This window comes from Pelodiscus sinensis, chromosome 1 (assembly GCF_052426305.1).
Source record: "Pelodiscus sinensis isolate ZL-2025 chromosome 1, ASM5242630v1, whole genome shotgun sequence".
NCBI classification, from domain to species: domain Eukaryota; kingdom Metazoa; phylum Chordata; order Testudines; family Trionychidae; genus Pelodiscus; species Pelodiscus sinensis.
The window spans coordinates 190,275,001-190,689,210 of NC_143052.1; the positions used below are offsets into that span (position 1 = coordinate 190,275,001).

A 414,210-nucleotide genomic window follows, 5' to 3' on the forward strand; every position below is an offset into this window, starting at 1 on the left:
AATTTGTATGAGTAAAATCACTTATGTATCTAAGGGTATGTCTGCATAGAAAAAAAAAACCCCACATCATCAAGTTAGGTCAACTGACTTGAGCTTGTGCGATAGAACTAAAAAAGAAGAAGGCTAGAGCAGAGTCCTGAGAATCTCCCTCACCAGGCCTCAGAGCCTGCCTCCAGCCTGAATCTGAATGTTTACTCTGCTTTGCTATGCCCTGTAGCACCAACCCAAGTCAGTTGACCCAGGCTCAGAGACTAGCTGCTGGGAGAGGAGGGGAGTTTGTTTGTTTATTTGTTTGTTTGTTTGTTTCTGTGTGGACCTACCTAATTGTCTGCAGGACTGAGCTATTACAATAGAATAATTATTTCATCCTTAACTACTGTGACACTATAATACATTGCATTATATTTATGAAGGGTAGAAAAACACACTGTGGTCTGAACAGATGTGTACCAGAAGGATGCTGAACTAAAATAAACAGGATGGAGGAACATTAGTGTTCCTCTTGTCCTGTAATTATATGTTTGACCCCTCAATGAGCATAGAACAATAGGGAGCTGGTGTCTGATTTTTATAATAACAGAAAACACTGACAAAAAACAGAGTTTCACAGAACTTCATTAACAATATTTATTATCTTGCAGCATATAATTGCAGCATGATGTATTTAAACAGGCTGAAAAAATGAGCTCCTACAATTCAAAACAAGCCATCTGAGCCAATATGGGTTTTTTTTCCCCAAAAAAGTAATTTGTTTTGTGACTAAAACTACCCAGGAAAAGCAATTTGACTTTTCCATGTCAGATATGATAAATGGTGTGGGCTCTAAGTCGGCAAACACGTCTGACTATGAGTAACTTCACAGATGTGAATATTCTCATTGAATCTTCATGGGATGAACCACATGTGTGAGGTTATTCATGTGTGTAATGCTTGCTGAATTGAGGCCTAAGAATTATATAGCAAATATTAGTGGTACTTGCTTTGTATGGATGGTTTTAAGACATCCTGAATCATCTTTCACTATTTGCTATGAAAATAATTAAAGATATCCTCAACAATTATTAGTAGTGAGCTCTCTTCAAACCTCTATTAGTAGTGAGGTTTCTCTAATGTAGTTTGGAAGTAGTGAATTTTTTCTAGTTAGATACAGAATATTACAGGATACACATTTCACCTGCAATGTATCACAAACTATAATAAGTATAAAAGGTCACTTTAAAATAGCCTGAGCCCCCAAACTTGATGAGAAGTGTTTCCATATTCTAAATCTCTCCCTTCCGTTTTCTAATTGGTGCTTAGCAACTGTTAGCTACTATTAGTGTCAATGGGAATTATATAGGCTTTGTACCACTCAGGATTTGGCCACATTTTTTTCTATTATTATGTCACTCAGATTTATCTTAATCAGCTAATCTGTCATTAAAATTTGTCTTAATGGAAACACCACAGTGTATCCAGGACCTTTGATATATTTTTGCTGACCATCCAAACAGCACAAGAATGAGAAATTATGGTTGAAAATTTTATTTGTAGAGGCATACAAACAGTATTTATAGCATAATCTAAGGTTGCAGTCCAGACCTACAGTTTTTACACTTTGAATACAATAGGAGTTTTGCTGTGTGAAAACCAATGGATCAAGCCCCTGCTTTAATCAAAATCACATTAATTTTATTTCCAGTGAAAACAAGAAAGGGTGGGGAAAATACATGGGTGCCAGTTGGAAATATTCCATTTGGGGGTGCAAGAAAGCAATGGAGGGTAAAACATTATACAAAAACAAGTTCTTATTAGTGGACCTCCAAAACATTGCTGTTATAAAAATTGCTTTGAAATTGCTACAGATGCCAGCAAACTACAAATCTGCTCACATATTATTTGGAGTTACCTGAGTTTACCAGCAGGTACTTCTGACATGCCACTGCTCAAATGTGGTTACATAGTGTAATATAAAAATATTTTTTGGCTTTGTTGCAAATGTGCATAATGGAAAGACAAACATTATTAAAAAGACCATCATTTTTAGTGATTAAAATAATCCACAGCAGGAAAAAAATGTCTTCCATAACTTTCCAAGTTCCCATTTGTCATAGTTTTGCAGCAAGGAACCACGGTAATTTCATTTTTCTTGACTTCTATTAAAAAGATCAATACGTATGATTCCAAAGAGTCTCGGCTCATGAAAAGATGGAGCTAGTCTGTAATCACATATGAAAGTATTGGTTGTCATTAGCAGAAAGATTGATTTGTAAAGACAGCGGGCCCAGAGTGAAAGTACTTAAAAATTTCCATTGGGCTATTGCTGAACAACTCAGCCCAGCAACCTTTCACCTTGCAGATAATTAAATACAGATAACGAATTACCATATTAGAAGGAAGAATTGCATTGGGGATATTCAATAGATGCCCACTTTAGTAAAGCAATACCGAATTTCTGAATAATGATTTTTTGTGCATAAAACCTAATGAGCTCTGACAGAACAAAGTCATTTTTCAACATGCATTTAACTCCAATTTGTCGAATAAGATATCCATAAAGTCACCTGAGGTATGAGACGCTCTAATGGACTGTAGCATAAACAGTCCAAGTCTTCACTGTCATGATGCCTGGGAGGATGTGATCAAGTGAGATTTGCAAGCTATGGACTTTCTAGTGGGAAAGTGGGTGGTATTCTGAACCCATTTAAAGTCCATGGCAAAGTTCCCATTGACTTCAATGGGGTCAGAATTTCACCCCAGCCCTTTTCATGAATTTGCCTAACTGGCCCTCTGATTCACCTTGTGTAATAGGAATTGCCAGAGAAGAGCCAAGAGCAGGAGTGTTTTTAGGATAGGACTACAGTGCATTAGGAGAATTGTGTAAAAGAACCTTCACACTGCTTCCTTACACCATTGCCACTGTTTGACTGGTAAACTTTGAAATTGGTGCTTCAAATCTTCAATTTACTCCACATAGCCAGAAGTGTGGTGAGTGTTTGTAAATATGTTTATTTGGTTGAACACGGACTCATGTGTTTCTGGCCCCCTAATACCTGGGGCTCCACCCACTGCAATTAAGCTGCCAACTCTGCTTAATTCAGCCAAACTCAGCTTCCTCCGGTCAGCTTTGCACGGTTTATCCAGGCATATGGACCAGGTCAAATCGTGTTCCAGACCATTCACAGGAGACCTTCTGAAACTGTGTACATGCATGGGGTGAAATTTTAGTTCTAATGAAGTCGATGGTAAAATTCCCATTGACTTCAATTGGCTCAAATTTTCATTCTTGGTTTAGACCACAGGTGGGGAACCTAAGGCCCAGGGACTGGATGCAGTCCTCAGCTTGCCTAGATTCGGCCCCTGAGGCTCAGGGCTTCCCCCAGCATTGCAGAACCCATAAAGATGAGGGGTGGGAGGGTTTTCACTTGTGTGCAGCCTCTGATTTTTCTGTGGGTCAGTGGCCCCCGACCCAAAAAAGGTTCCCCACCCCTGATTTAGACCCATTCATAGAACTGCCCAGCTGGTGGTGCTGAAATTAAGGGTGCTGCCATACCTCCTAGCTTAAAGTAGGGATGTGATGGACTAGTAGACTAGTCAACTATCAGATAAGCAAATGCTTGTCAGATAGTTGACAGGCTAGTCAACTAGTCACTCCTCCCCTCCCCGCACACCTCTCTGCTTGCTGCCTCTATTAGAAAGAGGCAGCAAAGAAGGGGGAAGAGGAGGAGGTACTTCAAAGCAGCAGCACCCCTTGGCAAACCCCAGGCCAAACCCCAGGCTACACGTGGCTCTGTTGCTTTGAAATACCGCATGCAGCCCAGGGCCAGCTGGGGTGTGCACGCAGCGTTTCAAAGTGGCAGCACCACGTGGAGCCTGGGATCAGCAAAAAACTCCCCTGCTGACCACAGGCTCCATGTACCGCTGCTACTTTGAAACCACAGGGAGCCCGGCATCAGGCTCCTTGTGGCATTTCAAAGTGGCAGCGCCGCGTGGAGCTTGGGATCAACTCCCCAGCTGATACCAGTCTCCACTGCCACTTTGAAATGTCGCAGGGAGCCCAGCATCAGGCTGCATGCGCTCTGTCAAAGAAGCAGCACTGCATGGAGCCCGGGATCAGCTGGGGAGTCCCCAGCTGACCCCAGGCTCCATGTGGTGCTTTCGCCTTGAAATGTAGCAACAGCCCTAGGTACACTTCAAAAGCGGAGGCACCGTATCAACTAATCAAATAGCCAATGCAAAATATATCCATTATTTGATTAGTCAATTAGTTGATATTTAACATCTTTACTTACAGTACTAATAACAAACACCCAATATATGGTTTCCAAGCTTTCAATCATCAGCACACCATAAAAACTGTTCCCTGCACCCACTGTTTTCAAAGAGTTTAGGGCATGCCCATATTTGAAACTGTTTTCAAATATAGTCCAAAATTGTAGTGTAGAAAAGATCTTGAGGAGCAAATTCTGACAAAGTGTTCAAATAAGACTGTGAGGCAATTAGAGAACAACAAGAGTAGTCTGCAGACTGGCTAAAAACTTTATAGGACAAGTGGAGGAAGCAAGCAAGTGAAAGAGTGGACTCAGGAGAGAAATAGAAAGAAACCTGATATGGTAAAAAACGGAACTTGATAGCCTTCCAAAGAAAGAGAGACCCAGGGAAAAAGGCAGGGATCTGAAAAGAGAAAAGGTGAGAAACTGCTTATTATACATTCAGATTTTTGGATGCTAAGATATCAGCCTAAGTGAGCAGTTTTCAACATTGTCTAGAATATGGGCCCCATGTTACAACACAAAAACACTTAGGAATAGTTTCCATCTCGTTGTTTAAAAAGCAGGATGGTTACTGTCCTCTGAAATCTCTTCATGACCCCATGAAAGCTGTTGGTGACCACCAGTTTCACAACACATGGTTATGGATAACACACCATCCTTATAAACTTAGTAGTCCCAGAAGCCAAGCTGAGCATTCCACTTACGTGAATGCTGTGTTTGTACAAACTTTCTACAGTACTAACTGTAGTTTGCTGCATAGTGAGCTCTCTGAGAAATAAACTACATCAACGAGTATGAAATTTGGAAAGCTCATATTGTCAGTAGTTCAGGAAAGAGCATTCTTGGGGTCTTTTGCTGAACATACTGTAGCACAAGAAAAATTATTTTTCAGCATTTCTCAGTAAAACAAAGCAAGAGTACATGTTTTTATGGAAATACCATAAGGTAGGAATGCTCAGTTTCTTGGTATTTCCTGTAAAAATACCAGAAAAAAGATGTTTTCTTATGCAATTCCAGTGAAGAGGAAGGCGTCTATAAAGGAATTATTATTCTTTCAAAAGCTAGAATTATATTTACCTTCTATAATGTGGCAGACACTTCCCAAATTGATCCTGTGGAATTATTTTACCTCTATGGAAAAAGACACCTCAGTCCTTTACAAGAGGGGATCAGAATCTCAGAACAATAATTTTACACAACATATATATGTAATACTTACCCTATCCAATCATTTCAACCCCCGTCACTTAATTTTTTTTAAAAAATGAATAGCTAAGGATACCATTAGATTTACATTGCCCACTGGTTAAAAAAAGCACCTCATTTCTCTGCTTGTGTTCAAACCTTGCCTGCTACTTACTCTTACTCAGAGAGCCGGGCCATGAGACAATAGCTATTACTCCTAATTCTACGCCAGCCCACTGTCAGTTCAAGAACTGAGGAGAACTCAACATGATCTTACATGGGTGTGAGAATCCTGAGCGGAGTTCTAGTCAGCCAGCTACACAGTGGAATGTTCTCCTAGGAGAGGAACAGAAGTTGCCAACCAATGAGGACAGGTTCTTAAACTCGCACAATTAGCACTATAAAGGTTCATCAAATTAGCACTACCCTGTTCAATCTAAACCTTTCCAATGGTCCAGAAATATCGTGAGTATACCTTTGGACCTGCAGTGACAGCAATAGCTGCACTGGAAGAGGGGATTAGCCCCATGGAAGGGCAGCATCAAACCAAGAGATCACTAACTTAGACTGCCACATGGAAGAGCTGAATTAAATAATTTCTTATTAAAAAAAAGATTTAAGTGGTTGGTTTCATTATTTCCAAAACAAAATGTTTCTACATTTTTGTTTCAGAAAGCCGTTCCCTTTTGAATTTCTCTCGGTTACTACTGACAGTGTTTTTTAAACCTCAAAATTAAAACAAAATATTTTTTTAACTTAAAATTATTAAAATAAAATTATAATTCCCTGAAAATATTTTTCAAAAATCATTTTGGGTCAGCCTGAAAATAATTTTTTTTATCACTGTTTAGTTAGGTCACTGGAGCTCAATCATTTCTTCTCCTCTGCTTCTGTATTCCTTTTTGGTTCTAAGCAGACTGGGTATTCCTGATGTCTTGTCCCCACACTCCAAGCATCAATATCAATGCATGTTTCATTAGCTGATGTACCAGAGGCGCTTCTGGTCATTCAAAGTGAGCTGTACTCTCAGTAGAAGTGTAGATAGGGGGAGGGCTTTCACAAGCAGGCAGTATCGCACCAGTTTCTTTCCTGAGCAATGCAAAAATCCACCCAAAATTTTCAGAACAATAAAATCTCATGTGGGAAAAACTTGCCACTAACTGAGTTGTGTTTATTTGCTTAACATAGGGGAGACTAAAACTTCAGTTCTGCTGATGGCAGACTTTAAGTAAGTGCCCTTTTCAGTAATCTCTTTGTTCAAGTAATTTGGAAGACATAAATATGCATTCCACATTCCAAGTACAGGCAATGGCTGAAGAGGGAAATTGCTCTGAAAACATTTTTCTTTTCGTAAAGCAAACTCAACAAGGAACATTTATTTAATACATTTGAAAAAATCAATATAATTTTAATTTTAAGAAGTCAGAGCCAATGCCAATCTGTCTTTAAGCAAGCTTGATAAGAATTCATGAGTTTTTTTTTTCTTTTGGTAAGACAATAAAATTAAAACCAGAATAATTTAATGATTCTGATACTGGTTTGTTTAGTGGTTTGAAATTTGGGTCAGCATCATTTGTCCTGGTATCTTCTGTTTGCTATTGTAAATCTTATGTTTTATTTAGCTTAAATTTACCATTTGTATACTTTTGTTAAAAAATAACAGAAGATAGGTTGTTGCACTAATTTTGGTGAGAAGGAAAATAGACAAAAAAAGTTTATGCTGTAGAATTACTCTTTAGTACTTAGATTACTTAAATGTTCCAATTAATGGCAAGAGAGGCTTTTACTGTCTTTGTTAGGAATGAAACAGATTATTCTCTGCAATGAGAAATCTGTGACTTCTGCATTAATGGGGGAAATAAAACTTGAGGTTAGAAAAAAATGGAAAATAGTTTAATTCTACTGTATTTGGTTCACTGCCCCAAAATTGCAGTGGTCAGATTAGAAAAATTCAGAAAGTAGTAGTGGAAAATTATTTCTTTAACACATCCTAGTCCAGCTGGTACGTTCCCACATTTTTGTGATGACTATCTCATTACATCTCCGGCTCTTGTCACAGTCTGTTAAAACATTACTTGTCTGTTAGCAATGGGCCACTTCATGCCCTATAAATCCAAACTTAGAAGGGACCCGCTATACAAAAGATTTGCCCCAAGCCATGTGGAATGTGTAGTGGGGAGTCAGCCACCTCTCTGGCACGTTCTCCATACCTGTGTTTTTGGGTGCAAAACATTGAGTCACTGTTTCCCTCACCTATTACTCATGGACAGGACATGTTGCCCCTTGCTCTATTCTCATGGAGCACAGGATTTAGCTCCTCCTTATCAGAGTGACTTTTCATTTGCAAAATTAAAATCAATTGGTTTGATTTTTTTGTTTTTAATTTTAAATATTGAACTACATAATGAAAACGATCATGTTCCTATAAAATCAACATTAGTCTTTAACATAACATCAAGAAAATTTAATCAATAGTGATCATAGAGGTGGTTACCAAATATATACACAGCTGCAATAGAAATAGACTATATTTGACTGTAGTAATAGGAAGCAAATTGAAAGATATGCAATCTCTGATTTCCAAGGGTCCACATCTTAATTCACAAAAACATGTGGTATTATAACAATAAACAAAAGAAACAGTGTGGTTTTAGTGAAAATTAGATTTCTATCAAAGTATCCTTTCTTTTGAAACAGAAGCAATAGCTCCAGAATACATCATATGCATATATATACAAGAGCAGATAGATTTCATTAGCCCTGGCAAAACTTTCTGCTGTATAGCTGAAAAATCAGCTTTATCAGAATGTAACTGCAATGTCCATCTGTTTTATCACAGATTTGAACACCAAAAGTGATCTAGCCCCTTCAGTGTTAAGAGACCACTTTCATTTGCAGCAATGCCAAAGCCAGTCTACAATAAAGTAGGTTGTAAATATGGTATTAGTCTCCCACAACATCTTACAGCACTTCAGATGGCTGCAAAGGCTATGGGCCGAATGGACCAATGAAACTACGATACCAATTAAAATCTGATTTTGTGCTTGTGTATGGTGTGTGTTTTGGACACATGTTGTTCAGATCAAGGCAAAGGAAGGATTTTGAAGGGTTTTAACTAGAAGGTTTGAGCTCTGAAAGAACATTTTGAACTGTTTTGCTCATTCATTGAGCAAGAAATCAACATAACCAGAGATCCAAGAACATCTATAAGTGTTTTTTCTGTTGTTTCAATTAAGCTTTCCTCGGGCCGGAAAGTTTGGCTAGTTTGAGAACTGAGTGGAATTGTTTTCAATCCTTACACTGAATATTTACATTCATTAAGGAATTAACTGCTCCTAAAGTAGATATATAGCAGGAATAGGGAAGAGTAGTGGAGCTACAGAAGGGGAATACCAGGTTTGGGCTCTCTGGGACTACACGAGATCTATTGGTTTGTGGGAGGCAGGAGAGTAAGACCAATGTGTTCATTACACCTTAACAAGAGCAGGCTGGTGGATCCACAACGGAACAGTTTATGCAGCCACCAGAACTAGCCAGGTGTAAGAATAGTGGTTTGTGAGAATAGCAATGTGTTACAAGCTTGAAAAAAAAATACAGTTTAGATAAAACATATTCATAATGAATATTTCTATGCTACAAAGTATTGGGTTATAAACTAATGTTTACTTAGACCCTAAGGCTTTTGGGGAAGGCACTGTCTTTTTTTTGCTCTGTTTCAAAAAAACCCACCACAATTCGGTCCAGACCCATATCTTGGGCTACTAGATGCTACTGACACACAAACTAATGAATAAATCATCATCATCTTTACTTTCTGGAGACTTTTTTGCTGAAGTGCTCTTATAAAGAAAGAATTGTGTTGCAGGTGATGCAAATATAGATGGTATACTTACGTTAGAAAATTGTTAGTTTCCAGAAAAATGTCACAACTTGTAAAGGAAAGTAAAAAAAAATTTATCACATGTATATTTTTCATTTGTACCCAGATACTACAAATATATTAATACACTATTTTTCTAGGGCTTTGTTTTTGTCTCCAGTTTCCAGAAACAGACATGCTAAATACAGTAAGGGTAGGTCTACACTAGCCCCCTAGTTCGAACTAGGGAGGCTAATGAGGGCAACTGAAATTGCTAATGAAGCGCGGGATTTAAATATCCCGCGCTTGATTAGCATATTCCCGGCTGGTCGCCATTTGGAAACTGACTAGCCTGAAGTAACTGCCCGCCTCTACATGTGGCAGAAAAGCAGAATTCTGAGATAAACCCCTTAGTTTGAATTAACTGTTTTTTCCACAAGGTTTAACAGTTAATTCGAACTAAGGGGTTTATCTCGGAATTCCGCTTTTCTGCCGCGTGTAGACGCGGGCAGTTACTTCGGGCTAGTCAGTTTCCAAAATGGCGACCCGCGCTTCATTAGCAATTTCGGTCACCCTCATTAGCCTCCGTAGTTCGAAGTAGGGGGCTAATGTAGACATACCCTAAGTGCTTACTTGCCAAAGCAGTCCTTACTCATATGAATAGCCTCTTTGACCTCAGTGGACTACTCATGTGTACAAGGGCTACTTCTTTAAACAAGGGTCTGAAGGATCAGGTATTGTGTTCTGTTCAAATAGTTCATATTGCCACAAGGATACCTGAATAAAAATTCAACTTTTTGCCACAATTGGATACCACTTATTTTTTCTATTAAAAAAGCTCATTCTCAAATGTGAAATTTTGAAACATTTAAAATAAAAGCTGGGTCTGTATACTCCAAAGCTGCAGCTGCACACAAATATTCTATACACAGTGTGCATATGCACATGTGTGACTGTTGAAATGTGTTTCAAGGTTCTAATGCATCTCCCAAGCTTATATGTCAAGTGACTTTGAAATTTGTGAAAGCAGGCAGATTTTTACAGCCCTTAATGTGATATAATAGCATGGATTTTAAGGACGTCAGCCCTTTTGGTGCGATTTAATACAGGCTGTTTAAAAGGAGAAATAGGAAATCTATGTGAACAGTTCCTAGCTGTCAGCTCTAATTTGCAATGACAGCTCACGACACGGACAGCTTGCAGTGCTATTGAGTAGTTTTGACTGCCTCTGAAAAGGGTTGATTTGAATGTGCCTGGTCTAGCTGTCTCCCTTTGAAAGCTGCCGGTAAAGTTATCCAATTCTTGTGTCCTAAAATGGAGAGAGAAAAAACTGCAGCTTAAGTTACAGTATACTATGTTAAAGCAAGTTCATATAAGTGCTACGGAAAAACTTTAAATGCATGTATTCAATAAAATCTTTTACTGACATGGGACTGTTCAGATCTCCCTCTCCTGCCCCCACTTCCACAACACTGAGGTGCAGGAAATAGAAAACTTCTATCCAAGGATAGGTCTACACTACAGCATTAAGGTAGTGTATAAGGTAGTGCATAAGGTATTTTGAAATACTTATTTTGAAATAGCTTATTTTGAAAAAACGCATCTAGACACAACATGCATTTCGAAATAGTGTTTTGCTACTTTGAAATAGCGCGTCCACACTGATAGGATGCTGAATAGCATTTAAGGCTGGCCAGAACCGGTTCTGGCAGAGCATCAGGTCAGGAGTTACCTTGTGTGGCTGCTGCCTGAGATTATCTGAGGCCTGTGTTTAAAGGGACACCCCTCCCCTCCAGACGGCCGGTTTTAAGGTTTCCCTGCTTCCTTGCCTAGCTCGCTGATGGACAGCAAAGCATTTTTTTCTCTGTGTGCTTTGTTGCCCTAACTCAGGACACCACAGCAATCTGCAGCATGGAGCCGGAGCCGGAGCCGGAGCTGGAGCCGGAGCCGGAGCCGGAGCCGGAGCCACCCCGGGTGCTCCGGTGCTTCTCCAGCACTTTCTGTAGGCAGTAACAGTCTCCCTGGTGTGCCCCACTGGGGACTTGTGCCTCATTCCTCCCTCACGTCCTTCCACTTACCCCTCCCTAACCCCCCTTCCTGATGTACAATAAAAGACGTGTTCGTTACAACAAAGCCTCTTTATTGAACAAAACTGGGGTGGGAGGGAATAAAACTGAGGTGAGACTGGGGAAAGAAGGTGGGAGAGGGGAGGAGGGAGGGTGGGAGAAGGGAGGGGGAAACCTAGGAGGAGGGATCTGGCAGGGGGAGGCAAGGGGAGGAAGGGGGAGGAGATGCTCAGAGCTTAGGGTTGGAGGTCTCGCCAGCCCATTTCCCAGCACCACAGGTGCGGGGGGCCTCAGCATCCCTGGGGGTGTGGGGAGGATGGGGAGGAAGAAGCGGGAGGGGGAGAAGGAAAGGGGGGAGGAGGAGTGGTAGATGGGGAGGCAGCAAGGGCTGGAGCAGCAGGAGGCAGCAAGCTCTGCCCCAAGGCTGATGACTACCTGGGGGGCACAAACCATCCTGCCCCCCAGGACGAGGTCCATGGCATCAAAATAGGGGCAGGGGTCTGGGTCTGCCCCTGGTTTAGGAGCTGCCCCCTGTGGCCCTGGCATACGCCTGCCGCAACTCCTTAATATTCATGTGAACCTACTTCTTGGTTCGCATGTGGCCGTTGGTGGCCAGGCTGGCAGCCATTCGCCTGTAGACCGTTGCATTCCTCCATTTAGTGTGGAGATCATGGACGTTGGAGGCATCCCCCCCAAACCTGAATTAGGTCTATGATCTCCACCCTGGACCAGGCAGGTGTCCACCTTTTCTGGCCTCTGGCAGGCTCCTGAAAACTGGGGGACTGGGCCCGGGGAGCAGTGGAGGGCTGGCTGGCACTGGCTGCCTGGCTCATGCTGGGGCCATTGGGTCAGATGCAGTGACTGCTGGCTCTGGGCTGGCAGGCTTGGATCTGGCACAGGCACTGTGGCCAGAGTCTACCCCTTTAAAGACTCCGGGGAAGGGGGGAGGAGAGGAGTTTTCCTGTCTGGGGCCACGGTGGCCAGCAGGGCACCTTGGGAAGGGGTGGAGATCCCCTATTTCGAAATAAGCATCTACACAGCACTTATTTCCAAATTGCAATTTCAAAATTGGTGCTATTCCTCATGGAATGAGGTTTACCAATTTCAAAATAAGCCCTCTGCTATTTTGATTTAATTTTGAAATAGCGGTTTGGCTGTGTAGATGCTGGTAAAGCTTTTTCGAAATAACGACTGTTATTTCAAAATAACTTTGCTGTGTAGACATACCCCAAGTGATTTTACTCACTGCAGCGTACTGTATTCCAATCCTATCCATTGGAGGTATTGTATTCCTTAGGGTTGCATGAATAACTGAATATTTGGTTCGTACAGATCCGAAAAAAAGCCACCCTGAAAATAATTATATTTCAGGTCAATCCAAAATGAAAATGCTTTGGAAAAAACTTTGTTTACATCAACTGAAAAGTTTCTGTCAATCCAAAATTAAAGGTTTCATTTCAATTCTGAGGGTTTTAAATATTTATAAATTAATTTGTTAGTAAAGGTCCGGATAAATTCTGAAATGAAGATTCTTTCCAAAATGAAATTTCAAAAGGATGGCTTTTGGTTTTGTTCTAGTTGAGGGAAGCGGAGGGGAAGAAATCTGAACCAATCATTTTGACATTTCCAAAATAGTTTTCCTCTCCCTCTTGTCCCCTCCACCATAACACAGTTCACCAAAATTGGCTTGAATTTGTGCATTTGGGAGGGGTGGAGTTTTTACATAAAAAATTTCACCTATTTCTATTCTTTTGTAATATACTATATTATGCCCATTTATATCTCAATTCACTTCCCTTTCTTTAAATCTGAGCCCAATTCTCCTGTTGCTATGAGCAGAATCCCGTAACTTCAATGGGAGTTGCTTAGATCCTGCAATTAAACAATAGGCACCAGGGAGCATTCCTAAATATAAACACTGAGTTTCCCTTTCTTAATGTAGATTAAGAAATTAATTCCCTATAGCACATTGATCATTATTGGTTTTTTAACTATTTAGTAAGGAAGTTTTAACACGTTTACATATCCTTTCCATATGAGTATCAGAAACAAAGCAATGATTTCAACAGTTAGCTTTTCTTGGAAGAGTCATTATTGAATATCATCATCAGTTCTTTCTATTTAACTGGGTGTTACCATATTACAGAATGAGCATCATTACAACACCTATGTCATTTCTAGTGATTGTATTAAATTGAGTGAAATTCTAGCAGCGTATATTTAACAGACAACATATGTAAAATTGAACAGGTGCACTGAGGGTTTTTTCCATTTTCAATTCTGCTGGTGAATGCAGAGTACATTGAATACTGAAAACACTGATAATTATTTTTATATAATCATAGAACACAGTGCAATCCATCCCCTTCCCTTTTTTAAAGAGCCTGTAATACTGTACTTTCCTTCCCCATTAGTTACCACCTGCCACCAGTAACTTTAGACTCAGCCTTTGGCATGCCTTATAAATAGCAATAATACACTTAAACAATTGAATGCCCATGCAGTAATTCAATCGAGAGAATTCTGCTGCTGGTCATAAACTACTTAAGCTGTTCGACTCTCAGTTTAAGACGTCAACAAAAGTCCTTGATTGAATTACAGCCTTACATTTACCTGCACATCTTGTATTATTCACTGCTATGTATATATGTGGTACAACATGTGAAATGATAACTAAAGTCTGCACTGTGACCAAAATAAATTGGATTGTTCAGATATTAGGGGTGAGTTTCTGCCCCCATTGACGCCAGGGGGAGTTTTGCCCTGGCCTACAGTGAAGCCACGATTTTACCTATTTTCAGTATTGTATTCTGGATATATGACGGATTTAAAGTTTTGCTGAGCAATGTTTTTTACTCTATTGTGTGAACACTAAACATTTCACTTTTCAAGATGAATGTGAAAATGCTGGAGCTGATTCTCTGTTGCCTTGGTAGCATAAAGAGGATTAAAACACCCCCTCACAATACTGCTGTATAAGAGGCCTGCCACACTGACACGTATCTTCTGGAGTGGCATTACACTAGTCCTACATTGAGTCCCCAGCATAAGGAGTGTGCCAGGCCAGGCCAGGCTGGAGGAGGAGGGGACAGAAGGGAAGACAGAGCTTATTTTTAAGTTATATTGTGCAGATGTATTTTCCCAGTATGGAAATCTCCATATGAGATCTCAGCAGAAAACATATTTAGTCACTAGAAGCATGGCTTCTAGTCCTTCCAATGAACCTTCTATAGATGTGCAGTGTTTATTCCCAAATACAGATCACTAAAACCAACTTCTCCTACTGTACGTGCAAAACAGACTGTTGCTTAAGGGAGAGAAATGTTTGTGTAAGTATCTCAGGGCTCTGAGGGAGCAGCTCTTTTCTATTTTGTCTGGAGATGGTACAAACGTACAGCCATCCTTGAAGATCAGTAAAGAATGTTTAGATACTTTACAATAGACTAGCTGTCAAGTCTGCTGACAAGGGGGAGGCAAAGAGAGCAATTTCCCAAAGGCCTGGGCCCAGGGGGTCTCCTGACAACCACCAGCAGTGCATCTGGGCCAAGACAAGCTTCCTGCTCGCAGTTGCTTTACACCTATCCCAGAAGCGTTTGGCATGTCACTGGGGTCTAGGGGGACAATGGTCTCTGCACACTGCCCCCACTTCAAGCACTGATGACACAACTCACATTGGATGGAAACTGCAGCCAATGGGAGCTGCTAAGGGCAGTGCATGCTGTGGAGACCCTGCTTAGAAGCCACTGCCAGAAAGATGTGAGATTCAGGAGCTGCCCAAGGCAAGCACCACACGCCTCACTCCCTCCTGCACCCTAACTTTCTGCCCCAGCCCAGGCCTGCAATTCACACCTCAACTCCCTCCCAAAGCCTCCACCCTGAACTCCTCTCCTGCACCCAAATACCCTCCTATAGCCTGCATCCTCTCCTGTACCCGAAGTCCCTCCTAGGGAATATGTCCCATAGCCCCTCTTGCATCCTGACCTCCTGACCCAGCCTGGTGAAAGAGACTGTGGGTCCGGGGAGAGTGAACAAGGTAGATATGGTGGGAGTGAGTGGGAGCAAGACCTCAGAGAAGAAGTGGGACAGGACAAGGCCTCAGGGAAGGGGCAGGGCTGAGCAAGGGTCTTTGGGTTAGCCTGATTAGAAAGTTGGCACCCTTACTGGGTAGGCACATGGAAGCCCTGGCCATGCCAGAAGAGCACACCAGCAGCGCCCAAAAGTCAGTGGAACACGTCCATGCAGCATGGTTTGTGCAAGCATGAGGCTCATTGACCGTTCTGCCCTGGGACCCAGAATTGCTGTTGGCCGGCCTGCTGGCTGTAGTTATAATGTAGTTCACAGTGTGTAATTACAGTGACCCCAGTAACAGTAAAATGGAATAACTTCCCAAAGACATGAGGGTGAGCAGTACAAATCTGTTGCTATTCAGGTTTTATGTTCAAGTGCAAGTTTGCCGAGTTTCAGGTACAAGTTGTTTTTTGTCATCAGTTAGAGAAAGTAGTAAAAGTTTCATGGAGTGTTGGAGTGTGGTAACTGAGATAGAAGGGGCACAAGTTATACTGGTATAAGGCATCTTTATATCAATGTAACTGCACCCGATCTAGGCACTGTTGTGGTATAATTATTTCAATTTAAAGAAAAAAATATATTCATATCCTTAAATTGGAACAGTTATCCCAGTGCAAAATCTGCGTGTAGACCACATCTTGCCATGACTTGTATTTTCTCAAACATTGTTCTGGTTCCTCAGTGAGTAAATTGCATCAATTTAGACTCCTTCACATAGTGGCATAAATCTAAAAAGCATTCAAATTACTTTAAGGGATAGAACTTAAACGATCTCACATAGCACCTCTGAGTATGGTTCAAATCTCTTTATAAATGAAATTCATCAGCAAGGTATTTATTTTTAAAAATTCAAATCTTCAGAAAAACCACATAACAGAAAATGAAATACTGTGAGTAGCCCACATAATTATTCATGATAGATAACTGTATTAAAAATTAAACATAAGTTATTGGAGGCATTAGAGTGCTGGCACAAGATGAAAAAGGTGCTTTATATGACTGAAAGGTTTCACTAGCTGCCTTAAAGTTTGGCTCAGTAGAAAAGGATACTTGACCGAATAAATGGAAAGCATTTATTGTTTGAAATATGGATTTTAATATAGTACAGCACAACTCAAAAACTCAGTCCATTGCAATATGGCTAATGTAAAATGAAACTTGCAGTTTAAAATAGCAGTCAACGTGCTCTCTGGCTTTGAGGACCAAAAGAAAAAATGTAGTCTCCCGAGCAGTTCCATGTCATCAAAGGAGAATTCTTCTCCTCATCCCCTACCTATTCCCCTACCCCCACACCGCCAAAGTCCAGCACAGCCAATCCCCATTTGGGCAGAGGAGCATGATTGTAGTCAAATGTGAAAATGTCACTGCAATACCAGAAGACAACAAGAAGGCAAAGAAAAAATTGCACTGCTTAATTGGTCTATATAGCAGAGATGACCCTGATTGACAAAGGGAAAATTCTGAACCAAAATTTCCCAAAGTGATGGTTGTTCAGATCCAGGATTTGCTATGAACCCCCATCTGTAAAGGCTTGAACACTTACGCCTGGTCTATTGTAGACCAGGCAGGTCAGCTTAAGGTATGCCTTCCAGGTATGCAAAATGCTTAGCTGGAATCAGGTGACCTTAAGTCGAGCCATCTGCTCTGTGGGAGGCTGATGAGAGCACACGTTCCCTTCAGCTTCTCTTACTCATAACAGAATGAGGAATACTGGATGCTGGCAGGGGCTACCCTTAGTATTCCATTTGGGTGTCTACACTAGACTCCGTAAATCGAACAGTAGAAGATCCACGTCTGGAGAGTCAATCTTCTCCGTAGTATAGACATGCCCTTAGTTCTTGTTAAGCTGGAGTGCAAATCTACCCTGCACTATCATGCCACACAATAAGCGTCCATGTGGGCCCTGCAATTGTGCAGTAAAAGTTCCCAATGCACTTTAATCTGCTCCTGTTTCACAGTAGGGTAGATCAAGGCACACCAGGCAACTTTTTGTGCGTGGCAGTTGGGTCCCCATGGACACTTCATACACAGCAAGGTAGATTTATGTCTTGGTCTGCATAAACTAAGTGTTTGTATAGACAAACCTTCATACAAAGTATCTAGTAGTTCCACATTACAAATTAAAGGTCAGCAACACTTTATGGAGACTTCATTTATTGCACTAAGAAAAATGCAGATGTTAGCCTTTAGCAAGAGATGGCCATTAACAGCTGCATTAGTCTATACTGCAGAAACAGTGGCAATATTCTAACTGGTCATCGGCATTAGTCATGAAAATAGGAATAGTTATACTGGTTGGCTTCAGTTTTAAAGACAGCTCTGCACTATGGGGCAAAGTCAATGTAATTTACGCAGTTTTCGCTATGTGAATACCGTAGCTGGAGTTGATGTACCTTAGGGTCTCCACTGTGGGGCTCAATGAGACAAACTCTCCTGTCAATTTCCTTTATGCTTCTCATTCCTCTGGAATACTGGAGTGGATGAGAGAGAGCTTGTCAGTCAATTTAATGGGTATCTGTCCCACACTGGCCAGTAAAGGGTTAATAGAGCCCATGGGAGGATGCATGAGAATCAGCCAATAGGAGAGGACTATGAGGACCAGCCAATCAGCAGTATTAAATCGACCCCTGTCCCTACATATTCCCACACGTCCCCTCCCTATCCTATCCCCATGTGGCCCTTCCCTGGCTCAATGCGGTCACCTCACTAGCTTCTGAGCCCGCACTGATTCTGTCTCCTCCCAGCCCTTCATATCTCCATTCACACATGTCCCCGTGATCCCACTCAGAGCCCTCCTCTGTCTATTCCCCTAACCCATGCTTCCTAACCTGTCTCCATGAGCAGAGTACTGTGATTTAAGCAGCCAGCTGTTGGCTGTTACCACTGGTCAGCTGCTGCTGTCTTTTTCAGCAGCCTCTGATTGGAGAAAGGCAGAACCGCCCCACTTCTTCTGCAGAATATATTTTCTGTACACCAAAAAAAAAAAAATCCAGCACCAGATATGAATTCTGCACTTGCACAGTGGCACAGAATTCCCCCAAGAGTAACATAGATGGAGAGTTTATTCCACAGTTATTCATGGAGTTATATTGTTTTTGAGTGTTTGAATGACTCAAACTCATGATACAGTTTGCAACTCCAACGTTTCATAAATTTTAAACCATATGAGAATTCATCTGAAAATTCAATCCACGTCAGAAATAATAAATAATGAAGTGAAAAACTGAACAATTCTCCTACAACACAAAGGATGAAAAATATTCAGCCAAGATATTTGGTGATTTTTATTAATACCAAATACCATTGTACAAGTGAGGAAGGATTCACAAAGCATTCAAAAACAGGAAAGGAAGATAAATTTACCAATGTAAATCTTCCTCTTTCTCCCACTCCTACTGACAGCTAAAGTCCAGTGCTGAACTGTGCTTTGCCAGTTACGCTAGGCCTTGCCAGCTGGCCTTGCTCAGAGGCTTTTTGTCACGTGTATGACCCTTGGACCACCAACACAGAAAGTGGTGTCTTAAAAAAAAAAAAGTCCATTCCTTGGCTGATGTCATCAAAGAGCATCTCCGTAGCATGAGCTTGCAAGGTGCTTCCTCATGCTCAAACATATCTTAAAAACGGAAAAGGTAAATGTGACATTTATTTAAATTTATAAACATTTGTCTGGCAATCTGGGACAGTGAGCTCACTTATCCCAGACATGGCATTTGCTCTTCATTATGTCCCATTACTCACACAAATGTGACTCAGATGTTTTCAGGGGGAATCACAGAAGTGATACTGTATGCTTCAGCCTGCGAAAGAAACCTTTTCAAAGAGAAAAACTTGGATCCCTTTTAGGGACTCTTTTATTTGGAGAGGAAGCAATGATGATTAATTCCGTATAACTGGGGGGAAATGTGGCAAAGCAAAATCATGAAACCAATTCTATATGCAGACAATGCAAATCTGAGGTAACAGAAACCCCTTCAAAAAATCCCGATTGCTCAGAATAAATGAGCATCTTGAAATACATTATACTAAACCTGTTACAAACAACACTGCGGTATCCACAACGTGAGGCCATTTCTTCCTGTGAGAGCTCAGACAAGCCAGTTTCTTGGGGCATGGAATCCCAAGGGTATCCAGGTTTTTCTGGAACCCAATCAAAACCAGCCCAGAGAAAAAGAGTTTCCTACCATTAAAGGTTTAAATCGAGAGTTCAAAGAGGTTTTCCTGCAAGCCTGTTCTGTGATCAGAATCAAAAAAGACACATTAATGCAACCAGAACTCAATTATATCTAAAAATACTGGGGATATGGGGAAGTAGGAGCTTTTATTCAGCTATGTTTCCGCAAGCAGCACTGACTACAGCAGCCCAATTTGCATCCAGTCCCAGCATTGCATGGGACTTACAGCCATGGAGAATTGCCAGATCAAAAGGCACCCCGGCCAAATTTCTTCCCATCTTGATCAACCCCCTGACCTTGTTGTGTTCCAAGACAACCCTAGCTCCCCCCAGAATCCACCCTCCACTTGGGAGTCTAAAGAAATTGCACAGAAGAGCTGGCATCTGCTCTGCAGCACCTGCCCGACAGCTATTTACCTGGGAACTTTATGTTTCTCCTATGACCTTGTATGTAAGCTTCTGCACTGGTATAACCACTGAGCTATGTTGAATATAGCCTATAATGTCATGGGGAAATATTGTTTGTCCCCAGAACAGGACAAGAAGCAAGGATTTGCGGCTAGCTGCATTTTTTTTGTCTACCCAAGAGCCTTGTGCACTGGGAGACAATGGACTGGAATCTGGTCACACTTACATTCCACTTCAGTTCAAAACCCAAACAGAGCAAAAGAGAGCAAGCAAAAAAAGCGTGAAATGTTCCATGAAAAACTGTAAGCTGATTAAAAATTTACAGAGTAGGGGTTTCAAGTGCAGAAGTGATGCATCGCATGAAGGCAATAGAGTACTTAGCGCTAAAATCCATTCCACATGCTATCTGGTTACCCCCTTTAGCCACGTGACACCCATTAGTGTCTGATAATAGTAACCAATCAGTTGCCCTGTGTTCCTTTATTTTCCTTCAAGAAATATCTCCCTCTAGTGCTTAGTCCTTCCCCAAGATGCTAAATAATGGATACAATATAAAGGCTTGTCATTCTGAACTGATGTCACTTCCTGTCAAAGTAATATCATGTATTAGGTGACATTTAGAGCCAATGTGGGTGTTGCTGCCATTGCAGATCTCAGCTGATGATCATAATCATTAGCAACAATTAGCTCTTTTCATTAAATTAGAGTTGTTTGATTTTGGGGCAATGTCATCATTGCCATTACACAATGCTGTGCAGAAGCAATAATGAGCATGCTATAAAAGGAACACTGCACCCATTTTGTTGAATGCAGTGGTGTGAGCATCTGCAAGGTAGTCCTTCCTATGGATGAACTGTGTACTGTTCACATTGCAATTGGCATGTCTAAGCATGGGGCTAGAGCCTGCCATCTGTCTGGATATAATTTTGATACCTGGGGGTGTGAACCCAAGTTAGTTTTTGACAAACTGTAAAGAAGTTTCCTTTCCCCTCACCTCTTGTTTTGTTTCTTCAGACTGTAAGTTCATCAGGGCAGGGACTGTCACTTACTACAAGTATCTTCAAGCCATAGCACCAGCATGAGAGATTTCATTTGGAGCCTGTTTTAATTATTTTATTATTATTATTATTATTATTATTATTATTATTAATCAATTACATGTTTAATTTTAAAATAGTGAACAGCTGTTCTGGCATTTAAAGCAAGAATAGGGCAAGTTGTGAGCTGGTGCACATTCCCTTCTATGGGGCTTCGACACAGAGGGTACGTCTAAACTACATGCCTCCATCGACGGAGCCATGTAGATTAGTTTACTCGAAAAAGGGAAATGAAGCAGCCATTTAAATAATCGATGCTTCATTTAAATCAAAATGGCGACCGCGCATAAAAGATCTGCCGATGAAGGGTTTTGGGGTTGGCAGATCCCCTTCTAGACTGCCGCGCTGAGCCGATAAACAGCTGATCGGCACAGCACAGTGGCCATTTTGATTTAAATGAAGCGGCGATTATTTAAATCACCGCTTCATTTCCCTTTGTTGTCCTGCCTAATCTGCATGGCTCCGTCGACGGAGCCATGTAGCCTAGACACACCCAGAGATACCAATTGTCTCACTGCACAGATCCAAACACCATTGCCCCGTCCCCTCTTCCCTGAGGACATGCCCCTTTCCTGCCCCTTCTCAGAGGCCCTGCCCACTCTCACTCCATTCCCCCATTCCTCCTTTGTTTGCTCTACCCCGCCCTCACTCACTTTCACCAGAATGGGGTACGGGTTTAAGATGTGGGTTCTGGACGGGGGAGGGAGGGGAATCTGGACTGAGCCAAGGGCAGGGGTTTGGGATGCAAGAGGTAGGTGCAAAATGCAGGGTCCAGGAGGGAGTTTGGGTGTAGAAGGGGCTCAGGGCTGGGGTCAGCGGTTGCAATACAGGAGTGGGTGCAGCCTCTGGGAGGGAATTTGGGCACAAGAGGAGGCTCAGGGTGGGGACACGGGGTTGGGTTGCAGGCTCAGGGCTGGAGAACAGGGTTGGGCTCCAAGAGGGGTGTGTGGGCTCCAGTCTGGCAGTGCTTACCTCAGGCAGCTCCCAGTCAGTGACACAGCAGGGCTAAGACAGGTTCCTTGTCTGCCCTGGCTCCACACATCTCCCAGAAGAGCTGGCATATCCTGCAGCACCTAGGGGTGGGGAGTTCAGAGGACTCTCCACACTGCCCCTGCATGTAGGCATCACCCCCTGTAGTTCTCATTGGCACGGTTTCTGGCCAATTTGAATTTCTCCATCTTTACACTGGATGTATAAACAGGAATGTGTGAGGGTTAATTCATGTTCGTGCCTTGCTCTGAATATAAAAAGTGCTACAGAAGTTCTGTGTATGTTAGTATTATTCCTTAGATGGCATGTGCAGAAATGATGTCACACAATATGGCTGTTAGGCATACCCCTGTGAAATAGCAGGCTCTCCCACACAGATTCAGAAGATTCCTGTATTAACTAACTAAAACTCAGAGCCAGAAAGAATGGGACTCCATGTAAGTGCAGAGAATCCACACTCGCAGATTCAGATGCAGGAATGAAGCCTAAATAAGTACAAAAAGAGTGACAAAGCAAACTGACAAAATCTTTATCAGTAAAATTTAGACCTCATGTATTTAGAGTCCTTCTTTTAGTTTCATAGCTTAGCTGTTGGCACAATAAAAAAAAGTTCTGAAAAATAAATTGTGGATACTATATAACAGGAATCAAATGACAAAATGCTACCTTCATCATGCAGTAATATCGATTACTAAATTAAAGAGCAACTTAGTTTCAGAGGGAGAAAATAATCATCATGAATCAAAAGACATACAAAAAACTAGTAAATAAATCACAGGTAGCAGAAAAATGAATTTAAAATCAATTAGCAAGTCACATTTCCATCTTGTAATAATTTAGTCAGAAAAAAATTGCCTTTGCATTTATACTATACCCATGTGTTTACAGATATAATTTTCTAGCACTTAAGTTCAGGCTTTTAAGATTTACCACATAAATTACTTACTGTATGGTCTGTCAAGGAGGAAGGTTAGAAAACATTGGTCTGTCACTTCTGTAACTGGCATTTCTTATGTGTAAATATACATTTGATAATCAGAAAAACCAACACGGCTAATCCAAATTTCTGAAGCCATCAGCTGGGACCAGTACATTCAAGGGCCTTTGCCAAACGAAATTTTAATTTAGCGATAAACTTTAATCTCCACTAGGAGATTTTGCTTTATTCAGCTAATCTGCTAAAGTGCTTTCCCAGCCTAATCCAACTAAAACTCTGTGAACTGAAACAGGCAACTTTATACCTTTCACACATCCAATTATGTGGCATCCCAGCCAGGACCTCACAAAAATGGCACTGTAATGTTCATGCATATTACAGTACCAGCAAGCCAAATCTAACACTTCAGGATTGAGAATAGCTTCTAGCCATAGGAATTCTGAATACACTTTAATGGCAAGTGTATAAAGTCATTTATTTTATTATCATTCCTATAATAGTTATAATGTACACTAAATCCACAGCTAACCTATATTAATTTAGCAAAATTGAACCTGAGAGAGACAGACTCTCCTTATAAATTCATGACTTAATTACATGTGCCTAGAACCCTTGCAGTTCTGTGAATTTAAAGACTTTGGAAACATTTTCACAATACTTCCTTTGTAAAACAGTAATTTCCAAGGAGATGCAAATCCTTTAGGAAACCTATTATCGGTGTAACAAGAAGGAAACGCCCCCTGTGGAAACATTTACATGACATGGCCATAACTACTATTTTATTATAGTGACAGTACATTTTCTTGCCAGTAAATGTCATTTTAAAAAAAGAAAAATTCAGGCTGTTTTATTTACAGAGATTAGTTAATAATTATAGACAATGGGCCAGGTCCTTAGTTGATGTAAACTGATATAATTCCACTGACTTGGAATGGACTTCAGTTGATTTATACTAGCTAAGGTTATCACCCTATGTATGCAATAGCTTTCAAAGGTGCTCCTTGCCATCCAAGGTGGAAACTCTAGCCCAGTTATTACTCTCTGGGTATGTCTACACTACAGCGCTAATTCGAACTAACTTAGTTCGAATTAGTTAATTCGAACTAAGCTAATTCGAACTAGCGCATCTAGAACTAAAAACTAGTTCGAATTAGCGTTTTGTTAATTCGAACTAGCGCGTCCACACTGATTGGACGCAGGGGCGCATTTAAGGGTGGCTGAAACCGGTTCCGGCAGGCCATCAGTCAGTAGTTGCTTTGTGTGGCTGCTGTCTGAGGCTATCTGAGGCTCGTGCTTAAAGGGACCCCCCTGGACAGCCGGTTCTCAGTTTTTCCGCTTGCTTGTCTACCTCGCCGAGGGACAGCAAAGTGTTTTTCTCTGCGCCCGTCTGTGTCGGTGCTTCCCTTCAGGGACGCCGCCGCAGGTGGCAACATGGAGCCAGAGCTCGCCCTGCACTTTCTGGTGCAGTTTATGGACTTGCTGCTGCAAGCCTGCCAGCAATGGCTGGAGGCTGCCTGCTTCCACCTGGTGCACGTCAGCCCCCTACCTCTCCGCCTGGCCACCCGGGGGGCCATGGAGCAGCTGCGGCGGCGCCCGGGCACCGGCGTGCCCCGCCGCATCTGGCATCTGGACACCAGCAGCGACTGGTGGGACCGCATCGTCCTGGAGCGCTGGGGAGACCAACAGTGGACCCAGAACTTCAGGATGAAGAGGGACACCTTCCTGGAGCTCTGTGAGTGGCTCACCCCTGCTCTGCGCAGAAGGGACACTTGCATGAGGCCCGCCATCCCCCTCCAGAAGTGTGTGGCCATCACCCTTTGGAAGCTCTCCACGCCAGACAGCTACCGATCTGTTGGGAACCAGTTCGGCGTGGGGAGATCCACCGTCGGAGTGGTGCTCATGCAGGTACGGCACTCGCCGGCCACTGGGCCAGGGGTGAGGGGGACTGCAAGGAGGGGATGGGTCGCCCCAGGGAAAATGGGGGGTCGGGGGAGGAGGAGGAGGCAAAAGTGCCCCGCACCGGAGGGGCCATCTCTCCTGGCCGTACTACACGCCACCCGGGGGGGTTGCTCCCGGGAGTGGGGCGTGGGGCATTGCCAGGGCACGAGCACTCCCAGCCACTCCCAGCTGTGTGTGAAATGGGAAGATCTGCATTTGGAGAACTTGATTTGGTCCCAGGGCAAGAAAGCATCTGTACTCAACACACGCTTTGTGCAACCAAGATGGAGTTAACCAGGACTTAAGTGCTTTCCTAAACTAAGTCCTGAGATAACCTAAATCATGAGAATGAGGAATCATAGCTGAGCAGTCATGTGATTATCTGGACGTGTGGAGAGATGAATGGAGTAGGACAGGGCAAATATCAGCAAAGGAAATGTCTATTAATAGGCAAATTGACTTTGACAGCATTCACGTGGTTTTTTGATTCCCAGTGCATGAATATTCTAGCAGACATGTTTACTGGAAGGAAACTTTATTGAAAGAGTGATTGTAAGTGAATATTAGAGAATTTTTTGAGAAAGAATATTTAATATTCATACTCACACCAGAAACACACTTCCAAGAGTTGTGCTCACCTAGTCAGGTAAGAGAAGGATACCATATGGCCCTCACGTTCAACAAAAATCATTCAAGTTTAGACAACAGAATACTTGTGACAAATGACACGTGAACAACTTACTGGCCAAGAAATATTTGCACAAATTGTTCAGCAAATACTTTCACACAACAAATAAATTCAAGAAAAACCTGACTGGTTTGCTGACAAGGAAAGAGGCTGTGAAATGGACAAAAATGAGGAGAGCCTGAGAAGCATCTGGAGCACACCAGGGACAAGAAGAAGAGAATAAGCTCTAGAACAGAAAAATAAGAGTGGCCTATGGAGGAGATGGGATATAGAGAATTATGCAAAGAGGACTGACTGGTCCACATCCTTCCTGCAATGTGCTGTGGAGAAGAATATAAGAGTACTCCTAGGGTAAATAAGTTTGAGGAGGGGGCAGCATCCAACCTTCAGTTTTCATTCTCCCTCTCAGTCAACCCCACCTGCTCAACAATATCTTACAAAATCAGTGGTACTGCTCACACAGAGCAGAACAGTGCTCAATCTGAGTACCCATAAGCTGCATCTACACTACAGCTGGCAGTATACTTCCTAAAGTGGGGAGACAGACACATGCCAGCTCTGCTTGTGATATGGCAGCATAGCCAGTGTTAGCACAAGCAGCGGCGTGAGCTAACCACCTAGTTACAAACCCATCTGGGCACCCCTAGTAAACAATTCAGGCAGCTAACCTGCCCTGCCATCTGTGCTAGCCTTGGCTACATGATTGTCTTTCACCAGTGTGTGTCTGTCAACCTGCAGTAGGAAGCACACTCCCAGCTGCAGTGCAGATGTTCCCTCAGAGAAGAAAGGAGAGGCCATTGGTAGCCAGAAAAGATCAAATTCTGAGCAATAAGAAGTTAGAAGTGAAACTGAGATGTCAGAGACCTGGAAAGAGAATGAGACATCCAGCCCTGGATGAGAACAGAAACCTTGAGAGGAAAGTGTTGGTCAACAAGCAATGCCAAGAAAGCCCATCCATCCAGGGAAGATCTGTGCAGTCAAGTAGATATTAAGTCTGAGATCTTTTCTGCCTTTTGTGTGTGTGTGTGAGAGATGCCAAAACTGAAACTATTTAGAAAATATATTGTATTGCATTTTAAGCAATTTCCATTGAAAAGAGGAGTTGGTTGGGTTTTTTGGGGGTTTTTTTATCTAAAGCTCTAAAATGTTTTCCCAAACAACTATCATTTGTTAAAAATCTCTTATCACAGTTCTATTTGTTGATGTATTTTGCAAACTTAAATATATATCAGGGCACAGATTGCTAATGTCAGTCAATTCAGTGTTTCCTATGTGACTTCATGTTCGTGACTTTTTTAATTAGGTGTTAGAATAAACTCCCTATTGCCATGCCAGAGGCATATGGAAAACATTCCATATTTTTCACACATTTGTCACATGCATAAATCTGTTCTAACACTTTATGGCATGCAAGACTGCATAAAAAAATCCAGATTATTTTTATTTATAGTCTCCCCTACGAAAAGATATTGTTGTTTTAAAGTTAAGATTGCTGGAACATAGCTGTTACCAGCACAAACCATAAAAATCAAGGAAATAAGCAGTTTAGCCCCATCTTCACATCACTTATCAGCCCCTTTTCCCCATCTCAATGACTTCACATGAATCCCCCGTGGCATTTGCAATTCCGAAGTGTCTCATTAGCATCCCTTTTCCGGAAAGGGGTGCCAACGTAGACACAGCCTATGTGTGCTGCATCTGGTTTTGAACTGGTGTGTGTAAGGGTACGTCTAAACTACATGCCTCCGTCGACGGAGGCATGTAGATTAGCCAGATCGGCAGAGGGAAATGAAGCTACGATTAAAATAATCGCGGCTTCATTTAAATTTAAAAGGCTGCCCCGCTCTGCCGATCAGCTGTTTGTCGGCAGATCGGGGCAGTCTGGACGCGACGCGCCGACAAAGAAGCCTTTCTTGATCGGCACAGGTATGCCTCGTGAAACCAGGTTTACCTGTGCCGATCAAGAAAGGCTTCTTTGTCGGCGCGTCGCGTCCAGACTGCCCCGATCTGCTGACAAACAGCTGATCGGCAGAGCAGGGCAGCCATTTAAATTTAAATGAAGCCGCGATTATTTTAATCGTGGCTTCATTTCCCTCTGCCGATCTGGCTAAACTACATGCCTCCGTCGACGGAGGCATGTAGTTTAGACGTACCCTAAGTGAGGCATGGTGTCAGACTGCAACCAGTGAGCATGAGATACATCTTTGTATCAAGTTTAACAAAGTGTCCATGAAAGATTGATGTGGGATCTGCATTCTCTTTGACTGGTCTACATTTTCAAAGGCACCAAAGGCAGTAAATCTCTCCACGTTTTTACCCTCTGCCTCCACCTTTGTCTTTATAAATGAGCTCAGGCCGCAACAGCACGTATCCAAGAGACAACAGCCACAGATAGAAAATCAATTATTCAGGAAATACTAGACAAGTGACGTACATGCTATGCTGCTACCCTGATCTCCCTCTCCACTTGCTTCATTGAAATGGCCAAGCTTGCATCTATCTATAGAGCTTAACCAACTGTGCAAGGATCAACCCACTGTGGGAGCAGGCTGGGGGGGACAAGGGAGTAAGGAGGAGTAGAATAGAGGGAAACATGGGCTGAAGAGGAACTCTACCTCCACCACTGGCTGTTCCCCCTAGAGTCCCTGTTCCTCTGTCCCAGCCTTCTTCTCTCCCTCCCTTCCAGAAAGGCCATGCCACAGCCAGGTGCTGCTGCTGGTGCCAGGTCCCCACTCTCTCTTCTTCCCTCTACCAGCTACACCCTGGCATGGCACAACAGGAACAACACTGAGAGCAAAGGAGAGTTTCCTTTCTGGCTGGCCAGGCAATACAGCAGAGCCCACGGGCCATGATAGAAACCCTACTTGGTCCCTGAAGGACTCATAAGAGAGATGATATGTGGGGTTGAACTTAGCAACAGGAAAGCCACAAGGAAATCCTAAGCCACAATTTGTGATTCCTTATTTTCAAGTTTTTAACTGAAAATTGCCTCTGTTTTAGTACCACCCTAGACACTGGCTAGGCTCCATTGGGGCGACGTCTACACTTAGAATGCTACAGTGGCACAGCTGCTCCAATATGGCACATCAGTGCAGATGCTCACTACAGCACCTCTATGGGTAATCAACCTCCCTGAAAGGCAGTGGCTAGATTGATGGAGTGCTGTTTTCACCTGGGGTCAGATCAGCCTAATCACCTTTGTCACAGTGTGGATTTTGCATGCCCCTAAGAGACAGAACTTTGCCGATGTAATTTTTCAGAGTAGACCATGCCTGCGAGAGCCTGGCTTGTATGTTGGAGAGGTGACTCTTTTATATATTTTTATAAGTTGAAATAAATAGGAGACAATTCTGTGGGGCTTTTTTGTGTGAAAGACTTTTCATCTGCTAAGGTACCACCAGACTAGCCTCGCTGACAGAAGTTTTCCTGGTGCCACATGGACACCTCTTGGAGAATGTTCTTTTCCGATGTATATACATGGGGAGAGTAGATGATAGTACCTTAAACATAGCCATTTCTGGACAGACTGACACCAGGGTTCTGTTAACTCTAGTAAGTGTAAGCACGATCACGCAAAACAGTAATGGCAGTTGAAATTGATCTCCCATGATTCCCACCAATTTGAACGGTTACGCTAAATGCTATTAAAAAGTATGGAATCCTTTTTGTCTTCAATTATTAAATGGAGTAATTTATGTAACCTAACCTCAATAACCTCACCGTCCTACTGACCCCCTCTTATGAAAGAAAGAGCAAACGCACAGCACAACGGTATTGATCGAGAATTAAAAAGAAGGAAAATGAGAGGATCAGGCCTATTAACCCTTCATTACAGAAGAAAGTGTCTAATTCATGGTTTCTTTTTCCCCCCCAGAGGTCACGTCCTTTTTTCATTTCTTGGGTCAGGTTTCAGTCTGACAAGTGGTAATTGATTCCGCTGCTGGTTAGGCTGGGGAAAGTGGGAGATGAAGTTTCAGTGAAAACAAATAGCACTTCGCAGGTCTGACCTTTCCTCTTGGAGCTTTTGTTGTGGTTTATTTGGGATGTGCAGTTTAAAGACTCTAAACCAGAGTGGTCTGTCTATTCAGTTTTGAACAATCTCCTTCACTAGCTTTAGACCTGACAGTTAAGATAAAAGCGCTATGTACTGAAGGCAACCTAGAAGCGTGTGTGTTTTCCTTATCTTCTTTCCTAAGCCTTTGCATAATATTTTAGCATAGGATCCAGCAGCGATTTTTGCTAGTGCAGTTGAGGCTCAGAAATCAGTATCTGAGGGTATGTGTATACTGCATCCCTCTTTCAGCAGAGGGGTGTAGATTAGGCAGGTCAGCATTGCAAATGAGGCAGGGATTTAAATATCCCATGCCTAATTTGCATAAAAATGGCCACCGCGTTTTGCCGACTCAGTACTTTGTTGACAAAAAGTGGCAGTCTAGAGGGGAATCTATTGAGAAAGAAAGCCTTTTTCGACAGATCCTGTAAACCTCCTTGCAGGAGGCATAAGGGATCTGTCAAAAAAGGCTTTCTTTCTCAACAGATCCCCCTCTAGACTGCCGCTTTTTGCCCACTAAGTGCTGAGTCAGCAAAACGCGGTGGCCATTTTTATGCAAATTAGGCACGAGATATTTAAATCCCTGCCTCATTTGCAATGTCGACCTGCCTAATCTGCATCCCTCTGCTGACAGAGGGATGAAGTCTAGACATACCCTGAATGTTCTCTGATACCAATATGTTTCTGTCACAAACAATGTACTAAAATGTAATAGCAACTCTCTAGCTCCTAACATCTCCTGTGGAGCCATCTGTTAAGTTAGGACACCTCTACCATCCATTGTTGGTGGCTGTTCTTCCTGCTATAATCCTACCTTACTGTTACCTCAGCAGTAATTTATACCACTTTACACTCACATTTACTTGTGTCAGTTTACATATGTGTAATGTACATTACTTAAGTCAGTTCTGAAATTGGCCCAGGTTTTTTAAACTGTACTGGTTCCCTATAAACAAATCCTTTTTCAAAGTCTCATTTGGATATCAGCAATTGATTGTAATATAGCGATTTCAACTGTTAATGAAAAACATATGAATGCAAAAAAAACCAAAAATATGATCTGCTTGAGACTCTTTATTCTGTACATAGAGGAAAGGAAAATAGCCAAAGGGGCTCTATGCAAACACTTTCAATTAAGAACATTTCTCAAAAATAAACCTATTTATTTACAAGCATGTTGTTATTGCCAAAGCGAATCTTTATTTAAAGGTGTTCTCAGAAGACTTCACGGTGCTAATGTTTTAGCTAAAGCAACCCAAATATTGCAACTTCTACATTTGCCAACAACAATATGTTTTCAAGTGGAAAGGATTACTTAATTTCCTTTCATCCAGTGTTCTCGGACTCTGTCAAAGCCCTGGTGTTCTTCCATCTCCCATTTTTTCCTGTACTTTACACTCCCACAGTTCCCAAATGCCCAAGTACAAACCCTTGTCAGAGTATACAACTGGATGGGACTCCATAGGAGTTCACTGAAACTTCTGCCAGCCCTTGGGCTCCAGCTGAGTGGCAGTCCAAGCCCAAGGCCAGTCCAAAAAAATCTGGGGCCACCTGCAATCTGAACTGCCCAGCTGCATAGCAGCAGCAAACAGCCATCTTCACCAGCTCCATCTGTCACTCACTTCCTTGTTAGTGGGGGACAGGCCCATGAGGAAGGAGATGTCAGGGAATGGATCATGTGTACAGAACTGGAGGTGGAGTGGAGAGATTATGGGCGAGAGCACTTTGAAAATTTTATTTTAAGCAGGAGCTGTGGAAACTTGTGAAATGCCACTGCCAGAGTTGTGGTAAATAGGAAGACATCACACTCTGCACCAATACCCCAGAGTAATAACACCATACAGTGATTCTCACACAAGTATTGCAAGCTGTCCTGGGTGGAGTCTTCCTAATCTGTTCCTCATACCCATTAAGGCAATGAGTTTCCATAGCATTGTCTGATTAAACCTGACAAGGCCCACTCACTGCCCCATCGCTGAGTTCTCAGCCCCTGCCCCCTATAGAGTGAGGCCCCAGAAGTAGATAAATGTGGCACTGCCAAGTACTGTGATGACGCTATCAGGACAGAGCCATTTCTTTTTCTCTTCTCCTCCCCCAAGTGTGTTTTGGGGAAATTTTATTGCCAACTGGCAGTTGGTTACATATGATGCAGTTAGCTTCCCTTCTATTGTTGCAATTATGGAAGGTTCCCAAAAGACCCTCCCCCCCCCCCCCCACACACACACCAGTATTTTTTTATACATATTTTAGAATGTATTAGATAGGATTTCAACATTTTCTTAATTTTCCCATTAGTCTATAGTCCAGTCAGAAAAAGGTTTTCCTTGTTGACATAACTGCAATTAATTTAAATCAGTGGTGGGCAACCTACAGTCCATGAAAGTAATCTGACTGCGGGCCATGCGACATTTTGCTGACATTGACCATCTGCCGGCACTCCTCCTCTCTTCCCTCCTTCCCCCCGCATCTCCCAGTAGCTGTGGTTCACCAGTCCCGGCTATTGTGAGCTGTGGGGGAGGTGCTTGCAGACAAAGGGGCTACAGGGACATGCTGGCTGCTGCTTCCCACAGTTGCCAGGAACAGTGAATTCTGTCTGCTGGAAGCAGTGCCTGTAGGTGGTCAACATCAGGAAAATGTCTTGTGGCCCACAATCAGATTACCCACATAGGCCACGTGCAGCCCGGGGGCCATAGGTTGCCAATCTCTTATTTAAATGATAGGATGCTAGTCATGCAGACAGCATTTTCCTCTATCATCATCTGGAAAACTGAACGATCTGAATAAACACCTTGCTGTCTTGCTTAACCACGTCTTGAAAAAAAGCCCAAATGTTGATCGTTCTTGGGTCACCTACAACAGAGCAAAAAATAAACAAAATGGGAGTGTCATTCTACTCCAGTATAATTCTCTCTCTTTCTGTATTGCAAGGCTGCATTCCCTGAGCCAGAGTGTATGGTAAGCATGTCTACACTGCACCTGGGAGCGAGCTTCCCAACCCAGGTCCACGGACTTACGCCAAGCGGATTCACACTAGCACTCTAAAAACAGCTGTGTAGTCTTTGAATTGGAACTTGGGCTCTGAAGTGGGGGAGGTTTGAACAGATTTGAGAGCCTGAACTGCCACCTGAGCCATGACAGCCACGTAGCTATTTTTAGAGCACTAGCTCAAGCCCTACTCAAACAAGCATGGACCCGGGCTGAGAGGCACACTCCCAGATGCACTGTAGACACACTCTAAATGACAGATCTTGCATTCTCCTTCAAACTTACCCCTGCAGCCACTGAAGGTTTTTTCAGTAACTGTTCTGCTGTAGGGGGAAACAGTCCATGGAGCAGTCATTCAGGGCTCTGCAGTCCATGTGTTCCACTTCCACTCCCTCTCTACAAACTTAAGGGTGTTTGAGAGAAGGCAGAAGAAGAGCCAGGAAAGATGTGATTAACCAGATCCATTGTGCAAAACTCCCACGAAGGTAAAGTGCCCACTCCTACAGATCGTGGACTCTAGCAGGAGCTGCATTGGTGCTCTGCGCATAGACAGAAGCAAGCCATTCCTTCCAACTACTGTGAAAGCCCAAAGAACAAAGCATATTTTCTGTGGCTTTGCACTGCAGACCTGGATTAAGCCCAGAGTTCTTATGTTTCAGTATGGTATGTATTGATTATGAGTGCACAGTGGTGATAAAAAAGATTAAACTCTCTACATGTTTAAGTAACTCCTAAGCAATAAAATGAAAAGAACATAAAACTCCATCATTTAGCCTTAACTGTACTGATTCATAAATAATGGCATATTTCTAAATTGTGAGATTAGTCCAATACTTTTAAATGTACCAGGGCAAAGTGTGCTGGTTGTGTACATAGAGTAAAAACATTAAATGAAGAGAAAATGACAAGCACCTTAAATCATAAACAGCACCAAACTGTGCATCCAGATGTGCTATGGACCTTCAATCTAATAAAATCTGTGATATTACACAACCTATCCTATATAAAGCTTTTATAGTTGAAAGAAAGAAAGAAAGAAAGAAAGAAAGAAAGAAAGAAAGAAAGAAAGAAAGAAAGAAAGGGACAGTCACATTTTTTTCAGGCTGAAACTTGACATACCTTAACATTATGAGATAGTGCTAATTTAGAAGATTATAGATTTGCTACACCAACTCAGCATGATATGAGATATTTTTTAAAAGCAGTAACACCAAATTTTTCATGCTGATGAAAGAGGAATTTAATTAGGTCACTAAAAAGAAGAAGGAACTGCTGTAATATAAACCATTTTTGAAAAGGAAATTCATGCTACAAAACCTTTGACTAATCAAAAAGTGATGCAGATTTGAAAGGAAATACTCTGCTTATATTTTTACCCATCTGGGAAGTCAGATGTTTGGAAATACCCAGAATTTTTCTAAATATTTCCTGCTGTTCATATAAACACTGCTCATGTTCTTAGAAACTATAGCCTGATTCTGATCTCACACTAGTTTTACACAAGGATAAATCCATTGATTTTGCAAGAGGTGCTTTTGATTCCGCTGATGTAACAGACAGCATGATCAGGCTCAAAGTGCATATAATGAGCCCAGTGATATACTGTGTTACTTCTTTGTTACCCACGTGCAATTCTCATTAAATTAGTGCTGTTACACAGGAATAAAACTGGAGCAACATAGTAGTGCTAATTCTGGCACCTATTGGCAGTAGATATTCTAAACGTAATTATTTTACAAACAATAAGCTTTGTCTCAGCTGCTGTACAAAATTATTTTTAATAATTTGCCCTTAAAAATCAAGATTAGAAAAGTTGAGTAATTATGTGTTAAAATGGCCTCTCCATTGATGTGAATACAAATCCAAAGTAATACCAATGGCATCTGAGGAGTAACCCTGGATTTACATCAGTGTAATAGGCAATAAAATTTGTCCTACATGTTAAGTCAGTATAAACAAAAATCAAGGAGGAAAGAAAATGAGGCATCAGTGTTTTCTATTTGTTTTCTCTTTACATTTCTGAGTGACTCTCATGAATGTGTAGGCCAGGAAAATAGTAACATCACTTTGAGTCAGGTATAGTTAGGAACAAGGACTTGTAATTGCTTCAGAACAGGAGAAATGCAGCATTATTTTCCAAGAATGAATCCTGTAGATATACTTTGCCCACAAAAATCAAATACATTGAAAAGAAAAGTCTGGTCATCTTATCCCAATCCATTTTTGCACAAAACTGTACATTCTATACATAAAATCACAACAGGCCATGTTTGCCTCCAGACAGGGTATGAAGAGATGATCTACCAGGAAAGTGCTAGAGTTGTCTTTTTTGAATGAGTTGGATTTGAGTATTATGTTTTTGGTTAAAGGTCCAACTTCTAACTAACATTTGTATACCAGGTATACAAATAAGCAGGAATAGCAGCATTTGCTAAACAAATCTTTTGGGGCTTTTTTTTCTCTCTGGAAAAAAGTAACAAGAAAAGATATTGAGTAAGAAATTACAGGTGACACCAGGTGTATCCTGTATCAACACACCACAAGACATGAACAGTTTGATTAATGAACCACACCATGGATTGTTACTATGTTAAATTTAATAAAGACATTCCTGCACACTCACCAGGCTCTTCTGTCTTCTCAGATGGTACAAAATGACTAGATTCTGAGTGTAACTGGAAATTCCTCTGCCACTCTGTCTTATTCTCCCAGACTATAGAAAGCAGATAATAGCAACAGTGCTGTGCACTTTAACCATACTTCGAACATGCTCCCAGTCTTACACGGATGGCTGGGAGCTGAGCTGGTGTAGAACCTTTATATCAATTCTGCATGGTCAGGATAACATCCACCAAAGATGATTGTCAGGGGAGGGGGCATTTTTGTCCATTTTAAATCTTTTTTACACCATCAAAGTGGCAAGAGAAAATCAACTGAAGCCTAATTTATACTTAAATATTATGTCAACAGCTACATCACTCAATAGAATAGAATAGAATAGAATAGAATAGAATAGAATAGAATAGAATAGAATAGAATAGAATAGACCAAGCCTGAGAATCACATCTAGTGGATGATCACCCAAGGAATAATGAAAGCCAAAAATATGCTTGTTTATTTTTTCTGAATGAATTGTGTGTGCAGACAAGACTGGACCAGAGCATCTTACTGAAGGATGGCAGTAATTTCCTGAGGATCCATTGCTTCTGTGGCTTTTTCTGTCCCTTTCTCCTGGGCTATCCATTAATACCACTGTACAATGTATCTTAACATGGTGTTCCTCCAATGATGTCCATTATTAATCCAGCAGAGAAAGAAATGTGCTATAAAGATGACATCTGAAGCAATCTGAGTTGAGAAAATCACCTGCATTATGGGCCAGATTATCAAAATGTTCATCTCTCAATCAAGCTTTAAAACAGCACTCAGATTTTCAAAGGGGATCTGCACATACAGTGAGGAACAACTCTGAAAATCTGACCTTTATTTAGGTTCCTATTTGTGAGCTGAAATCGGTTGAAAAGCTGTGTCAACCTATCCAGACAATACTATCTATCCAACTAATATAAAATCTCAGGGGTAGACGCCATATCTCCCTTTAAATTTTGCACAGCACTGATAAAAACCTCACAGACTTTATTTTTATTATTTTGCTCCCTTCTGTTCACTTATGAATATCAGTCCCTAGATTAGAAAGGCTGAAAAAAAAAGGAAAGAGAGAAAACATCAAAGGAGTCTGTAATCTTCATTTTCAAATACTTCATGGGGGAGTGGGGTATACCCAAAAGTCTGAAAAGACGCATCCGACAATCTGTTCCAGCTCTTTCAAATTGAACTTCCCAACCACACCCTGTCCTCCTATACTCCAGAGGGAGATCATTTAAGATAATGTAGCTTAGAAAGAAGTAGACATTCAGAAGACAAAATAATGTTCAGTGACTTTAAAACTGGTAGATATAATTCATTTTTAAAGTTAGAGCTGGTCAAAACCAGTTTGGGGAGTTGGTGGACCACGATTATTTTCCCACATACAAAAATATGCCACTTGAAACAAATGGTAAGTTCTATGTAGTACAGCAATTCCTGGAGTGGAGAGACTGTCCTTTTCCTATGTTTATTCAGCACAATGGAGCATCTGTCTCACTTGGGGCCACTCATGGCACAACAATAGTAATCATAGAAATGTAAGGCTGGAAAGGGCTTCGAGAGATCATCTTCTAGTCCAGCTTCCTGTAATAAGGCAGGATCAAGTACAACAATAGAAGCCCCTATGTACCATACACAGGCCAGCCGACAAGAGGGAGGGGAAAAGAAGCAACTGCCAGAGCTTTTGGCCCTTTAGATTGCCACAAGGGCTGTGGGGGAGGGGCAAAAGGAGGGGGAGGGGTGCGGTGCAGCACATATCAAGCAGCACTGAGAGCTGGCTGCCTCCAGCCCTACCCCTTCCACTACAGGCTCTGCCCCTTCCAGGGGTGCTGAGCCGCTGCTCCTCCCCAACCTTTCCCAGGAACCCAGGAGGTCTGTTGCCCCCTCCTCTTCACCCTCCCTCCGTCTCCCCGCCATATAGCAGCCTCTAGTGATTTTTTTTGTTTAGATCCAGGGGGATTTGGAGAGAACTAGAGCAAAAAGCGGAACAGCACTTAGGTCTTTTTATTTTTGTTTGTGATGATTAATTATGTTTATTGCATCTGACACCAGTCCGAGGCACAAACATCTTTTTTTCAATAGTGAAAAAGCAGAACTTGCAAAAGATTTGTTTTGTTTTATTATATCTGACATGAGTCAAAGAGAGATAGCACTAAAAGCTCCATCTGCGCATATTAGCATTTCAAAAGCTCTGGGAATAAAACAAGCTTTGTGTTTGACCCACACACATACATACACAGGTATACATACAGGTTTCAGAGGACATAAAACACTTTGATACACAAGGAAAAAAGTCGTTATTTCAACATAATGTCAAAATAATGTCGCACTGGAGGACTTCTTACTCCAACTCCTGTAATCCTCATTTTATGAGGCGTAAGGGAAGTGGGAGGAAGAGTGCTCTACCTCGGACTTTCTGCTGTGCAGACAGCGCCAAAAGCCGAAATAAGCTCTTTCGCCTTAATCTATGCAATTGACATAGCTCAAGTTGTGTAGCTTATTTCGGCTTTAGCCCTGCTGTGTAGACATGCCCGAAAAGTGTATGCATTCATGTGCACTTGTGCATAAGGAGGTAACATGGTAACATTACTATGACGTTTCTTTTATTAATAAAAAGAGAAGATTGGAGCACAGGGATGGTTATTGAACAAAAGTTTCTCTCTCTCTCTGTATAGTTGCTTTAGAACATTATGTTACTCCCTAAAGCCAGTTCTTACGAAATGCTATTGCTTTTCCTCTTCGGCATGAAACTACTAATCAAAATCAATTTGGGAATGCCATGAATCAAGAATAAGTTTGTTTTTAAAAGGCCAAACTGTCAGTGTAATAAACATCAGAAGTCACATGCAAGATGAACAGTCTTCAGCCTGTGCTATGTTGATTTTATCTTCCTCAATGATCAACAGCTAAAATACTTCAAATTCATAAGGGATTTCTATGAGTCTTAGGTCTTTAAGTGCCAATGTTATACAACTGAAAAAGGTTAATTTTCAGACAAGTGTAACTTCTACCCAGTAGATTCAAACCTGTAACCTTAGTAGCTGAGTACAGGTGCCGCTACAGTTTGAGCTATACTGTCAGCTAGCTCCCTACTTAGGCTCTAAAGGTCCCTTGTTCTTATCTCTTAGGCTACGTCTACACAGCAGGCTTCTTGCGCAAGAACTTTTCACGGAAGAGATCTTCCGCAAAAAGTTCTTGCACAAGAGCCCATCCCCACTGCCATGTGCTTTTGTGTAAGAGATGTGCTTTTGCACAAGAGCGCGTCCACACTGCCATAGACATTCTTGTGCAAGAAAGCTCTGATGGCCATTCACAGAATGGCCATTAGAGCACCTGTGCTTTTTCCAATAGGGGTTTCTTGTGCAAGAAATCCCTGTTGTCCATCCACACACACCTTTTTGAGCAAAAAGCCCTGTCTTCTGACAATCTACTGTACTTTTTCTTGCACAAAAACGTGCTTGTAGTGTGAACGCTCTGTGAGTTTTTGCGCAAAAACTCTGCAGTGTAGGTGTAGCCTTAACTGTAAATGGTCTAAGTGCTACTACATGGGACAGGGAACCACACTAGGGCTCCGTCACTGTTTGTTTTTTGAAGAAGAGGAAATGCAAAGGAAGCGCTCGTTAGCAAATCTTGCACTCTCATTTGCATATCTCTTCCGATCCCTTTTTGCAGAAGAGGTTTTTGAGAAAATAAGGTTTACAGGATCTTGTGCAAACAATTTTTTTCCCGAAAAATGGTCCCACCTACACTGAGGGTTATTTTGCAAAAACCGCTTCCGCAAAAAGGATCGGAAGAGAATATGCAAATGAAAGTGTGAGATTTGCTAATGAGCGCTTTCTTTGCATTTCCTCTTCCACAAAAAACAAACAGTGTAGACAGAGCCTAGGTGTGTGGGTTACACAAGTGCTCTGCATATCATGTGACTGAGACCTGGAAACTAGGATGTCAGTTTCTTGTCCGGATAACATATTAGTCTCTTATTGGGGTAGTGGCAAAATCAGAACCACAATAAAACTATTGAACCTTTCCTGAGCATTTTTTAAAAATTAATGTATTTATATATTATCAAATTATTTAATATAAATAAAGTTTTAAGACATCTTGAAGTGATTATTACCCTAAGGAATTAACAAATGAATTTTTTCTAAAGGTTACTTCTTGGTAGGTATGTCAATCACTAGATACCAAGGAACTTTGATAACGCCTTGCAATTTTTTAAAAACAAGTTCCTGTTTTATATGTACCACTCTGATACTACCATTTGAAGTGGAGATGCTTTAGAAGGTGAACCCTGGTCTACACAAGGGAGTTATTTCGAAATAACTCCCCTTATTTAGAAATAACAAGCTGAGTGTCCGCACTACCAAGCCCGTTATTTCAAAATAAGGGGCTGGTTATTTTGAAATAATGATTCCTGCTTTCCATGGGGAATAACACTTTTTTTGAAATAGTTATTTCAAAATAGCAGTAGTGTGGATGCTCCACTGCTGTTATTTCAAAATAACTACTCTGCAGAGTAAAAGTAATTACTCTCCAGTGTTTCCTGGAGCTCTAAGTCAAGGTAGCATGCTCACATTAAGGGAGCCTGCCTCGGACTAATTTTGAGGTGTCCCTGTAGTGTGGACACACTATTTTGAAATAGTTATTTGCCGAGTTATTATTTTGAAATAGATTATTTTGAAATAATTTCCTAGTGTAGACATGTCCTAACTGTTTAGGATAAAATGTATCTCGATAAATAAACATGAACAAGTGACTTGTTTTCCTTGTACCAGCAGATTCCATATTGGTGACACCTCAAGGAAAATCAGAGCCACCCCCATGAAATGTGTTAATATTGTTATTGCATCTTATAATGAATGCTACTTTTGCTGATCCCTTTAAAATGCAGCACCTTTATTTCTACATCATGTCTAGCTGTAAAACCTGCAGCACTAGATATCACAACGTCTTTTCCTTTACAAAATGTTTATTATGATTCTGGAGGTTTCTCACATTTTTCATTTTGAGTGGCAAACTCATGTTTAGATGCAGGGGTGATATGGGGGGGCATGAAGAATCACATGCCCCACCGTGCTGTTGGGAGGGAGGGACAAGGAGCCAGCAGCCAGTAGGCACAGCTGTCCTATTCTATGAGTGGTTTGTCCAACTACCATGGGCTCCACAGGACCAGGGGATTAGCAGGGGCCTGGTGTCAGCAGTAGAGTTCCCCCTTGTACTCACCAGCAGTGGTGGTGGGAACCTGACCCCAAAACCAGTCACTCCACTCCTCTGGCTCCCTGTTGTGTTGCTCCACTTCCCCCCACCAATGAGTAAGGAGGTGCGTTTCCACCCTTTCCTGTAAACCCTCTTCCACAACATTGTCTCAGGGAATTTGCGGAGCAGGAGGCCCATGGTGCAGGCTGTTGACGTCAGGCTCTGCACACTCTGGTGGTGGCAGGACGCAGAGTGGCAGAGTGCCCCCCCCACACACACACACACTCCACAGCTCCCAGCCACCTCACTCAGGGGAGAAGACTCAAGGGAAGGAATAGAAGTGCTCCCCACACTCACCAGCCGTGGGAAACAGAGCAATATGGTTGGGAGCCAGGGCAGTGGAGCAGGCTGGTACTGGGTTGCTCCACTTCCTGCCTCTGCCACCGGTGAGTGTGGGGGCCCGATCCCTGCTTCTGGAGCCAGGCTCCCACTAACATCCTGGGACACTTCACGGTTACATGATTAATGCCCCCCTCGTGTTCCTCCCCAGCAGTTGCCACTGTGTGGAAGTACCAAAGAAACAGTCAGCATATGTCTAAAGGTTAAGAATTCATGCTGGCAGATGATAAACATCGGTAGATTGTACTCTAAAATTACAGGCAAGTGGGCCAAGTTTCTAAAAATTGTTCTCTTTGGAAGTATTTCAATGGAAAAATCACTTCAAGAATGTGAACTTAGTTTTCTAACGTGTGTATTTTTAGGCTCTGTCTATAAGAAAGGGACAAGAATAAGAGGGTGAAAGAGGCACTTGATCAGAGATAGGAGAGAAACTGGTCTCCAAGGTGAATTTGAACACAGAGAGTGGGAAGCTTTGAGGCTCTTGGTTTGCAAGGGAATCCCAGACCAGGTCCCAGTGTGAATGAAGGCATGGTGCAAGGAGAAGGAAACAAAGGACTCCTCAAGGCCAAATTCACTAGCAGAATGAAAGGACATAAGAAATGAGTGTGTAGGTCAAGGGAGAACTTTGCAAGGCCCTGAAAGCCAGGACAAGTAGCTTAAGACTGATATGATTTGAGAGGAAGTTTCATTAAACCTGAAAGACAAGTAAGAGAAGGATAAGGAAGGTTCTAAGCAGAAGCTCAATGGTGAGAGAATAGATTCAGGGTTAATACCATTTTCTTTATTTTAATAGGGTTCTTTGCTCACTGTTAGAAGAAAGCTATTCCTTACTGTTGACATGGTGTCACAAGCTGACTAATTATGAACTAGCATTAATAAGAAAAAAGAAAATGCCAAAGTTCAGCTCTTCCCACTACAATCAGCCTACAGAATGGTTTAAGTAGAAAAAGTAGTTCATCAGATTCAGAATTACAGTTAAACCTAACGCTCTTAATAGAGCTCTATTTTCCAGTATGCAAAGAAATTGTGACAAGGTGCATTCACAGAAGAGCCCTTGGCCACTGACACTCGCGTCCTTGCTCTCTGGGCTTCTCCCACCCTTTCCTGCTGGATCAATGCTGTTACCAGTTCACTTGGGGTACATCTGCACTGCACAGCTATTTCGAAATAAGCTATCCTGGAATAGTTATTCTGAAATGGCTTATTTCAAAATAGCACGTCTACACTGCACAGAAGCCTCAACATTAGTCTGAGGCAGGCTTCCCTAATGTAGACGTGCTATCTCAGTTTAGAGCTCCAGGAGGCACTGGAGAGGGGCTATTTCAAAATACCAGCAGGGGAGCATCTACACATGCCTTATTTCAAAATAGCTATTTTGGAATAGGCGTTATTCCTTGTAGAATGAGGTTTACAGAATTCGAAATAAGCCGCTCATTATTTCGAAATTATTTCAAAATAACAGAATGGCTGTGTAGGCACTCACATTGTTATTCTGAAATTACACTAGTTATCACGAAATAACTGTGCAGTGTAGAGGGTTAACCTAAGGGTTAACTCAAGGCTTAACTCAAAATAAGCTACGCAAATTGAGCTACGTCAATTGCGTATCTTATTTCGAAATCGCTTATTTTTAAATTGGGAGCATCTACACAGCACTTATTTCGGAGTAGAGCACTCTGACTCTGACATTCCTTATTCCTCGTACAATGAGGGTTACAGGAGTCAGAGTAAGAAGTCCTTCAGCTTGACAGTATTTTTACACTATTTCAAAATAACTACCCGCTGTGTAGACGTGGACTAAGTTATTTTGGAATAGTGTTGCAGTGTAGACATACCCTTAGTTCCTGTAGAATAGAAGCAGAGAGAATTGAGAGCCCAAGTGATAGCAGTAGCCTAGGGCTCCTCATCGCTACTTTTTTTTCTCCAATACAGACAAGCCATTTTGGTGCATTTCTGTGCACCTCTGCCAGGCAAGGTAGCAGAATCTTATGACTGCCAGAGATGAATGCTGCAAAGTCCAAAAGAAGGAGGAGATCAGAAGCCTGATATCCAACCATTGACTGCAATAGATCATCCATCAGTGTTTCTAAAACTGTTTCTATTCCACATCCTGGCCCAAATCCAGAAACTGCCCGTCTAGACCATTATTTTCAGTTGTATAAGCTTCTCTGAGCTTCCTTAGAAGTGAAAGGGTTTATACTGACAAGTAAGTTGATAGAACTCATGCATAAAACTCAAGTAACTATGGGCTTATCTATGCAGGGACACTCAAAATTAATATGAATTAGCTAATGATGTGACTATAAACCTGTAAATGCTTTGTTAAACTGCATTTAAAATGTCTGTGTTATGTGTTAGTTAGAATTAAAGTGACCTTAATTTGAATTTAGCTTAAAGTGATTTAATACCAAAATAAAATTAAGGCCATTCTAATTCTAACATCGGCCACTGAGATTTATTGCAGTTTGTTTAATCCTTTGTACATTCACACCTTTAATTAATTCAGCCTAATTAAAGGGGAGGGAGAGCTCAGTGGTTTGGGTAGTGGCCTACTAAATGCAGCATTATGAATCCTAAATCCTTGTGGAGGCCATTTGAGGCAAAAATTTGTCAGGGATGGTACTTGGTCCTGCTGTGAAGATAGGGGATTGGACTCAATGACCAATTCTAGGAGATAGGCAAGCTCCATTAATTCAATTTATTTTTATTTATTTCTGAGTGTGTCTATATAGCAAATACACATACACAGGCCTCCAGCTGAGGGATTGTTTCATTGCTGTGTGGACTTCCAAGGTTCACAGCCTAGGCTTTAGGAACCTGGGAAAGTCCCAGAACTCAGGCTCCGAGTCTACATAGAGCCTGAGCCTGAGTGGCTGTCATGGCCCACCCACAAGCTTTTCTTTGCTATGTAGACATAAGTCCCTGCATGTCTAGGTGTTCTACAGTGTAGATCACAGGGTCACTTTATCTTTATACAGGTTACACCTCTCTAGTCCGGCACTCTCAGGACCTGATCAGTGTCAGACCAGACAATTTGCTGGACCACGGGAAGTCAATATTGTCTAGCAGCATTATCAGCACTTCCACTGTTTACGGGGCTCTTAGGAGACATTTAGAGGTAAATTAAATCTAAATAACAGCACAGAACACTGAGGGTGTGTCTAGACTACAGGGTTTTGTCAACAAAAGTGGCCTTTCGTCGACAAAACTATACCTGCGTCTACACTACCGCCAAGTTCTGTCGACATAACGTCAACACAACTCGGTAGTTTTGTCAAAGGCAGTAAACCTCATTCTACGAGGAATAATGCCTTTTGTCGACAGAGCATCTACACTGTCCTTTGCGTCTACACTCTCATGTCGACAAAGCGGCTTGCTTTGTCGACAGAACTGGATGTAGTCTAGATGCCCTTTGTCGACAGTATCTGTCAACAAAGCCTCTGTCGACAAAAGCCTGTAGTCTAGATGTACCCTGAGAGACAGGACTGGTGGCTGTAAACAAACTTTATGGGGCCATGGGAAACTTGGCCACACCCATGATAAGTGGGCATCTGACTAAGTGAAATCATTCCGGACCTTGGATATTGCCAGACCAGAGAGGTTCAATTTGTGTGTATGTAGAAAATCAATGAGATTATTCACATGCATAAAGTTACAGGCATAAATGTTTGGAGGATTAGGGCCTATAATTACAACAAATATGGGGGATGCCATCAAACTAAAACAATATAGGAAAGGCTACAAACTAGAGTCCTTAAATAAGAAACTAATATAGAGCTAATAGTAAGGGTAACCCTCTAAATGTTTAGCTAAGACTATTTTAATCAATTGCATGAACAGAGGCAGAGTGAAGAGCTCATGACAACACTCACTGTCAGATTCCCAGTATATCTTTGTCACAGAGAGTCCAGAAACACCATGAGAGATGCCTTTCTTGCAATCATACACAGATAGAAGTCAGAGGTGAAAGCAAATGAGGGGAAAATGGGAAGTTGATAGGCAATTAAGTGAACTGCAAAAAAGATAAAGGGTTTATTTGAAGTTTTCAGAGAAATAGGAAGACTCGTCATATTGGAAAGAATACAGTATATGAGAGGTTCATTGTATATGAACTAATTTATCCATACAGAAAATACAAGATGAACACAATAAGTCACTTTGCTCATGCTGTTTCACACACTTTTCTATGAATGACAAGCAACTCTCAACGTCAAACACTTACTTTCTCTCTCCAAAAAAAAATATAGATATATGCTTGTGCATCATGGTCCAGGGAATAGCCCAAGCTCAGAGGGATAAAATCAATGTTTATAATTGACTAATCTATCTATTAGACAAGCCTGGAGTTTATTTATACTAAAAACATTTGAAGAGTAATATTCTCAATAGGGAGAGTTTTGTTTAAATAAGGACTGAATGATCGGGTTTCACTAATACTTGGAACTCTTTGCCAGAGGATGTTGTGAAAGCCAAGACTATAAAGCATTCCAAAAAGAACCAGATAAGTTCCAGGAGGATAGGCCAATCAGTGGCTATAAACCAGGATTGGCAGGGTTGGTATCCCTAGCTTCTGTTTACCAAAAGCTGGGAAAGCATGACAGGGCATGGATCACTTGATAATTACCGGTTCTGTTCATTCCCTCTGGGGCACCTGGCATTGGCCACTGTCAGAAGACAGGATACCGGGCTAGCTGGACCTTTGATCTCACCCAGTATGGTCATTCTTCTTATGTTCTTATATTTCATTAATCCCTATACAAATTAAAAGGGGTCAAATTCATGCCTGATGTAACTTTCTTGATGTCAGCTGAGTTACAGCAATAGAGCAAGTAGACTTCAATGGAAGGGCTGAGTTTAGTCCAGGATAAAATATAAACACTTTATGACCTCTGTTTTTCCCATAAAGACTGATTCATCTCCTAACACTCAGACTATTCCCAGAAAAAAGGTTCAATCTATGTACAGTAAAACCTTTGTTATCCGGCACTCCATTAACCAGAAAACTTTGTTAACCAGCATTGCCCCCAGCCACTATACTGTCACATCTTCAGGCGCACAGGCCTGACTTGGTTTACCATGATTGGCTTAACAATTTTTTATTTAAGAAGTACTAATCATCTTTAACTCAAAATAGAAATGTGAGACCAACTGCCTCACAGTACAAAACTACCAATATTAAAAACCTGACTTTTACTATTATAGTCCATTGGTTTTTCCTAGGTTAATGGGACCCTCAGATAACCAGAATTTGTAGTTAACCGGAATGCCCTAATCCCCGAGCGTGCCAGAGAACACAGGTTTTACTGTACAATATAGTACCTGTACACAGCTTCCTTTTGTTGTGTAACCTAGGCTTTCTCTACACTACAAAGTTTTGTTGTGAAAACCTGCCTTTTGGTGGCAAAATAGCAACAGCATACACGCTGTGATGCAACTTTTGTCGGGGAAAATGCCTGGTTTTGGCAACAAGAAACTTCCACCTCTATGAGAGACTTTTTTCTTTTCCCCTCCATTTAGGGCATATCTAAACTACACCGCTCTGTCGGCACAGGGATGTAAGTTAGACACATCGAAAGTGCAAATCAAGCCAGAATTTAAATATCCCCTGCTTCATTTGCATAATGGCGGACGCCTCTTTTTTCGAAACGGGGCTTTTTCAAAAAAACACTGGCAGTTTAGATGGGGCATTGTCAACAGAAATGCTCTGTTTTAAAAGATCCTGTACTCCTCGAAAAATGAGGTCCATCAGGGGGCTGTCAGTATCCAGGAGGCCCTGAGGGAGAGCTTCCACCCTGAGGAGCACTAAGAGCCTCCTTGGTCTGCCCCACGGGGGGCTTGTGCCTCATTCCTCCCTCACATCCTTCCACTTACCCCTCCCTAACCCCCCTTCCTGATGTCAAATAAAATACATGTATTTTCATGAATATAAACTCTCTTTATTTAACAAAACTGTGGGGGGGATGAAACTCTGGGGAGACTGGGGAAAGGAGGTGAGAGAGGGGACGAGAGAGGGTGGGAGAGGAGAGGGGGAAACCTGGGAGGAGGGAGCTGGAAGGGGGAAGCAAGGGGAAGAAGGGGGAGGGGAAACTCAGTGGTGAGGGTCTTGCCGGGCCAACTGTCTCCCAGCATTGTGGATGCAGGGGCCTTGGCGTCCCTGGGGGGATGGGGAGGAGGGTGTGGAGGTTGAGGAGGGAGAAGCGGGACGGGGAGAAGGAGTGGGAGGAAGGGCGGTAGCTGGGGAGACAGCAGGCGCTGGAGCGGCAGGAGGCAGCACACTCTGCACCAGGGCCTGCAGGTGTTGACAGATGGCACAGCCCTGGGCAAGCTGCTCCCTCCGGAGCTCCATATCTTCTTGCACCCAGTTCTGGAGGGTGCAGTGCAGGGCTCACAGTGCTACCAGGCGCTGCTGTTGGTACTGCGGAGCCTTCGGGTGCGGGAGCATGTCCTGTGTGAGGTGGTTTGCCCCGCACGTGCTGCTGGTGCAGCTATGGAGAAAGAAGAGAAGTGGTCAGTTCTTCCTGGAGACACAGTGGGTGAAGCCCAGCTCCCCTCTGCGAGGTGAGGATGACCATGCCCTGCACGATCAGAGCTGCTGTGCTTGCACAGAGGCCATGGTCGGAATGTCCTGCTATCCCCGGGAGTGGGAGCTGCCCTGAGACCGCACCCATGCCCCTGTGCTGTGTATAGTGCAGCTGAGGTGGGGGGGAGAAATGTCCCCTACCTCTGTGTAGAATGGCCTTGTGGAGAGAGAGCGTCCTGCTGTGTTCCACCCTAGGGTCAGGAGCATGTCTCTTCACACACGCGTGTGGCTAACAAGTCAACGCTCCTGTATGGCAGCCAGCTGGAACCACCTGCCCAGGGGTAGCACAGCACGTGCTCACACGTGCACAGGTTGTTGCGTAATCCGTGGTAAGCAATGTCCGCGCATGTGGTCCCTGATCTCCCTTCCCGGCCCTCCCCCCCAATAAGGGGACAGTGATGGCACTCACATGTTGTTGCCTCCCTGGATGACCCTTGTGACTCGGTTGCTGGGACAGCTCAGGGGTCCTGGCTGCGTGGCACAATCCCTCTGGGCTCCTGCAGCTCCTGGAGCTCCTCCTCCATGCCCTGGTCAGGGCCCTCTGCTCCCGGATCGCTGCCCCCCGGGGTGACATGGACCATCCCGCCCCCCAGGATGCAGCCCAGGGCATCAAAATAGGGGCAGGTGTCTGCCCCTGTTGGGGAGCTGCACAGTGTGGCCCTGGCATACGCCTGCCATAGTTCCTTTATTTTCATGCAAACCTGCTGCTGGGGGTGCATGTTGCCTTTTGTGGCCATGCTGGCAGCTATCCTGCCATAGACAGCTGCGTTCGTCTGTCTAGTGTGAAGATCATGGATGTTGGAGGCCTCCCCCCAAACCTCAATGAGGTCCATGATCTCCGCACTAGTCCAGGAAGGCGCCCGCCTTCTCCTCTCCCCTGGCTGGGGGACTGGGCGGTGGAGGGATGACTGGCACTGGCTGCCCAGCTCATTGTGGGGCCACTAGGTCAGGGGCAGCAACTGCTGGCAGGCCTGGAGCTGGCACATGCACTGTAGCCAGAGTCTACCCCTTTAAGGGCTCCAGGGCTGTGGGAGAGGAAAGGAGTTTTCCTGGTTTGGCCCAGAGTGGCCATCAGGGCACAGTGGGAAGGTGTGGAGGCCCTCTATTTCGAAATAAGCGTCTACACAGCGCTTATTTCAAATTAGCTATTTCCAATTTGGCATTATTCCTCATAGAATGAGGTTTACCAAATTCAAAATAAGCGCTCTGCTATTTCAAATTTATTTCAAAATAGCGGATTGGCTGTGTAGACACAAGGAAAGTTAATTCAAAATAATGGCTGTTATTTCGAATTAACTCTGATGTGTAGACATACCTCAGTGTCTACACATGAGCATAAGAGACTAGAGAACACTCGGGCATTATGCCGTCACCCTGTAGGAGTAAGGCTGATGCCAACAAAGCACACACAACAAATCACACAACAGATACTGTCATTGAAGTCAATCTGAAAAGTTAGAGACAAGTATAGATGAAAGATATTTGCAGATACTTGTGCTAAGGAAATATGATGGTAAGTAAATTCATACCCTCTTTTGAAAAACGCCTCCAGTTCTTTTATATCCTTTTGAATGCTCTTAGGATTTTCACACTTTACAGCCTTCCCCATTCCACTAAATCCCATTACCAAACTATCTCATTCCTGAGTAATTTTTTTCCCTTGTCTTGTCTTTTTTTTTTTTTTTTTAAGATGTGCTGTGAGTACTCAAATCTTGGGGCATGTCTACACTAGAAAATTATTTTGAAATAACTAAATCTGAAATAATAACTTCTGAAATAACTATTTTGAAATAAGTTTATTCTCTGAGGGTATGTCTAAACAGTGGCATTATTTTGGTATATGTCCCGTATCTAAAATAGTGTTTTCCATATCTTTACAGTACACCCGTTATTTTAAAACGCAATCGAAATAATAAGCTTGCTCTTCCGACATGTTGGTAAACCTCGTTCCACAAGGAGTAAGGGACTTGTCAGAATAGCAGTCTATTTCCAAATTTGGCGCTGTGTACACAGCACCAAATTTTGAAATAGACTATCTCGAAATAAACTCGAAATTGCATAGCTCAAATTGCATAGCTTATTTCGAGCTAGCACCGCTCTGTAGACGTACCCTGAGGAAAGCAGCACTACAGATTTCAAAATAACCAGCCTGTTATTTTGAAATAACAGGCTTGATAGTGTGGATGCTCCTCTTATTATTTTGAAATAAAGAAGATTATAGAGAACTCTATAATAATGGGGGATTTTAATTACCCCCATATTGACTGGATACATGTCACCTCAGGAAGAGAAGCAGAGATAAAATTTCTCAATGGCTTAAATGACTGCTTCTTGGAGCAGCTGGTGCAGGAACCAACAAGGGGAGAGGCAATTCTCAATTTAGTCCTGAGTGGAGTGCAGGATCAGGTCCAGGAAATAACCGTAACAGGACCGCTTGGGAATAGTGACCATAATATAATAACATTCCTGTGGTGGGAAGAACACCTCAGCAGTCCAGCACCCTGGCATTTAATTTCAAAAAGGGGAATTACACAAAAATGAGGAGGTTAGTTAAACAGAAATTAAAAGGCACAGTGACTAGAGCCAAATCCCTGAAAGCTGCATGGAAACTTTTTAAAGACACCATAATAGAGGCCCAACTTAAATGTATACCCCAAATTAAAAAACATAGCAAGAGACCTAAAACTGTGTCACCGTGGCTTAACCGCCATGTAAAAGAAGGACAAAAAGGTATCTTTTAAGAATTGGAAGTCCAATCCTAGTGAGATAAATAGAAAGGAACATAAACACTGTCAAATCAAGTGTAAAAATGTCATAAGAAAAGCAAAAAAAGATTTTGAGGAACAGCTAGCCAAAAACTCAAAAAGAAATAACAAAATCTTTTTTAAGTACATTAGAAGCAGGAAGCCTGCTAAAAAGCCTGTGGGTCCCCTAGATGATCGAGCTATAAAAGGAGTAATCAAGGACGATAAAGCCATTGTGGAGAAACTAAATGATTTCTTTGCTTCAGTCTTCACGGCTGAGGACGTTGGGGAGATTCCCAAATCTGCACCGTCCTTTGTGGGTGATGAATCTGAGGAACTGTCCTGGATTGAAGTGTCATTAGAGGAGGTTTTGGAACAAATAGAAAAACTTAATGTTAACAAATCTCCGGGACTGGATGGCATTCATCCAAGGGTTCTAAAAGAACTCAAATGGGAAATTGCTGAGCTATTATCTGTGGTTTGTAACCTATCCTTTAAATCGGCTTCCGTACCTAATGACTGGAAGGTAGCCAACGTGACACCAATATGTAAAACGGGTTCTAGAGGTGATTCTGGCAATTACAGACCGGTAAGTCTAACTTCAGTACCAGGCAAATTAGTTGAAACAATAGTAAAGAATAAAATTGTGAAGCATGTAGAAGAATATAATTTGTTGGACAAAAGTCAACATGGTTTCTGTAAAGGGAAATCCTGTCTTACTAATCTATTAGAGTTCTTTGAAGGGGTTAACAAGCATGCAGATAAGGGGGATCCAGTAGATATAGTATACTTGGATTTTCAGAAAGCCTTTGACAAGGTCCCTCACCAAAGGCTCTTGTGTAAATTACATGGCCATGGGATAAGAGGGAAGGTCCTTTCTTGGATTGCGAACTGGTTAAAAGACAGGAAACAAAGGGTAGGAATAAATGGTAAATTTTCAGATTGGAGAGGGGTAACTAGTGGTGTCCCCCAAGGGTCAGTCCTCAGACCAATCCTTTTCAACTTATTCATAAATGATCTGGAAAAAGGGGTAAGCAGTGAGGTAGTAAAGTTTGCAGATGATACCAAACTGTTTAGGATAGTCAAGACAGAAGCAGACCGTGAGGGACTCCAAGAAGATCTCACCAAACTCAGTGACTGGGCAGCAAAATGGCAAATGAAATGTAATGTGGATAAGTGTAAAGTAATGCACATTGGGAAAAATAACCCCAACTATATGTACAGTATGATGGGAGCTAATTTGGCTACGACAAATCAGGAAAGGGATCTTAGAGTTATCGCGGACAGTTCTCTGAAAACTTCCACGCAGTGTGCAGCGGCGGTCAAAAAGGCAAATAGGATGCTGGAATTATTAGGAAAGGGATAGAAAATAAGACACAGAATATCTTACTGCCCCTGTAAAAAACTATGGTACGCCCACATCTTGAATATTGTGTACAGATGTGGTCTCCTCACCTCAAAAAAGATATTTTGGCCTTGGAAAGTGTTCAGAAAAGGGCAACTAAAATGATTAGGGATTTGGAACGGGTCCCATATGAGGAGAAGTTAAAGCGACTGGGACTTTTCAGTTTAGAAAAGAGGAGACTGAGGGAGGATATGATAGAGGTATATAAAATCATGAGTGGTGTGGAGAGGGCCGATAAAGAAAAGTTATTTATTATTTCCCTAAATAGAAGAACTAGAGGACACCAAATGAAATTAATGGGTAGCAGGTTTAAAACGAATAAAAGGAAGTTCTTCTTCACATAGCGTGTGGTCAACCTGTGGAACTCCTTGCCAGAGGAGGCTGTGAAGGCTAGGACTATAATAGAGTTTAAAGAGAAGCTAGATAATTTCATGGAGGATAGGTCCATAAAAGGCTATTAGCCAGGGGATAAAATGGTGTCCTTGCCCTCTGTTTTTCAGAGGCTGGAGAAAGATGGCAGGAGACAAATCGCTTGATCATTGTCTTCGGTCCACCCTCTCTGGGGCACCAGGTGCTGGCCACTGTCGGTAGACAGGATACTGGGCTAGAAGGACCTTTGGTCTGACACAATACGGCCGTTCTTATGTTCTTATGTTCTTATTTCAAAATAACTCCCTCATGTAGACCAGGTCCCAGATAGCTTCCAAAATCATTCAAAACGCAACAGTTGTAGCAAGTCACTTTGAGATAAATGTGGTATTTGTCACCCTTTTAAAAAAATGTTTCTTTAGCTTCTCAGATGTGCAAATGTTCAATTCAGCAACGCATTGGGTTGCAGGATGTTACACTCCCTGCTTCATAGTTAACTTTGCTCTCAGATTTGAGCTCAACGTGCAATAGCTTCACCACTGCAAAGGAGGCAGCCTATATAACATCGAATTCTGTACATTTTTAGAATGGTCAGCAAAGGACAGATTATTCCATGCATAGCATTTACAAAACAGAGGGCTCTGTTTTTTCAAGAGATATTAGCTCAAATTGTTTGATGCTGGTGTGCCAATTAAAACTGCTGTACATTTATTTGCTGCACAGCAGATTCCTCCACAAGATACTGCCTGATGGGCAAAAAATTAGCATGTTTTCTTTGCTCCTCTTCCTGTCTGCCGATGACACGTCTCAGAGCTAGTAGGTCATCCAGCTCTGTGCCCCAGCTCTTCCTTTTGAATGCTTGCCACTGCATAATGCTGCTGGCAGCATTTCCCTAGCGTCCTGCATAGTTCTGGTTATTCCTTTTCCCTTCACACCAAACAGAAAAGGTTAATTCTGCTCTGACTCTTATTCTCTTTAAATGGTTATCACCTCCTTTGGCTTCCCCCCCCCCCCCCCACTCTTTGGTCAGACATCGCAAAGTGTCTTGCAAAGTTCCTTCCTTTCAGTGCCTCAGAACATGCAAATTGTTTATATTAGCATGACAATGCTATAAGGCAGATTGTGGGGGAGCAAAACTCCTGCTCTGATACCAGCAGAGCAGGTTTCCTTCCCTTCTCCCCCTAGAGTAGGGAAATCTTACTTCCTTACTTCTCCTCCCTCTTCCCAGGCTAGTGCTAGAAGGACTCACAGAGTAAAAGTGAAAGAATTAGGACCAGCAGATGCCTAGCTAAGCAGTTTCTGAGTTTCCCAGTATTTCCTCCATTCTAGCCACAGTAACCCCAACCAGGAGAGGTACGAGGTATCCCAGTGCCATCTCCAAGAAAGATCCATAGAAATTAAATTTTGATATGCACATACAAGGGCAGCTAGCAAAGCACTTGTTGAGGCCACCTATGACACAGCCTGTGACACATAAGAAAAGTTTATGCCCAAATACATCTGTAAGGCTACGTCTAGACTGCAAGCCTCTTTCGAAAAAGCTAGATGCCTTTTTGAAAGAGGACACCCAGGCTGTCCGGATGCTCTCTTTCGAAAAAGCATAGATTGCATTATATAGCGCCATTTTTTCGAAAGAGTGCTTTCAAAAAAAGGAGTTATTCCTCATAAAACAAGGTTTTCTGCGGTTGAAAAAACTGCTGTGTTCTTTCGATTTACTTTCGAAAGAACGCGGCAGCAGTCTAGATGCCGGGGAAGTTTTTTCAAAAAAAGACCACTTTTTTTAAAAAAAAATACCCTGTAGTCTAGACACACCCTTAGTCTCTAAAGTGCCATAGGACTCCTTGTTCTTTTTGCAGATACAGACCAACACAACTACCCCTTAGATGATAATGTTATTGAACTCATCAGCAGTGAAGCTAGATACACACTGGAGGAGAAGTAAGAGGGCGTGGGTTCCCAGGAAACAAGATGTAGTGGGGCCCCAAATTTATTTTGACAGGCCTGCAGATGTAGGAAGCAACCTCTATACCAAATCTCTCATCAGCAGACTTTTCTTTTCCAATACATACTTTCCACAGCTCTTGTATATTTTATGTAGAAAGGAACTGCTTGTTTGCAAATTACAGTACCTGCAGTTGTGTGTGTGTCTAATTACCCAGACTCTCCAGATACAAGTGTCTTTTCATTTTTAGCTGACTGAAGCTCTGCTTAAATTCTCAACCCCAATGCCCATAAAAGTCAGACAAATGGATTCCATGCAAGTAGGCTCTTTGGTTTTATTACTTATCTGCTTGTTACTATAGCCCATGGCACCCTTATTCCTTAGCTGCACTGGGAAACTCTTTTTCACAGCAACCTTTGGGCTCATTTATATTCATTTGGCTCCTGATAATACAAATATCTAGAGAGATAAATAGATTGATAAGTATCTACTTATTGTCACATGACTTCAGTAACTTACATGTTTGCCATTTACACAAGAACAAAGCATCTGTTTTCAATAGACTACTTTAACTTTCCAATTAAAGAAGCTAAACAAGAACAAATATAAAATCTACGTAACGGAGAAAGCAGAATGACTTTCACATTAAGAGCCTCCATCATCAATCCCCTAACAATACTGCCCTTCCCTCTGCACTCAAGCAGAGGCATGACATTTAAAGTTCCAAACAAGAAATTATAGAATCAGTGCTATGTATGTCAGTCTGCCATAGAGAGTCAAACTACAGTTTTCACTCTTCCTCTTTTGTTTCCCACAGACTCTCACTATTCTCTCACTATTTATGTCCTCTTTCTCAGCGTATCGAAAGAAACAGAGAAGAATGGTGTGAATTTTGTGCCAAACACTTGGATTTTTCAGTATAATTTTAGAACATAATGTTCATTTATCTCTTTTCTTCCCAACTTCTCACCATCACCCCATCTTATTAGTTTGATTGTTTCTAATGAGTTTCCTTCTCTCTCTCACTGCTTTTTCTGCATCCTGCTTCTCAACCTTCCCGTGGGAGCAGAAGCAGGCCTATGAATTCAGCAGCACAATTTCTGTTGACTCCTGTAGGAACAGGATTGGTCCCTTTTGGGAAGCAGTACTTTTCTTGCCTACCCTTCCTATCAGAGGGCATAAGCCACTGCTTGTACAAGTGTGGGATTATCTTTGAAGTGATCTACTGTGGGTGTGGATCAGGATTCCCTCTAATCTGCACACTTGTGCGGCCGCACAGAAAAAATTTCCATCTCACCGACCTCCTACGCAGAACCACTCAGCTGCGTGGCAGGAGGCTGCTCTAGTGCCTGGGGCTGGAGCCACAGAGTGAGAGCTCAGTTTGGAGAGCAAAGGGGCAGGTACCAAGGTAGGTATCAGCAGGGAAGGCAGTGGGGCCAAGGACAGCAGGGGCCCAGCACAGAAGCTAGCTGAATGTACGGCAAAGGCACCAGCCATCTGTGGTGGTGGGAGGTACCAGGCGTAGGTAAATTACGGGGGGAGGAGGGGAGAAGGCGAGGTGTGGGGTTGGACACAGGTCTCTAAGTGATGTGGGGAAAACAGGTGAGAGATGGGACTGGGCACAGGTCTCTGAGTAATGGTACTTGGGCTGTGGGCCATAGGCCCAGGTACTGGCTATTTGTGTTTGGGGTCAGATAACATGACTCTGGCATATATACTGGTGGCATACGGGGGGCAGATTGCAGGCTGAGCACAACTACAGGGTGTGGGGGGTAAGCATTAGCCAGGCCTATGCAGGTACAAGCTGCCTATGTGTGGTCCTGATGGCGACACAGGCAGTGAGGCACACGTGTGTGTGTTGGGAACAGGGGCCAGCAAGCTGGGTGGTTTTCAGGATGAGTGGGTGCAAGGTCATGCATCTTGTTAATTATTCAGTTTTAGTATATTTTCTTGCATAACAATTTAAATTAAATATATGTAATTTTGTCAGTAACTGGAGGGTGCCACAGTGGCACACATCCAAACAAGTGCACGTGACGTCAGTATTGGTGCACATGACAAAACTCACTCCCCTCCCAGCTGGAAAATCTTAGAGGGAACACTGGTGTGGGCCTACTTCCACACTGCCTTCCTTTATATAAAATGCATGCCTGAGGGAAGTGAGTGTGAAAATGTGTCAAACTCGAATGATAGTTTCATACCCTTTTTGCACAGATGTAGCGTCTGAACTGTGCAGGGCTGAGCTAAAGAAGCTGGCCTAATTTCTACAGGGTAAAACAAAAACTGAAAGCAGGAGAAACATATTACAGCATCATCCAGAGGCATCAAACTGAGATCAGGCGCTGTGTTATACAACACCCGAGAGAGAATCCCTACCCTGAAGACTTTATAATCACAGCAGCAAGATGACAGATAAAGGGTGTTGAGATATCGAGCATAGAACTCACCCAAGGTAACAAGACAGTTGTTAATCCTATTGCCCTGGGCTGTGCCACTCTCCTGGGGTGGGGAGGAGCTCTCTCCACCACATGCCCCGTGGACCACCTGGGTCAATGCAAACCTTTCCACGGGCTACCAGTTGCTAATGGAAACTCACTCAATTACACAATTATGCCTGAGACATTTTGCTAGTGCTGCATCTGGGGAGAATGGTTTAATTTAAATTATTAATCAGGTTAAGCATTTTAACTTTATCATGTTAGTTTATCAAACTTCATTTTGAATAAAGTAAAATATTATGTTCAACACAAAAGGTTTCAATGTTTTCTTGTGGGGAACCTTTTTTGGGTTGCGGATAACTGACCCACAGAAAAAGCTGTTGGGGACTACAAAAGTGAGAAGCAAAAAAACTCCTCCCCAGACCCCCCAACCCTCACTGATGTGGCCCCTAACTGAGGCACCTCACTCTTCTGGCACTCAAGCCCCAATAGGGTGAGAGGAAGGGCAGGGAGGACTAAGATTAAGGGCTTCCCATAGACCAGATTTACCTTTCTGTGATTCCAGAGTTAGTAGATTTTGTGAACCTCTTTAGGCTCTAGGGTGGGAACAAAAATGAGGGGTGCAATATGTGGAACAGGGCTGCCAGTGAGTGGGATAGGGATGCAGGATCTGGGTGGGAGGTGAGGTGCAGGACGGGGTCAGGAGAACAGGTTAAAAGTCAAGGTCTGGATTTAGAGTAAAGAACATTAAACAATTATAAGCCTATGTACATGTATTTTGGGCAGGTCTATTCTCAATGAAAAAAGCAGTTATCTTTAAGACTAGGAACCAATTTAGATGGCAGTTAGGCAAAGAACATTTCCTGATGGGAGTATAAACTAAAAAGTTCTGAATCATGTCATTGTCTTATGATGGACGAATGCATATATATTTTAAAAATACACTTTTCCTTTTCATATAAAAGGACTGTTTATTTCATCAATGCTTTATTTAGGAAAGCCCACACTTAACTTTACAAAACATCTATTCAAACATTCATGACTCAGAATTTTGGGACTTTCCTGCTGTCTGGGAATAATGTTTATAATACAAGCGTCTAGCTGATGAAATGCCATTTTCCATGTGTCAGGGATCTTTGTGTCTGCTGTAACCAAGCAAGAAAGTAAAATCAGTGCTTTCCCTTTGTTCTTGGACAGAAAGAATGAACGTTGCAGTATTTCATTATTAGATGATAGTGACAGATGCTGTTTTGAGCAGGCAGAAGTATTTTCCCACATGTTTTTGCAGACCCAGGAAAGTTAGTGTAGCATTTTCAAAGTTAGCAGAGCACTTGCATTCAAGTCCCTGGACATTCTAGGCTTCTTAGATTGATTTTAAAAATGTGCTCTCTGGGCCGGGACCATCTTTTTGTTCTGTGTTTGTCCTGGTTAAATTTTGAATTTAATTACAAACAGTATCATTCATCTGGATTAGGAAGGATACTTCACAGCTGGAGCCCAAATGGTTTCACTGAGTTAAACAAAGAGAAATGTTTAGCTTAGCAGTGCACCTCCTAACTTAAACTTGAGAGGCTCAGTTTGGAGAGCTTCTGGTATTAGAAGGATTTCATTTCCAGTGTCAGCATCAGAAATATTGCAGGATTCGCAAGACTCCAAGTCCCACCATTAAAGGGAAAACTCCATTGATTAGCTAAGCCCTCTCTGGCTATGTCTAGACTGCAAGCCTCTTTCGAAAGAGCCTCTTTCGAAAGATACTTTCGAAAGAGCCTCTTTCGAAAGAGAGCGTCTAGACTGCACGCGGAATTTCGAAAAAGCAAGCCGCTTTTTCGAAAGAAAGCACCCAGTGAGTCTGGATGCTCTCTTTCTAAAAAGCCTGTTTGCTTTCAAGAACGCCTTCTTTCGAAAGAAGGCGTTCTTCCTCGTGGAATTAGGTTTACCACCGTCGAAAGAAAAGCCGCATTCTTTCGATTTAATTTCGAAAGAACGCGGCTGCAGTCTAGACGCAGGTGAAGTTTTTTCGAAAAAAGACTACTTTTTTCGAAAAAACCCCTGAGTCTGGACACAGCCTCTGTGTTTAGCCATCAGATGGCATTTTTTACATGGCACAAGTAGGAAAGGTAGATCACTTGGAGCAGGCTTCATCGTTCCTGCTGCAGCTCAAGAGTATGGCGTGGTGAGTATGATTCATGATTTAGCCCAGTGTTTCCCAACTTTATTTGGCCATGGAACCCTTTTCAGCTTTTTTTTTTTTTCAAGCAAAAAAAAAACAACCCCACACCAGTAGAATTGGTCAAGCAAAAAACCCGCAAAATAGACTCTGTCTATTTAAGAGGAGGCGGGGGAGTGCTGCATTCTCACGGAACCCTTACTTTTGCTTCGTGGAACTCCAGGGTTCCATGGAGCACCAATTGGGAAACACTGATTTAGCCAGTTCATGAGGGAAAGCTGATGTGCTCAAGTAAAGAGGTAGCAAAACTTTTTTGAATGGAAACTCCAAAAGGGGGAGGAGGGCTTGCTCAATGAGTTACATAGCAAGGTTTCTTTTGTCCCTGCCTTCCCTGTCATTCAGTCCTCATTGCTAATTTCAAATCTCTGAGATTCAGAGCTGTACTCGGGGCACATACCAATGTAGGCTCCATTTCTAAAGGAGTCTAAAGCAATGAGCATGCCCCACGCCAGTTGTGAAGCTTGGGCACCTAATCCTCTTTGGCCATCTTTGAAAATCCCAGCCATAATTGGCACTGAATGTCATAGGTTCACTGCTCCTGCTTCACAGTGCGGCCCAACTCGTTCTCATACTATACCAGACAGTGATCAGGGTAAATGAGGAGAATGGCAGCCAAGTAGAAGACAAATCTTCTTTTTTAAAGAGTACAAGAAGCAACCCAGAAACAAAATGGCACACCCTCCCATGCCTCTCCTATTGCCTCAGGGAATGTTTTACAATCCTCATTCCTGACTGCAGGGGCCATGCTAATTCCAGCACTTCAGCATGATCACAAATACCTGTCTTGCCACTGGATGGGGTAGAGTTTGGATTAGTCAGTGTCAGGAATCCCTTCTTTAAAAGAAGAAATCTCTACACCAGTAGCTAATACAAAGTATGCAACAGCTACATCAGAGAGACACTACATTAACATCCACTTCATTCCTTGGAGATGCCTGTTTTATTTACATCTCAGATCCTTCAGGGAACCTGGAGTTATTCTTAGTGACAGAAAATGAGTGGAGAAGAAAAAACTCACAAAAGAGGCTTATAGCCACTCATTTAAGCCTTAAGTCTGTACAGGTTCATGGTCATCAATCTACCCTGAGGTAAAGGGGCACATCACTACTTCTGCTGCTGCTACTTTATAAAACATTTTTTCAATAACCCCTACATGCTGAGGTTAAAACATTTTATAGTAACCCTGTGTCCTGCCTACGGGCCTAACTTACTTGGATTATTCATCATCAGTCAAAACAGATTTTTACTTGGTTTCCATTTATTTAAAAACTACAGGAAATTTTGTACTGACCACAGGTTTTGATCAATTGCTTGCGTTAGCATTCTGAAGACCCAAGGAAGTTAAAGCATCCCATAAGGTTCTGTTTTAAAATCATGGCCCCTATTCAGATGGTGTCTACTCTCAGCTCCCACCAGTTTTATTTGGAGCTGAATCACATAGCAGCTCTTGCGACGTGTTAGATACCTTCTGGCATCAGACTTTCATCTACCAATATTCAAACTTTGCTTTCATTTGCCCTCATGAGCTTTGATGCCCACACCTATGACACACCAGTCATCTTCTTTCTGGGATTACAGTCTCCCTCAAACAATTCTATCCATTTCACTCATATTCATCTCTAGCTATTTCCCATCGTTAAATCCTCACTTACTTTGATCTCTTAACTATGTCCCACATTCTGTATCTGAGGCCGAGCCTCCATGATGAATCATCAATAGAGAAGGTAACACTTGATTTTTCTGCAGGACAACAGCTCAAAAGAGGTTTTGTCTGGACACCCAAGGAAAGTTATCTTAAAATTCCACTGCACTGTCTGCAGAAGACAAAGGTCTTATTTACACATAACTTGCCACGACATGTAAGATCCAGTCTGATGCACTGCTACAATGGACAGATGTTAGTGCTCTGTATCCCAGGACTCAGCAGTAAAAATCAAAAGGGGTTGGGCCATTGAATTTGTGGGGCTCTGAATATGGCCCTCTAAAATGAGAAGCAGGAATGGAAATGTGATTTGTTGTAAATGCCATAAGGAATCAAATTAAAGGAATTATAATAATTGATTTCATGTCAGACAACACCTTCAATGTGAAGCCAATACATTCTGATGAACTGCAGTAGATATCTTACAGAGGAGGCTTAATTGAATGCCCTCATAGCTTCCATTAACCCTTTCAATTCTGATTGGCCAGGCATGTGTCCTGAAGATGATTTAATATGCTGTTGGAAGGCATAAGGGTTGCATTTTCTAGGCATCCTATAGTAGTACAGTAGCTTTCAAGACCTTAATCTAGTGCCCAAATGGAATTAATCATAAAAAGATCAGGTATGCACTGAGAGAGAGAAACATTATGGTCCAGTAGGTTGAGTACATGACAAGGAAGCAGGATGCTTGAGTCCTGATTTTTGCTCTGCCACTAGCTTATTTTGTGACCTTGGGCATGTCACTTGTCTTCTCTGAAGCAGACATCTCTACAAGTGAAACAGTGAAGAGGTTAAAGATGATTCATGTGACCAAACCCTTCATCCAGAGGTGGGGAACCTAAGGCCTGGGGGTCAGATGTGGGCTCTGGCTTTTCTGAATCTAGATCCCAAGGCTCAGGTCTCTACCCCACCCAGCATTGGGTTGCCCGCACTGGTGCTCCAACTCCTGCCATCCCCCCCACAGGGCTGGAGCAGACAAAATCTATTAGCCTGGACCCCTATGGCCGTGGTCACCAACAGGTTGATCGCAATCGACTGGTCGATCACGAGGCCTTGATCAGTCGATCGCGAGGCGTCTGGGCCCCCCTTCCCCACATTTTCCTCCCACCCCCGAGAAGCCTCACTACCTACCTCCAGCAAAAATGGAGGTGGTGCCGGCTTCCCACGGGTGGATGGAAGTCCCGCAGCTTAGTGCCACTCTGGAGGTTCTGGAAGTGTGCTGGCTGCTCTGCCGGGCCCCGGAGGAGGAGCATGGTGACTTCCCAGCACCGGCACAGGAGGGGTGAGTCGGCCCCGGGGCAGGCACGCGTGGGGTTTCCCTGCACCGTGTGAGAGGGATGTTTTGGCCCCAGGGTAGGCACGCATGGGGTTTCCCTGCACCGTGGGGGAAGCGGGGGAGAGTTGGGCCCCAAGGAGGCATACGCCGGCTTCCCTCTGGGGGAGGGGAATCCTGGGAGGAGGCAGATGCAGGGGACTCTGCCTCCACTGGCACCCCCCCCCCCATACACTACTCTCTCTCGTGCGCCCACTCCCCAGTTCCCTCTCCCCAGCCACAGAAACCTGTCCCCACTGGTACCCTGTCCCCTGCTGCAGAACCCTGTCCTCTGCCCTCCCAGCACCCTGTTCCCTCTTCTCTGCCCCCAGCTGCGTAACTCTGTCCCCACTGGCACCCTAACCCTTCCCCAGTAGTATGTCCCCTGTTCCCACCAACACAGTTGGGGCCACATTAGTGAAGCTTGAGGGAGGGGGCATTGGAGGAGGGTTTTTTTGCATCTCACTTGTGTGGCCCCAACTGACTTTTCTTGGGTCAGTGACCCCTGACTCAAGACAGGTTCCCTGCCCCTCTCAGAAATAAAGACAATGCAGAAACTTTTGGTTTGACACAGTATTTTATTTCAAAATGAAGCCTGGCCAACAAACCCCAAACTGGGGCCAAGCCCCCATCTGGCCACATAACACTCCGGCACTCAGATTTCCCCCAGAATCTAATTCTGAGCCTATCATACGCTGAAACCCCTTGCACTGAGCCACTCACATACCCCAACCCAAATTCCTGAACCCTCAAATCCAGCAGTCTGTGGCTTGCTTAGTACCCTAACCCTACATCTGACCCCAACTCTGCCCGGCCTGGTGTCCCCTCTCTGAGCCAGTGTCCCCTTATCCACCTTCTCCTGCACCCAGATTTCCTCCCAGAGCTTGCACCTCTCACCCCTTCCCACACCCAAATCCCCCATTCCCACCCTAGAGTCCTGTCTCAATCCAGCGAGGTAACGGCTAGACTGCAGGAGTTCTTCAGGATTCTGGAGATATCCCAGAAAAACCCTTCTGCATCCAGGGATGCGTTTGTTCTTCCGCTTCTTTTAGTGGAAGAGCAAACATTATCTTTCGGTCACCCCTATATTCCTCTTTCCATGAGGAATAAGGGGGCTTCCAAAAGAAGGGGTTTTCTGAAATTTGGTCCATTCTAGACAGGCCAAATGTTGGAAAAACCTCTTCCTACAGAAGAACTGGGGGAAAAGCAGCAGTATAAAGGTTGGGGATAGCAAGTGATAGAGAAGAGGACAATAGAGAGGGCGGGGCTTCAAGGAAGGGGCAGGGTTCAAGGAAGGGGCGGGGCAGTATATCTTGGCTTGTTCTGTCATTTAAAAAGTGATCTTGGGTGTAAAAAGGTTGGAGACCACTGCCCTAGGGTCTGGCGTGCAAAGGGAGTATGGGGAATGTCTTTCTGCTTCTCAGTCAGGGGCATCAATGAGGATTTGTTTGGTACTTTTTTTGTTTCTCACTTGTGTGTGGCCCCCCAACTGCTTTTTTCATGGGTCAGTGGCCCCTGACCCAAAAAAGGTTCCCTACTGCTGCCTTAAGATATTGGTGGATGGAATCTGTGGACATATGGTCCTAAAAAGTACACATTGCTAAATTAGAGTGGTTTGGTTTTATAGTTCTTCCAATGTATCATGCAACTCACCATTTACTGTCAAGCCTTCTGTAGCATTTGGAATAAAAATAGACACATTTAAAAACATTAATAGCTGAGGACTCATCTCTAACTTGTCTGAACAGCCTATTTATCCAAGGACAGTATGGTATATGCATACTTTTTATTGGGAAGAAGAATATTTGCTAGTGCTTCCACAAGGTGATAAATATTTAAGATAAATGTAGTAGGTAGAACCTGTGGGTATAATCATTTCTTCATTATCTGTTGCAGTCCATGTAGTATTAAACTCTGTAGTGCCATCTAAGACACAAATGTACTGTGGATCATTATTGGAATTGGAGTCCTCATAAGACACTCATGAAAACCTCTGGTTTTTTCCTTAAAATTATTTAGGGAGCAGAAGGAGAATGATGTGCATTTGAGTCTCAAACATTCCCTGTGTTTCCATCATTTTCGCTATGTCTACACTACAGAGTTTTTTCAGAAAAACAGCCGTTTTTCCAAAAAAAACTTCAATTATGTCCACACTGCAATCGTGTTCTTTCAAAAAAAATTGAAAGAAGAGAGGGGTTTTTCAAACAGTGATAATCCTCCTTCTACGAGGAAGAACACCTTTTTCAAAAGAGCTCTTTCAAAAAAAGGCGTGTGTGGATGGGGAGAAGGGTTTTCTTTCAAAAGAAGAGGCCTCCAGGAAATAACACAGGTTCCGTAGTGGCCACTCCATCCAAAGTAATCACAACCCTATAGTTCCTGTTTCCTGGCCTCTCTTAAAGTTGCAGGCACCTTGGACAAGCCTTGTGGCAGGAAGCCTTCCTTGGAGCAGCACCCTGACGGCGCAGCTCTCCCTGCCACAGGCCTACTCACCCATTGCTCAGCCATAAGCCCCCCCGAGATTCCCTCCTGGCCCTCACAGGGAACCTGACCAGGGCTCCCAGGACCCTCCAAGGGGGACCAAGCGGTGGGCACCCACGTGGTCTGGTGCGAAGACCCTGTCTCTCCTCGAGAAGTGGGGTGAGGAGAAGACATTACAGGATCTCCTCTCCAAACGCTGCAGTGCAGAGATTTATGGCCAGATAGCCGAGTCCCTGGCAGAGCGCAGACACCCACTCCAGACCTTAGAACAGATCTGGAGTAAGATGAAGGAGTTCTGCCAGGGATACATGAGGGCCAGAGAACAGAGCTCGCGCTCCAGGGCAGGACCCCACACATGCCCCTACTATGCAGAGCTCCACCAAATTCTGGGTGGTGGGGAAGCCTTTTCCCCACCCATTGTGGTGGACTCTGGCCTGGATAGGCCCGTCATTTCCTGGCCGGAGGTCACAGAGAAGGAGAAGGACTAGGGACAGCAGCAGGAGGAGGAGGATGACACAGTCACCGTCACCCTGTCCTTAGAGCTGGTTGCCATAGCCAGGATGCTTCTCAGGCATCGTCTGATGCCGGGGAGGGATCTTCAGGTGAGTGCTCTCAGTTTGTCACACACACAGGGTGGGGCAGACAGACACAGAGGGGGAGGGGTGCAACCGTTGCTTGGCCTGCTCAGGCTGGACATTGTGTGCCAAGCGGACTCAGCAGGTAGCCCCTGAGCCTGCCCAGGCTCCTGCTCCCAGGCTCAGGGGAGGCCACACACATGTCTGGCCCCGGAAAGGGGGGGTGCCCTCCCACCACCTGCCATGGCTGGAAGCAGGCTAACCACAAGGGCACAGGCATGGACCCATTCCCCCGAGGAGTGTCGCACACAACACACGGGCATGTGAGAGGCACCACCCTCTCCCATGGACAGCGCTGTGAGGCATAGGTGTGTGTGCAGGCCTCAGGGAAGGCCAAGCTACTCCCAGCTCCTCTGCAGCCTATGGGGGGATCCCACTGTGGCCGGACACTTCCCTTGCCTGCTTGTTCATGGGGCAGGGAAGCAAGCACCATGGTTCCCTGGACATCTCAGGGCCCCTGAGAGGCAGGGCCTGCTGTGCAGGCCACACATGACCTTGCTCCCGGGACACTCCCCGTCCTCTGGCCTGAGGACTGTTGGTCACTGCTCACAGAGGAGGACACGGCCTCAGGGACAGCGTCTGCACGAATGACTGACCGCCTCTCCCTCTTTGTGTTCTCCACAGCCGGACCAGTCGGGACTGAGGGGTGAGCCACGCCACCCGAGCCAGCCGCCCAACCCCGGGGGACCCAAAAACACTCCATGGTGCAGGAGGAGCTGATGAGGCAGCATGTGGGCATCCTGCACAACATGCAGCAGACCCTGGCACAGAAGGTCCGGGAGGACGCAGACTGGCAGACCTACACGTGGCACCAGCTCATGCAGCAGGGTGATAGCATGTGTGCCATCATGAGGGAAATGTCGGAACACCCGGCTGCTATCGTTGCTCCTGTCTACCACCCTCCTGCCCTCCCTGCACAACCCCCAGGGACAGGGCTTCCCCTCTACCCCCAGGCCCTCCCCTCCTCCCCCAACCTCCCCCTTTTCCAGGACTTCGCCCCCTCCCCAGCAGGGACTGCAGTCCAAGAGCCCCTTACCTCCATGAGGAGGGCCCTGACGGTGGACTTTCCCTCACCAAATTAGTTGCCCACCAACCAGCAGCTATCTGGGGTGGCGAGCTTCCAGACGGCAATTGCGACTCACTTCTCCAGGGGCTGGCAGGCCCCACGTGCGTGTCACATTGCTGGAGGGCAGGGGTGAGCCGGACACACAGCTCCAAAAAGGTGGCCTTTGGTATGCTGAAGTTTTGGAGCCACTGCTGGTCATCCCACCACTCCATGACCAGCCGGTCCCACCAGTCAGAACTGGTGTCCAGCCTCCAAAAACGCCTCTCCACTGTGGTGTGTAGATGCATGTGTCTTGCTCCCGCACACAGGGAGAGGGTCTCCAGAATGAGCCCAGAATCGAGCTCATGCAGGGCCAGGAAGGTAGCCTGAACAAATTGCTACAGACACTGCAGCATGGCTGTGTGGGGCCATCGCATGCCATGGGGCAGCTCTGGCTCCACGGCACTAACCAAAAAGTTGTGGCATCCAAAAAAGCTGGGTAACCAAAGCAGGCACTGCAAGAGCTTTGCTGTCCCTTGAAGAGGTAGGCAAGTACGCAGCAGAAGCAGAGAAACGGCTGTCCAGGAGGTCCCTTTGTCTTCCACTGTTATTATCCAATACCAGTCAGCCTTAGAAAAATCTGAACAAAAAGTGTTTTAGGCACAGCAGTTTGTTACAGTTGGTGATTAATGGCTGGCCTCTCTGGCACCTCCAACTAAAAGGAAGAAGGAACTTTTAAGTGCAGCTCTGTAAGCAATGTTCTTTGTAATGTCTCTGGACTGATGGCGACACCTATGGTATTGGCTGAAGATTCCCCATTTTGTTTTGTTTATGATTATTATTATTATTAACAAGGATTTCTGAAGGCTCTTTGATATTCATTTGGTTGCCTTCAGCTCCTTCAGGGTGAATTTCTTCCTTGTAAACAGAGCAAGCACAAGGCCTAGGCACCATTTAAAACACCTAAGCAATGCAAAGGATTTGGCCAAGCCATCTGCTCATGGAGTATGAAATTCCTCTCTGCAGATACTTCCATTAGCATTAATGAGGAGTGGGATTCATGCTAATTCACCTGAAAAAGGATATATTCAATGGTATTTAAAAATGATTGGTGGGTTTTTTCCCCCAAAGATGACAATCCATTCTAAGTAAAAAGTTAGAACTCGGTCATTTCTTGGATAATTCAGTACACTACAGATTTTTCACATCTCAGGAACAGGACTATGAGATACCAAATGCTGAGACAATCAGCTTCAGCAAGATGGATAATGTTTGTTACATCTGTAAATTGCAAGAGTTCTATAGATTGGTGTTTAATGTTAAAGAAATTGCCATTTCAGGCCAGCTCAAAAGTTATAACCAGGATTGAAAGATAGTTTTTTAATTACAAGCTTGCATAATATGACGTTTTTGAAGCTGCTGCATTTCCATACAATACAATGTAATATTCCCTGTAAAAATTATTCATAAAGAATATGGTTTGGGATATATTGTTATCTTCTTTTTAAATGGAGTCAGAATGGCTGTGCGTTGACCTATTTGGTGCCAACACTTTGATCCATACACGTGAACTGGATATAGACATAAGAGCTTACTAAACAAACTGGACAGAGTCCCAGCGGGAACACTCAAAACTGTATTAATCAAAGTCAAACAGCAGAGCAAATTGAACCAGTTCATTAATTATGAAAATTCTCCCACAAAGTGACATGTTGTTAACTGTGTGCAGGCTTAACACATTTTCATCTCTAAAGCTTTTTTACTCTGCTCTGAAATGCTGCATTTAGTTATGAATGGAGGTTCTCTTTTTTTCTGTCTCTCCTCTGGAATTCAAAGACATACACAATATATTAATATCTTATGTACATGGGTATGTACAGCATATCTATACAAGAAAAATTTCTTTGCAAAGATAATACAGAGAGAGAGAGATACAAAGTTAAACTCAGCAACATGGGAAAGCGAACTTTTGAAAGGAAAATTCTATATTGTGAAGCCAGTTACAAAACATGGAAACTGTTTACCTGAAAAGGTAGGAAAAAGATTGTCCTATCCTAAAAAATCCATTTTATCAGGATTATTCAACTCACGCAGATACACAGTGTTCCATCCAATGCTTTTTGTGCTACTTAAGCCTTGCAGTAAAGTCACATAGTAGATGGGCTGAAGGCAAAGCACCCACTAAAAGGCCTCTGCATCCCTTTCATACTATAGAGTCATCCACACACCAATTCCTCACTGGGCATTGTAGACAAGTGTCATCCCAGGATGCCCTCACGTGGCCTGGAATAGCCCTGCAGACATCTTCCTCAGTTTCCCTCTAAGTCCCCACAAGTATCCAGTTGTGGCCACACTCTTTGAAATAATACTCCACCTCTCTTGGGGTCTAGTTTGTTAAATATTTATCTCCCAATGGGGCCCTTTCTACTCTCCTCTCAGGTTTTGAGTTTACAGTCCTTTTCCTTGGACTGTGGTTTCAAGTCCTGTCTTTTTCCATCCCATAGCTCACCCTTCAAATTTAGGGTTTCATAGCTCTTATGGGGCCTGAGTTTCCAGTCCTGCTTTCCTTGGTCTATACACTCAACTTGGATTCACAAGTTGCATAGCCATCTTTCCTGGGGCTGAGTCCCGGTAGAGTTCTTCCCTCTCAGCAGCTGTTCTGGCAACTATTCACTTCTTAGACTTGTAGCATCCCCAGAGGTGCCGACTTCCCCAGTTCATCTACAAAAAAAATCTTTGCAAAGATATATGAGAGAGAGAGAGAGAGAGAAACTCAACAACTTGGGCAAGTGAATTTTTTAAGGAAAATTCTATATTGTGAAGCCAGTTACAAAACATGACAAACACTATATACCTGAAAAATTGGAGACCCCCCTCTGGTTCCTTCTGCTTGAACTCCCCTCTACGCCAATCCCACATCCACTCCATCCCTTCCCTCAAGTCCCCAACCCTGCTCTGTCTCTTCCCACACCTGCTCTGGCCCCTCCCTCATATCTTTCTGCTCTTCCCCTTCACCTCTAATACCTCCAGCACTGATGTGACAGAGCCCACCAACTGGCGGGAGGAAGAGGAGCCGATCCACCAGGCTGCCAGTGGTGGTGGAGCTGGAACACCCATGGAGTTGGTGTTTATGACCTGCCCAGTCAACTAGTCAGACGCCTTTTGATCCTCCTCAGGTGAGCTAACAACCCCAAACAATGTATGCCAGGAAAGAGATGGAATCCTTGCCATCCCCTGCACTCCATTATAAAAGGCTCCTTGTCCCCGCCTCTTAAAGAAACAATGGTCTAGGATAGTCCCATACCTTTCCTCTACCTGATGCCAACTGCTCCTCAGGACCACCTTCCTGTCTCCCAATGACTACTCCATCTGCTTCCCTGGACACATGAAACAATTAACTGCTCCCTCTGGCCTTAAAGGGCTAGTGTACCATTAAGACAGAATGAAGAATGGACAATATTAGGCACAGGGCGAAGATAGAGAACCATAGGAATAGAAATTACTCAGCTCCTGTGCCTGCACCACCCTGTGGTAATGGTGCAAGGGGCTGCACCACCTTATAATAGCCGGTCCCTTGGATCAGCAGCCACACTAGGAAAGACAACTGCTGTGCCAATATCTTGCCCCAAGTGTGGGAGGTGGACTTTGTCTCCCAAACTCTGACCTTGTCATTCACATAACTCCTGATTATTTAGGCTTGATGCAGGTGAAGTGAACCTCATCCAAAAGCAGAAGCATTTAGATGCAGTGGGAGCGTGAGGGTCTGGACTATGTTTCTGAAACTCTGGTGGACAGAAGAATGGTCATTCCAAAACCAAATGAATAATTTGTCATCCCTGTCACATGTAAGTCATATGTGGGTCCTGCAGCTTAGCAGGCCTGGGACCATCCCTGCTGTACCCAGCTTAGCATAGCCTGGGACCCTGCAAACCCAAGTAGCAGCTGGGCTTTATCAGCTCTAACCCATGCCTTGAGCTGGGAAACTACTGAGCAGTAAACAAATTTGACCTTGGTCTCAGCTTATAAGAGTGATAAGAATGGCATTGAGCCAGGTACGTGCACACCCAGTAAACAACTGTCGTATAACTAGTCTAGGAAGCCCCATGCTCATTGAGTCTCAACAGGGACCTAGACCTCGAAGGGTGTCCTGAATCCCTCTAGCTGGAGCGAGGACAGGAACGAGGTAACCAGAACAGGATTTCCCACAGACTAAATGGGCGTAAGCATTTCAAAGTGCCTGTTACTCGTATATGCGTTGCTCTGCCTATGCTTATTTGTACTACTGTGCAGTAGCTGTGTAACCATCTGGCAGTATTAAGCCTGTAATGATAGTGACGTAGTGAGATTAATAAAAGCAACTATCCCTCCCTAATCACCTCTGTGTTGAAGCAAATCCACAACCCTGTCGGGCCCTGCCCCTGTGAGTTGTCAATCCCCAAACCAAACTTTTTTTGTTAAAATACAAACACACATGACTCCTTCCTGTGGGAACTGCCGCTGAATTCTTGTTTATTTTAAGCTTTTTTATGTTCATTTAACATTTGTAGAAATCCCAGAGGATTCTCGATACTGAATTCTTCAGTGGAGCCACAAAACAGATCAGGTTTCCAACTATCGGAAGCAACAGTGCCCAGCTGCTTGACAGCATGTGGACAAGCTCCCTGCAGCTGACGTAGCTCTTCCACTAAGTAATGAGGGTGACCTCTGACCACAATAGTCTGAGAGGTCAATAGCATAAAAAGTAGCATGATCGAGTGAACTGGGAGATTAATCCCAACTCTCACAGTGACTATATCTGTGGCCTTTGTTGAGACGGATGCCAAAACTTGGGTGCCTAATTAATTTTCAGATCTGGATGCCTAAATTTAGACCTCTAACTCGAGAGGTGGAGTTTGGGTGCCTAATTTTACATGCCCATGGCTGAACTTTTTGGCCTTAACTCTAATCAAAAGCTTTGCACCAAAGCAGTTTTTTGAAGGAAAAGTTAGTTTTGCATTAAGTGAAAATGTTTACAAAGTGCCTGCTTTCCAGAGCAAAATTTCACTTTGGGTTGAAATTTCCTGAAGGGAAAAAATTGTTTTCCTAGCTCGAGCCTTAAAATTTCTATGCCTCTATTTCCACATCTGTAAAATGGGTATCATACTTTTTATCTTGCTGATAGGTAGGTTGAAATAAAGAAGTAGTTACTGTTTATAAAGTGTTACACGTGTGGTTATAGACGGTGTCAAAGGTGTATGTACATAGGAGCAGTTGGCATCTAGGAAGAGAGAGCAAGAAACAAAGGCTGTTCATTCTTCCCCCATGCTTTTGCTTCACTTTCTCCTCTGCTTCTTTTTCCTCACTTTCCTTTTGCATCTGTGTACTCTCCCTCTTTTTCTTTGCCTAATTTATATCTATCACGATTCTTGGTCTTTCTGTAGCCCCTTTGATTGCCTCATCACCACCCCACAAGTCTACCCAATGCTTGCCTGTCGTATGAGAAAAGGAGCAGCAACATGGGCTCTGCCATCACTTCATTCCCAACTTCTTCCCATCTCTCCTTGTTGGCAGCCTTCTACATGTGGTAATAAGACAACTGCAGTACCTGTAGGGCCCTCTCTCATGGCAACAGCCAGAGCGCTGTAGTCACCAGGTGGCTTTGGTGAGGAAAAAATTCCTGCTCCTCAACACGTGGGCTATGAATTTTAATTGTCTTTGCTGGAGTTGTGTGTTCCGCGCACATTAGTGCTTTTAACCTGCCTTTTGCTTGGTGATTCTCACCATAGTCATTTGTGTGTTGGGTGGGGCTGACTTGAGGGCTCCTTGGAAGGCAAGCTAGTAACATTATTGTTTAACAGACCCAGGGTAGATATGCCCACCCACCCGGTTGACAGTTTCTCCAGTTTGGTTGGCTGACAGCTTTTTCAGGTGCCAGGATTTCCAAATCTAGCACAAAACACTTTTCTATAAAACCAACAGGAAGTGACCACAACAATTAGGCCATTTCCCTAATTCCTAGGGACCCTTGAGCTTCCCTATTTGCTTTTTAAGCCCAAAGCCTTAATTTGCTAATAACCTGTCATTGTGTGGATCATTTAGACAAGCAAAATATGGTGGACAAACTCCAGTTCATTTATTGTTGAATGTGACAAAATGTTTTGGAAACTTAAAAGACAAGCGTAGCAGGTTCACTCACTTTTTTCCCCCCTTTTTGCTCGGCTCTTCCTTCCAGGGTGGCTGGTTGGGGGAAGTAGCTGGCTACTCGGACACCCTGTTTGGGTGTGGTAGTGGCTTCAGGGCATTGCCCTCCGGCAGTGACCACTCCTCCGTTGCTCCACACCCCCCTTCCGGGGGATGATGGTCCATGTTGTTATGGTCCACTTCTCCTCCAGGGTTCTCCTGACACTCAGGGATCCCCCAGTTCTTCTCCTTGGGGACTCCTAACTCCCCTCATGCCATCCTGGCCTCAGGCCCCCTACTCCCTGCCACAGGCATGCTTCTGCCTGCCCAGTTGCCTCCTGGACTTATGGGCTGGGGCTTCCCTGGCTCAGCCGCCCCACAACTACAGCAGCTGCCTCCTATGCAGCCCAGCCCTTCATGACTGCCTCCTATGCAGCACTGGGCCTCAGGCTGTGTACCCTGGGTTCCTCCTGCCTAAGCCTCCTTCTTCCCTGGCCATCAAGTCTTTACTACCCTTCCTCCAGAGCAGCAGGCAGGTCCCTGAATTTCCTCCCAGAAGCTGTTCTTATAGCCCTCAGCTGGGCTCTCCTAATTGCCCACAGCTGGGCTCTCCTCCCTCCAGTTCCTTGGCCCTTTAAAGGGTCAGGGCAGGGCAACACCCTGCCATACAAGGTTAAAGCCAATCCTGGATGAGACTGGTACTAAGTAGGCCAGTTAGTATGAAATGTGCTGCTGGGTTTTGTCACACAGGTCTTTCACTAGGGTCTAGACCAAAACTATTATTTAGCCTAATCTTCTGTACACTTGTCACACCTAAGAGGACTTCTCGTTCCTACTAAACTCAGTCGGGTTCTTTGCCATTCCAAAAGCAGGTGGTGTGGTCTCATAGATAAAACACTACACTTTATGAGATCTGTGTTCTATTCCTAGCTCTTGTCTTGGGTAAGTTACTGCACTAGTCTGTGTCTTGGCTTCCCATGGAAATATGGCCCTCCTTTGCCAAATAATTTGAGATGGACTGCTATAGAAGAGTTTTTAATAAATACATTTGCATGCCCCTTAAAGATCTGGGAATGATGAAGTAAGGGAAAATACCTTTCTCTTATTCTATAGTATACTAATTTAGTAGGCATTATCATTTCCCCTTAAATCAATACTGGAAGGATTACCCTAAGATAAACTACCTGAGCAAAATGAATATTTTTTCAGAGGTATTTTTGAGTGAACTCTCATAACCCATAAAACTATTTTAGAATTTCTGGAAGGGATAGAAAGCTTTGTTATTACAGATTCCAACCCCACTCATGAAGTTACTGTTCTTTGAGTTATCTTTAAAAAGGTCTAATAGAGGGTGATAAAACTCCATATAAGCTAGTGCTTGATACTGCCTTCATCTTTCTGTATTTTGTAAAAGGAGTGATAGTCCTTTGGAAGGTATGAGGACCCATCCCACAAAAATCTTGAACCCAGGTTAATGTGTGTATAATGGGAGGGACAAAAAGCCTCCCAATTCCTGGAAAGAATAAAAAAAAATTCAGACACACACAAATTAGCATGAAAAGAGTAAATCATGAATGTGAAATTACGAGCTTCATTGGTCGGGCTCAGAGTGGTAGTATAAACTGAAATTCATCCTTTAATCTAAGATTTATGTAACACTGACAGATCCTGGTTGTCTGCAGGCAAAACTGAACCTGGGACCTCTGGAGCTTCATATATGAACCTCGATGGGATGAGCAAAAAGCCAGCTGGAGCCAAAGAGCAGACTCGTTATTCTCTTTGTAAGTGGCCTTGGTGCCACTTGGTCCCTGCACCATACCCAGGAGGCAAATGGGTTACACTTGCACTCTCTATAGGGCAAATCCTGCCACCCCAACCCTGCCCCCTGGGGGTCGATAGCTCTAAGATGAGTAGACCCAATACAGTTATACCAAGCCGAGGCAGAATTTTGAGAGCCCACACAGAGTTGCAGATGCCCCGAATGCTATGGAACAGGCTCTCCCAAGGTTCCTATCATACTGTGGTGAGAAAGGGAAGGCAAGATTATGTAGATCCACTGGCCATCCCCATGTGGAGGGAACTGCGGCAAAAATGGAGGCTAGACTCTAGCAATACAGGGAAAGGCATGGAGCTGCCTTGATGCTACACCAAGTCCCTAGGCATGTTGCTCTCCTGCCTTCCCCTCCTTCCATTCCTGCAAAGAACTTCAGCATAAACCCTGTATGTTCCAGTGGTAAAACAGAGTTATAGATGCCATACCGCTCTCGCTCTGATTTCTGCTTTACTGCTGGATGACAGCAGAGCTTTTTTGGTGTGAGACCTGTCATTCATGGCCCAGATCATGCAAACACTGAAGTATGTGTATAACTTTAAGCCTGATCTACACTAAAAAGTTAGGTCGACGTAAGCCACCTTCCTCCATGTAGTTGTGCATGCAGCTACACTTAAATTTGTCTCCCTGTAAGGTAGGCACCCTGTTACAGGTGATACCATCCCCTGAGCGGCATTGAGCTACGGTCAATGTACTGATCTTTACACAGCATGAGTGAAAACTTCTGTGTTACTTATGTCCATAGTAAGCTCTCCAGTAGCTGTTCCCCCAAAGCCCTGATCACTCTAGTCACTTATGAACTCCACTGCCCAAAGGTCACAATGACCGGAAGGCTCCCTGCCTCTAAAGCTCCACAATTCTTTCAATGCCTTTTCCTGCCTGTCCAGTGTCGTGGCACACCTAGCAGCTCTTCATTATTGTGTTCAGCTGCCCAGCTGACCATGCTGGCTACGCACTCCAGAGGCACTGCTGCCTGGTGGACACAAGGGCTACGTCTACACTGGCAGCTTCTTGCGCAAGAACTCTTCCAGAAGAGAGCATCTACACTGGCATGTGCTTTTGCGCAAGAGCATGCAGGGCAGTGTAGACGCTCTCTTGTGCAAGAAAGCTCTGATGGCCATTTTAACCATAGGGCTTTCTTGCGCAAGAAATTCATGTTGCCTGTCTACACTGGCCTCTTGCGCAAGAACAGTTGCTCAAGAGGGCTTATTCCTGAGTGGGAGCATCATAGACAGGCAGCAAGTTTTTGCAAGAGCAGCCACTTTGGCAAAAGATCGTGCCAGTGTAGACAAATCCAAGAGGTATTGGCTCTCCTGGGCCTGTGGGGAGAATGGGCTGTGCAGGCACAGCTCCCAAACAATGGTAGCAATGTCAACATCTACAAGCAAATTTCTCAGGCCATGAAAGTGAAGGGGTATGACAGCAAATGAGGGGTATGACAGCAATGCAAGTGAAGGGGTATGATCAGCAGCAGTGACATGAGAAAACAAAGGAACAGCATCAGGCACAACAAAAGGCCAGGGAGGCCAAGGTATCAATCCAGTGCTGAGCCACCGACCTGCCATTTTTAGAAAGAGGTGCTTGCTGTACTTGGCAGAGACATACCACTACCCAGGAACTTCCAAGGAGTCCAATCTACAGGGTACTGGCATGGACAATGAGTACAGGAGGAAGATGTGGGAGATGTAACTGGGAGGGGGGCCTGTTTGAGAGTCCAGTTAGTCCCAACAGCTGGGCACAGGCAAGCCTGATGCAGGGGAAGGGTTCCAGGGTAAGTGTATTTTCCATGACAAAGATGATACCCCCAAGTTAACAGGGAGCAGCTACTGATTTTTCATTAATTTACACACACTAGGGGTGCATCTACACAGCAAAGTTATTTCAGAATAACAGTCATTATGCCAAAATAACTACGTGAGCATCTACACAGCAATAGTGTTATTTCAAAATTATTTTGAAATAACGGGTGGCTTATTCCGAAATCTGTAAACCTCATTCTACAAGGAATAATGCGTCTTCTGAAATAGTTATTTTGAAATTGGAGCTGTGTAGACAGGGCAGTTAAAGTTATTTCAAAATAAGTTATTTTGGAAGATATCCTCCAGAATAGCTTATTTCAAAATAAATGTGTAGTGTAGATGTAACTTAGAGGAGGTAGTGGTAAACAAAGCAGCTGCTTTTGTTTCCCTGTAGAGTTAGACAAAGAGGGCCATGTGAAGTAGTTTATGTACACAGGCATGTCCCTTGAATTCTCCTGAGAAGCTGCAATGAAATTTTCAAGGTGATACCCTGCATACCTCCCTGGATGGTTTCTCGAGGGGCTTGCTTTATTTCTTCCTTTGCAGCAGGACACATTCCCACTCCAGTCAGTAAGAACTTCAGCAGGAGCCAATACAGTGCATAGCAAATAGCCTTCCAACCCAAGCAACTTTGGATAAAGTTCCATATTTGAACTTTCAAAAATGAGGACACACCTGAAAGAGTGTATCTGTATCAGTATCTACCAATTCACATTGTATATAGCAGCGTTTCTCAACCAATGGTACAAGTTCCCTTAGGGTACTTCAGAGAAGTCTGGGAGGTACATCAACACAACTGAAATTTGGAGAAAACTGAATTTTTGTTTTAAGTTTTACAGCGCTTTATTATTTTTGTACTTTTTACACCCAAAAATTCATCGTCTGCCCAGCTACAATTAAGTTGTTTAAACAAATGTGTTGCAATGGTAGAAAAAAATTGTGTGTGTGAAAACTGTAGGTACTGAGGGTACTTACAATTTTTTTAAATATATTTAAGTACCTCCTTTAAAAAAATTGTAAGTACCCTCGGTACCTATATATATATTTTTAAAGGGGGTACTTTATAAAAAAAAAGGTTGAGAAACACTGGAATATAGTATATAACACATTAATATACTATAGGTCCTGCCTAGAGCAGGGGGCTGGACTTGATGACCTTCTGAGGTCTCTTCCAGTTCTATGATTCTATGATTCTATGATTAATACAATGTGAGTTGATAGATACTAATACAGATACACTCCCTGGCAGATGTATCCTCTTTTTTGAAAGTTCAAATATGAGACTTTGAGACACCCGCAAATCACCACTGTTGGTGCAAAACCAGTGTCAGCATGAGTGTAAGGCTGTGATTCTCAACTTGTGGTCCATGGTGATTTTTTTGGTGGTCCAAGAGAACATTGTCCAAAGTTACATGGGTGAGCGGATGCCGCTGTTAGGGTGTTTTACGCTGTGTTCACAAGCATGCGCCACGTCATCCATAGCATCACCTAGGACGCAACCATGTTGTGTTGTCAGTAACTTCTGTCTGAGGCTCTGAGCATCAGTGAAGCTGCTGCTGTCGTGCTGAGCGGTTGCTGTGTCATTCGTCCTGTGCTGCATGTGCTGGAGGTGGTCCATGAAAATTTTTTGATTGGCTTGGTGGTCTGTGGACTGAAACAAATTGAGAACCACTGGTCTAAGGCAATAGCACTGAGGTATTTTATGCAAATGAGCATTTCCTTCCTTATTTCCTGCCCTCCAAGTGGGCTGTACTCAGCACTGCTGGGCCAAGCACTCCAAAGCAGCAGTGGCAATAAGCATGCCTTCTGTATCACTTTAAAATTCAGAATTCTGTTCCCTGGCAACCCTCATTTTCACCTTCCACTCTGACTATGTTGCCAATGGGACCTTTGTGGGTTTATTTGTAGCTGCTATTGCAGCAGCAGAAACCTTTCCCTGACACATCCATGGAACACCAATGCTAGATAAGGAGAAAAGAAGACTTAGAACGACATGTTCAGTAAGAGCCTACAAGGCAGTGCTGCAGCAGATCAGGAGCAAAGGACCTGGAGGGTAAACACTGCAACTGTACAGCAAAGGAAAGAGCAGACAGAAGAAAGACAGGAAGAAGACAGAAGAAAGACAGTCCCAACCTGAAAAGGAGAAGGAGATAGAAAGGCAATGACATAAAACAAGCTCAGTCGAGCTAGAGACATAAAGGGTAACAAGAAGACTTTCTTTAAATATATTAGAAGCAAAAGGAAGATCAAGGACAGGGTAGGCCCATTGCTCAGTGAGGAGGGAGAAACAATAACAGGAAACTTGGAAATGGCAGAGGTGTTTAATGGCTTCTTTGTTTCGGTCTTCACCAATAAGTATGATGATGAAGGGATGCCTAACAGTGAATGCAAGTGAAAATGGGGTAGGTTTAGAAGTTAAAATAAAAAAAAACAAATTAAAAATTACTTAGAAAAGTTAGATGTCTTCAAGTCACCAGGGCCTGATGAAATGCATACTAGAATACTCAAGGAGCTGATAGAGGAGGTATCTGAGGGTATGTCTACACTAGTCCCCTAGTTCGAACTAGGGAGGCTAATGTAGGCATTCGAAGTTGCAAATCAAGCCCGGGATTTAAATATCCCGCACTTGATTTGCATCTTCCCGGACAGTCGCCATTTTTTAAATTTACAAGTCCAGACAAACTGCCCGCGTCTACACGCAGCAGGGACCCGGTATTTCGAATTAAAGCCCTAAATCGAACTACCTGATATTCCTCCTGCAAGGGAGTACACTTATTAAGTTTGCAGATGATACCAAAATAGGAGGGTTTGTAACTGCAATGGAGGATAGGGTCATAATTCAAAATGATCTGGACAAACTGGAGAAATGGTCTGAGGGAAATTGGATGAAGTTTAATAAGGACAAATGCAAAGTACTCCACTTAGGAAGGAACAATCCGTTTCACACACGGAGAATGGGAAATGACTGTTTAGGAAGGAGTACTGCTGAAAAGGATATATGGGTCATGGTGGCCCGCAAGCTAAATATTAGTCAACAGTGGGACACTGTTGCAAAAAAAGCAAAAATGGTTCTGGGAATCATTAACCAGAGTGTTGTGAGGAAGATATGAGAAGTCATTCTTCCACTGTATACTGCAGAGAATAGGCTTCAGTTGTAGTATTCTGTCCAGTTCTGGGCACCACATTTCAAGAAAGATGTAGAGAAATCGGAGAAGGTCCAGAGAAGAGCAACAAAAGTGATTAAAGGTCTAGAAAACATGAGTTTTGAGGGAAGTCTGAAGGAATTGGGCTTGTTTAGTTTAGAAAAAAGAAAACTGAGAGGGGACATGATAGCAGTTTTCATGTATCTAAAAGGGTGTTACAAAAAGGAGGAAGAAAAATTGTTCTCCTTGGCCTCTGATGATAGGACAAGAAGCAATGGGCTTAAACTTCAGCAAGGGAGGCTTAGGTTGGACATTAGGAAAATCTTCCTAACTCTCAGGGTGGTTAACACTGGAATGCATTTCCTAGAGAGGTTGTGTCTCCATCACTGGAGATATTTAAGAGCAGGTTAGACTGACACCTCTCAGGGATGATCTAGATGGTGCTTGGTCCTGCCACGATGACAGGGAACTGGACTTGATGATCTCTCGAGGCCCCTTCCAGTTCTAGTATTCAATGATTCTATGACTATGATTCTATGTTACAGGACCAGCCACAAACACAGGTGATGCAGATTCTTGTGGACCTACAGGTTCAACAATGCACAACCTGCTTCCCTTCCATTACAGCACCACCTTGCAGCCCTCTCCATCACCCCTCCCAAGATTCCACATGGCATCAGAGACCCTATCTCACCCCTACCACTCCATGCCAAGGGACGTTAAGGACAATCACAGTTTTACACACCCTGATCTGTGAAAGCCACAGTTGCTGTATGTGTAGGTAAAATGGAGATGAACATTCTTGCCCCTGGTTAAGTTCTGTTCTAGGCATTCATTAAGTTTTTAATGTATTTGCATTTAACTTTCACCTTTGTGTGTGCTGCTTTTGTTACTGAGTACAATTCTATTATTTGGAAAGTAACTCATCTTTATGAGCTCACAACATATGATGCACAGTGCTTAGCAGTTCTGAAAGCACCTCCGTAGTTGTTACTGTACAGTGTGAAAATTCATAGGCTCAGTAACCCATATAATTATCATGAATGCAGAGCAAGCACAGCAAAATTAATACATGCCTTGATAGTGTTATATTCACAATTGTGCACCAAGCCCCACACAATTCCTAACAGGCCCTACCACCCCGTGATCATTTCTCAGGCCTAGAGGCAGCACTCCGCCCTCTTCTGCTGCTCAGTGAATGCCGGTAACAAGCTTGAATTGGTTCTCGCTATATCCCACAGCAAGCCGTCCTCCATGACATCATCGCATTGCCTGCTGATTTGGTTCTTCTTATAGCTCTGAAATTCTAGAGGATTGTGTGTCCTGTGTTTGACACACTAATGACAATAGTGCAGAGCTGTGTAGGCTCCCTACAGCTATCAGAGATGGAGGACAGCAAAAAGGGCCATGCAAGTGCATAGGATTTTTAAAAGAGGCATGGCATTTATGGGAGAGAGATGGTATTATGGGATGGAGACAGTTGTACACTAGAAAGTTGACCCCTCACTCCTAGTCATCTCAACAACTTGTTTCTGCCCCACCAGGCATTGCCAAAACTACCCAAAAGGCAGTGTGCTGGACCATGATGGCTTGCACACTGGGATGTCTACCCCAAATGCACCGCACAGTGCATCAACAAGCACCAGAGGAGCCAACAATCTCCCTGGGCCCCTTGGCAAGGTGGAAGGGTGGCTCTGCACTCCTGAAAGGGGCAGGGCCTTAGGTGGAAGGGGCGGAGCTGTGGCAGCTAGTTCTCAGTGACCCAACCCGCGGTGTGCTTGCCCCCAGCCCACGGAGCCATCTGGAGCATGCCACGCATGGCCCCGGTGGCAATTTAAAGGGCCAGGGCAATGGTTGGGAGCCCTGGACCCTTTTGAATTGCCAGGTCCCAGGGCAGTTGTCCCCTTTGCCCTCCCCCATTGTGGGGCCTCACATGCACTCTGGTAAGTGTATGGAGCAGTGACGCCAGGAGTCACGTACACAGGCACAAATGATATACTAAGGCCGTGTCTATGCTAGAGGCCTTACAGTGGCTCTGCTGTACTGATGCAGCTGCACCACTGTAAGGTCTCCCATGGAGCCACTCTATGCAGATGGAAGCGAGCTCTCCCATTGACACAGTTACCCGACTCCCAATAAGAAGCAGTATCTCTGCCAGCAGGAGATCATCACTAACCCCCATAGCACTGTCCACATTGGCACTTCCAGTGATGAACCTTTTTCATAGCCTGGAGCAACACAAATTATACCAGCAAACACTAGCTTAGACCACTTAGCTCAGGGCTACTCAACTTTGGAAGCCCCGAGGGCCACAATGATACTCACAGCACATGCTGAGGGCTGCAACTTAAGTGTGGTTGCATGTATATGCAAATATATATGCAAATATACGCAAATAGCTTCTTTTACATGAATGTAAAGATTAAGGCAAGACTACACAACACAGGCCCCGTTTAAGTCAGTTCTGCTGATATTAATAAAATGCAATATTTACCCGATTTCTACCCATATGGTGGCACTTTTAATGAGCAATGACAGTCCAGGGATTTAACTACTAAAACACATACCAACCGAAGACCATTATATTGACTATTTTTTTGTTTTGGCTTCACAACAATCCAGGGATTTAACTACTAAAACATATATTAACCCAAACCTCACTACGGGCCACATGTGGCCTACAGATCGCGTGTTGAGTAGCCCTGACCTAACTGCTACATTTTTTTGCCAATTTAAGTTGGGTCAATTGAAATTTGTAGAGCAGACATCACCTCACTCAAGCGAGGAGTTCCACTGAAACTAGCAGGTCTACTTATGTGAGTAAAACTCTGCACATGCTTAAGTGCTTGCAGGATCAAGGCCACAATAACTAAAGCTTTATGTCATATATTATACGTGACACTAATAAATAGCAACACCATTCAAAATGAAGGATGGCATCAATTAGCTCCTAGATTTTTGAGGCAAAAAAGAGATCTGACACGTTTTAATTCTGAATACCTGGTCTTTCATTGTTTTAATCCCAAATTCCACAACATTTAGTTTTCCTGGGCGAAATTTTACTCTTGCTGAACCCTTTATAGGAATGTCTCTTTCTGACCCACTATGATCTGTACTCTAAACTCATATTGTGTCCTGCTCATTTCTAGGTCAGGTTGGTATTAATGCATGTCAAAGACACGTCGAAAAAAAAAGTGCATACATACTCACTGATTTTAGATGCTAGTAATTCAACTATTCTCAGTATGTCAAATGTCTTTTTTAAAGAAAAGGAATGTGCACTGCAGCTGGTCGAAAGTCTTCTATCTGAACACTTTTTGACAGGAAATGGCTTTTGAACTAAACAGATAGTCATAGGGAAAATCCATTTTTGTAAAAAAGATTGGGGTTTTTTTTTTAAGAAAGCTATTCTTTTGGGGGAGTAGAAAGGATTCTGCTGTTCTCCCAGTTTTCCCCCGCTCCAAAACCCTCTGTTCAACTACAAGGAATGGGCTAAAAGCACATCCAGACAATTTTAGGCTGAAAATATCAGGCAAAACAATGAGATGTACAAGGCTGTGGAAATGTCTCCCCTGGGAAGTAGTAGAAGCCCCATTACTTGGGACATTTAAAGCTACACTGGACAAAACATTAGATGCAGTGCAAGGAATAATCCTGTGGTGGCCCCAAGAGATGGCTCAAATGGCTTAACAGTATCCCAGCTCACTTTGAGCCACATTAATGACATAACTGATCCTTGATGGGAGTTTCTTTCTTACTAAATTTCCGCTTAGGATAAAGGAAGCTTTCTAATTGGAAAACATAAAGACTATTTCTGTGTTTTATACTTAAATCACGTTTATAAAAAGCAGAGAAATCACTTTAAAGTTTCTACTCATACTTATTTTCTCTCTCACACACAAATCAAACAGCCCAGTCACTCTAAACAATTGTTAGCACAGATAACTAGTGACATCTAGTGACCAGTTAGCTTAATGCAGGAGACCATTATAGTCCAAGTTGTGGACTCAGTAAGAGCTGTGTCACCTAACTTATGAAATCTCATTCGTCTCAATAGGGTCCCAGAGGTGTAACTGAAAGCAAAATATAGCTCCCTGGCATTAGTCCATGGATTTTCGCCCTCATACTAAAGGTGTTAGTTTTAAAATGGAATGCAATTTGCTTGAATAAAAATCACAATTCCAAATCCTTTGGAAAGAGCAATGACATTCACTTTCCTATTTAAAATCTTGCCAAGTTCAGTTCCTAAATATCTCCTCAAAACAAACAGCCTATGCAAAATTATTTAGCTACATTTGTCAAAATGCTACAAATCCACATTTTAAAACAGTGATGGTAAACATCATGTTATTAGTAATATTGTTCATTGATTGTGCTGCATCTCTAATAATTCAGATCATGAAATGCAATTTAGGCAACCATATTTTCTTACTATATATCTTAGAAATGTACATGTACATGAGGCAGCAAGGTAAAGCTGCACCACCCATGCAGAATATTAAGGAATTCTGCCCTGGCACCATCTTTATGACCTGTTAGCAACTCTCCAAATTTTATCACAAGTCTGACAACATTTAGTATTTTTGTTAGAGGCCTGATACTGGAATCAGGCTATTACCTGAGAATATCGGCTTTTTTTTTTTAAGGAAATTTCTGGCTTTTGTGTCTGTTAAGAGAGCTTTTAGATGTGACCCTTAAACAGTCCAGCATCAAAAGGCAAATAAAAAGAACCCAACAGTTTTTAAAACTCATGACTGTTCAGCCAGTCATGATTTGGGAGAACTTAATCATGACTATTGAACTCTTGGGATCAGTGGTATAGTAATGCATGGAGTGGATCACTCACTACTGTACCAGCTCTACTGGGTGAGCCTGATCAGAGCAGACATGATTTTCCATACCCACCCCTGTCCCCATTGGGGCAGTCACTCTAGTCTACAAAAACTTGAAGCTAGGTTGATTAGGAATCCGCGAGTATGTCTACACTGCCACCATAGTTCGAACTAGGGTGCCTAATGTAGGCATTCGAACTTGCAAATGAAGCCCGGGATTTAAATATCCTGGGCTTCATTTGCATGTTACCAGGCGGGCGCCATTTTAAATGCCTGTCGTTCGAATTACTTAAAAATGGCGCCCACCCGGGAACATGCAAATGAAGCCCGAGATATTTAAATCCCGGGCTTCATTTGCAAGTTCGAATGCCTATATTATCCACCCTAGTTCGAACTAGGTGGCAGTATAGACATACCCCGAGTGATTACCTCTGTCAGTAATATCTGTTCAGCTCATTCTGTGTAAAGCCTCTCTTCCATCTTTGCCCTGACCAGAACCAACCTCTCTTCCCATCAACAAGTGCTTCACCTTTGTCCCATTTTCTGATTTTCAAGCTTAATCCAACCTCCAACTTTGTCCCAGCTGGCAATAAATTACTGATACTTGGTGCTGACTAAAGGCCTTGCAGCTTTTTCTGCCAATATTCTCACTCAGCCCTCTCCAGTAACAAGTGTCTCAGCCCAACACAGTAGCTAAGCCCATTCACACTTCCAGAATGTTCTCTGTGTGTAAGGGATGTCTGCCTGTACTAGGTGCAGACTAGGTACATTGGCAGAGCTCCCAGAAGCCCCAAGCCTGTTTTTTTCCACAGAGAAGACAAAAGTCCAGAGTAAAACAGTGTTTGCAGCAGGGTGGGAGAGTCCAAGGTTACTCAATTATACAGTTCATCTGAAAAAATACTTCAGAATTAACAGAGCTTTATACAATCTGGCCACAGAACGGCACAATCTAAAAGAAAAGGAGTGAAGTGAGACTATTAATTCATCAGAATTCTGAGAATAGGGAGGCTGACACATCTCATCAGACAGTCCCAGACAGATATGCAGCCACACTACAGAAAAGTCTCATGAATTCTGTACTCTTCTGTTTCCTGACACACCCTGTAATGAGAAACTACTCAAGCCTGCTTGCAAACACTGTGCAGTACCTACATGTGCCAACTTCCCATTCCTTTAAAGGCTTCAAAAGTCAAGCTTAGCGGATGTGAATGCAAATGATGCCTTTGATTGAGGATATTGTTATTACTGAATGCACTTCTGTCACATTTTCTCATATGAATGCAACCTCTAAGGAGTTATCTGTAGATAAACTGCTTTAGAGAGCAGTACAGACACTTTCTTTTTGATATTACATGTGTTTGTTCTCTTGAAAGGCTTTTAGCCCTGAGGTAAGGATTAGGCAACAATTTAGCAGCCTGAAAAGACACAATAAAAAAATCCTGTCAGCTGTAGAAGAAAGAGGCCTGATTTGTTTTTCAAAAGTGTAACATTGTGTTCCACACTAGCTTTGTTGCTGCCAACAGCAAATGTAAAATGGGGGCATTTTTGCAAATGAAGTAAAAACTAAAGAATGTATTACTATAATGTCTATGTAATAGTTCCTCTGTTCTTTTCACTACTACAGCCCAAGAAAGAATCACTGAATATTTTAAAATGTAGTTTATCAGAAGAAACCACACAAACCAACATTCAACAGAAATATTCTGAAGTTAATTCCATCAGCAACCACTAAATAGAGCCTATTTTGTCACTACTTTAGAAGTTGTTGCATTGTGTCAACAACAGTTGAAGAAAATTCCTCTCTCCTGGATCTGGATACAATTCCCACTATTGCAGAAATTCAGTGTGCAAACAACCAGTGCTGTTCCGAGTCAGCCTTCCCTTTGTGGGGTGTTTACTCAGCCCTGGGGCAGAAAGAAAAGCTCCAGTTGGAGAGCTGTGCTTCTATCAATTCCAGTGGAAATGAAGGACAGAATGTTAAATCATAAAATGATTGGAAGAACCAGGGCTCCCACACAGCCAGGCTTCTTGTCAGCTACTCTCCTACGCCCAGCGGAACTGTGGACAAGACCAATGTTCCACTCCCATAAAAGAGCTAGAAGTGTTTATCTCAAATGGTAACACTTCATCCTGAATTATAGTATCCAATCCTACAGCAAGACTGATTCCATCATTCCATACACCAACTTTGGCTCTAACATGTGCAACATGACCAATTACAGCTCAAACTCATCATCTGAATAAAATAATTTCCTTCCCTCTTTCTTTTGAATTTAAACAAACTTCTAATTGCGGGACAATCTTGTGAAGTTGCATATGTTAGCATAATCTATTCTAGATACCATTTCTGAAAAGCATATCTGATTTTGCTTAACCTTTTGCCAATAAAGTCTACAGATCAATAGAAATGGAGATGCACTGAATCTGTAGTCTCATGAGAGTGATCAAAATTCCTGTTTTTTCCATCTGAGTAATTCTGGAAGCTGGTCCTAGAATCACAGCTTCTTCATCTTTGCAGATAATGTGGTACCAGCACACGTACAGGAGGAAAAATGTCTAGATTTAAATTAAGTTTAGGGGTTTTTAACAAGAATAAAAACTGAGCATTTGCAACTTATTTCGCTCACAGATCAAGTAAATAATTCTTTGCCAACGGGTGTTACTGTTCATTTGCAAACTTAGGAGTTCTTATCTTTGCCTTGGCAGAACACCCAGAATTAATTACCACACTCTCTTTTTGTAAAAGCAAAATGATGAAAGAAAGATTTTTTTTCTTGAGTTAACTTCTGGCTCCTCACATCAGAATTGAGCCATTGCTGGTGATGCTCAGCTCCATAGTACCCTCACCAGAGCGCATGGTAGAGACCATGTACATCTCTTCAACCATATAAAAAGTGGGTGTGGTGGCAATACCCTTTTAAAAGCTCTCTATGGTTTGGGCCACCCACCCTGTGGAAACAGCATTTTTACCATTCTTGGCCCTAGTGCCTCTTCAGAAATGAACCTTCAGCCTCTCTTAAATCAGTGATGTGCCAATGGCTGAGAATAATATATTCTCACAAGCAAGAGGTGCCTTCTTCAGAGCAGGATTTTTCAGAGCCACCTGCTTTCGGAGGTTACAACAATTAGTTGGAGTAAGAGTGATCAAAGTTTAAGGTAGTACCATGGTGCAATTGCCCTTTTTCTAATACAATACTGTAAATAGAAAGTTGAATTAAGCTTGAAAATCAGAAAATGCATAATTTCTGCATCAGAATCAAAGTGTCTGTCAAGTGCAGACTGAAAATAAGTTGTTGTTTCCAACATTATCTATGGAAGGAATAAACTTTAAAGACCAGATGCTTGGCTCCACTAGATCCGCTTTGTGTCACTCAGATGAAACAAAGTCAGCTTCCTTTCCAGTAGAGGATTCTTTCTATGCAAGGAAGCCCCGGGTAGTATAGAACCTCTGTAGCTATTCATGGTAAGGCCAATTCTGTTCCATGCAATCATGCCGCAGCCTGTTTGGATGCAACCTAGGATCAGGATCTAAATATGAAAAGTGCAAGTGAGGTTGCATTTTATCATAAAGGTACCTTATCTCTGTATACCCATGGGTGGTCTTAGCCTTATACCCCTTACGTTGGAGAATTCACTTCATACCATCCTGGATCTCCATTTACTGGCTGAGACTACCGATCCTGCCATGTGTTTTTGTACTAAACATCAGTGTTTGTAAACCATTTACCCCATCAGATTCCCCATCCCCTCCCAAAGATGGTCCTTTATTCCCAATATTTTCCTGCAATGACTATGAAAAAATGGTTGTATTTGGTTGGCTTAACCATAGTCAACTAAGCCCAACCTAAACTTGACCTCTTTCCTGCTGTATACACAGGGAAGCACCCCAGTTGCAGGCAAGAGCTTAGGCTACAGCTCAGCCAGCTGAAACTAGCCAAAAGATATCACCCATATTCTAGAGTCAGAATCAATCACATTGTATTCATAAGTAAATAGTGGTGAGTTTCACCCATTTACCACAGTAAAGAATTTAACCCAGGATGTTCAGGTTATTAGACCAAAAATCCTCAGAGGGGTAACCGTGTTAGTCTGTCACTTTAAAAACAATGAGTAGTTCTGTGGCACCTTAGAAAGTAACAAAAATATATAGTATCATGGGCTTCTGTGGGTAAGATTCACTTCATAAGATGATTCAAAAGTTTCGAGGGGTAGTCATGTTAGTCTGTAGCTGGAAAAACTTAAAAAACAACCAATTGTCTAGTAGCACCTTGGAGACTAACAAAACATGTAGATGGGATCATGAGCTTCCATGTGCACAGTCCACTTTTCATCTGAAGAAGTGGGTTGTACCCATGAAGGCTCATGATCCCATCTACATGTTTTGTTAGTCTCTACGGTGCTGCAAGACTATTGGTTGTTTTTGAAGTTCCATCAGATGAGTTGGAGTGGAAAGTACCAAAACATAACAAAAATGTTCACAGTTTAACATGTTATGGAGCTAGGGATGTAAAAGGTTAACCAGTTAATCAGTAGGACCTGGAGCAATTCCCTACCCACCTTGGGCAAGGGGCTGCTCTAGCCTCACAAGGCCCAAAGGAGCAGCCCCTGTCCTTGGTGGGCTCAGCCATTCCTCTCACCTCCCATTGCAGGTTACATGCTGCCTCTCTGGGAGCAGGGCCAGCAGTCCTTGCCAGCCCCACACCCAGGGAGGCTACGCTGTGGGCTCTGTTAAGCTTTATACTGCAGAGCCCGCAGCACGTGTAACTGCAGTGATTTTTAGCTGTTACATGGCTACACTTTAAGCACATTTTTACATCCCAAGGAGCCACAGTGCAAAAGCTGTGTTCAGAGCTTCAAATTTGTGAGCAATTGACTAAGCAAACAATATTGCCACTCTGAGACCTGCAGTAAGGTAGTGACGTGTTTGGTGATGCTGCAAAATTCTATAGTTAATAATGCTAAAAATTATGTCCTGTGGTGACAATGTGGGGAATATCATTCTCTTGATAAATTGGTGATTTTAAAGATACCATCATTTTGTTCCGCAACCTCCGCCCAGGCTTACCATAGTCATGGAGTAGATCCATGTACAAGAGATGGGAGTGGATCCAAATGTCAAAACCCTGATATTAGGGGACAAATTACTTAAAGCAAAATAGAATCATGCCCCCGCACTGTCTCAGATTCCTATAACACTTTCTGTGCAAGATCTGTTATTAAATTTTGCATCCAGTGGAAAAGAAGAAAAGAACAATAGTCTAATCCGAAACCCAACAAACTGTAGAACTCTCTCCTCCCTCGTCAATGGGCTTCAGATCAGGTCCTAAATATTTGGTCATTTCAAATCCAAATGTAATATAAAACATAATAGCTAAGCCTTTCCAGAGAAACCAGGATAGAAAAGAGGACTTTGTTGTTTATATGTCTCTAATAGAACATGAGAAAGCAAACTTGGAACTGGGTGGTTGAGAGAAGCCATGGCTATTCATGCTGAATAGAGGGTGGAGGATGCTTCAGTAAAACTCCATCTTACTAAAAGATAAAACATGTGTGTGTGAAAAATGCTAAATAAAATAAATCGAGTATTACATGTTGGCATGAGATAATGTGGCATTAATATGAATACAGATATTCGTGCCAATAGCTGCCTGTCATGATGCCAGAAAAAGTAAAAGGACATAACAGTGACTTTGAACCAGATCTAAAGCTCACTGCAATCATGAGCTAACTACCAAAATCTACCAGGCCCTTTTGTAACGTCATGTGCCTGACTCAGCACTAATGAAGTTAAAGGAGTTTTGTCATCAATTCAGTAGGTGCAAGATCATGTCCTACATGATCTATTTATTTAGAGACAGTAGGTAATTTACATCTACTGTAGAAATGTACCCAAGTAAAATTGTAGTTATGCATTATTGGTGTGGGGGCTTGGATTTTGTTTTTGGTGGGAGTTTTATGCTTTCATTGTAAAGCCCACAATATGTTTGTTGAAATGATTTAATCTCCATTATAATCCCCAAAAATGTTTCAACCAAAATAAAAGAAAGTCAGATCCTCCCTGATACCAGATAAATAGAAGCAGAATAATTTTATTATTTATCTGGCAATAAATAGAAACAGAAAATAATTTATTTTTTAGCAATATTGCTTAGAGACGTCCACTAGCGGGCTATTTGATGTAGGACTCACACTCCTAAGGTCAGCAATGAAAAAGACCATACTTAAAAATTAAGGAATTTTTTTCATACAACCTCTGGGACCCTCTGCACCTACTTAAAAGACAATAACAAATGCTAATACGTAACGTGAACCTCAATGCTTCACTAGGGAGTTTTAGGAGTTGATTGTGATACAATAGCTTTAGATAATGGCCTTCTGGCTCTTGTATCATGAGGCTAGCTCTTCTCACAACACTCAAAGGAATTACTTCACCCAGGGATGAAATAAATTATGTACAGAAGTAATCTTACATGCCATGTGTGGCCACACCGCCACTTACTTATGCACAGACCATATAGAGCCTGATCAAAAGCTCATTGAAGTCAATAGAAAGGCCCCCACTGACTTGTCTGCTGCTGGGGAGAATCTGAGCTATGGTATATATCTAAATCATATATTTGAAGATTCACATGCTTTCACACTAGGAAGCCAGAATTTGTCCCATAACGTACATTTATTTGATAAAACAGCGATCAGGTTCCTTTCTGCTGTAGTAGTTTGTTTTCACTTATCACCCCAAAACAGGGAACAAACCCAAATATCCAGAGAATGAAGGCCAGTGTATGAATTCATCATGCCATCTAGCACCAGGTCACTGTCCATTCATATTTTAAAGCCAAATTACTTGATCCTTAAATCAAGCAAAACTGCCATTTAAATCAATAAGAATTTTGCTCAGTTAAGGACTCTGTATTTTGGCCTCTGGTCAAAATTCTTTGTCCATTGATATGGCACTGAGTTCAGAGTCAGGAAGCCTGAGTTCTGGTTCTGCAACCCACCTGCTGCATGACCATGGGCAAATACTTCACTTTTCTGTGCCTCTGTTTCACCTGCCATCTTTTGTCTTCTCTATTTGAACTGTAAACTGTATTGCCTCTTTCCGTGCATTTGCACAATACCTATCACAACGGGGACCCAATCTGAGCACTACTGTAGTGCAGATAACAATACTAATGCCTATGGGTGAGCATGGAATTATCTTTTCTGAGATCCAAGCAGGATCAGGACATAGTTTGCAGAGGTGCGATGTATGGCCATGGTAAATGTTTCAGACAAAATGTGTTAACATTTTTATGTTACATTTATATGTATTTAAAAACACAGTAAATACTATAAATAATCTGCATTTAAAATGGATCAGACAGTTTGGAAAACCTGCTAGAAACTAAGAGGAAACAATTCATGTTTCAAAGATAGTGACCTGTACCCCATAATAATGATTGTAGTTCAGGGGTATAAAGTGTTTTTTTTTTTGCCCATTCTTTTGACAGCTCACGTCAATACACACACAATACTTCGTATAGATGGTTTAATTAACACACCTGTGCCATTCAAAAAGTATCCATTCAGCCATACAATAAATGGGCATAAATCTTCATTGAAATCTAGGAGTTAACGCAAAGAGGCAAAGCCGCCGATACCAGACACATCAATACCAACATGGAAAATGCATTTACAATTTGATTTTAAACTAGTATTAAGATGAATTTTCTGTGATTATAAAGCTTCCCTGGTACAAAGTGCCCCAGACAGCATCATATTATCATACTTGTTTTTCTGTCTTTTATTCCATACACTATACATCTAAGTGGGATTTTTTCTTAATACATGCTCAAGAAAGATATTACATTATGATGGCACTTAGACAATGGCCTTTGTTTAGTTATAATCTCATGAGATTTACCATATATACCAGCTGTCTTTGGACAGCATGACTTGGGGTTTTTGCTGTGCCTTGTTTATTTTAACTTTCAGGATTTCAAAAGCATATCAAAGGTAAGATTTACAGTAATGAAATAAAAGCATGGGCTATAGTTCCAGAGAGCACAATCGGTTACTACTACATTAACCCTAGTCTGGAAATATGTCAAGCATTTATTTTGACCTTTAGGAGACTCTTCAAATTAATTTGACAAGAACAACTGATCATCTACAGTTCATCTGTTAGCTGGCTAATTATTTTTCCTACATACAGAAACGGTCTCTGAGAGCAGAGGACTCTAAGGCCTTGTCTAAACTAACCCTGCTGCCAGTCCAACCTAGGTCACTTCAGCTACACAAAAAACATAGCTGAAGTCGCAGGGGGTAGTCGACTTAGTCTGTAGTATACAGGATAAACTTAAAAAACGACAAATGGTCTGGTAGTACTTTATAGACTAACAAAACATATAGATAGTATAATGAGCTTTCGTGGGCATAGCCCACTCCGGTCATGTGAAGAAGTGGGCTGTGCCATCTGTTTTGTTAGTCTATAAAATGCTACCAGACCATTTGTTGTAGCTGAAGTCGACATACTCACTGCAGTGTCTTCTGTGCGGTAAAGTCAGTGGGAGCTGCTCTCCCACTGACTCTAGCTACTCTTCTCCTAGTGGAGTACCAGCATTGATAGAAGAGCACTTGGAGATGGATATATCATGTCTAAGCAGAAGCGATAAATCGATGGCCGGTGGCTCGATCCCTGAAATGTTAATCCCCAGCATAAGTGGAGACAAGCTCTAAATTAGGAGACAAGGTGTAAGAAGATTCATGGCTGAAAGCTAAAACTAAAATTCAAACTAGAAATCAGTAATTACATATTATTCTTATGGCTTTCCTGTTTCTGTGCACTACATGTCAGTATGTTTAATCCATGTACTTGTGTACACTCTTCCTGATGAGCCAGCAAGCTGTAGTACTAAAGTAGACTTCCGAGAATCCAGCACCCTTGGGACCCAGGGGGTGCCGGATTATCGGATATGCTGGAGTATCGGGAGGTACTCCAGCAGTGTGTTGTGACGGGTCTCCCAGCACCCGCACTGTGTGTGGGGGTGGAGGGGTGTCGGCAGGGAATGGCACGGGGAGATCTGGTGTTATTTTATATTGTACAGACAACCTATTTTGGATCTTGGCTAGTAGGAATAAGTACAGGCAAAACACCCTCACTTTTTTTCTCTCCAAATATTTTTTAAAATGTATTGTATATCCTAAACAGGCCATTAAATACTTCATTTAGAAACTGACAGGTCTCATATCATGCCATATAGTGTTTTTTCAAACTGTCACACCCACACTCTGCCTAAAAGCTATTGAATATAAACTTCATCATTTATAATGCAAAAAGGGTATAATTGATTATGTTCTGATTATTCATCATAATGCTTTCTTTCATGGGTACTTAATCATTGTGGTTTCTTGGAATATGCAAACCTTTCAGGCAAATCTTTCTATAGAGCAATCTAAATAGCATGCTGAACTGACAACAGCTGGGTAAATAGTGCCAGTGAATTTCTGAACAATGCAATGTCACAAACCACACCTACAGACAAAGTAAATCACTTTCATAGAAGAGTGTCTGGAAAATGGATACAGAGAGTCCTTAGGAGCTTATACTTTCATTTCTGAAAAGAAGCACGGAATGTATTCAGTCTAGAAGCTACATACAGAGTCTGCTGAGATGACTGAATTATTCTGTGTAATGTCAGCAACTCTCTTTCAATGTATATATTTGACACAATTCCGTTTGCACCCAACAGTGACTGCCACGAAGCACACGGGCACAACAGCAGTGTCAAGCCATGATAAATAGTGAAACAGATTATTTTGTTGTGAGTTAATTACCCTAATCCCTTCACTATGTTAGAGCTGCAATTGATTTAAAACATTATAATACTAATTTATGAAATACCTTTCAACCTTACTTGGATCCTTATATCTTTACACTTTAAAGTTTTTTAGGAAGGGGCCATCTTTTTTTTACTTGTCTTTGTACAGCATCTAGCACAGTGGGATCCTGATTCCTACATGGGTCTCCAAGGTACTCCTGAAATAATATAAAGCTGATTAATCCCAAAGTATTTTGCAGCTTAAACCATATCCGGAGATCACCTGCATTCATTGTAGAAATGCAGCTGCCTGGAGATACAGAACAACAAAACCTATCCGACTACACATGAAACAGCATCTTAAAACAAGAATTAACATTCCCATATCCAAATACTGCTGCTGCAAATTTTAGGTATTCTTGTATAGGGAATTTGATTGCCCACGTTACAATTTAGACAGGGCACTAGGGTTAATATCAGCTCCTTGCCTCACCTCAAAAGCCATGAGATCATTAATGAACATGGGGGCAGGACCTTCTTTATGTCTCCTCTGAAAAACAACTCCATCCTGAGGCACTGGTTCACTATTAACTTAGAACAAAGAACAGTGTTGCTAACACCACCCCCTGAAGTGCCACGGGTTAGAATTTTCCAGTCTAAGCACAGATCAGGCCCAAAGCAGTTTGGATTTTGAAATGCACAAGATGGCACAAGTCAATAAGCCCCTTATGATTAATGCACATACACACACAAAAAGATTTATAAAGAAAAGCCCTCAGTAAGTCACTATTGTGGCTACAGGGATGAATAGAAGTATAATTTTCAGGTAAAAACTACAGAAAGAAGCAAAATCTGTACTAGTTCAATGGAGAAGATGAACTTGGGACCATTCACTCAGGGCAGTTACGACTTAACCTCAGAACCCCTACAGAATTCCCATTTTTAGTAGAAACTCATGTCCCCATCACCTACAAGATTTAACATGTCAAGGATAAAATAAGTAAGTGCTCATGGTCACTGTATCTCTACACAGCAATATAGACACTAATGATACATGTATATATGTGACCACCAATATAGCAATAACTAATAAATAACAGCTACAAAGTATATTTAACTATAGAGTAAAAAAAATCTATACACTTCAGAGCAGGGACAATCTCTTGCTGTGTGTTTATTCAGCTATTTGTACAAAGGTGATCTCAGGGAGCTCTTGTGATAATAATACATAGTGGACTTATGTAGTATGAGAGTGAAACTCAGAGGATAACAAAGCAGGTAGTAGCACAGAAGCAGCTGAAGCATCAGAATTCCCCTGGACTGTCTGCTGATATCTTCATTCCTCAGAGACACTGGACTTGATCTTGAAAGGAGCTTCAACCCTGGCTTGCATTTTGTGCTCACAATTATTTACAAGTGCAAAAATCACACTGCGAAACAGGGGGCTAGGTTTGAAAAATGAGCTGTACAGTTTTCAGAATTCAAAATTTGCTTCTGTTAATATATTTGATAGAGTTATCTTAAAATATTTATCAGCAATACTGGAAGACCCCTGCAGTCCTGAGGGCTTTCAGCCTGGAATGTCCAGAAGTAGACTTTTGCAGCCTAAAAAAGGAGAGAGAATTTTGAATGTTAGTGCTCCAAGTTCTCCAGCAGTGAAGGTCCTCAAAAGACTTAGACTGAAAACTGACTGAACAAGAATTCAGCTATACATACAATATATAGATTTCCAAGGGAGTCCAGACTTGAATCTGAAATGTATGAGGGGTCCACAAATGTAAAAGACTGAGAACCACTGCTCCAACCAACATTCAGATATTTCTCTCATTCAAAAATCGGCTTCTCACATGTACGAGCATGAAGCTCAGGCTATTAGTGAAATATGTAATAGAGTGACAAGGGGGTGAGTTAATATTTTTATTGGACCAACTGCAGTAGGTGGAGGGGACAAAATTTTTAATTTAACAGAATCCTGCCTCAGGTTTAGAAAAGGTAAACAGAGTGTCATGGCTAAATACAAGCTGGGAAAGACATAAGGAACTTGTTGCTGCTGGTGGTGAGAGGGCTGGGGGGAGTCCTCTTCTCTGCTCTCCTGCTTCAGCCCTGGGACAGCCTACCTGCTACACCCCAAACTACTCATCCCTGGCCCAGCCTCATGCCCCACATCCCAACCTTCTGCCCAGAGCCTGTACCTCAACCTCCCTCCTGCACCCTAACTCCCTCTCAGAGCCCAGGTGGGGGAGCAGGACTTGGACCCAGTCTGGGCACCACCAAAAATTATACAAACCTGCCACCCCTGTTAGGCCAGGTCTCCACTACAGGTGAAGGTTGAATTAAGATATGCAACTCCAGCTACATTCATTACATAGCTGGAGTCAACGCACCTTCTGTGCAATCTCCACAGCAGGAGGTCAAGGGGAGCAAACACTCCTGTCAACTTCCCTTACTCCTCATGAGGAACAGGAGTACCAAAGTCAATGGGGGTACTCCTCTGAGTTCAATTTAATGGGTCTTTACGAGATCCACTAAACTGAGCTTCAGAAGATCGACCTCAGCAGTGTCAATCTTCCACATAGTGTAGATGTGGCCTTAGCTAGCACTATATCTCACTATCATTAGTAGATTTTATCCTCACTACGGGCCTGGGAGGTAGTGCTATTAGCCCCTATAATGGTTTAATTGCCTCCCATGCACCACTTTGTGGTGCAGCGTCATGATACAAGTGCCTCTTGCCTCAACTTTCCCACTTGGGCTATGTCTACACTGGTGAGTACTTGAGCAAGAATAGCCGTTTTTGCACAAGAACCCACGGAGCATCCACACTGCCCTCCTGCTCTTGCACAAGAAGAGTTACAGTACAGCATCGGAAGACAGGGCTTCTTGCGCAAGAGCTACACTGTTTTCTAACAGGTGTAAGCCCTCTTGCACAGGAGCTCTTGCGCAAGAAGGCAGTGTTGATGCTCAGCAGAGGTTTCTTGCGCAAGAGAGCCCTGTGGCTAAAATGGCCATCAGAGCTTTCTTGCGCATGAGAGCATCCACACTGCCATGGATGCTCTTGCGCAAAAGCACATCTCTTGCGCAAAAGCACATGGCAGTGTAGACGCGCTCTTGCGCAAGAGTTCTTGCACAAGAACCCGCCTTGGAGTGTTCAAATGAAACTTCGCTCAGGCTTTTTCTTGGTTAAAAGTATCCCTCTTTAGGACGGATCTTATTCATATAAAATAAACTCAAAATCCCAAACAAATTCTATTCAGAAGTCCACACAACACAAGGTTTCTCTTCCTTCTTCCATCCTAGACCTCTCTGCCTGAGACCTTGGCTCCCACTCTCCTCTCTCCACAGCTTGGTTAAGGTCTCTCACAGGCCTACCTGCCTAAGGCAATTTCCCTGGTCTCAAGTTTGGTCACAATTTGCAGCAGATAATGCTGCTCAGTTCTGGTTTACAGTGTCACCTGAAAGTGAGACTTGCAAGATGTTTATGTGCCAGATGCGCTAAAGATTCCTATGTCCCTTTATACTTCAACCACCATTCCAAAGCACATACATCTGTTCTGGTGAGGGGTTCTTAATCCAAAGCAGTGATGACTGATGCATATTCATTTTCATCATCTGAGTAAGATGCCACCATCAAAAAACAAAAAGTAGGACTGAGTAGACTTGTATTCTCTAAAGCTTTGAATTGTTTTGTTTTTGAGTACACATATGTCACCAAACCTTGAGTCAAGTGCTGTAGCTATCTTCAGAGATCTCACAGTGGTACCTTCTCTGAGTTCTGTCAAATCTGCTGTGAAAGTGTTCTTAAAATGAACATGTGCTGGGTCAACATCTAAGACTTCTATAAAATTAAATATATGGCAGAATGTGGGTAAAATAGCAAAGGGCATACAATTCTCGCTCGAGTTCATTCACAAACTTAATTAGTCCATTGTTTTTTAAAGAGCATCATGAGCATGAAAGCATCTCCTTTGGAATGGTGGCCAAAGTGTAACCCATATACCTAGTGTGGTTCACTGTCCCATGTAGTGGCAGTTAGATTACTTACAATGAAAGATAAGGAGTGAGCTCTGCAGCCTAAGCTGAGAGCCAGATGGCTTTTAACTCAAACTCCAGAGGCTCTAGGTTCAAATCCACCAGCTAACAGTTACAAAAGGCATATGAATGTTTAGCATATCCAGCACACAAATACCTTGCAATTCCAGGTACAAAAGTGCCATTCCTATGAACACCTGTTCTCACTTTCTGGTGACATTGTAAATAAGAAGCAGACAGCATTATCTCCTGTCAATTTAAATAAACTTGTTTGTCTTAGCAACTGGCAAAACAAAAAGTAGGATTGAGTAGACTTGTATTCTCATATGTCACCAAAAAAAGTCTACATTTGTAAGTTATGCTTTCATGGTAAAGAGATTGTACTTCAGTATTTCTACATGAACAGGAAAAAACTGTCAATTTGTTTATCATTTTTACAGTGCATATATTTGTATTACAAAATAATACTAAGTGAGCTCTGTATAATTTGTATTCTGTGTTGTAATTGAAATTAACATTGAACATGTAGAAAAACATCCACAAATATTTAAATTTCAGTTGTACCCTATTATTTAAAAGTGTTAATTAAGAATGATTAATTTTTTGAGTTAATCATGTGAGTTAACTGAGATTAATTGACAGTCTCCATAGTAATTTAATCACCCTATGGAAAATGAGGCACAGACAGACTAAGGTTTGGCTTACACTTAATATTTAGTTCAACACAGCTAATTCTCTCAGAATTAGTGGAAAATTCACACTTCTGAAAGCCATAGTTAGATTAACTTTATTCCCAGTGTACACATGGCTAAATTGATGGGAAAAAGTTTCTACCAATGGAAAACCCCCTTCTGTCACTGTAGGAAGCATCTTTACTGCAGTGCTACAATGGCATAGGCACAATGCCATAGTTGTGTTGCTGTAATGCTGATAGTGTAGATATGGCGTGTGAGACTTCCTGGTGGTTACACAGGAAGGCTGTGGCTCAGATAGGAACTAAAGCCAAGTCTCCTTAACTCCTCATTCATTGTCTTATAAATTACCCTGCCTACATTAAAAAATTGGGCCTATCGTGTCTGATGTAAAATATTTGATATGTATTGGCCACAAAAGGACAAAAAATGGGTGTTGCTAAGCAGTCTTGAAAACCTGCAAACAAAATTCAGCACTGTCAAACACTAAGAAATTATTCAGAAAGCATATTATTTGAGGTTGAAGCTGTGGAATAAGCATTAATAGTTCAAATAGTTCATAACAGTTGAAAAGTAATACTAATAATACGATTTGTAAGGTTAACTAATACATAATTGTTCTTTGCAAGCCTTTTTTTCTGAATCAAGCTGTTTGCTTAGAAATAGCCAATAGACGTCTGAACCGCCTACAGCAAATGTTGATACAATGAAAGTTTCATAAGTAACTGATGATATTTGTTCAGGTATTATTTTCAGCCACCTGCACTGAGTTTACAAAGCGGGTGTGCTGTTCCCCTATCTTTTATGTTTCAAGCTTTCGTTGCTGAGATACCACAACTCATGCTTAATGGTGAAAATAACTCTAATTGTTTTCTTCCTTTCCTCTAAGCACCAGGGTTTCCAATCAGAGCATATAGCTGAAGAGTACTAGTGAGCTCTATATCCATTTGAATTCTTTTGTGTGGCTTGTCAGAGCAACCTTTTGAAACCAAAGTAATATATTGTGGTTTGGAGGATGTTTTACAAAAGAACCAGAAAACATTAAAAATAGACCAGACACAAAATTGTAGCTGTGATCAGTTGTTCTTTCACTTGCTCTGTTAGCATTAATGGTTGGATCCTCAATTAATCAGTTTGATGCACAGAATAACAATGCCATGTCTGGGAAGTTGTGACAAAACCATCAGTATTATTGGTACAATGGGTTTTCCCTACAGCAGGATCACTCACTTTCAATGACTCTATAGTCAGAAACCAGGGATGGAGCCTAGAAATTCCCCAGAGGAAGCACAGGGTAAAAAAGATAATGAAGATATTTTTAAAAGAGGAATGCTCTCTGCAAGGGGTGACCATTCTACCACAACGTGAAAAAGACCACCCAAGCACAGGGATCAAACCTAGGACTCTCGCAAGCAGTGATTTCAGGCTGAGAGGGAGTGTGTTCAAGTGTCTGGTGTTTTCCCAAGATGCATAACTATAGCGGTGTTTGAAAGTGTCTGTGATTAAGACATTCCTTTGCTAAGCCTGTGTTTCTTGCTTTACTGCCACGTTGTCTCTGAATGGTGTCAGTCAGAAACAAGAGCTCCCACAGCCAGGTGTGCTCTGGGGGAATATGTCTAAACGTTTGGGACTCAGGGAAGCTGAGGCAGAGGTTTTGAGATCTTGACAGCTAGACTTCAGCTCCCACTGCCCAAGAAAAGGGTATCAGAGGCTATGTCTACACTGTTGGGTTTTTTTTCCTAAGAGGCTTTTCCGACATTTGGCCTGTCTACATGGGGCCAAATGTGGGAAAAACCTCCTCTTTTGGAAGAGCCCTTATTCCTCATAAAATGAGGACTTATAGGGCTTCCTAAATAATGCATCTGCTCTTCTGAAAAAAAATTCAGAAAAGCAGATGTGTTCCCTGGACACAGCAGAGTTTTTCCGGGATACTTCCAGTATCCCAGAAAAACTCCATAGTGTAGACATAGCCAGACATGGGTTGTGCCCTTGGCAGAGAGCATTGAATCACTGAATCATAGAATCATAGAACACTAGAACTAGGAGGGACCTCACGAAGTCATCAAGTCCAGCCCTCCGCCCTTATGGCAGGACCAAGCACTGTCTAGACCATCCCTGACATGTCTATCCAACCTGCTCTTAAATATCTCCAGTGATGGAGATTCCACAACCTCCCTAGGCAATTTATTCCAGTGTTTAACCACCTTGATAGTTAGGACGTTTTTCCTAATGTCCAAACTAAATCTCCCTTGCTGCAATTTAAGCCCATTGCTTCTTGTCCTATCATAGAGGCCAAGGAGAACAATTTTTCTCCCTCCTTTTTGTAATACCCTTTTACATATTTGAAAACTGCTATCATGTCCCCTCTCGGTCTTCTTTTTTCTAAATTAAACAAGCCCAATTCTTTCAGTCTTCCCTCATAGGTCATGTTTTCTAGACTTTTAATCATTCTTGTTGTTCTTCTCTGGACCTTCTCTGATTTCTCCACATCCAGAACTGGACACAATACTCCAACTGAGGCCTAATCAGTGCAGAGTAGAGCAGAAGAATGACTTCTCGTGTCTTGCTCACAACACTCCTGTTAATGCATCCCAAAATCATGTTTGCTTTTTTTGCAACAGTGTCACACTGGTGACTCATATTTAGCTTATGGTCCACTATGACCCCTAAATCCCTTTCTGCCGTATTCCTTCCTAGACAGTCACTTCCCATTCTGTATGTGTGAAACTGATTGTTTCTTCCTAAGTGGAGCACTTTGCATTTGTTCTTATTAAACTTCATCCTGTTTACCTCAGAATTGTATCCAATTTACCACTGAGTTGTAGAGGTAGGAGAATTGCCATTCAGTATGTGCACCCAGGGACTTAGAAGCATGTGAGATCCAATAGTTGGATCCAATCACAACAGGCTGAGGTTTGTCTGAAGAGTGGGATGATATACACAAATATGCTCATGTAGTAACCTACTTTGCAAAAAAAACTATGATCTCTCCTGCTAATGACCCTCTCCTAGAACTGCAGAGGGAACTAGCACTGACTGAACTGGTAATAAAGGACCCTTGAAGTTTTAAAACCAAAGAAACCTGATTTGGATGGATGCCCCATACTCACACATCCTGGGGTCTCTTGCAACAGCGGGTTTAGGCCTGTCTGCAAACCTACCCACAGAAGAGGGGTTTTTTTAATTCTTATTATTTCATGTTATGTCCTTTCAAAATAGAGAGTTTGGCACGTATTCCCCTGTTATGTCTCAAGTATCTAGCGGTGCCCTATCAACTATCTTCTAAATGAGCAGTCCTGCCCAGCATCACTACTTAGAGCAAAGTTTGGAAGGAAAAAGTTGTGGGTTTTGGTTTTTTAAAATTACTAAAACTATTTAAGTGGTAACGTTGCTACCAGTCCTAGATATGGGGTGTTGATTGGTTTCTTCGTTTGATACAGCATGTTACATAACAAACTCACTGGGTATGCATTTTACTGGGTTTATTGCCCTTTTTCCTCTCTGGGGAGCCCAATATTCCCTCCACCCGAATAATCCGACGCTCGCACCAGTCCGAACGGGTCTGCAGTTAGTTTAACTCGACTGAGTTTTGGAAGTACCGTTAGCCACACGAGTCATAGGGGTCGCGGCTCTGGTTTATATCAGGCACTGCCTGGGAAGGATTAGCCGAGGGTGGCAGGGTAGGAGGACCCGGGCCCACCCTTACTCCTGGGTCCCAGCCCAGGGCCCTAAGGTGGGGATCCAATTTCCCCTACCTGGCTGATGGGGAAGTCACCCCTAAACACGTCAGCCCGCGGACTCCATGACCCTGCCGTGGGCCACTTCCTACCTGCCTCCTCCAATCACAGTACCTCCGTCAGCTCTGTTGTCCTCCCTTCCTTGTTCTGCCAGGCCTTCGCCTCACCCCCAAGATGGAACTCAGCCTCCCCGCTCTGCCTTGCTGTCCTACCTCTTTTAAACTCCCCGCCGACCGGCGTCTTCTGTCGGCAGGGTTCCGGCATAATGGCCATCCTGCTGCTGCTGGACCAGCAGGTGACGTCATTCCCCCACACCTTCCCTGACCCGACGCCACCTCTCCGCCATCTCTCCTGCGGCTGTGGTTGTCCCCATAATGCCGGGACCACGCTGGCCAGAATGTGTGGCACGACTGCCCCATCACCCCCCTGCGCCAGCACCAAACAGACGCCGCACTTCCGCAGTTTCTCCCACGGCTGTGGCTGCCCCCAGAATGCCGGCACCATGCTGGCCAGAGTGTGGGGCACAACTGCCCCGTCACACAGCACTCTAAACTTATAAGACATTTCACAGACATTGGTTAAATGCTGTGAAATAGGCAATTGTAAGTATTATTATCCCCATTTTACAGGCTGGGGAGACAGGCAAGTTCAAAATATAATGCATGTGAGGTAAATGCCTATTTATTCCTTGTAGTTGTATAAATTAGAGGGAACAGAAGCTGATTAGAGACTTGCAGATGAAGTTATGTGGGGTTTGAAATTATGTATTATTAATATACAGTCAAAATGTCCTTAGAAACAACAGGGTAAACTGTATCTTCTATAGAGACCATCCTATATGCCATAGAAATCCCTCTCCCCACCCCCCTTAAATGTTGTATTTGTTACTAGGAAACTTACCTGGCATTGCCCAGGTCCTTCAGGGCAAAGGGCTGGTGGTGTGGAGGTGCAAGAGTCAGGATAGGGCTTTGGGGATGTGGGAGTCTCAGGGCAGGAGGCCAGGGGCATGGAGGATGCAGGAGTCAGGGTGGTTATTAGGGAGAAGCTCTGGGAAGGAGGCTGGGGATATGGGGAGGGAGAAGGAATGAGGGTTCAGAGGTGAGGAGGGGTTCAGGGCAGGGGATAGGAGTTCGGAATCAGGGAAGGGGGTTGGGAGAAGGTAGAGCTCAGGAAGGGAGAGGGAGTCTGCCTTCTCCCTTGCCATCTTGTCTCAGAAGTGGGGGAACTACACGCCCTGTTCTCTGGCGTGTCTCCAGGGGCTGGGCCAGTGGGAGGAATGGAGATGGGGAGGTTCTCCCTCCTTCTCTCTCCCTCTACACCTTTTCTGGGAGAACGGGAACCTGAATGCCCAATTTATTGGGCCTAGCTCTTACTGTTTAAGATTCACAGATGGACAGACATACAGACAGATGCACATTTCCAAAATACAGAAAAAACAACAAATGATCTGGTAGATGGGATCATGAGCTTTCGTGGCCATAGCCCACTTCTTCAGATGACCGGAGTTTTGAGTTCACCTGAAGAAGCGGTCTTTGCCCACGAAAGCTCATGATACCATGTACATGTTTTTAGTCTATAAAGTGCTACCAGACCATTTGTTGTTTTTTTCTGTACAGACTAACTTGGCTACTCCCTGAAGTTTCTAAAATATATAAATATATTCCACACACAGAAATTCCCTTTAATGGACAGCTACTTCTGAAAAGCAGACCTTGTCTCTCCAGTTTGTCCTGTTAAGAACATTAATAGTGTGCTGTTTTCAGAGTGCAAGTGAGCATTGTTCTGTCATGTATAGACAAGCTTTTGCTATTCTGTTTTGAATGGATTGTTCAGATCACCTGTGAGAAAAGTGGCTCGAGAATAATGAATCCAAAGGATCCTGCGTATAAGCAAGACTTGGCCCAAAGACAAGGAGACCCACAGTGCTGCCTTTTCTATCAGCTAATTACTTAAAGTGCCTCCTGTTTATATTTGAAGCCCTCTTCCACCATTCAGCAATAAGTCACAGATACAAAAAGCCTTCAGTGCTACTGAGCTACATGACCAAAAGTTTAACCCCCAGGAATATGAAAGAAAACAAAAAGCAGCTTGATTGTTCAATGTGCTGTCTTCCCACAACAGGGAGTGGTAGAGAGACAGGCAAGTGTCATTGTGAGAGACAAAAATGAAGGAAAGTTCTGCATTGTGTGAGTTTTTTCATTCCCATAACAGAGTCAGGTAGACACAATTCTCACCACTTTTGTTGCTTGTGTAGTCATGTACACCTGTGCAAAGTGAGTGGAAAACACTCCCATCCTCAGTAGGTAATTTTACACATGCCTCTTTGCACAAGTCTAAATGGTAATCCAAAGTGCAGAATCACACACAGAGTCTTTAATTAGTGCAATACACTATGCTTTGTTTCCCTGAGGTACAGGAGTCTGTCTGACATAACATTGAAAATCAATTATTTCACAGTGAGAAACACTGTAAAGTTGTAGCCCTTAACTCCTGTTGTGCCAACATGTATGTACAAAGAATAATCCATAATGTCTGCCTTTGGTGGGACTTTTAAAGCAGTATTGCACTTCCTACTGACCATCCATGAGACTTCAGACTCCTTTGTAAATTCCAGCTTTCGTGCTTTGCTGAACATTGCATTGGACAAAGAGTGAACTTTCTGGCAAATACACTAGCATAGCATAGGAGCTTACATCTCTTTCACTTTGCATTTATACACTCACATGCTTACAGATGCATTTTATATATTCACTTATAGTCAATATTGATACTGCATTCAATTATTTTCTATGTATTATTGCCCGTTTGTAGCATATACATATCACTGTATCAGTACTGAGGTTTTCGTGGTAAGCCATGAGAGGTGTTCCTTGAATTATACTTGCACTACCTAACCTCAGTTGTTTTATCCCTACATGGCTGTGGTTTGGTCTTCAAACAAGCCCAAAGATAAGCAAATACTCTCCTATCTTATGTGACCCCCCCTTGCATCATGTATATTTTATAAAAGCAAACAGTACTGTATAAAGCTGTGATTTACTTCTAACCATGGAATGCTAAGTTCAAGAATCCCTTGTTTTAGACTGGCATTTTACCTTTTATTCCATCCCAAAATGAGTAATAATAAGTAGGACTGAAAGTTAAAGAATAACACACCATTCTTACAAATCTCCCTCTTTGTCAGCTGAGGCAGCTTTCATCTGCCACAAAAATAAAACAAATGAAATTAAAAAATATTGGGTCTCAGAAGAGTTTTATATTAAAGAAAAAAGTATGCAAAGATAGATAAGCCACAGACTGCCTATCCCATATTTAGTCAATATTCTCTACGTAGTCCAATACAAAAATCAGTATTCATTATACCGCTACATTTGCCTTTCCTAGTATGTAGGACATTTATTTCCCATTTTAACACTATTGTGCAGTAAACTGAATTACTATGGGCTAGACCCTGCTTCTTTTTTTTTCAGGGGGGACAGGGATAGCTCAGTTTGAGAGGTTTTAAACAGTGGCCTGTTTAAGCCCAGGGTTGTGAGTTTGATCCTTGGGGGAGGGGGGGCATTCAGGGATCTGGGGCACATTTGTCAGGGATGGTACTTCATGAGGGCAGGGGACTAGACTCAATGTCTCAAGGTCCCTTCCAGTTCTATGAGACAGGTATACCTTTATTTATTTATTTATTTTAAATGCTGCCACTGCTGGACAAACTCAGCTACTTGTGAGCAATCAGCAACCCAGAAGCTTCTGACTTAGATCTTAGAAGGCGCGCTTAAACCTCTGTACTGCTCAAACCTTTGTACTGCTCATATAATATAATTTTTGTTCTCTCTTTGAGACACAGAGCAGGGCTAATTAACCTCAGTAGCATCTGCCCATCTTACCATCTTAAGCAACCAGCCAAAAAAACAAAACAAATATATTGTTCTCCTGCCATTCTCATTCATTTTTTTCACTTTTTTTTCTCTTGTCCTCACCTTTTCTACCTCTGAAAGAATGAAAACTTGTTTAAACAACCTAATGGGATTACTTGTGCATAAGGGAGCCCAGGATCATTTAGCAGTGGGGGATTGGCATGGTGGAGATATGCTCTGTCATGGTCCGAGTACATGAATGACCGGCCCTCACAGGGCAAATGGTGCAGGAGATGTCTCTACTTCCCAGGACAGAATACTCACAGGCTTGGAGAATCTTGCCCAGAGGGTCAGCAGCAAAATCTTTTACTTTACTATTGTCAATTATATATATAAAATACTACCTCTCTTCACTCAGAAAGTAGTTTTATTCTAAGACCAACAACAAAATTGTTTCCATGGAATAATTTTCCATATTTACATTAATATAAATAACACCTGCCATTCTTACAGTGCTATTTTGGTACATAAATCTCAAAATGTGTATAATAATCATCATCATTTCAGATTTTCACAAAAGCCAAAACTGAGATGAGTGGAAGTTAAATTAACTTACCCCAAGATAAACAGGGAGTCAGTCAGTGGCAGAACTGGGAGGAGAAGCCATCTCCTCTGACTCTCTGTCTAACTGCCCTATATACATTCAATATTCAGGAGATTTGCTTCCTGGCCTTATGTTTCCTGGGCCCATTTTCATAGTCGGTGCATAGTTATCAAATGTAGAATTATGAAAGGGTATTTCTTTATTTAAATGTAGGTAAACCGGAGATTCTTACTTTGATGAAGCATTTTGGTTGCAAAGGCATCCTGAGCAGAAAAGAATGTTCACATCATAATAACAAGTAAAAGACTAAAAACAGTTACACATAGCTTTCAACTCTCTAGAGCAGGCTATTTCAATCCAGCATAAGTCTTGCAGTTAGTAGGAGAGACTCTCAGAAGGATAAAAAACAGGACTATGTAGCACTTTAAAGACTAACAAGATGGGTTATTATGTGATGAGCTTTCGTGGGCCAGACCCACTTCCTCAGATCAAATTGTGGAAGAAAATAGGCATGACCATATATACCAAAGGGATACAATCAAAAAAAAGTCATTGAGACAATGCCCTTTCTGGTTGAAATGGCAAGAAACTGTTTTTTCTTTGTGATACTGTCTGATATCCGTTTTGTTTGCATTCATTCTTTGGAGAAGTGTCTGAGACGTTTGTCCAATGTACATAGCAGATGGACACTGTCGGCACATGATGACATAAATTATATTTCTGGATGAGCAGGAATGTGTGTTCTTGATCTTATAACTGAATTGGTTAGGTCCAATAATGGTGTCAGCAGAATAAATATGTGGACAAAGCTGGCAATGGGGTTTGTTGCAAGGAAAAGTTCCAGAGTTGGTATTAGTGTGGATGTCCTGTGGTTGTTGGTAAGAATCATCCTGAGGTTAGGTGATTGTCTATAGGAGACTATGGGTCTGTCTCCCAGAGCCTCTCGGAGTGTAGTATTCTGTTCGGCTGTGTCTACACTGGCATGAATTTCCGGAAATGCTTAAAACGGAATACTATTCTGTTTTCAGTTTTTCCGGAAAAGGAGCGTCTACATTGGCAGGCTGCTTTTCCGGAAAAGCCCTTTTTCTGGAAAAGCGTCTGTGGCCAATGTAGATGCGCTTTTCTGGAAAAGAGCCCCGATCGCCATTTTCGCGATCGGGGCTTTTTTCCGGAAAAGACTACAAGGCTGTCTACACTGGCCCTTTTCCGGAACAGTGTTCTGGAATAAGGACTTATGCCCGAGCGGGAGCAGAATAGTTTTTCCGGAATAGCGGCTGATTTTCTACAGTAGAGCATCGTTGCTTTTCCGGAAATTCAAGGGCCAGTGTAGAGAGCTCGCAGCTTATTCCGGAAAAGCGGCTGATTTTCCCGAATAAGTGGCCCAGTGTAGACACAGCCTTCTACAATAGGTTGTAGTTTATTGATAATGTGTTGGACGGGTTTAAGTTGAGGGCTATAGGTGATGACAAGTGGTGTTCTATTGTTGGTTTTCTTGGGTGTGTCTTGAAGTAGATAGTTTCTGGGTCTGGCTCAACCAGAAAGGGCATTGTCTCAATGATTTGATTACCTGCATACTGCTTCAAAGACATTTTAACTCCAGACTTGAAAGAGAAACATCTGAACTGTCATTCATGCTTAAATTTGACACTTTATGCAGGGGTCTTAACAAAGACACTAATTATCTTACCCATTACAAAGATAGCTTCCCCAATTATCATCTCAAATATCATTAGCTCACAGACATTTACCTTCCCCCCCCCCCATTCCCCCTCTGTTCTGAAATTTGATTTGTCCTTTTTATATGTGTTCACTTTTTTTTTATTGTATCCCTTTGGTATATATGGTCATGCCTATTTTCTTCCACAATTTGATCTGAAGAAGTGGGTCTGGCCCACGAAAGCTCATCACCTAATAAATCATCTTGTTAGTTTTTAAAGTGCTACATAGTCCTGTTTTTTGTTTCAGCTAGACTAGACTAACACGGCTACATCTCTATTACTATTCTCAGAAGGATGATTGCCTGCAGCTAAATGAAAAAATACCAAGCCTAAGCATAAGCCTGGGGAATCTTAAAAACATTTATTAATATTTATTATTTTAAATAATTCTAGCTAAAGAAATGAAAATAAGAGCAAGGAGAGTCAATGTTATTGATTTGAACTCTGAAAGAAATGCCAGGACTATTATTTAGATGTCAAAATATCTCCTAGAAGACTAAGAGGTTGAAACTATATGCCTGTCTATTTTAAGATGGGCTTTCAGGCATACAGGCTACTCAAATGCCACTGGAATACACTAAACAGGTCGTATTTCTACTTTAAAGGTTATACTGTGTTAAATTATATGCAATTTAAGAAAGAAAATGATGTTGCATAGCTCATGCTTTCCCCTTAAAAGCATGTCCTGCTGACTAAAATGAATGTATCATTCAGGGAGGATTTGGTAAAGAAAGGCTCTTTAGGATTTAAAGTAATAAATATGTCAAATATTTCTTAAATCTATTCTTAAATCACAATATTCAGTATCTTTTACACAAAGGAATGAGACTTGCATATCTCATCAAGTACAATATGCTATTTAATGGGGAATCTGATAGGTACTGCAAGATCCCATTATACACTTGTGAAACATGCTAATGTATTTAGGCAATACATTGTGAACTAGATCTTCTAGATCTTTGCAGTTCCATATAGGATCCAGCATTCCCTGTAAGCTGAGTGCTTGGGCAGCCACTCAAGAGAAATGCAGGTGCTGCCCAGCTGATTGGCAGAGTGCCCACAGCTGCTCACAGCTGGCAGCATACGATTCTATTGGTGGTGCACATCTGCATTTGCCTCCGTGCACAGAACAGAATGTATTCCACACACAGGTGGAAAAAAATTAGAGGGAACGGGTTCATCTTTTCTTTTAATGTCCTTTTCAGCTTTTTATACAGTACTACTTTGAATAGGTTTTGGATAATCCTTGTCAAGGATTTTGGTCTTGTTATGTTTCCTGAACAAATGCCAGCATGCTTTCTGCCCTAACAATCCAGCCCATGGTCTGTTTCTATGACTTTTCTCTAGAGTTGATTCTTTGCAGGATCAGTCTGTACTCAGGTTAAATACAGTGAATACTTCAAAGTGAAATAGATTTTTACATGCACATTGACCACTTAAATACACAAGGAGTGAAATTCCCACCGCTGCACAGGGCCAGTAAGAGGCTTATGCATCACTTAAGTCCCACAAACATTCCTTTTTGAAAAAATATAGTTGGGACTGAGGTGGTAGATAAGCACAGTGTAAACTCTCCTTATAGAGAAGAACTTCACCCAAGATAGTTAGAATTGCAGAACACATGCTCAGCATCACTTTCGGGTTGCCAGTTTCCATTAGACATATTCCTGCAGGTTTCATCCCATGACATCATCTTAAATTAATGATTGAGCTTTAATTCCTGGAGATATAGGACCATCCTGGAGGGTTGGCAACCCTATCAATAAGGGTATGTCTACAATACAGAGTTTTGTTGGAAAAACAACCGTTTTTCCAACAAAATCTGAGTTACGTCCACACTGCAATCACGTTCTACCAAAAATAAATTGAAAGAACAGAGGGGTTTTTCCGGCGTTGGTAATCCTCTTTCTATGAGGAAGAAGCCTTTTCCCAAAAGAAGAGGAAAAAGGAAAAAGCACAGGTGCCCTGGTGGCCACTCTATCCATAGTAATCACAGTTTAAATGCAAGCTAGCATCCATTCAGTGTGGACGCTATCTCTCAAAAAAGCAGATTGCTTTTTTGATGCACTTTTGTGTGTGGAGGCTCTCTTTCAGAAGAAGATTTTTCAGAAGATCTCTAACGAAGAAAGGTTCTTCCGAAAGAAGCCTGCAGTCTAGACATAGCCTAAGAAAGGCTCTTCCTTGTCTTTTTGGTAAAAAGGTGAGAAACAGAATGCACACACAGCAGATTTAAGTGCTTTTATTTTGTTTGTTCAGACAATAAACAAACACTTTTAGGTAGGGAGCAAACACAGTACATGTTCAATGCTTCTGTTCCTCCTTCTGACTTTGTAGACCTTAAGAAATTCTTGATTAGAGAAATGACCCTGACCTATATCACAGAATCATGAAAGATAATTTCCAGTAAGCATGCTATGTGGAATTAATGATTTTTTTTTCTTATTCAGCAGAGATTTACATGCATTATGTTAGAATGATAAACATTTGAGATTTGACCTTGAAACAATCTTTACATTTTAAATTCTTAATGATGAAAACAATATTCTCAGTGATTAAAACATATTGGTAATTAATTATTAAAGGAGAATAATTGCAAATACATATCCCTAGAATTTATAGACTTAGAAACCATTTGTGTAAGTTCCATTTTCAGTCAAAAAAGGCAATGCTATTTCTGGACGTTAATGTTTCCACCAGTTCCATGACATTTGCCAGCCATCACACTGATTCTATACTGAATGCCTCTAGCCCACCTTTTATCTGTCTTGTCTATTTCGAATGTAACCTCCTCAAATCAGGGATATCTCTTACTATGTAATTGTTCACTTTCTAACACAATGGAGCCCTAATCCTGACTGGAGCCTTTTTCCATGATTATAATGTGAATAATAACATAACATTTCCCATCCATTCTGTAGGTTTGCAAACTAGCCTTCTATATAAAAACATATTCAAGGCATTCTTGTCTACAGAAAACTGCATGCCAAATTCCTGTAACAAGTTGCACCACAGCATCCTATCATACCTGCCCAAAAATATTTGTCCTAAAACGCAGTAAGCATACTCCAAAAGTCATATTCTCCAAAAATCCAACACAGCAGTCAAAAACTGTTGTATGTCCTCTGACTATATAACATGCACCTACCTGTATGTCTTCTAGTCACTTATGTCTCTTTTGTGGTCTTATTATGAAGTAACGGATTGCTAGTGCAGCTGTCCCATAGCTCTTTTTCTCTGTTGCTACTTCCTGTAACATACCAGAAGTGTCTGTCAGCATTTCTGGGCTCATTGGTGGGACCTTCTTAATATATGCGTTACCATTACACATTTTGTCTACTTACATCAAATCTAAACATTCAAACTTGTTTCCTTATCTAGAGATGGCCTTGAGCCATAAAATGCTCATGACTTGAAGCTTCCCAAGATTTTAAAGGTTTTAGATCCAGTGTCCAGCCTTACTATTTTCAGCTGTTAAGATATTCTGAAATACTTAAGTGTTTTCACTTGACTTCTCTCTTGTTTCCATAAATCACACCCATGTGTATGTATCGGGCATAAAAACAGAAGATGATGTACATTGTGCAATGCAGATCTTTTCCACTAGGTCTGACATCATGCCATGTAGAACTATCTTAATGGTAGAAAACCTTGCTTGGTACTTTTTGTAAAAGATTTATGGTAATTTTCTTTGTGTCTCATCAGACAGAGCAGGGGAGCATATGGCCCAGCTCAGAAAAAGAGTAAATGGTTCTTTGTGCATTTATTGATCTGTTGATAGGTGACTAAAGTAAAATACAAAATAGCCATTGATCGACCCATCCTCCATGAACGTATCTAGTTCTTTTTGGAACCCTATTATAATCTCGGCCTTCACAACATCCTCTGGCAAAGAGTTCCATAGACCAATTGTGTGTTGTGGGAAAAAATACTTCCTTTTGTTTGTTTTAAATCTGCTGCCTATTCATTTTATTTGATGACCTCCTAACTTTTGTGTTAGGAGAAGGAGTAAAAAGCATTTCCTGATCTACTCTTTCTGTCATGATTTTATTAGACCCCTTTGTCATCTCTTTTCCTAGCTGTCTTGTTAACCTCTCCCCATTTGGAAGCTGTCTAATCAGTGTCTGATGGGAGCTATGGATAGTATATACACTGATGCATCCCCAGAATATTGGACATTCCAATACATCTGGGAACAGTGTGGGCACATCCCCACTTGCATGGCCCTATGCCCGCTGACATCAAGTTGCACGTACAAGAGTCTCTGACTTGAGTTAAATGGGTGCTTTAAAAGCTCAAGCTAGATGACCCAGTAAGAGGTGGGGTTTTGGCTGGGACTCATGTGATGCAGATGCTCAAACTAATAATGCAATAGTGATGTACAGCAACTCATCAACTGCTAAGCCAATCACTCTGTGCAACTCCAGTTATTTTGCTTCATAGTAGCTCTCACTCAAGTTAGGCTAGTTCAGCTAGAGTCATTTCAATGTTAACTTAAGCTAACTGTTGTAGTGAAGACAGGCCCTACCCCATTTCTGTAAATGCTATGTGTATCCAGAAGTACCACAAGCACCTTTTTGACAGACCAAACTGCCAGTTGTAAGCTGCAGGGGTTTTTTTAGACATTTTTGACCTACAGGACTTGGCTCCTGGTCACACAGTGAGTCAATGACAAAACCTTTAACCCTTTATAAAAGTGTAAAATTACTCATGTCAATGAATTTTCAATAAAGAACAAAGCAAACACAGCATTGTTTCCAGATAACCTCACCCTTTCCTCCCTAGGGATCACACATTGCTTCTGAGTGTATGTTGAAGAACAAACAAACATTAGCAATACTGCTTCTCCCTGTACCTTTCAAATGAATGATTAGATTTACTATAACTATGTCAAATTGGCAATTTTCTCGTAGGAGCCCAGCAAGATTTTAATATTTGTTGTGTTATAATACCGAGGTAAGTCTACACAGCTGTGTTGCCAATGCCCACTATTGTACTGAAAATCACACCATATGTTTCTTAAAGCCCCAGACTCTGGAGTCAGGTGATTGCATGAGAATCACATTTTTTTTTTAGAAATAAATTTCTGGTATTGATGCTTGCAGAAATAATGTGAACTAAGTGCCGCCCATTGACTCAGAAACAAGGAGGCGGGTAAAATTATCCCCGTATTTAATATTTTCAAGCCAGCTTTATGACTTGTTACTCCTGGGTGTAAGCACTACTGTTCTTTGGAGCAGTACTAAGATTATTCTCTAAAATGGGGAGATCCACCAACCTGCAAGCCCCATTTCTGGCCAATGCCAGCAGCGGGGTTATTGTGGTCTGAAGGAAGCTGGCATCCAACCCCCCATCCTCACCCACAGAAGTTCGCAAAAAAAATGAAATAGGGAAGATTCCCCAGCTAAAATTAAAATAAAAGGCAAAAGGGTAATTGGTATTTCATGATGCATAACACTCAACTGAGAACGATTACTGACACTTGTCTAACACTGGCCAGTAAGCGGAATTACTGAACATTTTAATATTATGATGATTTAAAATGTCTGAGAACATTAGTAGAACTCCATTCATATTTCAGCATGGATAAACCATTTTGGACCAAGTCCACAAGGTGCGTTTACAGCTTGAGTGATTCAAGCCACTCAATGAAGCCACAATCTAGGCACAAATGCCCAGCTGATAATCCTCCGTTGGGCCCTGCCCTTCCATGCCTTCTCCCCTATTGTAGGGGATAGGGAGAGAAGGTAATAGTGGCACAACTTAAAGCATCTTTAAATTGCCCTGAAGCTGGCTCTAGCTCTGAGAATCAGAGATCTAGAATCCTATGCCCTGTGCTTCAACCAGTGTAAAAGAGAATCTAGCCCTATGTGTGTATACTGTGGTGTTAATCTACCGTGCTATCCATTCTTTGTCATTATCACTGGAAAGTACCAAAGCAGAAGTGAGAAAAGCAATAATACATCGGTATGACTGCATTAAGGAAAAGATGATTTACTGCAAGACCATCTCTAAGTGAGACTCATTACTTAGGGGAAACACATTGAAGAAATATATTTCCAAACACAAATGTAGATGAAATGCATTCAACATGGTCATTATTCAAAGTATTACAACTTGCCAACAAGCAAACCCACACTAAATGCTCAATAAAAATGAATCTTTGTAAAAAAAAAAATTAAAAATGACATTATTGTATAGTGTGGTTATTTCTCAGACAATACTGTAAATTAATACTGAAGTTTAACTTCCTGTCAGTTAAAAAGTAAAAAAATTCTTTATGCTAAAGAATGCAGACATACATCATGTCTGTGAGAATCATAAAAAGATCAAATGTAATATTTTCTTTCAACACAGACAACTGCTTTGAGATTTTCCATTTGGGCAGCCTTGAAAACTGCCTCTAGCATTTGCCAATTACTGCTGACAAATACCATTTGGTACTGAGTGATGTTTTAAGTGAAATAAAACAGTGAAGAAAACTGTACATGATGAAAGGATTTTTTCTTCTTCTTAAGAAATGACTAAGTTATATATTCACAAGATAAAGTTTATGCTTCCTGCCAGTGAAAAATTCCATGTGATATTCAGGGTTAAGGTAAAAATTTGTTTGACAGTAATAGGAAAGGAAGACAAAATTCATTCTCATGTTCTTTAAAGACATACAATTTTTCTTTTTTTAGTTATAAACAAAGGGAGATCCACTAATGCCACCGTTCAACATCATTATTTACAATGTAGGTGGTGTAATGAAGAAAATAATTCCTTAAAATTAAAATGGTCAAAGCATATGTATAGTGGACAGCAGATCTTTCTGTCACTGATTCCTGATAGTCATATACACAACTGGTAACAACTATAGTATATTGGCATTTGTTTTAAAATGCTTATCAGTCATGGAGTCCCTTAAGGATAGGTAAAAAGTATTCAAGAAGCATGAATTGGTAGGAGGTGAGTGTCATGCGGTCCAGAGTGGCTCACGACCATGAGTGTATGCCTCAGGGTAGACTATCAAAAACAGGCCAGACACCCCAGACTACAGGTTGTACCTTCCTAAACTGGGACACTCTACTCCAGGAATATCCATGGTCCAGTAGGATCACAGAGCCCTGGGGCTAGGAGCCAGTGACAGGAGGGTCAGCAGCTGAGAGCTAGGCCCAGTGGCAGGGACACTGGGAACCAGGAGCCCTGCCATGGCTGGCAGCAGCAGGACCAGAGCCAGTTCTAGCAGCTGGCAGAAGCTGGGACAGCATCTGGTAAGTCTGGCCAGGGATCGCAGCCCCGCTGGGCCAAAGGCAGCCGGGTTGGTCAGGACAGAAGCAAAGCCAGCAATGGGAAAAGGTGGTGGGACTTGGGGGCTGGTAGTAGGGGACCTCCCCTGGTCTAGCATATTCCCTCATTCAGGACCAGTCAGATCCCAAAGGTGCCGGACCAGCGAGGTCCAGCCTGTTGTGGTATGTTATACAATTAGATTTCATCAAACCAATAACAAATGTGAATTCCTGAATCACTGCAACAGTCTTACCATGGAGTCACAGAGGGTGTGTCTACACAGCAGGGCTTAACTCAAAATAAGCTACACAAATTGAGCTACATCAATTGCGTAGCTTATTTTGAAATATCTTATTTTGCAATTGGGAGCGTCTACACAGCACTTATTTTGAAATAGAGCACTCTTCCTCTGACTTCCCTTACTCCTCGTACAATGAGGGTTACAAGAGTTGGAGTAAGAAGTCCTCCAGCTTGACAGTATTTTGACACTATTTCAAAATAAGTGCCTGCTGTGTAGATGTGGACTAAGTATTTTGAAATAATGTTGCTGTGTAGACGTACCCAGACAGTCCACTTACCCTCTCCAACTATCTTTCCACCCAAATCATCTTGGACTTAATGATCAATGGTTACTTATACCAAAAATATAAAAAACATTCAAATTGCATTCAGTCTTAAGAAACATGATCACTTACCCAAATCAGTTGGTACCCTAAATCTTACATCAAAGACATTGCTTGTAGCCAATTCTCTAATAAACTAGGAAAAAGAAATAAGATAGATACAGGTTAAAGCAAACAAATGTGCACACACAAATGAGTTACCATCTATGGTTTTCCAACAAATGGGTATCATTTTTTCTTTAAATGTTTCTCTGAAATTCTTGAAAAATTGAGCATTTGGAAAAAAAATAATCCTAATATTTTCACAAATGCTAATGTGAATGTGATTTAAAGAGAACTAAATCATCTGAAACGTTTTCAAGTCTACATTAATAAATTAGGTTGACTGAGCTACGTCATTCAAGGTTGTAAAAATGTATACCCCTGAGTGGCATAGTTAAGCCAACCTAACCCTAGGTGTAGACAGTGGTAGACAAACAGAAGAATTCTTCTGTCCACCTACCTATTTTATCTCAAAGAAGTTGATTATCCACAGAGGCAGGGGAACTTCTCACATTGCTGTAGTATGTCTCTTTGCTAAAGCAACGCAGCAATGATGTTGTATAGGTTTAAGTGTAGACACAGCCATAAGACAGACAAAATCCCCTTCTCATCATGAGTCAGGAGTAACCATTGTAAAACGGTTTGAGAAGACAGAGTCCACTCCATGGATTCTGAGCGCTTGTGCTAGCAAAAACTTGGGAAAGCTACACTGTGTGTTTCCTAGGATTCAGTTCAAGAAGAGCATCTGCTCTTCCACTCAGCAGTACTACCAATGGAGGGGGGCAACTAACCCAGGCCCTAGCAATAAAAAAGGGGCCTGGAGCTCTTGGCTGCTGCCACTGTTGTCGCAGTAGCAGCAGTGGTGATTGGAGCCTCAGACCTGTTAAATTGCCATTGGAATGGGGGGGGGGGGATGCAGCATGGTCCCAGCAGCACTGAGGGCTACCCCAGACCCTCCCCTTCTGCCCAAAGCCCCCATCTCTTCAGGGAGCAGGGAGTCAGCTCCCCCCACCTTGCCCCATGGTCTGGAAATTCTGTCAACAACACTGCCAGGAGCTCCATGCCCCTTTTTTATTGCTGGGGCCAGGGATAGTCAGTCAGGATAGCTGCCAAGAATATGTAGCTGTGTGTAAATGTATCTGGGGGGAGGGGGAGGCAGGTCAGTCAGTCCAGGTGCAAGGGACCATGCCCTGAAGGCCGTGTAGCACCTGTGGTTCCCGTTGGCAACAATGGAGGTGTGGCTGCCCCATACTGCTGAGGAACAGGCTCAAAATGCACAGCTGGACTTTTGCCTGATTTTTTTTTTATGACGGAGGAAATAAAATGAATCTCTGCAACCAGAGGTCCCAGTGCCACTGTCACCCACACCCTGACCTAGGGGAACGAGGTGTACCGGTAGTTCGGATTAGAGAGCCTAATCCGAACTACCTACTCCGTGCCACGTGTAGCCGGAGTCCGAACTACCGGGGCTTTAAAAATGGTGGCGACCGGCAAGATGCAAATGAAGCTCGGGATATTTAAATCCCGGGCTTCATTTGCAACTTCGGTTGCCTACATTAACCACCCTCGTTCGAACTAGGGTGGTAATGTAGACATACCTATAGGAAATAAGCCCTGTGATAATGGAGCTACATCAGCGTAAATGAGAGAAGAATTTAGGGCCCTAATCTGTGTAAAAGAAAAGTGGACAGCACTCAGTTACACCAAGGCAACATCACTAACATGTCTACACTACAAAATTAGGGCACCCTATGTTAGGTCGGCATACAGCTGCTGCATTCACTAAAACATGTTAGCATGTCCACACTATGCTCCTTGTGTCAGTGATGTGCATCCTTGCCAGGCACACGTGTACCCATTGTACTGACAGTGTGGGGTATTCTTGGAGGTCTTCTGAAAGCCAGTAACCATCCACATAAGCTACACAGTGTCTACCTAACTACATCAAAATTGACTCTATGATAGCTTCTCAAGGAGGTGGAGTTATTAAGTCACCATAGTATGGCAGTTACATTGATGGGTGCAAAATTTTAGTGTAGGCACAGAGTTGGGTAGACTTAAGGTGCCTTGTGTCAACCTAATTCTATAGTGTAGCCCAGAGCTCTGTCAATGGAGTTGATCCAAAATAGCATCAGACCAGAAATTTAGCCAAGGTCAGTGTCTGTGTCTTGGACTGGTGTTTCAAACATGCTCTAAATTTGGGGAAGCAACTACAAAAAAAAAGAGAGTTAAAAGAGAATAAAAGATGGAAGCATGCAGAATAAGGGATAATGTTCTTTCAAGAGATTTTGCTTTTATCGTGTCCTAAATGCAGAGGATTAGAATGACAAGATGGGGCTATTTTTCTTAAATTAAATAATAAGCTTGACCCACTGAAAAAAAAATGCTGCTTCCCTCCTCCATATTAAAAAATAAAACACAGCAAATAATTATTTCTTGCCATGATATAATTTTTTATCTTTCTGTAGTACATTTGCATCATCTAGTGGACATCTACTCAAATTACACTAATTTCATGTAATTCAGTCAGTGTTGTGTTTTTCCACAACTTTGTACAGAGCTTTGCATGTTGGATGATTACCAGAAACAAATAAATGAGAGAATGTTTCACATTAACTCTTTGCTTAAAGGTGTCTTCTGACGAATGACAAAGCAAGGAACTCTGGGCATTCCAGTCCAAATGAGAATATTCTGATGGTGTGCCCTGGGCTGGGTAGCACTAACCTTTCCCCTTCTTCTACAAGTCTTTTCACCTTCTGTCAATACTAACGCCTGCTACTCTCTCCTCCTCTGCACTGTTCTCCTTGCCCTGCTCTCTTCCCTTGCCATTTAGCTGGTCCCCTCCACAGTAAATCCGTCAACCCCTCTCACACCAAAAACTTATGGAACTATACATATGCCATTTGCTACCATCACACAGTTCACTCTGCTTGCGTTCTACCCTTCACCGCATCATGACTAAGGACACATCTTCACTTATCATGCCAGAGATCAATTTTTTGGTGTTTGATTTAGTGGATCTACTTTAAGATCTGCTAAATCAAACACTGAGGGCAGCTCTACTCTGTGGTATTACAAGAAGTAAGGGAAGCTGACAGGAGTGTTTGCTCCCATTGGCCTCCCTCTGTAAAGAGGTTGCCAAGTTCGGCTTAAGTTAAGATGACTCCAGCTACATATTTTACATAGCTGGATTTGCTTACCTTAACCCAACTTTCTGAGTCTAATGTAGACCTGGGCTATGTTATCTATTAGACAATACTACCCCATTGTTTCCTTGTACTCCCTCAGCTGCTTTTACCTAGCTGTGATCTCTTGCCTTACACTTAGGCTATGTCTACACTGCACTGTTCTTCCGGAAAAAGCTACGCAAATTGTGAACCACAATTTGCGTAACTTTTTCTGCTTTTCTCAGAAGAGGCTTTTCCAACATTTGGCCCATCTACACTGGGCCAAATGTCAGGAAAAAACCCTTTTTCAGAACATCCCTTATTCCTCGTAAAACGAGGTTTACGGGGATGCCAAAAAAACCCGCGTTCCCTGGACGTGACAGAGTTTTTCCAAGATACCTCCATCCCAGTTTCTACTGGTGGTGCATATCCACACATGCCTTGGTGCATGTAACAACATTTATTCTGCACATGGATGGAAAAGAATTAGAGGGAACACTGGTCCTGTTCCATGACCAGGGCTCCTATGCATTATGACAATACATAATACAAATGAATAATAATGTAAATCTTCATTGTAGGGTTTTAGCCATCAGACCTGAAGCATATTTAAATATAAAACTCATGGGAGTTATGTGATGATCTCTTGACATTTCATTCTGTGTGAATTCACATAATCTGTGTTTTAGTTTTGTACATGACTAAAAGAAGTCACAAATGCTCAGGTTTCCCTTGGTTTCATGTTGAAATCATGAAATGCTATGAATTCACACATTTTTCCTGCAAAAGGAACATTAATCAAGGCTCATGAAAACAAGGGCAGATTTGGAAAGCATTCAGGAAACTGAGTCCATGCATACTGTGTAATGAAACAAACCAGGTAGATTTTGCTGCAAATCTTTCCCAGCATTCTACGGTTTATCATATTCATCTATAATTATAGATTCACTGTGCACTTGCAAACACTTTCACTAATTCCCAGGGACCTTCTTCAAAAAGATTTTATGTTTGCAGGGAGTGTTCAGTGTTGGAGGGGCCATGTATCCATGAAGACATCACTTAAAGAACTCTTCCTTAGGGAGTGTCATTTCTGAAATGTTTTTCTAGTGTACACAAAGCTTAATTACCAGGGCTTGAGAGCTGATGCTCTCTTCTCTTGTTCTGAACAGCTAGCTCTAAAAACACTAAGAAATGATGATCTCCACACACTACAGCTGAAGAAATGTGAAAACTAGAACCCTTTCACCGGGAGCAATCCAAGAAAATCCATATGATGATCACTTTAAAGTGAGGTTCTACTCTAAAATGTGACTTGGGGAAGATGAGAGCATAGGGTTCTCTGTTTATGGTTTTTCACTGATTCCAGATGTCATTTGTTCAGATGACCAAAACAAAAAACATTTCCACCAAAATGCCAGCTGAGAATCAAGCTGAGTTATTTTTTGCCTTATACATTGTCACCACCAATGAAAATTCTCTTCTTGCTGTTGTAGACCTACTGTCATCCCTATAGTTGCACAAGTGTAACTGAGGTCAGAATATAGTTCTCCATTTGGCATTTTAATAGTTCTGAGAATGATGCATAAGCCAGGATAGAATATAGCTCAATCCCCATATCTACATTGGCTCTGCATCACTAATAGAAGTAAAATGTAGCAAAAGCATAGTGCTGGCACTGAAGTCTACAGATTTGCCTGGACATCAGAAAGGAAATCTGTGGAATAAATGAAAATGGGCTATTTTTACAGTCTCTTTTTATAGTAGAACTACACTTACGTCACAGAGTGATTTTAGTAACTTGCATTTAGTTAACATTTGGCTCAAAGAATATTAGTTTAATCCAGTGTTTCTCACCACACCACTTGACGCAGCTCCCCTTGGCTGGAAATGGCAAACCGCAGCCAATGGGAACGGCACGGCTCCATGACTACAGACACTTTCGATAAACAAAGCAGCAGAGGCCTGCCAGGGGCTTACCCAGGGGAACCCACAGCCCACTATGAGAAACACTTTATTGAGCTAATACTCTTTGAGCCAAATGTTAACTAAATGCAAGTTACTAGAACTAGACTACCAAAGTCAAAAAAGTCCTTTTGAACTTCTGAAATGAGAGCTAGAGTAGCTAAGAATGTGTAAAAGTAGTTATGCAAACCATTTTAGGATGGCTTAGCTCAGTTGTATTTTAGGCCCAACGCACTTAAGCCTCACTGAAGTCTGACATGCAATTCAGCAACATTTTTACATCTGAAAGCTATATTAGATTACATCAGTTGAACTGCTGTTAAGTGTATTACACAGGCCCTGAGAGTGACTCCACAGTTAAGGGTGGGGTTAAATATTGATTTGTCCCCTATTCATAGGACTGGATGGGACTGAGAGGCCATCTAGTCCAGTCCCCTGCAGGATTAAGGCCATCCCTGACAGATGTTTGTCTAACCTGTCATCTGTTAAATCTGTCTAATGTCAAACTGGAGTATGTTCTTGCAAGGCCAACGCCACCTGGCATACCTAGAGACAAGGAAACAGATCTAAGCACTCCAATCTCAAAAAAAAAGTGCATCTTTCTTAATTATAGCTCCAAATCACTCCAAAATAAACTCTCAACCCCACTCTCACTCTGGGAATCACCACTGCTAGCTATTCAACATACTCCAGGCCAAATCTCCTGCTAGTATAAATTGGCCTAAGTCCATTAACTACATAGAAATAGGCATACTGACAGCAACTCATGGTCATATCCTACATTCTCTAGGGATGATTTTATTAAATGTCCGCTTAGATGCAATTAGTTTTTGGCATTAGTCACAGCTAATGGCCTGAAGACATCGGGCCAGCTCCTTAGCACTAAGTTCCCTTTGAACGGCCTCTGTGCTACAGCACAAAAACAGGAGCTATTGAGAATTCCACTGGCCTAGAGGAAATCTTCAGCTGGAGCATAGTTAGCATAGCCTGCCACACACCAACCTCTCTCAGCACTCCTGGGAGAGCAGGCATGTCAGAGCAGAAACAAGCATGGCTAGTGCTCACTCACTACACTCTGGCTTTTCCCCAGTTGGTATAATGGCCCTTGGGATGTTACACAATGGTGCAACAGAGAGCAGAAAAAGCTGGGAGTGATTTGTAGAGATTCATGTGTCAAAGAAATTAAGTTACTTAAAAATGTTTAGTAGATGGGCTTTTTGAACGTAACTAAAATGTATATACATTCAGGATTTTTTTACCTTATTATTTGTATCATAGCATGTAGGAGCCTACTCATGGCCTAGGCTCATATCAGATGTACTAAATCAGGGCTACTCAACAGGGGACCCACAGGCCACATGCGGCCCACAGCCTGTTTGTTTGCGGCCCGTGGTGTGGTTTGGGTTTATGTGGGGCTCCACATGCGGCTCACAAGGGGCATCCTGTGAATATGGTCTCCACTGGGAACACACTCCACAACTGGACTGTCATTGCTCATTAAAAGTGGTGTGATATGGGTGGAAATCGGGTAAATATTGCATTTTATGAATATCAGCAGAACTGACTTAAATGGGTTACTGCGGGTTGGGTAGTCTTGCCCTAATCTTTGTATTCATGCCTATCAGTGTGAAAGAAGCTATTTGCATGTATATGCAACCACACTTAAGTTGCAGCTCTCAGCATGTGCTGAGAGTATCATTGTGGCCCCCAGGGCTTCCAAAGTTGAGTAGCCGTGTACTAGATGCTGTTCAAACACACAAAAATACAGCCTTATGTTATTTTTTATACCATGGTTCATTTTACATATGAATAAAATTATACAAAAACTTAATTATGATGCAGTGTGAGACCGCGAGCTCAAGTAATGTAGCAGGCCAAGAGCATTAAGGTACCCATTAAAAAGCCTTTATTATTACATCATTTACTCAGGGCAATAAAAACAGAAATAAGTTCTCTTTCCAGATGGTAGGCTCTTTTGTTCACCTCCTCATCATCCCATTTTAGTAATTATTTGACCAAAAATAAAATCTTCCCTCAACCCATCATCTCTTCAAATGCCCAGGTGAACAGGAGTCTTTCAGGATGGTGGAACCGTGCAGGAATTCAGGGGTTGGTAGACCAAGTGTGGCTAGGAAGGAAGCAAAGTACAGAGCAAAGAGACCTCCTAAGAGAATGTCCTCCTTTTAAAATGAAAAATCTAGCTCCCTTACGTCCACTGATCAGAGCTGTGGCAGTGTATCACTTAAGGGACATCTACATGGCAGTAGAGTACAGACACTGTATGCCTAGCTAGCACACATATAAATAACAGTATAAACAGGGAGAAACTACTTAGGCTAATAGAGTGTCCTACATACTTTAATCCCACCCACAGTATTTATCCAACACAGGCTCTCAGTGCACCCAGGCAGTACCTCCCATATCTACAGTTTTTAAACAATGTAGTATCTCCCTGCTACAGCAGCTTTTTCCCTTTCCAGTAAGAGACTCCAGCAGGTTCTCCACTTCCCGCTGCTGGAGACTATCACTGCAGAATGTAACTATACACCACAGCAGCAACCAGTGTATCTACAGGTCTCCTTTCCCTGTAGTGTGTAGCTATATGCCAAGTGCCCCTACTCCATAGCCTTTGAGGGGCAATCTCTCAGGCAGTATTTCTAGGAGGGAGATGCAGGGATTGGTACTAGTCCAAATGCTAGTCAACTTTTTCAGCAATGATCTTGAAATAAATAAAAAAGAATCATTGCTGTTGAAATCTGACACAAAGACTGGCACAATGACAAATAACAATGAGCACAGGACAGTTGGACAAAGCGATCTGGATTGCTTGGTAAATTTGGCCCCATTCATACAAAATGCATTTTAATACAGACCAATGCAGATACTAGTAAGACCAGGGAGAGAATATTTCCTCTCTGCACAGCATTGGGGAGACAGATTCTATAATTCTGCCCCTACAGTTCTGATACCCACATTTGAAAAACAATGTGGAGAATTAGGTGAGAGTGCAAAAAAGAGCCAAAAGAAGAGGGGACTCAAGGGCTGGGCAAAATACCTTGTAATGAGATACTTAAAGAGCTCAATTTGTAAAGCTTATCAAAAAAAGATTGAAAGGTGACTTGATTGCAGTGCACAAGTTCTTTCATGGAAGAAAAGAATGGGTACCAATAGGGCCTTTAAACTAGAAGAGAAACACATAGCAAGAACCAATGGCTTGAAACTGAAGCCAGACAAATTCAAACTGGAAATAAGGCACAAAATCCTGATAGTGATGGCAATTTACCACTGGATCCAAGAGAAGCGGTGGATCTCTGATGTTTTCAAATCAAGACTGAATGCCAAAATGGGAGATAGAAGCTTTAGTCAAACTAATTAAGAGGCTCAATACTGAGGTAACAGGGTGAAATGTAGAGGCATGGAATATACAGGTCAGACTAGATGCTCTAAGTCAGGGGTGGGGACCCTAAAGCCTGGGAGCCGGATGCAGCCCCTAGCTTGCCTGGATTTAGCACCTGAGGCTCGGGGACTCTCTCCAGCATTGGTGAGGAGTGTTTTTTTGTTTGTTTCTCACTTGTGTGCAGCTTCTGACTTATTTTTCTGTGGGCCAGTGGCTTCCGGCCCAGAAAAGGTTCCCCACCCCTATTCCACGTGTTCCTTTTTGCCTCTAACTCTGTATGGCAGCCAGCTCCCAAATTGGAGAGGGGAGGGATGTTAACAAATGTTTATTTTTGGAAACGTGCTTGCACACACGGGAGAAGGCAGGAGCCAGTGCTCCTGAGAAACATACATAGGCTGGCATCAATGTAGAGGGAATTTTTAAAATGTGGGGAGGGAAATCCGCACTTCTTCATGATGGCTGAGACCTGAACCTCCAGCTTCAGCACTATATATGCATTGGATTGGGTGTTGGGATGGTTTTGGGGTCATTCTGGGGCTGACACAGACTGTACTCCAGACCTTATAAGCACGTCCAGCCAAGTTCAATGACCACAAAGGGTCAGCAGATGTTCCTGGCACAGGAACAGCAAGTAGCTCTACACTGCCCTCCACTGCGAGCCTGAAAGTAGGGACATAGCAGGGAGCAGCCTCTTGGCACTATAAAGGTTCTAGGCTGCAGTCCAATCCCTAGGCACCTTCAAGTTCCATCAACCCCTGGGACAGCTCTAATTATGCCTGGAGGTGCTTTGGTTCCCAGAACAGCCCAAAACCTAGATAACACAAAAGTGACAAAGCCACCCTTGCGTCCTGCATTTTCTAGGCTGCGCCTCTCAGGAGATAGCAGAGAATATGGCCCTAGAGCGAATGTCAAACTGGACACCTTTTCCACCATAATTTTACATTATTCCTTGATGCTACTGGTCATAAAAAAATATTATGCAGGCTTCTAGCTCCTTTAAGTGAAAGCCACTGTGCTGTGATCTACTTTTTGAACAGGTCAAGTTATTGCAGCAAGCAAGTTGTGCACAATCCCTAATGATGTTTGCAAGATTGTTAGGTCTTCCAGACGCAGTGCTTCCACCAAAGTCAGCTGGTTTTCAAGGTTCATGTTGTCCTTTTTCATTTGGAAAATCTGAAAATGTACAAAATCCAAAAGGATATTTAAACTCAGTAATAGAAACAGATATCACCCATAAACAGATATTTGTGACAGGTGAATTTGTGCAAGAGGTAACATACAGTAACATCAATGTACTGTACAGGTTGAACCTCTCTAATCCAGCACCCTTGGGACCTGACTGGTGCCCAACCAGAGAATTTGCCAAACCACAGGAGGACAATATTGCGTAGCAGCATTACCTACACTTCCACTGCTAACTGGACTCTTAGAAGACATCTCGGGGTAAATCAGCTAAATCACAGCACAGAGGGGACTGGTGGCTGTAAATAAACTTTATGGGAGTGCAGGGAACTTGGCCACACCCATGATAAGTGGACATCCGGCTAACTAAAATCATGCCAGACCAGCAAGTGCCAAACTAGAGAGGTTCAACTATATTAGTTACGTTTTATGACTTATTAGAAAACAGAATTAGTGGCAAAATGAAAAAGTAGGTCAAAGACAATGAGCCTAGTTATACTGTAGTCACTATTACTGCTCAGACACCACAACTTCAATAACTAATCCCTGTCCATCAAACGCACACCAGCATCAACTTTCTGGACATCATGATCAGCTTCAACAATGGAACTCAATTAGTTTCTGCATTAATTAGCTCTCATGCTTGAGTTAAAACAAAGTAAGAATAGCCTCTAGAATTATTTGTTGTAAGGAACACTCATTAAAAGAGCTACAATTTTGACACTGTCTCGTGCCTTTTGAACAGTTTATATCTGAACTTATATACAGTCCTAATTTTCTTACAATTTGCTGCCTCTTATTTCTCTCAGCATTGTATACTCAATTTTATTCCTTAATCCAGAGGACAATGGCATAGCCCTAATACATTTACATTCTTACCATTTGGAATTTGTATCTACAAAGCTTCAACTGTGTAGTGCTCTCCCCTCTGAATTTTTCTCTCAGTAGTTTCCCTGGCATCCTTTAGAAATAGCACTGCTCCCCCACTTTTTCAGCCTGGTCTACTTTTCCAGTATAGTTTGTAACAGATATTACCATATCCTATTAGTTTTTAATCATTCCACATCATTTCTATAATGCCAATTATATCAAAGTCCTCTTCCATTGCCAGGCATTCGAGTTCACCATTTTTGTTTCAAAAATTTTTGCCTTTATATAGACATTTGTTTTATTCTTGACTAAAAATCAATTTTTATTTAGCTTTTTAATCTGACACAACTGACTTTACAGATGCTACTGTGGGTTTATGTGGTACCTGTTTTAGTTCAACTATAATTTTCACCCTGCTCTTTATAGGATACACAGAGACTGTTGTATTACCGGCATCTTCAACAGTGTCTCTGTCTGATTTGTGCCTCAGCTCCTAATGCTCTTTGGTTCAAAATATTCTTCGATCCCATCCCACTCGCAGACAAACTTTATTATTTTACATGGCTGCAATCTAGTTCCATTAGGATTAAGATGGATTTCATACCCTCTATTCAGGTTCCTCCTTCCCAAAAATGTTCCCCTAGAAATGTGCAGCATAGACACTCTCTTCGTAGACATAGCCTCAGCAACCAAAAGAGCGCAGTAAGGTCTATAGGGTTGAGGACCTTACTCTCCCTTCAGTGTTCAAGGGAAGGGGAGGAGATGAGTGTATTTAAGGATTCATTCCATTATATTGGTTTCATGATTTGACTATTGATCACTTTCTTATTCACTATCTCCACACTCTTCAGAATTTTATAGACCTTGATCATATCCTAAGTCAATTCTTTTCTAAACTGAACATTCCTAGAGGTTTTTTTTGGGGGGGAGGGGCGGGGGGAGAGGGATTGGTTGATTCTCAGTCTATTTTCTTTTCAAGTTGTTGACGTCAATTTATACTATTGTTAAATGTTAAGTTGGCCTGATGTTTAACCAATTAAGTGGGATCCAGGCTGTCTGGGGCTGCTACCAGCTCCCAACTCCCAGCCCCTGCTGGAGTAGCCCCTGCCCGTAGGATACCAGGGGTGCACAACACAATAGCGGAACCTAAAATGTACAACTCTCTAGTGCAGACTGCAGCACTGCAGAGACAAACCCCTTAAGAGAATCTGCCCCACTGTATTGTTCTATTCAATTACCTTCTCAAGGACATGCTGAGAATCCTCTATTAAGGAAAGACATATTTTTGCCGCTATGTTCAAACTCTTCTCCTCATTTCTAGCTGAAATTATATCACCAAGCAACACTTTCTTCCAATAGGTACTAGAGAAATTTAAAAAAAACAAAAAAAACAAGTGATTATTTGTTGTATTGCCCAGCCAGAAACTAACCCAAAAAACCCCAACCCTGATATATAACCAAGTCAAAGGCTATGTCTACACCACAAAAGATAAATCAGAAAAAGAAACGCAATTTGCGGTATTTTCCGATTTACTTCCAAAAGAGGTTTTCTGAAATTTGGCCTGTCTACACAGGACCAAATTTCAGGGGAAAAAAACCCCTCTTTTGGAACATCCCTTCTTCCTCATAAAATGGTTTACAGGGATGCCCAAAAAGCGCATCTACTTTTCCGACATTTTTTTCAGAAAAGCGGACACGTTCCTTGGATCTTGCCGTTACTTTTTGGAAAACATTTTCTATTGAGAATTAAGCCCTTCCAGCACAGGTGGGTGTAAATAATTTTTTCCTCTTAATTAAGACATATTTGATAACTGACAATGCTCATGTAGCCATTTTCAAACAATACCAAGATTCTGAAGGCTTAATTCACTGCTGGAATAAGCAGGATCATCTTTGTGACATCAATACAGCTGAACCTTTTTCCTTCAGCTATGAACATAGTCCTGAAATTTCCAAAATAGTCCCTGAAATATACTTTTCAGAGGAAAAACTGAAGTGTCTGAGTTCATGGGACCCACCAAAACAACACGTAAGAAACAAAAACTTAATATCCAGTTCCTGGCGCAGGAAGAGAACAGCAGAGTGGTTGGTGTTTAACTGAATACAGCTGTTGTGTATGCGACAGATAATGACATTTACATTATATATTACTGTAAGATTTACCTATTGTCGCTCGGGTGCTTAACTCAATTTTTATTATTTTGGAAAATAAAATGAAAACGCACATGCTACATTTAAATCATTGCTCTGGAGTGAGGCTGGAGAGATTCAGTACGCAAGCTGCCTCAGGGAGAGAGGACTACCCCAGCTCTCTCACTGCAGCAGCTTGATGCCAGGTGAGAAGCACCCCACTATGGGCGCTGCAGTTCCAGTGGGCACAGCCAGGGGAGGGGGTTCATGTCCCCCTGCTGGGGAAGGTTTGCCTGCCCCCTCCACTCCCCAGCCCATGTGAGAAATGCAGCAAACTGTGCACTTTCCTCTGGCTCCCTGATGAAAGGAGCAGCCAGCACTGTTCCCCTATGAAGCTTCACTCTCCCCCCCCCCCCCCCCCCCACACACACAGGGCACCTGCAGCTGAGAGTTGAAGACTCAGGGCTGGGATAGTCCCATTTAAGGGGGTGGGGAGAGGTGCCCCCAGCCAGCCCCTTTCACCTGTCAGATGATTCTGCCTCTTTTCTGTATGATTTTATGAGAAACAACCCCATTCCAGGCATAACCAAATCCTCACCTTGCTTTAAGTTATGATAAAAGGAAGCTGTATATCAAATTAGGTGGTCCTAGTGTTGAGTTCTTGAACAGACAGACCTGAGGTGTCCAACCAGTTATGAACTGGCCAAGTAGCCACATTGTTCAAGCTAACAATCAGCCAAATAGCTATATTTGGCTAGTGGCTAGCATGTTGGGACACCTTGGAGATGGACAAACAGACAAGAGTTCTCAAATATATAGCTCTTGCCTTTCTCGGGTGAGTAATCTTAGTGGAGTTAGAGATGATCACGCAGATATATCCAATGTTACCGTCTCTACATCTCAGCTAGTGCAAGAGGACACATATTAGAGGAATAGGAGATGCTTTATTTTCTAAACAAATGACCACATTTCTGTAAGTCTTTATTTGAAACTTACAATTCGTCTGCTCCAAGGCACAACAACTTGAGAGCTGTGAGGAGTCTCCAGGATGGCCCATCCCTTCCAAACGTCAAATTTCTAAAAGGTGTCCAAAATTACCGAAAGGTAGAAAGCAGGGGCTTATAAAACAGCTTGTGATCTTCACACAAATAGTAACTGTGGCAACAAAGCTTCTGCCTAATGGCAGCCTCCTCCCACCCCATGACACAGGTAAGGATGGGAAGAGCCCATGGTCTATGTGGGAACTACACTGTGGTATCACAGGCAAAAGGTTTCTCCCCAGATCCCTTTTGCTCTGCTGGTTCCCACAGCAGTGGAACAGGGCAGTCCAAACTGTCTTGTGCTGATCCCTAATCCTAATCCTTAGTTTTTGAGTTGTCTTTTAGTCACAAATTCTTTTCCACTAGTACAGAAACAAAGAGACTTTGGATACATTTTTTATAAACCAATTTTCTTGCAAATTTAAGAAGGAGCATCTGAACTTTTATTTTAGTTTTACTGTGACTGTTTTCTCAAGTGGAAACCAGAGCTTTAAAGAGATACCTACTCAAATAAGTCATGATCCTTTAGAATGGAAAGCTTCATATTTCTCTGCTTGTCTGCCAGAAAGGCATGTTGAAGAAGGATGGCTGCAAAAATATAAGATCTTTAAGCAAACAGTGAAAACAAGCTAACTAGAACTTAAAATATAAGAACATAATTCAAACTACTAGAACAGTGGTCACCAACCAGTAGATTGGGATCTACTGGTAGATCTTGGAGCCTTTGAGAGGTGATCCTCAGAGGTTTGGCCAGGAGACTATCAAGTGCTGGCACTTTGGCTGCTTCTCTCAGCAGTACTGCCCTCTGCCTTGGAGCTGCCCCCGCCCCATGGGAGCCTCCTTGTTACTGTGCAGGGTATGGGAAGAAGAGGAAGGGAGGGTACTGATCTCAGGGTGCCCCTCCCTCCATCCCATGCCCCATCTTCACAGACCAGAGGGGGACAGGGATGGAGGGAGTTTACTGGCTGCTTTTGAGAGTGGTGTAGGGGTAGGGCCGAAGCGAGACTGCGTTAGCCTAGAAGCCACCTGGGGTAAGAGGTGCCCAGCTGGAGCCCGCATTCCAAAACCTGGCCCCAATCGTGAACCCTTCTTGCACTCCAAATTCCTGCCCCCAGCCTGATAAAAGTGAGTGAGAATGGGGGAGGGAGGATGGAGTGAGCAGGAGCGGTGGCTCAGAGAAGGGGTGGGAAGGAGGGTGGGACAAGGGTATTTGGGTTTGAGGTATATGCTGGATTGCAATTAAATTCAAAAAGTGATATCATGCTTAAAAAGGTTGGAGACCCCTGTACTGGAAGATTTACCCGGCATTGCTCTGGTCTTTCAAGGCAGGGGATTGGGGGTGGGGCAAGGACTCAAGACAGCTGCTCCCCAGAGCCACACAGCTTTGCCACAGGCTGCTTCCTGGGGCAGCAGGGGCTGTGCTGCCTATGAGGCTGGTGGGTGATGGGATGAGGGCTAGGAGCACCGAGGCGAGGGGGGGGGCAGTGCAGGGGAGGTGAAGCCTGCAGCAGCAAAGTATGCGGGGCCAGCAGATCCCCACAGCGGCCACCTGGAGGCCGAGACCGGGGTTGAAGAAGCCTGCAGCAGGGCCAGCCCCTTGGCACAAGGAAGCTGAGTGCAAAACCTGAGCGTGCTACAGCCCGCCCCGCCCCTCCTATCTCTCCCCCTCCCCCCAATACCTCTACTTTCCATGCCTGTACATTTTAACGTTAAGATAAAGCTACCAACCTGCTGAGACATAAACCTCACTGTGTGGGTTGTTGGTGGCAATGAAACCATATTCTAGCAGAAGCCGCTGGTTATCGTGAGGGCCGTAACAGATAAACAGCTCTTCATGTCTTCTGCAATGTGAATCAGTCCTAATTTCATAACATCTTGTCTGCTCATTAAATGCAGCTTTTACCTTTGAGGAAATTTTAAAAAGACATTTCTTCTACTGTAGTGGAAAAAAAAATCATGCCCATAATGATAAAGACCCATCATATTTAACACTTCTACCATGCTGTGATAAAAGAGGAAAAACATCTAGGACCCGATAATGACATATTTAAAGTGATTTTGATGATACAGAATTTTCTTTGTTGCACTTAGGACCTGATCTGAAGAAAGTTTCCTTGTGCTGCATCTCTAGGAGGCAGAGCACAGAAGTCTAGCTCAGGCAAAGCAGCAACAAAGAAAGCCTTTAGCAACCTCTGTGCTCCCCTTATTCTGTGCTGTCACGAGTCAATGTGGTCCCAGACATATATCAGAGCAATATCATAAGCAGCTCTGAAGACATTGCCGTAGGCTGCTTTGCAGCCTAGAAGTACCAGCCACTACAGAAACCACATGCTCCCTGCACTGTACCCAATGATGGGGTAATGAAAAACTACTTACAAGGGCCCTCCAATGGAGACAATTCCACACTCCTCCCCCAAGTAATTTCTGGACTTATGGGTCAAAACATTCCTGGCCCCAGATACCACTAAGCATGTGATTCACTGGCTGGACCACCTCTTAGTGGCTGGGGTATGGCATAAAATGGGGAGAGGAACCTTTGATGTGCTGACCACCCACAGTTCCTCAGGGTTAACCTGCAGACTTCTGCCCCTGAGGATGCTCATGTCGAGTCCCACCCGTTCAGAGGTAACCCACCACTCCAACAGTTAGTGTCCTTCAATGTCATGCTCAACGGCTCGACTCCCCAGTCCTTTTCTCTAGTATCAGGGGATTTCACTACTCTTTACCTGTTGGGTGTGTAGTATTCACTCTTCCTTGGTGGGCTGGCAGAACTCAGACTGTGCACTGGGTCCAGACCCGGGACCCTAATTACAGCATCAGAGCCTGACTACAGATATCCACCTGAGGTTTACTGAGCTACTTCCTACCTTAGGCCTTTACCTCAACCTCTTCCCAGGCTCCTGACATATCAGCTCCTCTCTCCCCTATGCTTCTTCCCAAAGGGTCACTGCAGAGTTTCTTAACACTTTCTGCTAGCCAGCTGGATCTGCTGGCAGGGCAGTCTCTAACTCAGCAGGAATCTTGCTGCTCCTTGCAGGACCCTCCACCACTAGAGGGAAACCTGGGTGGACTCATGTCCGGACACTTTCTCTCTCAACTGCCTGAGTCTCCTGGTTGCAGAGGTACCATCCTTTAGGGAAGCTGTGTGTGCCAGCTCCTAGTCTCCAGCCAGGATTCTCTGAGCAAGACCTAGAAATCAGTTTTCCTTTCTGGTCAGCCACTAACCAAGCCAGATTCGGTCCTTTTAGCTCCTCCTCCACATCTGACATACTAAATGTGTAGTGGGGTAAGGACGATTGTGCCCACAGGCTCTCATTAATCCCTTGAGGCCGAGCGGGAGCACCCTTGAGGCCACCACAGTACAGTGATCTTTTCCCATCACTATTTTGCCACTTGAATCATAACAATCAATTCTATTTATTAATTCCCTCTGGGTTACATGATAGGCCACCAACACTGATCTTCCAAGCCTATAGCAGTCCAATACACTACACACACCAGACATAACCCTTCAGTAGAACTCTTTGGTCCTAATTCTTCGTAGATAAGAACATGGGTTCTGCACAGAGCAAGTGCATAGTACATAATTAAAAAAAAAAAGACCTATGGTTATGGCTTTCCAGATTCTTACCTGAACATTTGGACTGTGGTTTAGCAGATCTAAATAAGGTGCTAATGCATAAACATCAGGCTCTCTAGAGAAACATTCCCTTTGTGAATGCTTCATGTACACTGTTCTAGTATTAATGGTGCACCAAGCCCACTGCAGGGCATTGTAGTTAAAAACAGTTTCTACATTCTCAGTAAACAAAGATTGCAGAGAAGAGAAAAAAGTCTTGGAAGAAATATGTAGTTCCTGGACCACTGTTCTTTGCTCCTGAGCCTTCCTTCTTAAGGGCTCAGGAAGAAGTCTCACTATTTCTTCCTCCAAGCAAACAGGGCAGGTATAGGTCTTTGGTAAAACATCAATGTAAGGCTTCCATGCAGACTGCTCGCCAGCATGTCTCTCTGCTATTAAAAATGTGCACAGAGCTATCAAAGGGGATATGGGAGGCTTCCATCTATTAAAAATATAACAAATACACAGAAGTCAGAAAGATAAAATTCCCAACACACAACTCCTTACACAACATCTATACATACATTTTGCAATAATCATGAGCATCAGTGATATGCAAGTTACCATTAGAGATGCCATTATTTTAGTGACTCCAGTTGGCATCCAGGGTTCCTTGGGTCACTTACATGTGTGAATTAGGCTTTGCACAAGCCTAGTTCAAATGAACCACCTAGCAGTGTGCAAGCACCCTATAAACACCAGAGGAATTTAACAAGATTCTCTTTCTCCTCCACACACTTACTTTGCAACGTATTCCCCAAGGTAGCTACTAAGGACAGTACCAGTGGTGAGTAAGCATTTCTCCGGCAATGAAATAATCAGTTCCCCTGCCTTTGAGAAAAATCAAACAGACTACATGTCAGATTGATGGATTAAAAATGTTAACTAGCAATTAAATTTATTAGTCAGTAGTCGATAGAACTTCCATCAACTACTCGACTAGTTGATAAGCACTTCTGCATCCCACCTTTGAAATGTACAAGAGCCTCGACAGGGGCTCTTGTGTATTTCAAAGTTGGAACAACCCATGGAGACCAGGACCAGCGCAGAGTCCCACTGATTCTAGAATACACACGGGTGCTTCTGCTTTGAAATGCACAAGAGCCCTAACGGGGGCTCTTGTGCATTTCAAAGCAGAAGTGCCTGCGTGGAGACCGGAGTCAGCTGGGGAGTCCCCAGCTGATCCAGGCTCCACCTAGCATTTCAAAGTGGCAGCGCACACTGAGCCCAGGGTCAGCTGGGAACTCCCCAGCTGACCCCAGGCTCCAAGTCGCTTTCAAATGTTACCTAGATCCTGGGATCAGCTGGGGAGTCCCCAGCTGATCCGGGCTTTGAGCCTGGGGTCAGCTGGGGACTCCCCAGCTGATCCCAGGCTTCATGCGGCGCTGCCGCTTTTAAGTACCGTCCTTTTCCCCCCCTTCCTTGGCGGAGGGGGAGGGGCAGCGACTAGTCAACTATCTTGTCGACTATCCGATAAGCAAATAACTACTGGATAGTCAACTAGTCCTTTACATCCCTATGATGGATGCACAATTCATAAGTGCAGAGAAATGCCCCAAATCACTGGCCTTGAGCACTAGCTCTGCACTCCCACTGGCCGGTTCCTGGCCAATGGAAGTGGGGGAAAGGGTACCTGCAGGTACCAGAGAACCTTATTTCTTCCTCCCTCCTCCCCCCACCACCACACCTCACCCAGGAGCACAGAAGTCACCCAAATAAGCCCAAGCTCCAACCCCCTACCCCACCCTGAACCCCCTCCAGTACCCCTAATTCCCTCTTCCTGGGCCCCACCCCAAAGTCCTCACTCCCAGTCCAGACCCAGTACCCCTTCCTGCATCCTAACCCCCTGCTCAGAGCCCCTCTGTGATGGGGCGAACAGGCCCCGCACTGAAGGGCTGGGAGTAGCCCAGACCCAGCTGACTGAAAAAGCCCCGCCCCTCCAGCCCTGCTGGGCCTGCTCCAGCAGACCCAGAGTATAAAGGCAGAGGGAGCCCGGCAGGAGAGGAGGTAGCTGGAGGGTTTAAGGGCACAGGCAGCAACCCTGGTGTTCCTGCAGCAGCTGAGGCCAGAGTAAGGGCCAGCATCGGACTCTGGGAGGGAAGCCAGCAGCCAACTCCGCATGGGGGACCGGACCACCTACAACCCCGGCCGCGGTAAGGACCAACGCGGAGGCAGACGGACTATAGGGGTGCCAGGGGATAGGAAGCAGCCCAGGGCAAGGGGTTGCTATCACAGCTCGGTTGTATCGGCCGGATTCCCCACTGAGCAGGCAGGAGCAATAGTCCCTGCCTAAAGGGCCCTGGGCTGGGACCCGGTGGAGAGGGAGGGCCCAGGTCTCCCGAACGCCCCTTTCCGTACCCGGGTCAGCACCCCCGGCCAGGAGAAGCTTTTTCCGGGGCTAGACCTCAGGTACCATATATGCCCTGATAGGGGAGCCTGGACTTTGTATTGTGAATGTTAGTACCGTATATGCCCTGAGTGACCAGGACTTTATATTGGAATGGTTAGTACCATATATGCCCTGATAGAGGGGCCGGGCCTTTGTATTGTGACTGTTAATACCATGCATGTCCTGATCGAGGGGTCAGGACGGGGGCAACGGGACTTTAGAAGGAGGGCGCACCCCATGCCAGGGGCGTACCCCCCCGACAACCTTCCTAAACCCAAAGCCTCCTTTTGTACTTCAAACCCCTGATCCCCAGAGCCACCCCAGAGCCCTCAGCCCTCCTCCATCACAACTTCCTGCTTCAATCTGCAGCCTCCTGTATTCCAAATCCCTCTCCTCACCTTCCCAGCCTGAAGCCTTCTCCTACACTCCAAACCCTCCATCCCCAGCCACACTCCCACCCCAGCCTGAGCCCCTACCTCCTCTCACACCCCAACTACCTGCCCAGGCCCAGAGCCCCCATTTAACGCCCTCACCTCAACCCTTGAACCTCACCACTGCCACACAGTGTCCATGTGCAGAATGACTTTTGTTACATGATACATCACCTCCACATTGGTGCACATAATTAAAGCCATTATGCACATGGACACCTGGAGTACAAACTAGATCATCTTAAATTCCCCTCCAGACTTTTAGGCTCTCTCAGGATCAATGCTGATTAGGGTCTAGAATGTCTCCACCTGAATTTCCTGTAAAAGCCATGTAACAGCCACTAACCTTAAAGGCTTTTGTGTTCATTAGTCCTCTTCCTGTATCTGAAATGGCACAGGAACAAAAAGTCTGATTACAATCCAGTACACAGTCTTAAGACTTCTCCATGAGACTACCACAAAACACTATAAATTATAACTGGTATGAAAAAGAAAGCTCCATGAAAATTAACATATTTCTTATACAGCATAAAATCATTTTATGCTTCCTCCAGTTTATGTATAGATCTTGGCCCAGAGCCTCAAAAAGGTATTTTGATACCTAACTCCTACTGATTTAAATGGGAGTGAAGCACATAAATACCTTTGAAGAATATGGACTCTTTTTTTCTCCTAGTTTCACTCTTCTCTGCCATCTCCCATGCTCTTATCACATATGAAGGTCATCATTTCTGCAGCTCCTTACACTTCAATAATCTTCCTGCATCCCACAGTTTTGTTCTTTTTCCCCCCCACATCTTTTTCCCCCTCCCCTGCTTGCACTTTTCACTCCTTGCTAGTTATCTTATACGAGTATTTTAATCAGCAACCTACAATATCTCTGCAGTTGTTTTTGTGCTATCTGCTGCCTTATAATTTAACTGTGTAATATTTGTTCTTCTAAAATCTTTATTACAGACACAAACAGCAAACATTCCACTGAAATCTGAACTATTTATTTTTGTTACGAAATGCATTCCATCCCTACATGCTGATAAGTGTATTTAGTAAATCTGCCAGAATGAATGAGGAAATGGTATAAGCGTAGGGCCTGATTGTGCAAACACTTATGTAACAGTATTTTACAAACATGCGCAGCTCCTTTAATGCCTAGGACAGCAATCTGGCAAGATGTTCTAGAGGAGCCTACTCCAGTGCCCATACAGAGCCCCTTTGGCTTCACTGACACTTTGCAATAGTATGGGCATGTCTACACTAGGAAATGATTTATTTCAAAATAATAACTCCCAAAATAACTTTTGAAATAAGCTTATTCCCCCAGGAAAGGAAGAGTACAAATTTCAAAATAACCAGCCTGTTATTTTGAAACAACAGGCTTGGCAGTGTGGATGCTCCGCTTGTTATTTTAAAATAACCCCCCTTATTTTGAAATAACACCCTTGGTCTACCCTAGGGAGTTAAGAGGTGGGTGACTGACTAATTGTGTAGTCGATACAATTTGTATCGATTACAAGATTAGTCGAGAAGGGATGGTGCTCTGTCCTGGCTCATGTCAGTCCAGGAGCTACCCCTGTTGGAGCTCTGCAGTTTAAATATGGTAGGAGCTGGGTACACAGGCAGCCCAGATCCTACTACATTTAAATTGCAGAACAGTAGTGGGGGTAAGTCCTGAACCGGTGCAAGCCAGAACAGAGCCTGGACCACTGTGACTCTGCATTTTAAACGTAGTAAGAGGCACCCAGCTCGTGACAGATCCGTGAGCTACCCCCACTGAGGTCTGTATTTTAAATATAGTAAGGGCCAGGCAATTAAAATGCAAGGCTGCAGCAGGGGTAGCTCACAGACCCAGCACCTCTGCATCTTACTACATTGAAAAGGCAAAGCTGCAGCAGTCCCAGACTGGCACAAGTTGGGACTGGTCAGTCCCAGATCGTGCCAGGTCCAGCAACCAATTTGCGGCGGCCTAGGCTGGCAACAAGCAGAGGCTGCTCCAGCAGCAGTCCCTGTCCTCAGCCAGCCCTAGCCACCATGAAGAGAGACTGCTACTGGAGCAACCAGTTTGCAGCAGCCGGGGCTGGCCCCAGACAGGGACTGCTACCGGAGCAGCCTCTGCCCGCCCCCCATGAGCCTTTGCCCACCGTAAGCAGAGGCTGCTTTGCAGCAATCTCCCTTTCACCCTCCTCCCTGCTGCTGCCTCTATCTAATAGATAGAGGTGGGGAGGGGCATGCGGCACCGTGGAGACCGTGCTGAGGGGGAAGCAGTTTTTAAGCCAGCTCCCCTCAGCGCCAGCTCCTCTTTCTCCCTGCTTTGCTGCCTCTCGTATAGAGTGAGTAGTTGAGTATTCACTTTGACTATTCACTTACATGCCTAGTGTAGACCAGGGCCATAAGAATCCCCTTGTAAGGAACAGCTTATAATGTCTAGGCCAGAGTCTACCCATGTGAGTGAAATTACTCAGGTCTGAATTTGTGTAAAGGACTGGGGACTTATCTGCAGGTCTATAGACTGAAGACTCATTCCTAAAGTCAACCAGACCGATGGGCATAAAACCACAGTGAGAACCAGACAAGCTAGGCTCAATAAGCAATTAAAGTATTACCTGAAAATTGTGCTGGTATTAAATTACTGTCATTAAACCCCCTTTCTTTCAGCCACTTCTTAAGACATATATATTCCAGTTTGTGACTCTGGTTTACTAAATAAAGAGGAAGAGTGATTAAAATATAGTTTAATTAAAAACACAGTACACTTGTACTGTATTACACGGACTCTCACCCTTTCCAGACTACTGTACCCCTTTCAGGAATCTGGTTCATTATGCATTACCCCCCTCCCTCCAAGGTTCACCTCACTAAAAAATTACAGGCTTACAAAATTAGAGAGCAAAATACCTGAATGAGACAGCACATCATTACTGAAATGTGTCTAATTTTTACCATATAATTATAAAATAAATCAACCAGAATATAAATATTGTATTTAATCTCAGCATATAGAATAACATAGTCAAATCATCTCTACAAAATCTTAGCTTGTACAGTTTTGATCTCCCTGGTCTGGCACCCTTGGGACCTGACCAGTCCTAGATAAGGGGTTCTGCCAGACCAGGAGAGATCACTTTTGGATCCCTTTCACCAGCCCCCAGCCAGCTCCCCACCTCCTGCTGGCCCCATTGCTCTGCCAACCCACTGGACAGCCATAACTGCCATGGCTCTGCTGGGCAGCCAGGCACTGGAGCTCCAAGCAGCTGCATGCACTGCCTCCCTGGGCAGCCATGCACCAGGTCTCCCAATCCTACTGGGCAGCCCCACTGCCACACACTGGGCAGCTCTGCCACCAGCTCCCTGCAGACAGCCCACTGCTGTGCCGGCCCCACCGGTATCCTTGTTGTTCGCCCTCCACTGGGACTCTCTGGTCCTGCAACATCCATGCCAAACTATGTTAAGAGAGTGTCAACCTGTACTGACTTTACTAGAACTTTTTATGTAGCCTATTGTAAAACTAGGCAAACATCTAGATCAGGGTGGGGAATCTTTTTTTCTTTTCTTTCAGGGGCCATTGACCCACAGGGGAAAAAACAATCAGTCAGGTCACACACAGTTCTGTGGGGGGAAGGGGTGGGGAGGGGAGGGGAGTGCTCAGGGCTTCCCCTAGGCTCTGGGGAGGGACTAGAAATGAGGAGTTCAAGGTGTGGAGTGAACTTAGTTCTGGCACAGGGGGTTGAGATGCAGAGAAGCGCAGGCTCCAGCTAGCAGATGGAACTGGGGTCATGGTGCAGGAGGAGGTTCAAGGTGCAGGCTCCTGGAGGCCTTGGGTGTGGGAAGAGGCTCGGGGTTGGGGTGTGGTGTCTGGGAGGAGCAATGGTGTGAGAGAGGGTTCCAACCAGAAAAAGGTGAGATGTGAGAGTGGCAGGTTCTGGCAGTGGTGCTTACTTCAGATAGCCCAGCTGTGTCATTGAGCAGGAGTTAAAGCAGGCTCCCTGCCAGCCCTGGCTTTGCATTGCTCCAGGAAGCACTCACCATGTCGCCGTCTAGTTAGAAGAGCCAGGCAGCTCTGCATGGTGCAGGCTTCCTTCCCCCCCCCCACTCCCCAGCTCCCACTGGCTGCAGTTCCCAGCTAATGGGAGCAGGGACAGCATGTAAAGCTGCCCTGATTGTCCCTCCACCAAAGAGCCATGGGGCCATGCTGGAAAGCTGGCATTCACAGCTCCCAGCTCCGCATGGCACCAGATCTCCGGGGTTTCTGGACCATAGGTTTCCCACCCAAATCTGGATGAGCTGATGTACCCCTGGAAGACCTCTGCATACCCCTGGTTGAGAAATACTACTGAAGTACATATCTATCCTGTGTATATATAAGAATCCTATTTTATAACGTGATACATAATAAGACAGTAAAAAAAGGCATGAGTTCTGTTAGGTACTGAATACCCTTAATTTCAGTGGAAATTGAGAGTATTCAGCATGCCCAGGAATTGCTCGGCATGAGCATGTTATATGAGAACTCAAAGTAATACAGTATAATCATTCAACCAGAAAACAGAACTCACAACACTAAACATGCACTAAGGAAGACTAAGTTAAAGCATATTTAAAACAGAAAAGAAAATGATTATTCGCATGTAATGCCTGATATCTGATTACTCTTGTCAAGGCATGTTGAAGTTCTACCATGCACAGACTAGCAAAAGATCCCATGCCAAGTTACTGATTATTCTGTTGCTTCCCTGAATGCAAGTGAAGAAAAGATTAAAATATATAGTACCTTTGTTTGAAGAAAAACTGCTATATTGTTTTCTTCTTTGCCTCTTTCTACCTGTTCGGCCTCTATTTTTCTGCATGGTAAGAAATGACCTCACCTTATGTATATAACCTGAATGAAAAGTGGGAAAACAGCCAAGTTCTTTTTTGATATTTCTTTCAGTTCCTGCATATAGAAGATTACTTGCTCCAAACATTTATAAATATACACAAGAAATTAAAGGTCTTCACAATACTTCTGCTTTCCATCTCAGAAAAAAAAGGACATGCAAGCACGTGAATGAACATGCAAAAGGAGAAGAGGGAAGCAAAAAGCTTTCATCCCAAGCTGCTGCCTTACCTAAGAACTGGGCATTATGCCTTTGGAGAGCAAAGACGCTCTCATTTCTACATTTAAAAAGAATTCAGTTTCCACATAGAAATACTATTAGTTTGCAGGCATGCTGATACAGTGAATTATGTAACCCAAATATAAAATTTGAAGCTATAACACTTAAAATAACTATTTTCCATTAAGAAGCATGGGAGAGATGGTAGGTGAGGTAGTATCCATTTATTGGACCAACTTCTATGGGAGACACAAGCCTTCAAACTGCAACAGAAATTGGTTCAATAACAAATATTACCCCACCCCTCTGACTTTTTAATATCCAGGAACTGATACAGCTACCCCATCACTGCATTTACAAGAATTAACATAACACATAATTTACATAAATATTCCATGAACTGTAAAAGATAATTTAGTCAATGAATTAGCATACCAACACAGAAAAAAATGTTATTCCAATAACATGTATAATTGACTCACCCTTATAAAATACTTTATGCCTACATAGTTATAACTTTCAAGTAGTCAAATTACACGTCTAACTTGACTACTTGTATAACTTAAATTACTTGTAAGCAAGTCTTATAGGTTACCTTGGTTGTTACTGGAATAACCAGTGCCACGTGACAATGTTGTCATTACCTGAACAGAACCATAGCTTAACTATAAGTGAAAGAAAAAAAAATCTGTATAGAAGTTAATGGGAGCAGGTCATACTTCAAAAAGAAAACACCAGAACAAAATAAGAAAATAGTTTTCACTGTCAAAATTAGTGCTCTCCAAGCTGGCAATCAAGAAAGTACAGTGTACCATTACTGAGTGCAGGATCACCACCAAACACATTATGACATATCAACTGCTACTTCCCTGACATTGGCATTAGAATCATGTGCGTAGTGGGCATACTGAGAACCATGGAAGAAAACTGTAAATTCTGTATGATGGAAGACACTTCAAGCCAAGGATACTGTCACACCCCCAGCACCAGGGGCGGATGAGAGTGCCGCGGGACCCAGGGCAGCACCGCGGGACCCCTCCTTTGACACGGCACATGTGCCACGGCGCTACAGTGCATGCGCGGGGCCTCGGGAAGCAGAGGCCCGGGGCAGCTGCCCCGCTTGCCCTGCCCTAAATCTGCTACTGCCCAGCACCCCTACTTCCAGCACCACGTTTCCAGGGCATATCATCTTTTTAGAGGAGAAGATGATTATCTAAGACATACGTGAACCATGCGATTCTACAAAAGCTACCACACCTCTACAGCTGTAAGGCTATGTCTAGACTGCAAGCCTCTTTCAAAAGTATCTCTTGAAAAATCTCTTTCAAAAAAGAGCATGTAGACAACAAGATTTTTCAAAAAAGCAGCTTGCTTTTTCAAAAGAGCCTAGCCAGTGGTCTCCAACCTTTTTACACCCAAGATCACTTTTTAAGTCTCAGAACAGGCGAAGATCTACTGCCCCGCCCCTTCCTTGAAGCCCCGCCTACATTACATGAGGAAATCTAATGTAAATGTACTGCGCAGGTGTGCAGTTCAGAGAGGGCTCAAGAGCTACTCTTAGAGCCCCTGAGATCTACCGGTAGATCGCGATCTACTGGTTGGTGACCACGGGCCTAGACACTCCCTTTCAAAAAAGCCCTGTTTTCATGCAAATAGCACCTTGACTTTCGAAAAAAGGCGTTCTTCCTTGTAGAATGAGGTTTACCGCCGTCAACAAAACCACCGCCACCTTTTGATTTACTGTTGACAGAACGCGTTAGTAGTCTAGACGCAGGTACAGGGTTTTTTTTTTGAAAAAATACCACTTTACAAAAAAAAAAAAAAAAAAAAACCCCTGTAGTCTAGACACACCCTAAGAGTGCGCGCTGTATCTGCCTGGCTGCTCCCTTCCCTTGGGCCACTTGTTAGGAAAAGGGCTAGAGCTCTAATAGCCCCGGTGGCGTTATCAATAGCACACGGAATGGAGGGACCATAAAAAAGCACAACCGTGCACGTGTCTTGCGCATAGCACCCTGGAGTTCCCTGCGCAATCAGTGAAATAAAGAACAAAAGCCTCTACCGCTCCCCGGGAGCCGAGCCCAGCCCAGCCCGCTGTGCGTACAGCTCCGCTGCTGGCTGGCGTCCCCCGGCTACATTTTCTGCCTCTTCCCAGCGATGCAATCAAAAACCAGCTCTAAGAGGAAACCTACCCGCTCATGTCTACAAATAACCCTACTGACAACACAGGCGTTTGGTTACAGCTCCCGATCTCGCACAGCTGGAGCGGTAAAGCAAAAAAACCTCCCTTACACCCAAGTCAAGCAGGCCCCAGCAGCCCTTGCTCAGACCCCAGACAAAGCTGCAGCGCAGCCGCGTGTCTTACTTCCTCCTCCCCCCACATCGGCCTCCCTACTGGGAGGAGCTGCAGCCGACCAGTAAAGACACGTAGCTCCGCCTCTCGCTCGCTCTGGTCTCCCCGGCTGGAGAAGGGTCGGTATCTGCTTCACCTCATTGGGCAGTGAAGGAAAACAAGCCCCTTGAATCAGCCCTGCTGGACTGATGCGGTCATTGGAGCTGAGAGCAGGAGCCCGAGGCTGAGCGCTACGCAGTGCCAAAGGTGAGTCTGCAAATTGATTTCTTTACCCTAACACCCTCTCCCCTCCCAGCCAAACCCCCGGGGCAGCCTGTGCAAAGCGTTCCTTGCAGCCTGCGCCTGCTTGGGGGGCAGATCAGAGCTCAGTTCTTGTGCAGGACCTTTCCTTAGGGAAAATAGTGCCTGGGTTAACTTGTATTTTGGTACCCCTAGTCCTGTGGGCAGCATGGTGTCCTCTCATTATCTTCTGAGTTCCCCCATCCCCTCCTTTTGCCCCTCATCCCTGCCACATTCCCTCTCTTGCACTGTGCCTCATTCACCTCTGATTCCTGCACACGAGGAAATTACCTGGATGCATGGAACAGCTGCAAATGCTGTTCACTTCCCCTCCCTCGCTCCCATTTGTTGCTCTGGGTGCCCTACCGTGCTGTGTGGGGAAAGGAGGGGCATGAATGAAGTCAGCTTCCTGGGCTATGTTCAGGTAATTTTTCCTGCCTAAGCTGCATAAGGGGACACAGAAGAGCAGCAGCCCAAATGGGGAAAGTAGGTTGGTGTTGCTCCTTGCTTTTCTCTATTCTTTACTGCCCCCTGGGACAGGCATGCAGAGGAACATTGTGGGAGGTGGGAAGTATCTGAGAGCCATCTCTTGCCCCTCCGCCATGTTTTCTGGGGAGGAAAGCAGTGAGAAATCTGGGTGCCCCTCTACACATATGGTGCTCCCTTGCCCGCTAGGGGCAGCTTCTGACTCTCAGCTAGCAATGTACATCTCTGCACTGCCCCAGGGCAAACTGGGTGGGTCAGCCCTAAAACCTGCCCTGTGTCTTCTGTTGCTGATGGAGACTTCATTTGCAAAGCACGTGAAGAAGAGAGCAGCTGGATACGTACAGATCAGTTGCTGAAAAACGAGAACAATTTCTCTTTTGCCCAATTATTTTTTGGATTGGGAACTAGTGAGAAATGTATGTTTGCAGGAAAATTGCTTAGAGAGCGTGCGGGAAGGTGTGCTTAGTCACAATGAGCAAATATATCCAGCTATATCTTTTTGCCTGTTGCAGGGAGCTTATTTTGCCATCTACTAGCCCAAGAAGATGTCCAGCACCCCAGTAGCTGTGGTGACTGGGGCCAACAAAGGGATTGGCTTTGCTATTGTGCGGGCTCTGTGTAAGCAGTTCACTGGGGATGTGTACCTGACAGCCCGTGACCCAGGATTGGGTCAGGCTGCAGTGGCAAACCTGCAGGAGGAAGGACTGCGTCCGCTTTTCCACCAGCTGGACATCAACGATATGCAGAGTATCCGGACTCTGCGGAACTTCCTGAAGGAGAAATACGGGGGGCTGAATGTGCTGGTTAACAACGCAGGGATCGCTTTCAAAGGTACAGTGCTGGCTGCTTCGCAAGGCTTTGTGGGCTGTGAAGCACAGGAAGAATGATGGGAAAGTGGTGGTGTTAAAAACAAGCCAGAATCATGCTTGCCTGAGACAGTCCTGTAGGATGATACCTAGCTCTTCCCTTGCCAGCAGAGAATCTTTCCTACCAGACATTTTTCTGGTGCTTTCTCAGAGCTCATTTTTATCTTGTCCTCGCTGCTGTGTTAGCACAAGATATAACTTAAATTATATAACCCAGCTCCCACCCTCACACACACACACATCTCTGGCTCAGAAGTGGTGCTTTACACTTGAGATAGCTGGCTCATCTGGGAGCTTAGGTTCATGCTCAAGCACATAATGCAGTGGGGATGTTGCTACATAAGGGGTGGCCAATAAGCCTCCCATGGGCTGGAGGCAGTTCCGCAGGGTTAGCCTTTAGTGGGCCCTCAGCAGGTATTGCTGCTTACAGCTCCCACTGACCACGGGTGGCTGTTCCTGACCAATGGGAGCTGCAGGAAGTAGCATGGATAGGGTCACTGCTTCCTGCACCTCCAATTCACCGGGAACAGTGATCTGCAGCCAACAGGAGTGGCAAGCAGCCGTACCTATGGACATGCAGGTAAATAAAGCACCGGCGGCCTGTCAGGGGCTAACCCTGGCGAACCACCTCCAGCCACTTATTGCCCACCCTTGTGCTATGCTGTTACTATAAGCCAGCCACACTGTGCAGCTCAAGTGTTGCTTTGCAGACTTGGCTATTCTACTTCACCCTAGGCACGGGAGGGGACAGAGTGCAAATAACTCAATTCAACTCTGCAGGAGAGGGACACTCTTAGGAAGCCGATTACCATGGTGATGAGCACTGTATAAACAGATTGCTTAGAAGCTATTCCTGCCAATGTAGTTTACTTCTGGAGACTCATAAAATACCATAGGGCCCTTTTTGTCATCAGGCTTCTCTTGACATTTAGCTTAAATTGCTCTTTCCTAAATTTAATCTTGCGTCCCTCTTCTTGTATCATTTTACAGAATTCCTCTGTGGCCTGAATGTTGTTGCTTTCCAAATGTTGGCATTCAATAGATTTATTGTTCAGTGTAGTCATGCATAAATCCTTCTCTCAACAGAATCCTCTCTTGGCAGGGTGTGTGCACAGTGGGAAGTTCTTGCCCTGTAATGACTTTACACTGAACTTTTTCAATAGAATCATAGAATACTAGGACTGGAAGGGACCTCAAGAGGTCATCAAGTCCAGTCCCCTGCTCTCATGGCAGGACCAAATACTGTCTAGACCATCCCTGATAGACATTTATCTAACCTACTCTTAAATATCTCCACAGATGGGGATTCCACAACCTCCCTGGGCAATTTATTCCAGTGTTTGACTACCCTGACAGTTAGGAACTTTTTCCTAATGTCCAACCTAAACTTCCCTTGCTGCAATTTAGGTTGGACATTAGGAAAAAGTTCCTAACTGTCAGGGTGGTCAAACACTGGAATAAATTGCCCAGGGAGGTTGTGGAATCTCCATCTGTGGAGATATTTAAGAGTAGGTTAGATAAATGTCTAAGCCCATTGCTTCTTGTTCTATCCCCAGAGGCCAAGATGAACAAGTTTTCTTCCTCCTCCTTATGACACCCTCTTAGATATCTGAAAACTGCCATCATATCCCCCCTCAATCTTCTCTTTTCTAAACTAAACAAACCTAATTCCTTCAGCCTTCCCTAATAGGTCATGTTCTCTAGACCTTTAATCATTCTCGTTGCTCTTCTTTGGACCTTCTCCAATTTCTCCACCTCTTTCTTGAAATGCGGTGCCCAGAACTGAACACAGTACTCCAACTGAGGCCTAACCAGCACAGAGTAGAGCGGAAGAATGACTTCTCGTGTCTTGCTCACAGCACACCTGTTAATGCATCCCAGAATCATGTTTGCTTTCTTTGCAACGGCATCACACTGCTGACTCATATTCAACTTGTGGTCCACTATAACCCCTAGATCCCTTTCTGCCGTATTCCTTCCCAGATAGTCACTTCCCATTCTGTATGTGTGAAACTGATTGTTCCGTCCTAAGTGGAGCACTTTGCATTTGTCTTTATTAAACTTAGACCATTTCTCCAATTTGTGCAGGTCATTTTGAATTATGACCTTATCCTGAAGATTAGTCGCAATCCCTCCCAGCTTGGTATCTTCTGCAAACTTAATAAGCGTACTTTCTATACCAATATCTAAATCATTGATGAAGATATTGAACAGAACCAGTCCCAAAACAGACCCCTGCGGAACCCCACTTGTTATGCCTTTCCAGCAGGATTGTGAACCATTAATAACTACTCTCTGAGTACGGTTATCCAGCCAGTTATGCACCCACCTCATAGTAGCCCCATCTAAGTTGTATTTACCTAGTTTATTGATAAGAATATCGTGTGAGACCGTATCAAATGCCTTACTAAAGTCTAGGTATACCACATCCACTGCTTCTCTCTTATCTACAAGACTCGTTATCCTATTAAAGAAAGCTATCAGATTGGTTTGACATGATTTGTTCTTTACAAATCCATGCTGGCTGTTCCCTATCACCTTGCTACTTTCCAAGGCTACGTCTACACTGGCCCCTTTTCCGGAAGGGGCATGTTAATTTCAGAGATCGTAATAGGGAAATCCACGGGGAATTTAAATATCCCCCGCGGCATTTAAATAAAAATGTCCACCGCTTTTTTCCGGCTTCTTTGAAGTAGGAATAAGATCCTCCGGAAAAGGGCGCTTTTTCCGGAGGATTGGGGCCAGTGTAGACGCTCTTTTCCGGCTTTTCTAAAAGCCGGAAAAAAGCGGCGGACATTTTTATTTAAATGCCGCGGGGAATATTTAAATCCCCCGCGGATTTCCCTATTACAATCTCTGAAATTAACATGCCCCTTCCGGAAAAGGGGCCAGTGTAGACGTAGCCCAAGTGTTTACAGATGATTTCCTTAATAACTTCTGTGCCAGGAAAGATAATGGAGCAAGTAAAGCTAACTGGTCTGTAGTTTCCTGGGTTGTTCTTATTTCCCTTTTTATAGATGGGCACTATATTTGCTCTTTTCCAGTCCTCTGGAATCTCTCCTGTCTCCCATGATTTTCCAAAGATGATAGCTAGAGGCTCAGATACCTCCTCTATCAGCTCCTTGAGTATTCTAGGATGCATTTCATCAGGCCCTGGTGACTTGCAGGCATCTAACTTGTCTAGGTGATTTTTAACTTGTTCGTTTTTTTTATTTTACCTTCTAACACTACCCCCTTCCCACTAGCATTCACTATGTTAGGCATTCCTTCAGACTTCTCAGTGAAGACCGAAACAAAGAAGTCATTGAGCATCTCTGCCATTTCCAAGTTTCCTGTTACTGTTTTTCCCTCCTCACTGACCAGTGGACCTACCCTGTCCTTGGTCTTCCTCTTGCTTCTAATGTATTTGTAAAAAGTCTTCTTGTTTCTCTTTATTCCAGTAGCTAGTTTGAGCTCATTCTGTGCCTTTGCCTTTCTAATCTTGCCCCTGCATTCCTGTGCTGTTTGCCTATATTCCTCCTCTGTAATTTGTCCTACTTTAATATTTTATGACTCCTTTTTTATTTTTAGATCATGCAAGATCTCATGGTTAAGCCAAGGAGGTCTTTTGCCATATTTTCTATCTTTCTGACACAGCGGAATAGCTTGCTTTTGGGCCCTTAACAATGTCCCTTTGAAAAACTGCTAACTCTCCTCAGTTGTTTTTCCCCTCAGTCTCGATTCCCATGGGACCTTACCTATCAGCTTACCAAAATCTGCCTTCCTGAAATCCATTGTCTCTATTTTGCTGTTCTCCTTCTACTCTTCCTTAGAATTGTGAACTCTATGATTTCATGATCACTTTCACCCAAGCTGCCTTCCACTTTCAAATTCTCAGCTAGTTCCTCCCTATTTGTTAGGATCAAATCTAGAACAGCTTCCCCCCGGTAGCTTTTTCAACCTTCTGAAATAAAAAGTTGTCTCCAATGCAGTCCAAGAACTTATTGGATAATCTGTGCCCTGCTGTGTTATTTTCCCTATATCTGGATAGTTGAAGTCCCCCATCACCACTTTGGGCTTTGGATGATTTTGTTAGTTGTTTAAAAAAAGCCTCATCCACTTCTTTCACCTGGGTAGGTGGCCTGTAGTAGACTCCTAGCATGACATCACCTTTGTTTTTAATCCCTGTTAGCCTAACCCAGAGACTCTCAACACATCCGTCTCCTATGTCCATCTCCACCTCACTTCAAGTGTGTTCATTTTTAATGTCTAAGGCAACACCTCCTCCCTTTTCCCCCCCGTCTATCCTTCCTGAGCAAGCTGTACCCTTCTGTAGAAACATTCCAATCATGTGTATTATCCCACCAAGTTTCTGTGATGCAACAATGTCATAATTGTACTTATTTGTACTGGAAGTGCTAATAAATAAATACAGTGTCATAATTGTACTTATTTATTAGTGCTACCACTTATTTAATAGTGCTTGGTGATTCTAGCAAAGGGCGTTTGTTTGGTTTTGTTTTGTTTTTCACCTAGGATAGATGATACATATTTTTGTAACAACTCACAAATCACAACCATCTGCCTTGAAATCTGGAGAAATCTGCTTAAAATGAATTTTAAAATATAATAAATGTTAAGGAAAAACAAACTCTTTTGCCCCAGTAACAACTTATATGTCTTATTTGGGAACAGTTATCTTGACACTCCACTACTTGATTTCTGTTTCTGAAATCATTGAAATCAGTTGTGAACTGGGACTCATGTCTCAGTGCTAATATACTGATCAGTTATTCTGCAAAATCTTGTGTCCTGGCATGTTGCTCAAGAGAACGAGTAAGGTGGTAATTAACAAAGCCCAAGCGTAGGAGTTCAATTACAGCTACTCCTTGGAGTTGCCTGCAGGTATGTTGTATGTAGTCAGGGGACTTCAGCAATTTGTATCTACTTACATTACTTCAGGAGCCTTCCTCATTCTATATCTGAGTACCTACTACAAAATGACATTACTCCCGTTTCTTCCTTCCCTACCACAAAATCAAGAAATAGGCTTAGTTGCCCATTTGCTGCAGCCCTTCAAAAGCTTGAGTTTGCCTGAATGGGAATCCTATCTCTGTGCAATTCTTTCATTATCCTGGCGCACAAACTTCTGTTGTAACTCTGCACCACCAACAGCAACCCACGCCATTGTGTAAAATTCATGATTGAGCTCTAAATCTATATAAAGAATGCAGCTCCCTGTCCTCTTTTGAGGCATCAGTTATGTCATCAGTTTTTGTGGGAGGAGCACAGAACCCCAAGGTGAGTTCTCAGCAAGCCACTGAGAGTTCTCAGTTGACCACTAATCTCTTAATGTGTATTTGGGCCTTTTGCATTTTAAAATGTTCATCTTTGCAGTACTGGGTACCTGTTTCTTTTCTGTGCTTTCTCTGCTAGACACCTGCTTCCTAATTTGTACAGAAATGACTCTTGTAGAAGAATTAGGGCTAACTCTGGTTTTCACAGAGCTGTGTTTTCCCATTAAACTAGGAGCATAACTTCAATGTTACATTTTTCTTCTCAATATGAACAGTTGCTGATACCACTCCATTTGCTACTCAAGTAGAGGTTACACTGAGGACAAACTTTTTTGCAACAAGGGATTTCTGCACAGAGTTGCTACCGCTCATAAAGCCTCATGGTAAGTATAATAAATACCAAAGTATCGTCAAGAATTATTCTTGCTTCTCACAAGGGGGCAGTCCCTACCTTCTGTTAGTAGAAATTTTCTGCCCACAGTAGTACTTCTGCGGCATCAACGGTAAAAAGACAAAAATAGCTTTGGTGCATGTCTTGACACAAAGAATGTCTCTGCTTTTTAAATCTAAAGTTGCTTCTATTCCAATCCCTTTCTTGTTTTAACATTCTTATCTGGGCCATTAGGCAACATTGGAGGATTGTCAGTATTTTTTCCACACTGCCTAGCTGCCCTATGTAGCCTTTCCTTACCCCCATTCCCTGCTGTTTATTTCAGTGTCCTGCTTGCTCGCAAAAATGGAGCACTGAGGCTGAGTTCACTGTGCTGTACAAGCTTGCACCCCCAATCACTGAAAAAACCTAGCTCCCTAATCTTGTTGCTGTCTCCCTGCAAAGAAGTGTAACTTTATATACACTGCAGCCCTTGTTTTGGAAGCTGAAACATTTGCCAGCATCAAATATGCCATTAAAAAGACCATATTTTGAAAGGTAGTGAAAATCCATCCTATGTGGAGATAAGTGCAACAAGATGAAAGAGTTGCCCACATAGTAACAGTAAATAGAATGGGAGAGGCCAGGACCAGATCAATTAAACTCATAATACGTTTATTAACAATATACAGATGTCTGTACTTCACTGTTTATGTAGCTTTTCTGTTTTTCCAGCCTGAACCTCTGAAAATGTCTTAGAATCCTGTGATATCAAAAAGAGACATTTTAAAGGGACATAGATCAAACATTCCCTAAAATCTAGGTTTTGTGAAAACTTGTTTGTACAACCCCAAAAACCAATTAAAAGTTCCATGGCTTTGTTCAAAACAAACTTTCCCATTTTAAAGATAAATGATACTGAAAAGATATATAATTTTAATTTGTGAAGGGTGTTTTGATTTTAAGAACCTACTCTTTTTTTTCAGCACACATCCCAAATAATGACACTGTCCACTGAGGAACCTCACAGAAGGAAGAAACCCTACACACATTCAGTATATGGGAGGATTGGCTGACAGCCATGCAGTTGCAGAATCAGTAGTTATCCTTGTCACACTCCCCTTCCCCCTTCTCTGGGGCACAGGGAACCCACACATTGCACTCTGTTTTTTGGCTTGCAGATCCCCTTCATGGGCTCTAGACAGCCTATCTCTCTCTCAAACACACTACACCAGTTTAATTGAACCATTTTGCTTCTCTTGCTTTCAAAGCCCTTCTAACCTAGGAATTTTGGGAAACCTATTCACTCATATCAGTTTAAAGTAGAAGGGAGAACAAAGTGCCTATCAAAAGTCCCATGCCCCCGTTTTGCAAAACATAGATGAGTGGGGTGGTTATTCTTGTACATAGGCCCATTGATTTTTGTGTTTTTGTTTAATGGGATAAATCATGGACATAAGCACAGTTTGACCATGAGTATTTTGTGGGAACAAGATTTGTTTGTTTATCCAGAAACATCCCTGTTTAAAATTGTAGTGATAGGCCATGTCAAATATATCCTCTAATCTCTTTTTTTAAACTGTGGTTCTGCGAAACAGTCAACACACACAGATCTTTGTGGAACACTTTGCAGGATCAAGACCTAACGTTGTGTATGGGCATGTTTTATTTTATATATTTATAATTTTATTTTAATAGGTAGAGTGGTGAATGTATCTAGTACGGTAAGCGTATCTGCTTTGGCAAGATGTAGCGAGGACCTGCAGCAGAAGTTTCGCAGTGAGACAATCACTGAAGAGGAGCTAGTGAAGCTCATGACAAAGTTTGTGGAAGATGCCAAGAACGGAGTGCACGAGAAGGAGGGCTGGCCAAATACTGCTTATGGTGTGTCCAAAATTGGAGTCACGGTCTTGTCCAGAATTCAGGCCCGAATGTTGAATGAGAAAAGGAAAGCTGATCAAATTCTTCTTAATGCCTGTTGCCCTGGATGGGTGAGAACCGACATGGCAGGTCCCAAGGCCACAAAAAGTCCAGATGAGGGAGCTGAGACTCCTGTTTACTTAGCCCTTTTAGCCCCTGATGCTGATGGCCCTCATGGCCAGTTTGTTAGTGAAAAGAAAGTGCAAAAGTGGTAAACTTGCCTTGACAATCCTTTTATTTGAATACGTGGAAGGCAGTCCAGAAATAGTACCAGGGTATTACTGATTTATTGTTGGTGCCAATAATAAAGTATCTTTCTTTTCTTTTTTTTTTTATTTTGTTTTCTTTTTAGGGTTTATAGAATACACAAAGTTTCTGTTATTACAAAATAATTGCAGTTTAGAATAGCGCATGACTTAAACTGTGCCTTAATTTAGTTTTTAAAAGTCTGAAAAGTGTTGAAATAAAATATAGTTTAATACGCTGAAATGTCTTTGTTGAAATTTATATTCTCTTTAGTGCTGCAACGGTGGGGCCATGAACTGAATACAGTTCATGAAAGTTAGCTGCTGGTGGTTTGTTTACATGAGCATCTGCAGGCATGGACTCCCCCACCTCCCACGTTCCTAGTGGCTGTGTTTTACCATTCCCAGCCACTGGGAGTTGTGGGGCTCCATGCTTGCAGACACTCAGCTGAACAAAACATTTCAGCTGCATCTAGACTGGCATGATTTTGCAGAAATATTTTTAATGGTAAAGTTTTTCCATTAAAAGTATTTCTGCAAAAGAGAGTCTAGATTGGCATGGATGCTTTTGCGCAAAAGCATCCATGCCCAGTATAGACGCGCTTTTGTGCAAGAAAGCTCCGATGGCCATTTTAGCCATCGGGCTTTCTTGCGCAAAAAATTAAGGTGCCTGTCTACACTGGCCCTCTTATACAAGTATTCTTGCACAAGAGGGCTTATCCCTGAGGGGGAGCATCAAAGTATTTGCGCAAGAAGCACTGAATTCTTACATTAGAACGTCAGTGCTCTTGCACAAATTCAAGCGGACAGTGTAGACAGCCTGCAAGTTTTTCCGCAAAAGTAAGTGCTTTTGTGCAAAATCTTGCCAGTCTAGATACAGCCTTCATGACTCACCAGCGGCTAACCCTGATGAAGCATGTGCAGCTAGCATGGTGAAGGTTCCCCACCTGTGCTTTAGCAGGTAGTGATGGGGGCGGGGGAGAGAAAGTGTTCTTTTTACTTACGTCACATTCTGTTCCTGGTGAGATTATGATGCCTGTATAACTATTTTGATGTAAAAAGTCGCCAGCCATATCTGTTGGGAACCGAAAATCATTCAATTTTAAGTGTGAAGGCAAATATAATGATAAACCATTAGACTCACAGCCCAGAAATCCCGAAGGACTGCATATGATGTTCAGTTGAAAGCTTCCTCAAACTCTTCTGTACGTGGGACCTCATTCTACTTCTCCTGAAGCCAGCAGCAAAATCCCATTGACTTTATTGAGAGTAGGATCCAGCCTGAGCATTCAATCTTCTGAAGCTAAAGAGTACTTTAGTTTGATCGTTCAAACTAAAGGCTTGGAGGTATTAGATCTTCAAGCAGATTCACCCTGACAGTAACTTTTAGCCCAATTATAAATTAACTCACATTTTCTGTTATTCTGCTCAAAGTGAATTAATAAATTCAGGTAGCCTTTTGTCCACAGTTTGAGTAAATTAACCTGTTTTGTGGTAATTAAAAAAAAAAAAGATAACATTTATTACTGCTTTTTTTTTCACCTCACTCTTCTAATAGTACAAAACTTGAACTGTTCAATTGCTTGATAAGTGTCACAAACAAACAATTTTAATTTAATCCAGCTATATATATATTGAATGCTTACTAGGATAACTTACTTGCTGTGATCATAATTACCTAAACCAATTGTTTCCTCTGTCATTCACACTACTGTGGTTCTTTTGCGCAATGTTGATCTCTATTTAGGCTCCTGAACTACTGCGGTCGGAGTATCACTGCTATAATACCAATAATGCAACAATAGTACCAAATGGAAACACTCATTCAAACTAGGGATGTTAATTAATGTTTAAAATTGTAATTGTAATATGTAAACACTAGGTTTAACCAGTTAACCCTGGAGCAGCCTTAAACACACATGCCACTCTCTATCTCTGGCCAGGGAGGAAGAGGCTGCTATGGCTCCAGCTATTGGCAGTGGGCGGCAGCGCAGAGATGGCTGCTGCTCCAGCTCTGCCCACAGGATGTAGGGGAGCTGCTCTGGCTGGGTCCTCTGCGACCGCAAACAGAGTCCTGCCGGCCAGGCAAGTTAACTGGTTACCTTGTAAGCAGGCCAATAACCTCTTTCATCTTTAATTCAAACTACCTCCAATGCATAATCAGAAATGCAGAAATATGTCTGACCCTGCCCAGTGCTTGGGATCTGAGCATAAACAAGCACGCTGCCAAATGAAATAGTAGAAGTGAAGCCACCTATTTATTGCAGCATTACCACCTTTTATAATGTATAGTCACTTTCTATTTCTTTTGGCACTATTGGAACACAATTCTAGACAGCAGCAATTTCATGTTACCCTAAATCCAAGTATATAAATCTATAAAGGGAAAATATTATCATGATACTATGACCTGCCATACATTGTATATACTTGATATTTAGCCTCAATATTTATATCTGTACTGGTCAGAGTATCCAGAATAGTGTTTTCATACAAGTTGTCAGTTGTTGATTTATACCCAAAGAAATCAATAACCTATTTAATAATAAAAAATGCAACCTGAACTAGGGATGTCAATGTGTAGATGACTACAAGATTAACGGATAAACCTGGGCTTATTGGATAATCCTGTTGACTACACACATTTTCCCCCTCCCCTTTTATCTTTGTAGCAGAGGCAGCAAGGGGGAGGAGTTGGGGCTGGTGCCTGTAGGGAGCTGAATCTGCGTGCCCTCCCCTGCCCCCACACAGACTGGAGGATGAGAAGAGCAGGTGGGAACTCCCCCAGGAGTGGGGCTGGAAACACACCGGCCTCTGACCTCCCTACCCCACACACCAGGACTATAGGATAGTTGTGTAACCACTCAGATTTGTTGTGGTTACACAAATATTCATTTACATGCTATCTAACATCCCTAGCCTGAACTTGAGGGCCTGAGCAGATCAACTTCAAACTGCTCATTGCTTCACAGATTGTAAAACTAAAATAATGGCCCATCTACACAATAGCTGGCAGTAAGCTAGGATGTGAGACTATTGACCAGCAAACTGGTGCATAGTAATATCCCATGTGGACTCTGCTCTAGCACAGTGAAAAATTATAAGTGCAGCTTAACGTTGGGGGTAGCTTCTGAGACTTCACCCCATCAGAAGAATGTTGGATTGACACCAGAGACCTTTACAACTGGGTTCACAAGAACTCCTCATTACTGAGGTTTCTTTATTGGCAAACAATCAAACTACACTTGCATTGATCCTACTCCAGGATGGGGAATACCTCCAAATCTCCTTCCCTTATGTACATGTACACTTCACAGGGCATCACAAGTGGCATTGGCTCGGTTATTTGGAAGAAACAATCTCTGTACAGCTTGCTCTTTAGTCTCTGTCCACATGCTAACCATGTCAGGCCTGATAGAGGGGCATGCAACGGAGGCAACATCCCAGGCCCCAGCAATACAAAAGAGCCCAGAGCTCCTGGTTGCCACCACTATGGTGACCAGAGCCCCACGTCCTTTAAATTGTTGCCAGAGCACCACATGGTGTGCTTCAGGCAGCACTGAGCGCTTCCTGAGGGAGGTGTGGCCCTTCTGCCTGAGACTCCGCCCCTTCTGGGGACAAAAAGCAGGGCCACCCGCCTGCCTAGCCCAGGGGCCCAGCGAGGCTGCCAGCCCCATGGCTCCATGTTCAAAATACTCCGCACCTCGGGCTCCTCTTCACCCTCCTGGTTTCTCTTGCCCCTTGGTATCTTGTTCTCAGCATGGGCGGTGCTGTAGGGGCTCATGGTGCCCAGGCTCCAGCAATAGTTACAGCCGGGGGCCCTGCTCCATCAATATTTGGAGCTGGGTCTCTCCCCTGGCTCTGAATATTGCTCCCCCCCCCCCGGCCCCAGAGCGCCCCTGGAGGAGCGGAGGACTTGGAGCGGGGCGCCCGCAGCCCCAGTGGGACTGAGCGCAGGGGCTGCCCCGACAGTCTGGCCCCGCCCCCCCCCCCCCCAGGTGCTCCTGCGGCGCATGCGCACACTGCGCGCCAGACAGGGGTGCCAGGATGCGGAGGCCTCGCCCCTGGGCGGACGCTACAGCGAGCGGGCAGCCCCACCCCCGCACCCTTGCAGCGCATGCGCCGCGCCGGCGGGGCGGACGCTCGGACTCTGCAGCCCCAGAAGAAATGGGCAGCGGACGGCAGAGCAGCCTGTGTCCCCTCGACGGACAACGGGGCGGCAGGGCCTGGTCGCAGGCTCCAGCCCCGCTGCCCTGCAAACTGGAAGGCAGAAGGTGGCGGGAGAGGAAGGGGCTTGTGCTGAGGGGAGGGGGGCAGGTCAGGAGAAGAAAGGGGAAGGCACCAAGGGACAGCGGGGAGAAGAGACAAATGCCAGGGGGCCAAGTGCAGACAGTGAGGGAAAGGGCAGGAGCGGAGGTGTCAGTGGGAGGGGGACAGGGTGATGCTGGGAGAGGAGAGGGGAAGGGCATTGGGGACTGGGGGAGGGAGAGGGAGGTGCAGGGAGAAGGTTTGAAAGAAGGGGTGGGCATGAGGAAGGTGGGGATGGAGCAAGTTGTGTGAGGGCACGGGCATGAGGGGAATGGGGGCAGAGGGTGGTGGGGAGGTGGGCATCAGGGAAAAATAGGACAAAGGGATTGAGGGAAGGGGGAGGCACCAGGAGGGTGCAGGTGCCAGGGGATTCTGGGGGTGAAGCAGAAGGGGAGACACCTGCAGGGGAGGGACCAGCACCAGAGGAGAGAGGCAGGGCAGGTGTGTAGAGGGAGATGTTAGGAGAGGGGCTGAGGAGGGTAGCTCACATGATCAGAGTGGGGCTACTGGAAGAACGGGCATGGGGCAGAGAAGGGCTGAGGAGGGGAGCAGGTCTCAGGAGGGCTGAAGGCAGTGAGAAAGGAAAGAGTCAGGACAGCAGAGGAGGGTGAAGGGTTGGGGGGAAAACAGCAGGCACCTGGGGAGCTGATGGAACAAAGGGAGGAGACTTAGCAGCAGAGAGAAAAGGTAAAGGTTTAAAAATATGTATTAATAACTTGGGTGCCACAGTGGCACATCCAAACAAGCCACATGAACTCAATACTGGTGCACATCACAAAATTCATTCTGCTCATGGGAAGAAACTCTTAGGCTATGTCTACACTGGCGGTTTCTTGCACAAGAACATCTTGCGCAAGGGTTCTTGTGCAAGAACATATCCACACTGCCATATGCGATCTGTGCTTTTGCACAAGCGCATCCATGGCAGTGTGGACACTCTCTTGCCTAAGAAAGCTCAATGTCCATTTTAGCCATAGGGATTTTTTGCACAAGAAATCCCTGCCAACCATCCACACTGCCCTCTTGCGCAAGAGAACTTACACCTGTTAGAAAAGAGCATAGCTCTTGTGCAAGACGCCCTCTCTTACCATGTCGTGCTGTAAACTACCTTGCGCAAGAGCAGGCGGGCAGTGTGGGTGCTCTGTGGGTTCTTGCACAAGAACGGCTGTACTTGCACAAGAAGCCACGAGTGTAGACATAGCCTCAGAGGAAACACTTCCCCCAGCTCTCTGCCTCCGACTTAATGTCACACACATTGGGTTAATGCAACTGCAGGATAGTTGCATGAGGGGGGGGTTGGTGGGAGCCAAACTAATCCCTGTTGGTAGGAGGATGGTGGGAAAAGCCCTTCAACAGGGTGACATGACACCTTTTACTTTTGGTCATGTGTCCATCTTGTCCAGAGCGTGTTACCTCCGGAGGCGTGGCTAAAGGGGCTAGGTGCATAGCTGTGGGGCACCACCAACAATTATACAAACCTGCAGGCCATGGTTCTCAGTGAATGGTTCACTGGGTGTTCCCCTGTTTACATTAGCAAGCTCACATGTTCTGTCTTTTAGCTTAGTGACCCACTTATCTTAGCACAGGCATTCCTTTTCAGCTTGCTGAAGCTGATCTAGTTAACTTCCTAATTTGTCTTCCAAAACATGAGGTTTCCCTGATCTTCAGTTATTCATGGCAAGTCAGACCTACATTTTCTTTCTTTTTTTTTTTCTTTTTTATATAATTATTCCTTTCATTTGTTCATTTCATATTCCTGTCTTTATGTGCCTTCTTAAGTTTATCATCTTGCATCACATTACCAAGAGTTGCAATTATTTGAACCACCATTAATATTAGATTCAATGACAAAGCATTTACACAGAAATTTTGGATTGGATTTCAAGATGGGAGGTTTTGTCATATTTTTGAATGGCTACTGCACCATTTAAAATAGCTCTGTAATCCCTAATAACCTGTTCAAAATTAATTTGTTAAAAATGACCTGTTAAAAATGACTTTTGACTAGGATTTTGGAGGTAGGGCTTCACTCCTTATATATAATGAATTTTCCGTGGTGCTAAGTTGGCTTCTGCTTTTGTAGCACAAAGCCACCTGATAAACAAAACATTTTGGATATTTTCTACCTTATCAAATATTTGTATTTCAATTACAACATAGAATACAAAATGTACAGTGCTCACTTTATATTAATTTCTGATTACACATATTTGCATTGTAAAAAAAGTATTTTTCAATTCCCTGATCGTAAATACTGTAGTACAATATTTTTATCATGAAAGTTGAACTTTCAAATGTAGAATTATGTACAAAAACCCAAATTATTTAAAAATGTAAAACTTCAGAGCCCATGAGTCCACACAGTCCTACTTCTTGTCCATTCAGACAAACAAGTTAGTTTACATTTTCAGGAAATAATGCTTCCCACTTGTTGGTTCCTGAAAGTGAAAACAGGTGTTTGCATAGCATTGTTGTAGCCAGCATCACAAAACATTGATGTGCCAGATGCAGTAAAGATTTGTATATACTTTCACATATCACCTGCCATTCTAGAGGACATGCGTCCATGCTGCTAACGGGTTCTGCTCAGTAACAATCCATACCAGTGTGGACCAACTAATGTTCATTATCTGAGACAGATGCCACCAGCAGAAAGATGATTTTCTTCTTTGATGATTCAGGTTCTGCAGTTTTCACATTGGAGTTTTACTCTTACTCTTTTAAGAACTCTGAAAGCATTTTGTGTCTCAGGTTTTAGAAGGCACTTCACATTTTTAAACCTTGAGTCAAGTGCTGTAGCTGTCTTTTGAAACTTTCTTTGTGTTGTGTCAAATCTGCAGTGGAAGCATTCTTAATAGGGATATAAAATCCTGCTTAATTGGTTAACCCGTTAAACATGATGTTTAATTGGTTAACCAATTAAAGAGGGGTCAGGCAGATTGAAGTGCCACCTCCTGTGTTCCTGCCAGCTGCAGCAGTCCTTGCCTGCAATGCACCTGAGCCTGCCAATGGAGCAAGCCCTGTCCACAGTGGGCTAGCCAACCACTTAACCCTTCACATCCATAGTTCTTAAAATTAATATATGTTAAGTCATCATAGACTGCTATAGCACAAAACATATGGTAGAATGATGGTAAAACAGAGCTGGAGATGTACAATTCTCCCCCAAGAAGTTCAGTAACAAATTAACACATTTTTTTTGACAAGCATCATCAGCATGTCCTCTGGAGTGGTGGCCAAAACACAAAGGACATACAAATGTTTAGCATAGTAATAGAAATGTAGCCGTATTAGTCTGGTGTAGCTGAAGTAAAATGCAGGACTATGTAGCACTTTAAAGTTAGTCTTTAAAGTGCTACATAGTCCTGCATTTTACTTCAAATGTTTAGCATATCTGTCATATAAATACCTTGCGATTTCTACTGTAGAAGTGCCATGCAAATGCCTGTTCTCACTTTCAGGAGATGTTGTAAGTAATAAGTAGACAGGATTATCTCCTGCAAATGTAAACAAACTTGTTTCTCTGAAGTTGCTGGCTGAACAAGAAATAAGATTGAATGGACTTGTAAGCGCTAAAGTTTTATATTGTTTTGGCTTTGAGTGCAATCATGCAACAATCTATATTTGTAAGATACACTTTCATGATAAAAGTGAAAACTGTTCATCATTTTTACAAATCAAATATTTGTAATGAAAATAATACAAAGTGAGTGCTGTACATTTTACATGCTGAGTTGTAACTGAAATCAATATATTTGAAAATGTAGAAATGTAGAGTTCACTAGACATGACATGACTGGTATGGTGCCCATATATCCAACAATATTTATAATGCATTTAAATTGGTATTTTGTTGTTAACAGTTTAATTAAAATTGTGACTAATTGCAGCTATATTTTTAATCTCACAATTGTGATTTTTTTAATCATTTAACAGTTCTATTTTGAATAAGTTTTTCACTGTTCAGAACTTTTTTGGCTTCTACTCTGATAATTGCTGTATCATAGCAACATTTTGTTTTACTGTTGTTTTCACTCTCATTTTTCTTCAGATGAGACTTTAGTAAATTCACTGTTATACTTAAGTTTCTCTGACAGGCAGTTTCAGCTGCTGCTTCATTTATTTTTTTCCCTTTAACGTAACAGTACAATTTATTACCTCTCTTGTGCTCTGTATCCACATTGCATGCCTACTAGTACATCTGGAAGTAGTTAGACCATACAGAAATCCCTGTTTCCCTTAGTGCAGTGCTCACCAAGCAGTAGATTGGGATCTACCAGTAGATCTTGAAGCCTTTGACAGGTGATCCTGACTGGTTTGGCCTGGAAGCAATCAAGCGCTGGCACTTCAGTTGCCCCTCCACCAACTGCTCCTGACCTCTGCCTTGGAGCTGCCCCCCTGGGAGCTTCCTACTTGCTGTGCAGGGTGTGGGAGAGAAGGGGGGGCACTGATCTCAGGGTGTCCCTCCTCCCTCCACTTCTATACCCTCTCTCCATACAGAGTAGTGGATGGAGGGAGTTTGGCAATGCAAATCTCTGTCACCCTCATACACTGTGTGTCTGTCATTCTCACAAACACATGCTGTCTTTCACTCATCTCCTGACCCAACAGGTACATGGGGGCTTGTTATCACTTCTTCTACTTCTTGCACAGTGGGTTATTTTTGGTTTGTGACTGGTGTGACGGACCCCCCCCCCCCCCCATGCTTTATGAAGTGGACTCATTGACATGAATATACATAACTCAAAGGTGGTTTGAGCGAATTATTTCATGTAACCCATCGATCTTCAAGTCCTGATGTGCTGGTTCTGTTTATCTTACTCTGTTGTATGTATCATTTGTGTGTAGAAAATTAGACAAATGGAGTGGGGAATATTTGGTGAGTTTCAAATGTGTAAATGGGAGACATGGAGGGTGTTACCTGCAACTTCTAAATGAGCCACTGTTAAATAATCTTTTGTCCTTAGGTCTGAGAAGTGGTTGGTAGGGAGTGGCCTCAACTCCTTAACAAAAGGAATAGGAAAGGAGAGAACTGGGTCTCTTGGCTGGGCTGCACCTGAAGGAAGGAGCCTGAGACCCCAGTGTGGGGAAGACAGCCCTGGTTTAGAGTGGCAGCTGGAAAAGAGGTTTTAGGGTGAGTTTGAAGAGGTTGTACTGAGGTTTCAGTGGAAAGTTAGCCAAGCCGTTTTGTTTCTTTTGATTTGTAACCTACTTTGCTCTGCCTGTTTTCACTTATTACTACTCAAATCCTACTGCTTCAACTTAATAAAACCATTTTTATTTTCTATCAAACCCAGTATAAGTGATTGTTACTGGGGGGGTGGGGCAGGGCAGAGGCAACCAGTGTGCACATTCCCCCTTTCATTGTTAAAGGTGGCTTACCTAATTCTTTGGGGTCTAATCCTATCTGGGGAGTGCTCTCAGGACACTGGGCTCTAAACTGCACTGTCCTTGGATCTGAAGTGGTTCGGTGTCTGTACTGCTTCTCAGTGGGGACAGGGACCTCAGCTCAGGGCCTTCGCTGGGGGAAACCAGCAGAGCTGGCCCAGCAGGACCGGGCGGTGAGGAGCTCCAGAGAGCGGGAAGGCAAGTGGCAGTGGCCGTGTCAGCACCCTGGGAGGCACCCCTGAGGGGTTGTCTGTTACTGCACCCCATCACAACTGGTCTATGCATTTCATATTTTTCATTTCTCTCTTATGCTTAAATTTAATTCTTTGAGTAGTGAGTTCCAAAATGCCTAACCTGTCATGGTTGGAATAAGTATCCTGATGGTAATTTCTGTCCCTGGAAGTGGCTGGCATGTCCCTGCAGTCCCTGAGAAAAGCCGAGCAGGGGTTCTCCACATGTTGTCCTTGCCTGCAAACACCACTCCTGTAGTTCCCATTGGTCAGTAATGGGGAACCGTGGCCAGTAAAAGCTGAGGACTCAGTGCCCTGTAGATAAGGGGCAGCACATGGCACCACGGAGCCATTGCTGTACATGCCAGCTGCTTTCAGGAGTGGTGCAGAGCCAGGGCAGGAGTAAGCCTGACTTAACCCCAATGCTCTACCACCTGGAAACGGTCTCAGTTAAACAGTGTCCAGCCAGAGCCTGCTTCCTGAAACCTTGTCCCAGCCCTGAACCCCCTCCTGCACCCAACCTCCTGCCCCAGACATGGGTTCCCCTGCACCCAAACTCCTTCCCAGAGCTTTCATCCTGAACCCCCTCCTGGATCCCAATCCCCTGCTCTGGGCTAAGCCTGGAGCCCCTCCCACACTCCAAACTCTTGGCCCAAGACCAGAGCCAGCACCCCAGCCTGGTGAAAGTGAGTGAGGATGGGAAAGACAGGGATGGAGTGAGCAGGATGAGGCCTTGGACAAGGGGTAGAGCAGGCGTAGGGCCTCAAAAAGGAAGGGGGAGGAAGTGGGGCAAGGGTATTTGGGTTTGAGGTAATCTTACATTGCACTTAAATTGAAAAAGAGATGTTGTGGTTAAAAAAGTTGGAGACCACTGCTTTAGTGATTTCAGCTCAATCGTCCACAGTAAGCTAATTTCAATCAGATTGTCTATACCTGCAGCAGCCAGAGCAACTGATCGTTTGCACACACATTCATTGGAAAGGGTTCAATTCCTTCAGAATGGCTTTCAAGACTTTTGGGGGAGGAGGGCATATAGTTACCACCTGACTCTTCCCCTTTGCATAGTTTGATTAGTAAAGAGTTCACCAGACATGACTGCACCAAGTTATACTGTCATGACTGGGCTTCATTCTCAAGCCAACAATCTCTTTTTTTAACACTTATTCTTTAACATTTCTCCAACCCCCAACTGTTCAATTCCTTTGGAACTCTGCTCTATTTATTTGTGCAAAAAAAAAGCTCCTATTAAGTTCTCGTCCTTTTCCCTCAAATCACTAACTTAACTCCCAAAGTGACAGGTTTCTCAGCCAAATTCTTCTTGTGACTCTAAACTTATTTTTATATGTTTGCACTTATTTCTTAATTTACTACACTATGCTTTCAGAGCTGTGCTCAGTAAATACAGTCTTGAAGGATGGCTGCTTTTTACTTTGGATTTATGCAAATAGGTAACAGATACTGTTTTTTCCCTGACTTCTCAGAAATCTTTCCCATTTGTCTCTGACTCCTCATTTACATCTTTAATTTGTTTGTTATGCTTTTTACGTTCAGCCCACAAGGTGGCACATTTGGTTTGTAACATTTTAGCCACCAGAAACAAACTTTGTGAAACTCCTGCCTCAAATTGGGCTTTCTTGGTCTTATGATTTTTAAAAAAATGGATACTGTTTTTTCCATGGCTGCCAATGAGTCCTATTTTTTGAAAATGTCAGTGGCACTCACCAGGGCTTTGTGTTCTACCAAGCATTTTTTTTTCTCTCTTTCTTCTGCAGTACTACACTGGAGTTCCTTTTTCACCCAGTCCCAGTCTCCTTCTAATGCTTCTTGGGGCAGGACAGAATATCTGCCCTTAATTTAACCTACTTCTCCAGCATAGCATTTGAACTCTTAAGCCATTCCAATTATCAAACCATTTCCCTTAATGCTGGTTATGACCTCCAATGTTATGTACTCCAGAAAGGCAAATCTGAGTTGCTGGACCTGTATGTTGGATTAGCCTCACAGACTTTATCAGCTCAAGAGTATTTTAGGGGGAACTTCTGATACCTTATCCACTAGCCTTGGAAACTTTATCCATTCCATTCCCAAGATCTTAGCTTGACTCCAAATTCTTCACTCAAATTCCTTCATTGCAGTGTGTCCCAATGTTATTTGGCCACGGAACCCTTTTAAACTCAAAATAATTTTGCGGAACCCTGAATACCATTCTCATACATGGAGCTGAAAAAATAGACCACAAATAAGTAAGGATAGTAAGAAACAAATGCTAACCAGGGTCATGAGATCAACATTTAGTTTAATTGCACATATTTAAAAACAAAAATCACATTTAATGTGTACAAAAAATAAAGCTAAAAAATGAATATGCATTAGATATTAATTATTTTTTAATCATAAAATGTTATGGCAATGGAATTTTCTCACTTAACCCTTATTTTCACTTCATGGAACCCTGGGGTTCCATGGAACACCATTTGGGAAACACTGCTTTATTGGCATTGTCAAATTACACTTCAGTTGATCAGGCTCAAGATTATGGGATTGGTACAGAGCATACTCAGGCCTGTGAATGGGGGAGGCCAAGTGGACAACTACTCTGAGCCTAGCAATTCAAAAGGACCAGACAGAGTCCCAGGCTAATGTTCCAATTTTTTCCATCCATGTGTGGAATACATTTTGTTATGTACACTGAGGTATGTGCCAGTGTGCATCACCAATAGTAATAGATGCTGCCACTTGTGGGCATGTGTTGACACTGACAATCAGCTGGATGGCATTTATATGTCCGGTATTTTCTCAATTTGTTTCCCGGACAGAAAGCTCAAATACCGGACTGTCCACTTCAAAACCTGGCAACCCTACCTCTGATCTTAGTGGGCTCAGATGTTCTGCCTTTTAGCTTACTACTGACCCACTCATTTTTAGCATAAACATTCCATTTTCAGCGTGCTGATCTAGTTACCTGCTAATCCTGTCTTCCAAGAAAGGAGGTATCCCTTTGTTTAATTGCTCCCGTCAAGCCTAGCTTATAAACAAAATACATTTTCAAGTAATATGCCTGACTGCACATCTGCACTTTCACTATGCTCTGCCAGTGCTCATAGGGGATATTACTGCACAACAGGCAGTTCATCGTAGATTCCCACATGGGCTGGTTGTGCAGTAATTAGGTGTATAATTAGAGTAAAAAATCCTCTGGACCAGGACTGGGTCTTCCTACATGTCTTTACATTGCCTAGCACAATGGAGTCTCACTGCTGATGTGGGTCTTTGATTACAAATACAAATAGTAATTGATATTTAATATTGGCCACCTTTTCTGCTTTCTGGCTCCAAGTCAGTGCAAGATTGTGGTGTTTCCTCATTTTAATTCCCATCATGGGCATTGTCCGAAGATGTTTGGCAAAATCAGATTGGCCACATAGAAGGATGCAGTACAGTTTATCTTAGTTTAGTACTCATGGGTCTCACCCTGCTTCCTTTGGAATCAAAGTAAAAAATTCTCATAAACTGTCTGTCAGATCAGGATTGGCACTTTAAAGTGTGGCTTTTCAACCATGAATAAAATATTCTGTATAAACTAGTGACCTCAAGAGAATAAAATATCACATTAAGACCCCAGTCCCAAGAATCTTTCCTTCAAATCTTCCAAGCATGGGGTCTCAAAAGATTAATTCCTTGTAATCCAAAACTCCCACTGTAGTTGGGCAGGCAGAGAATGCAAAGACTGCCCTATGTCAGAAAAATCTGAGAAAACATTTGACTCTCTCTAGTATTTTATTTCTCACAGTCTCCACAATGATAGCATTCCAAAGTGTAATTTATTACAATTAATTCAACATCTGCTTACACTTTTTAGCTGACAGAAATGTATGCTTTGATTTTTGCCATTGCTGTAATTTTTTAGCAACAGTTAGGCAGAAAGTTAGGGCTACTATTCAATCAAGACTGAAGTAACTAAAAGAAGAACTGACTGGAGGTTTGTTTTACTATGGCCTTGTCTAGACTGGCATATTTTGTCACCAAAATCTGTCTTTTGGCCACAAAACAGTGAGAGTGTTTACACACAATGCGACTTTTGATGGGAAAAACATCCAGTTTTGGCAACAAAAAACTTCTACTTCTGCAAGAGACTTTTGTCTTTTCCCTTCCCTTTATTGTCAACAAAGAGCCAGTGTGGACTCTGCTGTTTGTTTTGTAGAATGAACTGGCTTCTGTCAGTATCCCACAGTGCCTGCCCTGTTGGCTGTGCTCAGAATTTTGTGATCTCTGCTGCCCAGCAGTCATGTGCCTCTCTCCTTTCAAAGCTCAAGGAAGTGTCTGACAGTGTTCTGTTTGTGGAACAAAGAGCAATCATTTGAATGCATCTTCCTGTTCTGCCTTGGTAGGAATACAGCAGTAGGCAGACTGTTGCTGGAGGGGAAGGGCTGGAGAGACTGCTGTGATGCTTTAACATTCCTCAGCATGGAGAGCCCAAAGAGCAGCTCTGTCTTCCCACAACAATGCACTGTGGGAAGCTTACCCACAATGCTTTGCTCGGTCTGTAGCAACATGGCCATGAAATGTCAGCAATGGGATGCAGAAAAACTGGTTTAACCGGTTTTCACTTTTGGTGATTTTTGCATGTTGACAGCACTTTTGTTGCCAAACCTAGTGTAGACATAGGCTAATGTAGCATATTTGCATTTGGGAAACTTAATTCCTTTAAAAACAGGAATAATGCTATCAATTCCTTCTTCCTGTTGTCATGTCCTTCACGTGTGCTTTCTCTTTCTCATCTAACCTTGGTGCTGTATAAGTTACTGCAACCTTCGGGAAAAATGCAGATGTGGAATAAGGAAATCTAAGCTTTATCAGATCTTCTGAAGCTTTTGACCAACTGTTGTTGGTGAGAGAGAGATTTTGAACTTACACAGAGCATTGGAGGAAGAACTCTGTGTAAGTTCCAAAGTTGGTCTCTCTGACTAACAGTGGTTGATCCAAGTAAAGATAATACCTCAGGGTTTGTCTACAGTAGCCACCCTAGTTCGAACTAGGGTGGCTAATGTAGTCATTCGAACTTGCAAATGAAGCCTGGGATTTAAACATCACGGGCTTTATTTGTATGTCCCCGGGCACCGCCATTTTTAAATGCCCCGTAGTTCTAACTACCTGCCCACGGCTACACACGGCACGGGCTAGGTAGTTCAAATTAAAGCTCCTAATTCGAACTACCATTACTGCTCATTGCAGGAGGAGTAATGGTAGTTTGAATTGGGAGCTTTAATGAACCATGAAGGGAGCTGTTTTTTTAACTGGCTCCCCCCACGGACCAGCTCCCCCCTGGTACTCTGCACTGCTGCCTCTGATACAGAGGCAGCAGTGCAGAATGGCAGGGGACTCCTCAGGAGTGGAGCTGGATTGCACTGGCTGCCAACCTCACCCCTGGGGATTATAGTTGAGTAACTGATAAGAATTCATGAGGTTAATTGCCTATTCATGTAATCAATATTTAACATCCTTAGTAGTGTCTCGATTCGCTGACACAGCTATCATTTTAGTGCAGACAAGGCCTCAGTGTGCAGAAGGTTAGGACAGGAGCACAATATGTCATTTAATGTGCATTTCTCTATTCTGAGTGTTATAATGATTAATAATAATTATTGCTATATTAAGGTAATAAGGCCACAGACAGCATCAGAGTCTTATTATGGTACACAAATTTGTACACCTATTTTATGAGTGGAATTTGGGTAGGGGGTGGACTGCTAATTTGGACTGGTTTCCTTAAGTTTTCCATTTAAACTTCATTATTATTTTAAATTTAAATCATCATCATAACAAATAATATCAAAGAAGGCGCTCACTACCTCAACCCAGTTGATCATTTTAGAAGACACTACCTCTGCTGATAGTGCAAAGCCAACAAAGGCTCACTGTCATGGCCCTGAAAACAGAATTAACTAACAAGCAGTGTTATCATCCCTAAAAGACATTGCTGGAGTTCCTCTTGACCCAAAATGTCAGGGAATATGAAAGATATCTTTGTAGGTGTTATGTGCAATTCAGTAAAAACAGAGAAAAGCAAATGAGTTCTGGGCTAAGAGTTGATGCAAATGCTTAAAAAAAGTACAACAAATGAGAATTAGATGAGTGCTGTACAAGTTAAACTGGTAAGTACTGTGCCTGCAGACATGACAGTGATTGTTACTGGCCAGTAGCAATTGTTGGAGATGGAGAGAACTCCACCCTTGAACATCTATGAACGGACAGTGACAATCTAGCTCAGAATGTCATTATCACTTGGAGAGACACACCCAAAAACTGCATCTTGTGTGAACCACAAAAGGCAAATGAAGCTGCATTGTGCCCAGTCACAGGCTGCATGGTCCCTGGACCACGTCCCTTTGGCAGCATGGCTACCACAGCCTCTCTCACACTCCTCAACATCCTCCTAAAGGGGATTTTCCAGTGCATATAGGCCAGTGGAGGGGTGATAGCCACTCCTTCTGGCCCTGTCCATGGCTCTTTGCTTACCAATTCTGACCTGGAGGAGATCCCTCAAAAATCCCAAAGCTCTGGAGCCCTGGACATGGCCATTCTGGCACCATTGCTCCAATGTGTTTTCTTTTCAGTGCACATGTGTAACTCCAGTTCAGATTAATGGGAGTTCAATTCATGCGGTGACAAAAAACATACCCTGAAGCTTTGAATAATCATTTTGCTTGTGTTGCATAAATGTTTTTCCACTGTAAGAAATTAAGTTATTGAAACTAAACAATCTTCTAGAAATCCTCTGGTGTGGCTGGCTTTACATTTGGCTAACTACAGATCATGATCCTAAAGATCATGGTCCTAAAGTTAGGCTATGTCTACACGGCCTCTTTTTTGCGGCAGAGGCAATGCAAATGAAGCGCTCATTAGCAACTTCTTGCGCTTCATCTGCATATTCTCTTCCAATGCTTTTTGTGGAAGAGGTTTTTGCACAAAAAAAGCAGTGTAGACGTGTCTGTTTTGCACAAAAAAACCATTTTGCGTAAGAACCCTTATTCCTCAAAAAATGAGGTTTACAGGTTCTTGTGCAAAAGGGCTTTTTTGTGAAAAACAGACACGTCTACACTGCTTTTTTTTGCGCAAAAACCTCTTCTGCAAAAAAGCATCGGAGGAGAATATGCAAATTAAGCGTAAGAAGTTGCTAATGAGCACTTCATTTGCATTGCCTCTTCCGCAAAAAAGAGGCAGTGTAGAGATAGCCTTAATGTAGTTGGCCACAAGGAAATCACTTTAGTGTTGGGGGAGACTTCTAGTGGTTTAAAGACAGTAGTGCAGCTCTTACACCAAACTCCTCCTTTGCCAGCAACATTCCCTACTAGGAATGTAAATTTCCATTTCATAGGCTAGTAAACACATTGTTTAACCTGTTAACCAATTAAAAGGAGGGGTACGGGAGCCCAACTGGAGCAACACCTGCCTACGGGGCACCTGGACCCACCACACAGAGAGGCTGTATTGAGCGATGGAGCAGTCCCTGCCTGTGGGGTACACGGGTCCCCTGAAGACAAGAGCTGCTCCGGTGATTGGAGTGCTTTGTTTTGGCACTACTAGGCAACACTGGGTAAATCTGCTATTACTGCATAATTTTAGAAAAAGAAAAGTGATTCATCTATCATGTATGTCTGCACTACATGGCTCCGTTGACGGAGCCATGTAGATGAGCTTTGTAGACATAGCAAAATGAAGCAGCGATTTAAATAATCACCGCTTCATTTACAGCAAAATGACTGCCATGCTGTGCCGATCAGCTGTTTGTCGGCTCAGCGTGGTAGTCTGGATGCTCGGCGGTCGACATCAAAAGCCTTTGTCGACCACCCCGTTATCCCTCGTGGGATGAGGCATAATGGGGTGGTTGACAAAGGCTTTTGATGTCGACCGCCGAGCATCCAGACTACCACGCTGAGCCGACAAACAGCTGATCAGCACAGCATGACAGTCATTTTGATGTAAATGAAGCGGCGATTATTTATATCGCTGCTGCATTTTGCTATGTCTACAAAGCTCATCTACATGGCTCCGTCGACAGAGCCATGTAGTGTAGACATAATTGAGATGATAATGTTTTTCCATGACTAGAACAGCCCCTGTTCGCAGCGGGCCCCTCACAGGGCTGGAGCAGCCCCCACTGGTTAACCTTAACCAGTAAACCTCATCTGTTAAGGATGAGGGTAACTGGCTAACCAGTTTAACATTCACATACTTAATCCCTACACCCTGCTGATCATTGGCAGTGTAACTTACACAAATCCTATAGACTGGAGCAGTTTCACCAGAGGGCTAGACCATTACAGGGCAGGTATACATCCAGTGTGGTGACATAAGCAAATTTATTCTTTAGAATCATTTGGTTTTTATATTTTATTATTAGGACCATTTAAGACCAGAGACTCTTCCATTTAACTTTTTGCAATGCTATTTCACTCTCGCATCTCAATGATTGAGGTGTTATTTGAGATCAATCACTTTTCTTTCTCTAAAATTATACAGTAATAGCAGATTTACCTGGCCTTGCCCAGTAGTGCCAAAACAAAGGACTACTCCTCGTTTCTATGTTTTATTGCTGATCTGTAAGGTTTACCCTCTGTGACTGATAGGCCACATGGGAAGATGATTAGCGAAAAACAAATTCATATATGGTCACTTTTTGTGTGTCATAGACATATACAGGCAGTCCCCGACTTACGCGGATCTGACTTATGTCGGATCCGCAGTTACGAACGGGGCTCCCCCGGAGGACACGGACTGCGGGACCTCGCGGTCCTGCCGCCCATGTACTCCGAGGCTTTCTCCACGTCTCACTGGTCTGCAGACCAGGAAGACGCGGAGCAAAGCCGCTGGGGGGCTCGGGCAGCGAGGCAGCCCAGGTGCGCCTGGGCTGCTCCGCTGCCCGAGCCCCCCCGCGGCTTTGCAAAGCCTCGGGGAAGCCAGCAGCGGGACAGCCCAGACGCCCTGTGGCTGTCCCGCTGCTGGCATCCTCAGAGGCTTTGCTCCCCGCCTCCTTGGCAGACCAGGGAGACTGGGAGCAAAGCCGCGGAGGACCCAGGTGGCGGGACCGCGGTGCGTCTCGGTCCGCCGCCTGCGTCTTCCTGGTCTGCTGGGGTGGGGGGGGGCGCAGCTAGTACGCCCCCCCCGCCCAGCAGACTAGGCTTTTCTCCAGATGCCTGTGGCAGAGCAGCTGGGGTGCTGCCGGTTGGTCCTGCAGCGCCGCTCTGGGCGCTACTGGACCAATCCGGCAGCACCCCAGCTGCTCTGCCCCAGGCGTCCTGATTCAGCCGCTGCTGGTCAGTTTCAGCAGCGGCTGAATCAGGACGCCTGTGGCAGAGCAGCTGGGGTGCTGCTGGGTTGCTCCAGTAGCGCCGCTCCTCGGCGCTACTGGACCAACCCAGCAGCACCCCAGCTGCTCTGCCCCAGGCGTCCCCAAGTCAGCTTCTGCTGAAACTGACCAGCGCTGACTACTGGAAGCCCGAAGCAGAGTTGCTCTGCCTCAGGCTTCCTGGAATCAGCTGCTGATCAGTTTCAGCAGCAGCTGACTTGGGGACGCCTGGGGTTCTTAAGTTGATTCTGTATGTAAGTCAGAACTGGCGGTCAGTTTCAGCAGCGGCTGAATCTGGACGCCAGTTCCGACTTACATACAGATTCAACTTAAGAACAAACCTACAATCCCTATCTTGTACGTAACCCGGGGACTGCCTGTACAACATTAAATTGTGAACTACATTGTGGCTTTGGGTGGGTATCAGAGGGAGGGAGCTTCACTGAGTCCTTTTCCCTTCAAATTGCTCATGGGGGCCAGACACATACCACCTTTGTACCAGCTGGTGGAACTGAACTGTTGTGGGAAAGCACCTTTTCAAAGTGGCTGAGACTGCTGGCCCACACTTTCCTAGGAATGCAGGTACTACATGTTTTTTTCTCACCCCTCCTCTTTGCCCCAACATAGGCCCTGGCTTAAAGCAACAGTGTGAGCTAATCTTTGTGAAAAATTTTGGACATGAAAGTTGCTGTATGAAAGGTAAATATTATTGGAGAATACAACCAGACATTAATAAATTAACACAACAAAATGATATGTGATCAAATTTTATCAGTTCAGTCAGGTGTCCGTGACCTGGCTTGATACCAATGTGTATATAAATTTTACATGTTATTGTTTGCTTATTTTTAAAGCATAAATGCTGCTTGAGACTCACAATGTTTTACATAAGATTTATGTCAAATTGTTTGGCTTCACATGTACCACAGTGTACAGAAGGGAAGTACAAAATGTGCATATGAATGAAGCTCATATAGTGAGTTACTTGGGTGTATAATACATCTATTGTACAATGTTAGCTGTATCTGACATAATATATATTACAATGCAAGTCTCTAAATTGTGTCCTTTTGCACTGGCTATTTTTCCTCCCAAAACCTGAGTGAACTTGGAGCCTGTTAATGTCACACTAAGATCTTTCAGCATAATAGTTACAGTGAAATAGGCATAGTTTGTCTCCTTTAATTCAAGGAATGTATGAAATGGAAAGTCCTTTCCTGTAACAATTCTTTCCCACTCCTGTCAAATGGATTTGCTTAGTTGCATTGTTTTTGTTTTATGAGCAAACAGAGACAACTTAAGGATGGCACCATACTTATTTTTACGTGAGAACTGAGCAAAGATTATTACATCTAAGCCTCTAGTTTTCAAATGTTAGTGTGCTAACTCATCTAGTCACCTAGTATATATATCAGACCTAAGCCATCCTTTTTTATTTTTAATTTCAGAGAAGACTGAAAGGAGAAACAATGCAACAAGTGCACTCATAAGCTAACTCACCCCAGTGCTGAGTTGTTTGTCAAGTTGCCCAGCAGTGATCAATTTGGGCTCCACATACACTGACTTTCAAGTGTGCAAATAATCAGATTAGACATGTTTGTAGCCAAAAGAGATTCTAAAAATGTATGACCAGCGCTTCTGAACAGGATCTAGTTAGAGTAGAATGTTGTAGCCCTAGGCTCCTAATAAAGCTGAACTATTGGTATTCTTACATTCTTTTTAGTTCTGTTCACACTAATTACCAAACTGTGATATAAGCTGTTTTGGCTACAGCTTGTTAAACACTGTCCCCTCTCCTCTGGAATTCTGCTACACACACTTAATAGCACTTCTGTTGAAATGATGCCAAGGGAATACTGCATTTGGGTGTTTCATGGCTGGGTTGTGTAGGCGCTCATGTTGGAACGTTATAGGGATGTGGCAGTTGAATTGCCTGCCCTCATTCCACACCTCTTGCAGAAGCAGATAGCACCAACTCTGCAGCTCCTGAGAGCTGCAGCAGCAGCATGCAGAGACCCCCTGGTCCTCTGTTCTAGGAGCCAGTGCCAGAGGGATGTGCCAGTCACTTTCAGGAGCTGTCTGAAGTGCCAACCCACAGACCCTCTCCTGCACCCATCCCCTTATCCAGAGCCCACCCTCCAGTAGTGGCATAGTCAAACTGGGACAGGTGATTGGGCCCCAATTTCATATGGATGTGCAATGACAGGGGGTAGAAGCGATGAGACTGCCTCTTCCCTTCACAGCTGGCCTTGGGGGAAGGGGAGGGATAAATGTTCTGCTCAGGGGCCACTTTAAAAATGCACCCTGTGCCCTTCACCTGTTCCATACCTTCCCTCCCCCATGGTGCTCAGGGCTTGCCACACTCAGCATACTGTATGCTCTTGTTGGGAAGGAGGATCGGGCTTATCCTGCTCCACCCGCTGGATGCTCCCACAGGACAGTGTGTTTGGGATTCAGGGTCTTGCCCTTCTCTGTCAGGTGCTCCAGCAGGGGAGTGGTACTGGGGGCTTTCCTCACTTCTCCAGCCCACCGGCACTCTGGCCAAGGCATAGGGTTGGAAGCTTCATCCTACTCCACCTGCTAGGTGTTCCTGCTGGGGAGTGGGAGCAGGGCGTGGGAGCTTGCAGGCCCTTGATGCCACTCGCTGGCATGAGCAATATATGAGCAGAGCAGGGCTGTTAAGTGGGTCATACACGGCCAACCCAGGCCCACCCGTGGCTTCACCCCTGCCTGCCCCAGAGCCTGCACTACCTAAATGTCCAGTGGACAGCGTCAGCACGGGGTAGCTTCAGAGTGCCTGGGGCCCACTGACTGTTCTGCCCTGGGGCCCGGGGAACTGTGGGCCGGCCAGCTGGCCGCTCTTGAGTGTCTCTGATTTAGAGTTTGGACCTAGGGCTCTGGCGTTGCATGCTCTCCGAGCCCCCGCCCGTTTCTGCAGAAGGCCAGGAGCTCTGCCTGAGACAGTCTTGTTGACTGTACCAGTGGCACGGCCGGCAGCGTTGCTGGGGTTTGTGCTACACAGCAACAATCAGCGCCCCGGGCACCTGCTCCGCACCGTGCACCGCCCGCCCAGCGAGCTGCCGTGTGGGACCGATGGGCGCTGCAGAGGCCAGGAGAGAACTGGCCCCGGCCACGCGTGCTGCGCTTCCCCGCTTTCGTCGGCAGGTGGCGCCAGATACACAAGCCTGGCTACAGGAACGTACCATCTCACACTAACGGAGGGGGGGGGGGAAGGGTAGGCTGATTCCTTGCTCTGCCCGCTGGGCAAACATGACGAATCCTGGCATCCCCCCCTCTTGACAGCGGGGAAAGAGGGGTAGGGAAACTGGACCCGAATTCCCTGCGGCTCAGACTACCCCCATCTCCATTCTCAGGTGGTATGTCCGCTGCGGAGCCGCCCAAGCTGGCAGGGAAGTGGGTCTCCGGGTGCAGGAGCGAGATACCAGCCCCGCCCCTCCCGGTTCCCATAGAAACTGCCGGACTGACACCACCCCGTCTCCTTGTGGCCCCGCCCCGGGCAGGGACACGTCGCAGGGAAGCGGCAGCAGCGTCCGCGCGCTGTTGGAGCCGCCGCCTGCCAGGTGAGTCCCGGGGTGGGCTCGCTCCCGGCTCTGTGCGCGCGCGGGGGGGGGCTGTGTACTGGGGCACCGGGGTGTGCGCCCGGGAGAGCTCAGGGCGCGCATGGTACGCGCAGCCTCTGCGCCTCCACCTGCCGCCTGTTAGGGCTGACTCAGTAATTGCCCTGTTCTTGGGGCACCTGGCACTGGCCCTGTCTCAAGACCGGATACTGGCCTAGATGGGCCTTTGGGCTGACCCAGAGCGGACATCCTTGTGTGTGTCCGTCCTATGCATGGGAGGGAAATCTGTGTAGGGGATCTGCATCCCGGCTGTATGTGTATTGGATGCAAATGGCAGGAGAGGTGTGTGCATCTCAGAGGGAGGGAGTGTTTCTGAGCGTGCATGTTCTAGTGTAGAAGTGCACACTGCGATGCTGCGGCTCACACCCTTTCCCTCCCTGTAGCAACATCCGGCGGTTGTAACAGCTGTGGTCTTTGCCGTAGTGTCAGGTGAGGCGGGGGAGGCTGAGTTTGCTGCATAGTTGCTGCAGGATCTCCTCCTTTCACTGGATCTGGGTGAGTTTCTGCCCAAACCTTTGCGTCTGGTCTGGCATGTGGGAAAAGGGAGACCTTGGGGGAGCAAAGCTGCACAGTGTTGCATGGTTGGCCATATGCTACACATAGTCATTATTGATAGGGAAAATAAAAAGGGTAGAGAAACTTAAACCAAGTTGTGGTGTGTTTCGGACAAAAACCTTGATTATCAAGCAAGCATTTACCTTTGAACATCAGCCACAAATATTAAAGGTACATCTCAGGTTAAAAGTAATATTTTAAAACCAAACAATTTCATGTCTGTCATTTAAAATAAATAACAATGCGGCAATCTGAATTACTTTATATAATTTATTTTATGTTTTTTTTTCCATTTAACTTTACCAGTGAAAGCAACCTGATCAATTTCACTTCTGTTAATCAATGCTGGAATGTTCTAAAAGTAAACTTGCATCATTTGGAGAAATCATGGAGAATTCCATTCATATGATTTTTAAGACGTCAACAAAAAAAGTTTTTGCTGGTGACAGGAGAGGGGAAGAAAGGGTGTATTATTAACTTGAGCTAGCTAATTCAATACAAAATCCTAGCAAAAACCAGGCAGTTTGTCATTTTCATATGAGTTAACAGTTTAGGTTAAAGCTCAGTCAGGTATGTGAAAATTACAGATTTTCTGGCCTTCTCTGTCACTAATTAAGGATGAACTTTTTCTGTAGTGAAGACAAAGTCTAATGAATTCACTGTCAATAACTTCATTAACTCTGAGAGTACTGGCTCCTTTCCAGACTGTTGAATGCACCTATTCTTAAAGCTCCCAGGAAACTGTTTCAGTCTGGTGAACAGGAAAGGTTTTATCTTTGGGGGAGGGATGAGTAGAACTTGCCCCTTAACTACCAACATTTTAAAGAATAAGTTGCTTAGAATTGTTTTCAGATACAGGTTAACTTTGATGACTAAAATAGGAGTCAGTGAATGAACATTTTTGTCAATATTGCCAATCCCAGCTGTTTGAAATGTAGTCAGGAGCCCCAAAACTATGAGATGGGTCTAAAAATCATGAGAGTCTAAAAAAACTAAAACGCCCTAATGTTTTAAGTTCTTCTGATTTGTGAACCTTTGGAATCCACTAAGATAATGTTTAAAAGCTTTGTTCTACAATCATGAAGACTCAAAACTTAATAGACAACTGATACTCTTACATTTACACAGCTCCAAGAGCTGGGATTTTAAGAGAAATACTAACCATTGTGAGACTTCCCATAAAATAATGAGAATTGCCACATTGTTAAATATTCACAGGAAAGCATTTTTTTTTAAATTGTGTTTCAAGTAATGTCATAGACTACTACAGCTTGAAAGAGTAGGAAAAATAACTTCCTCTCCCTCCCTTATTCCTCCCTAGTTTATTTACTTTGTGTATAATGAGTTCATCTGTGTAGTCACTCTCCCCTGCTCTTACTGTATAAATGACACACTCAGATTTAAGAGAGATAATTTCTTAAAATAAAGAAACTATGACTGAAAAGCCACAAATACTGGCAGTTGGGAATTGGTGTCATGCCTTAAATTACTTTTATTTCAGTTTTATAATTAAATACATTCTTTACCGTTCCCTTTCAAACATGTCTTCATACTTATTACACCCTTGCAATCTTTTGAGGTGTTGCTTTTGTCAGTGTTTAGATTTTGGTTAACTTTTCTTAATAGTGTATATTCATTTTAATTTGCCAGGCAGTTTTGGCTTGCTATGAGAACCTAAGATGGACCCGGAAGAGCAGGAGCTGTTCAGTGATTACAGATACAGAAATTATTCTTCTGTGATTGAAAAAGCTTTGCGGAACTTTGAATCTTCAAGCGAATGGGCAGATCTCATATCTTCACTTGGCAAACTCAATAAGGTACTAGATCTTGGAAGTGGGTTTTTTGAGGAGAGGACTGTATTTTTTTATTACTATTGCTTGCTTTGAGACTAGGACAGCTAAAGAGCTCCTTAATAATTAATTTATTGTAGCACAGAGAACAATTATAGGTTGACTAAATACTGGGAAGTTTGTTTTTACAATCAATACAACTATTACTCTTGGAGAAATTCTATGGCACTACAGACTTTGTGTGCAGACTGTGTCCACTGCAGAAGTGACTTTCTGATGGGGAAGTAAAGGGAAGGTGCAAGAATGGTCACATGTCCCTCTCCAGTAGGGGGGTACATCGTTTTGGGTACCCAGAGCAGTCAATGAAGAGGTAAATCACACAGGGGGTGGGAGGATGTGGCTAAGGATGCCCTGCTGCCCATATGCCCAACCCCTGTGCATTCACACATCCCCATGAAGCCTCACGCCACCATACCTGGAGCCCCCTGCTGATCCTCACCCATGCACCTGGCCTCCCCTGTCACACCTGGGGTTCCTACACTGCACTGAGCTCTACTGATAATGCCAGCTGGGCTGGGGTTAGAGGAGAGGTTCACATTGCCTGCATGGAGCAGCTGGACCCAGGTCAGACCCACCTCCAGAAACCATTCCTGGCTCTTCAACCCTCCTTCCCCTTGATTGCTGCCCCCATTGCTCCTCATCCATACAGGGAGAGGTCACTGTAGGGGAGCTGCTCCCTTGTATGTTCAACACCCCTTCCCTGCACCTGGCCCTCCCTTCCAAGCCCCATTCCCTGCACCCCCACTCCTGAACCCAGATAACCCCTTTCCTGTTAAACCCCTACACACAAACAGGCCAGAGTTTATTCTAATGTTTTTATGCCTATGTACAGAATAAATTTTATGTGCACCAATATGGAGATGATTTGTGACACATCACCCCCATATTGGTGCACATAACAAAATTCATTATACACATGGACAAATCCGTGGTGGATGGGGCTGAGTGGTTCGGACTATGGGAGGGAGTTCAGGCTTGGGAGGATGAGGACTCTGGTTGGGGGAGTGGACTCTGAGGGCCTGTGGATAAGGCATTTGGGGTGCAGGATGGGACTCCAGGTGGGGCCAAGGGGGTGGTTGTGCAGAAACAGGCACAAGACAGGAGGCTGGGGTGGAGATGGGGTCTGGACAGGAATTAGAGTGCAGGAGGGGGCTCAGGATTGGGGTGTGGGATCCAGGAGCAAGCTAGGGCAGTGGAGGAGACTTGGGGCTGGGACAAGGGATTGGTATGTGGTGCACTTACCTGGGACAGCTCTAACTTTATTGGGGGGCAGGGAACAGTTGACTCCATGTTGCCCCACGTTCACTTCAGGCACCGCTCCACACAGCTCCCGTTGGCTGTGATTCCTGGCCAATGGGAACTACGAGGACAGAGTTCTCTGGTGGTTGCAGTGATGCAGCGCCAGCCAAGGCGGGAGGAACAGCAGCGCACACAGCAGCCTCCCCACCAGGAATATAGATGCTCTACCGTTGGTAGTCCTGGGCTAAGGGAGCCCCCAAGCTACAGCCCTTAAAGTCCCTTTTTTAATCTGCCCTGCTTCCACCCCATCCACAGCAGTTCCGTGTGCAGTAGCCCCGAGTCCCTGCGTGAGGCTTATTAGGAGATAGTACAACTTAGAGGGAACCTTGAGCCAGACCCTTTTCTACATCCAAATACCCCCCGCCAAGTCCCAACCAGTTGCATCTGGACCTTCCATCCTCGCATCCAGATCCCCATCACCCCTACCAAACCCTGCACCCAAACCAACCCTTTCTGAGTCCCCCTCACTCAAGCCCCTACTATAAGCTCCTGCCCAAGTCCTCTGGACCACCCCGACAAGCCCCCTGCACCTGGACCTGCAACTAGAAGCACCCAGACTCCCACCTCACCCAGTCCCAGGACCCAGACTGCTCCCCCTGCCATCCAGATTTGCCCTGCTAAGCCCAAACCAGTCTCACCTGGACCCTCCTAGAGAGTCCCTTTGCCCCTGCACCTGAAAACCTCCAGCAAGCCCCTTGCATCCAGATTGCACCTGGATTCCCCTATCAAGCTGCCTGCACCAAGATTTCCCTGCACAGAATACTCACTTTACATCGTGCCTTTCCATGCTTGGATCCTTCCAGGCTGAACCTGCTTGCCCCACCTGGTCTGGTAGCACTTTATAGACTAACAAAACCTGTAGATGGCATTATGAGCTTTTGTGGGCTTGGCCCATTTCTTCAGATGACCGGAGTATTGAGTTTAGGGTGTGCAGACCCAAAATAAATAGGAGAGAAGGTGCGGGGGGAGGGAAACAGTTACTGGTAAATCACATCTTTGGTATCTTTTGGAGAGAAAGATCAGCCTAGATGCTGGCCTTAAGGCAGACTGGGTTGCTGTGGATATCACCAAATACATCAGGCAGACGGGTAGCCTTACAATCCTCTGTCAGAAGGCAGTGGAACACAAGGCCCTGCCAAGAAATAGGTGACAGCTAGAGGTCTGAGATCTGACTGGGTATTCCCAGTAAAGGTGCAATTACCCTGAAATTGTGACAATCCATTTTTTTTACAATGAAACTAAGCTGAAAGTCAGTAGAAATTGATAGAAATGTAGCCGGGTTAGTCTGGTGTAGCTGAAACAAAATACAGGACTATGCAGCACTTTAAAGACTAACAAGATGGTTTATTAGATGATGAGCTTTCGTGGGCCAGACCCACTTCCTCAGATTAAATAGTGAAAGAAATGGTATATATGGTTGTGACTATTTTCTTCCGCTATTTGATCTGAGGAAGTGGGTCTGGCCCACGAAAGCTCATCATCTAATAAACCATCTTGTTAGTCTTTAAAGTGCTGCATAGTCCTGTATTTTGTTTCAGTAGAAATTGGTGATTTATGACACCCTGATTAACTAATAGAAAATATTCTCTGGCACTTACAAGTGGATTTTTCAAGCACTACTGTAGAAAATAATTTACTATTTTTATTAAAGGTCTGTTTCAAATACATGTAAGTGTAGGATAGAAATATATAGTCACTGTACTAATTTTTTTTATTTTTGTTATTGACACATTTGTCTGTTTTAAAGGCTTGCTTATGTTTCAAGCGAAAACTATGAAAATCATTTCTATTATAGATAAGTCTGCATATCTCTTTAACATGAACATTGAATCTTTGTTGCTTAAAACTTCTTGGTTCTTTCTCCTTGTATATAATTGGAGGACATACTCCTTGTTTGTTGTAAGTGCATTTCATGAGGTTTAAATAGCTTTTCATCTGTTTCCTATACTGTGGATGTATAGTATGACCAGATTTAAGATTCAGATTAAATGTGAGTGTTATAAAAGTAAGTCCCATATCCTTATTCCCTTAACCTATTTTGTCAGGTTTGTAATTTCTAGTACTCATGGCCTGTATAATCAAAATATATAAAGTCTTGTGGAAAGAGATTATTTTGCACCAGTGATTTTTGACAAACTGTTCATGTGCTTCTTACACCTTTTCAGTGCACTGTATATTTTTTGAAATAAGGTTATTCGTGTCTCATTCCTATTCTTGATTACTGCTTTTATCAGCATTTTTATTGTCTGGAAACGTGTGTGTGTTAACTGCTAGAAAAATATTGTTTTGCTGCTACCTAACAAAATGAATGCCAGTATTTAGAATGTTCAGTACAGACTGCTGTTGCACAGGATTTTGTCATCCTTTTACTAATAATCCTGGTGCCACAATGTAAACTGTTCTATTACAGATTTTTGGCTTTGTGTGCTAACAGAATGAGGTGAGGTTCTGTAAAGATACTGGTCTGATACCAGCTAACCGCAGTTTTTGACTGGAAACTGGTGCTGGTTCATCATGTGTGGGTAGATGAATAAAGTGAATGCTTTTAACATATGTGATTAGAGCCACAATATCTTTAATTAAATTATCTAAAACTTTGTTATGCAGAGTTAGGGTTGCCCAATAGTAGCTCATGCTGTTCAAAAACATCAAGTTCAGCAAAATTCAGCCTTCTGAAGTCAGGAAATACAGAATTATTGTAAAATGCCAGCTCCAGGGGACAGTTACGACTGCATGGGCAAGGGTCCCTGGGAACTGTCTGGTTGCATTCCAACTGCGTTCACTGTGTTAGAATAGTGGTGTCGAAATAGGGTTGGTAGAGATGTTTGATATGAGGTAATCTGAGGTTTGGTTTGAGGAGCGTCACAGAGTTGCAACTGTCATAATGTGCAGAGCTCTAGGTCTGAATCCTCTCCCATTTGTGAGATCAAATGGAAAAGGTACATGTGTACCTTTTGAGGTTCCAGTCTGGATCGTATCCATATTAATTGTGTAGATTGTCAGGAGAAGGGCACTGGGGAAATCTTCTTGAGAGTACAGTCAGTAGTGATGGGATATGAGAGCAGTCTGTGGATTTAATTATAGGTATGGGAAAGTATAGGTTCAGGTGGTATCCTGTGTGCATGTGTGAAGGGAATTATAAATTGTTAAATGTAACAAGTGTGGTATTCTGTCGGGGGATTAGGCTCAGTGTTTGTGCTTAGGGCAGGTGCAGAGAGCAGAAGTCCTTTACAGTAAAAATGGGGTGAGAGGGAGAGAGATTTTGCGTTCGTGGGCTTCTAAGCTAGCTCTTCCTGAGCACCGACTCCCACTCCTCTCCCCACCCCCTTTGCTGCCTTTGATACAGAGGCAGCAAGGGGGGAGGGAAATGCGTGTAGTCAACAAGATTAACTGAGAAGTACAGGCTTATCGGTTAATCGTGTAGTCATTTAAACGGTGACATCCCTGATTGCTACAGTTATAAATTATTACACTGTTCTTTCAAAGCAAGTATACTTTATTCTTAAGGTCAAAACAATGCACATAACACATTTAAAATAATAAATGCCTACATACTTGCTAATAAGCTGACCAGAGATCACCCCAACTCTGGCACAGGCTCGGGCAGAACTAGTCCTTCAGAACTGCCCACCCAGGGGTTTTCTTGTGGCTTCAGCTTCTTCATAGCTTCTGCTCAAAACACTAATTCAATCTTATGGGTAGGACATAGTCCTCTTAACCCTTTCCTAAGAACTGGGGACCAGTCTGTCTGCTTGCTGAATGAGAACAAGAAACCCTGAGTGGGTTTCAACTCAAATTATTTATCTCAACATCCTTTCTTTGTCAATCTTTAGTCAGAGTCCTGATTTTGAAGCTTTAATATGTAATCAGCTATGGGTGCTCTCCCATATGGTGAAGTTTCAAAGGGCTGATAACCAGAAGTATTCCATTAGTATATCCCATCTCCCTATAGAAGTTATCTAAAATCCCACAATAACACACACATTGCATTTTTAATACATTAAAGTTAAAAGATGTGGTGGTGATAAACTTCAGTAAATTTTGTTCAGGATAATACAGGGCCTTGTCATAGCTATCAAACTTTACCGTTGAGGCACTAATCCTCTATTGTCTTAAATTCAGCATTGTAACTCGCATGAGAACTACAGACGTTGCCTTATGCTCACCAGGATGTTAACTCTAGTTAGGAATGCATCTCCTCCGGTAAATAAAAGACTTAAGAAGGTTTGGAACAGTCAGATTTTTCATTTTAATCAAATCATGAAATGTGTCTTATTTAAATAGAATGTCAGTATTCTGAATACATAAATGCAGTGGGCAGGGCTAGGAAATGATAGCTTTAGATGTTTGTTCTGCATAGCAGTAACAAATAGCTTTTGGAAGTGGTTTGAAACTCCTCTTCCTTGTATACTCTTCCCCAAAAATTCTTGTCTATTTTTTTAGCAAGAGTCTTTAGTGCTTGTTTTCTCAGGCCACGTGTATATGACAGGTGCTAGAGCTGCAGCAGTACTGCACAGTAGACCATTCCTACATACATGGAGTTCTGTCAGTTGTAGATAATCCACCTCCCTAAGAATTATTCCATTTATTTACTCACATCCATACCTGAGGTTAGGTGGTTTAACTATGGCACTCAGTGTGACTATTTTGCACCCGTGGGAAATGTTCCTTCAAATTTTTTTCCATTCATGTGTGGAATAAATTTTATGTGCACCAACTCACATGCAGATATGCACCACCAGTAGAAATATATGCTACCAGCTGCTGCTGGCTGTGGGCACACAGCTAATCACCTGAGCAACATTTGAATCTCTCCTGGGTGGCTGATGGCTGCCCAAATGCACTGCTCACAGGGAACGCTGCCTCCAAGCACCATAACTATGTTGACATAACTTTTTAAGAGTAGACTACACCTTAATGTCCCTTGATGAATCATAAATTCTTAAAATTTTAAATTTAGTGCCTCTGTCTCAACCAAGTAGGTGAATTATTAATTAGAGTTAAAGCTGTAAATTAAAAAGTGTGATCTGTATTATAACCAGGGTCCTGGTCTCCTCTTGGTTTTGAAACTTCAGCAAAGTTGGTCAGACTGACCTGTGGCAGTATTGTTTAACAGTAGCATGCTTTATCTTATTGTTACATTCAGTACTGTACAAGAACATTCTTTGTCCTTCAGAAAAACCATTTTGTTTCTGAAGTCCTAGGGAAATAAGAACTTTTTAAGTATATGGCCTTCCCTATTGGCTACAAAGGGGAGAAATTGTCTGTGGTGATTTGCTTTTCAGAAGTCAAATTGTGTATTCGTTATAATGCCAAGGGCCGCAACTTAAGTGTGGTTGCATATACATGCAAGTATATATGCACATAGCTTCTTTCACACTAATGGGCATGAATACTAAGATTAACCCTTAAGCTGCGGTGCCAGACCCAACCATGGCCAGCGTGGGACTATATCTACACTACGGGGTTTTTCCAGGATACTGGAGGTATCTCGGAAAAACTCCGCCACGTCCAGGGAATGCGTCTGCTCTTCCACTTTTTTGGGGGAAGAGCAGACGAGCTCTTTTGGAAGCCCTGTCTTCCTCCTCCCACAAGGAAGAGGGGCTCTTCCGAAAGAGGAGGCTTTTTCGAAATTTGGCCCAGTGTAGACGGGCCAAATTTTGGAAAAGTGTCTTCCGAAAAAACTGTTGGAAAAAGGTATGCAAATTGCAGAGCGCAATTTGTGTGCCTTTTTCCGATAGATCATTGTAGTGTAGACATAGCCTGGGCCAGTCAGCACTTCTCAGGCTCAGCCCACAAGGCTAAGCAGCCAGCACTTCCCACAGTGCTCCGGCGCTCCCAGTACCTCCCGCCCTGGGGGCTAGAAATGCCAACATCTTGTATCTATCTGTTCCAGCCAGCCCATCCACTTACATCTTTAGTGCTCACCCCACCTGCGAGAGGCCTCACTTTTGTGGACCATGTTCCCAGTGAAGGCCATGTTCAAAGGATCCCGCCCATGGGCCACGTGTTTGAGCCCCGCATAAACGCAAACCACACCGTAGGACGCAAACAAATGGGCCGTGGGTCGCATGCTGAGTAACCCTGCTCTACAGCCTTAACTAAGAAGCAGCTGGCTTTTAGCTCAAGCTGTAGAATCTCATGCACTGAGCTCCAGAGGTCCCGGAGATTCCACCTGTCATTGTTACACTTGCACAGCCAAAACCTGACCTTGTTTTAAGTTAGGAGAAGAGGAAGCTGTACACCAAATTGGGTGGTCCTAGTTCTTACCATTCAGGAGGAGTTCTTGAACAACTTGACTCTCAGATGGACAGACACGTGCACATTTCTAAAATATATAGATTTGTAAAGTTACTAAATTAGAACAAGTTAATGTATATATTTAAGACAATTGTGTGGTGGGGGCAACTGGAAAAGTGACTAGGAATTCTGTCTGTCTTCTCTAACAAGGCTTTTGTTACTTAACTATTCTGCAGATTAAACAAACCAATTATCTGTATGCAATACAAATTATGAATAATGATGCCTGCTTTTGTGACTGTTGGCTAAGCACATGAGTTGGAAAATGTTTACTCATAACTTCAGATTCTCTCACTTCTGTTATATCAGCTGATCTCCAGTATTGCTGGATATGTTTGAGTCCAAATTAATAACATTGGCTTCCTCTTGGCATCCTTTCTTAAAGTTTATCTACTATATATTTGAGAGAGTTTGTGAGCGAGTGAATCTGTGTCTCTTTTGTTCAAGAGTTCTTCCTAAACGGGGAATTTCTAACCAAATTTGCAGTTTCCTCTTATCCTAACTTAAAGCAAAGTAAAACAGTAAGGCTGTGATTGTGTGGGGGTAGTGAGGCTGCAACAAGAGCTGGCTGGGGGTATGCCCTCCCTCCCTGTCTAGGACTGCCTAGCCCCGAGCCTCCCACCCCCAGGCACCCTTTAGAGAGGGCAGGGGATAGTAAAGCTTTCACTCCCTCCCCCATTAGTACCGGAACATTGCTGGCTGTTCTCCTTTGTGAGGGGAATATGCAGTCTGTTCCATTCCTCACTCTGGCTGCGGAGCACAGGGCAGAGGAACCTGGACCTGCCTCCAGCTGTGCCCACTGGAGTCCCAGTGGCCATGGAGAGGCACTTCTCATCTGGTCTCAAGCTGCTGCAATGAGATAGGAAGGGGACAGTCCTCTTTCCCCGGGGCAGTCTGCATATTGAACCCTTCATCCCCAGCTCCATCCCTGATCAATAATTTAAATGAAGAAAAACAAAAATTAAGGCCCTGAGCAACATCGGGTAAATCTCCTAGTAATTCTGTAAAATAAGCCAGCATTTTTTGAATTAGTTGTTTTATTTTCTTGTGGCTACAGTAGCTATACATTTAATAAGTAAAACTTAAGTTCCACCTACTCTTTTTCCATTTTCCTGGCTAATTTTGCCTCTTCCTCACTCGTTTATCCTCTACAAAACAGCTGTCTATAACGTCTAGCCCAGTAAAACAACTGAAAAGGAATAAAAGGACACATTTCTTTTTTCAAATCTTCCAAATACAGATATTTCTCCTAATTCAATCAGCTATTCCTACTGAAGGATCAACTTTTGTTTTGTTTGTTTTTTTATTTTTCTTAATACAAAAGAGAATTGATCCTGTCTTTCAAATTAAAATCTGCCTGTTCTACCAAGTAGCATGCATCTGACAAAGTGGGTCTTTGCCCACGAAAGCTTATGCGCCAATAAATCTGTTAGTCTATAAGGTATCACAGGACATCTCGTTGTTTCTGTTCTACCAGATATACCTAAGATTCACCTCTGCCAATTTTTGTATAAATAAATCTTGAGCTGTTGACCTAACCCTGCCTATAATCTCTAATTATAACAGATAGGTAGTAGTTTTGAAGGAATTGTATAATAACAAAGCAAATGTTGTTTATGCATGAGAGTTCAAGGAACTTTAACAATATGGAAAATGTGAAGAGCCTGCCATATTTCACTTTTTTGGGACAAAAAAAGCACTGATAAAAAGCATGCTAAATTTCTTAAATTTCCTATTTTTAAATTTTCTTTTAACTCCTGAGCTAATGCACTAACTTAATTAAAAAAAATCTGTACTCAGTTTCCAGGGAATTTCATAGTGATTGAATCCAAGATTTAACTTTAAGATAATTCAGCCTTTTTCAATGGAATTGTAACCAATGCTTCAGTAATATTCTAATGTATCCTGCAGTCTGATGTAAAGGGAGTGGTATTCTTAACCTGTAATGCACATATTTTTACCTAATGTTGCTTGAGTAGAATATTAGGATGCAACTTGCTAATGAGGAAATGATTTTAAAAACAATTTCTCCCCCACCTTTTCCAAAGAATTGAAGATATAAGTTCAATTTAAAAAAAAAAAAAAAAAGTTAGAATTCTTCCAGTTTAGTGGAAAGGAAGTCTGGATGGGAGTAAGCCTTGAAGATTCCACATAATATTATATGCACATAAAATGTGCGAAAGACTAAGGGAATACTAGGGAAATGTGATATAGACGAAGTTACTATAAGGTAGATGTACAACTAGTTGAAAGACCATACTCAAAGTAATTATCAATGGCTGGCTTTCCAACAGGGAAAATGTATTTAGTGGTGTCCCACAATGGTCAGTCTCTGGTCTGCAATCATGCTGTGTTTTTGTTTTTTTAATAACTTTGATAAAATAACTTTGTGGGAAAACTCTCAGACAGGTGCTCTGTGATTGAGGAATGGCAGCATATTACATGGATTTCGGAGAATGTAGATTGGTTGTTCATGTTTGTCCAAATGTCAGAAGACACAAGATCATTATGGACTTCCTGTTTTGCAAGAGAAATAGTTACCCTTCTCTAGCCGACTTTTGCTGCTGCTAAGGGTATTTTTCTTTTGCTTATTTCCAGCACTTTTTAAGTGCCCTATTCTTCTAGGGGAAGATTACCTGCAGTCTTTAGAAAGTAAATTTGTGCAAAGAACACATACTATACCAGACATTATTTTTGCAATACATCCAGTTGTTTCATGTACTAAATAGTGAATAGTGTTGGTTGTTCATGACTAGTCAATAAATAAGTTGTTGGTTAACTGACAGCATAATGGTATTTGTCTTGATTTGAGTAAGCTTAGAGCAAAAGGAAAAAAGTCTTTACAAGTTAGATATTTTCTTCTGATTAGATAGAACTTTTAGAGTAAACAATTCAAATATATATTTAGGGGGTGTGAACCATTTATGTTTAGATTGTGAAAGTGTACCAACCAAAGTCCAACATTCAGGCAGTCTTCATACCTTGCTGCTGTAGGCATTTCTAACATTATATAGAGGAATCCTTCATTAATCGTCTTAAGACTTGAAGAACAGCTTCATTAATGTGTTTGGCCTTAATTTTATATGCAAAGTTTTACTATGCCGTGAACAGAAGAGGGAATACTTGGACTTAGATTTTCAATTAGACTTCTACATTTATATGTATCTTTTCCCAGGTGAATTTGTTTTTAAGGGATCATCAGTTTTTTCAGGATGTTGTAACATACCAGTCCTTTCCATGTAACATGAAGCTGCTGTGAAAATCTTCACTTTTACTCTAGTTTTATTAAACCCTAGAGATAGATAGTAATTAGGGTTCCCAGGTGTCCGGTATTGACCCGGACAGTCCAGTATTTTCACCTCCTGTCTGGTTTAAAAAAAAAATACAGAAAATACCAGACAACTAAAATGTCCAGTGTTTCTCCCCCCACCCCACGGGCCAGGAGTGAAAATACCGGACACCTGGCAACCTTACACACACTCAGCAACGGGGATCTCCTGAGCTATCTGGATTCCCCCACTTACCTGGTTCCGTAGGGAAGCTGTCTTCTGGCTCAGTCAGGAAAAACAAGATAGCCACTGGCAAAAAGCTTCAAAGGATTTTCTTAAAGGGGCCATACTGTTTTATTTTTAATTTTTTTTTTGCTTAACTCTTGGGTCCTTTTTTTCTTTTCCCCCTCTCAACAACTTTGGTCTCTCTCCCCTTTTTGTTTCTGAACAGAATTCCCCCTGTGTGTGTGTTTTTTGGGGGGGGAGGGGATTGTTTGGTATTTTTAGTTAAACCATCTGGCAACCCTAATTAATGCTTATTGTAGTCATGTTCTTTAAAAATTGCCAATTACATTTTACTGTTCAGTATAGCTGAGATAACAAAATCAGCCATCCTTGTGTGTGAAATGAAAATAAAAGCTTACAGGTTGTGTGCAAAATAATAATAATAATTAATAATAAAATCTGTTACTACTGGACTCATTTCCACACCAGTTCTTCAAGTCTAGTTATCTCTGTTAATGTGATCTTATGCATTTTGTGGATGAAAACTCTTGAGTGCCTTATTTAATTCTAATAAGTTAATTTTCTATCATAAAACCTTATTTGTCAAAATGTTGACTGGTCAGTTGTTGGCTGTTATGCATGTACAATAACTCCTTGTTGTTTCTTCTTTCTCCTTGTCTCCTCACTGTTTGTACAGGCTCTTCAAAGTAACCTGAAGTATTCCCTCTTGCCAAGACGTCTGATAATCAGTAAGAGATTATCTCAGTGTTTACATCCAGCTTTGCCTAGTGGAGTGCATTTAAAAGCACTAGAGACCTATGAAATCATCTTTAAAATAATTGGGACAAAATGGCTTTCCAAAGACTTATTCCTATACAGGTAAATTGCTCTTTCAAAACTCAGACTTGAAATTTCATAATAGATTATTTTAAGCAACTGATTTTTTTTCTTTTCTTTCCTTTTTTAAGCTCTGGCTTGTTTCCCCTGCTGGCAAATGCAGCAATGTCAGTGAGGCCAGTTCTCCTTGGTCTGTATGAGAAATATTTTCTTCCTCTGCAGAAGTCTCTCTTGCCAAGTCTTCAAGCCTTTATAATTGGATTGCTGCCTGGATTGGAGGAGGGATCAGAAATTTACGACAGGTGGAATTGCTTATGTTAAGTTAGAAACATGAAATGCAATATTCTATCATGTCTCTGTTCATTGATCGATTTTATATATGGTAGGGAGGAAGGACTTGTATCTAGAAATACCCTCCTTGTGGATGAGTATCTAATGTGGGGCTTCTAAGGAATGGAATGGGAAGGGAAAAATACAGAAGTGGGAAGGGAATGGAGGAAAGACAGATATGTGACATGCAAAGGGACATGGGAAAAGTATGGGGGGGGCAGAAGAAATACAAGAATAAAAAACTGAAAAGTTAAACTTTGGGGAGAAAGTTGCTTCAAGCCAAATTGAGTAGTCCACTATATCTAGAAAGAGAGCACTGCACTCCTTTCAGAATTTCTGAATACTTATCTTTACTCTTCAAATCTGTAATGGGGCATTGAAGAATTCTTTTGACAGACTAAACTACACCTGTATTCTTTGCACTCTTACTATTTTGATAAAGGGAAGTTCCTGTGTTCTGTACATACCTGGATTGCAACCATTCTGTACTAGAAGACCTTGGTAAAATGCCTCACTTCTTAAAACTTACTAGTCCACTATATCTAGAAAGAGAGCACTGCACTCCTTTCAGAATTTCTGAATACTTATCTTTACTCTTCAAATCTGTAATGGGGCATTGAAGAATTCTTTTGACAGACTAAACTACACCTGTATTCTTTGCACTCTTACTATTTTGATAAAGGGAAGTTCCTGTGTTCTGTACATACCTGGATTGCAACCATTCTGTACTAGAAGACCTTGGTAAAATGCCTCACTTCTTAAAACTTACTATCAAAAATGTCTTTCTCACCCAAAACCTCCTTGTGTAGTATTGATCAAGTTGATTCAGAGAACACCAACTGGTCATCAATGTTCCCTCTAATCTCTTCCATCCATGTGCAGATTTTTTCTGTCCATACGCAGAATAAATTAATTTATGTCCACTGAGGCATGTGTGACTGTGCAATACAAGAAGAAACAAAAAACCTAGCTGAGAGGCATTTGAATCTCTCCTGAATGGCCACCCGTGCATGGCATGCAGGGAACATGGCTGGTCATCAAAGTTCAACACCCTTTGTAGCAATTCATGCTGGATATCCAGTTAAGAGGTCCTGTTGCAGTACACTTAGTCACTAGGCTTTTGGTTATGTAATGATTGTACTTCATCAAGTAATAGATTTAACAAAACTATTTTGCAACAGCCTGTTTCAGGAATTGCACCACTAGATAACGTTAATTATATTTCACTGACTACTATCTTTATATCATAGATAGTAACTAAATGTGGTTTTCCAATACAATACATATGTTTTCAAGGTTGATGCATTCTGTCTTCCTTCCCAATTAAAGATGGAATTTTTTAGTTATAATTGTCTGTTTTGCCAAAAGGTGTATGATGTCATGTATTGTTTCTTTGTAAAATAGTCTCAAGTCTTAAACAATAGAAAAAAGCTTTACCCTGAAGGTTAGCTAATCAGTTATCAGTGAACAAAATTAAGCTGCATTTGTTTAATTACTGGTAAATAGCTTTCAGTTGCTAAATCACAGGCTGTTAGATGCAGAAGAGGCAACATACTTATCCAATTGCTGCATGAACAAGTGAGTTTAAAGTGAGTGCGTGTGGGAAGAGTAGTTCTTATGAATCTAATTTGTCTTCTCATCTGACCTAACCAAAGTTTTGGTTGTTTTATTTTAAATATTTGGTTGAAATGGACGAAGATTGAAGTAAGAGTTGGTTTCATATATTGCCCCATATCCCCTTTCAGTTTTTATGGTTTTATAATCACATTTCCCTTTAAAACAATTTTTTTTCTTCCTTTCATTTTTAGCTGTATGTGTCAGGGAGTGGGAGAATGCACAAATGGGATAACTAATCATAGTGAAGTTTCTTGTAATGAAACACTAACTTTGTTGGTGGAACAAAGTAAGCAGAAAAATAAATTTTAGTTGTTTTACTCTTCATGGTTGTGTAAGAATCAACTAAGCTGGGTAAACTTTGCCTATATTCAAAGCTGTGTCTACAATTGTTAGGATCTATGCAGGATTTTTTGAGTGGAAAAACTTGTAGTCATTAAAGTAAGTGTAAGCAGGGCAATGGTTCTGCTCTTGTGGGGAACTTTCTTGGCTCTACATTACCCTATTGAAATGAGTTAGCGAAAGGATCTAGGCCCTTGCTCCCACTTCCTTTACCCAGAGGCCTCCCTGACCTCAAGGGCTCCCTTACCACTCTCCTGTGAGGCAGAGTCCCCATAACCCTAGTAAAGTTGGGCCCAAGATTCTGGGGGTGCTTGACCCCCAACCTTATGGTTACTTAGGTCAGGGGGTAGGTTGTCCCCACTCTCAGATGCTCTCTCCACACAGGATGCTTCTCTTGACCTACTGATAATTACATACAGTTCAAAGCAAATATTTATTAAACTGCAAGCAATTTTTAAAAACCGGGAAAAATGGGAAAGAAAAGAAAACAAATCACCCTCCTCTGTGACAAAGGAACATTCATTAGAGATGGAATGGAGAGAAAGTTCACAGTCTGCTCCTCACACATCCCAGACCACCTTCTCAGCCCTGGCTGTGCTTCAGGGATGCTGGAAGTTGGACACTTGCTCTGGCGATGACCGCATACCTTCAGGCTCTAAGTGGCAGGACCCTTCTTCCCAATATCAGCTCCTACCTCCCCCCCCACCCCTCTCAGGATTACAGTCCCTCTCTAAGTCTGGCCTTCAAGGCCTTTTGGCTGACAGGGTCTCCTTGCACAGGGCCCTCTGCTGAGAGTCCCCCTCAATCTCTTCAGCTGCACTCGGCTTCAGCCCCAGCTCCACTGTGCCTCCAACTCCCTGGTTGCTTTTTCAGGTGTTTCTGGCTCTGGTTGCTGCAATTCTCCTCCCAACACAGGTCTGCTCTCTGGGCTACTTCTGTGGCTCTGCCCTAGCACTGACTTACTTCAGGGGATGCTTTTGTTGCTGTAGCCCTGCTCTCTGCTCCCTGGGCTCCTTTGCTGGTTCTCTCTGGAGCCTCCCACATCCAGGCCTTCTGACTCCTTCATTAGCCTGTTTGTCCTGTCAGGCTGGCCTGGAGCACTGGCCTCTCCCCATTGTTCCTTGGGACTATTAGTCTTAGGGTCCTAATTTCCCATCAACCCTTTCTCTTCCTTTGGTACTAGGAGCTGGTCAACCAAAAATCCCACTGAGTTTTAGTAAGGGGCCAAGAGTCCTCTTATATCAGTAAGCTAACTGAATGTAAACTGGAATCCGGTTTCTTAAGAAAACCGGCTTCTCTTTCATACGGTTGCTTGTTAGAGTAGAACCAAGGTTTGCATTCTGTATGCAATATTATTGCAGACAATTGGACATTAGAGAGGGAAGAGGCTTGACACAGTTCAGGGCATCTGCACTTAACATCTATCATCTTGAAGGGTATCCCCTTAGGCTTTCTGCTTCCCAGCTGTTGCCTCTCTTGGGTAGAGACACATGTGTCTCTTCTTTCTGGCTAAGGTATTTCCACACTTCACAGTCCCCTGGCTATACTATGAAATTCTCCACAATAGACAGACTGCCTGAACAGGCTTTCTTCTCTTTGTTTTCAGAGATGATACACAGTATAATTGCCACAGGTTTGAGGTTCCATGCAGCTTTTTCTAAGCAAGCATGCTTTAGTCTTATGATAAAAGCATTAGAGTGAATTAATTAAAAAAAATAAACCTACATGAATACTAATAAGTTTACCAGAGACCCATCCTCCTCCTCCCAACATGGACCTTTGCGGTCCTTCAAAATCCCAACATTGGGTTTTCACATGGATCCAAAGTCATAACATCCTTTTGTCCAGAACGGGAACCCTCATGAATTTGAGAGTCACTCGTTTATCCTATTTGGGCCTTTGAAGAGACCACGAATAGGTAAGCAGACAGACATTGCATTTCTGGTGAAGGCGAAGCTTCAAAAGGATGGACTTAGAGGCAGTTGCATTCCCCTCACCTCAGGTATTTGCTAGAAAATCTACTTCATGCTTACTGTCCCAAAAGTTGAAGTTCCTGTACTTCTCAGAAATTGCATTAGTCAAGTCTACAAGAGAAGTGTCATACAATACCAAAATACCATATAAATAATTTCTTTTTTCATACAATGAAGCCCTGAAGGCATTAAACTTAATTCAGTAAAGTTTATCTTTATTCTGTAATGTTTGTACAGGATGTTGTCTGATCTCTCACAAGGCTTTCACATGCTACAGTACTTTTCTTCCGCAGGCAAGGGGATATGATGGTTTTGTCATCTTTTGGTTTAAATGCTGCATAATTATCACTAAGTTTTTAGGTGTTTAAAATAATAATTTACATTTAGCTACTTATAAGTATTGAACCTGATCACCTGATACATTGTTGTAATGTGAACACTATACATTTTCATAATCATTGATGAAAAATAAATGTATTTATTGCATTAGTAAAGAGATGAGCAGTCCAGCAAACACGGAGACAAAGTGACATAAACAGCAAAATACATCACCAATCTCATCATTCTGTGAAACTTCTTACATAGCTTTCATGACATTTTCATTTTAACTAGTTCAGGAATTAGCTGCCAGGAACTATAGCATTATTTAGTGTCAAGTTACTGTTTGCGAGGCATTTATGCAGAACAGGTAGCTGCTAGAGAAGTTGCCAAAGTGGGCAGACAAACATTCCATTGAGCGTGCATGATGGTAAAAGAATTGTTACAGCACTTGCCATTATGGCAAAATGATCTCGTAAAGGGAACATTGGAAGTGCAAATAAAGGGAGGGTATTGAAATGGGCATTTAAAAAGCTACAGGGTATTAACTAAGTTATTGTTCTTGAATTCTGTGTTGGTGTTTAATGGGATTAACTTTTTCTTACACATAGGACAGATGCCTTGCTTATGAAGCTGTCTGTACTAACAGGCCAAGAAGTGTTCTATGCTGCTCTCTGGGGGAGTGTTCTGGTCAGCCCTTCTATAAGACTTCCTGCTTCTCTATTTGTTGTGAGTCATATCAACAGAGAATTGCCTGGAAAACAGCAGAAGTACATATTGGGAACTGATTATAAGACCACAGTAAGTTAATTGCGTTTCTCGTGGGATATCTTGAACTGTCATTGGAAAATGGTGTCCTTCTCAGTACACATTAAAGTCCCAAGCTCTTTAAAGTATATCCACCAGAACGTGAATTTGCTCAATGAGATTAGCATATGGAGAATCTCAACTAAAAAATAATGAAAAATAACTCTTACAAATTTTGACCAATATATAGGATGGCAAATAGATAATCTAAAACCATGGTCAGTGATACATATAAGGAATGGATTGTTGCCTTTTTATAGTAAAACTGACTTAACCCCGTTGTTTAGTTGTATTGCATTCGTATTCAAAGACTCCAGTCAGAATTGAGGCTCTATTGTTAGTCACTGTACACAAACAATACAAAATCAGTATGTTTTACACACTATTTTAAAAAAGGGGCGGATGGGTGAGAGCCTATATATTCTTGCACTTAGTGAAAAGATCATCCTTTGTGACTACTAGTATTAGCTGCCTACCTATTGCAGTTGTCCAGAAGTGCTTGTGTGAAAATGAGTCTCTCCTAATTCTTGTTTCCAAAAACTAGGACAAAAATAGGAAATGACTGGAGAACCGTACATGGGAGAGTGAACTTCCTAAGGGTAGCATGTCCTTGATATTTTTTTAACCAAACTCCATTACAGTCCCAGCATTTCTGCAGTTTCATTGGTTACAGGACTATTAAGTACAACATTAAGGATCTGACTTGCTCTAAATCAGAAAAGACCAGAAAGGAAAAATAAAACTGACATTTCCCATCTTTGGTTTTCCATTTTGCCTTTAGAGATGGAGCGTCAAACTCTGTCATTGTACATCAGATGTAGTGTTTTCAATAACATACAGCTAAACCAGACTAGCAGTAAACCCACAGGAGAACTCCAGTATATATTTCCTTTCTTTAAATTAAAAAAAAGTTTCATGGGTTTTAAATTATCTATCATTTTACCAGAAATACTGTAATAACTGTAACTACTTTTTAATACCTGCACCTTAAGTTGACACATCCTGATTAATGATTAGTGATCTAAAGGTTTATTTAGAAGAGAAAAGAAAGAGGGGAAAGTTCAAAAAGTCAAAGGAATCAACTATATACGCAAATTGCAAAGTTCTTGGATCAGGTTTGAAGCAGTGATGGAATGAACTACTGGTTGGATGTCTGTTAACATCCAAAAGATTGGAAGGACCATTGATTAGTCTGTTCCTTTTATTATAAATCCGTAGTCCACAGATCAGAGCAGGAAAGAGGCAAAATAGAAATGCTTCCAGGGCCTTTTATACTTTCCTCCATGTGGAGGGAAAACTTCTCAGTCTTATGCTATGTCTACCCTGTAGACCTTACAGTGGCACAGGTGGTTGCAGTACAGCTGTGCTACTGTAAGGTCTCTTTGCTGAAGGAGACTGTACTTTTCAAAAAACTAAGCAGCAATAAGGTGGGATCCAGAGATACATGAGCAAATAACATGCTGCTGCATGCTGTGATGAGTCCTACAAGAACCCATTACCCATATTGTGGCTAAAATATCTTTTGGAAGGCCCATTAGGCAGGGAAAAACTGCTTCTATGGCTCACTGTGTTCATTGATGAACCATCAAGTTGATAGGTCCATTCACACTGTGCTTACTAAACTATATATAAATTAATTTTCTTTTCATAGGGAGCAAACACATTTGAAATATGGGCATGCAGTCAATACTCATCACTTGAGATACAAAAATGACATAGAAACAGGATAATCCTATTCACTAAATCACAATTTTTCCATTGACACCTTGCATGACGTACTTTGTACAAGATTTGTTGCAATTGTTTATCATTGTTGCTACCACTGTTATAACTGTCATGTTTTAATCCTAAAACAACATGCCAAGTAAAGGTACTGATGATGGAATTCCTATTAGATGATAAGATAATGAAAATATTTGTTAGCACTCTACAATCTTTATATCTTAGGCAATGATAGCAACATAAATAAAATTGTATTTATGTTTTTCTCATATTACAGGTTAAATCATTGCGTGCATCAGTAATGGATTCAAATGTTCTCGTGCAAAGAAACACTTTGGAAGTGCTTCTCTTCTTTTTCCCATTTTATACATCTTTGGTAAGAGTCACTGAATGTCATTATGATTACATTTTATTGCATGAAGGGTAAGATCTTACTGAGGGAAGATTCTTGTAGGATCCTAAATATTCCTGTGACTCCATACCAGTTGTTTACTCTTTCCGAGGATATGTCTATCTGGGGGTAGGGACCAACAACCCTTAAGAAATAAGTCTCCGAACCCACAGGCTTGAGCTCATGGGACTTTATGTTGTGGCTCTAAAAATAGCCATGTAGACATTCCAGCTTGGGCTGGACTTTGGTTTCTGAAGCCTTGGGAGGGAAGCAGGTTCTAGATCCTGAGCTCCAGTCCAGACTGGAATATCTGTAATTATTTTTCGTGCTATAGTTTAAGGTCTGCTAGCACAAACCTATAGACCCAAGCTCTGAGAATTGATGCTGCAGAGTTGGGAAAAGGGGGGGAAGTTAATTCCTTTCCTTCCCCTCCCCATGTAGATAAATCCTTACAGTCTAATTCTGCAACCTTCACAGTTAACAGTTTGGCCATTGACTTCTGCAGGATTAGACATCCCCTTTTCCCCCATAAGTCCCACATAGTGATTACCATGCATTACGTCTGACAAACTTTGGTGTTTTTAAACTCCCTCTTAGGGGTTGCTAACGTAAAACGTGAAGAACTCCGTTCTGAGCAACAATGTATAAGAAATTAACTATACTTTTTTTTTTTCCTAGCTGAGTTCTTAGGTGATTGGGATTGTCCTGACTAAATTAAAATTATTTACACTGTACCTGTAAAATCAAATACTTTGTCATTAAATAGATTTTTTTCCTTATTCCTTTTTGTATTTTCTCTCCTATCATCATCCTAGTGCTTAAGATGTCAGCTAATGTAATTTGTTAGTAAATAGCAAAATCGGTTAATTGCACTTGATGCAATAAAAATATGAAAATGATCACATAATTTTAAAGAAATACTTCAATGGATCAATTTCATTTTAAATGCAGGTTAGTTAATGATTTGCCCTAGTTCCCCTTTAGTAGACTAGATCTGTTAACATAGTATCGGATACAGTAGTGGAAAAGCTGGTGGCCAGTTAATTGTGAATTTTACAGTTAATCTACAGCTAAACTGTCTCTCTTCTTTGTCTAGGACTACAGTGAAAGCGCTATTCCACTGCTCAGGTCTGATATAGTCCATATTCTCTCAGCAGCTACCCAGACACTCTTGAGGAGAGACATGTCACTAAATAGAAGATTATATGCGTGGTTGCTAGGTACTGTGCAATGTGTGGTGACATTCAGTTTAAATATCTAATTTGTACTTTGTCCACTGTATTTCTAGAGGTAAATAATGGAAATCTCTTCATAAATGACTTTTTTTTTAATTGAGAGCTCTGTTATGCCAATATTTATTCAGTTGATAAATATATTGTGCCTTTTTAAACCTCTGTCTCTAACAAATACTTAATATCCCTCATCAAAGTTCAGTCTCAGACTGTCTGTAACAGATTTGGGGGATAACTTTAGTCCAAGAGCAAACATCCCTTTGAAGCAGAAATATTCTTTATTGTCTGTAAATCTTGATTTACATTCCAAAGCATTGAAGAGTACCTACAACAATTTTGTACAGATATGATTGTTAAATTGCAGTATATGAGTCTCAGTCAAGTTGTGCAAGTGTTGGTTTAAAGTAGTGAATAAGAATCTTACCTCAATTAAAATGATAAAGCTATTGCTTCAGTTAGTAACATTTGTTAGTCTTCCATTTGTAAGAAATTTTTAATACCAGGCTGGCTAGGTTGTCTTTTGCCAGTGCAGTGTTCTGTCCTGCAGAAAACTGATGCTGGATCAAGAGCATTAGTCATAAGTCACAAGGCTGTCAGGATTTTGGGAGTGTCACAGAAAACAGCATGACGAAATCTTGGCTCTGTTGCCATCAGTAGCCACATTCCCATTGATGTCATGGAACCAGCATTCCATCCAGTTGCTTAATTTCTCTGGTGAGGGAGGAGAGCAGGGACAGACTATGATTTTGATAGCCTATCTTTCACTTCCAGAAGGATGCATTAGGCTAAAACCATTTCAGTGATTGGAGGGATATGGTTATCTGTTGATAATGGTGCTTCTTGTATTACCATAGTGCCTAGGAATCCTAGTCCTTGACCAGCATCCAGTTGTGCTAGGCACTGTACAAGTACAGACTTAAAAGATAGTCAAAACTATCTTGGCATTCGGGGGGAAGGGGGGAGAAATGCGAGTAGTTGACTTCATTACCTGATAAGCCTAGGCTTATTGGGTAATCGACTACTCTTTTACATCCCTAGTCTAGGCCAAACAGAAGGATGTTGCAATAATAGACATGAGCGCCTCCATAAGAGTTTTAGTTGTGAGAATGGATAGGATAGTATTTTAGATGTTATGTAGAAAAATCTGCATGATTCAGTATATTAGAGGACCTAGAAAGAGAGATGCATGTTACTCAATGGTTGGTCTCCACATAAGCACACATTTTTTGCAGGCATTCAGCCTGGACTGGAGCATAAACTACATCTTAGAGTGAAATTCAGGTTAAAAAGAATATAATTGCTTCTAGTGTGTGTTTTATGGTATAAATGTTACATCAGTATTTTCTATACTCCTAATGTTTTTATTTAATTTGTAGGTTCTGATATTAAAGGGGGTACTTTTGCTCCAGATTCTGCAGCTTTTGAAGATCATGCCCTTTATTTTTTTGGGAAATACTCCAAAGATCTTTTAGTTGAGGTTGGTATTTATTCTCCATAACTTTTTATATTCTGTGTTAAACCTCAGAACAAACTGCCTTTCATCTTGTTCACTGTATGTCCTGCATGGCTTGCCTTCCTGAAGTGTAACAGACAGGAAGTGATCATTATTTTGTGGTCATTTGCCGGGAAGTCTGAACACATGCTGTGCTGTTCTGTTCCTTTTTAGAGCCCTGCAATGTAAAAGGAATCTAATGAAAACTGCCAGTCCCACCTTTGCTAGCTTACCTGAATTACTAAAAACAAATCTCGTTTATCCAGAAGTTTTCTAGCATATGTATTAAATGAACTGAAAAATTCCTTGATTACCTAAAATTAATAAAATGACCGCATCTCTCCTTAATAGTTGTCACCCTTTTTTGTGTTTTCTTTTAACAGGCTTTGATTGAAATATTACATCAGAAGTTCTCTGAGTCTGACTTAGAAGATCATGCACATCTGAAACCTTTCCGTATCCTAATTAGTCTCCTTGACAAACCTGAAATAGGTAATATTAAATATCACTACTGACACGGACTGCTAAGAACTGCTATGTATAGAAGGCTTTCTGCTAATCACCTCCAAATGGTGCAGTCCCTCCTCAGACCCCAGGTTCAAGCATCCTGTCCTATATGGCCGAGAAGCCCATCTGTTTCAACCTCAGTATCATGCTCAACTCTCTGCTGGGGGGGGGGGTAGTACTTTCTACCAATCTGTCATTGGTCTCTGGTCTTCACCTGCTTCTGATCACATACCTTTTCCCAGGCTGCATAACTTCTCTGATTTTTAGGAAAGCAGCCAGTTCTTATCCCTCCCCAGTCACCTTCCTTATCTCATTTAACTCTGGGTATATCTACACAGCCAGGCTAAAAGTGGAATAAGTTATGCAACTTCAGCTACATCAATTGTGTAGCTGAAGTTGAAATAGTTTATTTTGGCTTTAGGCACTGTATACTCAGCAGGAAGTCGAAGGAAGAACACTCTTACTTCAACTTACCTTACTCCTAATAAAATGAGGGTTACAGGAGTTGGAGTAAGAAGTCCTCTAGCTCAATATTATTTCAAAATAATGGCTTGTTGTGGAGATGCACACTGTGTTATTTCGGAATATCATCAGTTTGTAAATAATGCTGCTGTGTAGATGTGCCCTAAGTTTCTTGGGCAAGCTTCCTCTTTCTGTACACTCTTTCCCAACTTGTGTCTGTTCCTGGCAAGTTGCCTGCCTAGGGTCCTATAAAAAGACTCCCAGGCCCATCTTGGTCCTTCTGACCCTCCCTTGATTGGTCTGCACATCCTGTTTCCCTGCAGCAGTTATATCCTCAGTCTGTCATGTGCTCAAGGGATTCACAGTCCTCTCTGTAAACTGACAGTGCCTCACCCATAAAGAACTGGCTCATCCTTCTGCTCTATGCAGGAGCCAAGACTACTTACCTGACTTTCCACATATACCAGTATTTTGGAAAATCTGCTCAGGAAAGTATTTACTGTACTTGAACATGTGACAGACACAAGAAGCTCATGGGTAACTTGTGATTATTTGAGACTTCTGTATTCTTTGGCAACTTGTTGCTTACAAGTTCTCTCTTTCTTTCTTTCTGAACGAATTAAATGGCTGTAAACCAGCTCCTGTGGCAATTTTTTTTTAAATGTTGCACTGGGAAGTGGGCATACTAGAACTGAATTTTATCACAGTCTCTTGTATAGATGGTACCATAAACGAACAAGTCATATTCTGACCTTATAAATATTTAGCTGACAGATACTTAAATTCTTTTGTATTTGTCTGGCAGATTTTCCTGTTTCATGAATGGAGGAAAACATCTGTTTATTTCTCTTAGTGCATTTGCCCCTCTGTTATTTACAAATTCAGCAATACATCAGATAGCATCTAAGGGCACATCTACACTGCAGGGCTAAAGCTGAAATAAGCTACACAACTTGAGCTACGTTAATTGTGTAGCTTGAGTCAAAATAGCTTATTTCAGCTATATGCGCTGTCTACAGCAGGAAGTCAGAGAGAGAGCACTCTTCCTCCAACTTCCCTTATACCTCGTAAAATGAGGGTTACACGAGTCAGAGTAAGAAGTCTTCCAGCTCAATATTATTTCAGCGTTATGTCAAAATAACTGCTTGTTATGTAGAGGCGGACTATGTTATTTTGGAATAACGTCAGTTTATTCCAGAATAACACTGGTATGTAGACGTACCCAATGTGAAAAATCAGGATGCAGTTTGAAAACCGGGATGCCTGTATATTGTCCTTTATTGAGTGAAAAAAATTTTTGTACAGACTTCCCTCCTCCCCCAAAAGGTACTCAGTGTCCATTTGCCTACAAAGGAAGCAAGTTACTTCAATGAAAGCAATAATTCCTTCACGTGCTCAGTTAAATGTGACAGGATGCTTGCTTTTCTTCTCGGGAGGTAGGGGTGGCTTTCTTTGAGATACATTGTAACATAGGCAGCTTTATTTTAAAAGGTGTTTTCTTGGTTAATAAATATTTATATGATGTGATTGTTGTACTTAACCTTTTCTGAAGTGAAATGTGGAATAAATAGTCCAACTTTTCAAGCAACTTCACAAAAATTGTAAAATTATGGCCATCTCACATTCTGTTAAGGTGTACAAAACTAAGTTATTTAATTTTTGATCTCTCAGGTGCATCTGGATAGTAGTTTAAAATGTCATAAACCATTGTCTCATCCCTTTTTCTTACATAAGTAACCATGGAATGTACATTTTATTTATAATCAGAATTTCAGTTTTAGACGAAAAGCTTGTAAAAGATTACTGGGCTAATCAATTTGGGGTAATTATTGGATTTATATTTTCTTTGATTGCAGGGCCACAAGTTGTTGGGGATTTGTTCCTTGAAGTGATTCGAGCCTTTTATTCTTATTGCAAAGCTGTGCTGGGTTTGGATCTTAAACTTAGCTACAGTCAAAGTGGCAATGTACTTACAAGGTATACCATAACCATTTTCAACTAATACTTGCAATTGTGTCTTTCATAAGAGAGCTTTTATTCAGCTAAATTACCTTACAATCATATTTGCGTCAAACTAATAGTGTCTTTATGTACAAAAAGTTATTAATTTTTATGTTCTGATTTTACTTTTATATTTATTACATTGAGTTCTACTTGAGCATCACGGGATTGTTTTTGCCAACCAAGAAGATTTGAGATAATTGATTTAGATTATTGGCTGCTATCATCGTATTTATATACGCAGTGTTGCATAAATAAATATGTACACCCACCATGTGTGTGTTAGGTTTATTACTGAAAGGTGACCAGAGCTCTAATATTTTGTTCACAAAATCAAATTAAATGTTAAAGATTTGTCTTTTCTTCAGAAACACTTGTAAAACTTAGCTATTCCAAAATGGTTGTTTTGAATGAAGGAATTAAATGTCTATTCTTCAGGCCAACTTTCTAAGAACATATCAGATAATTAAAAATGTATATATTTGGTTAATCTTCACTGAGTGTTTTTGTCCTTCTTACAGTGCAATCAAAGAGAATAGAACTGCCTCCGAAATTGTTAAAACAGTGAACTTGTTGATCACATCCCTAAGTACAGATTTTCTATGGGATTACATGACCAGATGTTTCGAGGACTGCTTCAGGTAGATATGCTGTCTGGCATTAATGAAAAACTAAATTATATAGCTAGGATAACAGAGAAGTATCAATGAAGGAGTCAAAAGCTGGTGTCGTCATCTAAATCAAAGGGGAAAAGGGTTAGATACTGCACTAACCATATAATGCAAATAGTTAAATCTGAAGTAGCTGTTTACCTATCTGACCAAACCATGGAAATGTATTTTGTATTTACTTGCTAAAAAAAAAGCAACATGCAGGTTTTTGCTCCAAAAAACAAGCATGTTCATAAGTAGAAAGCAAGGCGATCATGTGGGATAGGATCATACTTATACAAGGATAATCTTTTCTGATCACTTTGGCTGAAAAAACAATGTATATAAAATACAGCATACAGAAGAATCTGGCCTAGTGTTTTCTCTCATTTCTACACAGCATGTAATTCAATATTAAGAGGTGCACAAGGTACATCTATTCAACTGTAATCAACGTTTTATTGGAAAAGTGCTTCCTCCAAATTGTGCAATTAAGCATGAGTGTGTTTTCATTTTACACCTCATTAGATAATTGGAAAAAGGTGTCCTGTCCATCAGCATAGTATTTAAGCACCAAAACTAGTATAACTAGCCCTGAAAATGAGCCATTTATTTATTCCATTATTTATTGGAAAAACTGAAAACAACGAATAGTCTAGCAGCACCTTAAAGACTAGCAAAACATGTAGATGGTAGTCTTTAAGGTGCTGCTAGACTATTCGTTGTTTAAGTTTTTCCAAACTCGGCTCACCCTCTGAAGCCTTTATTTATTGATATGGCATAATTACATTCTTCCTTTACTCTGCTTCTGTTCATGCAAGTTTTATAATACTGTCTTCAGAAGATGAAATTCCCAGAAAATATCCCTTCATATACTAAACTACAAATAGCTGGGTGTTTCCTCATCACAGTAGAGAGGAATTAAACTAGCAGGTAGCATTGCTGAGAATTTAATATGAACCTTAAAACAGAAGAACCTGGTGCTTTATCTTGATCAGGATAATACAACATGGTGTTATATGTCCATTAACTGTTGTGTGCAGTTTACAACTGTATCATAACTTTATGTAATCACCATAAAATGTTGATAAGAACTTGACTTAAATGGCCAAGCTGATGAATACAAACCCCCCCTTCCTGGCTTGTGTAGTTAGCACTGATGCCAATATACAGTTTGGGTTTAAAAAATAACCCTGCAGCAAATCTTGCATTTTGAAATAACACACTTCTATTTTCAATGCCAGGAAGAAATCCATGCAGACAAGTTATCTTGCTGAGAATACCAGCGCTCCTCCTACGATTTCAGAGCTTTGCACTCTACTGTTGTTCCTTCTTGATGTGATTCCTTTGGTAAGGCATGTTTGGTCTAAAGTTAATCATCCAAAGCCCTAACTCTCATTTTCTTTCCCTTTTTATCAGATACATTTCAGTTTCATGAAAGCATTGTTTTTAGTTCAGTAGATAATTTTTTATGCGGAAACTACATTTGCCTTTGAAAAGAAAACTGCCCACTGTTACTTGTGATTGGCCTTCCATTCAGAACCACATAATGTGATGTAAACCAAGAGCGGAACTTTGTTCCTAGTCTTCTTAGTAGATATTGGACTGAGATATTAACGAGGGTTTTACTATCTGCATTGTATGTATCCTAAAGAGAATGGTTTTGGGTTTCTTGGCTAATAGACAAATGTGGTTGGTTGGTTGTTTGTTTTAATTATCTGAAAAATATATAAATTTAGTGTCCCTCACTGTGGGAAATCAATATATTGAATTAATTAGATGACTTGCATACTAATAATGAACTTGTGAAAAGAAAAGAGAAAATTACTGAGATTTTCTAATACAGTATAACACTTATTGAAATAACACTGGTTTGACAGTTCTGATTTTTATCAGTCTTGCAAAGTTCTATATATTAACAGTACCTCATTTTAAAGGATATACAAGCCATTTATTGTCAAGGTCCCCCACCCCACCCCCCTCCACTGCTTGAGTAGTTTATTACTTTGGTGGTGTTGCAAGGTTATTATCAGTAAAATTCCATTCAACACTAGGATGTGGGTCTATATTCAGGACTGAGTGGAGTAGTAGCTCTATTTAAAGCAACCATATACTGCTTAATTCAGTGTGCTCATGTATTAGTCATACCTATGGTCATGGAAGTTAAACTTTATTTCAGGTAGCTTGACAATGGTAAAATCCATTTCTGTCTGCTAAGCCATTTAGCATTTAACTGTTTTAAATCCCTGCTTATTTTAGGAACTGTACTCTGAAGTGCAGACTCAGTATCTCCCACAGATGCTCAGTTACATGGTACAGTCCCTTCTGGAGAATGTGGAGATTCTAAGTTTACCAGAACTCACTCATGCTTTAAAAACCTGCTTCAAAGTGCTTAGCAAAGTACAAATGCCTCCTGCCTACTTGGATAATGAGACTGGAAGTGGAAACCTGGTAGGTATTGCTACAAGGCCTGTTGCATGTTTGCTTATAAATAACTATTCACAAATCCAAAGTGTACTGTCCATAAAATAATTCCCTTTATTAAAATAAGATATGCTATAGGGATGTAATAGTGTAGTCGATTATCCAGTAAGCAAAAGCTTACAGCAGTGGTGGCCAACCTGAGGCTTGCGAGCTGCATGCGGCTCACAAAGTAAAAAAATTGCAGCTCCTGATGGATCCAGGATGGAACCCAGAACCACTCAGGTCAGCTGCTCTCACAGCCAGGCTGCTGTGAGCCGCATGCATGCTCACGGCCTGCGCCATTCCGCTCACAGCCCCCAGCGCACTGCATCATATCCTGCACATGCAGGCCGGGTCGCACACAGCGTCCCAGCCTGCACCTGATAGCAGCCAGCCACTGAGCACAGGCAGTGGCTCCAGGACCTGGGCATAAGGTTGCGGGGGGAGGGGGGGGGCACATGGTGTCCTGGATGCGGTGCAGCGGCTCTGGCTCCGAGACCCAAGCATAAGGTTGGGGGTGAGGGGGGATTGGGTTACAGCAGGGAGGGGAGGTTGTTCACGGCGTCCCGGCCAGCTCATGTTCAAAGCCGGCCACTCAGTTCACATGCCTCAGCACCTGGAGAGAGACATGTGGCTGAAGTGGCGGCGGCGGCTCTGGGACCTGAGAATTAGGTTAGAGAAGGGGAAGAGGATTGGGTTAGAGTGGGGTATGCGTGTCTGGCTCTGGGAAGTAGAGGAAAGTGGGATTGGGTTGCGGGGGAGAGTGTTCCTGGCTTTGGGGAAGTGGAGGAGAGGGGGAGTGGGTGGGTGGGAGGGTGCCTGGCTTTGGGGAAGGGAAGGAGAGGAGTGGAGGGTTGGGGTGGGGGGGTGCCTGGCTCTGGGGAAGGGGAGGGGGACTGGGTTAGACCAGGCTGCTCTTCCCATCCCCTAAACAGCTGGCACATTTTCTGAAATGTCAGGTCTGTTCACCACCAGGCACTCCCCTCCCCCCCGCTACCTGCCTGGTTTGGTGTGTTTTTTTTTTTTTTTTTTTTTTTTTTTTTTTTTTTTTCCCGCACCTCACTTGTGTGGCCTTGACTGCCTTTTTTCTGTGGGTCAGTGACCCCTGACTCAAAACCGGGTCCCCACCCCTCTCGTAAAGAAAGACAGTGCTGAAACATTTTGTGTTTGACACAATATTTTATTTAAAAATGAAGCCTGGCCAACAAGCCCCCAATTGGGGCCAAGCCCCCGTCTGGCCAAAGCATCATAACACTCCTGCACACACCCGCCCCCGAACCTCAAACCTGAGCCTGTCATACACTGGAACCCCCTGTCCTGAGCCTCTCTCATCCCCAAATCCTGTAACCCCCCCCCCCCCCAATCCTCAGTCTTCTGCCACAACACACCTGCACCATCCACATACTGCAAATCTGTGTCCTGAGCCCATCATACTCCCAGTCTCCTTGCCCTGAGCCCCTGGTGCACCCCAGCCCAAACTCCTGCACCCTCACAGCCATAAGCCTGCATCTTGCTCAGCACCCCCAACCCTTCCCCTTACCCCAACACTCTCCAGCCTGGAGCCCCCTCCTTGAGCCAGCATCTTCTTCTCTACTTCCTTCTGCACCCAAATTCCCTCCCAGAACTTGCACCTCTCACCCCTTCCCAGTGCTTTTTTTGTGGGCCACAATAACAGTGGAGACAGCATGAAGAGCCGGGGCAAAGTTGTTGAGCACCCCTCCCTCTCCCCCCCCCCCCCCCCAAAAAAAAGGGCAGGGCCGTGAAGACCTGGGGAAAAGTCGTTAACAAAAAAAGCACCTGTGCCTTGGGATGGTGTACCAGCACCTATTTTCCCTCAGCGTGTGTGGGCTGTGGTGTTTTGTTGAGGAGGGAGAGGAGAGGAGAAAAAAAAAACACAACAACTTTGCACCGGCTCTTCATGCTGTCTCCACTGCTATTGTGGCTGTTCATCTGGAACAGGTTGGCCACCCGTGGCTTATAGGTTAATGCTATAGACTACACACCTTTCCCTCTGCCTGCCCCGTCCCCCCCACCAGTAAATTTTTTAGCAGCCTGGCTCGTGCCGGATCTGGGACCTACCCCTGCTGCAGCTCTGCATTTAAAAATGTATTGGAGCCAGGAGAGCAGGCAGCCCAGCTCCGTTCCAGCTCGTGCCGGGTCTGGTAGCTCAGCCAGATGCTGCCAACTTGTGCTGCTGCCTCTTTATCAGAGGCATTAGCATAGGGCAACAGGCAGCCAGTCTGTGAGGGGAGCCTGTTTTTAAATTGGCTCCCCTTGCAGACCAGCTCCCACCTGGCATCCCGCACTGCTGCCTCTGGCACACATCTGAACAAGCTCGTATGACCTCAGTATTGGTGCATGTGACATATGATGTGACTCCGTTCGTGGATGGAAAATCTTAGGAGAGCCTACAGGATGTTCCCAGCAGAGCTGTCCCTAGTGGCATGCAGGGCCGGGGACAACCCCCCTGCTCTGCCCACTCTCCATCCAGAACTCCCTTCCCCAAAGGATGCAGCCCAGGGCAGGCTTGGTGCCGGCAGCAGGGACTGGGACCACCCTTCACACTCACTGGCGGCAGCAGGAAGCAGAATGATCCGGCCCCAGACTACTCTGCTCCCCCACCTCCCAGCCACACAATTCAGCTTCCCACCCCCACCAATGAGCACAGGAGAGGTTCTACCTCTTCCCCCAGCCTCCCCCGCAAGTGGCAGGAAGAGTACCAGTGAGTGGACAGAGGGGGATTCCTGCTGCCACCTATCCTGCTCCCTGTAGCTCCTGTGGTCCCACAGCTCTCGTGTACAGATTCTGCCCCCTGAAGAGCTCCCCCCAACAGGGGAGTGCATAGGGTACCTAAAGTTCCAGGAACAGCGCTGCCCCAAAAAGACAATATTGGTGGCAAAACAGTAATCATCAGCGGGACCACAACTTACAAGTCTGTTGTTACCACTGGATAACACCTTTAGAAAGGCACTGCACAAGTTATCAGGGCAGAAAGGGTGGGATTCCTGTCCTACTCTCTTCTCCTCCTGCTGCCCCAAGTACGATTTCAGTTATTTAAAGTCTTAAAATTCAGTAATAAAGTAGACCCTTTACTGTTTCCATTACAGAGCCCAGTAAAACAAGAAAGTGATGATATAACTTCAGACACCAAGCCTGCACTACAGGATGAAGAGGACTCTGCCTTTGCTCCCCTCAAGTCTGAAGACAGCGGCATAGGTCTGAGTGCCTCATCCCCAGAGCTCTCCGAACACTTAAGAGTACCAAGAGTAACTGCTGAGAAGGATGACGTTTGGAAAAATGGCGGGAGTATTCAGAAGTCTTTGCACTGTATCCAAGAATTAGTCGATAAGTTTGCCAATAAATACATTTTTGGGATACATTTACAAGAGCCAGGTAATGGCAGAATTTCAATTGCAAACATGAGCAGAGGAGAGAAGAAAGAAAATTACAGAGCTACGGAAAATGCTAGCAAGAAAAAGAACTCCTGGGAAGGAAAGCAAATTACGGTACCTCAGTTTAAACAAATGCTTTCAGAATTGTTCACAGTTCGAGGGTCACCATTCAAACAGAAAAGTCTGGAACCGCTCTCCCCTACAAACCATGACCTTGGTAGTCAAAAGGGAAAAGAAGAAGGAGAATGGGACATTGACCAGGTAATGCTTGACTTGGGGGATATGAAAGAAGACTGCAGAGAGGCCTTTGCTGCTGCTTGTCACCTTCTGCTGGATTGCACTACCTTCCCAGTCTACCTTTCTGAGGAAGAAACAGAGCAACTGTACTTGTCTCTGTTTCAAGTTCCTGGTAAGTGTTTTCGTAGAATGTGTCCCAGAATGTAAACTGTACTGCAAACTAAGTACACTGTGTACTAGGTACAATCCAAGAATGTGCACACAATATAACATGGCAGGGGGTGTGTTTATGAATGTAGCTGTAGTACACTTCAGGTATTTTGGAGGGATATGGGGGGAGACGAAAGGTAAATTGCTTTCTGTGATGAAGACATCCTCATACAAGAGCTCCTCTTATGTCTTAGAATTGAGTGTGTGTTGTAGTTTTTAAATCCACTTTGTTCTCTTTTGAAATGCTTATATTATAAGTGGAAAAATTGTTGAGAATGGTTTTTGTTATTGTGTTCCGGGATATAACAATTCTTCCCAATCCTTCAGGGTTTCCAGGAAAAAGACAATGGACACAAGCTAGCATGCAAGATAGAACAATCTGCATAATTATGGCTGGTTCCCACTGACAATTCAGATACCTTCCAGGAGAGTAACAGAGGGCCTTTGGAAAGGATAGGCTTGTGGTGGGCACAGGAATGGGAAAATAGACTCTGGGGTCTGCTTTTGGCTTTGCTACAGATTTGATGTCAGTAAAATGGGAATAATACTTACCTACTTCTGGGCAGGCGTGAGTCTTCTATGTTGAAGTTCTTTGAGATGCTCAGATAAGACATGTCCATTATGCAGAATGTTATAATTAAAGCGTTTAGCGTCATAGAGCTTCCGAGTTCCCAGAATGTCATGTTGGAGTCATTATGGGCATTCTTGGTTTCACTCTGGCTTTTAGAGATTTCCCTCCTACCTCCATAGTCCGTCATAAATTTTTTTTTTAAATTATTTTTTATATATAAAAAAAAAATATATTAGGGAAGAAAAGCAATCCCATTCTAAAATCTCTTGTAAGGAAAGGATAGATGAGTAACTTTCTGTAGAATAATACAGAAGCAACATGAATACGAGAAGTAATATTTTTAAAATTAACATTATTCAATTTTCATTCACAGTGGAAAAAATAATCCCAACGAAACTTGCAAAATAATGGGGTCTAAATTAGCGGTTACTATTCAGAAGGAGATCTTGCAGTCATCCTGGATGGATCCCTGAAACATCTGCTCAACATGCAGCAGCAACCAAAAAAGCTAATAGTGCTACGAATCATTAAGAAAGGGATAGATAATAAAACAAAAAAATCAGAATCGGACTGGAAGGGATTCTCTAGTCCAGTTCCCTGAACACATGACTGGACTAAGTATTATCTTCTAGATTATCCTTCACAGGTGTTTGTCTAACCAGCTCTTAAAAATCTCCAATGATGGAGATTCTACAACCTCTAGGAAATTTATTCAAGTGCTTAACCATCCTGACAGGAAGTTTTTCCTAATGTCCAACTTAAATCTCACTTGCTGCTAATTTAAACCCTTTTCTTGTCCTACCTGTAGAGGTTTAGGAGAACAATTTTTCACCCTCCTTCTTGTAACAACCTTTTTATGTACAGTAAAACTCCAATAGTCCGGCACTCCTGATAGTCCGGCATCAAAATGGCAAGAGACTAATGAGTGAGCTTCAAAAAATGAGTCACAAGGTAACAGCGGCAGCAGCTGAACTGAGCAAAAAGGGTAAAAAAGCTTAAAAAAACTAAAACATTACAGAATACAGTATGTACAATAAAAAGGGTTCAGAACACTTTATATACAGTATATAGTGTGTGTGTGTGTGTGTGTGTGTGTGTGTGTGTGTGTATATGTATGTGTGTATATTTTATTTATATAATATATATAACCAGTTTATAGTACCTCCTGATAGTCTGGCATATTTGATAATCAGGCACCACTTAGGTCCCATGGGTTCCGGATTATCGGAAGTCTACTGTACTTGAAAACTGTTATCCTGCCCCCCTCGGTCTGCTTTTCTCCAGATTAAACAAACCAATTTTTTCCAGTCTTCTTCATAGGTAATGTTTTCTAGATCTTGGATCATTTTTGTTGCTTTTCTCTGGACTTTCTCCAAATTGTCCGCATCTTTCCTGAGATATGGTACCCGGCACTGGACACTGGAGTGAAGCAGAAGAATTACAACTGTGCATCTTGGTTACAACACTCTTGCCAATACATCCAGAATGATGTTTGCTTTTTGTGCAACAGTGTCATGCTATCAACTCATATTTAACTTGTGATCCACTGTAACCCTGATTCTTTTCTAGGTAGTCATTTTCCATTTTGTGTGTATGCCAATATATAAATACATGGTATACCCACATATTAAAATCTGCATGCATTTTTGATTGCCCCATCTCAAAAAAGATCTATTAGAAAAGAAAAAGGTACAGAGGAGGGTGACAAAAATGATTGCCTCTGACTCCTTGGGATGGTCTTCAGTTCTGACTCCTTGGGATGGTCTTCAGTTCTGTTCCTTCTGTTTCTGGTCTGGTGTTTCTCTGATTTGAGTAGTGTTCAATAGTGTTTTCCCCTATATTTTCCCACTTTTCTCCAATCAGCTTTTAGCATATCAGGCCTTCGGGTTTTATTTAACCCATCCATCATGTATTCACAAGCTTTGATTTAAACAATTCCAGTTGCTGTTTAGACAATTTATATGTCACTTTGTGTCATGTCATGTCATCTTGCCCTTGAGTTTTCCCATTTAAATGGCTTTTTGTTAAAGGCTTAAATGTGTTCGGTTTTAGTTGGGTTTTTTGCTTTGTTTGTTTTACTCTCAAAACATCCAGCACAACCTGTTAACTTTGTTTTGTCAGCAATAACATCATTTTAAGCAATCAGTAAATATGTGTAAAAGAAGAATTGGCAAAACCACACTTAAACCAGGTAGGCCGTGGCCTAAATGTTACTTCATCTAAATTAATTTATGATTCTGGATGATAAATTATTAAAATATAGCTACCCAAATTCTAATTCTCCTATTAGCTATCCTTCATTTTTATATTTCTCTGTATCAAGTCCTTACATTATCCTCATGCGAGTAGGTGAGGCTAGAGAGCATGCTATGATTCTTTAATGTCAACAGTTAATTATCTTCTACAAACATAGATTTTTTTTTTTCCAGGGAATTTTTGTTACTAAAAGTGCTAAGCCTTACGTTTGCCTTTGTAATTATTACAAATCTTGACAGTGACTTTCCATTTTACAATTTTTGAGGTGCTTGTGTTTTAGAGCCTTAACAGTCAGTTACTTTTAATGGTACCCCAACACACATCTCTCCCAGGTTTGTCTATCAAAGAAAGCACCATTAATCCAACATCTATTTAGGGGTGGGAATTCTGAGAGGATGGTGCTCTTAATAGAATTATGAGGCTTGCTATGTTTTGCTGTTATAATGATTTTTCTTATTACAAAGCATCCCAAAATAATATTAGTAGATAATAAAATTTCATTGCTCTTAGGGGTGCTTGCACTCTCTCTCTCTCTCTCTCTCTCTCGCTTAAATTAAAAGAATAAAAAAGTGTAGTACATAATATATTTTAGTCAATCGAGCCCATGGTACACATGGAAATACGAGTTACAAAGCTCGTGATTTTAGGCAGCCAAAAGGGCAGGTAAATTCCATGGGATCACCAGATTTAACAAATGTTTGATAAAGTAATCTAACATTTAAATATTCTTAAATTTTTTTCCCCCTGTCTTCCGAGGAGGTTGTGATGCCAGCTTCCCTCTGTGGCTTAAATCCCTAATGACGATATGTTGCTGTATAAACGACTGCTATGTTCAGAATGTGTCCATCTCCACGCTGCTTGAAGTGATCAACCATTCTCAGTCGCTGGCACTTGTGATTGAAGACAGAATGAAGCGATATAAAATCTCTGGACACAACCCCATCTTTGGGAGACTGCAGATGGTCACAGTTCCTCCCATTGCTCCTGGTGTTCTAAAGCTAATATCAGAGAAAACCGACTTCTATCAGGTGTCAAATTATTTACTGCACAAATAGGTTTTAGCTAATATATATATGCCTATCATAAGTCGATGGATTTCCTGGGATAATTCTGTATCCGTGAGATACGACATTGAAATTAGTGCCTTCATGTCTACTGAGATTCTCATGCATTGACCCAGTTATACACACTAGCTGTGTCTACACCGGCATGAATTTCTGGAACTGCTTAAAACGGAATACTATTCCGTTTTTAGTTTTTCCGGAAAAGGAGCAGCTACATTGGCAGGCTGCTTTTCCGGAAAAGCCCTTTTTCCGGAAAAGCGTCTGTGGCCACTGTCGACGCGCTTTTCCGGAAAAGAGCCCCGATCACCATTTTCACGATCGGGGCTTTTTTCCAGAAAAGACTACTGGGCTGTCTACACTGGCCCTTTTCCGGAACAGTGTTCTGGAATAAGGACTTATGCCCGAGCGGGAGCAGAATAGTTTTTCTGGAATAGCGGCTGATTTTGTACAGTAGAGCATCCTTACTTTTTCCGGAAATTCAAGGGCCAGTGTAGACGGCTCGCAGCTTATTCCGGAAAAGCGGCTGATTTTCCGGAATAAGTGGCCCAGTGTAGACACAGCCACTCTGACATAGCATATATCTCTTGAAATGTATCATACCCGATTATTTTCAAAAGTCAGTTGTGATTTTTGGGAAACCTGAACTTTCTTGTGCACAAACTTAAAGGTCCCTGCATTGTACAGGGTGCTCAGCAATTTTGGAAAATTAAGAGCCAGGTGTCCCAATTGGGGCACTGAACATCACTAGTTACTTTTTAAAATCTTCATCCCTAATTTTAACTTTTAGTTATTTTTTGTTTTGTAAACTTGAAAACTACATTTTGGGAGGATTTTAGTCTCCTTTGAGCTCCCAGTATGTAAAATTGATAGCAAGAAAAAAATAGGAGAAATTCAAAATACAGGCAGTCCCCGAGTTACGCAGATCCGTCTTACGTCGGATCCGCACTTACGAACGGGGCTTTCTCGCCCCGGAACTCGCAGGCAGCGGGACCGCCCAGAGCGCAGCGGTCCCGTCACCTCGATCTCCGGGGCGAGAAAAACTGCTCCGGGTGCCCCTTGTCTGCTGGGGACCGTCTCCAGCAGACCAGGGACACCTGGAGCAAAGCCGGGGAGGCGGAGGGGTCCCGCGCCTCTGAGGCTTTGCTCTGGAAAGGCCTCAGAGGTCCGGGACTCCACCGCCGCTGCGGCTTTGCTCCCGGTGTCCCTGGTCTGCTGGGGACCGTCTCCAGCAGAGCAGAGGCACCGGGAGCAAAGCCGCAGCGGCGGCGGAGTCCCGTGCCTCTGAGGCTTTGCCAGAGCAAAGCCTCAGAGGCGCGGGACCCCGCCGCCGCTGCCGCTTTGCTCCCGGTGCCTCTGCTCTGCTGGAGACGGTCCCCAGCAGACCAGGGACACCCGAAGCAAAGCCGGGGAGGCGGAGGGGTCCCGCGCCTCTGAGGCTTTGCCAGAGCAAAGCCTCAGAGGCATGGCACCCCGCCGCCACTGCGGCTTTGCTTCCCGTGTCCCTGGTCTGCTGGGGGGTAGGGGGAGCGCAGCTAGTGGGGGGCCCCCCAAGCAGACCAGGGAGATGTGGAGCAAAGCCCCCGGCCTGTGGTAGAGCAGGTGGGGCGCTGCTGGTTGGTCCCGCAGCGCCGCTCCTTGGCGCTACTGGACCAACCCGGCAGCACCCCAGCTGCTCTGCCCCAGGAGTCCTGATTCAGCCGCTGCTGATCAGTTTCAGCAGCGGCTGAATCAGGACACCTGGGGCAGAGCAGCTGAGGTGCTGCCGGGTTGGTCCAGTAGCGCCGCCGCCGCCGCTCCTCGGCGCTACTGGACCAACCCAGCAGCACCTCAGCTGCTCTGCCCCAGGCGTCCCCAAGTCAGCCATTGCTGAAACTGACCAGTGGCTGACTACAGGAAGCCTCTGCCCCGGGGCTTCCTGGAATCAGCCGCTGATCAGTTTCAGCAGCAGCTGACTTGGGGATGCCTGAGGTTCTTAAGTTGAATCTGTATGTAAGTCAGAACTGGCGTCCAGATTCAGCCGCTGTTGAAACTGATCAGTTTCAGCAGCGGCTGAATCTGGACGCCAGTTCCGACTTACATACAGATTCAACCTAAGAACAAACCTACAGTCCCTATCTTGTACGTAACCCGGGGACTGCCTGTATACTTTTTTTTTTTTTTTAACTTTACTATGTGGAATAAAAGACATTTCTGAAGGCACTCCTACCAGTAGCCATTTGTGGTCCAGTAGCTGCTTTAAAATACTATTTGTAAAAAAGCTACATAGAGCATTTTTAAACCGCTTCCATTTTATCTGTTGATAATAGGAGGAGAGAATTTCAACTGGTAGGTGGGCCCCAACATATTTTTTAATAAACTTGGGGGGGAGAAGTTTAAATTGATTGCTTTTTTTTTTTAACCTCCTCTGTTTCTCACCTCTTTCCTGAAATACTTAGTAACTGGGGTAAGGGTAGCTGGAATCACTTTCCCTATTCTTTACAACTGAATCCTTTCTTTAAAACAAAAAATGAAACCCTATAAACTAGAAATAGATGGGATGGAGGGTAGTGAAAAAGAAATGGGATACCATTATCTACAATTGCATAGTCTGGTAATAAGGTGGAAATGTTTACATATGTGCATCGTTGTAGATTTAGACATAGATAGGATGTCTGCATTTGGAATATAGCTTTGTATAGTCAGCACCCACATTTATTCATAGATAAAACATCTGTCTAAATCCAGTGGGTGAGCTACCTTTTCACAAATACAGAACTCTTCAGTGTTTATGCCAAGCTTTTAAATCAGTGGGCAGTGGTACATTTTATTTCGTCTGTTCCCCTAGAGAGTTGCTCAAGTGCTTTGGAATCAGCTGAACAAAGAGACAAGGGAGCATCACATTACATGTGTGGAGCTGTTTTATAGGCTGCACTGCTTGGCTCCATCAGCTAACATTTGTGAAGATATTATTTGTCATTCACTCTTGGATCATGATAAAGTAAGTCTTGTGTTTCCTAGGTTGCCTAATTATTGTAGTACCTTTCCTCTGTTCCCCTTAGCCTAGCTTCCACCCCCTGCAACAAAGCTTCAGGGCTAGACCATGGAATAGGCAAACTGTTTAAAATGAGCAGATTTCCTTCAATAATTTAACTTCTCTATTCTGAAGATAGATCAGTTCTTTCTTAACTTGCATATTAGATGTCAGAAAAACTAAGTAAATAGTCACATGATGTTGCTATACTAACCATTCTTAAGCTTTTGTGATGTATATGAATATATATCTTTGCTGTGAAACTTGCTCTATATCAGGATCTGTACAGGGGTTATGGGTATCTGAATAGTCAAGAATTTGGAAACTTATAGACTCTTAAGCACATTCAAATCCTCAGTAAAGACTGCCCTTTTAATAACAGGCCCTCTGTATCGGCCATCTTTGTTATCCAACCCACGACAACTCAGATTAAAATACTGTAAATAGGAATTCCAAACATATCTTTGCTTTGAAATATCAGCTTTTTTTAATCCACTAAATGCTTTATTTGATTTTGATTGCTTTGGGTTCTGAGGTATATGACAAGACAATGGCATTTGTGTGTGAGTCCTATCTAAAAATGGGAAACAGGTGCATAATTCTTATGATTTTTAGAAGTATCTGTGCAGTAAGCATTGTTTACTGGAGCCTTTTAAATACACTACATTTACCTCAGAATCAAAAAGTTCTTGTTTGCCCCTCCCCTCTTTCTTCTTCTGTTAAGGGGACAAGGCTGGAGGCACTGTTCAGGTTTTCTGTGATATGGCATTTGACCAGAGAAATCCAAGGCAGCAGAGTCACTTCCCACAATCGATCCTTTGACAGGTATTGCTGTACTTTAATTTACATGCCTTAGTGTTTATATAAAATATTTAGTTATGCTTTTTTGCTTTTAAAAAAAAATCACCTGGACAGTTGTATAAACCAAAGGAAGGATGTTAAAAATATTTATTTTTAACTTAAAAAAATAAAAAGCCCTCTTTGTGTTGGTTAACCATCTTCCAGGGAAAGTAATAAAGTAGTTGAGGTGTCAGGCTGGAGGGTGCCTTGAGGGGGAATAGAAGCGTGGGGTCTCTGCTGGGAGTTGCTTTCCGTGTTGCAGGAAAGTGAACAACCTTGGCTCCACCTCTTGTTGATGCAGGAAGTCACATCTGGTTGGAGGTGGGGCAGTTCCCCAGAAAAGGATTAAAAAGGCCTGGCAAAAGCAGCTGAATTCAAAATATTGTTAAAATAATCCCGGGGTGGCGGGTTACTCATTGCGATCCTCAGTCTGGTACAATGAGCCAAGTTTCAAGCCTTGTGAAGTAGAAGATATAATAAAGACACTCTAACTGCAGATTAGGGATGTTAAAATGTAGTTATTTTACTAATGGAGTAGTCAATAGAATTTTTATCAACTACTCGATTAGTCGATAGGGGAAAGCAGTTGGCTCAGTCCCAGCTTGTGCTGGGATCAAACTGTGCTGCAGCTCTGCAAAGCAAAATGCAGTAGGAGCCGGGAGCGTGGGGGACAGGCCGTCCAGTTCCTGCTGTGTTTTCAATTGCAGAGCCACAGCAGGGATTGGTCCCGGCATGAGCTGGGACTGCACCGAGCTACCTGCCCGGTTTCCAGCCACTCCTGTCCGCAGCGGGTCCCAGTGGGGAGTTGGAACCCTCATGGACAGGGGCTGCTGCTGGAGCCACCTCCACTGTCTGCAGCAGCAAGGGGTGGACAGGCAGCACCACAGAAATGGTGCTAGGGAGAGCCACTTTTAAGCTGGTTTCCCCCCAGCACTGGCTCCAGCTCCCCCTGCCTTTATATCAGAGGCAGCAGGTCGGGGAGAAATGCAAATAGTCAACTTCACTAGCTGATAAGCCTAGGCTTACTGGGTAGTCAACTACTCACTTACATCCCTACTGCAGATAGTGTCTGTGGTATACACACATGTAATATGTTTTGCCTTGCTCTGAAAACACACATGCTTGACTTTGAACTCAGTGACCCTAATCTTAGGCATTGGAATTACTATCTGGAGTAAAGCTAAAGTATTTGCAGGAATGGGTCTAAAAATGTGTTTCAATTTTACTTCTCCCTTGTGATTTTCTCCATTCAGGTCTCTGTTTGTGGTACTGGACAGTCTAAATTGTTCAGATGGGGCAATTGGTGCCACAGCACAGGGCTGGCTGATTCGTGCTCTCTCGCTTGATGATGTTGCACGAATTCTTGAGCCAGTACTCCTGCTGCTTCTTCATCCAAAGACTCAGCGTACATCTATCCATTTCATCAAGCAGAAGAATACGGCAGGTAAATCTGCTCTCAAACTGTTACATTTTCAGTCTTAAGTAAATTAACAGTCACTTTTGCATACTATTGAACTCCATTTTAAATCGGTCTGTCACCTTTAGGAGTCATGCTCTTCAGTTTGAGATGTGTCCTTATAAAATAGCAATTCCTTCTGTGCATATCATTCTTCTGAGTTACACGTCTAATAGAGTGTAAACACAATTTTGGAATAAGCCACCCATTAGTACCTTATTTTGGATCAACATTACTGCAAAAGAAGCTTCTAAGCCTCCTAATAGTTGAAATAATTGTTATTTAAACCAGCAATCTGCTTGCAAAATTGTTTTGCTGCCTTGTTGCTATCTCGTTGACTTGCCAATAATCATCATCTTTATTACTTTTTATATTGTAGTAGCACCCAAAGTCTCTTGTGCTAGATGATGGTGCAATCATAGAGGTGGACAAAGTAGTTGCCCCAAAGAGTTTACAGTCTGAGAAGGTTCACCATCTCAAAAATCTTGTGTTCTGCTACTACCTTTTGTTGAGACACTCAATGCAATAAACTTATTAAATACATATGTGGGCATCATAAAATGCATTCTCTATTGTTTGTGCAGCATATTTTGAGCTAGGTTGATTATTAAATATAAGAATGGCATCCCTGATCGTATGATTCCATCATAAAACATAACTGCTAAATTTAATGTATTTCCTTGGCATAAATAAGATTACTAATTTTAATGTAAAGTCAGTTACTTGATCACCATTACATTTTCTCTTAGGCTATGTCTACACAGCAGTGTTATTTCAGAATAACATGTTATTCCGAAATAACATAGTCTGCATCTACACTACAAGCAGTTTTTTCAACATAATGTTGAGCTAGAGGACTTCTTACTCCAACTCCTGTAACCCTCATTCTACAAGGAGTAAGGAAGTCGGAGGAAGAATGCTCTTTTTCAGACTAGCAGCTGTGTAGACAGCATCAACAGCCAAAATAAGCTATTTTCACTTGAGCTACACAATTGACATAGCTGAAGTTGCGTAGCTTATTTCAGCTTTAGCCCTGCTGTGTAGACATTCCCTTACAGGTTCTTTCAATGTAAATCAATGTATTAATCAACTGCCATAATAAACTCTAATTGTTTTGAAATCTTCATTTTTTTTAAAAATTTTTTTTAGAAGACTTACATCGTTGGCTTAAGAAGAATGCCTCTTTCAAAGAGCTGTTGGGAACCTCTGAGCTACATGAAAGCAGTTCTGAAGAAAACATACCACTGAACCAATTTACAACTGTGGACAGGGAAGCTCTTTGGGCTGAAGTGGAAACAGATCCAGAGAACTCTCAGCTGAAAAAGGGACTTTCTGAAAATGGACCCTCTCACTGTAGGGAACTTTCAGAAGATATCGGTGAAGATCACAATAACAGTGAACACACAGAATCCGCAGATACCAGCACAGGACAAATTGATAGTGAAAATACATCATCTTTTTCTCCTTCTCTAGATCCACAAGAAATGAGCCATGAGGAGAATGGTAGTAGAACTACAATTGACCAAAGAGAAAACATGAATCAAGTTAGTTCATCTAATGCTTTCCCTCCTCATGGCTCCAAATCCAGTACTGTGTTAAATCTTGTGCGGACAGATTCTGAGAGAACTCAAGCATCAGAATCGCTGTCAAGTGATGAGGAGGTGGACTTGGAACTCCAAGCAATTACAACTTCTAGGCTGCTCAAGCAGCAGAAGGAAAAACAAGAGATGATAGAGGCTCTGTTCAAACATATTCTCTTGTATTTTCAGCCTTATGATTCCAAGAGGGTTTTGTATGGATTTTCTGTATTGGAGGCAGTGCTGAAAACCAACCCTAAAGAATTTATTGAAGCTGTAGCCAGTACTAGCATGGATACAAGCTCCACAGCTCATTTGAATCTCATCTATAATCTGCTAGCCCGGCACCAGGAAGCTCTTGTGGGACAGAGCTTTTATGGTAAGCTTCAGACTCAGTCACCAACCATGTGTCCCCATTCTTTACTAATAGAATTGCTGACTTACCTCTGTTTGAGTTATCTGCGCTCTTACTATCCATGCTACTTGACGGTAACCCACAAAGATGTGCTCGGCAACAGAGATGTCCAAGTCAAAAGTGTAGAAGTCTTGATTAGGATGATGACACAGCTGGCCACAATGGCAAAGTCAGCAGAAAACAAGAATATCGAGTTTATACAGAACTTGCTTGCAAGATGCAAAATCCAAGAGTTTGTTCTTCTTTCTTTGTCTGCTTCTATGTATACAAGTCAAAAACGGTATGAAGTGATGACCGCTGATAAAATTAACAGTGTCATCAAAGAGAGCTTCTTTGAAGAAAGCCTTATCAATTTTGGCCAAGATCAGATATGGAGTGAACACCCCCTTCAGATTGAGCTGTTGAAGCTTTTGCAAATATTGATTGTCTTGGAGCACCATCTTGGACAGACTCACGAGGAACAAGAGAACCAGCCAGACCTATCTAAGGAATGGCAACGGGCTCTTAATTTCCAGCAGGCTATTAGTGCTTTGCAGTATGTGCCTCCACACCCAATAACTTCCCAAGGATTGTTTGTCTCTGCTGTAATTAGAGGTTTGCAGCCAGAGTATGGTTATGGAATGCATTCATCTTGGGTAGGCTTAGTCACACATTCTTTGCCATACTTTGGGAAATCTTTAGGCTGGACTGTGGCACCATTTATCATACAGATATGTAAAAACCTGGATGAACTCGTTAAACAATATGAAAACGAAGCTGTGAAGATGTCTGTGAGGTAAGAGTCATAAATGCAGTATTTTGATATAGATTTAACTATTCGGTACGAAGTACCAATGAGCTTATTTTCCCTCAACCCTTATACTGTTATCTAGGCAAAGTTTCTAAAATAACCTGTATTTCTGATACCTCAGCAACTGGAATATAGAACCAAATGCTCTTTTGACAAGAATAGTCATGTGAAGAATAAAAATATTCAGTTGTTGTACTGCTAATAACTATTGTGTTTTCTCCAAAGTGTAACTTCTAAAAGGGAGAACATTACACCAGATTATCCTCTGACGCTTTTGGAAGGCTTAACAACCATTGGTCATTTTTGCCTTTTGGATCATCCTAATCAAGCCAAAAAGGTAGCAAACTGCTTCTCCAAATGCCAACCATGCATTTGTCAGTTTGGCCTCAGTTCAGCAAAATACTTAAGTTCTTGGCTGAATTGTGACCATAAATGATGAATAAACATTTATTTTTGAGAGCCCAGAAAAGATAGGCTATCACCATAGGGGTAGCAGAATCCTTTTCCAACATGGAAGGGGAACTGGCTTGTATAGAGGAGAATCATCTATGAGCAGAGGACAAGATAATTATTCTCTCACACCAAATCCATTTGTGCTGAAAATATCTGTATTTGGATTATTGGACACTACTCATTTATGGGCGAAGTACAGTATACTCAAATTATTCCTAAATAAGTTGAATGTATGAAGAAAAGTATGTCACGCTGTCAAAAAAAAAAAAAGCTATAAAATAATTTCTTATGAAAGCTTCTCAATGACAATATACACCTTATTTCTGAATATATTTGGTATGGTGTTCATTGAAAGTGTTAGTGAACAAAATTTGTACATCTTAAAAACCTAACTACAGGCAACTCTGCGTGCACCCTTTCCTCCCCCTCCCCCCCCCTTCTTCCTTTAATTGCAAAACCAGAACGACACCTTAATTTGGTCTTCCCCACACAAATATTTATGAATTTTATGATTCTTGTCCTGCAATTACTCTCCTTCCTTGGTTTAACTGGAAAGTTTCTATAGAATAAATAATCAAGAGAATAGTAGTGGCATGTGTTCAAAATGAGACTGTATTTCACACTTTTTTGTTATAAACTATATGAAAAATATGGTTGCATAATTTGCACCACATATTAGAAGAGGTTATGGCCTGAAATAGAGAAATTAACTCTTTAAACAAAAGCAAAATAAGTAGAATGTTATACTACAGTTAAACATGCTTACTGAAGGAATGCAAGTCTCACACCGGGCAGGTTCAAGCAGGAGGCCTTTATTACACACAGCTGGTGGAGTGTCATTTTACTTGCTAGGCTCATTGAGACTGACAAACAGCTGATTACAGTGGATTATATTGGGTGCCGATGGGCAGAGAGAAGTGATGGGGTGGAAGTTCCCGAATCCCTGGATAGGTTCTAGCAGCAAGACATAATGAGCATAATAAGCCAATAGTCTAAAAGATTACATGAATGCTCTACCCATAACACAGGTTTACACGTTTGCTAGTACAGTTTTTGTCTTGCAGTAAGTAGTTTAAATCTTGATTTCAGGTCCTTAGAAATGACGGGTAGCACCTCTCAACAGGTTTGCCTTCAGGTACATTCCTATATGGTCTTAAAACAAAGAGAACAGTAAACAGTACACAGCATTGACAATTGTATATAGTCTGTCAAGACTCATATTGGCATCTGTGAGGGGCAGATATCATTACTCATGCTGACATGTTAGCCTTCTCCCTGAACCCAGTTGGTATTTGGGGAGGATCCACTCTTATCTCTTCCTGAACTGGGGAGCGGACTTTGAAGCCCCTCTCAGTGAGTTATGTGCCTATAACTCACGATAAGGCCCCAGTTACTGCTCTGCATCTGGGGTTATGCTGTCTCAGCTTTGTTTTATGCCTAGTTGTACAAACAAGATTTGTTTCCTGCTTATCTTTGCTTTCCGTAAGCCATGTTTTGTCCATTGTTAGCTAGGTCTCAGGCCTCAGTCTAGGCATGTTCCCATTTGTACGTATGTGAAAGATTCTTAACAAAGGCTGTGGTCAGAATCTTTCATACATATTATTGAGATTTTAGCCTTCGCCCATTTTGTAAGTGACAGTAAATTTCATAAACAGAACAATTGAGTGACCTAGTGCTTTGCAAAATCATTATTGCAAAAAGACTTCTTGGGAGAAAGCAGATGTCCACAGTAAAGATTGTGTAACCATGTTAAAAATAATGATCTGCATACACTTGATGTCCACAGAGTATGTTGTTTAATATAGACTTTTCTGTTTTCCTAGGGGTCACCTACGATTGACCCTACTAACCTGAAAAATGCCAGAAATGCCATCTTGGAAGAATTGCCTCGTATTATTAACACAATGGCCCTCCTTTGGAGCGTTATAAAAAAGGAAGACTCTCAAAAAAGACCAACTGACTTTCTTGGAACAACCAAAGGCTCCTCTTCAGTTTACTTTAAGGCAACCAAAGTAGGAATCCATTCCGAGCACTCTTTCTCCTCTTCCACCTCCTCCCGCCCCCCCCCCCCCCCCCCCCCCATTACCTTTTGTGTAATTTCTTATATATGGTTTTGGCAATCTCAAAATGGCAAAGTAGTTTTGAAGTTTCTAAAATTCATAGGCTTCAGAGTAGGGATGTTAAATTTAGTTTAATCTACTAATCGACTAGTCGATTCCAAGCTCACACTGGGTGCCTGCTACTCTCCTGCCCCTTGCGTAGACGGTACTTGGGGGAACCAGCTTTTAAGCCATCTCCCCTCCCCCATCCCGCAGCATCTCTGATAGAGGCAGCAAGTGGGGGGGAAGCAACTAGTCTGAGGGACTAGTCAACTATCCGATAAGCTTATGCTTATTAGATAGTCGTCTAGTTGCTTACATCCCTACTCAGAGAATGTTCCTGATCAAAGATTTAGAATTTCTAATGTAAAGGGGCTGTCATCTTTTGTGCAAGTCAGTTGCAAAGTGCCACATTTCCAAACCTAAACTGATTGATTCCCTGTTTATATTTAAATGAATTTTCCTTTTGGTAATATTTTTTTCTGCCCACTCCTTCCCCATACATATGGTTTTTTGCTCTTCTATTAAATCCTCTTCCATTCTTTGGGAATTTTCTCTACTCTCAAAAACAAAATAAAAACACTACATCCCAGAAGCATGTCTTCTGTCTCAATAAGCATGAGAGAAGACCTAATGCAAGTTAACAGTTTCTGGCTTCTCTGTAGTGAACTTGAGCTATGTATGCTCTTTTGGGCTATGTCTACACTACAGAGTTTTTTTTCTGGAAAAACAGCTGTTTTTTCTAAAAAAAAAAAAAAAAAAACACTTCTCTTCACTGCAATTGCATTCTTTTGGGAAAAAAAATCAAAAGAACGGAGGGGGTTTTCTGACATTGGTAAACCTCTTTCTACAAGGAAGAAGACTTTTGGAAAAAGTCATGTGTGGATGGGGAAGAGGGAGTGGACAGGGAAGAGGAAAGAGGAAAAAGCACAGGAGTCCTGGTGGCCACTCCGTCCATAGTAATCACAGCTTACCTGCAAGAGAGTCCACACTGAATAGATGCTATCTTCCAAAAAAGCAGATCACTTTTTTGATGCTCTTTTGCATTGTGGACTTTTTTTCTTTTTTTGGGGGGGGGGGGATTTTTGGTGATCGTCACAAATGTTTAATAAGGGAGGATAGTGAACCTAGGAGAAGTCATTTTAAATTAGCCTAAAACAAAAGTATATACAGTAGAACTTCCCAATACCACATTGAAAAGCAAAAGAATTTCCTCAAACAGTGAAGACCAATCTTGAATGGTTTTGACAATGTTCAGCAACAACCTTTTTTTGTTTTTGTTTAATAGACAATAAAAAACAAAATTTTAGATTTCTTGAATCCGCTGACATCACAACTTGGAGTCCAGTTAATATCAGCAGTAGCAGCAGTGTGGAACAGCAAAAAAGCTCATAAGGATCGAAGTAAAATAAAGGTGAAGTTAAAGAAATGTTAATTCATAAGATGGTTTATATTCTAATGAGACTTCAGAGGCTTTGTTCCTGGGTTCACTGAAGACTCTCGTGTTTTATGTTTTGTTTTTGTTGTACAAGTGGCAAAGAAAAGCCATTAGATAAGAACTTTAAGTCAATATAATGGTTTAAAATTTTAAATGTTTATAAAATGATTATATTTGCTCCATTTCCTTGAAGACTATAAATAAATGGAACAAATGTAATCAATTAGGAAAAATAAGGATTTTAATATGTTTGCATGTTGAAGAAAAATACTGCAAAAAGAAAATATTTTACTTAGAGAATCAAGAGACGATTTGTCACTACTTCTGCAACATATGTGAGCTTCCTTAGACTTTTTTAGAGCTTTTTTATTTCAGAGGGAAGAAGTCATGGTTCTGTCTTGCCAGCCTGCTGCTGAGCAAGATTCATCAAAGTCAAAGGCATACAAATTCAGTCTGCAGAGTTATGAAGGTTTATCTTAAATATTAAATACCTTAAACCATTTTTATTGACCAAGATAAATTCTTTATCTTTCTTACTATAAATTTTCCATGACACAAATAATCTTACTGGCTTCCACTTTTCTGGGGGGAAAAAAACACAACAATTTTATAAAATAGTAGACCTTATTTATCAATACTTGATGTTGGAAATAGAAAATTTTTTTTTAAAAAAATTTAATTTTACATGCAAGCTAAAACAAGATGCTCATTCTGTACATTATTACAATTTATTTTAGAACCTCATTTCAAAGTTAAATAATGATAGCTGTCCAGAGAGTGACCTTTCACTTTTTTTGTCTACTTTCAAGGTAATATGACCTCTCAAACATTTTCACAAAATGGAATTGTCAAAATAGATGTATTCAGATTTAAAAGCTCAGCTTTCATTCTCTCTCGCTCTCTGGTCAGCATGTTAATACCAAGCCTTTTGAGTTATTGGCACCCAAAGGATTCCATTGGTGTTCCTCCATTGGTGTTCAAGGTTTCAGGTCCAGAGCAGGAAAGTAAGATGTAGTTCCCTTTTGGAGCCAAACATGGTTAATAAGTACAAGTCCTCTTCCTAATCCACCTAGTCTGACTACATCACCTCCATTATTATGCTCCCAGAGACTGAGTGAAAGAGACTCCAACTCTGATCCCTTTGTGGCTCCTTTTATGTAGAGCCCTGCAAGTCCACAAATATCCGCGGCTCATTTTTCACATGTGGATGCAGGTGCACATTTTGTATCCACACAGGGCTCTACTTTTATATCAGCATGTGGCATAGTTCTTAAATCACTTATTTGAGTTTCATATGTATGTTTGCATGTAGTTTAATGGTGTGAAATGCTGTTTTCCTCCCGTCTTTCCCTGGTACAGTGAACTCAGTGATGTTTGTGTTGTTTAGATCCTTCCAGTGGCCAGCACATCTCAGCTTATTCTTGTGGACTTAGTGTGTGCACTTACCACTCTGAAGACTGACATTATATTGCAGCTAGTAAAAGAAGTTGTCAAGAAACCATTCCAAATAAAAGGCGAAGAGGTATCTGCTAAAATAGTATTTAGCTTCATTAGGTCTTCATTTTTCCAAGGTGTCCCTGAAAAAATCTCTACTAAACCTATTAGATGAGAAGGGTTTTCAACATTTAATTATTCTTTTATGGTTACTGGTAATTATTATTAGAATTTGTTTCCTCATCGTATTCTGTACCTGATTAAGCATGTATCCAATATGCATATCCTTCTGATTTTTTTTACAGGAGTACTTGTTGGTTGCTTTGGCAGTACTTGTCTGTTACTTTGGCAGCACAAAGCAGAGTTAAAGCCAGCATAACAGACTTCCTATGAATTCTCTCAGCATAGATTTAATAAGCGATTGTGATGGTTCCACCCCCTTTGCCCTCAGCAAAGAGAGCATGGACAGGGACTCGTGTTTGTGACTTGCCATTCTGTATCCCAGGTTAGAGTGAGGCAAAGGAACTTTTTGCACTGGAAACGCCCTAAAGTAGCAGCAGCTCCCTGGAGCTGTTACAAAAATCTTGCTCCATCTATATTAAATTCATAGTCCAGATAAAAAATGGATAATTTAAATATTAAATTTCCCTGCAAGATTATCAAACATTTGCCAAGCACTTTGAGAAAGAAAAGAGATCAGAAATAGCTATACAGGAGCTAAGTATTTTGTTAATAGCTAGTCACTTTCACTTTCAGCTTCTCATGCACTACAATGCTCTGCCTAGGCTCCAAACTTTCTGGACAATGTTTAAACTTAAATTTTATTTACATTTTCATTGAAAATCTTAACAAACGTGAATATTTTGCATTCTCTTTGTATTAGGTTTGGTCAATATTCTTTAATTTGAGGCCTGAACTATGTTCCAGTATTCTGTTAAGCCATTGAAACATTAGAGCAAACATTTGAAACAGAATTCACAAAGCAGACAACAAAATTCTTCAGATTTGTTAATGGTGATCCAATGTCTCCCTTCAAATTGAGTAACTTGCATAAAATATACATATTTTACCATTTCTTGGTGTTTATCTTAGTGTAATTGTGTGTCTATAATTCAGCATAACAGAAATAGATACATAACACTTGGTATTCAGCATATCAGAAATAGATACTTAACAATTGTCCTGCCTTTCAAACAAAAAGCATACTTTAAACAAAATCCAATCCTAGTGAATGTTTTAAAACTCATTCAGAAATAATTTCATTAGTAAAACTTTTTGAGAGTCTTCTTTTTTTATTAAAGAAGAATGTTAAAATTGTAAGTGGAACTTAGTCATTTGCCATCTTGTCCAGTTACCCAGGAAATGCAGATTTCAGAGGCTTTTATGAAACCACACTTTTCAGATTTATTACAGCAAGTTTGGCATAGCAATGACTTCCAATTATTCTAGTTGATGTTGCTTCTGTGGTAGTTTTGCTGTTTAACAGCTTGCTTTGAAAGAAACCAGCTTTGTTATCATCCACAGATGTACATTAGCAAGTGTGTCTAGGGTTTTGGAAAAATGTCTGGTGGACATAAAGAACGTGTCTTATTTTGTACCGAACTGCCCATTATATCTGAACAGATGAGTTACAGCCTGTCATTCTGACGGGAAGACGGATTGCTTTCTGGAAGGGGGATCAAGTTTCCCATTAAACACTGAGTTCTCAACAAGCTTAAATTTTATTTTGTTATAAAGCAAGAACATAATTATTGGTTTTATTTTCAGAAAACTTCTCTAGTGGATATCCCAGTACTGAAATTCAGCTATGCTTTCATTCAAAGGTAACGTGGTTGTTACATAAAGTGAGTTCCATTTAGCTACAAATGCTATTCCAGTAACTAACAACTAGCATTACTACTTTAGCTTTATTTTGACTTGGCACAAGAAACCTCTACATCATCAGTGCTTACTGAAGCCGAATTGGACAGCCACTACATTGTCAAATGACAGACTGACTGTCCAGATGTTCTGTGATTGCATTAATATATTGGTGTTTGTGTTGTTGTGACACAGTCGTCATGTACTGACACAACAGCATGTTATAGCGTTCTTATATTGTCAGGATATTATGCTGAAATTTTCATATGACCTTTCTCCAACTCTGACACTTTTCAATTGCTGAAAGCGTGTATGAAGGATACTTCTCCATGATCTCCCTTCCAGGTTTCTTAGGGAGGGTTTCTTGTGTTTCCAATTTATACTCTGCATTCATCACGTTAGACAGCATGGGAGTGATCAAAATTCTTCTTAGCATACACTGCTGTGTAGCCATGGAACACCTTGGGATATTAGCGTGCAAAGCCTTCTCATATCACACTCCTGAAGACCTTCCTCTTCTTTCACAGCACTGGTGCATTTCGTAGACTCGAAGCCTAGCTTTAGTTTGCAAATCAGCCAGAGTCCTGAGTTAATTCTGCTTACTGTGTTCATTTTGATGTCCTACTATTACATTAGTGTATAGATGTAATATAATATGTCAGTCAAGTATCAGAGAGGTAGCCGTGTTAGTCTGAATCCTGCAAAAGCGGCGAGGAGTCCTGTGGCACCTTATAGACTAACCAGAGTGTTGGAGCATAAGCTTTCATGGGCAAAGACCCACTTCGTCAGATGCATCAATTGCTGAAAGAGTGTATGAAGGATACTTCTCCATGATCTCCCTTCCAGGTTTCTTAGGGATGCATCTGACGAAGTGGGTCTTTGCCCATGAAAGCTTATGCTCCAACACTTCGGTTAGTCTATAAGGTGCCACAGGACTCCTCGCCGCTTTTGCGTAATATATCAGTGTGCATTGACAAGCTATCATGGTACTTAGACACAAATACAATAGATAGTAGTTCATTAAACTTGGAGAACTAAAAGACTAAAGTTGCTGTGGAGCTCTTAGAGCCAACTATCTGTGTCTGTGCCTGATGTATTGTTTGACATCAGACTTGCATGTTTTTGGCAGACTTCCGGCTTCCGCCCTGCAGGAGAACTTTCAGCCATTGTTAGGAGTGCTGAAGGAATCTGTGCAACTGAACTTGGCTCCCCCTGGATATTTCCTGCTTCTGAGGTATAGCACACACCAAGGTGGCTTGATTTCATTTGAACAATTGAGTAACACTGTCCATATTACTAACTTGGGATGCATTTATTTCCCCACAGTACTCTGAATGACTTTGTGACCAGAACTCCTAACCTGGAAAATAAAAAGGATCAAAAAGACCTTCAGGTATTGTGTACACACATGTTTAGTTCACAAATCTGGCACTACGCTCTTCATTATAAATAGAGATTAGCCCACACTCAACTCCTTGTCTGAACTGCCACATACTTCGAGAAAGTTTGGGTATGATATAAGCCAGTAAGTATGTGACCATGCATAAAACATAATTTTCCAACTAACAAATGATATTGTATATGTTTTGATAAAATTCTGACATGGCTCAAGATGCTTATTGGCCAAAGCAGTCTTTAGGTTGGGTGGCTTTTGTGATGTCCTTCTCCAGTTTAAATTCATAACACATATGATGTCACTGGATCACTCTGCTTGCATTGTCATTGAAATTTTCAAAACCAAGTAAAAGAACTAGGTGCACTTTTCCTGTTGAAGTCAATGGGAGTTGTATAACTACATCCTCTAGTTGGCTTTGGCAAACTCAACTGTTTTATCCATTCACATAATTATGTATGTGAAATTGCATTAGAGCAGGATTCTTTTATCCTACTGTTTCTGCTTTTGCCATGTTAGCTGAAGCACCACAGCCTTGTCTCAATCATCTTTTCACTCTGAATTTTAGGTGAAATATTGAAAAGTGAATTTTCTCATAGCTGTGATTGTGATGCTCATGCTGTCCAGCAGACAGAGTAGAGATGTGAATGACTTCCTCCAATTCTGCTCCATAAACTGACTAGCAAGACAATTGTGTAGTGAATGCCTGGCTTTTTACAGCATTATCAAGAATTATCTTACTTTTCTAGAAGCCTTGAAAGGGGTGCCTGAAGTTTCCAAATCAGAGTCTCCATTCTGTAGCGATTAGCTCTATTGCTCAAACATGAGGCTTTGAGTGGGGTTTGATCCAGCCCTTCAGTGGGAAGATTAAAATATAGCCAGATGAATCCACAAAATTAAACCTATACTGTTAAATCACTCCATTAAAAGTAATCAACATCCCATCTAATTTAATATACAGGGAAACCCGGTAGCTGAAAAAAGGAAAAAGAGGTTTTTGGCCCATACGTTTGGAGCCTAAAGAACTATAATGGGCATTTGATGAATTTTTTTTCTGAAATCTGAAAAACAAATTCAGAACAAACTAATCTTTGAGAGATGATTGCTAATTAATGCAGTATAGTGAATACTTTGCAATCTTCATTTGAGATCATTTGAAGATTGCTTCATGAGAACTGAAAAATATCTCAATCAGATTTTGTAGCTCCCCAAGGAGACAATTAAGAAACCTCAGTGGATGAAACCCCTTCATTAAAATGTAGTAGCTTGGCAGGTAAAAGACTGGGAGTCTGGAGAGCCAAGTACGTATGCATAGAATCATAGAATACTAGGACTGGAAGGGTCCTTGAGAGGTCATTGAGTCCAGTCCCCTGCCGTCATGCAGGACCAAATACTGTCTAGACCATCCCTGATAGACATTTATCTAACCTACTCTTAAATATCTCCACAGATGGAGATTCCACAACCTCCCTGGGCAACTTATTCCAGTGTTTGACTATCCTGACAGTTAGGAACTTTTTCTAATGTCCAACCTAAACCTCTCTTGCTGAAGTTTAAGCCCATTGCTTCTTGTTCTATCTCCAGAGGCCAAGATGAACAAGTTTTCTCCCTCCTCCTTATGGCACCCTTTTAGATACCTGAAAACTGCTATCATGTCCCCCCTCAGTCTTCTCTTTTCTAAACTAAACAAACCTAATTCCTAATAGGATGGACTATTAGAGAAATATACAGTGACTTGAAACCTGTTAATTTGTCCATTATCATAAGAGAGAATCCCCTAGTTGATCTTCAAAAAAGTCCATCAAATTATTAGAGAAAACATTAAGTATAACAATTTGGAATTTTGGAGGTTCAGTGTGTGTGTGTGTGTGTGTGTGTGTGTGTGTGTGTGTGTGTGCACCTTATTATCATGTTAACAGCATTACTATTGCATTCCTGTTGGCTCTCTCGTCTTGTCCTGATGGCCATGAAGCAGTGGGAGATAAGATCTATAAAGAATAAATTCATCATCTAGCCTGATACAAGATAGAAGGGGGGAAAAAACACTTGTCAGAGGGATTAATATTAGCTTTAATATTTCCAACCAATCTGATACAGTGGAATCTTCAACAACAGCAATGTTTTCTGTGACCTAGATTCTCCTAAACTGCCGATGTAAATCATGAAAATTTTAAACATCTAGAAAGCAAATGAGGAAATAGAAAGAATGAAGACTTTCTAAACAGACTTGGGCTAGTGTGTGCCACACTACACAGGAAGTGAAAAACTGGAATGGGTTGCTTGTTTCTTCTTTTTATAAATCTTTGATTCTGCTATTCTTCTTTGAGTGCTTGCTCATGTCCATTCAGCATAGATGTGTGTGCCTGCCACATACACCAGTGTCAAAAGTTTTTTCCCTAAGCAATGCCCATAGCGGACAGGGTCCCTAGTGCCCCTTGGATTACGCACACATATGCCGCATTATATCGGACACTCCCCAGCCCTTCCCTCCTCAGTTTCTTCTTACTGCCAATGATGGTGCTTGGAACAGCATGCTCCAGCCTTAGCTGTAGCTAGCGTTCCCTAATCCTATTGTTTTATAAATAGTTTTCTCACTATTTTAAGTACTGGTAAATAGATGTGCACCAGGACAATATTATATTTGTGAGTCTTTTATCCCAGGCCTCATGTGACCAGTGAGGAGAGGCACCGCTTCACATTGACGTTCAGAGAGTGCTGGCCTTCTACTTAGGAGGATGCCCTTTTGCAAGTCCACCTAGCTTTTTGTGGCCGACGCAGAGGAAGGGAGGAGTTTCTCAATTTCCTCCCAGAGACTCTTGAAGTGGATCACTTCCTGCATCCATATGTGCTACGAGTTAGTGGGTGCCCAGCCGCCAGCACTGATCAGGGCCCTCTCTACCAGAGCTTAGGCTTCAGATCCAGGACATTTGCCAAGCAGTGACGTGGTCGTTGGTGCATACCTTCACGTCTCATTATGCCATCATGTAGCAGGCTCAGGATGACACTGCATTTGGCAGGGCTGTACTGCAGTCTGCATGTCCTTAACTCCTACCCACTTCTGTAGACACTGCTTACCGTCATCTCTGTTGAATGGACTTGAGCAAGCACTCATGTTCTTCGAGAAGTGTTGTGCATGTCCATTCCTCTTGAACACCAGTTACAGAACAGGTAACTGTCTTTTCTCTATCCAGTGCTTAACACTTGTGTCACAGTGAAAAAACACTGTCAAAACTTCTGATTGTGATTATAAGGATAGTTGTGAAGAGTAGATTATAGTGTGAGGTATTTTTGTTGTTATAGATTAATTTTCTTGAATATTAGTGTTTTAGCCCAGATATACGTATGCATACATACGTGAGTTCATAATGACCTTTACATGGAAAGGTATGATTAAGACCTGTACATTAGTCTATTCTAACCCAAAGCTTCTTTCTTTTTTATTGTTCATGCCTGTTGCCAGCTGAAATGAGTGACATTTTACCTTCTACAGAATGCTGATAAATGTTTCTCTGCTCTATTTATTACTTCTCTCTATATGGTGTGTATATATATGGTACAAAATACAGAACATGTGCCAGTTGCTAAATAAAACATAAGCTTCTTTGGACTGGCCAGGTCCCAGTAGCTTTCCTCTGATACAGTGTGGCATTGATTACTTTTCAGGATGTGACCCAAAAAATCTTGGAAGCCGTGGGGAATGTCGCTGGTTCCTCCCTGGAACAAACTAGCTGGCTGAGCAGGAACCTGGAAGTGAAAGCCCAGCCTCAGATATCTTTAGTTGACACTGGTGCCGAAGAGGAGTTGTATGGTAAGGTTGTTTCTTAAGAATACAATGCAATATATGACCCTCTTGCCACTTTTCTGTACCATTTAGTATAAAGTTTAATGGATTTGTGCTCATGTGAAAATATTTTATTATCATACAAATTGCTGAAGAGAATTAACTGATATTTTAAAAACAAAACAACCTCCCCCCCCCCCCCCAAAGAAAAAACCTAATGTGCACCTAAATGAGAGGATAATAGATCTTTAAGTACAAATTCGGATATCTAATATTACTTTGTCAGAATCTGTCTGTAACATGTACTACACTAGAGAGAATAAACTTAAACAACAAATAGTCTTGCAGCAACACTGGAGAGAAATATTAAGGCAATAAATTCTATATGCCATCCTAAATAGAGTTCAAAAAGTGCATAGAAACCATGTTTGTAATGATAAAATAGATTGCTATATTAAGCTTTTTGATTTGTAAGAATCTGATCTCTTTTCACATATACTTAAATACAAAAATTCAGTTGTTTTTGATCACTCTCACTTAAGAGCATTTTTCTAATGTGATGCAAGGACAAGTCTGAAACCCAAATATTCATGAGTTTTAATTGTAGCTCTGAGTCATTCAAAGGAGTCAAATCATTTTATCACTTTGCTTCCTTCTGTGGTGGTAAAATGTCTTCATTGGGGTGAAGGCTATGCAAAGTGATTTGTTCATACACCACCTGCAGGAGTGAAAGAGAAGCAAAATGTTATATAAATCGTAAGGCCGGCATTTTCAGATTAGATAGTTAGTCAGTACAAGCTTAGGGTGATTGGCAGCATTGAAAATTGAAACATTTCATTGTGGATGTAGGAGCCAAACAGTAGGCACCCAGATTTGAGAAGTTAAACATCAGTATTTTTTGTTACAGATGTGTATATTGAATTGCTGCTTAGTGAGAGATTTTATTATAATACCAGTGTTTAAATAACTATTTGAGGTAGAGGTTCATAGGGCATGACCTGATATTCTGGAGGAATCAGCATTGCTAGTTATTAGTTGCTGTGGTAAAATGTGGGCATTATCTGTTTCCTAAATCTATTCATGCCTCCACCCCTCCAGTCTGAGAAGTTCTGGTCTTGACCCAGACTCCCATCAATGCTCTTCCAACTAGGTCTCTATCTGCCCCTTTTGAGGATTTTACACCCATCCCAAATTCTAAGTCGCCTCAGACCCAGCACTGTCGAGGGACATCCCTACACTGTCAGTGCATCACTTGCCAGTTCCAAGTCCCAGCTGCAGCGTGGAGGCTCTGACACCGTTGGTATGCTACTCACCAGGTTTTGCCTCTGGTGGAAAGTGCAGTCAGCTCCACCAAGAGTTAAATGACTCCTCTTCCATGGATGAACAAGTAGCAGCACTGAGTGTTCTCTGACCATCCTGAAGTGAGACAACAGCCCAGACAGGGCTTCCAGAGCCTCCTGAATGGCTCCAATAATGCATTTTGCAGGAATGTGTGTTAGGGACCAGTGCTATCTGCCATAAGGCCCACCACCATATCTTTATGATCCCACCCACTGGCCATTGTGGACTCCTGGGATCCATGCTTCCAGATCCTGGACTACAAGGATCCTGGGCATTGCATTCAATGCCCTTCACTTCCTAGAGAGGAATCTCAGTCCCTCCCCTGACCCTGCCCTTGCCCCCTTCCAGGGATGCCTTGTAGAAGAGGAATAGCTGCTTCTGCTGGCAGCACTTTTTTTTTTCTTCCTCTCTCTCACTACCAGCCAATTAGAGGCAAAAGGACTGCTTTAGAAGGATTGCAAAAACTCCCCAGCTCGCACTACAACAGGTTCCGGATCCTGCCCATAAATTCCTTGATATTCTCTATACTGGGTCTTTCTAAGGTTGCACTCCCTAATAGTGAAGCCGTACTAGAGCCTTCTAGGGCTAAGCGGGCTGAGAAGAAGTACTTTGTTCCTTCCGAAGGGGCAAATATTTGTTTTCCCATTCTGTAGTGGTCCAGGCAGTCACAGAACAAAACAGATTACACCTGCCTAGGTCCCACTCTTTGGACAAAGACACCAAGTTCCTAGGTCTCTTTTGTGAGCAAGAACTTTTCATCTGCTAGCCTATTATTTGCATAGCAAATTACCAGCAGCCAGTGTCCAGATATGACTTTATTAATAAGAATATACTGTCAGAGTTTGCTAATAAGGAACATAAGCCCCAATTCCAGTGTATTTCCCCAAGAATTACATGGGACTTTTTTTTAGGACAGTGGTTCTCAAAGTCAGGTCCATGACTGCTTTTCCCCTTCTCCCCCCCCCCCCCCCATGAGGTTGGAGCACCAGAGCCAGCTTCCTACCATGGGGGAGGAGGAGAGTGAATCTCATGGGCTAGATGCAGCTCCACACACTGCTGCTCCCCTTCCCTCTGGCTGTGGGAACAGCAACAGAGGAAACTGCTCACCTGGAGGCTTTACCCATTGATCCTATTGGCCGGAATCATGGCCAATTGGAGCAGTGGGGGTTGGTGCCTGGGGTAGTGAGAGGCACAGAGGCCAAGTAAGCACTCAGGCATCCTCCTCCCCTTACACGCTCCCCTCCTGCCAAGACCCCCCCCACACTTCATCCCGTTCCTACACCCTACCTCTTTCCATGACCTCCCCTCACTCCTGCACCCTACTGCCTCCCTCCCTTCTTCCCCCCAAGACTTTTCCCACCCCCAGCCTGCTCCTGCAGCCAACTTCCTGGCCAGATCCCTCCATCTCTAGCCTTCTTCTGCTCCCATTTTGTCATCATGGGTGGTTGGCTGGTGGTCTGTTGGGGGGAGGGGTGTGCCACAGGTCAAAAAGTTTGAAAGGCACTGTTTTAGGAGGGAAAAGCAATACACTGTGTATTTATTAAGAATACAAAGTAAACCCAAACCACATACTCCAAGTGTGCGTGCGCGTGCGCATGCACGCCATCTTGCTGATATTATAATTACCACTCTATTAATTGCATCAGCCTAGTGGACAGTTAGGCTAAGTGGGAGAAGGGAGTTGAGTTTCTGTCGGTCCAGACTGATGCTCCGGTCTTAGCAGGACAAAGATCCAAATTATCTAGGAAGACATCCCATCTTTTTTATAGGAGTCCCTTCTCCTGCAAATCTGTGGATTTTGCTGCATCATGTTGTAATAGGTCACTTTGCGACATATGTTTATCTGGAGATTGTTTAATATCAGGCTGCTGAGGACTTTTGAGTGTTGCCCCACCCTAGTTTTGATGGGATTTGTTAACGTCACACATTTGTGTGAGCACATTTGATAGTTCTTCGAGTGCTTGCTCATGTTCATTCCAGTTAGGTGTGTGAGCGCCACATGCACGGCGTTCCGGAGCTTTTTCCCCTAGCAGTATCCGTAGGGCCAGCATGGGGAGCCTCCTGGAGTGGCACCGGCAAATCGGTGCCTATATACCCCTGCTGGACTCTTACCGCCAGTGACAGTAGCTGGAGCGCTCTAGACAATTAGTCTACCCTAGCTTGTTGTAATTAGTTATTGTTCTGATAACTATTTACACTACAACTAAAGAAACTAAGTGTTAGTGATAAGAGGGCCTATTATCCCCCACGCCTCTCCCAGGCTGGGGAAGGGATGCCAGGGTCCCACGGCCTTAAGCAGTGTGCATCCTACCTTAAGCCTATGCCCATTGGTGACCCCCATGACTCCTGCTTAAGGTGCCTGGGGGAAACGCACTCTACTCAGACGTGTAAAATCTGTCGGGGATTCAAGCCCAGAACCCGGAGAGAAAGAGACGCCAGACTGAAGAAGCTGCTCATGGAGTCCACCCTGCAGCTGCCGGCACTGGAGGGGCCTCAGTCGGTGTGGAGCACCCCTTCCTCAGCACCAGAGGGCGCTGCGGCTCCGGCCAGACACAAGTCAAAGGCTTCTCGGCACGGATCACACTCCCCGGTGCCAAGGAGGCCAGAAGCAGGTCCCTGAAAAGGAGGAATCAAAAAGAGCACCCAAAGGAGGGGCACTTAGCAGCAAGGACTCCTAGGGAGCTGTGCAAGGAGCCAGGTCACTCTTGTTCTCTCTTGAAGGGAGAAGCTGAGGGACCACTGCAGGAACGGAGACCGTCGACCCCAGAGACTTTTGACGTGGCTCGGGACCTGATAGCAATGACCACGCAGGAACCGCTGCCTCCCCTGGTACTGAACCTGTGACACTCCGCTGCCCCAACAGGGTCTTGGGGCCTAGCTTAATGGTGCTGCTAGCGTCCGGGGCACCTCACCAGTTCCCAGTGCTCACCACCGCCTGTGGGCACTAGCACTCCGACCCCCTGAGTCCCAGGACAGTCCTCAGCACGGGCCACCACTCCAACGGCGGTGCCATACTCTACTGCACTCGGTACTGTTCCCAGTGCTGACGGGGTGCCGGGGGCAACGCTGGCACTGATAATACTGGCGGTACTGACCCTGACACCAGCACCGACACCGAGCATGATGGTGACACCGCCACCCATTTGGTCAGCAGCACCAGAGAGAGCTCAGACAGTGGTGCCATTAGGTGCTCCGACCCCCCCACGCTCTGGCCAGTTTCAGCACCGAGCCATGCACCATCCCCAGAACCACTGGTGCTGTCTTCCTCCCTCCTAATGCAGCCCTTGGTGGTGCCACTATCCGCCATGTGGTCGGCATTGGGGGCTGCTAACATCCCACCCCACCTGGCACCGCTGGCCCCAGAGGTGCCAGCCCTGGTACCTATGTCTGCAGCAGCGGCCCAGACCCTGTTGTCCCCGGTACTGTTGGTAGCATCTCGCGGAAAACTGAGGGCAATGGCGCATCACCAGAGGGAGCAACGGTCTGCGCCACCGTGGTCAGCCTCAGATTACACATCGAGTCGGAAGCAGAGTCCCTGAGATTGGGCACGACTTCCTACAGGTCGAGGTGTCTGGAGACCCCGCTCATGGTCCCAACATGAAACCTCACAGGGTATGGGACCCCAAATGTATGCCTGGCCACCGCAGCAATGGCCTTTCTGGACACCCTGGGCATACCATCAGGCCCAGGGACTACCCCCTATGGCACCGGTGTCAGGGTCCTCAAAGCGGTGGTCCCCTCCGTCAGCAACACCACTTCATCGTGCCCCAACTTTGGAAGCTGAAAAGTCATCATCGGTGTCGACTTCTAGGCTCACAGAAGTGACCGACACGAGCACCCTAGGGGTAGGCCATCGATCCGTCGTACAGCAGCCGGTATCTGTGCAGGCAAGCCACCAGAATGACGAGTCACTGGGAGCCGATCCGGTCTTGAGGGACTTGTTGTTATCGTCCCCTGATGAGGCCCTGGGGGACCCGGCCCCCTCGCTCCCAGCCATGGATGTGAGAGCGCATCAGGAGCTACTGAGGAGGCTGGCTACAAACCTGGCAGCAAAGGTTGAGGAATTCCAACAAAACATTGACCCGATGGTGGACATCCTCACTGTCAGCATCCCTGCGAGGGTGGCATTACCTCTCAACAGGACAGTGGTGAAACCGTCAAAGACGGTGTGACTAACCCCGGTCTCCATTCCTCCCACACAGAAAAGGGTGGAGACATGTTATTTTGTTCCCCAAATGGGGCATGAATACCTCTTTTCACACCCTCCCCCAGGCTCTATGGTGGTCCAAGCAGCAGGACAGAGGGAGTGCCAGAGCCTGCCAGGGCCCACCCCTAAAGCAAAAGAGCCTAAAAGACTAGACTTGTTGGGCAGGAAAACTTACAACATGGGAGGGTTGCAACTATGTATCGCTAACCAGCAGGCCATGCTGGGGCTGTATGCGTTTAATAAATTGTCGGCCATGGACAAATTCAGGGACCGCCTGCCTCAGGTCTCCAGTCAGAAGTTTGCAGCCCTGACCGAGGAGGGTAAGATAGTGGACAGTGCCACCCTGCAGGCAACTCTGGACTCCCCAGACTCAGCAGTCTGAACAATGGCTACTGCTGTTGTAATGAGGAGAAACACATGGCTACAAGTGTCCGGAATTCCTCCCGAGGTGCAGATGACCCTTCAAGATCTCCCCTTTGAAGGGGGGAGTGTCTTTTCTCTGAGCAAACGGACGATAAGTTGCACAGCTTGAAGGACTCAAGAGTGACCCTAAAGTCCCTAGGGATTCGTACGCCAGGGCCTTTAAGGAAGCCTATACCCTAGGTTGGCTCCGAGGCCTTTCCTTCGAGGCTTTGGTACAGATAGGGAGAGGAGGGGGAGCCGTGGTAATGGTCGCCATAACCAACCCCGAGGTAGACATCGAGCTGCTAGATCCGAGCACGACAAGAGGCCGACCGCATCCCAGGGTCACCAGGCTAAGCCACCCTTTTGAAGTCATGGTCGAGGACAGCGCACCACTCCAACCCCTTTTTGTTTTCCGGCTCTCCTGTTTCTACCAGGCATGGTCCAATATAACTTTGGACCAGTGAGTCCTGAGTCTGGTAGCGAAGGGATACTCTAGCCCCTTTATGTCTACTCCAACCTCTACCCCCATCTCCCAACCCGTCCCCTTTTTCCATTATCTCTTCCCTACAAAAGGGGGATTGGTACGCTGCCCTCAACTTGAAAGATGCCTGTTTCCATGTCTCCGTACTGGCGTACAGAAGGTTCCTGAGATTTGTGGTGGGCTTGGAACCCTTCCAGTTCACAGCGCTCCCCTTCGGCATATCCACGGCGCCGATGGTGTTCACAAAGAGCATAGCACCTGTTGCAGCCTTTGAGACACCAGGGAATAAACATCTTCCTGTACCTGGACGACTGGTTGATACAGGGACCATCACGAGAGCAAGTGCTGAGCCACATCACGGACGCCAGATGATTGTTCCTTGAGTTGGGCCTCATAGTAAATGAGGAAAAATCCACCGCTTTACCTATGCAGGTGATAAGAGTTTGTGGGAGCTTATATATAGACTCTATATCAAAGAAGGCTTCACTTCCCAAGCACAGATTTCAGATCATGCAAGCAATGATCATGGACCTCCACAAATTGCCCTTGACCACGGCCCACAACTGCATGTGACTTCTGGGCATATGGCGGCCTGTACATACGTAGTCACCCATGCCAGGCTCAGGCTTTGGCCAAGGCAGGGCTGGCTCCGCTCAGTACACAACCCGCTACGACATCCTTTGGACACGATAGTCATGATCCCGGAAAGGATCCTGCAATCCTTGAACTGGTGGATGCAGGAGGACGTAGTATGTGCAGGGGTGCCTTTCACCACACAAGCCCCGTCAATACAACTAGTGACAGACACATCAGACGCCAGGTGGAGAGCCCATCTATGGACTCTCCGGACTCAGGGGTTGAGGTCACCGGAAGAGCTGAAGCTGCAATAAATGTGAAAGAGCTCAGGGTGGTCAGACTGGCATGCCAGGACTTCCTGCCCTACCTGAAGAACAGGGTAGTGGAGATTCTGACTGACAACACCATGGCCATGTTCTATATCAACAGGCGGGGGGAGCCCGGTCCTCTCTCCTGTGCAGGGAGGCCCTACAACTGTGGGAAACCTGCATTCCCAGGAGTGTCCATCTGCAGGCCATCTACCTTCCTGGTTACAGCAACACTCTAGCGGACAAACTCAGTTGGTCCTTTCCTTTCAAGTCTACGAGTGGACAATCAGATGGGATGTTCTAGAAGAAGTCTTCCAAAAATGGGGCTAACCCCTTCTGAATCTGTTCGCATCTGAGGGCAATGCCCAGTGCCAGAGCTTCTGCTCCCAGTTGGGTCAGGGTGCGGGGTCCAGGGGCGATGTGCTCCACATGTACTAGCCATCCCAGCTCCTGTATGCATTCCCCTTCCCTCCCCCCCCCCCCCTCACTTCCCACTGATACAGGATACCCTCCTCAGGATCAGGCGCTTTAGGGCGAGCATGATCATGATAGCGCCAATGTGGCCGAGGCAACACTGGTACTCCACCCTTTGGCAGCTGTCAATTTGGGAACCAGTACACCTGCCTCTAGTACCCAACCTGATCACACAGGACCTGGGGTAAGGAACCTTGTGCCATCCCAATCTAGAAGCCCCCCACCTCACAGCCTGGTTCCTGAGTGGCTATCCACATTTAGAACGGGGCTGTTCTACAGAGGTCTAAAAAGTGCTACTGGAAAGTAGGAAACCTTCCACACGAGCCCTGTATGAAGCCAAATGGAGGAAATTTTCGGCGTGGTCTCGGAGAAGGGGAATTGAGCCGACCATGGCTGGTATCCCACTGATTCTGGACTATCTTTTGTATCTCAGAAACCAGGGACTGGCTACTTCCTCCCTGAGGGTGTACCTCACAGCAATCACGGCCTTCCACCATGGTGAGGGCGGGAGGTCAGTTTTTACCAACCACATGGTAAAGAGATTTCTAAAAGGGATCGACAGACTATTGCCATGCATACCCCCCCTCCCCGCCCCTGGTTCCACCATGGGACCTCAATGTGGTCCTTAGGGGGCTCATGCGACCCCCCCCCCCCCATTTGAACCTCTGGCCACTTGCTCATTAAAGTACCTGTCATGGAAGGGAGCGTTCTTGGTGGCAGTAACCTCGGCTAGGAGGGTATCAGAGCTCAGGGCACTGACCTCAGAGCCACCTTGCACAGTCTTCTTCAAAGATAAGACTACTACTTCCGGCTATGACCGCATTCGGCTTTCCTTCCCAAAATAGTTTCCCATTTTCATACATCCCAGGACATTTTCCTACCTGTGTTTTTTCCTGAGACTCATACGTTGGCCAGAGAGCAGAGCTTGCAATGCCTTGATGTGAGAAGAGCATAGCCTTTTACATTGAAAGGACAAAGAACTTTCATAAATCGGTACAGCTTTTTATTTCTTTCGCATAGAGCATGAAGGGCTCCCCTGTTTCAGCACAGTGCTTGTCGTCTTGGATCACCTCCTGTATTAGGGAATGTTACCAAGGGATGGGCAAGGACCCTCCCCCAATTACAGCACACTCCACAAGGGCGCAAGTGGCGTTCTTGGCTCAGGTGCCGATTGTCGATATATGTAGGGCAGCCATATGGTCCCTCAGTCCATACCTTTTCAGACCATTATGTGATCACGCAGCACGCCGAGGAAGATGCATCAGTGGGCAGAGCGGTGCTGCAATCTGTGGACAAATAGTTACTTTCCGACCCCACCGCCAGAGATGTGGCTTGGGAATCGCCTACCTGGAATGGACATGAGCAAGCACTCGAAGAAGAAAAGGTTACTTACCTTGTAACTATTGTTCTTCGAGATGTGTTGCTCATGTCCATTCCATTCCCACCCACCTCCCTTTTGTCCGTCAGACAGTAGGCAAAAAGGGGGTGAGGAGCCAGCAGGGGTATATATGCACCGATATGCCGGCGCCACTCCAGGGGGCTCCCCATGCTGGCCCTACAGATACTGTTAGGGGGAAAAGCTCCAGAACGCCATGCACACGGCGCACGCACACACCTAACTGGAGTGAACATGAGCAATGCATCTGGAAGAACAATAGTTACAAAGTACCGTATATACTCGAGTATAAGCCGACCCGAATATAAGCCGAGGCACCTAATTTTACCACAAAGAACTGGGAAAAAGTATTGACTCGAGTATAAGCCTAGGGTAGGAAATGAGGCAGCTACTGGTAAATGTAAAAAATGAAGATAGATACCAATAAAATTACATGAATATTTATTTCAAAGAAAAACAATAACCTAGCTCTGTAAGTGGAAAAGGGGGTCAACAAAAACAATATGGTATCAAAAATACCATAACTTTAAAAGTACAACAACCTTAGCTCAATCAGCAACCAAGCTAACACACAAGAGCTAAAATCCTTCAAAACTGGAGTTCTCCTCCTCATCATCTGTATGTCCAAACAGAGCTTCAGCTGGTGTGAGGTTATCAGCATAGACATTGTCATCATCACTGACAAACTATTATGGAGTAGTTTTTTAAGAAAGCATATTGGAATGTATTTAACTCACTTAGAAGCAGTCCCAGCTCTACGAACATCAAAATGCAGTATGTAGAAAAAGTTGAAAGAAAAATATAGTAAATCTGCCCTCTTCCACAACAAGTAAAAATAGCACCTAATGTAGCATCATTGCCAATCTACAGCAGCTATTCAAGTACATGAAAGTTTAAGTAAAATACTTCCAACTTAATCTTAGAAATGTTTTATACCCTTTTAATATATCATTTTTTAAAAAGTTCCTATAAAGCTACATGTGGCATTTCATTTCTTTTCACAAGTTTTAGGAACTGAACTGAGCACTTTTAATATGCTCTGGATTATAAATTCTCTTTAAAAGTTTATTGTGAAATACTGGCAAAACCAATTGTCATTCAACTGGTATATAAATGAGACCCAAGAGTATAATGAATTTCTATCTACAACATTTAGTCAAATCCACCAGGGAAGGGCAGTAATTTCTTTTAAAGTAGAACCCTTTAATTGTTCCTACGTACCTTCCAATATTCAGTTGTATTAAATACATTTCTTCAGACAATTGTGCTAGTATTCAGTCTTTCTTGTGTTTAGTGCACTAACAATCTGGCGTAAGTTACTGTACTAATATGAAAATATTCATCAGTTTGACAGATTAAATATTTTTAATAAAACAGTACAGGCAGTCCCCGGGTTACGTACAAGATAGGGACTGTAGGTTTGTTCTTAAGTTGAATCTGTATGTAAGTCGGAACTGGCGTCCAGATTCAGCCGCTGCTGAAACTGACCGCCAGTTCTGACTTACATACAGAATCAACTTAAGAACCCCAGGCGTCCCCAAGTCAGCTGCTGCTGAAACTGATCAGCAGCTGATTCCAGGAAGCCCGGGGCAGAGCAACTCTGCCTGGGGCTTCCTGTAGTCAGCGCTGGTCAGTTTCAGCAGAAGCTGACTTGGGGACGCCTGGGGCAGAGCAGCTGGGGTGCTGCTGGGTTGCTCCAGTAGCGCAGCTCCTGGGTGCTACTGGACCAACCTAGCAGCACCCCATCTGCTCTGCCCCAGGCGTCCTGATTCAGCCGCTGCTGAAACTGACCAGCAGCGGCTGAATCAGGACCTGGGGCAGAGCAGCTGGGGTGCTGCCGGGTTGGTCCAGTAGTGCCCAGAGCGGGCGCTGCAGGACCAATCGGCAGCGCCCCAGCTGCTCTGCCCCAGAGTCCAAAACAAAAGCCTGGTCTGCTGGGGGGTGGGGAGCACACTAGCTGTGCCCCCCCCCCCCTCCCCAGCAGACCAGGGACACGGGGAGCAGAGCCTCTGAGGCTTTGCTCTGGCAAAGCCTCAGAGGGAGGGACCCCGCCGCGGCTGCGGCTTCAGTCCGGGAGCCTGTGGTCTGCTGGGGACGGTCCCCAGCAGACCACAGGCTCCCGGACTGAAGCCGCAGCCGCGGGGGGGGTCCCTCGCCTCTGAGGCTTTGCCAGAGCAAAGCCTCAGAGGCGCGGGGAACCGCCGCTGCTGCTGCTTCAATCTGGGTGCCTGTGGTCTGCTGGGGACCGTCCCCAGCAGACCACAGGCTCCCAGACTGAAGCCGCAGCCGCGGGGGGTCCCGCGCCTCTGAGGCTTTGCTCTGGCAAAGCCTCAGAAGCGCAGGAACCCGCCCGGTGCCCCTGGTCTGCTGGAGACGGTCTCCAGCAGACCAGGGGCACCGGAGCAGCTTACGAACGGGGCTTTCTCGCCCCGACTTCCGGGGCTAGACCCGGCCAGCGGCAGAGACGCGCTGAGCCCGCCCGAGACGCTGTTCTCGAGACGCTGACTCGAGTATAAGCCGAGGGGGGCATTATTCAGCACAAAAAATGTGCTGAAAAACTCGGCTTATACTCGAGTATATACGGTAACCTTTTCTTCCTTTGTGCTTCCAGCTCTCCAGCCCCTCCTCTGACTATCTGCATGGCCTTCAAATTAATCTCTTTTGAAACAAGCACTTGCATTCTTCAGTCACACTAATAAAATTACATGGTTGTTTCTTACAAGTAATGATCACATAGTTGCTTTTGTAAAAACTGGTCTGGTACAAAATATTATAAGATTAAATTAACTCTTACTATTACACCTTCTTCCATAATACAAAAACATTCTTACAAATTAAACATTCTTTAAATTACAGTAAAAAAGAATCCTAAAGGTGTAAAAGGATCACAGGGAGTCAAGAGTCCTTCTGATCTCTCCCTGCCTTAACGTTAATAACAAACACAAGCAGCCTGCTTAATGATTCTTTACCAACAGCATTAGATCATTCCTTTCTGCTGGCAAGATGCACTGAGAGAGACTACATTGCATAAGACTACAATTTAGCTATATGGCTACATTATCCCCCTTTTTACCCTTGAGCAATTCTTGTGTGGGTCACATCATATCTTATATTTTATGTAACTAGTTCAAAGCAATATATATTTTATTACTATTCAAGCTCATAGTTTCAATTTAAAATATATTCTTTTCATTTAACAACATATACAACACATTGTAACACACGATATTTCAGTTCATACCAAAACAAAGAAATACTGTGTTGAATCATATTTAGGAGTAACATCCGTGAGTGAGAGCAGCCTTTAAAATTATATATTTATTTGCCATTACCTTTGTATCAGTAGCATTTACTATTCATAACTCATTATTTAATTTTTCTCAGAGTAATTCAATTCGCTTTTGGAGGCCTTTTCTTTAGGCTGCTCACTCTGCTACCAATCAAATCCAATAATTAGTTGAAATTCATATTGAAATAGTGTTAGGGCAGCTATACTTTTACTGGGACTTTACAGTATATCAACATACTGAGCATAATTCAACTTATTCTTTACGTTCATCTACAAGCTGATTTATATGTGTTTGAAACAATCAAATCAATTATAGTGGGTTCCAAAATCCTTACTTTTATATCTTTTGACCATTTTACCAAAACACCATGTAGCCCTCCTATTCTTAAAACACTCTTTATTTCTGTTACAATTTAGTGAGGCCTCCCAAGTGCAAGACAAAAGAGCCTTCCATGCCCCTTCTGGTGCCTTACCTGCAATCTTGCTTACCCTAAGCTTTTCTGCCCGATGTTTGGGGTAAAAGGATATAAAAAAAGAATATTTCAGTCTCTTCACCTGGTGCTGTCCGCTTTGGGATATCATTTTAAAAACACAAAAAAGGGGTTTACAGGTAGAAAAAGAACTACAATTTAAGCAAATTGTCACCTATTTGCAGTTTGAAGGTCCCATATCAGTATTGCATTTTTAAATGTGCTTTCACATGATTACAATTATTTATAACTTCCAGATTTATTTTCACTTCTTCTCCAAATATGCAGTATTCTTTTCATCAGCTGCATATACCTATTTTTGCCACTATTTCAATACTTGATTCCCTTTCACAAAAAATTACTATCAGCATAGATATAGCTATGGGGGAGCCTTCATTTTGCTTTAAAACTTGGTATAATAATATAGTGTGTTCAGCATTCAGTGTTGAACCACAGTTCCGGTCCCCTAAGTAACCTTTTCCTTTAGGTTAATGACTGCATATTTACTCCATCGCTTTCCTTTCATTATCATTGAGCTTCCCTCAGTTTACCAGATGTGTTCTTCCTGGCCCACTATGTCTGCACTAAGGCAATCCATTGATCCAAAGTGATCTTTTAGCGCACGTTTGTTTGTTTTCAACTGAAACCTGGATCAGGACACCTAGTTTAAACACAGTTTTAGTTTGTTGACTGGAATGAGGACACACTGAGCCTTATTGGTATTGGAAACTTTATTTTCCATTAATTTGCCTGACAAAGTGTAAGAACTCTGGATAGTAATGAGACTCAGACCTATTAGTGGCTCAAAGAACTGTACTGTCCAGACAGCTGCTAGGCATTCATACTCACAGTAATTAACATTTAATTCTGTGCCCTGCAGTCTTTTGATTTGTAGGCTATAGGCTCCAGTTTTCCAGCTGAGTAGCTGATAATGCTACATCATTAGCAGCCAGCCAGATAACACATGTCCTTGACTGGTCAGGAAGCATAAAACTGGAGCCATGGCTTTAAAGTGTTTAGGGTGGAATTCTGTTTAAGAAGTGCTTTTCCTTTTCCTTGGTCTACTTGCCTGCCTTCTCTTTCCAAATTCTATATCCAGGTGTAGTTGACTTAGGGTACGTCTAGACTACATGCCTCTGTTCCCAGAGGCATGTAGATTAGGCTACCAGACATAGGAAAATGAAGCGACGATTTAAATAATCGCCGCTTCATTTAAATTTACATGGCTGCCGTGCTGAGCCGACAAACAGCTGATCAGCTGTTTGTCGGCTCAGCGCGGCAGCCATGCAAATTTAAATGAAGCGGCGATTATTTAAATCGCCGCATCATTTTCCTATGTCTGGTAGCCTAATCTACATGCCTCTGGCGACAGTCTAGACGTACCCTACATACCCTTATTTTCTTGGTAATTTTAGTGCTTAAAATCTGTGTGTGTGCGGGGGGGGGGGGTAACACAATATATAATAATGTTAGCAGCAAAACAAACACAGATACAAAACAGAATTTTTGTTGACAATAGATTCATGGTATTCTGAGTTGCTCCTCATCTGGTACCGTTTTTTTTTTGTTGTTTGTTTGTTTGTTTTCCTCTAAAGTTCTGAAAGACCAGAAAAACATTTGTCAACCCTGTTTGGGTGAGGGGAGTGACAGATTATGGTTTAAAATACTACTTTTCTTTGGCAAATTTTCTTGCTGATTACAGGCAAACATAAAGGAATTGCCCCATAATTTGTTGTGGTTTTTATTTCATAGGTAGGTCATCCTTCAATGGCTTAATTTATTCTAAATCTTAAAAATAATCCCAAGTGTTCAGTTGCTAAACTCATGAGGTATTGTAATTCAATTTCCCTTCTTATACAACAGATTAGGCTTGTCATAGATTTTTTTTTTTCTGCTGTGCTCAGCTTTAAACTTATTTACAAGCAATTGCTAAGAAACATTATAGCTTTAATGCTTTTTTCTGTGTGCGTGTGTGTGTGTGCGTGCTTGTTTGCTTAGAGGTTTCATGTACTTTCATTAGAGTAACAGTCAGATTACTTGGACTAGAACCTCCTTAAGGTTTAGTGTTTTTTTTAATATTGATTCTTTGTACACCTTACTCCTGTTGTTGCTTCAGAGAGCACTTTCTCTATTTTTATTTATGTATTTATCACTGCAGCTCTGGCTGACCTTTATTACATTCATGCCTTTGGTCTCTGTTTCAAAATGTTACACTTTATAAAGTATCTTATGAGTTAAATGCTAAATACCAAAATCAAACAATGCTAATTATCTGTGTCTGGCAAAAAGTGTTCGTCAATTTTGCAACTTTGAATGAAAAACTCAAATGGATTTTTAGTGGCATTAATTTAAAAAAAAAAACAAATGCATCTCAAAGGTATAAATAGGATTTCACAAACCAGTAGTAGATGATGGCCTTCAAAATTTTACACTTGTATACATATGTATTTTCACACACAAATGGAAACCTATGTACTGATATGCATTTTTCTTTCCTTAATATTTCTTGCACTGCTTTAATTATTTTTACACAGTAGTACATTCCCTTTTATACATTCGGAGGTGATTATTTTAGTGACTTTGACTAAATTATCTGTAGTCAAAGTATTTAAATCAGGCTGTGTCTTTATTTGAAACTTTATAGACCATTTATTTAGGAAACAGCCCTTTTTCCTTTAGAATGGCTGCAAAAAGACCAAAAAAAAAATTTCCTATAACACTTTGCCTCTATTTATACAACCGTTAACTGCTTTTAATTCCCATCAAATTCTGCAAAATTAATTTTACTCTTTTTTTCCTTAAATCACTAGCTCATTCCCCAAAATGGCAACTTCATTAGTTTAGAAATTACCATTCCAAGTATTATTCCAGGAATTGGAGTTTCCCAAGCTTGTACTTACTGCTTCTCTTATTCCTGTCACTATGACCCTCTCCAGGGCTTCCAGCAACTGTTACCTGCCTACTTGTCTGGGCCCTATGCTGCTTTCCTAGCTGAACCATCCTTTTCCATTTAAACTGGCTTGTTTCACTATCGATTTAGCAAGGAGGATGAACTCCTCAATTGCCCTCTCTCACTTCCTGGTCCCTTTTTGTAGTATCATAGAACTAGAAGGGACCTTGAGAGGCCATCAATTCCAGTCCCCTGTAGAACCAAGCACTATCCCTGATAGATGCTTATTTAACTGCAGGTTAGATATCTCCAGTGATGGAGATTCCACAACCCTCCTAGACAATTTATTCCAGTGCTTACCCACCCTGACAGGAAGTTTTTCCTAATATCCAACCTAAACCTTCGTTGCTGCAATTTAAGCCCATTGCTTCTTGTCCTACCATCAGAAGTTTTCTCCCTCCCTTTTCTTGGGTAAATCTGAATTTTTTTTTAATTCCTGCAGTCAGCTAGTCTTTTAAATGTGACTATATCAGTATCTCTTTGTATTGAGGTTAAGGGTCTGTAAACCAGCAAATATTTAACCAATTTGTCCTCGAGGTCTGCAATGGTATAAACATCAGCTATGTTCCCAAGGTCTGCAATGGTGTAAACATCAGGCATTGTCAGACTATGGGCTGTACCCAAACCTTTGCAATATTTGTTCCAAAGGTGAACTCTTCTTCTCTTCCTCTTCATGAGGGATCTCTTTCTTAGATTTTTACTTCCATGTTCCTGAATACTCTTCTACTACTTTCAGTATGTTATATATTGATTGCTTCTGAACTCTTACACCAATGTACCCAGTCTACTTATCCCAGTATGTTTTTGTTTGGGACTGGTCACAAGTTATTATTGTCCTCTATTTATCAGAAAGAACCTCACCTAGTGGATTTGGAGATCACTAAATCTCCTCCTTTAATCCCAGTCCTGCTACGACAGAGTGTACTCTTCCAGGGTGGAGAGAAGGATACTAAACCTTTCTCCTTCTGCTCAGTCCTGTTATGACCAAGGACGTGAGTGAGCCCAGACAGTCTAAAGAAGGGATGTAGCATGTGTGGAGGACTTTTCTTGATTTTACTTCAAGTCCCAAGGACTATTCAACTCAGAGTATTTTACAAAGGTCTTGTCATGATGGCAGCGTACTTGCACCAAGATGATACTCCAGTAGATCCCTGTCTAAAAGCATTGGCAGCTCACAGGATGGTTGTGTCAGGAAGTGCAGGCTGCAGTCAACGCTTTCAGACCTTGGGACTTGAAGTAAAATCAAGAAAAGTCCACTTTCACCCCCACACATGCTACATAATTTATCAGAGCAAATCTGAACTCAGATTATTTGCCTCCATTACCAAGAGAATGAAGGGAGAAGCAGTTTTACTTGCCTTGTAGCCACTGGAGTTCTTTGAGATATGTAGTCCCTGTAGATAGTCCGTGATCTGCCCTCCTTCCTTTCTGCTGTCACCTTCAACTAATTTGCTGTAGAGCAGGAAATGACAAGGGGGTCCGTTCATGTTGCCTCTTAAAGCAACCCCTCAAAACATGAGAAGGGGTGGGGCACTGGCTTGTTCCAGCAAACACTACTATGGAAGTCTCCGGGGCATGGAGCTAATGTGTAGCCACATAATGACCACACCTCTTAACCTTACAGTAGCTGGAATTCTTTAAGTGACCTTCGCTGTTTAAACAAACCAAAAACACCAAAAGGTGGTTGGTTTGCTTTGGGTTCTTTTTGGCTGCTCAGTTAGTCACCCAAACAATAACACCTCATTTTCCATCTAAATCAACTGTGAAAAGTACATCCCTTTGAGTAAGGAATTTTGAATGAGTGTTTTCTAGTAAATTTTTCATTTTTCCTCAGGTCTTCACAGTCAAATGCTTTAAAGTATGCATATGTAATCACAGTAAATGTGATTGACAGTGCATTAGTTTCATAGATGCTTAATTATTTGAAATATGCCTTCACACTTTTTTCAAAACCTGTAACTTCGAGATTTGAGGCTGGATGTTTTTATCCTCGGACATACTAACTTTTTTAACACCTATTTACTAGATGCTGGCATATGTTTATGGCTTTAAGGAAGTTTAAAATGATACAATGAATAATCCCTGTAAAATCATGTATATCGGGAGCTGGCAGGGTTGCAAGCAGTACTTCACTGCAACTCAAGTACGCAAAGTATAATTCAGATAGGGTTCAAACAAATCCTGAACTGTTTAGGTTTGCCACAATGAATTCTGATTCACAATGCAAATTAAACATTTTGCTTTTTTTTTTTTTTTGCTTTTTTTTTTCAGATGCTTCACTAATGCCATCTTCAATGGTGCCTGCCTCTGCTCCCTCCATATACAGTGTTCAAGCTCTTGCTCTTCTTGCAGAAGTAAGATGCAAAGTTCCTACACCTCTTCTTAAGTAGGACAAATTGAATTCCTCTTAAATTTTGCCTTATTGATCAACAAGACATTAAATGAAGATTAATCCAATTTATTAATCAAAGACTATGCATTTAAGATTAATCAGGGCAATACAGAAAACAAGCAAAGATGTGTACTTGAAGCTTCCTGGGGATGATTCTGCAGCTTGGTTCGGTCCCAATATGTTGCAATTCTGTGGGGTTTTTATACCCTCTCTGTTTGTGCATTTATACTGCTTGTTTCCCATGTAACACTTATGTCAACTTTGTCCTTGGCAGTTGGTTACATACATGTTATCCAGTTATAATCATACATTTGACAACTTTCTTGTACACAAGCAAGATGATTCATGTCCCCTATGTGTTCTGTTCTATACTCAATACAGATATAACTTATGGGTAATTTTTCCATTTTTTTCACTATAACATATGCAAAACTTCATGCTTAGTACTAAATTCATTTCCTTCAGTCATGTTTGTCGACTCCAGGGTTTCCCAACCTATGGGTCGGGACCCAAATATGGGTTGCTATTACATTTTAAAAGGGTCACCAAGTGTCTCCCCAGGTGGCTCTGCCCTTCCTTCTCCCCCCATTTTTGAATTGCCTTGAATGACCAAGTCTTCCTGAATTGTCAGAATGGGTCCTCATCTGGAAAAGGTTGGGAACTGCTGGACTCATTTATGGTTTTGTCATCTTGATTACAAATTCATAACCTATTATTCAAGCACTGGAACCAAGCATTTGCTTCATTTACTAGCTCATTAAACTGCTCTCTGCAACTGTAAAAATAGTTTATGAAGATAGATCGTGCTGAGATACAATTCCATTGCTTATATAAGTTGAATATACTCAAAGTTAGGTTTACCCTTTAGTTCCCTTAACAGAACTGATAAGGATGCTGGGAATCCTGGGCCTATATGAGAACCATCCCTTAGTATAACTTCGCAGAGCTTTATGGGAGTCAGGCATGTAAGCTAAAAAAATACAAGCTTGCCATTTTTCTATACATGTACTGGTTAACAATTTATACAGCTAAACTAATGTTTGGATTTATTCTAGTGTTTGATAGGGGAGGAAAGACAGGTTGTTGTTAAATGTTTCTGAAGTTTAACATTCCTCCCTCTCCAAAAATGTCTATTGCATCTTAATGTGGTATGACATTCCAGGATGCAGTCCAGATCAGTGAGGGGCTATCGCATCCACCCTGCAAATTTAGGCACCTCACAAGTGCTTTGCTGCTGTAGCTCCTACCTGGGCTGCTCACTAACAGCTTTGCTGCCTACAACAGCCTGAGAGTATCTGTATGTAGCTGCAGCCTATCAGCCACACGTCCCTCGCTCTGGCTTCCACCAGCCTTGGTTACCACTTGCTGGGTGACCCCCACCACACTTCCAGTCCTGGATTTTCCCCAAAAATGTGTGTTCTGCTCTATAGAGCCCTTTACTGGCAGTCCATATATATTAGATCAGGATGGGCAAAAGGGACTCCACTAGGTGCATCTCGCCCACCAAGTGGATTGATCCACCCTGTAGAGGACCTGCTGATCCCCTGCCCCGGGCTAGTCAGGATCTAGGTATGGGGGGGAAGTGCGCAAAGTCTCCTCCCGCCCTGCAAGGGGCTCAGCACCTACCTGGAACTCAGCTGGAAGTTCTTCGGAGGTGGGAGAGGGGAGAGGGAGGCAAAGACATCACATGCTCCCCCATTCCCAGATCAATCATGGTCTATTGGCAGGGAAGCATGGAAGTGTCCTGGCCCCACCCCTTCTTCCTGAGCCCCCGCCCCTTCTGGGGCAGCCCGGAGCCATTTCAAAAATTTCTGAAGTGGCCCCCTGGTCAAAAATTATTGCCCACTCCTGTTCTTCTTGCAGAGTATTAATACAGGCAGTCCCCGAGTTACGCGGATCCGACTTATGTCGGATCCGTACTTACGAACAGGGCTTTTCTCGTCCCGAAGGATGCGGGCGGTGGGACCGCCCAGACGTGCCGAGGTCCCACCGCTCGCATCCTCCGGGGTGAGAAAAGCTGCTCCGCATCTCCCTGGTCTGCTGGTGGGGGGGAGCCCAGCAGACTGGGGAGAAGCAGAGCAAAGCCGCAAAGGACCCGGGCGGGACCGCAGCGCGTCTGGGCGCTCCCGCCACCCGGGTCCTCCGCGGCTTTGCTCCGCATCTCCCTGGTCTGCTGGGGGCCCCTGTAGTCAGCCGCTGGTCAGTTTCAGCAGCGGCTGAATCTGGACGCCAGTTCCGACTTAAGTACAAATTCGACTTAAGTACAAACCTACAGTCCCTATCTTGTACGTAACCCGGGGACTGCCTGTATGCAGAACACCATGCTGCTACCATAAATGGAGTTACCCACACAATCAACAATGTTGGATTCGTTTTAGTTTAAAGAATAAAACAAATTTATTTCACTACTCAGAGAAACTTTGAGTACAAGTATAAAGCTTTAAAGTCAAGGAAATAGTCAAACAGAATTAAAGATAAAACACTTCTTCATGCTAAAACTTAGCAGACTACATTTGGTTCAAGATAAAATTCTTACACATGCTCCCAGTAATTTGGCTAACCAAATTCCAGGTGAGGAACCAGTCTCAGATTTCAAAAGCTGTTTCTTTTGTCATCTGAGGTGTTTTTGCCCCTCACTCTTGTTGTTCAATCTCCTTTTGAAATGCATTTTCCTGAGTTACTCCCAGATAATGTTTGTTCCGGCTGCAGGGACAAAGAGTCTGGTGAAAGAGATTCCATGCTGGTTGCTAAGATGCAAATCTGTTTGTTATTGTCCTCTGTCCTTGCCCAAGAGTGGCCGCTGATAGGTGATTACCCATAAGTTTTGATAAATCTGTCTAGAGGAGTCAGCTTGTCCCGTCTTTGAGAAACAGGCTTACTCACTTCCCAGACTTGTCTTGGTAAACACACGTCCGACATAATTTAAGCTTATATTTACAAGTCAATATATAATGTTAGTACATATATTTCACAATGATATTCTTGACCAGCAAGTTGTTAGTTTTCAAATACCACCTCACAAAGCCTATTTTTGCACAAAGATTATTATAATGGCATGTTGGGTATGGATATGGGGTGCATTTGGTCTCATGTGGGACTTTGGTTTTCTGAAGGTTCTTGCATCTCTCCTGGACATGGTTTACCGTAGCGATGAAAAAGAGAAAGCTGTGCCATTAATCTCACGCCTCCTCTATTATGTATTTCCTTATCTGCGCAATCACAGGTAATAGTCCTGGTTATATATTTATATTATATATTCCATTAATCATGCTAAATATTAGTCTGATCTTCATGGCTCAATTCAAGGATCAACTTTATTCCCCATGAATTTCAAAAATGGGAATATGAGAGAAATTAAAATTTGTTTAAGGTGAAAGATTTGTTGTTGGCTGACTTAAATTAACACACATGAAGAGTGCCTACAGTATATGAATAAGGTGTGTGCCCCTTTTAGGACTTTAAGTAAAAAAAGTTATTTTTATTTATTGAAAGTATAACACAAGTTAATCATGATTATCACAAAACACAGACAATCAGATGAACTTTGATAACAATTTTTGCAAGACTCTGGGTTGGTAGTTGTAGTGGATCTATAACCTTGCTCATTCAGGAGTCCTGTAGATAAGTTGTTGACCATCAGCCAATAGCCAGATAGGATGCACTTTCCATTTTCCTTAGAAATACAATTCCCTAATGATTAGATCTTGTCTAATCATATATAAATAATATAGTAGCCCAGTGTCTGTGCGTCTGTAACGCTGATGTACACGCCCTGCTTGCTCCCCTGCAGCGGCCCAGCTGAGTGGCGCAGAAGTCAGCCGAGCGCCATGGCGGGGGAGAAAGGGGGGGCGGGGCGGTGACGTACATGGCTAGGGGGCAGAGCCTGGTCGTGTATGTCACCACCCCGCCCCCCTTCACATTCCCCTTCGCCTCCTGCCATGGCGCTTGGCTGACTTCTGTGCTGCCCAGCCGGGCCACTGCGGGGGAGCCCAAACGGCCGCTTGCTCCCCTGCAAAAGCCTGGCTTAGCAGCGCAGAAGTCATCTGAGTGCCATGGCGGGAGGTGAAGGGGGACGGGGCGGTGATGTACATGGGCAGGGCCTGGACGAGCGTGCATCCCCGATGGAGACAGAGGAGAGTGGAGAGAGAGTGAGAGGCAGGAGGGGGAGAAGAGAAAGAGAGACAGAGAGGGAGGCTGAAGGCGGAGGAGAGCTGAGAGAGAGAGAGGAGGAAGGCAGTAGGAGGAGGAGAGAGAGAGAGAAAGACATGGAGCGAGAGACCGGAGGCTCAGGAGAGAAGAGAGGAGACATAGAGGAGAGATCTGAAAATCCCATCTGATGATGGGCTAATTGGCTAGTTACTAATAATAGTAAACTGCTTTTCTGAGGGGAATCTGTAGGAATGAAATGCCCTGCTTACCGAATCTGTTGCAAACAGTGTAGTACTGAGGTCCTAATGTGATTGTGTTCGTGTGTGCATGCGCACGCCATCGGTCAGTCCTTCTGTTTAAAATAAGGACTGGAAACTTCAGTAATCTTAAATTTTGCAGAAGATTTCAGGGCCATCTGAAAAGAGGCAAAATAGCATTTTGCCATGTAATGGTTCATTCCAGTTCAGCTGGAAGAAATCTTCATTTCCTAAGTGCTAGGGGGAAAAAACCTCTTCTAGATCTAGCAAACAGAATTTGAAGTAAATTATTAGTCAGAAGTAAGATTGAAGTTCACTCACTTGGTCGGGGTGTGTGTGTCCTGAATATTAATATTTGAGGTTTATTTGCAGTGCCTACAATGCCCCTAGCTTCCGGGCTGGTGCTCAATTGCTCAGCTCCCTCAGTGGATATGCCTACACTAAACGAGCCTGGAAAAAAGAAGTTCTGGATTTGTATGTGGACCCAGCTTTCTTCCAAATGGACACTTCCTGCATTCAGTAAGAAATGAAATTGTGGCTATCTGTAATTCTGGTGGAAATTTCCAGAGATATTAAGGAGAAGCCTATTAACACTGAAAAGAAGTATTATCTTGAATTTCCCTACAGAATATATTACCATTGAAATAAGTGCCAAATAATTAGTCCTTGCCTATTATTTCATGAAAGAAATATGTTTTCAACACTGTATAGACGCAAGATAGATTCTCTTTACATGTATATGCATATTCTCCACATTAGCTTCAGGATCCTTAAGTAATCAGGTTTAAGAGATAACATAACCATGTATGGCATTTCAAACACAATTTAGAAATCAAATGGTGAAGTGTAGGGCTGTCGATTTAATTGCAACTAACTCATGCGATTGATTAAAAAACATGAATTGCAATTAATCCTATTGTTAAACAATAAAATACCAATTGAAGTGCATAAATATTTTTGGATGTTTTCTACATTTTCAAAATGTATTTCAATTACAACATAGACTACACTATCTATAGTGCTCACTTTTTTATTACAAATATTTGCACTGTAAAAGTGATTTAAAAAATTCAGTTCACCTCTTACAAGTACTAACATGCAATCACTTTATCATAAAAATGTATCTTACAAATGTAGAATATTCTTGAACTGCACTCAAAACCAAAATAATGTACAACTGTAGAGTCTACAAGTCCACTCAGGCTTATTTCATGCTCTGCTGATCGCAAAGACAAACAAATTTGTTTATATTGATGGGAAATACAGCTGCCTGCTTCTCATTGATGTTACCAGAAAGTGAGAACAGGTGTTGACATAGCACTTTTGTATGCTATGCAAGGTATTTACTGCCAGATATGCTAAACATTTGTATGCCCCTTCATGCGTTACCCACTTATCCAAAGGAGACACATCCATACAGATGACAATCATTAACAATAATGTGCCAATTTACATTTGAGGCTGAATTCCTTGGGGGCAGAATTATGTCACATGCCCTGTCTTACCTCTCTTCTACCAGCTATTATGTGTTCTAGCAGTTTTGGATGACCCCCACTTTTTCATTTTAAGAACATTTTCACAACAGATTTGACAAAGTACAAAGAAAGTACCAACATGAGATTTCTAAAAAATAGCTACAGCACTTGTCCCTAGGCTTAAGAATTTGAATTATTGTCCAAAATCTGAGAGGGGCGAGGCATGGAGCATGCTTTCAGAAGTCTTTACAGAGTAACACTCTCTGGGTTCTGTTGGTTTTGCATCAAACTATCAAAAAAATCAGTCTTCTGCTGGTGGCATCTCACTCAGATGATGAAAATGAACATGCATCAGTCTGCACTACTTTGGGTCGTTATCAAGCAGAAGCCATCATGTATGCATGTCCTCTGGAATAGCATTTGAAGCATGAAAGGACTTATGAATCTTTAGTACATCTTTCCCATAAATACTTTGCAACACCAGCTCCAATGCATGTTCTGACTTCCACATGACACTGTAAACAAGAAGCAGGCAACATTGTATCCTGCAAATTGTAACCAAACTTGAGTGATTTGGTTCAATAAGATGTAGGACACAATTCTACATTTGTAAGTTCAACTTTTATGATAAAGAGACTGTACTGCAGTATTTTAAGCTAAATTGAATAATATAATATTTTTTACAGTGCAAATATGTGTAATCAAATATAAATATGTGCCCATTATACTCTTGGTTTTCTGTTTTGTAATTTAAATCAATACATTTAAAAATGTAGAAAACAATCCAATAATATTAAAATGAATAAACTCCAAAAAACAATAAATAGTCTGGTAGCACTTTAAAGGCTAACAAAACATGTAGATGGTGTCATAAGCTTTCGTGGGCACAGCCCACTTCTTCAGATGATAAGTGTTGGCTGTCCAGAGCCAAAAATAAATAGGGAAGAAGGGGGGAGAGGGGAAAAATGAGATGGGGGTGGGGGTCAAAAAGGCAGTGGGTATATAAATACCGAAGAGAAAGTGGAGCTAGTATGTAATAGGCAAAACTGATCCTCTATAAGCATCTGAAGACTGGATAGTTAAAAGAAACAGATAAGAACCATTAGTTAGCAATTAGAGAGGAAGAGTACTAACACCAGATTCTACACAAAGAACCACTGACACCTTCGTTGGTTGGTTGATAATGTCCCAGCCATCTGGTATCTCGATTCAGATTACTGGCATGAAATTTAAACTTGTGACTGAATTGTAGTTCCAACCTTCCTTGTGTACCTGGCTCGTGGAATTGGTCTGTAACAAAGCAGCAACTTGAAGATCTCTTAATGAATGACCAGGCAGATTAAAGTGTTCACCCACAGGTTTCTGTATGTTTCTTTTATGGATATCTGATTTGTGTCCATTGATTCTTTCCCGTAGGGACTGTCCAGTTTATCCAATATCTATTGCAGTGGGGCATTGCTGGCATTTGATGGCATATATCACATTACTGCATGTGCAGTTAAATGAGCCTCTGATTTGGTGGCTGATGTAGTTGGGTCCAGTGATGAATTTGCTTGTATAGATATGTGGGCAGAGTTGGCACTGGGGCTGATTGCAAGGCTGGGTCCCTGGATGCTTATGATGTAGCTGTGTAGTGTGGTTTCCAGATTTTTTTTTTCAGGTTGGGGGGTTGTCAGTAAGCAAGAATAGGCCTTTTCCTCCAAGGCCTCTGAGAGTGAGGGGTCATTTTCCAAGATAGGTTGTAGATTGTGGATAATGCGTTGAAGAGCTTTGAGTTGTGGACTATAGGTAATGACAAGTGGAATTCTGTTCTTTTCTCTTTTGGGTCTGTCTTGAAGTAGTTCATGTCTGGGTACTTTTTTGGCTCTGTCAGTCTGTTTTTGCACTTCTCCAGGTGGGTATTTCAGTTTTTAGGAACACTCTATATAGATCCTGTAGGTGTTTGTCTCTGTCTGTGGAATCGGAGCAAATCCGGTTATATCTTAGGGCTTGGCTATATACAATAGATTGAGAAATCTGTCTCGGGTGGAAGCTGGAGGCATGAAAGTGAGTCTAGTGGTTGGTAGGTTTTCAGTATATGGTGGTAGAAATTTGCCCATCGTTTAATTGTAGTGTCAAGGAAGTGGATTTCTTGTGTGGACTGGTCCACGCTGAGGTTGATGGTAGCGGTCAAAATTGTTGAAATACTTGTGAAATTCTTCAAGAGTCTCTTTTCTGTGGGTCCATATGATGTCATCAATGTAGCGTAAGTAGAGTAAGGGTGTTAGGAGGCAAGAGCTGAGGAAACATTGTTCATGGTCAGCCATGAAGATGCCCATAGCTATTCCACTGACTTGAAGATACAGATTATCTCCGAATTGGAAGCACTTGTGGATGAGGCCAAAGTCGCAGAGCTTTGTAATCAGGTGTGCAATGCTGTTATCGGGGATGGTGTTCCTCATGACCTGTAATCAATCTTCATGTGGAATGTTGGTGTAAAAGGCTTCTACATCCATAGTGACCAGGATGGTATTTTCAGATAGATTACTGATGTTTTGAAGTTTCCTCAGGAAGTCAGTGGTATCGCAGAGATAGCTAGCAGTGCTGGTAGCATAGGTTCTGAGGAGGGAGTCAATATAGCCAGATAATCCTGTGGTGAGTGTGCGAATGCTTTAGATGATGGGTCGTCTGGGATTTCCAGGTTTCTGTATCTTGGGTAGCAGATAGAAAGCTCCTGGTCAGAGATAAGGGTGGGCGTTAATGTATATTTGGTCCTGAGCCGCATGAGGGAGCTTCATGAGCAGTTTTCAGGTTTTTTTGGTATTCTTTAGTGGGATCACAGGAGAGAAGCTTGTAGAATCTGGTGTTGGTGAGTTGTCTGGTCACCTCCTGTTCGTGATCTGTTCTGTCATGATGATTACAGCCGCCCCCTTTGTCAGCCTCCTTGATTATGAAGTTAGGATTGTTTTTGAGGCTATTGCATTGTGTTTTTGAGGTATTGCATTATGTTCTACATGACTCAGGTTATACGTTATATGTTGTTTGCTGAGATGGTTAGCTCGAGCATGTTTGCAGAAGTAATCGATGTAGAAATCAAGGCTCTCATTGCGACCGTTAGTAGGCTCCACATAGAAGCCATCCTCTTGTGGGATTGGCTGGGGAGGTGGGAGGAGGGAGGGAGGAGAAGCATTCTATTTGTTTAACAACGCAATTTAATTTTTAATAGCTTGACATGGAAAGTGAAATGTGCTTCTTTTGTCTGAAATGTTATCCCATGGTCTCTGTGGTATAATTGTATCTGTATACTATGACAAGTTGTGCTTATCTTCAATTCTTTATATATTTTATTCAGTTGGAGATCCATTATAGATCATCTTCTAACACATGAGAAAACTATGTTTAAAGATTTGATGAGTAAGTATTCTTTGCTGAATTACTGCTACAATAATTAGGAATTCATATTTTGCTGAGTTCTCAAACATTTTGTCTTCAATATTAAATTAAAGACATAAAATATTAACTTCAGTGCATTTTCACAATCCATAATATTACCAACCGTAACTAGTTATAGTTAAATAATTTATTCCTGGAAATCCTTCTCTGTTAACATGCTCAAAAGGGCACAGAAGGAGTACCTTGTTTGGAAGTCATTCTAAAATTTCTTTTTTCATAAATGGAGATAATTTTACAACAAACTAGGATTTCTACAGACAGCCCTAGAGCACTCAGAGTTGGCACCTATGCCCTTTACACCCCAAATCCTCATTCTCCAAGCTCAACCAAAGTATGGGACAATGGAGATGCTGATCAAAGTGCAGTCTCCAACTCTGAGGGAGGACAAGAGAAAATCCCTAAAACATACCTGAAAATTGAGGAGAGGATACTATGGTTTCTGTATTCCATATAGTACTCACACCATTTTAAAAATGTCTTTATAAAGCGTGAGATATAAAGTGTGACTGGTTTTGGCCCCCTTTGGTACTGTCACCTGATGTGCTGAGATCCTACTGAGCCTGTTTTCCCTGCCAGCTTGGGTCCCCAGTACCCTGTCTTGTTGAGTCAGACATATTAGCCTGCTGCAACATGGATGCAAAGTCTGGACCAGGCCCACAAAGCTGCAGAGCTTAACTGAGACCAGCCCAGTGAGATACTTGTCTGAAGCACTTATACCCAGCCTCTCTAAAAGCCAAAGCCCTACATAAATCTGTCTTATTCTGGATAGGGGTCTGGACAGCATGAGCTCATGAAACTTACCCTCTTTTTCAATGTAAAGAGAGAGATGCACAAACTCCTCCCCCTCCTCCCCAGAGCAATTATTTACGCTGGATTTATTAATAAATAAAAGGGATTTTATTAAGTATAAGAGCTAGGATTCAAGTGATCTGACCAGGGGAGGAAGGGGGCAACTGCCCTGAGACACGGAGGTTTTAAAAAGGCCCTGGGGCTTCCAGGGGCTAGCACTGCTGCAGCAGCACATGCCATGGTGGAGCCCCAGTCCCTTTCAATTGCCACTAGAGCCCTGGGTGACGCACACTGAGCAGCACTGAAGGGCTGGCTGGTGAAGGCTAGCCCCTAGCCTTGCTTCTTCTGGAGGCCTGGAGCAGGGCCGGCTCCAAGCCATTACTGCACGCCAGGCAGCAAGTGCGCGACGCATGTGCGGCTCTTCCTCCAGGCACACGGCACATGCGTGGCCCCACCCCCCGGCGCACTGCGCCCCTTACAGCCCCCATCAGGCGCCCCCCCCTTAATCCGGCCCTGGCCTGGAGCTGGCTCTTCCCACCTTCTCAAGGATCAACAAAGTCTGTGGACCGCCGTAAGAGCACACAGAACAATGTAGGTTACTAAACGAAACCAAACACACAAGTAAAGCTTAATGCACTAAAACAGTGTTTCTCAACCTGTTTTTTATAATGTACCCTTTTAAAAAAATTACAAGTCCCCTCCCCCCCGACCTAGTTTTCAGACACACGCAATTTTTTTTCTACCATTGCAATGCATTTGTTTAAACAACTTAATCGTAGCCGGGCGGGCAATGAAATTTTTGGGTGTAAAAAGTACAAAAATTATAAAGTGCTGTAAAACTTAAAACAAATTCATTTTCTCCAAATTTCGGTTGTGTTAACGTGCCCCCCAGACTTCTCTCGAGTACCCCTAAGGTTACTAAAAACACTGGACACATGTAATATCTCACTCTCAAAGTTGTTCTAATCAACTTTTTTCAGAGACTGGAAAGCCCTCTTGGGCTTGGGCCCCATCCTTCCCCCAGTTCAGTCTTAGATGTTTCCAGCAGACCTCTTGGGCGGAGCAGCCAGGAAGAACTGATGACTGAACTATGTTCAGTCTAAAATTTCCCTTTGCTTTTCTGGAAAAATACAACATCCAAGATGGAGCCCAGCATCCGGGGACATGGTCATGTGTCTCTGCAAGATCCCTTTCTCCATACTTCAGGGGCTGACCCAAAGATCTGCAGAAAGGTTAAGCCCCATTGACTCTTGCTGATGGGCCATTAGCTCTGTGTCTGGCTTCTTTGTTGTTCCTGATGAGCTGATGATAGGCTTTTCCCAACATGAACACTTTGATAATAAATCCACAGTCAGTATTCCCACCTTCAGTGATACATGCATACGAATAGATTCATCATATTCAGAAGCTTACACCCTTTCCAGTGATATCGCACATAAAGCATATTCCAGTTATGTCATAGTCCTATTCATAAAGCTATTCCCATAAAGAATATGGCATGTCCCATCATATAGCTCTTAACAAAAAGTTAAAATATTTTGGACCCATCAGTTTTAAAATCTGGGGCAGGTATTTCAGTGTGTCAGAGCTCATTTTAAGAGATCCAAAATCATATTCACTATATACGATAAATAGATCCGTACCCACTCATGCATACCTAAATCTTGCCAATTGTCTCTGCTTTCAGTGGGCTTTAACAGTTTAAGAAATTGCTATCACTTAATCACACGTTTTAACTGGGATTAACTGACAGCAAAATTACACTTTTTTAATACATTAATTGCATGCCTGTGGGTGGGGAGGGAAGCATGGTGGGGGCTGAAGCATCCTGCTTATAACACCAGGATGGGGGGCTGGAGCAGTCCTCTGCTTCCCCAATAGTGGGGGCGAGGGGAGGGCTGGAGTAGCCGGGGCTCTAGCCCCTCCCTGAACCCTGAGAGGGGTCGAAGGCCAGAACCCTTGACCACCCTATATTCTAAAGTATAGAAAAAACCCTAAAAAATCATTAAATTGTATTCTAATATTGTTTAATGGTACAATTAAAACTGTGATTGCAATTATTAATCTCTCAATTGTGGTTTATTTTGAATTGCTTGATAGCTCTAGAAACCGCTTTACATCAAAAAACAAGTTCTGTCTTACATTGTGTACATATTCATTATGGTCTCTCTTTTTGGTAGCTATGCAGAGCAGTTCTTTAAAACTGTTTCCAAGTTTTGAGCAAAAAGCAATGTTGTTAAAGCGTCAAGCTTTTGCTGTCTTTAGTGGAGAAATCGATCAGTATCACCTTTATCTTCCACTAATACAAGGTAAAAGTATATTTTTAAAACAGGCCATGTTTACATTTTTTTATATGAATAAATAAAATTAGCTATAAGAAATATTTGTTGCATTTCCTATTTCACTACCACGTTTTAATTTTTGCTAGGTTCAGGGGAGGAAAAAAGTTTTTAAAATATCTGATTTTTATCATAGTTTTTGATAAAGGGGTGAGAAGTTAATCCGGCTCCAAATTGTGATGTTTTGAGAGAATTTTCTGAAAAATGACATTTTCTCTGGAGTGAAAAAAGGGCCAGTCAAAACTGGATGAAATAATCAAAGTAAACTACATTTTTTTCCTGCATTTATAACTTACCAAAATTAGCTATACGTACATGAAAAATTTTAACCTTTTTAAAAAATGTGTTTCAGAACGACTGACTGAGAACCTCCGTATTGGACAGACTTCGGTAGTTGCTGCCCAGATGTTTCTCTTTTTCAGAGTTCTGCTGCTAAGAATTTCTCCTCAGCATCTAACCTCACTGTGGCCAATCATGGTGACTGAACTGGTAAGTAATAATCCCTTAATGAATAAGATACCCACCTTTCCCTTCCTTCTGAACATACTCTATCTTTATTATGTATATGAACGATTTATGTGGTTTATGATTTTACATCTTAGTTTTTACTTAGATAATTTGGGGGGACTGTTTTGGTTGGGAAAAATAATTTTATTTTCCATTTGTTAATTTTGTTTTAGGTAGACAGTGTTTTAAGTGAAAAGTTAAAATAAAACTTGTCCTGTGTTACCTAATCGCACATGAAGCAGTCTTTTTTTTTTTTTTTTTTAAATGCTTGGGCTGTGTATAAATTTAAACAGTTTACAACTTTCCAAAAGGAAAAATATGCTTTTTTAGTTACTTATTTACTTGTTTACTTACTGTTAAGATTCAGACGTTTATACAGCTGGAAGAAGACTTAGCTGAGGAGGATGAACCATCAAAGTAAGAATTCTTTGTCTCATATAAAACAGAAACAAATTGACAGAACATGTCCAAGAAACTTAAACCTTGCTCAGAACCTTGTAGGAAGAGCTGTGGTTGCTCTCACTCAGACTGGAATTTCTGAAAATCACAGTAGCATTTGCAACTTGCAAGCAAAGTTGCATATCAATGTCTGGCAGTAACCTACAGTAAATGCTGTCGTTAGGGCAGCTGATGAGCAATTGTTTTTAGAAATGGGCTACTTGCAGGGAAAAAATGGGTGAAGGGATTAATCTGTTTTTGATTATTTTACCATGTAGCTTTCTTTCTCTAAATGTTTAACTAATGTATAGTAAAATTGTACCTTTATAAATGACACTAATCCTGTTGAGCAGATAGAAATATTTAATGGTTTTTTTAGTAGTGCTTTTCTTCCTGGTAAATCACATAGGAGCAACAGCAAAGTAAGCAGACAGAAAGCTTCGAGTGATGGCAGTGGCCCCTTACTTTCAGACATACAACAGAATGAGCTGTCCTTGTATTTATCAGCTTGTAAGTTTCTGGACACAGCACTTTCTTTTCCTCCGGAGAAGATGCAGTTATTTCAAACGTAAGTCTCCTAGTTACTTTTATTTATTTATTTATAGCTCTACGGCAACTAGAACTGTAGGCAACTTACTTTTAGTGCACCATTTTAAAAATATGTAAATGTACTCTAAAGCTCTTATTTTCTTTCCCATACTTAATAAAACTCGTCAGTTTTTTTTCCTTGTCTACAAGTTTTTACATAGATATGAGCATAACTTGCTAGATATCTGATAAATATTTAGCTATGAGATGTTGAGAAGATTTTGTTTCCAACACTGAGGGTGTCTAAACTACATCCCTTTTTTGATAAATGCCCCATTTCAAAAGATCCTGAGGAGTACAGGATCTTTCAAAATGGGGCATTTCTGTCGAAAATGCCCCATCTAAACTGCCAGCTTTTGTTTTTTTTGAAAGCCCCATTTTGAAAAAAGCGGCAGCTGCCATTATGCAAATGAAGCGTGGGATATTTAAATCCCGGCTTCATTTGTAATATTGACGTGCCTAATCTACATCCCTTTATCGAAAAAGGAATGTAGTTTAGAGACAGCCTGAGAGAATTCTTGGGAGAGAGGAACAGTCTGTTTCATTTTCACTTGTATCTATATGGGGATGTTCTCCATCCTTTCAATATCTAAACAGAGTGACCATAAAATACAGCTCTTGTAACAAAGCATGGGAGAGGATGGTCAGAAAAACTATCAAAACAGGATTAGAAAAACTTAGTGCTGTTTGTCACTTTTTTTAATTCTAAGAAAGGGATTTGAATGATTTCTGACCTGTACAATACGTTGGTTTCAGGTACAGATGGGCCTTTGTTCCAGAAGTGGACACAGAGACTTGTACCATGACCTCTCATATAATGGAGAATCATCAGGAATGTACACCGCATATCCTTAGAATCATGGACTTGTTAAAGCTGAAATATGGGGTAAAGAAAACACTTCCTTAGATACATATTGTCTGTTGTTAAATCTTATAACGTTAAAGTCAGCTGGGCAGTAAGTTTCTGTTTCCATATTAAAAGGCTGTATGGCTTTAAAATCGATCTATCTTGACAGTACTCTTACTATATTACATTTAGATTATTTTTAAGCTGCAGCAAGGATCAGTTGATAAGTTCAGGTTATTCACTATAGACAGATCTGTCTATCATACAAGTAATATCTCCTGGCAAGGGTCAGACTGGGGAAAAAAAATCACTGTAGTATCGCAAAATGAAAAACTAATCACAGGAGATTAGGCATGCCTTCATAATACGAGTTCAGATTTAATATCTGATGTCAAATAAACAAACTCAGTTGAAGTTTTATTTAAATAAGGAAATCAATCTATACATTATACAGAAATGAAAACATACATATCAGTCTGCAACTGGAGAAGTGTGGCAGCTCATTTCACTTCAAACTCAGTCCCTGAAGTTTACCCCATAGACTGGTTTAGATCAAAGAAAATCCTTCAAAATTTTTATTTTCTAGGGCTAGTCCTGCTGAAATATCATTTCTCAGGTATTAATTTGTATATTCTGAACTTTTAGTTATATTTATTATTACTGACCCAATTTGTGACTATAATTTGTTCTTTAAAATTTAGACATAAATCAATATATTAGTGGTTTGCTGTTACATTGATTGTCGCACTTATCACAAATGTTCCCTGTCCAAGCAGAATGGATAACTAAATACAGTTGCTTGTATCAATTACAGACATTCATTGGTTTAAACACAGAGATATTTGGCCAAAGAGTCATGAGTTTTATACAAAAGAATAATACAGTATTAACATTCACAAGGAGCAGCAGCATCAAGATCTTATATGATATGATCAAAAATTGAGTAGTTGATGAGAATATTGTCATTTTAAAATTGTAGGCGTCACCATCAGAAATCCATGGAGATGAATGAGGTTATTCATGATTCTCAGAGCCACTGTTTCTTCTTGTCTGCAAAATCCTGCATACACTAACCATCGGTTTCTGTCTAGTTCTCACTTGATAGCTGATGTAGCTTTGCAAGCATAAAGGCATTCTTTTTAATGGAGGCTGAAATTCTGGAGTATGGAATGAATTCTAGAGAGAGATACCAATTTGCTATATTACTGCAAATCTGTTCATGTCACTCCTGGACATAAGAGAAACTGCAGCTATTCAGGTTTTCTGATTGGATATTGGAGTACCATTTCTCCATGTATACCATGCACTGTGAACTGATAACTTAAAAAAAATTGAATTCTTATAGTACAGGAGATAATACATATTTAAACCTAACCATCTTAAATGAGACTAAAATGTAATCTCAAATACACAATTGTCATACATATATTTTAAACTAATTTATCACTAGGGTCTTACCAGATTCACAGTATGAAAAACTCATCACAGACACTGAAATCTGGTGTTCTCCCTTCCCCACCCCCATGAAATCTGGTCTATTGTGTGCTTTTACCCTATACTATACAGACTTCATGGGAGAGACTAGAATTTTTCAAATTGGAAGTCCTGACCCAAAAGGCGGCTAAGGATGGGGGTCCCAACATTTTGTTAGGGGGTGGGGGGATGCAGTATTGCCACCATTACTTCTGCACTGCCTTCAGAGCTAGGTGGCTACACAGAGGCAGCTGCTGACAGAGGGCCCAGTTGTGCAGGCAGCTGCTCAGAAATAGGCTGCCAATACTATCTCATCCCATGCCTTCAGAGCTCAGTGCAGCTCCGTGAATGAGCTAGATGTTCTTTGTGAAGTGCTAAATCAAATTCAGCCTGAACTTACACCTGTGCAACAACCCCTCCCATCCCCGAGAAAGGCAGCAGAGTTGTGAGAAATATATAGGCTAGATTTGGACTGCAGAATCTTATATCCTATACACAGAACCTTATTGTGGCAGGGAATCTCACACATTCAGTTAATTATGCTAAGCTCCATTATCCACTAATCTTCTCCAATACTACTCCATGCCAGACATCCAATATGTATGCAACCCCTTCACAGAAGTGGAGACCGGGATGGTTTGGAGCACTTGGGGGGGGGGGCACAGCAGGGATGTTAAATTGCGGATAACCAGCTCATCGAGGATCAGAGGATGCTTGCTATCTGCAGAGCTGCAGTGGGGTTAGCTCCTGGGGCCGGCGCGAGCCAGGACTAAGCAAGGTCCCATGCTGCGTCTCTGCCTTTTAAACATAGCGAGAGCCAGGCACCTCTTACTACATTTAAAGGGCAAAGCTGCTGTGCCTCTGCCTCCCCTGCCCCTCCCCACTGCAGAGATGGTACTTGGCAGGGGGAGGGACTGGCTTTTAAGCAGGCAGAGGCAGGGTGGAGCAGCAGCAAGGCTTGAGAGAAGTGGTGGAATGGAGGCTGGGCGGAGCAGGGGCAGGAAGTGGCAAGGTGGGGTCTGGGGCAGGGGTGGTTGTCCTGTGCCTGAACACACACACCCCAGGGACAGCCCTGCCCAAAAGTGAAGATTCAAAGCTACTCACCCAGTCCTTTAGGCCCCTTTCAAGACCTATTTCTAATGTTTGCAGAACAGCACTCACTGACAGTGCCTAAGCAGTTGACCATAATACGCGTTGTTACTCTCACTTTTTAAAGTTAAAATTCCACTTTAAAATCCAGATAACTGCTATACAGATTCATCTTGTGATGCTAGAAATGCCTGGTTTAGCTTGCTGAAGATCTCGCATTGATTGAAAAATAGTATTTTGCGCAGATCTCAACCAAGTTATGTCATAGAATAAACCAGCTTTCTGCGTAATACTCAATAAATCTTCTGGTTTGTATGCTTGTTTGCAGGAAACAATCGTGAATGAGAGAACTTCAGAGAAATGTGAATACCCTCTTTTGAACCTTCGTTCTATAGCCAGCATCACACAGTTAATACCCTTCTTCAGGACTCTGAGCTGTGCTTTTAAGTCTCAAGGTAACAGATCTCAAAATGCACAGAGTTCAGCATCTCTCTCAGTGGACGGTCCTGTTGGCAACAGTGTAAGGATCATGAAACAGCTAGAAGAAAGTGTTCAATGTGACTTTTTGGAAAATCTGGAAACTTAAGACAATTAAAGGACAATTCATTTATGTTGGTATAAATAGTGAAACCAAGCTACCAACCTCATTGTCAGAGAGATTTATTAATGATTTTTGTAACTTTTTCTATCACACCCCCGGCTTTGAAATGGCAGTTCAGCTGCTTTTGGCATTTCTGGGTTTGTTTGGAGGTTTTTTTTGTTTGTTTTTGATATTGGTATTGGTATAAAGCACACCTCCCTGAATCTTGTTTCTTCCTTTGGATTGAATTATGAAGACTTTTGCTCAGCTTCTGTAGAAGAAAAAGATAACATAACTTAGTACCAGTGAAAAGTTGTTATATTCTTCTTCATAATGGAAACCTTTATAAAAAGCTTTCAGTCCTATTCAAATAGAAATATTTTGGCTAATTAAGGCAGGGAACAAATTTATGAATTAAAAAATTGGGAAACTAATACTTTTATCTGACTTAGACAACCTTTCTTCTAAAAGTAAAAAAAACTAATGTAACTTTCCAAAAACTGCATGTCCATGTTCAGCTTGCATTTATAGATGCTTTTATGAAGCTGTTTAAATGCTTCTTATAGAGCTTTTTCCTTAACAATTGCCCAAACTTATTTATCTACTAAACTTCTACAGAAGTAAACTAAATTACCAACAGGTGTATTTTATCAGCTTTAACATGATGTAAGTAATGTGCAGATCTACTGCATTTGAAATCTCAAATCTGTATAGTAATACATTCTGCAAGGTCAGTGATTATTTAATTTAGAAGACAGACCATTTATTGTAGCATTTACAGTAGCATTTATTGTAATGTCTATAGCAAAATTAAATTATTCCCATAATTCATAAATGGTCACTTTTCTAAAATGAGAACTTTGTTCAGAAATTATTCCTTCATGGACTAAAATCACCTTACTGCTTTAAAATGGTGATTTAATTAAGGTAGTTCTGTAAAAATGTAAACTATTGTATATAAGAATCTTACAGAGCTTGATGTGTACGTACATTAGGTCCTTCATAGAGACAACACTTTCAGAGGTGATCAAAAGCAAAACCTTTTTTCAAATTTTGAAGACTCTTTGTACAGGTAAATAAATGTTTTTGCAGCTGTAGGTGGTACAAGAGATAGGAGAAGGTAGTTCATGGGGTTGTGACTGAGAGGTTCAGGAGAACCTCTGAATTCTGGTGGCAAAGCAGTTCAGATGGATTTTAGCAGAAAGGAATTGACTGGCTTGTCCTCCCACCACACGGTAAGGCTATAAATGTCTGCACTACCTAAGATGCAGTGTGTTTGATCATAGCTTCATGGTGACCATCCTGGCAGTTACCTGCTAGAGGAGGATTACAAGATTTGTTTTAATTGAGAAAGCAAACTTTACTGAATTTTCAAACTGCCTGTTAATCCAATGAAGTGTAAAATCATTAAGAACAACAAATAAGATAATAAATGTATATAGATTGAATTATTTTGGGGCATTTGACATTTTTCATGTTTGTCAGAGAAAAGAGCTTTATTTTTTGTGTTTTAGTGCTGTCATCTCTAAAGAGACTTGGTTTTGTGCAGTACTAGTGATCAACTGCTCAACGCTACTAGTGTTAACTGGAAACTTCAATGCCAAGCTAGACAAGTGAAGATTTTTTTTTTTTTATTTCAAACATACTGTTGCACTTTTCTATGTAAAAATGTTTCAGTAAAATGTAAAGGCATTGGACAATGCAGACATACTTTTTTGAGATTTACAGAGAAACACAGGAGTCTACATGGAAGTCAACAAAAATATCAAAGTAAACTTAAGTTTTTCATCTATTTTGGTACAAAATAAAATGGTAAAACATACACAACATGCTTTAGTGTAATTGTACTATACCATTGACCAATTAATAGTTATTTACTCATAGTCCTATGTCAAATTAAATAATTTGTAAACTTTGGTATAATTAAGTCAACTAGTAAAAATAAAATTAAGTTTAGTATTGCTTGCTCATTATGAATGTGAATTATCAGACTTAGAACATAAGAATGGCCATACTGGTTCAGACCAAACGTTCCCTCTAGCCCAGTGTCCTGTCTGCCCACCAGTGACCAGTACCAGGTGCCCCAGAGGGAATGAACAGATCAGACAATCAAGTGATCCCTCCGCTGTCACCCATTCCCAGCTTCTGACAAACAGGCTAGGCGCACCATTCCTGCCCATCTTGGCTAATAGCTTTTTTTTTTTTTTCCCCTTTTAATGTAGCTTATTGACAAATTAGATCTGTGGAAGCTGTTGGCCTAATCACAGGAACAAATTTGTAGTACAGTGGTGGCAACCTGTGGCCCGAGGGCTGCATCTGGCCTGTTGGGGTGCTATGTGTAGCCCGCAAGACATTTTGTTACTGTTGCCCAGGCAGGATTGCCAGATTCCACAAGTTTCAATCAGTTGTTTTTTTCCTACTGGTATCACTAAAGTGACACACATGTAAAGCAAGGGCACGTGAAGTGAGGTACAGGCAGTCCCCGACTTACGCGGATCCGACTTATGTCGGATCCGCACTTACGAACGGGGCTTTCTCGCCCCGGAGCTCACAGGCAGCGGTCAGCCACCTTGACCTCCGGGCGAGAAAAGCTGCTCCCGGTGCCCCTGGTCTGCTGGGGACCGTCTCCAGCAGACCAGGGGCACCGCGAGCAAACCCGCAGCCGTGGCGGGGTCCCGCGCTTCTGAAGATTTGCTCTGGCAGACCGTCTCCAGCAGACCAGGGACACCATGAGCAAAGCGGGTCCCGCGCCAAAGCAAAGCCTCAGAAGCAAGGCACCCCTGCCGCTGCGGCTTTGCTCCCCGTGTCCCTGGTCTGCTGGGGGGGGGGGGCGCAGCTAGTGTGCCCCCCCCCAGCAGACCAGGCTTTTGTTGTGGACCCTGGGGCAGAGCAGCTGGGGCGCTGCCGGTTGGTCCCACAGCGCCGCTCTGGGCACTACTGGACCAACCCGGCAGCACCCCAGCCCTCTGCCCCAGGGGTCCTGATTCAGCCGCTGCTGGTCAGTTTCAGCAGCGGCTGAATCAAGACGCCTGGGGCAGAGCAGCTGGGGTGCTGCTGGGTTGGTCCAGTAGCGCCAAGGAGCCGCGCTACTGGAGCAACCCAGCAGCACCCCAGTTGCTCTGCCCCAGGCGTCCCCAAGTCAGCCGTTGCTGAAACTGACCAGCGCTGACTACAGGAAGCCCGAGGCACAGTTGTTCTGCCCCGGGCTTCCTGGAATCAGCGGCTGATCAGTTTCAGCAACAGCTGACTTGGGGTTCTTAAGTTGAATCTGTATAAGTCAGAACTGGCGGTCAGTTTCAGCAGCGGCTAAATCTGGACGCCAGTTCCGACTTACATACAGATTCAACTTAAGAACAAACCTACAGTCCCTATCTTGTACGTAACCCGGGGACTGCCTGTACATGGTGCTTGTACGAAACTTTGACTGTGAAAGCTGTACACTCCCTCTGCATCCAATCAAAGTGCTATCTCTTCTCAAGCATAAATCGCTATCCGACTGGAGCAGAACATTTATTAAAGTAGGTATGTTACTTATAAAATGTTTTTGTTCAACGTAATAAGCGAATAAGACTCTACTCAGGGCTTTTGGAGGCAGCCTTTGTTTTCAGTTAGTGATTTCCCCTTCTACCTAACCCAGGTGAACTGCTTATATCAAGGGGAGCTGTCCAGGGTGGTTCACCACCAGATCTCTCTCATTCCTGGTCCTCAACTCAGTTACAGATCTAAACAGTGTGTCCTCCCACAGCTGCCAGCACAGCTTCCTTTTGTACTTTTGAGACCAGCATTACCTATGTGCTGGACAAGTGTCTTTGGATTTTTCCTTTTTCTGTGGTTCTCCTTTTTGCTGTGAGATAGTAGACTGCCCAAGCTTCAAATGTCCTAAGTATCAGCATTCTGTTACTTTCTAACAGGTTTCCCCACATAGCAGCCAAATAGCATTAGACATTACACCGCACCCTATAGGTGTTTTCTCATACTTGATTTTTGATGACCACCTTGTAAAGACCAGATCCCTTGGCATAGCACTTAGCTCTAAATCTCCCCATCTGCTACATGGCATTCTGTTTGTTTTCGTGGTTCTAAGGACCTCTAGAGGAGTGTCTGGAGGTCACAGACCCATAGGTGCAGAATGGCTGGTTGCACTACAGCAGCAACTGACTTTTAAGAAAAAAATATTAAATTTTAAGCGTCTAAGGCAGGGGTGGGCAATAATTTTTGACAGGAAGCCACTTCTGAAATTTTTGAAGTGGCCCCAGGCTGCCCTAGAAAGGGTGGAGGGGAAGAAGCGGGGCCAGGACACTTCCGTGCTTCCCCACCCACAGACCTTGATTGGACTGTGCGTAGGGGAGCATGTGAAGTCTTTGCCCCCCTTCCCCCCCCCCACGTCCTGAGAGAACCGCCAGATGTTCTGAACAGCTAGTGGTTCCCTCTAAGCGCCTGCACCCCTCATGTTGGGCGGAGACTGCATGCGCTTCTCCCTTCCCACCTAATGAGGGCCTGGGGGCAGGGGGAGCATGTGAAGTCTGCCCCCACCCTGCAAGGCAATACCACACTTAGAGCCAGCTGAGCAGCAGCTGGCGGTCAACTTTAAGGGCCGAGCCTCTTTCAGGGCAGGAGGAGACTTTGCACACTCCTCCTGCCCCCAGGCCAATCAGGGTTTGGGGTGGGGAGAAGCATGCAAAGTCTCTTCCTGCCCTGCCCTGTCATTCAAGGAGCATGTGATGCTTCTGAAGGAACAGAAGTTTGACACCACGTAGATTCAAGCACGAGGCCTTTTATTACATGCAGCTGATGAAGTGTCACTTCGCTTATTGGGCTCAGTGAGACTGGCAGACAATTGATTACAATAGATTATATAGGGTGCCAATGGGGGGAGAGAAGCAATGGGGTAGAAGCAGGGGCAGTTGAGGATTTTTGTGGGGCCCAGGGCAGCACAATTTCACGGGGGCCCCCCCTTTGACACAGTGCATGTGCGAGGCTTCTTGAAGCACGGAGCCTAGGGTGGCTGCCCCACTCACCCAGCCCTGCCCTATATCCGCCCCTGGGTAGAAGTGCCCGAGCCCCTGGATAGGTTCTAGCAGCATGGCAAAATGAGCACAATAAGCCAGTAGTCTAAAAGATTACATGAGTGCTCTCTGCCCATAGCTCAGGTTCACATGTTTGTTAATAAACAGCTGTTATTTCTCAGGTGTTTTCTTGTAGAAAGCAGGTTAACTCCTGATTTCAGGTCCTTAGAAATGACGGGTGGCACCTCCGAGACAGGTTTGCTCACAGGTATATTCCTGGATGGTCTTAAAGCAAAGAACAGTAAACAGTACACAGCAATGGCAATTCTGTATAGTTTATCAATGCACCCCTTTGAGCTTGGATTGGCGTCTGTGAGGGGAGGACACCGTCACTCATGCTATTTTATTAGCATGAATCCTGGGTGGTATAAGGGGAAGACGTATTATCTCTTCCTGAGCTGGGAAGCAGACTGCGAGGCCCCTCTTAATGAGTCATGTGCATGTAACTCACTAGTTCTACGGCTACATTGTAGCCTGCTTCCGGAAAAGCTTATGCAAATGAAGCACGGCATGGAATATTAGCATGCTTCATTTGCATAATTAATTAGCAGCCGCTTTTGCGCAAGAGGATCTTGCACAAAAAGGAGCTGTGTAGATGACTCCTTTTTGTGCACAAACCCCCTCTTGCACAAGAGCTGTTCTTCCTGAAAAAATGAGCCATCTACACAGCTCCTTTTGTGCAAAAGCCTCTGACACAAAAGCAATTGCTAATTAATTATGCAAATGAAGCGTGGTGATATTCCACACTGTGCTTCATTTGTATAAGCTTTTCTGGAAGAAGACTACAGTGTAGCTGTCGCCTATAAGCCCCAATCACCTGGAGTTATGCTGTTTTAGCTTGTTTTATGCCTCGTAAAACAAACAAGGTTGTTTCCTGCTTATCTCAACTTTTCTTTACCTGTGTATTGTCCATTGTTAGGTCCCAGGCCTCAGACCAGACCTGTCCAGTCTGGGCGTATGTGAGAGATTAACAAAGACTGTGGTCGGAATCTTACATACGTATTACTAGGATCTTGGCCCTTCACTTCTAAGTGCTGCACACTCCTTGCAGGACAGGGCCAGGGCAGGAGGAGACTTCGTGTGCTTCCCTCCCACCCCCAAACCCTGATTGGCCTGGGGGAGAGGGAACAATGAGACCCCTGCAGGCTGGATCAACCTGCTTGGTGGGCTAGATCCTGCCCATGTAGGCCCTTTTGCCCACCCCAGTCTAAGGCCTATTTGTGACATTACCCAGGGGACAATCTGGACTGCTGCATGTCCATCTCCTCAATTCTTCAGTCTGGGGTGCCCTTTACGCTGCTTTGCTGTGCAAGCCACCACTCTGGGCTTGCCCAAACAGCTTCCAGCATGTAAATTTCTCCTAGCTATTAAGATGAAGATACATGGTTTTAACCAGGTTAAAAATATTAAATAGTAGCAGAAATACCCAGCATCACCCGGGGAAAATATAGTAAAAGATGTGATAAATGAACTACGTCAATTACATTAACATAGCATATTTTATTGGAAATACTTTTCTCTTTAGATATTACTTTACGAAATTAACATAGCTAGTCATGTGCTTACAAAACGACAAATCCCATAGGGTCTCTTTTCTCAATCCCCACAAATCAGGAAGGCCCATCTTCCCTTAAAGACTCTATGCAAACCAATGCCTGCAGCCTCTTTGCCAGAAGCCCTGAGAAATGGAGGGGATGTCTCCTGGGCTCTGCAACAGCAAATCACTGCTCCCCAAGTAGCCACTCCCTGAGTGCCTTCAGCTCCATGGGGCAACCTGAATGGACTTCTTGGTGGCAGCTGGACCAGTCGCATTGATCAGACAAAGCGAAAGACCTTCAGACAAGGTGCAATTAGTGATATCTAGATGATCAGAACATGCAGCACCTGCACGTACCTGTTCTAATGAGAATAGACAGTTGTAAGTGGACCTCCTCAGGCTCCATGGTGCTCAAGACCTTGTCCTCCTACCTACCTCCTGTTTGTACAGTGAGCTGAATCCTGCAAAGTGCATAATGCCCATGGCACTTGCTGATAACGCACACAGCCCTGCCAGGAGAACACACGCAGCCCAAAGGAGGGCGAGTGGTGGGATGGCTCATTTGGATGTGGGGGGAGGGAAGCAACTGTAATTTCCAGAAGGGGTTCAGTCGGAGACCGGCTGCGTGAAGATGTTGAGAGGCTGTGAAAGCTGGAGGCTTCTCCCAGCCACAATTAGCAAGGCTCGACCCCAGCCAGCATCAGCCACATTTGAGTCTGTCCTGGAGACCTGCTGGTGCCCTAGTATAGGGGAGGTTGCTGATTCTCTGCCCCACTGCAGCCTCTCCCCCAGGGGCTTTCTCTTGATGGTGCTGCAGGTGCCCACATGCTTTATCCTCTAGGATCTCATAGTTGCAGTTTATGTGACACACTTAACAGAAGAGTCCAGCAAATGCCTATGATCAGGTGCCACTAAAAGCGAATTATCAGTGGGCCCAATTGGGGCTTTGGAGGAATTGATTTTGAGATATAACCAATCCAGTGATTTAAATCAGGAGTATCTATGCAAAATGTTGTGGTTCTAGCTCTTACCATTTCGGAGATCTTTTGGAATTATGTGCAGTGCAGCAACAGTTCAGCCTTTCAAAAGATATAAATATCTTAAGGAGAGCAGGGAAAGTGGTGCTCCCCCAGCAATTTAGTTCTGAAGGGTCCTGAAATCTTAAGGGTGTGTCTGTCTGTCTTTTGGGGGTGGGGTGGAGTGCTATGTGAAAAAGAACAACTATGATGCAAACTGCCACAGAGATTCCGGGCTGAAAATATACATAAAATCATCAGTTTTTTAAAAGGTCCAAGAAAAGGAAATATCCACACAAAAATGTGCTAGTGGAGAGTTAGAGTGAACAAGTATACCTATTGCATAATGAATAAATAAGCCATAGTAGCTTTTGCAAAACAGGATGTGATGGCGCAGTCGGGGTTCCCCCGATCCTGCACCCCCATAGCCGCCAGAACAGTCTCCACCAGCCAGCAGAGTAGAGGGGTTTATTGAGTTTCCAGAATACAGTACAACATAGATGTGGTGTGTTTACAGGATTCAGGGCCAGGGTGTTTCAGACCCGTTGGGTTAGGGGTCCATCACCCCTAGTCCTCAGCACCAGCAATCTCAGTCTGTCTCCCTCATGGTTCCAGCCCCCGACTGACCCTTCCCCCGAACACTCACTTCCCTAGTTCCCTCACTGCCTGACTGGTTGGGTCTTTGTCTATGTGACTTAGGCAGCCCACCTGCTGGGCAGTGCTCACAGGCGGAGGCCAGTAGGGGTCATCCACAGCACACAACCCAAGCTCAGCAACCAGAAAGGTACTGACACTACATCACAGCGCAGGTGGACACCGGGACACAGAGCAGACAGCACCCCCACTATGCCACACAGGGCAGGAACAGTCTTGTACAGTCCCTAGTATAAGTGACAGGATCCTAAGTACAACTGCAGTAACCCATGTATAGCACTTAGAAAAATAAGAAGATGCAGATTTTTGATCTGAGCAAGTGGGTCTGGCACACGAAAGCTCATCATCTAATAAACCATCATGTTAGTCTTTAAAGTGCTGCATAGCCCTGTATTTTGCTTAAGAAGATGCAGAACTTCCTGGTTGGAGCCCAGTGGTAGCTTACATAACCACATACTAAATGCTGTGGATCAAATTCTTAGGTGTTTACTCACACTGAGTAGCACCTCGCTCTACAAGTTTTCTCTTTAGATTTCGGTATGACCTTGTGACTAGCTTGACTATCAGAGTCTGACCCCAGGTACTATCTTTCTTTACAAAAGTGCAGATTAAGTGAGGCTAGGCTTTAGAGAGGAGCCCAGGTGCAATCCCCAGAGCACATTATTTAAATGCTGCTGAAAACACATAGTACACTGGACAGCTTTGAGGTTTGCCCCGTCGGTAAGTATAGAAAGGGTAAGGTTTGCTGTTGGCTTTTTAATGTTTAAACCTAGAGAATGACATTTTAAAGTGAAAATGCACCCACGAAACTTCATGATACTATCTACATGTTTCGTTAGTCTTTAAGGTGCTACCAGACTATTTGTTGCTTTATTTTGAAATAACTCCTAAAATAACTATTTCAAAATAAAACATCCACACTACAGCGAAGTCTTGAAATTAATCCCAGGCAGGCTATGTTAATGTGGACGTGCTACCTGGACTTAGAGCCCCAAGAAGCACTGGTGAGTAATTACTTGAAATGACTCCGGGGAGTAGTTATTTCAAAATAGCAGGAGTGGAGCATCCACACTAACGTTATTTCAAAATAAGTGTTATTCTTTGGGGGAAACAGGAGTTATTATTTAGAAATAATGCTTGCAGGAGAGACACCATCATTGTAAGAGGTCTCTGAGGAACAAGCCTCCCCCCTTCCAGAGTTGAGTGGACTGAGCTGGGGGGAAGGGCTAAATGGCTTGAGTCAGCCTACTTCACACTTGCCAGGTGTGAGCTGTAAGACTGGCCCAACCTGCCCCTTTCCCCCTTTTGTTTTAAGGATAGACCTAAAGCAGACTCCATGAGGAGTCTTTTTGCTAGTCCAGTGGAAGCTGGAATATTTTGCCAGTCTAGGTGGTGGCTAAAGAGTTTAAATCACTAAGAGCTGAAATCACTGGTTTAGCTGGGAGCCAGACCCGTTGCAACCAGCGAAGCAGCTGGCAGGAATGACTGGCAAGCGACTGGTAGAAGTGGCGGCAGCCAGGGGAGTGGCTGGTGGGAACGACTGGCAGGCGGCTGGTAGGAGTGGCAGCAGGCGACCAGTGGTACGGCCGGTAGGAGCGGTGGCAGGTGACCAGTGGAGCGGCCGGTGGGAATGACCAGTGAGTGGCCGGTAGGAGTGGACCGAGACAACTGGTGGAGCGTGGTGGAGTGGCTTGTGTTAAAGACTGCTGCAGAACCCTACGGTTCTATCAATCTCCCCACCCCCTTTCTGCCCCAGTTGGGAGGTAAAACCCTGCAGGTGAACTTTTGGACTCTGGGCGACACTGACCAGGGACAGAGACTTTGGGGTGTAGGACTTTGGGACATCGGTGATTCTTGGCTGGGGGGCCTTAGCTCATGGTTTGGGCTATGAACTCTGTTTGTGGTATTTTCCCAGGTTAATGCCATATGACTTCTCTCTCTGTTCCATTAAATGTTTCTTTCCTACACTCAGACTCTATGCTTGCGAGTGGGGAAGCATTGCCTCTCAGAGGCACCCAGGGGTGTGTGAATTTCCCAGGTTACTGGGTGAGGGCTCAAGCCAGTTCTGTGTGAGATTGACCCCTAGATATTGAACCCAGCCCTGGTTGCTGCCGGGCCTACCCAGCAGAAGGGTTACATACATAAGATAATTGCTGGGCTATTCATTATAACAAACATAGATAAGTGAAGGCAATGCAGTTAGTATTAATTAGTTTCATGCAGTGCAGACGCATCTTTGATCTTAAGGTTAATTAAGCAGAGGTACAGACAGATGAAAGCAATATCCATAACATTTCCTTGATTTCTTAGCAACACCAGCAAATGGGCTTATGCTTATCAATCCACTTACCAGCTCTGTGATATCCACATACAAGTGAATTAACATTTCCCCAAGGTCGTCACCAGAGGCTATGTCTACACTATACTGATGTATCAGGAAAAGATATGCAAATTGCACCCCGCAATTCATATACCTTTTTCCAATAGTTTTTTCAGAAGAGGCTTTTCCAAAATTTGGCCCATCGACACTGGGTCAAATTTCGGAAAATCCCCCTCTTTCAGAAGAGCCCTTCTTCCTCGTTGGAGGAGGAAGACAGGGCTTCCGAATGAGCGCATTTGCTCTTCCACAAAAAAAGCAGAAGAGCAGATGCGTTCCCTAGACCTGGCGGAGTTTTTCTGGGATATCTCCGGAGTGTATGAAAAAACCAGCAAAACGCCATAGTGTAGATAACTGTGGGGTTGTTTCATTGCTGTGGAGGAGTCTGGGTTCAGACTGGAGCCTGGGCTCTAGGACGCTGCTGGGTGGGTGGGTTCCAGAGTTCAGGGTTCTAGCCTCAGCCTAGATGTCTACACCACCCCACGAGCGTGAGTCAGCTAGTGTGGGCCAACCATGGGTTTTCCTTTGCTGTGCAGACATATCCATAGACTCTAAGTACTAGTTACATTCTCATAAGAAAATACCTATTTTGAACAAAGCTAACAAAGTTATGAATTTGTCAGTTCACAGCTAAAACCTTGGCCAAAGCTCGCTGGCACTTGGTTTTCCACTATGGCTGCCACTCAGAACCATCTAACCTTTTTCCATTAATAAGCACTTTTAGCATACTCCAATATAAGGATCACTGTAAAAGGACAATGTAGGTGCTAGCATTGTTGTTAGATGACATGGCAGGAGATGTGTTTAGAAGACACTGTATCTCTGTGGAGAGACTGGTTAGGGCAGTGGTTGGTGGACAACTGGAGGTCTATGGAAAAATGGCTGGTCACATAATATGGGCTCTCCTTCCTTTCAAGGTGTTTAGTTTCATTAAGGGCTAAAATTACATTAAGAGTCAATGATGTGGAAGGACCCAAGATTCAGGTTTCCAAGGAAAAAGTTTAAGATACCATGCAGTAACTGCACCTAGATTTGTTAAAGGTTATTATGTGGGCCAAAGAACACTTCTGGCTAGCAGTTAAAGCTTTGAGGTTCCTTGGTATTACAAAGCAACAGTACAGAATGATCACTTAGATCTGCTTTTGCAGATTCAGACTAACACGGCTACCTCTCCGATACTTGACACTTAGCTCACTATTCCCATTCTTGCTGTGCAGAGATGACCCACACCTGTGGATTCTGATGGAGTGGGGGAGAGTGAGGGCAGCAGCTTCAGCAGATATTATGTAGCATGATTAGTCCATGGCTAGATTTACACTACAGCTTTTTCCGGGGGTTTTTTTGGAAGAGGCTTTTCCGAAATTTAACCCATCTGGGCCAAATTTTGGAAGATCCTTTCTTCCTCAGGAATGAGGAAGACAGGGCTTCCGAAAGAGCGTGCTTGCACTTCTGCCAAAAAAAGCGGAAGAGTAAACACATTCCCTGGACACAGTGGAGCTTTTCGGTATACCGCCGGTATCCCTGAAAACCCTGCAGTGTAGACGTACCTATGTGAGTATACTCCGTCTAAGTCAAGCAGCAAATCTGCATGACCCCATCACTTCTTGTCTCTGATGCTGTGTGAGATGAGGCTTAGGTTCTCTTTTTGCTGCTAAAGACAGGTTTATTTTTTAACAGGAACTGTTGTGCATAAGTTAGATCCTGATGGAGATAACCCGCATAGGCTATTATAGGATAGCTGTGTGAGGTCAACACTATAACTCCCTGCCCATTGTTAACCCCGTCTAGTTTACTTTGTGGTCAAATTATAGTGTGTTGTCGTGTCCACATCAATTTGATAAAGCTAACACACCTTCATTGCCCCCTCCCCCCGCAGTAAGAACACATCCTTTTTTTAACAGTGAAGATAAAGTATTGCACTACAGCAGGCAATAATTTTTGCCCGAGGGCCACTTCAAAAATTTTTGAAGTAGCCCCAGGCCACCCCAGAAGGGGCGGGACCTAAACAGGAAGGGGTGGGGCTATACCACCCCCCAGACCATGATTGATCTGGGGGTGGAGGAGCCCCTTTGCCCCCCCTTCCCACTAGGCACCCATGCCCTGGAAGAGGCTTGGCATGCTCCCCCACCCCCAGGTCAATCAATGCCTGGGGGCTGGGGAGCACAGGAAGCCTCCTCCTGTCCTGCGATGAGCACGTGGCACTTTGAAGTGCCGTGGACTCCTCGCAGGGCAGGGCGAAGGAAGCTTCATGCAGTTGCCCCACCTCCAGGCCCTGATTGGCCTGGGTATGGGGGAGCACACGAAGCCTCCTTTGCTCTCCTCTCCGCCCTGAGAGCAGCACACAGTGCTTCATAGTGCCACATGCTCCTGGCAGGGCGGGAGGCTTTGTGTGCTCCTCCATCTCCAGTCCCTAATTGGCCTGCGGGTGGGGAAGCAGCAGGGCCGCCATGGGCCAAATCCACCTGCTTAGCAGTCCAGAGAGGGACCACAGAGACCCTTTTGCCCATCCCTGCACTAGAGGTTTCAAAGATATAAATGACAGAGGCTGAGGGAGAAAAAGGTCTCTTAATCCCTCTGTTCAAGAAAATGGGACTTTTTACATTTTGTAAACAAAACAATTAAATTAAGCAAATCCTTGACCCCTAAAAATGTATCACTCAAAGTCAAAGGGCCCACACTTATTACTAGAGCCCTGCAACTCCCCAGATACCCACTTTATAGATCCGGATAGCAACATTTGCAGATATGGATCTGGGTATCCACAGATCATTTTTGCAGATGCGGGTGCCAATTCTGTATCTGTGCAGGGCTCTACTTACTACTTTTTATGTCAGCAGTTGCTGTATTTGCCACAGTGACGTCACACGCTCCAAGGAGGTGAGAAGGCAGGCTTTAAAATCATGAACCAAGGTGTCCACAAAAAGGGCTGACTATTTTTATTTTTATTATTTTAAAAGGTGATTTAGATTATCAAAAAACTAGAAGATCCCACTAACAATAAAGCAGCATTTTGCGCATGCAGGAAGGAGCATGGGGAAGAGTTCTGTGCCCCAACACTAGCTCTACTTGTGCCTGACTACGAGTGGGCAGGTCATTTCTCCTTTCTCAATTCTCCAGTCATAAGATCAGGAAGTACTAAAAATTACAAACATTATTTTGTCATCCGCTGAAAAGTTAGCATTGCTCATTGCATCTCCACTTCTTTTTTTTTCAGTGCCCCTTTTCTCCCTACTATTTGGCCCATAGGCTGAGCTTCCCTTTTATAATCTGATTTATCAATTACATCTTAATGATATTGATTACTTAAGAATTTCCATAAGGGTAGCCGTATTAGTCTGTAACTTTAAAAACAACAAGTAGTCCCATAGCACATTAGAGCAGGGCTACTCAACATGCAGCCCATTTGTTTGCGGCCATGGTGCGGTTTAGGTTTACGCGGGGCTCAACACGTGGCCCACGGGTGGGACCCTTTGAACATGGCCTCTACTGGGAACACACTCCACAACAGTGAGGCATCTCCCAGGCAGGGTGAGCGTCAAAAGACACAAGCAGACGGTTGACTGGAACAGTTGGGTACAGGGTTTCAGCATTTCTAGCCCCCAGGGAGGAGGTGCCAGGAGTGCCGGGGCACTGTGGGAAGTGCTGGCTGCTTAGCCGTGTGTGCAGAACCTGAGAGGTACCTACTGGCTCACACTGGCCACCTTTGGGTCTGGTGCCATGGCTTAAGGCTTAATCTTGGTATTCACATCCCTCAGTGTGAAAGAAGCTATTTGCATGTATATTTGTGTGTATACGCAACTATATTTAAGTTGCGGCCCTCAGCATATGCTGTATAATTCTGGCCCCCAGGTCTTCCAAAGTTGAGTAGTCCTTCCTTAGGGTATGCCTATACTGTATTCCTCTTTCGAGAGAGGAATGCAAATGCAGCTGAGCAAAATTGCAAATGAAGCACAGTTTTGAATTTCCCGTGCTTCATTTGCATAATTGCATCCGTGCGCTATTTTGAAATACCCTATTTTAAAAAAATAAACACTGTCTAGACATGGTTATTTTGAAAGAAAACCCTTTTTTCAAAATTACCCTTAAACCTCATTTTATAAGGAGTAGGGGTCATTTCGAAAGAAGGGTTTTCTTTCTAAATAACCGTGTCTAGATAGCGTTTCTTTTTTGGAAATAGGGTATTTCAAAATAGTGCCCGGATGTGATTATGCAAATGAAGCGTGGGAAATTCAAATCTGTGCTTCATTAGCAGTTTCGCTCAGCTGCATTTGCATTCCTCTCTTGAAAGAGGAATGCAATGTAGACATACCCTTAGAGACTAACAAATATATATAGTACCATGAGCTTTTGTGGGCAAAAGCCACTTCCTCAGATGAGCAGATAGCAGATAGATTTTTAAGATAGCTCCTTGCAATCACTGGCTCCCACCTGTCTCCTTCCTCCCCCTCACATGTAAATGTGTAACTTCATGTGCATACATGTTTACACAACTAACCATTTTAAAATCCCTAACATTACCACATCCATATATTTACACCATCCTTTGCAGATCAACCTCAGATATTAGCGATTATCTTTTTCATCACCATCACCCTTCCCTCACATTATCTGTGGCCATCCTTCTGGCATCTCCCAAGGGCTATATCTCTCTGTCCTATGCCCGTAGATTGGGATGCAGCTTTTATAACGTGTTACACTGATGCCACTATGCCGGATGCATATTCAGTAAAGGTTCCTCCCCCTATTTGTATTAACTCACATTACTAATGTAGGCATGTCCTTCTGCTGTAGGTTAGTAGATCAATGATCTTAACTTATCATATACATCAATTTGTTGCCATGGCCCTTTGGTAGTTATGTATATGAGGCTGTAGTTCATGGAGGGATGCCTGGTGTCCAGTTTTGAACTGGACAGTCCAGTATTTGTGCTTTTTGCTCGGAAAACAAATTGAGAAAATATAAATGTCCGGTATTTTCTAAATAAGATGTAATGTAGATTGTGATGTAATGTCAAGTGTGTCCAGTATTTTTGTTGAAACCATCTGGTAACCCTAAGCTCATGTACCTGTTATTATGTACAATAATTTACTGCCATGACACTCTTGTAGTTGGACTCATGTGTTACAGAAGTTCTCCTTAAACTCCCTGTTTTCAGCGCCCCAATCTTGGCATTTTCCACTGGGCCATTTATCTGTGTGAAAGTTCATAGGCCTTAACCTTTATGCTAAAATTGTTCAACATTTTACAAGCTATAGACTAGACTCATGTGTTAATATTCTTGGCTACTCATATTCCTCCCCTCTCCCACCTGCTGCCTCTGTATCAGAGGCAGCAAGGGGGGAGTAGGAACCAGTAATGAGGGGAGCTGGCTTAAAAGAGGCAGCAGTGCAAAGCGGGGGGGGGGGGGAGGGAAGGGAGGGACAGGGGAGGCTGCTGTAAAGTAGCCCCTGTCCATAGGGAGCTGGGACCCGCCCCCTCTTCCCCCCCTCACTGCAGACAGAAGCTGCTCTGTGGGAGGCAGAGTAGTCTCTGTCTGTGGGGAGCTCAGACCCCTGCAGATAGAGACTGCTGCCCTATAGACTAAACTTTCACGTGCTACTTGGCTCTCCCCAAAGTAGAGCTCTATTCCTGCTGGGGCGCTGCATTCCGTCTGTGTGTGCACAGGTGAGGAAGGCATACAGAGGGAATGTGCAGGTGCAGTGCTCCCAAAGGGTACCCAGGTATGTAAGGCACCTCCCCACCTGTTATCCATAGCATGAGGGAGTTTTGTCTCCACCAGCAAAGGATCAGCTTCGGAGAACCAATAACCTCTGGCAGCACAAACACTACCTTCTAACCCCCTGCAGGCCTTGCTCTGGCTGAACAGGCAAACACCTACCCCACCTTCTCACAGCATTCCTTGCAGTATCCCAGGGGAACACTTTGCACACCAGCTGGTGATATTCAGCTCAGAGCCAGCACTCAGCTTAACCCCTTGGCACAGATATTTTTATAGTGAAAAAACAAGCCCTGTTCTACACAGGGCTTTTTATTGGCAAAACCTCTTCCGCAAAAAGAATGAGACAAAGATATGCAAATATGAGTGTGATTTGCATATTGTCTTCTGCAAAAAAAGGGCACTGTAGCCGTAGCCTTCCTTATTCTATTTTTCTACATCATTCATGATTTTCTAAACCTCTAACATATCCCTGCCCACACACACACACACTAGCCCTTAGTCATTTCATTCCAAGATGAAAAGTCCCTGTTTTGTTAATCTCTCTTATGGAAGCTGTTCCTTATCCCTAAACATTTCTGCTGTTCTTTCTGTACCTTTTCCAAATCCAATATATCTTTTTAGATGGGGTGATCATATCTGCATGCAGTATTCAAGAGGTGGGCATACAATGACTTTATATAGAGGTAGTATGATATTTTCTGTTTTATTATCTATTCCTTACCTGTTAGCTTTTCAGTTTTTAGATTGCCACTGTGCATTGAGCAGATGTTTTCAGAGAACTATCCACAATGATTCCAAGACCTCTTTCTTGAATGGTAACAGCTATTTTAGACCCCATCATTTTTGTATGTATAGTTGGGATTATATTTTTCCATGTTCATTGCTTCACACTTATCAATGCAGAATTCCATCTGCCCTTCTGTTGCCCAATCACCCATTTTTGTGAGATCCCTTTTAACTCTTTGTCCTCAGCTTTGACCTTACTACAAAATTACTCAAAATAGTTATCTGCAATTTTTGCCACCTTACCATTTACCCTTTTAAAAGAACCTTTGTAAGTTTAACATTACAGGTCCAATGCAAATCCCAACAGCACAACCCTCATTCCTACTCTTCCCTCTCCCCCATCTTTTAAGTGGAGTATCTGCCAATACTTTCATGGAGTATGTGTATCCAGCAGCGTTATTTCGTAATAACTGACATTATCCTGAAATAATACAGTGCACATCTACACTACAAGGCTTTATTTTGAAATAATGTCAAGCTGGAGGACTTCCTGCTCAGACTCATGGTAATCCTCACTTCACAAGGAGTAAGAGAAGTTGAATGAAGAGTGTTTTTCCTTCAACTTCCTGCTGTGTAGACAGCACCAAAAGCCGAATTAAACTATTTCGACTTAAGCCACGCAATTGACATAGCTGAAGTTGTGCAGCTTAATTTCACTTTAGCCCTGCTGTGTAATCACACCCATGATGATCTAATCATCCTTCAATTACTTGAATGGCCAGCCTTTTGTTTTTCTTAATCACTTGCTTCCGTCTTCTTATAACAAACTCTCCTGCCACAAAGGCAAAGCTGCAATCAGCTCAAACTATGTTGCATTTAAGAACTGCCTCTGGAGCTAGGACATGCATTTTTAAGCAGCCCTCAGGTATGAAATCCAGGGGCCCCAATTGCCCCCTCTAAATGGCTTCCTTGTTGCTTCCAAAAATAGTCCACCAGATAGGGTTCAACCTGTGACACTAGAAGGCCAGGTGCCAGCTTTTGCCCAAGCTACAAGTATTAGCTAAGAACTGGCAATCAGGTCATCTGCATGTTAATTTTACTTATAAGACTAATGCATATTGTAAGAATGTACTTATTTAAAATATTTTTACCCTGTCTTTCTATTTAAAATATTTGAGGCAGCTTACACATTTTTTTAAACACAATAAATAAATGAATATGAAGTAAAATACAAGACCCCAAAGTGGGGGGGGACATAAAACCTGCTAAAACCCTCAAGAGAATGGACACACACATACACAGACACCTAAACACCAATAAAAGCACAGGTAAAAAGAGTGGCCTTGGCCTGGTGTTGAAAAAATGCCAACATTAGTGCCAGGCAAATGTCCCAAGGGAGAAAATGGCATAGCCTAGGGGTGAAGGCTAAGAAGGCCCTGCTCTGCATAGATGTCAACCTTATCTCCATTACTGAAGGAACATCGAGCAGAGCTTCCCCAGTTGATCTCAGTCCCCGGGTAGGTTCATATAGGAGCAGACAGTCCTTCAAATACCCTGGTCTCAACCCATTTAGGGCTTTATAAGTCATCACCAAGACCTTGAATTATGCCCAGAAACACACCGAAAGCCGCTGTAGCTGCCGGAGCACCGGCATAATGTGCTCCATATAATGAGTATTAGTTAAAACACAAGCAGCCACATTCTGGACCAGTTGAAGCTTCCAGAAACTGTTCAAAGGCAGCGCCACATAGAGTGTGTCATAATAAACCAGTCGGGATGTGACAAGAGCATGAATCACTGTAGCCAAGTCATTCTTATTCAGGAAGGGTCACAGCTGGCTAAAGTGCTGAAGCTGCCCTACAGCTCTCCTGGCCACTGAGGAAGGAAATCTGATTTTCAAATGCTAAAAAAGGTTTCAGGAGGGCTCCCAAGCTGTGTACCTGTTCTTTTAGGGGAAGTGTGACCTGTCCAGAACAGGTAACACATCACATTCCCGTACAGATGGCTTCCTGATTCACAGGACCTCGGTCTTATCTGGATTCAGCCTCAGTCTATTTGATGTCATCCAGTTCATCACTGCCTCCAGTCACTGGTTCAGATTGATCACTGCCACACCTGGATCTGATATCAGAGAAATAGAGGTGGGTGTCATCAGCATATTGATGGCATCATCCTCTAAATCTCCTTACAACCTCTCCTAGGGGTTTCATGTATGGATTAAACAGCACAGGGGACAAGATGGAACCTTGTGGGACTCAGTAACATAATCGCCACAGTCCACCTTCTGAAAGTGTCCTGACAGGTAGGATCAGAATCACTGCAAAACAGTGCCTCCAATACCCAACTCCACCGGGCACTCCAGAAGGATATGATGATCAATGATATTGAAAGCCACCAAGAGATTCAAGAGAATCAACAGATAGACCCCTGTAGGTCGTCTATCTCCCAGTGTAGGTCGTCTACCAGGGCGACCAACGTGGTTTCTATTCCAAAACCAGGCCTGAAGGCAAACTGAAATGGATCTAGATAATTTATTTCTTCCAAGAAAGCTTAGAGTTGCAACGCCACCTCCTGCTTGAGTACCTTGTCCAAGAAAGGAATATTAGTGAGTGGACGATAGTTATTCACATCACATGGGTCCAGGGAAGGCTTCTTAAGGAACTGTTTAATCACTGCCTCTTTCAACGTGGTGGGAACTGACCCAGACCTAAAAGATGCATTAATAAATGCCTAGATCAAACCAGACATCCCTTTTTGGTTCGATTTAATAAGCCATGAAGGGCAGGGGTTGAGCGAGCACGTGGTCAGTCACACTCCTCCAAGCACCTTGTCCACATCCTCGGTTTAGTGCTCAAACTGTATGGAATGCGTGCATATTGCTACATGCATTTATCTCATTTATTATATCTATATCCCATATAATGAGGTGATATTTACAGAGTAAACATGTAACTGTAAAAGAGTTTGCTCTGAAACTAAACCTGCACAGTCAGGAGAGAAATATTGCTAAGTGGGAAATACTAATTTGCCACAGGAGGGCTTATCTCTTGCCCAACAGATGAAGGCCTATAGACACCAGACAATCTGTTGGAGAACATCAGTGGACAAAAGATTTTGTTGTCGGCATCCTGCCCATTCCCCATGAAGGGGAGACCTGCCCACGAGCTTGTCCCGTTGTCTTGAATTCTGGGGGAAGGGAACACAAATTCCTTGCAAAAAAGAAAAGGCATCTTCTTGGCTGTTTGAACTTTGAAGAGCCAGAAACTCTAAAATGAAGCCTGAGAGTTCTAGAAGTTGCCTCCTAAGTCTGCCCTGAAAGACATGTTGAATCAACAGACAGATCACTACAACTCTGTCACTCTTAGGATTTTGATGGTAACTTATTTGTGTGTATATGTTTCTGTGCACTGACCAGTAAACAACTCCCATTACTTTCTTAGTTAATACAATTTTTAGGGCTATCAAGCGATTAAAAAAATGAATTGCAATTAATCGCATGTGCAGCCCCTTTGAAACGCTGCGGCGGTGCTTCAAAGGGGCAGCGCTGTGGAAGCCCAGAATCAGCTGGAGTCCCCAGTTGACTCCGGGCTCCATGCAGTGCTGTCCCTTTGAAGTGCCGCTCTGGCGCCTCAAGAGACAGCACAATGCCCCTTGACTACTCGACTAATCGATAGGCACTTCCACATTCCTCCTTTGAAATGTACAAGAGCCCCATCTGGGTTCTTGTGCATTTCAAAACTGGAACTCCATGTGCAGCCCAGGGCCAGCGGGAAGTCCTGCTGACTCCAGACTCCACAAAGCTACTTCCACTTTGAAATTCACAAGAGCCTGGGGAAGCAGAAGCATCCATATGGAGCCCGGAGTCAGCAGGATTTCACGCGGGCCCCAAGCTGCACATAGCGTGCTAGTTTTTAAATGTTCAAGAGTCTCCAGTGGGAGTTCTTGTACATTTCAAAGTGGAAGTACCCACATGGAGCCTGGAGTCAGTGGGGGACTCAGAGTCCCCTGCTGACCCTAGGCTCCATGCAGTGCTGCTACTTTGAAATGCCACACGGAGCCAGGGTCAGCAGGGAACGCCCCAGCTGATCCTGGCCTCCATGTGGTATTTCCACAGAATCTGGGATCAGCTGGGGACTCCCCAGCTGACCCAGGGCTCTGCGTGCTTTGAAATGCACAAAGAGGCAGCAGTGCATGGCTGATTTCATACTGCACAGCATTTCAAAGTGCGCAGAGCCTGGGGTCAGCTGAGGAATCCCCAATTGATCCCGGGTTCCAAGGAAATGCTGTGCGAAGCCCGGGATCAGCTGAGGCATCCCCAGCTGATCCCAGCTCCACATGGCATTTCAAAGGAGCAGCGATTCTTGGAGCCAGGACACTCGGGGGTGAGGAAGCAGCCCAGGGTGGGCAGATGGAGAACCGCTTGCGGGCTGACGTGTTGAGGCGGTTAGCCCCGTCAGCCAGGTGGGTGGCGTACAGAAAGGACACCCTCCACCTTAGGGCCCTGGGCTGGGGCCTGGAGAGAGGGCGGGCCCAGGCCCCCCTCAACCCCCGAGTGGGGCGATCTTGTAAAATGGAGGTCACGGCCATGCTGACTGAGAAGAAGAAAAGGGGACTCCCAGGGTAGGGGGACAGACCCTTTCACAGGGGGGATCGACTAGTCAACTAGTCATTAACATCCTTATGATGTATGAGGAGAGGCTGAGGAATTTGAGCTTGTGTAGTCTGTAGAAGAGAATAGTGAGAGGGGATTTGATAGCAGCCTTTGACTACCAGAAATGAGGTTCCAGAGAGGGTGGAGAGAGGCTGTTCTCAGTAGTGACAGATGGCAGAACAAGGAGCAATGGTCTCAAGTTGCAGTGGGGGAGGTCTAGGTTGGATATTAGGAAAAACTGTTTCACTAGGAGGGTGGTGAAGCACTGGAATGGGTTACCTAGGGAGGTGGTGGAATCTCCATCCCTAGAGATTTTTAAGTCCTGGCTTGACAAAGCTCTGGCTGGGATGATTTTGTTGGGGTTGGTTCTGCTTTGGGCAGGGGGTTGGACTTGATAATCTCCTGAGGTCTCTTCCAACCCTATGATTCTATGACTCCACAGGGATACAAGTTGAATACCTCTGGTCCGGGACTCTCTAGTTCAGCAACATCCATGGTCCAATTTTTTTCATACAAAATGAAAAGAAAACACATAGCTGCTTCTAGTTCACTAAAAAACTTCACACTGGCCCCAGGCTACACAGAAGATCCTTATCCTAAAGAGCTGTTCTTGTTTTAGGAATAGTCTCCAGGTCTAAAACGATCTTCCGTTCTGACCTGCGTCCCCAGCCCTCTTTTGGAATGTGTCATGCCAAACAAAGTTAAAGACATGATAGCTTCCCATTGCTTAAATAGTCTTCTCTCCAAAGCGGGAATCTTTTATTGTACATTCCTCCTTCCATGGAAAACTACCTGGAATCCCGATACCAGGAGGCAGGGCTTGACAAACAGCGGCGAAACCTACTCGCCAGCCTTGTACTGCGCATGCGCAAGACCCGCATTGTGCATGCGTGTGCCGCTGGTGAAGGGGGCGACCAGCTGAAATCTATTTACCACGGGCGAGTAGATTCAGTGATTTGTCGAGCCCTGCCAGCAGGTCTTACTACTACAACATGTCTTACTACTCCAATCACCTTTGGACTTACACAGAACAAATAAGGCTGTTTATAAGTTGTTACACTGAATTCCTAGAGTACATTCACACTGCATGCTTATTTCGAAATAAGCTATCCCAGAATAGTTATTCCGAAATACCTTATTTCAAAATAGCAAATAGCATATCTACATTGCAGTGAAGCCTCAAAATTAGTCCGAGGCAGGCTTCCCTAATGTAGACATGCTATCTCGATTTAGAGCTCCAGGAGGCACTAGGGAGGAATAACTGAGAATGCCCCTGGTGATGGGCTATTTTGAAATAGCAGAAGTGGAGCATCTTCACACGCCTTATTTCAAAATAGCTATTTCAGAATAGGCGTTATTCTTCGTAGAATGAGGTTTACAGATTTTGGAATAAGCCGTCTGTTATTTCGAAATTATTTGGAAATAATGGAATGGGCTGTGTAGACACTTGCATTGTTATTTTGAAAAAACACTAGTTATCTCAAACTAAAGGTGCAGTAGACACACCCCTAGTAATTAAGGCTTGTCGGTGCCAGTAATGGCTCTCATTAGCACTCTAGGGCTACGTCTACACTGGCATGATTTTCCGAAAATGCTTTTAACGGAAAAGTTTTCCGTTAAAAGCATTTTCGGAAAAGCACGTCTAGATTGGCAGGATGCTTTTCCGCAAAAGCACTTTTTGCGGAAAAGCGTCCGTGGCCAATCTAGATGCGGTTTGCCGCAAAAAAGCCCCGATCGCCATTTTCGCAATCGGGGCTTTTTTGCAGAAAACAGTACTGTGCTGTGTACACTGGCCCTTTTGCGCAAAAGTCTTTCGGAAAAAGACTTTTGCCCAAACGGGAGCAGCATAGTATTTCCGCAAAAGCACTGATGATCTTACATGAGATCGTCAGTGCTTTTCCGGAAATTCAAGCGGCCAGTGTAGACAGCTGGCAAGTTTTTCCGCAAAATCAGATGACTTGCCAGTCTAGACACAGCCTTAGAGAGAGATCCCGGATTATTGGAAAAAGGCAAATGTTGTGCCCATCTTTAAAAAAGGGAAGAAGGACAATCCAGGGAACCATAGGCCAGTCAGCATTATCTCACTCCCCGGAAAAATCATGGAGGGGATGTTCCAGGAATCCATTTTGAAGCACTTGGAAGAGGGGAAAGTGATCAGGAACAGTCAACATGGATCCATGAAGGGCAAGTCGTGCCTGCCCAATCTGATTAGCTTCTATGATGAGGTAACTTGCTCTGTGGATATGGGAAACTCAGTGGATGTGACATACCTTGACTTTAGCAAAGCTTTTGATACCGTCTCCCACAAAATTCTTTCCAGCAAGTTAAGGGAGTATGGATTGGATACATGGACTGTAAGATGGTGTGACGGGGCACTATTGCCCCGCACTGACAGCTGTGCCACTGCAACTCTCTGGGGGGTGCATCGGCCGGCACGCTGCCTCTGCTGCGCATGCTCAGAGGCAGCTGGAAAGAACCCAGGGGTAGCTAAGGCCCTGGGAGAAAGCCAAGTTCAGGGTGAGAGTAAACCGCAGGCCTGGAACAGGGCGAGGGAAGCCTGAACAGAAAGGGAGGGTGTGTGAAAGGGCGCATGCCCTGCACTGGCCCTTTAAGGGCAAAACTCAGGCCCGGAGCCGGGCCTGGAAGCAAAGACCCAGCTGAGGCAGTTCTGGCTAAGGAGGGCCCAGCTGGGGACTATATAAAGGAGAGTAGTCCCCTGCTCAGGGGAAGAGCAATAAGGAACTGGCAGCTGGGAAAGCAGGAGGCTCCCAGGAGCTCAAGGAGTGCTGGGGCAGCAAGGCAGGGTCTGGGGAGCTCTGGTCAAGTGAGCTCTAGGGCCTGGAGGATGGCCTGGGGCTAGGAGGGCTGGAGAGAGGCAGCAGTAGTAAGTGGGGGTAGCAGGTCCACGCCCCTTCACCAGTGATGAGCGGCCCTTACAGACTGCATTGTCCCAAGACGGGGCCTAGATGAAGACTGGCAGAGGGTCACTGGGGCAGGGTAGTGATTCCACTCCCCCACAGATGGATAAAAAGCTGGCTAGACTGTCGGGCCCAGCAGGTAGTGATCAATGACTCTGTCAGGTTGGTGGTTGGTTTTTAGCAGAGTGCCTCAAGCATTGGTTCTAGGACTGGTTTTTGTTCAACAACTTTATTAATGACCTGGATGAGGGGATGGATTGCACCCCCAGCAAGTTTGCAGATGACACTATGCTAGGGGGAGAAGTATATATGCTGGAGGGCAGAGATAGGATCCATAGTGACCTAGACAGATTAGAGGATTGGGCCAAAAGAAATCTGATGAGGTTCAACAAGGACAAGTGTAGAGTCCTGCACTTGGGATTGGGACGGAAGAATCCCAAGCATTGTTACAGGTTTGGGACCGACTGGCTAAGTAACAGTTCTGCAGAAAAGGACCTCGGGATTACAGTGGATGAGAAGCTGGATATGAGTCAACAGTGTGCCCTTGTAGCTAAGAAGGCTAATGGCATACTAACTTGCATTCTGGGCAAAGAGCCAAGCTAGCAGTGGATCTAGTACAAAGGGCTGTGGCAAAGCTGTGAAGCAAAAAAAAAAAAAAAAAAAGCTCTTAAAAAAGACTCTGCCCCTTTAAGAAACCACATTTTTAAACACGTTGTGAGGCTTTTTGGCCACAGCAGCTGCCTGCCACCATCTTTATTTCTGCAGCTTTCATGGCCATGCTGGACAGCTCCCCTGCCCATGTCAGCGCAGGGAGCTGAAGGAGAGGGCTGTTTTTGGGAGCACGGGGGTGGCTTTTGAGCCACGCGGGGCTTCGTGAGCTGCACCCGGGGTGGGGGGAGAAGAGCTGCATGCAGCTTGCGAGCCTTGGGTTAGCCACGGCTGCATTAAGAGGAACATCGCCAGCAGATCCAGAGAAGTGATTATTCCCCTTTATTCAGCTCTGGTGAGGCCACATCTGGAGTATTGTGTCCAGTTCTGGGATCCCCACTATAGAAAGGATGTGGACACATTGGAGAGGGTCCAGTGGAGGGTGAACAAAATGATTAGGGGGCTGGAGCACCTATAAGGAGAGACTGAGGGATTTGCATTTGTTTAGTCTGCAGAAGAGAAGAGAGAGAGGGGATAGCAGCCTTCAACTTTCTGAAGGGAGGTTCCAAAGAGGCTGGAGAAAGGCTGGTCACAGTAGTGACAGATGGCAGAACAAGGAGCAATGGTCTCAAGTTACAGTGGGGGAGGTCTAGGTTGGATATGAGGAATGTAAGCAGGGACTGAATGACTGCTTGCAATGCAGCCAGCTGAACTTGTTAAACCCTGCAAGATAGTTAAATGTTGATATGTAAATACAGCTCATGCTGGGTTCAGGAAGGAATCCGGGGTGTGGTTATGTAAATCCAATTCAGCCAGGCCTGTTCGAGGATTGGTTGTTAGACTGGAATGTGGTGTATTGTAAGTAATTTGGCTGTTGTGGGATCAAAAACCATGCTACCCCTAAAGGTAGGAACTGTAAAATATGACAGCAGTGCTTGCAGGAGAAACATCATCATTCTAAGGGGTCTCAGATAAACAAGCTTCCCTCTTCCAGAGCTGAGTGGACTAAGTTTGGGGGGAAGGGGCTTGAGCCAGCTTGCTTCATGCCTGCCAAGTGTGAGCTGTAAGACTGGTTCAACCTGTCTCCTTCCCCCTTCTAAGGATAGACTTAAAGCAGACTCCATAAGGAGTCTCTTTGTTATTCCAGTGGAAGCTGGAATCTTTTGGCCAACCTAGGTGGTTTCTAAGAGTTGAAATCACTCAGAGCTGAAGTCACTGGTTTGGCCTGTGGCAGGACGGCTGGCGGGAACGACGAGCAGAGAGGCTGGTAGGAGCAGTGGCAGGTGGCCAGTATGGCGGCTGGTGAGAGAAAGCGGACCACCGAAGCCACCCACAGGAGCAGCACAAAGTGGCATGGCCTCAGGCTCAATGAGTGGAGTCATCAGGGTGATGTGTCTGGGTCTGCACTGACCTGACAGAGCTGTAAGTGGAGCGTTTGAAGTGGGGTATGGAGAAAGTTTGGGTAGGTGAATGGGACCCTTACATTGTTGGACTAGTGAGCCTGAGAGGCAAAAGGACATTGCTCTATCTATTTGAGCTGGGACAGCTACTCATGGGTTGGTTATGAATTCTGGGTATTTTCCCAAGTTAATGCCACATTACTTCTCTCTCTCTTTTATTAAAAGTTTCTTTTCTGTGCTCAGACTCTGTGCTTGTGAGTGGGGAAACATTGCATCTCAGAGGCGCCCAGGGGTGTGTGAATTTCGCAGGCTACTGGGTAGGGGCTTGAGTCAGTTCTGTGTGAGATGGATGAAAAGGAACCCCTAGATCTTGAACCCAGCCCAGGCTGCTGCCAGCACTACCTGGCAGAAGGGTTACATGAAAAACTATATCACTGGAGAGTGGTGAAGCACTGGAATGGGTTACCTAGGGAGGTGATGGAATCTCCATCCCTACAGGTTTTTAAGTCTCGGCTTCATAAAGCCCTGTCTGGGTTGATTTAGTTGGGATTGGTTCTGCCTTGTACAGAGGGCTGGACTTGATAATCTCCTGAGGTCTCTTCCAGCTCTATGATTCTAAGATTTAAAACTACAGTCTCATACTTCATATTTTACATACAAGAATGATGCATGCACCCAAATAAGATACACAGATCCAGCAGATTGCAACATTAAAATTGACAGGTTTCATGAAGTATTTTGTCCAAAGCATCTTCAGAGTATGCATATTTATAATCATAATAAGCCAATGTCCTAAAGCATGGAGGAAACGGTCACGTGTATGTACAGTTGGTGACATATTTTGCTGGTGCCCCATCAGTACATCTCCTGATTATAACAAAGGACTGGAAGAGAATTAGCTCTCTTAGTTTCAATTCCTGACTTGCTCTTTCAATTTCAATTCAATGATTCACAAAGTAACCCTTAGATGTACAGTACTTAGAAACAACATTAGAGTTGTTTATAACACATAAGATTTTATAACTGGAAAAAGTTAACAACGTTTCTCTTTTTTCTTTTTCAGTTCACATGCATTGGACTGTTCTTTGTGTATAAGTAGTTTCATGTATACAGTGCCTATATATTCAGTTTCTATCTTGCTGGAGATACCATTATGGACATTAGGCAAAGCAGAAATACCCTTTTAAAAGACCTGTGAAATGGGTATTTCTGCTTTGTTTAAAGGGTATTTCTGCTTGGAACTTGGAAAACTTGAACTTGGAAAATTCAGAAATACTCTGTCGAAAACGTGAATATTATTTAAAAAAAACTAAGGCTACGGCTACACTGCCGAGCTTTTCCGGAAGAAGATATGCAAATGGTGAGCTCATTTGCATATCTTCTGCCGATTCTTTTTGCGGAAGAGGTTTTTGCGCAAAAAAGCCCTGCCTAGATGGCGCCTTTTTGCTCAAAACTCCCCTTTTGTGCAAAACCCCTTCTTCCTCAAAAATTGAGGGCTACGTCTACATTGTGCCTTCTTGAGCAAGAAGATATACAAATGAGTCGTGCAGATGAATATTGCTGTGCCTCATTTGCATACCTAATTAGCTGCCATTTTTGCGCAAGGGGCTTTTCTGCAAGCAGAAGTAGTCTACACTGGGACCTGAAAATAAGCAGCAGAATGGCTCTCGCACAAGAGGGGGGTTTTGTGCAAGAAGGAGCAGTATAGACTGCTCCTTCTTGCACAAAAGCCCCTTGTGGAAAAATGGTGACTCATTGGCTACGTCTACACTGGCCCCTTTTCCGGAAGGGGCATGTAAATTTCACCAGTCGTCGTAGGGAAATCCGCGGGGGATTTAAATATCCCCGCGGCATTTAAATAAAAATGTCCGCCGCTTTTTTCCGGCTTTTAAAAAAGCCGGAAAAGAGCGTCTACACTAGCCCCGATCCTCCGGAAAAAGTGCCCTTTTCCGGAGGGTCTTATTCCTACTTTGAAGTAGGTACTTTGAAGCGAGCAGTGGGGTGGGGACTCAGGAGAGGGGCAAGGGTCTCTGGATTTGTGCAGTTAGACAGTTGGCAACCTTACCAGGTGGCCATAAGCCCTGGCTGTGCCAGCAGCTTGCTGGACACCAGCCAGCACAGGTGCAGCACTGTCCAAATGTCAGGCAGACCACATCCATGGAGGCATGGCTTGTGCATGTGTAGGTGCCCATTGACTGTTCTGTCCTGGGGCCTGTATATACATTAGGATAAATGTAGTGTCTATAAAACACTCTTAGCTGTGTCTACACTGGTGCAATCTTGTGCCAAAGCGGCCGCTCTTGCGCAAAAACTTGCTGCCTGTCTACACTGGCCGTGTGTTCTTGCACAAGTAAACTGACATTCTGCAGTATAAAATCAGGGCTTCTTGTGCAAGAACTATGATGGTCCCCCTCAGAAATAAGCCCTCTTGCACAAGAGCTCTTCCAGAAGAGGCCAGTGTAGACAGGCAACATGAATTTTTTGCGCAAGAAAGCCCTATGGTTAAAATGGCCATCAGAGCTTTCTTGCGCAAGAGAGCATCTACACTGGCATAGATGTTCTTGCGCAAAAGCACATCTTTTGTGCAAAGGCACATGCCAGTGTAGACGCTCTCTTCTGGAAGAGTTTTTGCACAAGAACTCTTCTGCAAAAGGGTTCTTGCGCAAGAAGCTACCAGAGTAGACGTAGGTCTGAGATCGTGAGATAAAATGAGGTATAAGAAGAACCCAAAAGTCCTCCACTTGTAGCAAAGGCCACCAAAAGCAAAGAGAAGAGCAGAACAGTCTTCATCCTCTTGTCTCCACATTTATCCATTGGGGCTGAGTGCCAGAGTTCGGCCCTGGGGATGTACATGTAAAGCACCACGCCACGTTTATTGTCAAAGTACAGTAATAGTCAGCAGTTTCTACTGAACCACTACGCATATGTACTCTCTGACAAATGTTCCCTCTAATTTTTTTCATCCATGTGCAGAATAAATGTTGTGTAGCTAGACATGTGCAGATGTGCACCAGCTGTGGGCACTCTGCCGATCAGCTGGACAGCACCTGAATCTTGGGTGGCCACCCAAGTGCTCAGTTCACAGGGAACATTGCCCCTGATAATAAACTCTGTGGGAGGTCCTATTGCCTTCTAGGCCGGACAAGGACAGCGCCCCCATCTTTATAGGCAGGTGCAAACAAGTTACACGTTACTCCTGACCAATCAGGTTGCTACCCTCTGACATTACCTAGATATCATCCATTACCTTGCACTTTGTCGCTTGATCAAAACATACTGTTATTTTAGATCCTATCCTGAACCTGGTTTGGTATGTCCCCGTTATCTGTTGGGAGTAGGTTGCTACCAAGATTTTCTTAATGAGGTGGTGTTACCATCTCTCTGGAATGTGCGTTACAGCTCGTGCCTAGTACAAATTAGTATTTCTGCACTATCAGCCCTGTTTGTGCCAAGTTTTGTGAGCAGGGGGCCTGCTGCTCGCTCACAACTTTATTTTGCTTTATGTTAGCAAAATCGTTATCATTGTTAGCCAGGCTTTATGCCTCCTATTACTATCAGGCATGTGCCTTATGTTTAGGCCCTCATTTTACTACATCCTATAAGTGCAGCCTGTACTCCCCAGGGCCACAGCTCGTGGCTCACCCTACGGCTGGAAATCTTGCCTTAGTCAACGAAAGCCAGTGGGCAGCAAGATACCATAAGGAGAAACATGGACACAATATTGCTGACAGCAACACTCCCACCCCCACTGGAAACCGTCATCAACAAGTGCAGGATTTCTGCCCCCAATTCTTGCAGATTCTGCCCCCAATTCTTGCAATTCATTTTTTAAAAATACAACTCTCTGTCTCTCTTGCTCTCTAATAGTTATCTAATTAAATTTAATCAGTCAATGTAGCAGACTATAAGCAAATTTGCACAAAATACTGCAACCCATGGCTGCTCAAAAAATACCACAGTGGCTTTCATAAGTAGCCCAATTCTACAGGAAAACAGTGGACATGGCAACATTTAAGCAATGTGCCTGAGAGTGAATGCGTGTGTGCACACATGAATGCGTGTGTAAGTAATGGGTGTTTGCTTGCAAGGGATGTAGGACTAGGATGTAAGACTGCACAAAGACTGTGTGTGCAGGGGATGTATGGGTGCATGCCTGCAAGGATTGTGTGGGTGGGTGTGCACATGATGGCTACGTCTACACTGGCCCCTTTTCCGGAAGGGGCATGTTAATTTCAGCTATCGTAATAGGGAAATGCGCGGGGGATTTAAATATCCCCCGCGGCATTTAAATAAAAATGTCCGCCGCTTTTTTCCGGCTTTTAGAAAAGCCGGAAAAGAGCGTCTACACTGGCCCCGATCCTCCAGAAAAAAAGCCCTTTTCCGGAGGATCTTATTCCTACTTCAAAGTAGATCCTACTTCAAAGTAGAATAAGATCCTCCGGAAAAGGGCTTTTTTTCCGGAGGATCGGGGCCAGTGTAGACGCTCTTTTCCGGCTTTTCTAAAAGCCGGAAAAAAGCGGCGGACATTTTTATTTAAATGCCGCGGGGAATATTTAAATCCCCCGCGCATTTCCCTATTACGATAGCTGAAATTAACATGCCCCTTCCGGAAAAGGGGCCAGTGTAGACGTAGCCGATGTGTTTATGCTGGGTATATGGGTGTATCTAGGGTAGGTATTTGCAGAGGCTGTGCATAGGTGGACGTTACACATATCCTCTTATACTCTTATGCATACAGGGTGTGTGTGTAGATGGGTGTGTGCAGAAGGAAATGTGTTTGCAGGATAAAAACATAAAAACGGCCATACTTGGTCAGACCAAAGGCCCATCTAGCCTAGTCCTGTCTTCCGACAGTGGCCAATGCCAGATGTCCCAAACAGAGTGAACAGAACAGGTAATCATTACCTGATCCCTCTCCTGTTATCCATTTCTAGCCTCTGAAAAACAGTGGCCACCATTCCTATCCATCTAGGCTACCACCATTCCTATCCATCTAGGCTAACAGCCATTGCTAGACATTACCTCCATGAATTTTCCTAGTTCTTTTTTGAACCCTGTTAAAGTCCTGGTCCTCACAGCATCCTCTGGCAAGGAGTTCCACAGGTTGATTGTGTGCTGTGTGAAGAAACACTCCCTTTTGTTTGTTTTAAACCTGCTACCTATTAACATCATTTGGTGACCTTTAGTTCTGGGGAGGGACAGACAGACAGAGTCACGCAGGGACCCACACAGAGGGATGGAGGCAGCGCGGGTGCAGGTGAGTACGCAGGACAAGGGGGCGGGGTCAGGTTTCGGGGGCGGGGCCAGCCGAGCTGGGGATGTCCGCGAGCCACTCTCCCGCTGTCAGGTGTTACTGTGCAGGTTAGTGACGCCGCCCGCACGAGCCGGGAGTTCTTCCCCCGTCCCCTCCCCCCCACCGAGCCCACGTACACGCAGAAGGGGGCGGAGCTGGCGGCTCTTCCTCAGCGCCCAGCACCGCCCCCCCCGCTCGGGCCGGAAGTGCGCGGCCCCGCCTCGGAAGTGCCGGGGTGGAGACGGGCGCGAGTCGGGACGGGAATCGAGCGGGCGGCTCCGCTGCGGCTGCTGCGCTCGTTCAGCCCCGGAGCTAAGATGGCGGCGCAGACGCAGGGCGGGATTCGCCTCAGCGCGGTGAGCGGGCGGGGGGTTGGGGGGGGGGTCCCCTTCCCTGGGGTCCAGCCCGGAGGCGGCGAGAGTCTCGCTCCCCCCCCCCCGCCCCCGATGCCTGCGCCCGGGTCGGGTCCCTGGGCTTTGGCTCAGGCCGCCGCTGCGGCTCCAGCCGCCCCCAGCCCAGGTCTGCGGCGCGGGGGGGCGAGCGCGAGGGGGCGGGCCCAGACCTGGCCCCGGCAGGGAAACCGAAACACCCGGCGGAGGCGCGGCGCAGCAACGGAGCCCGGGCGGGCGCTGAGGGGCTTCCCCGCCCTCCTGTGGGGGAGCGTGCGGGCTGCCGCTGAAGGTGGCGGGGAGAGGCCCCGGCCCCGGCCCCGGTCCGGCTGTGGGGATGGTCAGCGCGTGGCTATTGGGGGCGGCGCCACCGGGTTTGTTTAGCAACAGGCCAGGCAGTGAGTTGAGATGAGGCGTGTCTCAAGTGTTGGGAGAGGGGCGGGGTGGTTTACCAAGAAACGATGCAAAGAGGCCTTGGTGTGATGCTCTGGCCCTGCCTGTGGAGGACACAGGGCAGGTTTGGGCAGGAAGCCCCAGATTGCCAGATACGGAATGCTGGATAGATTTTAAAATGTGTTTATTCTTTGGAGTAGGTGGTGTCCAGCATCTCTTCAGGGCATAGTATTGACACACACTTGCAGGTTTTAGAAACGGGGAGGTCCCTCTGGTGATGGAAGGGTTTAGATCATTTGTAGTATTGTAGCTGAGTGGTAGGATTAACAATGTGAATTATTCTTGGTTACTTGACTATTCTGTCATCCCCAGAGGTGGGACTGGCAGCTGGTGCACCCTGGCTCCACTCCCAAGGAGCACCCTGCTACTCCACACTGCTGTCTCTGTATCAGGGGCAGCAGCATGGGGTGCCAAATGGGAGCAGGGCAGAGTGGCAGAAGCCCCTGTCTGGAAGGGAGGTGGGGGGATCTGAGCTTTGGGATCCAGCATGAGGTGGAACTGAGCGAGGCTGACAGCCCCCATCTTTAAGGCTGTGTCTACATTGGTGCGCTCTTGCGCCAAAGCAGTTGCTTTTGCGCAAAAACATGCTGTCTGTCTACACTGGCGGGGAGTTCTTACGCAAGAACACTGACGTTCTAATGTATGAAATCAGTGCTGCTTGTGCAAGAACTATGATGCTCCTGCTCAGGAATAAGCCCTCTTACGCAACTGGTCTTGAGCAAAAGAGTATTTGCACAAGATCATGCCAATGTAGACATAGCTGATATGCAGAGCCACAGCAGGGGTAGGTCCCAGATCCAGCTAAGCCAAGACTGAGCAGGGCTGCTAGCCAGCTTGCTAAAAATTTACTGGGGGGGGGGGGGGGGGAAGGTGAGGAATGCGTGTAGTATAGCATTAACTTATAAGCATTTTGCATATTGGTTAATAGACTATACTATTATATCCATAGGAGGAGGGTACAGTAATATCTTTTATTGGGCCAACTTCTGTAGAACAAAAATGGCATATCATCTGTGCTGAACACTTTTCATCAAGTGATTACTTTTGACTTATCAGTCCTTATCCTCAAAGGAAATTAGCACAACACATCCAAAAGATGGATGGGAACTTACCTTCATAATTTTGCTAGATGCTAAATATGATTTTAAGAAAGGCATTGACTTTTTTGGCTCATTACAGTAATCTAACCCACACGTAAGAACAGCCATACTGGGTCAGACCAAAGGTCCATAGAATCATAGAATACTAGGCTTGGAAGGCACCTCACGAGGTCATCAAGTCCAGTCCCATGCCCTCATGGCAGGACCCACTACTGTCTAGACCAGTGGTCTCCAACCTTTTTATGCCCAAGATCGCTTTTTAAATTTCAGAACAAGCCAAGATCTACTCCATTCTTCCCCCAAGACTCCACCCCTTCCTTGAAGCCCCGCCCTCTCTGTTCTCCTCCTCCCCATCACTTGCTATCCCTGACCCTTATATGCTCTCAGGGTATGGCTACACTGCTGCTTTTCCCCCTGATTCTTCTGTAGGAAGAGGTTTTTCCAATATTTGGCCTGTCTAGACTGGGCCAAATGTCAGGAAAAAAAACCCTTGTTTTGGAAGCCCCATCTAGCCCAATATCCTGTTTTCCAACAGTGACTAATGCCAGATGCCCAAGGAGGAGTGAACAGAACAGGGACTCTTCAAGCAATCCCTCTCCCATCACTGATTCCCAGCCTCTGACAGAGGCTAAGGACACCATTCCTACCCATCCTTGCTAATAGCCATTGATGGACTAGCCTTCATGAGTTTATCCAGTTTTCTTAAACCCTGTTAAAGTCCTGGTCTTCACAACCTCCTCTGGCTAGGAGTACCACAGGTTGTTTATGCGTTGTGTGAAGAAAAACTTCCTTTTGTTTATTTTAAACCTGCTACATACTAATTTTATTTGGTGAACCCTAGTTCTTATATAATGGAAACAAGTAAATAACTTCATTCACTTTTTTCACACCAGTCATGATTTCATAGACCTCTATGTATCCCTCCTTAATCTTCTCTTTTCTAAGATGAAGAGTCCCAGTCTCTTTAATTTTTCTTCATATGGGACCCACTCCAAACCCCTAATAATTTTTGTTGCCTTTTTCTGAACCTTTTCCACTGCCAATATGACTTTTGTTGAGATGAGGTCACCACATCTGTACACAATATTCAAATTGTGGGTGTACCATAGTTTTATATAGAAGCAGTAAGATATTTTCTGTCTTATTCTCTATCCCTTTTTTTAATTATTCCTAACGTTGTTTGCTTTTATGACTGCTGCTGCACATTGAGTGAATGTTTTCAGAGAACTATCCACAATGACTCCAAGATCTCTCTTGTGTAGTTATAGCTAAATTAGTCCAGAATTCTACACTTTTTCAAATGACTAAAGGTTGTTAATGGACCTTTGCTAACAATTTATGTTAAACAATGTGATCTTGTATTTAGCAGTGACACTAGTCTGAGTGTGTCTGCTCTTTGGCTAATGCCTCTGAGGCAGAGTAACTTGAGGGGCTGGGCCCTTTGAGACACTGTAACTAAATTGCTGAGGGCATGTCTACACTGGAAAACTATTTTGAAATAATTATTTTTGGAGTTATTTTGAAAAGTTATTTCAGAGAAGTGTGCCCACACTACATGGAAGCCTTAAAAATTAATCTGAGGTAAGCTCCCTTAATGTGGACATTTTACCTTGATTTAGAGCCCCAGGAAACACTGGGGAGTAGTTATTTTGAAATAGCAGCAATGGAGCGCCCACACTACAGCTGTTTTGAAATGATCATTTGAAATCATTATTCCTTGTGGAAAGCATGAGTTATTTTGAAATAACTAGCCCCTTATTTTGAAATAATGGGCTTGGTTGTGTGGATGCTCCGCTTGTTTCGAAATAAGGGGAGTTATTTTGAAATAACTCCCTAGTGTAGACTAGAAACAGGACTATGTAGCACTTTAAAGACTAACAAGATGGTTTATTAGGTGATGAGCTTTCGTGGGCCAGACCCACTTCCTCAGATCAAATAGTGGAAGAAAATTGGCACAACCATATATACCAAATTTTACATATACATATACATATACATATACATATACATATACATATACATATACATATACATATACATATACATATACATACATGTGTATATATATATATATATATATATGTGTATGTATGTAAAATTTGGTATATATGGTTGTGCCAATTTTCTTCCACTATTTGATCTGAGGAAGTGGGTCTGGCCCACGAAAGCTCATCACCTAATAAACCATCGTATTAGTCTTTAAAGTGCTACATAGTCCTGTTTTTTGTTTCAGCTACACCAGACTAACACGGCTATATTTCTATCACTAGTGTAGACTAGGGCTGAGTAAGGAAGTTATAACCATAAGTTCCTAGTTGGGATGTTATAGTGCATGGGTTCCCAAACTGGGGGGCATGAAGAAATTCCAGGAAGGCAGGAGGCAACCCGCCTCCCCATAAGTTTTGCTGCTATTTTTGTTTTTCGGTCCTGGTCAGTTCTTCTTTTCTTTTTTTTTTCCCCTAAACAAATTTTATGGGGGGATGGGGGGGGGGGCATAAAGGTTTCTCAAAAATCAAAAAGGGGGCATGATACTGAAAAGTTTGGGAACCACTGTTATAGTGTACTAGTGGTAAGCCTGAGCTCATCAATTAACTGTCACAGTTACAGGCATCCCGCTCCCTGCCTCCCCCTGCTGCTGCCACTATCAGAAGCAGCAGCATGGGTGGGGGGGAAATAAGTGTGAGTTGGTGCCCACAGGGAGCTGACTTATTAAGTAGGCTCCCAGGGAACTGCCTGCTCCCCCTCTCTGCTGCCTCTAATACAGAAGCAGTGGGGGCAGGGATGGCTACAGTTGGGAGCCGGCCTGCACAGGTTACAAGCCAACTCCTGTGGACCTACATTTTCTCCCCACCTCACAGTACTGCCTCTATCAGCGGGGGCAGGCAGTAGCTGGCTTTTAAGCCAGTTTACCAGAGCTGCCTTCTCTCCCCTTCTCCCCCCCCCCCCCCCCCCCCCCCCCATGTAAACATGTAGCAGCTGGAAAATTCAGCAGTTGCATTCTTACCCACAAAAAATGTATTTTAACATCCCTAATTTTAACATTTCTAGTTCCTAGTGGAGGTTAGGGTTCAGTACCTTTCCCAGATCTGAAAAAGAGCTCTGTGTACCTGTAAAGGGTGTCTCTCACTAAGGGTACGTCTACACTACAGCGCTAGTTCGAACTAACTTAGTTCGAATTAGTTAATTCGAACTAAGCTAGTTCGAACTAACGCATCTAGAACTAAAAACTAGTTCGAACTAGCGTTTTGCTAGTTCGAACTAGTAAGTCCACATTGAGAGGACTCTGTACAGGGCTTAAGGATGGCCGGAAGCAGTGCCGGCAGGGCATAAAAGGAGGACTTAGAGCATGGAGATGCTGTCTCAGGCTAGCCGAGGGCTGTGCTTAAAGGGTCCCGACCCCTACCCCGGACACACAGTTCTAAGGGGTGCCCCGCTTGCAAAGAATTTCTGGCTTGGAGTGCCCTGAGTGCCCACACTGGGTACATCACACCACTCGGCCATCAGCCCGGCTGCACTTGCCGCAGGCTGCCATCTGGGGAGAGGGAGTAATTGGGGGGCTGCAGGAGAGCTTCCACCCCCAGAAGCCCGCAGAGCCAGCCCAGTCCTCCCCATCGGGGGCTCGTACCCCATTCCTCCCTCACCTCCTTCCACTTACCCTTCCCTAGCCCCCCTTCTTATTGATGTACAAAATAAAGATAACGTTTCTTCCAACATTGACTCTGTCTTTATTGAAAAAAACTGGGGGAGACTGGGAAAAGGAGGTGGGAGAGGGGAAGAGAAAGGCTGGGAGAGGGGAGAGCAACTAACATGATCAGGGGTTGGGAACAGGTCCCAGATGAAGAAAGGCTACAGAGACTGGGACTGTTCAGCTTAGAAAAGAGGAGACGGAGGGGGGACAGGATAGAGGTCTCTAAAAGCAGGGGTTGGGTGGAGAGGGTGCATTCAGAAAAGTTCTTCCTGAGTTCCCATAAAGAAGGACTAGAGGACACCAAAGGAAAGGAATGGGTAGCAGGCTTGAAACTAGTAAGAGAAAGTTGTTGTTCTTCCCAAAGCAAATAGTTAACCTGTGGAACTCCTTGCTGCAGGAGGCTGTGAAGGCTACAACTAGAACAGAGTTTAAAGGGAAGTGAGATCAAGTCATGGAGGTTGGGTCCATGGAGTCCTATTAGCCAGAGGGTAGGAGTGGTGTCCCTGCCCAAAGTTTGTGGAAGGCTGGAGAGGGATGGCACGAGACAAATGGCTTGGTCATTGTCTTCGGTCCATCCCCTCCAGGGTCCCTAGGGTTGGCCGCTGTTGGCAGACAGGCTACTGGGCTAGATGGACCTTTGGTCTGACCCAGGACGGCCATTGTAAGCTCAGGGCTCAGTGTCGGGGGTCTCAGTGGACCCCCTTGATTTTCATGCACACCTGGTCCTGGGTGGCTAGGCTGGCAGCTCTCCTGCCCTAGACGGCCACTTTCCTGTGCCTAGTGCGGAGATCGTGGACGAGGTCCACGATGTCCGCACTAGCCCAGGAAGGTGCCCGCCTCTTGCGGTCCAGGGCAAGCTCCCGGGAGCCGCCAGCCTGGTCCCGGCAAGAGGGGGTGGGCTGGGGGGCATCGGGTGGGTGGCTCTGTGCCGTGCCAGGTGCAGGGTCTGCTAGCTGGGTGCTGGCAGGCTTGCACCTGGCACGGGCACCGTAGCCAGCCCGTGCCCCTTTAAGGGGTCCGGGGCCGGGAGGGGGGCATAGAGTTTCCCTGGTGTTGGCCAGAGTGGCCACCAGGGAAACCTGGGGAGGGCTAGCCTCCCACTAGTTCGAACTAAAGGGCTACACAGCCCTTAGTTCGAACTAGCTAGTTCGAACTAGGCGTTAGTCCTCGTAAAATGAGGTTTACCTAGTTCGAACTAAGCGCTCCGCTAGTTCGATTCAAATTCGAACTAGCGGAGCGCTAGTGTAGCACCTATTAAAGTTAGTTCGAACTAACGTCCGTTAGTTCGAACTAACTTTGTAGTGTAGACATACCCTAATAGAGTTTGTATATAGATAAGATAGGATTGTAGATCTTCTGTTTTTAAAAATCTTTTTTCTCTTATGCTATGCTCCCACTATCAGGTTAAGAGTACTCTTTTGGAGTCACTATAATCCGTTGGTCACAGATTCCCAAAGGAATGACAGTAGCTACCAAACTAGTTAGCTCTGTTGGATAAGCACAGAAAATATGCAAGCTACTGTCCTCTAGGGGCCCATTCTATGAGGCTGTGTCCAGACTCAAGGGTTTTTTCGAAAAAAGTAGCCTTTTTTCGAGAGAACTTCACCTGCGTCTAGACTACAGCCGAGTTCTTTCGAAATTAAATCGAAAATGCGGCTTTTCTTTCGACGGCGGAAAACCTCATTTCACGAGGAAGAACGCCTTTTTTTCGAAAGTGCTCTTTCGAAAAAAGGCGTTCTTGAATACAAACAGGGCTTTTTCGAAAGAGCATCCAGACTGGGTGTTTTCTTTCGAAAAAGCGGCTTGCTTTTTCGAAAGTACTTTAGAAAAAGAGCGTCTAGACTGCAAGCAGTATCTTTCGAAAAAGCCTCTTTCGAAAGAGGCTTGCAGTCTAGACGTAGCCTGAGTGTGAGACTAGCAGGATTCCTGAGAAGTAAATTTAGATCAACCAGTGAAGGGTTAAATGGCACAGCTAACAGTGATAGTGTCAACTAGCATTGCCCATGGCTGTGGTTGTAGCCACAGTTGATCAAATCACTTTGAAGTTCTGGATGTTTAAAAATGGCAAGGAATATTCTTGATGGTTAATTTTTAGATCGCTCCAAAAGAAAAGTGTTTCTAAAACTTAATTCACAATTAAATTTAGTTCAGATACAATATACAAGCTGATCAAAATAAATTCTATTTACAATAATCAGCTCTACTAGTTGTTTACATAAGGAATTTAATAAAATCTTTAGTTGCTCTGAATCTTTTAGAATGGAAATTTTGCTAAAGTTACTGCTGATTATGAAATAATTAGGAAAATGAAGGTTCAGAAACGTATCTGTGTATGGAACTGAGTGGATGAAGGAAGACAAACATTTATAGTCTCAGGCACAGTCAGTGCATTGAACAAGTTAAAATATCCCAGAATCCTTCATTCTCATGCTCAGCTTTATTGTAGAAATTCACTAGTATTTAAATTATTTCTGGTCTTTGTATAGGCAGAATCTGTCAAAAGCAAGATATACGTTCTGCTGAGGTTTGCTAAATATGCACTATGTGCTAGGTACCATCAGTGCAGATATCTCCACAGTTTATTTTCATCTGGAATGTTATGTACACGTCTAGAAAAAGCTTATGAGGTGTGTGTGATAATAGAATGGAATCTGTGGAATTTTCAGTCTGTCATAAATAAGGAATATAAAGATGAGCAAAATTAATTAAATTAGGAATAGAGCGGAAAAGGTAACTGTTGCAAGAGCGTGTTCCAGATTAGTAGCATATTGACCAGTGTGTGTGTGTGATTTAAGTCACTAGTCAGGAAAACTTGATTTAATCATGGTTTTCTACATACAAATGCATTCTTGTTGGTTATTATAACCTTATACATATTCTTCAGCTAGGTTTCATTTTTAGAAGGTACACACTACACTTTTAAACAGTGATTTATGTTAAACTTTTCAGATTAATTTTACAATTATAACAGAAAATGAATGATAGGCTATTTCATTTACAAAAAGTAATTGAAGCAGATATTTATGAAGTCATTGGGAGGTAAACTGTCTCCAATTCAACTGGTTAATCATTAATTGGAGGATTTTCTTGCCATGCTGTATTAGGGGACATTTAAATTGTTTTATTTAACTAAAACAACAACATTAGGTATTCTGGATTTTTTTTGTCCAACAGCAAACATATATGGTAGCTTGTTGTATTTGGATTACCTTTTTTGACTGTTCATATTTAAATGTCTGTCAGCAGAATTTCATATAAATTCTGGACAGGGAATTACAATTTAATCTGGTCAATGATAAACTTAAACAGTTTTTATGAACTTTAAAAAAATCTGTCTCAAATGCTGGTGTGTGGGTACTTTTGCATGTTGATTTTCTTCAAACTGTTTAGCAGTCATTTGTTGCCTTAAGAAACAGGCAAGGTGTTCAGAGGTTATTCATTGCGTTCATGGCTTGGTTTGTGTGTGATAAGTGATTAATTTAAAATTTCCCAAAATAGTAAAATCCTCAAAGATGCTGCCACTTTGTTATGAAATACAGGCAGCCTGAGGCCTTATTTATGCTTAAAAGGTTTACCAGCAGACTGTCTTAGTGTAGATACATTTTATACCCCCCCCCCCCCAAAAAAACCTTTTACTATACTAATTTTTTTATGCCAGGTTCTGAGCCAAATAAGATGTACCAGTATGAAGGATTATTTTGCTAATGTAAATAATTACACCAATGTTCTCTCTCATCTTTTCCATCTATATGTGTGGAATAAATTTGATTGTTCACCGAGGCACATGTGAATATGCACCACATGAGAAATGCAGACCTAGCTGTGAGTGCTCCCTTAATCAGCTGGGCGGCATTGGAATTTCTCCTGAGCCCCGCACAAGCGCACAGCCTACAGTGAACACTGAACCACACCCTTAAGCTATCACAATTTAAGTACAGATCTAAGCAGCAATGGGAAAGCATGACTTAATGTCTGTAAAAGATGGTCTGCACTGAAAAGTTACATCAGCAAAGCTGCATTTCTCAAAGTGTAAGAAATCCACATCCCTGAGAGTTGTTGCTGACCTAACCCCTATTCTAGATGGTGTAAGGTCAATGGAAGAATTTTTCTATTGACATAGCTACTACTTTTTGAGGATGTGGCTTACCTACAGTAATAGTAGAACGTCTTCTGCCCCAGTAGTAAATAGGGATGTCATAGTACACTAGGGATGTTAAAAAGCAGTTTATTAGGTAGCCATGTAACTGCTGAAAATTAGAGAGGTTAGAAATTGTTCGTTTCAATAATTGTGTAACTGCAAGTTTTCTTAGCAGTTACACGGTTACTAAAATACTCACCCCGAGGAGCCTGTATCAGAGGTGGCAGTGTGGGGTGATAGCCAATGTCTGGGGTGTGTGTGTCTGAGCTCCCCGCTGAGAGAGGCTGCTCCAACAGCCCACGGAGCAGCCTCTATCTGCAGTAAGCCTGGGCCTGCTGCGGACAAAGGCTGCTTTGTGGCAGCAGCCCCTGTCTGTGGAGGGAGCCAAGCTCCCTGCAGACAGAGGCTGCTCCAGCATCCAGAGACAGCAGTGCAGTGTGGCAGGCAGCTCCACTGCATGCTCTTTATTTAAAACTTGGAACAGCGGTCTGGGACTGTCAGCCCACCAGTTTGAGTTTTTTAAATGCAGAGCATGTGGGAGGGGAAGGAGAAGAGGCTTGTTGTGGTTAACTGGGACAGTCAACCAATAAGCAATTGCTTATTGATTAAACCAGGGGTGTCCAAACTTTTTTCAAAGAGGGCCAGATTTGAAGAAGTGAACATGCGTGAGGGCCGACCATTTTGCCTGACATTCTTTGAACCATTAAAATTAAATGCAAATTAACTATTTTATGCAAAGTTTATTGCAAACGGCATACTTTTCATTTCGTCACATGGATGACAAATCTAAACAGGTGTTAAATCACTCTGCCTTTCATATCTGAAGGCCAGATGAAAAAAAAATCCAGGAAGCTGAAATATATGTCAGGAACATTGTAAAGTACATTACATATTATCAACTTTTAAGTTCAAAAAATATGAACAGGAACATAACACCAACTATACATGTTGTGTCCAAATATATTTATAACTGATTTAGACCAACTGACATTAACTGAGATTTTGCAATGTATTCATCTCAATTGAAAAAAAAACTTGCCTAAACTAATGTGAAGGGTGAAACTGAGATCTGGACTGCAGCACAGGAGAGCGCAGGGCACGCTGGCCTCACGGCGGCACGGGGCCAGGGTGAACCCGCAGCCAAGCGGGGTGAGCGGGGCTGCGGACGTGCCCTACATGGCAGGCTTTAGGACCGCAGCGGCCGCCATGGACGGCGGCGGTGCGGCTGGAAGCGGCGCGCTGCGCGCGCCAGTTCAGACAAGCACCGGGGAGCCAGGAGAGGGGGAGGAAGCGGGGGCTGTCCCCGCACTCTCAGCCCATAGCGGAGGGCCCGCGGGGTCGGAGAGCGCAGGGCACGCTGGCCTCATGGCAGCCCGGGGGCAGGGCGAACCCGCAGTCAAGCGGGGGAGCGAGGCTGCGGACGTGCCCTACAGGGCAGGGTCTAGGACTGCAGCGCGGCCCGAAGCGGTGCGCTGTGCGCACCAGTTGAAAGGAGCACCGGGGAGCCGGGAGAAGCGGGGGCCGTATTAAATCCGACCGCAGGCCGCAATTGGCCCGCGGGCCGGACTTTGGACATGCCTGGATTAAACAGTTAGCTGGGGAGTCGCTAACATCCCCACTGAAAGAGTTATTGGTTATACGCTAGGGATGTTTAATTAACTAATCAAATAGTTGATGAGATTTCTGTCGACTATTCGATTAGTCGATCAGGACTAGTGCATGTTCCGCCTTTGAAATGTACAAGATACCCTGGGCTCCACCTGGCGTTTCATTCTTTGAAATGCATAAGATCCCCTGCTGTGCACTTAACCCAGCTCCCCCTAGCACCCACTCCTCTTCTCCTCCTTCCCCTCCCACCCCATTACTGCCTCTTTGTGGTAGAGGCAGCAGGAAGGCGGGAAGCAACTAGCTGACTAATGTTGACTGTCCAATAAGCTTTTGCTTATCGGATAGTTGACTAGTCGGTTAGTTGCTTACATTACTATTACACACTGTCGTGAAAAATAAAGCTTATACTGCAGAGCCCACAGCGCAGCTGCCTCTCCGGGAGTGGGGCCAGGAGCTGGTTCCCAGCACACACTGACTGCTGGCCCCACTCCGAGGGAATCAGCTGCACTGCAGGCTTTATAGTATAAACTTTATATTTCAGACCCTGCCGCACGTAACTTCTGATTTTCAGCAGTTACATGATTACTTAATAGTGATAGAAATGTAGCCGTGTTAGTCTGGGGTAGCTGAAGCAAAATGCAGGACAATGTAGCACTTTAAAGACTAACAAGATGGTTTATTAGATGATGAGCTTTCGTGGGCCAGACCCACTTCCTCAGACACTGCTTTTGAACATCCCTAGTGCGAATAATGTAGGTATACCGACCTAAGTGCTGGTGTAGACAGTACTATATTGGTAAGAGAGACCTTCGTTTACCAGCTACCACCTCTTGAGGATGTGGAGTTATTAAGCTGATGAGTGTGTTTGCTCTTGTTGGCTTATCGTGGGGCTGGGCAAGATGTGGCCTGCTTAAACATTTTGATCCAGCCTGTGGGCTGCATCTGGCCACTTTCAATTTATATCCTGCTGTCTCTGCCGCCAAATTTCCAGGCAATGGCTCAGGCAGCAGGATCCTAATTAAATGGCTCAAGGTCACAGTGCTATCCCGGCAGGGGCCAGAGCTGAGAACCCTCCAAGTGGCTTCCAGGCAATACAGTATCTGTGTGGCCAAGATCCCCGAGCCCTTTGCTGTGTTTTTATTTCAAAGCCTTCAGCCTCAGACAACTCTGGAGGGAGGCTAGTCCCAGGCTCTGATCCTTCTGGGGGTGATGTCGGCTTGGGACCATGTACCAAAATTCATTAAGTGCGCCCCCCCCAAATTATTGCCCACCTTTAGCTTAGCACATCTGGATCAGAAGTGTTACTGCAGAGTAGTTGCATTGGTGCAGCTGTACCACTGCAAGTTTGTAGTGTAGACATGTCCTTGTGTAGAAGTGAAGCAGTGTATGATGAAAAAGATTCTTAGAATTTGTTAAGCAGTTAGATTTGAGAGAGGTCTGGAAACAGGCAGAAATACTTGAAGTTTCTGCAAGAGTTGCTTGTGTGCCATTTAAAACCCCTGTGTTAGGAAAACAGGTTTGGTGGCATGTGTTTTGTAAGCAAGTTTTCTGAAGAGAACACCTGCTTTCTGCTCCAAACAGGAAACTGACCTACAAAGTGCTGATTTCTGCTGTTTGGCAAAAAGATCAGTAGCATTATATTTATCAGGATAATGGACACAGTGACTGAGTCAGGTTTACTTAAGCCTTGTCTGCATTAGAAAGGATTTCCTGGTATAGTAGTTCTGGTCATCTGTAGGGATGGCAACTAAGAACTTGACTATCCAAACCATGAGTCAGCACTGCTTGAATTAAAAGAGCTTATTTAGAGGTAAATTAGCCTTGATTAAACAGCCCTACTTATTAGAGACAGACATGATTGCACATATTAAGGACCGGTCTGTACTGCAGTGTTTTGTTGGGAGAGGTGTTCCTCAGGAGTGTGGGGAAAAAAACATAGCCATGTCAACATAGCCACCACTAGCAAAAACTCCAGGGTAGATGCATCTATGCTGACAGGAGTGCTTCTGTCAGTGTAGATAATATGTGGAAAGGTGATGATAACCTGAAGATGGAAAAAACTCATCTGTCACCATATACAATGTTTGTACTAGGGGGCTCTCCTGGTGTAGCTGTACTGGCAAAGCATTTGTAGTACAGGTTGGCCCTCGCTGGTCCGGCACCTTTGGGACCTGAATATTCCCGGATGAGGGAATTTGCCAGACCAGGGAAGATCCCTTGCCACCGGCCCCCTCAGCCTCTTGCTCCCTTTGCCACCTGTTCCTTCAGCCCCACTTCCAGCCCGGCAAAATGCTGCCCTGGCACCATTGCCAGAGCTGCAGCTCTAGTGCCAGCATGGAAACATGCAGCACTGGCCCTAACTGAGTTGCCCTGTTCAAGCTGGGTTGCCACAGCAGCACCAGCCCCACTGCCAGCTGGCACACTTCCCCAATTGAACTGCCAGCCTGCAGTGGGCCCAGCTAAGTTGCTGTGGCCCCTAACGGATTTTCCCTGCTAGGCTGCCACAGCCTGGCCTTACTGCTAGCCAGGCTGCTGCAGCTCTGCCCTTGCTGCCGGGCCACGCAGCCCTGGCCCCAGCTGGGTTGCCACTGCCATGGCCCCACTACTGCTGCAAGGCTGCTGAGGCCCTTGCCCCATGGATGGACCACAGATTTTGCTGATGAGTGTCCTAGTTTTGGGAGGTGTAACCTGTATAGACAAAGCCTAAGTCAGTGTATTGCTCCCTTGGGTGGTTTACCCCATAAGAATAAGCTTTTTTTTACTACTTAAAACTAAAGATTTACTCTATGCTGAAGTGGTTGATGTTTGTGCTGGAGAGCTGAGTTTCCGTTCCTCTGATGACCTCTAGTGTCAGTGGGCAGAGAGTTGTAGTTTGCAAGTAAGATTATATCAAAAAGAGAAATCAACTTCATAGGATCACCTTAAGGACTCTAGACAAAACACAGTATAGCAACCAGGGCTATATCTTCCTAATCTTGTCACTTTCTTGAAGAATATTAAAGATAAAAAAACTGAAGAATACTTCCACCATTTAAGTGTGGTGATTTTTTGCTCACTTGTATGAAATAATTGCAGGAAATGTCACTGTTTTCCTCCACAATATAGAGTGAAAGACAATATCTGTTAAATAATCTGAGTTAACACTAACCTTTTTTTGTTTTGTTTCAGCTTTGTCCAAAGTTCTTGCATACAAATTCTACCAGTCACACTTGGCCTTTCAGTGCAGTTGCAGAACTTATAGGTATCAGTGTTTCATTTATTGAATACTTAACCTCTTTGTTTGTTTACATAGTGTGGTGGCTTTGACATAAGTTAAATTCAACTAAATAATTATTGTAATTGAAAGTAGAGGAGTGATAAGGTTTTAAATTTGATTGCTCTGTTTTCCATAGAATCAAAAGTTTCAAGTTAATCATATTTAAAACTTCCTTATGTGTTAATACTGTGTATTGCAATTTTAAAAATGGTTTTTGCCATGTATGCTATTTGGCTTATTTTGTTTGAAAGTAGATCTGTAAGGTTCATTTTTAATAGCACAGTGGTATAACTGAAGTTTTGAACATGGCTAAGGAATTACTCAAATTTAAGACTTTTTTCCTAATTTAAAATCATAACAATGTTGTAGGTTTCTGTTCAACTTCAAGTAACAAGTTATTTATTTCAGTAACTAAATGTTGGGCTTGTCTATTTGATAGCTGGTATTTCCCAATAAGCCAGACTGTACTTTGTTTTTATCTTTGTTGAAAGTTTCTAATTCTGTGAAAGCTAGAAATTTGTGTTGTATGTACCTTAAAAATGGTAATTCTTTCCTGAGAGTTTCTCATATGTGGCTGCCCAAAAAGAAAATTTTATAGTCTTCTTTGTTAGTTCAGGAAAAGGAACTACATGCTGTCATTCAGTTTAGTTATGAGAAGGGATGTTTAAAAATGGTGGTTGCTGTAACTGTGTAGCCACTAAAATTTTTAGCAGTCACATGGCTACATGCTGTCTCCCTAGGAGTGGGGCTGGCAGCCAGCGCACTCCTGGCTGCTGGCCCTAATGGTGTGGACTGGCTTTTAAGCCAGTTCCCCACATGTACTGGCCAATGCCTGCTGCCTTGCGCTGCTGCCTGTACCAGAGGCAGCAGCGCAGTGTGGCATTTGGCTCCCCAAGAGATGGTGCTTAAATGGTGACACACTGACATCCCTAGTTAGGAGCATGGCTGGTTGAGAGGGACTAAAGAATGGAGTAGGTGACTGAGAGAGCTTAGCTTGCTCATTCCTATTGCCATTCAGTGGTACAGGTTGGACCTCCTGGTCCAGTACCCTCAGGACTTGCCGTTCCAGACCAGGGATTTTGCTGGACCAGAGGAGGTTAATGCTCCCCTGATGGCTGCCCCACTGCCGCCTCCTCTCCCTAGGGCTCTCAAGGCTGTGGCTCTCCACCCTACTGTCTCTGCTGCTGCTAGGGGTTCCCAGGAGTTCTCCAGCCAGAGCCACCCTGCTTCTCCCAGCCCTGCTACCTCCAGGGATTCCTCCTGGTTTCCTGGCCCCACTTCTGGATGAGCCCAGCTGCCACAGGGATTTCCCGGAGCTCCCCGGCTGGGGTGGAAGGGGTTCCTCTGCTGCCACCTGGTCCATTGCCAGAGTTCCAGGCCGCTGCGTGGCCCTGCTGCCCCCCGGGGTTTCCCAGTCAGGGCTGCCCAGCCATCACAGTTCTGCTGCTGCCAGGAGAAGGGGGAGGTGGTTCCCAAGATTCCCCGACCGGCTGCGTCCCAATTCTAGGAGCTCTCTGGCCACCTGACACCACTAATGTGGGCTGGGTGGGGGGTTTCCTGGCAGGGGCGGAGGCTCCCTGATGCTGCTGGCCCCTGCTGACACTGGGGGTTCCCTGCCTAGCCACTGCTGGCTCAGCCAGGATCCCACGTTCTCCTGGCAGTCTCCTGCTCCTGGGGCTCTTTGGTCCAGCAACATCTGTGGCCTTGCTAGATCAAGGATGTTGCTGGACCAGAGTGTCCCAGATTTGGGAGGTTCAACCTGTAGTTTGACAATCTTAATTTTTAATATCTGGTCTTGTGTGAAGATCAGTCATTGCAGTTTGGATTTTTAAAAATAGGCATCAAATTAGTAATGTTTGTACAAGGTACTGAAAATAATTTTTCCTTTTGCTTTTATGATGAAATCAAATGTAAAATTTCACATCTTGAACTATAAATAGGGACAATAATGTAGAGGGAATTGTTTTGGAGCTGTGTATTGGAATTAATATAGGTTACTACCATGACACCAATTAAATCATAAATTTTTTTATTACGTTTGGTGGCCAAATAATATTTCTGCAATTGCTCTGGAGGTGTCTATTCCATGTTTAGACTTTTTAACTTAATCCAAACACTTAAGAGCATTTTATATGAGTTTACAGGGGATTTTGACTCATTGTTTGGCTCCAACTTGTCAGGGGAATAGGCACGAATAATTAATTGAGTTAATTATTTGTTAGTTATTTAGTTAGTTGTTAGTCACGAATAATTAATTTACTTTTTTATACCCTTTAACGAATTAGTGATGGCACTGCCAAGTATTGGACCTTAGCTAAGGCTGAAGCAGTTTTTTATAATACATTAAACAAACTTATGTAGCCAGTTATTTACTACACCTAGTACCCAGGGAGCAAGGCTTTAAGGTTTGTGCTGAAATAGAAATCATATAAACATTTCCAGATGTTTATTTGTTTTTTTGTATGTCCCAAAAGATCTCCGAAATGGTCAGAGCTAGAAACACAAAACTTTACATGGATACTACTGATTTCCTAATTAAATAACTGAATTGGTTATATCTCAAAATCAGTTCCCCCAGAGCTCCAATTGGGCCCACTGATAATTTGCTTTTACTAGCACCTGATCATAGGCATTTGCTGGGCTCTTCTGTTAAGCGTGTCACATAAACTGCAACTACGAGATCCTTTCCCTCTGCCTACGAACTAAGTTATGTTAATTACTTTTATCTGATATATTACTTAGCATATTTTATTGGAAATTCTTTAAGTTAATGTAATTGATGTAGTTCATTCATCACCCCTTTTACTATATTTCACCGGGTATTTCTGCTAGTATATAATATGACACTAGGATATTGAAGGGTCACTGCGAGTTAACACAACTCTTCTTTCTCTTTCTTTTTCTGACCAGATGCATTGGGCTATTGCACATGTTTAAAACCATAGTTCATCCAAGTCTAATGGCTGATATTTCTGCAAGGGATTGGGGTGGTGTCGATCTTTTATTTTAAAATTTAGTCAATTTGTTGGGGAAGGGCTATTAATCAACTTTTACATATTTCTCATTAGGGATATGAAGGACTAGTCACTTCCCCCGCCTGCTCCCCCTTGCTGCCTCTACCAGATAGAGGCAGCAAGGAGGGGCGGGGGGAAGGGAGGAGTACTTCAAAGCGGCAGCACCGCAGCAAGCCTGGGTTCTAGGTGTCATTTCAAAGCAGCAGCGCCACCCTATCAACTAATCGAATATTCAATGCAAAAATACATCGACTATTTGATTAGTGAAATACATGCTGCTTAACATGCTTTTTCCACACATGAGCTGATAAAGTCATCAGAGATGCAAATAAAACTAAAATGAATTTCTAGCTTTGCAGTTGACATAATTGATTACATATTCAATATATGGTTTTTGCTTCTGGGGTCTATGCTATTTTGTAAAGTAGCGAGATCTCATTTAGTGCTTTGCAAAACTGTATGTGCACTAATCACAAGGAAAATATTTTTTTCACCTCAAAGTGTAGCAGAAATTGAGGTATGGTATTACTACAATTTAATTTTGGAAAGTACAGGGAAAGCTTTATCTGGCACTTTAACCAGAAAATGTTATTAACCAGCATTACTGCACTGCTGGCTGACAGCAGCAGCAGAGGCTTCCTTCCTCATCAGTCTGCGTTGAGCTGCTTCTTTGCTTGAGTATTGATACTGGTAACTGGCATTCCCCATGAGCTGAGGAGAACACCACTTTCACTGTACTACTGTATGTTTACACTGTGAAGAAACGTGCATAATTAAAACTGACTAAATCGATAAAGAACATCTTTGTTGTGCACCTTTGCTTTACATGCTTTTTCACTCAAATTCAGAATGGATCTTCATGCAAATTACTAAAATTCTACACAGTTTACATTTAATTCAGGGGGTAGGCACACTTCAGTAGCTGCTAATCAGCACTGCCTGAAGTAGTTCAAGTGGTTCCTAAATTGCAGATTCTCACTAGCCTTTGGAAAGGCCTTTTATTTGAAGGATACTTGTCAATCAGCACTGAGAAGTATCAGGGTTAGCTGTGTTCATCTGAATCTGCAAGTACAAGGGGAAGTCCTGTGGCACCTTCTGACTAACAGATATATTGGAGCATAAGCTTTCATGGGCAAAGATCCACTTCATAAGATGCATGACATCTGATGAAGTGGGTCTTTGCCCATGAAAGCTTATGCTCCAATATATCTGTTAGTCTACAAGGTGCCACAGCACTGATAGTTACTTTAACCCTACATCTTTGAGCGATTAGTGAAAGAAAGTCATCCGCAAACAGCCCAGATAATATGGTCACTATCCATATAAGAGATTATAAAAATTGGTGTGGGGACTAGACTTCAAGTTTGATTTGACAATAGACCATAACTATAAGCCATTTTGTAGATCTTGTACAATATTTAACTTTTAACATTAAACTTTAATTTATTAAAAAGGAAGCTGTGGAGGGGAAAGTGTATGGAATAAAATGTTTTAGGGGACATGCTGACTCCAATTTGCTGGCAAATAATATTTTCATAGAGGGTTTTGGGATATTGAATCTTTCACCAAAATTATGTATTTTTGAATATTTGAATTTGTGCTTATGTTAAATTCACACTTGGCTGATTTTTTTTTTTAAGACAATGCCTATGATCCAGATGTAAATGCTAAACAGATATGGATAGACAAAACAGTAATAAATGGCAATATATGTTTGACCTTTACTGATAATGGGAATGGTATGACTTCAGAGAAATTGCACAAAATGCTAAGGTGGGTAACTTTTATGGTCTCCCTATGTTGTTCCAATTTCCATTTTCAGATTTTAATTCTGTTCTTCCCTATATATCAAAACGGCAAGTGATTTTAATGCTTATGAAAATAAGAGTAAGATACAGGCTGGACCTCTCTGATACAGCATTCTTGGGACCTGACCAGTCCCGAACTAGGGAATTTTCCAGACCAGAGGAGGTCCCCTCTTACTGGCTCCCCAGACCACCTTTCCTCCCTACTGCCAGCCCCTGCCACCTGCACTATCTGGGCTGCTGCGATCCCTTTTGGACTACGGGAGCTCTTGCACCTGTCCCAGCACCAGCCCTACCAGCTCCCAAGCCACTAGCCCTCTTACCACTGGGACTCCCAGCCAATACTTCCTGGTCCAGCCTCAGATGATGATGGTTGAGGGAATCCTGGCTTTGGAAAGTCCAACCTGTGATAGCTAGATCCAAAGGATAGGCAGATTCTAATCAAGTGTTCATCAAGATCTGTGGTGTGTTTTGTTCCTGAATCACCCATCTCCATTTATCTGTTCCTGAGCCTATTTTGAGTTAGCAGTTATATAGGAATGTGGTTTTGTAATGCTCATAAGTGAAATAAGAGAGGAGAAGAAGAGGAAATACCTGCTTAAGCTCAGGTTTGTCTGAATTATACCAAGGTAGCCGAAGTTGAAAGGTGGTAACTCGATACTGTTAATTACAAATGTTGTTCAGTTGCTCCTTTGACTTGGTGGGTTGCAAGTTGTGTTCCTTTCAATTTTTCCCATCCCCTGAGCGAAATGAATTTTGTTATGCACACCAAAGCATAACCTATACACGACACATTGACTTCATATTGGTGCACACAACAAAATTCATATGGTGGAAGTGGTGCAAGGAATCTGAGTGTAGGAGGGGGCTCAGGCCTCGGGAGGAGAGTTGTGGGGCAGGGGTGTTAGGGCTTTGGCTGGAAGTATGGGCTCTAGGCTGTGGCTGAGGGATTCAGGGCTGGGACACGGTTATGATACAAACCCTGTGAGCATGAGGGGTTTGAGGTGCAGAAGGGGGCTCCAGGCTGGAGGTGGGGCCGAGGAGGTTCAGATTATAGGAGAAGGCTGCAGTTTGAGGTAGGGGATTGGGATACAGGAAGGGGTGAGAGCTCTGGGGTGGAGCCTGGGATGAGGGGCTTAGGATGGCAAAGTGGTTCTAGGCTTGTGGAGGGACTATGGGTTAGGAGGCTCTGAACTGGGAGTGTGTGCTTCAGGGTAGGGCAAGGGATGAGGATTTTGGGGTGCAGGAGGTGACTGGGTTGGGAGGGAAGGCAGTGGCACTAAGGCAGTCTTTCTGGTGCCTGCCTGTCCTGGAGCACTGTGCTCTGCCCCAAAGCGGCCAGCAGGTCTGGTTCTTGGGGCAGTGTAGAGAGCCCCATGATGTCTCCTCTTTCCCCCACTACTTCCCTCTGCCTAGGAATTGGACCTACTGTACTGGCTGTTTCACTGCTGGTAGTGTTGCCTCCCCGCTACCTCTGGTAGTTTTGTACTGGGGCTGTAGGTGAGGGGTGGTTTTGGTGGCTGCAGCAGGTTTGAGGAGAGACATCTCCCTCACTATTAGTAAGAACTTAGGTTGTAAATGAAGTGCAATAGACTTCAGATCTTGAACACAGTTCAAAATTGAAAGTGATTGTCACAAAGCTAAGGGGATGATGAATAACTGTAATGAAGAGTTCTAATTTTTTTTTACATTTTTCACTAAGTAATTTCTTGTGAGTTAAGGGTTTACATGCTAAATTTATTGCACAACTGCAGATCATCGCTTTTAATGAAATGCCTCTGCCTCATTTCCTAGTGCAAAGTTGATTTTTTTTTGTTACACATTGGAAAAGCAATTAAGTGAAGTGGAAAAGGTCAAGGTCAGTCTTTTAAAATATTTAACTATTAGACTGTTTTTTGCATAATACCCTAGAGATGATATTCCTTAGATCTATTTAAAGAGGGCAATAGATGACACGAGCGAGCGGTTAAGCATCAATATGACAGCCTTTTTCTAGTTATTGAGCAAATATACTTTTTAGCTGTGCTGTAGTCAGTGATCTAAAAAGTAGAGGAATTCAGTCTGTTTAAACTTGTTTTGATGATCTTTTGTGGATTAACACTTTTTGTAAAATGTTCTTTACAATGTGTTTCAGCTTTGGCTTCAGTGACAAAGTTACAATAAATGGTCGTGTTCCAGTGGGACTGTATGGAAATGGATTTAAATCAGGGTCTATGCGCTTGGGAAAAGATGCAATTGTTTTCACCAAAAATGGAGACACCATGAATGTTGGCCTGTTATCTCAGACCTTCCTTGAAGCTACAAAGGCAGAACATGTCATTGTTCCTATAGTATCATTTAACAGGCAACATATCCTTTTGGCTGTTTTCAAGTACAAAAAAATGTTGCATTTGTATGTGTAAAAATAGGGTATTAGAGGCCTCTGAGGAATTCTTCTTGCCCTCTTGAGTTAGAAATTGCAGTTGTGTTAATGTCCTGTTTGTGTATAAAAAAGGAGGAGGATTATAGGGTTGTATAAAAGCACTAAACTAGCAACAAAACACTTGTCTGAGGGGAGAGAAATGTGTATATATTTATGAAATGTTAAAGTCTTTAACTTGGTTCTTACGTCAAATAATCAATCCGGTAGAATGCAAAGCCAGTCTAAAGGCCATCCAGACACATTCTTTGTTCTCTACTGAGGAAAAGTTACTGGCCGAGCTTGATGCTATCATGGGGAAAAAAGGAACAAGAATCATTATTTGGAACCTTAGACGGTAAGATAAAGTCCAATGGCTGGTAACTTGTGAATTTTAAAATAAGTGGTCAGTATGTGTGAACTTGACAGTAAATAACTAGACTTTAGAAGTGTTGGTAGAACAGCTAATGAGCATAAGTTGGCTGTAACTTAGTGGGAACATGTGGGATCAGAGTGATAACTTACAGAGCTATGCCAGCAGAACATCAGAGTGTAGGCCCAGCTTTAGACCCTTTGCTTCTGGCTATTTTACTTGCTCTTTCATAATAGTTTGTGGTGGATGAATGACTTTGTAACTGTCAAGTTTGTCAGCATAAACCCCTTGTTGACAGTCAATAGAGGCAAAAGTCTTTTGTTGGTGTAGCTTATGTCCTTTGGGGAGGTCGTTTAACTGTGCCAGGAAAAAAATCCTTTTGCTGGAATAAGTTGGATCTCCACTAGAGATTAGTTGTTGCTATACCAGCAGAGCTTTTGCAGTTGTAAACTAGCTTTAAAATGTGACAGCTTGCAAAATCCATCTGGTTTTATATTTTAATGGCTGAGACACACCATGCAATTCCTTAACTAAGCTTCCTTTTAGCCTACTATTTAAAATGCCTGAAACTTTTTAAGTTTAATTCTAGTTTTGATGCTTACAGTATCTAATCCAGAATTTTTCCGCACATTTACCATAGCTGAATAAAAGGCTGAATTAGTCACATTCTCAGCATCAGTAGAAAATGAACAAGTTTGTTAGGTCAGATTCTCCATCCTTCTGCCTCTGCAGCATTAAACCCACCGAATCATTGAAATGTAGTGTTCAAAGGAACCTCAGTATGTTATCTTAACTAGTCTAGTCCCCTGCACTCAAGGCGGGACTAAGTAATAGGTGTGTGTGTGTGTGTGTGTGTGTGTGTGTGTGTGTGTGTGTGTGTGTGTGTGTGTGTGTGTGTGTGTGTGTGTGCGCGCGCGCACAGAGGAAGCTTTTCTTAATGTCCAATTTAAACTACCCTTGCTTTAATTTAAGCCCACCGCTGTTTTGCCTATCCTCCGACTGTAAGTGGAATACTATGCATTTGTCCTCATTGAATTTTCTTCTGGTTTTTCAGATCATTTCTCCAATTTATCCAGAACATTTTGAATTTTAGTCCTATCCTCCACAGCAATCTCAAACCTCCCAGCTTAATATCCTCTAAAAACTTTGTTTTCTCTATGCCGTATCTAAAGAATGTATGGAGATATTGAACTTAATTGGACCCAGGATTTATTCGTGTGGGACCTCACTTAAAATGCTCATCGAGCTTCTCTGTGATCTGAGTCTGTAATTTCCTGGGTTGCTTACTTCCCTTTTTATAGTTAGGCACACTGTATTTGCCTTCTTCCAATGGTTCAGAATCTCTCCCATCCTCTGTGAATTTTCAAAGATAATAGCTAATGTCTCCTATGTCTTCGGCTCTGAGTATTCTAGGATATATTTTTGTAGTAGTATTGCTATGATTCATTTAGAACAAATGAATATCTTTACTGTGTTAACTGGTAAAAATTAGAGAACTTCTATTAAAAAAGAACATCTCTTTGGGGAAATGATACTTAGAATCTGTAGCTAAAATAAGCTTGCCTGCTTAAAATATTTTTTTCCACACCATCTTGATGCCCTGCTTTCTTCAGCAGCAATATTGGGTTATTTTTAATTGAGGTATTTTTTTAAAATTTGTATTTTGGACTTCTTTCCACAGAGATAAAGATGGAGAAACAGAGCTCGATTTTGATAAAGATAAATATGACATCAGAATTCCAGAAGATTTAGATGAAGCAACAGGGAAAAGAGGGTATAAAAAACAAGAGAGAATGGACCAGATTGTGCCTGAAAGTGACTATTCACTACGGGTAGGTATGCAGTTTACTTAAAAATCACTGACAAATTGGGAAGGCAAGTTAAAATATTTATTTTCAATTAGAAATATTATATTACAGCAGCATTGGCCATAGTATATTTTAAAGCTCATTCATTTGCCTTTGAAGCTTGTCTGTGGTGCTTCCTTGGGTACCTCAGGATAGTGAGGCACCTAACTACAACTTGGTTAGTTTGAGGACGCTTTGTTTTGTGCCTGCTGTGGGTCAGCTCCATAAGTCATGGACAACACAAGTACTCCCCTCTCAGCTTAGGCTGGCTCCACTGTCTTCTCTGCAGGTTAGTAATAGGCATGGTACAAACTCCATCCTTGAGTGTGTTCCTGGAGTGCCACTGTTCCATTGGAAACTCTCAGCATTATTCAGTCCTCTTAGAGAAGCAGTACGCTGCAGCTTCCAATTTGTACTTCAGATCGCTGCGCTGTTTAACTCTCAGGACTTAGGGTTTTAGCAAGAACAATCAAAAGTTTACTTAACAATTGAAAGATTCAAGTGATAGCGAGTAGAAGTATTGGAAACAAATGGTTACCTATAAAATCCTAATGTATTATATTTAGAACTTCAGCTTAAATTATTTAATCTAGAATGAAGACTGACTTAATGCCTTTCTAAAGGCAATCCCAAAACCTTTCACTATTTTGCAGCCAAGCCTGGTGGTGATCCTTTTTTCATGAAGTAAGTCACACTATCACCTTGTCTCCTTGCCACCACTAGCTAACCTGTCTGTGGCCAAGAGAAGCGGGGGTGGTGGAAGTGCTAAAGCTAGGCTGCTGCTGCAAGGGCAGGATGTCTCCTGGAGAGGAGGAGGAGAGGCATCATGCATCCTCCAGCATCAAGGCAGCAGCCCCTTTGCATGCAGCCTGCCTTGGGTGCCACACATCCTAGCACTTCTATCCCTAACTGCAGCCTTGCAAACCTGCCTGCACCTGCATGCAGAATGGTGGTGCTGGGAGCCTGTGAAGATGCAGTCAAAGTCAGTAAGTGGCAAGCCTCTTGCCAATATCAAGACCAGTTTCAGTCAGTGAGATGGTTTTAGGTTCAGGCAAAATGTTGAACAGGAAATAGTTGACGGTGGTTGTGAGATTAGATGCTGCTATAGAGGTTGAACCTCTCTAGTCTGGCATGCTCAGGAGCTGCCTGGTGCCGAATCACAGGAGGTCGGAGTTGGTTAGTAGTATTACCAATGCTTCCTCTTCTTACTGGGCTCTTCGTAGAAATTTAGGGGTAAACTAGAGCTAAATAACAGCACAGAGCCAGGACTGGTGCTATAAATAAATGTTATGGGACCATGTGTAACTTGGCCACAGCCATAAGTGGACATTCAGCTAACTGAAATCATGCCAGACCACAGATGTTGCTGGACAAGAGAGGTTCAACCTGTATACTGAGAGAATGTATTAAAACATTCATGTTGGTTTGGTTTGGTTTGCTTAATAGAAATTACCATGTTTCTTGCAGGCTTACAGCAGTATTTTGTATTTGAAGCCAAGAATGCAAATCATTATCAGAGGACAAAAAGTAAAAACACAGCTGATTTCCAAAAGTCTTGCATACATTGAACGCGATATTTATAGACCAAAATTTTTGGCGGTATCCTTTACTGATATGTACATCATTGCATGTGAAATGTGAAGACGTAATGTAATTAGGATGTCAATTCTGTGACAGTGTTTCGTTGCAAATAGTCATGCTAAAATCAATACTACATCTGGAGGCTGATGGAATTATTCCAAAATGAATAATTTGCCCAGTTTTGAATGAACATTTCAGTGTGAAGAAGCTTTTGCGTGATCAAATTATCCTTAACATCTTAAAACAAGGCTAAAACTGTAAGAATCACCTTTGGGTTTAACTGCAGAAACAAAGACCATTATGGAATAATGATGTATCACAGAAACAGACTCATCAAAGCTTATGAAAGGGTTGGCTGTCAATTAAAGGTAAGAATTTAACCTTGAAAATATATTAGTATGTGTATTAGGTAAACTGTTTTGAAGTAAACTAGTTTCTAACTTGTTTTATGGATAGATTATATTTTAATGCGGATTTTATTAAATCCTTTTTCTGTAATGTCAGTGCATCAGTTTAATACAGAAAGTTTTACTAAGCAGTTAATGATAAATGTTTGATGTAGTGCTAAACTTGATTTACAGGGTTTAGGCATGAATGTGTCCTTTAGAAAAAAGGGACTGGAGAACCATAGAAATGTAGGGCTGGAAGGGACCTGTAAGGAGTCAGTCCAGCTGCTGATACTGAGTCAAGCCAAAGTTAGAGATGGGCAAGTTATCCAATCTGTTGTTAAATCTTGAGTAATGGGGATTCACAACCTTGCCTGTACAAGAGGTTTAACTACCTTTGTAGACAATATTTTTGTAATTAACCTCCAATTCCCTGGCTTTAGTTCAAGCCCACTACATCTTGTCCTGCCTTCAGTGGATGTAATACTTGATGACTGATCTTTATAATAGCCTTTAACATACCCAGAGACATCTCAGGTCTTCCCCTCTATCTTCTTAAGAAACGTGGTTGTTGTTTTTAAACCTTTCCCTTACAGATCATATTTTCTAAATCTTTAATATATTTTTGGTTTCTCTTTCCAATTTGTCCATCTTCTGTAAAATGTAACATCTAGAATTATACTACTCCATGTGAGGTTTCCCCAGTGCCAAGTAGAGGGGTATTTATAGCACTGCTGTTATATCCGACAGTATAATTAATTTGGTGTGTCAGCCTTTCTAATTTTGTCCCTATATGCTTATGGTATTCTTTTGTACTTAAAGCTTCCATTTTTTGTAGGATTCTTTTTTTATTTTTTTCAGGTGATTATAGAGCTGTTTTGATGCTTACTATCGTGCCCATTTTCCTCTCACATCAGGATCGCTTCAAGCTGTGCCTTTTAATGTTGTATCTTTGAGCATTACCAGTACTTTTTTCGCCCTTAGATTTTCTTGCTGGGGCATCTTATCTACCAGTACTCAAAGTATGTTAAAATCTTTTTTTTTTTTTTTGGGAAGTCTTTTTGTCAGTATAGAATCATGGAAGTATAGTGCTGGAAGGCTCCTTAAAGTCTTCACGTCAGCCCAGTGGGCTGTGGCAGGACCATATAAACCTGACAGGTGTTTGTCCAACTTTTTTCCAAAAGCTTTCAATGATCATAGAATTATAGAACTGGAAGGAACCTTGAGAGATCATCTAGTCAAGATCCCTGCATTCATAGCAGGATTTAATATTATCTGAACCACTCTGTCAGGTGTTTGTCTAACCTACTCTTAATCTCCAGTGATGGAGATTACCTACCTCTCTAGATAATTTTATTCCACCCTGACAGTGTTTTCTTAATGTCCAACCTAAACCTCCCTTACTTGTCATGAGTACAGGAAGCCAACAAGAGCATTTGCTCATGTTGGCCTCCCACTGTGAAGATAGCGCCAAGCTCGACTTAAGGTAAGCGGACTCCAGCTACGTGTTTTAGTGTAGACCTGGCCTCACACACCCTACTCCAGTTAGGGCTTCATGGGTACCAAGTAAAGGGATATTTACCTCCCGTGTTTTGCGTGCAACAATCTTGTTAACACACCAGAACAGAGTTGCCAACCCACAGAAATTTCATGTATGGACAAATGGGAAAAATTTACAGACAGACAAATTTTTTTACTGACATCATTTTTATGCTATATTAAGACAACATAAATGGCCAAAAGTGAAAAGTAATTGTTGTCATTCATACATCACAAGAACAATGTTATTTAACTCACTGTAATTTAGTTAGTGGATCACCTGTTTCACGTTACGTCCTCTCAACCATTGAGCTAAATAAACAACTAAAACATCCAATTTCCGCTGCTCTGCAGTAAAATGGATGAAGCAGCACAGAGAAATTTAATTGCTATTTTTTTGAAATTTTATTGCACTTTTATGAAATTTATGGACACCTAAATTTTTTTACGGACATGTCCAATTTCAGATAATTTTTTACAGAATGTCAGTAACTTTACTGTTGGTTAGCAACCCTGCCTTAGAATCGTATTAACCTTTTCTGCAGCTGCGTTGCATTGCCAGCTCACTAAGTGTGTGGTGCACTGTAACCATGATCTTTTTTTAGCAGAACTACTACCTAGACATTTTGTAGTTGTGATTTTGTAGACATCTTCTCCATTTTGTAGTTGTGATTTTGTGTTTTTCTAGGTGCAGTACATTGCATTTCTCTAAGTTGAAGTTCATATAATTGAATTCAGATCAATTCTCCAATTTTTTAAACCCATTTTGAATTTTAAAATTGAAGTGCTTAAAACCCTTCCCAGCTAGATCTCAGCCATAGATTTTTTTTTTTTTTTTGTGAGCGTACTCTGTATTATCCAAGTTAAATTTTAATAAAGAAAAATAATACCTAATCCAGGACTGACACCTTTGGGTTCCCACTAGAGAAATCCTCCTCATTTGGCAGCAAATTAATAACTTTTGGGTGCAATCTTTCAACAAGTTTTGAATCTACCTTACAGTAACTTCATTTAGTCCATATTTCACTTCTTTTCCACATATTTTCATAAGGACTGTCAAAAGCTTCACTGAAATCAAGGTATATCATGCCTCTTGTGTCTTACTATCCACTAATTCAGTAATCCTATAGAAGGAAACTAATTTGGGTTAGCATGATTTATTCTTTATTAAATCCAAGCAAACTGTTCCTTATAACATTAATCTCCTTCATATGCTTACAAATTGTTTAATAATTTTCTCCATTGTCTTTATAGATACTGAAGTTATGCTAACAGGTCTATAATGTCTCATCCTCTTTGGTTTCTCCTTATTTAAAAATGGGCATTACTTTTGTCCTTGATTCTTCTGGTATCTCTGGTCCTACAGGAGCTCTCAAAGATAATAGTTCAGATGTGGCTTTAGCTGGCTTCTTAAGCACTCTTGCATGAATTTAACAGGCCCTTTTAACTTTAAATACATCTAGCTTATCTAAATATTCATTAACCTGTTCTCTTCCTATTTTGGCTTTCATTACTTCCCCCTGGATGCCAGTATTAGCATGGCCAGCAGGTTTGTATAACTTTTTGGTGGTGCCCCATTAGCCACACCCCCCCCTCCTGTTAGCCACGCCTCTGGAGGTAACTTGCTTGGGGCAAGATGGACACATGACCAGAAGTAAATGGTCTCATGTCACCCCTCTCAAAGGGCTTTTCCCACCACCCTCCTACCAACCGGGATTAGTTTAGCCCCCACCAAACGCTCCTCATGCAACTATCCTGCAGTTACATTAACCCAATGGTTGTGTCTAGACTGGCCAGTTTTTCTGGAAAATTAGCCGCTTTTCCGGAAAAACTTGCCAGCTGTCTACACTGGCCGCTTGAATTTCTGCAAAAGCACTGACTTCCTACTGTAAGAAATCAGTGCTTCTTGCGGAAATACTGTTCTGCTCCCGTTCAGGCAAAAGTCCCTTTTGCGCAAAGCATTTGCGTAAAAGGGCTAGTGTAGACAGCTCAGATTTGTTTTCCGCAATCAAGCCCCGATGGCGAAAATGGCGATTGGGTCTTGTTTGCGGAAAAGCACGTCTAGATTGGCCACGACGCTTTTCCGCAAAAAGTGCTGTTGCGGAAAAGCGTCTGTGCCAATCTAGACGCTCTGTTCCGAAAATGCTTTAACGGAAAACTTTTCCGTTAAAAACATTTCCAGAAAATCATGCCAATCTAGACGCAGCCAATGTGTGTGACAATAACTCAGGGGAGAGAGGCTGGGGGAAGTGTTCCCTCTAAGACTACGTCTACACCTGTGGCTTCTTGTGCAAGTACAGCCATTCTTGCGCAGGAACCCACAGAGCATCCACACTGCCTGCCTGCTCTTGCGCAAGGAAACTTACAGTAAGGCATGAAACTTACTTACAGTAAGTTTCTAACAGGTGTAAGCTCTCTTGCGCAAGAGGGCAGTGTGGATTTCTTGCTCAATAAACCTCTCTGGCTAAAATGGCCATCAGAGCTTTGTTGGGCAAGAGTGTCATAGATGCTCTTGTGCAAAAGCACAGCTCGCATGTGGCAGTATGGACGTGTTCTTGTGCAAGACTTCTTGCGCAAGAAGCCGCCAGTGTAGACATAGCCTAAGAGTTTTTCCCCCCCATGAACAAAATGAACTCACACCAGTATTGAGTTCATGTGGCTTGTTTGGATGTGCCACTGTGGCATCCAAGTTATTAATACATATTTTTAAACCTTTACCTTTTCTCTCTGCTGCCAAGTCTCCTCCCCTTGTTCCAACAGCTCCCCTGGTGCCTGCTGCCCCCCCTCCCCAACTCCTCACCCTCCCCTGCTGTCCTGACTCCTCTTCTCACTGCTCTCAGCCCTCCTGAGACCTGCTCCCCTCCACCAGCCCTTCTCTCCTCCCCCTTCCCCGTGCCCACTCCTCCAGTAGACCCACTCTGATCATGTGAGCTACCCCTCCTCATCCCCTCTTCTACCACCTCCCTCTACAAACCTGCCCTGCCTCTCTCCTCTGGTGGTGGTCCCTCCCCTGCAGGTGTCTCCCCTTCTGCTTCACCCCCAGAATCCCCTGAAACCTGCACCTTCCCTTACTCCTGCACCCTCCTGGTGCCTCCCTCGTCCCCCTTTGCCCTCTTTTTCCCCGATGCCCACCCCTTCACCATCCTCTACCCCCACTTCCCTCATGCCTCTGTGCTGTCACACATGACTTGCTCCATCCCGGCCTTCCTCATGCCCACCCCTTCTTTCAAGCCTTCTCCCAGCACCACCACCTCCTCCAGCCCCCAACGCCCTTACCCTTTCCCCTCCCAGCATCACCCTGTCCCCCTTCCACTGACACCTTCCCTCCTGCCTTTTTCCTTATTGTCTGCACTTGGCCCCCTGGCATTTGTCTCTCCTCTACCCTGTCCCTTTGGTGCCTTCCTCTCTTTCCCCTCTCCCCTCCCCCGCTGCATACGCCCCTTCCTCTCCCAGCCCTTCCCCTACCTTCTGCCTTCCAGTTTGCGGGGCCGGAGTCTGCACTCTGTCCCCGGACTCCAGACCCTCAATTCAGCTGCATGGCACAACACCACGCGCAGCAGTTTTAAAATCCCGGGCCGTGACGTTACATCATGCCCAGGTGTGTCTCCTCCCACCGGTTTGAGCACGCTGTGCATGGCAGCAGCAGCTAGCCAGAGGGATGTGACCGCGCATGTCCGGGTCAGCCCGGTGTCCCAGGTCCCAGCTTTCTAGTTCTGGGAGTATCGCCCTCCTTTGCCTGCAGATCAGTCTCTCTGTTGCTGGCTTCGTCAGTTGGCTCTGGCCGGAGTCTTCCTCCATCAGTCCTCGACACGAGTGAGAGAGGAGAGGGGGGCCTGGGCGCCGCCCTCACTCACGGGCCCCAGCCCAGGGCCCTAAGGAATCGGACCACATTGTGGTCTGAGTCCGGCTGGCGGGGCTGCCCGCCTAAACTCACCAACCCACGGGCCTTAATCACAGCCCTGCACTGGGCTCTCCTCCCCTTCCAGTCACCTCAGTTGGGGTTCGTGTCCTGCTTGCCTCCGCGGGGTCCGTCCCTCCAGCCGCTCAAGCAGCCCTTTCCCTCCCATTATTTCATGGGGGGGGCGGACGAAAGTCTGGATCCCGCTTGCCTCAGCTGTGGCCCCACACGCCATTCGGGGGAACCTCCCTGAGCTCCCTCCTGCTTTGGCATTCCGCATCCTCCCTTCTAGCTGGGCGGCGTTTAAATCACCCGCCGCTTCCAGTGCCGGGCGGGGCGCAGCCTGGACATCACCGGGGTAGCTCCGCCCCTGCCTGCCTCCGAAGCATGGGGCCATCTCCTCCGCATCCCTCCTAGCTGCTGCGTTGGAGGCTGCCAGTTGAGCTGCGGCCCCGGCGCACGGCTGGCAAGGGTTCCCCCGCAGCCCCAGCAGGGCGCTTCCCACGGGGGATCCAGTGCAGGGTCGCAGGCCCCTGTCACAGGGGAGCTCGATGGAGGTTGTGCACAGCAGGGACGGGCAAGTGACACTCTGGGGCCGAGGTGGGAGGGATGCACGTAGGAGGATGGGGCCTGCTCCAACTCCAAAAATTGGTGGAGCCTGGGCACCACAAGCCCATACAACTTGCCGCCCATGATTGTATATGGTATCGGTGGTCCTTAATCTTTTTAGGGAAGCACCTCAGCTTTCTTTGTCAGTTATTAGCTCCCCTTCTCTGCTAAGTAGAGGACCTACACTTTTTCATCTTTCTCTTGGTCTTAATGTATTTAACAAACTGCCTCTTATTCCCTTTCATGTGCCTTGCCAGGAGTTAGTTACTTTGTGCCTTACCTCTTCTGTCTTTTGTTTGCACATACTTATGCCAATCTTTGGTGGTCCATATCAATTTGACAATGTTTCCACTTTCTGTAGGATTCCTTTTTGATTTTCTTGTCATTGAAGAGCTCATGCTGGAGAGTTATTGGCCTCATACTATTCTTTGTCTTTCCTTTGTATCTCATCCACTTTTTCCTCCTGATTTGATCTAGAACAGTGTTTCTTAACCAGTGGTATAAGTACCTTTAGGGGTACTCGAGAGCCATCAACACAACTGAAATTTGGAGAGAACTGAATTTTTGTTTGTTTTATAGCGCTTTATTTTTGTACTTTTTACACCCCAGAATTTCTTCGCTCAACCCTGCTACGATTAAGTTCTTAAAACAAATGTGTTGCAATGGTAGAAAAAATGTTGTGTTTTTGAATACTGTACGTACTGGTGGCACTTCCCTTGAAACACTGGTCTAGAATATATGCATGCCATGATGTTGCCCTGATTTTTCCTCTGTTATCTTTGATAAACTTCCAACCAGGGATTTGGAGCAATCATATTTTTGAATTGCTCCGCTCCAGCTCCGCTCCGGCACCAATAGTGACTGCTCCAGCTCTGCTTCACGCTCCGCCTCAAATTAATTTTTAACTAAATAAAAAAGTGCATACTGTAACTTTGAAAAGCATTATTTTTTTCAGAGTTTTGAAACAATTTAAATGTCATCAACAATGATACACACTAGAATTCATAATTCAGTCTGTAAATTATTACAGCAATCAAGTCGTTTTTCATAGCCTGCCGCAGATCATTTAAAATTACAGTAAAACTCGGATAGTCCGGCATCCAACTATTCAGCACTCCGGATACTCCGGCATCGAAATGCCAAGCTCTCCTGACCAGCTGATTAAAAAGCCTGCTGCTCAGTACATGTGCTGGCTGTAACCAGAGGGAGCATAAGGTTGGGGGAGGGGGAGGGGGATCGTGTTACAGTATGGAGAAGAGCGTTTTGCTTCAGGAAAGGGGAGGGGAGAGGGAGGAGGATCAGCTTACAGCACAGAGGAGACATGAAGAGGGGAGGGGAGAGGGAGGGAAATTGTGTCCTGGCCAGCTGTTAAGCCATGCAGCTGTACCGGACCTCCTGATTCTCCGGCAAATCTGATAATCCGGCACCACATGGGTCCAAAAGGTGCCCGATTATCAGAAGTCTACTGTAACTTTAAAGCTGAAAACAGTCACTCTACACTAGCGTGAGTTGTTCGCATGCTCGAAGCAAGTCTACAGGCAGCCTGAATGCGGTGTGGGTAGCTGTGAATGGCATCAAAAACAGACTTAACTTTTAGCCTACCAATAGACTCCGTTGCCACACGATCTTCCCAAAAGTTTCTCTCGAATAATGCTTCATTACAATTATCGATCACAGAAACTTGCCGGTGTCTGTTTTGTTTATCCAATTCGTTTTCAAAGTCGTCGTCATCTGAAGAATTGGTGCTTGAATTATCTTCATTTTCCTGTGATGGTTGAAGACATCTCAGGGATGGACACTCGAACAAGTTCAGAATGGAGAAGGAAGTTTGAGAACGGCCTGCTATTTCTGAAGGATGTGAACATTCCGAAACCACAAATTCGATTGTTGATGACTCCTTTTGTTGTTTCGTTTTCCTCAACCTCTTTCGCCGAGTTCAAATGTAGCAATAGATTTTGTTTTTCAAGTTGTCGAGCAATATCAAGGAGCCCTTCCTTTGCCTTTGATATTTCCCTTGAGGTAAGAAGAATCCGATACCATGGATCAACATAAACTCCAGCAAGGAAATGAATATTGTCTAAAAGCTTCTCTTCGTGTTTCTGCATGAAGGATAGAATTCCTTCTGCAATTTGTCCACCATTTTCTTGCAAGAATTTTGACAGTTTTCGCCATTCCTTCATTTAAAACTCTCGGGGTTACACTGACAGCTTGAAGATTCACGGTTGTTTGGTTTGGCTTTGCCAAGAGGTCTTGCAGGTTCTTCACTTCGTCCCATTCAGCTTTTGTTAACTTGAGTTCTCTTGTTCCAACAGCAGCCACTTGTTCACAGTAAGATTGAAAAACGAGAAGCCGATCAATCATTGCAAATGTTGAACCCCAGTGAGTCACAGTATCCAATGATTGAGTTATCCCCATGTAGATCAAGCAGAACACTTTGAATACTTGGGGTTCGTAGTTTGACGACAACTTGTTGAATTTTTGCCAGAAGTTTCTTTTCATGTTTTGTTCAGTCCATCTCAGATTGCCAACTTCTGAAGAGTGTGAATATCACAGCTCATCAGTTGGACTTCTGAGTCGTCCTCATGAAGTTGTGTTGTAAGCATGAGGTTAGGGTCATTAATCCATTGTGCAGCAGCATCCATGTTGAGTTCGATTTCATCCATTCCTTTAGTTCCTTCATCAAGCAAAATAGCTTTGGTTCTGTCCACATTCTTGTTCTCAGAGGTAGAAATGGTTTCATTGTCCTTGCTGAAATTTTTGACGGCACACATCATGTTTGCTACATTGTCAATGCGCAGATGCTCAGCACTTGCATTTCACTGATCCCAAATTTTTCTAAAATAGCTTTTACTTGACACTTCATGTAGGAAGAATTGTGACGCCTTTCAGTGTTGATTATGTCCAAGGTTTTTACCACAGCTTTATCTTTTCCTTCTTCGTAGTACTGAGCATTGATTGCAAGGAAATTTCTGTTTCCATGGGTTGTCACATCCATTTTCAGGTAGCACAATTTTTAGTCCAAAGCTTTCTTGAGCTCTTCGCCACCAGACTCAGCTGTGCTGACAACTAAATGATGAACCGCATCGTGCCATGTCAAAACACCAAACTGCCGACCCATTTCACCTGCAGTTTTTTTGGAATCCTTTGTTCTTTAGCCTGAAGGTAGTGAGTGGTTTTGAACTCAAGCAAGCCATTTCCATCAGCCTTACACGGAAAGTATTGGCATCCATGGTGACTGTAACCTTTGAGGACTTCAAATATGAGTCAAGTTTTGTTTGCTCAATTTTGGGTTTCTTTTCAGATGAAGCTCCATAAAAAAATATTTTCTCCAGGAGTTTTCAAAGAGCCAGATGAACATCATTTAGCCACGTCAGCTTTCTGTTTTGCCTCATCTTCCTGGTCCTTTTTGTAACCAGAGCCACATAATTTTCAGGATGGTTACGTTTTACATGCCACCAAAGTTTGAAACTTCTCACGGCTCTTGCTTCACTTGTCTTGAAGCTAATAATTTGAGCTCGTCATTCACTTCCCCTTCCACCTTGCATGTTGCCGATTTCTTCTTTGCTTTTCTCAAAAGCCCAAATTTGGGCTTTTCAAATTCAAAAGTAAAGATGTTGTTGTTGATCCTTTTCCGTAAATCGGCTATCAGTCCTGGGGAGCAGATTTGATTTTGTTTTTGTTGTTGAAGCCATGGCCAAATCTTCTTGTGCTGCTAACGCATCCAAATGTTTCTTATGATCTTCGAAAAGCAATAAACAAAAGGATTAAATTGTGATATCTTAACCACTTAAGGTACTTCAAATTTATTTTGGATTTTCTGGACAAAAATCGCATTTTCTTTTTACACAATTATTATTAAAGTATATTTTAATATTTTAACATGTTTCTTGCAGTTTTAATCAAGAAAGAAGTATTTTTAATGTACATAATTTTTATTTATAAATTGCAAGCTTTTCTTTGAAATTTTGTGGTAAAAATATTTGAAATATTTTCCAAGTTTTTAATTAATATCTCAAACACTTTAACATAGATATATCAATGAAATTTGGTATGTGCTATCGCTGTTCTACAACATTAATTGTTGGGAAGTAACGAGGCTACACGTTACAAAGTTGAAAATAAACACATACTAATCTACGCGAGTATGTACTTGCCTAACCTTGGCACAAGGGTGGGAGCAGTTTGCAGTGCTGCCAGATGTCTGATAATTATCTGATTCTTTAATAAAACATATCTCCAAAAAATTTGTGATCTTGTATCTGTACATTAAATCTTGATTTCAGCCGAAGTGAGAATAATTGTGACATATTACGTAAAGTGGTAAAGTAGATGTTAATATCAGTTGTTATACAATCTGAAACATTTTGGCACCTTTAGGACTTTCTTGGTAAAATATCATTCATTTTGGATTGAAAATGGAGGAAGGAAAAAAAAAAACTGGAGTAGTGGAGCAGTCAAGATTTTCTGTGCTCCAGCTCCGCACCAGCTCTGGGCAAAAACCTGCAGCTCCACTGCTCTGTGCTCTAGCTCCAGGCTCCGCTCCAAAGCCCTGCTTCCAACTTGTGTGTCCGACTTTTTTTTTAAACCTCAAAGTGTGTCTTACACAACACCACCTTCCTCTTTTTCTACTTGTCCTCCTGACCTAATTATGACCCCCATACCAATATTCCAGTCAGATTTATCCAACAAAGTCTGAGATAATTTAGCTAATGTACTAATATTTCTTTACTGTTTAGTATCCCTGCTCCTTGTATTTGTGTATCAACATGAGATGTTGAGTATATTTTCCCCCCCTCCGCCCCTACCTTGACATCCCTCTTATTGCTCCTGTGATCCTATTTTAATTTTTTTCTCCTCTCCACCATGCTCCTGAATATCTATCCTTCTGCCAAGGTGGTGGTGGGGTTTTATACCTTGCACCTATTTTGAAGCCCTCCCTTATCCATAGTTGGTTGTGGGTTTTTTTACCCGTTAGGTACAAAAACCACATATTTCGTTTTGAGAGGAACGACATGTCAAAATAAAATTTTGAATCTTCAGCTGACGGTGCTCTTCCTCCACCCCCACCAAACTTGTTGCTAAATTGAATGCTTGGAAAATCCAAACTAAGAATTGTCTGTTTTTTCTCTTTGTAAATTAGAATGTTATAAGAATAAGTATAAAAGTTGGCATCATTTTCTAATTGTTATATTAATCTTTTACAGGCAAACAACATGGGTGTTGGCGTAGTTGGAGTTATAGAATGTAACTTCCTAAAACCAACTCATAACAAACAAGATTTTGATTATACCAATGAATACAGGTGAATATCTATGTATTTTATCTAGTGATATTATGAAATAGATTCACAGTGGGTGTAGTAAATACTTTTCATAGCATGTTATTTTCTTAACTATAAAATATCAGGGTTGTCCCCTCAGTTTTGCGCAAGTACTTATAATCCAACATTGTAATGAAATACTTCCATCACTTTAGACAGTAAATGCTACCAAATTGAAAATAAAGTAACTTTTAAAAATAATTATATTTATCTTTCAAACACCAACACCTTTATGCTTTCCTCTTTAAATGCTTCTTTCTGTTGATGGACTTAACTGGCTGAAAAGCTGAACGCACATCCTAACCAGCGGAATGTTTAAAATGGTGAATATGTATTTGAGGGAGGCATAAGGTGGGAAATTAATTGGTCAATTATTGGTAGTTTCCATTAGCTACTGTATGTTCTTGAATAGTAAGATCTGTAAGAAGTTTTTTTATGTATTTTCATCTACATTTGAAGCTACTTACCTTTTTCTTTGTATGTGCAAAGATAATTGACTTATTCAAGAATGTATTTGAGTCTTAACATTAATGCCATAGTTAAAGCTGTAAATGAGTAATTTGTCTACTTTAAAAACAAAAGTTGACTGGCCCTTTTTAAAATTCTGAAACAGCTTTCCTGTTTCTCTACCAGAGCGAGCAATATCATAATCACCTGTAACAGAAGGAATTGAATAAGTCATTAGAATGGAATTTGTGTTAAATTTTTGAGAGCTTTGGCAAATAAACAAAAAAAATAAGCAGCTAAGAATTTTTTCAACAGCGCACAGTTGTGGCCAGTATTCCCTCTAATTTTTTCAATCCACATGTAGAATAAATTTTGGTATGTGTACCAAGTCATGAGTGGATGTGTATCACCAGTAGAAGCACATGCTGTTGGCTCTGGGTACTCGGCTAATCAGGCTAAGTGTCATTTGGGTGGTTGTCCAAGCATTCAGCTTTCAGGAAACACTGTTTGTGACAACTGTGGTGGATTTGGAGCTGCTCTGTAATTTGAGGGTAGTGCCTGTTGACTTGATTGAGAGATTTGTATGACTACAGTGGCTTAGTTTAAAGTGGGGGTGGGTGGATTAAAAAGCAGGAAGGGAAAGAATAGCTCAAGATAAGCCACTTGTTTCATTACTATTGAAGTGTGTATTTGACAATTCCAGGACACACACAGGCTTTTGACCACTGGGATCAAAAATTCAAAAAGGACACTCTTGAGAGGAGGAGTGTAGTTATTTAGAGGAACCAGATGAAGACACTGGATCTTTCTGAAGGTTTCTGAAGTTAGGTCTGCTTAAGTCACCTTCAGGGAAGAAGTACAGATATCTGAAATCAGTTGGATCTGTTGACTAAGTACTGGTCTCAAGTAGAATTACAGAATTCCACGTGTTGATAAAAAGTAGACTATCATTTGATTACACTCATGTCTTGCTCTTAAATGTACTAGACCAAATAACCAAAATTATCCAAATTTATTTTGTAAAGACTAAGCAGTAAAATACAGAAAGGAGACACTTCTGCTGTCTTTCTGGGAATCAATTATCTTGTGTCACGTGCACACAAAATGTGCTTCTAGGATAGCTTATCAGTTAGTAATATTTGTGCTACAATTTTTAAGTGGCAAAGCTTTTTACACATCCCTAAAATTCAATCCATCTTTTTAACAATTCTTTAACTTATTTTGTTGTATTCTTTCCTTTATTTCTGATTTGGCTAGCGCTGTACAGTTGAGAGTAGAGGTTCATTGCCGTCTGCTAGACCTGCCACTCTTTATATCTTAGTTTACCATGCTTCCTATTTTCTAGTCATAAAACTGACATGACAACATTTTGTAAAGCTGATCTTGTGAACAGAAATGTGGGGGAAAGCATGATGATGGGAAGTTGTGATCATTTTATAAACTGTGTTTATATTAAACTATGTGGTGTATGTGTTAATTGGATGTCATCTCCAATATATATTGACTAACACATTGCAAGATAGGTAAAGGCATAAGGCCTAATACATGAGAGAATTGAATCTGAATTCTCAGATTGGTAACAGATTCAGGTATCCGTGTATGTATGATGACAGTAACTTTCTCAAGTTTTATCTGAAATTGTGCTTGCTACACATTTTTAAACTGTGGATATAAATTCTCTCATTTGAGGGGAGTTTAGAAATAATACCATTAACTTTACAGGTAAATATTTAACAAATATTGCAATACATTTAATACTGTTCAGTTGTGTATGAATGTTCAGTGTTACCTTACCCATCCCACCCCTTTCTAAAAACACCTACCTCTTGTGCATCTGCTCCATCACCCTATGAAGACTGCTTTCCTTGTCCTCCCTTAGGCTTCAACCCTGCAACTGAATATGTTCCGGAAGACCTTTGTGTCTGCATGGAAGGGCTCTGTTGACTTTGGTACAATGTCAACTCTATTCCTCCTTATACTGCCTCTTCCTTGTACACTCATAACTGTTCCTATCAGTCTCATCTGTGTTTTCTGTTAGACAAGTATTTTCATTTCTACAAATGATGTTTGGTCTTGTAGAGTTCTGTGTTCATTTGGTCCAAAACCAGCCTACGTAATTCATGAACATGTAACTTTTGCTCTGCCTTGTGTATTCTTCTGTCTTTGCCTCTTCTATTTACTGGCTTTTTATGTATTTTGCTGTGCTGCTTACTCCTGACATCCAGTTTCCTTCCCTCCTTCCTGTTGTCATGATGTGGCTGTCTCTTTGGCTGTGTCTAGACTGGCAAGCTTTTCCGCAAAGTGGAAAAACTTGCTAGCTGTCTACACTGGCCACTTGAATTTCTGCAGGAACACTGTCTTCCTACTACAGGCAGTCCCCGGGTTACGTACAAGATAGGGACTGTAGGTTTGTTCTTAAGTTGTATCTGTATGTAAGTCGGAACTGGCGTCCAGATTCAGCCGCTGCTGAAACTGACCGCCAGTTCTGACTTACATACAGATTCAATTTAAGAACCCCAAGCTTCCCCAAGTCAGCTGCTGCTGAAACTGATCAGCAGCTGATTCCAGGAAGCGTGGGGCAGAGCAACTCTGCCTGGGGCTTCCTGTAGTCAGCGCTGGTCAGTTTCAGCAGCGGCTGACTTGGGGACGCCTGGGGCAGAGCAGCTGGGGTACTGCTGGGTTGCTCCAGTAGCACCGCTCCTCGGCGCTACTGGACCAACCCAGCAGCACCCCAGCTGCTCTGCCCCAGGCGTCCTGATTCAGCCACTGCTGAAACTGACCAGCAGCGGCTGAATCAGGACCTGGGGCAGAGCAGCTAGGGTGCTGCCGGGTTGGTCCAGTAGTGCCCAGAAGGCGCTGCAGGACCAATTGGCAGCCCCAGCTGCTCTGCTCCAGGGTCCAAAACAAAAGCCTGGTCTGCTGTGGGGGGGGGGCACACTAGCCGCGCCCCCCTTCTCCCCCCCCAGCAGACCAGGGATACGGGAGCAGAGGCGCAGCAGACCACAGGCAGGGGACTGAAGCGGCAGCAGCGGCGGTTCCCCGCACTTCTGAGACTTTGCTCTGGCTGCTGAGACTTTGCTTCTGAGACTTTGCTGCTGCCGCTTCAGTTGCGGTGCCTGTGGTCTGCTGGGGACCTCCCCAGCAGACCACAGGCACCGCAACTGAAGCGGCAGCAGCGGCGGGTTCCCGCGCTTCTGAGGCTTTGCTCTGGCAAAGCCTCAGAAGCGTGGGAACCCGCCCGGTGCCCCTGGTCTGCTGGAGACGGTCTCCAGCAGACATGGGGCACCGGAGCAGCTTACGAACGGGGCTTTCTCGCCCCGGAGCTCGCAGGTAGCAATCCGCTACCTCGACCTCCGGGGCGAGAAAGCCCCGTTCGTAAGTGCGGATCCAACATAAGTCGGATCCGCGTAAGTCGGGGACTGCCTGTATCTGAAATCAGTGCTTCTTGCGGAAATACTGTGCTGCTCCCGTTCGGGCAAAAGTCCTTTTTGAGCAAAGCTTTTACACAAAAGGGCCAGTGTAGATAGCTCAGATTTGTTTTGCGCAAAAAAGCCCCGATCGCGAAAAGTGCTTTTGCGGAAAAGCGTCCGTGCCAATCTAGACGCTCTTTTCTGCAAATGCTTTTAACGGAAAACTTTTCCCTTAAAAGCGTTTGCGGAAAATCATGCCAGTCTAGACGTAGCCATCATGTTTTGTCTCAAACTATTTTTGAAACATTCATTTACTCTTGTTTTTCTGACTTTGAATTTAAAGATCTAATCTCAAAATTTCTCAGTTGTGATCTTGCTGAGGATTGTGGCATGTCTAACTTAATGATTGACTAATAACAGGATCACTTGGAATTACTTAATCATAGATTAGTACAGCAATACACAAAATAGAATAAATACATGACCACCCTACACATAAGGTAAAGAACTACAGTGTCTCTCTTCACTGTAGTTAGTTTAAGAATAAAACTGTGCCTCCTGAGTTCCATAACTTCAGTTACTGAATAGGATTTTAGATACAGACTCCTCTTTATCAAAAATGTCTTCCCAGAACCTTGATGGGATTTTTCTTTAATATGTGTATTTTCTTAGTTTACCTAGTTTATGCATGAAAACATAATACAGGCAGTCCCCGGGTTACGTACAAGATAGGGACTGTAGGTTTGTTCTTAAGTTGAATTTGTATGTAAGTTGGAACTGGTACGTATTGTAGGGGAAACTCTAGCCAAACATTTCTCCAGAGCTCAGTTTTATTCTCCCACCTCTCACTTCCCTCAGTCCTTTATTCTCAAACTGAAGTGTCTGCTGAGAAGCCGCTCCGCGTCTCCCTGGTCTGCTGGGGAGTGGGGGCGCTAGCTTCGCGTCTCCCTGGTCTACTGGGGGGGAAGCAGCTAGTGCAGGGTTGCCTCACCCCATTTGTAAGTAGGGATCCGATGTAAGTCGGATCCATGTTACCCGGGGACTGCCTGTATTTTACAGCTGAGAGGACCAACATTCTTAAAGATCCCAGTGGATCCTTTTTCCCCGTTAAGCATTGTTCCCTGTTGATTGCACAATATGAAGCTTCTGCTGTAACAATCTTCCTCCTCATGAATCCATTTTTATATGTTTATGTAAGCATTATTAACTTTTAAAGTAAATTCCAAGAGAATGTGAATATTTGGAAGTGCATAGACACATAATTAACAGATTTAGATGCATTCTAATGCAGAAAATTCATGAGTAGGGTTACTTATAGGTCAAGGACCAGTATTCTGGGCCTTAGAACCCAAAACGCACTTTATCATAAAGATACTAAAGAATAGTTATATATGTAAATGAATCAATATACAAAAAGGACTAAGAGCACTAATATTCACAAATAAGTGCTAGCAAGACCACCAAATAGATTGCTTTAAATTATTTTTAATAGCTATGTTGCCTTATCTTTCTCCATTCTTTTGTACCAAAGCCTAATTTTTCTACTGCTGCTATTTCTATGGACTATAATTATGATTTGGACTAAACTTTCACAGCCACTGTGTTTACCCAAGATTCTTCATACCTAAACAGACTCCTTCTTCCCACAGACCATCATGTTACTTAATGTTCATTTTGTTTCTTCTCTGAAAGTCATTTGTAAATTGGGTTTGAGGAACCCATATTTCATTACTGTTGCAAGAGACTTGAACCAGCAATTTGCCCAAATGAAAGCCAGAAACGTATCACTGTTATTGACACACAAAGCTTCACAAGTCCAGTGCTTTAGTTTAAAATTAAATCTTTTATTTGAACAATTTTCTGCTAAAATTAAACTAACTTTTCTATGCAATTTGTAAATGTTTTCCTTGCTAATAAATACTTTACAAAATGTTTCTAATGAAGCACTATTTCTTTGTCAGACTTACAATAGCGGCATTGGGAGAAAAACTTAATGATTACTGGAATGAAATGAAGGCAAAGAAAAATGAAGAATATCCTCTAGATTTGCCAGTAGAGGATCTACAGTAAGTAAAATGTCTCTGAAGCTATAATGTAAAGGTCTAAAGGTCTTACTATTAGAACATGCATATCCCAGTTTCTCTACTCCTACCTGATATTGCAGAGGAGCATGCATGGGGGGGTGGGAGACATTTTCATATGAAAGTTTTGATGTTTCTTTACAGAAAACGACCTGATCAGACATGGGTTCAATGTGATTCTTGTTTGAAATGGCGGAAGCTTCCAGATGGGATAGATCGCTTGCCAGATAAGTGGTACTGTTCGCTGAATCCTGATCCACAATTCAGGTAAAGTGGGATCTGGAGATAAATAGATGCTATTACATGTTTTACTGATCTCAGTGGATTGAGTGCCATTTATCTCACTACTGTTAATCAGGAATTGCAGTGTACCAGAAGAGCCTGAAGATGATGACCTAATACATCCAACGTATGAGAAAACATATAAGAAAAAGTGAGTACCACATTTTTGTGTAAAAAGATGTACCTATTATGGAATAGACAGGGCTTGCCGAACCGCGGCAAGATCGCCCGAACCTGGCTCTTCCAGGTTGTAGTCTACTCGCCACGGGCGAGTAGATTGCATTATTTGTCGAGCCCTGGGAATAGAAATATGAGAAGTAAAACAGACACAAGTGTTAATTTACCTAATGTTTTGGGGATATTACCAAGTTGAAAACCAGTGTAAGGGAATGGTACTACATTGTCTGCGTCAGTCCTTGCCAAAAGTAGAGATTCTAGATAGTGGACATTTATAACATTCTCAAATTGCTGTGTGGACTACTGGTGTCATTTTTAGTTTTGACTGCTGATCACATAATGCTCTTTCTTCTTGCTAAATTAATACATATTTAGCTTTCCATGTAAATGTTCTCGGAGTAACATTATTGGACCAATTACTGGCATTGGCTCGGGTATTAAAATTGTAGTGGGGGTTGGGGGAAGGGTGAGCTACCCAATTAATGGGAAGATGAGACACTACAATGTGATGCAGGCTATGTAAATGCAGTTTTTTGTAATCATCTCTCCTACACAAGTAATTTGAGCATGAACAGGACCTTAATTGATAGTTCAGGAAGTCTGTTTTGAGTACTGATGAAAGGGTTATCTTAAAAAGGATTATTTTCAGAGGTCAAATCTGAGAAGTAATTGAGATTATACTAATTTTAACTCAATAGTTTTCATGGTTACATTATAGTCAATAATTCAGCATGTTAGTGAAAACCATTGTCCATTCTTTTCATCTTTGAAAGGTGAGGAGTTTTGTATTTGTTTTTTAAGGTAGAAATAAGTTGATTATTTTTTTTACAGTGATTTATATTTTGATTTAAACTTTTTCTTCCCCTAATATATAAAGAGACAGGGAAAAACTAAGGAGGCGACTGGAGTACAACCAACAGGTAACTGTCTCTCTCTATCTTGATTTGCTCTTGAATTTGGTAGTTTCAACTGTAAATGTACCTGAATGATATTTTTTTTTCCCCCTGGGTATAATTCTACAATTCATGAATATGTATACAATATATTGCGCTGCAGCTTCTAATGTACATTAAGAAAAGCTGTAATTTCAGAACTCTGTATGACACTTCAGAGGATACTTTTTCCACCAGACAGTTTTTGTTTTGTGAAAGGCTATATTTAATATGTTAGAAGTAAGAATTTTTAAAAATTGTCAGTCCTGAAAATTCAATCTTAGATATGTATCAGCAATAAAGGCTCTGTAGGCCAAATTCTGTCTTTATGCATAGACAACCTTATTTTCAGTGGAGTTTTAACCTATAACAACTATTTGCAGAATTTGTCCTATATTTCAGTCTTAATCAACTTGAAATATTAACAGGTGGAAAAAATGAAGGCTCTTTGGCATAACTATGGTAAACTACAACCTTAATCAATGAGAACTAAAAACATATGAAAACGTACGTGTGTGTGTGTGTGTGTGTGTGTGTGTGTGTGTGTAATATATACCAGATAATCTTTTTATTTTAGTGACAAATTTTGGTATGCATTTTTGTGCAAGAACACTGTTGGTGTACATATATTATGACATGTTCTTAAAATAGCATGCATGTCACTCTTTGAAAGTCTGGTACATGAGGAGCAGATACATTCAGTAAAAACATACCAGTTTCATAGTCATCTTTTGGGAGCAGAATTCAAAGTTCAGTGGTAAAGTAGCAAAGTAGTAAAATATACTTTCTAAAGTAATTTTACCAATGTAAATAGAACTGTTTTAAATATTGAAGTTACTGGAGAATATATTAAAACAAACATAGCTTTCTTAAAATAACAATATGCTTAATAGGCAGATCATAAAAGCATAGGACTGAAATGAAGACCTCTTGATGTACTGGTCTAATCTTCTGCACTCAAGGTAGAATTAAATATTATCTAGAGCAGGGGTTCTCATCTCATGGCCTGTGTCAGTGCACAGATGTGACCGATGATATCCTTGCTGCCATATAGGGGTGTGTGAGGAAAGAATAAGTATATTGCTGCGGCCCACACACACAGCTGCATATATGGCCCCGATCTAGACCAGTGTTTCTCAACCTTTATATAAAAAAAAAGTACCCCCTTTAATAATTAGGTACTGGAGGGCTTGTTTTTTTTTTTTAGTTTTCAGACACACAACATTTCTTTTTATTCCTTTGCAACACATTTGTTTAAACAACTCAACCGTTGCCAGGCAGGTAGTGACATTTTTGGGTGTAAAAAGTAGAAAAATAATAAAGTGCTGTAAAACTTAAAACAAAAATTTCAGTTGATGTACCCCCCAGACTTCTCTTCAGTATCTCTAAGAGTACTCCTACCACTGGTTGAGAAACACTGATCTAGATTAGTGTTTCTCAAAGTGGGCTCCGTGAGACATCTCCAGGGGCTCCGTGAGGTTGACAAACTGGAAACTTAGATAGGTACAACACATACAATCAGTGGACCGCTGGGGCTCTGCATAAGTTTTTACACGTGTAAAGGGCTCCAGAGCCCCAAAAGTTTGAGAACCACTGATCTAGACTATCCCTGACAGATGTTTGTCTAACTTTCCAGTGATGGAGATTCCACAGGTGCCCTAGGCAATTTATTTCAGCGTTCAACTAATCTGACAGGAATCTTTTCCTAATGTCTAACCTAAATGGTCTTACTGCAATTTAAGCCTGTTGTTTCTTGTCCTTCCTCCAGGGTTAAGGAAAATATTTTTTCTCCCTCTTTGTAACAGTCTTTTGAGTACTTGCAAATTATGTACTCTCACAGTCATTTCTCTTTTCCAGACTAAACACACCCAACTTTTTCAATCTTCCCACATAGGTCATGTTTTCTAGACTGTAATCCATTTTTGTTGTTCTCATTGACTGTAAGGTCAGAATGACCAATCTTCTAGTCCAGTGTTTCTCAGCCAGTGGTACGAGAAACCTTAGGGGGTACTCAGCGAATTCTGGGGGGGAGGGGGGGGAGGGTACGGCAACACAACCGAAATTTGTAGATAACTGAATCTTTAAGTTTTACAGCGCTTTATTATTTTTGTACTTTTTACACCCCAAAAATTTCACCACCCGCTTTGCTACGATTAAGTTGTTTAAACAAATGTATTGCAAAGATAGAAAAATGTGTGAGAACTGTAGATACTGGGGGTAATTTTTTTTAAGGGATACTTTATGTAAAAAAAGGTTGAGAAACTCTGTTCCAGTCTGACCAGAACATTACAGGCCTCAAATCTGACCTCCTTCCCCTCCCCCACCTAGGAAAAAATTTTCTGTAGTAACTGAGCCTTTTTCATCTAGTGTCCCATTACCGGCCATTGAAGTTACCTGACTGCTTGCAGCAAATTTCAGCTGCTGTCATAAGTCACTGTGGTGTCCTGCTCCATATACAGTGATAACCGTTTGGCCGCGTGCCTGTTTGTTCCTCTTGTGTTGTGTTGATTTCTGACAAGTAGTCAACACAGCAGATGCAGAGGGTCTCCAAAGACCACAAAATCAGATAAGGATTAGAGGTGCCCAGCCAGGCTTATTGTCAGTGATAAGACAGTGATAATTGTCAGGCTCTACTGAACCACTCTGTGTATGTATCCCCTGAAAATGGACTAGCTCAGTCAGTGGGAGATTCCATTGCCCCCTTGGTCAGAAAAAGACAGCCTTTCCAAGTCACGACTTTATATATAGGTACAAACAAGTTACACATCACTCCTGATGTATCTGGTTGTTACCGTCTGACAATACCTAGATACCACCTATCAACGTGCATCTGGTGGTTCAATTAGAACATCTCAATTCATCATGCTATCATTTTAGACCCTTTCCTGAACCTGGGTCAGTATGTCCCTGTTCTCTGTAGAGAGTGGTTATTAAGGTCCTTTTTAACAAGCTGTTAACTTCATTCTTGGATGTGCTTTCAACCTGTGTCCAGTACCAATTACTGTTTTGTAGCTGGTACCTAGTACGAATTACAGGCAGTCCCCGGGTTACATACAAGATGTCCCTGGTCTGCTCGGGTGTCCCTGGTCTGCTGGGGGGGTCCAGCGGCTTTGCTGGACCCCCCCACCCCCAGCAGACCAGGGAGACGGGAAGAAGTGGCGACTAGCTGCCCGTGAGTTCCGGGGCGAGAAAAGCCCCATTCGTAAGTGCGGATCCGCGTAAGTCGGGGACTGCCTGTACTGTTTAACACCTGTGCCTATTTCCAATTAGTGTTTTACACTATTATCCCTGTTCATGCCAAATTCTGTGAGCAGGGCACATGCCTCTTGCTCACAGCTTGGCTTAGCTTTATATTAGCAACTCTTGACCATTGTGGCCTATGCCTCACACCAGGCCTGTGATTCATGGGCTTATGTTTCTGGCCCTTCTCTTACTACATATAGCTACATGCCCATTGTGGGCAGTCTCCTCATACCATCCCTTCTGTAAACTTATCAAACTCAGTTTTGAAATCAATCAGTCAAGGATTTCTCCCTCTGCCCTCATTCCTGACCCTCCCTTCATTCCCCACTCCCCCCCCCCCCCGGAAGGTTAAGAACTTCACTGCTGTGAGTAGAGACCTTTGTTTAATTTCAAGCCTGAAATTGATAGCCAGTTTATAACCTTTTCTCTTCTTTGGGCATTCTCCAGTTTTTCCAGAAATGTGGTGCCCGGAACTGGACATCATGCTTCAGTTGAGGTCTTATTGGCACAGAATAGAATGGAAAAAATACTTTCTCTTAGAACCTTCCTGCTAATACATCCCAAAATGCTTGCTTTTTTTACAACATTGAGGATTATTTGTCGTGTGGTTGGATCTAAAATAAATTGAAGGGAAACCAGGACACTCCAGGAAGACTTAACCACTTATTTATTGCAAGCTTTGAGCAGTTAATATAGGGGTTTAAATTTCACAAGCCTTAAACAATTACTATACAATTTAAACATTAAATACTATAAATTCTAAAGCAATTAATACAGTGCAAAGCAATGCAAAAGCAATTAATAGAAGGATATAATACAATAATTAAGCCTAGTTCACTTACACTTCACTGGTATGCTACCTACAGTACCAGGCAGAAGGTTGTGGTCCCTTTGATTCCTACCCATCGGAATGCCATGTACTGCTGTAGCCGGTATGAAGGGTCTATTTACTTATAGTTACATGGAGCAGGACCTGAGAGTCAATCTTGCTCATCACTCCCAAAGATTCTTCTTACTAAGCCCATTTTATACCGAAGTGAAAAGAGGTCATTCTGATAATATTTACCAGTTATTATGTATTATATATGATACCTAAAATGCCCAATACCCTTTTTGGTAGACATCCTGCTACTCAGGATGTTGCAAAAACTATGTGCATAGTTAACAGTTGTATGACTGCATCTGTAATTTTTGCTTATCAGAAATAGAAATGCCAGTACAAGGTTGCTTGTTGTGTGTTCTTGATGTGGTCTCCCATACCGTGCTTAATCTACATTATTCTGCAAAACGTTCCTGCCTCTCAAAGCTTCCCCAACCTTGCCTGGACTTGAGACGGTGAAACAGAACATAAACCAATTACAGTAACTTTTCCTGCATTTATACTAGAAATGGTTTTTTAGCTACTACACAGTAGTTATTGAACAGCTTTTTTTCTTTACTAGCACCAAAGTTTCAACCATACCATGCAATTTGGAGACTATTACCCCAAAATGAATTCACATGCTGGCAACTCTAACATTGCAGCAGCACATAATTGTGTCCCAGGTGCAAAAAATAGTACAAGTTGGGGGCTTTCCAGATATTGCATTTCCTCTTGCAGTAGAAGGAAAACATTCTCTCTCTTCTCCTCTCCCCCACCCCAATACCACCACCACACACCCCATACGAGTTTGTGGTTTAACATTTATATCCAGGGAATTGTTCCTTAATTTTTTAAAAAACATTACACCAACTGTTATGTATCTTGTACCAAACATTGGCTTGTCTGTGGTAAGAGGGCAGGTTTTCTTGCTCCTTATGACTTAGGGCCGCTTTTACTTGTATAGTGCACATTCCCCCCAATACACGCTCTTAGCGCACGTTGACTTAATTTCATATTTGCTTAAAAGCAATTAGAAGGTTGTGTATATTAATGCGTTACTTGCTTCGCTTATACAGGCAGTCCCCGGGTTACGTACAAGATAGGGACTGTAGGTTTGTTCTTAAGTTGAATCTGTATGTAAGTCGGAACTGGCATCCAGATTCAGCCGCTGCTGAAACTGATTAGTTTCAACAGCGGCTGAATCTGGACGCCAGTTCTGACTTACATACAGATTCAACTTAAGAACCCCAGGCATCCCCAAGTCAGCTGCTGCTGAAACTGATCAGCGGCTGATTCCAGGAAGCCTGGGGCAGGGGCTTCCTGTAGTCAGCCACTGGTCAGTTTCAGCAGCGGCTGACTTGGGGACGCCTGGGGCAGAGCAGCTGGGGTGCTGCCAAGTTGGTCCAGCAGCGCCAAGGAGCGGTGATGCAGGACCAACCGGCAGCGCCCCACCTGCTCTACCACAGGCCCGGGGCTTTGCTCCACGTCTCCCTGGTCTGCTGGGGGGGAAGGGGGGGCCACTAGCTGCGCCCCCCCCCCCCCCAGCAGACCAGAGACACGGGGAGCAAAGCCGCAGCGGTGGCGGGGTGCCTCAGAGGCACGGGACCCCTCCGCCTCCCGGCTTTGCTCTAGGTGTCCCTGGTCTGCTGGAGACGGTCCCCAGCAGACCAGAGGCACCGGGAGCAAAGCGGCAGCGGCGGCCAAGTCCCGCGCCTCTGAGGCTTTGCTCTGGCAAAGCCTCAGAGGCACGGGACCCCTCCGTCTCTCCGGCTATGCTCCAGGTGTCCCTGGTCTGCTGGAGACAGTCCCTAGCAGACCAGGGGCACTCGGAGCAGCTTTTCTCGCCCCGGAGGTTGAGGTGGTGGGACTGCTGCGCTCTGGGCGGTCCTGCTGCCTGCGAGCTCCGGGGCGAGAGAGCCCCATTCGTAAGTGCGGATCCGACATAAGTCGGATCCGCGTAACTCGGGGACTGCCTGTACAGTAAACTTCCAGTGATCTGGCACCTTTAGGACCCAGGGGGTGCCGGATTATCAGATATGCTGGACTATCGGAAGGGGGGGCCATGAGGGATCTGGGGTGGAGTGGGGGCATGCGCCCCTTGGCGCTATGGGATCAACCTGGCAGCACTCCAGCTGCTCTGCCCCGGGCAACCCCAAGTCAGCTGCTCCTGAAACTGACCAGCGGCTGACTCGGGGAAGCCAGGAGCAGAGCAGCTCCAGTTGTCTGGCTGCCCAGAGCACTTTCGGGTTCCAGATGCTGCCGGACCATCAGGAGTGCCGGACCATTGGAGTTTTACTGTACTACTTTTCTGATATCTATTGCTTAAGTGCTTGATCATGTTTCCTCAGCATCTTGTTAGCAATGTAGGGATTTCAAATAGTCTAGTTTCCATGCCCATCCTATTAAGTTTTTCTGTCGTTGTTCCTTCTTAACAGTCTTACGTATTTTAATACATATATTTTGTCTAGTAAGTCCTTTTAAGTATTTAAGAATATTTTACCTTTTAATAAGCATAGTTCTTTACAGTAATTGCAGACTGGTAAAACTTAAGACACATGCAAAGATGTTCAGTTGTTTATATTTCCTTAACTTGTCTTAACCATAAACCATTTGAACCTTTACCAGTCTAGACCATCTTAATCTCTTTTTCATTTCTGAAATGTCACCATATAGTTTTAATCCCTTAATATATATATTTTACAGCAGTTAAACAGAACTTTTGGATAGGATTTCAATGGTGTGATGTTTTATAGTGTCTTTGAATGGGCATTGCACTATTCAAAAGAGCTCAAGTACCCATAAATATAATATATGTTGAGAGCAGAATATGATGGCACTTTGAATAAGTTTTTTGGTCATTGGGCTACAACAGTCTCCTTGGAGTTGTCTGGTCTAATGGGACACAGGGTTTCAATCTGCTCAGTATGACCATCCTGCCAAATGAGGCAGGTTTCAAATGTGAGGATGGTCCTGGTATGGGACACAGTATAATCTTCAGTAACAGGTACAGAGTTGTCAAAATTGCATTTCAAGTATTCCTTCCTATCTTCAAGGCATCTATTACTTCTGTCCTTAGCCTAATAAAATACTCCTTTTTTACAGGTTTATAATGAAATGTATTTAAAAACGCCTTCTGTTTCTTCAATCAAAAATGCATTGTCATCTGTGACCAGAAAGGAGGGTGCACAGTTAACAGATGCCTCAAACACTTCTGTAAACATTTCAAATAGATTAGTATCTTCATCTCATTTGGATCCTGAAAACAGGTTTGTGAATATGTGCAAAGTGGATTTCCTTTAATCTCAGTAATAAATAATTTACAAATAGAAATTATGGTGTTTGTAGTATGTCAGTTGGCAGGCTGTCACAGCCTTAACAGTGATTGTTATCTGTGGTATTACGATAGCTCTCAGACTATGCATTTTGCAGAATGAAAGCAAATGTAGGAAGCATTTCACTAACAAGAAGGAAGATTGATTACCCATTTCTCTTAGGGTAAGTCTAGACTAGGGGTAAGTCCCTGCTTCTAGAGAACACATCTGCTCTTCCGGGGAAAAAAAAAGCAGAAGAGCAAATGCGGTCTTTCAGAAGCCCTGTCTTCCTCATTCCGTGGGATCTTCAGAGATTTTTTTTTTCTGAAATTTTGGTCCAGTGTAGATGGGCCAGACTTGGAAAAACCTCTTCCCAAAAAGAAAAAGGTACGCAAATTGCAGAACACATTTTGCATAACTTTTTCCAAAAAAAAGTTGTAGTCTAGACATAGCCTTATTGAGGAAAGACTGCTTTGAGTTAGCCTGTCTTTCCAGTATGATTTTCTCCAGAAGCATCCATTGCAGGCAACTTTTTATAATGTTGTTACCCTTGACCAAAGCTGCTTAGTAAGTTTCAGAATATTGTGTGAAAACAAGTCAGTTGCTAGGTTACTATAAAAATGGTTGACTTATACATTCATTTATTTTATATGCACCCTGACTAGCGTAGCTTTTCATTAACATTTTTTCTAGTCAGAAGATGCCTTGTATCTGAATGGAACAGATGTCAGTATCGTCTTTCTTTTGACTTGGCCTGTCTCTCCTAAACTCTGATACTGAATTAGATAACTAAAGATGTTACTTCCATTTTCCCAAATAGTCTTGGATGAATCCTTCTGAGTTGGTTCAGCCATGATACCTATTCTCTCCTAATGTTAACTCTTTTATTCACTGTGTGTAGTGTCCATTCACTCAATGTCCAGTTTTCAGGAGCACTCAAATGTAGTATTTAAAACTCCTATAGTTGACCTAAAAATTTAGAAATTTAAAAAGTGCAGGTATTTAGAATCACCAGTGCAGTTTAGCAAGTGTACTTTTATTTTCATAACCACTGTTCTCACAGTTAGGGAAAAAAGAAATTATTTTGAATAATGTAAGTGGTTTACAATAGCTGATTTTTTTTTCTCTTCTCTCTCAACCCACAGCCTTAAACGGAAGACTTCTGGTTGTTCAACACCTATTACTTTAAAAACACCACGATTAAATAACCACTCATTTGACAATCACACAGATGATGATGATGAGGATGTCATCATCTTAGAGGAGAGTAGTACTCCAAAGCCTGCAGCAGACTGTGATGTTGCAATAGTGAAAACTGAACATATTAACGTGGAACAGGGTAGCATGCAGAAAGAACCTTGTAGTGCAGCTAGTTCAGAAGCTAAATATGAGCAGTGGACTGCATCAACCCAAACTGAAATCCCAAGTTTAGTTGTTAAAAAGGAAGAAGATGATCATATAGATATGCAGTTACCCACGTCAACTTTGGAAACAAGTCAACAAGAAATCAGTAATGCCTCTGAGATGTCTTCTGTGGATTCTGGCATCAGATTAAATGAACTAAGAAATCGACTACAAGTAGCAAACACAGAAAAAGAAAACTACCAAAAACAGTGTGAAACCTTAGCCAAACAGATGAAAATACTAGAGCAGAAGATACTAGAAATGAATGATAAATATGTGAAAAAGGAAATGTGTCATCAGTCAACTGAGACTAGTATTACGTTCCCAGATGACAGACTTGAAAATGTTCTAGAGAAAAGTCCAGAAGAAGTAGCTATTTTATATGAGCAAGCCTTAAAAGAAATAGAAAAGCTAAAGGAACAGTGTAGTATTCTGCAGAACTTAAAAACTGAATGTAACAGATGTGCTAACAATGAAAATAAAAATGAGGTAGATGAAATTGCTGTGCAACTTGATGATGTCTTCAGACAACTGGACAAATGCAAAACTGAGAGAGACCAATATAAAAGTGAGGTATGTTTAGTAATTTGGCTTATTGCAATGTGAAGCAAATATACAGGGGACTCTTTTAAAAAGCTATCACAAAATTCATCTGGACAGCTTCCTATGGCATCTGTAGGGCTCCATATGAGCTAAGGAAGTAGCCCATTGAATACACTAGAGACTAAGGGTCAAAATTTGTGGATGTGATTGCGAATACAAATTATAATTATCCAGATGCAAATTAGTTAGTTGTAAACAATTTAGGATTATCTCACTAATGGATATCTCCTGTGCACAAGCTAAATCTTGATTGCTGTAAATTGCTAAGTCTGTGAATACCTTTTCATTAATTTTTAGAATACTGTTACTGCTATTCCAGAAATTCCAGTATGAATATTTTGTCAAATTGTTAAATTAGCATAGCAATTCTAGTAAGTAAATTTATCCTGCATTGTGTTCAAGTAGCACAACTAATAACGGCCAGAAAAGGTACCAAGAATTGAACTGGAATAGATTTAATTTCTTTTTTTTTTAGAAATGATGCCCCCGGAATAAGTTTGAGGCAGCCCGATAGACAAATGTACGGAAATAGGGATGTAAGCCACTAGTTGACTATTCGAAAAACAAAAGCTTATTGGATAGTCGACTAGTCCTGCAACTATTTGCTCCCCCTCCGTCCTGTCTTTCTTGCTTGCATGCATGCTTATGTGCACTAGACTTGAGAAAGGTCTGGGTTTTGCATTTTAGAGATCCGCACTGTGGTCAGGACCATCCAGGCTCCCCTACAACATTTAGCTTGTGATCCACTACAGTATGCTTTCCTAATCATTTATTTCACGCACATTTTGAATGTGTGTAACTAATTATTCCTTCCTAAGAGGAGTACTTTGCATTTGTCCAATTTCATTCTGTTTTTCAGACCATTTCTCCAGTTTGTCCCAATCATTTTGGATTTTAGTTCTGTCCTTTCAAAGCATATACAATGTAGTAGAATGTATAGCCTGTTGTTCATAACTGAAGGAAGAAGAAAAAGGAGGGAGTCAGTGCAGCCCCAAAAGTGAGAAAAGGCTCCCAGCTTTACAAATACAGCAATTTCCTGAAGTCACCTGGACAAACATTATTGGAATAAGTTTAGGCTTGCTGTATTAAGTTTAGAGGTTATTGTGAGCTAGAGATTGGTATAATTTCATGGGGGCAGGAGACAACAGCCTTCCAGAAGCTAGTAATAGGTGGGGTGATTAGGTAAATTAATACAGGTTGTAAGAAGCCAATTCCTGGCTCATGTCCAGTCCCAGATGCTGCACCTCTGCTTTTTAAATGTAAGAGACTATTGGCTTTTAATACATTTAAAAATCAGAAGTGCGGGCAAGGGCATGCCCTGGTGTAATCTAGGGATCAGGTGTCCCAACTTGTTCTAGGTCCCACCCACACACTTTACGTGTAAAAAGGCTGAAGTGCCCCGAGGAGAGACAGTACAAGCTGGGAATCAGCTGTCCTGACTTGCAGTGTGTTCCCCTCTACCCTTCCTCCGCAGCACCTCAGCCTTTTCAATATATTAAGAGCCTAATGGCCCTTAATATATTTAAAAGGCAGAACTGCAGCAGAGTTCGTTCCCGGGGCTGGGAGCTAATCCTGCTGTGGCTCTCCTGGTTATTAACTAATCGACTAGTTGATGGGAAATCCATCTACTAGTCAATTAGTTGATTACACTAAATTTAACATCCCTATACAGGGCTTCATTTGCTTTTGGTTAATTCGTTATTTGTTTTTGTGAATAAATAATGGTGTCTTTGGCTTCTTTACTACTTTTTTCACATATACATGTGGTTAGAAGTTACCCTGTAATATTCATTATTTCCAGTCCATGGCATAGGTTTGTTAAGATTGTATGTAGTTCAGTCTTTTTTCATTCAAATGTCTTTTGACGACAGTCTTTCCATGTCCTTTCTCGCTGTTCTTTGACCTATGCTTTCTTGCTGTCACTGACAGTCCTAGATTAATCTTCCCCTAGTTCAGTCCATATGCATTGTTTAAATTAGGGATGTTAAATTTTGACTAATCGAATAGTCGATGCAATTTGCATCGACTGTTCGATTAGTCGATAGGGCACCCTAGGACTGTTGCTAGACTTGAAAGGAGAGAGCCCTGTGGGAACACAGGGCCAGCAAATCAGTCCCATGCTCCCCGTGGTGTTTTAAAGCGGCAGAGCTGTGTGGAGCCTGGGGTCAGGTGGAGGCTCCCCTGTTGACACTGGGATCCATGTAGCATTGCCACTTTGAAATGCTGCAGGGAGCCTAGGATCAGTCCCCACTGATCCTGGGCTCCATGTGGCACTGCTGCTTTGAAATGCCATGTGCAGCCTGGGGAAACACCAGTTGGCTCTGGGCTGCACACGGTGTTTCCACTGGCCCCAAGCTCTATGTGGCACTGCTGCTTTGAAGTACTCCTTCTCCTCTTCCCCTCGCCCCTCAGGCTGACTCTTTCTGATAGAGACAGCAAGGGGTGGGGGGAAGTGACTGGTTGACTCGCTATCCAATAAGCATTTAAATCAGAGCTGACTAGGAGAGTCATGCAGAGAACGTTTTTTTCCCTTTCGGTTTAATTTAATTACAACTTCCCCAGTACTTCTACTGTTTTTTTTTTCCATTGCCATATATGCACACCGGGGAGTTCTTTTGAGTTCTCCAGATCTTGGTCTAATGGCATGAAATACGCTTCCCAAGTATACAGATTCTTTCCTATTCAGCTTCTCTCCAGACACTCCAGTCAACAGCTCTTCTGCCACTCTTCCTTACTTGCATAATTGCAGTATTTTTTGTTAACCTTCAAATCATGATCTTCAAACACATCTGCCTACTCTGATGCTGTATTTACCATTCGTTTTTGCTGTTAGCCAGAAGAGCCAGCTTATCAGCATAGATTACTTTTCTCTGTCTATGCGTTCAGTTCTCCTATTAACTCCTTCACAACTAAGATGAAGAAAAGTGGACTCAGTATGTTACTTTGTCTGACTCCCACTGTCTCTTCAGAACTCTCCAAAATTCCATTTATTGTTAGCATCTTAGTTCTTGACTCTCAATACAGCTTCTCTCATTGATTTCTGAAGTCTCGCACTTCAATTTCAATGTCAAGTAATTAATGCAGAATTAAGTCATAAGAAGATGAATAAAGATGAATAAATGCTACATAGCACTTAACCCTCCATTTATCTTTCAAACTTATGTCTAGTATTTCTTCCATTCCTAAAGTTCCTGTCTTCCTCTCCAATATTTTCCTCCATCTTTGACAAATGGTGTTTGGACCGTTTGCATCACCCTTATCCTTCCTGAGCAGTGTGCACTTCCCCTACGGTTGCCAGATGGTTTCAGCAAAAATACCGAACACACTAAACATGACATCACAATCTACATTATATCTTATTTAGAAAGACATTTATATTTTCTCATTTATATTTTTTTCAATTTGTTTCCCGAACAGAGAGCTCAAATACTGGACTGTCTGGTTCAAAACCGGACACCTGGCAACCCTAAATCCCCCATTCTTTTAAGGAGGATCCCAGCAAACACACAGTAATTTAAGAAGCCAGTATCTTCATTTGTGTTGATACTTGCAACAGTTATCTCCTCTTCATTAGCTTCTTACCATTCTTCATCTTATTCAGTGCTTTTTACCTACTGTATAATAGGCATGCTAGGTATTATATAATTGAATAGTTGTGTAACGGCATGAACTCTTAGCGGTTACATGACTATTGAAGAGTCCCAGGGGAAGGGCTGGCAGACAGTCGGCTCCCAGCGAGGCCCCTGTGCTTGTGCGCTGCTGCCTGTGTATCAGAGGCAGCAGCAAGGAGTGGCAGGGAGAGCCAGTCCACAAGGGGAGCCAGTTTGAAAACCAGTCTAGGCTTATCAGTTAATCATGTACTCGACTACCCAAATGCTATCAAACAAGAGAATTGCAACTTCAAGCATGTTCAGTAATTATGGATAAGCCTCAAAGGGTACTGATCACTGTAGAGATGTCAATGTGTAGTTGACTACATGATTAACTGATAAGCCTAGGCTGATTTTTTTTTCCATCTCTCTACTCCGTCTTTACAGCTAAACATCACACAATTCCTATCCTTCATGCAGAAAGATCTCATTTCATTGTTCCTCTTTTTGCCAAGCTAAAAACCAGTTTCTTAGCATCTTCGAGTTTTCTGTAATTCCTCTTCAGTCTCCGTTCTGATGTTAGCAATTGCCTTTTTGCCTATTATGTGTGCATTTACTTTTCATCATGACCTGCTTTCGCTAAATTGTTTAATTATTCTTGTACATCAGACTTCCATCACCGGCTAGTTATCCAAAATCACCCCATTTTCCATATTACCTTCACTTTATGAAATACTCTTTAAGCAAGTTTAATATTTTCTCCACTCACTTAACTGTCTTTGGTAAAGCATGAAAGCCTTCCATTACTGTTGGGCAAACTCTTTCTTCTCCCTTTTACATAACTCCCAGTGAAATTTCTTTCTCATCTTTATTTTTTTCTTATTGCTTAGGCTGTATATTTTTTAGCTATTAATACTTGTGATATGGAGTGAATATGTAGCAGAACAAACTTTGCCTTTAGCATTTTCATACTTCTCTTGTAAAATTATAGTCTACCTGGGCTTTGCTTTTCCAGTATAATATATATAGTGAATTTTTTTTCTAAATATTATTCACCACTGAAATCCCATTAAACACTACTCAACCCAGTTCTCTTATTTCTTTTACCAAATCCAAATTTAACCCCCACTCTTTCAATTGGGTTCCCTTCAGAAATATAATGCCGGTCACTAACAAGACATTGTGCTCATTCGTAATCACTAACTATGCCAGTTAATTTGTAAAGCTGCTCTTCTCTAAGACATCTGGATTGTGGAGCACAGTTGGACATCAAATAATCCTGCTGTCAACCATGCTGTTTTCCTCTTCTGACTTTCCTTGTAGCATCAGTGACCTGAGCTGCTAATAGCTACCCCATTCATCGTCTTTTCTCAGCAAACCAAAACACTTTAAGATTATACTTCTGTAGTTTCCTGCAGATACATTGCATTTTTTTTCTTTCAAGCCATTGCCTCAACCACCTCTCTTGACCTACACCTACGTGAATGTATGTTCCAGATTGCTAGTCCCAGGACTTTGTCAATTTGTCTCTGTTCCCCAGAAAAGTGTCAAGTTTACATGGTTTTTAAATATTTGCATTCAAAGAACACACCAAGAAACTAGGAGCTAAGTTGTCCACTGATGATGGCTGCCCCAGTATGCTCACTCTACTTGGTTTTAATTAATTTTGCCGCCTTGATCAACTGCCATCCAAAGCTTCTGAGCCTCATCCACCCCATCTGGCATTTTATATGAGGAATAATATTTGGTTTTGGAGAGGAACAATTTAAAAATTGTACACAAACTTGCTCTAGTTCAATGTTTTTTTAGGTGTTATGGAATTTAATGTTGTAGGTGCTATAGAATTTGGCAATTTGTCTCCATCTTCAGAATGCTTTCACAGGAGAGTATCTATACTTGGCCAACTTTTTTTTTTTTTTGCTCAGCAAGAATTAACTAAAACCAAGGAAGTGACTGCTAACTTAAAAAATTTGATGTTTTAAAAATTCTCACGGGATGGATAAAAAATTAGTTTATGAAAGATCAGTTCTTTAAATGTTACTAACTTTCTGTCTAGCAGTTTAATACTATAAATGTGGGGGGTGGTGATTGGATTTTTTCTTTAGCTCTTAATTGTTCTAGAATTTCAGATTTTTTGTAGATTGCTCCCTTGCATGTTTATGCTCATCTACACAAAGTGGTCAAGCCTCATAAACAGCCTTACTCTGAGAACACACGCTCAAATACAGAATTATTAGTAAATTTCCTATGCTATGTTTCCATTCAATACCACTTTCTTACATCTTGATCTTTCACAAGTAAAAACGCTGAAATGATTTAGCCAGTGAACACTCAATCTTCAGGGTTTGCAGCGTAAAGTCAAAGGGACTTGTGCTCCTAAATAAGTTTTGAAAATCCAACTGTTTGTCTAAGTTAGGTTTAAGTGCTTAACTTCAGGCTTTTACAGATGCCAAAATGTTTAGTATGTTCACTGATACGTAAATCTAACTTGTGATTGTTAATACTGAAGTAGTTTTGTTTTGAACTGAAAGATTTTTTACAAAACTTTTAACTGTAATTTTAACCCCTGAGACTGCAAACATTTGTGTACAGTCATGTTGGTTTCAAGCAGATGAGTAGTCACATTAATGTAAATCTGATATTCATATGAAGAATTATGTGCCTGCTTAAGTTTTTGCAGGATCAGAGCTTTAACTTTTAATATTTTCCTGTAGTATTTTTGTAAAATACAGAGGATACCCAACCAGTAATAACATTTTAAAAAACAATTTAGTTCTGCTGCAGTAGATTACAATTATAATGTCAGATGAGTTTTTTAAAGGTTCAGCGTACTTTTTAATCTAATCACTTGATTTATATAGAAGACAATGATTTAACTCATCTTGTTTCCAAATTACTCCACCTTGACTTCAGAAGTATACAATTAACTTACTTTGATTTTTACCTATCTCAGATTGAACTGCTGGAAATGGAAAAAGCTCAAATTGGTTTTCAGTGCGAAGAGCTTAAAAGAGAAGTTGCGCAGTTAAAAGCTACAATTCCTCAAGTTGTTGCATGTTCAAATAATTCTACAACAAGTAACATTGAAGATCCTGTCAGTTATTCTGATGAAGAAAGGTATCGCTTTTCTTTCTTTTAGACCAGAAACTTTCCTGGAATAATCTATGGGGTTTGTATAAGATTGTGTAATCTTTTGTGGGTCTTTGAATCTTCACTGTCCCTTTCATTCCCCATTAATATTCACCCTTTATCTTCCAGAAATATTTCAGATTAGTTTATGTATATGTCCAGATTGCAAGTGCTAAATCCAAATGTCTGGTTTCTCTGAAAACCTGTAAACAATATTCCTCTTCATCCAAGTAGAACAATGGCTTTTTATTACAGCTGACAGCTTGCTTACCATTTACACAGCACACTGGCATTGTCCTTTTTTGAGGAGCTACTTCATATGCATATTAGCACATGTTTGCACTACAAAATTAAGTCAACATGAGTTAGGTTGACCTATAGCCACTGTAGTAAATAGACTGTTCATGTTTAAATAACCCTCCTTGTGCCAGTGATATGCATCCTTACCAGTCTAGGGATGTGAAAGGTCAACCAGTTACCTACTAAGCATCACCTTTATTGGGTAATGCTTATGGGTAAATGGTTAACCAGTGGGCCTAGCTGGACTGGAGCAGTCCCCCATCCGTGTCGTGCCACAGGTTGCTCCAGCCTGGTGAGGCCAAGTGCACTGTGCACAGGGATCTTTTCCACTCTGGCCTACGTAGCCCCCACCCATGGCATTGTGGGCTCAGCCTGGCCTGGCCAGAGCAGCCTACAGCACAGCAGGCCCAGTGCCACGCTGGGAGTGTGTGGGGTGGAAGGGAGGGACTGCTCCAAGGTTGGCCAGTTAATCCTAGAATTCACATTTAAAATGATTAACAACATCTTTACACCAGGTGCACTTGCATTGATTTTTAAATGAGGGTCTTTCAGGGAGCTGACAGCCAGAGCCTTGCCAGCCACGCGGATCACTGGTGCAGGGCTGACAGCCCAAGCAATGAGCCCTTCTGCAGGTCTGACTGGGAGCCCAACTGCTCTGGGGCTGATGGGAATCAGCTAGTCGAGGCAGGGCTGGGTCTGATGATGGTTTGATCCCCATGACACTAGCCTAGCCAGCATGAGGGCAGGGCGCATGGTTGTTTGCCAGCCAGTGGGTTTGGGGCTGATGGCACTGGCTCTCCATAGGTGAAGGGCAGGGCTGGGGCTGATGATGGCCAGCCAGTGATTCACCCTGCATGGGGGTGACGGGGCTGGAAATTAGTGAATAGCATGCCCCAGGCTGGGGCTGATGGCTTTTGCTGGCTGTCCCTGCATAGGGCAGCATGGCTGGGGCTGAGAGCATTGTCTGATCACAGGTAGTGATCTTGGGGATAGGCAGACATAAACAGAGGGTGGGCCACATGATTGGCCCTCCTTCACCTCAGTGGGCTGCAGCAGCACTCAGTGAGGTTCCACCTGCAGCCCATAGGCACTCTATCTGCCTCCTCCCCCATGCATCTCACATGCACTAGGGAACCAGAGCCCAGCCCTGCCCTTCCCTGCTCCTTCTCCTCCTCCCCATCATCTTCGGAGTGCCATGAATCACCTGTTCTCCTTCCAGAGCTGTCCCTGTGGGTGCTCCACTCAGGGTCAAGGTGCTTCCCTGCACCTTTGATTGGAGATTTTCTCAGCAGTGTCTCTTCTCTCTCCCTCCCTCCCCCCGGCCGTCTGCACGCTTTGTCTGCCTGATGAGCTGTCAGATAAGTAATACGTGCACGGTCCGGGCTCCTCAGTTCTTTCTCTACCGTCCCTGGCCAGAGATGGAGTTTACAGCAGTCAAACTGCCCACCTCAGACATAGTTTGTTATACATACTTATATAGCTACTTAGTTTCATTTAACATACAGTTAGTTATCTTTCTTTCTGCTTTTAAAAAAAACCCTCCATTTCAACATGCCGGGCTCCCCTGGTTTCAAGAGGTGTTCCTCTTGTAAAGAAGCCATCCCTGTGTCTGGCCACTCTGTGTGTCAGATGTTTGGGGAAGTCCCATGTCACTGGAAGCACTCACTGTCAAATTGAAAGTGCAGACTCAGAAGGACAGAGAGCTGCGTCTGAAGCTGTCACTGCTCCAGGACTTGCTCAAAGGCTGTGCATTGGACCCTGGATAAAACACTGCAGAGTCTCAGCAAAAGACCTGCTTCCTGCGCTTCTCGAAGCAGAGGGAAGAAGCACAGACTTTCAGTCTCTTCAGTGTTAGCCACTCCGCCGCTGAGCACTTTTGTCTTTGCGGGCACCTCTGGTTCCCCAGCCACTGTACAAGGTGCTGAGGCAAAGGGCTTTCAGTTGCCTGCCTCTCTGAATGCACCCTCAGTTTCCTCAGTGACCTTGGAGCTGACCTTAGGTGTGCAGCAGCCTATTTAAACAGCAGAAGTGGCACTTCCCTTTGATCCTGCCACTCTGCTTGAGCTTTAAGTTAGGGAGGCTGCCTGCCTGCTCAGCAGTGCAGCACAAACTGCTCTGACTCAAACAGCACCAACAACTTCCACAGTCCAATCATCTGCTCTCCTCAGCACGGCACCACAGTCTCTCTGCACCAGAACACGCTGCAGTTTGGCTCTGTTTAGCACCAGTTTCACAGTGCAGTTGATAACGTGGTCCTCTCCTCTTCTGGAGGGGGGATTTTTCACCAAAGCCACAAGCACAATGCTGCCAGTCTCCTGCGACCCCTCCCCAACTTTCCAGTGGGGAGGAAGATGATTTGGAAAATAGATCTTTCTCCACTCTATTACCCACTTGAGTATAGGGACCCACGCAGACAAAATACACCTCCCACACAGTACCTGTGATATGTTCACCCCTGGATGATGACACCAATACCATTCCCTGGCTACTGCTGTACTGGGGTAACTGGGAACACCACAGAGCATGGCATAGTAATCATCCTGCTACACGGAGGCAAGTCCACAACCCTCCCCCACCAACCCTTCAAGTACAGGTGGACTCTAATGTTGAATCCCTACTGGACATGCAAACAGACATTGCGGGGGATAATTCACCTATGGCACCCCCTTCACCCCAACAAGCCAAACTGCCCACCACATCTATGGATGAACTCTTTCCACTTTCAGGACCTCTTAAAAAGAGTGGTAGATGGACCTCAGTATTGCTTTGGAGCAGGGTTTCCCAACCTCTGGGTCGCCATTACATTTCAAAAGGGTCACCAAGTGTCTCCATGGGTGGCTCTGCCCACTCTTCTCCCTCCCCCCCCATTTTTTAATTGCCTTGGGGTCACCAAGTCTTCCTGAATTGTAAAAATGAGTCCCCATCTGGAAAAGGTTGGAAATGGCTGCTTTGTAGGAAATCTTGGATAACCAACATGAGCTCACAGATATATTGCAAGTCACTGCTACCTCCAAAATAGCACTCCCCATTATTGCAGCCATGCTGCAGCCTGCACAAACTATATGGCAGATTCCTGCCTCCTTCACACCCACAAGCAAGCGCATGGACCAGAAGTACTTTGTTCACTCTAAGGACACTGAATTCCTCTACACACATCCTGTTCCCAACTCAGTAGTAGTTGAAGCAGCTAACCAGAAGAACAAGCAACACCAACAGTTCGAGACCACTTCATCCATCAAAGATAATAGAAGGATGGTGGCATTTGGGCAGAAAGTATACTCCTCCTCCACCTTGCAATTCAGGGTTGCCAATTATGTGGCGCTATTAGCAAAATATGACCACCGAAACTACTCCAAAATACAAACTTGTATTGATGACATGCCTAAAGACAGGAAACAACAATTGCAGGCACTGGTCTCTGAAGGCCAACTAATATCCTGCACAGCACTTCAAGCCACACTAGATATTGCAGACACAGCTGCCAGGTCCATAGCCACAGCAGGCGTCATGCGTCATGCGTCCTGGCTCTCATCTTCCTCCTTCCCAAGGAAAATCCACACTGCAATAGAGGATCTTCTATTTGATGGGCACAAGCTCTTTGCTGCTAACACCAGTGAGGTCCTCCACTCCGTGAAGGACTCTTGAGCAACCCTGAGATCCTTAGGCATACAAACACCTATGCCAAAGAAAACACAATACAAGTATCAGACATTCCAATGACAATACCCTTATTACTCACACCAAGCACAGCATGGACAATATGATACTCATTACCCGCCACCTTCTGGGGTGACCCAACCCACCACCTCCAATAAGCAAATTTTGAAGCATCAGTCAAGAGCATTGAAAACAATCTACTCTCTCCAGTGCTGCTAGTGACCAACCCATCCTTCACCTTCCGTCTACAACCATTCTTCCATAACTGGGAAGCTATCACTTCAGATGGCTAGGTTGTGGAGATCATTGTCGGGATGAACCATCCCATTCATATCTCCACCCCACCCCTCAACCACCACCTCCTCCCATCTCTCTTCAGGGACCCCTCACATGCTATTACTCTATTCAGAGGTGCAATGCCTTATCCACCTTGGAGCCATGGAGCCAGTGCCTACTCACCACAGGGGGAAAGTTTTATTCACGTTATTTCTTGACAGAAAAGAAAAATGTGAGATGGAGACCTATTCTAGACTTCTGGGGTTTGAACAAATATGTACAAAAACAAAAATTCAGGATGGACACTTTTTTCCACAGTAATCCCAGCACTGGCACAGGGAGATTGGTCTTTCCAAAGTAAAGGACAGTGTATTGATAGTGGTCATTCTCAAGTGTAAATCTGAGGAAGCGTCTGTGCCAGGTGGATAGTAACAAAAAAAACTCTCTTGGAAGTTGAGAGCTGAAAACCAAAGTGCCACGAGTGCTTTCAAAGCTCCTGGCAGTGGTAACAGCATATTTAAGGAATCAGAACCTGATAATCTTATGTCTTGACGGTTGCCTGTTGAAGTCTCCAACCCATTCTCATGCTCTTCATGCAACATCAGTGATGATGCAGTGCTTCCAAAAGTTGGGCCTACAAATAAACAGACAAGTCACCTGCGCAAAAAATCCACTTAATAGTCCTTTCTGAACTCCATTACTAGTCAAGCCTCACTGCCAGAGGAAAGATTCAGAGCAGTCTGCAGTCTCGTATACACACCATTCGCATAGAGGCCATCAAACTCTGGAATTTGATGCTTCAAACACATCACCATATCTGCCACATACCTACCCGGTATCCAAAACACCATTGTGGACAAACTCAGTTGTTGCTTCCCCATACAACACTAGTGGGAGTTGGACAATTACGTTCTACATGCCGTTTTTCAAAGCTGGGGGTTTCCCCAACTTGACCTATTCACAACAGCCCAGAACAAAAAGTGCTCAGAGTTCTATTCCAGAGCAGATCTGGGATCCCACTTCAGGAGGGATGCCTTTTCGCTACCATGAACCAACACGTTTTTTTATGCCTTCCCACCTGTACCCATACTCAACAGGGTAATACAGAAGATCAGAACAGACAATTCACATGTCATCTTAATAGCACTGACATTGCCCAGGCAACTATGGTATTTCTTCCTGACACGAATGTCGACCAATCCCCCTCCCAGTTCAGTCCAATCTCCTATCTCAAATGCAACGGCCAGATTCTTTACCCCAACATACTGTCTCCACCTCAGAGTCTGGATACTCAATGGTTTTCTCATGAAGTGTGCTAATGAACCAGTACAGGGAGTCCTTCTGCACAGCAGGACACTAACCACATGCACTACCTACCTCCAAAAATGGAAGGAGGTATGCTGCTTGGTATATGCAAAAACATACCTCCCCAACCTCCGTACCTCTCCACTCAGTCCTTGATTATTTACTGGAACTTAAATCCACAGGCCCCTCTACTAACACTTTTAAGGTCCATCTCGCTGCCATCACCACATTGCACACACAGGTAAATAATGCCACTGTTTTTGCACATCCAATCACCAAAAGACTTATGAAGGGCATCCAGGCATTATACCCATATACCAGACCACCAACATGTCCCTGGGATCTACATCTTCTCTTTAATGCACTCATGCACAAACTTTTTGAGCCTTTGACCACGTGCTTTCTCCTTATACCTCTCCGTGAAAACAGCTTTCCTGGTTGCAGTCATCTCTGCCAGTAGGGTGGGAGAACTTGGAGCTCTCATGGCATATACCACCTTCTTTCAAGATAGTCATGCTTCACGTGCTCCCTAAATTTCTACCCCAAGTACATTCTTTCTTCCATCTACACGAACCCCTTCACTTACCGACATTCTTCCCGAAACTACACGCCAATACTTTTGAGTCTGACATGCACACACCAGACGTGCCAGGGCACTATAATTCTATTTAAATGGAATTAAACCATTCAGAAGGACTCCTAAGGTTTTTGTCCCCATGATCTCATGAAAATGCCATCTCCAAGCAGAGATCTATATCAGTGGTGGCCAATCCATTAAATGAAGAGAGCGTAAACAGCAGTGGAAAAAATGTGAAGAGCTGCATTAGAATTTTGTTTTGAGCAATTTTTATTGAGGGGGAAAAAAAGGAAGAGCTCCCTACCAGCCCCACAGAGTTGTTGAGGGGGGAAAAAAGGATGCTGCCCCTTTAAAAGACAAGACTTTTTGGCCACATCGGGCTCCTGTTGGCTGCCGCCATCTTGGTGACACCATTTTGAATTGCCGCACTGGACGGCTCCCCTACCCCAGTGAGCACAGGTAGCTGGGGACCATTTCTAGGAGTGCAGGGGCAGCTTCACAAGCTGCACTTTAAGGAGGGAAGAGCTGCGTGCAGCTCGCGAGCCGTGGGTTGGCCACCCCTGATCTAAATGGATAGCTAACTGCATACGCTTGTGCTACCAGCTCAAACAAGTCTAGCCTCCTGTCTCTATCAGAGCGCATTCTACATGTTCAGTTTCCACGTTTACAGCCTTCCTGTGCAGCTTTCACCCTTGTCGACATATGCAAGGCAGCTACATGAGCATAAAATCTCACGTCTGCACGACACTATGTCCTCTTACAGGACACTGCAGTTGACACTAGATTGGGCAGAGCTGTTTTGTGTGCAGCCTTCTAGCCTCATCCGAAGCCCCTACTGTCTTCAGGGACACTGAAGGTGCGTCCCCACAGCAGGAGGTCGACAGGAGCAAATGCTCCTGTCGACTTCCCTTACTCCTCGTGAGGTACTGGTGCCCTCAAAGCTTGATATAGTGATGAATCTCTGGCATGATAAGTATAGATATGGCCCTAGTGTTAGGTTTGAGCTGTAGCTCTGTCTTGCTGCATCATTTGTGATCACTCCTCCATCCACCAGCATTTCCTTTGATCCTAACATCCATCTTTAATATACTTGTTACTCCCTGGAAGGATTTACAAATACTTTAATTTGTTGCATTAATCTGGGACACCGGCAGTAGCTGATGTCCGTGCTCCTATCTGAAAAAAAATGCAGGCAGAAAGGAGAGATCTAAAAAGAATGAGCTGGAACTAACTTTGACCAGCAAGTTGGAATGGGTGGAAAAAACGAACAGAGAAAAGAAAGCAAAACTAAGAGAAGGAATGAAGGGGAAATAAACAGAAGGAAAGTAAGAAAGAGGCAGAAGCAGGGAAGAAACTGTAGCGTAAAAGATGGCTAAAGTGTATTTTTACACACTAATTTATTTTTAAAGTAACTCTTGGACAAATTCCTCTTTCTAGCTGGTATATTTTCCCCTCTGTCCTTCTGTAGAGGTGGCTTTTGGTGTGCACCTCACATAGGGGCCACATGTGCCTAGCCCTATCATGTTTCGGCATGTACTTCCAATTTTTAATGCTTTGGAATTGTCATGAGAAACCAAAATGGATATCTGAGGTATCTGGGTCAGTACTTGGATTTGTACTGCCTAAATAAACAGTCTTTCACCTTGTTTCAAAAGAGCCTCTTTTGTGGTGATGTAACTGGAACCAAGTTCTGCCCTTAGTGTTGTGGTTATTTTTTTTAATGGAATGAGCAGGTAATCCTTGAGCAACAGTTCTTGAGCTGAAACTTTGGGGGAAAAACTGGTCTGGCTGTGGCCTTGTCTTGAGCTACTTGATAGGTAACTTTAAATTTCATCTTATATTGGCTGATATTCTTCTTTGCCTTAAAGTTTCTGCACATCTGAGTGTTAGTCAGATTGTTCATAAAATTCAATACAAAATGTTATGGACTGTATTAGGGATGTGAATGTGTAACTGATTGGCCAAGAGCTCTGCGGAGACAGTGACTAGGAGCCTGCTTAAGGTTAAACCTAATGTTTAATTGGTTAACTGACTCGAGGGATGTAAAATCCCCTTTATCTCAAGAGTTATCTGCACTGTATCTAAAATCTTTCCTAATGTGATCAATGTTATCTTCCTACAGCCTGAAACTGCGATCCCTCCGAGTTAACGTTGGACAGCTACTGGGTATAATTATGCCTGATCTAGATTTACAGCAAGTAAATTATGATGTTGATGTAGTTGATGAAATTTTAGGACAAGTTGTGGAACAAATGCATGAAATCACCAGTACTTAATACCCTTTATTTAAGACATTAAGAATCTTCCACTGTATTGTATGGTTTATAAATTGTAAAGACTGGTTTTGTTTTTATGTTAGAGTAACTTGGATATAAAAAGTATCTTAAATTCAGTGTGAAATACATACTACGGTGCATTCAGGTGTCACACATGCTGTGGGTACTTTATCACGTACTTCCTCCTTAAAGGAACAGTCAACATTGACAGGCTGTGGATGTACCTAATTTATTACAAATTTGTTTTAAAATATAAATGTTTGTAATTAAACTTGCAAATATTTTCTATTTTGGATTCTTAATTTTTACAGAGCTTTTCACTTTGCTTTTAATTTTTGTATTCTCAGTGATCCATAAATGTATAGTTTGCCCAAAACAAAGGCAACTAAACTTACCCTCTCTGATCCCCTTCTTCCCCCACACTCCTTGAACAAATCGCAATATTTTAAAATCAGTATTCTGCTTGCAAACAGTAAAACAGGAATTTTTTTGTGAGTTTGTCTTGACTTATGATAAAATATAGACGATACGTGAAACTTCTGTGCTATTGTTCCTGGTAGCAATATGGGGTTTTTTGTACCATAAGGGTCTGTTCTTCACAAGTGCTAATACCAGTAATTCTCAGCTAATCTAGTGAGAATGGCAGATGCTCATACTGCTGTAGTACTAACTACGAGATAGTTTTGTTATGTGCTGTGTGAATTTATTCATAGGACTGCCAATGCACTTCAGTGCTGACCAGAAATACTACCCCTTTGAGTAAAGACTGATAGTGCTAAATTGTATAGTGGTTGTATGCTGTGGGCAAATATGTAATAGGGACTTCAGATATGTCCTCAAAACAAACAACCGATCCTCAGAAATTGAAGTAGTGCAATATTGATTAGGGATGAAAAATCACGTTTAATTAGTTAACTGGTTAAACATTGTTCAACTGGTTAACCACTTATACGGGGGCGCATAGGGGGCCACTGCAGCGGACACAAACCCCAGTTCTAGACTTTTTGAAATAACACTACTGTAATCTGTCTCCTACTTTCATTTCCCATGAAAATACCAATAATGCAGCATGCTGTGAGTACAATAGGGTGTACTCGGTGTTGGAGGAATTACGCAATTAAAAGGGTATTTAAGCTAAAGATGCTTTCAAAAGCAAATAACCTTCCTGATGGTGTTAATGACCGATGAATTTATTAAAACTGAAAACTTAACTCAAATTTAAACATACTCCTGTTTTGCAGATACAATAGAATTGTGCATGAGAATCAGAAAAAGACTAGAAATAAAAGGACTAGCCTGGTTTTTTTGCTCATAAAAATATGCAAAATTGAAAACCACAAATAGTAAATTAAAGTGTTGAGGAGAAATATGGGGATGGTAAGTTCCTTCCAACCATATTTTTTCCCCAGCCAGCAGAGGTGTTCTCTCATTCAACTAATCAAAACAAAAACTGTTTTAATTAAAATCTTTAAAACAATCATGAATACACCCCTTTAATATTAGAAACATATTAATGTGAAACATCAAAATACCAACATATTTTTTTTGGCTTAAGCAACCTTACTGTCTTGTTTAAATTAAGTTGCATTCCCTTCGTTGCTAGTCTTTTTAGCCTAAGAGTATCTTGAGTACCTGATCTAGTATTATGCTACTAGAGATAATGAAATATTATTGTGTTTCTAATGGATACATTTAATGTTTAATTTTGAATACGTAACTGAAATATGAAAATGTTCATATACCTAAGTCATTTTTGATAAACTGGTGTGCAATTTTTCATTTTGTCTATCATTATTTATTTTCTAAGTGTTTTGTCCAGTTACTTCTGTAGTTGAATTTATTATACATGACTGGTAAAATATAATGTCTATATTGAAAAGTAAAAATTTATACTGTACATTTAAATTTTGAGGAACAGCGGGTAAATGAGAGTAAGTTTACTTGTTAAAGTAAATAGATGTATTTTTTGTAAAAAGCACGTTCTGGTTTTGTCAGATCAAAACTTTTAACTGGTCAATAAAAAATAATTTTGTTTTAAATAACATACTTAATAGTGCTCTCTGGCTTTATTTTAACATTCACCATTATAGAAATGTCATCTACTTTACCATGTAGTCTTTCAGAAGAATGTCAAATTGATTTTTCTGTAATCCATGCTAAAAGTGTAGTTGTCACTCTTTAGCGGTGGGACCACATATAGATGGCTTGACTCTACTTCCATGATGAGACCTGATTTTTTTAATTGTATTTATTTTAAGTTCCAGTCTTTGAATATGAAATCAAGCCTCCAGTAGTCCCAGGTTCAATATCCGATTCCCTAAACAAGGGTGGTGTTGGTGCTTTCACAGTTCAAGGCAACTGCATCTGATTTTCCCCCTCTATGAATCTAGCAAAGGGTACCTGTTCTAAGATCCCAGCTAGCTCCTCAGCTTATCAGGGCTTTCTTCCTCCTGACCAGGTTATTTCCAGGCTGCACAGTTCATTGCCTGTACTGTGAATTATCCAGCAAGTCAGACTGCCTAAACAATCCTGTTTTTTTGCTTTTCTCATCCAGAACTGTAAACAGTGTATGTACCACAATTAAGTTACCACACAGCTCTTTCTAAGCAAACATGTTTATTCTTAAGGTAAAAGAATTACAGGAAAAAACCATAGGGTTTTTATTGTTTTATGTACACTAAACTTACTAGAGATCACACCCCATCTCCCAAAAGGTCTCTGGTCTTAAGTCCTTTCAACACTTTCCTGAGAAATGAGGCCCTCTGGTTGGATAGAATGTCCTGTTAGCTGGATCAGAACGATGGTCCCATATTAATTTTGGATAGAATGTCCTGTTAGCTGGATCAGAACGATGGTCCCATATTAATTTAACTCAAACTACTTAAGTTCTCGCATTTTGGGGGAGGAAGGTGTCCTGGAGAGTCCAGTTTGCACAAGTAAAGGCAAGACTCTTCCAGAGAGCTAGCACTGACAGTGTTACAACAGAAATGAATTTGCCTAGCCCAACCCCACTCCACCCTTCAACACCTCTTAATTCCTGGAGGACAGTGATCTCCCATCCTACATTGAATTGCATATGTTCCTTAGGCTACCACTGATGCATAAAATTAATGTTTATCCAGAGTATCACAGGAAACTCCCCAATCTATTATAGGTACATTTGGTTATCCTGTCTATAACTACTATACCGCAAACAGACCTGATCCAACCCAGGAATGAAAATGTAAGATCCCAATGTCCAGCATTCCACTGCTGTCCCCCAAAAGCTTGTGTAACCTAAGGGCAATGTGCTATGCCTCCCTATAAGGCAGGGCTACTCAACTTTGGAAGCCCTGAAGCCACAATGATACAGTGCATGCTGAGGGCTGCAACTTAAGTGTGGTTGCATATACATGCAAATAGCTTTTCACACTGATGGGCATGAATACAAAGATTGTTTTAAGCCGTAGCGCCGGACACAAACGTGGCCAGTTTGAGCCAGTCTGCACCTCTCAGGCTCTGCCCACAAGGCTGAGCGGCTAACCCTTCCCACAATGCCCTGGCACTCCCACACCACCTTCGGGGGTGGGGGGGAGTGAGGAGGAAGGGAGCTAGAAATGCTGATGCCCTGTACCCATCTGTTTCAGCCAGCCCATCCATCTGCATCTTTCAATGCTCACACCTCCTGGGAGATACCTTGCCCTTGTGGAAGTCGTTCCCAGTGTAGGCCATGTTCAAAGGATCCCACCTGCGGGCTGTATGCTGTGCATAAACCCAAACCCCACCATGGGCCGCAAATGAATGGGCTGTGGGCCACATGTTGAATAGCCGTGGTGAAAGGGGTGGTCTACATGAAGGATACCAGTATGCTTCATCTCCCTGCCCACAAATACCAGTATCACCACGAGTGCTGAAGTGGAATAGGTCTCTGCTGTGCACTGAAATATAACTGTCATGGGGTGGGAAAATATACATAGAACCAGGGCTTGCCAAGCTGCGGTGAGCCCTGCTCGCCAGCCACGCTGTCCGGCATTCTGTGCATGTGCAGATCACCCAGACCCAGCTCTTCCAGGTTGTAATCATCTTGCCACGGGCAAGTAGATCACATAGATTGTCGAGCCCTGCATATAATTCTAGTTTAAGAGCCCTGAAGCACTTGTTACACTATTTTGCAATGTGAAATCATTGTTTGGATGTGCTAATACAGTGTTTCTCAACCTTCTTTTTATAAAGTACCCCCTTTAAAAAAAAAAAAATTAGAAGTACCCCCCGTACCGACCGTTTTCAGACGCAATGGTAGAAAAAAGTGACTTTTTTAAACAACTTAATTGTAGCTGGGTGAGCAATGAAATTTTTGGCTGTAAAAATTACAAAAATAACAGCACTGTAAAACTTAAAACAAAAATTCAGTTCTCTAGATGTTATTGTTGAAGTACCCCCAGACGTCTCTCAAGTACCCCTAAGGGTACTCATACCACTGGTTGAGAAACACTGTGCTAATAAACTTTGCTATATTTTTACAAATGTTTAGTTTAGCAAAATGCATAGAAGACTTTCCCTCTTTACCCAAACAGAAGATTTCTTGCTGTTCAAGTGCCAAAAAAGACAGAATGTTAAGTTTATTTAACTTGCTTTTGTAGAAAACAATTGTCATTTTTCAAGGTGTAACTTTGCCTCTATCAGGTTGGGTATCTCAGAGCATTACTATTTGAGCTATAAAGCTGTGCCTCTCAACCTCTCCAGACTACTGTAACCCTTTGAGGAGTCTGATCTGTCTTGCTTACTCCCAAGTTACACATCACTTAAAAACTTCTTACAAAATCAGTCATAATTTAAAAGTGTCATAGCATACTATTGCTGAAAAATTGCTTAATATAAAATAGTATTGTCCCTATTTTACAAAGAGGTAGAGGGGTACAGCACCAAATCTCAACTTTATTTCTGGAATGCCAGTTCAGTTTCCAAAATTTTGTTAAGCTCCCTTATCACAGCATGTAGCTAATTAATTACCACACAATATGTGGCTTTATCTGATACACACCCCATCCAGTGCAATAGATTTTCTTCTCCGCATTCTTACATAAAACAATCTGCCCCTTTGCCAAGACACACTATAAAATCCTGGGGTAGCCAGGCATCTGTGGCCCCACAAAGTTGAGACACCTTGTCGACCTCCTCCTGGCCCTAGTGAAAGCTGACATGTACCACACCAGGAGAAGGATGCTGAACAAAGGGGTGTTCTGTGACTGTGGGGCCTATTTCTGCTTCTTCCTACACTCACATCGGGGCAGAGTTCTTCTGGGCAGTGTCCAGTTGCTCCCTGGATAGCTTCAAGGAGCAGTGGGTGCTGTCTAAGGTTCTCTGCTTGGTGTCTCCATCTGGCTCCGTTGTTTTGAACCTATGACCTGCACTCCTGATCCCTTTATTCATTGTTTGTCCCCCATAATCAATGGAATCCTGGGTCCAGTGGACCTTCCTGCAAGGCTCGGAGAGGGGCTTTTAGAAGTGAACTGGGCTTGTGCCTGCCCACGTCCTTGGATTCAAATAGTGACTCAGAAGAGGGAATGGCTGCTGCTCTGCCTATTTATACCCCCCTTCTGTTCTTGTCACCACCAGTTGGAGCTCTCCCTGCCTTCCCCTTCCCTAACACAAAGTGGATGCTGGGCTCTGGTCAGGACTGTTGACTATGCTGTTAAAAGACTAGTCAGTAGCAAGATGGGGCTAAGGTGGGCTGAAGCTACTGGTATGTTTCAGCTTTCCCCTGGCATATGTGGGGCTGGGAGGCAAGGAAGCTGTGTGCCCCGTCTCCCTGAGTACTGGCTCTGCAGCTGCCATTGGCTGGGAATCACCACTATGGGAGTTCCAGGCAGCAACCTTAGATAAGTGCCCCCTGCAACCCACCAGCATCGCAGCCCCACTAGGCTGGGAGGGGGGTGGAATGGGGGGCGGGGCAAAGGGAACAGAGCGTGCTATTAGAGAGTTGCCATGGCAACCCTACAGCCCTACCCAGCCCTGGCTGTGGGCTCCGCGGGCGCTGCCCAGCAGGTGGCGCTGCATCCTTGCAAGTCCCCCCCCCCCGGGAAGTGTCAGCGCGCGCATGCGTGGTTCGTGCGGGCGAGCCGTGGTGCGCGGGAAAGAGGAACCCGGCCGGCGGCACCCGCCTCCTTTGCCCCGCGCGCGCCTGCCTCAGGTAACCGGCAACCGAAGGCTCGGGGCGGGGAGGGGGGAGCGCCGGGGGCGGTGACCCCGCTGTAACCGCGGTGCGCCCCCCAGTATTGGAGGGTGATGGGGGGGTGACGCTGGGGACGCGGCGCTGGGCTTTGGTGAGAAGCAGCTACAGGGTCGCTGCGGCTTCCTCCCCCCTGCCCCAGGGGCGCGCTGCTGCCGGGCCGGTGTTTTCTGGGGGGCGGGGGCGCTGGAGCATTTTGAAAGGGGGGGGGTTGGTTTGCGGGTGTATCCGCTCCGCCCCCCTCTGCCTGTGTCGCTCCGGGGGGATTCGCCCTTTTAACCGCGGGTTTGTGCGTGTGACGCTCCTGCGCCCTGTGGGCAGCGCGGTGGCGATGTGCAGAGCCGGAAGAGAGCCGCTGGGTCAGCGAACATTGCTCCCTTGTTGCTGAGGCCTCTCTTGTTCAAACGCTTCCGAGGGGTAGCCAGGCTGTACCAGCAACAACTGAAAAAGCAACAGATAGGCTGGTAGCACTTTATAGACTAACAAAACATGGAGATGGGATCGTGAGCTTTCGTGGGCACAGCCCACTTCTTCAGATGGCCACAATGCTGGCCATCCACGACAGTCGCTCTCTGAGTTACGCCCACCTCCACTTTTACGACCATCCGCACTTAGGACCAAAGCAGTCGGAAATGCGGATCCGAGTTACGAACGGCGATCCATGCTTACGAACAGCGCCGTCGCCATGTAACACTATGGGATCCAAGTTGTGAACACTTCGAGTTACGGACCAAGTGTTGGTGCGTAACTTGTTCATAACTCGGGGAGCGGCTGTACTCCACTCATCTGAAGAAGTGGGCTGTGCCCACGAAAGCTCATGATACCATCTACATGTTTTGTTAGTCTGTAAAGTGCTACCAGACTATTTTTTTAGCATCTTTTGTGTGACTAGTAAGCAGCTCTTCTCTTTTCTTAGGAGGAAGAATTTCTGTTCTGATCCATCTCAAGTCCCACTTTTCCTAGGTTCATCTCTCTTCCCACTCCAGCATGCTAAATCTTTTCTCTTCATTTTACCTTAACTTTCATGGTCCATGAGGTCTGCTGCACTGAACAGTGAATTCCTCTTTTACCCATCTCTCCCTGCTTGCTGTGTTTCTAGCATTATTCTTGCTGCACTTGCTGACTCAAAAACCAGCCTATGCAATTATTTTTGCTGCAGTCAAAGCAGGCAGTGGAGGGATCAGAGCAACATGAAGAATGCAACCACTTTGAGATCTGGGGATTGGAAAACATTTATGTCCAAAGAAATGTACCTAAACACTGCTCCAGCACAACTCTGTCATCATAATAAGATTTCCAGTCATGGAGTTGAGAGCTATGGCTTATTCTCTGAAAAGGTTATTGCTCTTGCAGAAAATGTCAGTTATCATAAACTAGGGGTGAGCAATAATTTTTGATGGGGTGGGGCCACTCCAAAATGTTGGTAAGTGGTCAAGGGCCACACTTTTCTATGGAGGGGATGGGAGGTCTGAGATGGAGGATGGGTGCAGAATGGAGCTTGAGGTAGAGAATTTGGGTGCAGGAGAGGTTATTAGGGGGTGTTTGGGTGAAGGACAGGGTTCACAGTGCACAGAGCTTCCCCCTTCCTCCTGACCACAGAGAGGCTGTGTCTAGACTGCAGGGTTTTTTGGAAAAAAGTAGCCTTTTTTCGAAAAAAAACTTCACCTGCATCTAGACTACAGCCTCGTTCTTTCAAAATTACATTGAAAGAACACGGCTTTTCTTTCGATGGTGGTACTCCTCATTTCACGAGGAATAACGCCTTTTTTCAAAAGTGCTCTTGCAAAAAAAGGCGCTGTGTAATGCAAACTGTGCTTTTTCGAAAGAGAGCATCCAGACTGATTGTAGTCTAGATGCTCTTTTTTGAAAGAAACTTGCAGTCTAGACATAGCCAGAGAGAGATGGAACAGCTAGCCCTCTGAGCTCTGGGGCTGCTCCCTGCCTGTGGATCGAGTGGGACATGCCACAGGGCAGACTGAGACACTGGGCCCCTTGCTTTCACATCTGTCCAAGTGGGTTGTGCCCACGAAAGCTCATGATATTTATATATTTTGTTAGTCTCTAAGGTGCTACAGGACCATTGTTGTTGTTTTTTTCCCTTTTTTTAGTTACAGACTAATACTGCTACCCCTCCGAGACTTTTAGTAATCTTTTGTAATTTACTGTAATGTTTTTCTTAAAATTTCTCTGTTTGTTATTAACTTTGACTATAATTCTTGTAAAAATAAATGCAAAATATCTGATATCTGCCATGTTTTCCTTTAAAAAGAATGAAGGTCATCACTTGTGAAATAGCATGGCACAACAAAGAGCCGGTGTATAGCTTAGACTTCCAACATGGAACTGAAGGGAAAATCAATCGACTGGCCTCAGCAGGAGTAGACACTGCTGTTCGTGTGAGTTCCAAATTTCGCTGATTTTAGTGTGAGCAGAATATCTAACAAGACATTTAATTTTACTTAAAAATCTCACATTCTTCCAGTTTCCTACTGCCCCACAAGTGAGTGACTCAGATAAAAGGTTATGTGAAAGTGGGCCATGAGTTTTGTCAACTTGAGTTTAATTTTCTGAATAATAATGCTTCTTAATTTCATCAAGTTTGGGTAAGATTTTTGAAATATCTGCATTCCTTCTGCCTCCTTGCAAAATATATAAATAACGGAACTGAAGAAAATGGTGCACAAGATTAAAAATTAATCAATTTTCAGGTATATAGCAGGCAATTTACTATATGTAATTCTTTTATAACTAGATATGGAAAGTGGAAAAAGGACCAGATGGGAAAGCAATTGTGGAATTCTTATCAAATCTAGCTCGCCATACGAAAGCAGTGAATGTTGTGCGTTTCTCTCCCAATGGTGAGGTTTTAGCATCAGGAGGAGACGGTGAGTAACAAAAAACAATATAAAAAAGATAGATGAAAGTCATGTAAAAAGAGCACAGAACATTTCCGATTTGGGGTTTGTATGATCCATTAACTTCCCAATCATGGTGATATATGAGTGTTTCACATACCCTGGTGAATTTATTGGTTGAGCCTCCTTTGAGATACAAAATATTTTCTCTGTTTTACAGATATGAAAGAATTGTTCCTATTTTACAATTGGCGTATTGAGCAGCTCTCCCAATATCATAAACATAAAGGGACTCTGGCAGAGTTTGGAAATTACATACATCTCCAGAGTCACAGACCAGTGTTTATTCTAAGGACAAAGGGACTGGTTAGCTCTCTTGTGTTTGACAGGAATGTGTAACATTTTGGGGAAAGATTTCCAAAGGCACAAAGGGCAATTATATACCCTCTGAAAGTCTTTTGGAAGTTGGGAACCTGACTTTCACTTGGACCTTTGGAAATTTCCTTCTTAATCAACAGTTAAAAAGTCCAGGAGAGCAACATAAAGCAAAACTAACTTATACATTTGTCTCCTGTTTCTACATAATAAAGGTAACGGGGATAAAAACATTTCTAGGTCAGTCCCCTAAAACAAATCTCCAAGACTAGTCTAAATATTTTTGCTGGTTGATTTTCAGATTACATGTAACATAATAGCACAATAAGACCAATATAATAATTCATTATAAACAAAGCCCAAACATTTCTTATCAACAAGTCATATTATTCCACAGACGCTGTGATTTTATTGTGGAAATTGAATGATAACAAAGAACCAGAGCCAATAGCATTTCAAGATGAAGATGAAGCTCAGCTGAACAAAGAAAATTGGACAGTATTTAAAACATTAAGGTAATTTAATTGGGTTTTTGGAGAGTTTTCTTCATTCCATGATGCTCTTTGTCTGGAATGGCTTTCCACTCAACTTATGCAAATCTCTTACCAGGGGCCCTCCCCCCCCCCCCCCCCGAAAACTCACTTGCTTCAAAGTGTATTCCTGTTATTCATTCTAATTACTGTTCTCATTTAGTATCTGTCACTAGCAGTGTTCTGTACCAGTCTGTTTCTCCAGTTTTCTCTAGCAAAGTTCTCTGCACCTACTTATTTACTTCAAAAGCTCTGTTTTTGTACACGAGGAAATGTTAAGTAAACAGACATTTTTATTACTGAATTTATAATTAATATAATTTAATCATGAATATTAAACAAAGGGCCAAAAGATAAAACAAATCACGTCTGTTTGCTAAGTAAAACGAGAGCAATCAGTCCTTGCCACATTTTTTAAACTAGTGTTTAGAGAGTTGTTGAAAAGTTTTATTCCAGCTGACTGGCAATATTACTTGCAAATTACAATAATTAAAAAAAACTATGAAAAGCGACAATTATATTATATGTAATACAAAATAGCCTTTATTTCACATTATACATGATACTCATTAAAATGTATGTGTACTCACAGTTAAAATAGTTAATTTAATTGAAACGAGTGGTTGTTTCAGTCCAGTTCCTAGTAGGCAAGACATCAGATCACCACTATCACAGTGAGAACTGAATGGCATCCTGTTGTCACTCTCTGTGGAGAAGCAAAGAAATGAAAGGCTATGGAAACCTAATTAACCTTTTGTTCCTTCATGGGACAATATGTGGAATGCTATCCTCTGTTTGAGCAGCATCTGTGGATAAAATGAGCACTTTGGTTTTTCTGTGTGATTATTATATTCATTAGTAATTCACACTCCTTTAAAAAAATAAACCTAGTATTTCTACATGATAAATCTGAGTAGGTACAAAGTATGTAAGTACAAAATATGCCTTTAAAAGTGCTTGTATAATTTCCATACAAGACTGAAACAGCTTCCAAAGTAAATTAATTAAAATTAATATCTCTTTAAAAAATGGGAATGTGGCATATTTTATCATTCAAATAGTCACTTTGATGCAGAAATCTACAAAATAATGCTAATGATTCTTACCATTTTTAAACTTATTTTTTGTGGATATTTTGCTAAAGTGAACCTGATATCAGAAAACATTGGTTCAAATGTAATATGAACTAATTTAGATTCCTAGATTTGATATGACTTCTTTTGATATGCATCTTTTTCACTGAACATTTCTTGTGGAAAAAAATTATCTGTATAGGAAAGTTTTCTAAAAACGTGACCTTTCTTGTATTCATATATTTTATTGCTACATGAACAGTAGTGTGCTCATTACACACGGTTCTGGGAATGTTAATTTTTCATACCTTATATATTATTTCGTGTCATTTGTGAATTCAAGATTTTTATTTCTTTGAAAGATGCAGTGTTATACAGAGGTTAGCAGGGATATACGTGTTTTACTTCTAGTAAGAGTATATATTTAAAAAAAAACCAGTGGCTGGCTCTCATTGTAGTAACCTCTTTGGTTATATAGGTTTTCAACGTGTTTTGTTTTTTTTGAAATCTGACTTTTTGTTTATAATTCTTGTTCTTGCTATAACTAATGATCACGATCTACTAATCTGGATTTCAGAGGCCACTTAGAAGATGTGTATGATATTTGTTGGACCCCTGATGGAAACTGTATGGCCTCTGCCTCAGTAGATAACACAGCTATAATGTGGGATGTCAACAAAGGTAATTGCAAAGTTTCTAATTTGTGGTATCTAGCCTAAGATCAGTAGAATTGCTTAATGTTTAAGAAAATAACTGAAAGCATCTTTTTTTTTTTTAATGGCAATATGGTCAAAGTATTTCCTGAATTTGTGAAGGTGGGATGAAAATACCTCTTCATCTGGGAGAATGATGTAGTGAAATCTCATTTTGTGGACCAGTTAGAGACACAAAAGTCAGGAAGGAGTTATTTGTTTCATAGAAATGTACAGAATCATCATTTCCATGGTGCTACTTTTTGCAGCATGACAGAGGGTACTTGTGCCCTCCCAGCTCCAAGTCGTTTAGTGGGTGGAAATTTTGATAACAGTGTTGTCAAGGGTGTGTTAATTTTAATCAAGGCGATTTAAATCACAAAAAACCCTACTGATTTAAATTAATTTTCCCACTGATACAACTTTACAACAGTGCAAATCTGTTCACTAAAACATGTTTACAGCTCAGTACAACATTTTACAACATCTAAGAGGGTGTAGTTTGTCTAATTTTTTTAGATAACTTGACTTTTATTAATTTAGGAAATAGTATGCAATATTCATTGCCTGTATCAAGCTGCAGATGCAGCAGCAGTACATTAGGAATGCTAAGAACTAAATCTTACACACAAACGCAACACTTACATTTTATTAAATTAAATCTTAAATGTTACATAAATATTTCACATTTGCAGTTGCAGCAGTCTCCTGAGTTAAGGACAGCAGTTAGCTACACTCTTTTTTTTTAATTTAAATTTTCAAATTTTATTAACTCTAACAAACAAGTTCTCAGAACAATAAATGTACGGTGTCCTTAAAACTTCTACAACTCGCTCTCATCTTCCCCCACTCCCACTGTCATTTTGATACGGATCTGATTCCATGTTACCATAAAAGCTAAGATGGACTGTGCTCAGGGTGCACTTAATTTTGGAATAAGCCTCACTGAAAACAAGTACAGGATAGGATTCCTTTGGGAAAGCTGAGTTATACCAAAGTAAAACAGGGAATAGACATATGGCATCACCATTATGGTCTGTGACCATGATGTTCCAAAATAAGAGGCATGTATTATGTAATATTAAGAGAGAAAATGACATTTAGTGGCATCTAGTAACTCTAGATTTCACTTACTGCAGTTTTCCGTACTGTATACTTGGATGATAGATTCTAAACGTAAGGATTAGCTAAGCTAAACTTTTTTTTAGCAACATCTAATAGTAAAGAGCTTGGGAATTTACTTGTTAAATCACATTTATACTAAAGGGCATAGAGAGTCTTGATGAATAATGCAAAGTTGATCTACATTGTTCTTCAGATATATCCACATTTTCATCCACATTATTTTTTTCCCAATAAGCAGTTTTCATTATGATGTTTCATTCTTGCAGCTAGGCCCTGCATCATCTTCTTGCACTGCTTATGCTCGACACGTTTTCCTTTTTTACCCAGGGAATACATTTCTTCAAAATATTCCCAGATAGAGTGTGTCTTACCCAGAACCCATGATAGTTTTCTGTGGCAGAAGCATGGGGGAATATAGGAAGTTGTGCGTGTACTGAATGTCTTCCCTTTGTCTTTCCAGTTCACTTTCTGTTCATTTCTGTACTGCCTTTGTTTGTTCCTATATATTGTCTGTTTGTCTAGGCAAATCTTAACTAACTCTGATGTGCTTGGCACAGGTCTATCACTACATAAGCACAAAACAAAAATAATCCTATCCAGCCTGTGTCTGTCTTTGCACACATTTGTGAGAAGCAGACACTGAAAACCCAGAACTTTCAAGAAGCAAGAGCTGGTTGTTATGCTGGACAGACTAGAGATATTAATTCATTTTTATGAGACTAAGTGTAGGAGTAGCATGTTTGTGATAAGATTTAATTGTAACTGTTGTTTTTAAATGAGAAATTTCGTATTTTATTGATTATAAAAATCCAAATTACATAAAAATTCCAATTTTTAATTAAAATTATTTTTATCCATCTTGGTGTTGCCAGATATGGGTTGATTTGGGTATCTCTTGGATGCCCTTTCTTACATAAATAGTGGTAAAAAACATGAGAAATTTTGAACAATTACATAGGTTTATATTCCACGAAATATTAAAATATAAACTTTTTATTTATACTAACACTGATATCCAAAACAGTACCAGCTATTAAGCATCAGCCCATTCCCATCTCATTTCCCAGTCATGATTCTTTGAGATTTGTGGGATTTATTCATGTACCTTGGGACATCTGTAGCATTGAAGTGTTCATGCCCATGACTTCCTTGATGGGATAAGCCATGGGAGAAGCATTGGAGCTCCTAGTTTCAGAATTAGATGGTTCCACTAAACACAGCACATCTATAACCCACTAGTTAGTGTGCATTGCGTTGTCCTCTGTGCTGTATTCACAGAGGCTGAGTCTGTTATAGTCCCACATAGCTCAGATTCACGCCAAGCCTACTGTATGGGGACTATAGCTGTGCTGACATAATCCCATACTCTAGACCAGGGGTTGGCAACCTTTCAGAAGTGACATGCTGAGATTTAATGTATTCACTTCTATTTATGGATCTGTGTGCCTGGGGAGAAGGGTTGAGGCAGGCTGGGTATGGTGATCATATTTGCTGAACCAGCTGCAGTTAGGGAGAATGGTTTAATTTAAATTATTAAAACGATTAAGCATTTTAACTTTCTCTTGTTAGTTTATCGAACTTCATTTTAAATAAAGTAAAATATTCATCTATGATCCACAGAAAAATCAGTTGCGGACCACACAAGCGAGAAGCAAAAGAACTCAACCCTCACTGATGTGACCCCTAACTGAGACACCTCACTCCTCTGGCACTCCAGCTCAATGGGGTGAGGGAAAGGGACAGGGAGGATTGAGATTCAGGGCTTCCTATAGGCCAGATTAATTTTTGGGGGGTTCCAGAGTTAATTAATTTTGTGGACCCCCTTAGTCTCTGGGGTGAGGACAAAAATTAGGGGTTCAGTGTGCAGGACAGGGCTGTCAGTGAGTGGGATAGGGATGGGGCTGCAGAATCTGTGAGAGAGGTGTGGTGCAGAATGGGGAGAAGTTGTGAGGTCTGAGTTGGAGGTTGGGTGCAGAAGCAAGCTTGAGAGTAGGGTGTCTTTCCAGGAGGAGGCAGCAAGAACAAGGGTGGGTACAGTGTGTGGCCAGGAGGAAGGGTGCAGGAGTAATGATGGATGCAGGAACAGAATGGGGGTAGATGTCTGGCTGGAGGGTGGGTACAGGAGCACAATAGGGTGTCTGGCCAGAAGGGAGAGTGTCTGGCCAGGAGGGCGGATGCAGGAGCAAAGAATGGTGTCAGAGCAAGCTGTGTATGTGGGATCTTGGCAGGGGGAGGGGAGTGAATGAGTGGAATTGGAATGTGGAGGGTCTGGCCATGAGGAGGGGCGCTTACTTGGCTTTGCACCCCCTTGCAGGGGGGAAAGCCTCTGGACAGCGTGTCACTGCACTGCCATTCCCCCAGCAGGGTGGGTAGGGGGAAGGAGCTCAGCTTCTCCATGTGGGGGGAGGAAGAGAAACCCTGACCTTCCCTGCCAGACCTGGCTCACTGCCGCTCCCCCAGCATGGCGGGGAGGGGCAGGAGGACAGAGAGTGGAAACGTAACTGCTGAGCGCGCACCGCAGCGCCCCTGCTGGGGCTGAGGTGGCAACTCCAACGCGAAAAGGTCCAGGGACAGTTCCGCCAGGTTTTATCTTGGAACCCCCCACACCCCTCCCCCGCAGCAACGGCGATAGCTGTGGTACCAACAAGAGGCCTGGAGGAGGAGGTGGCGTGTCCAGACCGGGGACCTCATGTGCCACATGCAGTCCTACGAGGGGAAGGAGAGGGCCGTGCGGCACATGGTGATGGGGCAGTGGGTGGAGGAGTGGCCAGAAAAATGCGTACCACCGGAAGCCTGTTTAGAGTGCGCTCTATGGTAGTGAGGGGGAGGAGGCTGCTGCTGCACCACGAGAGGAACAATGGCAACTAAAATCAAGACAGTCCCATATGGTCGGCGTATGGATCCGATGGAGAGGCTCGTGTAACAGTGAAAATCAGTTTGCGTGCCACTTACGGCTCACATGCCATAGGTTGCTAACCCCTGCTTTAGACACATTTCATGTCAACAGAAAAGGTTTTTGTATTACTGTAGGAACATTACTTTCCCAAGCAACAATTTTTTGCATAGTTCTATAGATCAAGCAGGTATATTGAGAAGCCTGAATTCTACTGTTTTAGGTAACTTTTGTACTCAGAAAATGACAGACTAGGAATAAAGCTCAGATGTACATGCCTAAATTCAGTGGTCGTGGTTCAGTTGTGACTTTGTGAACTTAGTGAATAAAGCAAATATTCCTATCATCATTGTAAGACTCTTTACAAGATAGTTATAAATTTAAGATTAAAAATATATAATACTTTACATTCTGAAATACTTGGCCTTGTTTTATTTCTGAAATTAAAAGTGATTTATGAAATAGAAATTGAAACTATTTTTATTTTTAGGACAAAAAGTTTCAATTTTTAATGAACACAAGAGTTATGTACAAGGAATAACATGGGATCCTATAGGCCAGTACATTGCAACTCTTAGCTGTGATAGGTGAGTTATTTTAAGTGTTTCCTATTACTGTTGCTTGTTGCATGCTATTTAAGAAAATAATAGAATGCTTTTCATTTCATAATTATCAATATTTAGAAAGATGAAGTTTAATTGCTGTTCACATTAGGAATGTTAAAAAGCATTTTATTTACCAGGTAAATGTGTAACCACTGAAAATTACAAGTGGGAGAATGGTAGCTCCCGTGCAGCCACCTGCCTCACTCTTACAGTGTTCCTCTCTGCAGGACTGCAGACAGGAGCCAGTGTTCGTGGGCAGCTAGCTTTTAAGCAGACTCTCTCCGAGCACTGGCTCCCACCTGTTCCTCCTTACCCCATTCCCCCACTCTCTGTGCTGCTGCCTCTGATACAGAGGCAGCAGCGATGGAGGTGCTTTGTGCAACCATGGAGGTTAACCGATAAACCCCGGCTCATCGGTTAACCGTGTATACTATCTCATCCCTAGTTCACATAGATCCTTCAAAGGGAACTGCAAAGGTGGAATGGGAATTGGTATGCCATCCAAAGCCTTAGAATCAACATTCAACAAAGAAGTAAATTTAATTTAACTTTTAAACAAATTATATTCCATTGGGCATTTTTAATTTGCTGAAGATATCAGAAGTTTATTTTTTTTTATGCTGATTGTCACCTTTTTCATATCACCCTATATCCCCACCCTCTTCAGTCTGGTTAGTATGGTCATTTGGCAAACAAATCTTTTTTTGTATTAGCTTTCAGTTCACCATAAATTGTTTGGGGTATACATCTTATTTTGATAGGTTTCAAAACTGTCTAATAAACCTCTGGGAGAGTAATTCTAGATTTGAGATTTCTTTTATACCAAAGCATTCTGAGTCTCTGTAATGTAGAAGTGTAGAAAAGTAGCATATCAATGGGCTCTCTTCATAAACTACTACAGAAACTACATAGGTGTTTAGGTAATGCTTTAGTTTAATTGATTGTAGGTACCTGTCCATTACCAATGTCTTACCCCATTAGTTACGTTTATCTCTTTGTCTTTGTTGTGTACTGAAGACAAAAAGGTGGGTATGTGTTAACCTACATCTTTTATTGGTTTGGTTCTCTCCAGGGGCTGGTGGTGTAAAGTGATGCCCTTTTCCAGGGCTCGCCAGCCCTGCGCATGTGCAGATTGCTCTGCGCCAGCTCGTCTGGGTTGTAATCTGCTCACCACGGGCGAGTAGATTACATTATTTGTCGAGCCCTGCCCTTTTCATAAATCTCCTCCCCTTTATTGGCTCTTTCCGTTTATGTTTCCTCTCTCTCTTCCTCTCCTTTGGATTATTAGCTTCAATTCTTCTTCAAGTACTTGCTCATGTCCATTCCAATTAGTTGTGTGCACCGCATGCATAGATTCCGGAACTTTTTTCCCTTAGTACCCATTGGGCCAGCCAGGGAGCACCCTGGAGTGGTGCTGCTATATCAGCGCATAAATACCTCTGCTGGCCCTCCACCTCCCTCAGTTCTTTATTACTGCCGGTGACGGTAGCTGGAGCACTGATTACATCGTTAGTCCCAGCCCTTAGTGCATGTACATAGTTGTTCTTTTGTCTTTCAAGTCATTTAGTTGTTAGTGTCATTAGTTTAGATGAGAGAAGAGAGTTTTACTCCCTGCTGGGGAGGGAATGCCCGGCCCTCAGGGGTTCAATTTGTGTGTGAAGTGCTTGAAGCCAGGCCCTGCAGTGACCTGCATGACTCTTGCCTAAAGTGTCTGGGCGAGAGCCATCGAACAGACAGTTGTCACTTTTGCAAGGTCTTCAAGCTGAGCACAAAGCGAGAAAGAGACTCTAGGCTCAAGCTCATTCTCATGGAGTCCACTTTGCAACCACCAGCACCAGAGTGAGCATAGTCAGTGCAAAGTGTACCAGCCTCGGTGTGGGAGAGCTTGACAGCACCAACCAGACAGGCTGCCACCTCTTCAAAGTCCTTGAGGCACCACTCACAGTCCCCGGCTCCAAGGAGAGAGAGAGATCACAGGGAGGATCTCTAGAGAGGTGCAGTCACAAAGTGCGCCCTAAGGAGGGGCACTCCACTTTGACGACATACTGCCTCCTCAGACTCCTCTCCTGAGAGCCCCCACTTTGGAGTCAACCTAGTCCTGCAGTAAGGACATGGCAAGACCTCCAGTGGAAGGGGAGGGCCCCATGCCTTCAACAGCAACGTCCGTGGTAGGCCAAGATGCCCCTTCTGCCATACCTCATGAAGAGCTGGCAGAGGAACAGCTGGAGGTCAGGGTGTCATTGTCCTGGTCTCCTGACGAGGCCTTGGCAGATCCTGCCTTCCAGCTTCCATCTGTGGATGCCAGGGACCATCAAGACCTGCTTAGAAGGCTAGCAGCCAACTTGTAGATGCAGGCAGATGAGGACCAGGAAGAGTCCGATCTAATGCTGGATATCCTCATGGCAAACAGCCCAGTTAAAGTGGCGCTACCACTTAATAAAATGGTGGATAAGATATTCAAAACCTTTTTGCAGACCCCTTCCTCTATTCCTCCCACTAAAAGGGGGTTGAGAGGCGCTACTTCATCCCCCAAGTGGGGCATGAGCACCTCTTCAATCACACTCCTCCGGGTTCATTGGTGATGCAGGCTGCAGGGCAGGAGTGCCAACGACATCTGGGGCCCACGTCCAACTTTAAGGAGCCCAGAAGGCTTGAGTGCTCATTTTGAGAGTATGCTCAAGGACAATATTAGAGTCTCCGCCTCATTATTCCCTTTTGGTTGCCAACTTTACCTTTTCTACCAGGCCTGGGAAGAGGTTACGTCATTCCTTTTCTTTCCCTCCCACCCTCCTTGCTTGTCTCTCTTCAGGGACCCCTCTCACGAGCAACTGTTGAAGCAGGAAGTGTCCTTGATTCTGCAGCTGGGGACAGTCAAGCCCAGAGGAGTTCAGAGGGAGGGGATTTTACTTCTGCTATTTCCTTTTCCCCAAGTCCAAATGGGGACCATATCCCATTCTAGAAATAAACTTGTTTGTAAAGAAAGCAAAATTCCGGATGGTCACCTTAGCATCTATCATCCCTTCCCTCCAGAAAGGAGACTGGTACACTGCCCTTGATCTGAAGGACGCATACTTTCACATTTCAGTGATCCCTGCCCCTGGGAGATTTCTGAGGTTTACAGAGGTTTACGCTTCCAGTTTGCGGTTCTACTGTTCGGCCTCTCCACAACCCCAAAGGTCTTCACTAAATGCATGGCTGTTTTAGTGGCCTTCCTGAGGAGGCACAGGACCCAGGTTTTTCCATACCTGGACAATTGGCTGATAAAGGGGTCATACCAAGACACGTATTAGACTAGATAGCCCTGACCAAGAGATTGTTCTCCAGCCAAGGCCTCATGAACGAGGAGAAATCCACACTCAACCCCATGCAGATAAGAGAATTCGTGGGGGCTCACCTAGACTCCACTGTGGCAAGGGCGTCTCTTCCTGGGGCCAGAGCCTTGACTATGAGTTCTGTGATCAAGGACCTCCAAAGGTCTCCCATGACAACAGCGAGAACATGTATGAAGCCTCTGGGTCACATGGTGGCATGTACATATGTGGTAAGGTACCACAGACTGAAGCTCTAACCCCTACAAGGGTGGCTGTTAAGTGTACACAATCCGACATGAGCACCACTAGACGTGGTGGTCACACTGCCAGCAGCTGTGCTCCGCTCGCTGGACTGGTGACTGCAGGAGAGGATGGTCTGCACAGGAGTCCCATTTGTCAGACAGAGCTCATCAGTGCAACTGTTCGCAGATGTGTCTGATATGGACTGGGGGGCCCACCTGGGGAATCTCAGGACTCAAGGTATATGGTTCCCTGTGGAGAGTTCCCGAGTTCCCTGCACATAAACGTCAAAGAGCTTGGGGCCGTCAGATTTGCGTGCCAGGCTTTCCTTCCTCAACTGAGAAACAAGGTGGTCTCAGTATTGATGGACAACATTATGACCATTTATTATATCAACAAACAGGGTGGACCTTGGTCCTCTCCCCTTTTACAAGGAAGTCCTACATCTGTGGGAGCTGTGTATTGCCCAGAATATCCATCTCAAGGCAACCTACCTTCTAGGAACCAGCAGTGTTCTGGTGGATGAGCTCAGCAGGTCCTTCAGACCAGATATCATATCAGAGGTCTTCTGGAGGTGGGACTATCCCCATCTGGACCTGTTTGCAACACGGGAGAATGCCCAGTGCCAGAGCTATTGCTTGTACATGGGTCAAGGGCCTCAGGAGCTATTGTATGTTTTCTCCCCGTACCCACTGATACACAAGGTCCTACTCATCATGAGGCTCGGGACCACGGTCATTATGGTGGTGCTGGCATGGCTCCAGCAACATTGGTTTACCTCTCTACTAGACCTGGCAGTGGAAGACCCAGTGATATTGCAGTTGGTTCCAGACCTGATTACTTAGGACCTAGGGGAGGAGAAGCTATGCCACCAGAACCTGTCATCCACCATCTCACGGCATGGAACCTTTGTTGTTAGTGGGGGCAGAGTGACTCTCTTGGAGGAGGTGCAGAAGATCCTCCTGGGGAGTAGAACCAGGGTGGTTTATGAGGCCACGTAGAAATGCTTCGCCTCGTGGGGGGAGCAGGCAGGGGCGGACTTAATGGATGCCTTGTTCCCTCTCATTTTGGATTACTTCCTATACATCAGACACCAGGGTCTTCCAAGGGTTCACCTAGCCACAATTGCGGCTTTTCATCTGGGGGAGGGAGGTAGGACAGTGTTCGCAAATGTAATGGTGAAGTGCTTCCTGAAGGGGGTGGACAGGTTGTTCTCCTATATGCACTTACCTGTACCCTATTGGATCTGAATCTAAAGTCCTGATGGGTCTCATGAGGGCCTCCTTTGAACCCTTGGTAGCCTGCTCACTGAAGCACCACTATCGTGGAAGGTGGGTTTCTTGATTGTGATTACCTCAGCCAAGAGAGTATCTGAGTTGAGGGCCTTCATATTGGTGACCCCCTACACAGTTTTCTTTAAGGACGAGGTTAGGCTATGTCACCACCCAGCTTTCATCCCTAAGGTAGTTTCACATTTCCGTATGTCCCAAGACATTTACCTACCTGTTTTCTTCCTGAAACCCCACTCTGTGCCTAGGGAGCAGGTGCTACATTCTCCAGACATTAGACGAGCACTAGCATTTTATATCGAAAGGACAAGAGAGTTCCGTAGATCCCCACAATTCTTTATTTCCATAACAGAGAGGATGAAGGGCTCACCGATATTGCCCCAGTGCTTATCCACCTGGATCACTTCCTGCATTAGAGCTTGCTACGACCTTGCTGGTAGGCCAGCACCCCCTCCTACGGCTCGTTCCACGAGGGCACAGGTGTCATCCACAGCTTTTGTTGCACAGGTGCCCATTCTTGACATTAGTAGAGTAGCTACATGGTCCTCTGTGTACACGTTTTCCAGTCACTATGCAATTGCTCAGCAGACCAAGGAAGATATGACTTTTGGGAGGGCTGTGCTGCAGTCCATTGCAAATTAGGTGTTGATAGACTCTGAGCCAACCTCCTAGGTACTGCTAGGGAGTCACCTAATTGGAATGGACATGAGCAAGCACTCAAAGAAAAAACGGTTCCTTGTCTCTGTAACTGTTGTTCTTCGAGAGGTATTGCTCATGTCCATTCCAAATCCTACTCACTCCCCTTCGTTGGAGGATTCTGGCAAGAAGGAACTGAAGCAGTGAAGGGCCAGCAGGGATACATATGTGCCAATATAGCGGTACAACTCCAGGGAGCTCCCGAGCTTGCCCAACAGGTACTGCTAAGGAAAAAAAAAGCTCCAGAGTTTGTGCGTGTACACCTAATTGGAATGGATATGAGCAGCACATCTCGAAGAGTAACAGTTACAGAGATAAGTAACTGTTTTTTTATAAGGTGTAACAAGGAATAAAAAAATGAAATTAAGAAACAGAAAACTGTCTGTTTATACCTGAAAAGTCTTCATAATGATGAGGGTTCTATTACAGAGAGTACTGATCCCACTTGGAGAAAATCCTGCAAGTGGCTCTCAGAGAGGATGAGTAAAAAGACCTAATATTCCTTTTTAATCTCCATGGGATAGACATGACATTTGAATGTTTCTGTAAAAGAGCTGTGAAATAGTAAAGTAACACTTAAATTAGGGATGTTAAAATGTGTTTATTCATGTAAACGTGTCACTCCTGAAAATTTCACACATTCACATGTTGGGGGCAGACTCCCAGCAGGTGGCTTTTCCTGCCTCTTTCCCCCGCTGCCACACTGCTGCCTCTGTATGAGAGGTAGCAGTGGGGTTGCAGGTACATGTGGGGAACTGGCTTAAAAGCCAGCTCTCCGCGTGTAGCATCTCCCACCTCCGCCCCTGCTGCCGCCTCTCCAACTGGGGCAGGAGGGAGGGCTGCCTACAACCCAGGCTCATCGATTAATTTGTAAATGTGTACATGGTTTACATCCCTAATTTAAATTATTTTTATACTTTAGAGATCACACCCTGAAAGACATGAATTAAGTCTTCTGTGCAGATTTAGGAAAATAATCTTGCACAGCTCTGCTTTCAATTCACTTTAGTAAGGAAACTGCAACAATAATAGCTAAACATATAATTTACTTTTTCAGTGACAGTTTATGTTCTGTAGAAACTCATGGAATCCCCAGGGAAGTTCCAGGAAGTTATTCAGGCCTTCTCCATTTCATTTTGAGCCTTGATTTTCCCTCAAGGGCACATACATATGTCACAAAAATTTTTTATGAATAAATCAACAAAAGTCCATCTGCCTTGTGGCTCTGCAAATTCTGAAGGATTGTTTATTGTGTGCTTCCAACGTTCATGGCGCTAGTGCAGAGCTGTGCAGACTCCATGCTTCTGTCAGAGATGGTGGACCACAAAGAAGGTCATGTAGGTAAAGAGATATTTAAAAAAGAAATGAAAATTATGGGTTAGAAAGAGCTTAGGGTTGAAGAAGGCTGTATGATGGGAACTTGACCCTGCAGTACCAGCAACTCCTGCACAACTTGTTTCTGCTCACCACGCATTGCAAAAACTTCCCAAAAGATAGTGCACTGGACAGTAACAAGTTGTACATCATGATGCTCCTCATTGCATTGAAACAGGCATTTCTGGTGAACGTGCGCAGCACTGATGCAAGGAGCCAAGCATGCATACTCACAAGCAATGTGATAATTGTGGTGGCTTTATACTGACATAGCTTGTGGCAGCTAAAATGTATAGGATAGTTATTTGTTAATGTCCTATAGTATTAAGTAGTAATCTACTGCTTTTAGTGGGAAGTCCTTTTGTAAAAAACTGTCAACTGGCTCCAGAAATTTCTGATTGAAAATGAAGGTGTTATAACTCTGAAATAGGTAAGGATATTGCTCAGGGTACGTCTACATTGCGGCACTATTTCAGAATACTTCTGGTATCCCAAAATAGTTATTCCGTGTCTTTACAGCTTGCCCATTATTTTGAAATATCTTTCGAAATAACAGGCTCTCTATTCCAATGTCCCTGTAAATCTCATCCCATGAGGCTTAAGGGACATTTCGGAATAGAGGTTTATTTTGAAATTTAGCACTGTGTAGACAGTGCCAAATTACAAAATAAGCTATTTCGAAATACACTCAAAATAAGCTACACAATTTCCATAGCTCAAATTGTGTAGCTTATTTTGAGCTAAAGGTTTAGTATAGACACACCTGCAGTGTGTAAGATACCTGTTTGTGGCTAACAGTATTCTCCATTACATAGGGTGATGCGAGTGTACAGTACACAGACTAAACGTGTAGCATTCAATGTTACCAAGATGCCATCAGGAGCTGAAGGGGAGGTAAACTGTTCTAATACTAACAGTGTTGTTGATTAATGCTTTATATGTTGTTGTTGGTTTTTTTACCTGGGCTACTTTCTCTGAAAGTGAAATTTGGGAAGAACTGTTCAGTTTTAGAAATAATTTAATTCTACATCAGATATCTTTGCATTTGTCTCTTCATTTATTTATTGTATGAATGTGTGGATTTTTTCTTATTGTTTTCCTCTGACTTTGCTGTGGAATAGGGATGTCAATGAGTAGTTGACTACACAATTAACAAATAAGCCTAGATTTATTGGTTAATCTAGTCGACTACTCGTATTGCCTCCTAATTCCTCCCTCTGCAATAGCCCTGTCCGCTGGAGTCTGAGCTCCCCATGGACAGAGGCTGCTCTGAGCTTGGGCCCACTGCAGACAGAGGCTGGTTCCCAGCAGCAGTCCCTGTCCACAGCCAGCCCAGGCCACCGTGGTCAGAGGCTGCTTTGCTGCAGGCTCCCCCATCCCCTTCACACCCCAGCAGCCTCTATCTGTGGAGAGCTCAGCCCCCCTCCCCACAGACATGGGCTGCTGCCACTCTGTGCTGCTGTCTCTGTATCAGAGGCAACAGTACAGGGAGGCAGGCAGCCAGTCTGCGATGGGAACTGGTTTTTAAACTGGCTCCCCTCGCAGACTGGCTACCACCTGACACCCCCGCGTAGTGTCAGAATAGTCAACTAACCACTAAGAATTCATGCAGTTGGTCAACAATTCTATTACCCGCTATCTAACATTCCTACTGTGGAAGTAACTATCACAAATAACTTGCCTCCTGCAAGTTCATCTGCTCCTACAACTTAGCAAATTGACAGTGCTAATGCCCTTGTGTAAAGTTCCAGGGGAGAGCAGCAAAAAATAGTCTGTACACAGAGAATTTATTTTACATAGAATAATTACAAAGATATCTGTTAGGCATCAGCTCTTAAAGTTATTTATAGTGACTAGGGGGCTGTGCTTCCTGATCACTACGTTTGCTAACCCCCCTTCCCTCCCAGCTGCTTTCGCTTCACTGAGAGAGCCTGTTGACATTGATGACGTGATTATGTCATTCTGTCACCTGGCAGGCACATTCTGTCATCCATCAGGAAAAACTTTTATTTATATATATATATATATATATATATATATATATATATATATTACTAATGCAGTAGCTTGCAGTCACCCAGCAGGTGTTATATTTTCACTCAAAGTGTTTATATCGGTGAAAAATTTCAAATCCTGAGAGAAAAGCAAAAGAGTTTTCATCCCAGATTAACTCTGAATGATAGATAGTAAAATAATTTTTTAGAGTTGTCTGTATAGAGGTATTATTGTCCATAAAGGAATGCATATCTCTTTTCTGTAAGAAGTATCCTTAAGCATGGTTTGGTTTTCCTGGGGGGGCGGGGGGAAAGTCTGAAATGGTTCTGAGGAGTTATCTTTAAATTTCTAGGATTAGAGTTAAAGTAGAATTAACTAAGAGGTAGGCTCTTTGTAACTCAACTATTAAAATGTCTCTTTATTCTATTGTCTTTATTTTATTTTTGGTTCTCCCTATATATGATATTCTTGGATCTGTCGAGTTGCATTTTTCTATGTTTTAAGTGTTCTATGCAAGCAATAGTTTTATTCTGTAAATAACATGTATCTTCATCTGTTTCCTTCACTGGTTACTACTTAAATGTAAATAGCTAGCTATAACAACATAAGAGGGAAACAAGAGGAATAGTGGAGTCTATGCCTTTGAATTATGCAAATCAGCATTTGAAAAGGTATAAGGGAGACTACCATTAGTCCTAGAGAATTTAAACCACACAATAACAGTTTATAATAGCAATTTAGAGGTAGCAAAACCGTAAAAGTATTTTAAGACCCACTGAAGACATATTAAACTGGATCACGTAACTATCTGATTGTCTCACTTTACGACAATGTGTTAACTGTAATTAATGGTGGCTTGATAATGATATTTTAAAGATTTTTTTTATTCTTTCAAAATGTTACAGGTAAGAAGCTATCGGATGTTTCATGATGACAGCATGAAATCATTCTTCCGTAGGCTTAGTTTTACTCCTGATGGCTCTTTACTTCTCACTCCAGGTATGTGAAAGAAAGATGTATTAGGTGCGTGGGGTAGCCCTGGAGGGGCATTTGCCCTTATGTCAGGTACATCACTTTTGAAATGTCAGAAACATAGGCATGTTGCACAGTATGGGCATGTGCTATAGCAGCAAATGGGGTCAACAATAATTTGTTCTATTTACATTCTGGTGGTGGTCATGGTGGTGTTAGCAGCCTCTGTGGTTCCCTATTTTGCAAAGTAAGCTAAATTCAGCATATCCCTGTGTATAAATTTGCGATCAATCTGATGTTTTGTAAATGAACAGCAGGAAACTCAGACCTTCAATTCAGTGTAAACACTTGCATGAGACATTCTTTATTAAATTCATGAGATATCAACAATGCCGCACTAACAGAAAAAAAAGAGTATTTTCTTTTTGAACTTCTTCTGACTGTACTCATTTGTTTCCTTGTTCATAAAAGAATTCTGCTCTGTTAATAAGAATAACATTCCAAAGTGGGGTCTATTTATCTGCAGAGGCATTGATGTTGCAGTCATTTGTGAAAGCAAAGAGAAGCTTATTTTGGAGCAGTATATAAGGAAAACTAAAATAAATTTAAAGTAGTATTTAGGATAAATGTTCAAGTTGGGTTCATGTCGCAAAAACCTGGCCTTCTGTCATAAGGCAAATCCTTGGGAAATAAAATGTTCATAAATGTAAGTTTGTGTGCTTAGAACCTTTGAATTTGAGTAATGCTTTGAAGCTTTTTTTTATTTTCTCAGCTGGCTGTGTTGAATCAGGAGAGAATGTAACAAACACTACGTATGTTTTTTCAAGAAAAAATCTTAAAAGGTAGGGTTTAATGTACCTAAATTTTCTTTATTAAAAATATAAAGAGGTGTGTGTAATATATACCTCTATTTCACATGCCATTTTCTAAAACATTACTTTTTCCTAATAGGCCCATAGCTCACCTGCCCTGTCCCGGAAAGGCAACTCTAGCTGTTCGCTGTTGTCCGGTCTACTTTGAGTTGAGACAAGCACATAATAAAGGTACCGTAAATCCTTTGAGGAGGTTGTGTTACAGCAAATCTATTGGAAGGCAAATCTGACTATGTAGCTGCAGGTTGTACTATTTTATGTCGCAGCCTTTTAACGTTCTTTCAGGATACTTCTGTACCACATCTAAGAAACTATTTGCTGATTCTAAGGCCTTAAATGTACTAAGTGCCTTTTGAGTGATTTTTTTGGTACAGTGGATAAATGTTCTCAGTTGGCTTCTTATGCTGCAGACGAACTACTTAGTGTGTTCTTCCAACGTTTTAACTGCCTGTTCTGAATAATCATAAATAACTTGGCTCATCATTAAGGAATCACCTAGTAAAATATTTTCTGTTAGTCCTGATTGCCCATACTATAGAACCACTACAAAATTTGCCATAGTTTGCAACAATATGAGATTCTTGTTCAGGAGAGGCTGACTGAAATAGCACTAGTGTTGCTGGTCAGGACTGGTGTGCACTGGAAGAGCTGTGATGGGCAAATTTGTACACAAACTGCATAATCACTGGCTGGCAGGGAGTGAAAACCTGACCCTGTTGAAGTCAGTGGGGCCAGGATTTTATCCTAGAGTTTTTAAACAAGACTATTCACATTCTTGCTAAAAGGCACAGATTTCCTCAATTCTAACTGGAGCACAATAAGGCCCTCTCCTTTGACATGTATAACTCACAATTTATAGTATCCCTTACAGGAACTTATTACCTAGTACTAAATTTTCCACCATAACTTTCAAAGCTGCTGTTGGAAAAGAACTACATCTCTCATCCCTTTATTAAGCAAAAATGTTACTGCTGCTGCTTTCACACACACTCATGAAAGCAAAAGATCCAGACTAAGGCCAAAATGTACAAACTTGGATGCCTAAAATTAAATAAGTGGCCTGATTTTCAAAGGTGGAAGTCAGTGAGACCCCTATATGATCAGCACCTCTGAAAATAAAGACCATTGAGTGCTTTCCTTTTAGCACCAGTTAGAAAATTTTACTTAGGTATCTCTGTCCTCTAACTATATACAAAGAACTAACTCCTAAATCAGAATAGTAGCCAACAGTTGAACTTAAAAATTCCAAAAAAGCAATGAAATTTAGGAAGAAAACAGAATGCATAGCAAGTTACTTTTTATATAAACCTGGTAAAACTGTGATTTAAAGTGAATTTTTCTTTGCTTATTCAGACCTTGAGTTAAAGTACCAAAAAAGGTTCTGAATAGTATAACTGGAAGATTTCAGGTCCTATTTGAATAATTCAAAAAAGGTTCAAAAGACCAATTTTTCCCCCAACCATTCCCCTTCTAGGCAGAGACAAAGTAGGACAACTTTAAGTGCCAGAAGTAGCTTGTCCAGAAAATGGTATGTACTTGAAAATAGGATTATATACTATATATTTGAGAGCATGCCCATCTGTCTGTCCATGCAAGAACTCCTCCTAAGTGGTAAGAGCTAGGTCCACCAAATTGGGTACACAGTTTCCTCTTATCATAACTTAAAGCAAGGTAAGGGGGTTGGTTGTGCAAGGAAAATGGGAAGTGCCAGAAAATGGGATTGCTTCTCATAAAACCATACAGAAAAGAGACAGAATCAGTAGGCAGCTGAAAGAAGTTTGCTGGGGGCATCCTTCCTCTCTTTCCCCCTCCCCAGTCTGGGACTGCCCCTATCCAAGCTTTCCATCCTTCAGGCACCTTTTATGGAGGGTGGATGGGCTAACACTTTCCCCCCTTCTCCAAATTCATATGGGAACATTTCTGATTGTTCCCCTTTGTCAGGGGGTGAGGGGAAAGTGTAGTTTGCTGCATTCTTCACTCTGGCTGGGGAATGCAGGGAGGCAGATGAGTCCGGACCTGCCCCAGCAGGGGGACACCTTTCTCTCAGCTATTCTTGCTGGAGCTGCAACGCCCAGGGAGAGATGCTTCTCATCTTGACCTAAGCTGCTGTAGTGAGAGAGGGCTGGGGTAGTCCTCTCCCCAGGGCAGCCTGCCATACTGAAGCGCTCTCTCATCCACAGCCCCACCCCAGAGCAATGATTCAAATGATGCATGTACATTTTTCAAAAAACAAAAATTAAAGTTAAGGACCCGAGCAACACTGAGTACCTCACTTAATATAATTAATTTGCCATCTTCTCAGCCAGAATAATACACTTCAATGATAAAATCTTTCTTCAGACTCTTAATTTAGTACAAGCAATACCATTATAATGGAGTGGTGGTCTGTGTGCTTTTTCTCAGTGCTATGTTCTTTATATTCTTAGATGCAGCTTCACAGAAGTCAGTCCCTGCTTTAATAAATCTGCCCTATCGGTTGGTGTTTGCTGTTGCTTCAGAAGATTCTGTACTTTTCTATGATACACAGCAGTCCTTTCCCTTTGGTTATGTATCCAACATACATTATCATACTCTGAGTGATATTTCATGGTAGGTAACTGACAAATCCTTTAAATTTGTCATGGTAGGGTAGGTTGTCATTCTTATCTTTTCTGAAGGCCTGAGGATACTCCTATTTCTTGCTTTACACATTGTTCAGTCAATTGTACTTGTATTGTTACCGTAGGTGCCTGAGCACCTTGCATTCTTATTGTGTATTTTTCCTCACAACACCCCTGTGAGATAGGGCAGTGGTATAATCCAAATTTTACAAGTAGGGAACTGAGGCACCAAAAGACTGACTTACCTCAGATCTCTCACAGTCTCTGGGCTGATCTGGAAATTGGACCTAGGTCTCTCATGGCTTGGGCCCTAAACACTGTACTATTCTTCATCTCTAGGTTCTGTACTAGAGGTTCTCAATCAATTTACTATTGTGGGCTTCATATGCAATTTTCTGTTTTATGTTGGTAAATAGGTAATTCCGTAATACAAACAAAGCTAGAGGATCTAAATCAGTTGTCAAGGCTGGACTTCATGAAGTATTGTTTCAGTTAGAAGGTGTCTTTTAGGTCATTCCAGGTTATTTACATTTACACATTTAGTTGGTGGTGGAACAAGTTGTGTGGTTAGGATATTTTCTGGGAAGAATGGTCAAGACTAGCTCAGTTTTTCAGATTTTTTTTCCCCCCCTCTTAAAAAAAAAAAAAATCCCAAACAGGTCCAGTGATGGATCATTTCTTGCTATTTCTTCCACGGATGGATACTGCTCTTTTGTGACATTTGAGGAAGATGAACTTGGAGTACCATTGAAAGAGAAACCTGTGCTGTGTGTCACAACCCCTACTACAGCAGAGAAGAAAATGAAGAAGAGTCAGTCACACAAGGTTGTCACCCCAGTGCCTAGGTCAGTTGATGGAACCCCTCCGAACAGGACCATGGATCCGAGTAATCTCACTCTTCAGACTAAAACACTAGCAGCAATAGTAACCAACAAGGATTCTTCTTCAACACCTGTTAGCATAAAAAATATTCCAGTTTCATCCTCAGATGAGAAGAAACCCATGCAGCCAGCCAGCCAGAGTGCTAAAGTAAACCAACCAAGGAGGATTACTTTAAATGCTTTACAAGGTTGGAGTAAGACGCCAAGGTAAGATATATATTGCCATTTCCTGTGATAAATGTGAAAGCCAAAACAAACTGTTCTTGTGCCACTTTAGATGTATGGAGGTTTAAAAATAAATTCTACAGCTATTTGTCGTTATGTTTGTGTTTTAAGTAAAAGGTCAAAATGACTTCTGGTTCCTAAATTTTATACCTTAATTACAGCAAATCTGTGCTGTGATTACAGTTAAGACACATTTTTATTTAAAGCGTGATTGTAAAGTGTTCTAACATCTACAGTTACTCGGATTGGCTTGAAATTTGGTGTACCTCATGGGGATGTGGGATTCTGCTAGTGATCCAAATTTGGGGCCATTTAGCTAAGGGGTTTCTGAGATACAGCTACTTTTCCTAGTCCCTCACCCCAGCTATTCTTAAAATTGACAGATTCTAGCAACTAAGGTTTGGATTATTGCTCTGTATCCCAACGGTTCGAGTGTTACCCCAACAGAATACATGGCGCCTACCAGACAATTGGGGAAAATGAAATTTAAAAGTTGTAAAAGATTTTACTTCTTCAATTAGACACACGAAAACTCACAAGTCTACCTGTCTGACTAATAGATTGTGCCAAACATACATGAACAGAGGAAACAGGTTATTAGCTTTCAAAGTTTCATCCGATCTGGATAGCTCCAGGGAAAAAGCAGTAGTTGTATGGACTTGACCCACCCACACAATTTCAGTTTGAATCCCTACTTTGGACAGATTTAGAAGAGATTGGGTGGCATATTGCTAAAACCCATTTTGGAGAGTTTTTTTATTTTGGGGTGGAAAATGCTTGCTGGGGAGAGTGCATGGAGGAGAATGGTGAGAAGAGTTTAGGTTTGCATCAACGAAGGGGGGAGGTAAATGGGAGTGGAAGGTGAGGAGGTGAAAGATTTGGGGTAGCTGATGAGGGATACGTGGAGTGAATGGTAAGGGGCCTAGTGTGAGAACGGACAGAGATGCCTGTTAGCCCCACATTCTCCACATCATTATGTGTACTAGGATCTTGGGAGGATCCTTATCCTCCCCTATGAAACTGGTTTCTAGGGGGCCTTCCTCCCATGGTGTCTGAACCCCATTGAGTGCATCAAGATCTGAGGAGCCCTGATCCTTAGGGGTATGGAATCCTTTTTCTCTGTTAACCCTCATGTGAGGGGGGGTAGGTGTGGGGTGTCTGAGCCCTGCTTCCTGTCTTCTGTGTGTGCTGCAGAATCAGAGGAACCCCTACCTGTGTTTTGGGGGGTTGACCCTCTCCATATGTCCCTCATGTTGAATCAGATTCTGGGGGCATTGCCTTTCTGGCGAAGGACTCTAAGCCATTCTCCCTGTCCCCCTTGTCAGGTGATTTGGGATCTGAGGGTCCCTGCTCCACATGTGTGTATCATTATCTCAGGACCTCTTCCCATCTCTGGGGATCCCCTGATAGGAGCCATGGTCTGGAGCAGGCTTGCTTTACTGGTGTGGCCAGAGCCTTCTCCTTACTCACTTTCTGCGAACCAAAATGTGGGGAACTCTGAACAGGCATGCACCAAGAATACTAAACACACTGCTGACACTGGGTTGAAGAGCTGGGGATGACACACATTAGAAACTCTGCAGCACTGGGAAGGGATGATGGAAACACCCACTGACATGAATAAACCAGTTCACACGTCTCAGAGCTGTCAGTTCAAGTGATATTCATATTCTTGGGGTACCTTATTCATGTGAGATCATTGTGCTGGGCTAAATGGGCCACTTCATACTACTTTGAGCTAGGGATATTAAAACATGTTTAATTTTGTAAATATGTAACCACTGTAAATTTCAGCTATTACACATTTACACACAGGGGAGCAGGAGACAGCCGGTGCTCTTGGGGAACCAGCTTTTAAGGCCCTCTGTATCAGATGCGGGGGGCAGGTGGTGTCGCAGGAGCTGGTACATGCAGAGAGCTGTCTTAAAACCCAGCTTCTCACGTACACCAGCTCCCGTCTGCTTCCTCCCCTCCTCCCCCCACTGCTGCTGCCTCTGCGGGAGGCAACAGCCAGGGAGAGGGAGGGCAGTTTTAAAGCTGGCTTCCCATGTGTACCAGTTTCCGCCTGCTCCACCCCTTGCTGCCTCTGATACAAGGGGGGCTACGTGTAACCATTAGATTTGACCAATGAGCCCAGGCTCATCAGTTAATCGTGTCAATAGCTACACATTCACATCCCTACTTTGAGCTTGCTGTGCTGCAGGTTGATGTATAGAGCTGTGTGCTGCATCTGCTGAGATTATGTGGGTTGGAACCATGAAGGTACTGTGTACAGCCCACGCAGTACACAGAATACAGCTCCTTTTCTGAAAGTTATGGTGAGACTCAGAAGAACTAGGGATCCTCTGGTCAACCCTAGGAAAAAGTTTGGATTCTGAGACTAGGTCCAGTTGCAAACCTGGGTACACTGGCACATGATTGTATCTGAAACATTGTCTCCACCCCCCCATACGGTGTTGATGGGGAGAGGGACCTGGACAAAATATTGTGCTTTGGCTTATCTGGGAGGACAGCCAAACAGGAAGGGACAGAGTTAGTTGGTGGGTGAGAAGGGTATAGGGCCAGGCCTGATAGTCCACTAAAGGATACCATCTGCACTTTTCCCTTACCCATTGGTAAACCCAGTGACATCTCTCATTTCTCATTCCACCATTCAGTACTTGCACAATGAATGCAACTGCAGTGCATGTGGATTATTACCAGTAGCTATAAGTTGTTCCAGCAGGGCAAAGTTAAGGTTACACAAGTGTTTACCTTTACTCTGTATTTCCTGGTTTTCTGAAGTTTGAGTTTTATTGAACTCAGATTCTGGAAGGACATGTGCTATTACTGGGCAAAGTTAGAACTGTCCAGCAGAGGTATAGATAAGAGATTCTTCAGACTTTCTTGAGGCAGAGTAGAAACCTTGTTTTAGCACCAATTTTAATTTTAAAAATTTCTCTATCTTTCATATATATATAATTTGATTTGAAGTCAAGAATCCAGCATTGTGTTGCTCTATATCCACATTCTAATTCAAGGAAAGTAAATCCAGTCATTGTTAAAATATTTCAGTCTTTAAGAATAAAATACTCTGTTGAGAGTCTTGTATCGTAGATAGCCAGGGAAAATGTATATGTGATTTTAGTTAACTGAAGTTAATTAAATCAGTAATTAAATTATATTATACAGAACCTTTTAAAGAATAATTTGTGGTAGTGAGGCGTCAAAGGCACTTGAATTGTATCTCTGGTTTATTTTTAAGGAGAATAAACTTGATTCCTCTGAAGACAGAAACTCCGAACTCAACACATACAAATCTAGTCTCCACACATTCTTCCTCAGAAGCAATTCAACATGGTAAGCAATTTTCTGGTCATAACATATAATAAGATTCGTTGCTGCCCAGCCATTCTGTTCCAAATTACATTATTATGGATTGTTGTCACATCACTATGGATCTTTGTCTAGTTTTGTATAGGGATATAAAAATGTAACTATTTAAATAGTTAACTGAAAAGCACAAGCTTATCGGTTTCAATTATGGTGACACTCCGGCTCTCACTCCTGGGGAGCTGGCTGTCACCCTGCGTTGTGGGCTTTGCAGTATAAAGTTGTACCGCAGAATCTGCAGCAAAGCTGGCTCCCCGAAAGCAGAGCCAGGAGCTAATACAAGCTGAGAGCGGGCTTATAAGCCCGCTCTCAGCGTGCACCAGCTGCCGGCTCCACTCCCAAGGATCCTGCTGCACTTCAGGCTCTGCAGTATAAAACTTTTTATATAAAAGCTTTATACTGCAGAGCCTGTAGCATATGTAACGATTTTTAATGGTTACAGTTACATTTTTAATCAGGTTTTTTTTAAACATCCATAGTTTGGTAAATGGGTAAGTCTTAGTTTAAACATGAATATAGAGGGATTAATGACAAATTCAGAATCCTGCATCTCCAACTCACAGGATTGGAAGCTACTGTTACCTGATACTTTGGACAATGTAAATTGAGTTATTGTTCTCAATCCAGTTGCTAATGGATAGATGTCCATATTAGTTGTCAGCAACCCAGTTGATGTTAATTAGAATCCTGGCAGTCAGTCTCAACATCCCAGTATGAGTTGGCATAGAGGTATTAATCTCCACATCATCCTGATGGGTTGCATAGACCAGCTTTCACTGATATGCTCCTGCACGATACCTGTATAGTGGATAAAGGACTTTGGTATCCAGGACTGTCTTCATTTTTTTCAATTAAAAATTATAAACATGGAATGAAACTAAGTGGATTTCATTATTTCCCAATTTTTCAGAGATCCCTTCTCCCTCTGATGATCCTGTGCACAATCCCCCAGCATCGAAACGTCCCAGAACTGATGAAACTCCTTTCTCTGCATCGCCTGAAGACCAAACCAGCTGTAATTCAAACAACTAAAGTCCAAAATTTCAAAAAACTCACTGTTTGGGGGCAATGCAAATAGACCAGAATGTAAATTTCCTGTCTGCAAGTGATAGATTTTCAGCAGCTAAATAGAGTATTAAGGTGTCCTGACATAAGGTGCTGTGGAACAAAGGTATCTGGAGAGAAAAGACAGTTTCTGAAAAATTGCAGCTGTGGGAAAGTTAAATTCTGACTATTTTCATTATGGCTGTATTAGCCTTTGAAGACTACTTTCTAAACAAAAAAGTGTCAGCCACATGATAAAGCATAGTGTTTTCAGGCAATATTGGTATAGAAATGTTAGGACAACCTAAGAGTCTCCTTCATAATGATCTTATTATTTTTTTAAAGTACTAATTCTTCCAGCAAGTCTGTGTCTTACAAAGAGTGCAATTTTTAAGGATTTGACTGTTTTCATAGTGTATTAATGTGGCTAATAGCTGATTCTGAGGCAATTGACTTCTACATTGCACAATTATGCTTAGCAATTTGCAAAATATACACTCTTAACTTTCATTCATTGAATATTTAGTGTTTGTGGTCCACATTTAAAAATGCAGTGCGATATCACTGATATAGTTGAAACAGAAGTCACACACTCAAGTACAAGGATGTGAAAATATTTTTGTTTAAAGATGTGTTATGGGCATTCAACAATAGAAACAGATTCATCAATTAATTCTCAGTGTAAAAAATATTGAAGGCATGAGATTTTCTGGGGACAGCAAGGAATTGCAATACACATATGGTTTTTTCCTAGCCTGGTCCAATACCTTCTCCCTTAACAAAAAAAGTTTGTTTTAATTGGTTGTTTTAGCACTTAATCATCTTTGTGTAGCTCCCTTTGAATGCCTAGCCCTGGTGGTAGAGGCTAGAGAGGGGTGGGGACAGGGAGTACTTTGTGTAACACAGCTTCACTGTTTAAAAGATAACTAGGGGGCAGTGCTCGCTGCGCTCGCCAGCTCCCTTCTCGGGGTAGGCAGCCCCAGCTCTCTCTCTGGCCACTGGGGAGGGCCAGGTCAAGGTATAGCAGCCCTGTCCTGGCTTTCCCCACTCCAGACACCGGGGGTCGCGGGTTGGTCCATCTTTCCCTGTCCAGCCACCAGGAAGGGGCCGAAGCTGTTCTGGCTCCCTCCCTCCAGATGCTGTTTGGTTGGGCAAGACAGAGGCTGGTCTGGCTCTTCCCCCTCTGACCTCTGGAGGTGGACCGGACTGAAGCTGGCCCAGCTCCCTCCGGCTGCAGGGGGAGGGGAGGTTATGTTGGGCGGGACTGAGGTGGGCCAGGCTTTCTCCCTCTGTTGGTGGGTGGGTGGGGCACAGCTCCTGGCCCTCTCCCTATGGCAGGGAGGGGGAAAGGGGTGTAGCTCTGTTCCCCCGCCTCTGGCAAGGGGCAAGGCCATGCAGTTCCCATGTGCCCCCCTTCTCTTCAGGGATTCTGCACGGGTCCTGCACGCCCCCCTCCTCCCACCCAAGGCACTGTGGCTCCCACATCCCTCACCCAAGTCCCAGAGAGGTCATGCGGCTTCCACACGCTCCCACTTCCCCCCACCCAAGCCTCCATAAAGTCAACCCCAGCTCTGCCCCCAGCCACCAGGAAGGGCCAAGCTGTGACCGTACCAGTCTAGGCCCCTTCTCCTTTCCCCCTCCCCTTCACACACTAGGGCCCATTTCTCCCGCCTGGGCCCCCTTGTCCCTCCCTCTTCTCCCTACCACGGCCTAACTAACTCCAGTGGCTTGGCGGCGGCGTGCGCAGGGCCCAGGCCCAAGCTGAGCCATGCCATCCCAAACCCAGCTTTCCCTCCACTGCTAGGAAGAGGAGGACTGAGGCCATAGGCAGCCCCAGCCTTCCACGTGCGCCCTGGGGGTGGGTGGGGCATGTTCCCATGGGACATAGAGAGATGTGATGACATCACTCTGTCGTCCCACAGGAAAAACTATTTTAAAGTATAGTAAGGATATAAGAAAGTGATTAAATATGTGAAGAGCCCTTCAATTGACTTTATCTGAAAAAGGAGTTTAAGTGGTAGTTTATCTCTTATGATTAAGTCTGTACTTTCAACATTTGAAGTGTTAATGTACATAGTTACAAAAATTCCAAATTCATATTAAAACTTTTTTCTACTTATACTGGTCCCTCATTTTGGTTGTTTCACTAATATTTTTTAAATGTTATTTACTTATTGCCTGTCTTGTGACTGCCTGAGAAACAACTACAGTAAAACTCCAGTGGTCCGGCACTCCTGATGGTCTGGCACCATCTGGAACCAGGAAGTGCTCCGGGCAGTCGGACAATTGGAGCTGCTCTGCCCCCAGCTTCCCCGATTCAGCCGCTGGTCAGTTTCAGCAGCGGCTGACTTGGGGAAGTCTGGGGCAGAGCAGCTGGGGTGCTGCCGGGTTGGTCCCACAGCGCTGAGGGGCGCATCCCCCCCCCACTCCAGCCCCAGACCTCTCATAGCCCCCCCTTCCTATAGTCCAGCATATTTGATAATCCAGCACCCCCTGGGTCCTAAAGGTGCCAGATTATCAGAAGTTTACTGTAATTCAAAAAGAAGCAAAGTAAAATGAAACTTCTCAATTAGAAATGAGTTGAATAAAGTAATATTCATACAGAAAAATGTTACTTAATAAATGCTTGTCAGTGAGACCGTGTTAGGCAGATGATAAAGTTCTTTGTTGTTACAGGGTCTATTGAATATTTCTGTTGAAATTTGATATACAGGCAGTCCCCGACTTACGTCGGATCCGCACTTACGAACGGGGCTTTCTCGCCCCGGAGGTCGAGGTGGTGGATTGTTACCTGCGAGCTCCGGGGCGAGAGAGCCCCGTTCGTAAGCTGCTCCGGTGCCCCTGGTCTGCTGGAGACTGTCTCCAGCAGACCAGGGGCACCAGGCGGGTTCCCGCGCTTCTGAGGCTTTGCCAGAGCACAGCCTCAGAAGCGCGGGAACCCGCCGCTGCTGCCGCTTCAGTCCGGGTGCCTGTGGTCTGCTGGGGACGGTCCCCAGCAGACCACAGGCACCGGGACTGAAGCTGCAGCCACGGCGGGGTCTCGCGCCTCTGAGACTTTGCCAAAGCAAAGCCTCAGAGGCGCGGCACCCCGCTGCCGCTGCGGCTCTGCTCCCCGTGTCCCTGGTCTGCTGGGAGGTGGGGGCGCAGCTGGTGTGCCCCCCCCCCAGCAGACCAGGTTTTTGTTTTGGACCCTGGGGCAGAGCAGCTGGGGCGCTGCCGATTGGTCCTGCAGCACCGCTCTGGGCACTACTGGACCAACCCGGCAGCACCCCAGCTGCTCTGCCCCAGGTCCTGATTCAGCCGCTGCTGGTCAGTTTCAGCAGCGGCTGAATCAGGACGCCTGGGGCAGAGCAGCTGGGGTGCTGCTGGGTTGGTCCAGTAGCACCGAGGAGCGGCACTACTGGAGCAACCCAGCAGCACCCCAGCTGCTCTGCCCCAGGCGTCCCCAAGTCAGCTTCTGCTGAAAATGACCAGCGCTGACTACAGGAAGCCCGAGGCAGAGTTGCTCTGCCCCGGGCTTCCTGGAATCAGCTGCTGATCAGTTTCAGCAGCAGCTGACTTGGGGACGCCTGGGGTTCTTAAGTTGATTCTGTATGTAAGTCAGAACTGGCGGTCAGTTTCAGCAGCGGCTGAATCTGGACGCCAGTTCCGACTTACATACAGATTCAACTTAAGAACAAACCTACAGTCCCTATCTTGTACGTAACCCGGGGACTGCCTGTATACAAATCAGGGATATAAAAAGTCATTTAAAAAAGGTAACTCTGTAACTGCTAAAAATCTTAGTAGTTACACGTGCTGTGGCTAAGCTTTATACTGCAGAGCTCGCAGCGAAGACACCCTGGAAGTGGGGCCGCCAGCCCTGCTCCTGGGGGGAGGCTTTGCTGTGGCAGCAAAGCTACCTCCCCTGAAGTGGGGCCAGCAGGGGCTGCTTGCTCCATTCCCAGGGGAGGGAGAGGCTCTGTCAGCAGGCCGGAGCAGCCCCTTCCTGCGGTGGGCCCCCGTGGGGCTAGAGCAGCCTCCTGCCCCATGGCAGGTAGGGAGCTGCTCCAGCCCCTATTAGTTAACTTTTTACATCCCTAATACAAATGGAGTATGGGGGGAGAGAACATCTTAATCGCATTTCTGCTCAAAGCTTTTGAGAAGAGGATGGGGCTAAGCTCTATTAGATTTATCCACATTTTGAACATCCTAAAAGAAATGGAAAAAGATGCTACCAAACTAGGTCAAATGTTTACACTATTGAGTAAAAATGTTTCTGAAGATGTTTACTGTTGGTGACTGATAAACATTTACTTCTAAAGTCCTCTTTGCCATTTATGCTATTTTATTTTTTGCTCAGTTTCAGCCACAAAAATACTAGTCATCTCCACTTTCTGTTTTCTGCATATGGTGACTAATATCGTGCTGCAATATTTGGTTTGTGTAAAGGAACAGTTTAAATTCAAACCTTTAAATGTTGTTAGAAATTTTTTTCTGAAGTTTTATAAAACGTGATTTTAAATAAAGTAGGCTACCCTCAATGCTTAAGATTGGTAAGAGGTCATGAGTAATACTACTCACTTAATCCTCATTTTTGCTGTAGTTTGAAATAGATATATGCTCAAAAACCATTACACTTAAAACCATAGAAGCCAGATATGGAAAAGAGTTACTGATTATAGATTAGCCAGCCAGCTCATTGTTAATGCTTTATCCAGGCTAATAGTAAGTGTTCCAAGAAATAGGGGTTCCACCACTTCTCTTTGAAAACTGTTCCACATCCTGACTGGAAACTTTTCCTTGTGTTTTCTGTTTGTATAATTCTGGCCACAGCAATTCAAAGTGGCAGTGAAGCATAGAGCCTGGGGTACACCACTTTGAAGTACCTTTCCCCTCCCGCCCCCCCCCCTTGCTATCTGATAGTTGACTAGTCCTTAACATCCTTACTGCCATCGCCCTTTGGGGATCAAGGGCAGAGGGGGCAGTAGTAATTGCACCCCCTTGAAGTGGCATGGGGGAAGCAGAGCAAGTGTGCATGCCCATTGCACTTCCCTTCCACTGTGCAATACCAGACCTCTTCCCATCCCTAGTGAGCCCCAAAGCCTTGTGCTCGGGATGGAGTGCCAAGGGGGGAGAAGGCGGGGCCATGGCAGAAAGGGGTGGGACTTGGGGACTGGTAATGGACAGTCCCCTTCCAACCTGCTGGGAGTCCCAGGCTGGAATGCTTATTGCTTTGGCTGGGACTGGCTTGTGGGCCGGAAGTTTGTGGTCCCTGGTTTACTTAGAGTAGTGGGTGATCTCTCTCCCAGTGCTTGTGCCCTGGCCACACTTTCAGTTTAAAGGGCTGTTGTGGCTGCGCTTTAAACTTTTAGGAGTAGACAAAGCTTTTGTTACCGATAGATTCCTGTCTCCTTCCCCTTTGCTTAATAAAACCACACATATTTAGCTCTTAATCTTTTTTCATAAATTCAGTTGTCACATCATTTTTATTGCTCATATCTGAACAGCAATAATACAAATACATGCAAATAATTATCAGTGCCATTCCTTTTTATTTTTCAACACAGTACCATGTTGCTATGACTTCTTTTCATATTTAGATACCTCCCACATCTGTTTTACAAAAGTAAATTGTTGTTAGGATCATTTGCCTATTCTTTCAATTCCTCATTATGTATATCCACTGGACTGGCTGATTTATGTGTTTCATATTTAAGTATTACCTTGTCTGCAGTGTGTGATAGACCTTTTACGAGGTCTTCCTTATGTCCAAGTCGTCAATTAAGCCTACTGGCTTTTTGTTGACAAGATGATGGATATTTTTCATTAGGTTATTTAATACCATTCAGTTGTAGATAATTTAATAACAGTATGAACAAATAACTGTGTCCAGAAATGAGGCATGAGACTTCTAAAGAAAAAGTGAGTGTTAACATACTTCTTCTACCTGTTGGGAGCTGTGTGGAAAATATATTGATACTTGTAGTGTAAAATAATAGAACAAAAAAAGATTAATTTTTTTTTGTAGGACAGTAAACATATATATCAGGTTAAATTGCTTCCAAAATACTGATTATGTTATCAACAAGAGCTTCTTCCTTACAGTTAAATATGGGAGGGGGTTTTGAGGTAGGATTATTTTCTGATTAATAACTTTTCATGTAGCTCACAGAACAAGGATTCTCTCTCTACTAACACATAGTTTTAAAAAATAGAATAATTTTATTAGAGAAACAAGTGAATCATGTAAAGGGCTTTCACTTAAGTACTCTATATACCAAGACATAAGTAAGGTTATATGGGACAAACTCAATACATTATATCAATATAAATAAGTAAAATAAGAAATGGAACAAAACTGTACTAAGAAAAGCTTGACATTATAGATGGCTACCAAGATCCATTTATGTTATCAGAAATAAATAAGCATAATTAATATTTTTTTCTCTTTTATGGCTGAAAGTACACACATTTTGCTAAACCAAGTTTTCAAGGTTTGACTTTTTCCAGCCAAGTGTAACTTGCTACAGTTTAACCTCTGTGGTCCAGCACTCTCAGGTTCAGTGACATCCATAGTCTGGCATGATTTTAGTTATCCAGATGTCCACTTATCTCTAATTTACCCCTTATAGGAGCCCAGTAA

The 414,210-nt window shown here is 43.1% G+C and overlaps 5 protein-coding genes across 16 annotated transcripts; 4 read left to right on the plus strand and 1 right to left on the minus strand.

Annotated features, from left to right (window-relative positions):
• Positions 1–122,837: 122,837 nt before the first annotated feature.
• Positions 122,838–143,603, minus strand: SETD4 (SET domain containing 4). 5 transcript variants are annotated; one of them, XM_006126000.5, is made up of 12 exons: positions 143,410–143,562; positions 141,816–141,885; positions 140,896–141,003; positions 138,731–138,826; positions 136,477–136,514; positions 134,053–134,141; positions 133,323–133,752; positions 131,420–131,594; positions 130,198–130,279; positions 129,648–129,728; positions 127,760–127,883; positions 122,838–125,642 (listed from the first exon to the last, which is right to left on the minus strand). In XM_006126000.5, exons 2-12 carry the CDS (start codon positions 141,859–141,861, stop codon positions 125,508–125,510), a joined length of 1,404 nt encoding a protein of 467 aa, XP_006126062.3. In that variant the 5' UTR covers positions 141,862–141,885; positions 143,410–143,562; the 3' UTR covers positions 122,838–125,507. The 5 variants fall into 5 exon arrangements, with proteins under 5 accessions (XP_006126062.3, XP_006126066.3, XP_006126065.3 ...); XM_006126004.4 differs by lacking the exon at positions 141,816–141,885 and having other exon boundaries at positions 143,510–143,603; XM_006126003.5 differs by lacking the exon at positions 141,816–141,885 and having other exon boundaries at positions 143,410–143,565.
• Positions 143,597–153,256, plus strand: LOC102454231 (carbonyl reductase [NADPH] 1). Its single transcript, XM_006125997.5, has 4 exons — positions 143,597–143,816; positions 144,848–145,166; positions 150,753–150,860; positions 152,546–153,256. The coding sequence occupies exons 2-4, from the start codon at positions 144,881–144,883 to the stop codon at positions 152,980–152,982; spliced, it is 831 nt and encodes a 276-aa protein (XP_006126059.1). The 5' UTR covers positions 143,597–143,816; positions 144,848–144,880; the 3' UTR covers positions 152,983–153,256.
• A 22,375-nt stretch (positions 153,257–175,631) lies between these two features.
• Positions 175,632–272,730, plus strand: DOP1B (DOP1 leucine zipper like protein B). Of its 6 annotated transcripts, none has more exons than XM_075911637.2 (38): positions 175,635–175,865; positions 176,306–176,417; positions 178,128–178,294; positions 190,118–190,299; positions 190,389–190,559; positions 195,446–195,635; positions 197,641–197,739; positions 198,851–198,974; positions 200,363–200,463; positions 200,862–200,970; positions 203,304–203,424; positions 203,970–204,089; positions 205,343–205,448; positions 206,358–206,549; positions 209,669–210,362; positions 213,987–214,255; positions 217,116–217,268; positions 218,026–218,126; positions 219,395–219,585; positions 220,747–222,364; positions 222,605–222,716; positions 224,656–224,844; positions 226,220–226,345; positions 227,757–227,891; positions 229,571–229,626; positions 230,793–230,897; positions 230,990–231,056; positions 234,720–234,864; positions 253,006–253,088; positions 256,240–256,349; positions 257,905–258,051; positions 262,339–262,400; positions 265,409–265,537; positions 265,920–266,056; positions 266,436–266,491; positions 266,922–267,080; positions 267,857–267,986; positions 270,838–272,730. In XM_075911637.2, the coding sequence occupies exons 3-38, from the start codon at positions 178,157–178,159 to the stop codon at positions 271,093–271,095; spliced, it is 6,885 nt and encodes a 2,294-aa protein (XP_075767752.2). In that variant the 5' UTR covers positions 175,635–175,865; positions 176,306–176,417; positions 178,128–178,156; the 3' UTR covers positions 271,096–272,730. The 6 variants fall into 6 exon arrangements, with proteins under 6 accessions (XP_089630020.1, XP_075767752.2, XP_075767725.2 ...); XM_075911610.2 differs by having other exon boundaries at positions 178,132–178,294; positions 213,984–214,255; XM_006125996.5 differs by having other exon boundaries at positions 175,636–175,865; positions 213,984–214,255.
• A 30,561-nt stretch (positions 272,731–303,291) lies between these two features.
• Positions 303,292–374,404, plus strand: MORC3 (MORC family CW-type zinc finger 3). Of its 2 annotated transcripts, XM_075911648.1 has the most exons (17): positions 303,292–303,450; positions 317,639–317,711; positions 322,381–322,513; positions 324,680–324,892; positions 325,152–325,301; positions 326,998–327,148; positions 328,631–328,762; positions 328,993–329,112; positions 340,381–340,478; positions 346,315–346,419; positions 346,579–346,701; positions 346,793–346,867; positions 347,771–347,813; positions 355,033–355,196; positions 356,387–357,218; positions 363,792–363,955; positions 372,205–374,404. In XM_075911648.1, exons 1-17 carry the CDS (start codon positions 303,412–303,414, stop codon positions 372,356–372,358), a joined length of 2,769 nt encoding a protein of 922 aa, XP_075767763.1. In that variant the 5' UTR covers positions 303,292–303,411; the 3' UTR covers positions 372,359–374,404. The 2 variants fall into 2 exon arrangements, with proteins under 2 accessions (XP_075767763.1, XP_075767773.1); XM_075911658.2 differs by lacking the exon at positions 322,381–322,513 and having other exon boundaries at positions 303,360–303,450.
• A 3,982-nt stretch (positions 374,405–378,386) lies between these two features.
• On the plus strand, positions 378,387–409,704 carry CHAF1B (chromatin assembly factor 1 subunit B). 2 transcript variants are annotated; one of them, XM_075911669.2, is made up of 14 exons: positions 378,387–378,527; positions 380,836–380,962; positions 381,319–381,451; positions 382,194–382,311; positions 383,977–384,080; positions 388,600–388,696; positions 396,440–396,518; positions 398,525–398,618; positions 399,364–399,433; positions 399,543–399,634; positions 401,890–402,052; positions 402,723–403,151; positions 406,414–406,508; positions 407,452–409,704. In XM_075911669.2, the coding sequence occupies exons 2-14, from the start codon at positions 380,837–380,839 to the stop codon at positions 407,571–407,573; spliced, it is 1,722 nt and encodes a 573-aa protein (XP_075767784.2). In that variant the 5' UTR covers positions 378,387–378,527; position 380,836; the 3' UTR covers positions 407,574–409,704. The 2 variants fall into 2 exon arrangements, with proteins under 2 accessions (XP_075767784.2, XP_075767794.2); XM_075911679.2 differs by lacking the exon at positions 378,387–378,527 and adding an exon at positions 378,638–378,660.
• Positions 409,705–414,210: the final 4,506 nt, after the last annotated feature.

What these genes read in the sequence shown, in the direction of transcription:
- SETD4 (XM_006126000.5), bottom strand. Translation starts at nt 141,861, where the DNA reads ATGACAACATTGTCACGTGGCACTGGTTATTCCAGTAACAACCAAG. An exon ending in TTATTCCAGTAACAACCAAG is followed by an intron (nt 141,004 to 141,815) that starts GTAACCTATAAG and finishes CTTTTCATTCAG; the next exon opens with GTTATATACATAAGGTGAGG. An exon ending in TGAGGTTTATGTCTCAGCAG is followed by an intron (nt 130,280 to 131,419) that starts GTTGGTAGCTTT and finishes ATATTTTTGCAG; the next exon opens with CCATCCTTCTTCAACATGCC.
- LOC102454231 (XM_006125997.5), top strand. Translation starts at nt 144,881, where the DNA reads ATGTCCAGCACCCCAGTAGCTGTGGTGACTGGGGCCAACAAAGGGATT. An exon ending in CGCAGGGATCGCTTTCAAAG is followed by an intron (nt 145,167 to 150,752) that starts GTACAGTGCTGG and finishes CAATATGAACAG; the next exon opens with TTGCTGATACCACTCCATTT. An exon ending in ACCGCTCATAAAGCCTCATG is followed by an intron (nt 150,861 to 152,545) that starts GTAAGTATAATA and finishes TTATTTTAATAG; the next exon opens with GTAGAGTGGTGAATGTATCT.
- DOP1B (XM_075911610.2), top strand. Translation starts at nt 178,157, where the DNA reads ATGGACCCGGAAGAGCAGGAGCTGTTCAGTGATTACAGATACAGAAAT. An exon ending in TCCCATTTTATACATCTTTG is followed by an intron (nt 197,740 to 198,850) that starts GTAAGAGTCACT and finishes TTCTTTGTCTAG; the next exon opens with GACTACAGTGAAAGCGCTAT. An exon ending in CCTTGACAAACCTGAAATAG is followed by an intron (nt 200,971 to 203,303) that starts GTAATATTAAAT and finishes CTTTGATTGCAG; the next exon opens with GGCCACAAGTTGTTGGGGAT.
- MORC3 (XM_075911648.1), top strand. Translation starts at nt 303,412, where the DNA reads ATGGCGGCGCAGACGCAGGGCGGGATTCGCCTCAGCGCG. An exon ending in GCGGGATTCGCCTCAGCGCG is followed by an intron (nt 303,451 to 317,638) that starts GTGAGCGGGCGG and finishes GTTTTGTTTCAG; the next exon opens with CTTTGTCCAAAGTTCTTGCA. An exon ending in AGTTATTCTGATGAAGAAAG is followed by an intron (nt 363,956 to 372,204) that starts GTATCGCTTTTC and finishes ATCTTCCTACAG; the next exon opens with CCTGAAACTGCGATCCCTCC.
- CHAF1B (XM_075911669.2), top strand. Translation starts at nt 380,837, where the DNA reads ATGAAGGTCATCACTTGTGAAATAGCATGGCACAACAAAGAGCCGGTG. An exon ending in TTTAGCATCAGGAGGAGACG is followed by an intron (nt 381,452 to 382,193) that starts GTGAGTAACAAA and finishes ATTATTCCACAG; the next exon opens with ACGCTGTGATTTTATTGTGG. An exon ending in ACAGTATTTAAAACATTAAG is followed by an intron (nt 382,312 to 383,976) that starts GTAATTTAATTG and finishes TCTGGATTTCAG; the next exon opens with AGGCCACTTAGAAGATGTGT.